The following is a 559,863-nucleotide window of genomic DNA, read 5'->3' on the forward strand; positions in this document are numbered from 1 at the left end:
GGGCTAATTGTGACTGTGGTGATGTGGTGTGTAGGGGACCATGTCCCCCTGACAATGAAATCACCTGGGAAAAGATTCTGCTCTCCTGCAAACTGGAGCAGGGTGTGGGCACAGTGGGTGAGAAGAGCTAGAAACTGGGAATAAAGAATTTTCTTGTGTCAGGTGAAATAAGCTTTAGCAGGAGCTGAAGGCAGGAGGTAAAGGCCAAAGCTGTGGCTCTTTTCCCGAAGCAGAACAGATGCACAGAGTGCTGCTTCCAGGTGCCTGTGATCTTCTCCAGCGGCTCCCTCTCCCTGACAGGCCTGGGAGGTATCAGTGGCGTGCTCAGGAATTTGTTGCACGGACTGCGGTTGGGGTCTGCTCGGTCAAACGTGTCTGTCTGTGTATTGTAGACCTCACATGGCTGAGGAGTTAAGCAGGAGGATCTCAGGGTGAAGTGGGAGTCCAGAAAGGGGGGATTAAGCCCCCGTGTGTTGCTGGGGGCAGGAGTGAACCCCGGGAGTTAATGGCTTGGACATAACCTGAGAGTCTGTGGCCTGGCAAGAAGCTCAGAGTTCAGGACCTGCTGCCTTGACCTGGTTGTGTTGAAGATTGAAAAGGATTCAACAGCTCTCCTTCCTTTCATTTCTCTTCCTCTGAGGCAGGAATCTCCCAAACCACTATAAAGACTGTGTGCTTTCTTGGAGCAGGCTCTCCACTTTGCTGCTGTTGGCATCAGACCCCTCCATCCCCACCAGATGTGGGGATGCACCAGATGTGCCAGACCTCTCTGGAAGTGGGGCAGCACGAGAATCTTGAGCACCTGCTGCCCACAGAGGGATGATCCCACAGCCCTGTGAGCCCTCCTGGGGCAGATCCCTCCCCTGCAAACCCAAGGCACTGCAGCCCACTGGGAAAGGAACAAAAGCCCTTCTCCTGCCTGGGGAGGGGGGACACCATGCTGAATTTATGCTGTATCTGTGCTGCAGATCATGAGACATCTCAACACTCTTGAGCTGTCAGATGGCATTTTTAATCAACCCAAACCTGACTTTTTAGAAATTGTTGTTAATTATGCTCTCCAACCAGAAAGCAGAGGGCTTTGATCAGCACTTATCAAAGCAAGTATGATCCAATGCTGCATCTTGTGTCAGCTCATTAGGAGCTGCCTTCATTATAAACCCTGCTCGTTAGCTGTGTCTGAAGTCCTGGAACTGGAAGCCTGTGAATTGAGAGAGGAGTTAGACAAGGTTTTGTAGCTGGGTCTCAAACCATAGACAGCATAAACATCAACATGGTTTATGCTTTATAGACACATAAACACAGTTTATAGGAAGGAGGCCTTGTAGGAAAGATGCAGTCACTGATGAGCAGAAGATAAGGCCCAGCAAGTGCCCCAGAAGTGAAGCAGGTGTGTTAAACAGGGTGATTTGGCATTGTCTCACCTGCAACCCCAGGCCAGGGTAACCAAAACCATGTTTGAAGCAGGACAGATACACAGGAGTGCACATGCACCAGGTTCCTTGGAGCTGAACTGCCAGGGAAGGATTTGGCCTCAGGGGTGCAGTGCCAGTGTTGGTGTTGGTGTTCAGTCTCACTCACCACACGGACAGGGACTTTAAAGCACAGCTGGTGTCTTGACCCTGGAAAAGCCACTCACTCTGGAAGACTTGTCCATGAGGCTGCCCTGCCACCATGGAATCATTGCTTTTCATAAGCTTATAGAGGACTGGAAAGTGAGAGATGTTCAGTGTTCATTATAGTTCATTTTTCTGGTTACCCATTGCTCCAAGGCAGGCTTAGAGCTGCTTGGAGGGAGGTTAAGAGCCACTTTGTCCAGCTGTCTGGAAAATCAGTCTAAAAGAGGAATAGTGTGATGAGGGAGTGTTGTAAAATTGAGACACATCATATAGTCAAACGAGATTTATTTTAGATACCAGTTAAACCAGATTAACTGGCTTTATTAAACCAATTCAATAAATTAAGCCAATTAAGCTCCATCAGCATTTGAAGACAGATTCATGATGTCCAGTGGAATTGATTCTATTCGATTGACTCCAGATCGCTTAAGGTTTAGAAGAGCAACCCAGAATGGGCTGGGTTACCCCATGAGGTGAGGGTTCTCAGCCTCATGGAGTCACCTGAGACAGCACCCTGGCACAAGGGAAGAATCCCAACTGCAGAGCAGCTTGCTGCTCGAGGGGGGTTGGCTCAACTGACCCCCCAACATCTACACCCCAGTCGGCTCTGATCTGCGGTCAGACATGGGCACGTGAGCCCTCCCTGGCTGGGGTTGGACGTGTCCCCACAGCCACCATGCAGACGTGGTGGGGCTCGGCCTGCACAGGAGAAGGGAAGTGAAGCCAGCCATGACGGGCCAGACTGGGGGCAGTGGCAGTCACTGGCAGGAGGGAGAAGGATGATCATGACACCATGTCAGGCCTCTGCAGCAGCCTTTACTCCCTGCTAAGGCAGAGTGGTGAATCACAGAATCACAGACTGGTTTGGGTTGGAAGGGACCTGAAAGTTCATCCCATCCCACCCCCTGCCACAGGCAGGGACACCTTCCACTGGCCCAGGGTGCTCCAAGCCCTGCCCAACCTGGCCTTGGACACTGCCAGGGATCCAGGGGCAGCCCCAGCTGCTCTGGGCACCCTGTGCCAGGGCCTGCCCACCCTGCCAGGGAACAATTCCTTCCCAATATCCCATCCATCCCTGCACTCTGGCAGTGGGAAGCCACTCCCCCCTTGTGCTGGCACTCCAGGGCCTTGTCCAAAGTCCCTCTCCAGCTCTCCTGGAGCCCCTTTAGGCACTGGAAGGGGCTCTGAGATCTCCTGGAACCTTCTCTTCTCCAGGCTGAACAACCCAGCTCCCAGCCTGCCTTTGTAGGTGAGGGGCTCCAGCCCTCAAAGCATCTTTGTGGTCTTATTGAATAGGAATATTCATTGAATAGGAATATTTGATGTAATCTAAAATGAATTAAGCTGAAAAGCCCATCAGCATTCCTTGTTTTCTTTCACTTGTCTTGAGACCCGTGCATTGCTTGGCTTTCAGGAAATCCACATCCTGGACCTCCAGACTGGGCAGCTGGAGGTGCCCAGTACCATTCCCCTCATGGCCTCCTCCTCCCCACAGCCCTACAGCATCAGGGGTGTCCGGGGCAGAGTCACTGCAGAGGAGCAGCACCTGCACTTGGCTCTGCTCTAGGGGGGCAGAGCATGTCCCAAGGGCTGTCAAATGCCCCAGAAAAACCCTTCAGCCCCCCTCTCTTTACACCCTGTGACCATTAATTGCTGTGTGGCTCAGCACCTGCACTCTGTGCACTTCGGAGGCTCTGGCTCAGCCTCTCCAGAGCAGCTGCTCAGCCCAAGCCCCTGTGAGGAGCCACTTCCACCCCACCAGCTCTCTTGCTGCTGATGCTTTGCATCAAGGGTGCTCTTGACTGAGAGGGAAAGTGTTTTTCCTTCCTTATCCAGAGTATGCCTCAAGCATTTTAGCTTGGGAGCCCAGTGTATGCCACAGGTCCTCTGCCAGACACAGGCCTTTCATGAGGCTTCTTCTGTTTAATCACACAAAGAAAAATGTATTTGCCATTCTTAGCAGACCGTTTCACTGTGGTGTCTCTTTCTTCATCCCAGAGTATATTTTCCCCCGATTAACTCATGTGTTTTACTCTGTGTACTTATGTTTTGCCAAATGTGAAGTCAGAGGGTGATGCTGTTTCTGAGACAGACTGATGAGGCTCAGCTATTCCCAGTACAAAGCTTAATGCTAACACAGGGTTTCACAGATGCTTCTTTGGATGCCCATCAGCACATTTATCTCCACTGGAAAACCCCAGAAGCTTTAACCTCCAAATCTTCCTGATGAGAGGCAGCCACATAAACCTTGGGCTGGCAGCAGAGGCTGCTGATACACATCACCACAGTGTGAGTGTTCTTAGAATTTTTAACTGAAATTAAATGCTCTGTGGCTCTGCAGCATGGCAGATGGATGTGCACAAAATACCAATGGGAAGAACACAGAAATTCAGTTCCCTGCCTGAATTTAACAGAGGTGTATACAGTGTGTTCTGGACTTAACACCATTTGTTTGGTCCAGGGGGACACTGTGTCCATAACCTCTCATGGTTTCCAGCCCACCCTGCACTGTCCATGCAGCTGGACATCACTGAGAAAACCCTATCTAGCCCCAGTGAATGGAATGGACAAAGCCAATTTTTGGGCTGGCTGATGAGTCTGCACAGAGAGGCCCTGACCCTGCTTCAATCTGCATCTCTGTGCACAGGTCTGGGCAACACAGCAGGAACAGAGAGCAACCTGCAGCTCGCTGCTGTTCTGCACTGCAGCACTGAGCAGCAGGCAAGTGGTGGTGGCAGGGGTCTGTCACCGGAGCAGGTGATGGAGCTGATCCCCACGACACTGGCACATAGAGATGTGCAGCCCCAGTGCACACGGGTGCACAAAAGCACTTTCCTAAACCCACCAGAGCTGTCTGCACTCCTGTGCCTCAGTGCACGTGAGTGGTGTCGCAGGCTGGGCTGGGGCTGTCGGCGCTGGGGGCTGCAGGTGGGTTGGGGCTGCAGGAGAGTTGTGTTTGAAGGTGGGTTGGGGCTGCAGGGACTGGGGGTTGCAGGTGTCCCCAGGCGGCTGGCAGAGGGGTCCAGAGGGCTGGGGGCCACGGGCTCCAGCTGGGAAGCATTATCAGCTTCAGCCGCATCACCAGTGGAAAGCAGGACAAACGGTGGAGGGGAAATGAAATGATCAGCAGGGATGGAGGGAGCCCAGGGAGGAGCAGCAGCCCTATAAGAGGAGTTTGTAGTGGTGGCAAAGCAGTGTGACTCCTTGATTCTCTGGTTTCTCAGGGTAGCAGGAATCCCCAAGCCATCAGAAGCACGGGTCTGGCCTCCTGCTTTGAGGCAAGGGGACCTCACACGTGAGCTGGTGGAGCAGTGTGTGTCCTGCCTGCAGCCCACAGCATCCTGCTTCTGTCTGTTCACGAGCACTGGGGGTTTGCACGATTTAAAATTAACATCTAGCCTGGGATTTCGCTTTCTCCAGGCATCCTGCTCTAGCAGATGTCTCCAGACTCTGAGGTTAGACCCACTTGAGAACTAAGAAAAGCCACAGGACGATTTCCAGCGGGAAGCGCGGGCGGGGTGCGGAGGGGCTGCCCCCGCACCACCGGGAGTTCGGAGCAGCTCCGAGCACTTCCCTTGCCCTTCAGCAGCCTCGGGGGGCTTTGCTGCTTCCTGCTCGTTCCCAGCGCTTTAAACAACGATTTCGAACCGGTTTTGTTAAACTCGGGAACGAACTGCAACGGAGCAGCGAGTTCCCGTCCCGGCTGAGCCACGGTAAGCGCCGCTGTCCCCCGTCGGGCAGCACGCCCCGGCCAGCCCGGGGACACGCACCGGCCCCGGGGCTGCGCGCTCCCGGCTCGGGCGGCTCCATCCCGTCCCCCGCAGCCGCCGAGCATCCCGGGGCGGGGCGGGCTGGGCTGGGCTGTGCGGCGGGCGGGGGTGGCTCCGGGGCCGCCCCCACCGCCCGCTTCCTCCCCCGGGCCCCGGCCGGAGCCCGTTGCCCTCCCTGCCGGCGGTAGCGGGGCCGCGTCTCGGGCGTGTGGTCCGGCCGCGCTGCGGGACGGGCCCGAGGGACGGCGGAGCAAGTGAGCGGGCTTCTCCCCCTTCTTCCCTCTTCTCTTCCCTTTCCCCCCTCCTCTCCTCCCTTCCTCGTAGGTCCCCCTGCCTCGCCCGTGGCTGTCGGGAGTGCAGGGCGCTGCTGCGGGAGCCCGGGAGTTGCAAAACATCTCCTGGCTTTGCAGCACGTTTTAATTTTCTTTTTCCTTTTCCTTTTCCCTCTTACACTTGGAGTAGCTAATTGGGTAGGAAAACACGAACTGCAGGGGTGGGATTACTTCATGCTCTTGCAATGCTGTTTTGCTGTTCGATTTCAGTCCTTTCGCGTGAATAGAGCCTGCTTGGCGGTGCTGCCCTGGAGCGCGGCGGGGGCCGGGCGCTGCTCTGCCGCCAGCGCCTTTTTTCCTTAGCAGGTTTCCAGTTTTAAGGACTTCGTTGTCTATGTTGCTGCCTTGCTTTCGGAGGAGATTTGCTCTTTTGAACAGCGGGTCCCGCAGTAATCCCGGTCCATGCTGTGTGCGCCTCAGAGGCTTCCTCATCTGGCAGGTTCATTCCATCACTAGGGCTTTTCTCCTTTAGTTTCGAGATTTCCGTAGAATATGTGACCTCCAGGGAAGCGGCGATGCCGGCAGCGGGCTGTTTGCTTCCCAGCCTGCTGGCTGGTGTCCTGGCTCCTGCAGCCATGGATTGACACCGTGTGGAGCAGCTTCGATTTTTTTCCTCTGTTGGTGAAAGCTGGATTTCTTCAGGTTTGTCTGAGAATGGGGGAACAGGGGAATTTCTCGTGCAGGTGGCATTGAAGTTCAGCCAGCTACACCAGCAGAAATTGCTCCCCTGAGAATACAGTATGTGCAGATGTGCTCCTTGAACAGTTTATTCTTGAGTATGAGCAACAAGTTGTGTGTGTTTCATAGAAATAAATACGGAGGAGGTGAGTGCTGGGCATTGATTCCTGAGGCCTGGAGTCAGCAGGATGCTTTAACGTGGGGATGAGCAAGTTGGAGCTGGTTCTTGGGTTGGCTGGATGTATGTTTACATCACTGGAACATGTGCAAGTGAAGGACCAGTTCATGTTTATCTCATGCTCAGCTTTCCTGTGTATTCCCCTCCAAAAGGAGATGGTGCAGTGTTGTGCTCAAGAACTCACTTCTCCCTGTTATCTTCCCCCTATGGGCGCTGTTTTTACTCTCAGCTGGTAATTCCAGCAGTGAAATAAGGAGGGGGTGACTTGTCTTCCTTCTTTATCATAAATATTTAACCTGTAAAACAGCAACCTCAAAAATAATTAAACACAGGGAAATTTGCTTTGTACTTCTTAAGCCTGGGCTTTCTCCAATGGTATCATGCTCTGGGGTGTGGCTGTTCTGCTTTATTTCCCTGAATTAATTTTATTGTGGCACTGAGAACTCCCCTGTGGTCCCTGGAAGTTGTCCTGCATTTTGAGAAGTCCAGAACTTGCTGAATAACCGTTTTTCTTCCCTAAAATATAGGTGGGAAATTTCCTATCCCAGCCTGTCCCTGGGTACCTGAAAGTTGACTTTTGCAGCTTTCACCTCAGCAAAGCTGGGCTTCATTGATAAATCTTTTTTTAAAGGGACTTGTCTCATCTAAAGGTATGAAAAGTTGATATTTCTCATAATAGTTGGATGAATTAGTTAGACGAATAGGGACCTTCCTGCTCCCCTTCTGCTAAGTAAAAATCCACATCTGTTTTTATGCTGACAATTGTTTAAATGATTCCCAGCCCCAGGGAACTTGCAGTCCATTCCTGTTTGCACCCTGGAGCTGTGTCAGTCTCGGATGGCCTTTTCCAGTGTAGGGAAGGCAAATGCTCTTGGTGAGGTTGTCCCCCAGAGAGCCAGAGCCCTGCAGAGAAAGCGATGTCACCTTGGTGTCTCTTCCTGGAGAACAGCCTCACGGGGAGGAGGCATCTCCATCCTTGTGCAGTGCCAGGAGCTGTCACAACTTTCTCCAGTGACACCTGCTGTGATGTTCATGGGGAACTTGGGGTGTTCATCTGGGAGAGAACTCGGTGACAACATCCTGTGTATTCCTCCAGGATGATTAGAACACTGGTCAGAGAGGGGTCAGATGTTCTCCCCTGCATGGCAGTCATGATAGCAATGGGAATGGCAATTCTTAGCCCTTTACCTCCAGCAAGTCATAACTTAAGAGCAAACGCTCCTCTTGTTAGCTCTAAGGTTTTAATTTTTTAAGAAGGCAAATTATCCCCATTTGCACAGAGCTCAGCTGCAGTGGCTCCTGTCCCTGCCGTCCATGTGCAGCATTGCTGGCACTGGGAATGGCACAGGAGCAGTGCGGGGCTGTCTGGAGCCAGCAGCAGAGTGGCTGGGGAGTCCCAGGCAGTGTCTGGAGGCAGAGCTGCAGTGGATGTCACTCGTGGCAGGGAGCTGAGCCAAAGTGTAACCAAGAGCCCTGTCTGTCCTGGCTCCTGGCAGCAGGAGCTGGTGAGGACCTCGGGACACCCTCAGGGCACTGCTGGCAGGGCCTGCCTGCTCTCAGGTGCAGCAGTGCTGGGGCAGCCGCTCCCTATGGGGCTATTTCTGTCCCAAAAGGAGAAATGTGTGTTGGCAGCTTCCCCAGCACCGGGATGGCAGCGTGGGCCAGAGCTGTGCTCAGCTTGGGGTGGAGTTTCTGCTCCTTGCAGCCTGCACCCTCTCCAGGCTGGTCTTGCACTTCCTTTCCAGCTTGCTTCAAGTGTTTCCCAGCTCTAAAGCTGAGATGTTAATGACATCTTTGTGGTGAGCTGTGGCAGGTGAGGGATGCTGGGTCCTGCTGAGGCTCTGTGGAATGCCACAGCCTGTTTGCTGCAGCCCTAAGGTGGGAAGGGACAAGTACCAACCCCTGTGGCTGCTGCCCCTGGGCAGCCCTGTGATCCTGTTGCTGCTTTCCTGTATTCCGTGCCTGTCTGCACAGCAAATGCTGCAGGAGTCTCTCACTCACCTGTGAAACACCTAACCCGTGTCTCATTGGGCCAGAGTGAGAGCACGGACACCAAGTCCTGCCTTGGTTGGCACTGCTTGGCTTTTTTTGGGGATGCAAAAAGGTCTGAGGAACAACCACAGAGCTGGAGGATGGGCACAGAGCAGGGGAACAGCAGTGCCATTTCAGTGGCACTGAATCGTCCTGGGCAGAGTTGCAGGGTGGGCTGGATGCTGTCGCTCAGGTGGAACCAGTTACTATGGTCTCTGCTGCCCTTCAGCTGCTGGGTGGGAGAGGATCCTGTGTGGCTCAGGCCCTCAGGCTTCCTTGCTCCTCCTCTCCCTTCCAGAAGGAAGAGTTGGCAGTGTGTCTGGGAGCTCTGGTGCTATCCAAGTGCTTTCACGCTTTGCAACTGCACCCATGCTTTGCTCAGCCAGTGTTGTCCCTAAGGATGTTGCTGGCTGGGATCAGCTCATGGGTGACCTCTCTCCAGGATGGTGCCAAAGGAAAGGCAGTGCAAGAGCACAGGTCCCTTTTTTTTGGGAGTGAGGGTCCCCTCTGCCAAGACCCCCTGCACAAGCAGGGGAGGTTGTCCCACCAAAAGTCTGCTTGGGTCCCCTTCAGAGCGGTGGCTGATGTTTGGTGGCACCAGCTGTGGGCATGGCCCCATCGGGCTGCAGTGGCAATGCCGAGTCACCCGCTGGGGCTGGCGGCCCTGGACAAGCAGGGCTGGCACAGCTGGCTCTAGGTGGAGTGTTTGCACTGGGGAGCCCAGGCTTTCAGCAGCTTTAATAGAAAGGATAAATTGATGGCTTCATTTTTTGACCTTTCAAAGCTTTTCATGCATTAGCTACATGTAGGAAATGTAATTTTCCATGCTGAGAAACCAGCTCTGAAGCAGAATGACTGATGTGATCTTTTTTTGGATGTCTGGCAGACCAAATTTAGTGTGAAACAAGGCTCGGGTCCTGGGCTGAGCTCCTCTGCCTCAGAGATTTGGTGTCTCCATCACAGGGAGTTGAAAAGGGGAACAGGGAGAATTCAGTAGAATTGTTTTCTTTTGATGACTGTGAAGCTCCTGGAGAGACACCAAGGCACAAGGGCTTCCAGACTTATACAGGGATTTCAGTGACTGAAAAGGAACTTGAGGGGGGAAAAAAGAAATGCTAAAATGAGGGAGGCTGAGGACTGCTTGGTCCTGAGCACCTTGGTCTGCAGGGCTCCTCTGATGCTGTTCCACTGGCGGTGGCAATTGGGGTCTGATCCTGCTGTGCTGAGCAGAGTTCTGGCAGCTCCAATATTGCTCTGTGTGCATCATGGCAGCTGCCTCTGAGCTGTCATCTCTCCCCTTGCTGTTTTTTTAGTCTTCTGGGGATGTAGTGCTGTGCTGTTCCTGTTCTGGGTGCTTTGGGGTTAGCATTTATAAGCCTTTTTCCGAAAGAGAAGCAGAAACTTGCCTGTCCTAAGGACTTGTCCATGTTTTTCCCACAGCTGCTGTGGGTTACAGAGCATTCAGAATGTTCTCTGTGTGCCTGCAAGTCACTGTGGTGCCAGTACCCAGCCCGGTTCTGGGGATGTGTAACCAGTCTAACACCCAGTTTTGGTCTGTGTTTGTTCACAAGGAGGTGCCTGGGGACATCACTTCAAGGTGCTCTGTGTCCGTGTCTGCAGCAGACTTGGCTGGCAGAGGGTGACTTTGCCCCTCAGAGCATCGCGAGTGACACTGTGAGAGCTGCCCACACGTGTGAGCCTGAAGTGGCAAGAGCTGGGCAGGGAAGCTGCCTGTCTTGCTTTTAATATTTCATCGAGTGCTAAGAATGTGTGACCTGGATAAGAGAGCCCAAAAGACCCTGGGATGTGAGTTCTGCTTTCACTCGCAGCTCCCCCCTGCTGTACAGTGCTGTGCCGGTTCAATGGGAAGAGGGCGGTTGCCCTCTGGCTGTGCTCAAGCTTCTTAGATCAGACCTCTTTGCTATTTTGGTGCACAAACATCCCTTTCTAACAGTGCAGAGGGGAAACTGGACTAACTCTTTCTTTAAATGCATTTAACCTGTGTGCGAGCCTTGGCTGGGAACTGTAAGGCACATGGCCACAAACCCCCATCACCTCACAGCAGGTGCAGGCAGCACTCCTAGCGCAGCCCTGCAAGACCAGGTGGGTTCAGCTGCTGAACTCCAGACAAACCTCAAACAGCATCATCTCCTCCTTTTGTGCGGGTTTTTCCTTCTCTCTGAGATGGGGATAAGTGATTTCCCAGCCCTCCTCAAGAGCAGAGCTGTAAGATCTTGTTAATCAGTGATTAGCAAGTGCTCGGAGGCTTTTGGCTACAGGGCAGGGGGAAAGGCAGGCTGGGGGATGGGGCTGTTATGTGGCAGCACTATCTCGAGTTCTTTTTGTCCCTGCTGTTCCAAGTGTAGGGGGTATCTCGGCTTGGCCTTGGAGTGGGAGCTGTGTAGTGATGGGGCCTGAGGTGCTGAAGCACAGCCCCGTGAGCAGCTGACTCGATGACAGTGGGTAGGTTAAATCAGAACCTGACTGCAGGTGATTCTGAGTGAGAAGTGTTTAAGCCGTCCCTGTCCACAGCCGGCTTCCCAGTCTGCCTCCTGCCGCCTTCTGGGATCCCAGCTGCTCTCCCAAGCAGCAGGATCCTTGTCCCAACCCTTAGGGGGTCAGTCAGGGGGTCTTCCCTCTGCTTTGTCCCTGAAACCTGACAGATCTGAGCTTCTCTTTCTTGGGCATGAGGAGAGATGCCCTTCCTGGGGCAGCTGGCTCTGAAGCTGGTACATGCTGGAGGTTGCTGGGGTGTCTGTAAGTACACAAAGGACAAAGGGGAAAACATAATTTGAAAAGGTGACTCTTCATGGAATTAATTGGGAAGGATCCTTGCCGGTGTGCTGGCGGCTCATGTAGGAGCTCAGACTGACTCAAGGGCAGCTGGTAGCTCTGTTCAGTGGCTAATGCCTGGTAAGAGGGGAGGTGTGAGAGCTTTAGGGAGCTGCTGGTCAGCTCCACAGGGTGTTTCCTGAGGTTAATAACTGCGGTGGTGAAATGTGTCAAATCTCTGTGGGCCCTCACAGTGAGTCTGAACGCCCAGAGTGGTTCTCTTCATTCACAAAACAGAGATGAGATGTAGGTTTGTGATGGAGGAGGAGCAAACCTGCTGTGCAGGTCTGGCAGGGATCTGCCACGGCTGGGATGTAGGAGCTTGTCCTGGTGCCTGCTTTGAAGGGGAAGGGAAGGGAAGGCTCCCTGCACAGCGGCCCTGCACCTCGGGTTATTGTTCCTGGCTGCAGGGAGATGTTTCTCCACGCTCTCAATCCAGATTGCTTCCCAGGGAACAGCCTCTGGAAATGCGGGTGTTGGCTTGGGTTTCCTCCTATGCAAATGAGTTTATAGGAATGTACTAAGCTCCTTTACAAAACAGCTTGAGCTCTAATGAAAGACATCACTGTGTAAGAGAAAAATATTGTTAGCGCATGACTACCATTGTTAACGAGGTCAGATCATTGCCTTGGAACAAAATTAGTTTGTTTTGCTCTAATCAGTTTTAGTAGCTAGAGTGCTCAATAATTACTCATGTCCTTGTGAAAGGGATGGGACAGCATGACTAGAGCTGCTGGCAGACTGCTCTGACTCTGAAATGAATTGTGCAGATGAATTTTGGGAGGGCATCTTTCCAGCTGCACAGTGCCCCTGGAGTGATGCTGGCAGAGCCCAGCTTCAGCCAGGAATGGTCATGGTCCATAGCACGGCTCCTCTGGAAAGAGTGTCCAGAGGGGGATTCAGAGAGGCATTAGCAGCAGGAACATCCTTGAACTCTGCTGTTGTCTTCATGTTTATGATCCTATTTGACTTACTGCATGTAAATGTCTCTCTGAACTATTCCTTTCTCTAGTCTATGCAAATTTTGAAGACCCCAGGAGCTCTCAAATACAGCTGCTCTCTAAACCAGAAGATCGACTCCTGGGTATTTGCACCTCTAGAATCTTCTCTTTATTTTTTGTTTTGGTTTGGTTTTTTTTCCTGATGTCATTGGTGTGTTCCTGAAAACGCAGCCTGTGGCCACCAGGATGGATGGACAGGGTGCTGAGAGCCACTGCCGTGGTGGTGCCCTGGCTCAGGAGGAATGATTGTCAGCAAGCCATGCTTTCCCTTACCGGTGTGTTGGCTGTGCATGTGCCTTTTGCACTGGCAGCTGCTGCCCAGCCAGAGAAGAGCTGTGGTGATGGGCACCTGCTCCTGTGCCTCGCTCAGGGCAGTCAGGGTGGGCTGCGAGACCACAGGGCCTACTGTGCCCTCGGTACCTGTACCTGTAAACTGAGTCAGAGTGCAGCTTCTGATCAAAACTCAGGCTGAGCTCAACCATCCCACCCATGCTGGAGGTGAGAGACTTTTTGGTTCCTCTCCAGCATCTGCCTGGGAGTGCAGTGCAGGGATTGCAGAGCTGCAGCAGGGAATGGCTCTTGCTGGCACTGTGGCCTCCTTTTAGTTGTGCTCTCCCTTGTCCTTGATGGCTCCTTGCAGGAACCTGGGTCAGGCTCACAGTGCCACAGCTCAGCTGTTTCCTTCTAAGTGGTTCTTTCCTGTAAAAGGACGAGTTCATGCTGGAGCCCCCAGCTTTCCCTCCCCTTAATCCACTTGCTGACTTCAGCTAAAATGGTGTTAATCCTTGCTATACTTTCCATTTCCTTCCTCGTTTTCCTTCTGGCTCAGCTCAGATGTGTTTTCTCCCCTGAAGGTGAGGGAACTGCTGCTGGGCAGTGACTCTCTTGGAGGTGTGCCAGGAGTGTTGGAGCTGGGGCAGTCTGAGGGCTGTATCTCTGCACCTTAGGGTTTGCCTGTCTGCCTGGCCATGATCAGTGAAGTGTCACTTGTCAGGAGTACACAGGGGCCTTGCTGGGTCTGCTGCTCCATCAGTGCCCCCCACCTCATGGGCACTGTAGCCAAGACTGCTCTAGGCCTTCACATCCCTGACCAGCTCTTCTTCCTCATATGTGAGGCCCAGCAGAGTGTCTCTTCCCACTGTCACCCTCTCCCCTGTGTTAGGGAGCTGTCACCAGTGCTCCCCAGAAACCACCTGACTTGCTTGAGTCCCGCTGTGGTGTTCTTCCAGCGCATATTTGGGTTGTTGGAATCCCGTGAGGATCAGGATCTGCGAACACGAGACCTCTACCGTTTCCCAGAATGTCCCAACTGCTTTGCCCTGAGCAGGAGATCCATTGACAGCCACCACAGTGTCACCTGTGTTTGTCTGTCCCCCAGCCTTTAGCTCTCCTAAGGCTCATCAGCTCTCCTAAGGCACAGCCTGATGGGCTCTAAGCAACTCCTCCTTGGTGTCCCACAGAGCCCATGCCCATCCATGGGAGCACTTGGTCACTCAGCTGTCCCACCGTGGCCGGTGGCCTGGAGGAGGCCGCAGCCTCAGCTGTGCCCCAGCCTTGCCTCCAGGCACCATCCTGTGCACGGGGGCTCGAGCCATGCACAGGCTGCACCATGAGCCTCTCCCTTAATCTGTTTTGAATTTCCCACATTTTAATTCCATTGAATGCCCTTAATTCCTGTGTCATGGAACAAGGAGAGCTCTGTCCAGAAGAGCTCTGTTAGAGACGTGTATTTTGGCAATTCTAAAAATACACCTCGCTCGCCCAGGCTTGTGCGGGGTAGCCATGGCAACGTGGCTCCAGGAGCAGGGTTAAAAACAATTGCACCAATTAAGGGGGAAATAGAGCTGCTCAAACTTATAAAACCTAAACATTTAGAAAATATGAAGTAACAAACACCATGTATGGTGCTGTGGTCTGTATTGGCTTGATCAAAAGTGTGCCCCTTCCACTCTTAAGGAGCATCCCAAGTGCTGATAGAGCTGGGGATGTTCCGTCTGGAGAACAGACGGCTCCAGGGAGACCTCAGGGCCCCTTCCAGTGACTAAAGGGGCTTCAGGAGAGCTGGGCAGGGACTTTGGACAAGGGTCTGAAGGGACAGGACACAGGGAATGGCTTCCCAGTGCCAGAGGGCAGGGCTGGATGGGATATTGGGAAGGAATTGTTCCCTGGGAGGGTGGGCAGGCCCTGGCACAGGGTGCCCAGCGCAGCTGGGGCTGCCCCTGGATCCCTGGCAGTGTCCAAGGCCAGGCTGGACATTGGGGCTGGGAGCAGCCTGGGCCAGTGGAAGGTGTCCCTGCCTGTGGCAGGGGGTGGAATGGGATCATCCTAAAGGTCCCTTCCCACCATTCCATGGCTCTGTGAAAGAGAGCAGCCTGGCTGAAACATGGGGAGTGTTTTGAGGACACAAGCATGGTCTGAAGAACAGTTTTGGCCTGCAGTGCTGGCCTGCGAGGGGGCAGGTGGATGTTATAATTCGTGTGCTAAGCCAAAGTTCCTCAAAATCGATGGAGATGCTTTCATTGATGGATTAGCTTAGGGCTGGCAACACAGGCGTGGTGAAAGCGACCAGATGAGTCTGAAAGCAATGAGCTATTGTTTCTAAACTAGATTGGCTTTAATTGTACTTGCTGGGCCTTGGCCACGGCCAGAGGAAGCCTCAGGAATGTCATCAGCTTGCTGGGGATGGTGCTGGGGAGAGTCTGTCTAGTGGAGCTGGCTAGCAAGGTGGTCCTCCAGAAAGCTTTAAATAAAATGATTTCAACCACTTTTTTTTCTGCACCTCATAGAAAAACAGAATGAAAGGATTCAGAGCATCTCTTTCCAAAATATTTCCAGGTTTTTGCTGACACTGCGGGCATTTTCCTTCCCTGGCTGATTGTGCTTTGCCACCTCGGCATGCTGATGCCTCCCACGTTTTTTGGGGCATGGACAAAGGGATTTGGGTGCAAATAGTTCAGGGAAGTTTCTGAGGTCAGGGCAGAGAGTGGTGATGCTACTGCTGCCTGTTCTTGGGTTTGATACTGAGCTGGTGAGGGATCCTGCCCTGCCCATTCTCCCCAGGAGCTCAGCTCTGCTCTTGATCAGCCCCATTGACCCTGAGGAGCTTCTGGAAACTTCTTGCTGTGTGTGGAAGCACTGGAGAGGAGGACCCCAGGGAGGGGTCCCAGTCACTGAGTGCTTTGGGTTGTCCTGGAGCACACAGGCAAGCTGAGGTTAAAGCCCGGGCCCAAGGGGTGGATGCAAGGCAGAGGTCCATGCGGAGGAAGGAAGCGGGGGCGTGCAGCTGCGTGGGGAGGATGCTGCGCCCGCTGGAAAGCAGCAGCGGGGTCTCCTGAGACAATTTAGGTGAAGGAAACTGCGATGAAGTCACCGCTTTACTTGGCTTGGTGGTGGCAGGAGGTGTCGTTAGCGGTGCTGGGGGATGAGGAGTTCAGGTTAAAGGTAGCAAGAAGCAAAGGGGCACATGTGGTGCGTGCAGGGCACAGTCCCGGGGCTGGCAGCTGCTGGGCAGTGCCTGGGCTGTGCCACACATGGGGAGGTCAGTGCTTCAGAGAACCACAGACTGGTTTGGGTTGGAAAGGACCTTAAAGGTCATCTCATTCCAACGCCTTCTGTGGGCAGGTTCAGCTGTCACAGAGAGGGATCTCTGGTTTCCAGGATCTGGTCCTTCGCCTCCCTCCACTGGTGCGAGCAAAACCTCAGCTGTGTCCTGTGAACACAGGCTGTGCTGGCGCTTCGGGCACGGTCTCAGGTGGGTGCAGCAGGGCTGGTGTTAGCCCTGGGGAAGGCAGGTGTGGGTGTCCCCACGGCTCCTGGGGGCTTCAGGGGTGGCATTGGCCCAGGTGGAAGAAGTGCAGCCCCTGTGACCCTGCAGCAATTCCTTCCACTAGCAGAGAAGCTTTGGGCAGAACAGGAATTGGAGTCTTTAAGATGATTTAGGCAAATTAAAAAGATTTTAGGGTGGATGTCTTTAACTCACGTTGAATTACGGTTTGCATGAATTTGGGTTAATGGAGCTGGAGGCCATCCCGTAGTGTGGTTTTTGTGCATAGGTTAGACCAGAAGTGTGCATGGAGCTGTTCTGGAAGCTGGGCCAGGCTGGGGAAGAGGCAGAGCTGGTGGGGGAAGGCCTGAGCAGGGCTGGTGCTGAAGCTGGCAGCGCACGACGGTGCCAGGAGCCTTCCCAGGGTCCAAGTCAGGTGCTGGCTCCTGGCCAGGGCCAGTTTGGTGGGTGAGGACTCGGCATGAAGCTCGTGGGGAGGGGATTTACCTTGTGCGCAGGGAGCAGTGAGCTCGGAAGGGCAGAGCGGAGGGGCCGTGTGTGGAACTGCCGAGGGCTCACGCTGTGACCGGACCTGGCCACCCCTGGAGCCGCGGGAGCGCCGGCAGCTGCAGGTTTGGCCCCAGGCCTTGTCGGGGGGAGGGAGGTGGGCAGTGGGATTTCACCCTGCTCCACAGGCTGCTTGGAAGGGCTGTCCAAGGCTGGGCCTTCCCACGCTGGCTCCTCTCGTGCTGTCACACCTTGCAACGTGCGGCACAACTCCAGCGGCGTTCAGCACTGGTTTTCCTCCGAGACTTTGTGTGGTCTTTGCATGTTGCTTGATGTCAGATGGTCCTTCAGCTCTCTGCAACCCTTCCTCTAGTGGCTCTGGTGTTTGTTAAGTGTCCATGTGCCTTTCCTCTGCTCACAGCAGGGATGCTGTGGAAGTGAAATCCTACGCTTTCTTCTTTCTATTGCCTTGGTGGCTGTGGTCCCTTGTGAAATGCCTCTGCTCTTCCAGCTGAGTCTGCACAGGGGGCTGCAGAGGGGTGATGCGTGTATGGAGAGAGGGGGAGAGGTGGCATAAACAGCTCTGTACCCTCACTGTGAGGTGTAATGTCAAGAGGATCTCTTACAATGTGTGCTTGCCCTATTCCTGCAAAATTACAATTAGTTCTAATTAAGTGGAGGTTAACCTCCACTGTGCATCCTGCAAATTAATGGAATGTGCCATTACCTTATCTTGCAGCACAAGAGGTTCTTGAAAATGACTTGGAAAGAAGTATATTCTTGTGTGTGGTTTGAATTTTTAATTTATGTTAATAGTTCAAGCTTGAATTAATTAATTTTAAATGACGGACCTTTGATCTTTTTTTAACACTCTTGCTTCTGCAGCTTAATATAGCTTTCCAGCTCTTCTCCCATTGTAGTGAACGAATTGATAAACATACATAATATGATAAAAATGTGCATATACACCCTGAGCCAGCCGCAAGGATGGTGAAGCTGGTCTGGTCTCTGTGTGTGGTGTGCACTGAGGGGGCCCTGCTGCTGCCACTCCAAGGGGGAATGCAGCAGGATCCACAGGTTTAGTGCAAGACATTGTGTTATTTCATCCTGGAGGGAGATCTGGGGACAAAACTCATCTTGTGGCTTTGTGCTTGCCTTTGGAGGTGGTAATTTGGGTTTGTGGTTGTGTGCTTGAACAGAGCTTCATCTTTCCTGGGCAGTCTTTTCTCGTGTAACGCTCCCCACTGCAACACCCAGGGAGCACAGGCAGGTCATGCATGACCCCAAGATGTGAGGTGCCTCAGCAGTGCCCAGTGCAGGGGAATGGTCACTGCCCTGGCTCTCTGGCCACCCTGGTGCTGGTGCAAGCCAGGTACCACTGTCCTTCTTGCCCACTTGGGCACACCCATCTCATCCAGCTGCACCATCTGACCAGCACCCCCAGGGCCTTTCCCACTGGGCACATTCCAGCCACTGTGTCCCAGTCTTGGAGCATTCCATGGGGTTGTAGTGACCCAAGTGCAGGACCAGGAACTGAGCCTTGTTGGATCTTCTTACAGGGGGGTTGGCCCATGGATGCAGCTGGTCCAGATCCCTCTGCAGAGTCTTCCTGCCCTCCAGCAGATCAATACCCTGCCCAGCTTGGTGTCACCTGCAGTCTGAGGGTGCCCTTGATCCTCTCCTGGCCCCAACACTGAGCACTGGGGGACCACCACTAGTGGCTGCCAGGTGGATGGATCTTCGCCCCCCACCCCTCTCTGGGGTTGGCCACCCAGCCCACTTTTCACCCAGCAAATGGTGCCCCTGTCCAAGCCAAGAACAGCCACTTTCCCCAGGAGAACGCTGTGGGTAACAAAGGCTTTACTGAAGTCCAGGTAGACACATCCACAGCCTTTTTCTCCCATCAGCTGAAGGGATCACCCTGTCACAGAAGGAAGTCAGGCTGGTCAAGCAGGCCCTGCCTTTCATGAGCCTGTGCTGGCTGGGCCTGATTCCTCGGTTGTCCTGAATGTGCCGTGTGGTTGCCCCAAGGCGATCTGCTCCATAACTTTCCCCTGCACCGAGGTCAGACTGGCAGTCCTGCAGTTCCCTAGATTCTCCTTCCAACCCTTCTTGTGGCTGGGCATCACACTGGCACCTCCAGGCAGTTGGGTGAGCCAGGACTGCTGGTAATTGATGGAAAGTGGTTCAGTGAGTTGTTCCATCGTGTCCCTTGGCACCCTTGGGTGGATCCCATCTGGCCTCAGAAAGTTGTGTCTGGGTGCTGCAGCATTTTGCTGACTCTTTCCTCTTTTGGAGTTTATGGGGTCTTCATTCTGCTGCTTGTACCCAGCTTGGGGGGCTGAGTACCCAGAAAACAACTGGACTTATTATTTGAGCCAGTTCTGCAATGTTTTAAAACTAAAATAGCAGACATCATCTTGGAAGGTTCCCAGTCCCTGCCAGAGCATTGACCTTGTGAGGCTGAAGCCAAATCTTCTGAGAAGGGGGGAGAAAACAGCCAAGCTTCCTTTCCCTGTGTGCTCCCAAGATGTGGGGACCCACGGGTGTCTCTGAATCCAGATCCAAGCCTGCCCTTCCGGATTGATGCCGATGGCCCCGCTCCCAGCAGTCCCCTGCTCTGCTGGGAAGGGTTGGTTGTGCTGTTCCCAGCTCCTTATCTCACAGTGCAGGGACTGGCAGGGGCTTCACCGTAGTCACCATCCAGCATTCCTGTTTTCTGCCTCCATCTGGCAGCTGTGTTACCTGGGATTGAGGGGTTTCTGTCTGGGAAGAACAAATTTACTGGGGGGAAGGGCAGGCTTTAAGGGTGAGCTTGTTATTTTCTCAACCCACCAGAGGGATTTGGAGAAGCAAAAGGGTCAGCAGCAGTGCCTAGCAGTGCTCTTGCTCTTTATTTTTGTGGTCAGTTGCTGTCTCTGAAATGACAGTGATGGCTGCTGCTGGTGTAGCAGAGGAGACCTTGCAGGAGGGGGAAAGAGATGCTGAAAGGGGCTGCCGTAGCAGCTGCTTCTTCAGCAAAGCATTCTAGAGGGACTGGGCACACCATTCTATCCTGGATCATCGAGCCCAGCTCCTGGCCCTGCACAGACACCCTAACAAACCCACCCTGGGCATCCCTGGCAGCGCTGTCCAAACGCTCCTGGAGCTCTGGCAGCCTCGGGGCCGTGCCCATTCCCTGGGGAGCCTGGGCAGTGCCCAGCACCCTCTGGGGGAAGAGCCTTTCCCTGATCTCCAGCCTGACCCTGCCCTGGCCCAGCTCCAGCCGTTCCCTGGGTGCTGTTCCTTGTCACAGAGAGCAGAGATCAGAGCTGCCCCCTTGAGAGGAAGCTGCAGACCCTGATGAAGTCTGACCTCAGTCTCCTCTGGGCTGAAGAAGCCCTGAGCTGCTCCTCGTATGGTCCCTCCAGACCCTTCAGCATCCTCGTGTCCCTTTGGATGTTTTCCTGTTTAGGTCCTTCTGATATTGTGGCACCCAAAAACCATCCCCAGGACTCAAGGTGAGGCTGGACCAGCACAGAGTCCTGGTGCTGGTGTGACACTGTTGGGCAGTTTTGGGGGCTCAGAATGTCCAGGAAAATGGAGAAACAGTTCAGAACTGTAATGGTGATGTTCTGGAGTGACATCTCCCAGTGTGGCTATGACATGGGCTGGTGGCACGCAGTTCCTGGCCATAACTCATCTGGCCCTGGCCTTGCCCAACTGTTTTGGGGCTGAGGTGGGGGAGGGAGAGATGGCTGGGGCTGGATCAGGGAGTCTGCTCTGCTGGAGCCAGAGGGGCTTTTCTTCAGCCTTGCAGGGTGGGGGAAGCTGCCTGACCTTTAGTGCAGATTTGTTTCTGCATTACTTGCCCTTTTAACACATGATTGAAAGCAGGCTGTAGGGGAGAGGGAGCCAAAGCTCAGAAATCGGGCTCCTATGATTGGTCAGGAGCATTTCTAGGAGAAACAGAGCAGAAAAAGGAGCATGTAGGGGGAATAGATTTTGCTGTTGGTGATGGATTGCCCACCTGCGTGGAGATACAGACCTGGCTCTACGCTGCTGCCACATAAACTGAGGATGAGGGTCACAAGCCATTGTGTCATCGTTCAGTGCAAAGAGCTCGAGAACGTGCTGTCATCTGGCATTTGGGGAGGTTTTGGAAGAGACTCCAGAGGCGTTTGCTGCCAACCTCACCTCCTGAAAGTGCTGGCACTCACCTGCAGCCATGGCTGTGCCCGTGCTGGCTTGGTCCTCTGGGGTGGCTTCTGCTGGGCTGTGGGGACAGCGGGCATTGACACAGACAAAGCGGTGTATGTGATCTGAACATCCATCCCTGGGGCTGGCAAGGGGACAGGGACCAGGCGGGCACGGGAGCCCGCCATGGCACCGGCAGTCTGGGTCCCTGGCTGCTCACGGATGCCGATTGTTTCCCTGTGGCAACAGTGCCTCACTGGTGTTTGTGCTTAAGTCTTATGAGATCTTTATATCTTAAGCGTACGTGACCTGTTCATTTATCTTTGGGCACTGGGCAAACACGGAGGGATATTGGATAAAACACTGCAAATATTTGCAGTTCCCTGGGAAGAGAGCTCGGTGAAACTTGAGGTTTCATGTTACGTGTGGTCCTTTATTGCTCTGCTTTTCAGGTTTAGATCTTGAAGTGCTTGGCAGAGGGGCAAGGCTGATCTTCCAGGGAATTGCAGGGTCCTGTCACCTCTGCCAGTCCTGTGCCTCACACCTGTGACTGTGTTGCAGTCTGCACGGCACCAGGATCTGCCTGGGATGGAGGTGGGCACAGGCAATAAACCCTTTGTCCAGGGGCTGATACTGCAGCCCTGTGTGGAGTCCAGTGAAATCCCAGCGGCCTGGCCAAGTGCTTTGGGACCTTGTGCAGGGATTTCTGTCCTTCTGGACCATCTTTTGGGCCTGGCTGGAGAGTACACAGAAATGGTGAATAGAATATTGAGGAGCTAGGCATGCTCTCCATATAGAGGGAGGTGTGATGTGGTACAGGAGAGACCCATTCCCAAGGGCAGGGATGGTATAAGGTATTTGGAAGTCAAGTTTTCTTCTCTGTCATGGACAGCGTAGGAGAAAGGCCCACACTTGACAGTGTTGGCTGGAGGGGAAGGTGAGGTGCTGGCACACCACGAGTGCGAGGGTACTGCTTCCAACCCCCTTGGAGCCCCTCAAGTTGGAACCCAAGGATGCTGGGTTTCAGCCACTCTTCACTGACACATCAGCTGCTGTGAACTCTGTAGTCTTTCCGTTCCACCTTTTGGAAGCTCAGAAGAAATGTTTCCATGTCTACTCCAGCAGGTGGGGGGAGATGAGAAGTTCCCAAGCTGTGAGGGTTCTGAGGGATGGTGGTTTGGGGTGCAGTCATGTGCTGCATCTTTTATAAACTCCAGGCACTTAAAGGCAGGGAAGTGGACAGTTTAGGGACATCATAAATCTTACCTCCACCTGTACTGGAAACATGAAGAGTATCCTTCAAACCCTGAGCAGGGAACACTACTTAAAGGATCGCAAACTCTCCTTTTTGTTGGGACATTAAAATTCAAACATAGCTAGGAATTCTGCAGAAGTGACAACTGCAGCAGGTCTGGAATAAGGGCTTAAGTGAGAGTAACTTGGCTTGGCATAATCAGAGGGATTGCCTGGGGCCGAGTCCAGTGGCAGCAGAGTTGAGGGGGGAGGTCTTGCCATAGATTTGAGTGGTTTTTGACAGGGAATACTTGCCATGTGTGTACACAGATGAGCTCAGGATGTGCTAAACCAGGGGTCTGTGACCAGCTAAGTGTATCTGAGGATATTCCCACTTTCCCTCCCCTTCTCCTGACAGCTGAGCCTCAAGCTGTCACTTGTTCTCAGTTCCCTCTGGGCCACGTGAGATGGATTTGCTGTAATCTCTGAGCCAGAGCCCAAGGTTTTCCAGCTAAGCTATGCTACAGAAACATTCCCAAGAGATGTTTTCTGGGAGGACTTGGAAATCTACTTGTAAACAGAGATATCAGAAACATGTGGTTACATTATTCCTCTGTTTCCCAGATGATGACAACAATGTTTTCAAGTGACAGAGCACTGCAGTCCTCCAGAGCAGGGGACTGGGAGTCACTCCTGCAGGGTGGCCTTATGGCCACCTTCAGAGTGGTGGCTGTGGCACTCTCTCATGAGGCTGTGCTGAGGGTATGGGTCTGGCACCAGCTGGGGGTGTCCTGGCCAGAGCATTTGTCAGTGGATTTGGGAAGAAAACAGATCCTCTGTGTGCAACTCCAAGGGTCCTGTTCATCCTGTTTGGTTAGAGCCATCCCTTCCCCCTGGGCTTCAGCTGGGGCTCTCAGCGCCGCTTCCTCTGGAGTCATGTGATGGACGTGCGATTCCAGCTTTGCTTAGGAAAATTCCAAACGCCAGCACTAAGGTCAGCAGTTAGGAAACATCCTAGAGTAGGGCTCAGGTAGAAGTTTTGTGCTTCCTCACATGTTTTCAGATGTGGCCCTCGACAGGCACGTGTTAAGTTATAGCAAATATCTGGACTAAATTTCTACCCTCACCCACTTTTCCCTACTCCTCACTGGGGCTGAAATCGATACGAGACTCTTGTTTTGGCAGTGGTTCTCATCTGGGTTTGAAAAGCTATGTATGCTTTGAGTGGGCTCTTCACAAAACCACAAGGTCTCCCTAGCTCTCAGCAATCATCTGTTTGAAAAATGTTGAGGTTTTGTTGGTTTTTTTTCCCCTTTCTTTGGATTTCCTCCAAGCCCGGTGCTTTGGGGTTTAGCAAATGTCGAGAAGCAAAGATGTAGCTTACACTGGGATCACAGGGTGTTTAAGCAAAGCCTCCTGGTGAAGCCGCAGCGATACTTGGGCATGCCCTGAGGCAGCAGGGTTTGTTTCGTTTGCTGGGCTGCTCTCGGGATGGGTGGCAGTGGTTTGCCCAAACGGTGGCTTTGCTGTTGGTCATAGCAGCAGGAGAGTGAGCCAGGAGCTTTGCACGGAAGAACTGAGAGTCCCTGAGCCTGATCCAGCCAGCAGCCTGACACACAGGAGGTACACAACGTGTTTATCACTCCCTCAAGTGCCACCAGATGGCTTTTCCACGGAGTCTGGTGTGTGCTGAGGGGTCCAGGGTGGTGGGATGCACCTGGAAAGGTGCTCTCTTGGGTGAGCAGCACCCTTGGCCCCAGGTGCCCCTGCAGGATTCAGCTCAGCCGTTTCTCACTGCTGGTGCTCCGGCACTTAAAGATGTGGTGAACACGGTGGTGGTGCTGGGTTGGTGGTTGGATGTGGTGATCTGAAAGGTCCTTTCCCACCTTAACGACTCTGTGTTTCTAAGAAGGGTCTTTCAGGTGCTGGAAAGGAGTTGTGTGATAGAAGGCAAAGGGTCAGCTTTGGAGGGTTAAGGATGGAGGAGTCGGTGATGGTAACACCTCAGGACTGGTGTGGGGGCTCCATCAGCAGTCTGGAAACAGGAGTGAAAGGAAATGTGCATTGATTGAATGAAAATGGAAATGAAGACCTGGTCCAGGCTTACAAAATCATGAAGGCTCTTAGTCAGAGGAAGGTGTAACTGTTGCTCACCTCATGTCTCAATACAAAAGCTAGAAGTTCGGGGGTAGTTAATGGAAAAAGTGTGAAGGGAGGTGCAGCTTCCCTGAGCAGGTAACAAGTGCCTGGAGCTGGTGCTGCAGTAGGCTGGGGAGGCAGATGGCTCATTGAAAGGCACTGGGCAGATTCTTGGCCAGCAGGCCTATAGATGGATCCAAAAGGACTCACCTGGGATACATCCTCTGTCATACCTCATCCCAGAGTTGTGGATGCTGGGAATGGACCATGGAGCACCCAGGCTCCTGTGTTCTCCCCAAGCAGCCTCTTTGGAGAATTAAAACTAGCAGTTACTGATGGTCTTTGGGGGTGCTGAAATCTGCTGGGGACATTCCAAAGGTCAGGGCAAACATGTCTAGGGCAAGAACTTCTCCAGTCTGTCTTGAACTCTGCTCGACCATAAAATGTATCTGTGGCACTGCCAGGTTAAGCTGGCTCTACTCAGATAAGGGTCTGCCTCCTGTAAGGACTCTTGTTTCTAGGCTGTAGACTGGATGTCTCTGTTATTAAATGAATGTTCTGGGCTGCAGCAGGTTTCACTTGAGGCCTGCAAAGGTGTTTTGGAGCCCAAACCCCCTTGAGAGAGCAGCTTCTCTTCCCAAAGCCAAGGGTGTGCTGGTCCTCATCACGTAGGTCTTTACCCCATGCCAGGACCGGGGCTGGCAGAGCATCCAAGTGCAGCAGTGGGAGGGCGTCAGGGGAATAGGAGGAGATCTGGCCCGGGAGGAAGGATGCTGTTTACACTGGGTTTGTTGCAAGCCAATGATTTGTCACTGGCTTTAATGGTAGAACAAAGCATATTTACTCAGCTTGTTTGGCCGGTGAACAAGTGCTGGATAAGAAACTGTCAGATGGGCATCAATTAGAGACTTCAGCTCTGAGTGAATGATCCTATTTGACATCAGATGCCCTGTGAAAGCCAGTAAGGACAATGCTGCTATTTATATGGTTCTTTTCTTGCTCCTTCCCCTCTCCCCTGTCATCATCTGTGCTCTAATATTAGAGCTCTGACCCTGTGTGTTGCTCCCAGAGCAAGCACTGACACCAACCCTTTCACGTGGCTCTTGTGAAGAGATCTTTGTGTTTGTGAGGGGGAAGGAGCTGGCCGAGCCTTGCATCCCTCTTCCCTGCTCCCCGGGGCTGGGGCGGTGGCTGCAGAGGGCTGACTTCTGCTGGGGAGGGCAGCACAGGTACCAGCGTGTGCCCTGCAGGCGGCTGGGAGATGGGGCTTGTGTGGCAGCTGGAGCCCCGGCTGCCATGCAGCAGGTCAGGGGGTGGTGCCTGGGGGCTGGCTGCTGTTTTGGCTCTGAGTTCTCTGCTTTGTGCAGCCCTGGGGCCTTTTGCTCCTGTCCACTTGACTCCTTGGCACGTTGAACAGTGGCACAACTTCCCTTGCTTCTGCTGGGAGCTGTCCTGTCACAAGAGCAGCTGCAGTCCCTTCCCGTGTGAGGATGGCCTGTGGCAGGAGGAGGTGGGAGTGAGTGCAGAAGAGCAGGGGGGGGTGATTGCTGGTGCAAACAAGCTCCTGCCATCCTGGAGAACCTGTAAGGCTCCTGTGTTAGGGGACAGTCACTGAGTCCCTGTCACCATGACATCTCCTTGCCTCCAACTCAGCTCGGGCTGCCCAAGTGTGTGAGTCAGCAGGCAGTGACTCAATCAGGTCACCGGATGGATTTACCCTCCAGACAGAGACATTCCTGGCTGCATTTATGACATAACTTGCCTAAAACTCTCATCACTAACTGGTGACTCTTTATATCCTTGCCCAGGGCCTCTGGGCAGGCTGCTGCCGAGGAGCCTGTGTTCAGCAGGGTCCCAGGAACTGCAGCTATCAGAAAGAAAAGCACACATGAATCCCTTCCCTTTCTTGGAGAAACATGGCAGCTGGAACTTCGAGCATCATGCAAAGACGTGAGGCTGTGGAAGGTTTGCAGTGGGCTTGCTTCTGCCCTGCCTTGGTACCACTGACTGCCTCAAAGAGCATTTCCCCTCGACACACTCAGTCCTGAGTGGGAATGTTCTCATCATGGGTAAAAGAAAAGCTTTTCAGTGAGGTAATTACTTTGCTCTTCTTACCTCAGGATTTAATTTTGAGGCTGCTTGAGGCTGATAGTACTTGATCTTATCATGTCTCTTAATCTCCTTTTCCTCCCTTTAATGATGGTGCAAATAAGATTTGCAACTTCTTTTAACTGCTAGCTCTCTAGGAATGCTTCAGTGGGGTGCAAAATCCAGTAGGATCTTCTTAGATCTGTGGAATGGCCTGTAACTGTGGTGTTGTCCCTGGTATGTGTGTTAGAGATAACTTCTAGATTTGAAGGGGGTTTGAAGGGATTTTGGTCTGCAAGCTGAAACCTCCTCTTGTAGCAGGGGTGTGCTGTTAGATGTGGCAGAAGTGGGGAGGTCGAAGCCAGCCCTGCCCTCTCTGTGCCTGGTTTGCGAGGCTCTTCCTCCACCCTCTGAGCCCCAGTGAGGTCTCTGTGCCTGGCACACCCTCAGGCAGCATGTTGGGACCAGCCTTGGAGCCAAGTGTGGGCACTGGTGCAGCTTGGCTTTGCAGCACATGGAGGTGACTTGGAAGAGAAGAGGAGCAGGTGAGTGTGCTCCAGGAGAGATCCTTGCAGGTTGAAATGAGCTGTGGTGGCAGACAAAAAACAACTGGGGGTTCTGGGGCTCAAACCCAGCAAAGCCGTCCTGCTTTTCATTGATCCAGCCCCTCCTCTGTATGGCTGGAGCTGATGGATCAGTGGACAGGGCACCTGGCAGAGGCAGCATGACCCTGCTTGCCTGGGCAGGTCATGTCACCCCTCTGTGCCCCACTTCCTCAGGACAGGCGTCCTGCTCTGCTCTCCCTTAGGTGTGTGCAGAGGGGCCATGATGAGCTGGGCAGGCTGTGGCTCTGCAGGTGGGAAGCCACTTTTACCTTCTTCCCTGAATTTGAACAAAGCTGTCCCTGCACAGAAACACTGATAGTTGGCCAGGTCATAATTAACTGGGACAGGCATCCTCGTAATTACCCCTCCTGGGTGCATTGCACTGCCTGCACAGAGCTTGATGCAGGGGTGAGGACTGGGCTTTGCCTTCCTTGATATTTTCCAGGGAATGCTGAGCATGTCCTGGCAGCGAAGGGTGGATGTGGAGCGCTTTTGGGTACAGTGGTTCCTGAGGCAGCCACTCCTCCCCTCCCTGTGGGTAGAGAATAGGCTGTGCTCTCAGAGGGGATAACTGCCACAGGTGGTGGATGTCCTGTGGGAGCTCTGGCTGTTCTTGTGCTCTTGGCTCATCATGGGGAGCTGGATGAGGAGAGGGGGGCTGGGAGAGCAGCTGAAGGGGACATGGCCTCGTTGCATGGAGTGGTTGTGAGGCTTTCCCAGTCCAGATGAGCGTGTGCACCCGAGAGCAGAGCAGTGCCTGTGCCTGGGGGTTTGGAGGTTGGCCCTTTCTCTTGAGAGAAGGCCCAGGGTGAGGTGCTGGAGGCTGTGGGAGGTGCTGGGCTGGCGGGAGGACCTGCAGTGGCAGCACTGCCAGCACCCAGCCCTGCCCCCGGGGGCTCCCCAGCCTGGCCCTGGCTCCAGGCAGCTGCTGGGAGCCACGGCAGTGCTGAGAGCCTTGGCAGGCTCTTACTGTTGATTTTGTCTCCACTGCCAGCATCGGGAAGCACACTGAAATGAATTAAGACGACTAGAGGAAAGCCAGAGTCTCTCCCTGGCTCCTGCTGGAGGATCTCCCACCAGAATGCTTAAGGCCTGATGTGTCCGTCTGTCCCTGGCTCAGCTCCGGGCTGTAAGTCAGATTGAGGTGGGAGCTGATGAGCATTCTCTGGGTTGCCAGGAGATGTGTATTGAGGAAATCAATCCATACACCTGTAAAGATGTAACTGCACAATGTATCAGCAATGCATTGCAGCTTATCCTGGCAGCTCTGTGAGACGAGTGTCCGAAGAGTTTAGAGCTGTAATGGGCACGTCCTGTAAGGACAGTGCTGTTCTTTCACACTGCTGCTGCTCAGTTTTTAACAGGAACGTGGCTTTTCTTTGGTTACAGTCTGCTTTAAGTGTCCTGGTTAACAGCTCTGCTCCTGCCAGCTCTTAGCCTGGCCCTGGCTGCCAGCACATCCCATCCAGGATGGCAGCACTTCCAGCAGCACAGGCTCATCCAGGTCCAGTCCCTGTGCCAGTCCCACCATGCCACAGCTGCTGCTGAGTTTGGCCCTGGCTCCATGCCCAGCATTGCTGCTCAGGTTCTGGGATTTTGGTGTGCTGTGAAGGCCAAGCAAAGTTGAGAGCTGACTGTCCAGGTGTCTCTGGGCACGCAGGGCTTGTGGCCTGTCTGGATCTCACGCTCTGCTCAGCCCCGCCTGGGTGCTGGACTCCTCTTGCTGCAGCAGAGGATGCTGGAAGCTCATCAGTCAAACATTCTGCTGTCTCTTGCCCACAAATTTTATTGGTGTGACTTGGTTTTCTGGCTCATAGGTGGACTAATAAGAACAAAGCTGTTTTCTCTCTTTTCTTGCTTCAGGGATTTGATTTGGGTTTTATTTGCATGGTGTGAAATGGTGACAGGTCACTAGAGCTGATGTGCAGCCTCCCAGAGCCACTGGAAGAGGCAGAGGTTGGACGGCTGAGCAGAATGAGGCCTCCTGTGCTAGACCCAGCTGTTAGATCACTAAAATGCTGGCAGAGGCTGGAGGGAGGTTGCATTGCTGAGTCCTCCCTCCGTGCTGGAGCTCGTTATCTGAAGCAGCAGGATGGTGCTGCAGGGCCTGGCTGCTGCCCTGGCACGAGGAGAGGAGGAGGATGCTGCCAGCCTGGGCTGGAGGAGGCAGCCCAAGCCCCAGAGTCCCTGCCTGACACATGATGGGTGTAATGAGCGTTTTTTCATACTCTGGTACTCATAAATTGTTACACCTGAAGCTGTAGAGTTCTGCTGGGTTTTTGGGGGGCTGAGTTGTGTTTGGAGAGGGGAGACTCCCCTTCCTCCAGCTGTGCTGAGCTGCAGGAGGATCCTGCCCTGGAGGCTGCACCCAGGCTCAGATCACTGTCAGTGCTCTACTGGGAGAAAAACACCCAGGCAAACACAGTGGGTAACTTGGCAGCCAAGAAGTGGATGGTTTGGGAATTAACAGCATTTTTATCAGCAGACTTTGGTGCATGTATTCCCAGGCTGCTTTATTGCGCAGGGCTGGGCTGCTTTACTGGTCCAGCACTGGTTATTGCGACTCATTACTCTCAGGGGTAATCAGGCCCTGGGGAGGATGTTTGCAATCATGAGCCGTTTTCCTTTGGTTTTGTTTTTTTTTTTTTCCCCTTTTGATTTCCCTTTTCTTTCCCCTAGGAGCTGCTGTGCTGGAGCTGGGGGCCCTGTGAAACCCGTTATCTTTGAATGCATCCGTCCCCACAAGGGGTGGAGGGCAGGGCCCTGTCCCAGCAGAGCACAGGGCTGGGGGCTCTCAGTTTCTCCAGGAGGGAAGCATGGCAGTCATGGCTCCACCTGTGCCTCCTCCTGTCCCTCTGAGCTGCCTCTTGCCTTTGGGATGGGGGACTGCTGTCTCCCAGGAGCCCCACTGCTCTGCATGTGCCATTCCCCAGGGCCGAGGTGTCCTTGGCAGCCTGGTGACCAGTCCCATGGTGCTTTCCTTGGAAGCTGTTTGAGCACTCGAATGGAGAAAACAAATGTCTCCTTCTTTTTTATCTTTTTGTTTTAATCTGTGGGTTTTTTTGGAGCTGGCAAATGAAAGAAACACTGTTAATCAGGGTGTGGGGGAAGAGCTTTGCTCTGAGTAATGAGGCTGGTCCCTGCAGGGTTTTGCTTAGATAAGCAATTTTATCAAATCACAGAGGATACCTGAGGCTCTGGGCTATTAATGCTGGATTTACTCCTCATGCAGGTCAAAAAAAGGTAACTGTGTGTGTGTGTCTTATTACCCTGCAGTTTTGTAGAGCAGCTCCATGGTAAAGGAAGAAGCTGAACAAACAACTGGGAAAGCTGTGAGATGCTTAGATTAGGGCAGCTGCCTGGTGAGGAAGTTTGTGCTTGTGTTTAATCAGTGATGTTGGCTGTGTGGGCTCAGGCTTGGCCTTGTCAGCCTCTGGGCCTGTCAGGAAGAGAGATTTGGAAGCAAAACCAAAGAGGTATACATGCATATCTCAATATTTTTATATATGTATTTTATGTGTTAAAATGGCTTTCCTGGCTTTCCTTGTGCTTTGCTGCTTTATTATGGGGAGTGATGTGGCTTAAACTGAGGTTTCCTGCACTTTGGGCAATGGCCTCTTCTCTGACCTGAAACAGAGGGAAAAGGTGGGAACCCAGGGCAGGTAATCCTCACCATCACAAGGGCATGGAGTGACAGGACAAGGGTGATGGCTTCAAAGTGACAGAGAGTAGGGTTAGATTGGATATTGGGAAGAAATTCTTGGCTGTGAGGGTGGGCAGGCCCTGGCACAGGGTGCCCAGAGCAGCTGTGGCTGCCCCTGGATCCCTGGCAGTGCCCAAGGCCAGGTTGGACAGGGCTTGGAACACCCTGGGATAGTGGGAGGTGTCCCTGCCCCTGGGCGAGGGGTGGAACCGGATGAGTTTAAGGTCCCTTCCCAAACCATTCTGGGATTTACAATCCCCACCGTGAGCAGCTGCAGGTTGGAGGGAAAAGAGAACAGCTTTCCTTCCCTGCCAGTCCCTGGGACACCCACTGCTTCCTCAGCATGGCTCTGGTCTCAGGGGAAGCTCCCAGAGGTTTGGGAAGAGGCCCCACAACTTGTTCCTATCAGAGAAATCTCTCTGACACAGCCGAAATAAAAACAAAGAGCTCTTCTTCAGTGTTTACTTTTATTTTTAGAAGACAATAAGTGAGCGGAGGGATCTGCAGACGGAAACGATGGCTCCGAGTCCAGGCCCCCCCTCCGCCCTCGCCAGGAAGCTCACACTGCACGTGCACCGGGCTGGGATGTTTGTAGACAAAGAGTTTCTTGATGCTTTTTTTTCCCTCCCCCCTACAGTTCCCTTGCCCATAGGCAAAGAGGATTTGCTTGCTGACATGCCGGAGCGTCGCAGGGAGCCGGGCTCCGAGTGCCGGGGCAGCACAGCTGTGCCAGGCCGTGTTTGTGAGCAGCCATTTACCTTGGGTGGCGGGAGACCTTCCCGATTCTTCTGTCTCCCTGCATCAGGGAATTAAGCTGTTGCTGCGGGGTGCTGGTGGTGATGAGGACGGGAGGCTGAGGTGGCTCCCACATCCCTCCATCGGGCCACCCCTCCTCGGCGCGACCGACCTGGACGGAGCCTGCGCTTCCCGGCTGAGCCGCGGGCTGGCGCGGGGGCCCGCGGGGGTCCCGCTGCAGGATGAGTACGTAGCCCCGTTCCTATTGCTCCTTTGCTGTGCCCTGGGCTGCCGGGCTGTTCCCAGGAGCCGCAGGGCTGAGTACGTAGCCCCGTTCCTATTGCTCCTTTGCTGTGCCCTGGGCTGCCGGGCTGTTCCCAGGAACCGCAGGGCTGTGCCGCAGCGTGGCACGGTGGTGGGGGTTTGTGTGTGGCTCCTTTGTGTTGGCTCTGACACAGGAATCACTGACAGCTCCCGTGATGCCCCTTTTCTTCCACCAAGAAGAGATGCCATGAAAAACCAAGCTGAAAACCGAGGAATATGATTCTCCTCGTCGTGCCGGTGAGCAGGGGCGTGGTCGGGCTGGGCTGTGTTGATCAGGCAGGCAGCCCAGCCATGCTCCTCGGCGAGCTGGGCCCTGCCCAGGGACACACGGCCTCCCGGTGCCTTGTTTGGAGCCATGTGAGTTACAGTGCTTGCTTTCCCCGGGGGTTGGAGTTTTCTCTGTGCCTAGGATGTCTCTTCTGTGTCTGTGGCAGAGGAACCCGACTGAAGCAGACCCTGGGCAGTGGCCGCTCTGGTGTGGCCGGTGCCCCTTGCAGCAGCTGTGACCACGTGTGGCGGCCGTGTCCTGCCATGGTGCTGGGGACAGCTTGGCCAGGGCTGTGGCTGGGTCATGGACAGAGAGAATTTGCGTTTGTGCACAAAAGCAGCAAAGGCTCTTCCATGCAGCTTGCGACTGTTATAGCGTGGCATGGTCCCTGCTCTTCATGGTCTGGTCCCCTTTCACAGCTCCAGCTGGGATCTGCAGCCTCCGGAGCCAGCTCTGAAGGCAAAGGGCTGTCTGCCTTTGCAAGGAGGAGGAGGGCATGGCTTCTGGTTGGGAATGAAATGCAAGAGCTGCTGCTATTTTGGGGACATGGTGATGCAGCCCACCCTGCCTGCATCTGCCAGGGTGTGGCTGACAGCTCCGCATCCAAACGGGCTGCTGGGTGCGTGGGATGGCTCGTCCTGCCTTGCTCTGCATCCAGAGAGACTGTGTCTTGCCTTTAATGAGCTTTCTCCATCCCCTCGAGTTGGCAGGCAAGGGAGTAGCCTGAGTACTTCCTGAGTGCTTGCCAATCCTAACAGAGTGAGTGTTTCACATGGACTTCGCAGCAATCCCCGTTCCTGCTGGGCAGCAGCGTGGAGGGGAGGCTGCAGAGGAGCCGGGCTCTGTCCTCCCTGCCGTGGCAGGCAGTCTCTGGCAGCTATCGGCTCTCTGAGCTCCTCCAAATGCCTTTGCCTGTGAGGGGTGTGGGGTTAATTCCTCTTCTTGGATTCTGGCTCATCCCCTGTGCTCGTCCTGTGGGTCTGGTGCTACTGCTCTGCTCTTGGAGGGTCTAACCCACAGCAGAGCAGCAGCCTTCTCAAACCAAGGTGACTTTGATCTCAGCCTGGCGAGCAAAGCCCAGCCCAAGGGGTTTAAAGGCTGTGTGCAGCACTGGCTGGCTGGTCTCTTCCCCTCTGCTGTGGTATTGAGGAGATGTTGTGTTGTGCTGTCCTGTGAGCAGTGTGTCTGTAGCCCTTCCTGTGGACAAGTGCAGCTCTGCTCCCTCCCCGAGCTGGGGGAAACTTTTTAACTCGCAGCAGTCCTCTGCCAGATCCCCACCCCGAGCTGGCTGTGGCTGTGGCAAGAGTTTATGGCATTGCTCTTATTCCACACAAAGCCTGACAGCTTCTCTGTATTTTGTTTTCATCCTTATCTTTCCCAGGTGCCTGCTCTTGGAAAGAGTGAGGGGATTTGGCACCTTGGGCAGCCCCTTTGAGGGCTGCAGGGCTGTGCAGTGCATGTGACATCAGTGCTGTCCCTGCCCAGGGACACTGGGCTCCTCCCCTGGCTCTGGTGGGGTACAAGGGTTCCCCGGTACCTGGTGTGGTGTGAAGCTTTCCCTCCTTAGAGAGCGGGGTGGGTGGGCAGGGATTGAGAGTCCTGCCCTGTGCCAGCTCCTGCCAGCTGCTCTGCATCAGGATGGCTGCAGAGGCTGGCACGGCTGCATCTCCCTCCTCCCGTCTGAGCAGGGACTGAGTAAGTCTCACTTCCTCCTCATTAAGTGCTTAGCTGGTGGCACATGCAATAGTTAAGGGCACAAAACTCTTTCAGTGACTATGAATTAAAAGCAAGAGCAGACAAACAAAACCAACCCAAGCTCCCAGGAATCCCTGAATGGTCTGTATTTGCTCTTGCCAAAAGGGGTTTTTCTCCCCTTTTCTTTGAGGGAACCTGCTGAAGCTGTTTATTTCCGCACTTTGCTTGGCTGGGACCATTTTATGCAAAGAAGTCAAAATCATTAATGTAAAAACAAGTGGTTGCCAGGCCAGTGATCCTCACTCTGCAAATACTGCAAAAGATTTGGCTGAAAGTGCAGTGACTGGGCACTGTATGAGCTAAACCCTCTTTTGAAAGAAGACAAGTGTGGCTGTTCCTGTACAGGGTCCTGTGTGGGCTGTGGGTTTGCATCCCTGGCCCTCAGTGCTAATGTCCTGGGGTATGGTGATGCCTTGAAGTGGCTACCTGAAAACAGAGGCTAGACAAAAATAAGAGAATAAAGGTGTAGGTATTTATGTGAAGAGCCTTCAAAGGTACACCCTGGGCAGTCAAAAGGCTACACCCAAGATGCACCCTGGGTCCTGGGTTCTTCACACTTTTAGAAGTTTGGTCCATTTGCATATCGGGGTTAATTCTCCAATTATAATTTCAGTTAATGATGTAATTACCCCAAGTTTGCCCCTCCTCTCAAAGGCTTTAGTTTACATATTTTGGGGCCTGGGACAACGAGGTGTCCTTGAAGTGCAAACCTAGAGAGGGTTTGTTATGTCTAACCAGCATGAGAGAGCAGCAGCTAACAGGCCACACAAAACTGCAGTTACACACCAGGCAGTACAGGATTTGAAAAATATGAAAGTTAACACCTAAGGCATCAATGGGATAAATCCTCTTCTGGGAAGCAGCTGCTGCAAGACCGGGGGACCAAACCTGCAGCGAGCATCCTTTTGGTCCTATGCACATCTGGACAGTTTGACTTTGTCTGCTAGAGCAATTTCCCAGATCCTGTGGCAGCATTGGAAAAGGGGAAGGAGTAACCCAGGTTTTGTGGTAGCAGAGCTTTGCTGCTCTTTGGCTCTGTCCCGTGGTGACAGCAGCAGGGAACTTTTGCCAAGATGGAGCACAGAGCTCACCGGGGCTGCAGCTCCTCCCGAGGGGCAGTGAGGGGGCAGCTCTGATCTCAGCTCTCTGTGACCAGGGACAGGAAATGGCTGGAGCTGGGCCAGGCAGGGTCAGGCTGGATATCAGGAAAGGTCCTTCCCTCACAGGGTTTTGGGCACTGCCCAGGCTCCCCAGGGAATGGGCACGGCCCCGAGGCTGCCAGAGCTCCAGGAGCGCTTGGACAATGTTCCCAGGCCCAGGGTGGGATTGTTGGGGTGTCTGTGCAGGGTCAGAAATTGGACTTACGATCCTTGTGGGTCCCTTCCAACTCAGGACATCCCATGATTCTATGATTTGGCTCCTCAGCATCGCAGGCCCCGTGTGTCTGTCGGTGTGTGGGACTATCACAGAGTCCCCAATTCCCTTTGGTGTTGTCCTCTGCCTCCAGCAATCCTCCCTCCCTGGCCGCAGGAGCAGCACGGGTGGAAGAGCAGAGTCACTGTGGAGAGAATGCTCAGGATGCCCTTCATGGCCCTGGCAGTTGCTCCCATCCCACTCGCTGCCCTCTTTGTGCCAGCATCTTGCCTTTTAAATTCTCTGCAATCTGCATCACTTGAGTGTGCAGAAGTTTTCTTCCAGACTTTCTTCTTTGTCAAAAATTTGGTGCTTCCCCTGTACTCCGGGAGCCCAAGGATGCCTCAGCTTTGTTCCAGCTTTCCAGGCAAGCCAGGGAAGAGCCCTCCTTGGCTGAGAGATGCTCAGAAGGTGAGAGGGGAAAGCAGTTTTGTAATTAGCTGCCTACCCCTGCCCTGCACTGGGGATGTTACTGGTGGTGCTGCAGTGTGGTGAGGGTGACCACGAGGGGCAGATGGGATGTTTTCTTTTGCAGGTCAGTTTAGAGTAAATCAGAGAGCTGCTCTGCAGCCTCGACTTTCCAATCTCTAATTTATCCAAGTGTTTCTTAACATTGGGTAATGAATGGGAAGATTTGTCCTGTGCTTAAGGGCAAACCCCGTTTGCTGTGTTTCCCTGACACCTTTCTCCTCTCTCTCCACTCTGTCTCCCAGACATGGTGATTCGATCCATAACTGCTTGGCTGAGATTGCAGTCTCCACTTAACAACCAGAAAAATACTTCTGGCTGAAACTTGGGTTTCCAGGCTTCCACCTGTCAATTGTCATAGAGTCGCAGAAGAGACCTTGAAGATATCTCAATCCACCCCCTTGCTATGGGCAGGGACATCATGGCCTGGAGTTTGTAAGATTTTCTGAGGGTAAATAATTTTTGGGAGATGCTTTCTTCTGCCTTGGCAGCCCCGGCTGGGCCAGGAGTGAGGGAAGCAGTTCACTGGTTGTGTGCATTAATCCAGTTTCAGTCCTGGCTGGGTGAGAGCAGGAGCCCTGATTAACAGGTGTGACTGAAGCTGTGATTCAAATATTCTTTTTGCATCAGTGTCCAGCTCTAGTGAAGCAAAATAATGATTTGCACATCATGTTCTCTGTTGTGTTTCCCCCCCCCCCCCACAAATTTGCTTTGAATATAAATGCTGGAGCACAGTTGCACTGTGGAGACTGAAGCCAGGCTCAGATTTGTCTGAAATTCAGCGATGCTGAAAGCTGGCAGCTGCCTTTTTCTGTCTGTCACAGGGCAAATGTGCAACAGGCAGTGAGTGACAGGCATGTCAGATTTTGGGGGCTAAAAGCACAGGTGTCCTGAGCTGAAACAGAGGGAAATGGAGCAATGTTGTGCACAAAAAGCACTGAGAGGCCTCTTTTTAGTGGGTGAGTTTTCCTCCATTATCTCTAATGGAGGAAAACTTGATGCTGAAGGTTTCTCTCCTGACAGCTTTTGGCACTTCCCTGGTTTTTGCTAACATGATCCCAGTGAGCATCCCCTCAGGGGAGCCTGCACCGTGCCATGAGAGGGGTGTGCTGCCAGAGGGGCTGTGGCTCCTGCTGGCCGAGGCTCCCTGTGCATCAGCTGTTCCCTTCAGCAACCCTTCCAGCCCACAACAGTGTCTGCTGATGCTCTCAGCCCATTCAGCCCCTTTCCTTCCCATGCTCTCTGTAGGGGCAGGCTGGCTCAGAGCCAGGACAGCCTGGGTGTGTGGTGCTGGGCTTTTTCCCCCTTTTGTGTGACTCATCCACACCAGTTCCCACTCCTGGGGAAGATTTCTCTTTCCCCAGCAGTTTGTCCTTGTGCCTTGGCTTCTAAACAGGGCACATCACCTCTCTTAACACCCCAGGCTAACGAGCATGAGGCCATGTAATTAATAAATGACCATCAGCTTGGCAGTGAATGAATGCATCGGGCATTCTTGACAAGCTGTGCATGTCTGCTGGGGTCAGGAGGGAGCAGGAATAAATTTTGGCTGCTGGTGCCAAATAGAGGGGAGAAAGGATATATGAACGTAAAAGCCCATAGTTCTTACACATCTGCTTTTTACTGCAGAATAAGAAATTAATGTAATCCATTAGCTAATGCAATCTATCATCAATCCAGTGATTGATAATCATCCCCAAAGAGGACAGCACATCCTGGTTTAATATCAGAGCAAGGAAGGGGAGTTTGTCTCCTCACAGGGTGTGCTCAGGCTCATGGCTGCTGGGATCACAGAGTCATGGAATGGTTTGGGTCAGAAGGGACTTTAAAGCCCATCCCATTCCAACCCTGCCATGGGCAGGGACACCTTCCCCTGTCCCAGGTTACTCCAAGCCCCAATGTCCAGCCTGGCCTTGGACACTTCCAGGGATCCAGGGGCAGCCACAGCTGCTCTGGGCACCCTGTGCCAGGGCCTGCCCACCCTCCCAGGGAAGAGTTTCTTCCTGGTATCCAATCTAAACCTTCCATCCTTCAGGCTAAGGCCATTAAGTTCCTTTAAACTGAGCTTATTGCTCAGACCTGAGAGATGGGGTGAGCTGAAGCCACTGGATGCGACAGTGCTGGACCAGAGGTCCCTGGGGTTTGTGTCCCTGTGTGGGTGGGAAGCTCAGCTGTGCTGTGCATGGGGCTGCTCTCCTGTGCAGGACTCGGGTGTCCCTCAGCTCTCCCTGACCCGCTCCTGGCTGTGTGGGCTTGTCTGGGTCGCTGCTGGGCAGCGTGTCCATGTCTGTCTCTTGCAGTGGCTGGGAGGCAGAGCACGGGTGGCTGTGTGCTGGCACATGGACTCTCGGCCACCCAGAGCCCAGGAGGAGGTGCTGAGACAGTCTCTGGGGTGAGGGGTGGGATGGACCCTGCCAAAGGGTGAGTCAGGCCACGCTCCCTGCCTTTCCCTCAGGGGTGGCTGGTGGAAGAGCTCTGCTGGTTTTGGGGAAGCCGAGCCAACACCCGGCCCTCCAGTGTGAGCGTTTGGTGTGCACCGTGCCCGAGTTCCATTGTTGTATTGCAGGGAGAAATAGGGGAGAGACTGTAGGGACAGACCCTGCCTCACCCATGGGTGATGCCAGGGCTGGGCACTTGCAGCCTTTCCCTGCCTTTCGCTGTTTTCATACAGCCTGACAAGCACCAGCACAGCACTCCTGGGACGTGGTGGGAGCTGTGGGGGTTGTTGGGCAGGTTTTTAGTGGGAGTAAGGCTGTGTGAACTGGCTGTGACTGGGGAAGGTGTGAGCACTGGGGTCTGTACGAGAACCAGGTACGGTCACAGCTGGCAGTTTCACTGCAGCAGTGGTTAAACACATCTGTTTAATCTCCATCCATCATGTCCACTTTCCAGAGTGGGAAAAACAGTTCTTCCTGATTCTCTTTATACTTGGTCTTGTTTTTCGCATTAAGTTGCGACGAGGGTTTGCCTTTTCAGGGAGGATCCCTTGGGAAGTGTGTGCTGGGCTGAGCTGTCCTGGCAGTTCAGCAGCCAGCAGTGGCCACTGCTAAATGTTCCCACCTGTGAGATCCGTGCTAAGATCACCTGAGAGTGACCTCAGGGTGTGGGGGAAAGGCAGTGCGTGTGCTGTTGTGTGACATGGGCAGCAGTGAGGACAGGCTGCTGGCTCACGGGCAGCAGGGCAGCTCTCATCCCAGAGCTGGGAAATGAAGGAAGTGGGATCAAACCTGTTGTGCTTGGGGGTTTGTTTTTCTGCATATGGAAATCATTGCTGGCAGGGATGTGAAGTGTAAGTGCTGGGGAGGGACAGGATGGGCCAGGTCCAAGGGCAGGAGCACAGGCCCTGCTTGGCTTTGCTCCCCTGAAGGAGCTCTTTGGAGCCGCTGGCTCTCTGCCAGTCTGAGGGCAAAACAGAAACAGGGATGATAGAGGGATTTAAGCTGGGATGTGTCAAACCATACAAGAGGAGGGGCTACAAGAGAGGTGGAGAGGGACTTGGGACAAGGGATGGAGGGACAGGACAAGGGGGAATGGCTTCCCACTGCCAGAGGCAGGGTTAGATGGGATATTGGGAAGGAATTGTTCCCTGGGAGGGTGGGCAGGCCCTGGCACAGGGTGCCCAGAGCAGCTGTGGCTGCCCCTGGATCCCTGGCAGTGTCCAAGGCCAGGCTGGACATTGGGGCTTGGAGCACCCTGGGACAGTGGAAGGTGTCCCTGCCCATGGCAGGGGTGGAATGGGATGGGCTTTAAGATCCCTTCCAACCCAAACCCAAACCATTCTGTGATTCTATGAAACCCCTCTTGGCTTGATCTTCTGTTGAGATGAGTGTGCTCTCATGGCCCCTCTGTGTGCCCCAGGTCCTTGCACGAGGGGGTACCTGTGGTGGGCCCCCTGTGTGGTCTCGGGAGTGGGGCAGGCAGGAAAAGGGGAGTGCTGGACACTTCTGCTGCCTCTGCATGTGGGTTACCACCTCCGGGTGAAAAGCAGCCAAAGCACGGGCTCCAGTGGTGGAGCTCTCTCTCATCTTTTCCCCAAAGCTAACTTTGCCTTTGCAGACACAAAGACGGGTCTGTGTCCCTGCCTTGGCAGGGCTCGCCATGGCCCAGCGCTGGCTTTGTGTGCCCCGGGCTCCTGGAACTGCAGATGGGCTGGGGCGAGTGGCTGCTCAATGCTGGCGTTGTCTGTGGCCACCCCCGCCTCCCTGGGGGGACAGACAGGGGGTGCTGGCTATGCCCCCCCTTGCTGCTGCTCTGGGTCCCCAGCACCCCCGAGAGCCAGGCACTGCTGGGGGGCACAGAGCTGCTGTGCTGACCCCAGCCCTGCTGCCCGTCTGTCCCCGCAGGGAGCTGTCCCCTGGCTGCCCATCCCCCAGAGCAGGGAGGAGGATTCATCCCAAGGGCACGGGGTCCTGCTCGGATGGAGTTGCACCAAGCTCAGCCTTTGCCATCTGCACTGCTGCCATGTGGGTGAGCGAAAGGAGTGTTGGATATCCCCATTCCAGCAGGGCTTTAGTGCTCCTGCCACGGGGTGGAGGGATGGAGCCCCTTGGAGAGTGTGCAACTCGCCAGCTGTGGGGACCAGCCCTCTGCGCTGTTGCTCCCTGACTCCCTGCCCTCCTCTGCTCTGCCTTTGTCCTATCTGTCTCAGACTGCAGCAGAAGGTGTAAAAACCAACCCGTGAATAGTGCAGGGACAAGCTGGGGGTGCTGGAGCTGGGACAGGGGCTTTGGTGGCTGTGGATCCACACGGGGCCTTGGGGCATGTGTGCTGTGTGTTCTCCAAGTGTGAGTATGGACTGCAGCATCCTTCAGGTTAACCCGAAGGAAGAGACAAGCAGGTGTGTGCTCAGGGAGAGCTTGGGAGGAGAGGCCTGTGGGCAATGTGGTCTTTGTGACCGCTGCAGGAGGAGGTGGCACAAAGCAGCACATGGCAGGTGGGCACACCATGGGCTGTGTCTCTTGCCTGGTTTCTGCCACCCTTCCTCTTTGGATCTGCCTGTGAACACCTCCTTGGGGCTGGGCCTGTGCCCAGAGGTTGTAGGAATGGTGGTCAGGGTTGTTTTAATGCCTGAGCAAAGGTGAGAGCAGGTTTCTCTGGGCCCCTCCACCCCAGGCTCTGGGCAGGAGTCTGATCCCTCTTGTTTCTTTCCTGCATCCTGTCTGCATGGGGATGTTGGGGGCGGGGCTGGCTGCTGTCACTAGAGCCCTCTGCCCCCTCTTCCATGCTCCCACAGTGGGATTTTAGGGTGAACTCTTTCCTTGAGAACTGGGAAACTGCAAGCACTGCCCCAGTCTCTGATCCCCCATGCAGTCCCCCTGCTTTCCCGATGAAGGTGGGAGGAGAGAAGGGAGTAGCAGGAGACCGGAGCTGTTGCAGGGTGGGTCCCCAGGGGGAAGTGGGTTATGTCCCCATGGTGTGTGGGGTGGGGACACGAGAGGGCAGCGAGGCACTGCTGCTGCTATGGCTCTGGCACTTGTGGGAATGGCATGCACTGCTGGAACCCCTCACCTAAGCTCAACCCTCCTCTCTGTCTTGATCCTGCTGCCCTTCTTCCAGCCCAGCTCTGTGTGCTCTTCACTCAGCACCAGACTCTTTTGGGTGGCCAAATACCTGTATCTATCTTGTGGAAATTCCATCTTTTTGTAGAATTACTTCTTAATTTTCACGAGGGTTGTCTCCTGAGGAGGACAGACCTCGTGCTTTTGGAACATTGGATACAGCTCCTGCTGAAGGAGCATCTGTCCCCAGTGCCCTGTGGGAGCTGCTGCTGTCCCTTGTGCCAGCTCACCTGCCTGCCCCTTGTGCTGCCGGGCACAGTGATGGATGGTACCACATGGGTGGGCTGAGAGAGGCTTCATGGAGGCTGCTGTTTCTCTGGTGCTATGAAATCTGGTGCTCCTGGGGCTTCTGCTGCAAGCTCCATCCCTGGGCTACAGCTCTGCAGAGAGGGAAAAATGCCTCTGCAGAAGATGGTGGTTAAAATATCAAAGGCGTTGAAGCATGAGGGACTTAACAAATATGATTGTCATGGGGTGCTTTCCTCTCGGTGCTGGGAATGGGCTGTACGAGATGGAGAGAGATGCTCTGCACAGAAATGTGCTCTTAGGTGGTGTCAGAGGCAGCTGAGGTGTCAGAGATGTCAAGATGACAAGGTGTGACTCCCATCTAAGCTCTTGCTACGGAGGTGCCGGCTGTGGTAGGGAAAGGCAGAGCAGGGTGCTAATAATCCCTTGGGAATGAGCAGGAGGCAGAGCATTGAGGCTCTTTTTCCTTTTTTTTTCCCATCCCCAGCTCTTGTAGTTCTGACCTAGAAATTCCTTACTACATTTGCTGATCTGGCTTAGTTAAAGGCTTGACTAAATTATTAGGATTAATTATTCAGGGAGTATGGGGAGGGAGGGTAACATCTGCTCCTAGCACTGTAGGCCAACCTGCTCAGGGCTCCTGGCTTGGGGACAGGTGCTGGTCTGTCCCCAGGTGTCCCCTGGGCACATCCTCTGTGCAGGTGTCTATTGGGGAGCACATAATGATGTAGCTGTGTCTTGCTCTGGTCCTTTTATTTGTTTTCACTCTGTTTAAGCAGAAAACCTAATTCTGGTCTTCGATGGCACAATTTCAGCTCGTGCTGCTGTTCCTCCTCCCTGGAGGTCCCTGTGCCTGATGTCCCCAAGGCCCTGTCTCAGCATCCGAGTTTGGGGTGGGCACCTCCACCTTGGCCGGGGCTTTCACAGAGCGCCTTGGCCACAGGGATCTCTGGAGTCCCCTGGAGAGGGGCTGCCAGCAGCAGATCCGCAGAGATCTGGTGGCAGTGCTGGGGTTTGGGGGATCTGTGTGCCCTGTCTCTGTGGCTGGGATGGTGCTGGTGCTCCCTGCAGCCATGCCTGCACATCCCTTTCCAGTCCATCCAGAGCCACTTTGGAGGGAGCATGCAACAAGCTGCAGTGTGGGTAGCAGTTGTTCCTTTAAAGCCACGTTGTTGTACTCAGGATCATTCCTCAGATGTGCAGTGACAGCAGCTGTTTTTCAGGTTGCAAATAGCTCCATGCCCCGGAGAGTGTATGGAGGAATATATTTCCTTGATCTCCACAGGCTCTTGATGTGCTGATGAAAGCGGCTTCCCTGTTTATCAGCGAAGTAAGGGCAGGTTGGCAGTTTCTTTCCTTCCTATGCTTTTCCCATGGTGTTTTGGGAGGAAGCAGGGTGAAGATGCTGTCAGCGGCCCTTGGACTCATCTGCAGTGCTGGGGATGACTCGGGGGCTTGGTCCTTCGCTGCAGTGGTGGGAAGGTGGGGGAGAGACCCACAGCCCTGCTGGGTTCCCTGCAGCCCTGGCAAAAAGTGACTGGAGAGAAGATGAGCTCCTCAGGAGAGCTTCTGCATGGGGTGGTTTTGCTGCTGTCTGTTCCTCTGCACAGGGTTTTGGCAGGAGGCAGAGTTTGTCCTGGACACCACCGTGCAGGCACAGCTGGAGGAGCCTGGGCCACCCAAGATTCTGTACACCGCCTTTTCAGAAGGCAATACCCAAAACGTCTGTTTCCCTGACCTGCGTGAACAGGCAGCTTTGCTGGTAGTGACTGCAATGCTCTTTGTTTGTGTTTTGGCAGAATGATTGCAATAAACAGTAAATGATTTATTAATAACCTGCAAATAGCTGCTCACCAGCTGAGCAGTGGGATGTGTTTGCACTCTCTCCTTGGCCACAGGGAGCTGCCAAAAGCACCAGTGTTCAAAGCTGACACGTGTGGCTGATAAACAGGGGTGTGCAGCTGCTGGGGCTGCTCCTGGGGCTGCAGTCGCTGGGTGCTGAGGCTCTCCCCAAACCCAGTTGCTGTCATGGGGTGCGTGGGCAGTACCGTGGCTTTGGGGAGGAGTTTCTCTGCTGGATCCATGCTGGTGCATGTAGCACAAACACACAGCGGTGAGGAGTGCTCTGCCTGCAGCCAGCCCCCATGAGCTGGGGGACATAGATAAGGAGCTGCTGTCACCCCGAAGGGCCAGCCTAGGGCAGTGCCCCCCAGCCTGCCCATGCCTCCCGCACCGATGGCAGGAGTTGGCATTTCACACCGAGTCATCATCCCAGGCAGTCTGCAGGCATCTGTGTTCCAATTCTTCCAACTTCTCTCCCCACTGGAGTTTGGAAATCTGTGAGCATCCTTGCTTGGATCAGAGCAACTGAATTTTAGCTGTTACTTCCTTCTGTGAGTCCACCCTCAGCCGGGTCCTGCAGGAGCTTTTACACAAGCTCCTGAGCCATGAGGGATCTGAAGGGAGTGAGGAAGGGTTGGGAGAGGATGGGAGTGCCTCAGCTTTACCCTGCTGCGGAAAGCTGGGAGGATCTGGAGGATGAGGACAGTGTGGGGAATGAGTGAAGGACGGGCTGTGTTTATGGAACTGAGCCCAGCCCTGCAGCATGGGGAACCACACCACAGGGTCGTGCTTGGCTGCATGGGATGTTCCCAGAGCCAGGCTGGGGCTGTGGAATGGCCTTTCCAAGCAGCAAAGCACCACAGCAGTGAAGGTGGTGGGGGCGGTTGCTTCAAGCACCTGTCTCCAGGTGTGTGCAGCACATGGGAAGCAGACTGCACTGGAGATCTGCTGCAGAGGAGCGTTACCCACGAGTGTAACCCTCCTGCACACCTTGTGTGCTTGTGAAGGCACCTGCATCTCTGCAGTGGAGCCTGGCACGGCATCCAAGCCAACAGGTTCCCTTGGAAAGGAGTGGGAATTGGCAGCTGTACGCCCAGAGAGCAGGAAAGAGTGTGAGGTGTGCGGGTGGCTGGACCTGGAAACTCACACTCAGGACCTGGAAATGCTCCCTGCATCTGTGAGCGAGCCCAGGGTGCCAGCTCTGGTTCCCTGGGACAATTACCTGCGGGTGCCTTGTGCTGGGTGGATGGGTTTGCTCTGCAGAAGGGCTCTGTGAACGCCAGTGGGAGCTCTGCCATGTGAACTCTTCCCCTGCATCTGCTTCCTCTGGACAAGTCCAATGTTTAACTGCTCAGGCTCCATTGTGAAGGTGCTGAACACTGAAGGGATGGCAGAGTCCAGTTTAATGTAGTCTGTGCTGCTTAGGAAATGGCGCTGGCTACACCCTCAATAATGCTGCACTAAACTGGGTTATCTCCCCAAAGCCGTGAGGTTCTTTAGCATCTGATGTTCCTGATGCTGTGGCAGCCTGTGCTCCTCTGGTCCCGTCAGCTCTGGGTGAGGGAGCTGGGGTTAATTCCTGCCTGCCTGTCAGGACAAGCACCAGCAGGTGCTTTGGGTTCCCAAAGTGCCCCGGTCTCGAGGGGGATGGCCGTGTCACTCACTTTCCTCTGGGAAGGAAGACCTTGTGAGGTCCGTGCTGCCCCTGGCTTGGGGCTGTTTGTCCTGTTCCTGCAGCCCCGGGAGCCGCTGGATTCCAGCGGGAACCAGCGAACGATCGCTGCTGAGCGTTCCTTTGCTTCTTCCCTTGGAATCAAGGTCCACCTCACTCTGCACAGGCACAGCACGGCTGTCTCTGCACATTTGCTTTACTGCTAATGGAGCTGCTGCTTTGCCCATTGGTTCCTGCATCCAGAAAGGGCTCACGAGAGCGACTGCAGCTTTTCCTTTGCTCCACAGAGCCGCCCGGGTGCCCAGATAGCTGCAGTGTTTGCTGGATTTCATCAGATGAGAGGCACATCTTTCTTAATAGCCTGTGTAATTTTTTCCAAAGGGACCCATTGCATGAAATCTTTAGTCCAGCCAGCTGCTAAGGGAGAACAGTCAGGCTCCCTGCCTTTACTGTGGAGCTCTTGTACAGCCCTAATGTTACCCGAGAGGCTTTCCCCTTCGGAGCAGCTGGAGCTGGTGCAGTCAGAGCCTTTGGAAGGGAGCTGGGGTGGCAAAGGGCCTCGTTGCTCCTCTGCTTTCTCCCTGCCCTTTGCTGTAATGCCATATCCATTGTGTGCCAGGGAAGCAGGATCCTCTCTGTGCTGTGTGTACTTGGGTCACATCAGCTGGAGCAACGGGAGATAGACTGCATGGGATTTGGGATGTGCTGTTGCAGGCTGCTACCAAAAACCCTGTTCCAGCAGGTTGCTTCTGCTTGTGATTTCTTTTCTTTCCATCCTCAAAAATCCTTGCTTGCCCCAATTTCTTAAGAGTTTCGGGGTTGCTGACTGTCATTTTTGGTAGCTCTTTCTATAGAATGCCTTTTGGAAATCAGGTGGCATTTTGCTGAGCCTGGTGCTGCCTGCCCTGCTCCTGGGCAGGGGAGAGAGAGGGCTGTGCTGGTCCAGCTCACACCGTCCCATCCTGCTTGTGCTGATTTGACCTTCATGTTGCATTTGCTGCATGCACTGACCTTTTCTTCCTTCCTGTCCCCTCCTTTCTGACCTCTCAGGCTCTCTGTGAGGCAGGAGTAATTTGGGAGGAAAGTCTTGTTCATTTTTTGTGCTCAGCCACGGGTGCAGCTGTTGAGTGTGCTGGCAACTGCCTTTGATAGACATTTACAGAGACAGTGACCCATGAAAGAGTAAATCAAAGACTCAAAGCTGGTGCCTGGGAGGCACCTTAATCTGGTGTGTTCCTCTGCAAATAGTGGGCAGGTAACAAAGACACATCTGCAAATCAGGCAGAGTTCAGCAGGGGATGCAGCTTCCCAAAGAAAAGGGGCTTGAGGATGGCTGGGCCATCTTCAGACTTATCATAGAATCATGGAATGTCCTGAGTGGGAAAGAACACACGAGGATCATTGAGTCCAGCTCCTGGCCCTGCACAGACACCCCAACAACCCCACCCTGGGCATCCCTGGCAGCACTGTCCAAACACTCCTGGGGCTCTGGCAGCCTCGGGGCTGTGCCCATTCCCTGGGGAGCCTGGACATCCCTGGTCACCAGAGCTGTGAGGCTGGAGGAAGGGTTATTAAGCTTGGCTTGCACATCTTGGCTCCTGTAGGGTGTAGTTCTGCATGAGGCTTTTCTGTGGATGAAAAAGATGCTTTGCATCTTTATTTATTTATTTTTCATTTTCATGTTATCTACATCTATTTACATCTTGGTGCCTTGAAAAAGCCTTAGCTCTGAGCACCTCTCTGTGTTCCCATGGCTGGGTTCTTGCGATGCCAGGATGTAATCCAGGGCCAGAGGAGTCCTGGCCCTTATCCTGCTCCGGGGTTGGACTCACTGCCTGCGTCTCGAGGCGATTCAGACGGATTTCAGCCATGACCGACCTCCCAGGCAGTGGCACCCCGTGTGGCACATGTGCCCCACGGGTGACACCTGGCTCAGACACCGCCATTCCCGTGCTCTGGGCTGAGTGTCTGTAGCAGAAAAGCTGCTCCAAGTGCCAGAGCTGCCCTATTATCGCTTCATCTAATTCCTGAGCCCCGTGGGGCTGCTCGTGCTGTTCCAAGCACGTTCATCCATGAGTGTTCACGGGTCTGGCTGCTCTGCTGGCAGCTCCCATCTCCGCCTGGCTGGGACACCACCGGCCTGCCAGCAGTGACAGTGTGGCCTGTCTGATGTCCTCTGGTACTTGCCACCTTCAGTGCTTGTTTGCAGTTCTCTGCTCCATGCCTGAGATGCAGAGCGACCTTTTAAAACACGTTCTCCTGGATGTGTGTGGGGCTTTGTCCATAATGAGTATGTACCCTGCCTGCTCTGCATCCCTGGGGGTGGCACGAGAGATGCCAAGCTGTTTGCACCAGGGAGGACGTGGGTCACGTTGTCCTGGTGCCTGTCCCTCCTGCAGGACAAGAGCTGCTTCCCTGGTGCATTATTCCTGCTTTAAGCTGCTGGTGTGGGGTTGGGGAGGTCGGTCCTGCCGAGCAGCATTCCTGCGTGGTCACCCCGTGGGCTCTGAGCAGCATCCTGTCCCTGTCCAGGCAGGCAGGGACACCTTTCCCAGCCCTGCTGCGAGCACCAAGCAGAAAATCATCCCCTGACCTCTTTAGCTCCCACCCACTTGTGGCCAAATGTCTGGTGAACAAGGAGGCTGAGGGCATGGATTGCCACGTTCCACTGCAGTGCCCAGTGCTGCAGTGGCCCCCACAGCAGAGGGGGGCCTGGGTTCCACTGCAGAGGGAGGGAAGGCTAAGCTTTGTTGGAAAATGAGTGGCTGGAAAGACACAGCTGAGTTGGAGCCATGGCCCAGCTGGGCAGAGCCTGAGGATATTAGAGTGAGAAAGTCCCAGACTGTGTTTGGCAGCCTGAGTGCTGCAGGACAGCACATGGGTGCTGGTTACCCTCACTCTGTGGCCCTGCTCTGTCCATGCTCTGCAGCAGCTGATGTGAAGGAGCCCCAGGGGTTTGCTGAACATCCCAAAGCTGCTGCTTCCTGTAGGGATGGCCCCGAGATGAAGGCAGAGCTGTGGTGGGACCCATGGAGATGAGCCATGTGAGGCTGCACCAGGGAAACCCATCAGCTTCTGCCTTTGAAATGTGTCTGCCTGTGTTCAGCTTTTGCTTTTTATGTGTTGCCAGAGGGCTGCCGTGGGCAGATCCAGGTGATTTGGAACAACTCTGAAGGGAATGATAAGGGCTCCTGATTTTGGTGAGATTGTGACTTCTTTTTCCAGAATTTCTTTTGAGGCCTTTGGGAGTGAGGAGTTTTCCCTGCATGCCCCAGGCCCCAGCTGACACTTGTGGATGCAGACTGGGAGCTTACAAAGGTGCTGGCTCCTTCCCCTGGAATGAAGGCTGAGGTGGATTTCAGGGTCTGACAGAGGATGAGACTGTGCAGAGAGCTGCTGCCTGAGCTGGGGGGACCAAAGCAGAGACATCCAGCACTGGACAACATGGGCTAAGATGCAATCTTATTTTTTTCCTTCCTTTTTCTTGTTTTTCTCCTTTTTCTGTTGAGGTGTTACAGCTGGGGAAACCTCTTCTGTGCCCCCAAACCAGCCTGGCACCAGGTAGGAGCCGTTGGCACCTGGGACGACCATGCAGTAAAGTAGAATCCCAGGATGGTTTGGGTGGGAGGGAACCTTAAAGCCCATCCCATCCCATCCCATCCCACCCCATCCCACCCCTGCCATGGGCAGGGACACCTTCCACTGTCCCAGGCTGCTCCAAGCCCCAATGTCCAGCCTGGCCTTGGACACTGCCAGGGATCCAGGGGCAGCCACAGCTGCTCTGGGCACCCTGTGCCAGGGCCTGCCCACCCTCCCAGGGAACAATTCCTGCCCAATCTCCCATCCAGCCCTGCCCTCTGGCAGTGGGAAACCATTCCCTGTGTCCTGTCCCTCCATCCCTTGTCCCCAATCCCTCTCCAGCTCTCCTGGAGCCCCTTTAGGCCGTGGAAGGGGCTCTGAGCTCTCCCTGGAGCCTTCTCTTGTCCAGGTGAAAACCCCCAGCTCTCCCAGCCTGGCTGCAGAGCAGAGGGGCTCCAGCCCTGGAAGTGGCTCAAGAGACTTTCCTGAGCCCCACCTGGGAGGGAAAGCAGCACCTTGAGTTTTGCCTGCTGGCCTGTGGGAGGGGACATATCCCGATTTTTGTCATGTGGGGATTGCACAATGCCGAGCTGCACCACTGAGCTCTGCCTGCCCCCGGCAGCCCGGCCGGGAGCCTGTGGCCGAAGGACGGCTCTCTGCCCCAGTTAGTTCATCTGCCATGGCTGAGCCTGGGGGGCTGGCACCCAGGGAGGAAGTGGGAAGTGCAGGTTTGTGCTGCTGTCATGATGCTCCCCGTGAGTCCCACCTGTGTCTTCTGCAAGCCTTGGGCAGCGAGAGACCCGGCCGTGCTGCCCGGGGGGAGGCAGACACGTGGGATGGGGCTCTCCAGCGTTTGAGGGGCCACAGCACAGCTCCCAGAGCTGCCTGATGTGCTGGCAGAGATGTCCTGGCTGCTGCCAGCTGCTGCATGGGACAGTGAGGCTGCTCAACCCCACAGGTACCGTGGTGCTGGTCCCGCCTGTGCGCTGAGAGATGGGCTGAGGTGTGGTGGTGTCTCTGCTTGTGCAGAGGTGCGTGTTGGGCTGAGCTGAGGTTCACAGGAATGATTAACAAAGGTGATGAACAAATCTTTGGGGTACTTCAAGCTTTTTTTCTCATTTGGGGTGACAAAGGGATGAATTCCTTGGCATTTTAGCTGAAGGCAGCCTGTGTGTTCGTACACTGATGAGAGCAGGTGTAGGAAGGAGCCTGTTCTGTCGCACACTTCTGATGCTGCGTTTAGGTATTTGACAGGGAGAAGCACTGACCTCAGTGCCTTGTGCTCCACCATCTCCTCTCCCATGGCAGCTGGTAACTGATGTAGAAGTTTCAATTTCTGATTTGCTTTCTCTTTTGAGCAGAAGGTGTTTCCCTCCTGTCAGTGAGGAAAGTGCCTAGCAGTGTCTGTGCAGAGCACGTGCTGTGAGTTATTCTTCTCACCACATTGACCTCATGAGGTTGGCAGTTTGGGGGGTTTTCTGCTGTGGAACGTGGCTGCCATGCTGGGCCTCCTTCCTCCACACTGCAGGCAAGGTGTGCTCTGCTTCTCCTGTGTCCTGGCACAGCCTGACAGACCCCAGGGGGGTGTATGTAAAAGGTGTTGCCTTACAGCTGTTGCCCCCTCTCTTTAGGGAAGGGCACTGAATTATGGAGGGAACCCAGTGGATCCTTGACCCTGACTGTTTGGCAGAAACTCCCTTGACTAAACCCTCTGGCCAGCCAGCACTTAGATGCTGGGGTTTGCATGTGCTGGATGTGCAGTAGTTATGGGGCCTTTCCTGGTGTGGTCCAGGCTCTGGCAGGATCCTAGGATGCTTTGCCAGGGCTGGAGTGTTGTCTCGCTCCTCAGGGCACAACTTCACATTGCTCATCCCCTGGTGGGTGCTGGGGCAAGGTCCAAACCCCTCAGCCCTGGAAGGAGCCCCCTCCTCCCCTGCCCCTGTGTCGGGTGCAGTGCTTTCGTGGCCATGGGATGAGTCAGCTCACTCCGGTGCTGAGGAAGTGTGGTTGGACTCGGCTATGTTTTGGTTCAGAGCAGATCAGCTGAGCTGACTCATTTCTGCTCCTTTCTGCTTGTGCTGGTGTGAGTTTCACAGTGGGACACCAACCAGTTCCCATCAGCCTGCACAGACACCTCCCTGGGGTTTCTCTTCCCTCTGTCAGCACGGCAGCACCCTTTGAAGGCAGCAGCGGGGTAAAGGTAGGAATAGAGGTGGGAAGGGCTGATGCTGCAGATGGTGCAGGATGCCAGGGTCTCCCTCCTCCTCTGCCTCCTTTCTCCACAGCAGCGAAACCCTGGTCTCACCACACAGGGCTGTGGTGTCGGGTTTGAACCATGTGTTCCTGGCGTGAGCATGACGTGAGCATGTGGGGCAGAGTCCTGGAAGCAGTCGGGTTCCTCAGGGCTCACACTGGAGAATGGGGGGCTTCCTGGGACCCCGGTGTGTGGCTGCCCCATGCACAGCTAATCCCACCAACTTCCAGGGCCTGTGGGTGTCCCTGAGGTGGCAGAGCTCAGGGAGCTGCTGTGAGTGCCCTGAGCAGCTCGCTGACTGGAGCTCTGTCCCTGCTGCCTGCACGTGGGCATGTGAGCAGGGACAGCAGTGCCTTGGAGCTGTACGGCAGCAGAGCTCCTCTCAGGTGAGGAGTCTCACTATGCAGCTTCTCATTTTGGTGGCTCTGACCATCTGGGTAATTGTCTTTGTCCTGCCCAATGGGGCTTTAAACATATTGCCTATATTGTGAAGGATTGGATGTGATCTGCTTTGTCAGTCTTATTTTCCTGAAATAAGTCGAAGTATTTGTTTTCCCTTGGGTGCTATTTGGGCTCTGTACTCTGGCAGTCCTGGAGGTTTTAATTTTACACAACTAGCATTTCAGACGTTTTAGAGGTTTGTTTTGACTTTGTTTTAATTAAATTGCTGTAACCTGGGGGAAATCTTTGGCCTTAATTTAAATGGAAAGCCTTATTCTGAGTAAATCCAACATCCCTGTCTAGCTGGTGATTGTGCTGTTCAGAGTTTTGACAGGAAAAGTTAAAATTTGACTCCAGGCTTGAAAGTTTGCAATCATTGACTGCAACAGGCGGAGCCGGCTTGGTGGTGTAAGAGGATTACGTTAATCTATTGTTTGGGAAAGAAGTAAGATCTTAATAGATTCTGTTTTATGCAGAAATGGAATAATTATTGGTTGAGAGGTGAAAAGAAAACAGTTGGAAGTAGAAATGGTGCCTGGTGTGGGATCCTGGGCTTGTTGAGGATGTCTGTGCCCCTCTGGGCCAGTGCTTCCTGAGGGATGTGGGACTCGTTTGGGGAGTAGGGAGGATTCAAATTCCCGTGGGGTCTGAGCACTGTCTCCTCCTGGCACAGCCTCTCCACCACACAAACCACAGCTGCCAGGCTGGGTCTGCTGCTAGGTCACAAAAGTCCAGGTGAGCTTGAGTCGTGAAGCCCTGGGAAGGGGAGGTGCTCAGGACGGTGCCTCCATGTCCATGGGATCAGTGGAAGAACTTCACCCAAATCAGAGGGAAGCTCGAGGCCATGGATGAATAATTTCCCAGAGAGGCTCTTGCATCTTAGGAAGAGATCCTTCCCTGGGAGGGTGGGCAGGCCCTGGCACAGGGTGCCCAGAGCAGCTGTGGCTGCCCCTGGATCCCTGGCAGTGTCCCAGGCCAGGTTGGATGGGGCTTGGAGCAGCCTGGGATAGTGGAAGATGTCCCTGCCCATGGCAGGGTTGGGATGGGATGGGCTTTAAGGTCCCTTTCAACCCAAACCAGTCTGTGATTCCATGATTCTGTGATTTATCCGTAATTCCCTTCCAAGCAGGCCATGCCAGGTGCTAAGAGGGAGCTGGTCAGATGCTCATCCTGCTCATTTGGTTGTGTATGAGGTGATCTCCTATGCCTGGCTGTTAATCTGATTTTGATCCCTCTTCAGCCAGCGGCCACTGGTGCCACCTCCCTGCCCTGGTGAGCCCCAGGAGGGGACACAGCAGCCGTGGGCAGTGCCCAGCAGTCACAGGTGGTTCAGAAAGCTGGGGCACAAGGCTGGGGTGAAGGGAGCAGCAGGGGCTCCCTGAGCAGCCACCACGGTTGTGTACACCCTGGTGTGTACAGGACCGGGAGAAGCGGGTGCAACACACAGTGAAAATGGTGTGCCCAGGATGGCTTTGCCCACGGGCTGGCAGCTGGGCACAACCGCTCCGTCCCTTGTCTGCCTCCTCGTTCTCCGACCACACCACTGCGAGCCTGGCCCCTTTTGGGACGCCTTGGGGGTTGTGTGCTTGCTAAGGAAACCCTTGTAAGAGCCCCCCTGGGTCTGACAGGGGTGCTGGGGGACGCAGTTGTTGGGAGCAGCTGTGGGAGGGCTGCTCCTCCTCGGAGCTCTGCTGTCTGTGGGATGCCGGCAGCTGCATCGATCCAGTCCCCTGGCTCTCCCAGCCTGGAGACTGCTTGCTCCTTATTGATTATCATTTTTTTTTTCTGAAGACTGATGCAGTTTGCTGGGCTCTAATTGCATGAATTATTCTCCTTTCCATTTTCTGAAATCTTTGATCATGTTAATGAGTTTTCCAATTTTTGCTTCGGGTTTTGCCAGGGCTGGCTTTTCAGGGGAAAAGAACAACTGGTGTGCAGTGAGCTGGGTCTGTTCCCAGGCTGCTTGAGTGTGTGGGGATTATACATGTCCCAGTTTGTCCCACGTGGGCAGGATCTGGGTTTTTTTTCCCTTTTCATTTGAAAGAATCATAGAATTAAACCATAGAATTACAGAATGTCTTGACTTGGATGGGACCCATGAGGATCATCCAGTCCAGCTCCTGGGCCTGCACAGACACCCCAACAACCCCACCCTGTGCATCCCTGAGAGGGTTGTGCAAGCGCTCCTGGAGCTCTGGCAGCCTTGGGGCTGAGATCGTTCCCTGGGGATCAAATGAATTTCGGGTGGGTCTCAAGCAGTGTGGGGGGGCAGAGCCAATGTGGTCACTTTTGGGAATGGTTCCGCAGAGGCAGCACCCGTTGCCCATAAGACAGCCCTGCCAGCTCCAAATGTCCTCAGATTGTCCTGTCTTTGTTTCTCCTTTGGCTGTGTTTCTTCCCATCACCTCACTGTTGATGTTGTATACTTTCTTCAGTCCTTTTGAACTCAACAAATTATTTTTAGGAGGTATCAACAAATTTTCTCTCTCTCTTTTTTCACTTAGCAAGTATCTAGAAGCCTGTGTGGCTCCTGCAGCTGCCTGTGCTGCTGGCTGCTTTTCCCTGCCCTTATCTCTTCCCTGCAAGCCTGAGCTATGTTTTTGTACAGCCATCAGGGAGCAGCACCCGGGACAGCCCTGCTTTGGGAGGTAATTATCCCTGTGTGCCCGTGATTTAACTGCACAGGGCTGCGAGTGGGGAGAACCTTTTGAAGTGGGATGAAATAAGCTGGCAATTTCCATCGATCCGGGGGGTTAAAAAGGGAATTGGATTTCAGGAGCATGCACATCCCATGCTGCTCCAGGCAGGGACAGATGCTCATCAGCTGCTGCAGGTGGGTTACTGGATCAGCACCAGTGTCTCTGTGCTGGGGGCTGGTGCTGCCTCTGTGCTGCCCCACTGGATTTGGTGGTGGTTCCACCTCTGCTCCCTGGGTGCTTCTCTGGGAAGGTGAATTTTTGTAGAATCATAGGAAGGACCCACGAGGATCACGAGTCCAGCTCCTGGCCCTGCACAGACACCCCAGCAACGCCACCCTGTGCGCCCCTGGCAGCGCTGTCCAAACGCTCCTGGAGCTCTGGCAGCCTCGGGGCCGTGCCCATTCCCTGGGGAGCCTGGGCAGTGCCCAGCACCCTGTGGGGGAAGAGTCTTTTCCTAATATCCAGCCTGACCGTCCCCTGACACAGCTCCAGCCGCTCCCTGTCACAGAGAGCAGAGATCAGAGCTGCCCCTCGGGATGAAGCTGCAGCCCCGGTGAGCTCTCTGCTCCATCTCCTCTTCTCCAGCTGAACAAACCAAGTTCCCTCAGCCTCTCCTCCTACAGCTTCCGCTCCAAACCCTTTGCCATCCTTGTGGTGCAAGGCTCTCCCTGCATGATTCTGTTACTTCCAAGAGAGAGGGTATTTTAATTTAATTTGAGAATGAGGGTATTTTACCTTAATTTGGGCAGCACATCTGGGTTTGCTGCTGGAATTAGAGTAGTTGTGCTAAGTGATACATTGGGTAAATCAGTAAATTGATGTGGCTGGCTCGTGGTAGGTACCGGCACGGAAATGTGTGTGTAATGCAATAGAGCTGGCAATTACTGCAAAGTGCCTGCTTAGGCTGAAATTATTGAACCTCTTGCACACTCTGCACTTTATTACAGCTGTGTTGAGATGTAGCACTTCCCAGAGGGCTTCACAGCTCTGCCAGCAAGTGTGCCTCGCTCCCAGGGCTGTGCTGTTCCCAGGAGTTGGCTCCAGGAGCCTCCAGCCGTGCTTCTCCAGGGCTCTGGGCACCAGGGAGGACCTGCAGTGTTGTGCCGCTGTGGGCTCCTGTTTGCACAGAGCACGGGCACATTTAGACTCAAGATGAAATGCTTTGGTGAATTCTGGATGGAATAACTTAGGTTGGAAAAGTCCTCCAAGATCATTGAGTCCAGCTGTTACCTCAGCACTGCCAAGCCCACTCATGTCCCTTCACAGGGAAGAATTCCTTCCCAATATCCCATCTATCCCTGCCCTCTGGCAGTGGGAAGCCATTCCCCCTTGTCCTGTCACTCCAAAGTCCCTCTCCAGCTCTCCTGGAGCCCCTTTAGACCCTGCAAGGGGCTCTGAGGTGTCCCTGGAGCCTTCTCCTCTCCAGGTGAACACCCCCAGCTCTCCCAGCCTGGCTGCAGAGCAGAGGGGCTCCAGCCCTTGGAGCATCTCCGTGGCCTCCTCTGGATTTGTTTTGATGTCTCTTGTGCATTTGTTTCTTAAATCAGTTCATACTTGCATTTAACATGTTTCTTTGCATGCACATGTTGATAATTGGTTTTGAACATCCTGTGAAATAATGTATTCCAGTTTTATTTTTATAGCTATCCCAAAACATTTGATGGTTCTCTGGTACACTGGGTTAACCAGCAGTGCAAAACAGGGCCTCAGTCACTGTGAGTGTATTTAAAATAGGGTGGAAGAAGTTTATTTCCTAAACACCAAAAATTAGTGCTCAGAATTAAAAAAAAATAGTGATTATCAAAATTCTTCAGTATTGGCTGAAAGATGTGTCAGGGAGCTGATGTGTGATCAGTGGCCAGTTTTCAGCAGTTTGGAAAATTCCTGCTCCAAAGCCCTTTGAAGTCCCCGTGGTGCTTTCAGGTGCCTTCCCAGGTGCCTTGGAGAAGCTGGTCCCTCCCCAGCTGCACTAAGAGAAGGCTCATGAGAAATCCTCTTCCACCTGACCTGAGGACACAGATGTTCTTGGGGGATTGGGAAGCTTCCTCTCACCCAGTTTTGGGGCTCTCAGCAGGTATTTGTCCCTTGTGGGGAGAGGACTCTGATGACAACAGATGGAAACTGGGTTACCAGGGCTCCCGCAGTGAAATGAGCCCTTTGCCACAGGACATCCTGGGATGAGCAGGCAGCAGTGCCTCCTGCTCCAGGCTCTGGTTCCGATGAGCTGCTCAGGCTCCAGCTCCTCCTTTGGCCCATCTGGCAGCTTTTCTAGACTGTTCTGGTGCTGTCACTGCTTAATGTCACACCTCCAGTCTAGGACTCCACTTGTGCATCCTCTGCGTTGCTGGAGTTCTGCTCTCCAGGAATCAGCCAGCCTGGGAAAGGAACAGAGGGAAAGGGAGCCTTAAACCAGTCAAGGTTTCACTTGTAGAGATGGGGTGGCTGCTCCCACTGTGGCTTCAACCTGTTTTAATTGCTTCCCCCAAACACTGGGAGGTTGGGTACTGGGGAGCATCCCTCCTGCTGTCCTGGCGGAGGGATGAGCTGCTGGAAGCACGGCTGAAGGAGGAGCAGGATGGGCTCTGCATCAGCTGCTGAGTGGCTTTTGGAGATGCAGCTCCCCAGAAGGGCCGGGGCTGGAAAGTGGGTGTGTTTAACTGGTGTTGAGTGGTCTGGGTGTGGAGTGAAACTGGAGCCCTGGAGAAATATAGTTGGGGTCCTCGTGGACTGTATAGGAGTGGATGGAGGAGCTGTCAGCTCAGAAAAACCCCCTTTTCCTCTTTCCCTGCTTCTGCCTATCCATATTTAAGAAGTGTAATTGGAGCAAAAGCTGCTTGGGGAAGCCACAGAGATGTAACCAGATCTGGTTTGCTCACACTGGGCTCAGGAGCACAGGGGCTGGGGGCTGCAGGGAGTCTGGGAATGGTGCCAGGGCTGGCTGGCTTGTCCCACTGTGCTGGCTGGCCACAGGAGCTGGCACAGAAGCTTCCTAGTTCACACTTAGGATGTCTGAGCTGTTGGGACGTAGCTGTGATGACTTCTGCCTGAAAAAGCTTTGATGATGTTTGCAAGCTGAGACTGGTGCTGGTTCCCACATCTGCCGTGGCTTCACTGTGTTTGGAGGGCTCTGAAATGGGGAATGTTGGTCTCTAGGGCCCAGGAACGTGTGAGGTGACCCAGCCAGCCAGGCTGTGTTTGACGTGTGGGTGTTTTTCTCCTCCCAAAAGCTGCAGCCAGAGGTGTGAGATGCCTGTGCCAGGGCTGGGTGGTGGCAGCGCAGCTGTGCTCGGCATCCCCCAAGTCCCAGTGCCATGTGGGTCCTGATTCCTGCTTTAACATCTCCTCCACAGCTCCTCTTAAAAATCAGTTTATGTCTCTGCAAATTAAACCACTGTTTCGCTTATGAAGTGTTTCATGCCACTGATAAGTGGAAGTGGGAAGCTGTCGCATCGCTGAGTGCGTGGCTGCAAACCCCAGCACAGCAGATTGTTAATGTGAAATTAGAGAGTTCAGCAATATCTTGGCAGATTGCCTCTGCTGCCTAATAGGACGCACCGAGCTCCTCTGGGAGCCAGCTGGTGTGACAGCCCTGTCTGAAGGGTTGACCACTCATTCTTTGAGCAAGGAAAAGCCTGAGGGCTGTTCCACGTCCTTGGGGCAAAGGAGACAGCCCTTCCCTTGCCCCAAGCCACCAGCACAAAAGCAGAGACTAACCCAGAGGAGAGATGTGGGAGCTTGTGCTGCCTCTGACCCAGCACTGGTTGTGCTTTCAGCCAGATGGGTCCCAGTCAGCCTGGTCCAGGGTGATGGGATACGCTGGGGGGCTGTAATCCCGTCTGGAGTATCACTTTTTGGGCACAGATGGAGGTGTTTATGGAGCTGTCTGATCTTTCAGGCATTGGTACCTTCAATGCCACCATCCCCAGCTTATCCAGAGGTTTCATGAAGGTAGAGTTCCCTCCTGTTTGTTTTCCAGGTGCTGGCACTTGTTGGGCTCATGGACTAAGCTCTGCAGCCTCGTTGGGAGCCTGACTCCCTGCCAAGAGCTGTGGCTCCTACCTACCCCCCACCGGAGGGGACTGCAGAAATGTGTGGTGTCCCTGGCTGTAGGGCTGTGCCCCATGCAGCTGGAATGCTGGGCAAGTCTGGCTGTCGAATCCTCCTGCTGTTTTTACCAGTCTTCCAAATTGCACTTTTGTCCCTAAACAGTTCTGCTTTGCTCATGCCAAAGGAGGATCCCTGGGGCAGCACCGCTGCTCCTCTGCCCTCCCAGCAGGTGGTGGGAGGAAGGGGACAAGAGAGGGATTCAAATTAACGCCACTCTTCCTCTCCACTCCTCTTGCTGCCCTGTCCAGCCCCTCTCCTGTTGCCTTGGCATAGCTCGGGAGCAGGTAACATCACCGCTGCCAGGTGACCCCGCTGTCCTCCTCAACTCCAAGGTGTGTGTGCCTCAGCCCAGTTCCCTCCGGGAGAGCCGGTGCTGTGCCGTTTTCCAAGCAGGGAAACAAGAGTTTGTCCCCCTTCTGCCTCTCCTTTTCTTATCTCCCCCTCGGCTGCTTCCCGCTGCCTCCCGCCAGCCCCCTCTGCTCTCCCCCGGCTCCTCCGCTCTCCTCCGGCTCATCTGACCTCCTGTGACGTGTTGCATTTCACCGCGGTCGGTAACGGGGAGCCGATGGCAGATAAGAGGGGATTCAGTGTTACCGGCTCGCGCTGCGCCGCACAGAGCCAGCCGGCGGATGCTCTGCCCTCGCCACAAACCCATCGATTTGGGGAAGCGCCCTCGACCCCTCCCCGGCTGCGGCGGAGCCCCTCGGAGGGAGAAGGTGGGAGCCGGGGGTGGGTGGCTGTGCGGAGCAGTGCGCGAACAGCTTTATTTCCCCAGCTGCGAGAGGGGAGCCCCCGCTCTCCCTCCCCGTGTGTGCCCGGCAGGGAGAAGGTGGCCGGGGGCCGTGTGCCTGCCCGGCGGAGGTGCTGGCAGGGTCCCCCACGGCCGCGGAGCCCCCCCGAGCATCGCCAGCCCCTGGCTTTGTGTGCGGGTCTGCGGCGGCTCCCTCTGTTTGCCGGGATGGATGTCAGCGCCCGGAGCGGGGAGCAGGGATGGTGCAAACAAATGATCCCCCCCCAAAAAGCGCGGGCGAGGACGGTGACGGTGACGGGGACTGTGACTCTGCCGGTCACAAGCAGCCGGCGGGGGCGGCCGCCCGGGTGTCCCTGGGCCGTGCTCCGCGGGGCGCACCCGGCTGCTCAGGCATTTAATTCCAAGGGGAAAGCTGAGCCTGAGTCTACAGGAGAAGAAGGAAAATAAGGGAGGAGGGAAGTGGAGGTCAGGAAGGGTTTTCGGCAGTGGATGGCCGTCCCTGGTGGCCAGGGGGCTGCTTGCAGGGGATGGCTCTAAGCAGGGAAATAGCAAGGAATGCAGGTTGCTTATTTTTTAACATGGCATCCACACCAGAGTGATAAAAGGGTGTGCAGGGAGCTTGGGGCTCTGCCAGCTCAGTTACCACCAGTTTCCTTGTTGTTTCCTCTCTTGGCATGGCTGGGAGTTGCCGTCAGACACCCCTTCCCCTGGATATGCTTCACTGACCTGATCTGGCTTTGCTCCATGGGGCTGGAGCAAGGTTTGGGCGGTTTTTTTCTGAAGCCCTTGTTTTTTCTCCGCCCAGCTGGCGTCAGGAGCCGAGGATGCAGAGACAAGTGCTCCTGACTAGGGGAGGGCTGGCAGGAGGATTTCCCTTCGGGTTCGCAGCATCCCCGTGTCTGCTGTCTGCTGTGGAAAGGCTTTGTGCTGGAGCGTGGGGAGCAGAGCTCACAAGTGACCTCTACCTGGATCGGCCTCGCTTGCTTTAAATGCCTGTCCCTCTCCTTGGGCTCAGGTGTTTGGTGACAGGCTGGAAAGTCATGGTAGGTAGGTGCTGCTGGCAGCTGAGGGTGCCTTCTGCTTTGGAAAACAGGGAGGGAGGAAAACTGGTCGACTCTGAATAGCCTTGGGAAGAGCAAGCGGGGATCCTCTCCACGCTGTAAGAACAGACCCTTTGGAAATTCATCCGAGCAGCCGATTTCTTGGGGTTTCTCATCACCTCTGAGATCAAACCCCATCCTCTTCCTCAGCCAAGGGCCACCACAGCCACGCTGGGCCACCTCCTCAGAGGGCAGCTCCTTCACCTGCCCAGTGGCACTCGCCGTGGGGGCTCGCAGACCTGTGCCAGCGCTACCGAGGGACCCTTTCCAGCGAGCACTTTCAATTTTTCCTCTTCCTCCTTCACTCAGCTCTGCAGCATCACATGAAATACATGTGCAGCCGCCAGCTGCTCTGAGCTGTGACCTGCGCTTGGCTCAGGGAGACAGGACTTAGCACCCTCCAGATCTGAGGGCTCACTGTGCACGCTGTGGACTGTCCAAGTAATTCCTGGCTGAACTCCTGCCCTGTGCTGGGTCCATCCGGCCCCGCTCCCTCCCGGTGCCGAGGGCTGGCGGAGCACGCGGGGCAGCGGGCACGGCCGGGGTGTAGCATGCACGAGGGTGCAGAGGGACACAGGGACGCCAGCGGGAGCCATGGCTTCGTTTGGGAAGCTGACGGAGCATTTCAGCCTGAGGAAGTCGAGGCCAGAGCTGCGCTCCAGGCGCTGGGGCCGGCGGAGCGGGAGCTGTTGCTGTAGTGTCACGGAGTGCAGGTACGAGGTGGCAGTGACCCGACTGTCCTGGTGCCTCCGTGTGTGCCCAGGGGCTGCGGGATGGGATGTGCAATCCTTGGTGCTTTGCTTTCCGTTTACCTCTCTTGGGGCTGGGAGGGGGCTGGGAGCAAGGCAAGGGCTCTGGAAGCATCACCCTGTTCCTGTCTGGGGCTCCCACAGAGCTCATTGCTGCGGGATGTCTCTGGCAGGCTCTGGGACCTTGCATCTGTCTCCATGCCCAGGGCATGTCCCAGGTGTTGGTGGCACATCTTGGGTGTCTGCTGGGTGACCACGTGCACCTGTGCCTGCCTGCCTCTGCCTGGTGCTCTCTGCTGTGCCACTGCACTGTCCCCTCGTCAGAGGAGCGAGGTCATTGCACCAAAGTCACCCTTCCCTGCACCTGCCCCGTGCAAAGGCCTCTGCAGGGGCAGCAAGAAGAGGCTTCTCAGGTGAAGTGGCATCTGTGGGTATGAGGTGCTGATGGAGCATCCTGGCATGTAGGAAGGGTCTGGGCAATGGAGAGGGGAGCTCCTCTGGGCAGACAGACACGCGGTTCATTGTCAGCTTGTTTGGGATATGGACCAATGAGGGGGTCGCAGTGGGGATGGAGAGGGTGGCATTTGGGCTGACTGGAAATCCTCTGGGAGCGTGTGAGTGCTCAGAGTTGTGTGTGTGTGTGTGGGGGGTGCACACATCCTTGTTTTGCATGTAAACACAGTTACTGTAATTAAGAAAATTGCTCTGTGCCTGGGTGGCTTCTCCTTGGATGTTCTGTGAGGCCTGTAGGACAGGGCTAGCACTCAGTGCTGCTCTGGGCTCTCCCCCATTTGAGTGGGCTCAGCCTGAGCAGCGTGTCCCCAGATCTCCTGCTGACCTGCACACGGTGCCTCCCTGCTGCTGTGGGGTGTAGGTCTGTGTAGGGACACACAGGGCGAAAAATAGCACCAAGCTGTTCACTTACCTTCTTCCCTGGTTGTTGAGCACTTTGTAAAGGTTATTAAAATATCTACGCATTCAAATGAAGTTGGAGCCCCTCCTGCTGCTGCCCATGGTGCTGCTGAGACAGTGAGACGTGCACAGCCGCCGCTGTCTCCCCTCTTCCCTCGGTGGCTGAAGAAGAGTCTCCTCTTCTCCACTCAGTCGTTTCTCCGGAAACGTTCCTGGCAGAGCCAGGAGCTTTGTTCTGCTCCTTTTTGGCATTGTGGACAGAAACCCTGGTTTCTGCCCTCAGGATTTTGCTGTCCCAGTGTGGAGCTGGGTGTGAGGAAGGTCTGTTGTCCGGCTGCTGCTGAGCACAGGACGTGCCTGGGGTTTGCTGTGTGCAGCCAAGCGTGTGCCAGTGCCTGGCTCGAGGGAGAGGAGGAGGTGCACCCCCATGCACGGGGTGCTATTACCCTGGACCTTGGGGTTTGGGGTGAGTTGGGTGGTTTCCTCTGTAATGGGAGATGTCATGGCACCTTCCTGGCTCTGGGATGTGAGCCACAAAAGCATTGCAGGTGTGTAGCTCATGTACCAGATTTTCCAGGGGATGCTGGCTGTGGGTGTGGGACTCTGAGCAACCTGCTCTGGTGGAAGGCATCCCTGGCCATGGCAGGGAGGGGAATGGGATGAGCTTTAAGGTCCCTTCCAACCCAAACCATTCTGTGTCCGAGTTGTCCCCTCATGCAGGACTGTGGCTCACTGCCTGTCAGGGCTCAGCTCCTTGTGGGGCTGGTGGACACCCTTCCCCCAAGCAGAGATCCCCTGTGTGCCCCAGTGCTCTGGTGTGGCCCAGCTCGAGTTGCAGGGATCTGTGCCCTCCCTGTTCTGCCCCCTGGGCCATGCAGCTGCTCCAGGGCAGCTCCTCTGGGCTGGATCCAAGTGTGCAGACAGATTTCCTGGTGTCCCTGACCCCCACAGTGACAGGGCTCGAGTGCACCTGTGGATACTGAGCCCATTCCCTTGATTGCCGCAGTTGATTATGAAACTAAAACTAAGGGTTGATTGAAGCGTGGGGTGCTTTGAAATCAGTGTCACTTCTCACCCTGGCTGCTTGAGCTTCTGCCTGTTCCTGCCCCCTCAATGTCTGTACCTTGAGAAGCCCAGGAAATCTCCACGGCTGAGATCCAGAAGCCAACACAATGCAGCTGCTGCAATGTCTGGCCCTGCCCTTGCTCTAGGTGGTGCTTCTTCCAGCTCTGTCGAGCAACTTTCTGCTTTTCCTGCATTTCTTCACTCTAATGTGGGCAATTGAAGCACGGAGAGGAGATCCTCAGCTCCCACGTTTCCATGCGTGTGGAGGTACCAGAGATCCTGCACCCCAGCCTCAGCAGGGTGATGTGTAACAGCCCTCAGCACAGCCCTCAGCACAGCCCTGCTCTGGTCTTGCTCAGGGCAGCCAGGCTCCCACCACTCTTCCCAAGGCTGGATATTCCCCTGGGACCACAGGGAACAGACGTAGGCAGGTTCTCAGTCGAGAGCATGCACTGACTGGAGTTATTAAATTCTAAATATAGTGGTCCCACGCATTCTCCTAGGACCTAACAGAAATCAGCAGGTGTGCAGTTATGGTTTTAAATAATATTCCTGCATTTTTAAACTACGCCTCCAGAAACAGCAACATGAGTGAGCTGGGATGAGTAAGTCGGCTGGGCTTGAGAATTTGTAGGCTCAGACTTGTGCGCAGAAGCAGAGCCCAGCAGGAGATCATCTCACTGGAGGTGCTTTTGGGCAAAGGTGCTGCTTGCAGGAGCTCTTCAGCCTCCACCCCCACCTGTGGCACAGAGTGTGTCCCGATCTGTACCTCTGTGTTGTGTCAGCTGGAGGCTCCTGCAGCCTGAGCCCTGCTGCAGGAGGGGCTGTGGCACAGCTGTCTTCTGTTATTAAATTGATCACCTGGAGGCCCCAGGTGTGACAAGGTGGGGATCAGGCTGTCCCCTGTGCAGCTGTACTGGGACAGGGACTGGCAGTGTGAGTGAACACCCCCAAACCCAGCCCAGGGGAGCGAATGATTGATTTGCAGCAACTTTTTTCCATCTAGCTGGAGCAGTGATGGATGAACCAAAAACTCCAGCAGACAGGCACTGGAGCAGGTCTGCTTCGTGAGGGATGGAAGCCTGGAGCATCGCAGGGATACGAGGATGTGTCTGCAGAACGGGGTGCAGGTGCCTGTGGGTGAAGCACAGGAGGGGCTGGGGGTGCTTGCTGAGGTCTGAGGGGTTGTTCTTTGTGGCATCTGGTGGTGCCAGCCTTGAGGTGCTCGTGCCCAGCTCTGTGTTGGCTGGAAGGGCACAGAGGATCTGCTCTGGGATGGAGGAGAAATGGAAGGGAAAGGCAAGTTATATTTAATAGCTCTTCTCTCAGTGAGCTATTTGTAAACTGAAAGGTCTGGACAACTGATTTTGGGTTCCTGCAGCTTTTGCAAAGTGGATCAGGACATCACTGTCATGTGAGGGCTGTTGTGCTCTAACTGGGCTGAGAGAACAGCCCTGCTGTGCTGTGAATGAGCCAGGGAGGCTCCAGGGTGGGCTGGAGCTCTCAGGGGCAGGATGGCACTTGCCAGGCTGCTGTTTTCTGCCAGGGCTGCTTAGCAGTGAGCCAGCCTGGCAGAGCACTGGGCTGGGACCCTGGGGCCTGCAGGGATTCTGGGAGGACAGGGATCCTGTGCTGGAGTTAACAGGTGTGGGAGAATTTCTCAAGGATGCTCTTGGAGTTGCTCTCAGCCTGGGTGCAATGGGGGAAAGCAGAACTGCCTGAGAATTGCAGGGCTATCAGCCGAGAGGTGACCTGCAACAGTCACTAATTCAGTAAAAAAATCATTAAAAATCCCAATGAAAAGTCATTAAGAATCCCAAGTCTTGTCCAGGGGTGGCTTTTGAGAGAAATTTTCTCCTCTAGGCAGGGACTTGTGGACTGGTTCAGTGGCTTTCACTGTTGGCCCAGGACTGTTCTGGGATAGATCTGCTCCCTGGCTTCAGGAAGTTGATGCCTGTTCCCTCTTTGACAGCTGCACCTCTCCCCTTCTCTGTGGTCCTCAGAGCCCCATATGGTCCCCACAGAGGGGCTTTGATGAGCTCCTCAGGAGATCACTGCCTAGTTATGGAAAAGAAGATATTCAGGATGGGGGAATAGAGGGGGAGACTGGTGCCTGGGGTTGGATGCTGTGTCCTGCTCCTGGGGGTCACCTTCAGCCCTGCAGGCAGCAGAGCTGACACCCCCCAAAAACCTGCGGGGTGAAGATCCTACGTCCTCAGTGGCCTCCAGGAGAGGAGCTTTTCCCTGGCTTGGGGTGACCTGTGGTGAAACCCAGGGAAGCTCAGCGTGGGGAAGGGGGAGGAGAGGAGTTTGGCTGTGCTGGGCCTGCAGGGTGTCAGCTTTAGGGTTCCGCTGCCTTTTTTCTCTCAATAGCCGAGTTGGAAGTTGGTGTTAATTAACAATGAATTAGATTATATAAGAATTAAATTACATAAAAATTACAACTTGCTGGGCCTGTTTTTGTCCATGTTATTAGATAATCTGAAGAAGGGGTGCCAGGGTGATGCTTCGTCTTTGCACTCCTGGGGGGCAGAGGTGGGTCCAAGTGTTCCTGTTGCTCCCAGGGTCAGAGCCTGTCCCCAGCCTTGTGGGAAGCTGCACCAAGGAGCTGCTCTTTGCCATGGGGAGCTGTTACCTCCACTCCTTTGGGGGTCTTTTCCACACCGATGTCCTGATCCATGTCCTCGCTGTGCAGTTTGATGGGCTTTGAGGTGGGGAGGGGTAGTGGGGAATGTTTTCCTGGCAGGATTGTGCTTAGTTGTTTTTGGGTGCTTAAAAATATCTCCTCAGCTCTGGCAGCACGTCTGTGTTCAAGCACACAATTGTGATGGGGGACGGGAGGAACTGGCAAGTTCTGGGGCTGGGAAACTGCGCTGAAGGAACAGCTCCTGTGTTAGCAGCACTCAGCACGGGACAGGTAAAGATGGCACGTAAAGATGCCCAAAGAGGCGTCTCTGAGGGGCTCTCCTGCATGGCTGAGAGTTTGACTGACTTTTCCTACTTTGTTTTTTGGCACGTTTTAAACAAAACCTTTCTGCTTCCAAATGACACGTCCATATAGAAAGATACCTGCATTGTAAAGGAGAAAACTGGCAAGGAAATTGGAAGTGGTTTGGGTTAAGTGGGAAGTTTCCACCTGGAATTAGTCACTAAGGTGTTTGTGACACTTGTACTCCAAGCTCTGCAGCGCTCCCACCTCCCTTGCCTGCTGAGATGCCAGCAGGGCAATGTGTGTGGCTGCATGGAGTCACATTTTCGCTGTGACAGATCATTGTAACCCATTAACAAATCAATGTCCATCGCTACTGCACGCAAGTGGTCAGTGCTGGTGCTGGAAGTCCTAAATCCAGTGGTAGTGACTCAGGCTGTGCCTGCTTCGCAGAGGTGCTGAGCATCCACTAATCCTCTAAACTGGAACAGGCAGCCGAGCCTCAGTGCCTTTGCAGCTTGGCTGGGCAAGAAGGAGGGAAAGAGCTTCAGGGGAACTTCAGCCTCATTGAGCTGGAGGTTGGGAATGTGGTGACAGGTTTTGGGGTGCCTGAGGCTGCTGTGTGTGGGGCTGTCCTCAAGGGCAGCCTGTGTGCTCTTGGGGGAGGCTTGTTTGGAATGATGCTCCAAAGACTGGAGCCCCTCTGCCGTGGAGACAGGCTGAGAGCTGGAGAAGAGAAGGCTCCGAGGAGACCTTAGAGCCCCTCCCAGTGCCTAAAGGGGGATTCTAAAAAGAGGGAGAGGGACTTTTTACATGGGCAGAGAGTGACAGGACAAGGGGGAATGGTTTTAAACTACAAGAGGGGAGATTTAGATTAGCTGTTGGGAAGGAATTGTTGCCTGGGAGGGTGGGCAGGCCCTGGCACAGGGTGCCCAGAGCAGCTGTGGCTGCCCCTGGATCCCTGGAAATGCCCAAGGCCAGGTTGGACAGGGCTTGGAGCAGCCTGGGCCAGTGGAAGGTGTCCCTGCCCATGGCAGGGGTGGAACTGGATGGGCTTTAATGTCCCTCCCAAACCCAAACCATTCCATTATTCTGTGCTCTTTCCCACCTGCCTTGTGTGGCTGTACCTGGCGGGGTCACTTGTGCCCTTCAGCTCACACAGGTGCCCCACATCCCTCTGTGCTGGTGATCTGTGCTGGGCTGTAGGGCTGAGCCTCCCTCCCCTGCCCTCGGTGCCAGCCTTTCCCCAGGCTGTGTCCCCGGTGTCTCATGATGATGACAAGCTGTCAGACGTGAACGGCTGTGAGCAGAGTGGCAGTGCCACGGGAGGAAATGACATTTAGCTTTTGTTGCTTGATTGAGCTGCCTGGGCTTTGTATATTAAACCTAAAGAAGCTTTTTGGCTTTGTTCTCCCCACTGTTTGCAGCACCGTGCCCGGGATCTGTGAGGAGAGGGGGCTTGGGGAGCAGCACGGAGAAGAAATCTGTCTCCCCATCAAACCTGTCCTTGCAAGGGGCTCTCCACTGAACCTTGACTTATCCTGGTTCTCCGTGGTTTCTGTGTACTGGGGGACACCTGGGTGCATTCCTGGTTCCAGCCCCCAGTGATGTGGGCTCAGCTCCAGAGAGCTCCTGGTCTCACTGTGGGCTGTGGCTCTGTCCCCTCCTGCGCTGTCGGGGTGCAGGGGGAGGTGGTGTGGACAGAGGCAGGGATGCTCTGGGCCTCTGCCTCCTCCTGCTGCTCCGAACCCTGCTCCCACGGCTGTGGGTGGAGGCATGTTGAAGATCTATCCCATAAAAGTGCATGTATGTGTGGCCTGGGAGCTGGCAGGGAAAGCTTCCTGGATCTGACAGACTCAAAAAGCACACCCGAGCTCTCAGGGTCATCTCTTTGGGGTTTGGGCCATGCTTTAGCTAAAGACAAGGTTTGCACGCGGTGTTCTCCCTTTCTGCCTGGCTTCCAGTCTCCTTTGAAAGCCAATCTTTGGGATGGGAGATGAGCTTGGGAGCTGCCTAATTTCTGCACAAGCTGAAGCTCATTTTTGCCTGGATTAGGCAGAAAAAGATGAATGGGCACCCTTTATTTTGGAGTGGTAGTTGGATGGGGTAGTGGGAGGAAGGGAATGATACTGCTATTAAGGGGAATTACAGACGGAGCGTGACTGCAGGAGCCGGCTCCTTCAGCAGAAAGCCCTGGCCTGTGAGTCACGCTTTGCTCGAAAGGCTGCTGGATTCCCAGGTCCCACTGTTTTGGCACTGAGTCACAGCTGGGTGGGGGCGCAGGTAGGAAACAGAAGCACCAGCAATCCCCACTGGGATTTGTGCACGGAGATGAGGGAGGAAGAGATTCCAGACAGCGGTGGGAATGTTAACAGCTTCTGAGAGAAGTGCTGGCTGGCACGGGGAAGATTCTGAATGGGCTTGTCCCTGGGTGCCCTCCTCTGCCTGCTCCTGCCTGTGCAGGGCAGTCCCTGGGGGGTGTGGGGACACTGGGCAGCCCCTGGGATGCATGGGCACATGGGGCAGCCCCTGGGATGTGTGGGGACATCAGGAAGTCCCTGGCGTGTGTGGGGACACCAGGCAGTCCCCGGGATGTGTGGGGACACCTGTGAGCCCCCAGGGTGCAAGGGGACACTGGGCAGCCCGGCTCCTGGCTTGGGTGGCACAGGTGGCTTTGTCACTCTGCTCCAGGTGGGAGTGGGAGCTGGGGGGGCAGTGCCAGGCACAGGACAGCTCTGGGGGTGCTGCCTGCCCCATAACACCTGGGGAATGTCCCGCTGCGTCGGCATCACCTGGGGGTGAGGGGAGGGGGCTTGGTGTCCTCGGCACGTGGGGACAATGGAAGGATGGACGCGTTGGAGCTGTGAGTGCCCGCGGGGCAGTGGCAGAGCCCGGGGGCAGGGAGGAGATGCCACTGGGATTTGCAGGTGGCTGGGCACAGAATATCCTCTGTCCACCCCCCTGGTGCAGGAGCCTGGCACCCTCCTGCGGGGCGGTTTGGGTGGGTTATGTCCTTCAAACAGCCCCTCGGTGGGGGAAGAACCCCTCTAGGAGGAGAGGGCTGCTCCAGGGAGAGCATCCCGGTGGTGCTGTCCTGCGGGAGGTGGGCTGAGGCAGCTCCGGGAGAGCTGGGGAGGAGGGGAGAGGGGATATGTCAACAAAAGAGATTTTCTCTGGAGCCAGGAAGAAGCATTTCAAAGAGGAAAGGAAAAAAGGACACTACTGTTGGGAATATTTCAAATGGGAAAACCAGAATTCTTGCTTTAATAATTAAAACATTTTTTTTTTTCCTCACAAAAATGCTGTGTTTTTTCCTGTAGGAATAGTTGGCGATTATACAAATTAATGCGAGATATTTTTAGTTTGCATTTTCGGATTTTTTGATAGAAAGAATGCAGACAGGAATAAGCAGCTCCTCCTGGTTCCCCGGCCGTAGCAGCCACTGGTGTGGGGGGAGCAGAGCAGAGCCCCACCCTCGGCAGCTCCTGGGTGTGGGTGCTGCTGCCTGGAGCATCCATGTGCTTCCACAGGTGTTTGGAAGCCACTGGAGCTGGCATTTGTTCCTGTTGGCTGCTTGGATGCTCCGGGCCTTCTGCTGCCTGCCCTGTGTGCAGGATTTCTGTGGCTGTCTCTGGTACATCTATTTTTTGGCTGCAAATCCATGTTTGTAGAAAAACTGGAAAGCTCCAGTGCACTTTTATGTTGCTCTAAAGAACAAATAGATAAAATTTATCTCAGAATCCCAGAATGGTTTGGGCTGGAATGGAGATTTCAGCTCACCTCGTTCCAACCCCTGGGCAGGGACACCTTTCACTATCCCATCCAAGCTGGCCTTGGACACTTCCAGGGATGGGGCAACCACAGGTTTTTCACTGGGAGAGTGGGAGCTCGTTCCAGCTGAGGATTTTGGGGGATGTTTTTCCTGCAGCAGGGATGTGTTTCCCCTGGCAGAGCCTGGCTCTGCCTTCCTCTGTGGGTGCTGAGCTGCAGCTGCTCGTGGAAGAGGCAGAGCCCCTTTCCCTGGAAGCAATGAAAAAATGTGTGGATGTGGCACTTGAGGACATGGAAAATGGTGGTGGTGCTGGGTTGGGTGTTGGATTTTATAATCTTAGAGGTCTTTTCCAACCTTGATGATTCTGTGATTCTCCAGACAGCCTGGCAGCTGAGGCTGTGCCAGGGTTCTTGCCTGGAAACAGGAAGTTTTTGGGCTCTGCTGCCTTGCACCCCATGACCAGCCCCCACCCCAGCCCCGCGGGTCGGTTCCTGATGTGCAGCAGGGCCCTGGGGCTGGCTGGGACCCAGACCTGGTTCTGCCCTGGAGGAATCCTGTCCCCGAGTGCCTCTGCCCGGGCTGGGCTTCCTCTGGGCTGTTTGGGGGCTGTTTGCTCCGTTCTTCCCCTCACAAGATGGATAAAATCCATTATCCTGGCCATGAGCAGCTGCTGGCTGTGCTGCCTTTGCCAGAGCTCTGCTCCCAGCTCCCCTCAGCCCCCATTGCTCCTGCACCAAAACCCATCTTTTTAAGGAATTTTACTGGGATACACTGGGAGCATAACGAGTTTTTTCTGTTCAATGAGCTTGTCTCTCTGACCGTGGTGGTGACCTGCCTCTTGTGCTTCAGAGCAAAATGAAAACCAGCCCAAGGCTCTGGTTGAAAGGTGGTGCCCAGGAAGGTTTAAAACAACAACATGCCTATGATTGATTATAAATCTGCTTTTTGACCAAAACACATACATAAATAATTATTTTTGCCAGGGATTAATAGTCAGAGATGGATCAGCTTGGCCCCTGTTTGCCTCCAGTGCTGGAAAACTTGGTCATGGTGCAGAAATTACAGGATTTCAAGCAAACCAAGCAGCTCTGCCAGCTGTCTGGAGTGTCTTTCTGTGCCGTAGCACGTCAGGCTCAGGCCTGAAGCATCTCCCCTGTGGTTGTCAGGAGCAGCAGTATCCCTTCCAAGATGATCTCAGCAGCTTTTTGTCTCCTCTGTCGTGTGACTCGGATTTTGAAGCAATAGGGGAGACCAGTCCTGTGTCATGAGACTGGGAACGGGACCAGGAGCTGGGGGGTTGTGGTGCGGGAGCATCGCGGCTCCAGTCCTGCTCCAGGGATTCTGTTGGGAATGGAGGGGTGACGGGAGGAGGGCAGGAGGTGGGTGCTGGAGGTGGCTGTGATGCTGGACGCCTTCACATCCTCCCCGGAAGGTGTTTGTAAATGCAAAGGAGGCAGTTACGTTATTTATCTTGTAAATTAGCCAACCTTTTCAAATCGGAGCCGCGATGTTTGTCATCCATTGTGCTCCCTTCGCTTTTGTCTCCGAAAACTTTCAGGGGAGACAGGAGATACATAAACACCGCAGAAGGAGCGCCGGGAGCCAGGGCGCAGCGTCCGTGGCTGTGTCTGCTGAGCCCGGGGAGCCGGAGGTGTTTGCTCAGTCCTGGCCCTGGCAGGTCACCGGAGCGTGGCTCCTGCCGGCTGCCACCGGGGCTCTGCCATCCACAGCCAGAGCTGTTCCTGCCTGCCCTGCTCTGCTCGGGGCCCCTTTCTCTGCCCATTGCTGCGTTCTCCTGCCTCGGGGCTGGCCAGGCGCTGCTGCGTCCCTGGGGGTCACGTCCTGCTTGTGAGCTGACTTTCAGCGTGCAAGATCTTTAGCTTGGGAGCTTCGTTCTGCGTCTCAAACACCCTTCTTTGTAAGCCTCAGACCTATTCCTTCTGGAGAGCGATCCCTGAGCCTCTCATGGAGCATCCCAGATGCCTTTGGCCATCCTCTCTGCTTCATCTGGATGGCGTAGCCTGGCTACAAGCACAGGGACCCTGGGTCAGTCACCACACTGGTCCCTGAGGATGCAGGTCACGCTCTGGAGCTGCCGGGGGGGAGGATGCTCGTCTGCTCCACTGTCGTGCTGGGATTCATTTCACCTTTGTCTGCCATCTCTCCCCATTTATCAGAGAGAACTCCGTGAGCAGGATAAATGTTCGTGTTCCATGAATGTTCCTGTTTCTTTCCCTGGCCCTGGGGAATTTTTGTCTTTGGACTTTTTGTTGTGCAGGTGCAGCTCCAGCAGGTCTGGGCTCTGCCAGAGCCTTCCCAAGCTCCTGGTCCCTGCTCTGCCCCTGTTAATGGGGGGTGACCAGGGCAGCAGGTGGGCAGGGAGTGTGCAGGGCTCCTCTCTCCTGCGGGCTGTGGAGGGGATGGTCTGGTGGCACCACAGAGACAGAGCATGACAGAGAGGGCAGGGTGACCACCTGCAAGGACCCTGTGGGGTGCTCCTGGGCTGGGGGGTGAGGGGAGCACGCCCCTGGATGGGGTTGTCATTCACTGCCTGCAACAGAGCTGGAAAAAAAGGTTCTTTTAACAAAGGAACCAGCATACTTTTGAATGAATGAATGGCAGTGTCTGGCTCCAGTGTATTTCCTTATCCGTTCAACAATTGGATTCCAGTGAATGGTGAAATGGAGGCGTTGCTGCAAAACACAGCCACAGTGCATAGTTTGGGAGTGCTGACGTGAAGGGTTTGTGTTTTTTCACCTCGTTTCCCTGGGGATGGCTTTGCCCAGCTCGGAGTGCCGGGATGGTGTTGTGGTGCCAGGGGTGAGTAGCAGCAGCAGGTCTTTAGCACTGGGTAAATACCTTGTGGGAGAGAGGCTGTGGGCAGGGGCTGGTGTGACACCGGCTGTCACACACCTGAGCACTCAGGGCTTTTCAGGCAGCATCTGCCACAAAAAGCACTTCTGGCCCTTTTCAGGGCAGTATGGTACTTGGCTCCCAACCTCCTGGGTGCTGGGAGCAGGGCTGGGCTTCGGGCACAGGGGGCTCCTAGGGGGAAATGGTGCTGAGTCCTTCTTCAGGCAGCTCTGAAATGCTGAGGGCTGCCCTCAGTACAAGGGGGGTGTGACCTCCTGTCCTGCCCTCCCACACCCCTCCGAATCAAAATGCAGTTTGTAGGGACAGGAGCAATTATTCCCTGGATGCCAGTGGTGTTCAGTGCAGCGCTCAGGCGATGGCCCTGCTGCAGAGATGCTCTGCAAGTCGGAGAGGTGGCAGGAGAAGAAGGTTTTGGAAGCCAGCTGGTGGGAATCGTGGTATTTACCAGCTCACAGCTGAGCCTGGGAAGGTATTTTTATAGCTTCACACGTTGGTTTTTTCATTTTCTGAACTTGCACGCTGAATGCTGTTTTGGGTTTTGTTTTGCTTTGGAGCTGTCTCACAGTCAGATGAAAGATGCTCTGTTTCAGCTCTCCTTTTCCACTCTTCACACACGAACTCTGGCCAGCCAGAAAGGAAGGTGTTTTGTTTGGGTGTTTTTTGCATGCGAAGGGAAGATTTCTCAGTGATTTTGTCTGGCTTTGTGATCCACATGGTCACTGGAAATAGTGCCAGTGACTCAGGGATTTGCTCACAGCTGATAAGGTTTGCAGAGCAGCTGGTGATTTGAACAGGTGAGGATGCCCTGTGAAGGCTCTGCTCTGCCAAAATCCTTGGGCTTTGGTTTCCAAGGCTACTCTGTGTGTTACCAGTTGATTTCTTCCTCTCATCCTCCTTCCCTAGGCTTCACCAGTGCTGTGTGATCCCCTTAAACTGCATTCCCTGCCCTCCATGGGGTCCTGCCGCTGCTGTGGGCGTTGGACTGCACTGAACCACATCCCAGGGGCTGCTGCTTCTGTCCAGAAACAGCTTCTGAGGCACAGCAGCCTCCTGTGCTTCCCCTCTCCTCCCGCTGCTGCCTTCTCCTGCAGAGCCCCTTTGCAGAAACCAGCTGCAGGTAGATGTTGGCCTGTCTCCTGCTGCTGTCGGGATGGGGATGGAGAAGATCCTGGCTCAGATCTCTGCTCAGCCCCGTGACTCACAGCAGAGCTCACACCCGGTGAGCACCCTGCGCTTCTAGGGTGTCAGAGACACACTCGTGCCTTGCCTTGGGCTCTGGGAGCTGGGCTGGCCTGGCAGCAAGTTCTGTGTCTGCCCCGGGCAGGGGCACAAAGTGGGGTGAGGCACCAGGGCAGGACAGGATGAATCCTGTGCTGTGGAGCTCTGGGGAAATCTCACAGAATCCCAGAAGGGTTTGGGTTGGAAGGAACCTTAAACTCATCTCATTCCACCCCCTACCATGGGCAGGGACACCTTCCACTAGCCCAGGCTGCTCCAAGCCCCATCCAACCCGGCCTTGGACACTGCCAGGGATCCAGGGGCAGCCACAACTGCTCTGGGCACCCTGTGCCAGGGCCTGCCCACCCTCCCAGGGAACAATTCCTTCCCAAGATCCCATCCAGCCCTGCCCTCTGGCACTGGGAAGCCATTCCTCCTTGGCCTGGCACTCCAAAGTCCCTCTGCAGCTCTCCTGGAGCCCCTTTAGGCCCTGCAAGGGGCTCTGAGCTCTCCCTGGAGCCTTCTCCTCTCCAGGTGAACACCCCCAGCTCTCCCAGCCTGGCTCCAGAGCAGAGGGGCTCCAGCCCCCCGAGCACCTTTATGGTGTCTCCTGGCCTTGTTCCAGCAGTCCCACATCCATCTTGTGCTGAGGCCCCAGATCTGGATGCACTGCTCCTCCTGCCCTGGCTGTTTAACACCCTTGTTTGCCTTTGCGGCTGTCAGCCCTTTGGGACCTGTGTTCTCACCTTGCCTCTGTCACCTTACACCCAGCTGCACCTCCACAAGCTGTGTCAGGAAGGGATGTGGGTGTTTTGTTGGTTTGTTTGCATTCTGCAGTCATTGTTTCATTGTTTGCACTGCCACGGGGCTCAGGCTGTGCAGGAGGTGCTCCCCCTCCCCATGCCCCGCTTGGAGAGGGGATTTGCTGGGTAATGGCTCCTCCTGGCTTGGATGCATCTCTCATTTTCCCGAATCCAGCTGGAACCCTTGCCGAGTTTTTAAGGTCAGGTTGCTAAGTTACACCTCCTTGGAGGAGTGGGCTGAGAAGTGAGTTACAGGCTGGAGCAGCCACGGGCTAGGAAGATCTGGGAGCGGTGTCCCTCTGCAATAACTGGGCTCTCCTGGTCCCTCTCCCTGGCACCCTCTCAGCCTGTACCACATTCAGCTGTTCTTCCCCAAACCTTCTGCTTTATCAACTTCCTCTGCTCGGTAGATTTAGGGAATTAATTGACTGAGGAGGTAGAGGAGCCCCCTCCGAAGCAGCCCTTTGTCTTCTCTGTCTATTTTTGGTTTGAATTTTGGGGCTGTGAGCTCTCTGGGACACGTGTTGTCCCCATTGGAGCTTGGAAGTGGCCTCACATGTTCCTTACAGGGCATGTGGCCACCACCAAGCCAGAGCTCTGGAGCAGGAGGGCGAGGTCTGGAGGAGCTGCTGCCCTGCTGCTCTGCCCCTTTCCCTCCTTAGCCTTCCTCCCCAGAGTAACCTCCTCCTCTCCTTGCTGTGTTCCACCAGCAGCCTGTCTCTGCGAGGGGATTAGCACAGCGGCTGCTCAGGTTTGTGTCAGAGCTGCTGGGACTGGCGGCTGTGGCAGGATGAAGGCTTCCCTATTCCCAGGAATGGGACACCTCTGGAGGGTCACCATCCTCGGGCATTTCCAGGACACGTGCAGGAGGTTTCCTTGCTTAGTTCCTGGGCAGATAATACAAATCAGTGAGGCTTATTGGGGTCCATTTTGGATCGTGAGAGCAGTGGGTTTAGGGTTATTTTCCCCTCCTGCTGCTCTCTCTGGTGCTGCTGGGGTTCTGCTGGGGCTGCTGTGGTGACTCCCCCATCCTGCCCTGGGAAGCTGCAGACTCCATGCTCCCTGGGTTGGGCTGGAAGTGCCCTCCGGAGAGCAGCTTTTCCCACACAGAAACCAGCTGGGAGGCTGGAGGTGTGTGCAGTTTGCAGGAGCTGGCTGCAGGAGTTGGCTTTTTATTTGCATTAACCTTTTCTCTCTCTCTCCCTCCCTGCTGTGTGAGCCCTTCCCCTCTCTTTCCTGGGGTTGGAGAAGGACATCACTGTGGGGAAGGTGCTGGACACAGCACAGCTTTGGAGATGAGTTCCGCTTCTTTTCCTGCCGCGTTGCTGGGTCAGGGGCTGTGGCGGGGATGGGGGAGCTGGAGCAGCCTCGCACCCTGCCTGGCACGGTCCCTCCTGCCCCACGGCTGTCCCAGAGCTGGGGGCAGGGACCTGGCCCTGCTGATGTTCCCCCAGTTCCCCATCTGGCTGCGGACTGGCAGTGATGGAGCTGTCACTGGGCTCCTGCCTGAGCTCTCACACCCAGCCAGGAGGATTCTTCCACCCCTGTCATGACTTGATTATGTGCTCTCCTCCCTACCCAAATGCGAACGGCAGCTAAATATAGGCTGTAAAAGCATCGATGATGGCTTTTCTAATTGAGCTTTACACTCCATCAGGGGTCTTTGCTAATGGGATGTGGCATCCTTGATAGCACCCAGCTGGGACGCCTGCTTGGGAAGCAGACGGAGATGCAATGTGACTTCCCAGTGCTGTCAGGTCCCGCCTGGCAGTGGCTGCTGAGGTTTCTGGAGCTGTGCACACAGCTCTGGTTTGGGCTGGGATAGAGTTAATTTTCTTCCCATAGCTGGTCCAGGGCTGTGTTTTGGATTTAGGATGAGAACAGTGTTGATAACACACTGGTGCTTTGGTTGTTGCTGGGAAATGCTCTCCCTGAGTCAAGGACTTCTCCATTTCCCATGCTCTGCCAGCCAGGAGGTGACAAGGACTGGGAGGGATCACAGCCAGGACAGCTGATCCAAACTGGCCAGAGGGATATTCCAGACCATGGAATGGCATGCCCAGTGTGGAAACCAGGGGGGTTGGCCAGGAGAGGCTTATTGCTGCTGTGGAATAGGCTGGGCTTTTTGGGTGGTGAGAAACTGTATTGGGCACCACTTGTCTATCTGGGATGTGATTCCTCTCTCTCTTTTTCTCATCTCCATTTTCATTACAATAACAACAATAATAATAATAATAATAAACACCACCACCAATTGTATTTCAATTATTACCTCAGCTCCTGGGTTTCACCTTTTCATGGTTCTCCTCCCCACCCCACCGGGGGGTTGGGATGAACGAGGTGCTATGTGGTACTTATGTGCCAGCTGTGGTTCAACAATGACAGGTGGGACAGTAAATCCATGGAGCTGGATTGTGCTTGGGAATTTGAGTTCACATTTTAGAGCTAAACAGGTTTCCAGTTGCTTTGCTCTTTCTGACAATATTAATCGCTGCCTGAAGATATACAGCTTGAAAATTGCTTCTCTAACAGAGTGAATTCTTCTGTTTTTCTCCCCATGTGACTCTTGTGAGTGGCCCTGTGAGCACAAAAGGAACAGGAGCACTAAAATGCTAATGGGGTTCTGCAGGTGATGGAGCTGTACACAGGTATCCTGGGATTTACATGCACAGAAAAAGGAATGTTTTGAACTCATTTATGCAGCACAGCGATGTGTTAAGCTCTGTCCCTGTTGCCTTGTGCCAGTGAAATATGTTACGATGAGAGGTAAATGTTCTTCTGGGATGGAAACTGCTTGGGATGCTAATTCTGGCTTTGTATCTCTTGGCACAGCTTGTTTCCATGCTGATCCCACTGAAGCATGGGGCCTGGGGTGGGCAGGATGGTGCTGAGCGCCTGGCACGGCTGTGGCACTGCTGCTCCAGGCCTGGGGCACTGCTGTCCCTGCCCCACCCCCGGAGTGCAGCCGAGCAGCAGCACCTGGGAATTGAGAGAGAATGTGATTGATTTATAGCAATAAACTGCTGACCTCGTGTCAAAGTGTGCTTCCCACCGCTGCTCTGAGGGAGGTGCCTGTCAGGCTGGCAGGGGGTGCCCGGTCCTGCCCTCTGCCCCAGCTGCTCCCCACGGCCGTGTGCCCCAGGGGTTGGTGTGACCGACCCTGGGAGGTGGCTGCACGGCGCTGTGGCACTGCTCTGGCCCTGTGTCTGCTCTCCTGAGTGACATCAGACTGGCACCACTTGGGAGCTGCTGCCGCGTTCGGAATGGGAGTGAAGAGCTGCGGTGACAAACATCACAGTGACAGGCGGGCACCGAGGGTCAGGAGCTTTGGCATGATAGACTCTGCCTGTGTGACCCTGAGCACTGGAGTGTGAAATAGGATAAAATTTAGTGGTGAAAGGTGCAGGGAGGCAGAGGGGTTGCCCTGCTGTCTGAACCAGGAGCTCAGGTCTGCATGATCACAGGGCTGGAGCCCCTCTGCTCTGGAGCCAGGCTGGGAGAGCTGGGGGTGCTCACCTGGAGAGGAGAAGGCTCCAGGGACACCTCAGAGCCCCTTCCAGTGCCTAAAGAGGCTCCAGGAGAGCTGCAGAGGGAGAAGGGACAAAGGATGGAGGGACAGGCCACAGGGAATGGCTTCCCAGTGCCAGAGGGCAGGGCTGGATGGGATATTGGGAAGGAATTGTTCCCTGGGAGGGTGGGCAGGCCCTGGCACAGGGTGCCCAGAGCAGCTGTGGCTGCCCCTGGATCCCTGGCAGCATCCAAGGCCAGGCTGGATGGGGCTTGGAGCAGCCTGGGACAGTGGGAGGTGTCCCTGCCCATGGCAGGGGTGGAACTGGATGGGCTTTAAGGTCCCTCCCAACCCAAACCACCCTGGGATTCTGTGATGCTCCAGGACAGGTGGAGAATGCTGAGTCCAAGATAAGAGGGAGGGCAGTGAGGGGTGTGAAAACATCCATGGGGAAATGAAAGCTAATTTTGTGAGAGGAGACTGAAAAAACTTGTGTTAATCAGGCTTGAAAAATGCAGGCAGAAAGGGGCTGGGACTTCATTATAACGGAAATTAATCATGGGAGCAAACACCGTAGAGGGACGATAATTATTTAAGTGAAAGGTTAATATTGGCACTAGAACAAATGAGCATAAGCAGTGAAGAATTGAATTTGAGATGGAAATTTGAAGTATCTGTACCAATCATTATGAGATTTGCCCATGGCAGGGGCTTGGAATGTAATCTTTAAGGTCCTTTCTAACCCAAAGCATTCTGTGGTCCTACGATTTTGGAACAGCCCCTTGGGCTGTGTTGGGGAACTCGTTCGGGCTCAGCTCTGGGTTCTGTGAAAGCAGGGGACAAGGGACAGCCTTGGGGTGACCCTCAGCACAGGACACCCCACTACAGTGCTGGGCTCTTGTAGATGCTGAAAAGGCTGGCAGAGAAATTTTCCTATATTTTACAGCTGCTTGTGAGAGTCTCCTTTCTCAGGCAAGCTAGCTGTCAACAGTGAAGAGGGTTTTGTAAACCAAGACTTTATCTCACAGGTGCAAACTTGTTATGCATAGTCTTGTTTTCCACACTGAAGAAAATATTTTGAAATAGGCATTGTAGCATTCAGCCACTCACTCTGGGAGGTGCATGGTGGATGGTATGTTACACCGCTTTTGCGAATAATGCTATATAAACGAGTCTGAAATGAATTAAATAATCCCACTTATCCTGGACTTGTGTGTCGTTCTTCGCGCCGTCCCTGCGGACAGCAGCGACAGGCTCTGCTCCTTTTTATTGCATTTCTGGGAGCCCTGGAGCATGGCCTGGGCCAGTGACATCCCTGAGGCAGGCACCTGAGGACCATGCCTTGGCTCTGGGTTGGAGCAGGAGGAGGGGGACCTGCTCCCCTGCCCCTGCAGGCCTGGGCTGCCTCTGGGCTTTGCAGAGAGGTGGCAGCGCGTGGTCATGCTGACACATGGATGGGTGTGGGTCCTGGCCACCCCTGCAGAGCTGGAGCCCCATCATCAAACTCGGTTGAGTTTGGACCTCGCAGAGACCTTGAGTTTATGTTCTACATGTTCTGTGGCACCCTGGGGACCTCTGCAGTCCCTGCTGTGTGAGAGTGGCTTTCTGGAGTCTGGGCCTTCCCTAGTACCTGTCCAGTGACCTGTTTTCTACCGCAAATCCCTTTCTGCTGTTGTGGATGATGTTTAATGGGGATTTCACTGTCTCAAAGGAAATTTTTATCCCTTCAGTCTTGAACCACCTGGTTTCTTTATTTGGTTAATTCAGATTATCTGGGAGTTTTGAGGTGGGCTAGGGGCTTGAATTCTTTTTGTGCTGGTTGTGCCTTGCAGCTCAAGATGCAAATCCTAATTACAGTGCCTGGCCAGGGGAGAAGGCTTCCCTGGCACAGCAGCAGCTTTACTAACAGAGGGTGCAGTGTGGTGCTGAGCCAGGTGTGCCCAGGTGGGCAAGAGGCCAGTGACACCTGGCTTGTACCAGCAGGCCCAGGGCAGTGACCATCCCCTGTGCTGGGCACTGCTGAGGCACCTCCAGTCCTGGGGTCAGTTCTGGGGTTCTCACAGCAAGAAAGACACTGAGGGAATGGAGCCTCTCCAGAGAAGGGAATGGAGCTGGGGAAGGGGCTGGAGCCCCAGGAGCGGCTGAGGGAGCTGGGAAAGGGGCTCAGCCTGGAGCAAAGGAGGCTCCGGGGGGACCTTGTGGCTCTGCACAAGTCCCTGACAGGAGGGGGCAGCCGGGGGGGGTCGGGCTCTGCTGCCAGGGAACAGGACAAGGAGAAACAGCCTCAAGCTGTGCTGTTAGGGGAGGTTTAGATTGGATCTTGGGGAAAATTTCTTCATGGAGAAGGTGTTTGGGTATTGGAACAGGCTGCCCAGGGCAGTGGTAGAGTCACCATTCCTGGAAGTGTTGAAAAGACCTGTGGATGTGGCACTTAGGGACATGGTTTTGTGCTGGAGTAATGGCCGGACTTACTGATCTTAGAGGGCTTTTGCAACCTGAACAATTCTGTGATTCCCTGAAGGGCCCTCCCGCCTGCTGACAGCCCGTGCCCTGCGTTCTGTCCCTGCAGGTCTCTGGACAGAAAGCTGCAGCGGCCGCTCCTGGGCAAGTCGCGGACGCTGCCCAGCATCCCGCAGTCGCCGGTGCTGAGCCGGCTGCCCCTGCTCGAGCCCGCAGCCTACAGGGACGAGATGCCGGAGCAGAAGCCCTACAAGAAGCACTCGGCCCCTGAGCACCAGAAAGGCTGCACGGTCCCGTCTGCCGGTGAGTGTCGGGGTGAGCACCCACTCCTCTGTGTCTACAGCACCCCAGCAAAGCTGTCCTGCTTCTCCAGGGGTGCAAGTCCAACTCCAGCCTCTGCAGGGTTTCTTCTGCTCTCAAAACAGCCCTTCTTGGGGAACTTTTGGGGTTTTTGCCCCTGGTTGAGTCTTTCTTTAAGCTTGATATTTAAACCTTCCCGTCCTTCATATTATGCTGGTGAAAAAGAAGAGTTGGTTGTTGGAAGCCACCCAAGGTGGGGAGGTGATGCTCGGAGCCTTCTGCCTGTGGGTGCTGGGGTGAGATACCACCCTGGGGGCTCCTTGGCCAGTGCAACAGGCTCAGGTGCCTCTTTTCTATGTCACGAAGCAGCTTCAGGGCACTTGGAGCTGGTCTCTACCAGGAGCAGTGGCAGGAGCATCATCCCTGAGCTCTCCCCACAGCCCTGGCCTTGGAGATCTGCAAATGCTCCCAGCCTAGCACTGTCTGTTAGCCTTTGGGTCAGCCCTGAGGATTTTTATCGTGTTCTTCTACTCATGCTGATCCTGATGAAATACTAATGTGGCTGGGCCAGCTGCTCTGAGCAAGTTTATTGGCAAAGCTGCTGATGGCCAAAGCGTTTCAGTGCTTTTGGTGCCAGCAGAATCACACTGGGACTATAAAAGTGATGGGAAAGGGGATTATTAACACTGAAACAAAGATAAGGCCTGAAAGCCAGGGCTGACAGTCCGGTGCTGAATAAAATCCTTATGAAACAGCTCCCTTCGAACAGCACCCTTGGACTTTTTTATCTTTATGGTTTTTTAAAATTATCCCTCTCACAGTCAGATCCCTGTGTTGCCCAGCAGAGCAGCTGTCCAAACCCTGGATTAATTTTGATGCTTTGCAGGCTGCATTTCATTTCCTGGTGCTACTAATTCTCCCGAAAGTTGTGCACAGAGCGGATCTTTGCACATCGCTGAGGCCGTCCTGCCGCTCCCGGCGTGACAGAGCTCCTGGGTGTCCTGCAGCACCCGAGCCGCTGCTTCCACGTGTGGGACCTGCAGGTCTTCCTTCAGCCCATCCAATTGTTAGAGTGGGTCTTGGGATGGGAGGAAACCTGTGGGAAAGCTGTGTAGCCTCCACCACGAAGGACATGGCAGGCAGGGCTCCCTTGCACACCCACAGGTCCCCAGCTGGTCTGTTGGTGCTTCCAGGGAGCTGTGCTGGAGGTGAAGGGAGGTGGTGGGAGGCTGCTGTAAGACCGTGGGGTGATGGTGCAGGGTGAGTCAGACCCACTGCAAACACCTCATCTTCTGCTGCAGGCACCTGCTGTGCTGGGAGTGCAGCCAGGCTCGTGCTCCATGGAACAGCCATCCTGGAGCACATCCCGTGCACTGTGGGAGTCAGGAGAGCTCTGAGTGCACATAGGAAGTGTTTAAGATCTTACTTCACTCATGGCTGGAAGGGTCTGAGGATGCCAAGAGGAGAAGGAGTAGGAAAACCCTTGGAGACTGGAAGGCTCCCTCCACAGCCAGAGCAGTGGATGAATGAGTGTGTTGTTTTCTGTCCAGATTCTCCCAGGTTCTTTTTCTGGCTCAGTTAGGAACTGCTAATTAGTTACTGATGAAGGCTATCAGGATGCTGTCCTGGAGGAAAAAAAGAAGAGATGGCACTGCTGGCAGGGTGGGATGTGTGGACAGCATGATGGGAGTGTAGCAGCACGTGGTGCTGCAGGTTAATGAGCCCTGGGATGCTGATGAGGAATGCAGGATTCCCATAAGGATTTGTGAATAAGAGCTGGGCTCCTGGGTATCAGGAGGGAGAGAAGTTGGGACAACTTGCCCAGAGCAGCTGTGGCTGTCCCTGGATCCCTGGCAGTGTCCAAGGCCAGGTTGGACAAGGCTTGGAGCAGCCTGGGTCAGTGGAAGGTGTCCCTGCCCATGGCAGGGGTGGGATGAGATGAGCTTTAAGGTCCTTTCCAACCCAAACCATTCCATCATTCTCTGATAAGGTCCTTTCCTTAAAGAAGTGGTGAATTTGCTGTGAGCAGGCACCAGCACTCCCCGTTCAAGGTGGGGGACACATGACCGAAACCAGCTCAGGAGGAGGCTCGTGCACAGGGACATGGCAGGAGCAGGGCTGTCCATGGGAGATGTGATGAGCTCATCTTCAGGGAGAGTTCTCGGTTCTCTGGGGAGGAGCTGCACTCTGGCTCGCTGCTGTTTTGGGGGCCACGAGCAGAGGAATCACCAAGCAAGATGGCAGAAGTGATTATCTTCATCATGGGTGAGATGTGACATCCTCATCTGACCACTGGGACGTGTTCCTCAGCCTTTTCCTTTGTGTCCCACTTGATGGGAGGTCACAGGAGGTTTTCCTGTGCACTGCTCCTCTGTAGGTCCTTGTGAGGACACCAAGGCACCTGGTGGGGAACTGGGGTCCTGAAGATGGGGAGAAGAGCTGGGCCTGTGGCTGCTGAGCCCCCCAGACCCGTTCTTTCCCTTCAAAACAACCTTCCACCTCATTCCATGAGCTCAGGAACTGGCTGGGCTGGTCAGCAGGTCTGGGTTTCCTGCTGGTCTGGTTTTGTTTTTCCCCTGCAGGTCACCCATGACAGTGCTGGTGTGGTCAGCTGGGACAGGCTATGAGCTCTTCCTCTCCATCCTATATCCTTCAACCCCTTGCTGGAGCTGCTCCAGGATTAACCCCAAATCCTTATGGCTACAAGCCCTGAATGTAGAGAGGGGAAAACGAGCACAAATGGAGCTTGATTGAACAGGGACAGTGCCTGCCCTGTCCAAGCCATTATCCCTTGGGTGTCACGCTGCACTCTGCCAGGAGGTCTCACACGTGCTGGTGGCACAGGGAAATGAGCTGCCTGTTGCTTCTCATCCCTTCTTCCCTGTGACGATTTAGGAGTGCGACTGAGGAAAAGCTCTCCTTTGCTCCCTCTCCTCTTCCTTCTACAGCAGGCAGGGGCTTCTTCTCAGCCTTTGACCACCTGCAGCCCTCAGCTGCAGCCTGCACAGGAAGTCACTGCATGGTTCACAGGCCTGGTCCCTTGCAGTTCCCTCCTCTTGCACCTGGAAGGAGCAGAGCAGTCTGGAGCACTTCCCTGCCTCCAGTCTCCCTTGTCTGACAGGCAGCATGCAGAGCTCTTTGGGAACTGGCTCCATGCCCCGCTGTGGAGCTGGGAAGAAGCTAACTCGTAGCATGGTTGGGGTGAGTTTATTGGGAATTGTGCCTGTGGGAGGAAAAGAAAGAAGCCAGAAGGAAGCAGCTGGATTTGAGCTTAGACCAGGACCTGGAATTAATTTTTCTTCTACTTGCAGAGAGTGTACTGGAGAGGCAGCGGGTCTCTGTCCTTGCTGTCCCCTCCATCCTTGCGTCTCCTCCCCAACACTTCAAATTCAGAAAGGAGAAAGGCTTTGCAGGAATTGTTATTGTCAAGCCCAAGGAGATGGTCGGAAGGTCTTCCAGAGGTGCTGATGTTGAGGGCACAGCTCTGAGTGGCAGAGGGGTGAGCAGCTCCAAGACACAAGACCATGAGGATCGTTGGCCTCCGGTCTGTGGGCTTGCTCCCATCCCTGGCATTTCCTCTCCAGGTTGGGTGGGACCCTGAGCAACCTGATCTAGTGAGTGCCATCCCTGCCTGTGGCAGGGGTTGGAATGGGATGAGCTTTTAGTTCCCTTCCAACCCAAACCAGTCTGTGATTCTCTGACTTCTTATCTTCCCCTTCTGACCATTCTGGGCTTGATCATTGATTTACTTGTTTGGTAGCAATGAGGACAAGCTCCTTCAGCAGGTAGAGAAGCTTTTTGGGGTAGACAAGGTCCAGGCTGCCTCCTGTGGTGTCTCCCTGTGCGCAGGGAGGAAGGACCCAGTTTGGTGAGGATCACCCCTTGGGCCGGCCAGGGAGCAGCTGCCTCTGGCGCAGCTCCTGGCCTGCGCTGGAGAACGCAGCTCCTGTAGACGAGACCAAAAGCAGCAAAATCCTTGGGGACCTGGGATCAGTGAGACCAGATGTGGCCCAGCTGCTCTGTGGGATTTGAAACCCAGCTCCTCGTCCTTGGGTGAGATGTCCTGCACAGAGAGGTGGGTACAGCGGGTGGGTCCTTTCCTTCATTCAGCACACGGCCTTGGCCCTCCCTTGCTCAGGGCAGCAGAGCAGTGGGGGCTGTGTTGGGTGAGCTGTGGGGCTGGGAGGGGACAGTCTCGAGGACACAGGGTGGCACAGGCAGTGGCTGGGCCAGCTCAGGTGAGCAGGGTGGCGGGTTCCTCCTCCCAGGCGTGATTTCCCTGCGTGTCCCCTGCGTCTCCTGGGTCGGTGTTTCCTGCCGCGCTCCAGAGCGATGCTATCTCACAATGGCAGCCTGGATCTGCCTCCGATTGACGTGTTTGTGCATGGAATAATCACAGCTTTCAAACAGCGGTTCCTGTGTTGTGTGAGGTGACATTTGGAGAGCAGCAGCAGCAGCTTATTAAATTGAAAGTAGGGGAGGAAAAATCTACATGATGCTCAGAGTGCTGTGCTCTGGGTTGCCTCTTTCTTGGAATGGTTTGGGTTTGGGTTGGAAGGGACCTTCAAGATCATCCAGTGCCACCCCCTGCCACGGGCAGGGACACCTTCCACTGTCCCAGGCTGCTCCAAGTACCATCCAACCTGGCCTTGGACACTGCCAGGGATCCAGGGGCAGCCACAGCTGCTCTGGGCGCCCTGTGCCAGGGCCTGCCCACCCTCCCAGGGAACAATTCCTTCCCAAGATCCCATCCAGCCCTGCCCTCTGGCAGTGTGTGTAGGTGGTTCCTCCGCTGGTGGCTTGTAGTCCAGCCTGTGTCTCATCATATTCCATGTAAACCCCACAGCCTTGCTGGGTAAACTGGACTGCACTGCTGAATTGGGACTTAGGGCCATTATCCACTTTAAACCCCAGAAGTGTTTTGCTCCTCAGCCCTGGTGTAGTGGGATCATGGTTGTTCATGCCCAAAGGTGCTGGTTTTTTCAGAACTGAGAGGTGAAGGATGTTGCATTGGTAAGAGGCTGCAGGAGGGGGAGAGCCTCTGAAGGCAGTCCTGCGAGATGCCCTTTTGGGCTAATAATTGAGCAGAGGCTTTTATTGATTGTTTGTCACGGCTTGAGCAATGATTTTGGCTGAGGGGAGGAGGCAGGGCAAGCTTCAGATGTAAAGAGGAGATTGGCAGCAAAAAGCAGGCGGCGTCCGAGCCGAAGGGAAAAGAGTGGAGCAGGGATATTCTGGAAACATCTCCTGTTGTTTTGTTGTTTTTCCCTTTTGTTGCAATGAAATGTGGCCAGTGCTGCCCTGGGATCACCAGCCCTGCCCAGTGCCAACTGTCCTCTGCCACTGCCACCGCTGTCGCAGTGCCAGTGAGGTTTGTCCCCAGGGCTCTCAGCCCTGCACTGCTGCATCCTGTTGCTGCTGGCGACGGGCGGGTGGAGAAGGGAGGTCTGGCTTCTGTCCTTCATGGCACTGTTGATTTGCTCCTGGCTGTGCCAGAAAGGGTTTTGTTTTTTTTTCTCCTGGAGGAGATGGCCGTAAATCCTTTTGTAATTTGTAACACTTGTGATACCTCATTTTCCCCGTTCACAAAGCAAGACTTCAAGGCCAGGTTGGACAGGGCTTGGAACACCCTGATGAAGCGGAAGGTGTCCCTGCCCACGGCAGGAGGTTGGAACGAGATGAGCTTTAAGCTTCCTTCCAACAAAAAGCATTCCATGGTTCTAACTGTATTTGGCTGATTCCTGCCTGGAAGATGGTGGGGGCTGTGGGTGCCCGGGGCAGGCAGGGTGGGCGCAGGGGCTGGTGCCTGGGGCAGGGGTTACGTGGGGATTTGCGGGAGGGACATGCCCTCTGAGTGAGTTCCCAGCACCTGTACCCCACAGCTATGAGATGGGCAGAGGGGGTCCAGGATGCCCACTGAGCATCCCCAGAGCTGGGCTTGAGGGGTAGGACGTGTCTGGGTCGTGCTCTGACGGGGAGGCATCTCCTTCTCCTCCGCAGGGGAGGCCTGGCGGCTGGAGGATGACTGCTCGGAGCCCCCCAGGGCCCCCCAGCTCGGCACGGCGGTGCAGGACGCCCCGTTCAGCTACTTCCGCACCCGCTCCTTCTACATGAGGAAGAGCCTGTCCGTGGACAACCACCTGGGCTCCCTGAGCTACGCCGTGCACCCGGCCGAGAGCAAGGCCGAGCGTGTCAGGACCAAGCTGCGGCGGCAGTTCGTGAGTATCGGCCTCTGGCCCCACACGTTCACACACACGTGGCTTCCCAAAAACACCGACATCTTGGAGAGCTATTTTTGTACCCAGCATTAGCAAAACAACAGAAAGAGAGGCTGCTCCAGTGTGGTGGAGCAAGTGGTGGCTGCAGCTCGGCTTTGCCCAGCCTGTGACAGAGCCCCTCTGCTGGGGAGTCCTGTCCCCCCGGCTCCCGATGGGTCCCCACTGGCTCAGGTGCTCAGCCAGGTGGAGTGTGGGACGAGGGCCTGGACTCTGGGCACTGCTGTCCAAAGCATGGAACAATGCTGAAAGTAGGAAATGAGTTTTCCTGTCCTCCGCCTCGTGTCCATGAGGAACTGCACCTTCCCAAAGGTTTGCCCGGGGCCAGCAGTGAGGGGCTGGGGCAACAGTGAGCCAGCACCAAGTCCCTGGGGCAGCTCAGACCTTCCTGGCCCTGGGGAGCTCCTGGTGGCAGGACAGCAGGGACATGGCAGGGCTGCACCGCAGCTGTGCGAGCCTCTGATCAATGTTTAATGGGCTCTGCCTCTTCTCTTTCGCAGAGACACCCAACCCCGGGGTTCGGATCTCCTTCCCCCACCTTGTTACCGGCTCGGGGTTGTAATGAGGGCTCAGGTGTCGAGGTGATGAGGAGCACTCGGTGTTGATTGGCAGTGGCTGAGAGATCCGGTACAATGGGAACGGAGCAGGGAAAGGGCTGAGGCAGCACAGCTCGCCCTGCCCGGGCTGGGCACAGACACATCTGCTGGGACCCTGCAGTCGCCGCCTTCCTCTGCCCCACAAGAAGGGCTGGTCCCTCTGGGCTCACCTGCACCGGGGTTTCTCCTGGTGTGCCTGGGCAGTGTCCCAGCTGGGCAGGGAGGGGCTGGGGGCTCACCCTCCCTGCTCGTGCCCGCGCTGTTGGATGCAGCCGCCGCGTTTGCCCGCGGGAGGACAGCCCTGGTCTCGCAGCGTGCCAGGGGCAGCAGTGGGTGCCGTGGGCGACTCTCTGGGAGCTGGTCACTGTCCCAGCACTGCCAGCGAACCTTCTCTGTGGGAGCTGCTGCCTTGGGCTCAGAAAGCGCTCAAAAGCTCAGGGATGGAGATGAGCCCAAGCAGGATGGGGCACCTGATGAGCGGCTGAAAGATGTTGGAGGTGTTTAAGATGAGGCGGCCCTGCTGTGGGGTAAGGAATTGTCTGCTTTTTCTCTCTGCCTGGATCTGTGGCTCCAAGCTGTGCGCAGGAGGGACAGGAGGGCGCTGAGATGTTGGGAACTGTTGTCTTTCAGGGATGTTTTTCCAGTGTCTCTGTGGGAGCTGTTCCCCAGAGCCTCCCTGCTGCAGTGGACATGGGCACAAAAGGTGTGGAAGCACTTGGGTTTTAAGCACAGTGTCCTGGTACCTGCAGAGAACTGCGTTCTGCCCTTCCTGTGGGGCAGCCTCCTGTCCCTCCCTGCTTGGTGCCAGCACCTCTCTGTGCTGTCTGTGCCCAGTTTGATTTGGCCTTTGACTTCCTCAGGTTTTGGGGACCTTTGGCTTTCCGTGGTGTACCCACAGAGCTGACTGTCAAGGAACAGAGCAGGTTTTTTGTAGGGTGTCGGTTTTTTCCTTGCTAAATCATTCCTGGTTTGTTCCAATGGGTAAAAGTTGTTGCTGTAGACTCAGCCATGGGCTCTGACCTTGTGAGACCTGCTGAGAAAAGCAGACTCGCCCTACTGGGAAAGGGCTTCCAGAGGGCCCTTCAGCAGAGGCAGAAAGTGTGGAGGAAGGTGACCTGGCAGCACTTGGCTGAGGCTTGGGCCAGTACAGGACCAGCATTCCTGACTGGTTTGTAAGTTCAAAGTACAGATCCTGCCAAGCTGGGGAAATTATTTCCAAGAACAGTTCTGGGCTCTGTGTCCTCCCAAGGCTGGGGTAGTTAATTTCCATCTCTGTGCTGGAGGTGTTGCAGCTTCCCCTGGGCTCGTGTTGTGCTCCGGCCCTGTGTGACACCGGCTCTGCCCAGCCCTGGCTGGGGGAGGAATCGCTGCCAGGTGGGATCTGCTCTCCTCATGCACGGCACAGCACATACAGGAGAGAGCATGCTTTGCCTTATCACAGTGGCTCATGTTTTAGGGAAGTCCATGTTTGAAGCCGGATTCATTTTTCTGGGCTGTTGCACTTCCCCAGCCTGTGATGTTGATTTCTGGCTTTCCTCTTTGCATGCTGACAGTCTGAGCCACCTTTGCTGTGTGATGCACCTGCTTGGCTTGGTTTTAAATTTCCCCAAAACCAGAATTTTGGGAATTGCTGAGAGAGGGGAGAGGCTCTTGAGGCTTTGGGTGGGACCCTACCGTGGCAGGGGGGATGGTGACGGGGCAGAGCTGTTGCCCACATGCCGCCAGTGCCGTGTGGCCACCTCACATCCATGTGATCAGGTGCTGCCTGATGAAGGCTTCGTGCTGGTCATGGACACCTGAGCTTGTCCAAAGGAGAATTTGCTATAATTTATGTGAAAACACTGGAGCCTGGCTTCCCTGCTCCCCTGGCTGTGACATGCTGTGTTGCAGTGGGGATACTGCAACACGCATATATCAAACCAGGAGTCCCGTGGAAAGGAAATATATATACGGACAGACAGATTCTTGATAGCTGTTTCAGAGATGTTTATTTCTCCAGCCGCATGGCCGGAGCTCTGCCCAGGAACTGTTCCAGTCACGGGACCAAGGGTCCTTCTGCCCGCGCAGGGAACACAAACCAACCAATGGGAACGAGGCTGAGCAGGGGCAGGAAACCCCATGTCTGTGCCCTCAGGGCCCCTCTGCCAGGGCTACACGGCAGGGGAGGGACCCCAACACCTCACCCGTTTTATTTTAATAAAAGGAGAATGAAAACAACTGGATAAACATAACAAGAACAGATTCAAAACAAAACAAGCCACCCTCCTGAGTCTTTAAATGTCCAAACAGATTCTCTGGAACATCTTAGGGCTGACAGAAGGGAGACAGAACTCTCTGCATGCTTTGTGGGGAAACTGAGGCAGGAGAGGGTTTAACTTCTTCCCTCCCCCTTTTCATCCCCCACTCGGCATTGGAAAGGGATTTTTTGGGGACACAATTGGCAAAAGCATGGTTTTGTGAGGGAAACCATGGATGAAAAAACGGATTGGGAATACACTGGGGGTAATAGGACATAGGGTAAAAGGGAAAGGTGGGATTAGGAAAGGGAGACTGTAGGGGGGACTTACAATGGAGATACTGTCTAACATGACTACGATTTTTTGCATATATACTGCCTTTTACAGGAACACCATCAGGCCCAGTGACCTGCGATGCTTGTAACCCTTTTCTCCCTAGTACAATATTAAATTCCACCACCTCTCCATCTCCCAAGCTTGGGATCCATTTTTCAGGGTTATTCTTTTTAATAGCAGTTCTATGCACGAATATGTCTTGCTGGTTGTCACACCTTGTTATAAAACCATAATTTTGCTTAACATTATACCATTTTACTATCCCTAAGGTCTTAGTTGCTATGATCTTTTCCTTTTTCCGAGTGGCTGCTGTTTTCTGTCTCGCTGCGTCTTTGCTCTCTCTTTCGGTCGCTCCCGTGTTGGAATTGTCGGGGCTGCTGGTGCCTGCGCGCTCTTCCCGGGGTCGCGTTCGGGGCTGCGCGGGCCGGGCCGGGCCCCGCCGCTCAGTTCTCCGTGCGTCGCCTCCTCTGGTCGCAGCTTCGCTGCCGATGCCGGGCGCTGCACCCACGTCTCGGCCGGGCCCCCGAGCGACGACTCCCCCGCGCCCCGCTCCAGCGCGCGTTTCGGCTGGGCGCGGCTCCGCTCCACCGCCACCGCCGCCAGCTGCCGCCCGCACGCCGCCCCTCTCGGTCGGGCGTTCCCGGGGCTCGCTCCACCACGCGCTGCACGGGGCCATTCGGGCACCGCCGGGTCCCGCCGCTCCCATTGCACCTCGCTCCGCCACCGACACTGCGGCTCGCGTGGCTCCGCCCGCGCGCGGGAATTGCCTCGCTGCTGCTCGCAGGGCGCTCGGTGCACGTGGCCTGGGCCGCACGGTCCCTGCGCCAGGACACAGCTGACATTGCTCAACAGTCTCGGTAACTAAATAATATTCACGAAAATATTCTTCCATCGGCATATATTTTGACTCCAGTATTAACTGTGTCCAAACGGTTTTCCAAAAGCCCTTGGTAAGAATTAAATCCCAAGAAACATAGAAAAAGTTCTTAAACAACCATGCCAGGAAGTGTTTCAGTTCTTTTTGAGCTTGAATCAAGCTAAAATTTACAAATCGTTGTTCAAGAATCATTTTAAGTTTAAGATAAATGTCCATATGCGGCTCTGAGAGCCAAGAGTCTTCCCACGGTTCCTCCATAGTTTAGATATGGAATAGCAAAGCAAAACCAAGAAGAGGAATCCAAAGTTTCCAGGGTTTACTCACACAAATCAGTCGCTTAGGGATCGGGGATCGTTCTGCTCTCATTCTCCACCATTTGTTGCAGTGGGGATCCTGCAACACGCATATATCAAACCAGGAGTCCCGTGGAAAGGAAATATATATACGGACAGACAGATTCTTGATAGCTGTTTCAGAGAGATGTTTATTTCTCCAGCCGCATGGCCGGGGCTCTGCTGAGGAACTGTCCCAGTCACGGGACCAAGGGTCCTTCTGCCCGCGCAGGGAACACAAACCAACCAATGGGAACGAGGCTGAGCAGGGGCAGGGAAGCCCCGTGTCTGTGCCCTCAGGGCCCCTCTGCCAGGGCTACACGGCAGGGGAGGGACCCCAACAATGCTGGATGCTGCTGGGGCTGCTGAGGCATCTCTCAGTGCAGAGGGAGCAGCTGCAAATCCTGCCTGGCCCCACTCTGGGAGCAGCCCCTCTCCCCGTGCCTGCCGGAGGCCAGCACACCTGCCTTCCTCCCAGAGCTCTGGGGAGGGTGGCATTTCTCCAGCCATGTTGCTGGTGGCATGTGTCTGCTGGGTGATGGATCTGCACGTACAGATTACTGGAATTTGCATAATCTGAATTTTAAATGAATTCCAATTTTTGTGATTGTCAGAACAAGTTTTCTTTCTGATAAGCCTTTCCTTTTAACTCCTCCAAGGCCTGTAGTGCTGTCAGCACTCCTGCCTCGGAGACAGGGGAGCGGCTGATTGCTTTTGACATCTGTCTCTCACTCAGATCCCCTGCCTTGTCCCGGTCACTCCAGCTGTGACAGAGACAACGACCATGGCCAGGCTGGGACTGTGCTCTGAGACCTCAGGCATGTTGTTTAGGGTCACTCGGGGATGGCCAAGGGACTGTTTGGGTTTTGTGCCCAGCTGGCTCCTGATGAGAGCAGCAGGAGCAGGGATGGGACCTTGTGCAGTGTCCCTTGCTGGGGGGAGGAGAAGAGAGACATGGCTGAGTTACAGACTGTGCTGATCTCCTTGTCTTCACAGGAAAACTGGTCGTTAAAGGCAGAATTAACCCTGTTAAGCTCAGCATTAGCCTTATGGAGCATTAAAAGAGGTCACCAGGGCTGAGTCACTCTCTGTGGTGGCTGCTGGGACAGTCAGTGCAGATTGCAGCAGGGCTCTGAGGGACTTGTGCTCTTCCCTTTTCCCCATGGGAATTGGAAGTTCTCTGTATCTAGGCCAGTCGTTCGGGCATTGCCCACTCACTCACTTTGTGATGTTATGGCACAGATCCTGCTGCCTCTGGAAGAGCCAGCAATGCCCAGGGTCCCACATGCTGACCCAGCTTGGTTTGAGCTCTCTCCGCTGACCCCTCTGCTGCTCTGATATGATGTGCTGCTCTCTGAGCAAGGAGTCACCCGGTTTGTGCAGTGGAGGTGGGGGAGAGCAGCCCTTGGCATTGCCGTGGCATCCCTGGTGCTGCCCCAGCTGCCCTGACTCTTCTGCTTGCTGTAGTTCCTGCAGGTTTCAAGTAGGTGACTCGAGGTTGTGTTGCTTTCCTGCCTCTGCACTAATTAATTTTACTCTGTACTCTCATGCACTAATTTATTTTTTAATTATTATTATTTGTGCATGGTATTTTTCCAGGCAGCGATTCTGATATGAAATGTCTGTGCCCTGCAGGAAACTCTTAGACTCTGTTTGTCTTGGGAATTCTACAGATGAGTTGAGCAGAGGAAACCCCTGCCTGACAAAGCGATGATGACAGAGACAAGGTGAATTGGGATAGCAGGGCCTGGCAAGGGAGGCAGTGAGGGGGGGAACTCACTGTGTGGCAGAGACCTGGTCACACCTGGTGCTCACTGGAGCCACTGACAGCACCTGGGCTGGCACAGCTGACAGGTACCTGTCCAGGTTTTCCTATTCCAGTGAACAACGATCAGCCCAGGAATGCCTCCTGTCCCTGGTGGTCACGGCACTGATATTGGGGAGTGCAGAAACTGCCTCACCCCAGAGCAGCACCAGTCCATGGGGTGTGATTATCCCGGTCTGGGTTTCGGGTGCCAGGTGAGCTGGAGACTAAGTAGGACCTTGGCAGAGCCCATCTGTGCATTATCCCAGTGGTTTGGTCTCGTTCCCAAGTGAGCAGGGACCTCCCAGGTCTGCTGGCTGCAGACAAAATCAATTGTCTCCTGCATGCAGCTGGTGCTGGAGGCTCTGGTGTGATGCTTGTGGTGAGGTCATCGGGGTCATGCTGACTCTGCCATGATCCCACTGGTGCCAGTGAAATCCCCCTCTCTCCTTGCTGCTGGGACTTCTCTTCTTGTTGTATTTTATTGCTATGAGCCACATGCTCCCATACCTGAATTCAGAAAGGATCAGCAAACACACAGAAGACTCCTGGCTGTGCCTGTAATTCAGTGTGATAAAAATAAATAAATATATAAAAATAGAATCATAAAATCCCTGGAGGGTTTGGTTTGGAAAGAGCCCTAGAAACTGTCTCATCCCACCCCCTGCCATGGCAGGGACACCTTCCACTAGCCCAGGTTGCTCCAAGCCCCATCCAAGCTGGCCTGGGACACTTCCAGTGATCCAGGGGCAGCCACAGCTGCTCTGGGTTGAATAAATGACCATGTGAGAGGCAGGTCAGCCGTGCTTGGTGAGGAGGTGGAGCAGAGTGATGAGAGTCATCCTGGACCTCCACACAGTCTGCCTCAGCTCTCGGAGCAGTGGCAGTGACTGCCTGAGGGAGGTAATTGCAAAGGCAGCTGATGTTTGAGCTCTGTGTATCACTCCTGTGCCCAGCCCTCCTCCCCACACTGCTCACTTGCCGGCTGTTGTTCTCCGAGTATTTACCAGAAAAACCCAAACCTGATAAATAACGTGTTGTTGGAGCCAGAGAGCAACTCATTCCCTGGAGGGCAGTCCCTGGGAGCTGGGAGGAGGCTCCCTGTGAATCACCCCACTTTGCAAATTAGTGTGGGAGTCAACAGGCACAGCAAAGCTCAAAACCAAAATATACCCGGCTTATTTCTCTGGTGAACGTGGTTTTATTTACAACAGCAGCTGGTGACGTCCCAGCTGGTGCTTTGTGGTGCCTCTAGTAAAGCAGGGATGGCTTGGGAAGAGCACAGCGTCTGTGGGACTGCTCTCAGCATTCCCACACAAAGGCAGATGTCTCCTGTGGGAGGAATTAGGAAGTAGAGGAGCAGTTTGCAGGGAACGCTGCAGGCCAGGCTGGTAGAGAGGAGGTTCTGGTGGGGGTGGGGACAGTGTGAGACATCCCACTTTGTCAAAGCCAGGCTGGGACCAGGTGTCTGTGACAAACACTGTGAGCTGGGGTGGGTGAGGCCTCTCCTGTTCGCTGTGAGCAAGGAGGTGGGCCCAGTGCTGGGAAGGTTCAGGGCACAGGGATCTAAAATTAACACACAGAAGATGTGGGATGCTGAGCTTGAAACTGGAAGGGGTTTATTGCTGAGGACCAGACTCTGGGTTTGATTTCAGTGCTGCTGTTGCAGGGTGGGTACTAGTGAGACCAGTGTGTCATTTCCCAAGAAAATATGCAGGCTGGCTTTGGTCCTAACCTGGGCCTTTCCAAATATCTTATGCAAACTCCCATGAAATAATCTCTAGATTCAAAATAGGACAACCACAGTGAGAAACCACCGAGCTCTCCTGCAAACCTGCAGTGTTTGCTCCCTCTGCTGGCTTCACTCTGGGGAGGAGAGCCTGCATCCACCTGCCAAGGGTTGGGAATGCTGCGGAGCATGGAGCTGGCTTGGGAGGTGGTGGAGGGAGCATCTCACAGGCTGGCAAGAGAGAAGAGCAGCAGCTTCAACCAGCCCCAGTGCAACGTCCTGCACCCAGGTCAGGGCAATCCCAAGCACAAGAGCGGATTGGGCAGGGAATGGATCAAGAGAAGTCCTGAGCAGGACTTAGAGGTGTTGGTGGATGAGGGTTGGACATATCCCGGTTGTGAGCACCCAGAGCCCCCCTGTGCTGGGCTGAGCCCCCGTGTGGGCAGCAGGGGAGGGGGGATTCTGCCCCCTCAGGTGAGACCCCACCTGCAGAGCTGCCCCAGCCCTGGGATCCAACAGCAGAGGGACGTGGAGCTGCTGGAGAGAGTCCAGGGGAGGCCACGGAGATGCCCCAAGGGCTGGAGCCCCTCTGCTCTGGAGCCAGGCTGGGAGAGCTGGGGGTGCTCACCTGGAGAGGAGAAGGCTCCAGGGAGAGCTCAGAGCCCCTTGCAGGGCCTAAAGGGGCTCCAGGAGAGCTGGAGAGGGACTGGGGACAAGGGATGGAGGGACAGGACACAGGGAATGGCTTTCCAGTGCTAGAGGGCAGGGCTGGATGGGAGATTGGGAAGGAATTGTTCCCTGGGAGGGTGGGCAGGCCCTGGCACAGGGTGCCCAGAGCAGCTGTGGCTGCCCCTGGATCCCTGGCAGTGTCCAAGGCCAGGTTGGACATTGGGGCTGGGAGCAGCCTGGGCTAGTGGAAGGTGTCCCTGCTCATGGCAGGGGGTGGGATGAGTTTTAACATTCCTTCCAATCCAGTCCGTTCTATGATGCTATGAAGTTTCCAGCCTCTGATGCGTTACCGTTGATATTTCTGCACAAGGAACATCAAATGCTCAGCGAGCAGCAGGGCTGAGGAGGAGGAGAGCAGAGTCGTTTGCCAACTTCCAATTTTACTCTGCTTCTACAAGCGAGACTCACCAAAAATGTGCACTGTGTCCTTTGGTATGTGAAGTTTGTGTGAAAAAAGAAAATAACCACAGTGATTTCAAATAAGGGAGACACTATTTTGTGAGCTGGAGTATTCCTCCTCCTTGGCAGGACTGGAGTCTCACGTGAAACTCAAAAGATTTTTTGGGTTGGTGCTGCAGCCCTGTCTGGGTTCTTGGCAGTGCAGGGTGGGCTGGGGATGCTTTGGGCTGCAGCCAGCAATGGCCCCCCTGCCTGGGAACCAAACGCTTTTGGATGGCTCCATCCTGCTGAGCTGAGGGCTTCTGCTGGCACAACCCAGATCAGTGTCTGGTTGGTGTGAGGGGGTGCTTCAGCTTCTCCACCTGCCTTTGGCTGCTTGTCCCCTCCCAGCAGCTGGCTGTGATGGTGACAATGGCCACAAGTCTGCTGCCCAGGCCCTTCCTGGCCTCGACATCCAGCCAGAGAAGTCCTGGAAGTTGCACACTCTGGTGGGTCTTTTCACCCCCATTTCTCTTTCTTCTGGGGTTTGCCAGCAAGAATGGCTTTGTGATGGTAGGCCCCTGGATCCAGCCTGGTCACTGGTCACACCAGGTGTACTAAATCCCATCCTCTGCTGCACATGGGGCCTTTTAGTCCACCCACAGACCTTCCTTGTGTTTCCCTGGGAGATCGGTTCCTCTTCTCTTCCTCTCGAGCCCATTGCAGTTGTTTCCCAGGTCTCAGAAAGCAAATCTGGCTGTTGTAGTGTGTCCCCTTACAGCTCAGACCCACAGTGTGCAGCTTTTTTGGTCCTCTTGGTGTGAGGGAGACTGGTGCCCCAGGTTTATGAGCAAAGGGTGCAATCCCCAAATGCCTTTCCTGAGCAACTGGAGCGTGCCAGCCAAGGAACTACTTTGCCAGCCTGAGATTTAAATCCTTCAGAGCACTTTCCCTACAAGCACATTCCTGCAGGAAGGTGCTTGTGCCTGAATAAGCCCTTTGGGACACGGCTGTGGCTTCCTAGAGGCTCAAGTGGATTCAGCTGCAGGGCTGGGAGCACTTGAGTGCAGTGGCTGTGTGGAGGTGGCACTTTGCGTGTGCCGGATGCCATCAGCTGCTGCTGCTGCGGAGCCTCTCCGGGTGCAGCCTGCCTGGGACGCGCTGGGTCAATCCCCAGGCAGTTTTTCCTTTAAGAACCGCGGAGCTCGGAGCTGCTGGGCAGTGCTGGAGCGTGGCTGCAGTAGCAGCTGTGTGCTGCAAGAGGTCTCTGCAGCACCGCTCTTCCCTTCCCTTCCCTTCCCTTCCCTTCCCTTCCCTTCCCTTCCCTTCCCTTCCCTTCCCTTCCCTTCCCTTCCCTTCCCTTCCCTTCCCTTCCCTTCCCTTCCCTTCCCTTCCCTTCCCTTCCCTTCCCTTCCCTTCCCTTCCCTTCCCTTCCCTTCCCTTCCCTTCCCTTCCCTTCCCTTCCCTTCCCTTCCCTTCCCTTCCCTTCCCTTCCCTTCCCTTCCCTTCCCTTCCCTTCCCTTCCCTTCCCCCCCCCTCTGTGTTTTACCTACCCCTGCTCTCACTACAGAGCTCTGAGTTCTCAACCTCTGAATCACAGAATCCCAGGGTGGTTTGGGTTGGAAGGGACCTTAAAGCCCATCCCATCCCACCCCTGCCATGGGCAGGGACACCTTCCACTGGCCCAGGCTGCTCCCAGCCCCAATGTCCAGCCTGGCCTTGGGCACTGCCAGGGATCCAGGGGCAGCCACAGCTGCTCTGGGCACCCTGTGCCAGGGCCTGCCCACCCTGCCAGGGAACAATTCCTGCCCAATATCCCATCCAGCCCTGTCCTCTGTCAGTGGGAAGCCATTCCCCCTTGGCCTGTCACTCCAAGTCCTTGTCCCCAGTCCCTCTCCAGCTCTCTTGTCCCTCACAATTTCCCCTTTCCTTATGCCTGGGAGTCTGCGGGAAACTCCCAAAGCTCCCCACAGCACTGGGGGGTCCCTGTGTCAGCACTCAGCACCCACATCTGACTGTCCATCATTAGTGAGCACTGTCAGGACTCCATGCTCTCCCTGCACATGGAGCCAAGGCTCAGCTCTTTGCTGCTGCCCACTCTCCTGTGTGACCTGTGACCAGAGTGAATGGGGGACATGGCACTGGTGCTCCCAGAGCGTGCTTGTCCTGCTGCAGGTCCCAGCACCTCATGCAGGGTTTGCTGCCAGCTGGATGCTGCTGATCTCAGCTGGGGCAGGAGGGACTTCGGGGGGATGTTGTCATCTGTCTCCTTTCCCCTTTGTTGTGCGGTGCCCACGCTGGCACACGGGAACGCATGGGCACCATGAGCCTGTTGGGGCACACACTGGAGCTGGTTCAGCCCCTTGGGGAAGGCCGACAGAGGAAGGTCTGGTGGGGACTGGGGATGGGGAGAGCTCTCTGCCATCCCAGGGGCCCTGGCAGGCTCCCCAGAGCTTCTCGCCCTCTCCAGGAGGCTGTGGGGAAGCCTGACACTTCCCGAGGAGCACGGCGAGGCAGAGGTTCGGGAAGGAGCTGGCAGCGATCTCAAAGGGGACGTTAAGGTTGGAGATTAAGTGGAGCATTTCCGGTGGGAACAGGCTGATGTCTGGGCTCGGGTGTCACCTGGCTTTGACTGCAGCAACAGCCCTGTTGTACTTGGGAAGGATGGAAAAAGAAAGGATCCTGAAACCTAAGAGCTGTGTTGCTATTTGCTTTGGTTCTGGTTTTACTCCAGGAATAGAAACAAAGACGATGGATTTGCATCACCAGGAGCAACTTGAGGAGGGAGGAGGAAGCGATGGGACCTCATTAGTGACAGGAATGTGCTGGCAAGAGGAGGGCCCTGGTGACAGGGAGGCGGTTTGACCTGGGGGTTCCTATTAGCATTTTGTTCATCTGACTTGTGTTTTATATTTTAATGATGAGATGGTGAGGTTCAGCAACTGAGCCTTATCTCTGTAAGGGAGCGCTTGCAGAGGCAGAGGGTGCCCAGGCTGCTGCAACAGAGGAAGGTGCCTTTGGAGGTGCCCCACTTGCATAATTGGGTCTTGATCTCCTGGAAAGAAAAGGAGATTTATCTCTCTCTGCACTGACTGTTCACATGTCACATGTAAAGCTGTTTTTCCTCCTTCCTGCTGCTGCAGTCACACCTCCAGTCTGAGCCCAGTCCCACCAGAGGACTGAGAACAGCCACACTGGGGTGGTAGAAGGGCTGCTGTGAGACCCTCAGACCCTCACCCTGGGGGAGGGAAGGGTGGGATGGGATGGATGCTTTGTCTGTGGAGCTCTTGGCACCCTTTAATAGCAAGGGGAGTGTTTGTTGCCAGCCCGCTGAACCTGTCCTCCCGGAAGCCTCCAGGCAGCCCAGAAGAATGGGACCCAGCACCCAGGAGCAACTGGCAGGGGAGCAGGAAGGCAGAATGATGTTTTTGCAGGAGAGAATTGCCCTGTTTCTTTGGCTGTTACAGAGGTGACTTTCGAAGGTAGAGAGGAGCTTTTCGGAGATGTCCAGCTATCAGCATGACAGCATTCAACGTCTGGATGTCCCTGTTCCCTGACAGCAGAAATGTCCAGCATTGTGATAAGTTTCAGCACTTCAGGACACTTTGAGGGAAGCAGGATGAAACTGCTGTCCTGGAATGACCCAACATGCTCCCAGTGCCCCTGTGGGGTGGTGGGGTCCTGGAAAGACCCCAGTTTCAACTTGGGGCGTTGGGGTCTTGACAGTCTTGTCCAGGCCCCTGTTAGCTCGTGGGGAGGAGAGGGAGGAAACTGATTACTGGAGCAGATCGGGGATGGAGCTTCATGTCAGGAAGCTGCAGGGGACATTGATAGGTCCCTGCTGGACCTGGGCCCTGGTTCAACCCCTGCTGCCTTCCCCCCTGGCAGTCACTGGTGCACGGGGAGGAGGAGCCACGCTCTGGGCTGTGGTACCTGGGCTGGGAGGGAGCTCGTGCCCACTCTGGTTGGGGTTTGTGCTGCTGCCCCTCTGGGGGGGTCATTCCCTTTCAATAATTGGCCTCTGCATCTTTGTGGATGGGTTTCTCTTTCAGGCTTGAAAGTCAGCAGGAAATGCAACCTATAGCTCTGCTGACCATCTGGGTTTTGGCCAGATGACCATTCAGTGGTTGGTGCTTGTGGCCACCAGGTACCTCTGGTGACATCTGTGGCATTGGCTCTGCAGCAATGTGTTGTACAGTGGGTGGTAGGAGGGAGCATTGGCTGCCCCAGAAGTAGGGAAAACAGAGCCTTAGTGCCTGCTGCTGGCCTGGGAGGGGGTTTGTTCTGACTGCAGCTCTTTGCTTGCTGGGAAAAGGCACCAAGTCCTTTGCGCTGGGATTGAGCCTCGTGATGCTCCAGAAGGAGCACACAATGCACAGTTTCCTGGGAGCCTTTCTGTTGTTGAGCCCGTGGGGAGGATTTGGGCAGGAAGCAGGAGGTGTGCTGGAGAGTTCCAGTGGGCTTCAGGTGAATGCAGCCTTCCCCCCAGAGCCCTGGCTGGTCTGGGGTTCTGGTGTGCTCTTACCAAGAGCCTCAGGGTGACGTTTTGTTCATCTCACTTCTGGAGAGCACTGAACAGGCTGCCCAGAGAGTTTGTGGAGTCTCCCTCACTGGGGATATTCAAAGCCCACCTGGACACAATCCTGTGCCATGTGCTCTGGGATCACCCTACTTGAGCAGGGAGGTGGGACCAGATGACCCCTCCAGTGGTCCTTCCAACCTGAACTGTTCTGGAATTCTGTGACCATATTGGTGGTCTGATCCTGCTTTCCCAAGCTTTCTGCATGGAGCCTGTGAGGAGGCACCTTCTCAGGGAGGTACAGCCCTTCTGCCATCCTTCATCTTCTTCCTGAGATGGCACCGCCACCAGAGAGCCTTTGGATGTGATTATGCATTGCCTGGAATATCAGCAAAGCTGCTTTGGCACCTGGGAAGCCAAGTGGGCACCCTGCAAACCTTCAACTTGAGTGTCACTGTGAGTTAATAACTGCACATTGCCTCTCTGAGTCCTACAGGACACGTGGAGCTGGAGCAGCTGAGCACAGCGTGACCACAGCTCTGTCAGCTGGGCACGTTCTCCTGGAGGTGTTCAACCAACCAAACAAACTGGGTCTGATTCCCGACACGTTCAGCAGATCAGAGTGTTTTCCTTACCTACCGTGGCCACGGGCATCCACAGATGATGGCACTGAGCTCTGCGGCTGTGGTGTCTGTCCTCCTCCTGGGGGGTGTCTGTCCTTCTGAGTGGTGTCTGTCCTCCTCCTGGGGGGTGTCTGTCCTTCTGAGTGGTGTCTGTCCTCCTCCTGGGGGGTGTCTGTCCTCCTTCTGAGTGGTGTCTGTCCTCCTTCTGAGTGGTGTCTGTCCTCCTCCTGGGGGGTGTCTGTCCTCCCTCTGAGTGGTGTCTGTCCTCCCTCTGAGGCGGTGTCTGTCCTCCCTCTGAGGCGGTGTCTGTCCTCCCTCTTGGGGGATGTCTGTCCTCCCCCTGGGGGGTGTCTGTCCTCCCCCTGGGGGGTGTCTGTCCTCCCTCCAGGGCAGGTGTCTGTCCAGCCAGGGTCCTGCTTCTGGGTGTCCTGTTTTGGCTCACAGTGGTGGCTGGGAACGCTGAGCTGCAGCCATCCGTCTGTTTGGGCTGGATTCCCATGGGAATCCTCAGGAACTGTGTTGTGGTGAAATAGATCCACCCCAGCACACGTGCCCGGGGGTACGGATGGACCTGTTTGTTCTTGGGGAGTTCCTTTCAGCTTTGCCAGGCTGAGCCTGCTCCTGTCAGGCCTGCAGCGCTTGAGACAGCGGCAGGCACGGCTCCCTCAGGGTCAGGCTTTGTCCTGCTTTGGGGGAGCTCTCGTGGGAGCAGCCCTGGGCTCTGCTGGGCAGGATGGGCAGTGCTTGGCACGCAGAGTCCCTCTGGTGCTTTTCCCTCCCAGCTGCAGCTGGTTTCAGTTCGCTCTCCTTGTTGTCTGGGTGAGGGTCTCACAACAGCCCAGCTGCCTCCCTTAGGAGAGCATTGGGGGGGCCATGAGAGCCACAGGAGCTCCAAGTGTGCTACAAAGTCTTTATTGGGGAAATCAGTGCCCTTGCTGAGGAAAGGCAGGATTTTCATCCTGGGAAGCAAATAGATGACAAAGTTGAAAATACCCTGCATTTGGAGACCTCTTCCAAACAGTGACAAGCCACCTCTTTTCTGTTCAGGCCTCCTTGGCCACAGAAAGGCATTTAGGTCAGCAGCAAAGGCAATTCTTGGCCCAGGGACATGAAGGGTTTTACTGTGCAGGTTCTTTTTGCATAGGGTAGACCTTTATTTAGTCTTGGTTTTGTTCAGCAGTTCCCATCACACACAGACTCGCACCCTCACACCCTTGGACGTGTCTCCTTTCTCCAGGACCATCCAACACCCCCACGGGCATCACTCCCCCTTCCCAAAAAGTTATTGTTCCTGGAAAACAGAGCAGCTCTGCTGGAATGTTAATTGGGGGAAGTGAATAACCAGGGCTCCCCTCTGCCTAACCTTCCCCAGCCCCCTCTTAATGAGCAAATTGCATTTATTTAGGCATTGAAGGTCCTGTCTCTCCTCCCCTGGGCAGACTGAAGTGTCCATTGTGCAGCTCTGCCTTGGGATTTGCTGCCGTTTGTTCAAGGAATGTTTTTTCAAAGAAAGGCAATTTTTATGGGGGGGGGGGTCCAACACCCCTTTCTCTCTTGCTGCAGGGAGAGATGAGTTACGGTGGGCAGAGGTGGGCACCAATTTGTCATTGGTGCTGTTCCCAGAGTCACTCAGGCTTCAGGCATGGGAGGCAATGTGAGTGTTTCCCTATCTTTCCTTGTTGAGGCCGTGGAGGAGACAGGGAATGTGAAATCCAGCCCGTGTCTGCAGTGGGAAGCAAATTGATCCTGTGTGGGTGCTCAGGGGGCTGCTCCCTGCCAGCCTGGGTCCCCATCCTGCCAGCCCAATCAGCGTGGCACTGGAGGGCTGGCACCGAGCCTGTGCCTTGGGGAGAGCTTTTCCCAGTGAGGATGAGGTTTGAGGCCACCCCCAAAAAGCCACTAACCCGTCCCAGGGGGACTGTGGGTTCGTGTCCGTGTTTCTCAGAGGCCAGTGCTCCACTGAGTGCAGCCCTGACAGCCCGTCCAGCCCAGGCTGTGGTTTGTGGCAGAGGTGACAGCTCCCACAGGTGTGCCCAGCTGTGGGCTGGGCTGGGGCACCCCGTGGTGGGAAGGCTGCAGGTCAAGTTTGCCTGCAGGCTTGGAGGTGTGTTTATCCATGAAAGCATCAATATTTTTGTTTTCCTGCTCACTGGGCTTTGGATTCACCAGCTGAACCATTGGAGGGGTTTTAGAATCACAGAATCATGGAAAGGTTTGGGTTGAAAGGGACCTTAAAGCTCATCTTGTTCCACCCCCTGCCATGGCAGGGACACCTTCCACTGGCCCAGGCTGCTCCAAGCCCCATCCAGCCTGGCCTTGGGCACTGCCAGGGATCCAGGGGCAGCCCCAGCTGCTCTGGGCACCCTGTGCCAGGGCCTGCCCACCCTGCCAGGGAGCAATTCCTTCCCAATATCCCATCCAGCCCTGCCCTCTGGCAGTGGGAAGCCATTCCCTGTGTCCTGTCCCTGCATGCCTCTTCCAAAGCCGTTCTCCAGCCTTCCTGCAGGCCCCTTTAAGTTACTGGAACAGGCTCTGAAGTCTCCTTTTGGTGGTGGCTGTAGGGATGTGGATGCCCTTGGATCCCCACCTCATGCGGGTTATGTCACAACTGCCCCAGATGTCACAGCCCAGCTGGGCTTGGGCTCGCTACCCCTCCCCATGTGGAGCAAGTGCTTTTCTGAGATGAAACCCTGAAATTTTAGTTACACATGGGATTGGCTGGCAGAGGATCTCTGGTGTGGTTTATTCTGACCCTGAATTTGTCACGCAGGATGTTTGCGTGGTAAATTCCAGTCCCACAGCAGGCTCCTGTGTGGGGCTTGCTGGGAGGGTTATGGCAGAGAGGGGGGTCCTGGCATTGCCATGAGGTGCTTCTGCCCAGAGGACCAAGGCTGATGAGCTGTAGAATCCTGGAGGCTCCAGACTGGCACTGGTGGTACTGGAGGGGAGAGGTTGTTCCTGTCTGGTTCCTTCCATGATAGGGAACTGGCCTTTTTTCTTATGTGCAGTGATTTGTATTGTGTCAGCATTCTGCATTTGGTGGTGTTTGGTGGCCCCAGGATTGACCTGGGAACCTGATGTAATGTTTGGAGGGCGCTTTGCCTCGTGGTCCTGTGGTGGAGGTGGAGGGGAGGCAAGGGCGTGTCAGGAGCGGGCTGGCCCTGGAGGTGCTCCCCGGAGCTGGGCTGGGGAGAGGGAGAGCACCAGGAACGGTGCTCTGGGGGTCTGGGGAACCTTAAAGCTCCAATATCCCCAGAGAAAAATCAAAAATCAAACATTGTGGGGGAGTCTGCAGAAGGGGATGCAGAAAGTTTGCAAGTTCGAGGGCTCAGGTGAACCCCCTGGAGCAGCTCTCTCCCTCCATGTGCAAACCCGTTTGGGGATCATGGAATGATAAAGATTGGAAAAGCCCTCCAAGATCACTGAGTCCAACTGTTAACCCAGCACCACTGTGTTCACCACTAAGCCATGTCCTGAGTGCCACATCCACAGACTTTTTAACTTCCCCCGGGGATGGTGACTCCAGCACTGCCCTGGACAGCCTGAGCCAGTGCCTGACCACCCTTCCCATGAAGAAATTATCCCCGTTATCCAATCTAAACTTCCTCTGGCTCAGTTTGAGGCCGTTTCCTCTCCTCCTGTCCCTGTTCCTGGGGAGCAGAGCCCGACCCCCATCTGGCTGCCCCCTCCTGTCAGGGAGTTGTGCAGAGCCACAAGGTCCCTGAGCAAGAGAAGAGGATGGATCCCTTCCCAGCAAGGGGCAGCTGGGACCCTCCCCTCTGGAGCCTGATTGATGTAGATGCCCTGTTGGGATCCAAGAACTGCACTGCAGTGGGCAGCAAAATGGATTCGATTCTCCCACTGCATGAGAATATGAGCACAGTGTGGCTTTGAAGGTTGATGTGGAGCAGTTTGCAATGACACAGGAAGCTCTTGCTGGGACTGACTGCTGGAGCCATGCCTTGCACAGATTTTGGTCTCCCAGGCTGCCAGGACTGTCCGTGTGTCCACCCTGATACCCCACCCACAGCCCCAGTGCAGCCTGGCAGCCTGAAGGAGAGGCTGGGTGTGCTCTGGGAGGCTCAAAACCACTTTCTTCCCTGACTGGTTTGGTTATTTTTATTTCTAGAGCTTTGGAAGCACATCACCCTCACCCCATCACTTCTAGGCAAGCGATACTCCAGACCAAATGAATAATTCCACAGCATGGTTAAAACAGGTAATTCTGCAGAAATAGCACTGGATTGAAAACTGAGACCTCAGCCCAGATCTCTGACACGATGCCCTGCAGGATCTCAGGCCCTTGGAAAGCAAATTCCTCGTGATGTGTGCTGAGTTTTGGCAAGCAGGCCTGGGAGGTGGCGAGCAGTGCACAGCTCCCAGCAGCAGGAGAGTCGTGGTTTGTGCTGGGCTGGTGCTCAGCCCTGTCTTGTGCTCAGTCCCTGCCCTTTTCACAGAATCACAGAATATCCTGAGTAGGAAAGGACCCACAAGTACCCTGGAGTCCAGCCCCTGGCCCTGCACAGACACCCCAACAACCCCACCCTGGGCATCCCTGGCAGCGCTGTCCAAACGCTCCTGGAGCTCTGGCAGCCTCGGGGCCGTGCCCATTCCCTGGGGAGCCTGGGCAGTGCCCAGCACCCTCTGGGGAAGAACCTTTCCCTGATATCCAACCTGACCCTCCCCTGGCACAGCTCCAGCCGCTCCCTGGGTGCTGTCCCTGTCACAGGGAGCAGAAATTGAAGCTGCCCCTCCACTGCCCCTCCTGAGCAAGCTGTAGACCTGATGAGATTCCTTCTGGACAACCCTCTGGAAGCTCTGGGTAGCTCCTGCTCCCCAGCTCTCTTTCCCACGTGGCACACAGTGCTTTGCACTGATGGGTATCGCTGCCTGCCCCGTGCCCAGTTGCTCACCAGCTTTGGAGCATCTGAGCAGATGCAGAAAACTCCTGAGAGGCAGCAGAAGCAGGTGTTGGATGCTTGAGAAGGGTCCTGAGCCTGCCTGGCAGCAGCAGCCCCTGCAGGACCCCTCTTTAGCAGGGTTGGTGTGTTTGATGTTGAGTGTAGCAGCAGCAGTGGCTGCCTGGGCACTGGCACCCCCTCCCTTGGGTGCACCCCCTGCCCTGCAGTGCCATCCCTGCACTCTGCCCGACTGAGGCTGCACAAAGTGAGCAATTCCCACCTTCTGCATGGATTAAACCGCGTGTTTTCCTTCCCAGCTCGAGTGCCTGTGCAGCTCCAGCCCCTCTCTGTCACGCAGCCTCTCCTTCCCTCCAGCCCTTGCCTCTGCCCCCATCCCTCGCTTCTCCCTCTCCTCTGCCCTTTGCACCCCTCTTGCAGCCGCTGCTTCCCGCTCAGTGCTGGGCAGGCTTTGTCAGAGTAGGGTGAGGTGCAGGCAGCATTCCCATGTCTGGAATTCAATGGGAGAGGCACTGTGGTGGCAGGAGGAGGTGGCAGGTCCTGGCTTTACCCATCTCCTCCTTTTTTCAGTGCACAGGAGGGAGAGCTGCAGCCGAACCAGACCAAATTCTGGGTCTCGGCTGTTGCATTCGGAGACTTTTTGTTGTTCATGTGTTGCTGATTTGTATATTCATGATTAAACCTGCAGCTGTCCAGTGCTGGGAGGATTTGGGATGAATTAGAATGACAAGAGACATGGTCTTCACAAATAAAGTAATCATTTCTCCCTGCACTTCGCATTCATCCTCTTTCAATGGGTCTCTGTGTGACGCAGATTTGCTGCACTTTGATGCCGGGACTGCTGGGAGATGTCTGGATCTTGCAGTGCTCTTTATTCCCGTGGCAGCCGTGGGTGCAGTGACGTGGGAGGAAGGGGCAGTGTGTTAAATGCTCTGATAGTTTCTAATGGTGTCAAATTCTGCCATTTAAATTGGGACTTTCATGCTAGAGAAGAATTGAAAGGGGAAGATGGGCGTGAAAATTGCTGCTGTGGGCCTCCGTTCCTCCTCAGCGTCCCTGTCGGGTGCTTGTTGATCAACCTCCCTCCCCATGGTCCCACTTCCCCTCCCGCTGGAGCTTAATCCTCTGCCGATGGCATCCCTGTGTTGCCATGGAAATTGCCATCTGGCGGGTCGGGCGCTTCACCTCTGCCTGCTGGAGAGTGGGAGCCGGGGTGACCCAGTGGGGAGGTGGCATGGTTCCTGCTGGACCTGTGGTTGGTGCTGTGGTGGCTGGAGGTCAGCACGTGCCCTGCAGCAGCAGGGGACTGGGGTACGGGTGGCATCAGCCGTCATCCCATCTGGCACGTTACAGGTGTGGCTTTGACCTTCTGTTGGTGTCTGAAGTTTAACAGTCAGGAGAGGTGGTGGCCTGTGCTGCTGGTGGCAGTGTGGGTGGTCAGTCACTCCCTGGCCCCTGTTTTCCATGACCAAGGTGTTCTGCCTCCTCCTGTTCCCAGGAGTTGTACCCTACATCCACGCTGCCATTGCCTTAGGGTGAAGTTCTTCCAGTAAATCACCCATCCTAAAGTTTCCTGAAGTGACTGCAGCTTCTGGTCCTCACCCTCCTGGAGTCTGAGAGTGTGAGCTATTTGCTTTTTGCTGTTTGCTTTAAAAACTCCCCAGAGATGCCTGGGACCTCTCCCTTGGATGCTGGACAAGTTCCTGGTCCCTTCCCGAGGTGGTGATGGGGGCAGCTGCTCCATTTTCCTGGCGTGGCGTGAAGGGTTTGTGTGGGAGTGGTGGCAGAGGGCAGGTGGAACTTGGGATGAGCCTGGCCCAGGGCTGTGGGGTGGTTTAGGAGCCACATTCCCAAGGCTGTGGGCCCTGCCTGCCTGGGGGAGCAGAGGGAAGCAGAGGAGTGCGGATGTGATGGTACTGAATGTTCTTCCCAAGCTCCACCGAGCAGCGTTGAAGCTCCTCCGGCGTGAGAGGAGGGCTCAGTGGGGACAGTGAGGTTTCTGTGGGTCCCTCTGTAGGGATGGCAGTGTCTGGGAGCTCATCAGGGTGATCTCTGACCCTCCTGTGCTCACCGTGGTGGCAGGGGGCTCGTGGGCACGTCTTGTAGGAGGTTGGTGGTCATGCCTGAAGGCCTGGGCAAGGGCAGCTCTGCCATAGCTGGCACAGACTGTTGTGGCACTGGTGGGTGACAGATAAGTGGTGCAGCGTTGTCTTAGGCACCAGGGCTGGGTGGAAGGAGATCTGCTGGATCATGGTCTTGCTGGTGTCCAAGGCCAGGCTGGACGGGGCTTGGAGCAACCTGGGCTAGTGGAAGATGTCCCTGCCCATAGCAGGGGTGGGATGGGATGGGCTTTGAGGTCCCTTCCCACCCAAAACATCCTGGGATTCTAAAGTAAAGATGGATAGGGCTGCATGGAAAAGATGGAAGTCATGTAGTAGGTAGGACAACGTGGAAAGTGCTTTTATTTCTGTGCTTTCTAATTGAAAGCCAAACAGATTATAGTTTTACAGTCATCTACCTGATTTAAATGAAACATAAAACATCACCATTTCCCAATAAAAAGCTGTTGACAAAGTAGCTGCAAAGCTCCCAGGGACAAAAATACTCTTTGAAAGAAATGCAGGGCACACATTTGGGAGGAGTGGGTTGAGTAAGCCTCCAAGCTGTTTTTTTCCCCCTTTAAATAGCACATTTGGAGGATAGGAAAGTAGAAGAAACGTTATTTGATAGTAGGTCTGTTCCTGGAGGGAAGCACATGGAGCACGTGGGGTGTTTGCTGTGCCTGTGGTGTAGAGCTGGAAGGATGTGTGGTGGGAAGGGCTGGGCAGGGCCGAGATCTTCATCCCCCTTTTTAGGCAGCACATGTGTTGTTGTTAGAGGCTGGCTTGGGAAGCCATAAACAGAGCAAAGTTTGCTTCGTTGCCAACCCAGATGAGATAAAATAGTTTTACAGAGATTTATGGGGATAATAAACTATGTAGGGAAGTTTATGACACGTCTAGCTGTGATCAGTGAACCTTTAAAGGGTTTATTGGGCAGGGACGTTGTCTGCCATGGACAAGCCTTGCGTGGTGTTGGAATAGTTGGAATTGTGCTGTTGGCGTAAAATATTTTGATTTAAATCATTTATTTGCCTCTTCCCAGAGCCTCTCCATAAATGAGCCTGGCAGAAACTGTGTGCGAGGGGAGGGCTGGTGGTCAGTCACCTCCAAATTTTCATCCAAACGAGAGATGAAGCTGAGGGAGATCAGCTGCAGGAGCACATCACCGAGCCCCTTGTGCAGGACAAGGGTGTGCCGGCTTCTAGTGCTTAAAACAGGGATAAACTGAATTTCTGTCCCTAAGCAATTCATTCAGGGTTTCTGATTGCCTAGATGAGCATGTGTCTCCCTGCAAGTAACCAAATAATACCATAGATAAAGTCCTGGAAAAAAGGCAGGAGTGGAAAACGTGGAGGTTGTGAGAGCGCAGGACAGCACTGCTGGGGGAGGAGTCCGAACTGAGCATCTCCTGCTGTGCCCAGGGAGCTCAGATGTGAGAACAGTCTGGGATTCTCCATGTGGGAACCTGGACCTGCGTTGCACAAGAGATCTGAGAGCAAAACCACCGACTCTGGCAAACCTGAGATGACAAATGTGCATGGCTGTGGGAGAAATCCCAACTCCCCTTTAGCAGAGTACCACCTGGATACTACGGCTTTACGCAGACTTGGTCTACTGAAACCTTGAAGTAAAGGCAGCCTGTGTTGGGTTTTAGACAGGTTGGGGGTAGAAAAAGCTGCTTTACAGTTAAGTTAAGTGACCACAGGAGGTGAGAGGTGGCTTTGGAATGGGTCTGTGTCCTGAGGTTGTCCCAGCTCACTCCTTGCTGCCCACCAGCAAAGTCCCAGTGGGACCCCTGGGCTCTGCAGCAGCCTGGCCACATCAGCTCTCGCCTTCGTCGTCTGTGTTCCATATCCAACAAGCATTAAGTGTCACTAATTGCTTTGATTCTTGCCCACAGCTGGGGGATTTTGTGGGGAATTGTGTTCTTTCCATCTCTTGCTGTCTGTGTGGAGCAGAAGGGAACTGGGAAGGGAAGAGGCTGCCATGGGAGGGACACGGCTGCCCCTGTCATTGACTGAGCACCTGAGCATTTACCCAGGGCAGAGGGGGTGGGCAGGTCATGGGGATGGACTCAGCCTCTGGTTGTGTTCCCCATCCCCAAATGCAGGCATGTTCCCCCCATGTCTCCCTCCACTGTTTCACCTCACTTTTCCTTATGCTTGGTGCCTTAGGAAACCTTTTTCTTCCTCTTCTGGATTTTTCAAGCAAGGGAAAGCTGGCCCTGATGTCCCAAACTGGGACAGTGATTTTAGATCACGTTGTCATTTCTGCAGAGGGTTTTGCACAGATGGGCCTGTCCCTCTTGCACCCTCTGCTCACCCAGAGCACAGGTCCCCATGGGCACTGATGGCCTGGTTAGTGCTGCCTTCCCATCAGCTGGAGCTTCCCTGCCCTCACGCTGTGCTCCTGGTGCTTGCTGATCTGCAGCTCTGCAGAATTCTTGGTGCCTGCTGCAGGCAGGATGCCTGTTTGTGCTTTTCAAGGAGAATAAGGCATCTGTAGTTCTCTAAGCACAAAATCGATTTACATGAGCAGTTTTCCTCTGCAGCTTTGGGAGGTGAGCTCCGTTCGTGGTCTGCAGGCTGCCTGGAGGCAGAAGCAGAGCTTGCCCGTAGGAGGTTTGGCAGTGCAGGGCACTGGGATGGAGCTGCATCCTCTGAGCCTGGCAGGGCTGAGGCAGGATGGGCTCCACAGGGACAGTCCAGTGTGCAGCTGGGACTCGGGCATTGGCCAAGGGAGACCATGGAATCATAGAATGGATTGGGTTGGAAGGAACCTTAAAGCTCATCCCATTCCACCCCTGCCATGGGCAGGGACACCTTCCACTATCCCAGGCTGCTCCAAGCCCCAATGTCCAGCCTGGCCTTGGGCACTGCCAGGGATCCAGGGGCAGCCACAGCTTCTCTGGGCACCCTGTGCCAGGGCCTGCCCACCCTGCCAGGGAACAATTCCTTCCCAATATCCCATCCAGTCCTGCCCTCTGGCAGTGGGAAGCCATTCCCTGTGTCCTGTCACTATCTACTCGCATGGAAAGTCTCTCTCGCTCCTTTTTATAACCCCCCTTCAGACCCTGCAAGGGGCTCTGAGGTGTCCCTGGAGCCTTCTCCTCTCCAGGTGAACACCCCCAGCTCTCCCAGCCTGGCTCCAGAGGGGCAGAGGGGCTCCAGCCCTTGGGGCATCTCCGTGGCCTCCTCTGGGCTGGCTCTAACAAGTCCCACACACGGGCACTGAAGGTCTGGCTGGAAAGGCTCTGGGACTAGAAGGCCCCTGATTCTCACTCTAAACTCTGCTTTCTTTTTTTTTTTTTTAAACTTGTCCTTTCAGAGGATTTTCTCTCACAAATCACGAGGATTGTATGAAATGCCTCCTGTGTGGTGGTCCCTGCAGAGGTTCAGTGTGTGCCCTGTGAGGAAGTGTGGTGGTGGTGGTGGTTTGCTTTGCTCATGTTGTCACGTCTTCCTTCAGTTATGGGATAAATATTAACACCACAACCACCCACTAACTAGGCACTGCCTGCCATGGCTTATCATCCCAGCCCTGGGCTCTTGGAAAAACTTTACAACACCCTTAAGTTTAAAACAAACACACGTGAAACCCAGTCCCTCTGGGTCTATTAGGGCTGACCAGCAAATGTGCATTTCATTACCCAAAATATGCTGGTAGACCCAGCAGAGTGAGTGAGCCAAGGGGCATTAGACCTGCAAAACACTTTGGATAAAATACAAAAAGTGTTTTTTATTTTTCCACCCCTCCCCTTTCTCTTCTTGATTTCTCCTGCCATGAATTCCTGGGTAAAGACTTGCGTTTCTGAGGGAAGCCCGGGCGCCAAGCTGGGAGACAGATCGTGCAGCCCAGGCCCAGGAATGGCAGGAGTGACCCAGTGGGCGATCAGAGAACACTGTGTTTTATTTTTATTTATTTTTTCTTCTTAATGGTGTCAGTGCTTGGCTCCAGGTGCCTGGATGGGAGAGTTTCTTGGTGTTGTCCCTCCATGTGGTTCAGAGCCCCCTCAGGGTCCTGCAGCGGGAGCAGAGCTTTGCTGGACTGGCACCTTGGGGGACAGCACAGGGTGTTCCTGCTCCAGTTGGCACAGCAGGGACCTGCATGGCTGGGGACCACGAGCTTGGGTCTGGCTCATCCACCACCAGGAATTCTCTGTTGTCACCTCCATAAATGGGAGGGAACAGTTTTAAACTAAAAGAGGAGAGATTTAGATGAGACACTGGGAAGAAATTCTTGGTTGTGAGGGTGGGCAGGCCCTGGCACAGGGTGCCCAGAGAAGCTGTGGCTGCCCCTGGATCCCTGGCAGTGTCCAAGGCCAGGCTGGACGGGGCTTGGAGCAACCTGGGCCAGTGGAAGGTGTCCCTGCCCATGGCAGGGGGTTGGAGTGAGACGAGTTTTGGGGTCTTTCCCAACCCAACCGTTCTGGGATTCTGTGATTTGCATGTGAGCAGCAGGTGTGGCTCCAAGGTCTGCCCCATCTATGCAGAGTGTCTGGGAAGGGAACTGGTAACACCCAACCCTCCATTTATCCTGCCTGGTGCAAATTACAGCCATCAGGGCTCCCCTTTCATCCCTTCTTGGTGGGCTTGGCAGCAAAAGCGCCTGCCTTTTCCAGTGGGGTTTTGAAGACGTTCATTACTTTGCAGTGTTGATGATATCTCCTGGTGCTTGGAAGGATTTTGTCATCTGAGCTGTGCTGCACAAGGATCCTGTGTTGGCCTGATGTGCAGGGGAGGCCGAGGCCCAGCCCGTATCCACGGGCTCCGGAGAGCCACACAGCAGAAAGTGTCTAAAGAGCTATCTGCTTTTTGGGGGGGGAAATATTTTGCCTTTGGATGACTGGCTCGTTGTTCATGTGGAGCAATGATTTTTTATTCAGCAACGTCCACATATCCCACTGCTCTCCCTCCAAGAAAAACACGGCGAGCTGCCTCACCAGTTCCACCAGACTGGTCTCACGGAGCGGAGCCAGCTGGTGGCTCCAGCAGGGAGTGTTATTGCATGTGAGAAGGTGAGTCACCGTGGGCTTCGGGCGGCAGCAGCTCAGGGCATTTTCTCTGGCTGCTTTGGGACAGTTTAACAGAGACATGTCAACTCTGCCCCATTTTTCAGATGGAAAAATAGGTGGGGAGCCCATAGTTGATCAAATTAAAGAAAATTCCTCCATTCCAAGTAATATGAAGAATGGTGTGGTGGCCACACTCGTGAGCTCTACTGTCAGGTCCTTCATCTTTATTTGGTGGTGCTGGGAAAGGTGGAATTTGGTCACAACTGGGCACAGCCTGTAGAAGAGAGCAGCGATGGGAGAGCACCTGGGGACGGCTTCAGGAGAGGCAAAGCAAAAACCACCCCCCAGGTGTGCAAACATCACGGAGGGGTGCAAAGAGCTGAGTATCCCAGTGCCTTCCCATCCCGTGCCAGTGGGAATCAGGCTGGATGGGGCTTGGAGCAGCGTGGAAGGTGTCCCTGCCCATGGCAGGGCTTTGGAATGAGATGAGCTTTAAGGTCCCTTCCAACCCAAACCAGTCTGGGGTTCTGTGATTTTTGGCTTTGCCCTTTGCTCTGGGGGTGAAGGAGATGCTGAGCAGCACCAGGGCAGAACAGCCCATCCCTGTGGTGGGCGTCAGCCCAGGCCTTTGTCTTCCTCCACAGAGGATGAATCTCTGGAGGGAGAGACTGGCCTGCCAGAGCTCTGAGCCCCTGGGGATGAGCAGCCAGAGTGGGATGGGCTGGGATCTGTGCCAGCATCGCTGGCATGGGCTGTGGGAGAAGCCCACCCTCTGGATCTCATCTTGCAGTCCTGCATGACTGCTGTGAATGGTCCAACCCAAGCACGGGGAGCTGTGCAGGAATCTTTGGTGCCATGTGTGCAGCTGGGTGAGCAGGATGTGTTTTACTGGCTCTGGGCAGAGCTGCTGCTGCTCGGGAGCTGCCTGCCCCGGGGGTGGCTGCAGTGGCTGAGCACTGGGGCACTGGTCTTGCACTGGGCTGCAAAGGGTCCCTGCTTGAGCACTGACTGCATTTGTCAGAATGGACTAATTTAATTCAGATGCAGAGTTCCTGGCATGCTGCTCTTTGATACTCACCTGCAGTGTGCCATAAGGTGCTGATCTGCACACCTTAGCAGGTTTCTCTATTCCAAATTAATCAATTTGACTCACAATACACCTTTCAGTATATACCTTGGTCTAAACCCTCCACACTTCCCAGTGCAGCAAGGTGTGACCTGGTGCAGGTGTCAGTGCTGACCCCGCTGCTGGGCTTGGGTGGCCCCATGTGCTCCTGGTCGTGGCTCGAGCTGTCCCTGAGCCGCCCCAGGGGCTTTGCTGGTGGCAGCAGGAGGTGCTGTGTCCTTCCTTTTGCTTTTAGGATCCTAGGATTTCTAGTGCCAGAATGTTAAGAGGCAGAATCTGTGGTTATTTTTTTCCTGTCTGTGGAGTGGCTGTGCCGAAGTGTACTGGGTGGAAGTGGGAGGAAGAACGGAGACTGGGATGCTGCCCTGAGTTAATGCAGGTGGAGAGCAGAGCCCAGGGATGGAGGATGTGCTTTGCCTTCCTCTGGAGTGCAGCAGAGGAGCAGCGGTGGGACTGGGGAGGGAGGACAAGTGCAAGGGCCTGTGGGGCTCCGCGAGGGTCCCCAGCAGGGGCTGTGAGTGCTGGGTGCAGCCTCAGCTCTGGGAGCAGCCTTGGTGGGGGAGGGTTTCCCAGTGACCTGTGCTGCAGTGCGGGGAGGAGGTTCTGGGAGCCCCAGCTGGCTGGGGGCAGCCCTTGCCTTGGCTTTGGACATGCTGTGCCTGTTTCTTCCCTTGTTGTCTTCACTCCACTCGTGCTGGACCAACCTTCTCCCTGCTGGCAGAGCCTCCTGATCATGTTCCCAACACCCAGCTTTCCTGTGGCCTTTTACCCTTTCCTGCAGTGGTAGAAACGGAAGGGTTTAGCCCCCTAACCCAGTCTGTGCAACAGATGGTCCTTCTTTCTTCTTCTTCTCTCTTTTCACATCCTTCAGACCTCCAACAAGCACCTTCCCTCTGCCAGCCCCTTTCGGAGCGCTGGGCTGACCCCCATGCTGGGAGGAAGATGCCTGTGTTGGGGGCACAGTCCCAGGATGATTTGGGTTGGAAGGGACCTTAAAGCCCATCCGGTTCCACCTCTGCCATGGGCAGGGACACCTTGCACTAACCCAGGGTGCTCTAAAGCCTTACACTGACAAGGCTTCCCCAGTGCTGGAAGAGCATCACTGCGAAGGGTTGGGCTTGCTGAGGGCAAAGCCCCCCCCGTGTGACCCAGAGGGCTCAGCAGCACAGCTGTGGGGCTCGTGTGCCCCCTGGGCTCACAGGTTGGCATCCTGCCCCTGGCCATGTAAGCAGGTCAGGGACTTGGAAGTGATTTTTGGAAGCTGGATTCTCCTTTGAGGAGAGCACAGCAGCACAGATCTTGGTGGCTTCAGTACGTGTTTCTTGGAGAAGCACACAGGCTGCCTGGGCACACAGGCTGCTGTCCCACCGAATTTTAGCTTTTTTCTCTAAGAAACAAAGTGGCCTGCTCTAGAGCCTTCCCAAATCTCCTGTTGGGATCAGGAGCCTGTGTTTCCTCTTATTAAAGCAGAACGGATGTCATTCTCCATGGCAGAACCACAAGATCTGTCCCTGCACAAGGTGGTGGCTGGGAAATTCCTTCCTGGGTCTGTCTTCCCCAGTGCTGCTGCTTCTCATGTTTTAACCTGGCTGCATCTCCTGCCATCATCCGCTCCTCCCTGCTCTGTGTGGAGAAAATGGACCTGTAGGTGCAACCACAACAAGGACAGGTAGAGGTGCTGTGGTCTGAGCTGGTTTTTGGGGTTTTCCCAAAGCAAATAATCCTGCTTGGTGGGTAGTGGGTGCCTTGTTACGGTTGCACAAGCTGGGGCAGGATAGAGAAGGGATTTCTTCAAGGGATGCCTGTGGCAAAGACCAGCCTGGAGCCTCTGTCCCCACTCTGAGCTGCCCAGATGTTGTCATTCCTTGTGGGGGAACATGAGCTCAGTATCTTGCCCAGGACCACATGCACAGAGAGTCCAGACTCGAAGTCTCCAGGTGCGCGAGATCCAAGTTTACTCAGCAGCCTGCGCTGCCTGCGGGGAGTTCCCCGTGTGAGTCCAGAGTGGGTTTAGTTAAACACCCTCCCGCAGGAGCTGTGTGTGGGGCTGCTCCTGGGAGCCAGGAGTGTCTGAGCGGGGCGCCTGCCTCTCCAGGGGGGTGTTACCCTACAGAAATAGTTTCCTATAAACAAACAAACAGAGAAAGGGGTTGCTGCTGCGGGATGTCCCTGCACACAGGCTCTGGTGTGGCTGCAAACCCTCGTGTGTGAATGACCTCGCTGACAAGAACAGGGCAGCGGGGCCTGTCTGGGGAGGGGTCTTTGAAGGGAGGATGGGATGGTGGAGCAGGTGGATTCCTCCAGAGCCCACAGTCAGGTATGGAGCCTCCCTCCTCTCCCTGGGGTGGATGGAGGGTTTGTCCATGGTGGGGGTGGGGTCCAGTGGCGGCCCATGCTGACAGCATGGCTCAGACAGAGCCAAGAAGGGAGGAAGGACTTCTGGTGTCCTGCTTTGCTGGCAAGGAGCTGGTTTGTTGGGTTGCTGCTCCTGCTCCCACTGCGCCCTCGCAAGGGAGGTGGCCGTGACTCAGAGCAGGGTCAGGTCTGGGGGCAGCCCAGGGCCAGGAGTGCCTGGGACAGGGAGCTCTGCTCCCAGCTGTGACCATGGCTGTGGGATCAGGAGAGACACAGCTCACGGTGCCCAAAAGGAAGCCTGCTTTGTCTTTAAGAAGCACAGCTGGACTTGAAGAGATCATGGAATCATGGAATGGTTTGGGTTGGAAAGGACCTTAAAGACCATCTCGTTTCACCTCCATGTCATGGGCAGGGACACCTTCCACTGGCCCAGGCTGCTCCAAGCTCCATCCAACCTGGCCCTGGACACTGCCAGGGATCCAGGGGCAGCCACAGCTGCTCTGGGCACCCTGTGCCAGGGCCTGCCCACCCTCCCAGGGAACAATTCCTTCCCAATCTCCCATCCAGCCCTGCCCTCTGGCACTGGGAAGCCATTCCCTGTGTCCTGTCCCTCCATGCCTTGTCCCCAGTCCCTCTGCAGCTCTCCTGGAGCCCCTTTAGGCCCTGGAAGGGGCTCTGAGCTCTCCCTGGAGCCTTCTGTTCTCCAGGTGAGCACCCCCAGCTCTCCCAGCCTGGCTCCAGAGCAGAGGGGCTCCAGCCCTTGGGGCATCTCCGTGGCCTCCTCTGGACATCCCCAAAGCTGGAGGCAGCTCTGCAGGTAAGGCCCTTCCAGATGGAGCAGAGGGGCAGAATCCCCCTGTGGCCCTGCTGCCCACGCTGGGGGGGGATGCAGAGTGGGGCTGCTTCCAAAGGGTGAAGTGCAGATTCCTGGGTCGGGAGCCTGGCTATTCCTGTGCTTCCCCTGCTCAGTGCAGGTGTTTGTGCCAGTGCCAAATGGAAATGCTGGCCCTGCCTGGTACCCGAGGGCAGTGCCTGGGCACTGGTGCAGGAGAGCTGTTTCCCAACCCAGAGCCCAGAGAGCCGGGATGTCCTGGTGGTTCCTCCCAAAAGGGAATGAAATCGCTTTTCCTCCCGAAATTGCTGGTGAAGCCCAGCAGCTGTTTGGCTAAACCAGGGCACGAAGGGCAGGGCCTGCTGGGGATGGCTCTGGGCTCTGCTGGGGGAGTTGGAGAGGGGTTTGGAAGAGGAACGGTGGGAAGAGAGCAGGGAAAGGAGAAAGGGGGTTCAGAGTGCAGGAGTCCCTGGGGCAGGAGGAGTAGGAGGAGCACCCCACGTTTGGGACGCCCATGGAGGGGCTTCCCATCGCTTCTCTAGTGCCACTCGTCACTGCATCTTTCAGAACTGTGAGGGGGCTTATAAAAATGAGGGAGAGGAACTTTTTGTATGGGCAGATAGTGACAGGACAAGGGAGAATGGTTTTAAACTGCCAGAGGGCAGGGATAGATGGGATATTGGGAAGGAATCCTTCACGTGAGGGTGGGGTGGCCCTGGCACAGGGTGCCCAGAGAAGCTGTGCATCCCTGGAAGTGTCCCAGGCCAGGCTGGACGGGGCTTGGAGCAGCCTGGGCTAGTGGAAGGTGTCCCTGCCCATGGCAGGGGGTGGGATGAGATGGGCTTTAAGGTCCTTTCCAACCCAAACCATTCCATGATTCTATCTCAGCTGTTGGGAGCTGGCAACTCGAAAGTGCCCCATCCCCTCCCAGCTGGTTCAGACCCTGCTCCGTGAGCGGAGCTGTCACAGCAGCCCAGCCCCTCTGCTGGCACAGGGACACAGCTGGGCCCTCTCTCAGCTCCAAGCTCGCTGCAGAGTCCTTTATCCCTGTTTGCCACTTGTGTGTCTGTACACTGGGGAGCACTCTTGCCTCTCCCTGCATGTCCCACACGGGATGCTCAGAGCGTGTGCAGCTCACTCCGGAGGCATGGGGACACTTTCCCATCAGTGGTGTTGCTTTTCTCCTGCTCTTCACAGACTTGGTTAGAAGCAGTTTTGTGGGCGAGCCACAGTTTCAAGTTGTAATTTGTTTGTCAGTGGCCCTGTGGGCTGGAATTCCTCCATTAAATGATTTTCTCTGGCTGTGTGTGTTTCGGGGCAGAGGGAAGAGCTGATGCTCAGGTGGGCTGGGAGCTGTGCACCTGTATGCTCACAGGGGGGTTGAAGATCCCTTACCCAGAGCAACTGCTTGATTTCAAGACTCTGGGTGCTCAGTGGGAACAAGCAAAGAGGCACTTGGACTGTCCTGCTTTTTCTTTCCCCCTTTCTCAAAAGAGACCAGAAGGAAGAGAGGGTTAGATGACCACAAGTGTGCTCAAGTGGTTGTGGAGCAAAGGAACCCCTTTGGAAGAGCTGGCACAGATCCATGTTCTGTGCTGGAGCTGCAGAGCCTGGCAGTACTCAGTGCTCGACACAGCAAAGCTGTCCCTGCCTCTCACACTGCCCCTTCCTGAGCTGCCCCCAGGGCCCTGTTTCAGAGGTGACCATCCCACAGCAAGCCTGAGTATGAGCTGGGTTTTGGCTGGCAACCACCCCCCTGCCCAAGTGGCGAAAGGCGGGTGCTGGGCTGCATTCCCCAGGCTGCTCCCAGCCCAGAGGGTGCTCCAGGTTTGTTTTCCTTTCATGGCTCTGCTTTTCTGCCACAGTGAAGGGAGAAATGCTGTGCATGGGTTGTGCTGATTGGTTTGGCTCAGCAGAGGACTGTTCCTCGAGCTGGGCACTGCTCTGCCCAGGGGACAGGGACCTGTCCTTCTCTGTGCCTGCGTGGGTGCGTGGCAGCTGCTTGACCCTGGTGCCACCAAAGGCATGGGATTAGAGGGCTCTGGTCTGCTGGGAGTGAGCTGGGACCAGAGCTCAGCCTGGCGTGCTGAGCCTGTGGGTATCTGCCACCAAAAATATTTCTTTGGAGCACCAGGAGTGGGGCAGGTCGCTCTTTTTGATGTGTTTCTTCTAAGCACATGCCAGGGATGTGGACTTTCAGAGTCTTGGGCAGTGGGGAGAAGGGGGTGAGGTGCTTTTCCCTTTGCCAGTGCCATTGGTGGCAGAAGGGCCACCTCCTGTGCCCAGCTGCTGGTGCTGGCAGTGTGGGGAGGAGCCATGCGGTTTGGGCTGCCCTGAGTGGGATACAGGGGTCTGGAGACGGGATGCTCTCTGATCCTGGAGTTTTCCAAATACCATTCAGCTTTCAGGGTGGTTCTGGGAGATGAGAAACTTCCCCAGTATCAGCACAGTCAGCTTGGGTGCTTGCAGAGGGGGTGGGAGAGGAGGGGTCTCCTCGGGAGAGGTCTCCTTGGCAAGGCCTTGGCTCTCCTGTGCTTCCCAAGCTCCGGCAGCCCTCTCTCTTCCCACCACATTCACTGATCGCTGCGTTTGAACCCCCTGTTCTTCAGCCCCTACCTTTTGGGGAACACCCAGTGATGGGTCCTTGACAGGGGCTGGGGGCAGAGGGACTCCGTGGGGCTCGGTGGAAGCTGAGCGTGGACGTGTGGGACACAAAACACGCTGCAAGCCCTGAGAGCTCCGACTGCAATGTTCAGAGCTGTCATAAGCTGATCAAAGCCAGATTAGCTGCATCCATCAGAGATCTTAAAGGGTCCTTCTCACTTCTGTGGACTTTGTTATGAGGCCATGACTGCCACATCCTTGTCTGGTCCGGGAGGAGGAAACGCTGAGCTGAGGGGAGCAAGGGGTGGGAATGAGAGCCGTGGGGAAAGCGCTGGTGGTCCCACTCCGAGGTGTTCCCGGCGGCCCGGGGGAGCGGCACGGTGTTAAATGTCATTTTAATGGGGACAGCAGCCCCCTAAATGCAGCAAAACGCAACATGAGATGAATCAAAGCTGTGTTAATGGTGGAAAACGTCCATGGGTTTTAAAAATGAATATTGCTGTGGGACTCGGGTCACAGGAGACCCCGAAGGGTTGGCCCTTGGCTTGGCCCAAGAGAATGGGAGAAAAGCTCCCGGCTGCTGGAATGTCTCTGCTGAAGTTAGGGTGGTGGGGCAGAGGAGGGAGGGAAAGGAGCAGTTACACAGGATTTGCTTAAAGGATACTCTACCCTGGGACCAGCAACGATGGAGGAAAGGGAGCACGGAGAGGGGAGGGAGAATCTTTCTATCACCGTAGTTGTGGGGGGTAAAGGGAAAGCCAGACTTTCCCCCTCCTTTGGAGTACCCCATCCCATGGATTTAAACACTGGCTTTAAAAGGAGAATAAAAAATAATGAGGACATGGATAGATGGTTTCTTTTTATCTCTACAACTGAAGAGATAAATGTGACATTAATTATGTGACACAGCTTTGAAAATCATTATGTATCTCTGGTTTTTTTTAAAGGGGGTTTCAGATTTCTGTCTGGGACTAATAAAGAAGGACAATTTAAAAAAAAAAAAACAAAACTTTAAAGATGATCTGTAGGGAGAGTTTGTTGTCTTAATTTTCCCTTCTGTAGATGAAGCTTGTTCAGCTCTCCTGTCTCTTGCGTGGCGCGAGCGCGGGTGTGCAGGAGCTGCGAGGGAGGGGAGAGCAGAAGGGTGAGTTTAATAGGACAGTTTGTGCTTTGGGATGGGTGGGGCTGAGATTGGACCATGGGAGGGGGAAGCATTGAACTCTGCACCCCTCTGCCCCCAGGAGAGAGGAAATGACCCCAGTCAGCAGCACTGAGTGAGTTTGTAATGTCCTGTCGAGGTCTGCAGGCAGCTGCCTCCAGAGCTGGCTTGGGATAGGGCAGGGATCAGGTTGGGGAGCTTTGTGATGGCATTTGAAGTGGTGGTTGTAGCATCCTACAGTCATTTAGGTTGGAAAAGCCCTTTAAGATCAAGTCCAGCCATAAACACAGGACTGCAAGGCCACCACTAAACCATGTCCCCAAGTGCCACCTTATCACAGAATCATCACAGAATCCCAGGGCAGTTTGTGTTGAAGGGACCTTAAAGCTCATCCCCTTCCACCCCTGCCATGGGAGGGACACCTTCCACTATCCCAGGCTGCTCCCAGCCCCAGTGTCCAACCTGGCCTTGGGCACTGCCAGGGATCCAGGGGCAGCCACAGCTGCTCTGGGCACCCTGTGCCAGGGCCTGCCCACCCTCCCAGGGAACAATTCCTTCCCAATATCCCATCCAGCCCTGCCCTCTGGCACTGGGAAGCCATTCCCTGTGTCCTGTCCCTCCATGCCTTGTCCCCAGTCCCTCTCCAGCTCTCCTGGAGCCCCTTTAGGCCGTGGAAGGGGCTCTGAGGTGTCCTTGGAGCCTTCTCCTCTCCAGGTGAACACCCCCAGCTCTCCCAGCCTGGCTCCAGAGCAGAGGGGCTCCAGAGCAGAGGGGCTCCAGCCCTCGGAGCATCTCTGTGGCCTCCTCTGGACTCACTTTCCTGGGGCCTCAGATCTGGAGGCAGCTCTGCAGGTGGGGTCTCACCTGAGGCCTCAGAGGGGCAGAATCCCCCCCCTCAGCCCAGCACCGGGGGCTCTGGGTGCACATGGCCACTTTCTCATAGCCACTTTCTCATCCATCAGCCCCCCAAGTCCTCCTGCTCAGGGCTCCTCTCAATCCATTCTCTGCCCAGGCTGTTCTTGTGCTTGGGGTTGCTCCGACCCTTGCCACAGGCACTGCGCAGTGCCAGGGATTCAGGCTGCAGGGACCAGCACATTTCATGAGCTGGAGCTCAGGATCTGTGACCTGTGTCTCTGCAGGGCTTGAGCTTACACAGCATGGTGCTGCCCAAAAACCAGCCCACCCCAAGGTTTACCGAAACTTCACTGAGGTGGAGCTTGGATCCCACTGTATCCTGCTCCACACCTGCAGCAGCCTGTACAGGGGGAGTTATTGTTTCAGAGGGCAAAGCTTCCCAAAGCTTGGGACTGGCTTGAAATCTTGCCACTGCTGTTTTGGTGAGGAACCTGCTGCCCTGTGCTCCCTGTATGGGGCTGGGGGAGCCGTGGGGCACTGCAGGTCCTGTTCCACTGCCCGGGGATGTGGGAGCTCTGACCCTCCTGCCCAGGGTGCCCCCCAGGCACCCATGGCCCTGCACCACTGCTCACCTGTGCAGCCAATGCAACTCTTCAGCCTGGCATGAGCGCTGCCCTGAACCTGTCCTGGTGGGATCTTCCTGTCCCCTTTCTCCATCTCTCCATGGATGGGCGTTTCTACTGGGCAAGCAGACACCTGGGTGAGGAGCAGAGAGGGCTCTCTGGTCACTGCTGCCCATCAAAGCCCACCCCGTGGCAAAGGGTCACTGCCTCTGCGGTTGCCATCGGGTGCAGGGTGATGGGGGCACAGACAGGACAACGTCACGGTCACCGCAGGGAAAGGCAGCAGGGAAACACCCCTGTGAGAAAACAGGGAGGTTCCTGCTGGTGTCAGTGCCCTCCCCTCCAGCACCAAATAAATTCTGGAAACACATCCCAGAGAAACGCAGCCCTGAGTTTGGGTGGTTTGAGTGTCTAGAGTACATGGTGGCTTTGGGATTTTTATAACATTCATCTGCACGCTGGATGATGAAAGGCTAATAACTCCCGGATGGGAGCTCTCCAGGGAATTCCATCTTGCTACCAGAGATGGGCTCCAGGGAAAAGCCGGGCAGCTCAGAGCCCTTCTCCAGGGGGGATTTTTCTCCTGCCTCATGCATGGTGGCCAGGAGTCTGATGCAGCCGAGCCTGTTCCACCTTGGCATCTTCCCAAGGCAGGATGGTGCCCTGCTCCTCCTCTTCCTCCTCCACCCTGATGAGTGGTGGCTGGGCCGCTGGAGGACCTGCAGGATTATGTCACCCTGTGCGGTGGCTCCCGCTGTGTGGTGGCTGTGCCCGGCTGCGGTGGCCCCGCGTCACCTCCAGCGCAGGCCCTGCTAATATTTGCTTTATGACACATCTCTGATAGCGCTCGGTGTGTGCTCAGCCAGTCCCTCGAACTCAGCAGCGCCGGCAGGACGTCGGACCAACAATAACAAAAATAAATCACTCCACACTTGCCGTCGGGTGTGTGTTTAGTGGTTACTGTGCACGAGCCCCCGGGAGAGCCCGATGTGTTTATTGGGGCCAGCCCTGCCCCTGCCAGCGCTGCCCCCGCGCCGGGGCTGCTGCACCCCCCGAGGCTCGGTCACGCCGGGCTGCAGCAGAGCCCAGGGCACCCCTCCGGCTGCTGTCAGCAGCTCCGTAAATCGTGGAGCTCTCCGTGCCCTCACCCAGCGTGGACCTGAACTTTCCTTGGAACGCAGGGAATTGGCAGAGCCCACCCAGAAGGTTTTGCTGAGGGGAAGGGGGCGGCCCAGGGACACCCAGCGATGTCCCTTCTCCTGCGTTGCCTCCCCAGCCTCCTCCCAGATGGAATTTTAAACACTCCAACCGCAGTGGCCGCCTTTCAGCTCCAAGGTTTTCTGAAGAAGTGGGAGTGTGTGAGCTGCAGGGTCGTTCTTCCCGCTGCCCTTCCCTGCACGCGCTGTCTCCAGCCTTTGTTCCGTGGCAGCTCGTGCTGAACCTGCTGTTCAGCTTAAAACCCTCAGCCCTACCAGTGTCCTTGTCCCTGGGCCAGCTGCCCGTGCCACGGGGGCTTCCAGGGCCCCTCTCCTGCTGGAGGATGCTCTCTGCATGCCTTCACTCCTCTTACGCTCACCTGGGCAAAATCCCTGTTCCCAGTGTGCCAAACTGGCACTTTTTTAAAGGACCTGGCAGTATATTTTTCCTCCAGTAGAACTGGGCATGGTGGGAGATTATAGAACCCCCTTGACATGCAGAAACCTGTGTGCCCTAAATCCTCTGTTGCTTTGGGACACATGGATGGGGAGGTCTGGGAGAAGAGGTAGGACATGGCCGTTCCTGTGGGCAGCACCTCCACTGGGAAAGGCTCTGGCCTCTCCTAGGGGAGAGCTCATCTGTGGTAGTGCTTGGGCTGCAGGGACTGAACCTTTCCACATGGTGATGATTTTCTCTATTGTTAAGATCTGGTGTGTTTTTCCTCCCATTAGGATACAGACAAAATTGTTCTTCACTTTCTCTGCCATGCATGGGATGAGTCCCAGTGCTCACACCAATTCCCTACCCTGTTTCTTCTTGGCTAAAGCCCTTTTTGCCAGCTCTTGGTCTGCCGCTTCCGGTACCCAACCCTTTGGCTCATGGTGTCGTGTCAAGTAATGTGTTTCTGAGGAAGTCACCTCCAGGTGCCTGTGTGTCCTGGGACACCTGGCTGTGACCCCATGGCACTCCTGGCTGTGACCCCATGGCACACGTGGGGCTGTGACCCCATGGCACTTCTGGCTGTGACCCCATGGCACACATGGGGCTGTGACCCCATGGCACACGTGGGGCTGTGACCCCATGGCACTTCTGGATGTGACCCCATGGCATTCCTGGCTGTGACCCCATGGCACACGGACACACCACCTCACGTGTCCTTCTTGCCCAGAGATCAGGGTGTTACTCTGGGCTTGAGCTCTGCTGCTCCCAGTGCTCTGAGCTGCTGGGATCCTGGAGGAGGCTGCAAAGGCCTTTTTGCTCTCCATGCCCCTCCTGTGTTCCCCACTGGGCTGAGGAGGGGGCAGCCCCAGCCCTGATAATGCTCTCAAGCTGTTGGTGGTAGCTGTGCCCGTGCCCGGAGCTGCCTGCAGACAGGACATGTCCCTTTTTGGTTTCCAGCTGGGTGTGGATGAACCCCTGTGTATCCAGAGGGAATTCCCACCAGCTCCCAGCCTGGCAGCTGCAACAGAGGGTGGGCAAAACAAACCCATACCTTGGGTTCTGGGTGCTGGCTCCCTTCTCCATGCTGGTCCCCAGGTGGGCACTGGTGGAGCTGGGCACAGGCACATCCCTGGTGCTTGCAGGGCAGGCCAGGGCTCAGCCAGGCTCTGCTTCACCCCACCATGGCCCCCAGACATGCTGTGACTGCCCACCCAGGCCTGGAAAAGCACTGAGGGTCGGGACAGCCTGGGAGGGAACGCCCGTGCACGTGGGGTGTTGAAGCCCACAGGCCGGGTGTGTGGGGAGCAGGCAGCAGGCTGCATGGCCAGCTCAGGCCAGCTCTGCTGGTAGCCCTGGGCAGCCACTGGGCTGCTGAGGGCTGCAGAGCTGTCTCCACACTCCCACGCCAAGCTTGTGGCAGCTGTGCTGGTGGCCAGCCTGGAGCTGCTGCCCACTTTGCTGGGGTGGAGCAATGCTGGAGCGTGAGCAATGATCCAGAGCAAACTAGGACTTGGCTCTTCTGCCTGCAGTGAGTCTCTGGCCTGATCTTGCTCTACCCTCTGCAAAGTCTTTTTTCCACCAGGACACCCCTCAGGAGGGAATGCAGGAATGGTTTGCACTGTTTTAAGCTCAGCACAGTGTTAGGACCCGGCTTAATGCAGAACTTCTGAGGGTGTTTTACCCACCATGCCACCAGCTGATCTTCTGAGTCAAAGTCTTTGTCCCTCTGCTAACCTTCGTCATAGTGGAGATTGTCACCTGCCTTCGTTGAGCCCCAGTGGGACCTTGCTGTAAGATCTTGCTTTAAGGTACACTGCCAGGACACGGGGGAATGGCTTTAAGCTGAAGCAGGAGCGATTTAGACCAGATGTTGGAAGGAATTGTTCCCTGGGAGGGTGGGCAGGCCCTGGCACAGGGTGCCCAGAGCAGCTGTGGCTGCCCCTGGATCCCTGGCAGTGTCCAAGGTCAGGTTGGACATTGGGGCTTGGAGCAGCCTGGGATGGTGGAAGGTGTCCCTGCCCATGGCAGGGGGTGGGACGAGATGAGATGAAAGGTCCCTTCCAACGGAAACCCTCCTGGGGTTCTCTGATCTCCTGAGGGTCCATCAGAGGAGAGAGTGGGGATGGAGAGGGCACGTTCACCTGGGCAGTGCAGGGCAGTCGTTTGCTCATGGGCAGCTGCCACACAGGCCCCCTCCCCCGGGTGGGCAACATCACCGTGAGGGACCAGCTCAGGGACAGCAAACGCACCCTAAGGAGGATTTGCTTGTGGGAACATCTTGCTCTGGGGTCGAGGCAGAGGTTGCCTCAGGAGCCCAGTGGATGAGGAGGTGGCTGTGGCCTCCAAAGCCCCCAGGAGCCCCATGGAGTCACCTTTGAACGTGGCTGGTCCTTGCTTCCCTTGGGCCTGGCTGTCCACACCAGTGATGGGTTTTCCAGCATCTCCTCCTCTCGGCAGCTCAGCCTGGATCATGCCGTGGGCTGGCCCTGCCCTGCTGCTTACATGGATCCTCCGTCTTTGCTCCGAGGCCTTGACAGGGCGGGCAGGGGCTTTTCCCCAGCAGCCTGTGGAAGCCAATGCCAAGGTTTCTCTTGGCATCAGTGCATTTCAGGTAAGAGCTGGAGTTGCTGCTCAGCACTGTAAACCTCAGCTCTCTGCTCCCGAGCCTGAGCCTGCCTGCCTCGGACTGGGAATGCCGTGGAACATCTGCATGTCCTGATTGCTGCAGGGCTGCTCCTGAGCCCTGTGCTCAGGTGTCTTTACATCAGCACGGTGCCAGCCCGCCAGCAGTGAGGCTGGCTGGCTTTGGAAGCAGTCTGTGCCCTGGCATCTGGCAGTGCAGCTGCTTAGAGTCACTGAACGCTGCACTGAGTGGGTCCTTCAGCTCTGGAGTGGCAGAGCTCGTGCCAAGGGGCAGGAGGCTGGGCAGCCCCAGCCACGGAGGAATGTTGTGCTGTGCACAAAGGGCAGCAGCAGGCACAAGATCATCATCTGGTAGGAAAAGCAGCCATGGCAGAGAGCATTATTCCAAGATCCAGCAGTCTCTGAGGTGTCTCTGGAGCCAACCCACGCGGTGTCTGCGTGGCTGGGGGCAGGGATGCTGCGGGATCTGCGTGGTTTGTGCTGAGTGGGTCCTGCCATTGTAGGAGATCCGGCCTTCAGCTGCGCCTGCTCAGCTCTGGAGCCTCTGGCTCCATCCCCAAGCCATGGGCTGATTCCCAGAGTGACCCTGCCCTCATCCTTATGGACCTGCACGGTAGCTCCAGGCTTGATCCTGCCCCTGACTGTGGCTTGGTGTCCCAGCATGACCTCAGAGATGCCCCATCCCACCAATTCACTCGTTACCTGGACTCCTGCTTGAACCTGGCCATGACCTGCAGGTCTTCCCTGCTTCTCCCAGGGGAGTGATGGTCCTGCCATGAGGTCCCCCCAATCCCTGGCCCTTGCTGCACCCCAACACTTCCCACTGAGGTTGGGAGCAAGTTGGAAGTGTTGCCTGGGGCTGGCAGCAGCCTCACCAGCATCTGCTTCACAGAAAGCTGTGAAACCACAGAGCTTTGCAGGGATCACCCTCAAAACACTTCCAGAATCTCCAGTGTCGTGGGAGAGAAGGTTCTCATGCTGGGTCGTGGCAAGGTCTGCCCCCCTGGGAAAGATGTCACAGGTTTGCTCTGCCCTTACCCCCGCCCGCAGCTGTGCTGGGTACGGAGCCCGGACACAGCTGACCAGAGAGCAGCACTGAGGGGCTGCTGGAGCAGGGTGTTCTCCACACCAGACATGATCCCACCTCCTCGAGGTGCAAGAGAGAGCCAGGCCACCCATGGAAACACACGGGCACCTAAAGGCTGCATGGAACTCCGTGGATGGCTCCGAGATACCTGCTGCCTACTGCATCCTGACAGGACCTGCTCTTGCCTCTCGCCTTGGAAGGGAGCAGGAATGCTGCTGGAGAGGCATGGACTGATCCTGCTGGATGCAGGTCTGGAGTATTCTGGCCACTCTAGGCCTTGCAGCTGACAGAACATCCCAGGGAGCACAGCTGACAGACAGGGGTTGGGATCTGCAGATCCCACCTGAGCTCTCAGGGCCGCTCCCCTTCGGCCAAGAGCTCGGGGGCACGAAGCAAAGAGCTGGGGGTCCAAAGGAAAGCAGACACTGCTGAACTCATCGTGGCTTTATGGGAGGAGCCTGTCCTTGCTGGGGAGCCCAGGCACAGGCAGGGTGCCCAGGGCCCCGCACTGTCACCCTGCAGAAGGCGCTGCTGATGCAGGACAGAGCTCTCCCTTGGGTGTCTGGGGTGTGTGGAGAGGAGGACTTTGTTCTCCACTGTGATGAAGGACCGGACCATCCTGCTCCCTTCCACCTGCCTGGGGTAGAGGGAACTGCTCTGTCCTCCGTGGCCACTCCAGCACTCCTGGAACAGCAAGTCCTGAGTGTGCACACCCAGGGCAGGCTGGTATCTGCTCTGCTTTAAAAATAACCCTTGTGGAGCTCTGTTCCCACAGTCTCCTTGGGAGAGGAATTTGCTACTAATGTGCCTGCGAAATGAGCTGAGTGGTTTTTTTACTCCCCATCATTTATATGAATGTGGCAATGACAAGCAGGAAGGTTTGGTTCCCTCGGGAGCAGATCTTTGCGATGGCACAAGTGCTGATCAAGGAGCGGGAAGAAATCAGTCCCTGGAGTTCTGCCTCTGCAGGAAGAAATCAATGAATCTGTGCCTCTGACGTGACAACAGGAACCCCAAACCTCCAGAGACACCCCTGTGCTCTGCCACACGCCCTGTGGTGGGGCTGCACTTGCACATATGTGCAGGTCACAGCTCTGCTCAGGGGGTGTCCTCAGCTGGGTGTTGGTTTTACACTAGAAACACGGATTTTTGCCTCTTTTTTTCCTTTGCTTTTTTTTTCTCTTCAATAACTGAGAAAGACCCATAAGATTTTTTTGTTTGTTTGTTTTGCTTCTAGGTTTAAAGAATGAAAAGTCTTCATTTTTAAAAGTCTCTTTATTCCTTAAATTGGTTCTTTAGGTCTTTAAGAAAGATCCAAAGGATCAGGTTCTCCCTCCTATTCGGTGTCTCATTCCAGTTGGGATGCTGCATCTCTTGGTGGTTTTTAAATGCTCCAGGATTAAGCCAGGAGTGGAGATGGAGGTGGTTAAAAGACATCTCACCTGTGGGGAGGTTCAGCAGGTGAGGTGTCCTTCAGCCAGGCAGTGACTCTCACGCTCTTGCATGTTTCCTGGTCCAGGACTTTCACCGAAGGCCTGGAAAGTGCTGGATTCTGGTTTCCAAAGGCACAGGAGAAAGGTTTCTCCCTTCAGCTGCTCCATTGCTGCAGGACACAGTGGCCCTGTGGTCCCAGCGCTCCTGACGTGCTCCCACCCGGTGTGGGGCTGGACCCTTGGGGTCACTGCTGGCCTCAGCCAGCTGAGCAAGGCGTGCACTGGCTCTTGGTTTGTTGGGTGTCCTTGGGACCAGGAAGCTTTACCTGAGGAGAGGTGATGTTTTAAACCAGCTGTGCTCATCCAAAGGTTTCCAGGAGCAGCAGGTAGGGGTATCCCCCTCGGTCAGAGCAGGAGAGATGTCTCTCAGCTGGCTCTTGGGCCGGCTGCCAGAATCTACCTGAGGGCTTCTCTGCCCATCCCGGGATGAGCACTCTGGGTGTCTCGGGGTGGTCCTTGTCTGGGAGGGAGGGAGAGCCACCGGCTGGCACGGACACGGCTCCTGTCTGTGTTCTGTCCAGTCCTGACTGCAGGGGTCACTTCTGTGTTTGTGGGGTTTTCTGACATTTTCCTGCTGGGTTTCGTGGCCTTCAGCTGCTCTGTTGGAGGCAGCTCCTGTGGGCTCTTCTCAACACAGCCCAAGCACTTTCTGCCTCCTTCTGCCCAGCCAAGAGCGGGGCATTACCAGACACCTTCATCCCATAGGAAGTGCCTCCCTCTCAACCCCTGGGGGTTTGCATGCCCTTGTTGCTTTCTCGGGTGCCTGTCTCTGCAAACAGGCTCTGCTTCACCCAGCTGGCTCACCCCTGGGACAAGCAGAGAGCACTTTTTTGGGAATGCCAGCATGAGCCGCAGGCTCTGTGCTTGAGTCACCTCTTTCCTGGTGGGCCACAAGGTCTGCTCTGCATGTAGCTGTTTCCTTTCTGCATCCCTGGGATTTTTGGTGTGGTTTTGGACTTGTCAAGGCCCTTGGGGTACCCTGGCTGTTAACCATTACCTGTATTTGGGCAGGAGTGGTGTGTGGGCAGGAATGAGTGGCCACCCTGAAGGTGCCTTGGCTCCTGTGGCTGAGATACAGCAGCTCAGGCAAGCCGGCATTGCCACTTCTACATTTCTTTAGCATTCAGCCCAGGGAGACCCAGATTTTAATTTAGGCACATCACTGGCCACCCTCAAGCTGCTGAACCCTGCAGGGCTGTCACCTCACCCCTCCCTACGTGTGGTGATGACTCTGCCTGTGCCCTCATTGCTCACGCAGAAGATTTGCTCTGCAATTTGTTTTGTTGCAGTAGCTCTTGCTCGTAATTACAGGGAGCCTGTAATCAAAGCAGAAGTGTCACAAGCCTTGTTGCTGCTCTTGCCTGTGACAAGCAGCAAGGGCAGCAAGGCAGCTTCCATGCCCCACCCCTGGAAGTGTTCAAGGCTAGGCTGGACGGGGTTTGGGGCAATGTGGAAGGTGTCCCTGCCCACGGCAGAGGGTAGAATGAGATGAACTCTAAGGTCCCTTCCAACCCAAAGCAGTCTGTGATTCTGGGATTCTGTTTCCGCTTTCCTTTGCTGGTCAATGAGAAGTGCAGGAAGATCCCTTCTCCTGCAGGCTCTCCTGGATCTGGGTTGTTGGCACCAGCTGGAAGCCAGGCACACACCTTTCCCAGGGTGCTCCCCCCTAGTGCCTTTACAAGGGCCTACACAACCCCTGGGTGAGAAGAAAACTCCATTTCCCTGTTAAATGGAGCGTGCAGATGTGTGAGTGCAGATGCTGCACGTCCTGCTGCCATGTCCTGCAGCTCCCCAGCATTTGGGGTTAGAGTGTTTGATGGGTTGATTCAGCCTGGAGTTCCCATCCCAGTCTCAGCTGCTGGATTGCCCAGTGCTCACCAATGTGTGGGGATACCCAAAACCATCTTGCTGCGAAGGTGGAGAACCAAATTTACCCAGCCAGCCCAAGTCTGGTGTGTGAAAGCAATGTGTACTCAGCTATGCTCTGCCTGCTGCCCCTGGCTATCAGCCTGCCTTGCCTTCCTCTGATGATGCCTCTGATACGGGGGAAAATGGGAATGGAAATAATGGCTTGTTACCAGTTCTGCACAAACAAAACTTGACTGCTGGGTAGCTGCAAGATAATGACCAAAATTTGGTGCTGGTATCGCATGGAAGCATCTTGCTGTGGTAGATAAGGATCGGAGACAGCACCTCCCTGCCTCTGGCACCGGGATCTCTTCAGCTCAGCTTGCAAGGTACAAGGCTTATCTCAATATTAAAACTGATAACGATGAGTGTTTCTTAAATCCTCCCAACTTCAAACACGCTCGTGGTTTGTAGTGCTGCAGTGCCTTTCAGCTGAGCCAGCTCCAAGCTGTCAGCAAGGAGGGAGGCAGAGAGCCCTTGTCCTCCTTGGGGCAGGAGGCAGCTCTGGAGCAGGGGTGGGACCTGCTCAGCAAACCCACGCAGGGCTGGGGATGGGATCCCTCTGCTCCTGCTGTGTAGGGCTCGAGTATCCTCCACTTGTAACACGGCAGGTGTGGAGTCATTGGATAGGGGCAGGTGAAATAATTCCAGATTGAAGTAGAAATGATGGGTGCAGCCTTCCAGGGCCTAAAGGGGCTCCAGGAGAGCTGGAGAGGGACTGGGGACAAGGCATGGAGGGACAGGACACAGGGAATGGCTTCCCAGTGCCAGAGGGCAGGGCTGGATGGGATATTGGGCAGGAATTGTTCCCTGGGGGGGTGGGGAGGCCCTGGCACAGGGTGCCCAGAGCAGCTGGGGCTGCCCCTGGATCCCTGGCAGTGTCCAAGGCCATGAACAGCGTGGGCCAGTGAAAGGTGTCCCTGCAATGGGGTTGGAACCAGATGATCATGAAGGTCCCTTTCAACTCACCCCATTCTGTGATTAGTGTTGTGCTCTGGGTGTAGATTTATCCTTGCTTCCCAGAGGTGCAGCTGGTCAGGAAAAGGCTCCTGAGGATGCTCTGCTGTCTGCCCAGTGACAGGGCTGAGGCTCAGGGGCTCTCACTGCCCAGGGTGGGCTCTGCAGGTGCTCGTTTGTCCCTCCTTACACAGGCTGCCTCCCTGCTGGGGATGCTGCGTGGGGTAATGAGGTGGAGGTGGATCAGAGTAAGCCCTGCCTGGCCTCCCTGTTGCAGGCAAATGGATTTTTCAGCTCCCAACAGTTTGTCGTGACTGTTGGGACACCCCCATACTTTCTCCTGCTCTGTGGGTGCCAGAAAAAGCTTTGTCTAAAGCAGTTTCCCATCAGGGAAGGATGGGTTTCAGCACAGCCTCAAGCACCAGGCTGCAGCAGGACTGAGTTTTGCATTTATTTTTCATCTTCACTGAGCATCTGCTCAGATTCTTCTCTGAGGTTATCAGACAGTAACTGCTACCTTTTCCAAAATGGGATCACATCCCTGTTTTGAATGTCATGGAATGTCTGGTGCTTCCAGCCTGCTCCACCCCAAACAGCAGCTGCTGGGAGCCCCAAAATGAAGGGGGACAGGATGACAGAGGGCTGGTTCTGGAGGGGAGCTCTCCTCCTGTAGATAAGTGCTTTGAAACCCATGCTGGATACCAGGAAATTCCCCACCTCCCTTAGTCTGGACCTTCATGAAAGCCAGTGATGGTTTTGCTCCACAGGGAGCACCTGCAGCCAGCAGGGTCGGGGTTGTCCCTGCAGCAGCTGTGAGTCTTGGGTGGCTGGAATGCCCCCACAGGCCTGGGACTGGAGCTCTGCAGTGTTTTCCCTGTGTGGAGGGTTTTCCCAGCCCGTGCCCTGTGCTGTGCTGCGAGGGGCTGGCCAGGAGCAGGGCCTGGAGCCAGGGAGGTGACAGCAGGTGCCCAGGAATGGGACAGGGCCAGACAGCTGCTGTGGAAGTAAAGGCAGGGAAATGTGCTCCTGCCTGCTGGGCACCCACCCCTCCTGCCCCAAATACCCCGAAAATGAGCTGGTCCTCAGTGCTCGAGGTGGGGGTGGAGCAGTGCTGCAGCACCCAGCCAGGAGCCTGGATCATTTCAGGCTTGTTTTGTCTTTCCCAGATACTGTTCAGTGGAGGTTCCCAAAGGACATTTCAAATAATGGGCAATTTTTCCTTTTACTGCCCCTTTCAGGCTACGAAATGCTGTTTTCCTTTTTCACTGAAGCAGTCTTGGGCACATGGAAGCTGCTTGGCCTCTGCAGACACACATAGTGCAGCTGAGGCTGGGAGAGGATTCATTTAAGAGTCCCAGGCTTGAGTTCTCCTTTTTATGCTGTTTCTGCCAGATTTGGGTCTACAATTCTCCACAAAAGGTAGCCAAGGCACAATAAACGTGCAGTTACATGGTACATGCAAGCAGACTGGGTGATGGGTCCCAGCCAAGCTCCAAATCTGCTCCTGATGCCAGGGTTTATGGATTGCTGTTAATCTGAGAGGTAGCTTTGTACACTTAATAGGTGTGTGATTGATCCTGGTGCCAGGAGGTTGGCCATTCTCATCAGGTCATTCTTTATTTATAACCTAAAGCAGCTGGAAGTTTCCTCCTGGAGGGAGCAGAGGTCCCGGAGCCGCACTGGCAGGGACATGGCAGGGTAGGTCCTTCTGCTGTCACCAGCCGGCTGTGAGCTGGCCTCAGGGTGAGTCCTGGAGCCGGGGTGGCTGGAGCTGGCATCTCCCTCTCTCTGGCAGGGGAAAGGAGCAGAGAAGCAGCTCTGGAGAAGGACCTGCAGCTCCTCTCAGCCCACGGCCTCTCTTGCAAGGAGAGGCTGTGCTGGGAGAGACAGCGCTCGGGGTGGAGAGGGACTCCCCTTCCTCTCTCACCCAGCCCCTTCCCACCCACCCATCCATCAGTTCAAAAATAGCTGGGGGGGTCTTTTTAATCCCCAAAGCCTCGGGCTGGTGGTGAGACTGGTTGGGAAGGGGAGGGAGCGATGTGCCTGAACGTGCACTCAGTTCAATTAACCAGTGCCGTGTCAAACACCACCAAGCTCCCCGTCCCCCTGCCCGGGCTCAATTAGCTCTCCCTTTAATGAGAGCCTGCCTCTTGCCTCACTCAGCTAATTAAAGAGCCCATGCCAGTAAGCCGTGGCACCAGGTTGACGGTGGGGAGCTTTTCTGAGCAGGATGTGAAGGGAAGAGGGATCACGCTGGCAGCAGCTGCTTGGCTGGGGGCCCTGTGGATTCAGCTCACCCCCACCGAGCTACTGGAAATGGAATATCAGGTTTTAAACCCCGGTTATAAATACGAGTGCAGGAGCTGATGCAACCCTGGCAGACGAGAGCAAGGTGTTTGGAAACAGGAGACTGCTGGCAGGGAAGGCAGAGCTGCCCCACTCCCCCACACCGGCTGGGAAAGCTGCTGAGGGGGTCCCTGCCACCCCCCGCTCCCACCACCCGCACCGACCTGGGGCCTCAGTGAGGGAATAGGCCGGGGTAATTAGTGGGCTTCATTTGCTCTTGGGTCTCTCTCCCCCTCTAATGAGTTACTCAGCCTGGAGAAGAGAAATCGCTGGTGAGACCTTAGAGCCTCTTCCAGTTCCTAAAGGAGCTGTAAGGGAGCTGGTGAGGAGCTTTGGACAAGGAAAAGATACTGGGAGTGATGAGATAAGTTTCTGAAGCACTTGGGACATCTTGGTTCCCCCCTCCAAGAGCAGATCTGTGCCGAGGTGGGTCAGAGAGGGGCTGGGTGGGAAGCTGAGGGAGGAGTGTTTACAGAGTGGTTTGGATTAACAGGGACCTTCCAGACCATCTCATGCCACCCCCCTGCCATGGGCAGGGACACCTTCCACTATCCCAGGGTGCTCCAAGCCCCATCAACCTTTCCCCACAGGAGAGCTGTTCCATCCTTCGGCTGTTCCAGGACATGCTGAGCCCTGGCAGCACCCACGGGTGTTTTCTGGTTGAGGTCTGGTGTCAGAGCTCTGTCTGCAGCTGACTCATCACCTGCAGGGATTTGGGAGTGGAAGTACCAAGCCAAGTCCACCTCTGCTCCCTGCATCTGTGGCTGCCCCAAAAATCCTGTTCCCATTAATAGAAAAAATGTCCTGCTCTGAGTGGGGCAAATGGGGGTCCCAGTGATGTAGCTGGGGTGAGGCCCTTGCACTGCAATCTGTCAGCTGGTTCACAGCAATGCCTGTAATTTGTTAGGAATAGACCTTTGTTTGGAATTCAGGAAAGAATTTTGCACCTGCTGAGGAATATTTCAGGCTGGTATAGAAGAAGCACAGCAAAGACTCTCGAGAATAATAAACTCTGTAGGTTTCAGAAGAATGTCTTGAGCAGCCTAATGGTTTGATACCTGTGAACTTCCTTGCAGGACTTTGCCACCAGGCATTTATCGGGTGTCAGAGAGTGATGGGAAGCAGGGGAGGGGCAGGGCAGGGAGAATCAGAAGTTTTGGGTGTGGGGGCTGCTCTTGGCTCTGTGCCCACACCTGCTGTGTTCTGCACCTTTCCATCTTGCCGATTTTCCTTTTCAGCAGTAGTTTTGTTCCTTGCCTGTGGCACCAGCCCACGGCTCTGTAGAGGATAAAATGCAGCCCCCGCTCTGCTCCTGCAGCCTGAGCCCTGCTCCTCACCTTCCAAAGCATCCTGTACCTTCATCCCTAAGCTCTGGGATGCTTTGGCCAGGTTTGGATGTGTCTGCAAGGGGCAGAGCCGCTGTTTCTGCTGCTCCTGGCTGATGAGGAGATGTTGGTGCATCCCTGCAGCCCCTGCACCCTCGTTCCCTCTGGGGCTGCAAATCCGTGCTGTTACGGGTGAGGCCTGTGCAGTCGCTCCGGGATTTCAAGCCCAGCACCACGTCCGTCGCTCTCCTCCGAGCCCGGTCGGGAGCCCGGCGCGTCCAGCACCGGTGCCTGCAGCCGGAGGGATGCGGTGCGAGCGGGGATGCGGCGGCGAAATCCTTCTCGTGCACCCGCCTGTGGAGTCCTTTAGATGTCGCGCTGGAGCAGCGAGTCCCCCGTGAGCCCTCGGCCTCCTCCTCCTCCTCCTCCTCCTCCTCCTCCTCCTCCTCCTCCTGCTCGCCTCCAGCGTGGCCGCGGGAGACTCCGGTAACTCTGTCTGCCGGCGCCTGGCTCCGGACGAGTCACGCGGAGCCGTGACTGCCACATCGCCTGGCACGTACGGAAAGGGCTGGCACGGCTCTAGTCTGTGGCTTGGAAGTAGCTTGGAGATGTGTTGGGATCTTTGGGATCTCATGGGGTCTCCCAGGGTGCTGCCTGGTGCCGCTTGCCCCACCCGTGCGGGGCTCCCGCTGCTCCCCGCTCTCCCGGCAAAGGGATAAATCACCGTCCCTGCGGGAGCCGGCCGGGTGTCCGGTTACCCCGGGCTCCGAGGCATCCTCCTCGCAGGGCCGGGGCTGTCTCACATGCCGACGCTTTGCTCAGGGCTCTTGGCCGGCTTTGGGGAAAATCTCGCTTCACTGGCGGTGACACGGTGTGGGCAACGTTTTGGGGAACGTTGGGACCTCCTGGGACAGGAACACGCATCTCCTGTTGCTCCATGTCCCGGGCACTGGTGATCAAGCAGAAATGCAGCTCTGCCGTGGGATGCAGGATTGGAAGGGGTCAAAAAGAGGAGCTACCCCTGCTCTGCATCTGCTCCTACCCCTCTCCTCCAGGGCAGGCCGGCTGTGACCTCTGCCGTGTCTCTTTGCCCCTGGGATTTTTGTCCCACTGTGGTGTTACCTCTCAGCTTTCCACTTTCTTGGCCTAATTTTTCATTTTCTTTTTCCTTTTGCAGTCTGAGCCTTGGTCCCTTCTCCTCCCACTGCCAGCTCTCTGCCCACCCCTGAGTCCTGAGCCAGCTCCTGGGTCAAGCTTCCCCATGGAAGGGGAGAGCCCTGCCTGGAGGAGAAGATGGAAGCTCCAGGGGAATATGGGGGGGTGTGTCCAAAAGAGCCACAGCCCAGTGCAGCGCCTCTTTGAACGGAGCTGTCCAGGTGTAAAGTATCCTTCTGCTGGCACATTAAATTGCATTTCCAGTCCTCTTTGGGGGCCTGTCCAACCAGGGGAGGACAGGTTATGCACCCAAACTCTTGTGGTCAGCCTGCATTTTGTCTTGGCTAAGCTGTTTTTGGGCTGGCTCATTTTGTTCCTGTCCTGGCATTTCCAGGGTGAGTGACATCAGAGGCTCCCTGAGCCGAGCCACTGGAGAGGGAGGGATTTGGTTGTGGAGCACTTGTGGAAAGATTGGATCATTCAGTTCAAAGGTAGAAGATCCTGCTTCTCTGGAGGCAGTTCAAAAAAGCTTGGAATTGCTTCCAAAACTCCAATTACCTGACCTTGGGCATGAATGCTGTGCCCCCTGTAAGGCACCCCTGCCAGGCTCTGAGAGGGATCTCATCCCAGCAGGATGCAGCCCAGCCCTCAGGACATGCTGGGGTGCCGCACGTTTGAGGGGCTGAATCTGCTCCTCGTGACCCGATAGCCCTTGGAGCTCCCTGGTTTGCAGCAGTCCCTGTGCCAGGTGCAATGCAGCTTGAATTCCTGCCTTGCAGGTCTGAGCTCTTCCTCCACCTGTGGTGGCTTTGCCCATCCTTGGTTCCCACCAGGAGATGGATACAGGGAAGCTGCTTTCTGGAGGAGACACCTTGAGGTGTGGAAGGGGCAGGCATTTGACTTTCACTTGTAGGTGGTCCTCAGAAAAGCCACCACGGGCGGGGGGTGTCAGTGCCTGAGCGGTGACAAACGTGTCCTCTGTGAGCCAAGCTGGCCACCTGGACCCCCTGGATGCCTGCCCTGTGGAGCACGGCAAATCCTCCACCAAAGGCCAAGTCCTGCTCCTGCTCTGTGGGACTTTTACCATCCGTTTCAGCAGACAGCAAGTTCTGAGCTGATGCATTTGGGAGAGGGAGGAACAGAAGATACGGTTCTCCTGTGGGTCACTTGCTGCTTGGGAGAGGGAAGCTGTGTTGGGCTGCTGGATGGTTCCCAGGGAGAGGGGAGCTGCATGGATTTCAGCTCCTTTCCGCAAGGCTGACTACGGTGCAAGGAGAGGGCAGAGGCAAGGAGAGGAATTGCATGGGTGCAGTGCTGTGAGGAATGGTGCAACATCTCACGGTGACCAGCGTGCTCCCAGAGCTGGCGCGCGATCCCTCCCAGTGCTGCGGGTGCATGAGGCACCACCAGCAGCCAGGATGTGGGTGGAACGGGGAAGAGAAGCAGGTTCAGTGCTAGGCAGGTGGGAGCACAGATGCCTCTCCCCTCCTTTTCTTTCCCCCTGACTTTATAGTATTTTATGGGGTTTGTCCCCAGCCCCTCTGCAGCCCTGCACGGGGAGGCTGCAGCACCGGGCACAGCTAGCAGGGCTTTGGGACCCGCGCGCTCCCAGGGTGCAGCGCGCGATCCGTGGGAAACGTGGGATGGTGGCAGGAGGGCAAGGGGAAAGGAGCAGGAGGAGAAGGGTGTCCCCCTGAGCCCCCCCGTCCCACCGAGCGTGCGGTGAATTCCTGCTGGCTGGGCTCATGTGAGAGCATTATCCCCAGGATGAGCTCATGCGTGAAGCGCGCGGGTTATCCGTGCGATTCCGGGTGCTGGGGCACCGCTGGCGGATTCCCTGGAGTTATGTGCAGTTGCCATTTCCACGCATTCCTGGGTTAACAGCCGATCGGGTTTCGCTGTTCACATCCCCATTGAGCGCTCAGGGCCGCGGCTCCGACGCTGGTGATGGAGCAAAATCCCTTGGCTGTCTGGCTTCTGCTTTCCCAAACCTGGCCTTCCCCCTTCCTCTTCCTTGATCTGCTCCAGGCCCTCCCTCCTCTCTCCCGTGGCATTGACCACATGGCAGGTTCTCCATCCCCTTCCTCGTTTCGAGCTGACCTTTAGTTTGTGATGCTGCTAGGAGTTGGTTGGGGCCATAGCTGTGTGGGATGCTTGGAGAGCTCCCGTCCCCTCGCTGGAGTGTGGATCAGGCTGGCAATGAGCCAATGCACCCATCAGAACCCTTGCTGTGCGCCAGCGCGGTGTCCTGGCAGCAAAGCAGAGTCTGGAACAGGGTAATAGGCCCCTGTCCCTTCGTTTCTGTTTCCTCACTCATGGGAGGACCTCAGGGAAGGTGGACAGCTGAGGAAGGAGGCCTGGCTGTGTTCAACCAAGAGACTTGACTCTCAGTTTATCATTCAGTCTCCAGTGGATCAGTGATGGGACCAGCCCTGGAAGGTTTGTGACTACAGTGGAGGGTCAGGTCATCTCAACCACACCACCCAGGCCATGAGAGGGTCTGCCAGGCTCTGGGGCATCTGCACGTGGCTGTCGGGCCACCTGTGGCAAGGGATGCTCTTTGACTTGCTCAGCTCTTGGCTCTTTTCCTGGTGAGGAAGGGGCAGGGGAGCCAGCAGGGCCGTAGTTGCAGAAAATGAGCTCTTCCAGGCTTGGTGGGTGTCCATGGGCTATAAGAGGCTCGGGGCTGGCACCAGGCTGGGCTGTGTCCCAGCCCATAGCTCGCTGTGACAGTCGGGGTGGTGGCCCCTCACCTGCACCCATCCAAGGGAGAATTCTGGGAGAGCCCAGCTGTGTCTCCCAAGGGTGAAGCCAATGCACGTGGATCAATGTCCATCTCATTAGCAGCGTTACCAAAGTGGCTGGAGCCTGTTCCTCTGCTTCCCCAGGTCATCCCAGCTTTGAGAGGCAACATCTGCATGGGAGCTCATGGCTATGCTGGCATCTGCCCTGTAACTTCAGGGGCTGAATTTGCTGCCAGTCCATAGCACAGATGACTGTGCAAGCCTTGGAGTGACCTTCAAAGCCAGGGCCAGGCAGGGAGACCACAGAGGTGATGATGGGGAGATACCACTGCTCAGATTTCCCTGGTTCCAAGTCAGGGAGTGAGGTGGGTGAGGAAGGAGCTTGATCACCAAAATGGGTTTCCACCCTGAATCCAAGGGCCTGCAATACCGGGGTGGAATTGGCTCATCCCTTGGGACTCTGCAGGGGAGTGCTTGGAAAGAGAACTGGGGGAGGGCTGGTGAGTTTTCTGCTCTGCTGAAAGCTGAAGGTGTTGGCTGAGCCTCGGCGGGTCGGGCAGGTACTCTGCAAGTGCAAGTGTTGGTGCTGCTCTCGGAGTCCTGAGCCCATCCCCTCCTTCCTACTCACCTCTGCAAGGATGGGAACTGTATCCCAGTACAGCGAGGAAGAGCTGCTTTGGATGCTCTAGGAAGTAGCCTTTTAAAAGAAAAATACTGCATGAATCACCCTTTTCTGGAGAGTTCTGTGCTGCCAGTTTGTTAGGATGTGAGCAAGAGGCATTTTTAACAGCAGCCTCAAATAAATTGCTGAAACTGTCTGTGTGAATGGGGCAGAGGACTAAACTCAGAGACTGATTTTATTGCTTTTCCATCTTCTGTGCCTTAAAAAGCAAAAGGTGGAGTGACGTGAATAGATATAAAACATGGTAATGGCTGAATTTGGAAAAATCTTAGAAAAAAATGGAAGGATACGGCTGCAATCACGGCAACGTGTGTGCTGCCTTCTCCTGCGCCGTGTGGGTACAGGCCCTGGCGTGGCCCTGCCCTCCTGGTGAGGAGCTGGGCTGACACGTTATTTTAGAAGGTATTTTATGTACATCCTAGCTGTGCATTGCAGCTCTGTTACTGTTGTTACAAGAACCTTTTTAATTTCCTGCCTTTTTGTTTCCTGTGCAACCTTGGGATGCTGTAAGCGAAGTTCCCTTTGTGAACGTCTGTGTGTGGAGAGAGGGAGGACTGAACATGAATGGTTGGAGGGGAGATGCTCCCCTGCTTGGGGAGAGGGACTGGGGGAGATGGGGGAACACTGGGCTCTCACACTGGAGCGATGGAGGGGAGCGACGCAGAAAGAAAACACAGCTGAGGATCAAACACAGGAGTGTGCAGCGAGCTGTGCTGGTTCAAACCTTCTCCTTGTTCAGCAGCAGTGAGGTGAAGGGTGTTGACATATTAAGTGGTGGCAATTAGGCCGGGAGTTAACACCTTATTAAGCGAGACTGGGGGCAGTTGGCACCTCCAAGCCTGCGAGTCTGCAGGCTCGGCAGGGACACAGCGAGGAGAGACTCGTTCCCGATTATTGGGGCTGTGCCCGTCATTTCTGAGATCCATAAAACTCTTCTGGCTTCTGGATGAGGCAGCAAACCCTCGGCAAACCCAAGGGCGGAATGGAAGGCTTTGGGACCAGCTCCGGAGTCGTGGCACTCACACCCTCCCTCGGGCCAGCTTTGCCATGGCAGCTCGGGGCAGGCGCTGCCTCGCCTCAGGTTTTCCATCGGGATTGCCAGCACCATTCCCACATCCTGTGCCCACTGAACTTTGGGGCTCAGGCTTCCTGGGGGTTGGGTGGAGGAGTGTGACCTCTCCTTGCCCTGCGTGAGCCCAGCTGGTGGCGGAGCGCGGTGTGCCCGCACCCGCCTGTGCTCCAGCATGCCCAGGCACAGGGATGTCGCCGCAGGGGCAGCAGGCTCCGGGGATGTCCATCCCCCCTGCCCCGCAAAGGAACCGGCTGGCGCGGGGGTTTTGTGCTTCAGAGCCCTTTGCTACCAACTTTGCCAGGACGCTGCAGCCAGCGGGAGCTGCTTCCCAGCCCATCAGCCATTCCTGGGCTTGCTGGAGGTGGCAGCCGGGGGGAAGGGCGCATTGCTCAGTGACTGCGAGAGGGAGAGGAGACACCAGTCCACGAAATGCAGTAAATCCTGTCATGTGGCACTTTGCATCATGATTACTGGGATGCACATCCATAAGGGCCTTTCAGGAGACCCAGGCCCTGTACTTGCCAATTGGCATTTACTGGCCTTGTTTGTCCTGCTCCTCATTCAGCCCATTTGAGAAACTCCAGGGCTGCTGTTGGGCTTTCTTGCATTGTTGCCCTGTTTGGAGGATGAAACCCTGGCCAGTCTCAGGTGTGGCTATAGGGATGCCCTTGGAGTCCCTTGGTGTGAAGCAGGACATGGCCCATGGGGCTGGGGATACTTTGGAGCTGGCTGCTCTTCCAGCTGGGCATGGTGCAGGAGGAGTTGTGCCTGCCAGGACATCCCAGGACATGGCAAGGAGAGTTGATTTTCCTACACTGGTGTTGGCTGGCATTCCCAGACACAGCTGGGGAACACTCATCTGACTTCTGAGATCGCTTCCAACCCCCTTCCTTGCAGATTCCTTCGATGGGGTGACCGCATGGCCTGGGGATGGGGTGAGGTCAGTTCCTGCTTGGACAACCTGGGTGCTGCTCTGCTCCAGCCTCTGCTGACCTCGCTGGTGGAGTCAGCATCCCTGGGAGTGTTCAAAAACAATGTGGCTATGGCATTTGGGGACAAGGTTCGGGGGCTGCCTGGCAGTCCTTGGTTAGTGGTAGGACTTGATGACCTTAGAGGGCTTTTCCAGCTGTAATGATTCCATGGTTCTGTGATCTCCACGCCATCCCCTGCCTTTTCCCTGCTTCCTCCACTTCTCCCCATGCTTGGGCAGGGGGTAGATTTGCCGGCCTCTGTGGGCTGTGATGTCACTGCTGTCACCGTGGCGTGGCAGGGTGATGTCACAGCGCCGCGATCCGAAGGAGGAGGGGCTGCGGGGCAGCCACTGAACTGAACCGGGACGGAGCAATGTCAAAGCCGAGCGGCGTCAGAGCTGCTCCGCTGTCAGTGCCATGGCTGGCAGTGTTTGCTTTCATGTGACAGCTGCTCCCAAAGGCTGGCGGCTCTCCAGGAGCCCGGGCAGGGTGAGTGGTGTGGCCGGTCCGCCGGCAGCATGCCCTGCCCTTCAGAGAGACAGGCTCCGTGCTGTGGACAAGAGGCATTTTTGTGGTTCTTGTGGTTCCCTGTGTTTTTGGGGAGAGGGGAGGAGGCGACTGGAGCGCAGACTCTCGGCCTGAGCATGCTCTGGGTCAGGCAGGCGGCCCTGGGGGGTTTGCAGTGCCTGGCACAGTGCCCGCAGCCCAGGGTGCTGCTCTGGGTCCCCAGAGACTGCACCCACGTCCCCAGTGCTGCTGGCAGAAAGGGAGCTGTGTGCTGCCCAGTGCCAGGGCTCCTGTGCTCACTGTGCCCACCCTGCAAGCAATGGCATGGGGTGCTAGCCCCTGCCTTGCCCGCTGGGCCAGGGGAAGAGCCCAGGGTAGCCCAGGACATCGGGGCTTTGCTGTGGCCTGGGGTTTCCATGTCTGCTGCTTTGGCACGAGGCTGTGTGAAGGCATCTTTTACCCTGACAGCAAACCCATGGTGACAGCTACCGCGAGGGATGAGATTAAAACCAGATGCACCCCTCTCTCAAACGCCAGCAAAGCCAGAAACAGCCCTCTGGGGACGGATAGTCTGGGAAGGGCTTGGATGTGCTGCCCCTACTTGGCCCTGGAGCCCAGAGGAGTGCCCAGGTCAGGGAGTGCCCAGCCGGGGCTGCCGGGCAGGAGTGGGCACCGCAGGGCCCTCACCCAAGAGGCAGCGCGGCCTGGAGCACATGCGGCCGTGGCTAATGAGAAAAGACATCGTTAATTAGAACAAGGCAGCGCGTCGTATGTGTGGCGCCGGCTTTGAAAGGGCTTTGCGTGTTGTCTTCGTTAAGGGTGTGAGAATGCAGCTCATTCGTTTTTTCTTTCTGTACAAATTAAGGACACATTTCACCCATCAGGAGATGAAATAAAATACGAGCAGGGAGGGAGCGTGCCTGGCGAGCTCCCTGTGCCCGTCAGCCTCCTCTGCCCCGCGCGGGGCCGACCCCGTGCTGTGCAGGTGCTGCCAGGCCCTGCCTGCCCTGGCAGCAGTGTCTGCTGCCCTACCTGCCATCACGAGGGGCCTCATGACCTTCCCAGCTCACCTGGGGTGGGCAGGGGGACAAGGTGCAGTTTGGGGCTCCCATAGGCTTGGCAGGGTGGAGATGCCCATGGCTGGAGCAGCTGGTGGAACCTGAAGCCCTCAAGATGCTCCGGCCTCGTGGCAGACCAAGGTCTGCACCATGGTGGGATTCCTCTCCCCAGTGCTGGCCGTAGGGATGACACTCCTTAAATTATTTTAAAATCTTCTTTTCCTGCTGCTGGACTTGACCTCCCCAGAGAAGCACCATCACCACTGTGGGGTCTGGAGTGAAGGATGAGGTGTGGGCTGGAGGAAGACACAGAATAAAATACAGCTGTTCCTGTGAACTGTTGTGATGGTAGTGCTCTGCAATTAATGGTTCCAAGGGCCACAGAGATGCTCCGAGGGCTGGAGCCCCTCTGCTCTGGAGCCAGGCTGGGAGAGCTGGGGGTGCTCACCTGGACAAGGGAGGGCTCCAGGGAGAGCTCAGAGCCCCTTGCAGGGCCTAAAGGGGCTCCAGGAGAGCTGGAGAGGGATTAGGGACAAGGGCTGGAGGGACAGGGCACAGGGAATGGCTTCCCAGTGCCAGAGGGCAGGTCTGGATGGGATATTGGGAAGGAATTGTTCCCTGGCAGGGTGGGCAGGCCCTGGCACAGGGTGCCCAGAGAAGCTGTGGCTGCCCCTGGATCCCTGGCAGTGCCCAAGGCCAGGCTGGACATTGGGGCTTGGAGCAGCCTGGGCCAGTGGAAGGTGTCCCTGCTCATGGCAGGGGGTGGGATGGGATGAGCTTTAAAGTCCCTTCCAACCCAAACAGCCCTGGGATTCTGTGAAATTGGCACAGACAGCTGCCAGCCCCGGCTCCGTGGGAACCTCAGCACTCAGAGCCGGCAGGGAGGTGCTGGGCAGAGCACTGGGCTCTGCTGGGGGAGGCTCTGCAGCCAGCACAGCTGGGGAGGTCCGGCCGGTCTGGGGACACGGGGCTGGCCAAGCAGCCAGGAAGAGACTCCAGTCCCCAGCACCACTGTCCCCTCCTCATTTCAACCATAGAGCATCAGAACTGCCGAAGCCTGAGAAAAAAACCCCAGTGCAGCCATCCCTCCCCCCTCAGTAATCCATTCCCTGAGCTGGATTTAGGGATTCACTGTGGCATTAAATGCAAATAACAGACGAGTCGGTTTCGCCTCAAATGGGGGAGGAAAACGAGTCTGGGAAAAGAGTTTGTGTGCGGTAACGTAACCGTAGCTCGGAGGGGCCCACGGCTCCATGCTCTGGGTGTCTCTGCGTGCCTCTAGTTTCCCCCTAATACTCGTGGACTGCTGGCTTGTAACGTGACGACTTTTCAACGTCAATAATGTATTGAATAACACTGTCAGAAACGGGGCATGCCTTAACTCTTTCTCTAGGCTGCAGCTTGCTGTGGGAGCCTCTGCAGAAGAGCTGCGGTCCCATGGGCAGGGCTGGGGGTATTCACACCCAGCCCTGGGGGATTTCTCATCCCAAGGTTGTTCCCTGTGCCCCAGGCACAGGGACAAGAACGGTGGGAACCTGGTCCCTCCCCATCTGATGATAGCCTGGCTGAGAGGTGCAGAGCGTGGCACATTTTACCGCAGAACTTTCGAATTAGTTAGGAATTTATCAATTAAGTCACGTTAACTGACAAGGCATTGCTTGCTGTTAAATTTGGCACATCGCTGATTTTTTTCCCTGTCCTGGTGACTGAGGAGCAGCTTTTAGCATTTCTAGAGTGGATGTTCCCCACATGGGAAGTGCCTCTGCCTCTCAGCTGTACCAACCCAGCTGGGACCACTTCCCACCTCAGACTGGTACGTGCTCCTGCCCTGTCCTTGGTGACATTTCCTGCTCACCAGGACAGCATTTCCTTTTTCCCATTCCTTGGTGAATGTCTTTTTTTTCCCATCGTGGAGACTCCCCTGCTATGGCCAGCAGGCAGCAGTTGCTGTGGAAGCCATTAAGCACAGAATCACAGAGTCATAGAACCACTAAGTTTGGAAAAGACCTTTAAGATAATCAAGTCCAACCATAAATGCAGCGCTGCCAAGTCCCAAATGCCACATCCACACAGCCTTTAAATCCCTCAAGGGATGGGGACTCCACCACTGCCCAGGGCAGCTGTGCAAGTGCCTGACCAGCCTTTCTGTTAAGAAATTTCCCCAATATCCGACCTAAACCTCTCCTGGTGTAAGTTGAGGCCGTTCCCTCTCCTCCTGTCCCTGTTCCCTGGCAGCAGAGCCCGACCCCCCCCCCGGCTGCCCCCTCCTGTCAGGGACTTGTGCAGAGCCACAGGGTCCCCCCTGAGCCTCCTTTGCTCCAGGCTGAGCCCCTTTCCCAGCTCCCTCAGCCGCTCCTGGGGCTCCAGCCCCTTCCCAGCTTCCTTCCCTTCTCTGGACACGCTCCAGCCCCTCAGGGTCTGTCTTGTTGTGAGAACCCCAGAACTGACCCCAGGACTGGAGGTGCCTCAGCAGTGTCCAGCACAGGGGATGGTCACTGCCCTGGGCCTGTGGCCACGCTATGGCTGATCCAAGCCAGGTGGCATTGACCTTCTTGCCCACCTGCGTACACCTGGCTCAGGTTCAGCTGCTGTCACCAGCCCCCCCGGGGCCTTTCCTGCCAGGCACATTCCAGCCACTCTGCCCCAAGCCCGGAGCTGCAGGGGTTTGTGGTGACCCAAGTGCAGGACCTGGCACTGAGCCTTGTTGAACCTCCTACAATGGGGCTTGACCCAGTGGTCCAACTGTTGTGATTGTTGAATCTGTGCTCCTCTAATGCAAGCAGAGAATTTCACCTTTGGTGTTTGCAGCAGACCCCAGGCAGGAGGATACCCAGGCTGGCAGCCCCTCCCCGGCTCACCCGGCTCTCACCCCATGCTCACTCGGCTCACACTCAGCTGCAGAGCAGCAGTGCCAGGGTTTGCCCTGGGGTGATCAAAGTTGAGTTTCACAGCTCTGCTCACTGCCTGTGGGTCTGAAAAAGACCTGTTATGGTGAGGGCACTGTGCTCACACTCCTCTCCTGCCAACCCCAGAGTCCCTTGGCACAATGGACTGATGTGCCCACATTGCTCCGCATGGGCCAGCCCAGCACTGTCCCCTTTGCCCTGTCCAGGCTGGTGCTTTGCAGGGTGCCTTAACACCATGGGCTTGTGGGCTTTGAGCTTTGCTTTAGCAAGCCTTTGCTTCCCGAGCTGGCTCAGAGCAGTTTGGGATTTGCAGCTCTGGGGCTGCTGTTGAGGAGGAGGAGTGAGAGAACAGTTTGGGGGGTGTTGGGCAGCCAGCCAAGGTAAACCCCAGCCACCCCTGGCAGCTGGGGCTCCTCACTGCTCCCTGCCACTTCTCCTGCTTGGGGACAGGCTCATCACGTCCCTGTGTCCCAGTGCTTTGGAGAGTGAGCCTGCCTTCCAGTTGCATTCCACTGTGCCCTGTAGCAGACTGGGATGGCATGGGACGGTGGATTTGGATGCTTGCTGACAGCAGAGGAGCTGTGCCCCCCTCCTGACACCATCCCATGGCTACCAGCCCTGCCGTGGGGTGATGTGGAGAGCAGGAGCCTCTCAGAGGGGGACTGATGGGGATGCCACCGGCTCATCGGGGTGACACAAACAGGGCTCACTTCAATCCCCATGTAGCCATTTACTTAAGAGTTGGACTCAATAATCTCTGTGGGTCCCTTCCAACTCAGAATATTGGGTGAATCTGTGTCCATTATGCAGCCTCGAGGTGTGATTCCCTCCTTTCTACCCGGGCCATGCTTGCTGTGCTCACACCATGTAGGGGACAGCCTCCAGATCATTTTTCACATTCCTTGGAAAGCCCCGCAGCTCCCGATGTGGCCGCGGGGTCACACGAACATGACTGGTGTTATCCCTGCAGCTGCACTGTCCTTCCTTTTGCTGCTGTTCTCGGGGAAGTTTCTAAGGAGGGACACCCTGGCTCCGTGTCGATGGAGCCCAGCGGTGCTTCCCCAGCTCCTCCAGCAGCAGCAGCAGTGATTTCCATCAGCCAGGAGCAGACAGTGCTCCTGTACGATCACTGCGTGCCCCAGTGCCACCACTTCGCTCCACGGTGTCACTCCACGATGTCACCCCACGGTGTCACCCCACGATGTCACCCCACGGTGTCACCCCACATACCCTGCTCACCCAAGGGCTGCTGGTGGGGGTGGGGGGGGGCTTCGGGAACACTGCTGGAAGTTGGGAACCGGCTGGGAATAGCTGCTTTCCAGCCAATGCAACTTTGGCTACGTGCTGGGGGACACCCCCTCCTCCTGCTTGGCCTCAAGGAGAAGAGGGAATCAAAAAAAAAAAAAAAGGAAAATGTTGGTTTTGTTTTGGCTGGGGAGCTGGAGCCACAAGGAATGTCGGGAAGCCACAGCTCGGGTTACCCTGTTCCAGCGCACGGCATGGTGCTCTGGCGAGGCGGCACAAGGGGCTTCTCCCTCCCTGCCTCGCTGAGACGGGGAGCAAAGCCCAGTCCTGGCCTGCAGGAGCTCTTGGGAAGAGGGATCGCTGCTGGGAAGTGGCAGTGGACAGGCAGGGTGGGGTTGCTCGCTCCAGGTGGCAAACAGGGCTCTCTTGAGAGAAGAGACCCGTGCAGGTGGCACTGGGGGAGCAGCACTCTCCCCACTGTCTGATGTGACACACACCCTGAAATAGCCAGGGCTCTCTTTTGGCTCGTGGTTTTGAGGGATTTGGCTATGGGTCAAGCCTCCCAAGGAAAGCAGAGCTACATGGAGCAGCACTCAGGCAGGAGATGTTCGCCAGTGGATGTGTAGGCGATCTGAGCCTGCCAAAGAACCACCCTGGAGTCAGTGCCTCCTGGAGTGATGGTTGTGCTTCTGGACACCCTACACCGGGCTCCCTGACCAGAGCCTGAGCTTGTACTAATCAGGACCCTTGGAGATCATATAGGTGGGCACTGGGACCACAGGACATGGGAACCTTCAGCTTTGGATGTTGTCCCCCGTGGTGCAGGGACCTCACCTGACCAAACAAAGGGCTGAGGGCACTTGGTCTGTTCAGCTGGAGGGTACTGAGGTCAGACCTCATTAGTGGCTACAGCTTCATCCCGAGGGGCAGCTCTGATCTCTGCTCTGTGACAGGGACAGGACCCAGGGAGCAGCTGGAGCTGGGCCAGGGCAGGGTCAGGTTGGGTATCAGGGAAAGGTTCTTTCCCCAGAGGGTGCTGGGCACTGCCCAGGCTCCCCAGGGAATGGTCCCGGCCCCGAGGCTGCCAGAGCTCCAGGAGCGTTTGGACAGCGCTGCCAGCGATGCCCAGGGTGGGGTTGTTGGGGTGTCTGTGCAGGGCCAGGAGCTGCACTGGATGATCCCTGTGGATCTCTTCCCACTCAGGACCTTCTGTGGTTCTATGATTTTATGGAATGCTCAGAGACCAGCTACATGCAGGATCAATGAGAGCTCATGCACAGCCTCAGATATCCCAGTGGGTCTTTTCTGTTGAAGAACCAGTATTTGACCCAGGACAAGAAACCTGTTTTTCTGGAGTGTGTCTGAGCAGGGCAGGGGCAGCAATAGTTGTCCCTGGTCCAGAGCCCTGCGTGTTCACAATGCAGAGCCTTGAGCTGAGGGGCTGGTTCAGTGCCAGAGGTTAGAGGAGGGTTGTACACTAAACACTGTAGGATTTTTCCATCATGATAACCTTAATCCAGTGCGGATCACCTATGGCACATCTCTGGGGCAGGTGAGGTTTAAGGTCACAGTACCTGTGTGACCCAGGGCAGGAGAAGCACTGAGCTCTGGTGCTGATGTGCAGGGACAGCGTGTCTCCATCCAGGTAGGCTGTGATGTGGAGAGGGACCTCGTGTTGCAGGTCTGGGCTGTGTCACACACAGGACATGGTGTGACATGGCAGGTGGCAGCAGGGACATGCCGTGGGACAGCTCTCACTGTGCAGTGCGTTGCTGGAGGGCAGTGGGAGTTTGCAGACGGGAACAGGACCCCATCTGCTGCTGCCTGTGGTGGGTGAGCAGGCAGGGGAAGGTGGAAGCACAGGCAGGGGCCCAGGAAAGTCTCCTGAGCTGTGGGATGTGGCACCTGTCCTGGGAATGCCCCTTGTGCCATGGAGAGCTTTTGGAGCATGACAGCAGGGACCTGAAAGCCCTTTTTCAGGAACAGAGAAGCAAATTGTTTTATCCTTTGGTCTCCAAAACCATCCACTTAGGAGGGGACAGCTTGAGAGGAAGGAAGGAAGAAAGAGCTGAAACCAGAGCAGGAAGTTCCTGAAAGGCGAGAGCAGCCTTCATCCCGATGTGCTGAGCTCTCCTCTCCAGCTCATCAACTGAGCACTGAGAGGTGCTAAATCTGAACTGCAAACTCTCCTGCAGTTCACATCCTCCCTCCCGGTAATAAATCCAGCCGTGGCCATTGCTGAGTTCCTTATGTGGCTCTTCTGAGTTTACCATATCCTCTGACCTTCGTTTTTGAGGGTCTGTCCCGACTCTTCACCACCGCGTGGTCCCCTTGGATCTGCTGGGGACAGCACGCACCCCTGCAGGGGAGGCTGAGGGTGCAAGCAGGTGAAAGCACAGAAGCTGTGAGCTCCTGGGGGGAGCAGAGCACATGGGGCCGAGTGCTGCAGGCTCTCTTGGCTCCTTGGGTGCTGTGTGTGAGCACGTCCCCGTGCGGGACAGGGGACACAGCCTCCCGCAGCGCTGACCCGTCAGCACCAGGCACGGGGCGGGAGCCAGCCACCAACAGGACTCAGTGCAGGGACCCTGCGCCTGGGGGCTTGGGATGTGCTCTGGGATGTGCCCTGTGGGGAGAGGGGGATCTGGACAAAACCATTCAGCACGCAAGTGTCCTGGGTGGGGAGGACAGTGGAGACATTCACAGTGCCCAGGCTGGGTGAAAGGGCCCTTTGGCCATCGAGGTGTGGTGTGGCAGGATGGCACCGTGGCCACGGAGGTGGCAGGACAGCTCTGTGGCCATCGAGGTGCAGGGTGGCAGGATGGCACCGTGGCCATGGAGGTGGCAGGACAGCTTTGTGGCCATCGAGGTGCAGGGTGGCAGGATGGCACCGTGGCCATGGAGGTGGCAGGACAGCTTTGTGGCCATCGAGGTGCAGGGTGGCAGGATGGCACCACGGGCAGTGTCCCCACTGCCAGTGTCCCTTGCTGTGGCGCCAGCAGGGAGCTGAGCTGAGCTGAGCTGAGCTGAGCTGTGGCTCTGGCCTGGCTGATGCCTCACAGCGTTTCTTGCTGATTCAAGGGCAGGCAGGTGGGGGCACTGGCCGGGCTGGGAAGTTTTGATAAAGATAGCATGGTTTGCAGCCCAGGGATTAGGCTGGGGCTGGATGTGCTCCGTGTAAGTGCTCCCGAGCATGTGCCTTTCCCAGTATTTCCCAAGGCCGGAGCTACTGTTGAGTGACTGTGGAATTAAAGTATCGTTTGCAGTTCTACATTCCAGAGCAGTGTCGGGTTTTGGCAGAGGGCAGGCTCCGTGTGTGCTGCGCTTCCCTGGCCTGCAAGCCCCCAAATGTCCCAGAGGCCATGCACGGTGCTTTGGTCCCTGTGAGCTCCTGCTCAGGGAGCTGTGGGAGAGCCAAAGGAGGGAGCCCGGCCTCCCAGCAGCTTGGCTGGACAGCCAGCTACCTCCAGTCTAACACTGCCAACCCAAAACCTTCACCTCAGCAGCATCGATTCCTTTTCCCAGGATTCTGAACCACGGGAAGATTGGAATCCAAACACACACGAAGTGCCCGTGGTTTCAGACAGTTCTCCCCAGCATCAGGCGGGTGCCTGTCTCCAGAAAGGCTGCCCACAAATGTAACGAAATCCCAGGCTAAACCCAGTTAATTCCGGCAAAAAGAAAGAGGGAAGTTGTTGTTTTGCAGCAACCGATCCATGTGCTGCCCCTTGGGGGCTGTGGGATGGCAGTGGGGCCGTGGGATGGCAGTGGGGCTCTGTGGGATGGCAGTGGGGCTCTGTGGGATGGCAGTGGGGCTGTGGGAGGGCTGTGGGATGGCAGTGGGGCTCTGTGGGATGGCAGTGGGGCAGTGGGGCTGTGTGGGATGGCTGTGGGGCTGTGGGATGGCAGTGGGGCTGTGTGGGATGGCAGTGGGGCTGTGGGAGGGCAGTGGGGCTGTGGGATGGCAGTGGGGCTGTGGGATGGCAGTGGGGCTCTGTGGGATGGCAGTGGGGCTGTGGGGGATGGCAGTGGGGCTGTGGGAGGGCAGTGGGGCTGTGGGATGGCAGTGGGGCTGTGGGATGGCAGTGGGGCTCTGTGGGATGGCAGTGGGGCTGTGTGGGAGGGCTGTGGGGCTGTGGGAGGGCTGTGGGGCTGTGGGAGGGCTGTGGGATGGCAGTGGGGCTGTGGGAGGGCTGTGGGATGGCAGTGGGGCTGTGTGGGATGGCAGTGGGGCAGTGGGAGGGCTGTGGGATGGCAGTGGGGCTGTGGGATGGCTGTGGGGCTGTGGGAGGGCTGTGGGGCTGTGGGGGATGGCAGTGGGGCTGTGGGATGGCAGTGGGGCTGTGTGGGATGGCTGTGGGGCTGTGGGGCTGTGGGATGGCAGTGGGGCTGTGGGGCTGTGGGAGGGCTGTGGGATGGCAGTGGGGCTGTGTGGGATGGCAGTGGGGCTGTGTGGGATGGCAGTGAGGCTCTGTGGGATGGCAGTGGGGTTGTGTGGGAGGGCTGTGGGGCTGTGGGAGGGCTGTGGAATGGCAGTGGGGCTGTGGGATGGCAGTGGGGCTGTGGGAGGGCTGTGGGATGGCAGTGGGGCTGTGGGATGGCAGTGGGGCTGTGGGAGGGCTGTGGGGCTGTGGGTTTAGGTGCTTGCCTCCATCTGCACACCGGGGTTAAACAAACAGCAGCTCGGGATTTAGGCGGCGGTGGAGGGGGGATCTCGGGGCGTTTTCAGGCTGGGATGAGTTAGGCCGGGCTGTGTTGCTGGGGTTGGGGTGGGATGGCACCCACAGGCTGGTTTGCTTCTGCTGTGGAGGAAACTGAGGCAGGGGGGAGGAGGGATGGGATTTGCCTGTCCCAACAGAGACGTGGTGGTGCCTGGGCTGGGTGTCCGGAGTGCCATGGAGGTGATGGAGGGAAATGGGCATCACCAGAGCGCCGTTGGCTGGTGTGGGTGGGGGTGTGGAGCAGGGGAGGAGCAGGTTTGGGTACCCCCGTGTTGCCATGGACTGGAGAAGACGCCTCTGGTGCAGGCATGGAGAGGAGGATGGGCCTGGTGATGTTTCCCAAGTGACGTGACAAACATCCAGCAGGAGCAGAAGTGGCATTTGGCTCTGTTGTGAGCCCTGTGTGTGTTGGGTTGTCCAACTCCATGAGGGCTTGGCCGGCCCCGCCTCAGCTTCGAGTGAGGATGTCCTGGTTGTTGTGGAAGGAAACTTGCAACGGGGCCTCTGTGGAGGCTCTTAGAGCCCTTCTGTCTCCTTATCCCACACATCTGTGGTGCCCACCTGGGCCCTTCTCTGTTCAGCCCTGAAGTTTTTCCTGGAAACACTCAAACTCGGCAGGATGTGGCCCGGAGCCCCGGCTGGAGGACTGGATTGGTGGAAAAGGTGCTCCTTTCCTTCTTGGGAACCTTGGGGTTGCAAGGATACAAAGAGAACATTTGAAGCAGGCAAACCCTTGTGTTTGTGCTGGAGCAGCTCCCGAGGCCTCCCATACCCCGTGGGAGCCATTTGTAGATCCCAAAATGCAGTTGTAGGTTGTGAGGCTCTTGTGAAGCGTTGATCGAAAGTGAGATTAACTCACTCTAAATGAGCAGTGGTTTCTGTCTGAAGGAGGGGAAAGAGGAAAGCCCAGCCCTGTCCAGTGGACATGGATGTGTGGGGAGCAGATGTCTTGCTCTCCTCCACTGGACAAGGGAGCCGCCTCCAGAGGCTTCCTCCTCACTCCTCATGTCCTCTGAGTTCTCCAGAATGAGACAGCACACATCAGGTGTGGAGCTCCTCCCATGGCATTGTGGGGCACTGGGCGATATTGCAGCAGTTCTCCAAGGCTGATGGGAGATGGAGACATCCTTAATCACCATATCCCCCAGACAGGCACCTCTGCCATTTCCTTAATCAGCTGCGTGGCTTTGAAGCAGCCCAGATGGTATCTCCTGGGCCTGCCTGCCCTGCTGCTGGGGCTCCTGCATGGGAGGGACGTGGTGAGGGTGGGGAGGTCGTTGGTGTATTTGTATATATACAAATACAGACACAGCAGTGCTTGGGGAAGGAAATGAAATCCAGCTGGACTTTCCTCCTCAAATTTGGGAGGTGATAGAGTGTTTTTGATGACAAGGTTACTTCACAAGCGTCCTCCCAAGAGATTCATGTCCTGTCCTTGCAGCCTCTGTGGAGGCAGCCTCTGCCTGGCTGGCACTGAACTGCTCTGAACTGCTTCCCTCTGGTTGAGGTTCTTGGATCTCTGCTGCTTGGACTCTCTTGGACTTCTCTGGTGAAGAAAAAGGAAACAAAGACTTCTTCTTCTTCCCCAGAGCAGCTGTGGCTGCCCCTGGATCCCTGGCAGTGTCCAAGGCCAGGTTGGAAGGGGCTTGGAGCAGCCTGGGCCAGTGGAAGGTGTCCCTGCCCATGGCAGGGGGTGGAATGGGATGGGCTTTAAGGTCCCTTCCAACCCAAATCATCCTGGGATTCCGTGACTCCCAGAGACTCCTGTTTTTAGAAACATCGAATAGCATCGAGGTTTTCCTCCAAAAACATCTTTTCCATGTGGATATTTAGAGCCCCCCTTGTGCATAGCACAGTGCCTTGTCAGACACGGGGAATGTTTTCTTATCCCTTTGGTGTGTCATTCATGGCAGGATGATGATTCACTCTTGGGACATGATTTTGGCGAAGAGCTTTGGCTATCTCCAAGCCCATCCAGCAGTTCCCTTGGGATGCTCCCTCTGTGCCTCTCTCTGGAGCACTGCAAGCCCAGGTCTGACCCACCAGGGTCCCTCTGAGGAAGCCCATGAGCTCATAGCCCAGGGCTGCCCTGGCTGTGCTGGGTGCTGAGCACACATTCCAGGCTCTTGACTCATTTCCCAGGACTGAAGCACAGCAGCCCACGGTCTAACCCCGACTTCCCCAGCGTGCCTGAGGCTGTGAGGGAAACAACAGAAAGAAAGGACCCTCTTGGCTTCCCTCTCTTGGTATTTTTCTCAGTGTTTGTAGACATTCTTGCCGTTTCTATTCTGAAATTGTTTTCTTGTGCACTCCACGTGGGTCTGTACTGCTATATTTAATACTTTGCTAGTATCAGATTTTGCTTTCAAGGTCTTTCAAAACAAAACCAATAAAAATAAACCCTCTTTCAGGAGGTCACTGAGGTGGAATGGCTTTTTTCCAAGCGCTGACATGCTTTGGACTTTCCCCTGCTCCCTGTCCAAGCTTGTTCCCCCTTGTCTAGAGGCTCTTTTCCCCCATCAGCTGTCCCTGTGCCCAGAGGTGAAGGAAGCACACGCTGTGTGTACTGTGTGTGTCCAGGGCTGCCTGTAGCAGAGGGCATGGAGGACACTTGTGCAGGGCAGTGACAGAAACATCTGTCCTCAGTCTGCTGCTCCTGCAGGACTTGTGCTCCCAGGGCCCTTGGTTCTGGGAGCTCACTGCTCCCTTGGCCTGACAGCATCTCTTTGTTTCGGACCACTGTGGCAAACAGGGTGCCCAGAGAAGCTGTGGCTGCCCCATCCCTGGCAGTGGCCTAGGTCAGGGTGGATGGGGCTTGGAGCAACCTGGGCTATGGAAGGTGTCCTGGCCTGTGAGAGGGGGTTGGAATGGGATGAGTTTTAAGATCCTTCCAACACAAATCATTACATGGTTCTATGAAAGCTGTCTCCAGCTTCTTCCAGGCACTGTTGTTTCTGCTGGGGGAACTGGTGGGTGCGATGGACCACTGAACTGCCCCAGCTGGCCAGCCCAAGCAGAAAGGATGCCATTCACAATCCCAATTGGAACTGTCCCATCAGGAGTCCCCTGGCCCACTGCTCCAGAACTTCTGCCTTGAAGCTGGGGCACAGCAGCTCTGGAAAGGTCCTGCTGATGTCGTGGCCCGCAGGAATGCACCTGTGGTAGCCAGATCCCTGGGAGGACGATGGTGGTCTTGGCTCCCCGTGTGGCCGTGCGAGTTGCTGGGCACTGTGCAAGTGACTGTGCTGGATTCTGAATTTTCCAAAGTTGGGTGACGTAGGAACCGAGGCTCCCACTGCTCTGTTTTATTTTTATTAGCCAAGCCATTTAACCAGCAGAATTGTTTGCAGAAGCAAAGCACTTTGGTCCCTGAATCGTTGAGCTTCCGCTTTCCATCCGCTCTCGGTAGGACAGCGATCATGTGCTAAATCCCAATTAATCATTAAGAAGATATTTGAGGTTTAACAGCTATGTTATAAGATACAGTTTTTACTGGTTTCGACCTCAGTTAAATATGTTTTTAATAGTGGATGGTATTTAATTAAACATAAAATAACAGAGGCTTATTAAATCTAGAGAGACCTTTCCTAGTGATGGATATTGAATGTTAAGTAAATATCACTTGGTCATTAGAAGCATATTCAGAGTGGTTTCACAGCTATGTAATAGGCAGGTATCTGATTACCCATCTGCCCAGGTCCAATGAATAAGCTCTTAATAATCAATTGCCACTCATTTAATATATCATAATAACTGTCCTATTAGACCTGAATTAGATCCTTGTAAGAGCAAACAGAGGCAGCCTGGTGCTTGCTGGGATTTTGAGCGGATTTTGTTTTATTTCAGGTTGATGGTTCATTGAGATTGGGGTGGCTGGAGATTCGATGACACTGGGCTGGATGATGGACAGGGAGGTTTCCCGTTGTGCTCGTGTGGGACCTGCCCAGCACCACCCCACTGCGGCCAGCTCATAGTGGGGCACGGCGGGTGGAGGGGCTGCTGGCAGCGCTCAGGGCTGGCACCACCCGTCTGGGGTGCAGAGGCTCCCAGAGCTGCACTGGGGGGTTGGTGGTTGTGGGGTGATGCTGTGACTCCTGGTGTGTCCTTTGGGCCCTTCTGGGCCCTTCTCTAGGGCAGAAGGATGTTACACCAGGCTAGAAGGAAGGAGATCAGCGCTGCCACATGTTCCCATCAACCTGCAGAACTTGCTGCCATGCAGCACCTTCAAAGCCCAGTCATTAGCTGGTGTCAGGGGAGGTTGAGACTCGTCTGGGGGTGATATGATCAGAAAGAGGCACTTAGGGCACAGTGATGTTGGTAATTCAGGGCTGTGTTTAAGGACGGACCAGCAGCTGGCCCTGTTTCTCAAGGTGATTCCCATCTCTCTGCTTCATGAATCCAGGTTCTACGCCCTCGTTTCTCCAAGTTTTTGTGTCCTGTGTATCAGCAAAGTACTTTCCAGGTTGCCAAGTGTGTGACTTGTGGGTGGACACGGACCCTAAGAGGACTTGAGACACTCCCTCCCAACCACAGGAAGCAGGATGTTGAGTGCGGGAGGCTTTTGCTTCATTTTGAGGTGAAATATGATCCATTTTGCAAGGCCCAGCTAGTGGTGGCTGTTCACGTTGCTGTATGGCAGGAGCTGTTCTGGGGTGGCAAAAGGGGGCTGGCACACCTGGCTAGAGTGGGACTTCCTCCTTACCTGGGAGAGATGGAGAACGCTGGCAGCCTGGCAGCTAGAGATGATCTGGAGGGTTTGAGAAGGGTGGTTGTGACTTGCCCTGAGACAGAACTTTCTCCAGGAATTACTGTTCCGCTCATCCTTCAAAATCCCAGCTTGTACTTTTGGAGGAAGTGGTAGACCTGGACTGTGAGTTTGGGAGCTGTGGGAATAGCATAAGTTTGGGTTGGAAAGACCTTAAAGCTCATCTCATTCGACCTCCCTGCCGTGGGCAGGGACACCTTCCACTATCCCAGGCTGCTCCAAGCCCCGTCCAACCTGGCCTTGGACACTGCCAGGGATGGGGAAGGCTTGGGATATCTGTGTGCAGCGCACGTGCAGCCCAGCCAGGGCGGGAGGAACAACCAGACCACATCATCCGATTAAGATTGAGCATAAAAAAATGATAAATACAGAGGTGGCAGCTTTTAAGCAGGAAGAAAACTGCTGCTGCCGAGCGCAGCGCCCCTGCGAGAGGCTGGGGCTTGGATTTCTGCTGGGGGGAAGCTGGAGCCCAGAGCACTGCTTTTCTGGGACTCCGTGGGTAGCCCTATTAGCTTGCTTACAGCAACAGTGCTTTTTTGATTTCTCCGTGCTGCTGCATTTCACAGGCCACAAGTTTCGCTCGCTGCCGTTGTTCCCCTGCGCAGCAGCACTGACTCAGCGCTGGAACAACGCGCGAGGCAGCCGGAGCCCGGTGATTCAGCTGCCGGCTCAGAGGATGAGCCCGGCTCCTCTGCTCGCTTATTAATCTCTGCTAGTGCGTGAGTCAGGCTCTCCTCGCCCCCGGGCAGGAAAGCAGCCGTGGTGGGATTTAACCAGGGAGCCGGGAAGGGGCCCAGGGAGGGTGACAGGCAGGGGCTGCTGCCGTGGCCAGCCGGTGCTGCCGGCTCCGAGCCATCCAGCGTGTGCACAGGGGACGTGGCTGTGCCGGCACCGAGGGCATCTCTGGACAGTTCCGTCCTAACAATCGCCTGTCTCGCCAGCTCAGAGGTCTTGCTGCCTTCCCAAGGATTTCCCTGGGTGGTTTGCAAGGCGGGCTCATGGCCAAACTTGCTTCGTGCAGCCTGTGCCCTCCTGCTGCTTGTCACAGGTTTGGAGGCAGAGAGGTGACTGTGCCCTGCTCACCCCTCTTGGGTCCTATTCCCACCCTGGACCCCTCCAGCAGCCTGCAGGTGTGCCCTGACACCCATCCTCCTTGGCCAGTGTTGGGCAGTGTTCCCTGCGTGCTGCATCCCTTGGCAGGAGCCGTGGGAGCTGTAGGACAGCACTGAGCCCAAGCAGGTTCATCCCATGTGCAGCAGTGCTACAGAGCGGGGATCCCTGTGTCCTGGCAGGACCCAGGCCTGGATTGCTGCAGGATACCAGACCTCCAGGATCTGCCCCGGCCCCAGGACAGCCCAGTCATGGCTGTGCCAATTAGCAGCAGCACAGGCCTGTGAGAGCAGGCAGGCTCCAGCCTGGCAGGAGGTGAAGCTGTGAGAGCAAAGCTGTGGGAGCACCCAGGTGCTGCCTTGGGCTTGGCTCTGGCCAGGCAGGCGGTGGAGAACCTTCAGGAATTCCTGCAGCCTCCGGCAGAAACACACCTGGGGCTGGGAGACAGGAAAAGTCACCACGGCTGTTGTGCCCCCTCATCCATAGGGTGGATGCCGGGGCTGCCATACCCCCCCAGCAGCTGTGGGGTGGGCTGGGGGCACAGGGGCAGCCCCACATGGCAAGCCCTGGACGAGGGGCACTGTAGCCTGACCCTGGGGGTTCACTCTGCCTTCTCACTTTGTTCTCCACCCTCCTCACACAGCCCTGAGGCGACCCAGCCGCCTTGGCCGGGCTCCCCAGGGCCAGCACAGCCATAAAACCCTCTAATCCGAACAGGCTGGGGCAGAGCCGCCCGCTGCCATCGGGACAGCTCTCTGTGTGTGGTTCCCATTTAGTGCAGATTTATTTCCTCTGGGTCGCCGGCTCTGCTGTTGCTCACTCCTTGGCTCTGCTTCTGGGAGCATCCAGCATTTACCTTCTTGCAGCGAGGGCTTTGGGGGACTGTAACTTCATTGTACGTGTCAATTAGGAAAACACCCTCAGGAATTTCCTTTCTGATGCTGCCTGGCTCTACAATAACCTCTGTCTCCGTGGCTGCCGGCTCCCCAGAGCCCGTCCCGCCAGAGCAAACCGACGGGGAGCTGGGAGCAGGCTCGGCTCCGCAGACGCCTCCAGCTCCTGTTCCAGCTCCCTCTGAGCGCCGAGCCCCATCTCGTTTCCACTTCTCCGCACTCCTCACTCCCTCTCTGGGCGCTGGAGTTTGGAGTTGTTTTGGAAACCGCTGCGACTCCGGCATGACGTCACCAGGGCTCTGTAGTATCTCTGTCTCCATCCTAGTTAGGCGCTTCCTGCTCCCTGGCTCTCGCTCCAGCTCGCCTGGCGTGTCTATGCTCTTTCTTCTTCTCCACAATTCCCCAGGGATTTTTTTTCAACTCCCCCCCCCCCCCCCCCCCAATCTCTTACACAGCGGTTTTGTCTTTCCCTTTTCTTTTTTTTTTTTTCCCCTCCCCTCCTCTCCAAAAAGGGCCTTTTTGCCCCAAAAATGGCTTTGCTAATTCCTTTTTTTTCTTTAGCAGGCGGCCATGCCCACTCTGCTGCTGCTGCTGCTGGGAATCCCGAGGCGTTGGGATGCTCCTGGCCAGCTCATTCCCGAGGGCAGGGGACAGGCAGGGGAGCAGGTGGTCCCCAGCCCCAGCAGTGCCGTGGTGGCATCGGGCAGGGTCTGTGAAGGGAGTTTTCTGCTGCCCCTCTTGTGCCAGCTGCAGGGCTGCACGTCCTCTCTCCTCCCTCAGCTCCTCTCCCACCATCCCATCTCAGCTCAGTTTTTCAGGCACAGCAAATCCATTGCTTTACCCCACATCCCCAGCCGGAGCTCCTTGTGCTCTGACACCTCACTCCCCATCAGCATCCATCCTGTTCCTGCTGTGAGTACCCACGTCCCTGTGCCACCCCGGGACCAGCCCGTGATTCCCAGCACCGCTGGCTCCTGCCTGGAAAAGCATATGCGTGGTTTCATCATGACTCTCTAGTGAGTGTTCACCAAGCACGAACGAAATACGATTTATTTCTTTAATTTCTTCCCTCACCACTGCTGAAATGTTGCCTGATTGCAGGCAGACCCCCCAGGGCCATGGCTTTCCTCCCTCCTCCTGCTTGTTCATCCCGACCCCCAGCCAAAGCAGCACGGGGCTGTGCTTCCCCTGGGTGCAGTCCTGGGAACAGCACTATTAAACACAAATGACAAATACGCGTATAATACGTGTGCGTGGGAGGCTCTGTGTGTGTGTGTGTGTGTATATATATATATATTTGCAAGGCCATGTAGTGATGGGACACGGAGGAATGGCTTTGAACTGAGAGAGAGTAGGATTAGATGGGATATTGGGAAGGAATTGTCCCCTGGGAGGGTGGGCAGGCCCTGGCACAGGGTGCCCAGAGCAGCTGTGGCTGCCCCTGGATCCCTGGCAGTGTCCAAGGCCAGGTTGGACAGGGCTTGGAGCAGCCTGGGCCAGTGGAAGGTGTCCCTGCCCATGGCAGGGGGTGGGAATGAGATGGGCTTTGAGGTCTCTTCCAACCCAAGCCATTCCATGATCCCATGATCCCATGATTCCATGATATGCACCTGACCTCCCCCTGCCCTGCAGGAGCTGGGCAGTGCCGCACCTGCCCATAATGACTGGGTAAACTGAGGCACATGGGCTGAGTGCCAGGAGGGCCATGTGATCACAGCCCTGTTGTGACACACACCATTAGTTTTCTGTCCCTGGGTGTGCCTGTGGCTTGTCAGGTCACTTAATCCCTGGAGTATCTTCTAAATGCTATTTGGATTAAAGTTGAATTTGGGCAGTGGCTGTCCCTGGCTGTGTGAACATGCAGTGCCCGGGGCTGAAACCCCAGTGAAGATCAGAGGTTTTAACACAAACTCCTGGTGAGCTTCTGGCTTTTTCTGGAGAGAAATGGGGTCTGGATGCAGGAGTGTCTTTATCCCAGTTCAGCCAGTTCTTCCTCACCCTTTTCCCTCCTCGCCCTTCCCGAAGATCTATGCTCACATTTATTTCTAAGTCACTCTCTCCACCTGTGGTCAGCGAGATTTGGGTGCTGTTCACTTGCCACAAGCTTGTGCTGGACCAGAGGAGGCTCCTGCATCCTCCCTGGCGTGCCCATCTGCCACGTGTCCCTCAGATACACAGGCAGACCAGTGGGAAGTGACCGGGGAGCTCCGTGCAGTGCTGCTGCCTCTGGGCAGTGGATGGACAGGACTGGGGGTTCTGGTTGTCCTGCTTAGCAGGGAGGTGGGAGGGCTTTTATGGGACAGACCGTGGGAGTGGGGAACACAGGACCCTGCTGAGGGCACAAACCCCTCCTGAGGTCGGAGGCTGCTGTTTTCAAAGCACAGGGAAGCTGGGGTGAGTCTGTGCTGAGCGTTGATCTGGCAGGGCCAGTGCTGCTGGGCAGGGCTGACAGTCACACTGGCATAAGGCAAGGGAGCGATGGCTTCACTGGCTTCTGTGGGATGGGAACAATGCCATTCGCTGCTCGTGGAACATGGAGGGGTTTGTGGGGAGAGGAGCTGTAAGTTTGCTGTACCTTATACCAGCAGTTCCTATCAGCAGCGTGGGCTTGGTGTCTGCTGGAGCTGGGAATTCCCAGCTTTGCCCTTTGGATGGGGGTTCTGGGCTTTCATTGTGATCACACCCAAGAAGTCAGAGAGGAAGCGAGTGTTTGGTGAGAGCCACAGCCCATCACCCTGTGCCCCACTGCCACCCCGGCTGGGCCTCTCCGGGGAGCGGCTCCACCCTGAGCTCAGGGGTTGAGGCTTCTCCTGCAGCCACTGCCCAGGGCCCTCCCCTGCACTGCCCAGTGCCCCAGCACCCACATCTCGAGTGTGCCTGCCAGAGATTGTCCCATGGGTTTTCACCAGTGACCGTTGGGTGTGGATGTGGCATTAAAGGATCACTTTGTCTTTGCAAATGGTGGGCTCGTGCAAGCTTTTGGGGTGGCCACCCCAGCCCCACAGACCTGTCTGTGCTGGGAAGGAGCCACGGGCCTGGGGATGGGGCCACTGGAATGATGCAGGGACCCTAGGGAATACTTACACCCTTGTTTTCTAGGGACGGGTTGGTGTCATTTCATCTCCCTCCATCGGGTGGTTTGGGATCGTCATGCTGCCGGGGCGTGCAGGATGCTCCTCTTCAGGCAGGAGTTGGCAGGGATGGGTAACTTTGCCTCTGAACAGACATTTCCATGGAAGTTGCCTCGAGGTCTGTCATTGCTGCTTACCTGGGACAGCCGCAGAGGCCTGTAATTGTTGGGAGAGGCTGTGGGCGGCCGGATAGGAATCTTGGAATAGGCTGCTGCCCTCCCGGCAGGGAGAGCCCGGCCACCCAGGAGGGAGAGGAGGAGGACAAGGAGGAGAGAAGAAGGAAGAAGAGAAAGATAGGGAAGAAGCAGGGACCTCTGTGCAGCTCTGAGTACTACAGAGATGGTGAGTGATTTCACATCAGACTAGGGGGGTACCAAAGAGATTTGCTGGGAAAAAGCAGAAATGAATTCAAGGCAGTTGTTTTTCTCACGGGGTTCATAAAGACTTTGTGGCTCTGGCTGTGGCGAAGGCCAGATGGGCCCAGCAAGCATCCTGGGGGACTGCTGCCCTGTGGAGTGCAGAGGTGAGCTCTGCACAGACCCCTGTGTGTGGGAGGACGTGCCAGAGGAGGGGCTGTGCCCGACAAGGGACACGCCAGAGGGGTGATCTCTCCAGTGGCATTGCAGCAGCTGGCCCTGAGCTGCTGTGGCTCTGAGCCATGGCTAAATGGGGTGTGGGCTTGGCCCAATCCTTACCCTAGTTTTGGAGGGTTCCCATGCCCTCCGACCCGGAGCTGGCAGGAGCCGGTGGGATGGGGTGAGCACGAGGACATGGCAGGAGCCGCAGGGTGGGACCGGGAGTAGGTGCCACAAGGAAGGGCTGTGGGCGGCACGGGGAGGAGCAGGAGCCCTGCCCAGCCCTGAAAGCCCCAGCGGGTTGGAGATGTGCCTTTTGCACGCAGGATGTGTCACCTGCCTCCCGAGCGGCCGCTGCCTTTCGGCACAGCCCTTCCGAGTCGCCTCGGCTGCCGCAGGAGGATGCCCTGCCTCAATGTAAGAGCCTCTCTCCGTGCGCGTTGCCTTGCCTGGGGATGCTGGGCTGGGCTGCCCTCCTACAGCAGCCCAGCCCAGCTGGAGCTGGCTGGGGTTTTCTGGGGACCAGGTGGGCCCCGTCTCCCTGGTTTCCACGAGGACTGTCACCGTGCTGTCCCTCAGGTGACAGCGTGCTGCCCCCGAGATCCTTCGTGGGGCTGGGCCTCTCTGGGCTCTCCCATCACGCCACTGTCCCGCAGGCATTCCTTAGGCTTGTTTGGTTATGGATTGAAACTGGTTCCCAGGTCCTGAGTGGTGGAGGAGAAGGGTTTGGGTGCCAGAGGGGCCAGGCAGCAGTGTGTGGTACCAGCTCTCGTGCTGGGTGGCCGCAGGGAGGTGGATTTGGAGCTCTGGATCATGGCCCCTTGGCAGAGCTGGTTTGGAAGCTTTTCAGGAGAGGGGTGCTGGGGCTGAAAGCTCTGCACAGCTCTGACCTGACCCACTGTGAGACAGCACATGGTTTTATAAAACAAGATGTGGGTGTGACATGGTGTGAGCTCTCTGCCAGGATTTACCAAGGCTGTCCTGTGTCATGGACATCCCTTCTGCTCCATCTGCGGATGCAGTTGGATGTGAGCCCTGTGGCAGTGTTTGCCTAGAGCTCTGCTGTGCAGCATTTGGCCAGGCTGACAGCGTCAAACCTCCTCTGCCTGCAGGAACAAATGCTTTGTAGTGGTGTGGGGCACCCCAGGGACCCTGCTGTGCCCCAGGCCTTGCAGCCTCAGCCTGGGGACAGGAGGGCACCAGTGGGGCTGGGGATGCCTCTCCCTGGGCACAACTGCCCCCGTCTTGGCAGGATGTTGGATGAGTCTCTGAGTCCAGTCATTGAAAACACCATTTTCTGGAGGCCCCAGAAGGCAAAAATAAATAAAAGGCTGTTGTGTGATAGGTTCTGGTGATACCCAACCGGCTGTGTGGTGTAGGGGTCACTGCGCCCTGCAGTGAGGCATTGGGCTGCTGTCCCTTCACCTGGGCATGCACCCTGGCACGGAGCTGCTGTCCCGTACCTGCTGTCGTGTGGGGACTGTCCCAACCAGGCAGTGCAACAGGCACAGGTGCTGGAGCAGGTTCTCAAATTCTGAATAAATTTGGAAGGTCTTTCAAGCTGCAAAGGGTTTGTCATTTGTGTTCTCAGTCTCACATGCCTGGTAAAGCTCCCGGGAGCCTTCACGCTGAGTCCAGAGAGGGGTGGAAGGTGGGTGCTCCCTTACATGCACTCCATTCTCTGTGCTGACAGCAGGACTGCCAATAAAACAACTTCCTGTTGTCTGTGGTGGTTCGCTGTGCCACTCTGAGAGCATGTGGAGCTCATCCAGCCCCACCTCCCTGGAGCGGTGTGGGAGCATGACGTGTGGCTTCTTGTGACCAGTAAACAGCATTTGGGGAAAGAAAAGAAAACCAGAAAGGTTGGTTTGTTATTCTTAGTGATAGATGAAAGAGCTGTCAGCTCCATCTTGAAATCATGAATCCCTGGGTATTCCTGGGACAGGGCAAAGGAATGCATCCTGCAGTATTTTTTCACTTGGAACGACCATTTGGCTCTTCTTGGCCTGAAAAGTTAAGCTTGGGCTGAGTAACAAATTAATGCCGTCTCTTAGTCACTGTCTGGCCGGGATGGAAACACTTCTCTGACCTGGTTTATCTGCATATCCATCCTGATGGCTTGGACAGGGCTCGCTGTTGGCTGCCGGCTCCTTTCCAGGGCGCTGCCGGCTCCGGCGCCGGTGCCGCACGGTGCCGATGGTGCGAGGGGAGCTCAGACGTGGTGCTGCTGGTCCTCGTCAGGGTCTCAGGGCATGAGCAGAGGTGCTTTCTAGAAGGTTCTTACTTTTCAGGTTTTATCTTTTGGTTTTGTTTTGTAATGATTTTTATTAGATTGGCAGAGCTGGAGGAAATAATTTCTTCTTCAGGCTGCTTCTTCGTAAAATCGTGGAATGGTTTGGGTTGGAAGGAAGCTTAAAGCTCGTGTTGTACCAACCCCCTGCCATGGGCAGGGACACCCTCCCCTAGACCAGGGTGCTCCAAGCCCCGTCCAAAGTGGCCTTGGACACTTGCAGGGAGAAGGACCTGGAAGCTTCAGACCAGTGACAAGGGGGGTCTGTCCCCGGCCCTTGACTGGTTTAAAAACTGATGAAAGATAGGCTGTAGCCCTCATTTCCATGTCCTGGCCCAGATTTCCATCTCTTAGCTGTCCTTCCCATCTTCTCACCTGGTGCTGTGAGCAGTGGCTCCACAGGACTGGTGGGAGGAATATGGAGCTGCTGGGACACTCCCTGGATCTTCTGCGTAGGAATTCCAAACAGGAAAGGAAACTTGGAAGGCTAGCACCTGCACTTAGGGCATTGTTTGTGCAGTTCAGGCAAGGAACCAGCTCGTTGTGCAGTTTCCAACACCACAACACGTTCCTGGGGGCTTGGGAGTAGGTGGCCAGACTCAGGGTCACGTCCTGCCTCCCGTGTTTATGTCACCTGCCCCTCGCTGCTGCGCCCACACCAGTGCCATGTGCTGATGCTAACAGCATTCCCAACGCTGTGTTGCATCTGCAGAAATCCAGGAAAAAGGAGGGTTTTTATCCACCTCGGATCCAGTGCAGGGTAGGGGGAGCTTGAGGCTGCCCGTGTGGGGGTTCCTGCATGGGTGGGTGCTGTGGTCAGCACCTGCATCCCAGCCTGGGACTGGAACATCTCCACAGGGGTCAGAGGACCCTGAGAGGACCCTGCCTGGTGCTAGCCCTGCCCCGAGCCATCCTCACTCCCCTGCTGCTCAGGGAAAAGCCTGAGCAAGATGGGCTGAAAATTAATTTACAAACCCCCAAGGAAGAGAGGATTTCCTAGTGCCGGCCAAGAAACGTGACACTGAGCAAATAGTAGAAAATAAAACAAAAATGAAGTTTGCATTGGATCTGGAAACGGACATTTAATGTGCAGCATCGATGGTGTCTGCGTGCAGAAATCTCCATTTCAGCTCGGGTCTCACAATGCAGAAGTCCCTGTAAATGATATTCCTGTGTGCACGTTCTGGAGCCCTGTGCCATGTCGTTAACAGAGCGCTCCTTCTGGGAGAACATTCTTCCCTCATTTTCTATCCCCATACATTAAATTGATAGTTTGGGGGATTACTGCTCTTTCCAAGCTCACATGGGTGGAGTCCCCTTTATATGGCCATGCTGGTATGTAGTGAATTTGAATTGGCGCAGCAGAAAACTGGAAAATTTGGAACAGATAACTGTCTCCTATCTTTATATGGGAACATCAGAGTTCCTAGCTTTATTCTGGGGTTCTTGCCATTCCAAATATAATTTATTCTTTTATATAACTGTTTTCATATGATACACTCTGAAGAGCGGATAATGGTTTGGGGAGGATATAATCATTTTTTTCCCCCTCCAAGGCTGTCTTCCCAATTAATGAGATTGAGAACACGTTCCAAAAATCTATTTTTCCCCTCCGGGCTTTTTCTAATGTACTCAATTTATTCTGTAGTGTGTCTTGTGCTTCCTTTATGGAGTTTGATTCCTAACGGTGGTGGTTGGCTGGCTGGAGCCTGTGTAAGTGCTCAGGGTACAGATGCAGTTGCAGGAGCAGTGAGGGACTGGCTGTCCCAGCCCCTTTCCACTTGGGACTTGGGGACATGGCAAGGTCGTTGTTGTCCCCACCTTATTGCTGACCTCAGTCTTACTCCCAGGCAGGGTGGCTTTGTGGGAAGCTGTGTGCTTTGTGGGGATGGAGGAGTATCCTCGTCCCCTGGCTCCTTCTTCTCTCCTGTCTGGATGAGAAGTGGGTGGCCAGGACTGAACCAGTGCTTCCATCCCTCAGGAAAGGCTGTTCCAAGAGAAATGTGTAAAGCTCCAGGGGCTCTTTCTTCTTAAAGCCTCACCTGTAACCAAAATAGATAAAGTTCTTGTCAATTTTTCTCTGCTCACGTTGGTGATGCTCCCAAAAACCTGTGGCATATTATCCTAGAATCATGGAATGGTTTGGGATGGAAGGGACCCATCTCAAAGGGACCTTGAAGCCCATCTCCTTCCACCCCCTGCTGTGGGCAGGGACACCTTCCACTGTCCCAGGGTGCTGCAAGCCCCGTCCAACCTGGCACTTCCAGGGATGGGGCAGCCACAGCTTCATATGAATTTCGGAGAGCTTGCTGCTCCAGAATGGGTTGGTTCATACCATACAAGCCCTATTTAAAAAAACAAACACTTTTAACTTGAGAGTAAAAGTGAATTTTTAGGCCTAGAGGAGTTACCTTGGGCCAGGGATGGTGGCAAAGGGGTGCTCAGAACAGACCTTGCAGTGTTACCCAGGTAGCGAGGTGGTTCCTGCTATGTCTGAGCAGTGGGTTTGCTCTGGATTGGTGCAGCTCAGGTTCTCCCTCCAAGTCACATCTCTCCCTGTCCTGACCAAAGCACATTTTAGCTCCTGTTGGCTTGGGGTAAAGCTGAGGCAGCACCCCAGGAATGTGTTGTAGCCTTTTGTAGCACGTGGCTTGCCCAGCCCCATCAGCTCCCCAGGGATGAGCAGTGCAGGAGGAGCAGGTTTCCTGTGCATTGGGCTCAGTGCTGGCTACTGAGGAGGAAGAGGAGGGTGATAGAGAGGCCAGCTGTGAGCAGCAGCCTTGTTTCGTGGTAGGCATGCCATTCTGCAAACAGCCCTGCTCTTCCTCCAGGGCTAGGAGCAGTTAAGATCATTTTGTGGTGGCAGTCACGTTCCCAGGAGTGGGGATTCACACTGACACTGTTTGAGTCAGGTGTTGTGTGACCTTGAGGAGCCACTTTCAGGGCCAAAAGCATGAGAGAGCTGCTCTCCAATGGTGTTTTGAACTGTGGGTGGATGTTGTTGTCCAGAGAAGCTGTGGCTGCCCCTGGATCCCAGGACATGTTCTGGGCCAGGTTTGGAGCACCCTGGGCTAGTGGAAGGTGTCCCTGCCCAGGGCAGGGGTGGGATGGGATGAGATTTAAGGTTCCTTCCAACCCATTCCAGCACTGTAGGATTCTGTGTCTCGTGTGAGGGCTGGGTTCTGTTTGGTTCCTGCTGCTCCATTTGTGTCCCTGCAGGTCTCGTGGCTGTTAGTAACTTGGGGGCGGGTGACCAGCCAGGTCCCCCGGATCCCTGCTCTGCTCAGATCCTCCCCCTTTTCCCACGTGTGCTACCCCAGGAGTGGTTTGATGACAGAGGGCACTTCCTGAGGGTGTTGTGCTTTGTTGATCCTGGTCCCACTCACTGAGACAAAGGCATTGCTGCCTGCTCGAGGGCCTCTGGTGCTGCCCAGGCTCCCCCGTGGGCAGCAAACCCCAGGCAGTGGAGGTGGGGACACCCCGCTGTGTCCGCTGACATCTGGTGCCTTGTCCCTGCCGAGGGGCTGAGGCTGCCGGAGGAGGGGGACATTCCCATGAACTTGGTTTTCCAGGCAGACTGGAGGGGTTCCCCCAGACCCAGTGCCGGGGGTGTCTGAAGGCAGCAGGAGAGACAAGGGGGATGCAGAGCTCTGTCCGAGAAGAGGTGAGGTGGCTGGAAGGACAGCAGGGATGGGATGGGACCAATGGCCTGGCTCTGCAGTGGGGTAGGGTGGGGGTGTGGTGGCCAGCTTGCCCCCTGCCCGGGTATCCCTGGGGGTCAGGGCCCTTGGACACCCCCTGACACAGTGTCCTGGAGACCCTCACCCTTGTGCTAGTTCCCGTGGGTGCCTCAGGGAAAGGTCTTTCCCAGCCCGAGCTGCAGCCCTGGCTCCTTTGTCAGAGGCTGCAGCGACAGTGGAGCAACCAGCAGGGAAGGGACGGGATGGAAAGGGAGGAGAGGAGAGCAGAGGGAAGAGGAGGGCAGGGAGGGCACCCTCGCTTGCTCCCCACGCTGTAATTAGCCGGGCTGGAAGGCAGAGCTGCTGTCAGGCTGCTGACACCCAGCCAGGCTGCGGGCGCGCGGGGCCGCGTGTGAAGAGCACGATGCAGGACAGGGTGTAATTAATTAGCTGCAGGCCCTGGGAGCTGGGAGCTGACTACTCAGATCCAGCTTCTTTTCCTGTCTTTTTTGTTTTTTGATCCAGTGAGGAAAGATAGAACTTCACCTATAAATGAGTATAAACATGTGGGAGGATGGAAGTGTCCAAGGCTAGGCTGGATGGGGCTTGGAGCAACCTGCTCTAGCAGAAGGTGTCCCTGCCCATGGCAGGGGGTGGAATGGGATGAGCTTTAAGGTCTCTTTCAACCCAAACCATTCTGTGCCTCTATGACCTGGTGTGCCCAAAGATTAAAAAATAGCAAAACCATTTGTAAATATCAGGCAGCACATGAATGCAATTATGAGATCAGGCAGCTGGCATCCCCAAAATGAGGCAAAATAAAAAAAACCACCAGGTTTTAGCAGGAACACAGGCCCGGCCACGCTCCCCTCCAGCACGTGCTGTGCTCAGGGCTTCCCGCTATAAATAGCAGCGAGTTCAGCTCCACAGCTCAGCCCTGATCCTGCAAACACTTAAACCCAAGCACAGCTCCTTCCCGATGTGCTCCAAGCTGCTGTAATAGTTTGCAGGCTGTAATCATGGAAAAGAAGGACAAATAAGGTGGAGAAGGGAGAGTGTGCAGCCCCACGGTGGTGCTGGCCATGGGTGACTGTGCAGCCCCGTGTCTGCGGCTCTCCCAGCACCTCCCGCATCCTCCCTGCCACTCCAGAGGGTTGGATGGATGACAACACGGAGCCAAGGTGCCCAGGCCTGTGCGTGCCTGTCACCCTGGGTGCTGTGGAGCTGGCAGGTTTACAAGGTCCCCTGGTTTTGCCAGCAATTTTTGACAAGTTCTTCCATCCGGAGAAGCAGCAAGTGCAGGGTCGGGCTGTGCCGGCCTCGGCAGGGAGCTCCGGGAGCTCCTTCCACAGGGAGCCTCCAACACAGAGCCTGTGTGTGCCTGCGTGGCTGTCTGTGCATGAATGAATTCCTAAAGGCATGCAGCAGTACAATAGCAGCGGGGAAAGCAAAGTTTCCTGGATGAGCTCTCAGTAAAGAAATGCTTTGAAGCTTGGGTCAGCCTAAATGTGGTGTGAGCTGCAAGGGGTTTGCAGGTGAGCCCCCCTTGGCATGGGGAGCGTGGCTGGGAGGAGGCTCAGTGGGAGAAAGCCGGGCTGGGAAGATGCTGCGAGGGGTGGGAAGGCAAGGATGGAGTGCAAACAGGCTTGTTTAATGGGGGTGCTGGCAGATGCTCCTGAGCACACTTGCTTTTCCTCCCACAAGAAGGCAGGTTGGGGTGCAGCTGGTCCTCCGTACACGGCTGATGAAGAGCCCCAGGTCACTGTGAGGGTCTGTGCTGCAGCCAGCCCGGCTGTGTGGGTGTAACTGCTGAGGGAAGGAGGTGGTGGGAGGCGGGGGTCACTGGCATGGCTTGTGGGACCAGGGCCTGGCTCCTTCCTCCTGCTCCAACACAGATCCCTGCTCCCCTGCACAGTGCACCTGTAGGGGTGAGCTCCGAGTGGAGGAGAAGGAAGAGGAGCAGAATTAATGATGTTGGGAAATTTGACACTGTCCTAGCTTGGCCTGGCCCTGAAGAGTGTACAACGTGCTGGCAGGGTCAGGCTGAGCTGCAGAGACGTGCTTTGGAGTGAGGCGCCGGTGATGGGGCTGCTGTCCCGGAGGGCCCACCCCATCACTGTCCTGGGGCTCAGGGAGAGGCTGGGTGGTGATCACAGAATCATGGAATACCCTGGAATGGACCCTCAGGGATGGGACCCAAGTTGGACCCAAGAGTTGGACCCAAGTCCAGCTCCTGGCCCTGCACAGACACCCCAACAGCCCCACCCTGGGCATCCCTGGCAGCGCTGTCCAAACGCTCCTGGAGCTCTGGCAGCCTCGGGGCCGTGCCCATTGCCTGGGGAGCCTGGGCAGTGCACAGCACCCTCTGGGTAGTCACCCCCATTTTCCAAAGAACCAGGTTTACGTTTGTGTTTCAGGCCCTAGAAAAACAGCCAAGTGTCCCCTCCTGGCTCCCAGCTGTGGGGTGGCTGAGCAGCCAGAGTCAACACTGAACCTCCATGGAGCTGAGCTGGAGCAGGCTGGTGCCCAGCTGGTCGCAGAAGGACGTCCTGGCATTGTGGGGTGCTGGGCTCAGGGTGGTGTCTGAGCAAGGCTGTGGCATCAGGGAGACACTGAAACGGTGTCCCCGGGGGTCTGTGGTGTCCTGGGCAGGGACAGCTGCTGCAGGACACCAGGAGCTCCCCAGCTCCCAGGTGTGGGGTTTGCTGCTCTGCTGAGGGGTGCCTGCAGGGCCTTGGTCCTGTTCTCTGGATTACTTCAGTGTACCGCTTGTGCATAGCCATGGTTCCTTTCTCCTTCCTCCCTCAGTGGTCCAAACCTCCTTTTCTCTGCTTTCCAGCTTGTTTTTCACCTCCCATTGGACTCAAAGCCCAGCTCGGATGTGCATCACTGCCCCGTGTGCGTGCACAGGGACAGGGCTGTTTGCAGGCGAGTGTGACAGCTGCGTCAGGCCCCGCTCTGAGCTGCCTGCGATGAGGTACCTGTGGAAGAATGAATGTGCTGGAGCCATTGGCATCCTCCCCTGGCTGGGTCAGGTCTGGGGGGTTCGCCGCCCCCTCCTCAGAGCCTTTGAGGTCGAGGCAGGAGGAGGCAGGATCACGATGGTGAGAGGCTGGGGCTGGCACACGCTGGTGGCTCACACCCCTCCCCACGGTGCCACTGGTGCTCTGGCCTTGTCAGAACACCATCCTCCAGCAAAGACCCTTCTATGGTTCCCAGTGGCTTGTGTCCTCTTCCCTCCTTCCCTTGAGCCAGCCCTTCCCATCTAAGCAGCACTGCCCGCCCCATCTGACCCTTCCCCTGCCACCCGATTTGTTTTGCTGTGTCACCCACCCTTTATTCGACACCCCTGTTCTCCATTGCTTGTTCTCCATACTTCAGAACACAGGCAGGATCTGCTCCCCACCCCGGATGGCCTTTGGGGGTGCAAAGCTGCCCCCAGCCTGATGGCCTAGAGCTCCCTCCAGGCTGGGACCCACACTGAAGGCAGGAGTTATCACTGTGATTTTCAGCTCAGCAATCTGGTTCATCCGGCCTGAAATTCAGGTTTTAGGATTTGAGGGTTCATCTGGCCTCAGTTGATGTTTTGGGGCTGCTTGGGGCTGTATTAGCTCGGGGCCCTGGCAGTGCCGGGGCTGGGTGAGGGGGGCAGTGTTGGGGCAGGTGATGGCAGGTGGGATGGCTGCTGGAGTCCACAGAGGGAGGCAGCATTCCCAGAGCCCTCTGGCTCCTCAGCCAGCCCTTGCCAGAGGGAGATGGGGTGCATGGAGTGCCCAGCCTGGGGCTGCTCCAGCCCTTGCCTGGGGGCATGCTGTGAGCTGGGCTGGGGGCTGCCATCTCCTTCCTCCTCGTCCCAAACAACCACTCACATCCCAGGCTCTGAATTTCATTCCCCTTCTGACAGTCAGGCATCACCTCCCGATTACTCATAACTGCAGCATGTTGCAGATAGACGGAGTTTGAGGAATGGCTGGGCCTGGGAGCAGAACCACCAGGATCCAGGGGGATAGCTGGGGTGGGGAGGACAGGCTGTGCAGCCGTGGTCCCCAAACCCTACCTTGCCCTGCCCTGGGGGCCAAGCACCTCCTGCCCAAGCCCAAATCCCCCTGGAATCTGCCCAGCCCAGCTCCAAGTGCAGCTCAGGGACGCTGAGGTGAGCAGGTGACAATGGCAGTGTGGCAGCACAGCCTGCAGCCAGTGATGGCTCATGAGTTCGTTTTGCAGAATCCTCTTCTAGCATGGAAAAATTGCTCATCCCTCAGTTTTCCTCTAGTTTGTTTGTGTGGGCATTGATTACGCTGGGAGTTACTGAGCCAGGTTTTATTGGAATGACTTAGAAAGCTGCTACCTGTGAGCAGCCACTGGTCTTTGGGGATTATTTTGGTGTAGTTGCAAAATAATTGCATGAGGCTTCTTCAGCCTTGCTAATAACTTTGTTCTCCCAGGGACACTGCCTAGAAAAAAGATGAGCCGAGATTATGCTTGGCAACATTTACGAGAGGAAAAAGTACAACAGAATTGATATCTGCTGGCGGGAAGAAATAAATAAAACAATACCTCTGTCTTAGCCCTGCCATGAGCATCCTTGTTTCCAACCCCAGGTCTGAATTTTGGAATTCAGCACACTCCTTTAAATCGCTCATCATTTCTGTCTGCAGCATGCTGTGCTAATTCTGACCGGGGACCAGCAGGGCTGGCTCTGGAGATGAGCTGGCCTAGGGAATCTGGGCTGCCTGCTTATCTGCATTGTGTAACTCACAAAATTATTTACTGAGTGCCCGAAAAGTGAAATTAAACGAACAAATTCAAGCACCCCTGTTGGCCCAGATTTGTGGAATCAAGGAGTGGTTTGGGTCGGAAAGGACTTTAGAGCTCATCCCATCCCACCCCCTGCCATGGGCAGGGACACCTTCCACTATCCCTGGTTTCTCCAAGCCCCGTCCAACCTGGCCTTGGACACTTCCTGGGGACCCAGGGGTGTTCATCATCTGGGACAGCACCCTGTGTCCCACCTTCCTCTCCTCACCCTGCTGGCAGCAGGACTGTGGGCACGGGAGGGATGGAGGGGGTATCCTGGGAACTTTTGGTGGCTGCCCTGGCCAGTGCCAAGTGCCAGGGCAGCAGGGGCTGCTCCTGCCCCACAGGTGCCTCTGTGCTGCCCATCCCCATGGTCTCTCACCTCAGTGTCTCAGGAGGAAAGGGTGGAGATGGGTCCGAGCCTCACTTGAGGTGTTTGTTTTAGGAAGACAGGCTGATAAAAGTTATTTCATTAAGGAACTTAGGCTGTGCTTCCTCAGCCCTGAGTCATCAGTGAAGTGAGCAAGCGAGGAGCAGCAGTGGGTCCCGCCGGAGGGTGACTCACGATGCGGCTCGGGGCTCACAGGGACTCTGAACTGGCTGATGCCCCTCTCCCTCTGTCTCAGCATGGCCAGGGGCTCCCAGCACCCTGAGCAGCAGCAGGAGGTACCCGGGGCCCTGTGAGGGTTGATTTGGGAGCTGAGCCACGCTGTAGCTGTGCCTCTCTGCCATCCCCAGCTCTGCGCTGATGCACAGGAGCCACGAGCAGTCACTGCTGAGACCATCCCAGAGCAGAGCATGCACACAGGCCGGTGTTTGAGCTCCTACTGTTTATTTGCATTGATAGAAGCCTGCAGGTCCCCTCTCAGTCCAGGAGGAATTGATCTTTCCTCCCAGAAGGCACAGGAAAAGAGCAGGCCACCTTTTTCCCCTCTGCCTCTTTCAGTTCCCAGGCTTCAGGCACAGGAAAAGAAAAGCCAGTCCCAGCTCCCAGTAAGGTGAGGACCTGTCCCCTCTGCACTGGTTTGTTCAGTGAGGGCTGTAAAACCTGCTCCATCCCTCCCACCTGGAGGTGTTGAAACTCTGTTCAAGCCCAGTGCCAGGACATTTTTCCCAAGATCCAGGATGTGTGTTCCCTTTGCCTGACCCTGCTTCCCTACATCCCACCCTTCCCTTGGCTGCTTTCCCGTAGCTTCCCCTCCTGTGGATGTGGCTGAGACTGCGATACCCGGTGGGACTGAGGTGGCACTGGTGGCACTGTCCAGTCCTGCAGCTGCTGTCCCTTTGTGTGTGACTCTCCAGCGGGCAGTGCCCACGGCCAGTCCTGCCCACAGCCTCCCATCGCCCATTCCCTGCGTGATCCCTCATGAACCTCTTCAAGCCATCAGTGATCCCTGGTGGGGAGGATCTTCCCAGGCTGGGCTCCGAGCTCTCTCAGTGCTCCAGTTCCTACCAGGCTGTTGTGATGTCCCTGCCCTTGGAAAGGCCTCCAGCAAACTCTGCTCCATTCACTGGTGATTGTGCTTTCCTGGGCACTCTCCCAGAGCCCTCTGGATCTGTGGCCACCTTGGTTTTGTGCTTGCTCAGGAGGGAGAAATGCAGCGTGGTGGGATTGACCTGTGCAGCTCCATCTGCCTGCTGGGCTTGGTCCTGTTCTCTTCCGGAAAGGGAGTAAGGAGGCAAAGGGCTGTGCAGGGGCAATATGGGGAAACGGAGGCACAAAATGGGAAGAAATGGCTCGAGGCCAGACCTTGGGGTGGTGGTACAGCCAGGAGCTGATTCATAGCTCCTGGTCTTGCCCCAGGCCCAATTCCTTGGACATGCTGCTGGAATTCTGCTTTTCCTCCTTATTTGCTATTTTCTTAATGAGCTTTAAAATCAGCAATTTTGGCTCATCATCGCTGTAATCACTGCCCAATTTATTGTTGGGTTTTTTTAATCTCTCTGCAAAGTTAGTTCCTCATTGTTTTATCCCAGATATCTAAAATCCTGGTTTTCCACTGGCTATGGCATTGATGGGAGCTTTTCCCATGGACCTCAGCCGTGGCTGGGTGGAGGGTCTGACTGTGTGGGGTGCAGGTTTTCCAGATGTTGTTTCAGCAGTGTTGAGAACGCGGTTTGCAAGTGATTTCTCTTTAAATATCAGCAGTTCTTCGTGATCCCCACAAGCACAGAGAGCAGAAGGAACTGAATTTGTTGAGGCTCATGAACTTTGTTGCAACCGATCCATAGTTTGGGAAGTATCACTTAGGGTTTTGGGTGCCAAGTTTAAAGAAGTAAGGAAATACCGTATGGGAATGCTGTGCTGGAAGGAGTGGAGCTGTTCCTGGGTGTGCTGTGGGCTTGCAGGACAGCTCCCATCGCTCAGGTCCCATCACTCACCCTGAGCAGTTACTGCTGTGCTCATTTTGCAGCTGCCTCAGGAATGCATGGAGTGGTTTGGGAGATCTGGGGATCTGGAGATCTCTCAGCCCAATCCCCTGCTCAGTGCAGCATCACCTACCCTGGCTTGTCCTGGACAGCCAGGACCATGTCCAGTGGGTCTTGGATGTCTCCAAGGATGGAGACTCCACCACCTACCTGGGCAGGTTGTGCCAGTGTTGGATCAGGCCAGTTTGGTGTCTGGCCATTGATTCGTGGGGCTTTGCTGCAGCTTCTTGCTGGTCAGAGGAGCAGCAGGGACAGCCAGGGGCTGTCCCCATCTCCACCCGGTGGGGTGCTCAGAGCTCTTGCATGTTGACAGTCGGCACAAGGGCAGGTGACATCCTAGAACCACAGAACCACAGGATCTCCTGGGCTGGAAGGGGCCCACAGGGATCGTCCAGTCCCACCCTGGCCCTGCACAGACACCCCAACAACCCCACCCTGGGCATCCCTGGCAGCGCTGTCCAAACGCTCCTGGAGCTCTGGCAGCCTCGGGGCCGTGCCCATTCCCTGGGGAGCCTGGGCAGCGCCCAGCACCCTCTGGGGAAGAGCCTTTCCCTGATATCCAACCTGACCCTCCCCTGGCACAGCTCCATGCCAGTCCCAATGAGTTTCTCACCCCAAAGGAAGCTGCTCCTTGTGTGCTCCCAGCTGTGCCCCAAGACCTCTGTGTGCCCTGGGCTGAGCACGAGGATGTCACACATGCAGACCCACGTACCCTGTGCCATGGGGTGGCTGCAGCCTCCCCGCTCTGCTGGTGACCAGCCAACATCTCCGTGCCATGGAGAGGGTCACCCACCACTGAAACACATCCCTACCTTGCTGGCTTGGCCAGAGCCTCCTTTTGGTTATGTTTTGGTGACAGTGGATCCCTGCCTGCTTAAAAGCTGGGGTCCTCCTCTCCCTGCTGGCTTTGGTGGGAGCTCTCTTTGGTTTTGGCCAGTGAGGGGAAGCTTTGGGATTGCTCTTGCGGCCCTGATTAGCATTCGGCCCCGCTGCTCCCGCTGTTTCGAGTTGGAGCTCGCCATTGCCTGGCAACCACAGAGCAAAACTACAACAGCCGCCCCGGAGCCCGAGCGGCTCCCACGAGCCTGCACGCACCGGCACACGGGGCCAGGGCCAGGGCCACCCCACCTGCTGCTCACCGCCCCCCACCCCACAAGGTGCAAGGACAAGGATCATCCCCAGGACGAGGAGAAGGAGAAGGAGAAGGAGGAAGAGGAAGAGAAGGAGGAGAGGGCTGTGGTGGTGCAACGGCTTTGGCGACACCCAGGTCTGGTGGGTCTGTGTCTGTCTGTCCCGGTGCCGCCTGCCGCGAGCATCCCACTGTGTTGGGCCTGCCCTGCACACCCCGTGGTGCAGGTACCGTTCTGAGCTCAGGGAGCTTGTGTCACTTACTGGGGCCTCGGAGCAGGGCTGGGGGCCGGTCTCTTCTGTGGGTGCCTCTGGGACAAGGTGTGTTGGGGTGAGACTGGGATGTGTGTGGGGTACACGGCCCCATCGGGCATGAGAGCGGCGCAGACTCTGTGTGTGTGCCGTGCACACTCCTGGCCACGCACCCCAGCTGGGCTCTGTGCGGTGCCCATCGTCCCCAGCGTCCCCACGGGCAGGCTTGGCCTGACTGGGGTGTCACAGGGGACCCTAGCATAGCCCATCTGTGGTGCTCTCAGACTCCATCGTGCTGGGGGTGGAGTTGGAGGCACTTGGGAACCTGAGCGAGCATCGGGGCTGTCTCTGCTTCCCAGTTTTGCACGTGCTTGGGGCCTGATGTGGTTTTCTTGGCAGAAGAATTTTGTTTTCCCACTCCTGGCAGGAACTGTGGGCCTGGGGCTCAGCCCCTGACCAGAGGGTCTCTGCAGCAGTGGTGGCTCAGCCCCTCCACCAAACCCTGCACTTTGTCATCTTTCCAGCTGGGCAGACTTGAAAGGACTTGAGTCCCCTCCTGACACAAGGTGCCACACTTCTGCAGGTGACAGGAGACAGACATACCCGAGTACACTGAGTTCAGATCTAATGCATCCTCTCACCTCTAGTTTAACTCTCTGTCTTTACATCCTTGGCTGCTGTGGGCTCTGCCTATGGCTGGAGGTCCAAGCTGTCCTGTCCAGCCAGCCCAGCCAGACCCATCGGGCAGGGAAATAACAGACATGTGCCTTTCACTGCTTCCCCACACATCCCCATCAGTGATACTTGCTTGGCAAAGGGTTAAAAAGAGAAATCTGTCTTTTGTGTTTTGCAGAGCCTGGGGTCGGCGGACAAGAAGGACTTTTGCCAGCCAAAGTAAGTGCCAGTAGCAGTGGTGAGTAATTGCATGGAAATTCCCGGCTGGTCCATCTTACCCAGCAGCTCCATGGCTTGCTAAGATTAGACACTTCAGTGTACAAGAATAGCTGCTGCAATTACACAAGTGAGGATAACAGTGGAAGGGCTGTCAGTCATCCTGGCTTCGGGGCATATGCAAATCCTTCCATCAGGTCAGAAGCAGCCGTGACAGCTTGACTGAGCCTGGGGGACAGAGCTGGGAGCGGGGGGCACACGGGTGACCTTTCCCACCTCTGGCTCCCTCTGCTCCTGGTTTGCACAGCTGAGCTGCTTTGGAGAATCGAAGGGTTCCGCTGTGTGTCACACGGGCTGATCTCGGAGCGCGTCTCCCCCAGCCGTGTATTGACGGTGGTGCCTGTTGTCTTCCACCCGCTGTGTTTGGTACAGCACTGTCAGCTGCAGGGGGAGAGGAGGCCAAGGGGTTTTTTAGAGCCATGGACATGCAAAAGTTACTGCAAACCACTCCACCAACACAGGCAGCTGGTTACTCGGCGTGTGGGGTAGGTAACAGAACCTCGCCACAGCACGGCACCTTCCAGGCAAGAAGGTTGTGCTTGCTGGAAGGACAGGTTTGTTCCCATCATCATCTGGATAATGGCACACTCTGTTAAAAGCCCTCCTGAGAGGCTGGGTTGTGCCCTGGCACTGAATTACATGTTGTGCTGCTGAGCACATCACCTGTGGGACCTTGTGTTGCTCCTGCTTTGCTTGGGGAAGTGAAGGCCTTCAGGTTATGACCTTTATTCTGGGAAAAAAAAAATAGGTGGATTCGAAGTTGTGGGACAGTGCTCTGATGGGCAGGACTATCAGGGGAGCATGGCTTTGGAAAATTCAGAAGGAATTGGGTTGAGGAAATTTCTCCTCCGAAGCTCACTGTCCTTCTGCTCTTGCTCACTCTTTGCTGCTTTCCCAAGCATTCCTGCAGCGCTACATCCCAGAAGTGCCAGCACCGTGGCAGCATCCTTGGTCCAAGTTAGGCTTGGCCTTGGAGGGAGCATGTCCAGGGGTGGCAGGCTGTGCCAGGGAATGCTGTATGGAACTGCCTGCTCGCTGTCTGTGGTGGGAGAGCAAGTGTGGAGTGTGTGTGTGTTCCTCTGACGGCCCTTCCCCTCCTGCCAGTCCATCCATGAGGTTTGAGGTACAGATCTCCCGCTGGGTTGCCCCAATATGCAGTGGAAAGCACACAGGGAGGTGTAGGGAAGGTGGATCTCTGCTGTGGGAAATCAGAGGTGCCCAGAATGGAGCTATGGGATGTTCTTCAGTTATCTCCTGACTCCACTTTATGCCACCGAGAGCTTTTAAAACTCAGTGCTGGTTTCTAGGTCCATACTGAAAGCCTGATTTGGGGAGCTCCTCTGCCTGCTCACCCGAAGGCAGTGCGGCTCATCAGCTTCCCGAGACCGCAGGCAGAGAAAGACTTCTGGAAATACAGCCAGAGCCATTTCCCAGGCTGGGTAATCCCACCCGGCTTTCTGGGAGATCAGAGGAATATCACAGGAGGTTATGGAGTCACCGCGGGTGCCACAACAACACGAGCGCACGTTTGGCAAAGAACTCATGGCTGTGCTTTTGTGACCTCTCCCAGCAGCTGTCCAAGATTTCGGTGCTCCCGACTCTAGTGCTGTGCTTGTGAGGAGTCTGTGTTTTGACAAGCAAGTTTAGAACACATTGAAACATCTCCCATGTCTCTGTTCCAGCTGAAGCTTTGGGGAGGCTTGAAGTAGGAGATTTGGAGGAAATATGTAAAGAGCTCTTACTGTTCAGATTTCCTGCCATTTCCTGTGGTTTTGGCGGTTGGTAGCAACAGTTTGTGGTGCTGCATTTATAACTCATCTCCTCTGAGAAATGAGGAATGTTTCTCTACCTTGAGTGGGAGAACATGGGCTTCCCATCTCGCTGAAGGTGTGGAGCTGCTGGGTCAGAGTGGGGGGTGCTGGTGCAGAGCTCCTGCAGACACAGGATGTTTTACGGGTGTTTGTTTCTCTGTGCCACAAGCCCATGGCCCCTCCGTGGTCTGGCCCAGCAGCTGTGCCTTGGCTGATCATACCACTGTGACCTTGGTTAACACCCAGCCCGTTTCTGCTCCTCAGTGGCTGTTTTGGGCTTGGGATGGGTCAGTTTGTGGCCATGATGTAGCCTGGTAGCACTGCCCCCATCCCATCTGGCTTTTTGATCCACCAGCTGATGCCACACTGTGTCTGTTGCAACCCGTCTGCAAGGCTGGACCAGGTGCTCTCTACGGAGCCCTTCAGTTTCTGGCAGGGCTGGAGCTGGTCTTCCTCAGCAGAGAAAGGATGCTGGAAGATGCCAGCGGTCTGGTGGCCCTGCCAAGGACTTGAGACAGCTCAGCTCTTCAGCAGCAGCTCTACAGCCCAGATTCACAATTCTCTGAGCCCTGGGCAAGGCTGTGGCGAGCAGCCAGAGCGTGGGAAGCAGCTGGTTGCCAGAGCTGAGCTGAGCTGTGGTGGTTCCTGGACACATCTGTGCAGTGAGGCTGGTGAGCTGAGAGAAGTCTGGCAGTGTGTAGCTGGTCCTGCAGCTCCCATGTGCCAGAGCAAACTCGACTATGCTTCTGCTTTTCCTTTTCTGGCTTCTGAGGCATTGGCTCACCTGCCACCAAAGCCCTGAGCTGTGGGAGCAGGGTCAGAGCCACCCTGCTCTTGTGTCAGGGCTCTCCCACAGCAGTTCAGTTTCAGTTGGTCCTGAAAGCAGAAAAAGGAGACACACACGCCAGAAATCTCAGCAGCGAGTTTTGTCACTGCTCGTGCTGGCAGTGACTCCTGCTCCGTTCCTGCCACGTTCAGCTTTCTCTAATCAGGTGCCCTCCTCCTCAGTGGACATCAGATACTGCATCTGCTGAATTTCCTTGTGTCTCCCAGAGTGACTCTTTTCCTTCCTTTGTTGCCTCTTCCCTTCAGAAATGGAAATGCTGTCCTCACCCCACAGTTCCCATCAGTTGGGTGTTTCCTGAGCTCTTGGAATATCCCAGTGCTGATCAGGGGCATGGAGATGTGTCCACCCTTGCCCATCAGCCTCTGTTGGCCCTTCCCCTCCTGCCAGTCCATCCATGAGGTTTTGAGGTACAGATCTCCCGCTGGGTTGCCCCAATATGCAGTGGAAAGCACACAGGGAGGTATAGGGAAGGTGGATCTCTGCTGTGAGAAGTCAGAGGTGCCTGGAATGGAGCTACTGGAGCTGAAACGCTGCTGCTGCCCGCTCTGGGGGAAGCCCTTCTGCTTCCAAGGGCTTCAGTGGTGGTGCTTGTGGATATTCCTGCAAGAGCTGGGTCTCCTGGTTTTCAGTCTGGGAGGTAGCGTTCCCTCTTCCCACGGTAAATGGAAGATTGCAGCGTGAGTCGAGAACGCTGAAGCGTTCATCTTAAGAAAAGTTACATCCACTGAGAACTGACAGGGGTAGAGACCAGCCAAGGAAGAACCAGCACAGGCACATAAAGAGTTCCCATAGCTGAAATACCTGAGAGAGGAACCTGGCGTGTTGGGAATGGCCACAGGTCCAGCTGTGAGTCAACATCTGCACAGGTATCCTCACCTGCACTGGCTGCTCCGGCTGTCCCACATGAACAGGTACAGGTGCCTTCCTGTGCTTCCAAAACAGTGTGTTCAGATGTCAGAATGGTTTATCCTGACCTAATAACTCCCATCTGATGCAGCCTGGGCACGTGCCTCCCCCACTGCAACCTGGGCTGCAGCCCTGCTCTGCCTGGGATCTGACCAGAGTCTGTAGGGACTGGGGAAGAAACATGGGGTGTATCAGTCCAGCCCCAGAGCCGCTCACTCCTTTGTCACCCCGCTTTTGGAAGTGCTGTAATGCTGCCAGAATATCCAGGCTGCCACAGGTCCTTCCAGACTTCTAACACAGGGTCCTGACTTCTCTGTCAAGGCAATTTCCTGAGCAGGGAGCCACTGCCTGAGGACCCAGGGACAAGGACACTGTGCTCAGAGACAGGAATAGGCTTTCCTGGGACAGGAGGTAATAAGTCTCCTGGCAGGGCTGGGTGGAAGTGTCTTGACAGGAACTGAGGGTGTCCGGTGTGTTTGCTAATTGCCCCAGGCACATATTTGCTCTTCAGTGTCAGGAACTGATTTTCTTAAAGCAGAAAGAAATGCTGGTAGTGATGACACCCATAAACCCCCTAGCAAATGCAGACTGAAATACCTGGGCTTAATAAAGTGTCACTGCTGTGGGAGCTGCCCTCATCCCCCCACGCCGCCTCCGGTGCCGAGGGCGATGCTCAGCTGTCAGGGAGCCGTCACTCGGGAGCAGGGAATATCTGCCAGGCACTTTGAGGTGTCAGGAGAGACACAGCTGTAGTGACACAAAATGCTCTCCATTGATCCACTCCTGCTGTCCCTGGGGATGATGTGGCTGTGCAGAAGAGACCGGCTGTCTCGGAGCCCAATCCTGCAGCAGCAGCATCCCACAGCCCTTTCGGGCAGGCACCTCGTGGCTCTGTCTCCATTTCAGATTAAAGGATGCCCCTGCCCTCTGTCCTCCAGCCTCAGATGTGCAAACACGCGAGGAACCTTTGAAACCACCTCCCAGAAAGCAGCAGTTTGCTTTGCCTCGCAGTCATTACACAGAGCTGTCTCCACAGCTAATTCTTTGTCACCTGGCCCTTACAACAGAACATTTAATCTCCCAGACTCCAATCTTGCCATGCCAGCACTTAGATGAAAGTGTTTCCTTGCTGAATCATTATCTCGTAAAACGCTGGTGGCTTTAAGGCTCTAGAAATCAGTATTTACATTTTGGAAGCATTAAGGACCATCACAATAAGCACAATGTGTTCCTAAGCCAGGTTTTCATTTCAGTACCTCCTTCCCTCAGACATTATTGCTGTGGTAATGGTGATAATCACACACATATAGGCTGCGTTTGACTTCTTCTGTGGTGGCTGGGAGTTGTTCAGCTGGGAGCTCAGGTTCCAAGTACTGAGCAGAGGGAGGAGGACGCACATGGGAAGTGCGGAGGAAGAGATGGTGCCAGTGACACCAGGGAGCTGTGGGGTAGGAGAAGCAATGCCAAGACCACCTCTCCATACTGAAGGATACTCACTGGGATACTCAATGCTGCAAGAAACTGTCCCAGAGCCACCTACACGAGTTTGGAGAGTGCTCCCAGGTTTGGTTGTAGGAAAGGATGAAGCACCATCACCAACATCTCTGGTGGCAGTGGGATGGCACAGCCGTGGGTGGTGGAAGAGAAGTGTTGAGGTCTGTGGGGTGGGTGCTCCTCGGGCAGGTGCAGGTTGGAAGCTGAAGGGGAGTGTAGCCCTCCAGAAGGGATCATGAACACGGGCTCCTCGCTTCCAACCCCAAGTCCTGGCTAAGGCAGATATCCGGAGAGTCGAGGAGTGATCTCCTTTACACACAACGTAATTAAAGAAGATGCTGGTGCTGGTTGAGGTATCCTGGCAGTGGGGCTGAGCCACTGAAACTGTACAGCAAATGTATCGAATATTTCCCCTGGAGTTTGGCCAGTGGATTCAGTCTGAGCTCCAGGCAGGTGGAGAGGCTTTAATCCTCTTGGAGGGCAGAGGAAGGAAGGGAATCCTGGAAAGGCACTTTGGAGAAATGGAGTCATTCAAAAAATGCCAGTCTGGGAATGGAGAGCAGAGCTGACCCAGAGCAGCCTGGGAGCTGGGAGTTAGGGGAAGCAGGAATGAGCAGTGGGAAGTAGCGGGGAGCTGGGGATTGGCAGAGGTGGGAATGAACTGGGGGTGTCTCATGGCATGGCAGAGGGTTGCTCTGGACCTTTGCAGTGGGTGCAGGAGCTCAGCTCAGAACAGCCAGGTCCAGGCTGTTCCTCTGGGCTGTAGGGAATGGGACACAGCCCCGAGGAGGAGCGGTGCTGGCAGGGCTCCGACGGGAGCCCAGGCGTGGAGGAGCCATCACCCTGCTGGTTTGCACTGTGGCCTCTGGGCTCCCTGCCCAGGCTGACACTGCTGTTTGCTTGGGAAGCTGGAAACTGGTACCAGTTTGTACCCGGGGAAGGGAGCAGGGCCCCTGTGGAAGGCCTGGCCGTGCTGCTCCTGTCCCCTCCCCAGGGCAGCCCCGCTGTGTGCCCGGCAGGTCCTGCTGAAGGCCGTGCTTTGGTCAGGTCAGGATGAACACGGCTCTCACCCATTTTCTCTTTTATGGCCCCTTGGGTGGGAGTGCTCACCCAGGCATGATCCTGTGAGGATCATGGTGGGAGGGTCTGCACACAATGGGTCCAGAGGAGGCCACAAAGATGCTTTAAGGGCTGGGCCCTCTGCTCTGGAGCCAGCCTGGGAGAGCTGGGGGTGTTCAGCCTGGAGAAGAGAAGACTCCAGGGACACTTCATTTCAGCCTTCCAGTACTTAAAGGAGCTTATTAAAGAAAGGGAGAGTGACTTTTCTACAAGGACAGACAGTGATAGGACAAAGGGGAATGGTTCTAAAGTAAAAGAGGAGAGATTTAGATGGGTATTGGGAAGGAATTGTTCCCTGGGAGGGTGGGGAGGCCCTGGCACAGGGTGCCCAGAGCAGCTGTGGCTGCCCCTGGATCCCTGGCAGTGTCCAAGGCCAGGCTGGACTTTGGGGCTTGGAGCAGCCTGGGCCAGTGGAAGATGTCCCTGCCCATGGCAGGGTGCTGAAACGAGATGGGCTTTAACGTCCCTTCCAACCCAGACTGTTCTGGATCCATGGTTTTTCAGGACACAGATGCCCTGGATGGCATCAGGACCCCTGATAACCAGAATTAAATACCTTGGCCCAAGAAAGGTTTGGACAAGGATTTGGTCTTAGTGGTCCCTGGAGCCCAAGGGACAGCAGGAGGAGTTGTTGGGGCTGGCTGAACTATTCACCCTGCGCTGGGTGCACAGGCCACGGGACCACTGGACCAACCCCAGGCCCTGTGCCTGCTCTCCCCTGGGAATGGCCCTCCTACACCTGGGATAAAATAAAGTTTGGGGTTTCATTGCTTCTCTGCAGCTTGTAACGTGTTAAGCGAGGTTGCAGTGTAGGCTCTTACTGTGCCAGTTGTCATAGAAACTTGCAGGGCTTTTTTCCCTGATCCCCCCAGCCCCTTTCTTTATACCAAAGCAGGGTTGGATTTTGTGCCCCCTGTAATTTCAGTTCCAGTCCAATTGAAAACCTGCCTGGCCCTGGTTCCCTGTCTGCAGCACTGCCACACAAGGGCTCGAAGTCTTTCTGTCGTGCTTCCTGTTGTCCCAGCTGAAGGGTGTGTGTTCCCTGCACTGTGCACTTCCCCGCAGCACTGAGGGCATTCTGTCCCCGTGAAATGCCAGCAGGGATTGGGGCTCAGCTCTTGTCCCCCTGCGGTGCCTCTGGGCAGCACAAGGCTCCTTGCTCACCATGGGGTCCCTCTCCTTGCTGCTTTTTCTAGAAGCAGGGAGCAGAGTGGGCACTGGGGCTCCCCGGGCCACTGGTGGGGACATTGGGGTGGCATCTGCCTGCCCTGCTGGTCTGAGCCCAGGGCTGCCTTCCCCTCTGGTGCTGGGAGGACGATGCTGCCAGCTCAGCTCTCAGGCTGGCACAGGAGCCACCTAAGCACCAGCTGCAGCCCTGCCACGATTGCGGCGCCTGGCATTAATCATGGAAAGGGAATCGAGCGTAGGAAGATGGGCATTTTTTAACAAATCACCAAGCCTGCATTCTCCCCTAAGCAAGAGAGCAAAATGTTTGCTGCAGTGAGTCAACACAGAGATGCTTCAGCCATGGGAGGTGCCGCTCCCACCCACAGCCATCGGTCCCAAACACACCGGGTAGAAAAGGGGGACGTGGGGAGAGGAGTTTCCTGAGCTGCTCAGCCAGCAATCCCTGCTGGGCTCTCTCCAGGACAGAGGGAGCCTTTCCCTCATGCTTTGCTTCTGGCACAAGACTCGATGGGGACTCCTCAGAGGTAGCTGGACTTGTAGCTCAGAACTTCGTCTTTGAGGAGCTCGGTGCCACCCCAGCTCCTCATTGCTCCAAGGCCGGGACTCTCTCGTGGAACCCCAGAATGGTTTGGGTTGGAAGGAACCTGAAAACTCACCCAGTCCCACCCCTGCCATGGGCAGGGACACCTTCCACTATCCCAGCTTGCTCCAAGCCCCGTCCAGCCTGGCCTTGGACACTGCCAGGGATCCAGGGGCAGCCACAGCTGCTCTGGGCACCCTGTGCCAGGGCCTGCCCACCCTCCCAGGGAACAATTCCTTCCTAGCATTTACTCCAAACCTGCTCTCTGTCAGTTTAAAGCCATTAAACACCCCTCCTGAGCCTTCATCCTGGTGCATGGCAGGAGTCAGCCCTGGAGCTCCAGCTGTCTGCTGGGATTCAGGTCTATTGGATCACTCCTTTGGCCTCGGATGTGCTGCAGGGATATAAATTGCCCACAAGCTCCTGGAGAGGTTTTGGTTGCCTTCTGAGAGTTATCTAATTCTCTGAGCACTCCTGAGATGTATCTAATCCTGACCCAAAACTCACTAGAATTTGCTGGTCTCCACTTCCAAGTCCCTGCCTCCTGGCACACCTCACTGATAAAAGCAGTTGGCACCACTCTGGTTTTTGGTGGGTGGCAGATTTTTATCAATAAACTCAATATAGCTCAAATCTTTTGCAGCACGATATTTTCTCCAGCCCTCAGATCAATTTTGTGACTCATCCCTCCAGGCTCTGCTGTTTTAGTGTCCCTCTTAAACGTGGACACCTTAATTGCAGGAGTGGCAGTGGCAGTCCCAGCAGTGCAGTACGTGCCGCTCTCCTGCTCTCCCCCAAGAACTGCATCAGCTTTTTTCATCACAGCATCACATTAGAGCCTTGTGCTGGGCTGCTCACCCGTGGTGACCCCTGACCCTTCCTGGAGGCTCCCTCTTGTCTGGGCTCCAGTTCCTGTTCAGAAATACGGCCTGAAATCCCTCTCCAGAGCTGCATCATCCCATGCTGGGCTGCATTATCATGTACAGTGTTTGAATGGGCTCAGCATTACCAGGCAGCCCACATTTCCCTCTCTCCTCATCAATATTTACCATTACATCAATCTTCCTGTCATCCGCTAATTTTTTGAGTGAGGATTTTTTATTTTCATGGCGATCATCGATGAAAGTATCGACTGGCGTGTTCCCCATGGAGCCTCGCTAACGATTCCCCATTGACACCTCCTGTGTGAGACCTGTCAGCTGGCTCTAAATCTATTTAAAGTGCTTGATTGGGGCTGCACAGCCCCATCTCCTGAAATCAGAGCATCAGGGAGCACTGGGAGCTCTGCCTGCGCAACCAGGACGTGCGCAGGGCCCGTTCCTGGAAGCGAGTGTTCATTACAGGGTGACATCAGGCTCATTTGACAAGATCTCTTCCACCACGACACACCGACTGACTTTAATTAGAACTTACATCCTTTAATTATTTCTTAATTCAATTCCAGATGAGCCCTGCCTTCTGGGCCCTAGATCAGGCTGACCGCTTGGTTGGTAACTAGGTCACCCTTACTGCCAGGTGGCAATGTTGGGGGGAAGGAGCCGTTTCCATCGGGATGTGGCAGCCTGAACTTTGCTCAAAACAAGCAGCAAAGCCCTAAAACCTCTCCCCAGCTTTTGGGTACGTGTTGGCTGAGCTGTTGGTGCTGGTTGGTGCTGTTTGGCCACATTCGATGTAAGCATGGATGCTAATGATTTAGGAGAGCTTCATCTCTCCTAGGAATTCGTTTACTCACATTTTTTTCCCAAACACAGAATAAATATGGACTACGTTTTCCTTTTCTGCACCGTTTGAGCAGTCCTACAGACCCTGCTTTACAGTAGCCCCGGTGTTCCTTAAAACCAGACCCTTGTTTGGCTCCCACTGCAGATTTTCCATGTCCAGCCATGCATTTTTCCCTTCTTTAGTTTCCCTAATGATTTTCCTATCTATTGTAATTTTTCATTTGTATCGACCACTCTATTCTGCGCTCCATGGCAGGAGGTTGGAGCTGGGTGGAACCCAGACCCTTCTGTGATTCCATGATTTTCCTGCTGGCTCTGTGAGTCTCCCAGTGTGCAGCTCAGAGACCCAAATCCCTGCTAGCACATTATTTCTTATCCATTGGGAACATGCATTGAAGGCCAAGCTCCTGCAGCTGGCTCAGGTACGATGTGCTGTGCCTCGTCCCAGTCCTGGGTGAGAAGGTAAATATGTCTTTATTCAAGCACTGACTGCTAAAAGATCTGTAATTCCAAAGGAAAACGTATAATGGTGTGTATTGTGAGTGTGCAGTGCCCTCCTCTTCACTCCCCGCCACCCTCCCACGCAGGCACTGCTGATCACGTAGAGCAGCGGAGCAGTTCCAGGAGTGTTGAGTGCCTTCAATTTCTGCTCACGAGGGAAAATTTCCCGTTCCTCATTCTGCTTTCTCCACCTCGCTACCTCATCCCAAGAGCTTTGCCCCTCAGCACAGCACGAGCAGGGCTCTGGTACGGTTTCTTGGAACAGCCACGGATTAATCTGGGTTTTTATTCAAATGCTGTTGTGATATTTTCTCTCCGTGCTCCCACCTGCAGTGCCAGATCGACAGCTGGGCCACAGAACCAGAGAATCCCACAAGGCTTTGGGCTGGAGGGGACCTTAAAGATCATCTGGTTCTACCCCTGCTGTGGGCAGGGACACCTTCCCCTATCCCAGCTATCTCCAAGCCCCATTCTTTGAACGCTCCCAGGGATGGGGCAGCCCCAGGTCCTGCGAGCAATCAGCCGGATCTCCGGGAGCTCCTCTTTCCCTGGGAGGGATAATCAGGCAGGATTGGGCTGTGCTGGGCAGGCTGTGGGGAGATGTGGAGATGGTGCTAATTTGCACAGGGAAAAGTGTGACTGAGGGTGTTAAAGGAGGAAAACGCGGTGTCTTTCCTGCATCCTGACAAAGCCGTGTGCGTGGAGGGGTGATCCAAGGATTTCAACTTTCCTACAGGTTTCTGGCATTGACACACACAGGATTTAGGGTAGTGTGGTGGCTGTGCCCTGGGAAGGGATGAGGGTGAGGGTGCTCACTTGTCTCTTCAGGCTTAGGACATCATGTGAAAGGGCGCCACGACCAGCATTCCAACTAATTTATGGGGAAATTAATCCTTCTCTCCCCCTGGACTGCACAGGGAGCCTGGGCAGACAGTGCAGAGCTCTGCCATCAGTGCTGCCACTGGTGGCTTCAGCACATCCTGAACGTAGGATGAGCTCATAATCATCACTGAAGAATCATGGAATCCCAGAATGGTTTGGGTTGGAAGGAGCCTTAAAGCTCATCCAGTGCCACCCTGCCATGGGCAGGGACACCTTCCACTGTCCCAGGCTGCTCCAAGCCCTGTTCAACCTGGCCTTGGGCACTGCCAGGGATCCAGGGGCAGCCCCAGCTGCTCTGGGCACCCTGTGCCAGGGCCTGGAACAATGAATAACCGTATTTACACCTAAATTAAAGACTTGACTGAATCAAGCTGTGGACAGCCCAGGCAGGCTGACTTCAGACAGACTTTGGGGCATTTTACTGAGGGATTGTGGGAGATCAGCTCAACCCCCAGCCACAGGAAAACACCACCTTGTCCCACAGTAAATGGAAATGCATGCCGTGCTTCGAGGAAATAGGCTGGAGAAGCAGATGAAAGGAACTCTAGGACCTGCAAATTCCCATTTTTAGATGTGAAATAGAAAAGCCTTCCCAATGAATGCTTCAAGAACACCTCTGGAGCTGACAGTTCTCAAGCAGGGTCTGTTGGAGGTTTTCCTTTGCAGTTTGAGGTAGGAAAGAAAAAGCGCCCAGGGAGAGAAAGCTCAGCTGCACTCATTGTCCGCTCGGATGGCAGAAGTGCTTTGTTTTCCAGAAGTGCTTATTACTCATGCAGTGTCTCACCAGGCAGCTGGAACACAGCTCCAGCGTGGGGCTGGTCCTGCCGTGGGCTCTGCCGTGAGGCTGTGCCGTGGCTTTTCCCTCCTCGTGGGACATCCCACCAGAGCCAGCAGTGGTGCTCGGTGCCTGCCTTTGGCACCACTGCCAGGGATGCTTGGGGCATCTTTTCCCCACGGTGTCCCCCTTTTGTCCCTCTGGATCTTGGGCCACCGTCTGGCAGATGTGGGGGCTTAGTGCTGCTGGTCCTGAGGGTGCTCCCAGCAGTGATGTTCCTGGAGGAGGCACAGCACAAGAGCTGCTGTCCCCTGTGCTGCACACAGTGTCTTCTCTGCCTGCCTCGGGTCCCACTTGTGCCAGATCCCTACTGTGCAATTTGTCCACTTGGCTTTGCCATTTCCATCCCAACAGAAGGGTTCTGAGGATGAGGAGGACTCTTCTTCTGGGCTCAGATTTCTCTGTTCTCTCACCTCCCCTCAGCTGGAGAGTGTTGCTGAAAACTGTGGTGTGAACCAGAAACCAGACTCAGGCTCCCAGCCAGTTTCTAGACACCTCAGACTGGTTTCTAGCCATCTCAGACTGGTTTCTCACCATCTTGGCCTTGCTGCTGTAAATCAATGGCTTCATGAGCCATGAAGGTGACCTCTGAAGGCTGGGAGGAGGAGCGTGGCTGCTGCTGAAGACATTGGTTCTGCTTCGTTGAGAGTGTCCTGTGGAGCCAGTCCCACCTTTCCTTGGGATTTTGTTGGCTGGCTGGAGCCCCCTGGGCTGTCCCTAGGAGGCACGAGGTGCATCCTTGCAGCACGATGGACCCCACCTTCTCCCAGCAGAGCCTGGCCCTGGGGGATGTCCTGCCCCGCGGGGACACCAGAGGGGCTGTCAGCCACAGCGAATGAGAAACTGTCAATATTTGTACACAAAGGCCACGCTGAAATCCCTGTCCCAGTCCAGACATCAGAGGTGTCAGTTTTGATTTCCCAAACACAGAGAGAGCCCTTTCAGCCCCAGCCTGCTCAGACACTGCAGCTTTAATGTCCAAGCACCCAGCGTGTTTCCACTCCCCTCAAATGCATCAATCAGGTCTCGGTGAGGCTCTGAAAGAGCCAGTTTGTTAAACAAACACACTTAGTGTAAAAAGTTTATTCCAGTTAATTGGGACTTCATTGCAATGGAAACAAATTACCCAGCTGTCATCTGCCAAGGCAAACAGCAGCGGGGGAGCGGGGGTCCTGGCCAGGCAGGAGACAAACAGCCATCTCAGGCAACCTTATTTATGGCCTTTTTATGTATTTCTGTATTTATTTGGACATTCCTGAGCTGGAGAGCTGGGCTATTGCCGAGCTGCATGCCCCAGCACTTGCACAGTGCAGGTTATCTGCCTCTGGGGCTCCTGGGCAGAGAGCTGGCACTGGCCCGGGTGGGCAGTGCCATGGGGACCCCCGGGCCGGGGTCTGTGTCCCTGGGTAGGTCCCTCCAGGCATGTCCAGGGCTCTTGCTCCACAGCCAGAGAGGGGGTGCTGGATGGGAATGTCAGGGCGAGCTGCTGGTCCCTGGAGGCTGGGGACGTGAGGGATGTGAGGGTCCCTGCAGGGAGCAGTGGGGCAGGGAGGCACCCGGGAGGGCAGGGGCTGGTGGCCACTGGGAACTTTGGCCCCGTGCTTCCATAGCTCCTTGCCCTCGCAGGGGTGCCCTGTGTTGGCATCCACCCCCCGTGCCCCGCGCCGGTCCTGGGAATTACCTTTCCGGCAGGAGAGCTGGGAGCACTGCCTGATGAGGCTCCCGCTCATCCCCAGCTCGTTTGATTAACAAACACCCTGTCAACACCCTTTTGCCCCTCCTAGGGTTTTTGTCGCAAACGAGGGAGCAGGGAGCTGGGATGGGGCAGCCGGGAGGCAGGCAGGGAGCGGGGCTCGGCGGAGCGCCCGGGAGCCGGGCAGGATGGGGAAGTGACAGATAAAGCCGCGGGATTAGCGGCGTGTGCGGTGTCAGGAGAGCAGCATCCCCTTCCTGCGGCGTTCGTCACCCGAGCTGAGCCGGGCTGGGGAGGCGAGGGCAGGACATCGAATTACCGCCTCCCCTGCTCCTGTCCCTGCTCCTGGGTGGCCTGTCCTTGCCTCGTGTCCCTCTGGCTCTGCCCGTCGGATCCAGGGGCTGTGCCATGGCTGGGGTGGGGACAGACCGAGGATGTTGTCCCGGACCATGGGTGGGTGCAGCCCTCCATGGCACATCTCTGCTTGGCTGGGGACGTGTCACCCTGCTGTAGACGGCAGCATGGGGGGGTGGGATGGCACGAGCATGGGGGCTCTCCCAATCCCCTTTGGGATGCATTCTCCCCTGCTGGCCTTGGGGACGTGGAGGACAGGAGCAGGTCTCTGCCCGTGTGCTGCCACCTTCCAGTGGGCTGGGAATTCTCTTGTGTGCCTGGTGAACAAACCCAGGGCTCTTCCACCCTGCTGACTTACCATAGCCACATCCAGGCCTCATTCTTCTGGTCTTGTGAAGTCCTACAATTCACATTGGAATTTCACATTGCAACTGAGTTGCCATCCAGAGCCTTTTATCCACTTTCCAAGAGTGTTCCTGTTACCTTACAGCTGTGAGATCACTGTGGCCCCCACTCTGTCTGTGATGGCACATGTTCAGGGGTGGAAGGCCTGGATTGGGATATGCATCCTTGGAGGGGTCTGGAAGGGGGAAAATAGCACTGGTAGATACAGAGATGAGTCCTGAGATCAGACTGATCTTGCCAGAGGGGTGTGGGAAAGGTGGTGACCAGAACTGGAAAGGACATGAGATTTGGCTCCATTTCTGGAGCTTGGAATGGAGTGGAGGAGGGATTGAGGAGTTTGGCTCGAGCACCTTGGCTCCTTGGAGTCAGCTGGCCCATCTCGAGAGGCAATCTGAAAACACAGAGGTAAGAAAGTGGGGAAACAATGCCATGCTTCCCTGTGTGGGAGCTGGTGTCTGTTGGAGGCAGTCAGAGGCAGCGATGCCCCCTCAGTCCCACATTCCTGTGCCCCTACTCTCTGCAGGATCCTTGGTGGGCAGGGCCAGGGCACAGGGTGCCAGGCTTCTCCCTCCTCCACCTGGCAACCCTCTATTACTAGGGATTTTAGCTTTCTGTTTCTAGATTGATTTGTTGGTGGTGGTTATTTTTAGCTCCTCCAGTGCCTTGCAGATTCCTCGAGGGATTCTTTCTTTGCCTCTCCCTCCCACAGGTTTGTTTGTAATGGAGCCGCGTTGATTTGAGCCGCAAGCAAGAGGTTCCAGCGCCGGCGGGGGCTGGACTGCCACGCTCAGGGAGCAAACCTCCCTCTGTGGTTTGACTCAGCTTGATGTGTCCATGGGGTGCTTCCCTGTGCTGGGAAGGAGCATCCCTCCCCCCTACAGCTGCTGGTGCGGACCCTGAGCAGTCCCCACCCAAAATCACTGCCAGAGCACACTGGGTGGCTCCTTGTCCCCTTGCTCCTCTCAGCACTGCCCTCCCCGAGAGCTCTCTCTTTTCACTACCCATGGGGAGAAATTCAGGTCAGCGTCACCGTGCGTGGAAACAAACCCCAGGGTCCTCCTGCAGCTCCACAGCCAGGCTGGATGGAAATTTTTCAGCATATTTTAAAGCCCAGCACAAAGTAATTCAAAACAAGTTGCGGGTGTATTTTGGACTCTGGCAGAGCTGTTGTTGTCGCCTCGCTTGGCCCACTGGCTGTCCCAGACAAGGGCTCACTTTGAGCATACCCTTCTGCTGAGCAGGGGGGCAATGTTTTCATTCCTAATTTAGAGCATCCGTCCCACCGGGGTCCAGCCCCGTCTCCTGCTGAGCCCAGCACAGCCAAGAGCCCGGGGCTTACCTGTCACCACCAGCTCCAGGGCTGCATTAATGTTCCCTAGAAAATGTGACTCTCTTTGGGCTCAGCTGCTTCTGCTCACCCTGGGTTGGCGCTTGGTGGGGCCTGTGTGAAGGTACAGTTTGTGCTCTGTTTTTTCCAGGATTTTTTCTTATTTTGTAGAGCAGAGTGAGCTGTGCTTGTTTTTGAACACCCAAAGTATAGGTTGATAGTATAGGTTTGCTGTTTTTCCTGGGGAGAGGCAGCCCTGGGAGGTCCCACTCAGGTAGGGCTTTGGTGGTGGCATCTCCATCACATCCAGGGAAGTGTTTTTCTGGAGCACTGATTTCCACAGGCTGCCCTTACCTGGGACATGAGCACATGCTGAAGGGTTTCATTGGACTTGCTCCTGTAAAAGCAGTCCCTGCAGTGGCCAAGGAGACGAAGCCTGAAAACCACTCAAGTGTTCAAGCAAACCGTTCAAGCAAACCTGAAAGCCACTTGCAAGGCCACAAATATCATGGTGTGGCAGCTCCTCTTCCTCTCTGTGGATAAACCAGCTCCAAGGAGGCGTGAAGAGAGAGGACACCAGGGCCACATGTCCTCAAGGAATGTGCTGAAAGAAAAGACAGGCATCTGTGGCTACATGGTGCTCTTAGTGGCTTGCAAAGCCCTGGTTCAGCTATCACCTAACTGCTTTCCATCAGGATCGGGCGGTGGCTGGCTGAAATCATACCCAGAACTAGCAGAGGGCCTTGGGATACCTCTGTGATGAGCCTAATGTCAGACTCTGCTTTAATGGAGCAACCTGGTGCTGGAGGTGAAGGTTTTGGAATGTGGACCCAGAATCCACAGTGAGCTTTCTTCTCTCTTGGCTGATTTCCTTGGGGTTGAACTGCAGCTTTTCTAGGGTTGAAGTTGTCATTGAGGTTTTCCTGATCTTTAATTTTATAATGTTCATTAGCACAGTTCCTGTCAAAGAACAGCACGTTCCCTCCCTGTGCTCGCTGTCTCCCCGGTTAATAACCCTTTGCTGCTTTGGCTCTTTTGGAAAAAGACACAGGAGCTTTGGGAACGACTCCTGGTGTAATAGACAGACATCAGCATTGTCAGTCAGATCTGAAAAGCGGCGTTAATTCAAAGGGAAATGACTGCACAAGGCCCAGGGTACCTGTTGGGCAGCATTGAGCCAACCTGTCTCAAACCATGGCAGTGCCGGTGTGTTCCTCCAGCTGCTGAGGGGTGCTCTGAACCCAGATGGTTGCTTTTCCATTCAGGAATGGCCCCTAACAGCAGCTTCCTGCTCCTCCCTTCTCTCCCTGGGGTTCTGCTTTGAAGATGTCCATTGCTGAGGCTCGTGGTGCAATGCAAATTCCCTGTCAGGGTTGGGCAGTGCAGAAGAAGACCTGAGATGCAAGAGGTGAGTGTAGGAGGCACATGCTGTGCTTTGGCTGGGCTTGGCTGGGAGGTAGTCCTGTTTTCTGAGTGTCAGCTCTGCTCCTGAAGTCCCCATCTTCCTCAGCTGGGTTTTATCAGCTCCGAGGAACAGAACAAGGGCTCCAAAGTGAGGTTTGAATTGAGCAGGGACAGCCACTGCAAGAGCACAGTGCAGAGTTCCTGCCTTGGGAGAGGTGGAGCAGGTGCTGGCATTGCACCCCAGATGCTCGGCCCAGGGCCTGGGGGTGCTTCCTGGAGTGTGGGAGCCTCGGAAAGGGAACTGGCTGTGTCCACGGCGTGGTTTCAGCCAATCTGGATTTAGTTCCAGAGGAGATCAGGATTGCCATGTGAGTTTGGCAGCCAAGGAAAAGGAAGCAAGAGGCACCAGCATGATGTCCTAAATCTTGGTAGGTCTTCAGCTTACGTGCCCTGGCCTTGACCATTTCAGGGTGCCCTTTCCACTGCTTGTGAAGGCACAGCTGGCCCAGAAACATTCCAGCTGCTCTTCTCCAGAGCAGAGGGCTCAGCTCTGCAAAACCAAGGTGTCCTTCTGCAGAACCTCCAGAAACTCAACTCTGGGCTGCACTGGCCTGTGCACCTGCTGCCTCATCACACCGGATTGGTGCTGAGGAGTTGGAAGCCCATGCCCTGTGACAGCCTGGATGGAGTGGCAGTGAGGTGTGAAGAGTGCTGTGTCCTGGGGACCTGCCTCCTGTGGTGTTCTCACCCCATGGGCAGTGTTTGGCAGGCACCAACAAGTGGTTTTGGCAAGTACGTGCAACATGTTCTGCTCTGGAGCGGGAAGATGCCACAGCTGGAGAGCATTCCATGAAATAGCATCCATGGAATAGCATCCATGGAATAGCATCCGTGGAGTAGCATCCGTGGAGTAGCATCCGTGGAGTAGCATCCATGGAATAGCATCCGTGGAGTAGCATCCGTGGAGTAGCATCCGTGGAGTAGCATCCATGCTGCTATTGCCAGTGTGAATGCTCCGCCTCTTCTTCGTTCTTCAGGGCTACAGGTTTTCTCCAAGGACAAACTCTCCTGTGGTTTATCTTTGCTTTCCAAGTGTCTGAAAGCACTCTCGAGGCCTTCAGGCTCGCAGCAGCCGGCAGAGCACACCATGCTGGGGTCAGTTGTGTCAGCTGGTGCTGGTGTGGGTTTGTCCCCACGCTCGGTGTCGTGGTGCCTTGGTGGGCAGGTGGTGTCCAGCATCAGAGAGGGCCTCGCACAGCCACGGGGCAGTCTCGTGCTCTGGCCTGTGAAGCCCAAGCCCACGATACAAGGCAGGTAGTGAGAAGGTCACCTTCTCATGTCTCCAGCGCTGGCTTTACCCCAGGTTGTGGTCTTTGCTGCAGGAGTCCGTGGTTGGAAATGAAAGCATCTCCTGCATCACTCCACGCTCAGTCCAGGATGATACACAGCCTCTCACATCTCTGTCCCCCACCATTGCCCCTGCACCCCAGGGTGTTTCAGGTGTGGGAGTGCTGATGGGCAGTGCCTCATCTGGAGGGTGCCACGTGCTGCTGGTTCTCCCCCTGGGAGGTGACTCTTGCCTGAAGAGTGTCTTGTGTTGGAATAAAGTGCCTTTCAGCAGCCTGGCTGGCACAGCTGTCCTTCATGGGCTCAGAGGAAATGGGCCTGGAGGTGATTTAATGGTGCAGTGTGGACAGCTGGCTTCTGAGGAGTTCAGCTCCCCATGGGTGTTCAAACAGCAAAGGCCAATCCTTGCAGCGCTTGGGGATAGGGGGATAATAAGAGTTAATGGGGAAACTGAGGCACGGAGGTTTCAGCTCACAGGCGAGGCCATGCTCCAGCCAGGTTCCCAGCCCTGGAGATGTCTTTGGCCCGTCCCTCTTGGCCTCTGCTGCAGTGCATCCCTCTTCCCAGCCACTGACACGTGTTTTTTGGGTTGCCCTTCCCCGGGTGCCTCTCGCTCTCCCCCACTGTGGTGCCGGAGTCCCTCGTGCCCCAGGCGCCAAGGAGCTCTTCTCTCACTTGGCTGCACAATTGGGCTCAGCATCCCAGAAATTCAGGCTTTCGTGCAGGAGCCAATAGTCACACAACCTCCATCCAGAAACCATCATTATCGGCTGCTTGCTTTTTTCTTGGTTTCTTTGAACTACAGCTCCCAGGATGCCTGAAGATATGCAGACATCCCGAAGACAGTGGTTTCCCATAAACTTTTGGGGTTTCATGCTTTGCAAGCAGGAATGTTTTTATTGCATCGCAAATCCCTTCAAGTCCCTCAAACCTCCGTGGCAGCCGCGGGGGCCGGAGCCGGACGCGGGGGAGGCACGCCAAGGGCTTTTCTCTCCTGCATTTTTCCTCTTCTTGCAAGAGGGACCTTTGTAACTCCCTGTCATGGCTTTTCAAGGGAAATTTTGGACGGGGAGGAAGTTTGAAGAAGCCATGGTTTGTCTGTAGGGATGCGTTTCCCATTCTCCTGGCCCTGTTATTTCAAGGGCTGCTAAGCAGCATCCGGCATCCCCATGCACACTGAAGTGCCTTGGGCAAGGTGGGGAGGGGTTTTCACTGAGCTGGGAAGAACTGGAATGCAGGGAAGAGAAAAAGATGCAGATTCCTGCACCAGTGCAATGAGCCCAGGAGACTGGGGTTTAATTCCTGACGTGCTCACAAGTCCTAAGGGAAAACCAGAGAGGGACATTCTTTTTTAGTGTGGACAGATGTGGCTGGAACTGCGGCCTGGAGGGTCCCCACCTCCCAGCCCCCAGCCAGATCCACCCAGGGGCCAGGGCACAAGTTCCACAGGTGCCCCCGCAGCTCTGCATCTTCCTGCAGCCCATCCTGGGACCAGGAGGTGCTGGCAGCGGAGGGGGGTTTGTGGTGTGGGCCCAGCTGTCCCTAATAATCACTTACTCTGTGTAGGAGAGGAGCCACAGAGGGCAGGGTAGCGCTGTGGTAACACGGTGGCGTTTTATGGTGGTGTTCTTCTGACCATTAAAATACTTCAATGAGTTTTTCCTGCCTGGTGCTGGTGCACACCAGTGTTACATCTCATAATCAGACTTGTGGTATTTTGCCCTTCTTCTTTTTCCCTTTGGTTGGCCAACATCCTCCATAGGCTGGGATTTTATAGGTCTTAATTTCTTTGATAGATCTTTACCAGTTTGAGGAACTTTGTGAGTGAAACACAGAGGTACTGGGTGTCCTTGGGGGTCACCAGAACCCCCAACTACCCAGATCCTGCAGAGGCAGCAGAGCCATGGGCCAGGCTGGGTGTGTCGTGGATCACGGAGTGGTTGGGGTTGGAAGGCACCTCTGGAGATCATCTTGCCCAGCCCCTGCTAAATCACAGCATCACCTACAGCAGGTTGCACAGGATGGTGTCCAGATGTGTTTTTAATATATCTGGAGAAGGAGACTCCCCAGCCCCTCTTCCAGTGCTCCATCACCCAAAGGGACAAGTCCTGGCCCTGCTTTGTGCCGTTGCTGAGCACTGAGGCCAGTGGGGTGCTGAGGGCTCCATTTCTGGGCAGCTGTCCTGGTGCCTCTGAGGTCTTCTCCCATCCTTCCCCCTCGCTCTAGGCCCGTGCGAGCCCACCTGGAGACACACCACAGCAGTGTGCCCAGACACAGCCAGCTCCCGTCACCTGCCCGTGCCCATGGCGGCGGTGGCGGCAGGCGGTGTGGTCTGCCGGAGCAGATGGGTGCCAGCCAGCAGCTGAAGCCATGGAGGCTCTGCGGCCGGCTCGCGTAACCACATCACTGCTCCCCGCTCTTGGACGGGCCCGGCCGCCCGGCAGCCCAGAATAACAAGCTTTTCCATTCCTGTGCGCAGCGTGGGACGCGGGGCCATGGAAAACAAGAGGCGGCTCCAGCGCCAGGGCTGCGCTCAGACTAAACACGGGCGCATCCCCCGGGGCGTCTGTCCCGCGCGGGCCGGGGGCTGCAGGCCGGGGTGGCCGGGGCGGCACGCGGGGAGCCCAGCACGGCAGGGTGCTGCCTCACTCACCGTGGGTGGGCTCAGCTGGCGTGAGCGGAGGGAGGTGAAGGTCCCAGGAGGACTGAGCCCCTCAGGAACTTCCTCACCTGTCCCTGCTGATTGCACACGAACGAAGAGATTGGTTGGATTTTGTCCTTTTCTTTCTGTTCCCTGGTATCTTTTTAATTAGGGTAAAAGCGGTAATTGGTAGTAGGGGAATTCTGAAAACCTGGCTCCTGGCAAGACAGGAGCAAGTCTGCACGTTCCTCTGACTTGGCACACAGACAATCCATCATGCTCACACAGCCCGCTTGGAAGAGCCTAAGATCTCTGTCCTGCTGCTCAGGAAGGAGTGATAGATATCTTCATTAAAAACAAGCACAGAGGGAGATGGTAGAATTCTTGAAAACAAGGAAAATGATGGGGATTTTGCCCAAGGAAAGGAATTTTTGACCATGTTATTTTGTAGGTTTTATTTATTTGTTGTCTGTATATGGATGGATTTTTGGGTTTAAAGTAGACTGTTAATTTTGGAGGTGAAGCAGGCTGGGATGTGCCAGTCATGAAATGGTCCTTGTCAATGATCTGGTTCATGGCTGGGAGTCAGAAAAAGATCTTTGCTTACACACAATCATAAGGTCATGGAATGGTTTGCATTGAAAAGGACCTCAAAGCCCATCCCATTCCACCCCTGCCATGGGCAGGGACACCTTCCACTGGCCCAGGCTGCTCCAAGCCCCAATGTCCAACCTGGCCTTGGACACTGCCAGGGATCCAGGGGCAGCCACAGCTGCTCTGGGCACCCTGTGCCAGGGCCTGCCCACCCTCCCAGGGAACAATTCCTGCCCAATATCCCATCCAGCCCTGCCCTCTGGCACTGGGAAGCCATTCCCTGTGTCCTGTCCCTCCAGCCCTTGTCCCCAGTCCCTCTCCAGCTCTCCTGGAGCCCCTTTAGGCCCTGCAAGGGGCTCTGAGCTCTCCCTGGAGCCTTCTCCTCTCCAGGTGAACACCCCCAGCTCTCCCAGCCTGGCTCCAGAGCAGAGGGGCTCCAGCCCTTGGGGCATCTCCGTGGCCTCCCCTGGACTCTCTCCAGCAGCTCCACATCCCTCTGCTGTTGGCCCCAGGGCTGGGGCAGCTCTGCAGGTGGGGTCTCACCTGAGGGGGCAGAATCCCCCCATCCCCTGCTGCCCACGCTGGGGCTCAGCCCAGCACAGGGGGGCTCTGGGTGCTCACGGCTGGGGCACCTCCAGCTCTCAGCCAGCAGCACCCCCAAGCCCTTCTCTTCTTTTCAGCTGTTTTACAGCACCAAATGGCAACACCAGGATCTTAATGTGACAGTGTGACAGGTGTGCAGATCGCAGCCTAAATATTGCTTACAATCTGGAGAGAGAGGAAACTTCCTGATCATCTTACATTGTCCGCAGGATCCCATCTCTTCCAAGTCCTGCAGCCCCTTTTCAGGCCACATTCCTACCCCTGGGCTCTCAGCAGCACATCCCACTGCCTCCTTGCTGTGTCCACCCTTGGGACGCCTCTTGGCTTGTATCCACATGGGGATGGGTTTCCAGCTGGAAGGTGCCTGCTCAGGGGGGAGATGATTGTGGTGCAGGTCCAGTCCCCACAGTGGCACAGGCATGCTGGGGTGCAGAATGACTCACCAGGCTGTGGCACATGTGCCCAGCATCTCTGTCACAGCACAGATGTTGGTCAGAGAGGGGACAGTTGTTATTGTCAAAATGCAAATGAATAAAATTATTGTTTTGAGAGAGAATTTTTAGGGGAAGGACATGCAAATTTACCTTCCATTCAGATTGTGCATTAGTATTAAAATGCAATGTTTGAAAGCCAAAACAAAGGAACATTTTAATTTGGGACTCATCAGATGGTTCCTTCTGCTTGGATTAGCATCATATACTTTGCATCAAATGCTCTAAGTTTGACAAAACTCTGGTTTTCAAAGAAAACAAAAAGATGCTCTAAAAATGCCAGCCATTTCCAGGGACTCTGGCTGCTGTCAGCTGTCCTGAAGTGACTGGCCTGGTGCTGAACACGGGACAGGCCGATGGGAATGGGCTTTGTGGAATTCAAATGGGATATGTGCTTGGGCTCCCTCCTGGATGCTGCTTTAATCTGGCTTCTAAATAGCTTAGAAGAGATTGGATATTAAGAAATTAAGGAAATAAATTAAGGACATTTTCTTTGCTGGAAGAAATGGAAGGGTGCTCAGGCACTGGGAGGGTGGTCAGGCATTGGAACAGGCTGCCCCAGGGCAGTGCTGGAGTCACCATCTCTGGAAGGATTGAAAAATTGTGTGGATGTGTCACTTGGGACATGGGTTAGTGGTGGCCTTAGTGCTGGGGGAATGGTCAGATTTGATGACCTGAGAGGACTTTTCCAACCTTTACAATTCCATGAAAAGCCAGGGTTCTGCTCCAAGGCACGGGACCCCACAGGCCTGGTGGGACCAGAGCTCACCTGGAGGGTGCAGACAGCCCTCACCATCGGGGGGGAACGGGCGGGTGCAGGGTCAGGAGCTGCCCCCAGATGACTGTGGGGGGCTGTGCTGAGGGATGGGTTGTGTTTCTCTCCTTGGCTTTCCATGTAAACACCCTCCAAAGAACACTTGCCTCTCCACAGCACTCGGAAGCAGCTGTGCTGCTTATTTAAGCACACGGTGAGGTATCTCCGTCCCGCTCCCCCTGCTTCCCTTCTCCTTCTTCCTTGGAATACCGACCTGCCTCATGTTGCAGACCAGAAATAGAGACTGGCCACTGACTTGCTAATTGTAATGCAGCCTGATAATGCCAGCTATAATTAGATCAAGGTATCCAAGTGCTTTTGCTGGCAGACGTTTCTGTGACCCTGTTATCATACTTTAAATAGAGGATCCCGTCTGCTCTGCCTGGCTTCTGGCTGCAGAGCCAGGTCCTGCCGAGTCCAGCTTGGCCCTTCCCAGGGAAGCCAGCCCAGCATCAGTCCTGGTGGCTGCATCTGCTCAGCTTGTGCAGAGCCAGGCTTGGCACAGCAGTGCTCACTGACAGGATTTGAGCACTGATTCTGCCCCCCAATATCTGGCAAATGTCAGTGGCCACTGAGACTTCTGTTGTTATAAAAATCCCTTCCCCAAGCCCCCAGTGCCCACAGCTGTGTTGGGCCAATGAAAGGGGCTGCTCTGGGCTGTGGTTTTCGGGAGGTTGCACTCTGACCCATCTTTCCTTTACTGGTTTAGGGTAATCAAAGCAGTGGCTCGTGTCGAACTGAGCTGTGGCAGGGGGAGGAATGGTTCAGGGTCTCAGGATCAACTTGTCCAGAGCTGCAGCCTTGTATCCCAGGGCTGTCAGACATCTCTCCTTGTTCTCTTTTGATGAGCCCTCTACATTCTTTCTTTACCCTCTCATGCAAGTCCTGTCACTCTTTCCCATCTGCAGCATCCCCAAGGTCCCTCTCCCTGGCCTTGGGAAGCCTCAGGCTGCCCAGCTGTCCTGCCCTTGAGCACCCTCCTCGCTGGGTCAGAACAGGCATCCCCACTCTGCTGTGTCCCACCAGGCAGGGTGCTTTGGGTGTGCAGCCGTGTCCTCAGCAGGTGGGTGAGCCGGGGCCCTCACAGAGCTCATCCCCTCAGCACTGCATGAGCCTTTGGCTCCTTCTCTGCAGCACCGCCCTACCCTGGCACATCACGCAGATCCCCAGCGGGGATCTCATGCAAGAGTTTGGTTGGGTGGATATGCCCGAATTCATCCCTTGCTCTCAGTGTGGCTGCCCACAGCGGCTCTGACATGCTGTCTGATCTGTCCTGAGCTTGTCAGGGAGGGAACTGAGACCCCCTTGAGCACCAGTGTGCCCGGGGGAGGGGGAGAGGTGTCCTAATGTCATATCCTGAGGGCAGACCTGGGGCTGTCACAGCAGCAGAGCTCACCAGCTAATCATGGCTGAGTCAGCCTGAGAAGTGGGACACTGAAATCCCAAAGGAAAACCAGGGACTTGGAGAAACTGGATAAGCCAATGCCCCATCCTTTGGGTAGGAGCCAAACCTCCTGAGATGTTCTGCTGCCTTGCTAGCCCAGCTGAGCTCCTGTGCTGTTCCGTGGGGAAGGTACCTCACTGCTGTGTTCTGGCAGGACATCATCCCAGATTCCCTTTTCATAGAGTCACAGAAGTCATGGGATGGTTTGGGTTGGATGGGACCTTCAAGATAACGTTGTTCCACCCCTCTGCCATGGGCAGGGACACCTTCCACTAGCCCAGGTTGCTCCAAGCCCCGTCCAACCTGGCCTTGGATGCTGCCAGGGCTGGGGCAGCCACAGCTTCTCTAGGCACCCTGTGCCAGGGCCTCACCACACTATAAGCAAAGAATTTCTTCCAAACACCTAATCTAAATCTCTCCTCTTTTACTTTAAGACTGTTTCTCCTCATCCTATCACTACGAAAAGTACCCAAGTAAAAGCCTACTCTGCCTCTTTTTTAATCCTGGGCAGTACCTGGGGACTGGGGGGTGCGTGGGGGTTGAGCCTCCAGAGGTGCAGCAGAAGGGCAGTGTCCCATACAGACACTGGGATCATCAGCAGAAGCCCTGGGTGGGTGACCCCAGCAGGGCAGCCCTGGCCATGTGCAATCAGCGTCTGTCCCCAAGCTGAGGAAACACGTGGGGGTTCCTCAGGCAGGGTCCTCAGCGCTTCCCAGCTCACCTGGAGCTAGGGTTTGGGCTTGGGAAGCCCCTGTGGGCATTGTCCTGTGTCGGTCCCCAAAACAGTGACGGAAGAGCTCAGTCTGTGGTTTGTGCCCCAGCCATGGACACTGCTCATGGATTTGGGAGGCTGAGCAGGAGGGATGTCAGCAGAGTGGAGCATGAGGCTTGCCAGACTGCCTGCATGCTCACCCACGAGTCCATGAAGGTTGGAGAGCAGTGGCCCAAACCACTTTCCTGAGTGGTGAGGGCAGGGGCAGGACAGCCTGGCGGCGTGGGGGGGTCTTGGGACTTCCTCCTCCAAAGCTCACCTCGGGTTTGGTGGGACACAGAGTAGTTTTCAGCATCCCTACCTCTGCTTTCTCCCCTTCTCAGTGGGAGCAGGTAGTGAGGCAGGGCCATGCAGGGTGACAGGGGCTCATGGGGACGCCAGCAGGGTTTGGTGGCATGTCATTGCATCAGGGGTGCCACAGCACACCCAGAGCAAGTGGAGGTGAGACATCGCTGCCTTGTGCCTGGTGGTCCCTCCACGGCTGAGCCTGGTACTCCTCACCAGAGCCCGATCCCGTGCACCTGAGCCAGGTTCTCCTTGGCTGAGCCCTGTGTCCCTCGGCCGAGCCCGGTCCCCCCATCTGAGCCCGCACAGGCTCCTGGTTATGTAAAGCCACGCCAAGCGCAACCAGGAGATTCTTCAGTGTCGGAATCTGAGTCACATGGGGCTGTTTTATTTCCCCCTCTGCTAATCTCGTTTCTATAGAAACAAGATTGGGAGAAAAAAAAAAAAATAAAAGAAAAAAAGAGCCAAGCACAGAGCAAACGAGAAACCTGAGGTGATGGGTGAGGGAAGCAGAGGTGGCAGCTGAGGAGGTCAGGCGACGTGGATGGGAGCAGGGGACCCTGTTCAGGATGGGAGTGTGCACAGAGGGGACGGGGACTCTCCCGAGGAGACACTCTGGGATGAGCTGCTGCTCTGGCAGTGGGTGAGCAGAGCGCCAGGAGCGAAGGGAGCAGAGGCTGTGCAGGTGAGTGAGCATCATTCGCGCGGCTCGCGGGCATCTGTCCCTGTCCCTGCAGGGCACAGCCGGGCACGGCTCACTGGGGTCCTGGCCCTGGCTGCTGCTTTGGAGACACTCTCGTGCTGGGACCGTGGTCAGTGGGAAGCGTGCCCCCGGTGAGCGGGGCTTGCCGGAGCGATGTGCGCAGCCAGCGCTCGCCTGGAGGCTGACTGCATGTCCGTGGCCATGAGTCTGTCCTTCGCAAACCCTCTCTCTCCCGAAAGACTGCTCCCTGCTTGGGAAGAACCTTTCCAGCTTTGGTTATTTTCCCTCTGTTTTACCCTAACTGTACCTGTGCAAATAAGACGCTGACAGGAGCCAAACCCCGCAGCCGCAGGGAGCGCAGGGCTGTGCGCTGCCCGGGCTGTGCGCTGCCAGGGCTGTGTGCCCCCAGCACCGCTCGCCCCAGGCACAGCCGCCTTCCCCAGCCCGGCTGCAGCCGGGATGCCCGTGGGGATAAGCCCGGCTCAAGGCTCTGTGTGCAGTGGCTGCTCCCCAAGGAGGGAGGACCAGCTGGAACGCTGCTTGCTTGCCTGGGCTGCCTACAGCCCCTGGCTCATCCCGGGGCTGCTGCCTCTGCTGATGGAAGAGGCTGGGAGCTGCCTGCCCGCATCTGGGTTAGTTCAGAGCCATAGACAGGCACGTGCTGGCTCCCGAGTCTCGGGCTGAGGAGTGTGCAACAAGTGGGAGCTGCTCCTGCCTGGGTGTGCTGTCTTGTGGGATGGATGGCTGGTGCCCGTGTGGTGGGGAGGGCTTTGGCCGGGTGCGTTGGGGGAGCAGAGGTGTTGCTGGTGCTGGTCATCCTGTGCCGGAGCCTGGGCTGGCACTCCGGTGACCTCGGTCATCCCTCACCCGTGGCTCAGTGCCTGCACGGCCGCCGGTGTCCCCACGGCTCCGGCCATGGCAGAGCCGTGCTGTGCCAGCAGGGGCTGAGGCACCCGGGCTCCTGCGGGCACACGCTCGCCCCGGCGGCGGCAAACTGCCAAAAGGCTTTTAGCGGATCACCAGAGGGAGGGAGGGAGGGAGAGATGCGGAGCCGAGGGATCAGGATTTTGCTTGTCATCGCTTCCCAGTTGTGGTGTGGGGGATGCGGCGGTGATTGCGAGCCCCCGGCCGGATTCACGCCTGTGCGCGGCGGGTGAAGCTGGAGGGACGGATCCAGTCCCCGAGTATTTCTGTACTGAGCTTCGGGAAATGTCACTGCTCATCCGCCTGCCTGGCCAGCGAGGGGGTGGAGGGCGGCGCTTCAGCCCCTTGTCCTCATCGCAGGGCAGCTGAGGCATTTGTGTGCGGGGGGCCGTGTCCGGTGCCGGCTCAGCGAGCTGCCGGAGGCACGGGCAGGATGGGGACGGGCTGCCAGCCCAGCATGGCCGTGCTCACGGCGTTCCCACTGCCTCGGCAGGCTGGGGCTTTGGCAGTCACCCCTGGGGGGTTGGACTCCCAGAAAACCTGTGGGGTGAAGGGATGGGCGCAGACTCGTGTCGCACAGCGCATCGGGGCAGTGGGAGCTGTGCCCTGTGCTGAGCTAGATCCTTCCCCCTTGGCCAGGCTGGGGTCCAAGCGCTGCTCTGGGCACTCTGCTCATCCCAGCTGGACTCTCCTGGGCTCTCAGCACACGCCAGGCTGGGGACAGCACTGTCCCTGCCCCCCTTTAGCAGCAGCCTCTGCCTGTCCCCGCCTGCTCTGTTCAGGGTGCTGGGTGCCATGGCTGGTGCCAGGGGGGAGTTTGCCGTGCCAGACCCTGCCCCTCCCTGGGCCTGAAGCAGTGGGTTTAGGGAGGCTTGCGTCGCTGTGCCACAGTGAAGGTCCTGCCCTCTGGGAACGCCAGCTCCGATCTGTCCAGAGCTCTGGAGGGAAGGGCTGAGGATGGGTATCGCTGCAAGAGCCTTCAGCACTGATAATTATTTCTGGGAAAAGATGCCGTGTTCTGACTTAAATGCTGACATGGGACTCTGAACATGTGTAATCTGGCTGACAGATGGCAAGTCATAGAGGTGTGATTTATGATACAGCACAGTAGCTGAACAACCTTCTCTGGTTGTCAGGAGACAATTCTTCCCGGCGCTGCGGTTGGCGTTCCAATTGATGGCTTTTCCCACGTGTCCCCTTGGTGTGTGGGGACTGCCCTGGCAGGTGCCAGCTGTGTCCGCCGAGCCCCGACTGTTTGGCTGCTGAGCTGCTGCAGAGATACCGCTTCTGATGGAGGGCTGGGCAGGTGAGCCCGGGTCCTGCCCGGCCAGACCTGGAGCAGCGCCGTGCAGTGGCAGGGCTGGGGGAGCAGTGGGGCCTTGTCCCCCTCCCATGGCTGGGATGAAGCTGGCTCAAGGTGACAGTGGCACCTGGGGCTGCCTGTTCCTCAGACCAGCACTTGTGGGGCTGAGTGTGTAGTCCTGGTGGGGGAAGGCACCGAAATCTTGCCCATGGGATAAGAGCGCAAGGGGAAGGATGCTGACAGGCACAGGGAGCCTGCCTTACCTGTGTGCCCGCTCCATGCCCTGCTCCTACCTTAAAATCCCTAACGCTGATCCTTCTCAAGGGACAGGGACATCTATTACTGTTTGGAAAGCCCTTGGGAAGTAACAGTGTGGTCTCAACAGCTTCCCCCTCCCTGTGCTAGAGGCTCACCCCCACTGCCACCCACAGAGCCCAGACCCGGCACAGTGCCCAGCGCCGTGGGAGCACCCCAGCCCTGGGCACACTGTGACCTGGGAGCATCCCGACCCTGCCCCCAGGGGCCGGAGTAACCCAGCACGGGAGCTCGGCGGGGCTGAGCCAGCAGCAGGGCCCTGCTGGGGCGAGGGCAGCGGGTCGGCTGCGCTCGCGGCGCACTCACGGCAGAGCAGGTATGATTCATTCCCCTTCTGCAGCACGGTTTATGTAAAGCAGCTCTGTATAAATCGCCAGATGATCTGTAATGTGCTCCTGGCTTCTAATTAGTGATGCTTCTGCTGAAGCTTTGGGGTCTGGCAGAGGTGGGGGAGGCTGGTTCATGGCTGGGTGAGCTGCTAACAGCTCTCAGGGGGGAGGTGTCGGGCTGTCAGAGCCGTCACAGCCATTCCTTTGCCTGGGCTGTGGCTGCTGGAGGTGGTGGCCGGCAGGTCTGGGGGGTGCAATCAGCACCCCAAGTTTCTTGGTCAACTTCTGACACACATGGACTGGCTTGTCTGTCCTGCATCAGGCAGGTCTGAGCAGCACCTGCCCTGGGCTGGAGAGCCCCTTTCTCCCTGTGCCTTCTCCTTGATGCCATGGCTAGGGACTCACAGCAAGGCCACACATTCCTGAGCACCCAGCTGGCTTCTCCAGCCCCACCAGCCCACCCTGCCCCCAGGACTAACTCTCCTCCATCCCTAACCCTGATGACATGTGGCATATTGCCCTGTTTTCCCCCACCAGCTCTTCTTGACAGATGCTGTTGGCTTTGTCCCGTTTGAAGGATGCAGGGGCTGCTCCTGCCGTGCTTGGGCAGGTGGATACATCTGGGTAAAGCTCCTGGCTGTGTAACTCTCCCCGTGGTAGTCACTGCAAGGGCCACCACCGGCACCACAGAGGCACCTGTCACAGGGGCTGCTGCTGCCTTCCTGCATCCGTGCAGGGCATTTGGGATTTCCCAGCCCCTCATCCCTTCTGGGGACCAGTTTGGGAGGGGTGGCTGTAGTGGTGCAGGGGGTGTGGTGGAGGTGGGGTGAGCACAGCAGACAGGGCAGCATTCTGCAGGCAGTCCCCAAATCCCAGGAGATAAACACCCCCAGCACCCTTTCAGCTGGGGCTGGAGCCCTCATCCAGGCAGGGTGGCAGGAGCTCCTCCTGGGCGGGTGGGAAGGGGCAGGAACAGCCAAATGCCGCTGAGGAGGTGCTCTAGGGAACCAGCAGCACCTGTTCCCACTGCCCAGCCCCATTCCTGGGTCAGCCCTGCTCATCCTGCTGTCCACACCGTGCCTGGGGCTGCTGCAGAGCATTGCTGTCAATGCCCACCTCTCACCCCTCCCTAAATGGGATCTTCTCCATTCCAGCTGAGCTCTGACACCGGATCAGAGGAGAGTGAGGTGCTGGGGATGGTGTTGGTACCGGGCTCTGCTCTGTGGGCACCAGGATCACTCCTCTTCATCGCCTCTTCCTCTGGCTGTGAGCGGGGGAAAGCTGGGGTTTGGGTTTCTTGTTGGGTTTCTTTTAAGGCAAACCTCATCCTTTACATCAAAGTAGGATTTTTTCTCAAGAATGTAAAGAATGACCCTGGAAGGTCTGAACAGCTCTTTGCCGGCGGGGACTGGAGAGACAAGAGCCCTCTCCAGAAAGCTGTCTCCACCCCATCCCCAGCAACAGCAATTCATAAGCCGAAAAATAAATCAATAACCAGTTAATGGATTGAAGATGTCTGTGTTTAAAATGTATCAGGGAAAAAACCGTTAGCTGGTCCGGGCTGGCCTAATTATAGCGAGGAAAGGCAGGGAGCTCTCAGTTCTGAGAAATACCGTCTCTTTTTCTCTTTCTTTGGAGGTATTTTGTTTGGTTGAGGCAGAGGAGAGGAGAGGAGAGGATTGGCTTTAGCAATGTGTGTAGGTTCAAAGTTCCCCCCAGCTCTGTCCCCTGGGACCTCTGTCAAATCACTCCTGTCCCCTCCCCTGCCCAGCCCGGGGCTGGCTGAGCGGTGGGAGCAGGTTGTGCTGGCACATTAGAGGAGGAGAGGAGGCAGTGGCTGTGACAGTGAGTGTGGCAGGGCTGGCACACGGCCCCAGTGCCACCAGCCTGGTCGTGTGCCCAAGTCTGGGTGTCCCAGCTCCCCAGGCCGGTCCTCCCTTGCTCCACGCCGGCAGCAGGGCTGCGGTGCCGTGCTCAGCCCAGGCTGGGGGTGCCAGCCCTGGCACGGGAGGCTCTGGGCGCTCCGTGTGCCAGAGGGAAGCGAGGGCTGAGGGTCTGTGCGGGGCAGGCGCCTCCCCAGCCAGTGTCAGCCGGTGTGCCCGTGTGCCAAGGGCTGGGAGGCAGTGCAGGTGTGCCCTGTGCCAGCAGCTCTCCTCTGGGCAGGGCTGGGATGGGGCGGGATGTGCAGCGCGTTCCCGGAGCCCGCGGGTGTGCTTTTCCCAGGTCCCGGGGGCTGCGAGCGATGCTGGAGCAGCCCACCTGGTGGGAAGGGGCTTTGTCAGCACAGACGGGTCCTTCAGCTGAATCCATTTGCTCCCACACATTTCTGTTTCCTCCTCCAAAACCTTTCCGCTGTGGGCTGATTTCCACGTCAATCCTCCTCAGGGAAGCTGTTCCGGTGTTTGGGAGCCCCGGCTGGGAGGCCACAGGGGCTCCAGGGTTTCTCTGAAGGAATGAGTGGCCTCTGCTTTGGTTCTCTCCCCCGATGTGTCCCTGACTGTTTCTCCGGCGCTGGCTGCCCTGTTGGAGTTTGGGGTGGAACGCACAGCCTGGGGAGGTGATTTTGCTGCACAGGGAGCAGAACCTGGCGCTCTCAGCCTGCCAGACTGCAGCTCCAGTTTGGCTAACAAGGACCTGTGCTGGTCCTGGCCAGCTGAGCAATTCCCAGCCTGCTGCTGCTCCTCCACTTCCCACCCCCAGCACTGGTGCCCCCCGTCCCGGTGCCGCTGACCGCTGCGAGCCCCGTCCTTGCAGCGCTGAGCACCTCCCGTGCCGTGCCCTGCGTGTGCCGCTGGAGCCGGGCTGCAGTGCCATTAACGCCTTTCCTCTCCCCTCCCCAGGTCGGAGAGCAGCCTCGCTAGGTTTGCCCACCGCTTGTCGGTGAGGCAGAAGCAGGAGAAGAGAAGGAAAGCTGAGCATGGCTCAGCCGAGCTGTCTGCCTTCCGGCCCAGGTCTCTGAGCATTGAATGGTAAGAGCTGCAGGACAGGGCTGGGGGAAGGAGCTCCTGCCTCTCCAGTCGCCCTCCTGTCCCCTCTCCCCACTGCTGCCACTGTCGAAGTCATGTCCCATGGGACAGGATCCCTTCAAACCCCTCCACCTGCTGCAGAGGCTCCCCAAGGTATCAGCCCAAACATCCCCAGCTGAAGATCTGGCAGGGCTCATGTGGGTCATGGAAGTGTCTGCTGAGCTGGGGCACACGAGCACACAGCCTCTGGCAACTCCCACCACTGGCCCCTTCCCTTCCCTTCCCTTCCCTTCCCTTCCCTTCCCTTCCCTTCCCTTCCCTTCCCTTCCCTTCCCTCCCCTCCCCTTCCCCTCCCCTCCCCTTCCCTCCCCACAAGGAGCAGGAATAAGGAGCTGTAGGGAATGGGAGCTGCTGGAGGATGCATCCCCTGGTCCCTCCCTGCCCAGTGCACCTCTATGGGATCAGCCAGAGCTGAAAGCCACAGTGGGATGGCCTCAGCCAGAGTGGGAACTCTGGGATCTGCAGTGACACTTCAGGGACTCCTCTCTGTCACTGTGCCCAGAGTGAGCAGTGAGAAGGTCCCAGGCTATCCCAGCTGTCTGGGGCAGCCCCATGTTCCCGTCCCAGAGGGATGCAGGGCTCCCTCCTTCCCCGCTGCTGCGGTGCCTGGGGCCCCTCGTGTGAGCACAGGTCTCAGAGAGCTGTCCCCACTCGAGCAGGGAGCCGTTCGTCCTGGGTTTCTGAGCTCTGATGCAACAGTCTTGGAAGCAGATCACAGCCAGCCATCCCAGCCTTAGAGGTGACCTGCTAAGGATATTTAAAAGAGCTGGAAATTGCATTTCTTTCTGCTTCCTTAGATGGATAAAGGAGGGTAAAACTTAAAAAGAATAAAAAAAAAAAAAGAAAAAAGAAAAAAAGTGAAATGCTTAGAAATTGCAAGAATGTCAAGTTTGGTTTTCAATTTCCCTACTTTTTTTGGAGATCTTTCTGGCATTTATTTTGTGTTCTAACACTTCAGTGTGAGGCTGTGGAACCCTCCTCAAAAGCTTCTTCTATCTGTGAGGTTCCTTGATCATCAAAGCTCACCAGGTATTAATGAACCAGACAAAGAATTCAGGATATTTGGGGACAGACTGCTTTCTTCTCCACTTACAGAACTTTCTTCCCTTTGCTGGGCAGTTGTCATGAGGAAACCTGGTCTGCAATTACTCTCAATCTCCCAAAGAGACAAATATGTGAATTTGTAATGTAGCAAATAGGGGAACAAGCAAAGAGCTCGTTAAAAACAATCAGAGTTTGTCTTTATTCATAACAAAGAAGCATGAGAAGCCAGTAAATCTCTTTTCTCTCGAAATGTCTCTTTGAAGGCCCTGGGTCCTGGTTTAGCCCTGTTGGGGGATATTTGTGGTACATTTTCCCTTACTCCATAGCATTTTCCTGGGGGAAACCATCTGTCTTGCATTTGGCAAACCACCTTGTGCAGCAGCACTCGCAGCAGTGGTAGACGATGCTCTTTTAGAGGGATCTTGTAAAGCAGCCTGGGAAGGAGCTCTGGGTGAGGAGGGAGCGCCTTTGCCTTTGGTTTGCCGTGTGCCATTGCACGGGAGCTCGGGGCCCTGAGGCTGGGAGAGACGGACCTGATGTCATCCCCACCCTGCAGGGACACAGGCACAGCCAGGCAGGGCTCCCACCCTGTCCTGGGGGTTTCATCCACGGCTGGAGACACTTTGAGCTGGATCAGACATCACCCTGCAGCCAGGGTCGGGCTGCTGGAGCTCAGGTGCTGGCAGGGCACAGAGGAGGGGTCACCCCAGAGGGTCGCAGTGATGAGGGGTGGCAGCGGGCTGAGGACCCTGCCTGCTGCCTGCTCCCACCCATCTCACATGCACAGGTCCTCAGAGAGGCATTCAGAGATTTTTCCAGCCTCCTCTGCAGCCGTGACCTTCTAAGGGATCTCCCGGCCCATGGTGTGAAGCAGCTTTTCTGTGTTCCTGTACATCACCAGGGATCTGTGCTCATCACAGTGGCATCAGCTCCTCAGTTAGTCACTCCAAACCATCCTGGGCTGCAGGTGAGGCTGCTCCTCAGTGCTCTGGCTGATGGGAAACTTGGCTCCTATCCTGGCAAATCTACAGGTGCCTAGTTTGTCTTGCAGAGCAAATACCTACCTGCATCCAATCTGTCTATTTACAACCCAGGGTTACCACTGCCTCCTTTCACCTGCCTCTGCACAGAGGTGAGCACCCACACTGTGTGTGACAGGTTTGGCTCATCCCACATGGGTTGGAGTGGCATGGAAGAGCAATGAACCATGTTCTCCCAAATTAGCATCTTCTGAGAATCCTGCCCATCTTAACCCCAAGGCTTGAAGGCAAGGGACAGCTTCTCAACCTGCTGTTACCTGTTGCCAAGGAGGGGGTAGAAAAGCACAACATCATCTGTGCTCTTTGCTTTGAAAAGCTGGGTGTCAGTCTGGGGCAGGGATTAGTGTTTCCTGCTTGAAATTCCTACCAAAGCATTGTCAGTACAACCCATCTCCACACAGGGCAAGCTGAGCCAGTTTTCCAGTGTTCCCAGTTACTCAGGTGCTCAGGTAGGGGTGGATGGAGCTGAGGTAGAAGAGAAGGAGCTGTACAGGGTCACAGAGTCTGCCTGACACTGTCTTCCTGCAAGGAGCACAGCCAGGTAGGACAGGACACAGATGCCTTCATCTCCCCTTAGCCCTTCTCCAGTGCCAGAGGCCCTGGGCCAGGAGGTGCAGTTGTTTGCTGCCACAGTGAATGAGGGGCTGGACGCCCTGTGCTGCCGACTGCCCAGCCCAGGGATGCTCCCAGGGCAGGTCTCACAGTGCGTGCGTCCATCTGAACACATCTCCCTGGCTCGGTGGCTGGGACACGCTGGTGGGCCGTGCTCCCCCAGGCACAAGGCAGCTCTATTCCCATGGCACGTGTTCCTGTGCTGCACCAGGCCGGCGGAGCACGGCCCTGCTCCCCAGCCCGGCCAGCAGCGAGCGAGGCCCTGTTAGTTCCACTTATTAAAAACAAAATTGCTGGGGGGAAGGGAGAGAAGGCAGAGAAAAAGTGAAGTATTGAGGAAACACTTCTTTCATTCATTCGTTGTTTACTGAAATAAATACTTCATTATTAGGCCTTTTTTAGGGTATTTTTTTTTAAAGCCAGCGCCACAAAGTCCCCAGTGTTTGGGCCTGTGAATGTGCCGGATCACCTCAGCCCATGTCTCCCTGTGCCGGTGTCCTGCTGCCAGGAGGTGCTGGAGAGGAGCTTTCCCAGTCTTTGGGAGAAACCTGGGGGCTGCACATGTCTGGTTTTGCCCAGGTTTGCTGATTCCCTTCTCCTCTTTGCTGGATGGTCACCAAGGCAGCTCGTGCTCCAAATGAGGCAAAACCTGGTAACTGAGGCAAGGAAGGATTTGGGATTTCGTTTATTAAAGCTCTGCTTCCTGTGGTCTCTGGTCCTAATCTAGCTCCCAAGCACAAACACCACAAGGCTACTAAAGCTCTCTTGGCTTGAAGCCCTCCACGTTCTGCTGTTGGGGTGAAGGTGGTGAAAGCTGGTGATTCCCATGGAGACCTCACACTGTCCTACAGCAATGTCAAGACCCCACCAATCCCTGTTCTCCCCACTTAGAGTGAGCTGAGGCCTCCTCTCCTCCAGTGCCTGTTACCTGAGATGAGCTCCACATTTATCTTCCCACTTAAGTGAGCCCTAATCCAATAGAAGGGCTGCGATCCCTGGCTTGCTCTGTGTGTGCAGAGCTGGGAGCCTCTGTTCCCTCTCGCATCCTCTCAGCTCCATTGCACATTGGGAGTTTCAGCCCTGGCAGGTTCGTCCCTCTGGAATGCTTTTGTCCCTTCCTTTTCCTCTCTAGCTCTAGCTCTAGCTCTAGCTCTGGTTTTCCTTCTGCTATTTGCTCCCGGGTTTGCCTTCCCCCACACTCCTTTTGCCATACTCACCACGTGCTCACCCTGATTTCCCTCTGTTTTCTTCTTCATTGCTTACTCACTGCTCGTTCTCTTTGGGCTCCTCGAGTTTTCCCTGTCAGACAGCCTCCCTATGCTCCGTGGTCGGAATAGCCTATTCCCATGGCGGCTCAGGAAAAATGCAGCGCATTCCTCCCTCCCGCCATGCCGTTATCTCGGTTCTGCTCCTTGGCTGCCCACCACGAGGCTGCAGCCGTGCTGGCAGCAGCGCGTCTGTGCTTGGCGACAGGCGGCTGCCGGGCTGGGCCCTGCCTGCGGCTTGTTTCCCTGCCTGACCCTCGGCACGGCGCTGGGTCCCAGCTCCTGGCTGCTGAGAGCTGGGATGTGCGGGGAGCAGACCCCACGGGCCCAGGTGGAAGGTGCCAGGCGAGCAGGAGCCCCCGGACACGGGAACTTCGCTGGCACCGTCTGGTTGGTGGAGGTGGCACATGCGACTGCTGCCGCGCTCTGCCTCCTGCTTGGCTTCGGTTCTGAAGCAGAAGGTTTTTAAGGGAACTGTTTTCATGGAAGTTATTTAAAATGTCCTAGTGTAATATTTCCCCTCTGAGTGGTCTTGAGCGGTGTGGAGGTTCTCCCTGTACGGCTGGGCCTGGAATCCCTGCTGTGGAATCCCTAGCATTGCTGCAGTGGGCAAGCAGACAGGTGACCTGTCCCCATCCATGAGGTCCTCCCCTCCTGGCACCAAGTGCCGTGGTCCTGGTGGAGCTGCACGGCTCTGGGGAGGTGCCAAGCTGCTGACTGATCCACCCCACTGTGCCTGATGCAGTGCATGGGAGTGCTGCTATTGCGCTGCTCACTGAGAGCCTGGTGCTGTTCCCACAGCTGTCCACGGTCGTGTGGGACTGTCCCCAGAACTCTCTGTGTGACATTTGTCCCTTTGCCAGAGTCAGCCAGCACAAAGTGAGTTGTCATCAACATTTTTGGAGGCAAAGAGTAGCAGCACCATAAAGACGGCGGGCTCAGAGCTCCTCCAGGTTTCACAGCCCTACTCGAGCTGTCTCACTCCAGAGAAGCCTTGGAGCTCTTTCTCTTCCCAGACCAGGAAGCTCTTAGCCTGAGTGAGGGAAAACAAGGAAAATGAGGCCCTGAGCCTGCCAGTGGAAGGGGAGGAATGCAAGAGCCTGGGAGCTGTGGGGGCATGTGGGAGCAAGGAGATGCTCTGGGCAGGCTGAGCTGCGGGCACCGCTTTGGCAGCACTTTCTGTGGGTGAGCCAACCTTGCCGCCAGTGTCACCTCCCCCGTCCCGCCGGTGCCAGCCTCGGATCCGAGGTGACACACAGCCCCCAGCTCGGCTGTGCCGAGCACAGGTCCCGGCCGGGCCGGCGCGGTGTTGAAACGAAACGCGAGGCGCTTTGTCTCAACTGGGAGCGCTTTAAGCCCTCGCTCGGGAACAATGGCCAAGCTATGGGGTCATTTGTTCTGGTATTTCAGCAGCTCCTCATGATTTATGGGATGTTTTGTTCTGCTGCTTGTCTTAGCTTCCCCCTCTCCACCCTCCCCGTCTCCATCCCTTCTCCATTTCAGCTCCTCCTCCCCCTGTTCCCAATTCCCCTAATAGCTGTGGAGCCTCTGTGCCTTATGAAGTCATGGTATCTGTGACTTATTGAATTAGCCGGGTGGGAGCTGGACTTCCACACCGCGCCGGGCTCTGCCAGGGTGTCCGGGCTGCCGGGGAGCCGGCCTGCAGCAGGGCCCCTTGCCCGGGGCTCCGTGCAGCCGGAGCTTCCCCCTGTGTGGCAGATGGATGTTGCCATCAGCAGGACGCTGCAAAGTTGCTTTAGAGGCAATAAAAGTGGTCAAGAGGAGCTGCAGCCCAAGCGAACAAGGAGGGCTCTGTCTGCAGAGCCACCCTTGTGCCAGGGGCTCTGCTGGCTGTCCTGGTGCTGCCATCCCTCCCAGCACACCTCTCCGGGAGTGAGGTGGGTGCCAGTTAGGGAGCCCCAGAGTTCCTGGTGCTGAACTACACATGGAGCAATGTGGTTCAAGGGCTTGGTTGTGTGCCCAGCAGCCTGGGCATGGCCATGGCCAGTGCCTCTGGATGTACGGGGGGAGCAGGGGTCCACATTCCCCTCCCCAGAGCTGGAGGGACAATGATTTAACAGTGACTGTGAGGGACACGCAGAGGGGGTGGGGAGGAGCGAGCCCTCCAAACATCTCCCTGAAGGTCAGGTTAACCTCAGGAAAACATTGCAAAGGAATAATTTACTTGTGGACGATCACTTTTTATCCTCATTTGCTGAGTTGCCTGCAGGCGAGCAGAGGCTGGAGGGCAACTGCTGGTCCCGGTGGGACTGATGTGGTGCTGCAGCCACTCCTTAGCCCGGAGGGGGCTGTGGCAGAGGAACCGTGCTCCCTTCAGCTCCGATTCTGCCGCCTCGTGCTGCCAGCGGGGAGCCGGGAGCATCCTGACCTGTGGGTGCAGATGGGAATGGAAAGGTCTTGTGCCTCCCCTCCTGATGCCACAAGCCTCTGCGAGCCCAGCTTTCCTCCTCTTCTCAGGAGAGGCAGCTCAGCTTGTGATTATGCTGAGAGTGGAGAGGTTGGGAGCAGAGCGAGGCCTGGACCCTCTGTGCTGCTGCAGGCACCAGCTCCAGCAGGTCCAGCCCTCATCTCCATTTGTTTCTCATGTCACTGCAGTGGGAGAAATTGAGCCCTCTGGGAAAGCAACAGAAGGAAAACATTCAGAGAAGACTGATGTCCAGGTTCTCCCTGTCTGGGACCAGAGCCCTCAGCCACATCCCTTCCTCTCTGAGAGCATAGGCAACAAATAACATTTAAAAGACAAATATAAAATATTGTGCTGATTTGGTGCTCTGGCCACTTCCCTCTGCTGGTAGCTGATACCTCCAGTAAGATTATTTCTCAGTCCATTACCCTCAGCGCACTTTAATTTCTCTCAAAAAGCCCAGTTGCCTGATATTTTTTGTTTTATTGTCATCATCACTCTGCCATTTCCCGTGGCCAGGATCTGCAAAGCAGGATGGATGCCTTGGTCCCTGCTGAAGAGTGTGGAGGATGCTCTTCATCCTGCAGGATCTCCACTGGTTCTTGTCCATACCTGGAAGGTGCCAGTGGGTTTCCACAGCAGGCAGCCCAAGCCCCATGGATGTACTGGGGGAATTGCAGAGATGTCACAATCCTTGGCATGGAAGGGAATCCTCCTGGGTGTCTCAATCTCAGTGCAAGTCAAGCCTTTCCACACCACCTGGTATTCCCATGGAATCATAGGAAGGTTTAGGTTGGAAGAGACCTTAAAGCCCATCCCATCCCACCCCTGCCATGGGCAGGGACACCTTCCACTGGCCCAGGCTGCTCCAAGCCCCGTCCAACCTGGCCTTGGACACTGCCAGGGATCCAGGGGCAGCCACAGCTGCTCTGAGCACCCTGTGCCAGGGCCTGCCCACCCTCCCAGGGAACAATTCCTTCCCGATATCCAGCCTAAACCTTTTGGTGTGAAGCCGTTCCCCCCTATTCATCACTACATGGTGCCAGTGCACCGAATTTGGAGGGTCTTTGCTCTCCCAGTCCCCTTATCCAGCACACAGAAGTATCTCAGTATATTTCTTTTAATGGAATATCCATAATAGTCCTGGTTTCCTACTGCTGGTCAGGTCATCTCCAGCCATGACCCTCCTTCTCCATGAGGCAGTTTGGACTTGGGGAAGGGCAGTGTGGAGGAGTTGCGTGTCTGGAGCAGCTCCAGCAAGGGCAGCAGCTCGCTCCAGTTCTGGAATGCCAGGCTGCACTTTGCTCCATCCCCGGGAGCAGATGGGATCACTGCTCCTGCTGCTGATGCTGCTGGAGACACGGGGTCCAGAAACACAGAAGCGTGGACATATCCAGATAGTCCTGACAGCTGGCGCTTCCACGGTATTCCAGTACCTCTAATCCCTCCTTGTCCCTTGAACAGTTGCTGTTGGGCAGGTTTCCTCTCCTCTTAGTTTCCTCTGGCAGAGACAATTCTGCCTGCCAGGGCTTCAGCAACCTCCTGTTTATCTTCCTGGAGAGTGTCTCACAGTGCCAGGTCAATATTGGATCTACTGGCTTGGATGCTGGCAGGATGGGCAGCGCTCTGTGGGGAGGCCAGGCAGGAGGGAGGAGTCAGCCCAGGACACTGGGGCAAGGAGGACCATGTCCTTGTATGTGCTGGGAGCTCTTCCCACCTTTGATGGAGTCTTCCTGCACACTGACTCTTCCCCGTGCCTCGTGCTCACCCTTCCTCTGTGGGCTGGATGCTTTTCAGGGAAGTTGTGAGCCCAGGTGGCCTCCACATCTGCTGAGCCTCGTGCCTGGTGGAGGTCAGAGAGAGAAGCTATGTTCCCTTCCTCTCCTGACTTCCACATTTCCTCCCTTTCTCCTCAAAATTGAACTATTCATCCATCTACCCCAGCAGTTCCCCCCCCAGGGACATTCCTCTCCCTGTCTCACTTTGCCTTTGTTGCCTTTATTTTCCTGCTAACAGGGAAGGTCAGACAGGCGTGAAGATCTTCTGCCACAAGGAACTGCTGGGCAATGTGGAGGAGAATTTTCCACATTGGCAGTGCCAGATAGTGCAGATCTGACAGATTTCAGGCCAGGAAAAGGCAAGGTTCATGCCTTGCTTTGTCCAAAGTGGAACTGGACACCTGGGGGCAGCTGCCAGTGTCACCCTGAGAACCTGCATGTGGTCTCCACTCTGCCCACGGTGCAGAGGTTCACCCGGGCCCCCTCCAGGGGTGTTCAGAGTCTGGTTTCCATCCAGGGAGTGTCCCAACAGGGCCTGCCAGGGCTCATCAGGCAGTAACTGGGAGACAAATCTCCTGCCTGTAGTCAGGGTAGGGTTCTTACCAATGGTTTCATACAATCACAGAATCATGGAATGGGCTTTGTTTCGCCTATCCCTGCCCTGGAGAGGTCTGAGCTCTCCTGAGCCTTCAATCACAGAATCATGGAATGGTTTGGGTTGGAAGTGGCCTTCAAGATCACCTTATTCCACCCCCTGCCATGGGCAGGGACACCTTCCACTAGCCCAGCTTGCTCCAAGCCCCGTCCAGCCTGGCCTTGGGCACTTCCAGGGATCCAGGGGCAGCCACAGCTTCTCTGGGCACCCTGTGCCAGGGCCTTACCACCCTTTCAGGGAAGAGTTTCTTCCTAATACCCAATCTAAATTTGCCTTCCTTCAGCCTAAAATCATTCCCTCTTGTCCTATCACTTCCTATCCTTGCAAAAATTGCCTCTGCTCCCTTTGGGCACTGGGAAGGGCTTTAGGGTGTCCCAGGAGTCTTCTCCAGGTGAACACCCCCAGCTCTCTGTCTGTCTCTAGAGCAGAGGGGCTTCAGCCCTTGGAGCATCTCCGTGGCCTCCTCTGGAATCTCTCCAACAAGTCTATGTCTGTCTTGTGTTGTGTTCTTGATTTGCTGTAAAAAGCTGTTTTTCCTGAGCTTTGGAAAATGAACGCATGACCTTAGATAGTGTTTGTTAAGCACGGCCACAGAGCAGCTGCTGGGATGAGCAGAGCTCTGAGGAACATCTCTTCTTGGTGTTATCAGGGTGGGCTCTGGCCCACTGCCCCGAAAGGAGCCACCATCACCTTGGCTGGGACTCTGGCTTGTTGAGCTGTGTCTCCGTACAAACCCTGCAGGTTTCTGAATGCGGGGCTGTTGAGTCCCCTGAGAGGGCAGGGGCTGCAGGATGACCTGGCACCGTGGTTACTCACCTCTTCCCCTGGTCTTGCTTCTCCTCTCCACCCCCAGACCCCACGTTTAAGGTCAGAACCCAAACTGACTGACCAGAGCTTCTGAGCTTCACCCACTGCAGAAAGGTACCTGTGGTACCTGGCTTCTCCTGGCCCTCTGAGCAGCTGAGGACAAGAGCTGGCCCTCCTTGTCCCTCAGCTTCTCACTCTTTAAAAGGAGCGTGGCAGCATTGACCTCCTTTTCCAGGCACTTGGGCATTCCTGCCCATGGAGAGGCACTGGAACTAGATGATCTTTGAGGTCCTTTCCAACCCAAACCATTCCAGGATCATGAGATTCTATGAGAGCTGCTGGTGAAGGAGCTGCTGTTGCGCTAGGACATCTGGCATCCCCCAGACCCGCAGATGACCTATGGGCTTGCCCTGAGCTCCAGGCTGGCAGGTCACGTTTTTCTGGTAGGCTTTGTACATCAGCTTGTGCTGGCACTGAAGCTAAGAGCACCAAGGTCAAGGTTTCTGTACTGGAAGTGGTGTCCGGAGAGGCTGAAACTTCTGCCCAGGGAGCAGGTACTAAAACAGTGTCTTTTTTCATCTCCAAACGGTGTTCTCATTGCTCAGCATCTTCACTGGGCAGGAGGAGGCGATTACTGTGGTCAGAGGCAGTGACAGGAGCAGAGGCAATCTGGGGAGATCCAGGTAGGTGTAAGCTTAACCCAAATTCTTGTGCATTTAAATGTCACTGTGCCCTGGAGTCGTAGGGAGATCACTGCCCCTGTGTGCTGCAGCCATGAGCCTCTGCAGGCCTGGCCTGGATCAGAGCACACAAGTCACGAAGGAGTGACTGATCAGAGACTCCTGGGGGGATCAGTCCCCGCTGTCCCATGCCAGGGACCAGCCGCACGGGCAGAGGCACCGGCTCAGCCTGGGCTGCGTTGTGGTACCGGGAGGGGCTGCTCTGCCTCCAGATCTCCTTGGGAAGTGGGACTGGGTGAAGGCAAGGGCTTACTGGTGCAGATTCTTCGAGGTCTGGCATGTGCCTGTGTCCCCATCCTCCTGCTCCATCCTCCCTGCCCGAGCCGGGCTCCAGAGCCAAGTCCTGCTGTGCCCGCAGGTCTGTGCAGGCAGGCGACCTGGATTGGGTTTCCTGTGCCCTGAAATCCCACAAAGCACTGAGCCAAATCCTGGGAAGCAAGAAGGCTGCTTCTGGACACAGATAAGCTGCTGTGACATTTAGGCAGTGCTCCTGCTGTCCCTGTCTGTGCCTGGTGTCCCAAGTGGGGTCTGAGGGAACCTCAGCTGTGAGCACGCTGCTGGAGCTCTGTGAGCGAGGAGCTGGAATTCCCGGCAGAGCACCCGCCTGATCTCTTTGCAAGTGGAAGATGGATGCTGCCAAGAGATCCCATCCTCCCAGCGCAGTCCTGGCCCTGCTCTGCTCCGGTCATGAGCTCTGGAAGGTTCGTGGCAGGCAGGGAAGTTTTGCTTGTGGAGCAGAGCTCAACTCGGGTGAACTTCACATGAACTCGGGAAGTTTCTTTGGCTGTTTTCTTTCCTGATGATGCAGGCAGGTCAGGATCAGGATGCTGCACAGCACAGGGACCCAAGGCTGCCTTCCTTGTGCACCAGCATGATCCCCTCATCCTTCTGAAGTACAGGGGCAGCTCTGATCTCTGCTCTCTGTGACAGGGACAGGACCCAGGGAACGGCTGGAGCTGTGCCAGGGCAGGGTCAGGCTGGAGATCAGGGAAAGGCTCTTCCCCCAGAGGGTGCTGGGCACTGCCCAGGCTCCCCAGGGAATGGTCCCGGCCCCGAGGCTGCCAGAGCTCCAGGAGCGTTTGGACAGCGCTGCCAGGGATGCCCAGGGTGGCGTTGTTGGGGTGTCTGTGCAGGGCCAGGGGTTGGACTGGATGATCCCCGTGGGTCCCTTCCAGCTCAGGCTGCTCCAGGATTCTGTGATTCTCGGTGTCCAGGCAGAAACACCAGCAGAGAGATGGAGCTGCTGCTGTGTTACGCTGGACTGTGCTGCTGTAACTTTTGCCCTCCCTGGTCCCAGGGGATGGAGGGCACCCCATTGCAGCACCAGGGCCTTAGTGGCCTGCTCAGGATCACCCAGAGGGTCTGTGAGAGAGTTAAATCCCCCTCCTCATGATGCTCCCATGCTTTACCTGCAGATCACTCTTGCTACCTCCCTTGTCTGCGTTCAGACTGATGCCTTTTCCTGGTCTTAAAATCAAGAGTCAAACACGGTTAGAAGGGAAAAAGGGATTTTACCTTGGTATTTATTTTAAGGATCCTTAGGTGCACACGTCCAGGTGGAATGCACCTCCATGCCAACTGCAATGCACCCTCCAAAAGATCTGGTATATCATTATGGGTGTTACTAATTAGCAGATCTATCAAAGATTCCCCAATGAGAGGCTCAAGTGAGCCCCCCTCCCCAAGGAGCCTTCCCCTGGATGGTTCTATCTTAGTTTCCAGAATGTGTTCTGGAGAGGACCTTGGGGTCTGGGGCACACTGATCCCTAGCTATGAAGCTTCTAAAATGTTGAGTGTCTCAGCTGAACAAACAAGTCTAAGAATGTAGGCAAAAAGCACTAAGAATACAGAAGTTATAAAAGGGTATAACAGGGGTATAAAAGAAAAGGCAAAAAATCTTCATGGCATCAAGACCACAGAAAAACTGGGGTAATGGAGCAAGGGAGGCCCTCAGGGCTGAGGGCTGCTTGGATCAGTGATGGGAAGGTGTGATTGCAGCCTGAGCCACCCCTGTTAATGCGGGGACAAGCCGTGGGTGGCATCCTGGGCCAGCATGTGGCAGGATGCAGTGGGCACAGTGGGGTTTTCCAGGTCTGTGAGCATCCTGGTCCTGAGGAAGCTCTTGCAGCACGTGAGAAAAGCAGGGTGAGGAGCATGGTGGGAAGAGCTGGGTGTCTGAGGAGCGTGAGGGTATCCCCAGCCTTCATCTCACTGCTCAGGGGATGAGGAGGGGGAGGAAGGAGGCAGCAGCACCCACCATGTGTTGGGGCCTCCAGCTCTGTGAGATGTTTCCCAGCCCCTCAGTGACGGAGGGGCCCAAGCTGGCTGTGTGTGGCTCAAAGGTCCTGCTTGGTGTAGCTGTGCGAGCAGGGACGTCCCAAGGGCTTTGGGACATCTTGGAGGTGCTGTCTCCTCTCACCCCCCTGCCACCTCCCATCTCCTGGACCACCTGCAGTCGTTGGCCTCTGCCACCTTTGCTCTTTTGAGCTGCAGGAAGTCATCCCTGTGAGCTGCATGGGGGGACAAGGAGGGTACCACAGCTGGAGCCAGCAGACCCCCTTGGTAAGGCTGTACAGCACTTCCCAGTGGAAGTTTGCTTGCTCTTACCTTTGCCAGGCTTTAACTGTTTGGGCTGGATTGTTCCATGCTTTTCTGCCTCAGGCTGAGCTTTCTCCTTTTTTTTTTTCTTTATTTTTCCCAGTTTTCAGCAGAAGTTTGGGGGGAAATGAATTTCTTTTTTTTTTTTTTTTCTGTCCTGTCTCTTTCTTTGAGGGCTTCTGGTGTCTCCACTCTTTGAAAAAGAGACTTGAAATTTGGCAGGGATGTTGCATTCCTGCATGGAATTGCTCAAATGGTTAGCCACTGGAAAGCATGGCTGGGCGTGCCTGGAGGAGCTCTTCAGGGGCCAGCTGCTGGTGTCCCCATTTGCAAAGGGACTCTGGCCACTCTGTGTCCTCCTGTCCCTCTCTCTCCCTCCTTGTCCACACGAGTCCAGGTCAGGAGTGGTGGCTGAAGGAGCTGTTTCCCAGGAACAAGTCTCAAAAGCACTTTACCCAAGACACCGTTGCCTTTGTCCCATTTCCCATGCGTGGCACTGGCTGTGGGTGTCGCCTGCCTCTCACCCTCAGCAGAGACAAGGAGCAGAGCTCAGGCCAGCTTGGGCAGTGCCTTGTGAGGGGAGGAGAAGCTGAGGAAACGCTTCTGTCATGTGAGACCTGGGAAAGGGTGTTTGTAGACCTGCCTGTCCCATGGGTGAGCTCGGCAGCGTCACACCCATGCATGGAGGGACGGAATCACATCACCATTATGGCTGGGAAGGACCTTCCAGGCCATCAAGTCCAGGCTAAGCAGGTCCTGGTAGCTGGAGGTTTGACCTGGTGATCCCTATGGTTTTCAAAGTTGCTCTTTTATATTAGCATGGAAATTTTTTCTATTTGCTGTCCTGAGGGCTTTGAAATTCCTCCACAGACTCCGTTATCTTCATCTGGGGTTTCTTCCCTTGGTGGCATCTCAGAGCTTTCTGCAGACAGAGAAGTGACACACATGAGCTGGGGAAGCTCTGGTCTGATGAAGGAGCAGGCAAACTCCAGCTGGAGGGAGGCCCTGCTGGTGGTTACTGTCCCCAGTTAGTGCTCAGGCACTCGTGGGGTGTTTTCTAGCAAAGCGGTGGAAAAAACTGGCTTCTCCTTTTGGACTGCAGGCTTTGGACTCTGACTCCATGGAGATGCTGTTGTAGTTGGGTGGCAGTGACGTGGCCCCTCTGCTGTTGCTCATGAGTTGGGTGGTGCTGGCATGAGACCAGCCCCAGGGCAACGTGGTGGGGTGGTCAGAGAAGACCCCAGGGGGTGCTGGGCAGGGAGCTGATCTGGAGCAAGCTGGGAGCAAATCCTGGCAGGAAGCTGTGCCAGGAGAGGGGTTTGCCCGGCTGGGCCATGCTGGGCCAGGGAGATCCCAGTGGGGGTGGCTGTTCCTGGTAGCCGTGCCAGGGACAGTCTGTGGGCAGCGGCCGGCGTGCCCGGCACTGCCGGCTGGCTCCTGCTGGGCGCCTTCCAGCGGGAAATGGGTTTCTGGCTGCAGTAACATTTACCAGCTGGGCAGCAGCTCTGGAGCTGGGCGTGTGCGTTTGTCTGCTCTTCCATTGTGCCTGGGCCGTTGTCTCCTCCTCCCCGCCGAGATCAATGGCTGTGGGCTCCCTTTTGTAACCCCTTTGGGTGCAGCTCTGGAAGTCTCCAGCCTGGTTTCCATCGGAATGCTGGGCCCATCTGGCTGGATGGCTTGGGTGGGACAATGGACTGGAGGTGGGTTTCCACCAGAAGGAACATGCCAGTGATGGACTGGAGGACTGGGAAGTACAGGTGGGGTGTAGGCGGCTGAGGATGGAGCCCAGCCATAGGCATGGGGGAGTGAGCTCAGGGGACCTCCAGAAGACCTTCTTGGGCCATTTTGCTACCATTCGATGGTTTTGGAGAAGAGGTGGTTTGCGCTGGGAGGCGCGTCCCGGTGGCACGTCCTTCCCTGTGGCACCAGGTGGCGCAGGAGGTTAAAGGATTTGGTGCTTCTCTGCGGGCCTGGGCGCAAATGGATTGCCTCCCACTGCTGTGATGAGCCTGCAGGTCTCAGCCCCCAGCACGCGTAGCTGCGCCCCCATGCCGGGTGACTGCAGCCCCAGGGCGAGGCGGTGGGGATGGGGCTCCCTGGAGCCCTGTTTCCAGCAGAACCAGGAGCTGAGCCAACCTTTGAAGTGTAGTGGGGGGCCTGAGTGCGGAACCCCCCCATGCCAGGAAAGGGCACAGTGATGCGGAGGAGCCACACTCTGGGGAAGAGCCCTGGTGGGTGTCAGGGGAGTGAGGAGACAGCGGAACCCTGGGGTGAGGCCATGACAGAACACACAACATCCCTCTGGCACGAGCTCAAGCTGTCCTGGGCACAGACGGGTGAGTGCTTCTTCCTGGCTCCTGGAAGGTCCCAGGCATCTCACTGGGGTGCAGGTCCGTGGCAGCAGCCCTCAGAGCAGCTGGGACACTGCCATCCCAGCCCCCTTCCACCTCCCATTGGAACAACCTCTGGCCCCAAGGGCTCTGCCAGCCACCTGCCCTGCTCCCCCCCAGAAGTGGGTGTCAGGACCCAAGGAAGGGGACAGGACCAGGCTCGGGTGAGTGTGACCTTACATCCCTTCTCACTCCTCCCGGCATGCCACCTGTGCTCTGGGCATCTCCGTGCTGAGCGTCCACCTTCTGCTCTTGTTGGATCCAAAGTGGGCCCCTGTGAACCCAGAGGGATATTTTTTCTGCCTCCTTTTGCCTTCAGTGATCTTTGAGCCCGGTCGTCGTATGACTCAGCTCCTGCATTTGATCCCCTGGAGCAGGATTTGCACACATGCAGCTGTGGCAGGAGCACTGCTCATTCCTGGCAGGCCAGGCTGGGATAGGGTTTCCTCCTGACACGGGGCAGCGAGTCCCCACAGCTCATCTGCTTCCCCATGTGGAACTTTGACTGAACCAGGGCAGTGTTAGTGGCTTGGAGGTGTCTCCCAGAGCTCTGCTGACCTGCTGCAGCATCTGGGCTTGTGAGATCCTGGCAGGGTGGGAGTGGAGCAGAGCAGGTGCTCTCCAGTCCCTCTGTCTGCCTGTCCACCCATCCCCGGGAAGGTCTGGCTGGTTGCTGGTGCTGGAAGCATCAGGCACATTTGGGTGTGGGGCTGAGCAGCGCTTCTGGCAGTCGCTGTGGGACACGGTCAGCAGAAGGTGACACCAACGCAGTTCCCATGGAGGGCAGTCTGGGCACTGACCTTTAGGTCCTGCCCGTTCTTGCTGCCTGTTCCCTGCGAGCAGCTCCGATCTGGAGGCAGCTCCTGACTCAGCAAGGAGCAGCCAGCAGTGGTGCTGAGCTCCCTCTGGGGTGCTGGGCTCCCTTTCCTCGGGGGCCAGGCAAGCACAAGGTCACAAACCCCTGCAGAGGTTTGCAGGGAACAGGGGTTTGCTGACTGCAGGGGTTTGCTGAGCATGGATATTTGCAGAATGTGGGCTGTCAGGGGGCAGAGGCTTACAGGGGGCAGGGGTTTACAGGGGGCAGGGGTTTTTAGGGGACAGGGGTTTTCAGGGGACAGGGGTTTAAAGGGGGACAAGGGTTTAAAGGGGGACAAGGGTTTAAAGGGGGACAGGGGTTTTTAGGGGACAGGGGTTTTCAGGGGACAAGGGTTTGAAGGGGACAGAGGTTTGCAGGGGCTTGCAGGGGGCAGGAGTTCACAGGGAACAGAAATTTGCAGGGAACAGGGATTTGCAGGGTGGCTGCAAGCCCCCACCGAGCCCGGCCCCAGGGCTGTGCGCTTGGCTCTTGGCAGCAGAGTTCTGGCTCTGTCTGCCTCCTCCCTGACAGTGCCAGGGTTTTTGGGTGGTCACAGGGCTATGATCACCACCAACAGTGCCTGTTGTGTCGTGGGTACCTGGCACCGGGCTGACCACACTGGGCTTCCCCAGGAACTTTGGTCGTGGCTCGGGGCAGCCTGTCCTGCTCTGTCCTGTCTCCATCAGGTTCCAGTTAAAACCGAATGCATTCTCCAGCCTAAGCTGCACAGCCGTTTGAGCCCTTCCAAAAATGAAACAAATACCCACGGACTGCAATTCGAATTGCAGCTCAATTAGGGCTTGTTCCCAATGCGATCATAAAACCTCCAGTACGAAAACAAACAACCCAACCAAACCACATCCAAGCCTGACAGCATCCTCTGGAATGCCTTTAAAATAACAAGGAGGGCAGAGGAAGATGAAAGCAGTGTGGCCAGTGGGAAGAAGGCTCTTTGGCCCCGAGGGGCAGCCCGGAGGTGGCCTGAGCAGGTGTGGGGCAGGGCAGTTTGGGATGGGGAGAGCACAGAAGCGATGGCTGTGATGGAGACGGGCTCGATGGCTACCGTGGAGATGTGGGCCGGTGTGGAAGTGATGGGCGCGATGGAAATGGGGCAGCCTGGGGCTCAGGGCTGGGCTGCTCCCTGCAGGGTTTCACAGGGCAAGGAAGAGCGAGCTGTAGAGGTGGCTTGGAGTGCGGTGGTTGTTCTCGGAGAGGCTGCGATGTGCGAGCAGGGCGGGGGGAGCGCGGGGCCGGGCCGGACCCGGCGGCTGGAATGCGTGTCCCGCGTAACCCTGGCTTGCACCGCGTCCAGCCAGTCTGGTGCCGCGGTTCGGGTTTCACGGCGGACTTTAAACCCGGCCATATTTAGCGTGAGCCTCGCTGGCCTGTCAGGGAGGGGAAGCCGCAGCACAACTAATAAAAACAGCCAAACAAAAACAATGTAATTAAAGAGACTCAGCACTGTGTGTTCCCATAGCAAGAACATTTACCCAAGACTTCCTTGCTCAGATACTTAATGTCAGGCAGCAATTAAAGGCTGGCTTTGTGGCGAGGCAGCGGGGAAGGTTTGCCCTGGCCGGGAGGTAGGAGCCCCGGGCTGAGCCATCCCCGGTGCCTGTGCCGCTGGGGAGGGACCGGCGGCTTTGGGCACCGGGAGGTGCCGCAGGGACACGTGCGGGTCACACAGGGATGTCGCATCCCGAGAGCAGCTCCCGAACCCCTCCAGCCAGAGATGCCCTCAGTCCGTAATGCACAGACCCACTCAGCTCCATCCCCGCAGAAATTTGGTAGCACAGAAGCAGAAAAGTGGATTTTCTGTGGATTTTCTAGGTAGGAGCCTCCGGGCAGGACATGCAGGAGCTCTGCTAGGGTAAATCCTTGTGAAAACAGTAAAATCAGCAGAGCTGGGCCGAGTGTGGAAGCTTCCAGCATCTCCTTCCTGACCCAGATCTGTGGATGGAAACTGTGTGAGCCTCTGAAATGTTGAATCTCCTCACTCAAGGGATGGTTTGGGGTGCCTGGAGCCAGGCTAGGATGCCAGGAGCCAGGCTGTGCCCGCTGGTGCCCCCTTTGCTGCAGCCCAAGGTGGTGCTCATGGGCTGGTGGTTTTGGCAGCATCAGCTGCCTTGGCCGGGGAGCCAGTCTCCGTGCCATGTCCTCAGCACAGTCCCCAAGGAGAGGTGCCCCCACACCCTGGCAGTGCTGCGTGAGGTGCGTGTGCAGGAGGGATGCCCGTGCTTGGCACGGCCGGGACAGCGGCACTGTGTGACAGCAGCATGTGCCTGACAGCAGTCCTGACTGTGATGGCAGAGGTCACAGAGACACATCTGCAAATGAAAGTCTGATTTGGGGTATATTTTAATGAGGATTGAACCACAAGATCCTTCTGGTCTCACTTTTAAGCAGTGATCAGGAGGCCTAATTAAAAAAATAAGGAAAAGCAAGAAGCGGCAGCATTATTGTGTTGCAGCAGAGTTTGCTCAAGCGTCTCCGCTCCCTTCCTCCCCAAAGGCACTGCTGGGCCTGCAGCAGTGGGGTGTTTTATGGGACACTGTCAGCGAGTGATCTACTTGGTTGGCTCCGAACCTCTCTTGGAGTCCTGAAGTCTCCGTCTTTCCTGAATTCAGCCTGTGATTTAAGAGGGAGATGCAGTAGGGATGAGCCCTTCAGGGAGGCTCTTTCCTGCTGTGCCAGACCGGGGGACATGGCTGAGCCTCAGGAGGACACTGCTGACCCCCAGCCAGCCCTGTGGTGTGGGATGTTGTGTGTCCAGCCTGTGAAAGTCCCTTCTGCCGCAGCTGAGTGAGGACTGGACCTGGGGGGTCCTTGCCATGCTCTCCCAGCACAAGTGTTCCCCAAAGGGTGCTAAACCTTCTGATTTGGGGAGTAGCCTGGATGGCACGGGGGGATGCTCTGAGGGGAATGCTCCTCTTCATCCCCTGCAGAGGCGCAGGGCGCTGGGCACTGCTGGATATTGCAGATCCCACCCAGGATGTGCTTTTCATGTGGGTCACGAGCTGCTGGGAGGCAGCTTTCCACTCCAGAGCCCACTGCACCCTGGTGGGCTGTGTGTCCACAGAGGTGTTCTCTGCTGCCGTGGGCCTTGAGCTCCTCAGGCAGCACAGGCACACCGTGCTGTGCCCGGCATGGGGACAGCAGGGACGATGTGCTGCCGTTGATGCTCAGGGGGTTCTGCGCCAACCCAGGGGCCTGACACCACGCTGAGCTCCTCTGAGCATTGAGGTCTAACAGCACTGGGCTTCTGGAGCTCCAACAAAAATGTCCTGGCAGGAGCAGCATCTATATAAGTTAGTTGTTATTGCTAAACAAAAGAGGCATGCTCGCTTCAGCTCCACTCAAAACAAAACCCAGCAGATTTGCCAAATGGGGAGAAAAGAGAAAAGCTGGAGGAAGCAAACAAACAAACAAACAAACAGTCTGCTTTGGTGCCTTTCCCTGGACCCAGGTTTCAATAAGCAAGTGCATTTTCTAGGCACACAGATGTTTCCATGGAGCAGGAGTGTTTTGCTCCATGTCTGCATGGCCAGGTCACTGCACAGCACCTAAATGCCTTGGTGGTTTGCACATCCCAGGGTGGGTAACTGCTGTGCCTGCTGCTCCATGAGCCCTCCTGCCTTGCAGGGATGCTGATCATGGCATTTGGTCCTAGTTTTGAGCGTGCTTTTTGGTGGGTTATGAAATCCCACTCTTTGGAAGGGCTGCCCTACTCATGTTCCATTTTTAATCCAGCCTCTGTTTTGCCAGTCATGAAAACTTGCTTATGCTTGGGCAAAAAGAGTGGAAAATGCAAGTGCATCAGCAGCTCCTCTTCGTGCCGGACGCGGCACTTTTTGTTCCTGTGCCCATGGTGTAGAGGAGCTGCTCTGAGTGTTGGTCTCTGCTGTCGAGTGTTGGTGCCTGAGTGTCCATGGCCACAGCTGTGAACTCCTGCTGCACAGGGGTGAGCGTGGCCCTGGGCGTGGGCCAGGCCGAGTGTGCTCAGGAGTGGAGAGACCTCTCACACTCGGATTTCTCTCTCAGAAACACCCGTGTGTTGATGCTGCCACTTGATCTCATAGGATCATACAACCATGGAACAGCTCAAGTTGGAAGAGACCTTAAAGCCCACCCCATCCCACCCCCTGCCATGGCAGGGACACCTTCCACCGGCCCAGGCTGCTCCAAGCCCCAATGTCCAGCCTGGCCTTGGGCACTGCCAGGGATCCAGGGGCAGCCACAGCTGCTCTGGGCACCCTGTGCCAGGGCCTGCCCACCCTGCCAGGGAACAATTCCTGCCCAATCTCCCATCCAGCCCTGCCCTCTGGCACTGGGAAGCCATTCCCTGTGTCCTGTCCCTCCAGCCCTTGTCCCCAGTCCCTCTCCAGCTCTCCTGGAGCCCCTTTAGGCCCTGGAAGGGGTTCTGAGGTGTCCCTGGAGCCTTCCCTTGTCCAGGTGAGCACCCCCAGGTCTCCCAGCCTGGCTCCAGAGCAGAGGGGCTCCAGCCCTTGGGGCATTTCCGTGGCCTCCTCTGGACTCACTTTCCTGTGCTGGGGGCCCAGATCTGGAGGCACCTCTGCAGGTGAGGTCTCACCTGAGGGGGACAGAGGGGCAGAATCCCCCCTTGCCCTGCTGCCCGTGCTTGGTGCTGCCACCTCTTGCTGCAAGCTCCCTGATGGGGTGAGCTTGGCTGGGTTGGGTTGTGTCTCCCTGGTAACTGGTTTTTAGGCTTCTGACCTTTGCCTGTTCCAACCTTGGATCCCCCTGTGGACTGAATTGGAGTGTGGCATCTTGTGATAATGTACCTGACATCCACATGGCTGTGAGGCTTCAGCAAACTGCAAGGGCCCAGTCTTTCTTCTGCTCCCAATACCACCCCTTGTCCTTTGAAAGCCATCAGCACCTTTCATCCCCCATCCTTCAGGCTCCCTTTTTCTCGTGCACAGAGCTCTGCTGCTTCCTTGCTTGCTACATCGGGCTGGGAATGGTGGGAGCAGCTCCCCGCAGTGACAGCCACCCATGCTGCCCCCGGACCAGAGCGCAGTGCTGAGCTCGTGTCTGCTGCTGTGCCTGGAACCTGCCCTCTCCCTGCCACCTTGGGCAGCACCCGGGGGCTCACCCTCCCCACAGCCAGCCTGGTGGGCAGCAGGGACCAGGCAGCCCCGGGATGTGGCTGGAAGGTCACTGCCACCAGCAGCAGCTCCGCTTGCACAGGAGCTGCTGCTGGTGAGAGGGGGTGTGGGATGGCCACCATGGTCCCCACCAGCCACATCGCAGAATCATGGACTGTTCTGGGTTGGAAGGGACCTTAAAGCTCATCCCATCCTACCCCCTGCCATGGGCAGGGACACCTTCCACTGTCCCAGGCTGCTCCAAGCCCCAATGTCCCACCTGGCCTTGGACACTGCCAGGGATCCAGGGGCAGCCCCAGCTGCTCTGGGCACCCTGTGCCAGGGCCTGCCCACCGTCATGATAAAAAATTTCTTCCTTATGTCTGGCCTGGTGACCTGTGGGCAGGGTGGTCATTCCCTGCCTGTCCAGGTACCCCTGGGCTCGGGGGGGCAGGGCTCTTGCAGCCAGCCGGGCTCTGGGCTCTGTCATGGGGCAGAGCAGCCGTGCCTGTTGGGGACTGGTTCTCAGCTGGACACTCGGAGGGGCTACGCCCTTCAACAAAATGCACTTAAAATCAAGGAATTGCAACAATTAGTAACACTTTTTACTAGGCCAAGATCTGCAGTGCTGCAAACATTAACATTCCGAATATTCATAAACCACATTATAAGCTACCCAGTGGATTTGCTTGTGTTTGATGCTGGAGGAAGGAAAAAATGAAGGTGCCTTATGCTCATCCGTCCTCATGTGCTTTTAGAAAAAAGAAAACCACCTCTATTGCATTGGTTTCCTGAGACAGAATCATAGATAGAATAACTAAGGTTGGCAGAGACGTTTAGGATCATCAAATCCAATAATTAACCCAGCACTGCCAAGGCCACCACTAAACCATGTCCCCAAGTGCCACATCCACACAGCTTTTCAATCCTCCCAGGGATGGTGACCCCAGCACTGCCCTGGGCAGCTGTGCCAGTGCCTGACCACCCTTCCCATGAAGGAATTTCCCCAAATCCAACCTAAACCTCCCCTGGCCCAGCCTGAGGCCGTTCCCTCTCCTCCTGTCCCTGTTCCCTGGCAGCAGAGCCCGACCCCCCCCGGCTGCCCCCTCCTGTCAGGGACTTGTGCAGAGCCACAAGGTCCCCCCTGAGCCTCCTTTGCTCCAGGCTGAGCCCCTTTCCCAGCTCCCTCAGCTGCTCCTGGGGCTCCAGCCCCTTCCCAGCTCTGTTCCCTGCTCTGGACTCGCTCCAGCCCCTCAAGGTTTTTCTTGTCATGAGAGGCCCAGAACTGACCCCCAATGGATCTGACACATCCTTCCACAGAACCTCAGCCCTTTGCATGGAGAGGGTGATGGAGTTTGCTGGTGTGTGGATTCATGGCACTACAAACCTGATGTCCACATCACCTCCCTGATGGTCACAAACACATCCCCCATGGCCAGAGAGCTGAGCTGCTGGGGCAGGCAAAGCACCCGGCCCCTGCTTGCAGACCGTAGGACAATAATTAGCAACAAGAACCAATTGTGGCTGGGATAAATTTAGTTTGGCTGCACTGAGACTCTTCAGGCAGAGGAGGTGGGATCTGCTCCCACACCTCCCTGCAGGATGGGGCTTTACCATGGGTGAGCTGGTGTTGGCAGGTCAGCCCCTGAGGGTAGGACATCTGTGGGTGTTGTTTTCAGCTATCAGTTGCTCCAGGGCAAAGTTTAGCTCTAGAGAAATCAAGACCATTTCACTGAGTCCAGATGACTCATAACCACAGGCCAGGAAACTCTTTTATCTCGGGGGCAGCTGGTTTAATATACATAGATGTTCACTCCTGAGCACTGAATAATTTCCATCTCTTTACTTCTCATTAAAAGCAAATCTGAGGAGGGAAAGCAGTGAGAAATTTGTCTGTGTCTCTGTTTCTGCCATCTCTGAGAGAGCTTCCTCCCAGCTGTGCATTCTGCTTGCACTGGGTCATTTGCCGTGTATTTTAATTGGCAGGAAAAAGGACTTTTGCTCCAAAGCACCACTCCATTTTAAACCCTAATTCTGCAGGCACGAATGGAGCAGAGATCTGTTACAGCAGGGTCTACTCCAGCTCCCGTAGAGTGAAGAGCATTCCGTGTGGGAGAGCATTGTTGCCTCCTTGGAAGAAGGGGAGCTGCAGTGGAATTTATGCATCTTGTTGATGAGCCTGCTGAAAGAGCCACCCTCACCTCTGAGCAGCAGCTGGAGATGGAGAGAGGAGGACTTGGGCAGCAGGGAACTCTTAAACACAAGAAAAAGGGCAAGGTTTTGCTGGAGAACCTCTCGAGCCAGTTCTCTTTCCCAAATATGCCAGGGAGTGCTTTGCATCTTGGGCTTTGCCGGAGGGTCAGGAGCTGCCTTCCTGTCTCTTCCTGCCAGAACAGCGCTGCCTGCTCAGGCCACAGGTGGCTTTTCTCTCATCTCTCTGCACCAGTGGCAGCAGAGCTGTGCTGCTGTTCTGCCCCTGTGCCCTCTGGGGTCCTGTACCTGCCCTCTGTAGAAGGCTGCGTGTGCCGTGTGTGCGAGCCCTTGGCACGAGGAGCCCTTGGAGAGGCCATGCCAGGAGCTGCTCCCTGTCCACAAGGACACATGGTGTGCTCAAGGTGAGGACTCCATGTCCTGGAGACCACAGGACTGGTTTTCCAGCCCTTCCTTGCGTTGTGCAGGTCTCTCCCGCCATGGTGACACCCTCCTGGGTGCTGATCCCTTCCTCCCCACCAGGACCAGTAGGACTCTGCTGCTCAAAACTCACCCACTCCCACATGGCTGCTCGGAGGTATTTTGCCACCTGAAGTGACAAAACACCTGTCTGCTTTTGCAAATGGGCCTTAGGTTGGTGTGGTTGCTGCTCAGTCTGATCCATGAAGCCCCGTGTTCAGATAATGTCCATTCCTGGAGCAGGCCAGGGCAGCAACTTGACACCATGGCTTGGGCCACACTGGAGACCTCTAAATCCAGGCTGGAGCTGGTGAGATGAATGATTGCCAGGAGCCAACCTCCGCAGCATTTTCCACTCTTAAATATCACAGTAATAAAAGGTAAAATCATTAAAGTCCTCCTGCAGCCCACTGTGCCTCATCTGAAATGAGGACTACAAAGGGCGCCGAGCGAGGGGGTTATTAATATCCTGTCCCATGATGATGGCTTTATAAACATCCTTACCGCAGGCACAGCCTCTCTGGAGTGCTTTGGCACGACCTTCAGCCAAATGCCATGCTTTCATCACACTTGGTATTTAACCAATAAAGCGGTGGGGGAAGACCTTGCCCCTAAATATCTGACCTTGTACACAGGGGGATGGGGTCAAAAGGGAGAGAAACCGTGTGGAGTGTAGCTGTGCTAAATGCTCCTCAGACCTGGTGCTCCCCTGGGAACTGCGCCAGAGCTCTGGCAAGAAGGGGATCAGATGTTTGACACAGTGGAAACCCTCCGTGCTGTAGGGGATGACTCATGGGCAAAAGCCCCACACAGCAACAAGGCCACTCTCACACCAAAGCAGGGGACTTTGTCTGGTGGGATGAGGTCTTGATGGAGGCAGGAGGGTCCTGGCTGCAGGGAGAGGGACAGCTCCCACTCTGGGGAGCCCCAGAAAAGACACCAGCTTTCCTTGTGACTTGTAGATATTGAAAATAAGAATCAAAATCCTGTCCCAGTGGCAGGGCGTTGGAACTAGATGGTCTTCAAGGTCCCTTCCAACCCAAACCAGTCTGAGATTCTATAATCAGAGAGGAGAAAAGATTTTATAGGTTAATGGATGGAGAAGGTAAGGAGCAGCTGTGAAGCCTGGATCTCTTGGTGAGCAGAAGACTGAGGTCAATGGTCCCCATCAGGACCTGGCATTGTCCAGATGCCATTAGAAATGGCCTTTCATCTGTTCCCTGCTCCCACTTCACTTCCAGAGGGTGCCCTTCGCTGGGATAACAGCCCCAAGAAAAGTCACGTGGCAAAGAGGGCTGAGGGATGGTGGTAAGTGCAGGACACGGGTTCCTGTGGAAGGGTGGGTGTGGAGAGGGTACACAAGGCTATCCCAAGCCAGCAGTGATGGACAGCACTCACCCAGCATGGGGCTGGGGGCTGCCGGCCCCTGCAGCCTCCACTGCACTCTGAGGGTGTGGGCATGCCTAGATGGGGCAGCCCATCTCTGTAGGAGCTGGATGGTGGAACTGGGCATGTGGAGATATTGCCCTGGTGAGATGGATCCAGACCAGTTGTAGAGCTCAGCAGCCTGAGGTCATTTTGGACATCCCAGCTTGTGTCTGGAAGGAAATGTCTTACCTGCAGGGATCATACAAGCCCTTTGGTGCACCTGCAGGGCCAGCAGCAGGAGTGAGGAGGAGGAACAGATCTGCCTCAGCTGAAAACAGATGGGTCAGGGCATTGCTGGCACCGGCATCCACCTTGCAGCCGCTCACGTGGGTGCTGCCCAGGAGAGCTCTGCTCTCCTGATTCCTGTCTTGGTCCCGACAATACAGATGTGCCTCTGCCTTTCTGGCACATCCTCCATGCCTCATTTCTCTCCTGGCTTTTTCCCAGGTCATCCTCCCCTAAAATGACGCAGCAGATGCGGGACCTGCAGCTGGCGCAGGCCAGGAAGCCGCCGGGCCCTTCCTCACCAAACGCGGCCAAGAGGCTCTACCGAAACCTGTCCGGGAAATTCCGTGTCAACTACACCTCCTTCGACGAGGGCAGCCTGGTGGGACGGGGCGAGAAGGAGAAGCTCCGCAAGTCCTACCTGGTCAGTGCCTGCTGGCTCCCTCCAGATGGGGACAGAGGGTCCCTGTGTGGGTGATGCTGGAACCTGGGTGGGAGCACAAGAATGTGTTAAGTGAAGCCGTGGCAAGTTGAGTTGGAGGTGGTCCAGGTGTTGGCTTGGCATCATCCAGATGTGTCTGCAAAGAGCTGATGCTCCCAAGCCTTTGGGATGAGGGCACCCTCTCCCTGATTGGGTTCATGGGGTGCTAGTGAGGGTCCAGGGTGTTTGGTGGGAGGGAGGAGGGTGCCCCATGCTCAGCCCAGCTCCATTTCTCTTTTCACCCAGTTCCAGAGCAATGCTGCCCTCTTTGAGGCCGTGGAGCTGCAGGACCTTGACAGGGTGCAGGAGCTGCTGAAGCACTACAGCCCTGAGGAGCTGGACCTCAACACCCCCAACAGCGAGGGGCTCCTGCCCCTGGACATCGCCATCATGACCAACAATGCTCCCATCGCCAGGGCCCTGCTGCAGGCAGGAGCAAAGGAGAGCCCCCACTGTGAGTTGGGACAGGGAGCTGTGCTGTGCCCATCACCTGGGTGTCCAGCGTGGTGCAGTGGGACACCACAGGCATTGGGTGCAGGTGGGGAGGCGATCACTGGGCTCTGGGAGACTGGGGCAGGCTGCAGCAGGGCTCGAGGGGAACCGTGCACTCGAGTGCACCCCGGGACCAGGACGTGCAGGGGAGGATGGGGTCACACGGTGGGGATTCATTGCCAGCGGAGGCAGAGCTTGCCCTAACCACCTTCTCCTCCCTCCCCTCCTGGGCCCTATGGCCATGCCCGCCCACCCACAGTCGTGAGCCTGGAAAGCCGCTCGCTGCACCTCTCCACGCTGGTGCGGGAAGCGGAGCAGCGCGTCAACGAGCTGATGGCACAGGTGGTGAACGAGGCGCCCAACGCTGACTGCTCCGAGAAGGAGAAGCAGCTCAAGGCCTGGGAGTGGCGGTTCCGGCTGTACAAGCGCATGAAGGCAGGGTTTGAGCATGCCCGTGAGTGACCGCAGGAGGGCTGGGGCCGGGGGGCTGCCCCTGCACCGGGGCAAGGAGTGGGGCTGTGCGTGGCACCAGCACCCATCAGAGGGTCCCTGCACCCTGTGGCCAGGGCTCGCAGTATGGGTGCATGGAGGGGAGAACATGTTCCACTTGGGGAGTATGTCCCTGGGACCGGGGAGAGGCCCAAGAGAGACACAGGGGGGTTCAGAGCGACCGTCCTCGCTGTAGCAGTCCCTGCACTCTCTGTCCCCAGGAGTGCCAGATGCCCCCAGCAGCGTCCACCTCTCTGTGGCCAGCAGCTCCTCATTGCGGGTGACCTTCTGGGAGCCCCTGAGCGTCAACTCAGCTGTTGTCACCAAGTACAAAGGTAAGGACCAGGATCCCCACAGCAGGGCAGGGTCACACAGCCACAGCAGGTGCCTTGCACCCCGTGGCAACACAACAGTGCCATGGGCGGTGCTGCCAAGTCCCAGTCAGGACAGTTTTATGCTGGAGCACAGAAGCAGCCAGAGCTGCTGGACAACCTGGCCACCACCCAAATGCTCTGAGCTAGACCAAACATCATCATGCACCAAGGCAAACCTTGGGGTGTCACTTGTTGGCTGCCCCCTCATCCTGCACACTGGGAGGACTTTGTTGTCCTGCACCCCTCACCCACTTAAAGCAGATATTTTTGTCTTCTGGAAGAATTTCTTCCATCCCCCACTTCTGAGACACCAGTTGAAGGTGCTGACCCCATCTGACGTGGCTTGGTGAGGACAGCAGCTCCCCATGGCGTTCCCCCCACTATGCATCACCTTTTCCCCTGCCTTCGCTCTGCTGCCTGCAGCTGCTGTGCTGTCTGCAGTCCCCCTGCAGCTGCTGCCTGTGACACGCTGCCCCAGCCCTGGTGGCCTGTCCCCACTCCAGGGCCACATGGCACCTTGGGGTCTCTCTCCTTGCAGTGGAGTGGAGCTGCTCCCCGACCTTCTCGCCCCTGCTGGGAGAAGCTGTGATCGACAAGCTGAAGGACCTGCACTTCACCATCCAGGGGCTGGTGTCGGTGAGTGCCAGGGTGCCCACAGCGGGCAGGGCTCGGTGGGGAGAGCCCACAGCTGGGAAAAGCCACAGGCCGTAGTGCAGCCTGTGGGGAGGGGGTCAGGCGCTGGTGCAGGCTGCCCGTGGCAGTGGGGGAGTCATCATCCCTGGAAGTGTTCGAAGGACGTGTATTTGGCACTTGGGGACATGGTTTAGTGGTGGCCTTGGCAGTGGTTGGACTCAGTGATCTTAGATGCCTTTTCCAACTTTAATGATTCTTTGTTTCTACGATCATTCCGAGCAGGAACAATAGGATTGTGCCACGCTGCGTGCCGTGGGCACAGCCTGGGCAGAGCCAAGAGCGTGGGGCTGGGAGAGGCATCTGTCTGTCCCCACACGGCCGCAGCCACTGACAGCGGGGGACATCCCTGCCAGGGTGCCTGGGGACTCGGCAGTGACAGGCAGAATGGACCCATTCACCCAACGCCTGATTTATCCTCTGTCCCCCACCCCACTCCTGTCTCCACCCAGGCTCTTCCTGGGCAATAAATCAGTGGCTCATTCCTCTGCCACCTGCACAGTCCAACCCCTCGCCCCAGCCCTGATGTCACCGAGAGGGGGGACCAGCCCCATCTCCATCTTCGGGAGCTCGGCAAGGTCATGGCTGGTGGAACTGTGGCTTCCTGCTGTTTTATCTCCCTGAGAACCACAAGAGCCATGCTGCCTGTCAGCTGTCCCCTGGGCCAGCGGTGGGATGGAGCTCAGGGTGGGAAGGCGGGCACACGCTGGGATAAATGGGGTCACCCTTACCAGGGGTAGGCAGGCAGGGACCACCGAGTGGAGGAGCAGCCTTGGGGAGGTGCGAGGGGCTCAGGCATGGCAGCAGTGCCGAGCTCAGGAGTGCTGTCAGGGCTGAGCTGCCCTCAGGAGGGGCTCGAGCAGAGCCCAGAGCTGCGTCGCTGCAAGGAGCTGCTCCGAGCCCATCAATCACACTCTCAGAGCTGCTTCACAGGCTCCTGTCGCCTCCATGAGTGCCTGGAGGCCTGGCAACATCTGGCAGCTTGACTGGGCTTTAATCAGAGGCTTTAATCACTGTCACTGTGCTACAAGCCCTTGACAGTGCTGGGCCAGCTCCCTGTCTCCAGGGGCCGGATCCTTACACATGCCAGGGGATCGCCAGCACCCCAATCTACAGCAGCACTGAGTCTTTTGGGCTGGAGCATCTCTGGCGAGGGGCATTTGCAATGTCCAGTCCTTCCTCTGTGTGCCCCAAACGCACCCAGCAGGGCCACAGGGATTCCCTTGTGTCTGATAACAAGGACTGGGTACAGGAGGGGAGGTGAGAGCCAGTGATCCGGGCTGTGGGCTCCCAGTTTAGTGCTCCTCGGGGTGTCCTGGAGCAGGGGGCTGGGTGAATCCTCCTTGCCTTGCCTGCCAAGCCGGGGGAGGCAGGGGTGTGCTGAGTGTGCCGCTCTCCTTGCAGGGCACGGCGTGCCACGTCCGGGTGTCTGCCTACAACATGAAGGGCTGGGGTCCCCCGCAAGCCTCCACGCCCCCCTTCGCCATCCCTTCCAGTGAGTACCTCCAGGAACACCCCCATGGGAGCCAGCGCAGGGCAGGGGGGGACAGGGCAGCTCCCTGTGCCATCCGGGGGTCCCTCTCACTGCTGGGATGGGAGTGAGGGGACCCAGGGCCAAGGCAGAATTTGGAGTCTCAGGCCAGGCAGGGAGCCTGTGCCTGGGGGTCTGGGGTGCTGCCTCCAGCCAACACGTGCTTTGCCAAATAGGGATTTTTCAGCCTTGCATTATCCCTGCCACCTGGGAAAGGCTGAGCCATTTCAGGCCACCTGGATCAGCCCATCCCAAGGAGGAAGCCAGGAGGTGGCTCAGAGCCAGGACTCAGAGTGGCCCCGTCCTGGGTGGCAGTGGCCTCCCACTCCATGCCACCACATGGTCTCTCCCCTCCAGACCCAAGCACCTGCATTCCCTGGCATCGAGCTGGGATGGGGGTCACGAGCCCCAGCAGAGACCAGTTCTGGGCTGTCAGCACTCTCCTCCCCATGCTGGCCCCAGGAAAAGTGTCAGGAAACAGCCACCCGATGTCACACAAGGCACCCCGGGGTGCTGTGTGGAGAAGGGCCAGGAGGACTGGGCTGGAAGGAGCAGCTCAAAGGGTGAAGTTCAGGACTGAGGGGGCTCTAGAATGGCCTCTGCCACTTGTCACCAGTCCCAAAACAGGTGCCTGTGTGGTGTCCCATGGGATTAGTGCTGGGAATGAGTAAGGAGCAGCCCAAGGACTGCTTGTCCCAAGGACCAGGCCATGGAAGCACATCCTGTACCAGCATGCTGCAGCCACCCAGGGAGCAGTGAGGGCACCGGAGACAGGTGGGGCTGAACAGTGACGGGTCAGAGACATGCAGCACCAAGCACAGCTCTGGCTGCAGATCCACAGAGCACTGAAATCACCAAAAATCCATTTGCATGTCTAGGAATGCACACAGCAAGGGCACAGCAGTCCACTACCCTGGCTTTATCATGTCCCTGTCATGTTTGCACCCACTTTAAAGCCCATTTGCTGCCTCACACAGGTCACATTCCCTGTGACCAAGATCCAGGTGGCATCAATTGAGTGTGGCTGAAGTGAATCAGACAGGAGTGGGGTTTATTTATTTTTATTGCCACTACTATTTCTCCCTTCAGTAGAGATCCCTCCCTGGCCCAGCAGAATATAGTCAGGCACCTCCCTGGGTGTTTTTAAAGCTACTAAAAATAGCGGCAAGTTCTAGCCAAAGTTAACAGAGCTGAACTTTCCATGGAAAACAGCAGCGGGCAGGACACAGGGGGTGTTTGAAGCAATTAATACAAAGTTGAGGGAGAAGAGCCGGCACCTCCCCGGCCCTGCTCATGGTCCTGCTGCCGTCCCACAGCGGGTAGAGCTGGCAGGAGTTTATTTATGTGTTTGTCGAGGTAAGCCCAGCTCCCAACGCTCATCTGGAGCAACTGGGGAAGACCTGGAGGAAGAGACTGGAAAGAATTTTATTTTTTAAGGCCAGTGAAGTTTCAGCAGCAACAGACAGAACCTTGTTCCTTCCCCCTGCTGTGCCCCTGCCACGCTGTGGGAAGGTCGATGGGCACAGGATGCTGTGCTGAGCTCGCTGTTCCTGGGAAGAGTGGCACAAAACTGGGGATCTGCCAGCACACCCAGAGGTGCCCAGCACCCACAGCTGCTGCCATGCCCAGATGATGTGGGAGGAGGGGATGGGAGCCCCTTTTCCCCCAGGGTGCCGGGGGTGACGCTGTTCTGTCCCCCACAGACTGGCGGGAGTACGACGGCCGGGCGCCGCGCCGGAGGGGACAGGCTGAAGCTCTGGACCATCTGCTGGGCCAGGTGAAGACCGTCCACCAGCACTGCATCTGCCACGGTGAGCCCACAGCACGGTGCTCCAGGGAGGCTGGGGGGTGCAGCTGAGTCCCCTAGGGCTGTGGTGGGATCCACGGAGCTGGGGTGGTGCAAGAGTAGGTCTGTGCCATGGATGAGCAGAGCAGGGACACAGCTCAGGCAGTGGGACCTTGGCAGAGCCTTCCCAACCGGTTGGCATCAGCTCTTCATCTCCTGCTGCAGCATCCTCTGCTCTCTGCTCCACAGAGCCCTGCAAGAACCAGCCCCAGAGCAGAAAGCATTCGGTGTCCAAGAGCCTCAAGCACCTCTTCCACCCTGGCAGCAAGTTCCTCAAGACACTGAAGCGGTGAGAGGCTGGTGCACAGGGTTGGTGAGAGCCCCTGTCCCAGCAGGGCTGCCCAGCCTGAGAGCTGGGCCTGCACATTGGGGGCTGGGGGTGCTCAGAGTGGGCTCTGCACCAGGAGTGAGCTGGTGCTGTCGGTGGAGATGAGTCCCATGGCCCAGAGATCAAAGGTTCTCTTGGTGTCTCCATTTGGACTGGCCAAGCTGTGCTGGTGCTCAGATCCCTGCGTCACCTCTGCCACCTGGCACCCCAGCTTGTCCAGACCCAGTGTCCCCTGCACAGCGTGGCCCCACCTCTGTGCCGCGTGCTGCAGCATCAGTGGCCATGGTGTCTGCTGGGACATGTTGGGTTCCTGCTCCCGTACCAGCCACAAGCCTCACCTGCCACGGGCTGTTGGAGAGGAGTGGAGACCTGGGGCAGGGCATCTCCTCTTCCCTCAGGAGGGAGATCCTTTGGGAGATGGAGCTGGCAGCTGGGGGTGACACTGAAGGCTGTCCTCCCTCCATGCAGGGGCCTCTACCTGACAGCCATCTTCTACAAGGATGACAACATCCTGGTGACCCATGAAGACCAGATCCCTGTGGTGGAGATTGATGACACCTACTCCTGCCTGCTCATGCAGGATTTCCTCTGGTTCACCAAGGTGGGTGGCCAAGGGACCTCGTGCTTGGGCAGAGGGCCAGGAGTGCCAGGGTGACCCAGCAGGCGTCAGGCACCACCGCCGCCCCTCCAACCCAGACACAGGGGCTTGGCAGTGCAGGCAGCCCATGGACTTGCTGCTTGCTGGGGTTCAGCACGGACCAGGAAACTTCCAGGGAATGGCATTTCATCCCAACCCCTGGAAGGCCAAAGATGGGTGACAGAGCGGTGCTGCACTGGGCAGGCTGTGTGCCAGGGTGGGTGGGCAGTGCCTCTCCACAGGGATGTCGATGGCTGTTGAGCTGCTTCCCCTCAGCATCCTGCCATGGCACCTCTGCCTCCTCCGGAGGGTGCACAGGGAGCTGCTGCCAGTGCCTGCACTGTCAGCAGACTTAGGGAAAGGGCATGTGGGCAGCTCAGGGCCAAAATAGTTTGCTGGGTGGTCCTTATCTGCTGATAGAGAGTGCTTTCTTCTGCCTCCCCACCTTGGCCAGCTTGCATTCAAACCTCAGGCTTCAGTCCTAGATGAAGAAGGTGTAAGTGGACGTGGCTCAGGGCTGCCCTTGGGTGCAGGCTCCGGAGGCACCTCAGTGCCTGTGGCACAGGGATTTATTTGCAGCCCTGCTGAGAGGTGCTGCATGCCCACACACATTCCTAACCCAACTCAAACAGAGAGGCAAACCATTTCCCCAGAACCCCCTGGCGTGGCCCAGCAGCAGCAGCGCTGACTCTGTGGTGTGTGCAGGTGTCCTGTATGTGGGACGAGATCCTGTGGCTGCGGCAGTGTGTCACCGTGTCCCAGTCCTCCTGCTCCTGCATCCTACAGACACGCTTCAAGATGCTGCTGGCCATCTCACAGATGCAGGTGAGGGTCGGCCTGAGTGGGGAGCAAACACTTTAAGTGGGGCGCTGGAGGCTGAGCTGCTTTGGGAGCAGCACACGGATGTTCACAGCCGGGATAAACCCAGGACCTGCTGGCCATGGCCGCGGGTCCCTGCCTCTTCCTCCCTGGCAGGACGCCGGCCGTGGGACAATGAGGTGCTGGGTGTCATGGCAGTCCCATGCAGAGGGGCTGGGGACCATCAGGGTGCTTTGCTGGGCAGACTGGTTTCCAGCAGGCAGCTGCAGGCACATCCCAGCTGCGCAGACCCACTGTGCCTCCGGGATTGTCCCCTGACCCTCTGCTTTCTCTTGCCTTCCCACCCCATCGCACAGGGGCTGCTGGGCATCCAGGACCTGGGGCAGGTCTTCTTCGAGCCCATCAAAGACAAACAGGGCAACATCCTCATCGTTACCCTGAAGGAGGTGAAGACCAACCAGACCTTCGAGAGCGTGCGCTGGGTTCCCATCTGCAAGCTGCAGACCAGCCGCAAGTCCGTGTCCTCCCCGGAGGAGCCCACTGCTCTGGACACGCTGCTCATCTCTGTCCAGGTGTGTCTTGGTGCTGTGGGGCAGGGATTGCAGCGGGCTCCTCTGGGAACCACCAGTGCTCCCTGCTGCCCCCCATCCTGGAAAGGTCACAGCAGAGGGGGAGCAGAGCTCAGCCAGCCTCCAAAAATCCTGTTGTTTCAAGGGGAGGCATCAGGCTGGTGCCAGATTCACCCTGGCAGCGCCAGCTTGTCTCACTGTGCCGCTCCCCTTCTCCAGCTGGACTGGCTGTGCCGTGGCACCAGCACGAGCCCTGCTGTGAGGAGTGGCTCAGTCCAGCAGTGCCTTTGTCCCCAGGACAAGCTGGCTTACCACCAGCGGAGCAGCCATGCCCTCTCCCCGGGCCTCTACCTGGGCTACTTGAAGTTGTGCAGCGCCGTGGATCAGATCCGAGTGCTGGTGCCAGAGCGGCTCCCCAACATCCTGTGCCACGTGAAGATTCGCTCCAACCCCAACATCTCCAGGTGGGATTTGCAGGGCTGCTCAGCTGGGGCAGCCAGGCTGCTCTGCCCCACCCAGGCTAGCAGCACCCAACACCTCCCGCTTCAGCAGCAGTGCAATATTCCCTCTTATCCCTGCCATGCAACGCTCTCAGGCACAGGGTGAGATTGTTAAGGTGTCCAGTGTGGGGTCAGGAGCTGAACTCGACAGTCCTTGTGGATCCCGTCCCGCTCAGGATATTCTGTGATCCTGATTCAGCCTGGAGCAAACCAAGTTCTCTCTCTACTTCCACCTCTCCCACATCCCTGGGGATGCTGCACTGTCTGGGAGAGGAACAGCCAAGCAAACACAGTTCTCAGAGAGATTGTGTCCACATCCACCTGAGCTGCTCCCTCCTTCACCTGTCTGTCTCTGACCTTCTCCAGGGAGGAGTGGGAGTGGCTGCAGAAGATGGCCAGCGTGGAGGAGCCTGTTCCCACAGAGCTAGAGGCTGACACATCCCAGAACCCCCTGTTTCAGGAGCTCCAAGTGGCCATCAAAAAGCTGATGACCCTGGTGAACATCCCATTGCAAGAGGTAGAGGCAGGAGCCAAGGTCTGGGGTGGAGGGAGGGGACAGGGCTGTGAGCATGGTGCTGGTGGTTGCAGCAGGCAGGGAACTGCATGCCCAGCCCTCCTTGTGGGGCTGGAGCACCCAGATTTTAGTCCTGTGCAAGCAGAAGGTGAGTGTTGGGTCTGCCAGCCCAGGGACAGTGTCCACAGGAGCTGTTTGTCCTTCCCACATGGTACCCCCAAAGCAACAACGGTGAATCTGAGTTTGTTACTGCTGCCACGTGCTCTGGTCCTGGGCAGCACGAGACCAGCCCAACTCTGCCCCTCCAAAGCAGGCTGGTCCCTGGCCAGTGCTGGGCTGGAACTGCAGCCCCTGGGGCCAGACTGCATGAGGAGAAACCTTCTTCCACCATGCCAGGTATCTGCTGGGAAGGAACCCACCAGCCCCAATGACAGGCATGTGCTTCTGACTGGGCAGCTGGGAGGGCACCTCCCTGTGCATCACTGAGCCATTGCTGGTGGCACTTCTCTGACACCCTGCCATGGTGACTTTGACCAGAAGTTTTGAGACTTTTAGGAAAAATCAGAGAAGAAGTGATGAGATTATGCAGATTGTGCCAAAAGCAAGGAGCCTCTGGTTGTGTGCTGAGGCTGCAGTGTCCCCTGGCTGCAGGTGGTCCCTGACGACTCCTCTGTGCATGAGGGCTGGGCAGAGGGCCCACCAGGTGATGTGTGCAGCTGTTACCTGCACTGTCTTCTTGCAGGCCAAAGACTTCCGTCTGTACAGCCAAGAGGTGCTGGACTTTGGGGATCAGGTCTCCTTCCTGCTGCTGCTGCCTCCATCAGACGACGTCTGCACTGCTCCGGGCCAGAACAACCCCTACACCCCTCGCTCCGGCTTCCTCACACTGCCGCTGCAGATCTTCGAGCTGGGTGAGGAGAGGGAATGCCAAAGCCCAACCTTGCTGGTCCCCTTGTCCTCTGAGGCCTCCTGAGAGCTGGGCAGGGCGCTGGGCTGGAGTTCCCTCACTCCCTGTAGAGGAGGGGTGGAGGGGTGTACAGAGGGCTGTCCAGGTGGACGAATGCACAGTGTTGCCTCCACATCTTGAGTCATAGGGAGGAGCCTGTAGGGCACCCACAGCATGAGACCTCATGGTTTCCACCCCTCCCCTTGTTTCCTCTCCCCAGTCCACTTCTTCACGTACGACCGGGAGTTCATCACGCAGTACTGCCAGGTGTCCGCCCTGCTGGAGCTGGAGTCTCTCCTCTCCCAGCAGAGCCTCAGGGAGGCTTTCTCTGATGCTGAGCTCTCCACCGCCAAGCAGAGGCACCAGCAGGTTCAGGACTACATCCAGGTATGGGGTGGGAGCCAGGCTCGACAGTGCCCCAGACCTGCCAGGTCAGTGAGCAGCAGCATCTGCACGAGGGCTGTCCCCTGGCCTCGGTGGCCCTGGGGGTTTCTCTGGTGTGGCTGATGGGCAGCAGCAGGCTGGGCTTTCACAGAGTCATGGAATGGTTTGGGTTGGAACAGACATTAAACCTCATTCAGTTCCACATTCCACTGTCCCAGACTGCTCCAAGACCTGTCCGACCTGGCCTTGGACACTGCCAGGGATCCAGGGGCAGCCACAGCTTCTCTGGGCACCCTGTGCCAGGGCCTCCCCACCCTCACAGCCAGGAATTCCTTCCCAATATCCCATCCATCCCTGCCCTCTGGCAATGGGAAGCCATTCCCTGTGTCCTGTCCCTCCAGGGCCCTGTCCCTCATCCCCTTCCAGCCCTCCTGGTGCTCCTTTAGGCCCTGGAAGGGGCTCTGAGGTGTCCCTGGAGCCTTCTCTTCTCCAGGCTGCAGTTGCTTTATCTGGCAACTTCTTACTGCAATGATCACATTAAAAATGCTGAGGAGAGAGCCAAAGGCTCCTGCTCTGCACGTGCCCTCCTTGCTAGAAAAGGGCCTGCAAGTGCATTTTGGAATGGCCTTGCAAAAGAGCATCCCACACTGCCCCTGTCGCAGCACCTCAGGCAGGTCCTGCTGTACCAGCAGCTGCATCCTCCCCCTACCTGAGAGCACTTCCTTTACATTTCCTGGCTCAGGGATTCCCCCAAAGCTCTGTGTGTGTACAGAGTCCGTATTTTGCCATGGCACTCTCTTGTTGCTGTCGTTTGCTGTGTGAAAGGGCTCCTCCGTTTCCTTTGTTGGCAGCAAATGGAGGAGATCTGGCGAGAGATGCGCTGGATCATGGATGCCCTGCAGCACGCCCGCTACAAGCAGCCCTCCTGTGGGGTCTCTCTCAGCGGCTTCCTCAGCGAGGCCGGGGGGCCAATGAAGGAGAAAACCCGATCCTCCTCGTCCCACCTTGACTACCTTCCGTCCCCGGTGCCCTCACCAGAGACCAGCCGCAAGCTCAACTCTGGTAAGGACGCGGCTGTGCCCGGCTCCTGGCTGTGCCCGGCTCCTGGCTGTGCCCGGCGGGCTCAGGGGCTGCCCGTGCTCGGTGGGTCAGGGGTGGCTGCGCCCGAGGTGCCGGCAGGGCTGGAGCCGGGAGCACGGGCAGGGCGGCGAGTGTCAGCGGGCAGGACCCGCTCCGCCTGTGCCGTGGCGAGCGCAGCGCAGGGCTGCCACAAAGGGGCAAACCTCAGAGGCTTCCTTGGATTCCACCTCAGCCGGGGTTGCCCACGCTCAGGCTGAGCCCCTCTTTGCTTTTCTCACCCCTCGCAGACTCGCATGGGCTGTCGGATGAGGAAGGCTCCTCGGAGGTGTTCCTGGCCACCGACAGCGACTACGACTCCAGCCGGGCGCAGAGCCCGAAGGAGCTCGACCTGGTGTACTCCTCCTCCTCGGGGCCCGAGTGCTGCAGCCGGAGGGTCGCCCGCACCCTGCCGGACAGTGCCCCGGATGTCCTGCAGAGCCACGAGCTCAAGACCCCACCCCCAGTGCCGCCACCGCCAGAGGAGCCCCGGCCACCGCCCGAGCTCTACGACAGCGACTTTGTCCTGCCCAGCCGGCAGATTGAGCTGCTGCGCATCACGGAGAAGCGGCAGGCGTACTGCGTCCGGACCAGCAGCCTGGACTTCCCCAAGCCCCACTGCCCCGCCCCGAGAAAGTCCTGCCCCGGCTCCGTGGACAGCTCCCCGACGGAGAGCAGGACCGCGGGCCACTGCGGCCAGCTCAGGCTGGGGACTGGCTCCACGCCCAGCCCCGAGCGCCGCCAGGGCGGACAGGGCTCCGAGCCCGTCTGCCGGACGCGCTCGGATGAGTGGACTCAGAACTTGCCAGAGCAGCAGCCAGAGCAGCCCGGGGGCTTGGGCGATCAAGGGAAGAAGCTGGGCTCTGTCACCTTGAGGGTCTGCCCTCAGTACGAAACGGGACTCTCCAAAGAGACCAGTGTCAAGGTACCGGAGCCTGTAACGGGTGGCAGAGCCCTCTGTCATGCCCAGAGGGATGGGGCTGGCAGGATGGGGGCATAGGCAGCAGGGCTCGTGTGCCCCACACCTGGCACTGCCCTCCCCATCCTCCACCGTCCCAGGGGTGAGGTCCCCTGGAGACCCACAGCACTCTTGCCCTGACTCCCTCTGTCCCTGCTGTAGTGATGGGGCTTCTGGCAGGACAGGGTGTGTCTGGAGGGGCGACGGCCGCTGCTGCAGAAGGAGAGAGCCAGGGCCGCACGTAGCAGGTTTTGGGGACAAGGCAGTGGTGCCAAAGTTCAGCTCTTGGTCTGTGGCTCAGCAGGTGACAGTAGGTTGGTGCCAGCCAGTGTGGGCAGGCAGAGCAAAGGACACGTTTGTGGGTTTCCCTTGCCACGGGCTTGTGTTCAAACACATCATCCTTCCCAGCCAAAATTCAGCCGCCACCCCTGCCCTGGCCGTGGTCCTCCTACAGCCCCCCCTTCCCAGGTGTGTGCTCCCTGCTCCAGCCTTCCCCGTTAGCGAAGGGAGAGCAGGAGCCTTTTGTCTCCAGCCTGTGGCAACTCCAGTGGCAGAAGCCACGTCAGTTCCAGATGGAGGAGCAGGCAGAGCTCCTTCCACACTCCTTCGGCCTCAGCTGGAGCAGCTGTGTGACCTGACTCCTCTCCATGAGGGCCTTGCTGCCGAGGGCTGAGCCCCCAGCTCTGACCACTCACACCTACTCCAGGTGGGATCCCCCATGGAGGGCATCCCCCAGGACACACATATTGGGCAGGTCCCCCTCTGGCTTTGTGGCCTCCTTTGGTCCTAGGCATGGAGATCCTTCCCCTGTTGAAATTTCTCTTCCGAGACATTCCTGGTTCCCAGGACTGAGGATGATGGAGCAGAAAATCATTAAATCATGGACTGGTTTGGGTTGAAAGCGACCCTAAAGAAATGGCAGAAGAAGAACAGAGCCAACAGGCTGACTGGTTTATTGCTGGGGAGGTTTGATAGCCAGTTGTCTCTGCACCCGCCAGGACATCCTAGCAGAGACAACTCTGCCTTGCAGGATTATTTTCCATTTGAGGAATGCCCATGGATTTCTGTGGAGCTGAAGCGCAGCCCTCGGGTTCTTGGCGGGCTGCCCACGCAGCTTTTGAAGTTGCAAAGCTCTGGACACGCCTGCTTGAAAGCGTTTTACGATGTTCTCCTTGAAGAAAGGCGAGTTCAAAGGCACGGCTCCTCGGCTGGTGTAAATCAGCTGAGCCCTGCCATGGCTGTTCAGGGCTGGCAGCGCTCACGTGGGCCCAGGGCTGGGACTACCCCGCTGGGGCAGCGCTCCTGGCGCTCCGCAAGCCCTCACAGATGTACCAAAGGAAACGCCGCCTTGCCTGGGCGAGGATGGATGTCCTGCCTTTGGGCCTTTGAAGCCAAGCAGCAGCTCCTGGCGTTAGCAGCCCAGGGCCCTGATGAGCTCATTTTCTTGAGAGGATTTGGATTCAGAGGGCTGTCCCCAAGGAAGCGAAGGGCAAGGGTAGCTGTTGGTGGGAGAACCCCAAGCTTCTGCACAGGATGAAATTTAGTGCCACGTTCCAAAGAGGTTCCTGTTCTAGTTTGGCAGAGCTGTTGTGGTCCAGCTGGTCTGAGGGTCTGGACCCTGCTCACAAGAGGGACTTCACACAGATCCCTCCATGGTGCCAGGAGTAGGACAGGGACTGTCCCTCTCCAGCTACAGGTGGTGAGGTGGTGGGACAGCCTGAGCGGAGCTGTAGGTGACACATGCAGGGGTTGAGTGGCAAGGGCTTGAAGAGAGCAGTGGAGGCAGGAGAGCAGTCCTGGCATGCTGGGACACTCCCTGGGCATTCCCTCCGTGTGGTGTGCCCATGGCTCTGTGCCAGGCTGCTGCCACCTGCTCACGGGCACCACTGGGGCAGCTGTTCCTCCACCCTCACCATTCCTCCACGCCATGTGCTGCCTTCGGCCCCTGGTCCTGCTCATTCCTCCCCCTTACCATCCCTTTCTCCCGCCTCTCTCTCTCCACAGCTGCACATCACCGGCCAGACACCTGCCAGGGAGGTGGTGAAGCTGGTGGTGCTGGAGATGAACAGCATCTCGCGGGACGTGCTGGGTGGCTCAGCCGCCGTCTGCTACGGCGAGGAGCAGCTGGAGCACTTCGGACTGGTGTTCGCTGCCGACGAGAGCGAGCGGTGGCTCCCCGATGACTTCCTGCCTCTGTCCCTCCACACCAGCCAGCCCGAGGGGCGGTTCTACGTCCGCATCAAGGAGACGTCCCCGCTGCTGCTCCAGTACGGGCCGGCGACCACCGTATGAGAGGAGGAGAGCCCACGGGACGGCACGGAGACCTCGGCTTGCAGAGAGCAGACAGCTCGTCTCTGATGCTTCCTCCTTCCACAGACACCCTCTCATCAGGCGTCCGCGGGGTGGAATGGGATCATACTGGGTTGTGTGTTATTTGTTTGTGCTATTTTTTAAATTTTTTTTTTAACCAAAGAGACATCGAGACTCAGTTTTTCTGACTGGAGAAGAGGAGGGTGGAGTGCGGAGACCTCAGAGCTCAGGAGGAATCTCTGCAGGAATGGAATTTTTGAAAGTAAACATTTTTAAGGAGAAAGAGGGGGGAGAGAGAGAGGAAAAAATATTACAAGAAGAAGCAGCAATACATTTATTTTTTTCCCTTTCTTTTTTTCTGAAGAACCTTGTTTGGGATTCACTGAAGGCAAAGCCACAGAGGATTGCTGGGGAGGGCTGTGGTGTCAGTGAGGAGAGGGCACAAGCCACCAGGACAACCCTGGGAAGGGTGTTTTCCTATCTGCCCTCCTTTCACTGCACCTGGAGAAATGATTCTTGCACACAGTTCTTGGAACAAAATTACATTAGTATTTTTATTCTGAAAAAACGTCAATAATCATTGTGCCAGAGCCACTGGAGCTGGGTAAAGGTGAAGATCCTCTGACTTGTGTCCAAGGCTAAAGAAACCCATGCAGCCAGCCCCCTGCACTCGCAGACGTGTCAGTACCACACTAGAGGTTTGCTATAGGGCATCTCCTGCAACCCCCTGGGCTTCCCCGTCCCCCTGGGTGCCGTTTTGTTCTGGTGATTGTGCTTCTCTTGTACGTCCTACAGCATGACATTTTGTTAGCCACTAGGTCTCCTGTTAACAAGGTTACTTTTCTGATCTCCTGTGGTCCATAGTAAAGACGACTGCTGCTGACCGCATATCACTTGTCCTTCTTGTGGCTCGGTGCGTAGCATTCCATCATCCATCCCCCAAACCAGCCCCGATTCCAAGGGCCGGCCTCCTCTTTCCCAGGAGTGTTTAGTGGGATGCTTTCCACGCCGAGCAGCGTTACATTGACACACAGATCACACGTGTGGGAGCAAAGTACAAGTGAAAAATGCTCTTCTGGGCTTCATTGCTCTGATAAGATAAGCCTGGGCATGCCAAGGCATCACCTCCACGGGGTGGTGGAACCCCAGAGCCGTAGGGCTGGATGCCTTGGTCTGGTCCTGCAGCCTCCACAGAGGGAAGAACCCCAGGAGGGGAGCAGGGATGGCAGTGAGAGCTCACGGCTGTGTCACAGCTGGCACAAACACTGCAGGCAAGGTGCCAGTCTGGCACTCCTTGGCAAGGTGAGGCTCCCGATGCTGATGCCCCTGCAGCAGCCACCTCGCTGCCCTTCTCCTGGCATGGAGGGGTCAGGGCTGGGCAGCAGCCCCCGTCGCTGGGTGCCAGGGCGCAGGAGGGGCTCTGTGGGCATCCACATGGGTCGGCTGTAGCTCTGCAGAGGTTCCTCATTCCTCGCCTTGCGGCAGCCAGTGTGGCATGGGCAGGGATGTATCCCAGCACGAACCCTTCCTGCCCCACGTCAGAGCCACTGTGGAGGGGAGGATCCTGTGCCAGCCCCTCAGCTGGTGCAAATCAACCAGCACCGCATTGACGTCACTGCAGGCACCGCCATGGGATGTGGAGGCGAGCGACAAAGGAACATTTTAAAAGGCACTTCTCCCATCTCCTCTCTCCTTTGCTTGTCTTCTGCCTCAAGTTAAAACCAATCCCACTCTCCCAGGTCAAGGAAGAAATGGGTTGGTGAGTGTAGATGTTCCCGTGGTGTTTGTCCTTGTTGGGCATCCACAGGCACTGACATCCCAAAGAGGCAGGAGCTGCAGGGTGGCCCTGCCCTTTGCATGTGTCACCTACGGATGCTCAGAGCCTGAGGCAGGGCAGAGGGAAGGCACAACTGGTGGAAAACTAAGTGGCTTTTTGGAAGTCACAGAGTGAATTGAGTGTTAGATCAGGGCTATGTACAGAAAGCTACATCTGTGTCCCTGATGCTCCTCAGCATGGAGCCGTGCAACTCCTGATGCCCTTTTATTTGACCCCAGAAGGGAAAAAGACCTCCCCTTTCCTTAAGAAAGCCCTGCTCCATCAAGAGAGGTGGAGCCATGACCCAAAGCCAGGCACTGGTCTTTGGGGTGGGCCTGGGACCCTCTGCAGCTGGGGGCTGGTTGCCCCCACCTCTGTGCAGAGCTGTGCCCATGGAAGGGTCTCGCTGGCCGTGCAAAGCTCTCTGCAGGAGCTGCTCTGACCACACAGCAGCTTGGATCCCTTGGCGGCAGGGAACAGAGGGGGACCTCCTCCCCTTGCCTGGGAGAGGAAGAGGGAAGGAGCAGGGGCCTGGAAGGAGCAGAGTTGGATGCAAAGTGGGAAGGGCTGGAGTTGCACAGCTGTTGTGTGGGAAGCCTCACAGCCAGGGGCACGGGGATGTGTGATGTCCTGATGCAACACACTCCTCACAGAATCACAGAAGATTTGGGGTTGGGAGGGACCCCTGGAGATCACACAGTCCAACCCCCTACCCAGGCAGGGTCACCTGGAGCAGGTGACACTGGAACACATCCAGGTGGGTTTCGAATGTCTTGAGAGAGGAGAAGCTCCAGACCCTCCCTGGGCAGCTGTTCCAGGGCTCTGCCACCCTCCATGGAAAGAAGTTCTTCCTACTGTTGAGGTGGAACTTCATGTGTTTTTGTTTTATGGTCATTACTCCTCCTGTCCCTGAGCTCCACTAAAAAGTCTGGCACCATCCTCTTGGCACCTGCCTTGGAGATGTTTGTACGGATTGATGGGATCCCCTCTCAGTCTTCTCCAGACTGACCAGGCACAGCCCCCCAGTCTCTCCTCACAAGGAGGTGCTCCAGACCCCTCATCATCTTTGTGGCCTCTGCTGCACAACATTCCTTGAAGAATGGCACTTGCAAGGTGGTTGCCTCTTTTCACTTTCTCCTTCTCTCCCTGGGTGGTTTCATGGGCACATCCCAATGTTTTCTTTCTGAACAGGCTGTTGAGCCTTCAGATGCTCTCCTGCTCTTCCCCACAGTCAAGGAATGGGAGTAGAAAGCAGCAGGCTCTGTCTGTGGCAGTTTTTAAGGCTTCCATCTCAGTGCTGGGGCTGTGGGAGCCATGGTGGCTCTTTGAGGTGGTGTGACGAGGTGTGGGGTGAGGGGCAGCCAGGGCACTCAACCCCGGCAGCAGCAGGATTCAGGGTTAGCCCTGGTAGGTCTCCTTGCACTGGTGCAGAGGGCTGGTGAAGGGGTTTTCTCTGTTGGCGCTCGCTCTGGCATGTGCACCATGGCACAGGTGAGGGAGGGGAATCCCCAAAGCACCTGAGCTCAGCCCTGCTCTCTCCCGTCATGGAAGCTGGGAGAGGCATTGTTTCGCTTGTAGCATCCCTTTCCTCCAGTATTTAATGAGCAAAGCAGGTGGGAATCCCGGAGGGCTGGGGCACAGACCTGTGTCACCGAGCACTGCCAGACATGGGCACTGCCAGTACCCAGGCACAGAGACACCTGTACGTGTACGTGCACCCCCCTTTGTGCCAGGCACCCGCCTGAACCCAGGTGAGCACCTCTAGTGCTTGCTAACCCCTCTGCACTGGTATCATGGAATCAGGGAATCACTCAGGTTGGAAAATCGCTCTAGGATCATGGAGCCCAACCATTCATCCAGCACTGCCAGGGCCACCACTAACCCATGCTCCCAAGTGCCACATCACATGGCTCTTAAATCTCTCCAAGCTGCCCTGGGCAGCTGTGCCAATGCCTGACCACCCTTCCCATGAAGAAATTTCTCCAATATCCAACCTAAACCTCCCCTGGCCCAGCCTGAGGCCGTTCCCTCTCCTCCTGTCCCTGTTCCCTGGCAGCAGAGCCCGACCCCCCCCGGCTGCCCCCTCCTGTCAGGGACTTGTGCAGAGCCACAAGGTCCCCCCTGAGCCTCCTTTGCTCCAGGCTGAGCCCCTTTCCAGCTCCCTCAGCCGCTCCTGGGGCTCCAGCCCCTTCCCCAGCTCTGTTCCCTTCCCTGGACATGCTCCAGCTCCTCAATGTCCTTCCTGTCATGAGGGCCCCAGGACTGCCCCCAGGATTTGGGTTGTGGCCTCACCAGTGGCCCAGCACAGAGGCGCTGTCACCACGCAGGTCCTTCTGGACACATTGACACCACCCCAACACCCTGCACACAACAATCCCACATCCTGGAGATGTGCATCCTTAAAAATCCCATCTGGGCTGCAGTGGGTCTGAGTTCCTCTGGGAGGTGGGAAGAAGCAGTGGACACCACAGGGGGATGCATTTCCCAGCTTCCCTTGGAGGCAGGGGACATTCTACTCTTCCAGGTGCTGTGGAGCACCAAGAGATGATGCCGCAGAACAATTCGTACTTTTTGAGGTTTTTTTGTCTCTTTGTCATCATCGTTTCTATTGGCACATAAATGCGGATCAGTGCATTGGTTTTTGCTCCTGGGCACAGAGAAGCAAAGTTTGAACCTGTCCGGGTGGACAAAGAGGTCTCCTCCCTTCACTTGGAGGCAGGCCCAGGTCCAGGATCACAGCAGGGGAAACCAGAGTTCTTCCATGCAGCTTGATGGGAATGTGTTCATTTCCACTGCCAAAGGAGCCATGCCTCAGTGGTATTCTGCTCACATTGTGTGAATTCGTAGAAATAAACCCGAATTGTGGCACTGAATTTCCTCCCCAAAATCAGGAGCTTGTTGGCATCAGTTCTGAAGCATCTGATTTGCTTTTCTCCCATCCAAAGGGAGTTGCTCAGTTTATCTGACATGAATCCAGATTTGTGCTTCCCAAAGTTTGCTCTCTGTCTGAGACATGGGGGTGTTTTGTTCGGGTTTTTTTTAGGTTTTTTTTAGGTTTTTTGAGTTTTTCTTTACTCCTCACCTCTATTTATTCTTTTTTTTTTTTGCCTGGGACACTTCTTCTTTCCTTAGTTCTGGTTATAGGGGATGGCTGAAGAGCTGCTGCGATGGCACAGAGGTGAGACGCTCCGAACCCTCCTTGCTGAAGGCAGTGAAAGCCTTTGTCCCCTCAAACAGGAGTGAGAACATGAGTAGCCATCCAAAAGAGCGTGGAAGTTCCAGGGCTATCCCAGCACATGCAATTACTGAGTTAATTAGTTCTCTGTCATCTGTAGGAACTCTGAGCAGTGGCAGGGGCTGTTTGCCCACGGAGCTTATGAGCAGCGTTGCTGTGTGACTGAACGGTGCTGTGATGAGATTTGTGCCGCTGAACCGAGGGGTTGCAGGGTGCCCACACCTTCTGTCCCCTGCCCAGGTGCCCACAGAAGATGCAGCTCTGCAGAGCAAAACCCCGTTGGCCTGAGGCTCATGTCCAGGAGCCTTTGCTCAGGATCTCAGTCTTCCCTGGAAACCACACACTGGTCTGCTCTGTGCGCTGTGGGCAAAACCACTTCCCATGTGGAACCGGGCTGGACAGCACGGATTTTAGAGCAAGATTGAAATTTCCCAACCACAAAGACACTTGGGCTGGAGGAGATGAGAGTCTGGGTAGCATTAGCACCATCAGAAAGCTCCGGATGACTTTGGTGTGTCTAGGATTTTTTGGCTTGAGGTTCTCCAAACCCACGTACAGACCAGGCAGGAAACAGTTCTTTCCGTCCCAAGAAAATTCCTGGGACACAGGGAAGTCTTCTGTTCCCAAAGCAACCTGAAAAACAAAATGCTGTGAAAACAGGAACTGAGAATACAAAGATACAAATTCATGAGGAAGCAGCAGTGCGTTATTTTATTTTATTTCCACTTAAAAAGGAAAAGCAAACCGTTTTTTTTTTTCAACCTAACTCACTTTCATTGAAACATGGAAACAAGCCAGTGACTATCTACAAGTTTATTCTAACTCAAGAATTTTGGAGGATACCTTCTGTTGAAACCAAGAACCCTTTATGAACATTTATATTATGAGTAAAATTGCATTTTTTGGTGGGAGGAAGAAAGAAAAACCCAACAGATAATGTGTTCAGACAATGTTTTTATATCAGTATTCCTTCAAGCCCCAGTTTAATGCCATAGATCATAAACCACATTCTCAAAGCTGAGTGTGCGCTTTCTGTCTCAGGCTTCAAAGAACATTTGAAGATGCAAATGTGCTTGTCCTGAAGTAGTTTAATTTGATCTGCACATGAAGATAGCAACAAATTATGATTCTGCTCTTCTTTCTTTGATAGTTTTTAAACTGATGAAGTGCAGTCCTCGACTTCACAGAATCCCAGGATGGTTCAGGTTGGAAGGAACCCTAAAGCTCATCCCATTCCACCCCCTGCCATGGGCAGGGACACCTTCCACTATCCCAGGCTGCTCCAAGCCCCAGTGTCCAACCTGGCCTTGGGCACTGCCAGGGATCCAGGGGCAGCCACAGCTGCTCTGGGCACCCTGTGCCAGGGCCTCCCCTCCCTCCCAGGGAACAATTCCTTCCCAATATCCCATCCATCCCTGCCCTCTGGCACTGGGAAGCCATTCCCTGTGTGTCCTGTCCCTCCAGCCCTTGTCTCCAGTCCCTCTGCAGCTCTCCTGGAGCCCCTTTAGGCCCTGCAAGGGGCTCTGAGCTCTCCCTGGAGCCTTCTCCTCTCCAGGTGAGCACCCCCAGCTCTCCCAGCCTGGCTCCAGAGCAGAGGGGCTCCAGCCCTTGGGGCATCTCCACGGCCTCCTCTGGAGTTGTTCCAGCAGTTCCACATCCTCCTTATGCCAAGGACCCCAGACCTGGAGGCAGCTCTGTAGGTGGGGTCTCACCTGAAGAGCTGAAGATGCAGCCCAGGACACAGCTGACTCTCTGGGCTGTGAGCACATGTCCAGCCTCTCAGTCACCAGTTTCCCCACCTTCCACCTGTGTCAGCCCCCAGGACACCCCAGGCTGGAGCTGGCTGCCCAGGCTGCTGAGGATTACAGCAGCTCCTCCGTTGCGGCGCTGTTTGCTGTGGCAGGAATAGCTGTGCGTGCTGCTCTGGGCCCAGGCACATTCTTCTCTCCACCAAAGCCCCGTGTGGAGCCAGCCACAGCCAAACCACAACAGAGCACTCTGCAAACAAATGTCACCGCTCCTGCTGCAGTTGTGCAGGAGCCATCACCACGCTGCTATCGGTTAACGTGACTCCCAGTGTTTTCCCTTAACACAGCTGGTTTCCAACAACGCCTCAACGCTGGAAATCAAATGCACTAGGTGCCAGGTCGTGGAAATCCATCCCACTGAGCCCCTGGCCATAATGCGTGGAGAAGGAGGCAGAGAAGGGTGAGGTGTCCTGGAAGGGATTAGAGTGTGTGCTGTGGTTCACAGGTGAGTGATGTGGTGGGACAGAGTGCTGGGAGGTGTTGTGGCCACAGGTGTTCTGATATTCCCTATTCCCAGTCCCAGCTCTGCTGCTCCTGCTCCTCCACGAGCAGCCACTCAGTAAAGGATCTGTACTAAGAACAAACCCAGCCTGGTGCCATCCACTGATGCAAGGCTCAGCAGGTCACAGATGGAGGTTTCCATACAAGACCATGGCAGAGATGAGGTCCCTGCTGGATTGTCACTCTCACAAAGGTTTGCCCCGCAATTTCACAATTAAACTGGAATCAGGTGCCAAAGTCTGCTAAATTTATCTTAAAGGACATGGGAAATGAGCTACTAATTATAGATCCATGTATCTGGATCTGTGGGCAGGCCCTGGCACAGGGTGCCCAGAGCAGCTGTGGCTGCCCCTGGATCCCTGGCAGTGCCCAAGGCCAGGCTGGACATTGGGGCTTGGAGCAGCCTGGGATAGTGGAAGGTGTCCCTGCCCATGGCAGGCGGGGCGGGGGGGGGGGGGGAGGGCGTGGAACAAAATGAGCTTTAAGGTCCTTTCCAACCCAAACCAATCTGTGGTTCCATGATTTTATGGTATCTTTAAAGAATAGGTCCCTTGGGTGACTTTTAGTAGAACAGCCCCAAATGTGTTTGTGCACAGAAGCAAGGGACAGAGAACATTCCTAGGTGCCACTGCTATCCCTGTAAAACATGACTCTGGATCTCACTCCAAGGATGGCAGACAGGCCCTGGCCATTCCCAATTTATCCTTTTGCAGGAGCTGCCTGGTCCTGCCACCCTGGCTGTTGCAAGCACCAAGTGAGAAACCACGGTGAGGTGGTGGTGCCCAGTACACCCTGACCAGGAAGAAGGGTGGGAAGAGAGAGGTGGATGGGCTGCCTGCATGGTGGGACCCTGTGCTGCCAGGTTTCACCAGGGGGTTCAGATTTCTTGGTGTCTAACGAAGGGGAAGAGCCTGAGGTGGGGTCAGCGGTCTAGGCCGAGCACTGAGCGTGGATGATCGGTGCACCCAAGCTCTCTCAGCGATTTCAGTCCCAGGTTTCATTGTTTTGATTGAAAATGGACACATACCTTTCTGCCCCAGGCTGAAACACAAATATTTGTAGCGGATCTGGGATGTGGGATTGGCTGGCTCAGAGCCAGCTGGTGCCATTGCTGCCATGCAAGCAGAGGTGGAGGCCTGCTAGCAAAAGGCTGTGGTCCCTTGCTGGTCACCCCTGAGGGCACAAGGCTGTGCATGGTGATCCTGACAGGCAGTTTGGACACTGCCAGGGGCTGGGATTCTTGGATGCCCATAGTTTAAGTAAATTAGAAGGAGAAGACACAATGCAGAGTCTCTAAGAAACACCAGTCTGGACAATTTTGTAGTGGTGTTTCCTTCCAGATGGCTTTCCCAACCTTCCTGCTTTGCTGGGTTAACTGAAGGTCAAGTCTCAGTGAAGTCAACTGGAGAGTTGCCCCGGGCACTGGTGGGACCGGGGTTTGGCCTGGGAGCAGGCTGCTGGGCCAGGGGAGGGGATTTGCCACTACAGCCTCTCCTAGCAAGTGCACAGGCAGCAGGTCCCCCCATGGCTTGGGTGCTGTTTTCTGGTCTGCATGGTGATGAGCAGCTGAGCAGGGACACTCGCTCCCTCCGTCGGCAGCTCTCTCCCATTTCCACGTGTGGCTGGTACACGACAGACCAAGCCCTTTTTGATTTGTCATCAATTCTGGGTGACTTCACGAAGCCAAGCTCTGTTGCGCTGTCATGCTCTGGCTGGAAGTGGCTTTGAACGGGTGTTTAATGAAGATGTTAATTGATAGCACGTGGGGAGGAATCTGAGCTGCTCTGAGCTGTCTCGGAGCTCCTCAGATCCCAGAGCCATCATCCCCTTCAAAACAGAACAGAAGAAGAGTTATTACAAAACAAATCATGTTTGTATAGGCGCTTAAAAAAATAGTCCTCTCCAGCTCTGTTAAGCTCATGTTACTGGCAGGGCTGAACTGGAGAGACCATGTGGGCCACGGAGCGCCTTCAGCAAATTAAACCAGCATCCAAAGGAGAAACAAGGCACTGCAGTCCAGATCCCGTCCAGACTGCAGCAACGCAGCGCGACACCCAGGGGCTGCAGGTCCCACTCTGCTTGGCCAGGGGCCTGCTCCTGGAAATGTCCATCCCCGGAGGAAGGGGGACTTCTGCCCATGGGGAGCCCTTGCTTTCCTGTTGAGGACCCTCAGCCCCAGCGCTTCGGGGAGCTGGAGGTTGTTCAGCGCTCGGCTCCGGCGTTCTGGCAGCCATGGCTCGTGCAGACTCCGTCCTCTCTGCCCAGACGTGCGCTAAGGAGCTGGAGCTCCGTCCTTCCGGACGTGTATTTTCTCTCAGCTGACGGTGCGCATCCGGCTCTGGCCACAGCTGGAGAGGTCCTCTTCCCGGCAGGGCTGGGGCTGCCTACTGGCCACCAACTGCAACCCCGCTGCTCTTCTCCGTGACTTTGTGTAGAAGGTGCTCCTATTCCTCACCTGGTCCAAGTTACCTGCACCCCCTTTCACCGCCCAGCACACTGCAGGGAGACTGGGCAGGATGCAATATTTTGAGACCTCTCCCCGTCCGACAAATTGGATTGGAATTGGCTGGTGGACTGAGAAGTTATTAGGAACAGACACCCCCAGACAATGCGATTGCACAAGCTTCATTTCCTTAGAAAAGCAGGCCAACAGCGCAGGAGTCTGTCAAGTAAACATGTTGATTCCAGGGTCTTTCGGCGCTGCTCGCAGGAAGGAGCACAGCGCTGGCGCCCGGCCTGCACCTCCAAATGCTGCCTCTCGCTCAGGGACGCCTGGACGCAGCTCGTCTGTCGGAGGACTGGCAGTGTTGGAGCGGAGGGTGTGCTGCTCGTGGCTCTTGGCAATGGCCAACAGCCCAAATCTTTCCCAAGGCAGGCAGGGTGGATGATGTGGGGTGAGCCAGTGACTGTTCTGGGATACCAGTGGGGCTGGACCAGAAGCATTAGACTCCAGCCCTGCCCAGAAGGGGGTGAGAACAGAACGTCGTGGTGTTCATATCCAGAGCCATCCATCCTCCACACTCAGGAAGGTGCAGGAGGATGAGATCTCCCCATGGTGTACGGTCCCTGCAGTGCAGCCTCTCTGGATTCCAGCTTGCCTTCCGGCTGCGGCTCAGAGCTGGGTACCTTGGGGCTTTCCTTCTCCCTTTCTTTCCCCCAGCCACTTATCCCTGTGCTTCCCAGCCCCTGGAGTTACAGCCTCCCTGAAGCCAGGCTGGAGGAAGATCTCTTGCAACACTGGAATGCTCTGCAGTCATTACCTCCCTCCCTAGAAATTTTTGGGGTCAGAGGACATAAGTCTCAGTAATCGTCCAACAACGTCAATGGAGCTCCGTTGATTTACACCAGCTGAGGATCAAACCCCTCCCTTTCCTCTCCCATATTTAAGATATTTTCCAGACTTCAGACATATACAGAGGAGGGAGTTGATGGCTCCTGGGCTGTTGAAGAGGTTCCAGCTTTGGTCATGGCCTGGAGTAACAGGAATAAGGTGGCTACCCTGGCTCTGCCTCTGCATGGAAAAGCTGTGCTCCTGCGGTGTGCTGGCCCTTGAGCTGGCAGACTGGCTGGGGCAGGCATTAGGGGGCACACACATGCTGAAGGTCTCTTCAGGCCGAGATGTGGCTCTGCCACCATTTCTCTCATGGCCAGCACCAGCATGGCCAGAACTAATTGCCATCGCTGCTCCATAGTGTGCTATGGACCCCACAGCTTCAGTTCTTCATTTCTGCAGCCAGCCACAACAAAACCCAGCCCACTGAAACCTTGCACGATCCACCTTGGGGCTCAACACATCCCTCCTCAAGCCTTTGCCAAGCAGGACATCACTGTCACAGGGCCGCCGGCGTTGGAGCAGCTGTGCCAAGTTCAGGATGCACCACCAGGGACCGGAAAACCCAGACACCTTGAGCACAGCCCTGTCTAAGAACAGGAAAAAACCACCCATGAGTCTTGAGGCAGCATCAGTTTGGATAACAGTGACGGTCTGTAACAGTGAAAGTTCATTCTGAGCCCAGTGTTTTGGTCTGGGCAGCTGGGCCAGTCCTGAGGGGAAGCGCCATTAATGTTGCTGATAGCTGGATCCAATTTATAAGGCGCTCAGCAGAGACAATCATCAGGGAAGGAGACAAATAATCTTCAGGCAATTAAATTTAATTGTTCCATCTGAAGATTATTTATCTCCCTGCCTGATGAATGTCTCCTCGAAGCGCCTAATAAATTGGATCCAGCTATCACTGATAGTGGCTGCTTTTCCCTGGCAGCGGTGAAGGGTGTGGAGAGCAGAGCAGCGCTCAGCTCTGTGTGTTGCTTATGATCTGTCACCTCAGAACATCTTTTTAGCAGACTTGAAAGTCTCCACAGGCTTTATCCATACCCAGCACTGGTGCAGAGAGCTTGGCAGTCCTGGGCTGGGTCGTGCGAAAGCTCCCAGACCAAGGGACTGGGTGGAATGAGGTCCTGTTTGGATCGGTATTGGGCTATAATGTGAGGCATCAGGGAGGATTTGTAAGTCCCTCTGTCTGTCTGTCTCTGCTTCATTTGCTTCTGGTCTGGCTGTGTCTGGAAAGGGACAGGGAGGAAGAAGGGGAGGAAGCTCCGCCGGCAGGAGGTGGGTGAGAGGTGATATGCTGCAGCCCAGGGTTTCGGACAAGGGTCTCCCGTGGGATCGTGGAGCATGGCATCACTCCTGGAAACCCCCCCCGGCTTCTCCATCCCGGCCAGAGAACACCTCACGCCTGGAGCAGGTTAGTTTAGAGCTGGCACAAGACCTGTTTCTTTTATCCAGCTTCTCTTCCCGTTGCAAACACAGGATGTACCTTTGAAGTCATCCCTTTCTCATGGCTTTGCTTGTTTGTAACCCACGTGGAAACAGGTCTGCATTGCCTGGAGAACCCAAGACATCCATCCAACAGACCCAGGTGAATTAAACTGAAGTCTCAGAAAGCAGTGCAGTCAGGAAATCTTATCGGGAAGGGGGAAGGCTCAGCGGTGAGGAGCGTGTGGAGCTCCTCTCTCCAGAGACAAAGAGCAGCAGTGGAGCAGGTTTTGCTCTGGCTGCTCTGATTCCAGGAGACAGGACGGGTGATCTTCGTTCACCATCATTACCCACCCGGACAGTGAATTCCATCTGTGCTCAGAGAACCATAGAAGTGTTAGGGTAGGAAAAGCCCTCTAAGATCATCAAGTCCAATCCTCAACCCAGCACTACCAAGGCACCACTAAACCATGTCCCCATGTTCCCAGAGCTCCTTACAGACTTGTAAGGTCTCTAAGGTTACTTGAGCTGTGAGCCCCTGTCCTGCCTGCAGCCCGTTATCAGAACGGATTGCAGGCTGGGAATGACAGCAAAATCTTGGGAGTCTGTGGGTGTTCTGAGGGACTGTGTGCCTTTCTACAATTGTGTCTCTATTCACCATCCAAACGTTGAATAGTTCAGTAGTATTTAATTAGCATACAATAACTGTCCCATTGAATTTGATGGAATACATAATTTTGGAATGCTATTTGCAGTGCTAGTTTTCTTACAGAAATCCATGTGTCAGAGCTTTATCCATTATTATAGTCTTTAAAATAGGCAGATGTGCCTTTCATGGCCAACTGCATGTTTTATTAATGGACTAGAACTATCAGATGTATTGTAAATCACGGGACACAGCCACCAGTCTGCTGCTTCTCTCCTCCAGGGTCCCAAGGCTAGGGAGATTAATTGCCTGAGCAGCTCGTACGGAGCCGTGGGGCACGTGCTCACTTCCCTGCTCTCAGAGCAGGTTCTCCTGGCCTGTGGTAGCCCTCTCTGCCCTGTCATCACTGCCTGTCCCCCTGGCCACAAACATGGCATGCAAACCTCCAGCTGGCACATGCAAACTTTCACATTTATATATAGATAATAAAATTAACATGGGCTGCTCTGCTCCTCCAATTCCCTCTTCTCTCTCCTCTACTTCATCTTTCACCTGCCCCTCTCCTCTCCGCCCTCCAAAGTCAAGGGCAGGAGCAGGGCACCTCGGACCTCTCCAACAGAGCCAAATTCCCCAGGTCACTTTTTTATTGAAGCCCTCACACGTTGTGCATGTTGCACACAAAGGTGTCCTGTCTCACTCAAGCCAACAGAGCAGCATCTCAGCATCTCTCTTCATTAGAATATTCACTAACAATTTGAATTCTCTTTTGGTGGGATTGGAAATAGTGCATGGGTGATTGCTCCATAGGAAATAACCCGGAAAGGCACATGGGATATGCTGAGAGTGAAAGCTGGAGTCAGGCTAAAGGTTTAGTGGAAAAGCTCTTGGCAAAGCCACACTGGCCGCAGTCGGACCCGCCCAGGGACCCCCAGGCGTGTGACAGGGCTAATGAGGGCCCATCATCCGAGTGAAAGGACTGTGCCCAAGGACATCCCAGCCAAAGGCTCCGTACAGTGTTTCCATCTTCCTGGCACGGCTGGGTCTCGGCAGGAGCTGCCTCCTGCCCTCCACACGCTCCCTAGGGATGCTCCCAGCAGCCATTCCCAAGACAGGGGCTCTGCTGCTCTGCTCCAGCTCGAGTTGTCCCTGTGGAAACACCAGCAGAGCGCCCAGATCGTCTTCTGCAGACAAGCGTGGCATGTTTTACACAGGGCTGGGCCAAAAATACCCTTTTGCTGCTATCAGGGAGCACAGCCGGGGCCAGGCTCACCAGAGAGGTGAACTGCAGCACCACACACATCTAGCCCTTGGCAGGATGCTGTCTGTGACCACATTTTATCTGGATGAGGAGTGAGGCCACAGTCCTTGAGGGCTGTTCCTGAGTTAGGCTTGGAGGCCCTCATTCTGCCCAGGAAGGTGTTCTCCATGGCTGGCTCCAGAGAGGTGTGAAGGACCAGCCTTTGGCTCCTGCCTGGAGCTTCCCCAAAGCATCCACGGGCAGGAAAAGGGACGGGAGAAGGCTGGAGAAGGTTGGAAAGCACTCAAAGATTTGGGAATAGCAGGACCATGGGCAATGGGAGACATGGAGGGTGCAGACAAGGAAGACAGCAAGGAGGAGGGAACACAGGGTTGTGCATGACCATCTCTGCTTTGTGCATCTGTAATGACAGCACTGGACGTGAGCGCAATGCTAAAATCCTGGCTCGGTGCGTAATACTCCACTGGGGACAGATGTCCTCCCTTGTTTTGTACACTGTAAATGCAGTATTGGTCCCAAACCCAAATGATTCCCCCCCTCCAGCATTGTCCCCCCTCCCATCAGCTGCAAATGGCACAGATGGCTGGAAAAAAAGAATAGTTATTTAAAAAAAAAACAAAACCAACAAAAAAAAACCCACCCACCCCAACCCTGTTATTTCTGCATTTTTTCTGCGTGAGGACACTTCCTTCCTTCCAGGAGAAATCAATCCAGTACCAAAGTGTTAACCGCTTCCCAGCCGCCTCCTCCAAACAAGGTGAAGTTGGGCTGGTCCCTGGCAAATGTGGCACCTTGCCATGCTCCCAGGCTGCCCCCAGCTCCTGAATCACCCCTTGTTCCCCGGGAAGAAGGATGGAGGGGGCTGGTGTCACAGCCAAAGTCATGGAGAGCCTTCAGGAGGCCGCGCGGGTTGCTGGAGGTGCTGGATGGAGAAGGCTCCAGCCGTGCAGCAGAGCAGGAGAGGGTGAAGGAGCTCAGCCCGGCTGTCTGAGCAGTTGGTGTCCCAGAGGATCAGAGGCAGGATGAGTCCTTGGCAGGGACAGCCCGCGAGCAGCTCAGAGGAGCTGGAGGCCAGCAGCCCATGTCCTCGTGGGACCGCGGTGCGCTGGAAGGACAAACCTCCTGCGGTGCCAGGGACAGGCTGAGCATTACCTGCTCCAGCCTGGGGCCTCCTCACCCACACAACAGACCCTGAGACAGACTCTGGGGCCTCCTGTCGGATGTGTTTAGGAGCTTGAGAAGGGATGTGGGGTGCAGAGCTGGCTTGGATGCTCTGTCCCCAGTGCTTGCTGGTACAAGTCCACAAGCTTGTGTTGCTCATGGGGATCTCAGAGTCCCTCTGGCCATGCCCCAAGAGATTCAAACTCTCTGCTGGATGTTCAGTCTGCCTCATGTAGAAAGCCCCTGCCAAGGATCCCTTGCCTTGTACAGCTAGGTTTCCACATGGAGGAAGCCCAGATGCCCAGACCTGCCCAGGCTCTTCTTCAGGACCTGCAGCCCTGGTGTTGTGGTTTAACCCCAGCCAAGACCAGGACATCCAGTCAGGGCCAGGAGCTGCACAGGAGGGAGGAGATGATGTGATGCCATGGGCAAGCAAGGCCAAGGGGCAGTCAGAGGAACTGGCACCCCCGGGGCAGAAAGATGCAGCAGGATGTGTGGGCAGTGCCAGCAGCGCCGTGCTCAGGGGTCTCCTGCACAGGGAGGAGCAGAGAGGTACCAGCAAAGGTCCATCAACACACAAAACACATCCGACATCAAGTCCAAACTTCTCCATTTGAAGAGCAGTGTGAAAACAAAGTGCTCCCCCAGGCTTTGAAAAGCCAGCTCATGATTTAGGGAGAAGAGCAGATCTCCTTGTCATCCTGGAGCTGTGGGGAAGTGGAGAGAGGGTCTCAGCCCTTGGGTCCCTCTTGGATTGCCCACGATGGGGATGGGGTCCCTCAGCATCTGAAGAACAAGAAACTTGCTTCCATGGGACTCTGGAGGTGGTGCTGCTTGGGTTCTGTGTCCCCAAGCCCAAGAGCTGCTGCTCTGTGCTCTGAGGTGTCTGGTGGTGACAGCCTGGGCTGGCCCCGCTGTGCAGAGGACATGCTCCTCCCAAATGTCTCTAGACACCGTTTTACAGGAAAGTCCAGCAAAACACTTGAGTTTTGCTGGTGGAAGAGCAGTTGGCAAAGGGCTGCTGCCTGCAGAGCTCCTCAGCCCCTCCCTGCAGGAGGCTGCACATAGGAAGCCCACAGTGGCAGAGATCCAGGAGGGAGGAAACCCCCACTGAGCTTCCGCTGGTGCCCAGAGGGAGCCAAGGGATGCAGAGGGGAGGATCAGGGCAGACGGGTGGGAATGGAGAGTGCTGCAGGGCCCTCCACCATGGCCATCCTGTTTGGGCCATGTGCAGCTCCTTTGGTGGGATCCCCGTGCCAGGAGAGCTACCTTACTGGGATTCCCCATCCAAGGAGAGCTCCCTCAGCCGGCCCCTGTCCTGTCCCTCTTCAGCTGCCCTTGGAGCATTGCCTTGGCTAAAGGGACAGTGTCTCTGTCTGGCTGCCCCCTTGGGAAGTTGTGGGAAATGGGAGAGGACAGGCAGCTTGGGAGGAGCAGCCTGGCTGTGGGGATGAGTGGGGATCAGGAGGGATCAAGCCAGGCAGTGGGGATCGGGTGGCTGGGAGGAGTGGAGGCAGGGGCTGTGTGATCTGAGCCGAGGAGGGGCTCCTCTCCATGGGACAGAGCTGAGGGGTCACGAGCTGGAGCTGCCGAAGGGCTGTGTTGGGGCTGGGGGGACAGACCGAGGTGCACTCAGGGGCTTTGTGTGCACAGCCCGCACAACAGCTGCCGACAGTATGGTTGGCTCCAAAGCTGGTGTTGACAGTCCTTCACTTTTATGGGAACTAAATTTACCCAGACACACGCAAAATAAAAAAAAATAAAAAAAAAAAAAAAAAGGAATGAAAAAGATGGAGGGGTTGGAATTAAAATAAATTGCAGCAGCGCCAGCATCTGCTGCTTTGTGGTGCAGTCTGGGTTACGGAGAGGGGAGGAGAAGTCCCCGAAAAGGAGTAGCACTGGTGTTTACTGCAGCCCCGAAACATCCCCCATTTGTGAGCTGAGTGTGTTTTCACCGTGTTGCCTCAGGAATGTTTGACATCCAAGATGCCAAAGAAATGTACCCGCTGGGTGGAAAATGAAAGCCCAGGGGTTCTCCATCAGTGGGTTAGCGGGGCAAAAATGCTCTGTGTTGTTATCAGAGAGGAGCTCTACCAGCAGCAGAGAGGCTCCGACAGGAAAAAGATGTGATGGTACTTGAAGCTTTTACCTCCTTCCTTTTCAGATGCCCTAGAGCTTTTGCTTAAATGTTTGATTATTCTTTCATGTCTTTTCACTTCCCTCCTGTCCTCTCAGGCCACAGGTGTGCAGAGTGGTGTTGGTGTTTTCCTTTGGTTGGTTTGGTTCCTGTATTTGGTGTCTGGTCTCCTCCAGGTGTGAGGCAGCAGACCCAACACGCACAAGATGCGACTGTCCATTCGGTTGGCTGCAAAGAATTCCGGGTTGGGCTTCCAGAAGGGTTCTTTTAAAGGTGGAGATGCTCTGGAAGATGCTCTACCATTAAAAAGTGTGCGGTGCCATGTGGGCACGCCTGCCGACACTTCGAGGGCAGAGAGCCTGAGCTGCGCCCCGCGGGGGCCGCACCCTCCTGTCTCCATCAGCAAGGACGGCGGCGTGGCAAGCTATGGCACCACCACACCTGTGCTCCCGAGGCACGCTCAGCCCAGCTGGTGCCGAGGTACATCCTTTGTCCAGAGTGGTTTGGAAGGGCAGGGATGTTGGCAGGTCACAGTGGGTCTGGTGCTAGCTTGGCACAGCCAGGAGAGGGTCCTGGCATGAACAACATCCTCCCCGCTGCGGGAGCCGCTGCAGCATCGCCCAGCTCCTGAGAGTGCAAGTGCCTCTCTGCAGCAACACAAGCCAGGCCAGGACGTTCTGCACAAGATGAAAAAAATTCTTATTTTTAAATATCACCGCCGCTTTCATGGACGTTCAGCACTGCAAACAAACGGTGCAGCCAGGGTTTGCAGAGGCTGCTGTCAGCAGGGCTGGGCTACCGGCCCCCCGCCGCTGCTGCTGGGCTCTGCGATTTAACTGGTGCCCAAACAGAGGAGCCAAGGAAAAGGTTTTGATGGCTTCGCGTGTGGCTGGAGCGGAAGAAAAGCAGCACAAGTGGGCACAGATTTCCAGAGTTCAGGAGAACACTATTTTTAGCTGCCTGCTGTCTCATTTTTCCAGATGACAAGTGCGCCGCTCTCTCTAAAAATTGAATTCTTCTTGTGTGTTTTTCGGTTGACCCCTAATTTTGTAATGAAAAAGAAGATGCTGAAAACAATTACTCACTTTTTAAAAATTGGAGCCAACAGTTTCTTTTGCTTCGTTCAGCTGTGATGTGACCAAGGCCAGAAGTTATGCTCTGGGCGGAGGTTGGAAACCAGGGTGGTTGGCACTGATATGGCATTTAGTGGGTGTGTAAAATGAGTGAAAATTATACCAATCAGTGAGTTATTCTCTGAGGAGGAAGTGCAGCCTCTGAGATGAGCTCTGAAGTCAATAGGAAATGCTGTCCATCCCACCAGCACCGAACTGTGCTGGGGACACAGCTCTCGATGCATGAGAGCTTGTCCAGCCTGCAGTCACTGCTCCTGTTCCACATGCTCCTCTTGCAGGCATGAGCAGCTCCTCACTGCTCTTCTGCCCAGCTTTCTGAGGCACCACAGCTCGTCTCACTGCTTTGTGGCACCAAGAGGTCTGGCCTGAGCTGCCCATGGGAGTTTCATGTGTTATTCCTCTTGCAGTAGCCAGCTGGAAGGATCCTGGTGACTCCAGTAATGCCACCAGTGCAGCAAGGATGGCTTGAAGCAAACGCAAGGCAGATGTGGTATAGGGTGATGGGTGCTTCATGTTCCTTTTGTGGGTGGGAACCGCTGCTCTGCACAGCCAGGGAGAAAATCTGGTGGCAAAGCCAGTCACTGATACACATAGTCCATAGCATTTTAATATTCCCATCTTCTTCACAAGCTGCTGAAGGCTGGCCACACTGATGAAGGCCTGCTTTCATCTCCCTGGCAGTAGTCAGTGCAGGCAGCACCCATAGTGATGTTTTCCCACTAAATCCCCAGCTGCTGGAGTCGTGTGATGCTCTTACAAGGAAAGGCTGAGGGAGCTGGGGCTGTTCAGCCTGGAGAAGAGACACAGCTGAGAGGGGCCCTCATCCCTGGGTGTCCCTGTCTGCAGTGAGGGCTCCAAGCAGGGCCCAGGCTCTGCTCCGGGGGCCCAGCAATGGCACCAGAGGCAAAGGCAGAAACTGATGCCCAGGACGTTGCACCTGAACATGAGGAAGAGCTTTCCTGTGCACTGGAACGGGTTATCCAGAGAGGAGGTGGAGTCTCCCTCACTGGAGATATTCCAGAACTGTCTGGACACAGCCCTGCACCCTGTGCTCTGGGATGACCCTGCTGGAGCAGGGAGGTGGCACCAGATGAGCCACTGTGGGCCCTTCCAGCCTGACCCGCTCTGTCAGTCCGTGATCCTGCGATTCTGTGATGCAACAACCATTTCTGTTTTCACTGGATAGTGTCCCAGGCCTGCCAGTAGTGGAGAAAACTGGTCCATCGAGAGAGAAATGCACAGAACCCAATGGTGTGTAATTACTGCCTAAAACTGGAGCCCTGTTTCTGGGTGGTCAAGTGGATCAGTGTCACTGCTGGTAGTACCACTGTCTGCCAACCCAGAGCAACTCCCAAAACCCAGTGTGGCTGGTGTGGTTATGGTGAGGATCCCTGAACATCCCTCTGGCCACAGAAAGGCCGGCTTGGCTCTCACAGCCCCTGCAAAGCAGCTCCAGAGCTCACATGCGAACCGGGCTGTGCTGAGCGTACACAACTAAAGCCTCCATCCCCTTGGCATCCCGGGAGCGCAGCGGATGCTCAGGGGCTCCAGTGTCCAGTCCGGCCACCACGGACATCTCCGGGCTGTTCGTGCCGTCCGGCCCCGTTCACACACGGCCGTGGCCCGAGCACTGGGAGGTTCGGGCAGCCCGGAGGCGCAGGCACGCTCCTCCGCGGGACTTCAAAGCGGGCTCCTTTGTGTGTGTGCGTGTTTGTTCCCCTCCCCTCAGTACGGCTGCTCTGATCGATGTGACATCACCTAGAGACGACGCGGGGGGACCAGACCCCGCCATTGTCCCCGGGCTGGGAGGCGATGTCCGTCTCCTAGGAGGTGGGAGCTGGGGCTCGCAGGCATGCTTTCATCTCGCTGACCTGCCCCGCTTGGCGAGAGGGTTCTTCCCAAGGCACCGGCCTGGGGAGAGGCGTCCCCACTGCACAGCAGAAGGGACACGAGTGAGAGACAGACACGCTCACAATGTTTAAAGACATCATTAACGCCCCCGTCCTGGAAGCCCGCACTTGCCAGCTATACCCATCTGTTGCTTTTCATTAAAGAGAGCCCGATCCTTTCGGAGAGGGGTGTGGAGGGGTGTGGGGGTGTGCTCGGCCCCTCCTCGGCACCCTCCATCCCTGCACCCGCCGAGAAGGGGGGCGGGAGGCAGCTGGGGCTGGGATCCATCCCAGGCACACGGGGAGAGAGAGCCTCCGAGTTATCCGAGGGCGGAAGGGAGGAGTGGCCATCCTGCTTGGATCCCACAGACTGGCACCTTCCCAGACCGGGAGAGAGAAGGCATCCCGAGGCTGGATGGCAGAGGAGGAAGACTCCACCAGGAAGGTGATGGGGGAAGGCTGAGGAACCCGTTGCTTTCTGCAAAGGCCAAAAATGTGCAGCTGACCATTTTTTAGCTCTCTGGGGCGATGGATTTTTGGCCCACCTTAGGCAGGTCCAGAAACCCCTGGATTTCTTGTGCTGTAGCAAGAGTGGAGGGGACATCAAGAGGCAGATCCCCTCATACCCCTTTCCTGCCTGCCATGGAGGAAATCCCCCAAATCAGCCGGTGAGAGGGGTTCCCCTCACCTGCCACCCGCAGAGAGACAGGCAGGGGAGTGGGACTAAGGACTTCCAGGAGCTGGCTGGAAGGGAGGAGCAAGCACTCTCTGCCCCACAGGCAGGAGGAGAGGACACAGACACAATGCCTCCCTCTACCTGGGTGACAGCCACGGCCCAGCAAGGCACCAGCAAGGCACAGGCTAAGTGCCTTTCTAATGTCTGGTCCTTTCCTTGGCTGTCCACCACTGGCAGCTCTCTGGGAGCAGCTGGCCAGGATGGCCCCATCATCCCCCAGCTGAACAGAGAGACATCAACACCCTGTGCAGTGCCTGGATTCCCCCTGGAAGGTGTTGGGGCAGGGACCATTCCCCTGAGAGCAGAGCACCCAGTGATACCAAGCAGTCCTAATTTTGGGCAAAGAGAGTGAGGAGGTGATGGAACTGGGCTTCCCGGTGCCTCTGGGGGCTCCCAGCCAGGTGCAGTCCGCAGCAGGCAGCTGGTGGCAGGAACCCCCCTACAATGCCACAGCACTCCTCTTCCATGCCCCACAGCCCCAAGGAGAGGGAGAACCTTTCAAGAGAACCAGGGATCCCAGCCGTGTTTGACCCTGGGGCTTTGCAGAGCACATCTCTGGCCATAGTGGGAGACACTCTCGTCCCCACCCGGTCTGATACAAATGTGGAAGGTGTCTGCAGGAGAACATTTGTCACCCGGGTTGGAGCCAGGGACACGTGACTGGTGCTGCCTGCCTCCAGAAGATGCTGGGTGGTGAGGGGCCCCCGCTAACAGCACGGAGCCAAGTGCCCCCCTCGTACCTGCTGAGGCTCTGCTGGCTGTGGGGCTGCGCTGTGCAGGGGAGCATGAAGGTGACAGAGCACACACGGTGTCTCGGGATGCTGCGCCCACCCACCCAACGCGGGGAACGGGACAGCAGGGCTGGGATCTGCTGTGGGCAAGAGCCCAGGGTTCTGCTGTTCAGATGGGTGCACGTGAGGAGATGGATGAAAAGGGGAAAAGGACAGTGGTTTGAAATCATGAATGCAAAGGGGTTCCTGTTCTTGCCATGGTTACCTGGGACCATCCTTAAAGACCTGCTACCACTGCTGGCACATTTCCCCATTTCCCCCACTTGACTTGCCATGGCATCTTCACCGGGGGCAGGAAGATGGGGTCAGGCTTTGGCAGTCTTTGGGTCAAAGCTCCCCTTGATACTAAGCCATGAACACATAATGCTCTCAACACAATGATGGGCTTCATGGTAATGACCGAGGCCATCTCCTGTGGGCACCAGGGCCAAGCTGAGGACACCTCTTCACACTTCCACCCCCACAGTCTCTCCCAGAAACTTGTGCCAAGGATAGGCAACTGCTCAAAGCAGGCATGGCAGGGCCGTTCAGGCTCACACCAGAAGAAGGAAAGCAGAAACATTTCCATGCCATCCCAACAGGGGATGCAGCAAGGCTTGGCCATGTGGGCCAGCATCCCAAGGAGGGCTCCAGAAGATGTACCCATTTTGCAGTGACTCAGAGCAGAGTGGGGTTTTAACCCCGTGCTGAAGCAGCCTGCCTGCACAGCCATGCAAGGAGAAGGTCCAGGAAAAAGTCTGTCCCAAAGCCCACATCCTCTGGCCATGCGGCCCCATGGCCAGAGGGTCTCGGTGCCTGACATGTGATGGTGGGAACAGTGGTGGGATGCCCACCCTGAGCAGTGACAGGGCTCTGCCAGGCAGAGGCTGGACATCTGCACCTTGCACTGTGCTGGGAAGACCTCGGCATGTGCCTTTCACCACCTCTTGGAGACACCGGGCATCCCTGCCTGGCAGAATATTGGGAAGATAAATTACTCAGGGACAGGGCTCACATCACCCTTCACCTTGCAGAGAAAGCCCAGAGCTGGCACACGGGGGAGTTCAAGGAGGGAAAGAGTCTCTTGCACGACCCAGGGGTGGGGGGCCTAGAGAGCTGAAGTGAGGTCCCCAGCAGCTGTGACAGCGTGTGCAGCTCAGCTCTGGGAAGGGGCAAATGGAGCTTCCTGCCGAGGGGCAGCACAGGGGCAGCTCCAATCTCTGCTCTGTCCTGTGGGACAGGACCCAGGGAACGGCTGGAGCTGTGTCAGGGAAGGTTTAGGTTGGGTATCAGGAAAAGGTCCTTCCTCCAGAGGGTGGTTGGGCACCGAACAGGCTCCCAGGGAATGGCCACGGCCCCGTCGTCCAGGAGTGTTTGGACAATGATTTCAGGCACAGAGTGGGTCCCTTCCAAATCAGGGTGTTCTGTGATTCTATGGTTTTTGTCTGGATCTGTCCTTGGCAATCCAGCCCTGGCATGCCACTCTGCCTGGGACAAGCTGGCCTGGCAGTGAGCCCCAAAATGCCCCTCTCTTGCCTCTTCTGCCTCCACAGCTCAGTGCTGCCCAGTGCTGAAGGAGCAGGGCAGGGTGGAGGGAGCTGAATTGCTCCCCTGGCCAGTCTCTCCCATCAGTGCCTGCTGCCTCAACAAACCCAGGCTGCCCCATGGGGAGCAGGACACTGGCTGGGGACTCTCTGATCTTCCGCCCTGCGTCTGCCTTCCTGGACCACCCCAAAACACTCGCACTTTGCACCCACATGGCGAGCTGGGGCTGCTCCCCTCCCCGGCAGCTTGCGAGGGGGTGGCCCAAGCCCAGCTGAGCTTGCACCTCGCTGAGGCATTTTGCACCTACTCCCCACGCAGGCAGAGCCCGGGGTGCAGCGGGACCCCTCCTTACAGGACAGCAGGGAGCTCTCGGAACAGAGCAGTCCTGCATTTACAGACCAAGGCAAAGTCAATCAGCCTTATTTGCTGTTGGGATTAACTGGTAGGGGAAGCTGATCTTGGAAAGGACTGGACTTAATTATCAGCCCGTCGTTAGCTGGCAGGCTATCTCCTCAGCCGGGAAGCACCGAGCTGCTGCCATCGGGCACTTCTAACGAGGTGGGCAGGAGTTTACCTGGAAGATTTACAGTTCCTGATGGGCAGTGCAATTCTCCGTGGTGTGAGGGAACTGAGCAATTGCTGTTAGGTGATCTGGCAAGGAAGAGAGAGAGGGCACCTGAACGTGGCACTGGAGAGGCTGCTGCACGTGCAGTGTGGAGAAGGAGGTGATCCGGGCTCAAAGTGCATTGTCCAGAGCAGGGAACAGAGCTGGGAAGGGGCTGGAGCCCCAGGAGCAGCTGAGGGAGCTGGGAAAGGGGCTCAGCCTGGAGCAAAGGAGACTCAGGGGGGACCCAGTGGCTCTGCACAAGTCCCTGACAGGAGGGGGCAGCCGGGGGGGGGTCGGGCTCTGCTGCCAGGGAACAGGGACAGGAGGAGAGGGAACGGCCTCAGGCTGGGCCAGGGGAGGGTCAGGGTGGATATTGGGGAAATTCCTTCATAGGAAGGGTGGTCAGGCACTGGCACAGCTGCCCAGGGCAGTGCTGGGGTCACCATCCCTGAAGGGATTTAAAAGCCGTGTTGATGTGGCACTTGGGGACATGGTTTAGTGGTGGCCCTGGCAGTGGTGGGGGAATGGTTGGGCTCCATGATCCCAGAGGGCTTTTCCAGCCTCACCAGTGCCATGACTATGATTTCTAGCCAGAGTATGCTTAGATGAACATCTCACATCCTGAGAAGAGTGAGCTGTGTGAACACTGTTCACACTGGTGGCCTCAGCTGGCCTTCTCTGGGCACAGAGCAGCAGCAAGCCCAGGCAACTTGTCATCTTCTGAAGGCCTGGCCTGAGAGGGTCAGAAGCTTTGAATCATTGCCCTACTGCTGCCCTTTGCCTGCTTCCCCCAGCTCTGCTCCAACCTGGCATGCACAGGATGAGGTCTGCTCTCAGATATGAGTGTGTGGGACACAGCTGAGCACCCCCACTGTGCTGGAGCACCAAGCTTGGCACTGGGCTCTCTGGGGACACAGACTTTCTGTGAGTTTCTTGGAGGAAGGAAGCATTTTTTCTGGCCTTCCCAGAAGGACACAAGGCTATGGAGGTGTGGGAAGCCTTGCTTCAGTGGTAGGAACATGAGGGCCTGAGCGAGATGCCTTAGGGCTGGACCCTGCTGGTAAAGGCATAGAGGAAAACTTGCAGCCTGATTTACCATGGCAGCAGCAAGGAACTGCCTCTGCAGATCCAGCCTGGAGCAGGTCAGGCACGAGCCTGGCGGGCCTGGCTGAGTATGTGTGGGTCAGCATGAGTGGGGCCAGCGTTCTGCAGGTCACTGGACTCCAGAGCAGCAGCAGGTGATGCAAAATGGCCCCATGGCACCGTGGGCTCTTCCCACCTGGTCAGAAATCTCCTGTGATGTCCCACACCTGGGCGACTGGCATGGCTGGTGATCTGATGTCACAAAGATACCAAAATAATGAGCTTTATCCTCAGGAGTTTGTCCAGAGTGGTAGGTGCTTTTGACATGGCTGCTGTGAGAAAATTACTGTCAATGGCTGATTCCTGGGGATTGGCTTTTCTTTTTTTTCCAGCCAGAAGAACATAAGTGAGACTCAGGCTCTGGGGAGCACCTGAGCACCCCGACACTCTGTCTCTCTGAGCCAGTGGGTTTCTCAGTTTACTGCCACTGGGACACGTGCTGTGCCGTGTCACTGCCCTCACCCTGTGCAGCAGGAGGAGTTCAGCAGGCAGGGATCAGGAGAAGTCCCTTGTTTTGCTTGGCTTGAAGAAGGAGGTCTTGTAGCAAGGGAAATAGGGGCAGTGGAATGACTGCTTGAGTAAGAGGGTGGCACACAGGCAAAGGAGCTGATGTCAAGGCACTGGGGGCTGTGGGAGTCTTCCCCCAGCTTGGCTGGGCTTTGATGGGGGGGCAGACGAGTGGCCAGGGGCACTGGCAGAGCCCGAGAGGCTGTGCTGGCAGAACACGAGCTGCTGCCCTAGGACGTGATGATCTCTCTGGGTTGTGATTCCCAGCAGGAACCAGAGCCCCGGCCCTTCCAGCAATAGTCTCTCCTCTCCTCTCCTCTCCTCTCCTCTCCTCTCCTCTCCTCTCCTCTCCTCTCCTCTCCTCTCCTCTCCTCTCCTCTCCTCTCCTCTCCTCTCCTCTCCTCTCCTCTCCTCTCCTCTCCTCTCCTCTCCTCTCCTCTCCTCTCCTCTCCTCTCCTCTCCTCTCCTCTCCTCTCCTCTCCTCTCCTCTCCTCTCCTCTCCTCTCCTCTCCTCTCCTCTCCTCTCCTCTCCTCTCCTCTCCTCTCCTCTCCTCTCCTCTCCTCTCCTCTCCTCTCCTCTCCTCTCCTCTCCTCTCCTCTCCTCTCCTCTCCTCTCCTCTCCTCTCCTCTCCTCTCCTCTCCTCTCCTCTCCTCTCCTCTCCTCTCCTCTCCTCTCCTCTCCTCTCCTCTCCTCTCCTCTCCTCTCCTCATCCTGTATCTCCTGAGTTTCTCTTTTGGACCTTTCTGTGTTTCCTGTCCCCCCTGCCCACTCCCTGCCCTCCTGGGCCCAGAGGCAGTGTGGAGGGGTTGACTGCTCTGCAGTGATCCAGCACCTTAGTCTAGAGCTCTGGCACTGCTGCCCGCCCTTCCCAGACTAAATTCTATCTGCACTTCAGGAAAATACAAAAACCCTCTTCCATGCTGTCTCTAGAACCGGCTTTAAAAAGGATTACACATCAATACCCAGGCACCCTGCTCCCCACCCTCCGCCACCATTGTTCTTTCCAAGGCGCTCCTCTCGCTTTGATGATGATCACTGGCAGAGTTTCAAAACGATGTATTATAAAATCTTAAAAAAAAAAAAAAATCCAGTTGCCATAACGTAATGCAGATTTTTGTCACCGCTCCACGGCTTCTGCTTTCAATTTCCAGTGAGGGGGAGAGACTCGGTCGCAGTCAGATGGAGACCAGCTCGCATCCCCGCTCCATGGGCCCCCAGGCAAAATCCCTGGAATTTGTTCCTTACTGTTTGAAGGCAGAGAGGAGGGAGGAGAGTGCAGAGGAGAGAGGGGGAAGAAAAGAAGGTGCCAGTCCCCAGGGAAGACGGGCACAAACCCAAACTGTGCCCCAGGTGGACGTGCATCTCTGGAGCTCACACCTGAGCAGGGATGGAAAATTCTCAGAGAAGCAGTTTTCCATGGAGAGGCTGGGATTACCATCCTGCAAGGTTTTGAGCAGTGATGCAAAGTGTCAGCCTGGCTTTAGGTTCCTGCTGTCTGTCTGTCCATCCTGCCTTGAAAAGCATCTGACCGAGGGGTTGAGCTTTGGTCCCACCAAGCACCTGCTCCTGGGAGCAGCTGAGCATCAGCCCAGTGGTGTCCTCCAGGCTGGGAACTGGGCCATCCTCCCAGGCTGTAAGGCTGCAGGCAGGACAGGCAGGGGGAACACAGGGGTACTGCTGCCCACAAAACCCTCATCCTGCCCTGGGTGCAAGGGCCAAGAGAGGCCCAGCCTGCCCCCATGGCTGCTGTGCCCTGATGCAGGCAGGTGAGAGAGGGCAAACCAACCTCTGCCAGGTAAAATTCCAGCTCCAACATTAATTGCCTGTCACCTATCCTGTGGACTGTCATCCTGCCCAGAGCTGCTGCCAGGAGCCAAGCAGGCTCAGGGATCAAGGCAAAAGGCAACCAGGGTACTCCGGCACACGGCACCATGGCATTCATTGTCCAGTTTATCCTTCATCTCCTGTCTCAAAAAAAGCTTTTGCAGCTGCAGAGGTTTGGGAGGGTGCTGGGATACTATTCCCAAGCATAAAAAGACCTGGGACGCTTCCAGAAGAGCAGTGACAGCAGGGCTCTAATCCATGGGCTGCAGGCTCCCCCTCAGGTGGACTTTCCCCAGGCTTGCAGCCCAAGCTGCCACACGTTACCACTGCCATGGTGGGAGGGATGGAATGCAGCTCTCCAAGTGAGGCATGCCTCAAATTTTTGGAGAAAAGGAGCTGTTTCTGAATAGTTGAGAAGTTTCCAGCATTCATATCACAGTGCTGTGAGAGCAGCGCTCGCTCTGAACCAGGCAGCGAGCGCCAGCCCTTGTCACGGAGCAAAGGGACACAGGGGTGCCCACAGCTTGGGGGCATCTTCTGCCGTAGCCAGGGTGGATTTGGACCCAGTGCATCAGGAGCTTCTTGGGCTACAGAGGTTCCCTGGGCACCAAAAGCAATGTGCCCCCTCTGTGACTTCTCGTTCGCTGGTGGCACTGTGCACCTGACCAGACTGCGCCTGCTGAAGGGGAAACGCCCTGAAGCTTAAGGCTGTCCTGAGGGACCCTCACTTCTCCTGCCTCCAGAACAGACCCCACCGGACTTCCAGTTTCCCAAACGGGAGCTGCATCCAGTAACTGGGAAACCCAACCAGACTGGGGAGAATGGGGGAATATTGTGACTCCACTCTTGGAGAGCATTCATTTTCAGAGGCTTCTGGTTTTGGGAGGGTTGGCAATCTTCCACTGAGAAATGGTAACTCAACCTGTAGCATGTGAATGTGGGTACAAGTCATCTCCAAGTCCAACATCTTCATCTGTGGAAGCCTTCCACAAATTTTCCTGGGGGCAGCAGCACAGCTGGGTCTTGGTGCTCACAAACAGCTTCAGCATAGGAGCACTGGGGCATCCCCTGATGGATTTAGCTGTGGATAGCAAGTAGATACCAAAAAACATTTGAAAACAAAATATAATCCCTCCTTCCATTGCAGGTGTCAAGCAAGCCCTGACGGGAGCTGTCAGTGCTCCCTGTAGGCCAGGAGTGTCCCACACCAGTCCCCTGTGGCTGTCTCCTCTGGGGGCTGCCATCTCCGGATGGCTGTTACCTGGAAGGTCAGGCTGCACTCTTGTTTCCTGGGTTTGTGCCAAGGACCACAGAAAACCATCCAGCCTGGCCACAGCTGCTGTTGTCCCCGATCTGTGCTCCTCTGTGCCCCAGGCCCCTGCAGGCCCTCCAGCTTGCCCTGTCCCCAGTGCTGATCTCATGGGTGGGTGGGAGGTGACTCAGTGGGGAGCATCAGCTGCACAGCGCTGGCTCTCAGAGCTGTCCCCGTGTCTGATCCTAAAAGGGAGCATTTTTCGCAGAGTTATGAGCCTGTGCAAACAGGGCTTTATAAGGCAGCATCACTAATATGGAGCATAACCTCCCTACCCACAAACATCCTGATAGCCTTTCTGGTGTGAGTTTGGCTTTGTACGCCAAGCCAATCTGATCAGGAAAATCCTGGGGAGAAAACAAACAAGGAGCCCGGGGAGGAGGCTGGAAGTCTCTTTCCAGAGTCAGAGCAGATGTTGTTTAGTAGACAATGATGCCACAGATGTGCCTTGGCTGGCTGATCTGCAGGGACTCAGCAGCCTGGCCACGGGGCAGAGGGGGCTTTGTCCCCATGGTCCTGCCTGCCCCGGCCCTGTTTCAGCCTCCCTTCACTCAGCAGCCACTGGGACAGGCTTCAGGAGTATGAAGGAGATGGGGGAGCCCCCTGTGTCACCCTCAGTCACCCCTCCTTCCCCCTCACCGGGCCATAGGATGGCATTTCAGGGTCAGCTGCTTTTGTCCCAGTGCTGGTGCCAAAGGTTGTGGAAAACCCTTTTTCCGAGCTTGGCAGTGCCCTGCTCCTCCCAGCCACAATGTCTGCAGCTCCATGCAGGGGGGAGAGGCTGAAGCCCCAGGGAAAGGACTCCTTTTTAAAAAAATTTATTTTCCTTCCATTTCTCAGTACCCGCCACAGCCGTGTCCGTCCTGTCCCGTCCCCCCCCCAATAATGAGCTGTTGTCTTGTGCAGCATTGAGAGCTAAGTAAGCATGAAAAATTGGAACAATAAAGAAGTAGTTCTGGGACAGCAAAGCCCCTTGTTTGACAAGGCTAATTCCACACCCCCCAGCCTCATTTTCTTTCAGCCACCTTCCCCCTCCTTGCTCCTCCTTTATTAAATGAACTGGCTTTTATTGGGGTGGAAGCTGGGTTTCCTTTTCCCCTCTCGCCTCCCCCTCTGTTCACATGTAATTTGGAGAGTTAATCTCCTCAGGCAGGAAATGTTGTTTCTTTCACTCTTTCTCTCTGGCAATTTCCATTTGGCTCTTTTAATTGGGGCCCAGACCAAGGAAATGGCCACACCACAGAGCCTGAGCAGGAAGAGGGCTGGTTCTCCTGAGGGGCCCTGAGCATCCCCTCCCACTGCCCAGCTCGCACGATTGCCTTGGGCAGATGTGCCCTTCAGCCAGGGATGGGAGTGCCCAGCTCCCCTTGGCCACCTGGGCACCCTGGTTGGACTGGGGAAAGTTGGGCTGGAGATGTTGGTTGGCATTTCTGCTTCTCCTCTAAATTCTTCTCCCTGCTTTAGGTCAAGTCACCCAAAGGTTTCAAGATGTAGCATCACCCAGGACCATCTCCCCCAGCTCTCCCCAGTATGGAGGCACTTGGCTGATGATATTTTCCATGGAATCCCTTTGAAAGACGTGGCGTAAAACCTCACGGAAATTCTCCAGATTTTTCTTTATGCTTTCCCTCCATCTACTTCTAAGGAAAATAATCCAGTTTTAATGAAAAATTGAGACCTATGTTCCCCCCCCAACCCTCTCTCTGTCTCAACCCTTTAGCTGAAGGGGATTTACCATCGGTGAGTGTGTGGGGCATGCGGCCCAGTGCGGGCATTGTCTTGGGTGGTGCCAGTGGATCCAACCCATGGTACAGGAAACCAGGATGGATGGTGCTGTGAGACCTGACAGCTCCACACCCCCCAGGTCATGGAGTTAGAGGGTCACCACAGAGCCCTGGAATAGTTTGTGTTGGAAGGGACCTTAGAGGCCACCCCCTGCCCTGGGCAGGGACACCTTCCACTACCCCAGGGAGCTCCAAGCCCCAATGTCCAACCTGGCCTTGGACACTTCCAGGAACAAGGACTTCTTTCAGAAAGGAGAAGTGAAATTGCAATCCACGCTTCACTTGAAGGCAGGGCAAGACCATGCTGAGCTTTTTTTGTAGAACACCCCAGGAATCTACTCGAAACTCATGGGGAAAACCCTTCCTAGAGCAGAGTAAAGCTGGGCAGAGGCAAAGTCTGCAGCAGCCTCAAGGTGCTGGGAAGCACAAAGCTTGTGATGGAAACAGCTGCTGGAGCCCTGCCTGCTCCTCAGAGCAGAGTCCTGTTCCCACCATGTCTTAGGATGGTGAAGAGCACTAGGAACAAATCTTCGTGCCTTCTGCACCAGCCTGGGCTCCTCTGCAGAGCCAGGACCAGGGAGATGGAACATAGCTGCTTCCGGGCAGGGCTGAGAAGTTCTGGAGATCCCAGTCTCCTCCTAACCACAGTTTGGCCTGAATGTTCCCAGCTCTCCAGCAGCAAAAAGCTTTTGGATTGCTCTCTGGGACCATTCATCACTCCCAGCAGGGCAGTGATTCCTGCTGGGAGGCTCATCATTGGTGGGTACCCCCATCCCTCCACAGAAAACCTCTGCGATGGACTGGGGCTGCCCATTTATCACCTGCCATCACCCATGGGACTCAATCCAGTGCAGGTGGCATCAGTGTCCTGCAGCAGTGGGGACGTGGAGGAGCCTGTGCACACTCCCTGGCTCCAGGCAGTACCTGGGAAGAAGCAGCTCAGTGGGCTGCACTCAGTCCTGCTGCAGGAGCAGCATCCCTCGCTGCACCGCGCCCCATGAACGGGCTGTGGCCATGGGAGGACCTTGGGTGGGCTTCTGAGTGTGCCATGCATGGCAGAGATGGAAAAAGTGGGGGGAGTTTGGGAATACCTAACCAGCTCCTTGGCATGAATTGCTGCTGTCCTGGATAGAGCAAAGTCTTGCTGGTCCACAGTGGGTGAGCGTCCAGCCCCTGGAGTGGGAGGTCCGGTGGCTGAGGACAGGGATACCTGGAATGGCGATGTCCTCACTCCAATGTGAACCCAGACATGTTCATACCCAGGGTATATGAGCCCTCCAGGAACTGGAGGGAGAGAAGGAGGCTGGCACAGCAGGCAGAAGTCACTACCTGCTCTTTCCTCCCTCACCTTGGGGATGCTCTTAGTCCTCAATGAGGACCTGAGACTCCAGGAAGCTCAGCTCCCACAAGAACCCCAAAGGGACAGACTTCTGGAAGAGTGTTTAAAGCAGTATGAGGAATCCTGCTCTTCTCCATGCCCCATGCCTCTGCATGGGAACCCAGCAGCAGTGCCCAGCTTTGCCTGGTGCTGTGCCTGGGTCATGGCTCAGCACTCCAGCCTTGGGAAGCTGGCTTTGGAGAGATGCGATGGTTTGTGCATGTATCCTGCCTGCAGGAACACTCATGGAATTCCTTGTGCTCAGGACCACTGTAGTTCACCTCGTGCATCTTGATGTCACCTGGGTGGACATGGTTCCTTTTATCCAAAGCAAATTAAATCCCAGCAGCATCCCCTTGGGCCGGCCAAAATTCCTGGCTCCTCTTCCAGGGAATCTTCAACCCTTCGCCTCCAGGTAGGAGGTCTCGTGGCAGGCTCAGGTCAAGCTGTGAGAAGCAGGGAGAGGCAGCGTGCCCTGCTCAGAGCCCCCTGTGCTGGGCAGGGTGAGCACCAGCCTCCCCAGGGCTGAGCCCTGCCTGCCAGCATCCAGTCGCCAGCAGGGACCTGGGCTCTTCAGGCCTGTCCCCAGCTGCCGGGAGAGGTGGCTCACGGCTCAAGGCTTGGACCGTAAGAGGCAGCGGGGAGCTCACAGGCACAGCGCTGGGACAGGGACAGAGCAGCTGTCCAGGGAAGCACAGGGGGGACACAGAGCTGCTGGGCACCAGCAGGGCCTTAGATGCTGCCCGTGTGTGGTAGGGAAGGGACACAGGGGAGGAAAACCTGCGGCAGAGCTTCTCCTCCCGGAGCCCTGGGCAGGGCATCCCTGCTGCGGGGGACCGGGGGCATTTCCCTGGTGCGTGAGGGACATGGGCCGATGGGTCTGGCCCGGCTCATCGCCCCAGAGGGCAGCGAGGAGAGGGTTAACCCTGGCCCGGGTCCTCGCTCTTGCAGGAGATGCTGCCACGCTCCCCAGCTCACCGCCTGCCGCCTTCCCCTCCCTCTCCGCTGCCCCTCGGAGCTCTGAATAGGGAATTAGCTTTGCCTGCGTTTAGACCTCTTAATTAGCTATTCTTTTTGCTGGGCTGGGGAAGAGGAGGGGCAGAGGAGACCCCCGGCCCCCAGCTGAGCCCTGGTCCCGCTCCTGGAGCAGCACAAAGGGGCCCAGCGGGCAGAGCCATCGGAGGGCGCTGGGGACGCCAGGACCTGTCAAAGCTTGTTTCCCACCTTCCAGAGCCAGCCTTTTCTGTCCCAGCCAGGAGACAGCCTGCCTTAATTGGGCTGAAAATCTAATCATTTGTACCTCCGGGACTGGGAAGGGGGCAGGGGCGGGTACGCAGGGCCTGGAGCGGGTGAGGGAGGAGGGACGAGGGGGAAGCATGTAATGGGGAAAGGCAGGATGGAGATGGGGCAGAAGAGGGGTGAGCAGAGTCGTAGAAATGTTCTTGGAGAAGCTGAGAGGACAGAAAATTTAGGTTTTTAAGAAGTAAATTAAAAGTTACTCCTTTGAAAAAGGAAAAATAAAAAGTGAGCAACTAAAGAGTGTCAGGGAAAAAGCAACAGCGCACGTGTTAGCCACTTTTCCTGACCTCCATCTGCTCTGACAATGCAACCAAGGCCCCTGTAATCCTCACCTGTCCCAGCAGCATCCAGAGTCTGAGATGTCCGTGAGCCGTGGGTGTGTCTGCATGGCCCTGCTCCCATCCCAGCACTGCTTTCTTACCGTGGCTTTGGCACTGCTCTCTTGTCCCTTGGGTGCTGCAGACTCACCTCTCCCACCTCAAAAGAACACGGGTGAGCCTTGCACCTGTGAGAAGAGCAGGGAACCCAGGAATGGCCGTGAGTCTGCTGCCATCACTCTCCGTCCCGGGTCACTGGCTGCTGCAGCTGCTGGGCTCCTGCTTCCCTCCAGCTCAAGGTTCCCAAAGGCCCGGCTGCCTGTGCTGCCTGTGGGCAGGGGATAGGGTGGGGAGGTGCCAGCCATTGTGCTGAGCTGTGTTCTGTGTTCAGCTCAGTCCCCAAGGCCTGGCCACCCACCTGGCAGGTACAAGCCGGGTTTGTGGAGTGGGGACCAGTCCCAGCCCCACCACAAGCTGCCAGTGCTGCTTCCCTGCGTGCACCACCTACACCCTTCCTGCTTCAAACACCTTCGTGCAGCTGCTGTGTCCTCCCTATGTTCAGGCTGACTGTTTTGGGGCAGCACTGGAGGACAAGCCTGTGAGCACATGAGGCCATCCAGTCACTCGTGTCTTTTCTCAGTCTCTTCAGTACTGGATGTTTCACAAATACTCTCAAGCCACACCTCTCTAACCACCCTCTGTACAAGGTGGCAACATTTCACGTCTCCAAAATAACCCACACAAGTCCAGATTCTGCCTGTTCACAGCCCCTCTCTGTTTTATATAAAGAAACAGTATTTTCCCCACAGTTTCTTCCTCAGCTGCTCCAAGCTTTGGGCCTAATTCCTCAAGAGAGTGTCTTATTAATTTGTCATCTTTTCTTTTCCTGATGATCTATCAAAAACCAAAAACAAATCCCAAAGTCAAAGTCTTTATCAGAATTTTATTCCTTTGCTTTCCGTAAAGGCTCCTGCCCTTCATGCCTGTGCCAGGGAGGGTGGAGGGAACTCCTGGGAGAAGAGGCTGTGCCCCATCCCCTGCCCCAGCCTGTGCCCCATCCCCTGCCCCAGCCTGTGCACGTGCGTGGCACCATGGCCAGCCCAGCATTCTCATGCTCCCTGCCCAGCACTCTGAACCAGAGCGCAGGCACCAGCACAGGGGTCGGGCTGACTACAGGGTACAACCAGACAAGCAGAGAGACTGAGGCACCAGAGCAGCTCTGCATCAGGGAGGGATGGATACATTGGCAAGGTATTGCTGTCTGAGACAGCACGGGCCTTGATTGCGGACTCCTTCATGGAATCACACAATCCCTAAGGTTGGAAAAGTCCTCTAAGACCACTGAGTCCAACCATTAACCCCATCACTGCCAAGGCCACCGCTGACCCTGTTCCCAAGTCCCATATCTACATCGGTTTTGGAACACTTACAGGAATGGGGAGTCCACCACTCCCCTGGGCAGCCGGTTCCAATGCCTGGCCACATGTCCAGTGGTCCAGTGAGGAAATTTTCCCCATTATTCTATCTAAATGTACCCTGGCACAACTTGAGGAAGTTTCCTCTCCTCCTGTCCCTGTTCCCTGGCAGCAGAGCCCGACCCCCCCCCCCCCCTCCCCCCCCCGGCTGCCCCCTCCTGTCAGGGACTTGTGCAGAGCCACAAGGTCCCCCCTGAGTCTCCTTTGCTCCAGGCTGAGCCCCTTTCCCAGCTCCCTCAGCCGCTCCTGGGGCTCCAGCCCCTTCCCAGCTCTGTTCCCTTCCCTGGACATGCTCCAGTGTGTCTGTCCATCCAGGCCAAGGGATTCTGTACAGATAGAGAGAAGGCATCAAGAGTGGAGACTCCAGCCAAAAGAACAGACAGCAGAGCAAGATTCCTGAAACTGAGCCTGCTGCAGTCCAGTGGACCTGAAAAACCTCTGCAGTATAGGAAAGAGGACAGGGTGCCAGGGAAGAAGAGAGATGAGAGGCCTGGAGAAATCCCTGGGGTGTGCAAAGACTGAGCCCAGTGGGGATGGGGAGAGGCAGCGGCGTGAGCTGGGGCCCGCAGTATGGTGTGGGGTGGCTTCCCACTGCCGGGACCACAGCCCCATGGCACATCTGGGTCACCTGCCCTGGGAGTCTGCCAGGATGGGATGTGGTCTCAGCAGGCAGTGACAGAGCACCAGGATTGGTTCTGCACCAGCAGCACCCCGAGGCTGCTGGTAAGACACCTGCAGAGACAGAGACTTTAGTGCTGGCGTTTGGGAAGAGCACGTGCTCAGCAGTACCAATCTCAGTGGGGCAGGCAGGGATTGGACTTGGTGTTCATCCACCCCAAGAGCTCCCCAGAGTGTAAGAACAGGACAATCTCAAAGGGTTCATGGGCTTGTGGATGGGTCAGGGCACAGAGGGCCAGGAACTGCTCACCTGCAGCAGCAGCAGCATCTCTGGGTGATTGTGTGCAACAGGAACGGTTTGAGCCCTGGTTTCAGAGGTTTGGGAGAGGCAGCTCAGAGGCAATGCAGAAGAGCACACAGATGGGACCGGGCAGGGTGCCAGGACCCCCAAAACTCCCACTGCCATCCTTTGCACACAGAGAGCAGCGGAGTGGGCTGGGTCAGCCAAGGTAGCTCAGTCCCAGCCAGCAACGGTGGCAAATTGCAGGCAGATAGAGGCCGGAGCTCTGCCCTTGTGATACCCTTCCATTTTCCAGCAATTGATGCCTTAGTGACTTCCTGAGGCAGGAGTGGTATGCGTGTAACAGACCACGAGTCTGCCCTCGGTGAATTTGTCTAATCTCATTTCAAAGCCCTGTGTATTTTTAGCCCGCGCGGCATCCTGCGGCCATGAGCTCCACAATTTAATTACACGTGGCGTAGGATAGTAATGCCTTTGGTCTGCGTGGAACCCAGAGCCGGCTCCTTTCATTCATAACTTCTCCCTGTAACCCCAGCTTCCTGATTCCACTGGAAATTAGTCAGCAAAATGCTGGGACTCCTGTGACTGGCATCCTTTTAGCTGGAGGAGTCTTCAGAGGCAGGCAGCCAGGGCTGACCTCGGTGGAACACATGGGGAGTTACAGAATCACAGAATCTCCCAAGTCTGAAGGGACCCACGGGGATCATCCAGTCCAACTCCCAGCCCTGCACAGACATCCCAACAACCCCACCCTGGGCATCCCTGGCAGCGCTGTCCAAACGCTCCTGGAGCTCTGGCAGCCTCAGGGCCGTGCCCATTCCCTGGGGAGCCTGGGCAGTGCCCAGCACCCTCTGGGGAAGAACCTTTCCCTGATATCTGACCTGACCCTGCCCTGGCACAGCTCCACTCCCTTGGGAGTGGCATGAAGCTTGCCCCGGTTGAAAGCGAACAGGATGCTTGTGCCCAATGCGGATGGAGGGTCTTGGAGGGTCTGGGCTGGGTGACAGTCCTTGCCAGCCTGCTGCAGCAGGGAGTGGATCTGAGAGACCTGTATGGGGCCTAGGAGCGTGAAATCAGGAGTTTTGTGGGCACTGAGGTTCCCGGGGCAGCTCGTGTCGCCAGTTGGAGATGGGAAGCTTGAGACAAGGAGTCAATGGGTGTGTGACACCAGAGTGAGGCCTTGAGGCAAAGCAGGGTCACAGTAAGAAGAGAAGCAGACAGGCTGTGGAGGGACTGGAGCTGAGCAGAGCTGTAGCAGCAAAACCTGGAGCATCCTGGTTTCCCTGGAGTGGGGATGCCTGGAAGAGGACAGCAATGTGTACCCTCAGGGCTTGTTCTGCTCACAGTCTGGTCCAGGGGGCTGCTTTGGGACCTCCAGACAGTGTGTGTGTTCATATGAGACCAACTGTTGATAGCTGAGAGCCAGAGAAGCTGTGGCTGTCCCTGGATCCCTGGAAGTATTCAACACCAGGTTGGATGGGGCTTGGAGCAGCCCAGGATAGTGGGGGGTGTCCGTGTCCCTGGCAGGGGGTGGGACTGGGTGAGCTTTAAGGTCCCTTCAACCCAAGCCAGCCGGGGTTGGAAGTGGTTCTGTGGTTAACACAGGTGTGAACGCCCCTCGCTAGCATCACTGCTGGTGTATCCAACTGCAGCCTCTCGTGAGCCAACCTCCGAACAGCGCTGCTTGAATAACCAGCGTCCAAATCTTCCCAGCTAAGCTGAAGAGTTACCAAACGAGACAGACAAGGTGATGAGCTACAGAATAAGATACTTAATTTTAGTAGATTGTCCCATTCAGCACACCCACAAAGCCTGGCTCCAGCCAGCTCCAGCACGGCCGCTCTCTAGCCGGGTCCAGTCAGTGCTCCTGGCACAGGAACAAGCATTGGGTTTATGTCGTCTCTGACTTGTGCTACTATTGCTTCTGGCTTGGTGCAGGAGTCAAGAGTGCAAGAACACAGCAGGAACCCTGGTGGTGACTAGGAGGGAATGGGACAAGGACTGTGGATGTCTGAAGGCACTGAGAAGTACAGCTGTAAGTTTGACTTGGTTAATTGAAGTTGGCTTGAATAACAAGGAATGTCCTTTGGTGCAGAACGCCAATAAATGATTCCTCGCTGGAAAAGACTGCCAACCCCCTGCTGGGAGCTGGAGCAGCTTCAGGTCTGGGCTGTGTATCAGCATGGAGGGAAGGGCAGGATATGCTCCTGCAGCAAGTGCTGCCTTCCTCACTCCTCTCCAGCAAGGAACTCACATCCTCTCTGTCTGCACCACCCTGCCTTCCAAGCCTTCAGATGCCACATGCTGCAAGGGGTCACCTCTCATACCCCTTCCTCACCTTCACTCTCCAAATCATATTTCCTGTAGGCAGCCAGATGCTGGAGCGGGAGAATCTAGACAGTGCTGAATCAAACTTTTTAGAGGAATATTACATTGCATGTTTTGTTAAATTCAGGTTCAGGCAATCAAGACTTGTCTTGAATTTAGATCAAATTAAGAATAGAGTTTCCTCTGTTCCTGACCAGCTGGGGAAGCAGAGCTGGGACTCCACTCCACCACTCCATGTGGGTGCTAGGGGAAAGCCCAGTCACAAAGCTGCAGGTGCAGTTGTCCCCCCCTGTTCACTTCCAGCCTCTTGCAACCAGTGCTTGTGTCCCCTCTCCTGTGGCACATGTCCTGGCCCCATGGATTCCTGCAGTGGCTGGCTCCATGTGCAGGGGCTGCACGAGAGTCACTCCCACTGCTTGCTGAAACAGGGGGTGCAGAGGAAGCCCTGCCTGCCAAGGAACCCATCGGGAACCAGCTGGTGCTGGGGCTTCTCCCTTCCTCTTGCCACCCTACAGGCAGGCACTGCCCTCTCTGCCTGGCAGTGTCTGTCCCCAGCTGAGAGCCCCGGTCTCAGAGGGCTCTGAGGGAGATGATCCAGTGTTTTGTGAAGAGCTCACTGTTTCTCCAGGGAGACCCCACAGGCCACGGAGGGCCCATTCAGGGTGGCATGAACAGAAGGGATTTCTCTCCTGAGTGGGAAGGCACTGAAGAGCCCATTCTCACATTGAAGCAGACACTTCACAGCTATCCACAGCTTGATGTTTTCCTTCTCATGTTATTCCCTCCCTCTGCTCCTTCTTTGCTGATGCCCTCTGAAATGTCCATCAGGACAAAGACCACGTCAAAGACCCACGAGCTTCTGGATGCGAACTGGCAGCTTTTGCAACCATTTTCATGGGCTGGGGGGAGTGAGATGTCGCATGGCAGAGCAGCAGCTCCACACACCCACCAGGGGCTGGAGCCAGGCTCAGCTCCGCTGCTCCTGCAATTGAACTCCTTTGCCGCCAACTTTCCAGCCAGAGCGAATGACTGACAGAGACTGATGGTGTCTCTGCCTGTGTGTAATCTTAGAGCCGCCTGGATTTGGGAAATCTCTTTCATTGCTTTAAAAAAATAAGCAAGCGACTAGACTGAAGGGTCCCGATTAACTGGGAAAATCTGGGCGAAAATGCAAATGCCGTCTCAGGTTCTGGCCCTGCAAGCCACGCCGGCTGTCCCAGGAGGGCAATGAAGCCCAGCTCAGACAGCAGCACCCAAGGCACAGCCCAAGGCCTGACCACTGCCATGTCAAGAGGTCCTGAACGTGGAGCTGGAGCTCCCATCCGAGCCTTCTTGTCTGGAGAAGTCTTGGGATGAGGAGCACCTCGTGGGCACTGGGATGTGCTGCTGCTCCTGCAAGCCCTCCCTGCCCTCTCTGGCCACGCTCTGGGATGCTCGTTGCCTCTGTCCACAACAGCTGCTCTTCTGCGGGCGTCGCGCTCCTCAGGCCCTGCAGGGACAGCAAGAACCAGTCAGAGATGACGTTATTGCATTGAATTGTTATTCACAGGCTGGCTTTCTCAAACAGGAATTTAGGGAGGATTTGGCACTCACCCCCTGGCTGTGCCAGCTCCCTCCCTGCCAGGTCCCTGAGTCACCTGGCTCCGTGTTTATCTCCCTACATCTCCACAGCATCTCACGGACAAGTGTGCTGGTTAAACCATGACAACAAGTGAAGCTGGAGCTGAATCAAGAGAAAACAAATAGAGTGGCAGAACACAGCTGAGAGGAGGCTGCATGGGTGCAATATAAACTGCCCCAGGGATTTGACCAAAGCCCAAGGAAAGCTGGAAAGCTGTCGTTCCCACAGATTTTGAAGCAGGTAGCAGGACTTCCAGCCTGCACACAGGAAAGCTGGGATGCTGCTCTGTGTCTTGAGTTAGAAAGCCTTTGTCAAACGTATAACCTTGTCTCCTGTGGCTGAAATAAATTGGATCTTCAAACTGGAGGAAGAAATTCTGGGTGGACTATGTGCAACAGGCAAGATTCCTGTTCCTTGTCTGGGAACAAGGCTGTGAGAGAAAACCGAATGCAAGAGGCTGCTCAGAGCTGGTGTGACCTCCAGCACTGGGCTGCAGGGGATGCGCTGAGTTGGTACCAGTTTCCGTTCTTAGACTGTGAAAAGGGTGAAAAGGGTGAAAAGGGTGAAAAGGGTGAAAAGAAATCTCTTCCATGAGGAGAATCTCCTGAACACCAGCAGCCCTGCTCTGCCCCTCCTGGCTTTGGGATGGGCCTTGTTGAGGGATGAGGTGGCTCAGTGCTAATCACTCGCAGGGGCACAGCCAACTTCCGTGGGATTTAACCAGAAGAGGAATTTTCCCTCCGGCTGCTAGTGAGGAGTCAACTCTGCTGGCATTGTGGAGCAGAAGGAATGGACCGGAGGGAGACGTGGCTGGAGAGCAGGGAAAGGTTCTTCCCCAGAGGCTGCTGGGCACTGCCCAGGCTCCCCAGGGCATGGGCACGGCCCCGAGGCTGCCAGAGCTCCAGGAGCGTTTGGACAGCGCTGCCAGGGATGCCCAGGGTGGGGTTGTTGGGGTGTCTGTGCAGGCCCAGGGGTTGGGCTCAATGATCCCTGTGGATCATTCCCATTCAGGAGATTCCATGATTCTATGAAAAGTGACCTCCTCAGGGACAGCACGAGGCCACATGCTGACATAGGATCCTGTTTTCCATCCTGTGTCAGCTCATGCCTCCTGCTGTTTTCCATTAGCTTCTCCTGGGCAGGGACCCATGTCACTGCAGTGAGAAATGTCCCTCCTGGAGCTACGTGAAACTGGAGGAAGCAGACCCAGGGACCCCAGAACTGACCCTTGTCCCTTGTAGAGGAGAAGCATCAGGATTTGCAGTACTAACCCCTGAACACACTCCAGGATTGCTCTGGCCTCCACAGACCTTGGTTTAGTGGTCACTTGGCCCAGATCCTCGAAGTTGCTGAGGTTCCCTGACTCCTGGTGATTTAAGCTGTCAGACCCTCCTAGCCCTTCCCTCCTCTGATGCCTTGATGATGGAGGGGAGCAGTGCTGGAAGGAGGAGACGCCTCTCCTTGGGAGAATCTCTGGGATGTAGCTTCCCAAAGCTAGTGAGAAGGTTGGAGTGGCTCTATAGGAAAGACCCAGCAAAGGCTGTGCATGTGTGTGAGCTTGGAGCGAGCTGCTCTGAGACCCCACAGTGTCCTGGAGCAAGGGGCACAGGTCACCCACTGTGCCAGCTGGCAAGGCAGTCCCACAGGCAGCACCCCAGCACGGTTATGGGAGCACATGTGTGCCTCTTGAGGCCACCCACCAGGGCAATACTTGAAGAAGAAAAAATCAAAGAAGGCAAAAATTCCTTAAATGTTAAAAAGACCTTGAAAAAAAAAATGTAAAAAATTCGCCCATGCACATTTGCCTTCAGTGCCACTCCCAAGACAGGGAAAGATGGGGTGTGCTTGGGGTGCCAGACTGGGGAGCAGATGCAGTTGCAGAGGCAGATGGAGCGTGGCAGGTCACCCAGGTGCCACGGAACCCCAGCACGAGGTGTCCCGGGTAGCAGTGTGCTGGGAGCTGCGAAGGGAATAGCGCTGAGGGCAGGCGACCGAGCCTCTGGATATTCCCTGTGCACCCTGTCCTGGCTGTCAGCTAAGCTGGAGCATCCTGAGGTCCCTCCAACACACATCAGTCACAGCCACAAGCTGGCATCCTTGGGAGCATCACTGCTGGTGCTCCTTCGGCCTCAAGCTGGCTGTGATGGGGTCACCGTGGTGGGATCACCGTGGTGGGACATGGGCCTGCACCCATGGGGGGGCCTGGGGCCTGGGTTTGGGGAAGGGATCGAGGGCAGGCTGGGACCAACCTGGCAGAGCCCTGCAGGAGGGAGAGCTTCAGCCAGCGCTGAGGGCAGGTGAGAAGAGGCAGCAGAAAGAAAGTGCTGTGTCCTTCAGCAGCGTTTGCTGGGGGACGGCTGTTTGGATGGGAAGTGGGCGGGGTGTGGGCTCTAGCTGGATCTTTGGTCCAGCTGCTGTTGGAGGAGGGTCCTTATAGATTCCCATTCATGTTGGGCAATGGCTGGATGTGTTGTGCAGGGCTGTGGCTTGCTAGTGGACCTGCAAGTGCCAGGCTAATGGTTGAACTCAATGATCTTAGAGGCCCTTTCCAACATTAATAATTCTGTGATTCTATGCCCTGTTTATCTGCCTGGAAAGAGTTCCCAACACTGGCCACCAGGTCTTCCTGTATTGCAGAGGGGCAAAAGGCTTGTCTGAGCAGAAAGGAAGGGGTGGCAAACTTTTCAAAGCCTGGTGTCACCAGGCTGGCCTGGGACTGGTCATCTGTCTTTGGTTTACGCACGTTCTCCCTGAGCTGTGCCTCAGGAGTGCCCGAGCCAGAGTGCTCCCCAGCATGGCCACCTTTAGTGGCAGGCTGTGTCCCCAAGGCTTGCTCCGACCCTTTATTCAGGACATTTTCAAAAAATAGCTGCCCTGAGCAGTTCTCTCTGCCCTGAGCTGGTTTTGACAGCAACTGCCACGTACAACATGACGTGGCAGCATTGCTCTGTGTCAACACATGTGGTGACAGATGTATGCCAAGCGGGTAGAAACCTCAGAGCTCCACGTTGTTGTTTCTTAATGTTGGCAGATGTCCAGGGATCATTCCTGATCTCTGCACCGAGCAGCATTCCTCCAGGTCCCCTGGGAGAGGAGAGCTCACCCTGCAGAGTTTTAGAGGGCTCCATCCTGATATCCCAGCTTTTTCCAAGCCCCTGGGATGTGTGGTGGATGCTTTGGGCTGAGGCGGGTCAGGAAGGTCACACTGCTGCACCAGGGACTTTCCTTCTGCAGATTCCCTCGCTGGAGGGTGAGATCTCCTTCCCACAAGCACAGGACCCCAACGACTGATGCCTGAGAATATTTACAGTGGGAATGAGAGCAGAGCTGCTGATGGCTGCAGTGAACCAGCCTGCTGCTTCCCACCTGCCTGACATCCACCTGGTCAGTACAGCCCATCGGCTCATGAGTGTTCTAATCACCAGGCGTGGGTTGAGACCAACCAAACCTCAGAGCAGCCTTCTCCACCACCTTGGGCATCACCTCTCCCAGCTGCCCAGGCTATATATAGGCTGTAGTAAATCAGATGTAACCAACTCCAGGCTGTAAGAGAGGAGGGAGGAAACCACCACCTTGGACTTCTTCCCGTGTAATGGTGATAGGGCAGGTTTTTCAAAATCATTTATAACATCAGGCACTACTAAAAATGTGCCAGAAACTGGACTGACTGCTAGCTGGAACTGGTAGGGTAATTTTAGAGGTCTCACGAACAACAGAGAAATGGGGCATTGAAGTGAGTGGCATCAGGTGTGGCAGATGCAGGTGCTGCAGCCAGTGCAGAGAGCGGGCAGCACAGCCCAGAGGCTGAAGGACCAGCTCAAGGCAGCTGAAGTGAAATGGAAGGTACAGCTCCACTGAACACAGGGAGATACCAGGCCTGGTGTATGACAAGAAATAAGTTTGGACACAAATGATAGAGTCATAGATTCCTTTAGGTTGGAAAAGCCCCCTAAGATAATTGAGTCCAACCATCACCCCAGCACTGCCAAGGCCACCACTAAACCATGTCCCCAAGTGCCACATCCATATGTCTTTTGAACACTTGCAGGGATAGTGACCACTGGAAAGGGGTGAGGCAGAGAGGGATAGAGCACAAAATCATGATGCCAAGAGGGAGAAAGTCACAAGGAGCTTGAAAAACAGAAAAACATGTTATGATAAAGACATAAAGGGATGCCAGGAAGCTCAGAATAGCAAAACCACCCTATTTGATATATAGAGAAAATGTATTTCTGAGCATTAGTGTTAATCCCTTAACCTCCAGGTAATCTCCTGCTTGGAGCTTCAGGGGGGATTGGGTTTTTTTCCATCAGCATTTTGGAGCTTCAAGGGGCATTGGTTTTTTTCCATCAGCTTTTTGGAACATCTAAACTCAGTGCAGGGTGAGTGCTGACCTCCCAGGCGTGGCTGGAGGGTTCCGCTGGGACACTGTTAGCTTGGCTTTCAGAGAACACCTTCGCCAGATGCTCCTTCCTGGTCCCACTGGGGAAGGGCAGCCCTGGGCAGCCAGTGCGGGGGTTGCTGGGGCTGGTGGCCCAAGGCTGAGGAGGAGACAGTGGGGGTGAACTGGGCATGTCCAAGACCTACATGGATTTTAGCAGAAGGTGACTGGGGCCACCTTCTTGCCATCCCATATCTCATGCCATCCCATTCTCCTGAAGAGAAACGTGAGCTGGTGAGTAACTTCATTAAAACCAGGACTATGGAACTCCTTACATAAATTAAACTTCAGTAGCTCTGTGACAAACATGAGGGACACTCTGTGTGTCTGTGTGTCCATGTCCTGTTCATCTGACCCTTACGGTGACACTTTTTCCCCAGGAGAATTTGCCCAATTAAAGACACATTGCACAGAGGTGCCAAGTCACTGCCAGCCCCGGCGGCTCTGTGGCCTTCGCTGTCCCTGTCACCTTCACCAGGATTTGGGGCCAGCCAGCTGCTCTCAGGCTCCGAATGTGTCCTGCTCGCAGCAGACAGCAGGAGCCGGCCAGCCCTTGAGCTGCTGCTGAGGCTGCCCCTGGAGCCCTGCCAGCCACTTGTCGTGGCAGACTTTGAGAACTGCTCCTTTAGACTCACTGATGAAAGCAGGGTAATGTATTTCTACTGGAAAATAAACATATCTCTAATGAAAACCTGGTGCACCATCGGGGTTTTTTTGTTCTTTAAGTGAAAATTAGGGCTTTTGTCTTGTCAGACCCAAGCCTTTTCTCATATTTGCCATGCCAGCCCATCAGCATTATTTCTCAAGCATAAAGAGATCCTGGAAAACTTAAGCACACAGAAAGCAGCAGGAAAAATACAACCAAAAAAGACAATTTGGCTGGGAGTTGTGTTCTTCTCTCGTCTTCTCTTTCCCTCTTCTCTTTTCTTCTTCTCTTTTTCTCTTCTCCTCTCCCTCTCTTCAATTCTCTTCAATCCTCTTCAATTCTCTCCTCTCAGTTTCATCTTCCCAAGTGTGGTCTTTCTGCGCTCCTGCTTTTGGCAAGGGACTTTTCCAAGGTTTCAAGTGTGGATATGAAGTTTCTGTGCCCACAGTTGAAGGAATAGAAATGACTTTGTAACAAACACAGTTTCACTCAGTATCTTTACATCTGGCTTTCAGTTAAATTAGTGCTGTCCAACACAAGCTAAAAGATAAAACACTTTGTCAGATGAAAAACTTTGTTGCTAAGAGCGTATCACTGATGCTTTGCTCCTGCTTGGAGTATACTTGCTTACAGCCTTCCAGGGAAAACAGTCTCAAACATGAAATAAAGATGCCCTTTTACTTTGTCACAAGTATTTTTTTTGTCACAAAATTTTCCAGGTCTTCATTAGCTGGAAAAAAAGATCCCAGATAAGGAAAAGAAGCAAAAATAAGCAGCTGGTAACCATTTTAGCCTTCAGAAAGTGCCTTTAACATCACATCTTTCTTCTTACATAGAATTATTTTGATAAGGCTTTTCTGTATGGGATATGTACCCTTTCCAACTTGAAATCCTTTACTTAAGGGCTAGATTTGGGAGCTGGGCTGTGTGCCCACGGGGAGCAGTAAGAGCGAAGGGATATGTGAATGTATAGCACTGCTCAGCCTCTTGGTCCAGGCAGGAAGGGAAGGGAGAAGGGAGAAGGGAGAAGGGAGAAGGGAGAAGGGAGAAGGGAGAAGGGAGAAGGGAGAAGGGAGAAGGGAAGGGAAGGGAAGACTTTGGCTCTCATGGTGGACCTTGAAGACAGAATGAAGCCTTAAATTTCCTGCCTAGGGTCTTGTCTTCATCCCCCCTTTCCCCCTTGGGAAGTTCAGAAGAAGGCCAAGTGAAATGCTTCACAGTGGCTAGCACAAGAGCAGGGCAGTTAGCTGCAGTCTTCCAAGCCCCCTGCAGACATTGGTGCCTTCTCCCTCACTAACCCTGGGACATGGTTCCAGGAATCTTGCCTCCAGAAGGGGAAATCTTCTCCAGTCCACCCTGGAGAGCCTCTCCTCTCCCACAGGCGGACCTGTTGAAGCAAGGTGAGGGTGGCCAGAGCAAAGATGTCTTCACCTGGGGTGGGATGATTAAGAAGCGTGTTTATAAAGTCCAGGAGACAGCTGAAGGAGTTAAGTGACTCGAGTGCTTTGGGATCCTTCAGGATGAAAAATGCTGTATACATGTTGGATTTTATTATTACAATTACAGTCAGATGTTAATCCCCTCACCAGGATTTTACTCAGGCAGCAGTGCCAACAGCAGTACATCTTGCTGAGTAATTGCCCCCTTCCCGACTCTTGGGTGTCTCTGCCCTGAGCTGCTTCTCATTTCTGTGTTTGCTTTAGTTCTGACACTGCTGAGAGCGCTGTGTTTTCCCACCTGGCAGCGAGCGATGGCAGAGCACATCTTGCACGTTCAGGTTGCCTTCACTTCAAGCACTGCATGTGCTTTGGGGTCAGAAAATAGATAAATGGGAATGTTTTGCTGATAATATTCAGCCCCAGGGGATAGCAATACCCATCTCTTTTGTGAACTGTTGAAAGCTAATGCTGAAAAGGCTGGGAAATGGTACAGTTTCATGGCTCTAATTGCAGAGTGTGTGTGAGCCAAATGAAGAAAAGCTCCAAGTTCAGCAAACCAAGCTGGGATGGTGGAAGCAGAAATACAGAGCCAAGGAAGAAAGGCTAGATACATTGAAACTCCTGCACACTGTAAATTACTGGGATGCACTGGGATCAGCTCCCGCTCTGGCGCAGCAGCTCTGTGTCCCCAAAGTCCAGCAGATGCTCTATGCTGGAGTCTATGCAGACTCAGGGCTGGATGTCCAGCCTCTCTAATTTCGGGGGATTTGGTTTTGTTTCCTGTCTGAACCCAACATTTGGCATTTCTGGGAGGATGAAGAGACAGAAGCCTGGGGCAGATGCTCTGTCACTTAGTCTAGTAAGTGAAGCCAGCTCTACACAGCCCCCAGCATGTGCCAGTGGGATGCTCTGGGCTGACCTGTCGCTGCAGCCCCTCACTTTGCTAGGTCAGAAGCACACTGTGATGAGAAACCAGCCCCACGATCCACGTCAGGCCCTGCGCACCCTGCCTTGGCTCCGGTGGGTAACTGGTTATCTCATGGCTTTGGGAGAGAGTGACTGGCATGGGCAGGAATGTTCTTACACACTGTCAGCCTGGAGGAACCAGCTGTGTGTCCAATTTCTGGACATGGTTCAAGTGTGAGCTCAGTGCTCAGCAATGTGGAGGTAAAGGAGGTGAGGAGGGTTTGGGGTTTCGCAGTGTTGACACACACCAGGCTGGCAGACTCTGTGCCTCAAAGGCTGTGGGTCCAGCTGTTCTCCAAAAAAAAAAATGATGTAGCCCCACAGGGCTGAGAAGGGGGTGAAGGAAGAGCGGCTGTTTTAGCCTGGCTGGTTATCACACCGTGTTGCAGTGAGGGATGCAGGGATGCTTTCCCTCGAGTGAGAGTGGTGCTCCTGGAAGGCTGCGGACTCCCTTGCAGAGGGTGCCGAGATGCTGGCGCCGGAGTGGTCCCACTCTGGTGTGCTGTCCCAGAGGGGCTCTAAGGACGTGGTACCCTATTCTACTAAAGCTCTGCGCAAAGCTGTAAGGGGGTTTGATGGCAGCTGGGCTGCTGTGGAGAAGCAGACGCGGTGGGGCAGCAAAGCAGCTGCGGAAGGCAGAGGCAGAGCGAGGGTCCCGCTGCCCGGGGGTCTGTGCGGTGCCCGGACCCCGGGCTGGTGCAGACGGGGAACGCCAGGAGCAGGCAGTGCCCCGCTGCTCCGGGGCCATCGGCCCCCGCTCCGCGCCGTGCCCGCTGCTGGGGTGACGGCTCCCGGCAGCCCGGGGCCCGGGGCCGCAGGTGGGACGCGGCTCCGGGGAGGGGGTGGGCGGCTCCGGGGGGTGGCGGCAGGACCCGGCTGTCACTCAGCGCGCGGTGAAAGTGACAGGGGGGGCGGGGCGGCCGCGCGTCGGGCGCGTATTTAACTTGGGCGGCAGCGGCGGCGCGGCAGAGCGCGGCGGGCGGGCGGCGGCGGCGGGCGGGACACCGCGACACCCGGTGACACCGAGCCGAGCCGAGCGACACCGAGCCGAGTCCCCGTCTGGCCGGGCTGCACCTCACCGCGCCGAGCCGAGCCGGCAGCGCAGGGCACGGAGCGAAGCCGCGGCTGGATGCGCTGAGCGCGGTGGGGACGACCGGGTCCCCGGAGCACCGGCAGCAGCAGCAGCAGCGGCAGCGGCAGCAGCATGGGCCGCCGGAGCTTCTGAGCGGCGGCCGAGTCCGCCCCTGCCCGTCCCCGCCGAGGAGCCGCCAGGGAATCGGGACGCGCCGCCTCGCCGGTGCCGGGGACACCCTCCGGCCCTCCAGCCCCACCACGCCAAGGATGCCCCGGGGGCCCGCGGGCCGCCCCCGCCGCTCGCCATGAGGAGGAACCCGGCCGGGCCGCGGGCGCTGCTGCCGCCGCCCGCCGCCGCCTGAGCCCCGTGCCCCGGCCGTGCCCGCGCAGGGGCCGCCCGAGCGCCCCGGCGCCGTGACCCTCCTCCCGCCCCCTCGCCCGGCGCGCCCGGCTATAAAGGAGGGTTTTATTCTCGGGCTCCGGTCTCACGCCAAACCCTGTCACACCGTCTAGACGAGCTGTCGTGGGGCTCGGCCCAGCTGTCACCATGGCGATGGAGACGAGTCCGCTGTGAATTTTGGGGGGGAGCGAGCGAGCGAGAGCGGCGGCGGCGGCAGAGGAGGAGGAGGAGGAGGAGGAAGAAGGCTCGGCCGCCGCCGTGCCCTGCCCTCCCCCGCGGGGGAGGCTCGGACCCCCCGGCGCTGCCGACCGCGGCTGGAGCCGGCCCGGCGGGGAGCCCCGGGAGCCAGCGGCCGCGGGCGCGGGGCGAGCCTCAGATGCGGCTGTCACACAACCCCGGCCGGGCTATTTAAAGTAACGGGCCCCGCCGGACACTGGTGTCTCTGCCTATTTATGAGCCCCCGGGAGCCGGCGGGCGCCGCCGGGCAGCGCTAGGAGCCGAGCCCGCCGGGAACAGCGCCGGGGCCCGCCCGGAGCATGACGGCGATCCGGGCGCTGCTGCTCTGCCTCTGCCTGGGGCTGCCGGCGGGCGGGCAGCCCTTCCTGCGCCTGCGACCCTCACCCAGCGACAACCTGCCCGTCAAGGACATCGTGGAGCACCCAGACCCCGAGTACGACCCCAAGGAGCAGGATCTGGACGAGAGGACGCTGAGGAAGAAGCTGGGCAGCCATTTCGACCCCGGCTTCATGGCCGTGGCCGTGCCGGGGCCGGCCAACGCCTCGGGCGCCGCGGCGGCGGCGGGGCGGGGGCGGGCGGCGCTGCCGGCCGAGCTGCGGCGGCTGGAGCTGGGGCCGCCCCGGGGCCCGCGCCTGCGGCTGGGCAAGAAGGCGCGGCGGAAGGTGCTGCAGTGGCTGTGGGCGCACACCCACTGCCCCGTCCTCTACGCCTGGAAGGACCTGGGGGTGCGCTTCTGGCCGCGCTACATCAAGGAAGGCAACTGCCTGGCCGAGAAGTCCTGCTCGCTGCCCGAGGGCATGTTCTGCAAGCCCGTCAAGTCGGTCACCAAGACCTTCCTGCGCTGGCACTGCCAGGGCTGGTCCAGTCAGAAGTACTGCACCTGGATCCCCGTGCAGTACCCGCTCATCTCCGAGTGCAAGTGCTCCTGCTAAGCCTCCCCGGCCCCTTGCACTGCCGCCCTCCTCCTCCGGATCACTTTAGGGGGGGAGGTTTTCGGGTGGGTTTTTTTTTGGTGGGTGGGTTTTTTTGGGATAGTTTTTTGGGGGGGTTGGTTTTATTTTTTTCCCACCCCCCAGAGCGAAGTGGGAGAAGATGAACCGCTTTGGGTCTTTTTTTTTTTTGGTTAATTTTTGGGGGTTTTTTTGTTTGTTTGGTTTTTTGTTGTTTGATTTTTTGTTGTTAATTTTTTTTTGTTTTTTTTTTTTCCCTTGGACTTCTTTTAATGTTATTTTATTCAAAAGGGGGAAAAGCGAACCCAGGAACTGCAGGGCAGGCCAAAGGCACAGTAAAGCACTACAATCAGATGTCTATTTTTATACGTATATAGCCTTCTAACAAAAGGAAAATTTAAAAAAACTTAAAAAAAAAAAAGGAAAAAAAACTACCAGCCGTGTAAATAGAGAGATTTTAAAGGAAAAGGGGGGGGGGGGGGGAAATCGCAGCTGTTTTTTTATTATTATTATAATTATTATTGTTATTATTATTATTTTAAAGACATAGGACCACATTTTAAACCCATCCCCACAGAACCCAAGCACTTCCTTGCCGAAGGGAAGGGCAGAAATTTCTTGTAAAGGTGTTTTTATCAAAAGGAGAAAAGGGGCAGGGGGTGTAAAAAAAGAAAAACAAGAACCGCAGCATCCCTGAACGGTTGTTTCTCTGTGCTGTATTTTTTTTGTCTTCAGACCTTGTCACTGATGTTTGAACTAATTTGCCAAGCTCTCTAGGGTTTTTTAAGTGTATAACAATTAATTAAGAAGGAAATTTTAAAGAAAAGTACAAATCTATGAAAGAGTGGAATTGTTTTGTTGTGTGGGAATACATATAGTCGTGTAGAGATGTTAAAGGAAATTTTCTGTGTACAGTTTATTTATTTTTAACGTTTGTGTATAGGGGAAAAAAAAAAAGCTAGAGATTATGCCAGAAACTATTGGAAATGTTTACTTGAATATTCCTTTAAAAACATATCAATGTAAATATGAGCTATCACTGATCAAAACATTTTTAGCAATAAACTCTATCTTTGAAGAAAAACCCCGTGCTGCACTCCAGCTCCCTGGGAGACCAGCGGAGACTCGGATTATTGCTCAGAGCAGGTGATGAGTAAAGGGTTTTGCCTGGGCCACGCTGGTGCAAATCACAAAATGCCCCAAAAGTCGGGACAGCTCCATCGGTTTCTGTCTCTCCAGGATCCCGCTCTGGGATTTCTTTGCCTGTATAACCTGTTGGGGAGAAAGAAAAACACCGACGGGAGAGAAATGTCTCGTAACGCGTAAAAGAGCTGCGAAGTCCCGGACTGGAGGTGTCATCTGAAGTCCTTGCGAGATTCCATGCTCTGCGGCTCTTGAATTCGGCTCTCCTGCTGGCAGAGGAAGCGGTCGAGGTTACTGCCCCGGCCATCAAAGCGCCTGACACAGCTTGGCAGCCCCGCGCGTGTCGGAACAAATGCTTTTTTTCGGCTGCCGGTACTAGCAAAGGAGGGAAGGATGGAGACGCGCCCTGCCCTGCTGCCGCACGGAGCCCCGGGCCCGGCACCGCTGCCCGCGGCGTCGCTGGGGGTGTGCGGGGCTCCGCAGAGCCTGCGGTGCCGTGGAGCCCCCTCAGCTCTTGTGCGGGGCCAGCGGAGCTCGTGGAGCCAGGGCAAGGCAGAAACGGGACGGCTCCGCTCGGGCAGGCTCCGACAGCCGGGCTGGGGAGGAGCCCAGCACCGGGGAGCGGGGCACGGGCAGTGCGAGCCCACTGCCGACGGAGATCTGTCTGTCTGCCTGTCTGTCTGCCGGTCTGTCAGAGGGCTTGGAGCGGGGCCCTGACGGGCTGCCAGGCCATTCTCCTGCGTGTTCTGCGTCGGCTGCTGGTGCTGGAGGGGAAGGTCTGGCCATTCCCTCTGGTGTCTGAAACGTGCCCGGCATCCCTGAGGAACAAACTGCAGCCGAAGGCCCCGGCCAGTGAGGAGATGCTCTCCCCCAAGGCGGCCGCAGAGCAGCAAGGAGACCCTGCCCCCTCCAGCTTGGCATGCAGCACAGGAGAGTGGCATGACACCAAGCCCACGGGAAGACACCAGGACCCTCCAAGGGGTCTGGCTCCTATCCCTCCATCGTCGTCTGAGGGGACTGAGGTCCAGCAAGTCCCATGAAGCAGGCCAGCAGAGCCTGGAGGTCACACACAGATTGAAGCTGAAACAGAGCTGTTGAGATGGGCATGGTGGGGACAAGGCAAGCGGGACAGGGACATCCAGTAGCCCACATCCCTGCAGAGCCCTGCAGCCATCCTCTCATCCCCACATGAGGAGGCAGGTTGGCCTTTCCACACATCCACCAGAGGGATCCAGGAAGGGGGGATGCAGAGCGCAGGGTGAAAAGGAGACCTCGGCAAAGACAATGTGCAAAACATCAGGGGCATTTCAGAGAGAAAGGGGAAAGCTCATTTTGCAAGAGGAACAACATCTGTGGTGTGGGGGCCGAACATCTGTAGGAGGGAGCATGGGGGGAAGGCATTCTGGGAAAATATTTCTGACATAATCCCAACAGTATCTGGTGTGTTGGGATTTGGTTACAAATGGCCCTCTAACGTCTTTGTGCGTTTTGTTCTGCTGGTTCCAGGGGCACACAGAGACCCCTGCTTTGTGCTAACCTGGGAAATAAACCATTCGCTGGGCTCAATGGCTGAGTTCAGTTGCGCGGGGAAGTGGGGGTTGGGAAAGGGGAAGGCGAGATTTGTGTGAACTCAGCGAAAACCAGCCTAAGAGCCTCCATGCCATGTGCTGGAGGGAGGAGGGGGGCTGCCTCCGTCTCTGGGGAGATCTCAGTGGTCCCGCTTGAGATGATGGCTTGTCTGGAGGTGAAAGCATGAGAGCCGAGAGCTAAGGCGCTCGGTGAGGGCCAGGGCTGGGGAGCAGAGGGCAGCCCCGTGGGGCGTGTGCCAGCCCACCTGGCCCTGCCTTGCAGTCTGCCACAGCGCTGGACCACGGTCACCTCGTGCTGATGCACGGTTCCCTCGTGCCAAGGAGCTTGGCTGCCCCGGGAGGCGGTGAGTCGGATGTGTGACGGCCGGGCCATGGGCGTGATGGCTCAGCTCAACTGCCGAGCCTCCAAGGAGAGGAAGACAAAGGGGAACAAGGCTGGTTCTTTGGTGCGGTTATTTCATTGTCTCCCCAAGCTGCTTGTGATTAAGGGATGAGCTGCAGGGGGAAGGGGGCAGAACAGGCAGAACCGGCAGAACCCCGAGATGAGGTGGGTGCCAGCTTCTGAAGACGTGGGCCTTTCCCCTTGTGTTCTGGGGTCAGGCTGGAGCACTGAGGGTGGCTGCCATCCTCTAACTCGGGTCTGGCCTGCCATTACACTGCCAAAAGCCACGCACAGCCGTGGACACTCACTGACAGGGCTGTGCGCCCGCGCTCCTGGGCACCCAGCTGCTCCTCCACTCGCCCGCTGTTGGCAGGGGAACTGTGCCCATGCCCTGTGAAGCCGCAGTGAGCCTCATGCTTTGCAGTGTCCCTTCTCCATACTGAGCGTCCACGCTTAAGCAGAAGGTGGTTAGCTGGAGGATCAGCCCTTCTTCCGTCGGGCAGGGCAGAGCACGTGTGATGGAGGAAGTTCCATGGGACCCAATGGATGCTCCATGTCCTGCAGGCACATGTCCCTTGGCATGGTGGGAAAGCAAAGGCAGCTTTCCTCTCCAGAGCCAGCGCTGGCCAGAGCTCACCTGCTCCAGCACCACGTGCTGTTCAGGGGCTTCCTTGGCTGGATCTCTTCCTTGTAGTCCCTACAAAGCTTGGCTGAAGCAAAGAACCCCTCTCTCAGGTCTGCAGAGGTCTCCATCTCTTCCTTCTGAATGTCAAGGCCCTTCTATTGCTTGGTGAATTGCTCTCCCACGCACGAACCCTGGATTTAGATTGTCCTGTTTCTCTTGGAAGAGAGAATGAGTTCAGGATGGCTCCTGACATTTGATTCAATGGGATGAAGTCACCTTTCCACTCCTCTTTCACATCCCAGTTCGGTTTTAACCAGCAGCAGGTTAACTCTTTTGTCTCCATTGGCAAAGGGTATTTCATATTTCATCCTCAATTTCTGCCCCGCCTCTCCCTGTTTAGCTCGTGTCCCCTCAGCTAAGGCCGGTGCCCAGGAATGCAGCTTCTGTCAGCGTGCCAGCTCTGCCAGGGTAACTCAGATTCACGGGGGTAGAGTTCGCAGATATTTAGTGCCAGCTCTGGAGATATCTGACTCAAGCCCAGGTGATGACCTAAGCCCATCACTCATCATTCCTAGAAAGGCAGACGAATGGGCTGAAGGCAGTAATTGGCCTCCTCACACTTTAAAGCCCAAACTAAACTTTTTCTCAACATGCAAAATTGTGTTCCTCTCCTCCTCCATCCTGAGCATTTGCTGTCCCTCACCTTTGCAGCCTGTCATGGCCACCAGGAGCTATTAGAGAAAGCCAGACTCTCTGCACACCCTGCTTGGTCTAGCAGCAGGTCACTGGTGAGCTCATCCTGCTGACCACTGCTGGTCGGGAGCTCCAGCTGAGCTGGAGCCACTTCCTCAGGCACCCCCAGCTCCTTGTTCATCACCACAATGAAAATCAAGCCACAATGCTGAGGTTAATAGTGCCAGGGTGCACAGTGCTCAATGATCTCAGAGGTCTTTCCCAACCTCAGTGATCCTGTGCCGACCATAGGTGTGCCCTGAGGGCTCGTCTCACCATCTCCTCAGGGCTACCAGGTACAAGGGTGGGAGTTCTGCTCCCTCTATGCAAGACATACCTCGGGATGCCTTCCCACTCCTTTGCAGTTCTCCTTCGCTGTGTCCATGGAAAGCAAACCCAACCACATGCCCAGTTGCTGCTGGGCAGAGCAGGACCCTGACCCCTCTCCATAAGGGAGTGTAGGGTTTTACTCCTGGCACTCCAGAGGTGTCAGAAGGGCTGCTGGCTCATCTGCAAAGGCCGTGCATGAGCCTCCCCTCCCCCTTGGTGATTAAAACCAAACATTAACAGCAGCAGCATCCCAGGGACATGGCTGCTCCTCGGCATTAGCTGTTTGGTATTCTGCCTAAAAGTGTCAGACACCCCATCAAGGAGAAGGGACAGCGTCATGTGGCGCCGGGAGCCCAATCGGAGAGGCAGAGCCACAAAGAGCAAATCAGGAGGAGCTGGGAGGCAGTGCTTGCGAACCGGCCATTGGCTAAAATGGCCCTTTCAGGAGGACGGTGAATGAATCCATTCACAAAAAAACAGGGCCTGTTTGCAAACAGCAAAACAGTCTACATATTTTATTTCTTTCCTCTGGATGGGTCTGGCCCAAACCCTGAAACAGATGTGTGGGATGTGGCTGTTGCAGCCATATCCAAGCCCACCAGTGAATTTCAGTGGACTGATTCTGCCCCTCTCTTTGTAGGCCTCACCATTCCTCCCAAGGAGTTTCAATTACCTGCCCAAAGAACCTTGGCCTCCTACCGGGCACCCTGGAGCAGGACACAGACCAGCAAGGGCCCATGGCCCCCTGCTGGGATATGGTAGGAGACCCTGCTCTCCAGCATCACACTGATATCCTAAAAAGGGAGGGGAGCCCTCACAAGCCCATGGTCGCAGCGATATGACAGAGCAGGTGATGGGAAAGGCTCCTTCTTGTATCTGGAAGCTGGGAGTGAAGGGTGTGCAGATATGGGACATGGTCAGCCATGTCCTGGGTGCTTTGCCACCTGTGAACATGGTCCGTGGAAACCTCTCATTTCCCCATGCTGGAGAATGAGACCAAGGTGCCCAGCCAAGCCCACTGACCCGTGACCCTGACTTTAGGTAAGATCTGGACCTTTCCCCAGGGGAGGTCTTGCATGCCACTAACAGAAGCTGAGGCTTTGGCGCCGGCGCTGCCAGAGCTGCTGTGGGTCGGCAGCAGGGACCCTGGGGCTCCCAGGATGCAGCTCCCACCCAAGGAGCAGCAGCACGGCCAGTGCTCCTTGCAGCTCCGGTGTCTCAGCGTTGGCTGCTTTGGAGGCAGCCTTTGGGGAGGTATCAGGAGGCAGAGTGGAGCAGCAGGAAGGCTGAGAAGGGAAGTAAAGGCTGCAGTCCTGGGTGCCATGGCAGGACCGCCTATGGAGAGCCAGCTCTGAGTCTGGGGTGGGAAATAGAATAGTGCCAGAGAAAAAAGTTCCTTGTCATGGATGCTGGATCATGTACAGGTGTTCGAGTCCCTAAGCTTCTTGGAGGGTTGTGCAAGAGCTGTCAGATCCCCTCTGAGACTGGCTGTGTCCTCAAGCATTGCCTGGTCTGTTTCCATCACATTTGCTGCCAAAAGACACTTTCTCTCCAGGAGATGGTACTAACAAAGGACTTGGCTCAGTTTATCTACTTTATTGGGACAGAGACCATATTTCATCCTGGAGCCGAGATTAAGCACTGAGCTGCACTTGGTGTTCTGCTCTTTGACCGTATTTTAGGAAAGAGCCTACTTTTGTCTCCTCCCTTCCCACCCGGGAACTGCAGCCCCCAATCCTCTTGGACACCTGTTTGAGCCAGCAGAGGCAGCATGTGGGTCAACGCATAGCCATGAAGCTGGATGAAGAAGGACACTAATACAGGACGTTGTGATGGTGTTTGTGACATCGTGGTACCCAACAGAGCTGAATTGTACCGGGAGGTGCCCTCTGCCCAGGCTGATGGACCGGGCTGGGACGTGGCTTCTCAGCGGGAACACGGGCGCTTTTCCTGCTGCCGGACACTGCACTGGGAGCCCCAACGGGGGGTGATGAAGAGACCACTGGCCAGACACAGCATGGCACTGCCCCCCGTCCTCACGGAGCCCCACGGGGGTGCTGTCCGCGCTGCCGCGGCCCCAGAGCGCTGCCCCGACCCTGCCGTGAGCACGGCCCCGACACCGACACCGGCCCCGGCCCCAACACCGACACCAGCCCCACCACCGACACCGGTCCCAACACCGACACCGGCCCCAACACCGACACCGGCCCCAACACCGACACCAGCCCCACAACCGACACCAGCCCCACCACCGACACCGGTCCCAACACCGGCCCCGGCCCCAACACCGACACCAGCCCCACCACCGACACCGGTCCCAACACCGACACCGGCCCCAACACCGACACCGGTCCCAACACCGACACCGGCCCCAACACCGACACCAGCCCCACCACCGACACCGGCCCCAACACTGACACCGGCCCCAACACCGGCCCCGGCCCCAACACCGACACCGGTCCCAACACCGACACCAGCCCCAACACCGACACCGGCCCCAACACCGACACCAGCCCCAACACCGACACCGGTCCCAACACCGACACCGGTCCCAACACCGACACCGGTCCCAACACCGACACCGGCCCCAACACCGACACCAGCCCCACCACCGACACCGGCCCCACCACCGACACCGGCCCCAACACCGACACCGGCCCCAACACCGACACCGGTCCCAACACCGACACCAGCCCCAACACCGACACCGGCCCCAACACCGACACCGGTCCCAACACCGACACCAGCCCCAACACCGACACCGGCCCCAACACCGACACCGGTCCCAACACCGACACCAGCCCCAACACCGACACCGGCCCCAACACCGACACCGGTCCCACCACCGAAACCAGCCCCAACACCGACACCGGCCTCAACACCGACACCGGCCCCGGCCCCAACACCAACACCGGCCCCGGCCCCAACACCGGCCCCGGCCCCAACACCGACACCGGCCCCGGCCCCAACACCGACACCGGCCCCAACACCGGCCCCGGCCCCAACACCGACACCAGCCCCACCACCGACACCAGCCCCAACACCGACACCGGCCCCAACACCGACACCGGCCCCGGCCCCAACACCGACACCAGCCCCAACACCGACACCGGCCCCGGCCCCGGCCCCAACACCGGCCCCGGCCCCAACACCGACACCGGCCCCAACACCGACACCGGCCCCGGCCCCAACACCAACACCGGCCCCGGCCCCAACACCGGCCCCGGCCCCAACACCGACACCGGCCCCAACACCGACACCGGCCCCAACACCGGCCCCGGCCCCAACACCGACACCGGCCCCAACACCGACACCGGCCCCGGCCCCAACACCGACACCAGCCCCAACACCGACACCGGCCCCGGCCCCAACACCGACACCGGCCCCGGCCCCGCGCTGACCCGGGAGGGCGGCGCCACCTGGCGGCGGCGAGGGGCAGGCGGGACCCGCCCGGCCCGGCCCGGCCCCGCTGGGTCCTGCGGGGTCCCGGCACCGCCACAGGGCTCGGAGCCCCGAGGGTCCCGGTACCCAGAACAGGGCTCGGAGCCCCGAGGGTCCCGGCACCGCCACAGGGCTCGGAGCCCCGAGGGTCCCGGTACCCAGAACAGGGCTCGGAGCCCCGAGGGTCCCGGCACCGCCACAGGGCTCGGAGCCCCGAGGGTCCCGGTACCCAGAACAGGGCTCGGAGCCCCGAGGGTCCCGGCACCGCCACAGGGCTCGGAGCCCCGAGGGTCCCGGTACCCAGAACAGGGCTCGGAGCCCCGAGGGTCCCGGCACCGCCACAGGGCTCGGAGCCCCGAGGGTCCCGGTACCCAGAACAGGGCTCGGAGCACCTCGAGGTGCCTCCATTGGAGGCGGGAGGGAACGCACCACCACAAGCGTCCGGCCATGGGACGTGAAAGAGCCTCTGCCAGGTGCCCTGGGGAAGGCGCAGGGCGGTGGTGCCCGGGAGGAGTTCGTCCCTCCGAGGGAGCTGTGCCGTCCTGCGGAGCAGCCGGGGCGCGCAGGGCCGGAGCTTTGTGCCCGGGTGCGATGGCACGTGTTGGACACGCAGCAGCTTTCCAGGAATTCCAGCTTTGCAGCAGCCAGTGCTGACCCTGGGGTCCCCTTCGGGCCACCCCAGTGTGGCAGGAGCCTCTTTTTCCTCTGGAGGCTGCAGCAACAGCAGCAGACAGACACAAGAAATCCAAAGTCCTCCGTGACTCTCCTCTGGGCTGAAGCAAATTTGTTCTTCATGAGGAGATTTAGCATGCCTGGAATATAAAGGCTTCCCACGGGGGCTGACAGAGCATCCCTCCATCCTCCGAAAGGGAGCAGTGGAAGAAGCACAACCAAAGATACCCTGCATAGAAGAAAGGACATACCCTCCATGAATGCTCCGAGTGAAGTGGGATTCAGCCAGGACCCTCTATCCCTATTCCATACAGGCCTAGTCTCTGTACACAGTTGTTGTCCTGGGCCAGGTCCAACCCTGTTGTCCAGCTCAGTTACTTCAATAACACTTCAAATTGCTTAACAAATACCACACAAATGTTTAAACCCTGAGAATTTGTACTCTGGGTTCAAAATGTGATTTATCTTCATCTGTGCCTGTGAGATTTATCAGCCCAAATTAAGGGAATGGCTGTTCTCTTTAAAGTGTGGTTCTAGTCAGAAAAACCAACTGGAGTCTCCTCTCAGTGAGTCAAACACATGGCCAAACCAGAAGGGAAAAACTGAGAAACGTTTTTCTAAAAACATCCTTGTGTTTTTTGGTCAGAAATTTTTGAAGTGTAGCTGAATTTAGAAACATTCAACCAACTGTAGTGAGACAGGAACCAGGAAAGGAATTGTGAAAATTCAGTCAGGTTTTTTTCCCCCCCTCTTCTTCATCCAAATTTTATATTTTTATGCCATTTTTCATCAAAAAGTGCTAGCAGGGACTATGTGGCACATCTGCTTAAGAAAGATCGTTTGCAAACCCTGTGTAGTGTGGGCAGGAGGCGACTCTGTGGATGCCCTTACAGGAGAATAAGAGCTCTTGTTCACATGCTCTGGGCAAACCTGCTGAAACATGGGATGTGAGGACTTAATTCTGGGCATAGAGGAGTGCACTGGTAAATGAGGCACTAATTCCTGCTAACGAACCCCGTGGAGTTGCAGTCCCAACCATCGCTGCCCTGCTTCTCCCTTTCCTCTTCTGTGGCACTGAGCTCCAAGGGGGGCTCTGCTCTGCCCTGAGAGCTGTTGGAGCACAGCCAGGGAATCCCCAGGCCATGGATTCAGAGAACATGGAGCTTGTCCTCTCTTAAAAGCTCTTCAATTCGATCTCTGAGGTGCAGGCCATGATCAGAAGGACAAGTCCAAAAAAACCCCAACCTCCAACAGGCAGAGCAGACAGAGAAACACAAAATGAGCCATTGAGTAGCTGCCACTAGGATCCAGAGAGACCAGCTTTGGCACCATCTGCCATTAAGCCAGTGCCATGCTGTTAAATGCACCTCATCTGGAGGTGGGAAGGCATGAAAGATGGGTGCAGAGACAAATGCCAGAAGGAAACAGCCCCATGAACTGCATTTGCCATTGGCAGGAAATTTTTGTAGACCAAACTTACCTTGAAACTATATTATTTTTCTGCCTGTGCAATTTCCCATCAAATTAAATTGTAGGGAAAAGGTCATGATGGGGATTTTAGAGATTTCCCCCAGACAGCACCAGAGCCTTTTGACCCAGTTTGAACCCATAGATGCTGTGGATTCAGATTGGGGTGCCAAAAAAGAACCAGAAGTTCCTTTCAGGCCAGATGGTGGACGTGATCCTTTCCCAGTAAGTGTGAGGAGAATGTTTTAATCCTCATCAACTTCCCTGGGTCAGTAGGTATTTCTCCCCTCAAAAAACTAATTTGTATTTAAGCCTTTTCTGTTCAGTACTTGAAGGCAGATAACAAAAGGATTTTCCTGCCTGTAACAGTGTGCTGTCAGACAGTTCTGGCTATAGCTCTCACCTTGGACATACAGCAAAGAAATCTGACCTTTAATGTTCACTGTCTTTGAAGCTAGGAGGGTCCTGATTTCAATCTCAGCAGCAAAGGGCACATCTAAGTCTTGATTTAAAAGGTCTGAAATTACTCTCATCATCTCCCCTGGCTGCTTGTCTCATCCAGCCAGTCTCACCTCATCCTGCCTCACCTGGAGTCAGGCACAGGCAGCTGGATCCCATATGCAGGGCTGTCCTGGGCAGCCCACCAGTGATCATCAGGGCCAGATGTCCTGGGCTGGGGGCTTGAGGGGCACTGTTCCCCTTTAGTAGCCGTGTCACACAGCATGGCCATGACATGGTCATGCTGTGTGGGGTCCCCCTGATCCAGCCTGGTTGCCATCCACCCCAGCTGTGCAGGAAGGCACAGAGGAGGAGCAGGAAGAAGCCCCAGGACTGGGGTTCCCAAACCTGAGCCAGACCCATGAGGAGACATGAACCCCAGGAAACACCCTGGTTTCCCTGACACCACCAGCAATACATTCTGCAGCCAAAGAGCTGAGAGGAACCCAGCCCAAGCTGTGTGGCACCAGTGACCCCTGCTAGCAGCCCTGCCTGGGCGCTGAGCCTCTGGCACCGTGCTGTCCCTGCCTCACACACCACTTGGCATGCAGGCACCAAAGGGCTGCGAGGATGTGCAGGGACCAGTCTGAGGGGCGAGCCCCAAACCCTTTTGAGGAAGAAGAGTTGATAAGCCATCGACTGGCAGATGGTTTCCAGTGAGCAGAGTCCCCAAACCATCGATGCTTCTGGCATTTGGAGTGCAATCTGCTCTCCACCAGACAGCATTAGCCGGTGGCGTGGGAGGTTTTTTCCCATGTGGGAGGATGGTTTACAAGTGCTAAAATTGCTCCTGGTGCTGCCAGCATCTCTGAGAGACCAAGTGAAAAAAACCCAGAGCCATGATATCTGTTATCTCATGATCTCTCCTGTGCAGGCAGGCACATCGGGACAGATGTGAATAATTTCGATCTTACAAAAAAGAAGACGTTTCCTCCTTACAGGATGCATCAGCTTGGCTACTGCTCAACGGGCTCTGGGAATCACTTCAGCACCACAGCCCTGTGCCTCCAGTCAGGCTGTGCAGGCACCTCCCCAGGACTCCTGGGGCTTGTCATAGGGCTGGCCCTGGGGTGGCTCTTTGCCCTTGGCTTTGCTCAGCATCTCCAGGCCTTTCCTAAAGAGGAACTGCTGGAAGTGTGAATTTCTTTGCCTCGGGACTGCTCACTGGAGCACATGCACTTCCAGAACCAGTGGAAAAAGGCACAAGGTCCTATCCCTTGTAGGTGCAAGCCCTGCCTCCTTCTCCTTGCCGTGTTCCCATGTGGGAATCTGCAGCTCTCCCATGCCTCCTGGTTAGGAGTAAAGCTGTGGGGCCACGAGGCCCTCTGCTTTCGGCTCCATGCACACAGGCAGGTTTTTCTCCTGCTTGTGCTGGTTCTGCCTCTGGAGCAGACAGTCTGATGAGCTGTTTGGGTGTTTGAGGCCAAAGCCTGATCCTGGACCACAACTTTCCCAGGTCTGAGCCGCTTTTGAGACATCTGCCTCCCAGGGCTGAGGAGAGGTTCTCAGGCCTGCTCAGAAGAAAAGCGTCGCTGCCTGCTTGGCACCAGAGCTTGGACGGGAATTCTCTTGTTTTTCATGAGCAGGCTGAGCGGTCAGCACATACCATGAGCAACAGTCAGAGGAGCAATAAATAGCCAGACCAGAAGGAGACAACCTGTTCAGACTGGACCGCTCATCCCCTGTGCCGGCGGGATGACTGCTGCTCTGCGTCAGGGTCTCATGAGAGCCGGCCACAGGAAGCCTCTGTCCCAGCCCAGCCTGCCCCGGGTGCATCCTCCAGGCACAGCCATCCCTAGTGCTCCAACCAGCCTGTCCCAGGACGTGGTAGGCAGCATCGGGGTTGTCTGTGGGGGATGTCTCACTCCTGCTCCCAGAGCTGTGCCAGAAGGCAGATGCCAACACTGCCGGCTGGCTGTGGGACCGTTCCTCCAGGGCTGGTTCCCATTTGGGATCACACCCAACCTTATTCCTGTGTCCCAATGAAAGTCCCAGTTTTTCTCGTTCTCCAGGAAAAGGAGCACTTTGTAAGCATTAAGGTTCAGTAACACATCCCAGAAAACTCTGTTTCCCAAATGATGTTCCTTTGTGATCTTACTCCACCCCATGGCTTTGGGGTACAAGAAAGGTCCCAAATAGCCAGTGAAAGCCCATTGCTTGCCATTTTCCTTTCTCCCCTGTAAGGTCTGCAAGAGAAATAGGCATGAAGGTTGTTCCTACTGCTCCAGGTCACCTCGTGCCAAGCATCCAATACGAAATGGCCTGGGGTTGTGAAGTGCTCTGAACCTGAAAAGTGCTAACTAAGAAAATGAAGCCCAACACGAGTGTTATTAATAAATGCCAGCCGCTGTTATATAACTCCTAATCATGAACCGCGTCTTTCGGCCCCCATTGTTCCATTGTCAGGCCCTATTATCTGGGAACTCTTACCCACCGACCACAAGAAATAGCCTGGGCTCTGCGGGTTTGCAAACTTTGTTGTTGGAAAGCTTTTCATGCAATTGTTTTTGCTTTGCGCTGTTGCCTTCCTCATTGTACAGATGTGGGTGTGTATCGCAGCCCACACCCTCTGCCTTTTGCCTCAGGATAACTTCGAAAATGAGCTGATCCATCTCAGCGAGTGTTTTTCCTAAGAATTCTCTTTAAAAACAACAACATTCAAACAAACAAAAAAAACAACCCTCATTTTCCTGAAGTGAAACTTGTGCTGGGGAAAGATGCTGGCCTGCAATCCCAGCAGAATAAAGACTGTGCTGTATCCTCAGAAGAGTCTCCCTGCAGGACCAGCAGCGCCTGAGCCCAGGCCTAAAGAAAGGAGGCAGTGTGGGGTACGTGGGTCTCTGGAACTCAGGTGGAGCAGGGCAGATTGGGGCTTGCAGGGCTGGGCTATTGCTCCCCCCCCACCAGACCCCGAGCTTTCAGCCACCCCACCTCAGTGCTTCTTGTCCTCATCTCAAGATGGGTTTCTGCGTGGTGGTTCTACCTGGGAGTCCACATGAAGCTCATCCAGCACTAGAGCAAGCTTGTAAGAAAGTCTCAGCTCTCCTTTCGAGCTACTTCAGGCCGCTATAAAGGTTTCCATGCCCCAATAAGTGTGTGGATCTTCGAGGCCTTTTCCCACTGGTCAGTGTAAGGTACAGCAGCATGGGAAGCTCTGCAGGCTGGTCACAGCTTGCCAGGGTAGAAGCCCTGACATTTCACAGGGCTCAGGCCAGGACCAGCCACACTGAAAAATGCCTTTCTGGTCAAAATATAACACTTTGCTGAACTTCATCTCATTTAGAAGAGAAACTTTAAATCAAAACCAGAAAATGCCAGGCAAAGAGCTTTTGGTGTCCAGTTTCGAAGGCCTGTATTTTCTCTACCAATATGTTTTTGAAAATTGTGAGACTGGAAAGCCTGAAATGACACAAAAAGCTAAAACTAGTAACAATACCCAACCAAGTCATTGGTGTTTCTCAATAAGCTGCAATAGAAACTTTGATGCTGGCTTGGGCAGGTTTTGTTACTTTTCTGACCAGGGCCCATTATTAGGGTTGTAAATATTCCCAACCAAAATGGTCTGGGAGCCACCAACCCATTCGTGAATGGTTTTCCCTGTAGCTCATCCAGTGCCTCGCACCTTTGAGCAGTGGCAACCTGTAAGTGCAGTGATGCTCTTGGGATGGGGATGGAGCTGAGGAGCACTCACAGCATGACCCCAGCGTGGTCCCCAAGCTGGGATGGTGACCTCGGGGCACCCTCCCTCACCATCTGCAGAGATGGGCTCTGGGACACTGGTCACAGGACCGTCCTTGGTGGCTGGATATCCTCCCGACACAGGTCTGAGCTGTCCCAGTGGTCCATCCTCTGGCCCATTCTGGGTTTTGCAGCAAAGGGCAGGCGCAGAACATACGTGGCCACCACTGGGCATCTTCTCACCTCCTTCTGCCCAGCCATTCCCAGTGCTTTCCCTTTAAGAGGGAGCAAGACACGAGGCACTGAGGTTGTGTGTGCTGTGCAGGGAGCTGGGGCAACCCAGGAGACCACTCTCCTGGGATCTCTGGATGGCAGAGACATCTACCTAACAATTGAGGGAATACTTTCCATCCAAAGAATCCATCTCGTGGTCCCCTCTTCATTTGTGACACAAGGGAAAATGTGAAGCAGCCAAGATGCATGAATCACTGTCCCAAACAACATATAATGAACTCATAAAATCAAAGGCAGGGTTAGTTTCAACCCGTGCTGCCAGAGCTCCTTGGACATTGTCTGGAATGAATTTAAGTTGTTACAAAACTCTCTGTGTGTTTCTCTTCCCCCCCAACCCCCCAAACCGTCCTTCTCTCCCTCTTCACACCATGTTTTCCTATGAGCTTCTTTCCCTTCCCTCCCTCCCACCTCTCCTCTCCTGCCTTCCTTCTCTCACTGTTCACCCTGGTCCCTCCTTCCCAGCCCTTTGTTCCAGCCCTTCCTCTCAATACCCCTTCTTCCCCCAGCCATCTGGCTGCCAGCCAGGTACCACCACCACCTCTCAGAAAGACTCATTTTCAGGACAGCTTCAGACAAAGGCCTTTAGTTGATTCAGGAAGGCCTGTGCCACCTGCTCTGTCATGGCTACACCAAGGGACCCCCTGGGCTCCTCCCTCACTGGGAGCTCAGCCCCAGATCATCAGCAGAGGCAGTGGAGGGATGACCTCCCCACACAATCCGGAGGACTGGAGAAGTGCAGACGCGTGCATTTGACCATATGCTCACGCTTCTGCCGCCTCACAGGAATTCACAGAATCACAGAATCTCCTGAGCTGGAAATGGCCCCCAAACATGGAGTCCAACTCCCGGCCCTGCACAGGACACCCCAACGTTCCCACCATGTGGCTGAGAGCGTTGTCCAAACACTCCACGAGCTCTGGCAAGTTTGGGGCTGTGAATTGCCTTCATCCCTACGGGCCTGCCCATGTGCCTGCACTCCCAAAGAGGACAAGGAAGCAGGCACTTCAATCCCACCACCACTTCAAAAAACAGGGATTTGTTTATATCACAGTAGCTGCTGCTGCTTGCAACTGGGCAGGCTCTGGAGACACAGGAGCTGCTGGAGGCAAGTTTGAGCAGCAGCAAGCCCTGCTGCCTTGGAGACATGGGCTGCAACTCATGGTCCCAGCAGCAGGCTGGGGCCCCCAACCCTCGGGCAACCAAGGGCCCCCCATGCCGTGCCCAGCTGAGCAGCAGAAGCACAGCCCAAGCTGCTGAGGCTTTCTGGAATCCCAGCCCAAATCTACCCAAATACTGAATTGGTTTGGAGCAAAGGACGCCAGCCAAACCTCAACCCCAGCCATGCCAGAGGCTGCCTAGCAAGCTGCTCCCGGCTCACGCAGGACAGCCTCCATCTGCCAGGCAAGTTTGTGGACCTCCTCCCCTGGTGTCTCGCTGGGAACACCCCTGAAGCACCAGGCACACGCTGTGCTCCGATTGCAACATCGTTCTGCGGCGGACGCCTGCTCCTCGAACGCTGCGGACGAGGTGTTATCTGCCAGCCGGCAGGGCTCACATTCCTCCGGTGCGAGAGAGCACCGCCCAAGTCCTTCCGATCCCCGCACAAGGATTGGAGCCGGGAAACCGGAGCAGACGGAAGCAGGGTCCTCAGCACATGAGGATGTTGTGGTAGCTGATGAGGTTTATTAAAAGAGCCCCTTGTGCTAAAGCTAAACTTTGCTTCTGACTTCCGGGCCCTGAACAGCACTTGGGCCCCTGGAAAACAGCTCTTAAAATTCAGGTGAGATGTTTCTCAGGAGAAACCCTCACTCTGCATCCACATAATCCCGCTCAGCAGAGGTGCTGCTGGCGGGCAGCTGTGCATCCTTGAGAGGCGCCGTTGCCCCGAGAGCATCCCGAGGCTCCTGCCGTGGCATAAGGCGTGCGAGACACGCACAGCATCCTCCCACTTGTGACAAGCACAGCACCCTTCCTCCGATGGCAACAGGGCAGGCGCAGCATCCTCCTGCCCATGGGAACACACACTCAGCTCTCAGCGCCCGCGTGGGACCGGCTTATCCCGCTGCTCCGATCCGCCCGCTCCCGGCTGCCGGAGCCTCTCCCCGGCGAAGAGCGAGCGGCCCCAGCTGCGGGGGAGCGGCTCCACCTCGCGGCCGCCGGGCCGGGCCGGGCCGGGCCGGGCCGGGATCGCACCCGCCGCTCCCCGGGGCTCGACGGTCCCGCGGCTGCTGCGATCGCGCCCTTGGGGACACGCTTGTCCCTTTGCCTGCCGTGGGGAAGGAACATGCTGGTGCCGTAGCGGTCACTGCAGAGCACAGACGGGAGTGTAAGGTGTGGGGGTGACATTCTTAGGCCGTCTGCACACACAGCCACGGCAGTGATGCGGGAATGGAAGCAGTTAAAGATGAACCAAAGCGTGTTCAGGAGAGGGCCAGGCTTAGGTCTTGCAGCTCAGGAAGCTGATGAGAGAGAAAGAGGCACAAAATCAGTTCCTGACCCCAGCTGCTTGCTGGATAGGGGGACACGCTCATCACATTCGGCATTGGCCAGGAATGTTTTCACTGTGAGCAGGGACATGCAAGTCCCTTTGCCATGGGCTAAAAGTAGCCACAGGGTGACAATATAGAGCTGAAGATGTGCTAGAAGAGCAGGAGCTGGAGTGCCTGCAGACCTGCCACTTCCCGGGCAAATGGAGCGTGTTTGGGGGCCGTCTTGCACATTGTCCTTGGCCTCTGCAGCGTCTTTCTACAGCATCCCCCAGCCCAAGACCGCGAATGGCAACGACACCAGAACATGGCCTCAGCACACACTGCTGCAGGTTCTCTCCAGCCTTGCCCGGCTCCACCTTGCCAGAGGACTGCAGTCCCCTGGGCTGCCCCACCTTGGCCTGGGGCTGAAGCTCCAGCACTGTGCCTGACCTGTGCGATGTTCACGCTGGGGTGAGCAGGGGCAGGGCAGGGCAAAGCCCACACACTGTCAGTGCAGTGGTTCTATGTGTTATATGCAGTTACATGCTGGGGTTTGTTGGTTCCTTTTCCCCAAGCCACACTCACTGCACACCTTTCAACAAAGAGACCCTGTCTCCACCAGGGTGACCTGCCCCTATTGACCTTTCTGGGCGGCAGAGAAGAGCTGTTGTGGTGCAGAGCAGGGCTGCTGGTCCCCGGGGAGGGCCTGTTTGGGCTGTCCCCATATCCCCACAGTGCTCAAACCCTGGATGCTGCCAGCATCTGGACCCCAGGCTGGGGAGGCAGCCCAGGACATCTCTGTTCCCTGGCTGTGCAGAGCAAGAGGAGGGACCCAAATGCACCATGGATGCACTGGGCCCGCAGGAAGGCTGGCGGTGAGCACGAGAGTCAGGGTGCAGGGAACAGACCCCCAAGGGCTGCTGAGGCTCAGATGAGCCCCAAGCCACTGGTGTGACAGAGCATGGCAGCATGCCTTGGGCAAAGCACACCCCACGAGGAGGGTGTCTGTACCTCCCTGCAAGGCCACATTTCAGTTCCTGGGAACAGCTGCTGTGACCTGCACTCCAGAAGAAACCATGTGTGGGAGCAGACTCTGAGCACAGGGTGGGAAGAGAGATGTGCCTGTCAGGAGACTGATAGTCCCAAAAGGGAGGCAGGTGAGGTACCCTCGGAAGAGTAAATAGCACAGAAAGAAGGGAAACATGAGAATTATGGAGTCATCCTAAAGATGACCCAGTGGCTGAAATGGGATCCCTCTCTCTTACTGCACTGGGAGAGGGGCCTGTGGGACCAGGCAAAGGAAAGAGTCCTCCCTTCTGGCAGTAAACCTCTTCCTTCTCCAGTGAGGAGGTTAAAGAACGACGTGGGGAGGCAGCAGGTAGGGTCTCTTCCCTGCTTGCCTGGGAACACGAGCCTCCACCCCAAGGAGACGTTCCGACACACCGGGATGGGGCCGGTGCTGCCCCCTCTCCTTCCTCGGCGGGGCTGGGCGCTGGATTACAGCTGGAATCCTCTGGCAAGCGAGCGAGCCGCGGGGTGCCGGGCCCCGGTATCACCGCGCATCCCGCGCCCGTCGCCGGCGGCCGAGCCCGGCCCCGGTGCGGAGCGGGGACCCCGCGCTGGAGCGGCGGGGCCGGCAGGGGGCGCGCGAGCGCCGCGCACCGACCAAGGGAGGCCCGGGGGGTGTCCGGGGGCTCGGGGGTGTCCGGGGGCTCGGGGGTGTCTGGAGGCTCAGAGGGGTGTCCGAAGGCTCAGAGGGGGTGCCCGGGGGCTCAGAGGGGTGTCTGGGGGCTCGGGGGTGTCCGGGGGCTCGGGGGTGTCCGGGGGCTCGGGGGTGTCTGGAGGCTCAGAGGGGTGTCCGGGGGCTCGGGGGTGTCTGGAGGCTCAGAGGGGTGTCCGGGGGCTCAGAGGGGTGTCCGGGGGCTCGGGGGTGTCTGGAGGCTCAGAGGGGTGTCCGGGGGCTCAGAGGGGTGTCCGGGGGCTCGGGGGTGTCTGGAGGCTCAGAGGGGTGTCCGGGGGCTCAGAGGGGTGTCTGGGGGCTCGGGGGTGTCCGGTGCTGGGTCCAAGCCGCTCTGTGGGCAGAAGGCAATGGCCAAGAGAGTCCTCTGCAGGGCTGGGCTGGCTTTGATCGTGTGCTGCAGGGGGAGGGAAGGGGGGCGAGGTACAGAGGGCAGGAGGGGGCATCAGCCTGGGGGACAGATGGCTCCAGGAAGGCTTTAGAGACCCCTCCAATTCCTAAAGCAGCTCCAACAGAGCTGGAGAGGGACTTTGCAGTGACAGGACAAGGGGGAATGGCTTCCCACTGCCAGAGGGCAGGGTTAGATGGGGTATTGGGAAGGAATTCTTCCCTGTGAGGGTGGTGAGGGCCTGGCACAGGGTGCCCAGACAAGCTGTGGCTGGACTGTCCCTGAAAGTGCTCAAGTTTGAATGGGGGCCTGAGCAATTTGGTCTAGTGAAAGACATCCCTGCTGTGCGATTGGACTGGAGGATCTTTTAAGGTCCCTCCAACCCATTCTACAACTCTGTATCTGCCCCAGCTGACTTGGTGCCGGTGCTTTTGCTCCAACAGCTTGTGGATGTCTGTGTCCTTTCAGCAATCCTTTGTTGACTGGGAGGCCTGGCTGGCACCAAGTGCTGTGCCTTCATGAGGCACAGGGAGCAGGAATGGATACAGAATGGGAGCTTGCAACGGACAGAGCTTCCTGCAGACAGCGGGGTGACAAACCACACAGCGTGCTTGCCTTCTCCTCCTCCCAGCCCTGACAGATCTGCCCAGGAAGGCAGTGAGCACTGGGTGATGTCAGCATGCTGAGGAACACCAACAGGGTCTCACAGTCTGATTCCTGCCTCAGTGAGTGTTCCATCCCTGCTAATGTCTGTAGCACTCCCATTTGCCAAACCCCGATTCACATCTTTCTCTCAGGCTCTCCATCCTGCAAAGAGGGAACAGGGGAAACAGGGATTCAGGAAACAGCTTCTGTCCATCTCAGCTGGGCTTTCACTGATGTGAGGCCCGTGGACAGCAGTCCCCAAACTTTTCCATACAGTGGCCAGGACTTCTAACATCATGTTTGGGTCACAGGATGGTGGGGGTCCAATGGGTGTGAAAACAGCAGCACTGAGGTTGTGATGATGCAGCCCCCCCCCAGCTCAGCACCACCCTGGAGCAGCCAGGCCAGGCTGGCTCAGTATCACAGCTCATGTTCATGGTTGTCCTTGTGTTTCCTGGTGAGGAAAAAGCCTTCCGGTCCATCCCTTGGACAATTCCTGCTTTGTGTCACTTTGGGATCTTCTAGCCATGCCCCATTGTGCCCTACTGCCTTCATCATCCCAGCCTGTCCCTGGTGCCACCCACACTGTCCTGACAACCCTGGCCCTTGCTCTGCCCTGCAGTCTGATCTGATCCCACGCAAAGCAAACACTGGTCCTGCACTTGCTTCTCATCTGGGATCTGCATTGGGGCTGCTTTTGTGGCTTCTGTCTTGACTGCCCAGCTCTCCGAATGCACAAGTGTCCCTGAGAGAGACAGGGGGGCTACAAGACACCTGTAGCACTGGACTTGGAGCCTTGATGTTCCCCTGCTCATGGCCTGGGTCTCCTCTGTCCTGTCACCTGGTGGCTTTACCCTTGTTTATCCACGTCCCCGCTGCTGGAATAGGGGGAGAAACATGTTTAGTGCAACAAGGCAGAGAGCAGCAAACAGCAATTCCCTTGGGGCTCGCAGCCAGCTGGGGTCTGCTCCTTCAGCGAGCATCTGCCAGCCGGCTGGGAGAGCTGCTCCTGCAACCTGCTGCCCCAGAGCAACAGGATGTGGGTAACCGGGAGTCCCCCGGGAGTGGGGTGATGGTGGGTGGGGGCTTTGAACGTAACGGGTGGGCACTGTGCTGGCACCTTGCCCTTCTTCCCACCTCCGGTGCTGTCTTCAGTCCTCACATCCATTGCAAGGGCTTTTACAAGAGGATGTTCCCCAGGCCAAACTGGCAGATGTGGGGGCTGCAGGGCTGTGAACGCGGCCCCAGTGCAGGAGGGAATCCAGGTCCGGGTTTCCTGCTCTCCTCCACCGCCTCGCACAAACTGATTAAATTAGTTTCACCTTTTTCGTGCCCCACTCGCAGGTGGCCTGGGGATAGCGGAGCAGCCCCCCGGGACCAGGCCGGAGGCAGCTGTGCTGGGCACGGAAGTGCCCCGCTTCTCTCTCTCCCTACCCAAAAATCAGGGCGACTGTGGTGCAACAGCGCGTGAAAAGTCCCTGCACCACGGGATGGAGCGGAGACTCCAGCCTCCTCCATAAGAGGAGCTGCTCCCTCCTGGTAAATGCCTCATTTGCTTTGCGAAGCAGAGGGAGAATAACCACCTGCCTTGACCGCGGCACCGCTGAGCCCTCGGCGTGGTGGGCTCCGGCCCGCAGCCACCCGCACTCCGTAGGGATGGACCCGCTGCGGGCCGAGCGAACTCCCGGGATGCGGCGGGGCTGGCCGGGTGGCAGGTGGGACCGCGGCCACCGGGACCCCCGCGGCGCTGGCCGGCGGGAGGGCTCGGGGCGGCCCCGCTTCCCGCCCGGCTCCGGCCCTGCCCGCTGGGCTGCCGGCGGGGCGGAGGGCGGAGGCAGGGCTGGCAGCGGCGGCGGGCGGCGCACACGCACACACCTCCCTGCATGTGATTAAATGGCTCGAAATCTGCTTCTGATTTCCTCGGGGAGGTGACTTTTCCCTTCTTTTCAACCCGGGATTTATTGGAGCCTTTTTACTCCGCGTCCAGGCGGCGGTTGGGGCTCAGTTTCTCCAATTCTTGCTTTTCTTTTCGGTTTGGTTTTTGGTGTTTTTTTGGTTTTTTGTTTTTTTTTTTTTTAAGGGGTGTTTTTCTTTTCCCTTTCCTCTCCTTTTCGCCCTCCCCTGCCGCCTCCCCCCTCCCTCCCGCAGCCGAAGCAGCCGCGGGCGGTACGGTGGAGCGGGCGGGAGCGCGGCCGGCTGCGGGCACGGCGCTGGGACCCGCCCGCACCGCCGGGAGCAGCGCTCCCGCTTTCCACTATTTCGCTTTATTTTGTCCCCGACGCACAATTCCCTGGAAATTTGTTATCATTGCTTTCCCCCCACCACCCTTTTCTTCACTTTTTTTCCTTTCTTCGTGCTGCGGCCAGCACCGGGAAGGAGCTACCCCTGCCCGCCGTCCGCCCCGCCGCGGCCTCGGCTCCTCTCGCCGCCGCTCCCGGACCTGTCGCCCAGACCGGCCCCGCTATCTGCCCGGCCGCGGTAAGCTGCGCTCCCAACTTCCCGGCGCTCCGGGCTCCCGCTCTCCTCCCCGCCGCTCCCTCCCTCGTTGCTTTTTATTCCTCCCTCTCCCCCCGCACTCACCCTCCCTTTATTCCCCTTTCCATCCTTTCACCGCCGAGAACGGGACGTCCCCGCGGTGGGGCCGCCCGCCCGCCGCCGAGCCCCGCTCCCGTCCCCGGGCGGCTCCGGCCGCCGCCGCTCAGCGCTCCGGCCCGGCTCGGCCCGGCCCGGCTCGCTGCCACCGCCCCGCAGAGCCGGCTCGGGGGTTCTCGGCGCTGTACGGGGCCCCGCAGTGCCGCAGCCCGGCGGAGTCCCGGCCCTGCTCAGTGCGGGTGCGGTGCGGGCAGCGGCGGGAGCCCTGCCAGGCCGAGCCCGCGGTGCCAGCCCCGGCTGACCGGGCACGAGGCACGCACGCCGCTCCCACCGAGGCTCTTCTCCGCCTGTGGAGGGCTCCGCCGCACAAAGCCACCTTGACGGGTGGCATCGCCCTTGTCACCATCCCAGGCTTGGGTCCATCACTGGTCCCTTCCCAGCACGGCTGCCCCAAGAGACCTCCCTGCGGGGTGGCTCAGAGGGTCGGTTCCCTTTGGAAACGGCTCCCGTGGGATGTGTTCAGCTCCATTGCGGTTCTGGGGCCAGGCTGGGTGAGACCCTCGGCACCCCCAGCACCCGGCCCTGAGCCACGGCTGGGGTGAGAGCTCTGGCTAGTGAACGTGCGAGCTGGCGGCTTCACGGGAAGAAGGGAAGCTGGGCTGCGTTTGGTGGGTTTGCTTTTGCTTTCCTCTCTTGGAGCTGCTGAAGCCTCATTTCCTCAGAACGCCATCCTACCCACAGCTTCCCTGGCCCACTGGAGAGTGTGTGGGTGGAAATACCTTTCTTGGGATGAGGACTAACTGGTGTGATGGGGACGTGGTTCTTGGCAAGCTGCTGCGTCGCCAAGCACGGTGGGTGAGGAAGGCCCCGTGGGCAGGAGCACGAGCTCCTCTGGCAGTGCAGTGGTCCTGCTGGCTTGATGCTCATCTGGGCAGCACTTGGGCAGGCATACTCCTCTCTCAGGGAGCTCATCCCGTGAATGTATGGGATGTAAGCCAGGCTGAGCATCCCCACCTCCATCCGTGCCGTTTGTGTTGGACCTGCAGCCAGGCTGAGACAATACTGAGCGTAGACCTGGATGTGCACATCCTGCATGGCTGGAAATGCCACAGATCCTTCTTCCCTGGCCAATTTTGCTGTTGCCCGTCTCTCAGAGCCAGGAGAGGCTAGAGCCGTCTGTAACTGGTGGAGAGGGATGTGGCTTCAGCTGTGTGCTAGAAACACCCTCCAAGGTGTTTGGATGGATGGAGGGCAACTTTTTTTCTCTTTTTCTGCAATATCCCATTTACAAAACAGAGGGAGCTGCTGTGCTGTTCTGACACCTGTTTGGAGCGGGCTGATGAGGGGACAAGAGATCCAGCAGTCCCAGAGCAGGGTGGGCTGCAAGGATCCCAACACCCCTTCCTCTTCCACCTGTGTGTGGAAGGAAGGTAAGTCCCTGCAGAGAAGAGGGCAGGTGTAATGCCAGGTTGGGAAGGAGCTGATGTGTGTCTGCAGGCTCTGGAAGAGAGAAGCCTGGCCTAGGGAAGCAGCTGAGTGCAAGATGCTCACCACAAATGCAAGGTGCTAGGCGTCGAGGCTGAGGAGCGTTTCCTCTGCTCTCTGAACACCAGAACGATGGTGTCTTCAGTCTGCATTGGACAGAATGGAGGTCCCACCTTGGCTGGCTGCTGGCAGAGGTGTGACTCCGAGAGAGGGTTTCCCCAGGCCTGAAGAAGGAGGGGAGCATCCATGCACACCTTGGGGCGTGTGCTGAGATGTCTTCAGTAGGGAAGCAGCCCACCGTGTCAAGGGTGTTGAGGCAGCACCTCTGCCCCGTTCCTCCACCCTGGTTAGTCAGGCCCTGCTCCATAAGGAAGCAATTATTTTGTGCCCCTTCGAGCCCCTCCCTGAGCCTGCGCAGGACACTTGTGCTCGGTATGGAAACGCGACAGATTTTCCATATTCCACTTTGCCCCGTGATGTTTAAAAACGTACGTGACAGCTTCTTCCTAATGCTGCAGGCTTGGCTGGCACTCAAGCAATAACAGACTGTGGGACACCAGGGGCATGAAATATCGTACCAATAGCCAGAGTGGGGGTAAAAAAAATGAGATGTCAAAGTGCAGTGTGTTTCCAGCCTGTTGTTGTGAGCCATCCTCTGCCCGATGTGAGAGATCTTTCAAAGCCGGCCAAATGTTGTCATCTCTGAATACCATTTTAAATATTCATCCAGACTATTTTCAACATCTGTGCCCGGCATGTTGTGAAAATGCAATGAGGGATGTTATGGAAACCAGACCACTTTATTCTCATATGGAGTAGATAGGGGTGGAAGCAATGAGGACTTCTGGACTGGAACTGTGAGTCCCTTGCATCCACTGGGAGTAGTGGGAGGAAAACCCTCTGCACCTTGAGGGATGCTGCTGAGACCACGCAATAGAGCCAAGCACTGTGGTAGAAATGCACAAAGGGGTTCAGGAGACTGAGGTGGGGTTAGAGTCGGGTAAAACAATGAACTGGTCAAGATGCAGTAGAGGTTAATAAATCGGGCAGAAAAAAAATCATGGAACACCCTGAGTTTGAAGGGAACCACAAGGACCATCGAGTGCAAACACATCCAGGCAGTGCTTGCTTGCCCTGCTCCAAATGCCTCCTTGAGCTGCTGCTGCATTGGGAGCTTTAGGAGATCTCCAGTTTGCACTAGCTGGGAGACACAAGAGCGTTGCAGCAAAATGGATTCAGGTCTGCCTCACATGGGTGATACTATGCTGAAGTCTCCTCTCCCGGGAGCGGGGCCACCTCTGCCCAGGGCCAGTGGTGATAGGAGTGGGCACGGGGGGCCCAGCAGGACACTCATGCTGGGTGTTGGTCTCTCCTTCCTGTGGTCAGCGTGGCTTATGAGTTACTGAAACTGGTGAGCAGGGATGTGTCCGAGCATCCTGCATTTGACAGCTCCATGTAGTAGAGTAGCCTGGGGACTGTTTGCTTTATGGTGGATTTATTTTTTCTTTTATTTTTTGGTTGTTTTCGATAACCTTGGAAATCTGGGCTCCGTTTCTGCCTTTTGTAACATCAGGCTGCAACTAATTCAAGCCAGGCCAGATCCTGACCACAGGTATGCCAGTGTAAATTTGAATGGAGTTGCTTACGTCTTGGTTTGGCCCGGTGTGAATGGAGTTACTTCGGGCTGATGCCAAAGCACTGAGGTCAGAATCTGGCCCATCCTTTCCTGTGTGCAGTGTAATTTGTACGCGTCTCCTGGCACCGCCGGGGGATCGGATGGCTTGTGTAATTCTGGCTCCGACCTGCCAAGAGTGCATTGCAATATCCATCACCTGCAGTGCCTGCTGCAGGAAGATGCTGCTGTGTAATTGCCCCCCTGAGCTGTGCGTGCAGGGGGCTGAGAGCCCAAGGGGCTGCGTGGAGTGGGCAGCCCTGCGGATGTGGGGCCGTAAGCACTCAGAAGCTTCTGATACTTAAATATCAGGAGAAATGAGGAAGCTTGTAAAGGAAAGTGAGGCATCTCCTCTGTGCCATTAGCCATGTCCCAAGTGGGCACCGGTTGCTCCATTAGCGGCTGGGAAGGCGATTAGCACTCCCAGCCACACCGCATCCCTCCAGCCCCTCCCAGCGCACGCTCCCTCCCTCTGGAAAGCTGAGCCGGACCAGTACCTTGGCTCTGTGGAGTTTTTCCTTTCACTTTAAATACTTCTCGGCTGTGTTTTTATATCCCAGAAACACATGGAATGATTTATCCATGGCCGGAGCAGAGTTTGGGCCTGATTCTGTTTGTTGGGTGGAGGAATTAAGCTTCCCCCAGCTGGCATCGGCATGGTGGGAGAAGGACCTGGGTATCCAGGGATGCTGGCAGCCTCCCAGGATGGATCTTGTTCATAGGCTGGGGCAGAGCTGCAGGGGTTTTGCTCCCACAGCATGTATGGCAAGGGAGTGCAGATGCCCTCGCTACAAAGGGCCTGTAACAAGGTGAAAATGTGCAGGTTGTAGTAGCAGATATACCCTGGTTAAGGGATATGTTCTGGTCACTTGTGCCTGGTTTCAGCTTCTCTGAGCACATCATTCCTGTTCTGCTTTGGGTCCTGTCCCACCCCCACCCCCCACCCCCCCCCCCAGTAGCTTCCTTCTCAGAGGGCATCTGAGGTGCTGGTGGGCTTTACTGGGGATGACACAGTTCAGGAACGAGCAGTCCTCCTGGACCAGTCTTAGCAACGAGTCTTTGTTGTTGGTTCCCCTCAAGTACTCAGGTTCTTTGGTCCTTGCCCAGGAATCTCTGCCTCCTGATCCATGGCTTTTGCTGTGCGTATTTGTACCCCATGTGGGTGGGTGGCTCCGTCCCTGCCCCACGCTGGCACCCAGGACCTTATCTCTGTGCACAGGGCGATGCAGCACCTCACGGCAACCAGCCATTCCCATCTCAACCAGTTCCAAGTAAGGCCACGTCTTTTCCTCGAGTGAAGCAAGTCCCCCCCACACCCTGCTGTCCTGGCCTGGAGGAGAAACGCTGCTGGCTGCACCATGGCAGCAGCACTGGTGCAGGGGCACCAGCCTGGGGGAGCAGCACAGGTCCCTGGCAGGAGGGCAGCACCATTCCCCTGTCGTTCCTTGGGCTTTTCCCCTCCCCTTCCAGGGCAGTGCTGGCTGCTCAGCTTTAGCCACCACCTGCCCTCTAAGCCCACATTTTTCCAACAGCAAAGCACCCCTCGTGCCTTCCCCTCCACTTTAATTAGAGAAGGCTGCTCCTGTGCTGCAAAGGTCCTGGGATCAAATCTGGTTAATAACCCGCTTCCCTCCCTGCCCTGTGTTGTTCCACCTAATCCTGTAATTACTTCAGCAAAGTTGCTGTGGCCCTGACTGCCAGGTGGTGATCCTGGGCCTGCTGCAGGCGCCAGCATCCACGTTGTGGGAAGCTTGCTCTCCTTGCCCTGCCTCACCTGCTGCACTTGCCTCATCCATTCGATTTTGGGGACCAAGCACCTACCCGATGGCTCAGCAGCGGGAGACCTGGAGCTCCAGGCGCACATCTGCACCCAGCATCACCCTCGGTAGCACTGCCTCCTGGAAAGACGATGGAAAAGGAGCCCACGGTGAGCTGGAGCATCGCCCTGACAAGTCTCCCACAAGGCAGGGAAACACTGCTGGTCGCTCTGGGAAGCGTGTGGTTGTAGAGAGAAGGGGTGTGGAGGTGTTGGATGTGGAAGCTAATTTTTTTTTTAAAGCACTTCTGAAGCGCTCCGGCGGCATGACTTCCTTCCAAGCCGCACGGCTGTTAGCATTCCCGGAGTGGAGGAGTGAGGAAATCGCCCACCTCAAAAATGCAGCCGCTTCTGGGGAGGAGCTGGGAGGGCGGCCGCTTCCTCGGGAAGGGTGAGCCCCGCCGCCGCATGCCCCCGGGCCACGGGTGCTGGCAGCCACCCGAGAGCCTCGCTGGGGACACCTTCGGGATGCTCACGTCCCTCCTCATGCCAGACCCAGGAGCGTGCTGGGCTGGATTCGGCACCCAGGGCTCATCCCAATTCTCTCTGCTTAGTCAGCAATGTCTCCATTTGATCTGAACCGGGGGCAGCAAAGATGGGAAGTGGAAAGGGGGGGGCAGATGGGGGCCAGGGAGAGAAATACCCACTCCCAGGCCTCTCTGGCAGCTTGCCGGCAGTCCCGGGGTCATGCTGAATATGCATAAAAGGGAGCAGATTGCAGCTTGCCCTCCTCTCCAATACGGAGGTGAGGCCCACGGAGACCACTGGCCCCAGCTCTCTTTCAGTGGGATAATGGGGTGAGCTGAGCACGGAGCGTGCGTGCCTGTGTGTGGTCCTGCAGATGATAATGATTTCCACTCATGCCCTGCCTCCGCAGCCTGATGTGCTGCTGGGCGAACGTTGGCTCTCCGATGGCTGCTCCCCAGCAGCAGAGCCACCAAAACTTTGGCACTGAATCTCAGGGACTTGTGCCTTGGTAAGGCTGGCAGGAGGGACAAAGCTTCCCTCGGGGGCAGGGAGGGTGTGCAGGAGATGCTCACGCCCCCGTGTAGGCCTAAACCAGTAGTAACCTGGTCCTGGGTCCTAGACCTGCTGCTCCAGTGCCCGTAACAGCTTCACCTGTGGCCTCTCCTCTGGCTACCAGGGACGCTGCTGCTGTTACTTTCCCCTGGGCAAGGGTTTCCCCACACCTTTATGTCTTACCAGACAGGAAATTAAAAGGCCTTTGCTTGAGCATGTCCCTACTCCTGTCACCTTGGTGCCACACAGCAGAGAGGGGTGGAGGAGACCCTTTGTTGGCAGGGTTTAGTAGATGCCCTGCTCCATACAGCCTGATTCTCCCTGGGGTGGATGGATGCAGCTGCTGAGGACCCCTGGGGGTTTCTCCTCTCTCCTCCTGGCGCAGAGGTTTTCCCACAGTGTTGTCTCCCTGCTAGTGCTGCCCTGTGGGTGGTGGGATGGGAGGTGATGGCTGCAGCACCTGATTGTGTGCCATCTGTGGGATGTGCAGTGGCAGGGGGACAATGACAGGGAGAGGGCTGGCAGCACCACAGGGCCAAAGGTGCTGTGCTGGCTTCTGCAAGTACGTGCACAGCCGGGTCTTGCTGGTCATTGAGAGGGGTCCATCAGCACCTTGCAGCCCCTTTGCTGGGTGGGAATACAGGAGCAGGGCTCTGCCAGTGGGCTGGCAGGGGCTCGTGCCCACTGTGCACTGCTCAGCACCAGGCAGGGGCTGGGGATCACCCTGTCAGGATTGTGTTGGGGGATTAACCAGCTGCAGCCTCTGCTCAACAAGCAGATGCAGGGATCTGGCAGCAGCCATGGCTTCATCTCCTGCCCAGGAGGCAGCTGCTGCAGTGGGGCTGGGAGTCCCAGTGGGGCCCTGTGGGCTGCCTGCAGTGGGGGATGCTCTTCACTGCCTGGTGCCCGTGGCATGGCACCGCCTCTGCATCCCTGCAGTCTCTAACCTTGCAGCCACACTCTTCAAGTAGCGGGTTCTCGATGCTCTGGGCCCTCCAGGGACAGAATCCTATGTCTTGCTGGCAGTCAAGTCACCAAGCCACTGGCTGATGCGTCCCCAAAAGGCTCTGCAGCACTGTGGTAAAGCTGGAACTGTGCTGCTGGGGCGACGCAGGGACCACCAAGGGAACTGCCAAATTTTCACATCTTTTTCCACCAGCAGAGGATTAAGCAGTGAGGAAACAGCACAGAAGTGGCAAGGGCAGGTTTTGCCCTGGAGGAGATGTGCCAGGATGGGCTGAGGCCCCTGTCCCTGTTGCTCCTGTGGCAGGCACAGGCTGTGGCTGCTGGGCTGACCATGGCTGGGCAGGGAGGAGCTTCCCCTCATTAGTGGTTTGGCAGCCTGGAGAGGCAGCTTTCTTCCACAGTCACGGCTCCTTTTCCTTTGCAAAATGGAATAACAAACCAAAAACAAGGTCCTGGATCATTGAAATGGGCTGTTCCTTGGAGCCTCCTTTGGCCTGAGTGGGCAGCTGGACAGGCAGGAGTGGCACTGGGGCTGGAGCTGGGGATACTGGGCTGGGTCATGCAGGGCTTCACTCCTCAGAGAGAAACACAAGACATCTGGTAAGGATTTACTAGTGGGAGAGGGGACGATCGGGGGATCCCCTCCTCCTGCCTGCTCATGGCGTTGGGCTGGTTGAGGCTGGACAGCTTGGCTTTGGCTCAGCACAAGCCATGGGATGGTACTGGGGCTGATGCCACCCACCCATCCAGGAGGCTCAGGGGTCTGCTCTGGTAAGAATGGGACATGGCCCATCTGCATTGTGTGGGAGGTCCTTCACGCAGTCCGAGCCAGCAGGAGGGAACGTGACCTCCAGACCTCTTCCACTCTTCAAGCCAGTAACTCAGGAGATGGGCCACATCCCCTGGGAGCCACTAAGCTCCCTGGCCCTGTGCTGCAGCTGCTGGCAGAGGAGCCCAGCCAGGTCCTGCATTTGGTTCTGGCCTTTCCCCCAGTCAAAAAAGACACCAGACCCAGACCTGGATTTCTTGGGGGTGAGGCCAGAATAACTTCCTTTTGTACTGGGTAGTGTGGCAAAGGAATTTGGAGGCGATCCAGCCCCTGGCTTGGAGAAGCCACTGTGCCCACAGCCAGCAAGAAAAGTGGTGCTGTGCTCAGGAGCCCCGGGTCTTCGTCTCAACAAGCTCCTGCCTCTTGCACAATGTGCCTTCAAGGCGTTTTTGCTGCTGTCTGTTTGTCCTGCTCTGTCAGGAGCTATTTTGTGCCACAGGTGGATCACTTGGGGTTTGCAGCTCCTGTTGCATCCAAAAGATGTCCCCTCGCTCTTCCCTACCACCAGCCCTTGTCAGCCATGCAGTGACAGAGCCTCTGAGCTGTGTGTGACAGCCAGGGCTGCTGGCAGGCAGGAACATTCCTGTCACCCCAGGACAGTTTGTAAGAGGCCAGGGAAGGGCTGTACCCTGATTTCAACCTCCTCCATCAAGAGCTCAGGTCCTTTTCCCATTTCCATGGTATTTCAGTCCTGCTGATGAGCGGTGAGGGATTGGTGCTGATGAGCAGTGAGGGATTGGTGTGGAAGAGGCAACACGAAGTAATTGCCTCCCTGCCCCGCTCCCAGGACACTGCATCAGTGGATATGGGGTGGAAAGATGGGTACAGGTGATGGGCCAGACATGGGGGAGTTTCCCATCCCTTCCCAGCCCTCCCAACATGGGTGGTGCTGTGGCCATGACACTGCTGGTGCCACTCACTCTTGTTGTTCTTCCTCCAGGGAGGAGCCACTTCCCTCTCCCCAGAAGGATGGAGGTCCTGCAGCTCCTGCGCCTGTTCCTCACCACTGCCATGCTGGGCCTGTCCCAGACAGTGAACCCCTTCGTGGCCCAGCAGACCCCCCCAGACCCTTGCTACGATGAGAGCGGTGCTCCTCGACGCTGCATCCCTGAATTTGTCAATGCTGCCTTTGGGAAGGAGGTTCAAGCCTCCAGCACGTGCGGGAAGCCCCCGACTCGGCACTGCAACGCCTCGGACCCCCGCCGAGCCCACCCACCTGCCTACCTGACTGACCTCAACACCGCCTCCAACATGACCTGTTGGCGCTCAGAAACCCTCCACCACTCACCTCAGAACGTCACCCTCACCCTCTCCCTTGGCAAGAAGTTTGAGGTGGTCTACGTCAGCCTCCAGTTCTGCTCACCCCGGCCCGAGTCCACCGCCATCCTCAAGTCCATGGACTACGGCAAGACCTGGGTGCCCTACCAGTACTACTCCTCCCAGTGCCGCAAGATCTACGGCAAGCCCAGCAAAGCCACCGTCACCAAGCAGAACGAGCAGGAGGCCCTGTGCACCGACGGCCTCACCGACCTCTACCCACTCACCGGGGGGCTCATCGCCTTCAGCACCCTCGATGGGCGACCCTCAGCCCAGGACTTTGACAGCAGCCCCGTGCTCCAGGACTGGGTGACGGCCACCGACATCCGCGTGGTGTTCAGCCGCCCGCATCTCTTCCGTGACCTGGGCAGCCGGAACGCCGGCGAGGAGGAGGGGGGCACCGGCTCCACCCCCTACTACTACGCGGTGGGGGAGCTGCAGGTCGGCGGGCGCTGCAAGTGCAACGGGCACGCGGCACGCTGCGTCAAGGACAAGGAGCAGAAGCTGGTGTGCGACTGTAAGCACAACACGGAGGGACCCGAGTGTGACCGCTGCAAGCCTTTCCACTACGACCGGCCCTGGCAGCGGGCCAGCGCCAGAGAGGCCAACGAGTGTCTGGGTAAGGCGTTTTTAAACATCTTTGTTTTCTGCAGCTGAAATGCTAAAACGGGTCATCAGGGTAGGAAGCGATGGGTGCTGAGCCAAAGCAGTGGGATGTGCTTGTCCAGAGATGCTGGGGAGCATCCTCTGTGCTGGAGGATTGGAAAAGGCTCAACCATCTACCCTGTCTCTGCTGCAGGTGTCCTGTAAGAGATGCAGTGGTTCAGCCATGAGCCAAAGCACCAAAAACCCTCCCAAAAAGCACTGGTGTCTACCAGCCAGTCAGCAAACCTCAATGTGGGATGTCCAGCTGGGATTGTTTCCCTTGGGCAGCAAACCAGCTGTCCGTGGGCCGGAGGGGCAACCACAGCAGTCCCCTGGGAGATGTGCTTGGGGACAGGGAGCAGGCAGAAAAACCTGGCAGAGGTTGCAGAAATATCCCAATTCAACATTTCATCCTTCATGTTCAGTCTGTGTGGTGGTTTTGTCTGTCTTTGCAAAGGTTTCCATAAGCTAAAAATGTTGTCACCAAAATGAAACCAAAATTTCCAAAACATCAAACTGCTACTACTTGGCTGTCCTGCTCATGAATCTTTGTGGTATTTTGGTGGAGACTTTTGCCTTTTGTGCTGGTTTGGGATGGGGCTGGGGGATGCCAGAGCCCTGTGAAGGTCTGGGGAGGGAGGAATAGCCTTTCCCTTCTCCTGGACCGGAGCCCGGGTCTCAGGGGGTGGCAGGAGGATGGCGACAAGGGAAAGCTGTACCATTAATCAGCCTCTGAAAGGCTCAGTGGATGTGCCAGAGGTCAGAAGGACTTGTTAGTATTTGTGATCGATGTCTTGTTGAGAACCCAGATGTCCGCTTCAGTATATACATGTTACAGCGGATTTCTTCTAAGAATGGCTAAAAAGGCAGTGGATTCAAAGCAAGTGCTGGAGCTGATGCTTTAAGCCACCTCCTGCCCTGTGGGAATGCGTCAGCCCTTGTGTTTTTCCACTTGTTCCAGAAAGATGAGTTTTGGAGCTCAGAAAAAACCCTCCACCTTGCACCCTCCCAGGGCTGCTGCAGGTCGCGCAGGGGAGGCCTCCAGCAGGTGCGTGAGCCCACGGAAACTCCCAGGACACAAGGCGGACCTCACCCCGCTGGCTGCCCCCCTTGTGGCCCCGCTCTGCACCTGCCTCACTGCCACGTCCTCCAGTAAAGCAGCACAACAGCAGTGGAGGGGGCTCTGCTGGCACAAAAGGGGTTAAACCAGAGGAGGCTCATTTTTGAGGCGCATCTGCAGGTTTTCTGTCCATCTCGTCCAGGGCGGGGTGAGACTCCCTTGCTCTGAGCATCCTGCCCCCAGCTGCGTCACCCTTTTGGCAGATGGAGCTGAAAAGATAAACGAGGGAGGGAAGCGGAGGCGGGGCCGCAGCGCCATCCCTTCAAGCCCCCCCGACAGCCCCACACACAAAGACCCTTCCCCGAGCTGCGTGTGAAAGTAGTTTTTTCCTGTTGATTCGCTCCCCTTCTTTCTCCTTTTCCCCTCTCGGGCTTTGTGCCCTCTCTGAAGGGACCTGAAAGAGCTTCTCCATCACCCGCCTTCGAAGGGCTTAGCGGCTGAAAGCTGGATTAGCTCCCCGAGCCTTCCCCTCTGTGCCTTTCAACAATGACATCTCCCCAGCCAGCACGAACAGACGCAGCAATTAGCACCAATTAAAAGGAGAGGCTGCCCGGGAAGTTCCCTTTGCTCAGCCTGGGGGCTGCGGGGTTTCGGACTCTGTCCTGTGGTCAGACAGCGGTGATGCTGGCTCGTGGTGGTGGATGGCAGGCGTGGCTGGCAGTGGGGAGGAAGAGGAGGAGAGTGGGTGGGTGCAGGAGCTTGGCAGCTCAGTGACAGCCCAGGGGCAGGGTGGGGGACCGCAGCACCCTGAAAGGCAGCGAGCACGGATCCGTGGGGCTGGTACAGCTTCAGGTCGTGTTGGGATATGTCAGCTCTTGGCTCTGTGCTCCCCAGCACTCTGCATGGGGGTTTGACCCAGTCCAGTGCACGGGAGTCTCTGCCTGCTCCAGCATGGGGACAAACTGATGTCCTGCAGCATGGCACGATGCTGGGACATCCATCCATGCAGCTGGAGGTGAGGACAAACATTTGTTGTTTCACCAGAGTTTTTGCCTCTGGGAAATGCACAGGTGAAACAGCCAAGTGCTACCTGGGCTCTGAGCATTGGCACAGGGCACAGCCCCACCGTGGCTGCCATAGGGCGACTGTGGCCTCTCTGTGCTGCACTGAGGGGGTCCGTGTGAGTTTGGCAAGCAGAGAGGTTTGGGGCTGTCGCAGCCAGGACAGTGACAGTGGATTTGCCAAGCTGCTGGCTTGGCAAGAGAGTACGGTGCCAGCTTTGTGCCACACAGAGCATGGGCCCGTGCCTGGTGGTTGCAGGCCATCAGTCCACAGGCCCAGGAGGCTCTCCTGACACCCCATCGGGGCTGCATGTCCCACAAGCAGCATCCGGTATTGGGATGCCCTGTGTGTCCTCTGGTGTGTCCAGGGCAGGGAAGAGGGACCTGTCCCCATCCACGTATTCCCCCAGCTTTTAGCCTGGGACAGGCGGCATGAAGGATGATCCCAGCAGTGTGGCCGGCAGGAGCAGGATTACCAAAATCCTGGGGACCCCCCATCTTTATCTCTGCAGCCTCACACCTCCTCCTCCTCCTCCTCCCCCCATCACTGCTGCCCGTTTCAGCCCGCACCCACGAGCTGCTGGGGGCAGCCCGGCCCCCAAACACCCGGCCCGGGGAAGGAGGGGAAGCGGATTAGCACGAGGCAGCCACTGGAAGTAATTGATGCACTCGCTGGTGATGCGGGAGCTCTTGTTCCCTTTGTGGCCGCCGCGGCAGGAGCACTCTCCGGAGCACCGGGATAATGCCTGGGGCTTGCTTTGATCCGGGGCCTCGGCGGGGAAGAGGCGGCGCTCTCCTGGGAAGACCTCGCAGGCTGCTCGGGGGGGATGTGGCGATCCAGCCGGGATGCCGGTGCCTGAAAACAGCAGTCCCCGGAGCGGTGGTGGGATTTGGAAGATCACATGTAATTCCCTTGTGTCCTGTGCCCCTTCCTGTACATTTGCCCCTTCCCTTGGGAGTTCCCCTGACAGGGCTCTCTGCGCCTGCTCCCCAGTCGATGTGCTGGAAACCAGTGAGTTCCCAGCAGCATCAGCCATGGTCCTTCCCTGGGGAGAGCAGGGGGAAGGGCGATGGCTTTGGGAGGTGGGCAAGCAGACTGCGTGCCCCTGCCACCCCCGCCTGGGCAGTATCCCAGCGGATCTGGAGTGCAGGAGAAGGCAGCCACCCCGGCAGAGGAGGTTTACACTTGTCTGACCGTCCTGAGTCCTGCTCCTCAAGGCCTCAGCCTTGTCCCTCGCAGCCCCCTGGGGAGGGCTCTGTCCTACTTCTCCTCCTGCTTCTCGGCAGCAGCAGAGCGAGTCCTTCTCTCCCAACGCCTTCCCCAGGATGGAGGGACAGTGTGGATGGGTGGGAAGGGGCTGTTCTGGTCTCGGCTCCCGTGGAACCGAGAGGTGCAGCCTCATCGTGCCCTGTGTCCCAGCCGGGCTCTCCTCCAGCCAAAGCAGGGGCGTAGCTCAAATCTGCTGCGGGTTGGCAGCAGCAGCCGGTCTAGGGTTTCGCTGATCCGGCTGCCTTCCCTAATTATTCCCAGGGAACTTGTAGGGGCGGTGAGCCTCTCTCCTGCCCTGCGGGCTCCCCTGCCTGCCCCACGTGTGCCTCGGTGCATGGCGCTGCCGGTCCCGTGCCAGGGTCTCTCTCCCAAAGCCCCTCGTGCCGTCATTCCAGGCTCCTACATCTGCAGCAAGCCTGGAGGAGGAGAGGTCTTGGGGTGGCCAGGGCCTGGGAAGGGGTTCAAACACCATCAAAAGGGAGACAAAAGGTTGCTCCATTGCAAGGTGTCAACGTTTAATTAGTCTATTATTGCAAATTATTAGATCTTGTGATTGTTTAATTGATCATATGATTGTTTAATTGGGCATACTGTACAAGGGCGGAAGCGAGCTACCAGGTAATTAGCCCCAAACTGTGCAATTAAATTCTTATTAATACCCCAAACAGCAGGGAACATTCAAGCCTTTAATTAGTGATTAACAGGAGACAGACAGAGCTTACAACTGCCTCAGTACTGAGGAACAGTGAGAGTATTTAGCTGGGTAAGAGGGGGACCTGTCTGCCCCGATTAGCTCTGGATGGCTGCGCCGGGGGGTGAGGGGAGTGTCAGACGTGCTGGTGTGACCCTGTCCCTGAGTAGGGACAGCCACCCAACCCAGCGTGGCCAAGCCCGGCCAGGTGCCCCTGTAGGCTCCAGAACCCCGGCTTGGCAGTTTCCCGACAGCCGGCCCAGAGCAGGCAGCACCACTGCCTGAAGGAGAGGGGACCATGCTGGGCTGCCAGGGGAGGTTTCTTCCCCAAACGCAGCTCCTGGGAGGATCAGAGGGTCTGCAGTGTGTTCCCAGGGAAAGGTGGCCCTGGGGCTGATCAGGACGTGCCAGGGTCAATGATGCCCGGAAAAGGCCCCGCCAGTTACTCTCTCACCAATTAAACTGGATGCAGAGAGAGACCTGCGCCGAGGGCAGCGAATCATTTACCCAGCTGTTCTCCTCCACTGCCCATCACCTCCCATCTGGGCTGCCAGCCCCCCTCCTTCCCCAGAGGATGCTGGGGGTGTTCCAAGAGGGACACAAAACTGCCTTTTGGGATGACCCCACTTGCCTTTCACTGCTGCAAGGGGATAACAAGGCCCCTCTCCTCCCAAAAATTGCTCGTTTGCCACAGTTCTGTAGCAAAAACCACCTTGTCTTGTCCCTGTCCCGTTACCTGGAGAGTGCAAGAGCACCCTGAGTGTGAGGATACTTCACCATGTCTCTTCCAGCCCTGGCAAAGCCTGTTGGAATGTCAGCACCCCCGGTCCAGCAGCATCCTGTGCTACCTGGGGCCTTGGGCAGTATTTGCTGCGTTCCCTCCACACACTGCAACACAGAATTTGCCTTAAAAATCCCTATTTTCCACTGGCACCAGGGAAAAAGTAAATAACTCAAAAGGCACCAGCCCCTGTAGGTACCTACGGCCACACCGGGTGTTATTTTGATGCCTGCCATGTGATTTCTCACTAATCCCATAACTCGGGGGAGCTCTGGGGGCAGCTGAGGTTGGAGTGTGCTGGCACTAACCTCCCGCTCAACTCAAGCCTCCAAAAAACTCTTTTTTACGGTTGGGGTTTGCTCTGACTTTCTCCCCACAGCGTGTCCGTGGCCGGAGCGCCGGGGCAGCCGAGGGAGCGTTTGATCTGTGCGGGGTGAAGCTCCCACTGGCGCTGCTGGCTGCGGGGAGGCAACTTCACACGGCCGCCAAGCCAGGCCCAGGCAGTTAAATCTGGGCTGACACGTTAATGAATTTCACAGTACGCCTGGAAAAGCTCTCACCCAACCTCAATTTACCAGCACGGGGAGGGGGCCGGGGCTGGGGGAACGGGGCGCCACGTTTTGCCGAAGGAAATCTTGTTCCCATTATCTTTTTGCAAGTGTGTTAAGCGGGAATGGGCAGGGCTTTGCCTTTTTATCTCGCACACGTGGAATCGGCCAGGAGGGCTCTGTGCTTCCTGGGGCTAATTTGTGCGTGCACATGTAAGGGTGTGCAGATGTTTCTGTGCACATCTGTGTGTGTGCCTGCCTCTGGGCACACGTACGGCTCTGGGGGTACTTTGGTGCACGTCTGTGGGCACACATGTGCACGTGTCAGAGCGCACATGTGCTTGTGTGTGCACACGCAGGGTGTGAGCACACAGGGGCTGCTCGGGGGTCTCTCCGTGTGTGTGGCTCATGCACACAAGATAGAGCCGTAAATATAAAGAGCTGGGGGCTCGGTTGCAGGGAGGGCTGTCACACACCCTGGCATGAGGTGGGTGGTCCTGCTGGAAGGCTGGGTGGGCTCTGTCACCAGAGCCAGCTGCCCAGGAAGGGGCAGGGGAACCGTGGGGCTGCAAGTGCCCAGCTGGCACTGCCAACCCCCCAGCTGCAGCCCCTCCGTCCCACTCTTGCTTCCCTTCAGCTGAGTGGTGCCAGTTCCTGCATGTGCCCCTTCTCCTCTGCCCTGACATTGTGGCACCAGCCCCACGGGGTGGCGGATGCTGCACATCTGGATGGCACGTTGGGACGAGCCGTGCTGTGCTGTGTCCATCCCAATCCCAGCACAGCCCCCCACCGCTGTGGGGGACACCAGGGCAGCTCCAGCCCACACAGAGGGTCCTGGGTTTCACCTTCAGCCCTCATCCTCTCCCCTTCCCTCGCAGCCTGCAACTGCAACCTGCACGCGCGGCGCTGCCGCTTCAACATGGAGCTGTACAAGCTGTCGGGGCGCAAGAGCGGCGGCGTCTGCCTCAACTGCCGGCACAACACGGCGGGCAGGCACTGCCACTACTGCAAGGAGGGCTTCTACCGCGACCTCAGCAAGGCCATCACTGACCGCAAGGCCTGCAAAGGTAAGCTGCGGGGTCTCCGTGGGAGCAGAGGGGTGAGAGAATCTCTCTCGGTCCCCTTGCTGTCCCTTCCCATCCTTGGGGTGTCCTTCTGCTCAATCTGGCAGCTGCAGGTCAGCTCCAGCCTCCACCACCCTGAGCACCTCTACCTATTACAGCTGGTGTGGGGTCAGTGGCTCTGGCCCAGGAAGAGATGACCGGTCCGGGGAGATGGTCCCGAAAGAAATCGCCTTCCCGAGGCCCGGTGTCTTCCCTCAGCTGCTGGCAGGAGGGCCCTTGCAGAGTCTGTCAGCTCTTTAGTGATATCAGCTCGTGATTCCAGCTCAGCTCTGCAGGGCAGCCTCCAGGCCAAGCCAGACCAGAGAGAGAGACGAGAGGCTCGTGTGGCTGGTTCTGCACGGAAGGAGCTTTATTGTTGGTCCCCTCCGGCGAAGGGGAAAGCCAGGGACGAGAACTCTCCTGCACAGGGGCAGAGGGCTTGCTTTTATTGGGATACAGGGGATGGGTGAGGACCAATGGGTTACAGAGGATCTGGGATGGGTGAGGACCAATGGGTTACAAAGGATCTGCACAGGGTCTCCTAAAGGATTGTGGGTCTGTCTTTTCTCGCTGTGACCAAAGAAGTGGTTGCCTTTCCAGGGAGTCCTGCTGGGCGATTGCGAAATCTCTTATCTCAGCAGAGATCCCTCCAGGCCAGGGGCTGGGCATACCCCACCTCTACCATCCCAAGGGCACCAGGGAGGGATAGCGCTTTGAGCCCAGCATCAACTCAAGGTGGAGCAGGATGACAGGAAGGGAGAGAGCAGATTGCCAGGAGCCTGGGAGGGTTCTGATGTGTTGCAGTTACCACCTCCATTGGTCAGTGTTTGGAGAGATGCTGGGGAGGTGCTGAAGCAGACGTGACTAGATGTGCTGGAAATCTGTCTCTGATGTGGGTGATGTCTGGGATATAGACATGCTTGGAGCATGGGTTCCCTGCTCTGGAGGGCTGGGGATGCTGGTGGAAGTCACATATCCCAGGTGGGCTCTGCGCCAGGACCCCACATTGTGGTTTTCAGCTATGGGGTGGCTCTTGGGACCTGTTTTTGGGGAGATGCTGAACACTGTGGCTCCTGGTAACTAGCCTTGAGCTGGCCAGGAGCCACGCTGGCTCCAAGCCATCAAACTGCAACTTGACCTCTCAAGGTCCCTAGCCTGTGCCAAACGTCATGGGACCTCTACCTCTCCTCTCCCTCCTCTAACTCCTGGCCAAGCCTGTCTGGTTCCTCTTCCCTCTCCCTGATCAGCCTGTCTGTGGAGCCTTTTCAAAACAATGTTTTCACCAAAGAATTTGAGATAAAAAAGCATCTTGCCTGTCCCCACGGTCTGGTCAAGTCCAGACTGGAACATCAAATGGGCAGGAAGTCAGCCATGGCTGTTTAGAGGCTGAGAACTCATCCCTGATCCCTGTTTTTCTGTCTTTGATTGTGAGTCCCTGCTGGAAGGGAGCACAGTGTCCCTCTCAGATCTCTCTCCAATGCATTTTGCAGCTGTGTGGGCACTGGGCACCTTCACTGCTGCAAGAACATGATGCTCGTGCATTTATGTAGGGCCTACAGCAACTACTGGAGCTGCTTTGGGACCATTAAAGTTGTGGCCATGGACCTGAATTGAAGGATTTGACTTGTGGGGTTCCCCTGTCAGGTGCATTAGTGCTGTTGGAGGTCTGGCTCATTCATGTTGGGATATAATAAATAATATAATAAATTGCCTGTGCAGTGCCAGTGGCCTCTCCTCATCCCTGTCCCCCCTGGAATGTTTGAGGGGACGGGGTGCAGGGAGAAACTTCCCACGTTTGCGCAGTGTCACAGCGGGAGCGGGACTGAGCGGGCACTGGCAGGAGGAGCCCTACCTGCAGCCAGCTCGTTAGCAAACCAAGCTAATCATTTTCAACAACCCAAGCAGCTGACTTGACTCATCCCCCTCACAGCCCGTGTTCCCAGCTGTTTCCACCCCACGGCCTTAGCCAAGCCATGCCACAGCCCCTGGCAGCAGCCAGGTTTTCCCTTTGATGAAGATTGTGTCAGGTGGCAGCCAGGTCCCAAGCTGTGCCAGGTGCCAGCATCCTCGGGGTGACACAGGGAGACCCTGGGAGAGAGGAAGAGGAGGAGGCAGGACAAGGCATGCACCCTGATGATGTCTGGCACAGCATCCTAGGTTGTTTCCCATTCTCAGGAGGGGTCCTGGCTCTGACTGAGGCCAGAGAAGGATGGCAGCAGCCCCCAGCTCCTGCTGCAGCACCACCAGACTGGGGCAGCTGCATCAAAATTCCCTTTTCCGTGAGGATTCTGTCAGGTGCTGAGGGTTTGCAGGCTCTCCCCCAAGACTCAAGAGGCAGCGGGGTGGCTGTGCTGCCTCCACCTCACCCTTCATCTCCTGCAGGCAGCACCTCACCTCCCAGCACTCCCCAAGCAATGGTTTCTACATTTCTTTGGATTAGGGAGATTTAGGCTGGATCAGGAGAAGGTCCTTCCCCCAGAGGCTGCTGGGCACTGCCCAGGCTCCCCAGGGAATGGGCACGGCCCCGAGGCTGCCAGAGCTCCAGGAGCGTTTGGACAGCGCTGCCAGGGATGCCCAGGGTGGGGTTGTTGGGGTGTCTGTGCAGGGCCAGGAGCTGGATTCAGTGATCATATTGGGTCCCTTCCAGCTTGGGATATTCTGTAATTCTATCACCAGCTCCTTCTACTTCTGCTCCAAAACTGATACAATCTCAAGCAAAGCAGATGCCCCTGCAGGCATTCACCTCCCCAGGGCCCCCAGTACCACTTCCCTGGGCATTGAGGGGCTCAGTTTCTGCTCCAGATGGGAAAGAGAGCACTTACCAAAGAGCAATAACAGAAAAAATGCCAAAACCTAATAAAGCAGGCTAGATTTTTCTGGGACCAGGGAGGATTACTGAATATAGCACGGGTTTGTGGGAGCAGGGATGCTGCAGGTGCAGTGTTTCGTACCTGGCTGTGGCTCAAATCCCTCTGCTTGCAGGGCTGGGGATGGAGGAAGCAGAGGGGCCCTGGCTGCTCCCATCTGCCTGTGCCTGCCATTTGTCAGTGCAAGCCTTGCTCCACCACCCTCACAGGGCAATAATTGTGAAGCATTACGGTGATGGAAAGTATCTCTGATCCAAGGTGGCTCCTCTGGAGGGGACAGGGCGGGCAGAGCATCCCAGGATGCCCAGGAGTTGATGGGATGGGGTGAGCGCAGCTGCTGCAGCACAGGAGAAAGGGCAGCCAGCGATGCCTGGGCTGCAGAGGAGCGGGACAGGTCCCCCCTCGCAGACAAACCTCTGTCCCTGTGCCAACCACGGGCAGGGCTCTGCCAGCCCGGGCGGGGGCTGCTGCTTCCGGAGGGCTGGCAGGGTCTGCCCGTGGTTTGGAAGTGCTGCAAAGCTCAGCCGAGCCAGATGAACATGTGCACAGGGCCGACCCCTGCCACGGTGCATATGCTGAGGAGGATCTGGCAGTGAAAGTGGTACCCTGGGTCTGGGGAGCCAGTTCCTGTCTCTCCCTCAGGGAACAGAGTTTATGATAAAATCCCTGATGCTTCTGCTTCTTTGGCTGCCCCTCCTTCAGTAAAGCAGAAAGGATTTCCACCCCTCCCTTATCTAGGGGTGGATCTGTAGGGATTGGGAGCTCCTTAGAGGAGGAGCAAGGTCCCAGGTGCTGGCAACGGAGAGCTGGTGCTGCCAGAGAGGCATATAAATACACAGAGATGTGACAAGAGAGTTTGGACTTGATTTTTCCAAAGATGGGCCCTATACCTGCAGCTCGGGAAGGGAAGGGAAGGGAAGGGAAGGGAAGGGAAGGGAAGGGAAGGGAAGGGAAGGGAAGGGAAGGGAAGGGAAGGGAAGGGATACTGACAGTGGATGTTTAAAGCAGGCATGGAGCAGGCCATGGGAACAGTGTGCTGTGGCTTTGAACAAAGGCTTTTTCACCTACCACAGTGCTGGCCCAGGGCAGAGGCTGAGCATTGCAATGAAGGCAGATGTTCATAGAATCACAGATTGGTTTGGTTTGGAAGGGACCTTGAGGATCATCTGGTTCCAGTCCTCTGCCATGCTCAGGGACACCTTCCACTAGCCCAGGCTGCAGATGCTCAGTTCCTATTCAGGAGGCAAATCACTAACCCAGAGGCCAGGAACCACTGCATCTTATTTAAACAAACCCCGGCATGTTACTAAATAACCCTTCAACCATGGTTTGCCTCTGCTGGGATGCAGCATCTTTGAAATAGGCACAAAAATTCCGGCTGCAGGTTGCCCAGGCCTGTGTCTACCAGAGCAGAGCCCTTGGCCAGAGAGCGGGGAGTGCTTCCCTCCCGCTGCCGGCGTCACTGCTGGGCCCTGCCAGACGGAAAAGCTGGAGGGATGGAAAAGGCAGAGCAACCTCCAGGATTAATTCAATGGTGGTAATTGAAAAGTCAAATAAAGGATGGCTGTGCATTAATCCCGGTAATTTAAACAAAGCTGTAAACCGTGAGCTTTCTCCAATGAAAACTGGTGAAGCAGTAGCAGCTAAGCCTCAGGATGCAAAAATACCCTCAATATGAGGTGCAAGACATGCTTTCTGGCAAGCACGGCTTGATGAGTTAAGCTCCAAGCTAGTGACTTAATCCACCATTCAAGCTCCGTGGGCCAGATCCTGGCAGCCGGAGGCTGGGAGCAGCAGGGCTCGGTGTGTGGGCAGCGGTGCAGAGCCGCACCATGCCCCGGCCCTGCCTGCCCGGGACTGGGATGGGCTCCCTGAGGCAGCCCCCTCCACAGGACAGGCTGTGTCAGGGTGAGGAAGGACAGAGATGCCACAGCAGCGGGATGGGCCATGGGGAGCCAGCAGGGTAAGCACTCTTGCCTGGCATGCTCTTCCCATGGGAACAGTGCATTTTTGTGGGACTGTGGGAAATCCCACTGGAGCAGGGCAAGTGGGCAGAGATTGGTCTGGCAGAGACCAAGCTCATACCCCAATGACACTGATCGGTTGTGCACTTAAGATGAGAAAAGCTGCCTTAATTACTGATCTGGGTGAAACATACAGAGTCACCAAAATCTGCCTTCCACCACATGGAGAGAGATCAGCTTAGATGAACTGGGTCCTGACTGGGCTCAGATTTATGTCCGTCCATAAACTTTACACCAGGAACAGACCGCTGGGGCCCAAGAAAGCCCCCACGTTTCCAACAGCCCTGCATCATGCCAAGCCTCCCTTGCTCGCTGCCATTTGTTATCACAGCTGAGCCCCCGAAATATCCCTGTCAGAAAGACGTCCGCTTCCAGTCCTAGCCAAGATCTGATAAGGATGGAGCATCTGGTCCCCATTAGAGGCTGCTCGCTCTGGTTTCTGGCTGTGCAGGAGGGGGCTCGAGTGCCATGGTGCTCCCACCAGTCCCATCTGGTGAAAATTAGGGAAACAGTAACATCAGGGGGCTGCGGGGGCGGGTGGGGGAGATGTTTTTGTTTTGCTTTGAAATCACGTTCAACTCCTACACTGATGGAGGCCAAGATAACCTCCTCCAGCTCATAGCCAGCCCAGCTCCAGGCAAGCAGATGGGAAGGTCCTCTCCTGAACAAGCATCTCCTTCCCGCATCCCTCCATGCAGATAACCCTCAGCGGGTCCATCACCCCGTGTGACGTGGTGGAGCGTTCTGCTCAGAGCAAAGACAACTTTCACCCACCTCAGGTGTGGCTTGTCCTTAGAGAGACTGTGGTAGAAAGCTGTGGGGTCGTCCTTTGCCCACGGTCTCCAGGAGTCAGGAGGGGCATCAAGACTCATGAGCTTGGGAAACATTGAGAAAACCTACTTCATTCTAAAACTGAGACAAGGTAAATGTTTGTGTCAAAACCCCGTGTTGGTTCAGCTCCATGGGCTGAAAAGCTTGGAGGCAGGGGAGCAGCTGGAGAAGATGGTTTTTACTGCTGTGACAGGAACATCTCCCTGGAGTTGAGGTGGGGGAAGGTCTTAAATGAGAGCTGGTGGCTGCAGGCACCTGTGGGAATTGCAGAGGCTCCATGTGCTCATCCTGAGCATCCCTGTCAGCAAGGCCATACCCTGGCCAACCCCTTTGTCCACTTGCCCTCCTGCCTGTGCTGCTCACAGCACATGTGAGGCCATGGTTGGTCCAGACCCTTGGGTCCAGCTGAGTCTGTGCTGTGCCAGCCCCAGCAGCTGCTTTCCAGTGGTGCTCTGGAAGGGCCCCCTCCTCTTCACCTCTCTGGGACTGCACCTTGGGCCCAGTCTGGGGTTTGCATTGTGCCTCCCCTCTCCCATAACCATTCCTCTCTCTCCCACCCAGCTTGTGACTGCCACCCAGTTGGCGCGGCCGGCAAGACCTGCAACCAGACCACGGGGCAGTGCCCGTGCAAGGACGGTGTGACCGGCCTCACCTGCAACCGCTGTGCCAAGGGCTACCAGCAGAGCCGCTCGCCAGTGGCCCCCTGCATCAGTGAGTGCCCCACACCTCGCCCTGCACTCAGGAACCCCCACAGGCATTGGGGGATGCCCCATGGTCCCCCACTCACCTTGGATGGTTTGTGGCGGGTGGGAGGCTCAGAGAAGATGGTGCCTGTCCTTATGGATGTTCTCCAGGAAGTGGCCAAGCAGGGCTCTCTCATCACTTCCTGGGCTGACCTGGGCTTCACCTGCCCCAGTGCAGGAGGCTCCGGATGCCCCCTTGGGTCAGTGCTTCTGGCTGGCTGAAACAGCTCTGCTGGCTCCCATCCTTGGTACAGCATGTGCCCTCCTCAAACAGCTGAGGCCCGAGCACAGTCACTTCTGGGGCAAGGCCAGAGGCTGTGGTCAGCATAAAACTCTGTTTATTGTCACAGTGGGTTTGAATTTGACCCAAGTGGCAGAGGAACAACTTCCCACCCTGCAGCGTTTGCTGGGCTGCTGGAGCAGTGGCAGTGCGGGTGACTGGTGGAGCTGGCTCCTCTCTCTCTGTTCTTCCCCAAATTTTGGTTTAGGAAAGAAATTCCCCCAGGTTTTGCTGCCAAGAGTCCTGAGAAAGTGTTATCTTTTCCCACATTTATCGCTGTGCTGGGCAGCCTGAAGCATGCTGAGATCAGCCAAGCTCCCATCTGATGTCCAAACTGAGTTCAGATGAGCTGAGCATCCATCCCTGGAGCACACATCCTCAGGGCTCTCAGGGGTTGCAGAATTGCAGCCTGGCCCAATTCACTGAACTCACTTTGTGCATCTCCATGTCTATTCAATGGTCTGCAATGGTCACATCAGATTTGTCCCATCATCTTTCATTTGTGACCAACAAAATCCCCTTGTGGCCCATTTGCAGAGGGCTCTTGCCCACCTGTCACCCCCAGAGCTGGGGGTCTCATCCTTGAGATACCTCTCCCTTTCTTTTCCAGAGATTCCTGCCATCAACCCCACCTCCCTGGTCACCAGCACAGAGGCACCCGCAGGTAAGTGCTCCATGTCCCTTCCTGAGTCCATGGCCCCAGCCCTGCCCAGAGACCTGGGGGCCAATCCCACCTCCCCTCTCCCTGCTACAGCACAGGGGAGGGCTGAGCTCTACCAAACCATTTGGCAAAAAATTAATGGTGAAAAATTTTGGTGAAAGGTGTGACTGAGGTTTAAAATCCTGTGTATTTCTGGAAAGGAACTGACTAAGATTGATGGACGTTTTTGGGAAAGGCTTTCTCCATGCCCTCCAAGGAGGAGTGCAGGGATGCAGCCCACTGGGGCCTCGCCATCCCTTGGCAGGTTATGGCAGGGGTTGTGGCATATGGCACCAGTGGGTGCTTGGGAGCCGGCTTTGTTCAACCTCCTTTTATCAGCGCCAGTGCAAGAGGTTTCTCCTCGGTGTCCTTTGCCTCTGCAAGGCCACAGCTCTCTGGGAGGTGCTGGGGCAGTGGGGGTCTGGCAGCTCTCAGGCAGGCTCCAGGGCCCCTGTGCTGGGGCACAGGCTGCCAGGTCTCCCCTGGGACATGGGTGACATGGTGCTCATCCAGGCCTGCAGGAGTGAAGGGTCTGGGTATGAGCTGCTTGTCCTGGCTCTGCAGGGTGATGGGATCTTGGGTGATTGGACCACGGAAGGACCAGTGTCACTGCTGTGGTCACCTGCTGAGAGGTGACAGCTCCATTGACAGACTGCAGGCCTTGCACAGGCAAGGGAGGCATTGCTGCAATGGTCCTCAGAGCTCCTCAAGAGCTGCCCTGGTTTCCCAGACTGGAGTGGGAAGGTTGGCATCTCAGTACAAGCTGAGGTTCGCTTGTGCTCCTGCAGAGGCTTGGCTGGGGCTGGGCACTGCTGGGTGGGTGCATGGATGCTCCCTGCACTGATGGATTCGGGTCCTTCTTCCAGCCTGGCCAGGGACCACCCACGTGCCGTGAGCTCCCACCGTGTCACGGCGCATCCCAACAGTACCAAGCAGTGCTGTGCCAGCCCCTGGATCCAGTGCCACCATGCTCAGCCCTCCCATGCAGGGTAAAGAGGGCTGTAGCAGGGCTTTCCTCCCTCCCCTCCTCTTCCTTCCACAGTCCCCGCAGCACTGCAGTGTGGCTGTTCCCACCATCCCAGGTTTATCCGTCTGTAGGGATTCCAAGCCAGGTGAAGGGGGAGAAGCCAGGAAAGAAGCAGCCCCTTCCCGCCTTGGGCCACCCCTCTTCCTGCTGTCCCCAAGACCCTGGTCTTCCTCTGCATTCCACTGTGGTGGAATAGACATCCCAAGCAATCCTCCACTCCATCCCATGGCACATGCTCCTGTGAACACGGCAGGGGCACCTCCGGCTCCCCACTCCCATATTTAATGAGCAGCTTCCCCAAGGAAGCCTACACGCTTCTTATAGAGCCAGTGCTCTGCTTGTCTCCATCTCCCCAGCTCCCCTTACTGTGGCCACCTTGGCTTGGCAGTGGAAAATGCCAACAGCCTCTTCCCAGGCTAGTGTGTGCCTGGGATGTGCTCTCCAGCCTTCTGGGAACACCTTCCAGCACGGCCGCTGCAGCCCCATGCATGAGGTCAGTGGCTGCAGGGGAGGGCCAGGGACAAGGTGTGTTGAAGGGATGGAATCTTTGGCCCCTCACAATGAGGCAGATGCTGAGGGGCTGGAGCATGTCTAGAGAAGGGAAAGGAGCTGGGGAAGGGTCTGGAGCACAATTCTGATGAGAAGCTGAAGGAGCTGGGGGGGCTCAGGTTGGAGAAAAGGAGGCTCAGGGGGAACCTCTTCTCTCTACAAGTCCCTGACAGGAGGGGGCAGCTGGGGGGATCGGGTTCTGCTCCCAGGGAACAAGGCATGGAACAAGAGGAAATGGCCTCAAGATGTGCCAGGGGAGGTTCAGGCTGGACATCAGGAAAAATTTCTTCCCTGAAAGGGTTGTCAGGCAGTGAACCAGGCTGCCCAGGGCAGTGGTGGAGTCACCATCCCTGAAAGTGTTCAAAAAGCGAGTAGATGTGGCTCTTTGCAATGTGGTTTAGTGGGCACCGTGGTATTTGGTTCAAGGTTGGACTTGATGATCTCGGAGGCCTTTTCCAACCTTAATGATTCTGTGTTCCTCTGGCAGGAGTAAAGTGTGTGGAGGGAGGTGGAGAGGGAAGATGCACAGGAGGAACCAGCAGCTCCTTGCAGAGCAGTGCTGGCTTAGCACACGTGGACCCCACGGAGTAGTGCAGAGCCTGGGAGCTCTGCCCAGCACCCCAGCCAGCACCTATGTGCACTGCTGAGCCCTCACAGCCCTGCCCCACAGAGGCCCTGGAAAACAGGAGGTGTTTTCAGGACAGTGAGGAGCAGCCCTGCCTGGGTCTGGCAGAGGTTTCCCTCCTCACTGTGGCAGAGGGGGCAAGATGAAACTCAGAGTGGGAAGGTGCTGAGCTGAAGTGATGGCACCGCTGCTGGGGGCGCTGCGTGGGACAGGGCACACCACCACCACCACCTCTGCTCCTGCCTGCCCTGCCTGCCCTGCCAGCTGTGAGGAGGGAGCTGGAACATCAGGCTTTGGGAAAAGGAAAAAAATGGGGGATTTGGCCAGTTTTATTGCCAACAGAGAGCGCCGCATGGAGCGGAGTTAATCAAGGTGACTCCCCTCCTGTGCTTTATAAATAGGAACAGTCTCACAGTGATGTCTGAGCTGTTCAGCTGCACAAAAATAAACAGCACTGGCGGAGAGCTGGGTTGTTTGCTCTGTTTTAGTGGAGCGGGTCTGCCTCAAACTGCCTGCAGTTTATCTGTGGGTTTGTTGGCTTAAGATTTCTGGCTTCTAGCTCAAATATCTTTAAGGCAAAGTAGCTGCCTCTGCCCGGAGTCTGTGCCACTGCAGGATCAGGGGACCCGGTGGGGGTCCTGCTGCTCCCTTGGCTGGGGGGATCAGAGGTGGGGGGTGATGCTGCCCTGGCTGGCACTGCCACGGTGCCCTGCACCTGCTGTGCTCGTGCTGCACGCAGGGCTGCCTACACTGATCCTTCCTTCCCGCTCCCTGCCTGCTCCCTGATGCCCCTCTGCCTACATCCCTCTGCCCCAGAGCCCCCAGCTACCCCTGAGCAGGGCAGTCCCCAAGGGGCCCTCAGCACCTCCGGCAGCCTCCAAGCCCCTTCTCTCCCCATTTCCCCACCTCCCACCCTGCCTCTGGCAGCAGGTGCTGGCTGCAGGAACAGGGGGACATTGTTCAGGGCTGCCATGCTCAGGTGCTGGGCTTCCCGCCCTCTCCCCATCCTCCTCCATGCAGGAGTTCAGTCCCTGGGTGTTTCCAGGCTTTTCACTGTCATTGCCATCTTCTGCATCGCTTTTCCCAGCTTTCTCCTGCCTTTCCAATCTTCCAAAGCCTTTGAGGTCCAGCTTTGATGTCTGTGCCCGAGCAACTGACTAGCTTGGTGATGAAATGTCTTGGGCCCACTTCTCATAATTTTTATTACTATTATCTTAAAATATTTTCCACTTAGTGGAAAAAAATAAAATCCACGTTCCCCATTAGCAGAATTAACAAAACTCGTGGAGTGCAAAACAGGGCTTTAAAGGAATCCAAAGTAAGCAGTAAAAGATTTGCAGCCATAGCACCTAATTAAGTTACATCTCTCTTAAAACAAAATATTCATTTCTTTTCAAGGAGAGGAGAAGTAAACCAGATGTGCAAACCTGCCACCTCTCAGGCACGCCGTGCCCGGAGGGATGGGGAATGCCCGCACGAGGCCGGTGGCTCTGGTTATCAGCTCCTCCTCCCACTCTGTACCTGTAGCATCTCCCAGGGATGCAGCACTGTTAGAGCTGGGGCTGTAGCGTGTCCCAGAGATGTATTTGTGCCTGGGACGGGGCTGTAGTGAACCCCAGGGATGCAGCAGTGTCAAGGATGGGGCTGTAGCACATCCCAGTGATGTCTCAGTCTCAGAGATTGCTCTGTAGCTTGTCCCAGACAAGTGTCAGTGTCAGGGATGGGGCTGTAGCATATCCCAGGGGTGCAGCAGCATTTCAGGGTTTGTGGGTGCACTTTCAGGCCATGGGCTGTGTCAGGTCTCTGCTGACCCCCAGCCCTTCTGTGGGGCTTGGCTGCCCCGTCCAGCTGCAGGGACACAGCACAAGGGCGGCTGCAGGTGGATCTTCTCTCCACCGTGGAATGTGTCACGCCGTGGGCTCTCTGGGCCCTGTCTATGGGAAGAGCCCCCATCAGGCACACAGCATCCCAGCGCGCTCGGGAGGATGGAACCACGGTCTGTAGCTGTGCTGTGATCAGGACTGGGGGGCTGAGACCCTGCTATGGCAAAACCCTGCAGGAACAGGACAGGATGCCCAGAGAGAGGCAGTCTGGGGAGGTGCAGGGAGGATCCATCTGCCCTGACATACCTGGCCACTTTCCAGCCACAGCACCCGTGTCTGCCCCACACCAGTGATGGAGGCCATGTGCCCAGGGCCAAGGAAAGGAAACACTTCCATTTATCTGGACTTTTTTTTCCTTCCCAAGTTTCTTAGATAACTGGAGCAGGAATTGATTTTACATTTGAGGAATGTTCCTCAGCACAAAGCTGTGGTTAAAAAAATCCCCAGACTAATCCTAAATTGTTAATTCCCAACGCCATTTTCTGGCTCCTTTAAATCACATTGTTTTGTTGTTAATCATGAGCAGGAGCCCAGGGCAGTTACTGCATTTCCTCCTGCTTTTCTTTCATCCCCATTGCTGAGGGAAGGGGGTGGCAGGTTGGCTGAGGCTGCCCTGCAGCCTGCTCCCACCACACATCACCCCACACTCCATCACTCCATCACCCCACAACCCCTCACTCCACCACCCATCACCCTGCCGGGCCACTCTCCAGCCGAACACCCAGGCCATGCCACCCTTCTCCCCCACGGCACCCAGTGTCCATGGGTGGGCCTGTGGCAGGAAGGTTTCTGCGCCCCTTTGCCTGGGGAGGAAAAGGTCTCCTGTCCTGATGGGCACTCCCCAAAATAAGGTGGGAGGCTGTCTGTAGAGTCCCTTTCACGGAGCAGGAAAGGACAGAGCAGTGTGTTGGGATGGGCTTGTGGCCGGTCTCGGGGGATGCAGGGGGGTCTGGGATGGGGCTGTAGTGTATCCCAGAGGATAGAGCGGGATCCACATACCAGGGATGCAGCAGGAGCCAGGCTGAGGCTGTAGCACATCCTGGGGATGCAGCAGGAGCCAGGCTGAGGCTGTAGCACATCCTGGGGATGCAGCAGGAGCCAGGCTGAGGCTGTAGCACAGCCCGGGGGTGCAGCAGGAGCCAGGCTGAGGCTGTAGCACAGCCCGGGGATGCAGTGGGTGAGGGCACCTTCAGTGCCACCACCAAACACTCCAGCACGCTCAGCAGCCACCCCCATACGGAGAGGCCCTGAGCCCCCTGTGTAGCCACCACCACTGTCTCAGGGGAGGCAGCAGGGCCAAGGCAGCTCTGCCAGCCCAGGCAGAGGGGCAGTGTGGCAGCATGGTGGGGGCTGAACTGCAAATCAGAGCTCACCCCCCTCTGCCAAGAATTAGCTTCGCGCTGCACTGCTTCTGTCACTGACAAATTTGGAACAGGTGGCATGAAGTCCCAGATAAAAAGGAGCTGGGCAGAGAGGAGAACAGCAGAGCCCAGGGTGAGTTTGTGCTCCTGGGCTTCTTTCTTTCCTCATTTCTCCTCCTCCCCTTGGCACAGGGTTCTGTTATTCCCAGTCTTCCCCCAGAGCTTCGCCTCCATCCCCAGTGATCACTGTGGCAACCCGCAAACAAAGACAACTTTAGAGGCTGCTGGCTCTGTCCTGGGATGCGGGGCCAAGCCAGAGGGAGAACCTGCGAAAGGCAGAGAAAAGAAGAAAGATGGGCTCAGAAAAAACATGCCACTTGGAAAGAGACAAATTGAGATGTTCAAAGAAAGATGGCAGGGGAAAGAAAGGAGGAGAACAGGGCTGCTTCGGGCAATTGTTGGGATCAAAGGCTTTGGGGAGAAGGAAAGAGGCATTCCCTGCCCTCCCTCTGCTTGAGATGCAAATCTGGGGGCTTTAGAAATGCACAGAAAAAACTTCCTGGAGGACAGGAGCCTTGGGGGACAGCAGGGTAGTGGAGGACAGCCTGGTGGCCTCCCCAACACCTCTGGAGCAGCCTGAGCAGGGGGTGCCTGGGCAGCAGGAGTGGCATGGTGAAACAGAGCCACTTCCGTCACCTGCCTCCTTCCCACAGCCTGAGTCCCCTTCCTCACTCATGGGAGCCTACGAGGCACAGGTCCCTGGAGGGGCTGCCCCTGAGAGTGCTTCCCACCACTCTGGCCCCTGAGAGCTGAATCGCTCTGAGGATCATGACCCCCTTGGTCTGGTGTCAGACCTGCCTTTCGATCTGCCCCCTGTGGGGCTGATTGTGGGATTGCTGACAAATCCTCTTTTCCCACATCACCCAGCTGATCTATTGACTCTCCTTGGCCATGGCCCCTGCTGGCCCTCCATGGAAGCCACTGTCACCTCAGCTGCATTCCTCCCATCCTTCCCTTTCTGTGTCTGGCAGGAGTCCCCAGGCTTCCTCCACCAGCCCCGTGCTGACTTATCCCACAGGACAAGTGACAGAGTCTGCTCAGGGCACCCAAGGCCACTTGGTTCCTCTTCTCAGCTGATGTGGTATCGGGCTTTCATGCTGGTCTTTGAGCCCCCAGCCCCTGTGAGGTGCCAGGGGAGCAGCTGGACTCAACAGACCCCCATGCCCAGCAGGGCCCAGGCCCTGGCTCAGGAGGAGCCAAGTACCCACCACCTTCTGCCAGGCTGGGTCTTGCTGCTGTCCCCTCCACCCCACTCCCTCTTCCCCTGGGGTGGGATGAGTCCCCACATGCCTCAAGCCCCTCAGTGCTCAACCCACTGTTCTTCTGCCGCAGACTGTGACTCCTACTGCAAACCAGCCAAGGGCAACTACAAGATTAACATGAAGAAGTACTGCAAGAAGGACTATGGTAAGGACCTCCAACCTCCCTGGGCCACCCTGGGCTTTGTCCCAGAGGCAGGTGAGGGCTGGCTGTGGGTGAGCCGGATGAAGGCATCCAGAGGGTGGGGAACACTCCGTATGGAGAGGGGTTCCCAGATCAGCCCTCCCAAAGCTGCAATGGATGAGGCAGGTAGGGCTGCTGGGGAAGGGTAGGTCCTGTCACCAGCCTTCCTTTGGGGAGCAAGGCAAAGCATCCCCATCACTATGCCTCCCCCTTTTTTCCCTCAGTGGTCCAGGTGAACATCCTAGAAATGGAGACGGTGGCCAACTGGGCCAAGTTCACCATCAACATCCTCTCTGTCTACAAGTGCCGTGACGAGCGGGTCAAGCGTGGTGACAACTTTTTGTGGATCCACCTGAAAGACCTGTCCTGCAAGTGCCCCAAGATCCAGATCAGCAAGAAGTACTTGGTCATGGGGATCAGCGAAAACTCCACTGACCGGCCTGGACTGATGGCTGACAAGAACAGCCTGGTCATCCAGTGGCGGGATGCCTGGACACGCCGCCTTCGGAAACTGCAGCGGCGGGAGAAGAAGGGCAAGTGCGTGAAGCCCTGAGGGGTTTGCAGCCACCGTGCCCCCCATGCCCAGCCCCAGCCCAGCTGGGCGCTGCCAGACTGCGCCCACAGACTCTGTACATATATATAGTGTGAACGGACTCTTTGTCTATAGTGTATATTTTGGCCATGGTTTCCCGATGTGTGCGTGTGCATGGGTGGGTGTGCGTGTCGGTCCTTTTCTCTAAGTGTGTATTAAAAATAATACAGTACTGACAAACCTTTAATGAGGAGCAAAGTGAAGCGAGGTCCTGTGGGTGCCTGTTGCCGGAAGGAGCTTGAAGGGGATTGGTGTCCTGCTCCGGGCATGCTGGAGCTCATTTTCAAGGCTTTTACATTCCCTTCAATACAGTTGTCTTCTGCCCAGTGTTGACATCTCAGTTGACAGCTCTCACTTCTCCAGCATCCAGGGTATGATCCTTCCTCACTCTGAAAATGTGCTGCTGCCAGACCTCTCTCTGCCTTTCTCCTTGCCCAGGAGGAACAAGAGGTCAGAGTCTTCCGTCCCTCATTCCGATGAGTGGAAACTGTCCAGTGCTGCAGAGCGTCCAGCCCCAGGAGCTCCACCAGGAAGGACAAATGAACTTTTACAAGGCCTGATTCCCTGGTGACCTTGGGCTCACAGGGGCCAGCACTGTGGCTGGGGCAGGACCCGTGCAAGGCTGCGGTGCCATAGGGAGGAGCCAGGCCCTGGCAGTGTGCTGGTGGCCACTACCAGGCAGAACTGTGTCCACCAGGGAGAAAGGGACAGACTTGGCAACCCCTGGTTGTCACTGTCCTGGTGCCTAGTCCAGACAACCCAGTGAGAAACATCTGGACACACCATTTTCCCCTCCCATGTCCACCTGCTCCATTTGAACCTGGGCTAGACTGGACAGGCTGACTGGAGCCATCGTGTATCATCAGCCATCCACCCAGGTCTCTGTGCCTGTGTTCCTTGTACCAGTTGACATAATTCCACCTGTTTCTGTTGAGATGACACCGAGTGACCATCTGCCATGGTGTGCACCTTTCAGAGCAGGCCAGACTGTGTGCTCTCCTGGGAAGAATTGCTGTGGCCAAGGTTGTCCGAGGAGATGCACAAGGCAGAGGTGACAGGAAGAGAGAAGAGCTTTCATTGATCCACCTCTAGTCTTTTATATCTTCTTCACCGTGTATTAGTCTCTGGTTAAACAGACACCAGTATCTTCCCACATTGAGATTGTAGCGGTCTTGGCTTAATAAATATGAATAGAAATAATAGGTGCTCTGACAACAGATATTCCTTTCCCTACAAACCTTGCCTTGCTTATTGAATGGCTCAGTGAGGGGTTGTAGCCTACATCAGTCTTCCAGTCCGTTAGGATGAAGCTTTACCCTTTTCAGCCCACGGCAGCTTGTGTGGACTCCCCATTTGATGGTGGTGCTTCTGAACTTCAGCACCCCAGGGTGGTGTTGGAGCTTCCAGCTGAAGAGACTGGTGGAGCACTGTTGGGTTTCAGGACAAGGGAATTTGGGGAGTGAGGCTCCAGGCCCTGGGGATGTCTGTGTGGACATGCAGGTGCATTGGTGAAGCTGCTGGAGATGCTGGAAGTGATGTTGCAGAGCTGTGGAGGGCCTGCAGTGCCATTGTTCAGGTCCCATGGGTACTTGGGTGCCTACACGGGGCATGGGCAGAGGTGGGGGGAGTCCAGAAGCTGAGGGGTAATGGGTATGTGGGACCACTTGGGCTTCGATGAGCTGATATTACCCACCATCCAGACACAGACCCTCTTCCCTCCTCTGTCTGAGCCGAGGGGATCCTCCCATCCCTGGCTCCTCTTGGATTGTCATAGACTATTGGCCTCTGCCATGAGATGGCTCTTGATGTAGTTGGGCCACCTGGTTCTCCTCTTCCTGCCACAGCTACTTTCACCAGACTTGCCCTTGGCCCAGGCTCACTGCAACCCCTTGCACCCAACAGTCACAGAATCACAGCATGGTTTGGGTTGGAAGGAACCTCAAAGATCACCTTCTTCCAACCCCTGCCATGGGCAGGGACACCTTCCACTATCCCAAATGGTTCCAAGCCGTGTCCAATCTGGCCTTGGACACTTCCAAGGATGGGGCAGCCACAGCTGCTCTGGACAAATGCAGGAGTTCTCACACAGAATTCAGTGGTGGAACACCCTTTGGGTGTGCAAGGACAGGACTTTCATCAGGAACATCCCTTCTGTCCCAGACACTGCTCAGCATCACCCCATGGGGTGTGGAGGTTCTCTGACCCCTCTTCTCTGCAGCCACAGCCCAGGAAAGAGCAGGGCAGCACCACTGTTCCATGGGCATGGATACTTCTCAGGGCAGGGCTTCAGCAGCACATGGCTTCTCCAAGCAAGGACAGCCTTCAGGAGAGGCACAATGTGTCTGTGTTCCCCAAAGTCCCTGGGCACAGCCTTCTTGGGCAGGGAACTCCAGGGTTTTCTTTGGCACCTGATTTCTCCTCCACTGAGGTGGGGCACCTAAAACTCTTTGAGGAACTTGGTGATTGAAGTTCTCCGTTTATCCTCCCAGACAGCTCTTCCCTCTTCTTTCACCTCTGCCATCTGGGACTGCTGAGGAAGGAGGGCTCCCAGCTGGCATCTCAGTGTCTGCTAGGGCAGATCAGAGACGCCGGAGCAGAACCACCACATACCCCATAGTCTGTGCCAAGGAGAGGAGCTCTCTCCCTCTCTCCATTTGGCTGGAGAATGTCCTAAAATCCTGGCTGAAGGACCAGAGGAAGCCATTCTGCACCTTCACTGAGTCTGATCCATGAAGGACATTTCCTGACTTCCATTGCTTATGTCACCTCCATGTCCAAAACAAGAATTCACCTTTCTTATTCCTCTCCCTCTGCCTGGCGTGGCCAGCCGGGAGCTGGAGACTGCACATGGGTTCAGCTGTACCTGGGACGCTGTAGCTGGGTCACCCTGAGCTGGTGCCAGGGCCCCAAGGGCAGCAAAGGAGGCACCATGGAGTTGCTCAGAGGTGCCACTTGTCCTGCCCTATAGACCGGGCAGGGCTTGGAGCACAGGCATTGTTTGGTGGAGAGCTGCAAATCCAGGGGCAGCTCCACATCCACCAGCACCCACCCAGCCCTGGCCACCCCTTTGGTGGTGGGGAATGCTTTACATCGCTAGGAGCTGCCAGAGCCCGTGGGTGACACAGGGCAGGGGGCTCAGGTGGCAGCAGGGTGCGTCACACAGTCCTGGTGGCTGCAGCCAACCGCTGCAGGCTTTGCAAGGGCAAGAGAGAGATACTGCAGTGCAAACTCTCCTTGGCTCTACAAAGCCATATGTTTTCCAAAATAGCTCTTCAAGGAAAAAAGTATTAATTCAGCAAAACATCTGAAAAGCCTTTGGTGTGCTCTGGTGCACTCTCGGTTCCTCGAGCATGGATCCCCCGCCCTGTGCAGCAGCTGGCCGAGCTCAGCGTGCCGAGAAGCACCGTGCTGGGACTGGCTGCTGCAGGCGGCGGATGCCGGCCCACGCGGGAAGGGCCAAAACCACCACGCACATTTCCATCCGTGTTTTTTTATTTAACAGGTCTTTTCCCAGTATTCAGCTGGGGCAAAGTATTTGAGACACAAAGGCAGCGGAAATAGAGGCCAAGTTTGCAATTTCCCCCCTGCTTTGGGACTGAATTTTGCAGCTGGTTGAAATTTTTCTCATTTCAAAACGCCAGTGGACGTTTTTCATGAAAACCTGGAATTTGGCCAAGGAAAGACAGAAAATGTGAGAATACTACGGAAAACTCAATGCTCTTTTTCTGTGTCATCCAGCCAGCTCCACTCACAAGAGATCACAGGAGCCTGGACAGCTGAACCCCAGCCTGAGTGGACAGACAGATGGATGTGTGTGTCGAGTATTTTCCATCGTTTTGCTCTTGGTAACCAAAGTCCACATAAATAAAAATTGACTGCATCACACAGGCAAACACCTTCCTTAGTTGCAATAGGATCAAGCAAAGGGCGTGTTGCTTGGCCAACAGGGCACAGCTCAGTGCTGGGCTCTGGGAATGTTCTTCCTGGTGAGGAGCTGCACCTCTAGGAAGGGGCAAGACCTACTTAGAGTGGCCCTTGTCATGGTCTGACCTGGTCTTGCTCTCATTGTTCTCCTGATGCTCTCTGGTACACAGAGCAGCTTCTGTCCAAGCTGCCATGCAGATCCAAGTGGATCGTAGTAGTGGCTTCAGCTGTCAGAGAGCAGTGGTGGTGGCTCTGCCAGCCCATACTGTCCAGGCCACTGTGGTTAATAACATGGAAAAGTCGTACTTTGCCACCTGTGGACGTGGTACTGCCCAACTGTGGCCTGCTGCCACTCCTCAGGTGTGGTGACTTGTCCAACCAACCACATCCTGTCCATCCAACCGGTGCCACATCCTCTGTCCTGTGCCCTTGGTACTGCAGCACTCGGTCCATCACTCCTTACCCAAGCATGGTGTTTTACTTGGCACTTTACAACCCTCACAACTCTCGTTAACATCCTAAATTTTGCTTCCTAAGCAAAGCACAGCCTCTGCAATTCCCAGCCCTCCTCCTGTCCTCCCCACCCCAGCCAGAGCTCTTTCACCCACTCAGGCTCCTTCCAGAGGGGCTGCAGGGCCAGGGCAGGATGCACTTTTCCCACTCATGACCATGTCAAGCAAGTGTTTGGGGGTTTTAGTTGCTCCAAGCCCCTCTTGCAAAGCAGTGAGAAATTGCTGCCCTTCAATATGCCGAGTGTATTTTCACCAGCCTTGGGGGCACTCACTTTATCAGAGTTAATCACCGAGTCATTCGTTCGTTTGCTCATGCAGTCCTTCATCCAACCTATCTATCTCCTCGTTCATCTTTACAAGGGCTCAATTCACTGCTTTAACACATGCTCCCCGTGTGCACGGGATGTGCAGCACCCGTGTGGGGTCTGGGGGCATAGGGAGGCGGGGGGCTCAGTTCAGCAGGGCCTGGGGAGCAGGGAGACAGCTTCCCACGTCGGCTGTGCGGGGGGAACATGAGGAGACCATTAATCGATGGGCTGGCCCGCGCCGTGTTTTCCTAAGGAAGAGCCGAAGACGGGGAACAGCTGGGGTCAGCAGGGCACCATCTGGAGAAACCCGTCAGCTCCCTCCTGCCGGGTTTTTCCCACCTCAGCAGCAATGGAGAGGATGAGGCCAAAGGGAAGAGTGGTCCCCGCCAGCGCGCTGGGGATGGGGGGATCCTGCCGCAGTCCCGGACGTGCACATGCACCGAGCTGGCTCCGAGGCATTGTGGTGGGGTGGTGCCAGGAGGTTTGCCAGCAGCGCAGGAGTCATGGCACAAGGAGAACATCCTGCCCAAGGGTGCTGCTGCTGCCCCATCAGAGCCATGCTGGTACCAGCATAGCTTGGGCTCAGCAACCTTGTGCCTACTCACAGGCTTCACTGCTCACCTGGGTTGGCTTTTTCAGAGGGATGCTACATCTCCATAAATCAATGATTTCTCTGAGTGGGGCAGGATCAGACCCTCAGCATCCATCGAAGCTGCTCCTTTATTTACACAGCCACTGTGAGGCTCAATAAATGGACAATGTTTTCATCTTGGACAAAATCTTGGAGAACCAGCCTCTCCTCTCTCACTGTCAAAATAAACACCACACACTGCTTTCCCCCCGCACACCCACATGATGGGAAATCATCAGTTGTGCAGGAGCAGGGAGAGGTGGCACTCCCAGAAGATGGCTGGTCCTGGGGCATTCCCTGTCTGAGAATAGGCAGTGGCCAGCCCAGGCACACACAGTCACCAGCTGACCCCTGGACTGGCCACAGTGGGGACCACGGTCCTGCTGACAGCACAGGGAGAGAGGAGAAGAAGATGGGCAGAGCAGACCCAGCTCAGCACATCTGAGGAGTCTGGAGGTGCCTGGGTTGGGTGTCTCCCTGGCACCGATATCCGCACAGAGATCTCTGCAGCAGCAGTGGTTAAAGGCCAGGTGCTGCATCCTGCCTGTCCCCTCCTGTCCCCCGCCTGTGTCCTGCCAAACAGATGACAATGGAAGCAAAGCTTCTCCAATGCTTAAAGCTCCGGGACTGTGCTATGGGTCACTAACCCGACCTCATGGCCATTTGCGGCTTTTGGTATGTGGTGACTCTTGAGAGTCCCTTCCCAGCCCTGCTGGCCACCCATGCTGTGATCCCTGTGGCCCCGGGACAGGGTTGGTGCTGCTTGGGTCAGTGTCCTGGGAGCCCTGGGTGCTCCCCATGCTGGGGCAGCTGGGGTTTGTTCATCCATCAGGGAACCCAGCAGACCCCAACAGGCTCTCGCTGGCATCTTGAGCCAGAAATGAGGTGGCTTTGGCCAGCACGCACATACAGACTGTCTCTTTTCCAGCAAAACCAGACAGTACCTGGAGCTGGGAGCGAGGCAGGGTGGCCAAAGGGGGCCATTGGGGTGGCTGGGCAGGGCTGCCCCGCACCAGCAAGGCTCACTCATTGCCGTGCCCTGCCCAAATCTGAGCCCCTGGCAGCAGCCCCCAGGATGTTGGTTCCCTCCTGCACCTCCATCCCCATCCCTATCCCTTGCTCCTCACTTCCCGAGCAATCCCTTCCTGTCAACCTGCTGGCTGCAGGGGGAAATTCCTGGTCCTGACTGTTATGCAAAATTAGCTCTCAGGGAACGCCTGGTGAAATCGTGGGGCCTGCGTCTGCTCCGGGTGCTTTCAGACTTTTCCCTGGCATCCAGTGGGATGGCCATAAATCTCCGCTACTGCCTCCAAGTCGAACATTTCCTCCGAGCCCCATTATTAATTTTCTGAAAGATCCCATAAACCCCCAGATGGAAAAATATGGAGATATTTGCACATGTGCCGTAAAACACATTGCCCATCTATTTCAAATGCATGTGGCAATATATAAAACATACTTAGGGCATGAGCCAGGTTTCACGGTATTTAAACAAGGCAGCATGATGTAATTGGAATTTACAGTGTAAGAGCAGATTGAAGCTGGGCCGTGAGTGCGTACCATATATCTTGGATCTCCTGAAGATTTGGCCTGCTCTAGAATGACAAATGCCTTTTGTACTTGTCACCTACATTTTAAGTGGAGGAACAGCTCCTTTTGTGAAATATAATGGTTGGAAAATATATATTTTTTCCATCTGAATTTTGGAGCCTCTCCGGAGAGGAGAGATCTGCCCTGTTCCCCGTAAAGAGAGTGATTCCTAAGGATGCAGGTGTCTCAGGGCTCTGTTTCCCTCGTCCCTCTACCCAGATAGCTCCTGTCACTGGGAAGCACAGTGCCAGCACCTCTCCCACCACATGGCCGCGATGGTGGGGGTGAGGACTTCAGAGACTCCATGGTGTGGGGTGGGGGTGAAGGCCAGACTGGATCAGTCTCCGACCAGCCTGGTCTAGTGGAAAGTGTCCTCGTCCATGGCAGGGGGTTGAAAAGGGATGTTCTTTAAGGTCTCTTCCAACTCAAACCATTCTAGGATTCCCCTGGAGCAGGAGAGGATGGTGAGCCTCAAACACTGCTCTCTACTGCTGGGAAGACCAGCTGAAGCTCCAGAACCTGCTGGCAGAGGCACAGGCAGGAGCTGGTACAGGAGAGAGCATGGAAGAGGTGTCACCATCAGGTGCCCAAAACAAAGCTGTGGGGAAGCCTTTCAGGTGCCTCCACCTCCCTGCAGTGTTGGCAGCATCAGGGCGAGTGATGGGAACCACTCCACATCCAGGCGATGGGAGGATGTTTAGAGACCACCACCTGTCCCCAAGGTGTCCCCATCACAAGTGCCAGCATCCCTCTGCCACCCATCCCAGGGCAGAGGGGGCAGATGGGCACAGCAAGGCCGGAAAGTTTTTGGCTCCAGCAGTCCAATTCCTCCCAGCAGGGTCCTGATCTCTCACGTCTCTGCACACTGCCCAGACACCCGTGGTGCTTGCTGATGTTGGGAATTTTGGGGAGGTGGGGGTTGCTAAGGGGCTGCAGACACACCACTCTTTGCCTGCCTCTCCTTGATGCCGACCCAGCTGGGAGAGACCCATCAGCACAGACCAGAGTCTGCACCTTGGCACAGGAAGATGGTGTCCCGTGGTTAGGGCAGGGACATAGTTATGGGCCCTGTCTGAGCCATGGCCTGGAAATTGCACTGAGTTCCCCCAGTGAAAGGGAAAGGCAAAAAAGGGAAAGATAAAAGACACCAAACCAAAAAAATTTGAATTTTACTCATAGATGAACTGGTGGCTCCATCCTAGCCAGTGCCACTGATGGGCTGTGGACACAGCCCTGATGTGGCATGTGGCATGATGATGGCACCCTGATCCCCAGCCCAGAAGTGCCAGGGTGCTGCAGAGCACTGGGGTGGCTGTGGGCACTCAGAGGGGTCCTAGGGATCTCATCTGCAAGCTGAGGACAGCGAGGAGGAGCCAGGAGCCAGAGTCCTCCATGAGGGCCAGCTTCAGGCAGGGCTGGTGCATCTGGTCTGCCCAAACTCATTGTCCCTCTCTCCACCCCCATTTGAGCATCCAGGAGGTTTGGACGAAAAATTTTTGAAAAATTAATAAATCAAGTCCTTCCCTTCCGGCGGGAGGAAAATCCCTCCAAAAATGTCAGCTAGAAATAATCCAAGTGATTTGTTTGGAAAATTTTGAAGTGCAGGTCCTCCCGAGAGCCAGAACGGTCTCTTGGCCTTGCTCTGCAGAGCCAGGAACCAAGAGCCAAGACCCCGCTCCAGGGCAGGAAGCCTGGATGCTCTCATAGCCACAGCTCAAGCTGGAGCCCAGAGGAACTGCAGGCCTCCTGCAGCCCAGCCAGGACTGGGACCACGTGAGCCCACCTGGAGCCTCCCCAGGGCTCTCCAAATGCAGGGATTCAGCTTCAGAGGACTGGGCCGGATGCTGAGGAGAGGGACAGTCAGCTGGCTCAGCTCAGGCAAACAGGCTTTTTCAGAGGGTAAAACCAGTTGGATTGGGGATTTCCTAACCAACTCTTGACAACCAAGCATGGTGCTGGATATGGATGAGACACGGGACTGGTGTAGGCTACCTGCTGGTGTGGAAACCGGGCTACTGCTCCTTGGCAGCCCCTGAGCTGTCATCCCACAGGATCTTTTCCTGCTCCAAATCTCCAGACTGAATTCCTGCTCATGAATGGGCTGAACTGCTCTGCAGAAGCGTGTGAGCAGCCATTAACTGGACAGTAGTTGTGGTTTCTCAAGATCTCCTCTATCATGTTCTGAAGGGCTCTTACTGCCAGACAGAAGGTCTCTGAGGGTTTCTCATGAGCTTCAAGTGTGTGGAGCACAGAGGAAACTGCTCAGCGTGGTTGTGTGTGTGCACCCCAGCCCTCAGACCTCTCGGAGACCCAGATATCAGAGGATGTTGAGCATCAGGTCTCTGAAAGCTGGGAGCCTTTCCATCATTGCCACAAGGGAGGCACCTGGAACCACTTCCCAGGCTGGGGAGCTTGGACCTCATGAGGCCTCACCTGCTGAATTTTTGGCTTTCTGCTCATAATGGTATGTGTCCTGCAAAGGGCTTTGTGCTGAGTGCTGGAGGAGGTGTTTGGCTCCTCGGGTGCTCTGGAGCCAGTGGCAGATCTCTGGAGTGGGTTAAATGATGTAGAGCTGCATTCTACCATCCTCACTGCCTCTTAATGGCACATTTCTCTGAGATGAGCTCTTCCAGGCCTGTTGTGGCCATACACAGGTTGTGATCAGGTCCTTCTCTAGGCTGACTGCAGTGGTCATCCAGTGTTTTAACTGGCTCATTAACTCAAAGGGGAACAAGAAGGCAAAAAAATGAGCTTTTCTCGGCCACCCCCATGGAGTTATTTCTCCAGGTGCCATTAGAGATGCAGGAAGAGGAGAGAGCAAATGGTGTCAGTGCTGTGGCTTTACCTAAAGAGTCTACAAACCACCCTTCTCCTGCAGGAAGGGTGGGATTGCCAGAGGCTGGGAGCCTTCAAACCCAGGCAAAGCAGCTGTGACGAAAGGATGGAGCTGGAGGTGGTGGCTCAGGAGGGGACAGTGTGGATAACGGGAGGCAAGCACACCGCTAGCACTTCACCTGGAGAGATTGCACAGGTGGCAGCTCTAGGCCATCAGAGGTCCATGAAGCCCTTGCCTGTGTGGCACACAGAGGGCACTGAGGCTATGAGCCTGACCAGCACATTAGCAGGAGTCAAGGAACTTGACAGAGAAACCACATTTCCATATATCTCAATCTTCCTTTCACCTTCTCACTGCCCTCCTCCATCTTTCTCTCATTCACCTCTCTCGCCTTTGACCTCTCCCCTCCTCCCACCAAACTTTCTCTTTTCCCAAGTTTCTTGCTGTTTGGCTGCTCGTTCTCCCACTCCTGTCACGGGTGATAAATCACCTCTACAGATGAGTGTCATCAACATACCAGACTCATCCTTCTTTTGACCTCCTCAGCTCTGAGTCACTTCCAGGAGGTAAGAACTGGACCCAATTACATTGGAGAGGAGATCACTGGTCAACCCATTGAAGCAGGAACTGGTCCAGTTCCCTTTTTTCCTCCAGTCACAAATCCTGTCCTGGTCAGTCCTACATGTGCAGTGAGGACTGCACATCCCTCTGGCCATCATGCTGCGCATCCAGCTGGGGCACCTCATGATGAAGAGATGCCCCTGTAGACATGCCCCTCTCTTTCTCTTGATCTCCCTCACCTTTCTTCCCCCTTTCCCTTCCCCCAACACACATCTGCTCACATAGCTTCAGAAAATTCGTTTCATATCACCATTGAGCCGTTTATTTCTTTCCAGAGAGTTAAAAGCCTGTCTCCCTTGATTTAGTGAGTCAAGAGTGGCTAGGAGGGAGCAGAGAGAAGAAAAGAATGAAAGAAATAAAATAATGAAAAAAAGGTCTTGGGAACATCTGGAGTTGCTCTTAAGCAAGACGCAATATTCGTGGCCAGATGTTGAATGACTGGCTTCTACTTGGGAAACGTCAATGTGTCAGATGTTGAAATCCCACCCGACACCATCTTCCTTACCTTCCTTCCCCTCTTCCTTGTCCTGCTCTGCTGCCCACATAATCCCACTGGGATGGCACCAAAAGGAAGGGGTAATTTGTCTGGGACCCTGAAGGTGTCACTGTGAGGCACCAATGGGCCAAGCTCATCGCTTGAAAACCACTGGTTCACCAAGCAGAGGGCTCTGGAGAGGCTGGGTGAGCTTACAGTGCTGCTGCTTGTGGTGGGTGAGGCAGAGCTGGGCAATGGAGGAGGCATCTTCAAAAGGCTCCAAGGAGCTGGGATCAGGGCTGTAGCAGGCAGCATCTGGGATCTCTGGTAGCCATGCCTTCCCGGTGAGGCAAAGGCTTTCAATCCTTTGGTGACCACAGCTGAGCAGACAGCTGCCAGTGAGGCGCGCAGGGCACCAGCACGCTGGAGCCGCTTCCGTGGAGAAAGGAGATCCCGGACACACCGGTGGTTCTGACTCACCAGCATCAGTGCAAGTGATTATGGGGATTTATACCAGCTGCAGGGCTGCCTGGGGGAGCGGGGAGAGCAGCTCAACAGGAGCTGGTGTAGCCGAGGGGGTGACATCCATCCTGAGCCGGACACGCTCCGTGTACCGCAGCACCCAGCTGGAGTTGTCAGCCCTCCTGGCTGGAGCCGGCACAGCTGCCCGAGCACTCGGCCCCTGCGGGTGCCCTCTGCGGCACCCTGGATGTGGTCCATTGCTCCCACCCTGGAGTGCCCATCCGTCACTTGAGCTGGCACATCCAGCAGCACCACACAGAGGTACTTGGGAGTTAAATATTCCTTCTGCCCACCACTGGTGTATAAATTATGAGCCACAGTGTGAAAAAGCAGAACGGGATGTTGATCAGAGGAAAATCCCCACTGGCTGCTCAGAAGGAGGACTGGCACCACAGGACAAGAGCAGTGTGGGGTGGCACCTGCCATGCCAGGCCAGTTCCTTCCCCCTGCTGGGTGTCCTGCAGAGGCTGAGGTCCATCCACTTGTGCCTGACCCAGCCTCTGGCCTCAGCTCCCAGTGCAGTCACTTCAGGGCCAACCCACGGCCTCCTCTAACCTGCTTCTCTTCAGCATCCAACAACCCAGGGCATGGGCTCTGCTGGTCCAGGGCGGTCACCATGGCCAGGACCACAGGACCATCCTCCTCCCTTATTCATACTGTCATGAGAATTACTAAGGAACGAGAAGCTGTGGCTGCCCTATCCCTGGAAGTGTTCAGCCCAGGCTGGACGGGGCTCTGAGCAATCTGATCTAGTGAAAGTGGTCCCTGCCCATGGCAGGGGGTGGAACTACACGATCTTTAAGGACCCTTCAACCTAAACCATTCTATGATTCTATGATTCTGTTGTCAGTCCAACCCTGGTGCTGTCTGTGGTCTTGTAGTTGGCTTTATGCTCCCACATCTCATTATGGTGGGTATCAGGAACCCAGAGTTTATGGCCAGCTGTATGGAGGTTTTGGGAGCTGGAATCTATCCTCATGCCTCAGCACTGTCCAAGTGCCAGGAGAAGCTCTCCAGGGCTCATGGAGGGCCTCCCACACATCAGAGGTTATGCTTGGTGCAGGAACACCACCAATGTCTTCCTACTGAGGTGGACCAGGGTAAGCAGAGACCTCCCTTCCCTTCCAGTGAGAGTGGCAAAAGGAGGGTGGAGAAGTAAAGGACAGCTGATCCAACCCTCCCATCACCAAACTCTACCTGCATGTGCCACCTCAGCAGGCATTGCACGGTGATAGTGGGATCTGCCCACAAGTCGCTCCGAGGCACACCAGCAGTGCCCACGGGCAGGCAAACACTCCTGCTTGGACAGGGGCCCCTTTGGGTGCTGCTCTCCCCAACTTCCTGCTAGCTGGAGGGTCCCAAAGCCCACTCAGGCTCTTATTAATGCTTCAAGGAGCATCTTCTGCCTCTTCAGAGCAGGGACAGGGACCACCTTAGCCAGGAGACCAAGTCTGCCTGCAGCCTTCCCTGCACTTGTTTTCTTCTTCCAGACCAAAAAGGAATGGCTGGAAGGCCGAGAGCACAGTCACAATCCACGCTTGGGACCCGTCCACCTCCCCATGGCCCACAGCCCCCACCACCCCCCGCAGGCAGTGTGGCAGAAGGACACAGCCCTCCCATCTCTGCTGGCCCCAGCCCTGCGCGTCCCGGGCTGGGTTCCCCATGGCCAGGACGGTGGGGATCTGCTGAGGAGGTGTCAGCTCTCCCAGCTGATTGGAAGAGGCCTGCAGCAGGAGGACTTGGTCCTTGCCATGGCCTGCTGCACCAGCAGGGAAAGTCTGGGGGAGAACAGATGGCCGCTGCTCAGGGGTCATCTTCCCCAGGTGCCCAGAGCCTTCAGTCCCACACGGCAGCAAAGCTTTGTGCTCCCTCCTGCTGTGTGTGGAGACATTTATGGTCCTTATTCCGTGGAAGGGTGACCAGGATATGATCTGTATGGAAAAAGAAGCAACTCATCCTCTTTCTGGACGATCACCCTCCCCAGACTGCCTGGGAAAGCCTCTGACCCTCTGTCCCTCCACAGGGATGGGATTAGGGGGTCCAGCCCCGTGTTACATGGGGTTCCCTCTCCCCTGGAGCAAGCTGCCCTCCCAAGATGAAGGCGGTGTGCAGTGGGGTGACAGAGCAGCAGACGAGCAGGATCCTCCATGAAACCCCCACGGGGCATCCCCACTCGCGTGCCCCCGCCACGGCAGCGGGGCCGGGTACCGGCTGCGAGTGGAGGGCAGTGCCCGGGCAGCCGGGCTCAGGTGGCCGCAGCGGGGGCGTGGGGCCGGGCCGTGGTAATGACAACCAGGTGAGCGGGTGGTGATAAGCCCCCAGGAATGCGGCGGCGGCGGCAGCTGCGGGTCCGCGAGTCGCTCAGCCTTTGGATGGGCCAATTAAGTAAATAGAAAATTTGGAGCGCGGGATCAAAGCCCGAGCGCGCGAGCTTTATTTATATGGAAAAGGTCAGATTATATTGGCAGATGTGTTAAAGGAGCGAGGAGAAAAAAACCTTTCAAAAACATTGGCCCTGATTTGAGGTTTCCTGACGGGCGGGACGGGGTTTCTTCTTTCTTTTCGGGCCACGGGTGCGTTGGAGTGCTGGCAGCGCGCTGGGGGCAGCTGGGAAGGGCTGGCGCTGGGCTCACTGCCCCTGCCCACCCACCTCCCGGACCCTCTGCCAGCAGCACAAACCCCAGAAACAGGGACCCTCTGGCTCAGGCCACCACGTTATACTCGGTGGTCCCCCAGGTGATGGGGAGTTGGTCTCCCAAGTGGTCCTGATGGGTTCTGCCCGGTACCGCCCAGTGCTTCACCTCCCTATTACCCCCAGCAGCCCCATCAGTCCTGGACTCTGCACTCCGAGGTGATGTCCCCATCCACCCAGCGCCACCTTGGATGTCCCTGGCAGTCCTTGTGTATCTCAGATCACTGTCCCACCACTGCTCTGCCGCTTTTTTGGTTTTCCCAGCTTGCAGAGGTGGGAAGCCCACCTGTGTGATGTCCCCCCATGGGCAGAAGAGCTCCTGGCATCGCCTTGCTCTGCACATCCTGCTCCCGGGGGACAGGGAAGACTCCAGGATCAGCTGTCAGCGATGAGTCTGAGGACATTCCCACTGCCCTCAGCACTGCCAGCAGTGTTCTGGAGCTGATGGTAAGGCTGGGGCAGGAATGGGTCCCCTCGTGTCCCACTCCAAATCACCACCTCCCCACTGGGGCTTGGCCAGCCCCCCGACATGGCGGATGGGGACAAACATCACCTCCTTTAGCACTCCAAAACTGCAGAAGGATGCAAACTTCAGCATCCCGCATCCCCAGGCTTTGCTCTGCTTCCCAGAAGGAGCGTGGGGGTCCCAGCTGGGGAAACTGAGGCAGGGGGGTGGGAGGAGAGAGGGGGAATGTGGTGCGGGCAGTGGAGAGCGGCAGCATCCAGCAGCAAGGTGGGGAGGTGGCAGGAGGGACCTGTGATGGGGGAATAGAGGAATGCGTTCGCCCGGGCAGGAAATTGTTGGGCTCGGAGAGCGCGGGACCCGCCTGCTAAGAAAACAAGCGGAGGCCGAGAGGCAGCGGGGGCGCAGCGCCGGCGGGGGGGCAGGAAGGGGGCTCCGGGGGCAGGAATGCCGGCTATGCTCCCGCTCTGGGCAGGTGTGCGGGACCCACCGCTGCACCCACCGCTGGACCTGCTGCTGGAACCCACCGCTGCACCCACTTCTGCACCCGCTGCTGCACCCTCTGCTGCACCCTCTGCTGCTGGAACCCACCACTGCTGGACCCGCTGCTGCACCCACTGCTGGACCCGCTGCTGCACCCGCTGCTGGACCCGCTGCTGCACCCTCTGCTGCACCCACTGCTGGACCCACTTCTGGACCCACCACTGCACCCGCTGCTGCACCCGCTGCTGCACTCTCTGCTGCACCCACTGCTGGACCTGCTGCTGGAACCCACCACTGCACCCGCTGCTGCACCCTCTGCTGCACCCACTGCTGGACCCAGTGCCGGCCGTGCCGAAGCTGCAGTTCGGCCTCAGGACCCTCATTTCCTCTGCATGAGCAGGTGTGGAGCAAAGCAGCAGCCCCAGAGGTGCAGTCAGCTCATCTTCTACTCTTGGCCTGGCTCTGCCTCGGTTTCCCCAACCTTAAAATCATCCTGTGCATCAGCCACAGGCAGCGGCAGGGCCCATCCTGGGGTTGCTGGGGTGGGCACAAGGTGTCAGTGGGGTTGAGAGCTGCAGGGCTTCACTGTGCCAGCCCTGGACCTCACCCAGGTCCAGGGAGCTCCTGCTCTCCCATGTTGTGGGAAGGAAATCCTGTGTCACCACTGATCGCCCTCCCAGGTCTTCTCCATCTGCACACTGGGTGCCACCAAGGTGACAGAGCCCACAGGGGTGGGAGCAGGCCAGACTGGGAGCAGAGGGAAAAGCTGGGGATGGTCCTGCAGAAAAGGGATGGTGCAAGAGAGTAAAGCCAGAGTGGTGTCTAGGGACAGGGGATCCCTCATGTTGGCATCTGCCACCTCCTGGTTCCCCACAGGGCTGCCACCTCCCCGGCCACCTGCCCCACCTTGTCCACCCCAAGGCCTGCTCAGTGCAGTCCTGGGGAGGGACATGTCCAAGTGGTCTCTGCTCCCTTTGTGGCACAGCATGGCACAAAATGCCACCTGCATCACAGCACTGCTTGGAAACTCCACTGGTGTGTAATATAATATCTGGCAGGGGCGTCTATGGCTTTATCTGCAACAGATCAGGTTGGAGCAAAACCTGAGACAGCATCTGGAAGTGGTTTAACCCTCACCAAGTTTTGCATGAAATACCAATTTTCCACCCCTTTCATTTAGTTTATTGAAATTAGGAGGGAAAACTCCCCCTCCTCCCCTCTCCTGCTCCCCCCACCCCTGAGTTCTCTTCTGGGCTCAAGCTTCTCACAGCTCTTCTGGAAAAGCTGAGGGCATCGTGGAGCTGCATGTCCAGCCGGGAGCACCTCCCCGTGCTGTGCCAGGCAGTGGGGCTGTGCCAGCACAGAGTCATCGGAGGGGCCTGAGGGGAAGGAAGCTGTGCCAGGCCACAGGTAGGGCCCAGGGAGAGTCCAGGCAGGACTCAGGAAACAGGAGCAGGGTGGTGTGGAGGAAGCCCATGGTGGCCAGCACTGAGATCGTTGGAGCAGGGGTGGGTGCAGCATCGCAGAGCAGTAACCTGGGGGAAGGTCACAGCTCATCACGTGGGAGCTGGGCAGAGCAGCTGGTGGCACCATGGCTATGCCAAGTTGTTACCAGTGCTGAGGTTTCAGAGGAGGGATGTTCTAACCAAATCTGTTGTTTTCACCCCAAACTCCATCATGCTGAGCCACAGGGCCTCGCTACAGAGCAGGGACACGTGAGCTGCTGAGGAACCATCGCACACAGTGGAAAATCAGCCAAATTTTGAACTCAGCTTCAAACTGCTCCAGCAGCTGCCAGGCTTCACAGCCTCTCCCTGAAACTTTCCTTAATCACTGGAGGCAGAGGGACAGAAAGGGACAGCTTTAGTGTCAGCTTTGCCACAGGCTCTGTCTGCCAGGAGCTGCCAGCCAGGTTGCGAGGGGGCCAGAGGGGCCGGCTCGCACATGTGCCACACTCACGGGATCTGAGCAGGTGTTTCTGGGATGGAGCTGGCACGTCGGCTTTGGGACAGATTTCCATGTGCTGGCCCATGCAAGGCAGGGGCTTGTGGAGGGACTGTGTCTCTCCTGGCGCAGGTCAGCAGCAGTATGTTGTCCCAGGGGACAGCTGGCAGGGGACAGGGAACTGGCTCTCTTCCCACTGCAGGGACAGGAACATGCCACGCCTCTGGCCAGGAGGGATGTGCTGAAAAACCAGGAGCTGCACTGCCTCAGAAAGAGACTTGTGTACTAAAATAACTTCCAGGCTGGAAGCACATCCCAGACCTTGCCTGGCGGGAGGCGATGCGGGCAGATGTCCAGCCGCCTGCAGCTCTCACTGGTACAGATCCATCATGCCTTGGGGACAGTCCTTGCAAGCTCTGTCTTGGACATCTGAGGAGCACAGGGAGTGTCTGGAGGCGGCACCGACCCAGGCTGCCGTACACAGCCTGGCCATCCCCCTGCAGGAGTGGCATGGGGGATTATGAGGCTGCTTGTGCCAGCGCCGGCCCTGCTTGTGGGTCTTGGGGTGGAAGTGGACGGCACGGCACAGCTCTGTGGCAGGGTCTGGGCTGGTTGCCCCTTGCTGCACAGCTCCAACCCGGCTGTGCCACAGCTCCCACGGGACCACAGCATGGATGGGACCATGTGTCCTTGCAGTGCCACCACAGTGCTGCTGCCAAGGCAGAACATCGCTTCCTGCCACTCCTGCTCCTGCAAAAGGGGGATGGACGAAGGGGGGCCCAGCGTGCACATCATTAGGGTGGAGTAGAGTGGCAGGGGGGAGCTTTAGGTCCCTCACGGCCCAGAGACCTCCTGCAGGAGGGATGGGGGAGTCCTCTCCTGCACCGTGGTGGGGGCTGTAGGGCTGTTCCTCTCCAGCACAGCCCCTAAGTCCTGCTCCCCACCCTCATGCCTCACTGTCCCCCTCCCCCCCCGAGGGGCTGGAAGGGCATTTGTTTTCAGCTGGCATCGGTCCATGCGGATCCCGGCTGCCAGGTGGGGAGGGGAGGCGAGGTGAAGCCAAAAGCTGTAGAATCAGGCGTGTGAAGCTCAAGGCTTAGCTGTCCTCGTTCCCGTCCTTCTCCTCCCACCCCATCCCCAGAGGACTCTGCCTTCCCCCGTGCTGGGAGCAGGGCCAGAGCCAAGGAGTGGATGCGCCCACCTGCAGCAGCCTCAGGCTCAGGAGCTGCAGCGAAGCCCCTCTGCTCTGGAGACAAAGGGAGAGCTGCCAGAGGCTCCAGGAGCCTTCCCAAACCCAGGCACCCCCCAGCGTGCTGCCGCCTCAGCATCCAGCTGTGTCCTCATCGGGATCCAACCCTGCAAGGGGTGGGTGCAGGCTGGGGCTGGGTCCTGGAGCAGGACATCACCCCTGGGGTGAGATCCCAGCACCCGTCCTGGGCTCTGTGCTGGGTGCTGTGACCAGAGGACACATCCATCACTGCTGCAGGTGGCACCTGCAGGTCCCACTTGTGAGGGGGGGGAAGCAGAACCTCTAGGGACACCTGGGAAACCCATGTCCCAGTTAGGGGGGCCAGGGAGGGACAGGCTGTAAGAAGAGCCCAATCCCACATTCAGCGGGATTTCAGCTCCTTGCAGTGCATCTCAAGGGTCCCCCCTGCACTTCACAGCTGGGGAAACTGAGGCTTGACAGGGGGGACCCTGTCCCAGCCTGGCCTCAGCAAGGTGCCACCAGCATCCCCCCCGGGGGATCTGGGGGTGTCCATCCCTGTGGCATGCCAGCATGCAGGTGGGATGTGACAGTACTCTACGCACAAACAAGCCCTCTGGGGTTATCTCCACGCACTCAGCGATGGCTCCATTCCCCAGAGCCAGAGCCACCAAATGCATCCAGGGCAAACAGCCCATCCCCCATCCCTGACTTCTCCATCCTGCAAACCCCTGGGGTGCCCCAGGACCCACAGCCTCCTCCTTGCAGAGAGTTGCACCTATTTAATTAGAGGTGTGAAATGATCTCATTAAACCCGTGCTGGGTTCTTAGTCCAAACTGCTCCCACAGCTCATGAATGGCTTGATTCCATTCTGCTTCATCCTTTTCTTTTTCATTTTTTCCTTTCTTTTTTGGCTTGGTTTCCAAAGCACTCAGAGTTTCTGCACTCATGGTGTGTGTGGGTATGTCTCTGTGTCCAGCTCTGGAACTGTCGAAGCCACCAGCCAATTTCAACTGGAGTCAGTGGAGGGATGGAGAGTTCAGGGTTGCTCCATCCTGACACATTCTCTAGGAAGGGTGGGAGATGCTGCATCCCCAGCCCTGTTTTCACCACACACAGCAGGAGCCAGATAGAGCCAGATGGAGCAGGAACTTTTGAGATACAAATCCCCAAGCCAGGGCTCACCCCCATTAACCCCAAGAATAATTTGCTCTTTCCTACTGGAAATTTTACCTTGATACTGCCTGGGCTGATTTATTGCAGGAGTCGTTTTGACTGAAACATCCATTTTAAAACACTCTCCCCATCTAATAACCACAGAATCATGGAATCTCCTGAGTGGGAAAGGATCCATCAGGGTCATCCAGTCCAACCCCTGGCCCTGCACAGACACCCCAACAACCCCACCCTGGGCATCCCTGGCAGCGCTGTCCAAACGCTCCTGGAGCTCTGGCAGCCTCGGGGCCGTGCCCGCTCCCTGGGGAGCCTGGGCAGTGCCCAGCAGCCTCTGGGGAAGAACCTTTCCCTGATATCCAACCTGACCCTCTCCTGACACGGCTCCAATAATAACAACTGAGGAAGAGGGAAGGAAGAGCTGAGCAGTGTGAAACTTGTCCAGGGCACTGCCCAGGAGCTGTGTCAGGGTGTAGAGCTCACACCATCTTTCCCAGCTAGGATTAATCCCTACAGATTAATATTAACCTTGCCAATAAATCAGCTGTGGGGGTGCTTTCTAGACCTGTCAGGCAGAGGGATGTCATTGCACGGGGATGAAGGCAGCCTGACCACAGCTGGAAAGGCTGTGTGCCCTGCACTGCCACAGTGGAACCAGGCAGGGGCTGCCTGGCACAACCGACTGACAGCAGAAGAGCCGAGAGTCCTGGAGGTGCTGACCCATCCCAGTCCTTGCCCTTCTGCCACTCTCCTCCACCGCAGTCCCCTCACGCCCTCCTCGCTCCCGCTCCCACCTCGGGCCCTCACTCCCCCCTTTCTTGGCCGGCTGTTTGCCGGCACAGGTGCACTCTGGTCCCCCCCACCACTGCCCTTTTTTTAATTAGACGATAAAGAAAGCGTCCTTTTGAAGCAGGTAGGGGATTCCTCGCATCCCTGGCATTGCTGGGCTGCCTGGCTGTAACCCTATTCCAGTTAAAAGCTTTCTGCGCCTGTCCACGGCCCCACACCTGCAGTCAGATCCTCGCGGGCTGCCCCCTCGGCCACTCGTGCAATTACCCAACGTGATGATTAACTGAGGGAGCACAGGAGGGACGGGGACTTCCCCCTGCCAGCTGCCACTGCCTCCAGCCCTGGTGGGGCCAGGTGGGTCCCCCCTCTCTGGGCAGCCCAGCATCCAGTGCTCCGTCTGGAGAGATCTGCTGACGGTGGGCGCTGGGGGGACCTGGGACTCAAGATACTTGTCCCCTCCCCGTACCCATCTCAGGAACTGTGGGCACAGGGATGTTTGGCACAGCGCCCGAAGCTGGGCTGCCATCTATGCTCTTCCCAGCCTGGTGGCTGACCAGGGGAGAGAAAACCAAGCAATGGGGCTTGGAGTCCTCTTCTGGGCAGGGTCTCTGCTCCGCGGCCTCAGGCAGATGAAGCACATCCTCCTGCACCCTGTGCGCTCGCTCCCGATGCACATTCTCCCCGCAACCCCACGGGTGCCCTCCTGCAGCCCGGCGCATGTCCCCCGGCCCGTCCCCCCGTGCGGGTCCCTCACCGTGTGTCCCCACAGGCCCCGGGCGTGCCGAGGCCGCCTGTCAGCGCCGCACGGCTCCCATGCGCAGCCCGCGGCACTGCGGGACCAGTAAAAATCACCCCGGCGTGTGCCTGTGTGGTCTGCAGCCGTGCCCCAGCCGGAGATAATCCAAGCACAGGCTGGGCTGTAAATCCTCCCGTCCTTTGCCAGCCACCCCCAAGTGCCCGACCCCTGTCCCTGGCCGACATCTCCGCTCCGCAGCAGCGAGGTGCCCGGGGAGCCCGGCAGCCGCCCCGGCGGGGAGAGCCAGCGCAGCGCGGCGGTGACGGCAGCCAGATCCCCCTGTAAATCAATTGCTGCGCCCTGGCAGCTCTATTTCCACGCTCCCATGTTATTCTTTCACTCAATCATGGGGAGAATGACTCTGTTTTCCTTCGGCAGTTTTGGTTCTTTTTCCTCTTTTCTTTCTTTCTTCCTTTCTTTCTCAGGGCGAAGGATGGGGTCAGAGCGAATATTCATTTCCACGGTTCCAGCTCATTGAGAACAATAAGGGCAGTAAACAGAGGGCAGCATTGCTCAGGAATGTGAAGCATTTGCCTGCGGTTTAAAATTACTAATTTTTTTACAGGCAAGAAAATATATATATATATTTTTTCTTCTTCTTCTTTTTTTTAGAGACCTTTAGGGACAGGCCAAATTCTGCTTCCCCACAGCCCTCTCCCCAGGACCCCCCAAATCTTCCCCCTCACCGGGTTTGTTGCAAATCGGCACTAAGTGTGAGAGGCGGTGGAAGGCCGCGGGAGCCGGGGTCCCGGGGCAGCCTGGCCCTGGAGCAGGAGTGGAGGGGACAGACACAAAGTCCCCATCTGAAGCTACAGAAGTCCCACCTGGCACCTGAAGATTTTGGGAATGGGCACCAAACGGAAGCGCTGCTGCCTGTGCAGAAACAAAAATGAAATGTGTCTGATGGTGGCACTGGCAAGAGGATGCCACCCTGGGCATCACCGGTGGTGGTCTGGGCTGTGGGCAGCGGAAGCTGCAGGATGTGGGTGCCCTTCCCAGAGTGCTGCAGGGCAAAGCCAGGCTGTGCCCACACAGGGATCACATGCGGCTCTCAGGGCTGCTGTGCCCACCAGGAGCAAGGGCAGGGGACAGAAGGGCCACCGACTGCTGGGACAGAGTGGGGATGCCCCGAGGTGCCCCAGGATAGCCACAGTCAGCGGCTCCTCTGCCTGGTACCCAGCACTTTCCCAGTCAGCTGGGACAATTCCTGCCTCCAGGAGTGGAGCAGGCGCTGAGAAGAGCTGTGCTCCACCACTGCCCCCGGCCCAGAGCTGCTCCCCACCATTCCCGGAGCCATTCCATCCCTTCTCCCTCACCACCATACAGCCCCACAGCTGCTCCTCTTGCAACAGGAGCTGCTCTGGGAAGAACAAAGGGAAGGGATGTCTCCACTTCCCAACCTCAGGGGGATCGTTGCACCTGAGAGGACCCAGTTTTAGCTCCGCTCAGCTGCCCAGAGCCACAGCCAGCACCCAGAGCCGTGGGACTTGGCCTGGGGGCACCCGCAGTGTGTGATGTGAAGGCACATGTGCTCGTGCTCAGCTGCATTAATCCCCATGTCTCAGTCAATCCTCCCCCCAGAGGGGACAGAAGGACCAGGAGAGTCAGTTGAGGACATTTGGACTCACAGCTTCACTTCCGAACGAAGAGGAGGAGGGAAACATTGTTTTATTGAGAGCAATTGCTTTCATAGCCCGGCCCCAGCAGACACCCAAGCATCCTGTGTCAGGCTGATTAGCTCCAGATCCACACACGCTGGGTGTGTGGGGACGGCTGCCTCCCACTCCCCGCTCCCGCAGCCCTCCAGCCCCGGGGCTGCCCCTTGCCAACCTTCCACCCCACATTCCCAAAGACATTCAGGCTCCACTCGCAGGGAGCAGCTGTGGTTCCCCCCATCTGGATCCTCTTTGCAGATCCAGCTCCCAAACATTTTGCTGCTCACCCAGAGGCTGAATGGAAACATTTGGGTCCTTTCCCTTTGCTTGCCTTTTCCTCTTTGCAGCCACAAAACCCCCTCTGTGCCCTCTGCTGTATCACCAGGGCTCACCCTGGGCTTCTCTACTCTGTGGGACATCAGGCAAAGGCCATTGCAGATCCTAAACTGGACCCTACAAGAAAATCAGCCCAGGCTAAGGGATGGATATGGAATCCTCTGGCTGATGCAATTTGCTTCCACAGGCCTTTTACAACAGCTGAACAACTTGAAGAGTCACAAAGCATGAAGGATTATAGCAAAAAGTCCATAAATCAAGTAAAAAGACACAGACATAAAGCTGGGAAGACATTTGCCTTTTATTGTCTCTTTGGACAGGCTTAGCATTTAAAGGCTTTTATCTCCTTCTTGTGGCTTTTCAGTTGGGCTCCAAGCCAATAGGTACCTCTTGTCCTTATTCTGCCTTAAATTACTTCAGGGACAGAGCCTGGGGAGCAGATTGCCTGGACCATGCAGCCACTGCATCTGTGCCTGCTGCCAGGAAGACTCACCTTGCCTGGGCTCTCCTCCCAGTGGCTGTGGCAGCTCTCCTGCCCTGAGAGCCTCAGCCTCTTGTCCAGCCTCAGCTGGTGGGAGGAACTGCTCTATCCACAACTTAGGTGATGCTTTGGAACCAGCCAAAGGGACTGTGTCCAGTCTGGAATTAGTCTGGATCAGACCCATGCCCATTAAAAGCCTGGATCCCAGTGCTCAGACGATGGAGAGAAGTCCCAAAACCTCAAGGCCTTGTGCAAACAGTTGGGGAAACCCCATCTTTCTTCCTAACAGACAGTGCATCCTTCCTGCTCCCGCTGCCAACAGAGACCCCAAACCCGCAGTGAGCCAGAGGCACCCAGCTGAAGGGCTGGGAGCCCCAAATACCCCCAGGACTCCTAACCACTAGGTATGGTCAGGAAGGGGCAAGCTGCCAGAGTGAAGGAGTGGACTTATTGCAGGAGAATCCCAGGGAAAACGCTGCCTTGGCCAAACGCCCCCGCAAACCAGCCAAGAGGCAGGAGCTCGTGGTGAGCTCGCAGCAGAGGGGAGGGCTGTGATGGAGAGGGTGCACAGCCTCCCCAGCCTGGCAAGCAGACCCCTCAGCAGGGTGGCTGGCCCGGCTGCGGTGACCCACAGCTTCAGGACAGGCTGTTCGTGCTACAGAGCTGGGTTTGCTTAATAACAGGCATTGAATTGAATGTGCTTTTAGCACGGTTCCCTGCTGACACCAGACATTGGCTGTGTGATGAAAGACCTCTGCTCCCCCACGCCTGCACCCCATGACTTCCTCCTCCAGACCTTCCCCTGGAAAAGTTACTGTCTCCCACAGAAGTTCCTGGGGGGTATCAGGGCACAGGAGGAGGGAAGGTGGCCATTGGACCCCCATGTCACCCATCTCTGCAAGAGCTCTCCCACTCGCTGCCATGGTTATTTGAGGTGTTAGGGCATGGGTTGGACTCGATGATCTTAGAGGTCTCTTCCAGCCTGGTGATTCTGTGACTCTGTGTGATTCTGTGAGAACGGGGTCACGGTCCCCAGAGGATCACAGCACCGTGGATGCGGTCACGAGTGGGATGTGTAGCCAGGAGTGGGGTTGTGGGTGCTTGGTGGGCTGTGTCCCAGCAGATGCCTGCTCCTGCATCCCCTGGGGCCAGGCTGGGTGGGGGATGGACAGGAACCTCTGCATCTGCTGGTGGCTGCTCCCCCAGGAGCCACGCGTGCCTGCACCCTGCTACCCTCTGCTCCCCCAGCTCTCCATCATCACCTGGGGCTCTCCCATCACACCTGAGAGCCCTGAAAATGGGCTGTTGGTGGACCAAGCCTCCTTCTTCTGCAGAACTCACATCTCCCAAGGGCCAAGGGGACAAAAACATGCAGCCAGAACCTCTGTCCCTGCCATGTTCAGCCTCCTTTCCCAGTCCCAGTGCTTGGAAGTAACTGGGCACCCTGGTTTTCCCCCACCATGGGTTTGCAATTTCTGCTGAAACCCAAAGGGTGCTGGGGCTTTGATGGCCAAGCAGGAATTTTTTTCCCAAATCTTGTCCTGTGCTTTTAGCATCAGGTCCCATGTGGGCAGGAGTGTAGGGATCCAGGCACGGCTATGGGCAGTAGGTCAGGAGGGGAGCTCCCACTGGCTCCCAGCTGAGCTCCCAGTGCCCCCAGAGCAAGGACTACAAGGTCAAATGGAAGAAGAAGCCTCAGCACCCCGCTCAGACCAAACATCTGGCTGGACATCAGCTGGAGGGAGAGCCCTGGGCTGGTGAGGAGATACTGCGCCGGGGGCACAGAGAGAGGAGCAAAGAGAAAGGACATGGCACGCAAAGGGTTAAAGGCATCCTTCCCACCCAGCCTACGCTGTGTGCCAATACTCCCAGCCATGTGTTTGAAATCCTTTCTGCTATCTCCTGAAAATATTTACAGTACACGCAGATAAATTAGCTGTAGCGCTTATTACGTCTCCCTGGAAATATATACAGCAGTTAAAGATGTTTAAAAAAAATAGTCGAAAGCCGTCTCTTTACTATATCTGGAAGATATTTCACAGTGCAGGGAATTTACAGGGCTGGGTGGTGGGGAAAGTGCATTTATTTTCACTCGAGTAGAGAAAGTTAAAGGACCCTTCACTGGAGTTTATTTTCATCTCTACTTGTGAGACAAGGAGCCAAGGTTGGCTCGGGAGCGAGCCAGCACAGCCAGGCGGGGGTGCAGGGCAGGTTGGGGTAGAGTGTGGATGGAGACCAGGAGCCCTGTGGCACCACGAGCTGCCTGACACACGTGGATAGGGACCAGCTGCCGGGGGCACGCTGCCTGCCAGAGCTGCAGCTGTGCCTCCACAGAAAACAGGTGACACAGAGGCTGGGGACAGCAGTGCCAGGTAGCCATGGAGGTTCAGAGGATGGGACACATCTGCTAGCCTGGGCTGCCTGCTCCAGGGTGGGAGACTGTCCTCCTACCAGGGTGACCTCAGCCACTCTCACTCCTCACAGACCTTCTTCCACAGAAGATGTGCCTGTCCCCTTGCCCCAAGCAGACATTTCTGAGGGCATCAAAATTGTCCAGAGCCCCCATGGTGCCATCAGCAGAGCAACGTCCTCCCTGCACACAACTCCTCCACTATACCAGCCTGACAAGCTGCTCCCATTCCCAGTGCCAGCCCAAATCAAGCAGCTCTGCCAGGACAAGGTGATGTGGCATCATCACACCCAATGGTTGCTTTGTGGGTTCTCATCTGAAGGAGGAAAGTGATAACTGGAACCATCTCACAGAAAGTGCACAGCTTTCTTAATAGTTTCCAGGTGAAAAACAAGGTGGTCTTTAAACCCACAGCAGAGGCACCAGCGGTCACATTCGCCCCATCTTCAGACCTCAAGGCTGACTCTCCTCAAGCGTCCTTTCCAGAAACTCCCAGATCTTCACACTGGGGTGAAAGAGCTATGGTAGAACATCACTCCTCCATCAGCTCCTGTAGCTGATGTTGTCGTGTCCAGTGAAAGTTCATTGATGGAATCCTTCTCCTCCTGTCTCTTCTGGCTTCTCCCTTGGCTGAGGTTTCTCATGGTGAAGACACCTGCCAGCTTGGAGTCAAAGACCAAGGTCCTCGATCACACTGGCTGACTCACGGTCACTGACCCAACATGAGATGACAGTGTCTTCTGGGCCACTGGCACCGAGATCTGGAATCGAGCTGCTGTCCCTGACGTAAAAGTCTTTGAGAAGTCATTTGCTAACTCCCCTGAGTCACCCGCTCCCTCTGGCTGTTTTGAAATTCATATCTAATGAGTGGTTTGGGTGAAGGAATTCTGCAAAGATGCAAACAATTCCTTTGCCAAAATAAATGGAGCCAGAGCCGGGCTTATAAACATATTAATCATTTCTAGTTTTTAGCTTGCAAACAATATACTTGTTTCTTGGTACAGATTTGGGGGAGAGCAGGAGGAGCAGGGTGGGGAGGAAGCCAACTGAAGGTCCCCCCAAAAGGCAGCCCACGCTTCCTCAGGGCATAACATGGGGCACCAGCTACCATCCAGAAAGCTTCCAGGGAAAAGGAGCTCCAAAAAGTCTCCAGGAGGGAGGAAAATTGGGCTTTCCACCAGCTTTTTTTGGTTATTTGCTCCTTAAACAATCATCTGCAGCAAATTAACTCAACCAATTCTTAATTTTCTCTCCAAGTGAGGGATGACATGTCCTGGGCCAGGCAGGGAGGAGAAACACCCTTGGGGCTGCAGAACATTGCACGAGGGACAATGTGATCACACGGCACAGGGGTGGCCAAACGTGCCTGCTCTTCTCCTCTTCACACAGGATTGCTCCAGGGCAGGAGAAGACACCAAACATGCAGTCAGGCAGAGCACGGCCCTGGCATGGCCTGCAGAAGACGGAGCTCACCGGGCTGCAGCTCCCTCTGCCATTCCTCGGACCCCCATGACACCGGTGGGGACACAGTGGCCCTTGGCTTTGGCAGCCATTCGCCCAGGAGGTGGGTGGTGGCAAACCCATGCCCCGGGATGGGAGCTGCTCCTATGGAAGAGCTTTGCACCAAGCTCATGCTAACCACATTTTTTCCCAAATAAAGTGTTCTAGCGTGGTCAAATTTGAGCATATTCCAGGGACACAAGATGAAGCTCAGCCTCTCTTCCCTCTCTACTTGCCAAATGGCTTCAAAGACAGATTTTTAAAACAAAGTAAGAATAAATCCTTTATTTTTTCCCTTATGCCCATTCTTGGAAAGAGCCATGGTCTCCAGCTGAAATTTTCCCCAAAAATTTAACTGGAGGCTGCAATCCACCCTGCACAAAATTGCCACCCACCCTGGGATGGTTTGGCAAAGCTGGCAGAAGCTGCAGGCAGGGTTTTTCAGCAGGAAGCACTGAACATCCTTAAAAGTCAGGGACACCTCCAGCTCCCCGCCCTGAGCACATGGAGCCCGTCTGCGGCACACTCGGAGCGCAGTCACTTTATTTATAGGACTCCGAGGATGTGCCTCAGTCTTCCAGGGGCTCCTTCCCCTGGTTTTTTCCCAAGCCTGCGGAAGCCAGGCAGATATCCAAAGCCGTTCCTCACTTTCACAGCAGATAAGCTAATTGTCGGATGTGCCCTTTGAGATAAGCAGAGCCGGGGTTTATGAGGGAACATGTGTTCTTGGGAAAGCTGTCACCCAGCTGCAATGCAGGTGATAACCCAAGGTCGGGCAGGCTCCCTCCCCAGGGAATCCGGGTGTTCCTCAGCCACGGGGGCTCAGGGCCAGTTGCCTTGGGCCACAGTGATGTGGTTTTTTGGGGGCTCCTCTCCTGTTTCCCTGCTTCATCGTTGCTGAGCAGGGAAGCTCTGCAGTGCAGAGCACTACCAAGTCCTGGTAGGGAGAGACCCAGCTCTTTGCAATTCAGCCAGAAGTTTAACGTTATTGAAAACCACAAAAAAAAAATCACAGTGAGGTCGGGCCAGGCTGTCGGTGCTGGGGAGGACTCCCTGGCAGCACTGGTGAGCGCTGAGTCCCTGCCGGAAGCACAAATGGAAGCAGGAGGGTATCTCCCCCCAGTCCCTGAATACTCACAGGGCTCCACCCCTGTGCCACTGGCGTGGCACTGGTCAGCACTGGGGGAAGCCAAGGCATGGGAGCTGAGACTCAGTCCAGAAGGAGCTGAGCTACAGGAAGCTGTGGGTGACCCTGCAGATTGTGAGCTCCTCTCCTCTAGCCAAAAACCTCCAGAAGGGGCCTGCCACCCACACAGCTTCCAGACCAAGTCTGGGGCCAGATTTCCCAAATTTCACAGAAATGTCAAGGCCAGGGCCTCCTTAGAGGCCCTCTCACCTATCCCAGCCTGCCCTGACTGCAGCCAGCCTGCCTGGGAGCAGCCAGGCCCTCAGCTCTCTGCCCGCGGGGGTGGCAGAAGCTGCCATGGCACCGCAAGGCTCAGCCCCATGTGAGCCATGTGCCAGCAATGTTGTGCTGCCCAAGAGATTTCCACCAAAATCTCTCCCACACAGACTTCCCTGTCATGGGGAGAGAGCTGCCATGCTCCTCCAGGGCCACATGCCAGGCGTGGAAGGCACACAGGTGTTGTGAGCCAGCACGTCCCCAGTCCCAGAGGGTGCTCGGAGGGTGCGTGGGAGAGGGCTGCGGGAGGAGATCTGCTTCTCTGCCCCTCGGGGAGACTGACCCACTGCCTGGCCCCTGCTCGGACACCAGCCCTGCTGCCCTGACCAGGACCTCCCAGCGTGACTGGGAGGGAGTCACTGGGTATGGTCCAACCAGCCCCCAGCACTGGGAATGCTTCATCCAGTCCAGCTCCCAGCACTGAGGATGCTCGCTTCAGCCCAGGTCCGAGCACTGTGGATGCTCAGCCCACTCTGGCTTCCAGCGCTGGAGATGCTCCACCCAGACCAGCTCCCAGCACTGGGAATGCTCCATCTGGTCCAGTTCACAGCCCTGGGGATGCTCTGGTCAGTCCAGCTCCCAGCACTGGGGATGCTCCATCCAGCCCAGCTCCCAGCACCACCACCCACAGCTGCACCTGCAGGATCTGACAGCAAAGGTGCCCACACCTTGTGATCCCACCCTGCCCTTCCCTGGAGCCGCGGCCAGGCCACACTCCCTCACCCCGCCGCGGGTGAGCCACCCTCGCTCCACTGTCCCTTCCCTCCCTCCCTTGAGCAGCCATCACTCACCAGGCTTTGATTACGGCCACAAAGGAGCCTTGGAGGAGCCACGGGAAGCTGGAGGGAGGCAGGCAGATGATGAAAGAGCTGTCAAATGGGATTAAACAGTAACCATCTCCTACACTGCTGGGCAGCGGGAAGGGGGACAGATTGTCCCGGATTGTAATGCAGGAGCCCTCCCGCTGCTGGAGCCTGCCAGCGCCGTCCCCCATGGGCTGCGGCTGCCGTGCCCGCCAGCAGGCAGTGGGACAGAGGGACAGAGGGACAGAGGGACAGAGGGGCAGGCAGCCCTGGCAGGTGGTGGCGCAGGGCAATGCCCCGCAGAGAGCACCCACATGCACAGTGACACCCCTAAGCCCCGGTGAGACCCCCTCCGTGTTCTCTCGTGGGCTAAGGAAGCCACACTTGGAGTTCCCAGGCACTGAGAGGCCCTGGGGCTTTGGGCGGAGGCTCTGCCCACCCCCAGCCTGCAGCTGGTGGTGTCCCCCTGTCCCCACCAGCACCTGTTGCTGCCAGCACGGCCCTGGTCTCTCCTGGTAGCCAGTCCCCAAGGACAGATGGTCTGGCAGGTGACACCTCACTTGAAGTGTCCTTCTTACCAGCCCTTGGGTAGAAACTCCCTTTTTCCTTGCCTGGCCTTTGGGCAGAGGATCCCAGAGGTGGGGAAGGGGTAGGCAGATGCTTTCCTGCGGTACAGAGACACACCAGAGCTGTCCAGGGAGTTTCTGCAGCTCCCCAGCATCGTGGGTAATGCTCATCCCACCGTGCAGAGCCCTGGGGGCACGATGGGCCCCCCTGGGGCACTGGGGATTCTGCCCATCCACACATCCCGAGCAGCACAGCAAGCAGCTCATGGCGTTCCACAAGCTCTGGAGCGGTCCTGTGCATGGCATGGGCACCTCCTGGCTTTCCCAGGGGTGCATGGCATCAGGATCTCAGCGCTTGGTTGATGAAACACCGGGGTGCTGGCAGGTCTCCCGGCACGCTGAGCCACTCTGCTGGTCACATCCTGGTGCTCCCACCCCTCCCTTCTCTGCTGCTGCTCTGGTTCTGCCTTCACCCCGGCACCAAGCGGCACATGTGGGCTTGGGGTGCTGGGACCCCAGTGGGGATGCTGTTGTCCAAGATCCCAAAAAGCCACTGATCCTGGATCTAAAGACCAGCATTGCTGGGGCTGTCCTGGCATGAGAACAGGTCAGGAGTCCAGCAAACCCATCTCCACCAAAACTGGGGCTGCCCTGGCCTCACAAGCATCTCCTTCCATCTGCATCTCCCAGCTTTTGGGCGCTCCAGCATCACCAGGGCTGCTTTTCAGCCCCGGTGGGTGATATGGCAGGGCTGACCTTTCCCCCGTCTGCATGGAGCCCCTTCTGGGTGTGCTGGGGTAGGCACTGCAAGGCTGTCCCCCCACAGGCAGGGGGACAGGCAGGGGGCCCGATCCTTGGCTTCCCAAGCCCCCAGGCAGCAAAGCCCTTGGGATCCCACATCAGCCCACCCCAGCTCCATGTGGGACCCCCAGCCGGGCGCTCACAGGCAGACCCCCTCCAGCCCCCCCGAGCACCAAGGCCTCACCACCCACTCTGCCAGCCGCAGCTCCAGTTTCTCACAGCACCCTCTTTTCTGAGCCATTCGTCACGGCCCCCGGCACAAAAGCCAGGGAGAGAAAGAGACAAGGAGTAGGAAAAGGAAGGAAGATTAAAAAAAAAAAAAAAAATTAGAGAAAGGGAGCAAGAAGGAAAGAAAGAGGGAGGACAAGGCGTGAAAAGAGCCAGGTCTGTCGCCGAGAGAGGAGGAGGGGAAATTATGAAATAAATGAAGCACCTCAGCAGTTCAGGGGACACTGGAAGACAGCCCGACCGCGGCTGAATTTTAAATGCCTGCCGCACAATCGGTCCCATTTTGCGAAGAGAGGAAGCTGTGTCCAAAGACCCTCATGTTTATTCATGAGGAGCCTCGCTGGCCCCTCCCACCCTATTGTCTGGGGGTATTTATTTGGGGGCATCTGTCTGGCCCGATGAATGGCAGAGGGGTAATAAATGGGCCGGTGGGGCCGGGGAGGGGAGCCGGCGCAGCCGAGCCGGGCGGTGGGCTGCCCTGTCTCCCAGCCCCCTTCCACTCCTCCTCGCAGCCCCCTGCCACCTGGGGGATGTTCCTGCCCCCCGCGCTGTCCCAGCCCCCAGAGCTGCCCGGAGACCCATGGCTGCTCAGGGGTGACAGACGCGGAGGGGCAGAGCGGGGTGCTGCTGGAGCCGTGGGCTGCTGCGGCCAGGGGAGTGGCTGGTGACCGTCGCCAGGGTGCCAGCAGCCAGGCCAGAACAGGGCACAGAGCACGGCGTGCCGCTGAGGGCGGCGCTGGGGGATGGGGCTTGCAGGGCACTTGCCTTGCCTGGCTGGGGACAGGGACTGGCACGGGCAGCGAGGAAGGGCAGGCAGCCCCCAGGGACAGGCAGGCACGGCTCACGTAAAGGAGGTTCTGATTCCCCCACACAGAAGGGCAGGGCGCTCCTCGGGGACAGCGAGGAGACCTGAATCCCATGTCTGCAGGGCCAGGCCACCCTCTCCCACCTCTCCTGCTGGCAAGGAGCAGCTTCCTCTGATGGAAACTCCGCATGCTCCCGTGGTGGCACCTGTTCTTCATGGGGAGCTCAGTATCCAAACTCACTTTGGTCATGTCAAGGGGCTCAGGCACTTTGAAGCCCGGAACTGAGACACTGGGATGTCCTGGGGATGGGGGGCCCACAGGCAGACAGGCGCAGCCAACCTGGCTCTCTGGGAAGCACAGCCCACCAGAGGAACCCCGCAGCTCTCCTGCCAGTGGGGCTGGTGAAGTGTGGGGTCAGGGGGGCTGAGCTAGTGCAGGCAGCTTGGCTTTATCCATCCCAGCCTTTCCTTCCCCTTTGTGCTGAGGGAGCTGTGGCCATCCTGACCCTCACCCATGTGAGATGCAGGAGTCACACTCATTTGCAGAGTCATTACAAGATCACCCATCTGGAAGCTGGAGCACATAAAATTCAACCTTGAAATAGAAGCTGCAGCCTGGCAGCTGCCAAGGAGAGGAACAAGGAGAGGAGGAGGCTCTTGATGGCACAAGAGACAGTGCACACTATCACCCAGATGCTGGCAGAAGTGACCTGGTGCCAGGAGCAGGCATGGGCTGCTCAGTAGCCACCTCCACCTCAAGAGCAAGAGCCCACATGGATTCTCCTGCCCAGGCACCGGGCACCTGAGGATGGTTGGGAGACGGCCGGGCAGGGACAGTCAGCCCGGCTGGCAGCTCAGGGAGCAGATGGTGCCATCGGCAGGGGAGCACAGACCCCTCCCCACGCGGGCCAGGAGCCAGGGCGCTGGTGCAGCTCCCCACCAGCACCCACAGGCTCTGTTGGGACAGGGAGGCAGCCAGGGAATGGGCTCCCACACCCATCACGCCACTCAGAACACGGCTGTCCTCAGTCCTGCGTGGGAGCCAGCACAGCATGGGCCACGCACATCCCGAGCGCTGCGGGCGGGACAAAGGCGCCGGAGCCATGCCTGCCTCCATCCCTTCCCTGGTACAGGCTGGCTCAGCAGTTTGCCTGCAAGCTCTGTCCGGGGAAGTATTTTTGGAAGGGCATTAAGTCATTGGCATAGGAGTCACCTTGCAGCCATGTAAGGCCAGGCACAGCTGCCAGCTGCACTTCCCGGATCTCTCCCATTCTCAAACCTTGGCAGAAAGCCCCTCTGCAGTCACAGCTGGTCACTCTGGATCCTGCCCTGCCCCCTCCTCACATCCCAGCCCCCGTGCCAGGTTGTATCCCACCTGAGACAAAGTCTCCAGCAAGTTTTGGGACTATGCAGGCTGCACACAGGTGCCTCTGGCGTAAGTTGCTCTGGGACAGCCACACCAGGGAGCAGATCTCCATGAGGCCAGGTGAGGGATGTCCCCCAGGCACCAGCCTCTTGGGACAGCACTAGAGACAGGCCCGCCAGCGATGCTGCTGAGGATCCTACTTCCACTAATGTTATTAAACACCTGTAGCCACCATTCCCAGGACTCTGCTCCTAGACTTTCACCTCCTGGTTGGGGTGACACCACATGGCCTGAGAGGAAGGGCAGGAGGAGCTGGTGGGGAAAGAAATGGGTGGGAAGACCAGCCCATGTTTCAGCCCAGCAAAATCAAACACCTCTTGAGCCAAAGCAGGAATGGGGAAGTGACATGATGAGCTGGAAGCCTCCAAAATCCCATCTCCTCTCCACTCAGGTGCCTCAGGAGAAAAGATGGGGAAAATTACCACGGGTGAGAGAAGATGGTGACCAGACAGGCTCCTCACCATCTCGCCTGCCAGCCAGCCCACATTCCTATGCCTCTGGCAGAGCGTTTTCTAAGCTCTCTATGTTTCGGAGACCTCACTCCCCACTAATGAGATGCTTCCTAGGTTGTAATTCGGACAAGTTGGCTTTGGTTGCGAGAAACCAGAAGGAAAATCCTCCCAGTCCTTCCGGCTTCTGTAATTGGATGCGAATTGCTCAGTAAATATCTGCAGCCAAACACCCCTGCAGCCAGGGAGCAAGGAGGGAATGCTGAGCTCCAGAGGGGATGGATGGCTTCTACCACAGGGTGAGCTTTCTGGCATGCACGCTTGGCTCTCCGTGACAAAGGGAGGGAGCTGGGGGGCACATCCCCAGCCAGCATCGGCTTTGCTTCACCGAGGTGCTGACGGGTTGGACAGCACATGTGCAGGAGGCTGTGATCTTCCCGCTGCCCGTGGCTGCCAGCCCTCCCTGCCTGCCGGCCCTGGGCCCTGCAGGGTCTGGGGGTGATGCAGGCATTGACCCAGCCGGGAGGGACATTCCTCGGGATGGAGCTGGGTGGAGGCAGGGAGAGCAGGAGGGAAGACATGTGGGAACAGAGAGCGTCACACAGGCACTGCTGCATCTGTCGTGCGTTGTTTGGGCAACGGGGGTCCCTCGAACCCTAGAGGCACTTGAGTTAGAGCAGGCTGAGCCAGACTTGGGGCACAGCCCTGCCCAGGGCCGCAGCAGCTGCCAGCAGCCCCTTGCAGGGAACCTCACTGCAAGTGATGGGGTCATCTCTGATGCTGCATCCAAGCCTCTGGGATGCCCTGTCCCCCTTCCATGGCTGTGGGATGCAGGATAGTGTCCAGGTTGGGCTCCACATGCCCTTGGGGAGGGAGACTAGACATGAGCAGCACTGGTCCCCACTGTCACCCACCACCCTTGGGGAAGCCCACCCTGTTCTGCACTGATCCATCCATTCCTTGGCCACCCACCCATCCCCAATCACTCAGCACATGCTGGCAGTGGAAGAAGCATCTTCGGCAGCCCAGCATGACCCACGGACACTGTGCAAACTCTGCACACATGGAGAGCTGTGAGCACCTCCCCGTGCAGACAGCGACATGCGCGATAAGATCCTTGGCTGCACAGACTCGCTCCTGGGGAGATATTTGATCAGGCAAAGGGAGCAGCCCCAGATGCCCAAACCCGCTAACAGACAGATGCAAACATTGAGCGAGACACCCGGAGCCTACGACATGAGCATACACACAGTCAGACACATCTGTACACAATACCTCATTAAACATGGGCAGTGTACAGCCCCAGATTAGGGCTGGCTGGGCTGTGGGCACCCGGCCAGCCTGGGATAAGGGTTCAACTTCAGCTTTGGCAAGTCCTGAAGCCTCACAAGCTGTTCTCGTGGGATTCCGACACCCTGGGCCGTCAGTGGGCACAGAGGGGCAGCCCCAGGCTGGAGCAGGGGGCAGAAATGCGAGCGCTCATACAGTCCTAGACGCAGATTCCGATCCCTGAGCCTGTGGTGAGGCTCCCTGGAGATGCCCCATCCCTGGGGGTGCTCGAGGTCAGCTCGGACAGAGAAAGATTTCCAGGAGGATGGACCAGATGTTCTTTAAAGAAGTGGGCGAAATCGCTCTCCGACATCACCTAGAGATGGACTTGGCTCCAGCGCGTGGGTCCCGCTCGTGGGAGCAGACGCCGGGATGGGGGGACGCGCATCCCTCCCGGGCCGGGACCCGGCACCCACGGCTGCGGCGGCAGGTCCGCGACCCCCGTCCCAGGGCCTTTGCTGCCACCTCTCCGCGCTGCGGGGAAGGACAGCCCGGCCCCGGCCCCGGCCCCGGCCCCGGCCCCGGCCCCGGCCCCGGCCCCGGCCCCGGCCCCGGCCCCGGCCCCGGCCCCGGCCCCGGCCCCGGCCCCGGCCCCGGCCCCGGGGGATGCACAGCCCGGCCCCGGGGGTCACAAAGCTTCTGCTACCAAAGGTGTCTCCTTGCCCTCACATCCTGACCCCTCCGAGTCAGCAATGTGAGCCCTCGTGGGTTCCAGCAAGGAAGAACTCCGTGGAACCTGTGAGGTGCGTCCCCTGCTCCCGCTCCCCACGTGCCCCACACCAGCCCCACATGCCCCACACCAGCCCCACGTGCCCCTTGTGCCCCACATCCCCAATCACCTCATGCCCCACCTGCCCCACAGCAGATGCAGCCCCACTCCCACATGCCCCTCATGCCCCTCATGCTCCTCATGCCCCTCATGCCCCTCATGCCCCATGCCACCCACGCTCCGTCTCCCACTGCCAGCCCTGCTCTGGCAACATGCCCGAGACCCCCACGGCTGGCCCACCTTCCCGATGCAATGAAGTGTCCCACCTTAAACCGGGAGAGCTCCTGCGCTGCTCCGGCCCAGCGCCTCAGGCAGGTCGCCCTCACTGTACTGCACTTCCCACCTCCAGGGGCCGGTGGGTGCTGCAGGGAGGGTTAGGTCCCCGAGAGGACAGGGCAAGGGAGGTTCAGAACAAGTGATGAACCACAGGGGTGTGGCTGCCCGAAGCAGCCTCTGCCCACGGTGCAGCTCTCCACGCTCCCTCATGGAACACCACGGCTGCCCAGCCAGCATGTGGTAGGATGGGACTGGGACAGGCTCAGTGGTTGTTTGGGATCTGGAGGCCAACAGGCCTAGCAGGACATTCAAACATAGGTGCTGGGCACCCTCCATGGCCATGTGTGACTGCCCACCCTTTCCCATTGGAACAGGCGGTGGATTTAAGCAAGCGATCCTGAGAGATACCAGAGGCACGGAGCAGTGCTTCCTTCTCTGAGCACGACCATCAGCTTTAAGCAATGTCTCTCCTGCCAAATGCCAGATGGATTTCAAACCCCATATGGGCATCCTGGAAGGCCATAATGTCGCCAAAACCAAACCCCCAGAGCCAGGCCTGGGAAAGAGGAACGCTTCACATCTTCATTGTGTCACCAAGTCCTCGGCGGTACATAGCAACAGGGAAACACAATTATTGAGACAAATGCAGCTGCCTCCCACATGAAAGAAACAGAACTGGTCCAAGCCGGGGAGCTTGGGAGGAGCGAATGAGAAAATTTTCATTAAAAACTTTTTTTTAATGACAGCAGGGCTGAATGTACATCACACACACACACACACTAAACAAACAAGCAAAAGCTCTGACAAACACTGAGGTCCTCCAGTGATGCCTTGAATTGGTTGGGGGGGGGGGTGGAAGAGCCTCCCTGCAATGCCACCAACTCAAAGGATGCCCCTCTCCTACACTGACAAAAGGCAGCGTCACACATGCCTGGAGAAGCGGGTCCCAGAGCCCATTTGCTGTTCTTTCCATTGTTTTGCTTTAATGAGTTGCTAGCAAGGGATGACCTTTCCCTCTTCCTCCTCAACAAAGAAATGAATACAATTCTCAAAATCACAGGGGAAAAGAAAACATGTCAGGAAGCACGATGGCCACAGAGCTACCAAACATGCTGCTGACAAAGACCAAGAGAACCACAGCGAGCTGGCATGGCTGAAGGGCCTTGGGGGCCAGGAGGCATCAGGAGGGCTGCAAGAGAAGGGGATGCTCCTGAGAGCCTGGGGCTGCAGGTGCAAAGCACTCCGGGGGCTTTCACCAAGAGACACACAAAGCAGGTTCCCAAGAGCTCCTCTGGGGAGGGACTCCATCTCCCAGCCAGCAACGGGACTCACACTCATCCTGAAGAGCTGGCACCCCAGAAAGGAGCAAGACCTGCCCTGCCCACACACCAGAGTTGATGGGCTCAGATCCCCAGAGACCCCTCAGCCCCCATGTTCCTCACTACCCCAACACTTCCTTTGTGTACAGCAGCAGGGCTTGGACCTCACTGACCCTGCCCAGCTGGGCTTTACCAGGTCCCTGTCCATCCCTTTGCCAGGGATAAGACAAAATCATTAAACACTGAGGTCAGCACAGCCCTAAATGTGCCCTTCAGCCTGGATTTATCCTGCTTGAGTCCTTGCAGACCTCCAGAGATGCCTTCTTCACTTCAGGGGCGATGCTGCTCCTCCCTTTGGCACAGCATGCGCCACTACTCAGCTCTGGGGCAACAGTGCTGAAGTCCTGGTTTCTGCTGACCTGGTGAGACCAAAACAGGCCTGTAGCCCTCACCCAGCATCAGCTAGGCAGGCCATCTCTTCACTGAGCTGTGAAAAGTGAGGAATGGCCTTGGATATCTGGCTGGCTTCTGCAGGCTTGGGACAAAAACAGGGGAAAGAATCCCTGGAAGACCGAGATACATCCTCAGTGACTGCGCTCTGAGCTGTTGTCTCCATGGCTCAGTTCTTCTTGACTGCTCAGGTGGCTGCTCCAGGGGCTCCAACAGAGAGGGACACAGCAGCAGTCAAACTTGGGAGCAGCTTCCAAGGTCTATTTTCATTTCCCTCCCCCAGCCTTTCCATGGCATCTCCAAGCTCTGAGAGAAGACACAGCCCCAGCCATGCACTCCCCCATGACACCTACCCCAGGACGACTCCCTCCACCCCACAGGCTTTAGAGAAGGGGCAGGTTTTCCCTGGCACTCCCCACCCTTCCGCCTGCTGCAAACCATGTTGTGTATTGGCAGCTCCACCCAAATCCCTGCCAACATCCAAACATCTGCAACTCCTTAGCATGCGGCATTCCCTTTCTTTATTTCATTGGTGTTGCTGGAGTTAACCTCGCTGCTCCCCAGCTGTGGCCCCACATCACCACCCAGCGTCTCTGCTGGCCGGGGTGGCTGCTCACGGGTGGGGGTGTCACTCCCAGCCCCACAAGCATTAACCCTGCCGAGCCATGGGCACAGGGCACCAGCTCCTGCCCTCTCCTTGGATGGTCTTTTTATTTAGGTGGGCTGATTTCCCCTGAATTTTGGAGCTCTTGCAGAACATTTAAGCTGCTGCTGCTCAGCATGGAGAAGCACAACCACCATCAGAACTGGTGGACAGAGTTTCAAGACCTTCTCTCCATCTTCTGTGCTCCTGGTGGCAGTAGGAAACTCCTTCTCCCCATCTTCTGTGCTCCTGGTGGCAGCAGCCAGCTCTTCCTTTCCCTTCCATCTTGCTGATGTCCACCCATCCATGGAGGCTGGACATCCCCTTGAAGAAACACAGCTAGCCACTCTGCCATACTCCCATGGAAATACCTACCCTTGGCCCCATGCACTGTGCCACACCATGCCGTGCTGTGCCCATAGCTAATCTCCTACTCTCTCCTATCCCACCACTTTTCCTCTGCTAAGAATATCCTCCTTAAAAGCCCCTTTTGCCCTGTTTACACCTGTGCTGGCTCGGGGGAGGGCAGAGATGTGCTGCAAGTCATCCAGGCTGTCCCCAGAGCATGGCCAGGCACAGAGACCACAGTCTGTCCTCCCCAGATGCACAGCAAGAGCACAGTCGGAAAAAATTATGTGGGAGGTTTTCCATTGGAGGACACTCCTTCCCTGCTCAGTGTTCGGGGCTGGAAAGCTCTCGGAAAGTGAAAGGGGTTGACACTTCTTCTGGCAGCAGAGTTCAGTAGGGGTCAGAGCTAATCCAAGCAGAGCCGACGGGAGGGGAGGGAGGTGGCGGGGGGAGCCGAGCGTTGACGCGCTGAGAGGTAAAAGCTGTGTCAGACACTCCCAGGAGGGAGGAAACAAATGTATAATCAAAACAAAACCGGCTGGGGCTTGTGTGGTTGATGGTGGCTCTCCGGGGGGGCTCGAATTTTATGTTCAGCTGCTGCAGGCGGCATGGAGGGAGAGAGGGGCTGGGAGTGCTGCTGTCAGGGGCCACGGTCTATGCAACCTCCTTGCAGGCAGCTGAGGGTCTGCCTGGCCTCAAAGCCATCGAGATTCCCAATAGTCCTCGAATCAGCCCATGGATGCTCAAGGCTTGTTCTAGGTTCCATTTCCAAGGGATGGTGGGGTGGGAACTCAGGCTGACAGACACCCTGGGAATCATGTTAGGACCCAAAAACACTCCTCCATCCTGTGTTGGCACAAATCTCCAGACACTGGAAACACAACCACCAAGCCAAGCTCTCCACCCCAGAAGGAGAAGAGATCAGGACAACTCAACAAAACCCGATCTTTCACCCTGACAGCCATGCTATGCTGCTCCCATCCCATCTGGAGACAGTGTTGGAGCAGCCCTGAAGGGTCCTGGAGGTCCCAGGGCAACCACACAGCTCTGTAAACCCAACAGGTATTATCCAGGGCACCGCACACGTGTGGAGAACCAGCACGGATCCAGAGCTCAGAGGAGACCTTCGCCTGCCAGCACATGGTTGACTTGGTGCTGAGCCTCAGGCACTGGTCCAAGCCATGGGATGATACAAAGCAGTGTCTGATAATAAAATCAGCACCAGACAGCAGAGTCCATTTGTTTCAGATCAAGGGGATTACTAAGATTTTTACTGGTTTGCTAGCTAACGGGGTATTTGTGTGGAGATGTCCAGGCCAAATCCATCTTTCAGTCAGAAGTCTCCCCTCAGCTCTGACGTGGGGAGCTGTGGGCAGAGCATCTCTGCTTTTTAAGCATGCTTTTTGTTCACCTTAACAGGGTGCAGGACTGAAAAACAGATCGAAATCATCAAAATGCAGAGGTTTCTAGTGGTTTTGAATGTTTTGGGGGCTAAGTTTTTTAATGTGGAGGATTGAAATGATTCATTTCCCGAAAAGGAGTGGAATGTATGTGTGAGGTGATGTCAGGGGCACGCAGGTGCAGAAGGGCGCTTGCATGTCCTGTTCCCCCAGCCCGGCAGGCTCTGCATCGGTTGGTGTTGGGATCGATGTTCCTCACTGAGCTCCCAGCCCTGACCCAGCCGTTACACTGGACCCCAGCCTTGAGGCAGGACTGGAAACCCCAGGAACCCCCAACTGAATCCCTCAAGGCAGGATTCTCTTCAGCAGCACCTGTTCATGGAAAATTAGCAATCTGTCTAGGCAAAACTCTGCACAAGCAATCAGGAAGCTTTTAGAATATCTTAAAGCTTCTGAGTGTTCAGGCCATGTCAGTATCATATTTTCATGTTTTCTTCATGGTGGTGGCAGCTCAAGCCGTTCTTTTCCTTGCTGAACCCCCTCAAAAGAGCAAAGTGGAAGCCCCCCAAGCACTCCAACTCCAAGGTCCCAGCCCTTAGGAGAAACTCCTGGAATTGGGGAGGACAGCCTGGAAGAGCTGCAGTGTGAAGTTGTGGCATCCAGGTCTCTGATGTATCATTTGCAGGGGACACGGGATGCACTAAAGGCTGCCTGAGTCATGCCACTGTCCTTTAAACCACTCCCTCTCCCAGTATGCCCAGTATGACGGACAAATCCAGGAGGAGATGAGCAGTGGATGGGTACATTTCCTGGGAGCAGCCCTGAATGGCCTCAGACCAGTGAAGATTCTCAGCTGCAATTTCTCCACCAAAATTGCCCTGGTTTTGAATCATCGCTGAGGCTCCCACTGCAGCCATCTCCCCCAGTCCCCTCAGGCAGTGGGGGTGACGGTGTCTGTTTGGCTGGCAGGGAGTGAAGGTGCCAGCTGTCCCAAGCCCGGCAGGAACCTTTGTCCACTCAGCCGTAGGACACATTGGGACAATGGGGTGCTTCAGTGGAGAAGGGTCTGGCTGGACCAAACACAGGAGCAGCCACCCCCTGAGGGCTCTGAGATGGGGGTAGACAGACCTGAAGCAGAGGGGGATGTGATGAGGGGCTGCTCATACACCAACTTGCTGCCTTGCCAGGGCCTGACACCCTTCCAAGCACACCTCTGGTAGAACAAGTACAGTCTCTCCCACTTGCCCTACAGACCACTGGTGCGGTGTGTGTGGTGTCCCTGTCCCCCCACGCCCAAATGGCCAGAGGCCCCTCCAGCACAGTCCTTGGGGAGACCCCCAGGCAGCACAAGCCCATTCCCCTCCAATAGTCTGGCAGAGCCAAGACCCTCTGACTGCATGGCATTGGAGGGGTTAAGAAAACTGAACCTGCCACAAGAGATTTGAGCAGAAACTCCACTGGAGACCTTGAAATCCCGTTAATTGATGCCACACATGTGCTGCATTTAACCTTTGCCCTTTGCTGTAATAGTTTACACAAGTGGCACGAAGGCTGATGCGCAAGGGCGGTCTGCACAAGCCCAAGCCTGCACTGATCACTCTGGGCATCCTCCGAGCCAGGGTGCCCTTCTCGGTGCCAGGCTCCTCCATCCCAAAGGCACTAGCGAGCCCTCTGATGGGAATTTGGGCTCCTGAGCCCTCACACAGGAATCAGCAGCTGTTTGTGGGCAAGTCCCAGGCAAAGAAAGAGTAATTATTCCGTTATTTGCAATAAAACCCTTGCCGCGGTCTCTGGGGAAGCACAGCCCTGCCAGCTGGTGCCCAGGCAGGCAGCGTCCCCATCCCGCTGGGTCTCACCCAGGGATGCAGAGAGAAGCTACTGCTGCTTGTGGTTAACACAAAGGGTGTGGGACAGCATCTTCCCAGCCCTGCCAATGGGAGATTTGTTCTTTATCACTCAGGAAAATACTGCGGAGTCAAGACTGAAGAAAAGGTCAGAGTTATGGTCATTGTTAGCTCCTATTATAGCCAGGCAAAGGACAGAGCAAATGAGGTCTCATGACTTTATCCATCTTAAAGTCACCTGAGTAGGTGAAATACTAAAATATAATTTTGTAACTTCTACCTGATAGGGGTCATGCTTCAAACCAGCTTGTTTCTTCCACTGCACAGGCTTCAGGGTTGGACACAAGAAGGGCATGCTCTGAGAGCAGGGTACCAGGAGGAATGAGGAGATGATCCAGGGCAAGCTGGGAGAAACCAGGATGTGTCACTGCTGGGGACTTGCAGGGTTACCTGTGATGATGCCCTTCATGCTGCTCCTCAGCCTCAGGAGCTGATACCTCACCCAGCACGGCAGTGCCCAGGTCACAAGTGAGCAGTGGGACCCAATTCCCAGCTGGCACCTTGGCAGATATGTGGTGGATCTACCATATTCCCCAGGCTGGGTCAGTCAAGACGCAGAACTCTTGGGTCTCCAGGGCCATGAGCGCCAAGAGCAGCCCACCAGCTCCCCAGCCATGAATGGTGCTTTTAGTGCCCCTACTGTGGTGTAGGCAGCCGTGAGCTGCTCCCAGACAGCCCAGAGGTGGATTTACACCCTGTGTTTGTCATGGCTGCTGTTATTGCCATCCTGTCTTCACCAATCAAGGGATGCAGAGCTGTGAGCAAGGCCTCAGCTGAAGAAGGAGCTGACACTCTGTATCTTCAAGAGCAATAGCAGCCCTCAGCGTTGGGTGCTGTGGAAGTAAGAGCTTCTGGAGGCAGGAGGGCCAGTATTATTATCCACACCCATTCCTACTTCTACAATTGCCGGGAAAATCCCTTCTGGTAGAGACACAGGGCAAGGAGAAGCACCTCATGATGTGGATCTGACTGCCAGAGTCACTCCAATCCACAACTGCCTCTCATTCACAAGCTGCTCCATCAAAGACAACTCCCAAAGGTTTCAAGTTCATACCAAAAGATGCAAACAAAAGGTCGGTTCAAATGTGTCCATTTCTCTTCCTCTTGGGAAGATTTAAATGAGATGTCAGAGTTCACTGCACTGTTTTTGCCTTCCCTCCACAGACTTTTGGGGGACTGTCATGGAGAACCCTGATGCTGGTGCAAAGATGTGCTTCAGGAGAGACACAACCCCTCTGGGTTCTTCCAACCAGCTGCAATCTTAAACCCAGTGACACAGAAGGTCCTGCTGTATTTCAGAATATTTGTGACCAACCCAGCATGTGTCAGTCAAAACGTCTGGGGGAATAGGACTGTACTGGGGTAAGCAGCTGGTGTGACACACAGCGGGATAGCCTGAGGGCTTCTCAGAAATGCTTTGGGTCACAACTCTGACAAACCCAGATCGCCAAGAGACCAGCACCAATAGCCTTTAATTAGGCTTCAGTAGCTCCTGCTTGGAAGTGTGGGACCCAGGTTTTGGGCAGTGGTGGTGTGGGGGATTGAGGGGGTCCCAGCGAACGGGAACCAGCGCCATCCCCAGGCAGGAAAGCTGCCAGAGCAGCTGCCAGCGCTGCTCGCCTTTGGCACCAGGAGAGGGAGATGAGGCGGAGAGCTGCAGCCCACGCTAATCGGCCGGGCCCTTGTTTTATCTCCAAATGTTCCTGACACGGCCATTAGAGCTGCCCAGCCAACATCCCAGGGACGATTCCCTTTGAACGGCCGCTTTGTCTGGTAACTTTATTTACACTTTTGATGCCAATGTTTATCCACTCTTTAAAAAGCTATTCAGAGCGTCTCCCAAATTAACTTCAGATGTGAGAGCAAGGGGAACATTCCCTACATCATATTTCATACACTTTCGTGTTATTTAATTCTTGGAAACTCTTTTTTTTTAAATATAAAAATATTTTTTAAAAAATCTCCAAGGTTTTGGAGAGTATAACCTCTCCCTGTGTGGTCTGTAAAATCTGGCTGTAAAGCTCTTTCCTAAAGTTCACAAACTCCATTATAAATCGTCTCCTTATCTTGCTTCTTGGGTTTCTGCTTTCACTGACACACATCCTGGATAAGGAACTGCTCCAAGTGGCCTCCACCACCAATGGGCCCATGCCCCTGGCAAGAGCAGCTCCGTCTGGGGATGGCTGGCATGGATGTCCACAGGAGATGGGGAGGAGGTGGAGGGAGATGGAACAGGGTGGGATGGCATGGGATGGAAGAGGTATGTGGGGGGATGGGGTGAGTCGAATAAGATGAGTGTGATGGGATGAGATAGAGTAGGATGGAATAGGGTAGGATGGGACAGGAAGAACAGAAAATGGGGTGGGATGGGGTAAGTGAAATGGGATGGGTGGGATGGAGTATGATGAGGATAAAGTTATGAGATGGGTCGAGATGAGATGGAGATAAGACCAGACCAGACCACACAAGAGCATTTGCTTCTCCCCACTTCACCTCAAACCTTCCCTCAGGTTCCAATTTTTTTCCTCAAGGTGCCTTAGAAGAATAAAGATGACTTTCTGTAAAGGAAAAAGAAGCCCGGAGCAGCCTGGTACTCACAGGGCTCACTGGAGACCCACAGCCAAGCCCCTGGAGGGCTGGAGCAGGTCACCAGCTCTGCTCCGCACAGAAGCAGATGCAGCGGCCCAGCGGACTTGAGGTCCATCCTCCAGAGCCCTGGGAAGGGGCTGCACCAGCAGCACCTGGAGCCAGCCAAAGTGTCCGTGGACAGTTTTCATTGACTGTCCTCCCAACAATGCCCAGCTGGAACTGGAAGAAGGCATCACCTACACCCAGGGTTAACCTCTCCCTTCCCAGCTGGCATCACTGCTGGCTCCCGCCAAAGGGCATCGCTGTCAGCAGTCAGGTCTTGGGCTGAGGCTTTCCAGCTCTGAGGGAAGTTAAAAGGCCTCTTCCCAGGAGGGCAATTTTCACCAAAATCCAGTAGGTAGCTTGAGACAACCTCCAAGATCATCTGTCAGAGCCCAAAATCCTGCTTGGATGCAGCAGCTGTCTGGCTGTCCCTACATCAGCAAGCCTGCCCACAGCCCAGGATATCCGGCGGGGGAAGCCAAGCAGCCGAAGGAGCTGGAGGAGATCCGGGGAGGCAGATTGCTCCCACTGCTGGGTCAAGCCGGAGCAGTGTCCGACGAAAACCACTGCATCTCCTGGGACCCTGCAGCTGTGAAGAAACCTCTGGGCAGGACTGAGGAGGACCTGATGACAGCCAAGGGCTTGGACAGGGAAGAGGGAATCTGAAATGCTGTATTATTTGGATTCAGCAAGCAAGACTTCCACGCAGTTAACGCCCGCCTTGCCCCAGGACACAGTGTACCAGAGAAATCCATTCCTGACCAAAAATGGGCTCTGGGGTCATGGACGGTGGCTTTCTGTCGACCCTGCAGCTCTGATGATGGGGAGCAGCTATGGTGATTCTCTGGCAGGGACTTCCCAGGTGGGAGGTGAGGCTGCAGGCCAGGCTGCAGGGGAACATCCCACCAACTTAGACTGGAGTTGCTCATCCCTGAGTACCTCACTCCGGGCACTTCAGCAGGGACAGAGATCTCCTTGAAGGTGGCTGGGGTGGGAGGGCAGTCAAGAGGGATGCAGGGGAGGCTGCAGCACTAATGCAGGCATGGTCAGGCATCCAGGTGAGATGTGGGAAGGGTTTATCACCTTCCCTTGGTGCAGGGGGGTGGAGGGGTGGTACTGCGGCCTCCTGGCAGGCTGCGAGACATCCGTTTACAGAGCACTTGGGGATGCTCAGAAGCGAGGCGCCACACAAGCACGAAATGTCATTACAAAGGATATGATTTAAGGCTGGGCAGGGCCAGGAGGGGAGGGGGATCCAGTTTTCATGGAAGACTATACAAAATAAATCCTGTCCGAAAGGCTTCCCGCCTCCACAGCAGAAAGTGGAGCTGTATCAGACGGCCTGTCTCTGCCGTGCTCTCCTTCTTCCTTTTACAGGCATAAGGAGATTTTTTTTTTGCTCATCTTTGCTGCAGGACTTGCTGGGTCCCGCCAGCTGATCCATGGCCAAGGGGAATGTCAAGGGAGGAAGGAGAACAAAGGGATCCAGATCCCCTCCATGGTGGGACCCCCACAGCCATGCCCGCCCTCAGCTGGGCAACCTGCAGGGTCAGCAGAGGGATGTGGGCACCAGAGGGACATAGCACTGACATCGCTGGCCACATGCATAGGTCAGGAGAGGCTGCAGAAAAGGAAAGCTGGTGAGCCAGAAGCTATGCCCCAGTGTGCCCCCACTCTGCTCCTCCCAGCACCACCAGGCTCAGGGCTTCTCTCCCCTCACCCCAGGTGCCCATGGCCACACATCTCCTGCTGCTGCTGCTGCTCCCAGCCCGGGCCTCTGCTCAGGGGATCGCTCTGCTCGAGTGACCCGACCTGCCCTCGTCTCCCGCCTGCGGTGACGCCCCGCGGCCACGCTGCTGGCACTGCTCACAGCCCGGCGTGGCGGCACACAGTGCCAGCTGCACCCCAGCACTGGGAGAAGAGCTCCAAAGAAGCTGCAGGGACAGCATTGCTCAAGCCCTCAGCCAGCATGGATGTGCAGACATGGTCAGGAAGAGCTGGGCAGGATCCAGCCACTGGAGGGGAGGCGATGGGGAGAGCTGGGCCGGTGCCTCTCTCCTCTCACTCCTCTGCCCGCAGCCATGGACATGGCTCACGTGGACACGGCTGGTGCAGCTGAGGGCATGTCCAGGTGCCCACCCTGACTCACAGCCAGGGCCCAGCAGCCAAACCTGCCACAGTCTGCATCTGTCCTCCACTAAAGCTCCATGGTGGCCAGGTGAATGTCCTGGGGCAGCAGCAGGGTGCTCAGGGCTCTCCAGCCCATGCCCCAGCCCCGCTGCTGCCACTGGAACAGGAACAAACCAAAACAGGGCTCCAGTTGCAGGAATCCCCCCCGAGACTTGTCTCCATGGCTGCAAATGGAACAAAAGGAAATTGTGACCAAAAGGATTTGCCAAAAGTGTTGCTTCTTTTATTTTTAGAGAAACTTCAAAGTGAAAATTTCTCATTTTCAGCTTTGCTGAAATTTTTCCCTCTTTCCCCACACAGGGCAGGTAAGAAGCCAAATGCTATTTCCGTGGGAAAGGAAACATTCTCCTCTCCCCTCTCCTGTGCATTTTCTAGGAAGGAGAAGAAAATCTTGATAAATCTAGAGGAAGGGGAAGCCCATTGAAATAAAACAGCCAGCAGCAAAGTCATTGGAAAATATTAAATGAACAAACACGTGGTTAGTTGCTCTTAAATTTCAGACCAAACTGGCTCTGCAGAGCACATGGATCTCCATCCCCACCGAAGCTCAGGCAGGAGACAAGAAGGAGGTTCTCTTCGGCTTCTCTGATGATGCCTCTTAACGCCTTTCGTGCTGTTTCATTCAGCTGTGTGCTCTCCCCTTTTGCCACAGGGAAGGGGAACCCTTTTCCCAGGAGAGCTGACTCCAGGGTCTGCATCATTTTCTTCATCCATTGGCTCTGAAGGAGGGTGAGGAGATACCGCTCCAAGCCTGGATGCCTCCCTGATTTGGTCTTAAGTCAAGCAAGACTGGCCTGCAGGCAGTTTTAATGAGGAATTTGCGACCCTAATTAGAAAAATAAGGGCATATTCACGCAACATATAAATATAACACAAAGGTTGAGTTGAAAGATTCAAGGTCTAGAGAGGAGAAAAACCAAAGAGGCCCCAAAGTTTCCGAGTTCCTGTTGGCTTTGGAGAGAGGTCCACGCCTGGGGAAGTTCAAGCTTCTCCAGATCTCCAGGGTCTGCAAAACCTGCGCCGAGGCTCTCCAGCGAGCAGGCTTGCTCCCACGGTTTCCGGCATTTCCTAGTGAGGGAAGGTCTGGGAAGCACTGCAAGAACAGCCTTTTACAAAGTATTTTGGCACCCTTGCTTCCAACGGGGGTGCAGAAAGTACAAAGGCTGGAAAACGTAAAAAAAAAATAGAGGGAGGGGGACTAACCAAAGATTTCAAGCATTAGCAAGTTTGACTTGGGGGTGGTTCAAGTTGGAGGTGAAAGTTCGGGCGAGGTGCTCATTCTCCATGAGTCAGAGCATCCGGAGTGGCAGGAAGCTGAGGATCAAGAGGCGGCTGTCAGGGGCAGAGACTTTTACCAGAGCCAACCCCTGGGGCCGAGTGCTCTGCCTGGCCAGGGCAGCGCGGGGCTGGGAGCTGAGCTGAGCCCCGTGCGAGGCGTCGGAGCGGGGACAGGGGTGACAGCCCGAGCAGCACGTGTGGTGTGGGCACGGGGGTCAGGCACCCGCTGGCAGTGCTGCCTCTGTGGCTCAGCAGCTGGAGATGAGCCCAGGATGACCCGCTTTCCCTCCGAACCTCCGACAAGCTGCCTCCACCCAGCGCGGAGCCCGGCACACCCCCCGAGATGCGGCCGATGTCCCCGGGGCAGCCGCGGCGCTGCCGGGGAGGCACCGGGCCCCGAGAACGGGACTCGGACCCACCGGAGAGCAGGGCAGCAGAGCGGGGCGAAGGATGGGGACTGGATGCTGTGCTCAGGGCTGGCACCATCCCCTCTGAGAGATGCCGGGGGCTTCTGAAATTCTTCAACAATGGGAAATTCCTTCCTCTCACTAAAAAAAAAAAAAAAAAAAAAAAATTTAAAAAAACCCGACCAAAACAAAAAAACAGAAACCAAACAAGTAAAAAAACTCTCAATCTGGGCAAACTGAACCGTTTTTGCTCTGATTGTGACTTCCCTTGATTTTGACTTTTCCATTTTGCCTTAGGAAACACCACGCAACAGCAGATTACAAAGTGCCACTTTTTCCCTAACCTGCCCTGGAAATGGCCTGTCCTGAATCTGCTGAAAATACATGTTCTGATACTGCCAGAAAAAAAATTATGGAAAATAGGTTTCAAACCAAAATCCATGCAGTTTCCCAGAGCTCAGCCATGCCATAGTGCTCAACACAGCGTCCCCCCGTTAGCATTTTGCTGACTGAACACGCATGCAGCACTTCTGTTCTGCTGAAACACCCCATCAGCATCCCTTGTTCTGCTGTTCAGCCAGAGTCTGTACTCCAACCTCCTCCACATCCCCCAGCCCTGGGTGTCTTACAATTTATGCTCACAGGGTTTTGGGAAAGAGGCTTGCAGACGTGTAACAGATGCCTGATGGAGCTCAGAGCCTGTGTGAAGGAAGAACCAGCACCCTCATTTTGCAAGCACCAAGACAAGCCAAGGAGGAGGCTGCTGCTGGCTGGTGTGGCTGCCCCACCTACCGCTTCCACCTGGCAGGAAATGGATATAGACAAGGCTGGAGGGTTTGTCAGGTCCTGAGTGGAAGCTGCAACTGAGCCTGTTAAAGGCCTTTTGCTCAAGCCCCAAGGTGGTCCCACGATGGTTCAGGCTGGAGCCCATCCTGAAACCCTCAGCCCATCCTGAAGACTTGCTTTCCACCAGGGTTGAGCCCAGTGCAATCAGGAGACACATGAGCACCCCTAAGAAAATCTGTAGAATGGGAAGAGCCTCCCCCAGTCTGCTCTGCTCATCAAAGCCAGTACCAGTCCCTGGGTGTCCAGCAGTACCCATTTCTTGGGAAGGCTTTGAATAGGGAAGAAAACAACATATGCAACCCAGTTTACAAAAACAAAGCCCAAACAAAGGCCATAAAATCTAATAATTAACAGAGCAAATAAGCTGAAGGCCCATTAGGCTGCACATATTAGGTAATGACAAGTAGTTCGCAATAACCACTTCTGAATGGACTTCACCCAATATGCATTTAATTAGGGTTTAATAAAGCAACAGCATGTTCTTAAAAGCCAATTAGAAACATATTCACTGAGGTTTGGAAGCTATGTAATAGATGCCTGTAGGAACCAGATACGTGCTGATTACATAGCTATTAATCCTCAATAAAGGGTCTAATAATCATTTTGTTCTTCAGGAGCAGGCAGCTGCTTTATTAAATCTTAATGAAATGCATACTCAGGAGCTTTCCTTCAAAGCCAGTCTGTGTTAGAAGATGGGTTTAGAAGTGGCAGTCTGCTGAGAGAAAGGACCCCCTCCTCATCACCACCTCTGCCACCGTGGCAGCGGGTTTGAGGCCAACCCTGCTGCCAGAGCAGGCGATTGATCGCTGCAGCCACAGAAGTGAGAGCTCACTGGCTCTGCGAGCACCATGAGACATTTCACCCTGTGCTCACACTTCCTTGCATGGGGAAATGTCTCCATGAACCAGGATATCCATCTGATTCATGGCTCTGTGTCCAGATGTGCAACTCATACCAGGAGGCGAGCAAGGCCCTGGGGTCAGTGAGGTGCTGCCACATTCCACGAGGATCACTCAGCCACTTCTCCAGAAATTGACCTCCTGCCTGTATTCATGGTTGCCGAAAAAAGAGTGACTGAAGTGAGCTCCCTTCCACCATCCCTCAAAGAGGAGCTGGTTTGATTGAGGATCTGGGCCACTCAGGTGGTGTTGATGCCTTTTTCTGGTCTTAAAATCAAGAGTCAAACATGGTTAGAAGGGAAAAAGGGATTTTACCTTGGTATTTATTTTAAGGATCCTTAGGTGCACACGTCCAGGTGGAATGCACCTCCATGCCAACTGCAATGCACCCTCCAAAAGATCTGGTATATCATTATAGGTGTTACTAATTAGCAGATCTATCAAAGATTCCCCAATGAAAGGCTCGAGTGAGCCCCCCTCCCCAAGGAACCTTCCCCTGGATGGTTCTATCTTAGTTTCCAGAATGTGTTCTGGAGAGGACCTTGGGGTCTGGGGCACACTGATCCCTAACTACGGACCTTCTAAAATGTTGAGTCTCTCAGCTTGACAAACAAGTCTAAGAATGTAGGCAAAAAGCACTAAGAATACAGAAGTTGTAAAAGGGCATAAAAGGGGTATAAAAGAAAAGGCAAAAAATCATCGTGGCATCAGTGGCTTCTTGCCTTACCTCTAGGATTGGAAGTTGATCTAAAACCTGGGAAGCCATTATTATGTTCCCATGGACACACGTCCGAACAAGCCATGCCCACACCTTTCCACCATAACTCCATCAGAAAGCCAGCAAAACACCATTTCAGGCTTAAAAACTGCAAAAACTTAAAAACATTGCAAAAACTTTTCATAAACACCCATCTGTGTCTTCACCTGCTGTTATCCCACCCCTCTAACACATGGGCTTGGGTTTTCTGTGGTGCCTGGAAACTTCAGCAACTGCTGCTGGGATGCAGCCACACTTCTCCCCTACACTGACCTGAAGATGAAGAGGTGCCTGGTCCTCACCCCGGGAGCAGAGACCACCCGGACACAGCAGCCCAATGTCAGTTTAGAGCTCCAGCCCATCCTCCTCTGCTGCCCAGGGGGACGCAGGCACAGCCAGCCAGAGCTGGTGCAACAGGGCCAGAACCGGCTGGCAGCACCAGGATGGATCCAGGCCCCACGGCTGGAAGTAGCACCATCCAGCAGCTCTGCCCACAGGTCAGCCTGGGGCTGAGGGGAGCAGGTCCCTGTGTGGTCAAGGTCACTCAGGTCACTGAGGCCAAGCCTGGCTCCCAGCCAGCAGCCCTGGCTAGCCCATCAGGACTGCAGCAGGGCTGGGACTGGCAGTCTGGCCACAGAGAGGCCGTGGCACTGTAGGGGCCCCATTCGCTCCCCCAGCTCCAGGTCCCAGCCCGGTGCTGAACTCTGCGGAGGATCAGTCAGGGCAAGGCCAGGGCAAGAGGTGATGGGAATGAGAGAGGGTGGGTGGTGGGGTGGCCCCTGCAGCCCTGAATTTCAGCTCTCTGCTGGGCTCCCCTGGAGAGGGAATGGATAAAGCAGGGAGAATACCTGGGATACACATGTGACATCCCAGATACGCTGCCCTTTGGAATGCTCTCGGGGGTCCTACACTCTAATTAGCCCAGTTAAGCTGAGCTCTGCCTGCTGCTCCCATTCCAGTCAGGGGGTCTGGCTCACTCTGGCAGGGCAAAGTGCCTCCAAGTCCTCCTGGCTGTAGGGTTTTGCAGCCAGGGGAGCAGCTTGGAGGAGCAATGTCCCACCTGCCCATGCTGTGGGGCTGGGGAGGGCATCCCCAGGGACCCCCGTCTCCACAACGGGACTGCCTCCACCTGCACTCCTGTCCCTGAGGATCACTTGCTCCTCCCCACCCAGGCTCATGCACAGCACCCTCCACCCCAGGGCACCTGAGTCCCCCCTTCACCCAGACCCTACACCACCATCCCAGCCCCACGTGGGCATCTCTTGCAATGCCCCACTGCAACCAGAGCAGGTGTCCCACAAGAACAGCAGCCAAACCTCCTGGGTCAGGCATGCTCACCCTCAAGGGTGCCTGAGACCGCAGGATCCACATCCCCCAAAGTGAGGCACCATCACCTACCCCATCAGCAACTTCCCTGGCCAAACATCTCCAAAAAGGAGTCATGATTAGCCCTAAGCAGGGTGCTGGGGGTGTTTGTGGGCAGCTCTGGGCCTGGGAGCTGCTGGTTCACCTTAGGTGCTGTCAGGCCTTGCCGCAGGTAACATCATCTCCTGTGATATTAATTCATGTTCTTTCACAGACAAGGGTTACTTCTTTCCAGCCTCAAGGAGGAGATCATCTGCTGCACAGATTGGCCCTACCAACAGCCCAAGCCAGGGCAGGAGCCTGTGGGGACAGCCAGTCCCAAGGGAAATAAAGGAATGAGGCATTTCATTATTCTTGTTCTTCTCAGTAAAGAAAAGACAGACCCGGCCAGGGTGCAGATCGCTCCCACCTGCCCATCTGTCCCTCTGCGTGCCCTTCCAGCTTGGCATCCCACTGCCCTGTGGGGATGGGGAGCCTCAGCAGTGGCTCCTGGTGAGACCCCACACATGAGGTGAAGGACTGGGAGCTCCTGTCTTCCAGCCAGTGAAATACTGACTTACCCACAGACACCTACTTCTAAGCATTTGTTCTGGGGAATGTGGCAGGAGAAAGATACTCCATGTGTCCACCATGGACCCTGGTTACCTCCATCAGCAACCTTCAGGTGGTCCTTCCCACCCAGCCACAGGTGGCTGAACTCCACACTGCTCTGCCCAGGAGCTCAGAGCAGGGACCCCTTGGCTGGGCAGAGGTGCCCAGCCCTGTGCGGGGTTGCTTGTCCCTCCTTTTGTCCATCCTTTTTGGGATATTCTGCTCTTCTTGTTCAGCCAAGCCTCACTTGCCTACAGCACTGGTGATCAGCAGTTTTCTGGTGGAACACATGGCCTCTGCAAAAGGAATGTCTTCCCTCCAGGACAGTTCTGGTTTTCTACCAAAGACCAAGCCTCAGGCTTGTTTAGCCAAACCTGAACAGTTTGACATCAGCTTGACATGAAACCTCCTGTGAAGCCTGGTCCGGGGAGAAGAGTGATACCCCACCACCTCCAGAGGGCACAGGCCAGTGTGTGGGAACTGTAAATGAGGTTTACAGAGCTGAGCATTGCTGCCCTCTTTCTGTTTTTCCTTTTTTTTTTTCTTTTTTGTTTTCCAGGCCAGGGAAGATTTGGAAAAGTTCATTTCTCCACCCTCTTGAGGACAGGTGCAAATTCTGAAATACTACCATTTCCACAAGGGTGAAACTCCTGATTTTCAGCCACTTTTCTCCCAGGGCTTCTCCAGGAGGTCCGAGCCACCCATGCAGAAGATGCCTCACGTATGTATATGGATATGTCTGGGTGGCAGCCAGGGGCTCCTGGGAGTTCCATGAGGCACAAGCCCACAGCACGGTCCCCTCTCCCAGCCTGGCCCCAGCACTGGCGCTGAACACTGGTGCCATCCCCACCAGCCCTTGCTGAGCCACCAAGGAGGTGGAGACGTGAGAATCATGGGGTGCACAAGGTAGGGAACGAAGGACAATCATGCACATTTGGGACATCCTGAGGATTGTGACCTCAGAAAAAAAAATGGAGGCAACAGGGCTGTAATTAATGAAGATACTCAAGGAAAGGATAATTTTTTACAGAGAAGAGCCCCCAAAATACCTGCCTGGAAGTCAAGCCTGAACTTGAGCCCCAATAGACAGCACAAGGCAGGAGTCTTCAGCAAGGGTGCTCTCATTCAGGGTCTGCCTCGTCCCGTATCCCTCCCTGTGCCCCATCTCCTAGTTTGTTGGGTCTTACATTCAGAAAGAATGCTAGGAAAAGGCAAGAAAAGAATAATTTTGCTGGCAGCTCCCAGGGGTACACTTAGAGACACCCCACAAGGTTGCACCAAAAGGACTGGAGCTGTGTGTCCAGCCCTGCCAGATCACAGAAGAATTCACGTGAGACCTTCCCAGGAGCAGTCAGCTACTTAGGGACATCCAAATCACTGCCTTCAACAGCCACCAACACACCAACATTTCTCTCATGCCTTGTTTGAATCAAACAGGGTCAACTGCCGGTGTAAAACAAGCCTGTCTGTTGGTTAACTCTGAATCAAAGCTGTAGCTGAGGCACCACAGACCACCACAAGCTGGTCTCTGTCCCGCAGGGGCTGCTTGCAGAGACAAGAAGGGTTTGTCACATGGCAATTAGCTGCAAGGAATCCCCAAAACCCTCCAAAGCTGCTGCTCACAGCCTTTGGCCTTTGCAATAAACTTACCATTGCTCCCTGTTTCAGCTGGCAGCTGGTCCTCATTTCTAGACCTGTTTCCTTTCTACTAATTAATCATCTCCAAATGTGTCTCTGCCTGAACATGTGGCCAGAAATACGATGTCAGGGCACACTCTTCGAGACCCAGTCGTGCTGCATGTGAGAGGCCAGGAGTGCCAGTGGCAGAGCTGGGATGACCCTGTGTGGCCACCCCTGTGGCCACCGTGCTGCTGCACACAGCCAGACCCTGCCCTGCTGTGGGGCACAGGCAGCTCTTGGCAGTGACAGTGGATGGAGCAGATTGATGAAGATCAGCCCGTGGTGCTGACTCCTGACCCCCAGCACCCCACAGAGGGAGGCAAGAGTTGGCCTCATTTTCACACGCAACAGCAGCTCCTCTCCATGCAGAGCTGGGGCTGAAGTCCCAGGGGTAAAAACGTGTTCAGGAGACAAAAGAAAAGCAAAGGGTGGATGAAGAACTCTGCAGAGCAGGCCCAGCAAGGTCAGCTTGGCTTACTACCCATGGCTGACACACCCTGAGCAGAGCTGCCTGCCCAGGGAGCTTGGGGAAACAAGAACAGGGACTCATGTCCAGCATGCCAGAGCCAGTGGCCATCCCAGTCCTGAGCAGAGGACCTGGGACCAGAGACCACTCCAACACCCTGGGCTCTGCTGCTTCAGCTCATGGTCAGACTCCCTTCCTCTTGGAACAGCTGGAAGGAACCAAAGCTTTTCTTTTGTTATCTTGGATCAGATTTGCACAGTGAAGGTGCTCCAAGGCTGCCTGTGCCAGGACATTTACAGAGTTTCACAGCAGAACAATGAAGCAAAATGAGGGGAAACTCTTTGATCTTTATGCACCTGACACTCTGAGGGGGCAGCAAGCATGAAGTTGCCCTTCCCATCCAGGTTTGTGGCCGTTCCCCATGGCCTCAGGCGGTGGCACCGAGCCTCTTCTCCGCTGCAGCAGGGCAGACCACAGAGGAGTGCTGGGGACCATAAAGCTCTGCAGTGAGAGATGCCAACCAAACAACCTTTTTGATATTTAGTCCCTTCTGAAGCAGAAAGGTCACTTGGGAAATTCAAACTATAATCTGTATTCTGAAGATTTTATAGAACCAAGGAGGATTTTGTGCTGTGTTTTTCCAGCTCTCCTTCCAAACCCCATCTACCCCAATAAGCAGTTGTGGTTAACTGCCAGAAAGAGAAAGGTTGAAATTCCCAAGCTGATGGCCAGTCCCAGAGATGGTGAGTCCTTGGTACAAGGCTATAAGATGTAACGTGCCTTGGGTTTCTGCAAGTGAAAGAACTGTGGGGAGGCAGGACTGTCCCCATGGTGGGATTGTTGTCCTTTTTTAGGCTCTCAGACTCCCTGTTGCAGCTCAAGCCTGCAGTGCTAGCCTGGAAATTGGGTGGTAAATAGACTTGAGTGAGACTTCCAGCATCCCCTGCCTCCAGGCCTGCTGGAGATTTGGGGGGTCTTCCTGGAAGAGCAGAGGAAGAGCAAGCCAGAGCCACAGTGACATCCACAGCAACACAGGCAGGAATGAGCTGGTTGGGCTGGCCGAGTCACAAGAGCCAGGTCTTGGTTTTGTGGGGACAGTGATGATTCCCATCCCACCCCAGGAGTGAAGCCATGGGGTTGTTGTCCCCTGAGCAAAATATACCTTCTTATTGAGCTCCCACAGGTTACATAATGAAAGGAGTATTTCCCTCGTGCCGCTGAGGGAGGACCCTGGAAAGTACATGCCTGTCAGCCTTGCTTCAGTGCCCTGGAAAATCCTGGAAAATGTTCTTCTGGGGAGTATTGAAAACCACCTGGAGGACAGTGCTGGCATCAATCACAGCCAGCACAGCTTCATGAGAAGAAAGTCCTGCTTGCCGAACCTGATTTCCTTCTAAAGCAGGGTAACCCAACTGCTTGATCCAGGAAAGCCACTAGATGTGATCTTTTTGGACTTCAGCAGAGCTTTTGATACAGTCTCTGCCAGGATCCTTCTCAACAAACTGTCCAGCCCACAGCTGCCTCACGGGTCAGGCACAAAGAGGGACAGGGAGTGGGGTGACATCAGACTGGTGTTCAGTCACCAATGGGGCTCTGCAGGGCTCCATCCTCAACCCAGTTCTCGTCCACATCTTCATTAATGGCTTGGATGCAGGACTTAAAGGAATATTAAGGAAGTTTGCCAACAACACTAAATTGAGAGGAGCTGTTGACTCCCTCAAGGGCAGAGAGGCCCTTGACAAATGAGAGACGGGCAATCACCAACTGTGTGGAATCTAACAAAGGCAAGTGCCAGATTCTGCACCTGAGACAGAGCAGTCCCGGCTGTGTATATGGACCAGGAAGGAGAGGCTGGAGAGAAGCTGCAGGAAGGGACCTGGGGGTCCTGGTCGATGGCCAGCTGGATCTGAGTCAGCAGTGCCCTGGAGCCAGGAGGGGCATCCCTGTCCTGGGGGCACCAGGCCCAGCACTGCTGGGCAGGCCAGGGAGGGGATTGCCCCATTCTGCTCTGCACTGGGGTGGCCTTACCTCCAGTCCTGTGTGCAGTATAAAAAAGACATTAAACCATTGGAGAGCATCCAAAGGAGGTCACAGGGATGGGGAAAGGTCTGGAGGGGCCGTATGAGGAGCAGCTGAGGGCACTTGGTGTGTTCAGCCTGGAGGAGACTGAGGGGAGACCTCCTTGAGCTCTTCAACATCCTCCCGAGAGGCAGCGCAGGGGCAGCTCCGATCCCTTCCCTCTGGTGACCAGTGACAGGACTCAAGGAAATGTCTGGATCTGAGGGGAGGTTTAGGCTGGATATCTGGAAAAGGTTTTTCACCCAGAGGGTGGTCAGGCACTGGAACAGACTCCCAGGGAAGTGGTCACAGCTCCAAACCTGTCTGACTTCAAGGAGTGTTTGGACAATGCTCTCAGGCACGGGGTGGGATTGTTGGGGCGTCCTGCATAGGGCCTGGAGTTGGACTCAGTGATCCTGATGGGTCCCTTCCAATTCAGCCTGTTCCATGATTCCATGATTCCATGATTCTATGATAAGGACTATTCAAATACCACCGTGCAGATCCCATCCATCACTAGCGCCACTGCATGGGTTAGATCACCCAAGGCCAGCAAAGGCCCTGGTTGAGCAAGCCAGCAGCTCTTCATGCAGGAAACAAGCCTGAACCTTGCCAGATCAAATATCATGGGGGCTGCAAGCCCTGGACCCTCTCTTGAAACCACCTTCACTAGGGCCCTGCCAAGTGGAGAGGACTCAGCAGCTACAGCACCAGGGCAAACAGCTCTCTGGAGCCATCCTCAGTCTCTGGCTTCTTCTGCTCATGACACAGCCCTGCTGAGACCTGCCTCACTGGCAATGGGCTGTACCCACCAGTGTCACACCCTCCGGCCCAGAGGAAACAGCTGGAGCTGAGCTGGGGGAGGTTTACGCTGGCCACATTCCCCATGCCACCCTGCACTCTGGCCCCGCTGCCAGCTTTGTTCCAGCATAGGCTGCATGCAGGGTTTCAGGACCTCCTCCTACTGAGGGATTTGTTTGTGCCAGCCGAGTTGTGCAGCAGGATATGAGCTGCCTGGATTGCAGATGCCCAGCACACAAACCTCTGCCAAAGGACTGATGCCCCGAGGGCACAGGGCTGGCAGCTCAGCGCTGCCTGTCTGACTCCCAGGGGCTGTGCAAACCCTCTGTCTGCCCCTCAGCCCTTCTTGGAGAGGGAAAAGTCCTCATCTCATCCAGGACATGAAAGGACTTCTTCCAAGTTTTACTGAACATGCTCCCACATTGCTGCCCAGGGAAAGGGCCAAAGGCCTGTGGAGCTGAGGTCCTCAGACACATCGCACCAGTGGCAGCTGCAGAGCAGCCTGTGGGGTGGAGCAGGGGGCAGGCAGAGCGTGACCAGCAGCGGGGCTCTGCAATCATGACTCTTCCCAGCCCTTCCCAGCACATTAGAGGGTGAGGGGCGGCTGATGAACGAGGTGATAACTCCTCAGCAGATGGTTCCAAAGGCTGCACCACGCTTGGGGGCTGCAGACAAAACACAGAGGTGAAGCCCAGATGTTTAATTTCAGCATCTGGATGTGATTCCTAAACAGAGACGTTCACATCTGACTGTTCTGCCTGAAAATAAATGGTTTGTTTGACCTTCCCTGTAGCCCGCCCCAATATTTTCTGGGTCTCTCCTAAACACGCAGCAGCTGGTCTCTCCCTGCTGGGACCAGCCATGTGCCAGACAAGTGCTGCAGGCATCCCTGTTGGCACAGCAGCTGTGGTGGATGTGAGGGACACGGCATCAGGGGACACGGGGCAGGGCACAGCACAGAGGGACACGGTGGGGCAGGACACAGCACGGACTAGAGCTGCCAGCCCAGAGGGAAGAACATCCTTCTGCACTGCATCCACCCTGTTTTGGGCTCCCACTCAGCACATTTCAGAGCAGGACACCAACCCTGGGTGTCTGCTCTGCCCAAGAGCCTGCTCACAGCCTCCACCCTGCCAGGTGTCTGCTCCTGCCCCAAAAGTCCTGTGGGAGTAGAGAGGGATGGGACTACAGAGAGGGACTGGTCTGCAACCATGTCCTCCTCCCTTCAATCCCTGAGATCCCCACCTGAGATGCACCACAGCAGCCTGGCTGGCTGAGCATCCCCTCAGCTCACCCAGGCACCCCAGCACTCAGCACAACCTGGGTCTCATTTCACCGCAGAGGCAGCAGCATCCCACCACCCACAGAAGGGACTGGTAGCAGGTGCTTCCAAAGCCAAGAAGAGACAAACCTGCTCAGTGCCTCGGGAGCACTGGAAGAACCTGCTCAGGGATGAGGGTCTCCAGGACACGGGTCTCCAGCACGTGTTGAAGCCAAGCCGTGCCCTTCAAAGAAGATATCTCATCTTGGATCAGAGACGCCACGCGCCGGAGAATCCACCACACTCCTAATAAATGGGAATAGTAGGCGTTGGGTGGTGCTGACACTGACAATGAAGATAGTGATTAGTGATGACGGGCAGTACTAATTATGGCTAATATGCCTAATGGCCAAGTCTGAGGGTAGTGTGTGTGACTGATGGTGACAAGTGATGGCAGCTGAAGGATGCCACAGTGACCACAGAGATGTCAGACAATGCTGGTGGCAGACAGAGCAAACGAGTGGTGACACAGTAATCTGTTACTTGGGTCATTTGTAATCCTGCAGACACATCTGGCTCCGAGCATGCCACAGTCCTGCAAGGTTCCTGAAGGATCGAACAGGCAGCACGGGAAGTCAAACCTCTCTCTGCAGCCTCCTGTGGGCAGCGCGGGGTGAGAAGTGGTGGCATGGTGTGGTGTGGCACACCAGCTGATACCTTGGTCCACTCAAGCCCAGCTCTACCTGTACTCTTAGACCAGCAAGAAGAGGTCAGAGCCAGCACGGTGGTGCAGGAGGACCCCCAGCACAGTGGGACAAGGACCCCAAGATCCCACTGAGATCCAACAACCAGCTGCCCACCATGGGGCACCCACCCTGGCACAGCCCCTGCACAGCCAGTCCCGTGCAGCGTGAGCAGCCCCACGGCAGCAGCAGCCCCACGGCAGCAGCACACGGCCTCACAAGCCCTGGCCAGGGCGGCAGCCAGGAGCAGTGAGTGGGTGCAGCCAGGGTGCCAGCACGGCTGTCCTGCGGGGTGTGGGTGCGCTGGGTGCTGCGTGGCCGCTTGCAGCCCAGCCTGGGCCTGGGCACGCTGGTGGCATCCCCCAGTGCCTGAAGCATCAGCTGCAGCAGGCAGAGGGGACAGAGGTGCCCCCAGCAGCAGCACCGCAGCGCAGCGGCTCACGGGTGAAAGCCAGGCTGGTCCGTGGGGACCGGGGTGATACTTCACACAGGCAGAAAGAAAAGGGCAGAACATGTCAGCTGGCTGTGATAAGAGCAGTCACACAAAGCAGATGCCATTTGCAGAGCAGTATGTTCACTGTCATCAGCCTGGCAGCACAGCAGGGGCCAGCACCTCATGCCCATCAGATTTATTTTCTGCCTGAGGTTAAAGCAGGGCTCACGTCCAAGCAAAGCTGGGGCAGATCAACCAAAAGCTGCCCAAGTATGAGCAAAGAGTTACTAGTGCTCATTGAGTGCAAGCAAGCTCCAAGACTGCTGCAAAAAGCTGAAGATCTGCAACACAAGAGCTGCTCACCAAGCCTGCTAGTTTGGGGCTAGAAAGGCTGGATTTGTGGCATTTCCCTGGGATGGGTCTTGTGGTGGTGCATCCCGCCCCCACCCCTCCTCAGGCCAGCTCTACAGTGTCAGAAGTTCCTGATAAACCCTGACTGCAGCTGGGCAGTGAAGCGTCCCCCGACTGTACAGGAGCTCTTGCATGGTACAGGAGGGAATGATCCGGCCTGTAACAGGAACATCAGCTGCCCAACCAAGATGGGGAACAAAGGATAAGCAGTAATTGTTGTTAGCCTTGGTAAATCATTTACCTGAATCACAGCCCAAGTGAATTGGTACCATTGTTACAAGATCTTTGGAAAAAATGAGTTGCAGCCCAACTGGAACAGTACCATTGTTACTGGAAAAAACGTCCTGTAGCTTCCAACTCGGGTACTGGCCAGGATGGAAACTTACTGGTGACTAAAGCCAATCATCTTGTGACCCTGTAAACATCAGTCCTGAGTGAGGCCCTCCTGTACCTAAACGGGGACTATCAGTACCTAAAGGCCTACAAGAGAGCTGGAGAGGGACTGGGGACAAGGGCGTGCAGTGATAGGACAAAAGGGAACGGCTTCCCAATGCCAGAAGGCACAGTTAGATGGGATATTGGGAAGGAATTGTTCCCTGGGAGGGTGGGCAGGCCCTGGCACAGGGCGCCCAGAGAAGCTGTGGCTGCCCCTAGATCCCTGGCAGTGTCCAAGGCCAGGTTGGATGGGGCTTGGAGCCACCTGGGACAGTGGAAGGTGTCCCTGCCCATGGCAAGGGCTGGGACAGGATGGGCTTTAAGGTCCTTTCCAACACAAACTATCCTGTGATTCTATGGTGATGAACAAGCTCTGCCCAAATCCCTCCCAAGCAGGGCTGCCCTGCCCATGCTGCAGCAGACCACGGTGCAGCTGCATCCACCAGACATTGTTCGTGACACTTTCTCCTCCAAGACATTCCAGGGAGGCAGCTGATGGAGCTGGGGATACCCCAGTGCTCCCATGAGGATGTGGCTGCATCCCAGCTTGTAAGAGTTCACAGGGACTTGGAAAGGAGGTTGGCAGTGGTGGTACAAACCCAGAGCCAACCTGACAGCCCACACCACAGTCCCAGCAGGAAGCACCAGTGAAGGACAGGCACCAGTGGCACCTGCATCCCCCACAGCCTGTCCGGAGCAGCTACAGGTCCCCCAGTTTCACATCCCCACGTATTCAGGACGCTCTCCACTGGCAGCAGCATGGCACGGCAGCACAGAGCTGCTCCCAACTGGAGCAGGCATTCTCAGAGGGACGTGCTCCACTCTCACTTCCCACCCACCGATCTTATCATCAGCCATGAGACTCCAACACACTTTTGTCTCAATTTTGAATTTGCTCTGTTTTTAATTTGGGGGATGATGCCATACCTACTGCTGCAGCCCTTGATTAGCACATGCACCAGCACACACACGCACACACCACATTGCCAGACTCAATCACACATGTTTGCTCAAGACCTTTTGTAAATCTTTGGATTCAGACCAACTTTTCTTTTCTTACATGAATTTGTTGTAGTCTGATATTTACAGTTTACTTAAAATAAATGGCTCCTTATGTTTCCTGCTTCCCGCTCCTGAGGCAGGGGTCTCACAGGGTTGCTGCCTGTCTTCTCTCTTTCCTCAAAGTTTTGCTATTTTTTTCCTCTTCCATAAACATTTTTTGAGCAGATTCTACATTTGCCAGATGCTGTTGAACCTTGTCCCAGGTCTTTTCAGCGGTTCTGGTGAGCAAGACACTGGTTCAGGTTGAATCAGACATCACAGTGCATAGCAGGCAGCTATGCCAAAGGACCTTCATGGAGCAACATGCTGGAGGAGGACAAGGATAAAGATGAAGAGGATGAGGCAGAGTGGTCTCTAGGTCATGGGAGCCAAGTACAGATCCAGGCTATCATGCAGACTCACTCGCAGTACTGGGACATGAGGATGCAGCACCTGGACTCACGGCTTTTGCAGGGGACAGAAGGGGTGGCAAGAGTCCCCATGCTACTCTGCTTGGGTTATGAGCATGGAGCTCTCACTTTCAAGCCCCCACTCCAGGAGAAACCCTCTCCCCAGAACAGTGTAGTCCTGGGTTGCAGTGTATTCTATTACCGTCCTCATGAGCTGTTGAGATCAGGTGGGGCAGTGTTTCCTTGCCTCCTCCCCCCAGACTATCTTTCTGTTAATGGCCCATCATTGTCCTGCCCCATGACTCAGAGAGAGCTCCCTCCGGACTATCTTCTGTTAATGAGCCTAATCAACACTTGGCCTCATGATTTATCATCCTATTGTGAGGTGCTCCACCCAGAGGGAGGAACCAAACATTCCATCCTGGATATAATCTGAGATTCCCAACACCACAGACACCCTTTCCACTGGATTCCCAGAGCTGTAGCCACCACTGGACCTTCCGAGGAAGAGCAGCCCCTTTCTACAGGATCACTGCTTCGACAAAACCACATCCACCACTTCAGGAGGACTGCAGCCCCCATCTTATCGGACTGCTACCGCCACGCTGACTAACAGGGTGTCAGGTTGTATCCCGACTCTGTCAGTTTAACCCAGTGTTTTCTGCCTTCATTTGCTTGGGTTTTTTTTTCTTCTATTTCCCCATTAAATTGTTATTCTGACTTGGTGCCTCCCACTAGTTTGTTTTCAAACAAGTACAAGTGTGGATGGTGGAGCTTCATGAAACAGTCTGCTCCCACTTGGGCCAGCTCCAAGCAGGCTGCTCCCGTCAAGTATCTCCAAGGATAGATTGCCACCCTGCTCCATCTGAGTATCTCCAAGGACAGTCCTCTCCAGACTCCTCCTGCAGTATTTGAGAACACTCACAGTGGCCTCATGATTTGTCCATGTGTTTATGGGGAATTTCCCTTACTGCTGTTCCTGCTGCTGCCTCTCACTGTCTGTCTGTACATCTTTGAGAAGCCCCGGGTGTAGCCTCCTGTTTGCTCTCGGATGCACAAACGCCCCATGCCTACAGCAAAGGGAATGTGAGCCCTGACAGAGGATGAAAACCTCCCAGGTACCTCAGCCACTGGGCAGGCAGGCCTGGGGGAGCCAGGGACAACCTGAGAGAGGAGCAGTCCCCAGACTGCTCCCTGGGGCCTTGCAGCATCTTGGGGTGCAAGAGGCAGGGATGTTGCTAGAGCATCCCTGCAGGCAGCAGGAGGACAGAGGGATTAAACCAATGTTTACACGGCCTTTCCCACCCAGCAGCCTCTTGGCAGCTCTCTCCGGTGCTGGGGCCGACGAACCCCATTTGTTTTGGAAGAGCCATTTGTTTTCCAACCCTCTGCTGTGAAGGGAATGCTTTCACTGCAAAAATTATCCTCTCTTCTCATTTCAGGCCCTGGGGCTCCATTTGGTCCAGTCTCACCAGGAGTAGCAAACCTGCACACACATGTGCAAGCTCACACCCAGCCCTTCCTGTCATCTGTGAGTAGGATCCCACATGCCCCATTTGCACACCAGCCCACATGCTGCATACCCAGACACATTTGTGGAGGTGCACGCACTGCCGCCCACACACACAGCATGCAGGCTCACACGCTGCCCCTCTGCACACCCTGTGTGAGCTCACACACAGTCCCTGTGCACACCCTGTGTGAGCTCACACACACTGCCCCTGCACACCCTGTGTGAGCTCACACACACTGCCCCTCTGTACACCCCGTGTGAGCTCACACACACTGCCCCTCTGTACACCCCGTGTGAGCTCACACACACTGCCCCTCTGCACACCCCGTGTGAGCTCACACACAGTCCCTGTGCACACCCTGTGTGAGCTCACACACACTGCCCCTGCACACCCTGTGTGAGCTCACACACACTGCCCCTCTGCACACCCGTGTGAGCTCACACACACTGCCCCTCTGCACACCCTGTGTGAGCTCACACACACTGCCCCTCTGTACACCCGTGTGAGCTCACACACACTGCCCCTCTGCACACCCGTGTGAGCTCACACACACTGCCCCTGCACACCCCGTGTGAGCTCACACACACTGCCCCTCTGCACACCCCGTGTGAGCTCACACACACTGCCCCTCTGCACACCCTGTGTGAGCTCACACACACTGCCCCTGCACACCCTGTGTGAGCTCACACACACTGCCCCTCTGCACACCCCGTGTGAGCTCACACACACTGCCCCTCTGCACACCCGTGTGAGCTCACACACACTGCCCCTCTGTACACCCCGTGTGAGCTCACACACACTGCCCCTCTGTACACCCGTGTGAGCTCACACACACTGCCCCTCTGCACACCCTGTGTGAGCTCACACACACTGCCCCTCTGCACACCCCGTGTGAGCTCACACACACTGCCCCTCTGCACACCCTGTGTGAGCTCACATACACTGCCCCTGCACACCCCGTGTGAGCTCACACACACTGCCCCTCTGCACACCCCGTGTGAGCTCACACACACTGCCCCTCTGCACACCCCGTGTGAGCTCACACACACTGCCCCTCTGCACACCCCGTGTGAGCTCACATACACTGCCCCTGCACACCCCGTGTGAGCTCACACACACTGCCCCTCTCTACATCCTGTGTGAGCTCACATACACTGCCCCTGCACACCCTGTGTGAGCTCACACACACTGCCCCTCTGCACACCCTGTGTGAGCTCACATACACTGCCCCTGCACACCCTGTGTGAGCTCACACACACTGCCCCTCTGCACACCCTGTGTGAGCTCACACACACTGCCCCTCTGCACACCCCGTGTGAGCTCACACACACTGCCCCTCTGCACACCCCGTGTGAGCTCACACACACTGCCCCTCTGCACACCCTGTGTGAGCTCACACACACTGCCCCTCTGCACACCCCGTGTGAGCTCACACACACTGCCCCTCTGCACACCCTGTGTGAGCTCACACACACTGCCCCTCTGCACACCCCGTGTGAGCTCACACACACTGCCCCTCTCTACATCCTGCGTGAGCTCACACACACTGCCCCTCTGCACACCCCGTGTGAGCTCACACACACTGCCCCTCTGCACAACCGTGTGAGCTCACACACACTGCCCCTCTCTACATCCTGTGTGAGCTCACACACACTGCCCCTCTGACAGCCCCATGTGAGCTCACACACACTGCCCCTCTGCACAACCGTGTGAGCTCACACACACTGCCCCTCTGCACACCCTGTGTGAGCTCACACACACTGCCCCTCTCTACATCCTGTGTGAGCTCACACACACTGCCCCTCTGCACACCCCGTGTGAGCTCACACACACTGCCCCTCTGCACACCCCGTGTGAGCTCACACACAGTCCCTGTGCACACCCTGTGTGAGCTCACACACACTGCCCCTGCACACCCCGTGTGAGCTCACACACACTGCCCCCGAACAGCCCTGTGTGAGCTCACACACACTGCCCCTCTCTACACCCCGTGTGAGCTCACACACACTGCCCCTCTGCACACCCGTGTGAGCTCACACACACTGCCCCTCTGCACACCCTGTGTGAGCTCACACACACAGTCCCTGTGCACACCCTGTGTGAGCTCACACACACAGTCCCTCTGCACACCCGTGTGAGCTCACACACACTGCCCCTCTGCACACCCCGTGTGAGCTCACACACACTGCCCCTCTGCACACCCGTGTGAGCTCACACACACTGCCCCTCTGCACACCCCGTGTGAGCTCACACACACTGCCCCCCTGCACACCCCGTGTGAGCTCACACACACTGCCCCTCTCTACACCCCGTGTGAGCTCACACACACTGCCCCTCTGTACACCCGTGTGAGCTCACATACACAGTCCCTGTGCACACCCTGTGTGAGCTCACACACACTGCCCCTCTGTACACCCGTGTGAGCTCACATACACAGTCCCTGTGCACACCCTGTGTGAGCTCACACACACTGCCCCTCTGTACACCCGTGTGAGCTCACACACACTGCCCCTCTGTACACCCCGTGTGAGCTCACACACACTGCCCCTCTCTACATCCTGTGTGAGCTCACACACACTGCCCCTCTGTACACCCCGTGTGAGCTCACACACACTGCCCCTCTGCACACCCCGTGTGAGCTCACACACACTGCCCCTCTCTACATCCTGTGTGAGCTCACACACACTGCCCCTCTGTACACCCGTGTGAGCTCACACACACTGCCCCTCTGCACACCCTGCGTGAGCTCACACACACTGCCCCTCTGCACACCCGTGTGAGCTCACACACACTGCCCCTCTGCACACCCGTGTGAGCTCACACACACTGCCCCTCTCTACACCCTGTGTGAGCTCACACACACTGCCCCTCTGCAGGCAGCTTCCATTGCCCCAGGAGGGCAGCTCGGGGACCGTTCTATTCATCTCCAGAGCACCACCTTGGTGTCTGGGGGAGCCCAGGTACCTGGAGGGGAGCAGGTCCCATGCTCAGCCACCCGGGTGGCCCGGTGCGGTGCCAGCAGGGCTGGCTCTGCAGTGCCTTTCCGGGCCATGTGGTGCCCAGCATCGCTGCGGTCGCAGGCAGCGCTCTGTGGGAAGCTGGGCTGGGAATCCACGGGAGAGGCTGAAGCTGCTCTGTACCCCAGGCACAGAGATGGCACCACTGCCCTCCCCCAAACAGCAGTACCCCACCACCTCCCTGCAAATATAATCATAGAATCACAGACTGGTTTGGGTGGGAAGGGACCTTGAAAGGTCAACCAGTCCAAAATTCTTCAATGAGCTGGGACACCTTCCACTATTCCAGATTGCTCCAAGCCCTGTCCAACCTGGCCTTGGGCACTTCCAGGGATGGGGCTCCCACAGCTTCTCTAGGAAACCTGTGCCAGGGCCTCACCACTGTCATTGTAAAAAATTCTTCCTAACATCTAATCTAAATCTCCCCACTTTTCATTTAAAGCCATCCCACCTTGTCCCATCACCACAGACCCTGTTGAAAGGTTTGTCCCATCTTTCCTGCAAGTCTCCATTACGCACTGGAAGGGACCCTAAGGTCTCTGCAGAGCCTTCTATTCTCCAGGCTGAACAACACCAAACCTCTCAGCTTTTCCCCACAGGAGAGATGTTCCACCCTCTGACCATTTCTGATCCCAAAGTCTTCATCCATGCAGAAGCCTGGATGTAAAGGCAGGAGTGTAGCCTGGCTTTCTCCTCCAGACAGCCCTGCAGGCACATCTTCCCATTAGGAAGTGCTCCCAGCCAGAAGCACCATACAGGCCAGGACTGTTTCCTTTGGTAGTCTGATCACTGTTGCATTTTCCTTTTTTTTTTATGTTCTTCTTTTCTTTCCCTTCTGTTTTTTCTTTCTCTTTTCCTTTTTTCTCCTCTTCTTATTTTAGTTATTATTATGTTTTATTTTTCCTTTTCTTACCTTTTTCTTTTCCTTCTTTTCTTTCCCCCTTCCCATTTCCCTTTTTTCCTTTTTCCTTTTCTTTTTCCTCCCCCTTTTCCTTTCTTTCTCTCCCTCTTCTCTGCTCCAGCTGCAGGCAATCCATGCAAAGGCCATTTGACTTTCCCACACCCGTTAATCATTTGCCATCTTGCTCTTTGAGCAGGGCCGGCACATGAGCACAGCAGCACCACAGGGCTGCCGGGGGGGGGTAACACAGGCTGAGCCCCCAGTGGGGTGGGAGGACCCACGGCTGGGAAATGCTGGCAGATGAGTAAAAACCCTCCCAAAAATGCTCCTGCAGATTGTATGACAATGGGCTGAATGGAACTGCCTCCTCCAAATATTCCTGCTGGGAGTGGGGCCACCAGCAGCCGTTGCCCTGGCAGAGCAGCCAAAACAGCACCCAGTGGGCAGCTCTGCCCACCCTGCCCTGCTTGGGGCCAGGGACCAGCACCCAGTGGGCAGCTCTGCCCACCCTGCCCTGCTTGGGGCCAGGGACCAGCATCCAGTGGGCAGCTCTGCCCATCTTGCCCCAGCACAGCCCCAGCTTGCTGCTGAAAACCATCCAACCCCTGGGGATAAAATATCAGAGAGAAAGAGGCACCTGGACAAAGTGTGGCCTCAGCTCCAGGGAGAAGGAAAAGGGGTGAGAGTAAATTGAGCTCCTGGGTGCCAAGTGACAGAAGGCTGAGGGTTCTCCCTGCCCAGCTTATCCTAGAGCAGGCAGGAGGCCCCAGGGATGGACAGCCATCAGAGGAATGCTTCTGACAGCAAATGTTGAACAAGAAAGGAACGTAGCAATGGCCAACCAGTATTTTCTAGAGTGTTTCTGCATACAGGCTCTGGGGTTCCTGGTGGAGAGGGCAGATGGCACCCAGATGGCTGTGCAGGGCACATCCCAAGCCCCATGGCAAAGCAGCTCCAGTGGCTGCAGGGTTTGCACCCAGGAGCTCAACCAACCATTCAGGTACCTTTCCCCCCATTTTCATCAAGCCCCTGGTCCTTGCCCAGCACCCATTAGCACACCCCTCCTGGTCAGGGGCCCCTGGGCTGGCATGATACCACCATTCCAACAGCAAGAAACCCAGAGAGACAAAATGCCCTGAGTTCTCCAGGCTGCTCACAGCAGGCTGAGGACTACACCTCCCAGGCATGAGCATGGATTTCTTGGCCATCCTCCATGCCCCTGGAGGCATCGCACATCCTGGGGGCATCAAAGGGGCTTTGCTCCCCTGGGAAAATCAAGACTCAGCATAGGACAGGACTGGGAGCGGGGAGCACAGCCATGGGAGCCAGCTCACATGCGAACTTCCCAGGCACTTGAGCCACGCTGCAGCGAGGTGGCCCTATGGGAGCTGACAGCTCTCCAGCCACTGGCATTGCAGCTGATATCAACTGGGGCGAAGGAACACCTTATGGAGCCATGGGGTAAAAGTAACCTCTGGCTGTCCTGAGCATCATCATGGGGACACAGCCAAGAGACAACCTCACACCCTGGGAAATGTCCCCCATCCATGGACCATGGCACTCCTGGTGTGACCTCAGGGATGGGCACAACACTGTCTGTTCCCCTGGGCCTCTGACCCTCCCTGACTTCCACAGCTCCCAGCTCTCTCTCTTCTGGCACAAGGAGTCTTCAGAAAGGATCCTGGGCATCCAGTTTGGAGGGGAGCTAGAGCCAAGTGCCTGGGGCAGGCCACGAGGATGCTGAAGCATTTCAGAGCATGGGGGCAGGCCAGCAGGACCTGGCAGGCGATGAGACGGGAGGACAATACAACGGCCCATTTGTGCTCCTCGCTCCCGGGCCCCCTGCCCTGCCCCATGCCATAGTAAGGCTGGTATTCAGGGATTAATTGATGTAATTAAAGTGTGGCATGACTTTGCCATGGCCTCCGAAGGCGGTGGCTGTGGGCCAGGGTCTGTGGGTGGAGGAGGAGCCCCTCGCGTGCTATTCTCCCCATAGAAAAAGGGCAGATCTTGGGTAGATCTGAGGCATGAAATTGGTATAAAGAGATTGTCAGGGAAGCATAACCGTGCCTGTCTTGCTGTCATCAGCAGCTGCAGGGTGATAATTCATCCCGGGAGGCTGCTGCATCCCATCCCACCACAGCAGCACCTCTGGCAGGAGGTGCCAGACCCAACACCAAGAGGTGTGCGGGCATGTCCCAACCCAGCTGGGGTTCCATGGTTGCTCTTCTCCTGTTCTTCACTGCAGCTCTTGAGCATGGACAGGACTTGGTTGTGGGGCTGGGGGCTGCACTGCCAGGCTGGGGACACCTTCCCTCACCGTGGACCATGCACCAAAGGACAGGGATGTCTCCAGCCTCCCGCTTTCCCTGCCCTGGCTCTCAAAGAAGGTAGAATTCAAGCAGTGACAGCAACAATATCCCAACACTGGGCACACAGGGCGAGGGAACAGAGCCTGGCCCTGGTTTCTGACTGCTTGCCTGGGTGGGAATAATTTTCCCACTGGGGTTCTTGTGTCAGAGGGCAGCCAAGCCTGGGATAGCCATGGCATGCCAGCTGGAGCCCTCCCAGCTCACTGCCAGCCTGGCAAGGCTGTAAGCAACCCCCTGTGCTTCCAACAGCCAGGAAAGAACGAAGCAGTGCAGCCCAGAGAAAACGGGATCCCACACGGGGATTGCCTTGTTAAAGAGGTGCAAAAGAGGACACAGACATCCATCCCCTCACCTCCCCAAGCGTGCTGGCTCCACAGCCATCCCAGCAGTTCCCTAGGTACAGGAGCAGCAGCAGGCTGGTCCTTGTGCTCCATCACACCTCCCCAGCTAAGCACCGAGCACATCCATGTCTGCTGGAGGGAGCCAGCGGGCCAGTTGGGGTGCTCAGCCAGAGGCAACAGGCAGACCCTGCTAGCACCATGGTCTGGTTACTGCAGGGTAAAGGAGTCCATCCCTGTCCCTACAGCACAGTGACAGCATCAGGACAGATCTCTGCTCCCTCGGAAGAGCTCCACAGCTCCTCACACTGCAGCATCTCCTCCATCCACCCTCCTCAGCACGGTGCAGGTAACAGCCCGACTAGGCCAGGAGGAGGTACAGACCGGTCAGCTGGGACACTAACAGCTCAGTGTCAGAATCTCCCTGGAATCTCCACCCCAGCAACCCCTGCAGCCTCAGACAATGGGCTGTGCTTTGCTTTTTCTGGGGAAAAGGACAAATGAGCATGTGCCAGCTTATTTCAGACAGCCACAGAGAGGTGATGGGGTAGGGTTAGGGTGAGAATGGCATCATCAGCCAGCCGCTCTATCCCGTGTGGGCTCTGGAATAGTAGAGCAGGCAGGACATCCACACAGCCACAGCTGCTGGGCTTACTGGGCTGGGGACAAGCCAGAAGAGTGGCAGCTGTGGGGAATATCCTAGCTTCAGAGCAACAGGAGCCACTGGGCTCCCACTACTGCTCCACCAGTTTGAAGCAGGACAGAGAGCAAACATGAGATCAACCTTCAGAGCAGCCACTGGAAACCCAAACAAGCCATCCAGCTGCACCACAGAGAGCTGGGACTCTCCCCATCCCTCCTTTCCAAACCCAGGAGCCACTTCTTCTGCAAGACACTGCCAAAGCTGTGGAGCAGCTCCTCTGCCTGCAGACACCACAGCTCCCACGCCTCGCACACTCCGTCCTCTCTCGGTCGCTCACCAGACACTGCGGCTTGGCCCACACCCCACAGACTCAGGCAAGCATGCCCAGAGCCCAGGGTAAACAAACAGCCCTTCCTCCAGGGCTGATGCCCCCGGCCAGCACAGCCACCTTCAGCTGGGCTGGCTGTGCCACCGCACGGCTCAGAGCTTCAGCAAGGTCCAGCCCTGTGGTGGCTGAGGGCTCAGCTGCCAGCACTGTCTCCCACCACAGCTGGCACAGAGCAGTGCTGAAACAACTCACAAACAAGGAACATGCACAGCTTGGCTTGGCCTGCACATTGGAAACAGAGATAAGCTGCTCCAAAAGCTGAATCCCAGTGAGGCAGTGGAGCAGGAGGAAGAGGACAGTGGAGCTGCCATGCGTTGGTGGGGAGGAGAGAGCCTTGGCAGATGCCTGATCCCACCTCTGGGTGCTGGGGAGGGGAAGCACGCTGAGATGGAAGAGGAAGTGTCCAACTCCGGCCACAGGAGGCAGGAAGGTCTGCTGGGTTGGAGAGCACTGTGCCATCCCCTTGTGTCACAGCCAGCCCTGCCAGCGGCCACGTGGCCAAGCACACACAGTGATGGCAGCATACAAGGGGCAGTAAATCACCAAGCTGCTCTGACCCTCACTTAGACCCTACACTGGAACGTCTGAGCACCTCACCCTGCCTGTGACTGCATGAGGGCTGGAGTCGGTCTCAGCCTTCACCATCCTCTGCCCTGCGCAGATCCTTGTGCTCTGCCCCAGGGAGCAGCTGCCTCACCCCTTCAGCTCATTAGCATTTTCTAATCAACCGGTCTTGCAAGTGCAGCTTGGAGCAGAGCATCTGCTGGGTTATGTCTGCAGCCCTGATTCTTTGGAAACTGCTGAAGCAAGCAAAGTCCCCTTGAATGCACCCAACCTCCCCGGAGAAGCTGGCTGAGTGAGTGGTTTGAGCAGAAGACTTGTGCTTTATTCCCAGCTCAGCCACTGACTCACTGGGTGGCTTTGAATCACTTCCCTCTGCCTGTACTTCCTTGTGGGAAGTGTCAGCCAGGGCAGCTGCTGCTCCCCTGGCAGCGGGTGGATGTACCTGGCTGGCTGCAGGACAGGCAGCAAGGGCACAGCATGTTGGAAAGGGGCAGCTCTCAGCTCCTTCAGGACCCTGAGGACCAGGACACCCCTGCTAGAGGCCCAAGGTAAAGCAGCCTGCCCCCCCAGCAGTACCCAGCCTGCCACTGCAGGCACAGAACAGACAGCACATGCCACCAAAGTGGTTAACTTCCTCTCTCCCTTGTGTCCCCTTCTGCCGTCCCTACATCCTTGGAGCCCATCTTGGCCTTGGACAACCTCACACTCCATCAGGCCAGGTCAGATGGAGTTCCTTCACCCTCCTTCCTAGTGCCAATTGAAAATACCCAGCACACACAGCAGCAGTATCCCCAGGATTTCAGATCCTTTGAGAAAAAAAGAGTCTTGATGCTAGAAATAAAACTATAAATGTTCTGGACGATCATGATGACTCAATGCTGCTAATGCTGCACAAGCTCTGCATCTTGTGGGCTTGCGCTAGCACAGATGCACAGCACCCGAGGTGTCGGGGTCCCTTCCCCTGCCATGTAGCCCTGGGAGAGGGGCCCTAAGGGGACAGAGATGGGGTTCCCCTGCCCCTGGTCAGCCTTGTTCCCCTTTGGTTGTTTTGTGTTCCCCTGCACGGGCAGGGACCCTCGGGTCCCGTGACTGTCACAGTCCCTCAGCAGATCCCAGCCATGCGGCTGGAGAAATAAACATCTCTGAAACATCTGTCAAGAATCAGTCCATATATATTTCTTTTCCACGGGCCTCCTTGTTTGATACACGTGTTGCAGTATCCCCACTGTAACACCGAGGAGCTGCACCTACAGACCTGCAGGGTATTGTTCCCACAGCACTCGGCTGGGCAACTGCATCCATCAGGGGTTTGTGGTAGGGATCACCAGGTTTCTGGAAGAACTTCCAGAAGAGTGGCCTCTGGGATGAGGGGATGAAGTGAAGGTAAGAAATGCAGGAACTGGTCAGAAATGTGGACAGGTGTCCCAGGGCAGGGCTGGTTGGGAGGTGCAGTGGGCAGTATTGCGGTTGCTTTGAGAACAAGGGTCAGTCCATGAACACAAATTGTGTATTTTCCTGAAGAGAAAATTGTGACAGGAAGAGGGAAGTCAGGTGTGGAGATCAGCAAGAGTGTGAACATGCAGAGCAAGCTTGGAGCACCCTGGCCAGCACCTCCACCATGTACAACCTGCCCATGAGGGCACTGTTCCCCTCTGCAGGGCACAGAGGTGCCTCAGGTGCACAGCCAGGTGCCAGACCCTCCACAGCACACAATGAACAGCCACAGAAACAGAGAGAGGAAAAATACATGCACCAGAACACAGGTATCTTCCACAGATAATGCACTACTGGGTCTCGGGGGGTAAACAGGATGGGGAGGGACCTGCCAAAGGTAAGACTCAGTGCTCTCAGCTCTGTCCAGCTCTGTCCCCAGGGCTGCAGAGGTCTGGGATCAGCTCTCCTCTGCCCCAGACTCTGCTGCCCTGGACATATCAGCCACAGTGCCAGTGAGGGCATTCTGCAGACTGTGGCAGCCAAGCTCTCTGCCAGGGAGTCTGCAGGCAGCTCCTGGTGCAGCCGTGTCACAGCAGAGCCCAGTGAAGGCACAGGGGCTCCTCCTGGGGCTCCACAGAAGCCACCTCCAGCCGATCCACTCCTGAACTGAACAGTCTGTTCCCTCCCATTCCCAGCTGGCTCCAGGCAAGGTGGGGTTGAGAGTGCATGGGCAGGCAGCTCTGCCTGCCTGCCTGGGTGGGCAGTGGGCAGGACCAGAGCACTCTCTGTTGCTGCTCCTGACCCAGCACCCAGCTCTCAAACCAGAAAAGGAGAGAAAACCCAAGGCCCTGTCTTGTCACCTGTTTAATAGGCACAGCAAAAGGAAGTTTATAAATCCAGTTCACTTATCTAAATGGATTTGCATTTGGTATCTCTTTCAACAGGGACAATGAAAATAGACTTTTTGATATCATATGCTATCATTTTACTAATAAAAACAGACCACAGTTGCCAAATACATCTGAGCATCTTAAAAGTGCTCTGTGAATTAAAGTGACATTGCCAAATTCGAAGGGCAAGTTCTTAGTTTAGAAGCTAGCCTGCATCAGTCAGACACAGGATAGCAGCAGAGATGGGGGACACAGGCCGAGTACCCCAGTGTGCTCCTGCACACGGTTCTGCGTGCACACAGCTGCTTGCACACGTCTGGCCTCTGCACTGTTTCTCCAGCAGCAGCACCCCTGGCTGCCGAGCAGACGTCCTGGGCCCGCTCTCTAAGCACACCTGCCTGGGAGAGCTGGGCTCCCACAGGAACCTGGGGCAGGCTGCAGGGAGGGCAGCAGCACCACGGGCTGCAGAGAGCCATGCAGGGAGAGCAGCAGCACCTCAGGCTGCAGGGAGCCATGCAGGGTGAGCAGCACACAGCAGGCTGCAGAGAGCCATGCAGGGAGAGCAGCAGCACCTCAGGCTGCAGAGAGCCATGCAGGGAGGGCAGCAGCACTTCAGGCTGCAGAGAGCCATGCAGGGAGAGCAGCAGCACCTCAGGCTGCAGAGAGCCATGCAGGGAGGGCAGCAGCACTTCAGGCTGCAGAGAGCTATGCAGGGAGAGCAGCAGCACCTCAGGCTGCAGGGAGCCATGCAGGGAGCAGTGCCTCGCCAGCAGCCAGCGCCTCACTGCACACTCCCACGGCTGCACAGCCTCCCGGGGTGATCCCACCTGCAGAAAAACCTGGTGGGTGAGGTCACCTCGGGGATCAGCCAGCCGCTGAGGTGAGTTCACAGCTCAGAGATGGGAGCCCTCGGGTTCAATCAGAGGGACCTGCACTCAGGTGGGAGCCAGCAGCTCTCCAGCTCTGAGCGTCTCCTCCAACATTGCTGCCCACAGCGAGACACCAGCAGAGGAGAGCAGCCCTCAAGCTGCTTCTGCCATCACCAACTGCTCCAGAGCCTGGCCCATAGGGGTGTGGATAAGAGTATCAGGGCCCTGCTTTTGGGAGAGAATGAGGACCCAGCAGCTGGGACAGTTACAAAGCCTGTCCCTGCACATTTCCATCTCTCAGTCACTGGCTGATGCTGGCTAACAATACAGGCAGTTATCAAAAAAGCAGTTGTCGAAAGTGGTAAGTCTGATTGTTCTTGTCACTGTCTGCCTAAACCTGTCTGCATACCTTCATGCCATGCCAACACAGTCCCCAAGGCTTGGAAAGGCTCCCACTGCCCAAAAGTCAGCTGTTTGGAGGGCTGCTTTCAGGAGTCCCAGCCTCCATTCAGCATACAGGAATATGCAGGAGAACAGCCATCACTCCTGCTGGCCTTGTCCCCTGGGGAGTGGGGACCTCTGTGCCGACTAGAGATGCCAAACTCTCTGCATTCCAGTGCTCCCAGTCTCAGCTCCTCACAAAGAGGCCTAAAATTGGGAGAGGTGAATCACCCCCTTCATCGCCCTTAGGGCAAAGCTGGTCAGGAATTTTCTGTCACTGTAATTTTCCTAAAGGAAAATCCACTTGTGCCCAGCCACACTTCTCAGCTCTGTGACCTTTAAGACTGACTGTCTGCTGGGAAAGCAGGAAACAAACAGATTTGTTTGGATCAGTTTGATGCGACTCGAAATATTTTTGGTTGTGGTCCTGATCCAAAGTGTTTCATCTCAGATCAGTTCCACATTAATCTGTAATTCCCTGGCAGGCTCCACTGCCAGCAGCACTGTGGCTGGGATGCTGCTCCCTCCTGAGGCCCTGCTCCTATGCCAGGGTGGATCTCTGTGGCTGCGCCGACCAGCTCTGGCCAGGTGTGCCGTGAGGGTCTCAGGGAGCTCAGCAGGAGCATTTTACAGGAGGTGCAGGTCCCCAGCTGTGGGTGCAGGTCTGTGACAGCCACCTCACTATGTCCCTGTGCAGTTCAGTGCCCACATCTTTGCACTGGCTGAGGACTTGGCCTATGGAGCATCAGGCTTCAGAGCTCAGCAGAAGGCTCCTCTGAAGCAGCTCCTCACTGTCTTCTCTGTAACTTTTTTTGTTTCTCTCTGCTTTGGGACCATGCCATTTCTTCCTAGTACTTGCCCCACCCCTAGATCTTTGTCTTTTGACACTGTACCCTGTACAGTGGGACAGCCACTGTACACTGGCTGTCTCATTGGTGTAAGGCAGTCAGTGTATCACAACGCAGGGAAGAAGGAAAGAAGGGGGAAGAAAAGTGAGGGCACCGTGTCAGGATCAACAGTGACCAGGGGCTGCAGACAACCCCTGGCTGTGTGTGCTTGTCCCACACCAGCTCCCCTGGGCAGGCCCAGCCCCAGGCAGACACACCCCCAGTGCAGGTGGCATTGATGGAGCCACAGGCCTGGGTGGGGTCTGCTCCCAGGCAGCTGCATCTGAGACAGAGCAGAGCTGCTCCAACCAAGGGAAACCTCTGCCTGCAGGTAGAGGCCCCAGGCAGGGTCAGGTCCTGACATAGCATGAATCTCGGGGTGCCACATGGCACAACTGTGCTGTCCTTCTATTTCAATCCCGGGTGTCCTCAGCCACAAGCAGAAAGAGTCTGCAAAGCATAAAGATCCTGTCCTTCCCCTCGTTGGGATGCACCTGCAGGTGTGCATACTCAGAGAGCTGGCCTGTTGCAGGCTCAGCCACAAGGGTGCCTCTGTTGGACAGGCACACCCTGCTCTGCCCTGGAATCACAAAGGAGGCCTCCAGCATCACTCACCTCACTGCCACTTGCTGCAGAAGTTTGTCCATGCACCAAAACATCCCAGCCAGTCTCAGTGGCATTATCTGGAGGGTGGGAAGGAGCAGCCTGATGAACTTCTATGCCACTAGTTACAGTGTTCCCCTCCCTATTTCAGAGCAACTGCAGGGGATGTTGCAGGAGGCAGCTCATGCATGTCCTCAGGGAAGGGAAGCAGAAGGCATGCTGAAGCTGAGGTCAAGTTACAACAGTGGCCTTGGGTGAAGGCAAGGTGTGCAAGGATCCTGCTCAATACCATGAACCTCTGTGGTCCAGCAAAGCATGGAATCCACAGCCAGGGCAGTGCTATCAGAGGGGAACCTGCAACTTACCTCAGCATCTCTGTTTCCAACTGCAAAACAGCTTCATATAAGGATAGTTTTTGCCATGGCCGACTGGTGTACACACAGCCTCCAAGAAAGATTTTCAGGTTGCTTCTGCAGAAAAACCTTATAGTGTCTGGGTGTTTCAGCCTGCTCGACTGAAATAACAGACACACTATCATCTCAGGTAGCTGAGGCTCCCAGGAGCAGCATTAGGAAAGCAAACATTTGGTTGCTTGAGACTGTGCTCCATGGACCCTAGGCACATCTTTGTTGTCTTGTTTCTAAAGTGCTCCTGATTTCCGGGCAGGGTCCCACACAGGGCTACAGGACACACATCTACACACTCCAGCAATTTATCACTTGAGTACCCAGCTCCCTGAGCTCATTTCCTGGTAAAAGGCTTGCTGCACTTCTCCTCTTTGAGTCTGAGTATAAGACTACCTGCCCCAGCAGGGGAGCACCACCCCACACTTACAGACTCTAGGTGCCATGCCACCTCCGTACCAGAGCATCCTCCCCTGCACAGAGGGAATTCTTACTGCATAGAATGCCTGAGGGTGGAAGGGACCTCCAGAGGTCACCCACTCAGGGAGGAGGGAAACCCACATGGAAAACACATGGCTCCAGGGCCAGGCTGTTCTGAAGTGTCCAGGGGCAACTACCACAAGACAATGCTGACATGCTCATGTGTTATTGCTGCTTGGCACATTGCTGCCAGCTGCCATCCACGACTGCACGGGTGCTGCAATCAGTGGGAAATGCATGGAATACTGCAGTCATGAGTTGGCTCCACAAACAGCTGCCTGACCGCAATGCACGGAGCTGACGTGCAGAGACTCGTGCCAGGAACTGCCAAAGGAGGCAGACAGCTCACAGACAGTGTTGGCACGGCAGGAACCGTCTCCATCTACCCCTGGCAGCATATCTGCTCTCATGGCATCACAGCACCAGGGAGGCTGCAGGAGGGACGTGAAGGACGGGGCAGAAGGGCAATGGATGGGTACAGAGGGGTGGAAAAATCAGAACCATAGAATATCATGAGCAGGCAAGGGACCCACAAGGGTCATCAAGTCCAGCTCTTGGCCCTGCACAGGACAACCTCAAGAAACCCATTACGTACCATGGGAAAGGGAGACTGGCAGTACGATTGGCCATGATAGAAAACAAGAAGCTAGAAATAGTATTTTTTGTAATGTAAAAACAAGGTCATTCAGTTACTTATCTTTGCTACCTCTGAGGGCTTCTGTGATGAGGATTGAGAAGTAGGAGACAGTCCAAAGAAACAGCAACTGTACCCAAACTGCAGGACCCAAAAACACATTTCAGCACCAGTATTTTGTGGGAATCAAATTACATCACAGCTCCACAGCAGGAGGATAACAGTCATCCCTCCCACTCGATGCCAAAGTCAGTCAGTCCAGGCAGCAGGAGCTGAGCTGTCAGGCACTGTCCTGGACTTACACACAGCCCTAAGCAGTGCTACGCACTGCCTTTAGCAAGACCTCAAGGTGCTGGGCAGATGTTTGCAGAGCATGAGGAATGTGGAGATGATGTGCTGGGGAACTCTGCCAGGCTCCTCCTTCAGGTTCAGAGGAGGTCACAGCCTGCCCAGTTGTTCATGGTCTCTTTATTCTGGCTCCCTTTTAAAATGTTTGCAGTTCTTTGTCTAGAAACACATTTGCTGTTCTCAGCAGTTGTTCTTCCTAACTCAACAGTAAGTCATTTTGTATTGTTCTGTTTATCTTTCCGAGGATAGTTTGCCTGGTTCTCCTTATCTCTCCTGTTCTTAAAGAGCCTTGAATCACACCAGAGCAGCAACTCCACTCACCATTTTTGTGGTTCAGATATGTTGTCTCTGCTAAACCATCGCTCACACCAGCTGCAGAATCTTTCACCTGCCCTCTCCCTTGCTGAGTTTTGTGGGAAGGAAAGCTGGACACAGAGCCTGGAAGGAAACTGTGACATGCTCTAATCCTGCTGATTAGGCATAATTTATTGACCCATGGTGAAGACCCAAAGCATGAAGCTGTGTCAGGGGAGGTTTAGATCAAATATTAGGAAAAGGTTCTTCACCCACAGGGTGGTCAGGCACTGGAACAGGCTCCCCAGGCAGTGGTCACATCCCCAGGCTTCTCAGAGTTCAAGAAATGTCTGGACAAGGCTCTCAGGCACATGGCGGGATTCTTGAGATTATCCTGTGCAGGGCCAGGAGTTTGACTCAATGATCCTTGTAGGTCCCTTCCAGCTCAGGAGTTTCTAAGATTCTATGATTCTGCTGTGCTGCAGAGGGAGACTGCCCCCCAACTTTTATGTTTGTGCCACAAACAAAAGTCCCAAGCTGTGAGTAAAATAAGACCAAAAACTACTTGAGTCACCTCTCCCAGCATCTTCATCCTCCTGCTTGTTGAAGTCCAGTGGGAAGGACCTGTCTGGAGCAAGCCCCTCCCCACCAGGGCCAGCATACGCACTTTGAAAGGCCCCAGCACTTGAGAGCATGACTGGTCTTACTTCTGTGTCACCATTGTGTCAGCAGGTCTTGCCCTCAGTTGGCAGAAGCCCAAGAGCAAGCATTTCCTCACCCAGTTTTCTCCTCTGGTTGCCTGTTCTTTGAAACCCCAGTGCAGCAGGATCTGCCATGTCAGGCCGGCTGTTGCACATCAGCATCTGCCAGCTGGTTCCAAAGGCATAGAATGAGTTTACACCAACGAAAGATCCCATGCAGGTACCAGGAAGCATGATGTCTGCAGTGGTTTTGGTCAAAAGCAATCCCATAGGGAATAGTGGAGCTGGCTCCTTCAGCCTGGTTTCCAATGGAAATAAAACTTAAGCAATCATGCTGTTTGGGTTTGTTCATCCATCCCCAACAGCTCAGAACCCACCAGCAAATTTCACCCAGATGAGACTGAGGCATCAAGAAGCCAATGGTCTGACTCGACCTGTGACATGGGATTCTTCTCTTTACCAGTTGCATAGGAGGAGTCCATACAGAAAGCTGCTGTAAGAGCTCAACTTCTATCAGACACCAGAAAAGAGTACACAGAGCTTCCCCAAACACCTCTTCATGCAGAAACCTTAGGTGGGACTCACATTTTCCAGGACACCAGAGGATCCACCAGAGAAAAGAGAGCCCTGGGAGGTGAGGTTTCCTTGAACAGGCTGCCCAGGCTTGCTGCCTCTGGTTTTGCACTGAGGATGTCACCACCATAAAACAGCAAATTTAACATTGATAAACAGAATGACCGAGAACACCTGTACCTGATGGGCAGAAGCAGCCCCCCACCTTGTGAGACCAGCACCCAAAAATGTCAGGCAGCATCAGCCACAACCAGGCCCCAGAACAGCATAAGGGTCATGATTTTCTCACCCTTTCAGATAGTTTCAAAGATAATGGTGTTTTTTCTCCAGGCTTCACCAAACACTCAGAACAAAATCCAGGGGAAACAATTGATGTCAGTGACTGATGTGCCCACTACAGTGCTTAAGCTGGTCATAGGAAGAAGCACAAAAATAATACAATTTCACTGTTTATCTAACACCAGCTAAAGGCAAAGTCAACAAACAGTCTTGGTATCTCTCAGGAGACACAAAGCTGACAGCTCCAGCCTACCCTCAACAGACACAGGACACATTGACTTTGGCAGCGCTGACTGCTGCATGCTGTCATGTCAATAAACATACCCATACAGATATCCAGGGGAGGTGAAGAGTCCTGGAACGTGGAGAGGAGCAGTGTTTGCTATAAAAAGACAAGGCAGAAAGAAAAATCAGTCTTATTAATAATAACACCTCCCTTTATGATATGCCCATGATTAAGGAAAAGTAGGAACACTGCTGGGGGAGGCTGTCCCAGAAACAGTTCAGAAGACACAGTATTGCCTATACTGCTGTGCAGCTGCACGCAGCTAGGGAGGTGGTGATGCTGCTGCTTTCCTGTGTGCTTCCAGAAACACCTTTACCTCACCACACAGAGTGAACCACTCAGGTAACTCCTCTCCAAGAACACAGTCCCCATGTGCCAGTTTGCATGGAGAGGGAAGCAGCTCTGTGCCAGGCTGTGGCTGGAGAGCTAACCTGGAGCAGGGTTCCTTCAAGCCCATACCTCCTCTCATACCCAGGCTCTTTCCCACCTGACTGCCCAGAGGCAAGTCCTTGGCAAAAGTGCATTGGGCTGATGCAGTAGCTTACATGTGACAATGCTGTGAATACATCCTGGTGATACTGTGGGAAACACACAAGCATAGAACTATGGCTCACGGTGCAAATTTCACTCACTGGGGTGTGACTAGTCTAACACAGTCCCTTCAGCTGCTTACTTGGAGAAGGAATGCTTGTTTCCACCATCTTCAAAGAAAGAGGGCTGCCTGAAATGGAAGCAAGAAGCAAACAAGCAATGCAGGCAGCAGAGAAAGCCAGGCCATCAGCCCTGAAATGCACATCACAGCACAGCACAGACAACAGCTTGTTAAGTGCCCTTTGACTAGCAGCTGTGCCCTCAGGGGTATCAACTGGTTGTCCCTAATCTCGCTGAGAGTGCACTCTAAGCCATTAAAAAAGGCATTAAACATTATTGCTCCCAGTATCAAAAAAGTATTGAATATCTGCCTTTTTCATGCCCTTTGTTTCTAGGTCCTCTGCCCCAGTATACAGCAAGCCCACGCTTTTCCATAGCCTTCATTTTGCATCTGGCACAGTTGAAAGAGGCTCCTCTGGGTGTCTTTCATATCTGCTGGCCCAGCACTTTGGCTTTGCTCATTCCATTCCTGAAAGTTCATACAATGCCTCAATGCCCACTGCTGGCAACCTGTCCCTGTGTCTGCCACCTGTCTTGTGTACACTCTTGGATTCCCTACCAAACATTACTCTTACATCAAGGAAGCTGGTCCTTGTACAAGATGCTGCTATTTCAGTGGATCCAGGATGAAAAGAAAGGTAAAGTTTCAGTCCAGTCTATCCATGGGGAATCAAAAGTGAAATTCCACTCTTCCTAAAACATCGAAGCTGCGCATACAATATAGGACCATTTTAAGAGCAACAATGCCCCCTGCCTGTCTCCATTCCTGTGCTCTCTTCCCATTCCTTTGAATTTTCCACCTACAAATCAGTTGATTTAGATCTGTCCCTTCTGTCATAACACAGCTAAGATAGTACAACTCCAGGTTGAGGGAAAATGGATCTTCCTGGACTGAATTCTGTTTCAACATGGTGTAGAGTAAGTGTGGCTTCACCGAAGTCTCTGCTCTTCAGCCTGAACCAGTGCTTGGTCAAGGATGAGACATCCTCAGGAGCACCCAGAAACTCAGCTCCTTCTATTTTCAGCTTCATATTACACACTAGTAACTTCATCCTGCCCTGTCCTTTCAACTCCATCACCTTTTCCAAAATCCCACTGTGCCAGAGAGAAGATACTCTCCACCGACCTCACTGGAGTGCTCTACATCTTCTTGCTCTCTAAGGGTAGAGCCATATCCGGACTTACTGCTTTCTCCAGGTGGGGAACACAAGTAAAGATGGTGGAAAGGGAGGTCCTGGTGCCCAAGGAGGCCTGCTGGGCTGGAAAGGGTTTGTGGAGTGAGGGGATACCCTCTGAGCCATGACCTGGCCTTCCACAGTGAGCTGGCTGGCTGAGTACCATCAGAAGAGGACTAGGAGAGACTGAACCTGGAGCAGATCATTGAGACTCCATGGAGCAGAGCAGGAGAGGTGCCAAAACTACTCTCTGGACAGACAAGGGGCTGTGGTAGGATCACAGACTTCCCTGACGCAGAGGAAACCAGGCGCTGGGAACCTGGAACAAGGGACTGAGAAGCACAGCAAGGGAAGAGTTTGGGGTGATGAGTCAGAGGCTGAGCGCAAACACAGGAACCGGCTATCACGCGGTAACTGGTTACTGCGTGTCAGCCTTACAGTCCATGTGCATTTGCTTAGTCCTTGCAAATAAGGTCACCTCAGCCAGCTTAGTGCGGTTCTGTCGCGTTGGCTAACTTGAACTGACTCGCATGTGCCATGGATTAGGCATGTGCACACACAGCTGCCCCCCACCGCCAGCTGAGGTACAGCAGTGTATTCCTCTGTGACAACTTGTCCAGTCTGTCCACACCTCAGCTTCAGAACAGCTCCATCAGTGGGACAGGGGAAGCTCAAGAAGAAGTACCCGGAATATGGTAAGATAGCTAAGAAGGTCACACAAACAAGGCGGTGGGTGGGGTTGTGCTGAAGCACAGTGAGGACCTATCCCATGCCATTTCAGCCTTCCATCTTGGGCATGCCTTCTCCAGGACCACAGCCTCCCATGTTCCTCTCCTAGGCAGGAGCCTACTGGGCTTGGATGGCTGCTTGACAGAACTGCCTCGTTAGGAGGTTTCGCAATCAGCTCCCTGTGACCATATTAAGCGGCCCGCATCATCTGTTTTGACTTTGCTGGATTTGTCTGTGTTCAATATATTTCTCGCAAGGGTCCCAGTTCAGCCCTCATTGACGTCAATGGGAGTCGGTCCATTCCCTTCAGTGAGAGCGAGAGCTGTCCCTTGGTGCTTGTATCTCGGCTGTTCCATTTCTGTGCCCAGCTCCACACACCCTCCTACCTTTCCCATCCCTTCCACATGGCTGGCTGCTCTACCCTCTCCCGTCTGGCTGAACAGTCCCAAACTCTCTCCTGTTCCCTGAAACTATTTTCCACCACAAATCTTGATTTTTTGGGCACCTTCAGTATCGTATTTCCTCGGCTGGACCCTCAGCAATGTTTCCATTTCCTAATCCTTGACAAAGCAGGTCTTGTTGATTGGCTTCTCCACCTGGCGATGTTCTCCTTCTACAGTACAGTCATGCAGCTGGACAATAAGGAAGGCTTTCCCTTCAGTAAGGTTTATTTCTGCATTAGCTCGAGGGTAAGTTCCAATCCTAACTTAGATCTCTGTGTGGGTGATTATCAAAGATGAAAGCTGAACAGTCACAGGAGTCTGAGAATCTGGTTTCAACACCACACTCTGGTAAGGATTCCCACTGAAATTTCGGATAAGTCATTTAAATTCTTCACTCCCTCCTGTAAAACCGGGAATCATGCTCCCCTCTCTCCAGTGGTTTTTGATGGCGAGATGTCCTCACAGTACTTTTGAGACCACTACTAAAGCTCATGCAGAGAACTTTACATCCCCAAGCCTTTCTGAGTTAGCACCATCTAAGACACTTCAAAAATGGACAAACAAAGATACGAAATATTTGCTGATCACCCACTAGATAAACCTTTCACCACATCCATGGACCATCAGAGAAGAGGCAAGACAACACATGCCATGCACGCATTGTTTCCAGCCCTTTCCTACAGCACTCACTCCAGTGATGCTGTGGAGAGGATCCTGTACTCGACAGCTCCATGGCGTGACCCACTCCAGCCTTGCTTACGTTTGCACGTTCGTCCTGGAGCCAAACTGTCTGTCTGATTTATGTTATCCTAAGGAAGATCTTGAGTTAATGGCAATAAATTTCTCTAGAGAAGACCCATCTCATGGCAGAGGGAAAAAGAAAAGGAAAGAGGGAACCATGGGAATTCTTCTCCGTTCACATCCCAGCTGGGCTTGGCTGGAGCTGGCTCCAATTATGCTGGTGGAGCCCAGCACTGCGTGCACTTCTGAGGCTGCCACAATGACTCCCAGTGCCAGAGATGTGCTCTCAGGCAAAGTGGGAAGCAGATGGGCCAAACACATCACCCCCAGCTTGTGCGGCAGGCACGGTTTGAGAGAAGGGGATTGCTTTTATCAATCAAGAGATTCTGCTGGAAGGGGAAGGCTTCCTGTGGGCTTCAGCAGCAAGGAGGGAATGGCGAAGCACTCAAAGAGCAGTCAGCCATGGTTCCAGGGGAACGCTTTCAAGATGTGGTCTGTCACACTGATACACAATCCCAGACAATTCAGCCTCAGGAGCAACCCTATATCTCACCAGATATAAAGAGGAGAAGGAGGAGAGACAACTCCTCAAGGCTGATGGTGTCCAGGGTACTCCTGAACATCATCTCCCTGAGGATCTGCTGAGGTCTGTCAACTCTGTCGCAGGGAAAGCCACTCAGACTGAGGTGATCACTCCCAGCTCCCATCTCACAGGCAAATCCTGGGAAATGAACTGCCAAAGACAAGGCCAGCCAGCTCTGCATTCCCCCAGAAATTCACCTGCACAGCACCTGTACCAGAAAATGGGCGGGGAATGGGGACATGCGGTGACATTGCTGTCAGACTAAGAAGGAACTAGGGATGTGAGGAAGGTGAAGGAGGAAGGATGGAAAAGGGGAACATGGGCTGCCAGAGCCTCACTCAGGTGGGAGCTGGGCAGAAATGGCAGTGAACCCACTATTTATGAGGAGTAAAGTGCTACAGAGCACAGCTGGGCCTGGACTACCTTCACCAACACCACCGCCTGCCAAGCTCCTAGTAAAACCCAACACAGGTTGACTTGGGTTCTCATGCTGTTCCAGAGCAGCAACTTCCCCCTCCCCACCTGGGGCCCACATGCACTGTGAAGCAAGTGCTTCCCAAGCATCTCACCACATCCAGGGTCTCCAGGGCTTACTCACCCACAGCTACAGGCAAGCAGAGCAGCCCAGGAGTAGTGGGTCCGTGCCCTCACTGCTTAACCCACCCTCCGCAGCCCCACCTTGCCACACAAGCCTCCCCTCTCCACTCAGGGATGGAGTACGCCCACGGTCTGTTGTTGTTGGTTTTGGCTCAGCAGTAGCAGGCTGCTTCCAGCAAGAGTGGTATGAATAATTGCCCAATTAACTGGAGGAACTTCCAGATGTGTGTTTGCTTTCATACCCATCCAGCCCCCCTCAATCCCACGTGCCTAACACCATGGAGAGTGGTGGGGGTGGGAGAGCCATGGCTCTGCTAACTCGTGCAGCAGTGTGGGCAGGGCTTGCCCACTGCCTGGCTCAGCTCCCCCTTCCATCCCCACCTCCCTCCCACTCTTTAAATGGGGAAATGGTCTTTTTTAACGACCCCAGGGAGAAGGAAATTTGCCCTGCCTGCCAGAACTTGGTTACACGTGCCAAAAGCCAAGAAAGCAGAGAAGAAAGCTGATCCCATGTTATGATTTTTATCAGGTGCACATACAGTGAACTCTCTTAAGACAGGTTGCCATTTTTTGCCATTTCCCCCCACCTTTTCCCATTGAATAATCTTGCACTCAGCAGAGGTTTTATTGTCAGCTAAATGCTTTCACCCTGCAGGACACTGGGAAACCTTTCAAGATTGTGGTTCTTCCCTGTTTTCAGCAGGATCCAGCACCACCCATCTGCTTCTCACCATCTGAAAAAGGGAACCCTTTCTAGGATCCAGATAGAGATTTGACCTGGGCATGGGGTGTCTGGAACTCAGTCAACAGAAAAAGGCCAAAAGGTGCCTCAGACCCCACAGATAATGAGTGTTTCCCACCATCCCTCCCTCACACACAAAGTGAAGGGGGGGGAAGGGGGGGGAGGGGTGAGTTTCACTTCTGATTTTAGCGCCCAGTTTGGCACCTAAATGTCTAAGCTCCAGTGAGAAGAAACAGAATCAGCTCCAGAGCAACCTGGTCCACCCAACAGTGCTTAAGACAAAATGAGCTGATTCACTCACAGGAGGCTTCAGTCTCTCCCCACTTCACAGCACAAATGGAGCTCAGAGGACAAAATGACACCAGATGGCAAACTTCTACATAGCTACTGTTTGGGGAAATAAACGCCATCCAAAACACACATTCTGTCCAACCACAGCAGGAATGAAGCAACTCTGGCTCAAGGCATTCTCCCAGACCAAACCCTCAGCCTTGGGACCCTTTGGACAAGATATCCAGAAATAACAGCAGCCAGAGATGATGACTCTGGAAGCAACATTAGCTTGGCATTGTGGGCTTTGCATATCTCCGTATGTCATCCAGCTCCCAAGGCTTCATCTTGCAAACCTTCAGACACCAAGTAGCAGAGAGCATCCAGGACTCAACCCCAGCCAGAGCATCTCCTTTAGCTCCAGCACATGGATGCACACATGGATGCACACATGGCAGTGTTGAAGCAGAAGGCTGCAGAGACCTGCTTCTCACCCAGCAGCTGGCAAAGCCTGAACCAAAGAAAGAGGACAAACTGCCACGTGATCCTTCCCCCCAGTGTACAGAGAGCCTGGCTCACTGCAGGCCTGCTCCTTCTAACTAGCAGCTTCAGGGAAAGTGTGCTTTTGAAGCTGGGAAATGTTTTGGATGATCTCTGCTCCCATCCTTTGAATCACGACAAGTGGACAGGGCAGAGAGCCAAGCTCCAAATACCTCTGAAAGATGAATGATGATGTTTTCCTGAGAGGAGCTCAATAGTCAACATTAACTTTTCAGTAACCAGCAAATAGCCCAGTGTAAAAAACTCTTTCCCATGCTAGATTTCCATACCACTCATCTCAAGACTGGGATATAAAGTCCCATTTCTCACAAATCTCTCTTCAGTCACGGAAGAAGTCACTGCTGCCAGGACTTTCCCTTGCCCCTTAGATTGCTATTCAAATCTAGCCCACCTACAGCAATGACAATTCATTTGCCCCCGTCTCTCCACAGCACATTTTCAGGTCAAATCCAGACATTGAGAACCAAACGATCAGGTTGTTTCTTTCAGACAAGGCATGAATCTGGTTGCTGGAGGGCAGCTGTCCTGCTGTAGTGCCTGCCTTTCAGAGGAGTTATTCACAGCACCTGTGCTTGACCTGCTGCACATGGGGCAGCTTCTGCAGACCCTCCCATGAGAGAACAGGGACTTGAAGCAAGGGGAGGAAAGAGGAGGTGACACTTGTATGAGGAAGATGAGGAAGGTAGGATCTGAGATCCTGCATGAAGGGTAAGATTGTACAGGACTAAAAGCAATAAAAATGGGGAATTCAATAAATTCCCAAAGGGAGACACTGTGTGTTTCCTAAGGACAGAAAAACCTGGCATCTTTTCTGGGCACTGGTGTTTCAACCCACTCTGACATCGGCAGAGCAGGGTGCTGAGCCCACTACCCACAGTGCTGCTGTCAGAAGGTAGAGGAAGCCTTTGGACTGTGCAGTATTTTGCAACTGGCTTCCCCTTCACAGCCATTGCTCTCCCCACCACCCCACAGGCCTCGAAGAGGGCCATAAATGTTTTCAGCATGGCACTTTACCAAGCATATGTCATAAATTACAGTCCCGTGCCGATAATAAGTCAGGTAATAGCGACACTTTTTTGTCCTGCCAACTGCAGAAAAGGTGGTAAAGGGGAGGGAGGAAGGTGGGGGGAGACGCCTATTAGCACCAAACTGGATTTTACACGCGATGGAAAGTGTTTGTTCAGCTGGAAGTGAGAAGGGTCCTTAACCAAAGAGCACACACTAATGAAAACAGAGTGTGCAGAGGAGTGAGGGGCACCAGCACAGAGTAGCAATTCATGCTCTGGCACAGGTGTGAAGGCTGCAAGGACCAGGCCTGGGCCAGAGCACCACCGAGCCTGCTTTTGCTCCAGCTCCATTTCACACCTTCTGGAAACACTAATTGCAGGTTCTGCTTTGCCTTAGAGGAGAACACAGGCAGGCCTGAGAGCACCCAGTGCCATGGATTTTGGTGTAAAGCCCTCTTGAGAGCTAAGCCTGCCCAGGCTGTTTGCCTGGGACAGACAGGAACCCTCTTCAGGCAGAGGCCCTCTGGGCACCATACCCTCTTATCCTTCACCCAGGCAGGTTCAGCCTATTCTCAGGTCTCTAAAAAGGAGATCCATGGGATTGCAGCCTGGTGTGAACTTATTTGTCCAGCCACCTCTGCTGTGAGCTCTGCAGGTCTCTCACTGCTCCAGCTCAATCACAGTGTGAGGTAAATGAAGACCCAGAGCCAGCAGCCCAGATAGAGACATGATAGCCCAGATATGAGGGACCCCAATTCCCCAAAAAAAGGTCCTGCTTTGCCTGATGAAAGCCAGTGAGCCCCCTGAGAAAAGGCAGTGCTGTGTTTGAACTGGTGCAGAGGAGTGCAGGGAGAAGAAAGGGACCAAGCCAACATCAAAGGCAGTGCAGGGCATAAATAAAGCAACATTTAGTTATTCATCCATGTAGCATGTGACTGACTAACAGTCCCTGGAGCTTATAGGATACACCTGCACTTGGAATAAACCAAACTCCTTCAGAATCACCTTCCCAGGAAAAGCCCTTGGATTATGAGTCATTCCCTAAGATCCCAGGTCTTCAGGCAGGTACCCCACGGCGGGAAGGCAAACTGTTGTGTGCCAGATCCTTCTGCAATGAACTGTCCTCCTCCAGAGTCAGAAGTTGGTAAGAGTGCCCCAAAGATGCCCAACAGCGAGAGGAATCTCTGTGGGCTGGACCCTACCAGGTATGGAACACCACAGCAGGACTTGCAGCCGAAGCTGGATCCTAACAAGCAACATCACACTCCAGAATACCTGGTGTGATATGCTGGGAGTGTACCACACACCACCACAGCCTCATGGAGGAGGGGGATTAAAGTCATCCTAAAAGGAAGCTGCTAATTCCCTTCTCACAAATCTTCTCTCCACACCAAGAGGATCACCCAGTACCAGAAGTCAACCTTTCACATTCATGGTACAATGCGACTGCTCAGCCCTAAAAGGCAGGAGCTGCCATAGCTGGGGCAAGGGAAGGGACAAAGAAACAGGAAAAGGTGGCTGCAACCCATCCAACCAAATGGAAAACACAGCGTCCACAGAGCTCTTCTTCCAGTCACAGAGAAATGCTTGGCTGCCTTCATGACCACATTCCGTGTCAGTAAAACATCCACCAGCACTCTCCCAGTTTTGAGACCTTCAGCCCGCCTCATTGCCAGGAGTAACATCAGCAGCTCATCTAGAGGGGCAGAACCACGTCTGGCTGCTGCAAGTGGAAGAGAAGTGATCCACACCATTGAGCAAACCTCTCATTAAGATGCTGGCACGTGATAGGAAAAAGATTTGCTTAATTATCCCCTGGTAATTCCCAGTTTTACCCACAGGAGGTCAGACTTTGCCGAGGCTTATCAGCTTTCCATGCAAGCAGCCCAGGGCAAACCCCATTGCTGTGGGACCAACAAAGCCACTGTTTTACTAGCCCAGCTTAGGTTTTGGCCTAAGACCCTTCTGTGCTTCCTGGCGTTCCCTGATGATCCTCCAGATGCTCCTCTGCCCACCTTACCAGCGCAAACCACCTCTCCAAGGCTTTTGGACACCCACGAGGACAGTTCTCATGTGATGGATCATTCCATCCACTTAGCCATTCCTCACTTGCTTTTCTTTTCTTGCTTTCATGTGGTTTCCCAATCCAGCCTTCCAGTCCCTCCACTGCCCCTGCCAAAAAGCCTCCATTACGTCCAGTGCCTAGTCCATAACACCAGCCTGGTTTCATAAGGAAATGTGAGATATATAACAGTACACACAGAGAAATTTCTGTTCCTGTAGGTTCTGGAAAACGTATGTTCAGGGGGAATAGCATTCCTACACAAAGGAATGGCTCAGTATGAGCTCACTTGTTCTTGTCCTTCAGAGAACAGAGAGAGAAGCCACCATCAAGACACAAACCCAAAGGTCACAGGCTTCACCCAAGACTGCACTTGCGGAACTACTTTATTTCATGTTACGTGAAAGTGTTCCAAAACTCTGGGAACTAGTTTGGTATAAACAAAGATCCTTCTTTCATCCCTAGAAAGCCTTTGTAGACTCACTGCCCTCCATGCCCAGGGGCTCCCCGGGTCTTGCTCTTTATTTGAACCACTGCAGGGTTTAGGACTTAGAGAGCCTTGGCATTCCTTGGCTTCTGTAAAGCTGTCAGCAATGAACATCTTCCTCCAGGAAGAGGAGTAGATGCATTCAAACGTGTTTTCCACCAGCCATCAGACAGCTACTCAAGCAAGGTCTTCACCCTCTCTCACAGTCACAAACAGTCCAACAGCCTGAACACAGGCTGGTGGAGATTACTCATACAGCCATGCAGGCTCCAAAGTTTTACAGCACACAGCATCCACTCTGCCCATATCATCTGCCATTTTCACTGCCCACTGCTGTCTCCTTTTATCCTGCATTCACACAGGCCCCTCTCCTGAAGGATTTCCCCACACTGATCTTATCTCTGTGCCCTTTATCTTATCTCTGCCTCCTTGAACTCTATCCCCCTACAGCACCCAGAATACTGGAATTAGGTAAAACCATCAGGCAATGCAGAGGCTTTAGTCACCATTATACTCCTAAAATATCTCTTGATAGTGCACCACTGAGCATCAGGACAGAAGTTTGGGGAAAGCCTTCAATTATTCCAACTTTCAGAACACTGAGAACAACTGTCTGGCTAAAGAGTATGTTCAGCTCCAATCATGGTTCACATTTCAGCAGAGAAACTCTGGGAGTCTGTTCCCTCTCCCTGTGCCTGCTCTTGCTTTTCCAAAGCATGTCAATCCCCAGCTTTTTTTTCCCCACATGAACACGTTCTCTCTGCCGCAGTTTCCTGGGAGGGACATGAGAATACCAGCACTGCTTTACCTCAGAGGGGCACCACGAGCCCAAGTATACAAAATACATACGTCCCACATATTACAGTGAAAGGATCTATAAATGTTGAAGGCAGATGAAAATTTTTCATCCCCCTACAAAATCTTAGCAAATGCTGCCCACACTTATCTCTGTCCTCACACCTCTCCCTCTGCTTTCATCCTCTTTTAAACCTGCTTTCCTTGCTAGCTCAGTTTCATTTAGCACAAGGAACATAATGCTTTACATGTGTGGAAGTGCCCTTTAGGACCCTGCAGAATCAAACACCAGTGAATATAAAATAATGTATTATATTTCCAATTTATATTTGGATAAACAAATGATTTCTCAGCACAGCTTTTGGAAATGGCTCTCATGCTCCATGACATGAGTTCATTGGTGTCCACAGTAGCATTAGCCAGTCACAAGGAAGCCTTAAAGGAAGCACATTACCAGGACTGCTTACTGCTTCCCCCCCAGTTTGGAGCTTAGGGCTCCTCTGGAGCAGTGGGACTGCCCTGCCTGACCACCAGCAGAGGATAGGGCCCAGCACTGCCCAAGACCCCACTGACCATTTGTGACAGCACAGTGGCTGCTGTGTCTGTCTGCAGGACTTAACAGGGGTCTGTAAGAAAGGTGAGGACAGGCTTTTCAGCAGGGCCTGTAGTGACAGGACAAGGGGGTATGGTTTTAAACTGAAAGAAGGGAGATTAGACTAGGTATTAGGAAAAGATTTATACAATGAGGTGCTGAGGCCCTGGCACAGGTTGCCCAGAGAAGCAGTGTTCAAGATCAGGCTGGACAGGGCTTGGAGCAACCCAGTCTAATGGAAGGTGTCCCTGCCCATGGCAGAGGGTGGGACTGGATGGGCTTTAAGGTCCCTTCCAACCCAAACCACTCTAGGATTTTATTTTGCCTCTAATCACTGCCCAGTAGCTTTAACGTAAATACAAAAAACCCTCTTAAGACCCCGTTTAAAATGCAGCTGCAAATGGCTCCAAGTCCTCTGTGTGTTTAATGTTTCATTATCATGTTTCATACTTTCCTTGTGGTCCTTTGTGGTTTCCTTTAGATTGTAAACCTTCCGGGTAAGGGATGTGTTATCTCTTTGGCAAGATCCTGCCGTACCAAGCTGTGTACATGTACAACACCATATAAAAGATTATGCTTTATTGGCCACTGAAGCATTGCTAGTTAATAATCTTTAATGTGGCAGTTATTTATCCAGTCGTAAACAGAACACTGCTGCCAAGCCAAGTTAAATAAACACTATAGAAATCCTTCATCTTTAAAATGAGCCGATTTCTGTCCTGGACATCACAGGCTTTGCAAAAAAAAAACAATCATATTGTTACTGAGCACAAAAGTAGTCATATTTTAAAGCTTTCCTGAAGCAACAATTGTTTCTAGTATTTGCGCTGAGCTTTTCCCAGCCCCCAGGGCAGAAGCACAGCCCAAGTTCTCCTCACCCTGCACTACTGTCTGTGGGATGATGACCAAGGAGCCAAGCAATATCTAGAGCCTATGCTGTGTATCCTCTGTGGTATCTCTGTGGATGGAGAGCTGATGTCAGGAAAGGCCCTGAAGGAGTAGGTCCTGTGGAGATGGGATGACCCTGCTCTGGCTCTGAAGAATGGAACAAAAGAGAACAAAGTTGTATGACCAGAACTTTGAAGGACACCATAAAAAAAAACCCAAAAAAACCAAAAAAAACCCCACCACCTTTTCCCTGATTAGGAGTCATTTAGATATTAAAACGCACAACCCTGCATATGCTAATAGGCTTAATTAAGTACGTAGTCCAACATACATGACTGTATTAATCTGCTTAGATCATGCTATATGTGAAGAAAGATCAGGGGGATAAGATTTGACTTTATATGAGGATAAAAATTTTACCCAGTTAGGAGGAAGACCCAAAAGGACCTCAGAGACAGTTGATGGGCTACTCTCCTCTCCCTCCTCCCAAGCATTCATTGTAAGCTTCTACATAAGATGATGATGATGATGATGATGATGATGATGATGATGATGATTATTATTATTATTATTATCTGGGCTAACACTATACTATTGTTATTATTCTATCACAGCTAGGGCAATTCCAAATCTGCATTTCATAGAATCTGAGAATGGTTTGGGTGGAAGGGACTTTAGAGCTCATCCAGCTCCACCTCCTGCCACGGGCAGGGACACCTTCCACTCGACCAGGTTACTCCAAGCCCTACCCAACCTGGCCTTGAACACTTCCAGGGATGGGGCAGCCAGAACTTCTCTGGGGTACGGGTGCCAGGCCCTCATCATCCTCTGAGTATAGAATTTTTTCTGAAAATCTAAACAAAACATACTCTTTCAGTTATCTCCCCTTTCCACTCCCCCTTGTATTTCTGCTGCTTCAATAAACCACACTATTCATGAATCTGTGACGGTGGAAGTTCTTATTGAACATTACCAGACTCACAGCGTTGAACATGCTCTGTTTGAGAACCTGTGCTCATGGAAGTTCCTATTTAATACAACCACTTACAGTGTCAAACTGGTTAAAATCAGAGACTAAGCTCAGCTACCCTCACTCTCTTTGATCTCTAATAACAGCCGGATCACAAGGGGTTTTCTTTTCCACCGAATTTCTATACTCTTATCACACTACCCCAACCACCCCGTCTGCCAACACTGCCCCTCACTGTCACCCACCACCCCTCACAGCTCCTATCACCCTTCTCAGCCTTCATCACCCTTCACACTCCCTCACCTTTGACCTGCACCCCCTCACCGTCCCTCACTGTCACCCCCCACCGCCCCCCGATCCTTCAAAGCTCCCATCGGCCCTCACAGCCGCCCTCACCACCCCTCCATCAGCTCTCACAGCCCCTCACAACCCCCCCGTGGCGCCTTACAGCCTCTCACGCTCCGCGTCACCCCTCGCAGCCGCTCACCCCTCACAGCCCCGCGCGGTCCCGGGGCCAGGGACGCTCCGCGCGTGCCCGCCCGGCCCGGCGGGACCGCGTGCGCGCGCCCGTCGCAGCGCTGCCGCGCCCTGTGCGCAGGCGCGGGGCCGCTCGCGCCCCCGGTCCCGCCGGACGCGGCCCGGAGCGGCAGAGAGCGGTGAGGCGGGGGGGAGGGTGGGGATGAACGCGGCTCCGGGAGCCGACCGGGGCGGGTGGAATTCGGTGTCGGGCGGTGACACCTCGGCGGCATCTCCCCGGCGAGCGGCCGGGAGGGACCCGGAGGGGCCGGCCCCGAGACCGGCCTTCGTCGGGCCCCCGTGGCTGGGCCGCGGGTCGCTGGCCGGGCTCGTGTGAGACCGGGCAGCAGCTGCGGGGGAGGCTCGGGCGCGGCCCCAGCGTCCGTGTCTGTCCGTGGGCTCCAGAACGCAGGGCGGAACCTCCGGGGGTGTCGGTGACCGGAGAGCGGGCGCTGTCCCCTGGTCCCTGCGGCGAGCCGGCCGTGGGGGCTCTGGGCTGCGGCTGGGGCCGGTTCGGGGTGTGGGGAGGCTGGACGGTGTTTGTTTAAATGGCTTGTGCGTGCCTCGGGTGCAGGTCAGCGCCGAAGAGGATTCTCTGAGCGCTGGTGACGCTCGCCCCGACAGGCACAGTTTACACCCCTTCTGCCAGCCCACCCCGCAAAGAGGCAGTGGATCGTCACAGCTCTCTAAAGCCAGCGCTGGTGTTCTGCAGCCTCTACCTTCAATGGTTTTGAAATTTCTATAATGAAAGTAGAATTTTGTTGTGAGTTTGTTTTCACGTTAGTCTTTCCAGCCCATCCTTCAGTGAAAATTGCTGGAATATTGGGGCTGGCGAAGCATTAGCCACCAAACACCAAATTTAGAGTGCTGGCTAGAACCTGCCAAAATGCTCCTCGGCCTCTCTGGGCCTGTGAACAAGCGAGCAATAGCCGGGTGGATGCAGCATGCTCAGCTCATTCCGGTCCCGGGGCAGCAGGAGGGATGGCACCTCACAGGTGCTGTGTACTTGTGATGAGAGAAAAGTGGGACCTTCTCCTTCGAGCTGTACTATCTCAATCCTTGTATTTTTGTGTCCAAGTCCTACAAGAAGCTGGAGCATCTAAAAGCTTTTCTGGCTTACAGGAAATCCCAGTAGGATTTTCAGAGCGTCCAGGAGTACCCAGAGCACAGAAATAGCATGGATCATATCTGGGGCACAGTATTACCAGAACTGGGAAGTCCCTGTTGTTGGAATGTCCTTCTTTCTGTAATCACTAGCTGTTAAACTGTTGCAAAAGACTTCTCCAAGATAGTTACTCAGGAACAGCAATGATAACTCGAATCCAAGGACTCCAGCAACATTTTATGGTAACTCTTTGCTCCTTCCAAGCAATACGTGATATTTATATCCTTTGTAACGTTCAAGACAGCTGTGGATAGTACTGCACAATAATTATCTGTTGGGAATCCTTGTACTGAATGTCTTTTCTGTCATTAATATTTGAAAGTTTGCAGGTGTTCCTGTAGCCAGAAATTTTAACTCAAAGGAAAACAGCTTTCTCCCTGGGTTTGGTTTGGGTTTGTTTTTTTTTTTTTTTGGGGGGGGGGGAGGTGGATGGGGTTTGTTTGTTTGAGGTTTTTTGGATTTTTTGCTGTTAATGATTAAGTGCCACCAAGTAAATGTTACTAGCAGGCTGTTTGTGGATCTGTCACATATTTAAGTACCTCTGTTCTTCCCGGCTCATTCCTTTTATTGTGACCTTTGTTTTCTCCCCTTGGTTGTATTTGCTTGTTTGTTCTGTGAACCTGAAATCTTTAAGGGCCTCCATCCTCTGATCCCCCTGTTATTTGAACTGTAAAGAAAAATGGGGGAATAAAGCTATCCCTGTACTAAAATAACTGTCTGTATATTTAAGGCAAGCAAAGGAAACCAGTCCACGCTGCACGTGTGTCTCACCATCTCCAGCACCAAGGTTATTGCAATCTGATAATGCTGCCCTGGCATTTATTTAGGTCGTAAGTGGCTTTGCTGTAGTGCTGAAGCCATATCCAGTCAGTGACAAGCACATTATTGATAACAGACCATAAGTTAGGTCCTTGCTGTTCTTCTGGCTCTGTGGACTCCCCCCTGCCCTCTCTGTTAGGTTGGAGAGGCAGCTGGAACTGCTGCTGTTGGGCTGTGTGGCTGCGTGCTCACAGATAAGTTACCGCTCAAAATAGTTAAACTGTGTTAATGGTCTGAAAGAAAAACAGTTCCTTATACTCTGTCTGTACAGCCTGGAATTGGGACTAGAACCAAAGAACTACAATTTCTCTAAAATTCATTTGGGGATGCCTTTATTTTCAGGTATATTTGCAATAGTCTGACACAATTGCATGGGGTGTGTTGGCAGGTGCAGTGAGTTTTGTCACAGAAGTGGTATTCTTGAGCTATTTCCTGCTTTGGTATTTGACCAGACAGTCACCTGATACAAAAATAGATCTCTTTGCACTATAATTAATGATTGACTGGCTTGGAGTCCACATGTGTTGGTGGGAATATGTGCTGGTGAGGTCCAGTTCTGGACTCAAATGTTTTAAAATCTCTGATGTTAATATATGTGTATCTGTGGTATTCACACTCTTAGGCTTTAACATAACTCATTTGTTCTCCTCCTGCTTTAACTTCTGCAGTTAGGGAACAAGTGCCTGCGCTTTCAGACGTGTTGCAAAAGACCACGAGCTGTTGATTCCCACTGTCTTGGGAAGGAGACTCAGGAGAAATCTAGGAGACTGCGAGTGTCTGTGTTAAGGAGTGTGCTGAATGGTGCTTGGGGTGTAGGCAGCTACATCAGCACAGAACCACAGAGTGGTTTGGGTTGGAAGGGCCCTTAAGGCTCATCTCATTCCACCCCCTGCCATGGGCAGGGACACCTTCCACTATCCCAGGGTGCTCCAAGCCCCCTCCAACCTGGCCTTGGACACTTCTAGGGATGGAACAGCCACAGCTCCTCTGGACAACCTGTGCCAGGCCCTCCCCACCCTCAGAGGAAAGAATTTTGTCCCAATATCTAATCTAAACTTATTCTCTGTCCATTTAAAACCCTTTCTCCCTCTCCTGATTATGTTGTCAAATAAGTGTAACTTTGGTGTAGCTGCCAAAATCCAACACTTCATTAGTTTGTTATGTTTTTATGGGGAAAACAACTTAAAGGAGAAATAATTTGTACACAAAGTTGTTGTAGTGACTGTGTTTCAGGAAACTTGTGCTGTGTTACTGCCAAATCTGCTAGGGTGACTATCAACCTTTGGAAAAGAAAAATTAATGTTCAGATTAGTTTGAATTTTTCTACCTAATAGGACAAAGGCCAGATGCCAACTCTCAGCAAATCAGCTGTTCTAAGCCCATAGTCCACTGCATATCTTCAGAGTATAGTTGGGTTTGTTTCAGAACTGGGGATCTCAACACTGCAGAGCTGCAATTCTAAAATCACTTACCTGTGCAGCAAATACCCATTAGTCCCAGGAAAAGAGACACTTTCCAGAGATTGCCTATTTAATGCAGACTTTGTACATCCTGTATAGAATAGGGGGAGCTAAAAGTATTTGTGACACAGCTGCCACAAGTAGTAATCCTGCTTGTGATTTTAGAGACTGAAATGAGTTGTTTATGCTGCAAGCACTTTAGTACTGTGGTTAATTAGCTGTTCTTCTCTTTGGTGAGGATATTTGTCCCCTTGTTTTCTATAGCACAGTTTCAGGTATGAAGGTTGGAAGCTGTGCATGCAGAGACCTTTTTTTTGAAGGTACGGAGGTCAGTGGTGCACCTGATGCATATCAGTGTTGCCCAGTGCATTGTTTAAAAAACAGTCTAATTTTTACAGATTGTTTTTCCCCTCACAAACAGGCCTAGCAGAAGGGAGTAAGTCATAAGAAGATCTGTACAATGACAAGTTCTAAGATGAGGATTAATAAAAGCACTTCAGTCTGGTTGGTGGAGGAGTTTTGGGGCTCTTTTTGCTGAATGTTTTTGTTTTGTAATATCTTCATTCTGTACAGAAAATGTTTCTTTTCTAATCTAGGCCCATGTGGAGACAGGATTCCTGCTCCTGCTTTACATTTCAATATGCCTGTATCCTCCAGGTGAGAGACTTGGAATGCATTGGCCAGTGCAGCGCCACTGGAGAGAGGAGGAGGTGTGTCAGGTGTGTTAAATCCCTTCAAGTTTGCTCAGAACAAGCACATGGGTACAGAGCACCCTGAAGAGCAAAGCTTCCTGTAAATCCTGTGCCCTGGACCCTGAACTCTATAGCAGGTCCAGTCTCCCAAAGTTCTCTCCCAATAAGACTAGAAAATTAGCAATATACGCTAATAGTAAGATGATAAAGTTGGCAGCTGATATGTTATTATAAATGCCCTTTGATTTTGAAATCACTGTCAAAATAATGCAGGTCTAGTTTGGGATTCCACACTCATCAGCTTTTCACTATGAGGTGCTGTTTCTGTACCTTTGCTGCTGCACAGGAGTGTTTGTTGCTACTCTTATGCTTTTAATAGAGCATAAGTTTAGAAAGATGACAGAAATAAGTACCAAAATAAAGCAATGTGTTGTTCCAGTTCCCTGAACTGGAGCTGTTGGCTGAGCTTAGGTTCTCCTTTACTTGTAAAGTGTAGTTGGTGTCTGAGTATCTCCCCTGTGTAGGGTAATCTACACTTCATTTCAGGAAAGGGTAATCCATGACAGAGCGTACCAGATTACTGAAGTTTTTATCCTGAGCAATGTCAGAAGAAAGGAGCAAAATCTGTAGGGTTTTGCAGAGCTGGAAGAAAATAGAATTCTGAGTAAAATGTCAGCTTTAATTTTTATATGCTCATCTTGCTGTAAATTGAGTTTTGCTTTCCAAGAGAAAACTGTCTACTACTTAGTGTAGACAATAATGAAATAGTCTGAGATCATAAGATTTTCCTACCCTGTTTTTAGCTGCTGGCTGAAATTATGGGAGCACAGATCTCCCCCGGAATAAACAAGTTGTAGGGATAACTGCTGGCGTGAATAAAGTGTACATCTCCATTTACTTACTGCAGGGGCAAGGAGTGTGTGCAGTGATTTCCACATGCTCAGCAAAGATTAAGGATTTGTGTGCTCCATTACACCAGGGTTACTGCTTCATCCACCCATTTCCCAGTTTAGGTACCCCTTAAGCTCTCCAGCACTGCCCATTAAGGCTTTGTGTGTTCATGCATTGCACTGAGTAGGTCTTAAATCACTATAAACATGTCTTATCAGTTAATTTTACAGAAGAGTTAAACTGACATAAGTATCCACACTGATACTTGAACTGTTTTGACTAAATGGTCTTTTTGTTTTGTTTTAAAGATGACTTGGGGAATTGGGACATTGACTGGGTTCCTTAAGAGACTTTAAATGGCACTGTTCATATTTTGAACCTTTTGCAAGAGAGAATGTCCAGCAGTCATCTGTGTGGGTGTATTTTTGATAAATATTGATATTGTGAGGAAAATTAATTTGAGCATTAGTTTTTAAAAATGGGATATATATTTGTTATATTGTATATATACAACACGTACAGTGCAATGTTTATTTTGTGGATGTGTATATATATCTGAGTGGAAAATATATTTGTATTGGCAAGTTACTGCTGAGACTGATGAACTAATTCTGCTTGCACATCCCTTGAGCATCAAAGGCTTCCCTGGAGCCTGCAGATGAGGCTTCTGGTTCTACCTGGCCCGGCACAGCACATGCATTGTTAACTCTTGCATGGAAAAAGGCTACTATTTTGTGGAACAGATCGATACAAAACCCCACAGTTGCAGTATGATATAGGTCATGGCATGGACAGTGCTGAGGCTGTCCACTGGAGAGTGTGTGGGGCTTTGTAACACTTTGTGTCCCTCTCCACAGAGCAGCAGCTCCCACCCTCCTTCCCAGCGCACAGCGGTCTGAGCCGGGGGTGCCTCTTAGCTTGGTAAGTTATAGTCAGGCTGTGAGGGCTTTGGGACCTGCACTTGCTGCACTTGGAAGTGATGTGTTGAAGCAGCTTGGCCCAGAGTAGAAAATCCGTAGAGAAAACTCCCAGGCACACGGGTGTGACGCTTAGTCACAAAAACTGGATAAGGAATAATCATGTACTGTGGGAACTGCTCAGGCAGTGGGAGGAGCAGGTGAAGGATGTGATGCTCTTCAGTCACTGACTAGCTTTGTCATGCTAATAAATCCATGGAACATTGCCGTGGACTGGGAAAGGCTTCTTGGCAAACATCTCTCCTAGGGATGCCTTTTCCTGGTATCTCAGATTGGGTCTTCTGCTTGTAAAAATCCACCTGTGTTTCCATTCGTGCTGTAAGCTGCTGTTCTGGACCTGAAGAAACTCTAAATGTGTAAGAAGTAAAACATAGCTGCATGTACCTGTAAAGTACATGTTCCTGCACCTTCTGGCTTAGATAAGAAGAAAATGAATAAATCAGTGTTTGACATAAACCAATGCAGACATTGTGTCTAAGAGGAAAACATATCAGCAACAGGTATTTAAATATGTTTTTCTGCCAGTAAATGTAGTGGAAAAGAATCTCAAGGTGATAGATGTCAAACTGACAGCATCCAGTGAGTGCAACAGAGAGGAAAAAGGGATTTGATGTGTGGCTTTGATACCATGTCACGTTTTTCACTGAGAGTCAACACTGTCTTTGGTTCTACATAGTTGACTGTACTCCCAGACAAAGTTATAAACTGAGGTGTTATGGGGAAGATAAAATAGTAAGACTGAAGCTTGTATGTTCAGAGTCAGAGTTTGCTGTTGAAGGGAGACATGTTTGTAGTTATTTCCAATTTTGCAACAAAGAGAAGAAGAAGAATTAGTACAAAATGAAAGATTTTTTCAGTCTTACGGTTTGGAAGGACCAGAATGAAAACTCAGACATACAAATACGATCAATACGAATTGTGTTGATTTTTTGCACTACTTTGACAGATATGTTTTTTTAATGGATCATTTTTTAATGCATCATGTAAAATAGTTTTGCAAGTTACGTGCAGTTTTCCTTTGGTCTGGAGGGAAAAAAGGTAGGAATTACCCTCTGTTTAATTTTAATGTTTGTTGTGTGTTTTTATGATGTAGGCAGGAGGGAAAGTTACTGACTTATGGCTTTGATACCATTTACCTCCAGTATCCTCTTACAATGCTCTGCTCTTTAGCGTTTTTGAACCTTTGTGGAGCCATTAACCATTTCTTTCCTCTTACATTTTTTTCAACAAAAGTGTGTTGTGTTTTTCCCCAGACCTTTCTCTTGTTTGGTTCTGTGTGTTTACCTTGTACCTTTTTGGTATCTTACTGCTCACAGTGCCCACAGGGACTGGACACCAGAAGTGCTTGTGTCATCCCAACCCACAGGTGGGAAGGAGGGAATGCTTTATATTGAAGTGCTTGCAGCTATGAGGTATATTTAAATTAGATATTAGGAAGAAGTTATTTTCTCAGATGGTGGTGAGGGCCTGGCACAGGCTGCCCAGAGAAGCACTGGCTGCCCCATCCCTGGAAGTGTTCAAGGCCAGGTTGGACGAGGCTTGGAGCAGCCTGGGCCAGTGGAAAGTGTCCCTGCCCGTGGCAGGGGTGCTAGCATGAGATGATCTCTAAGATCTCTTCTAACCCAAACCGTTCCATTATTCTATGGCTTATGCATTCTCCTAAATATAAGCTGCAGTGAGGAACTGCTGCGTGTCTAAATGTGTGTCTGAACTTTAGACTGTAATAAAGTGCACAAAAAATTAATTACAGATAAAGACTGTTTAAGAAGGTGATAGTACATTCCTAAGAAAGAAAATGTGGGATTCTAGGACAAACCCTCTGTTATGGTGCTTCATATGCAGTGGTGATATCCCAAGAGAAATCATCTAAATGCCTAAAAGTATTTGCCCTGCAGAGAGCTCTGATGTCAGGTCTCTATCAGTTACTTGGGAAATTGAGAGGTTTCTAGACTTTGTCCTAAAAGCATATCAAAACCCAGCAGGAAACATCTAATAATCTGCTGTCACACTACAGCTAAACTTGTAATAGAACACTGTCAGGAATTTTATCGTGGTGCCCAGCCTGTGCTGTACAGAGTGCCCAGGGCAGGCACATCACAGAGATCGAACTGCATTTAAGCACATTGAAGCAATCCATCGAGCTCTGTGTACTCTGCTGGAAGGGATCATCGCTCCACAGTGCAGCCACAATGCAGTGCTCCCAAAGACTCTGTGCATGAGATGAGCTGGTTGCTTTCTAATGCTAAATGGAGTGTTTAATTCAAGCTCTGAAACACATCTGCCCCAGGGAGGGGTGGCAAACTGTACAAGTGACAAACTGTGCTTCTGATCAGCAGGTGCAGGGGGAACAGTGATGTCCAGTCTTGTTTCCAGATCCATGCAGCAGAGATGTCAAGGTGTGCTGCTGTGAGTCTGGGCTTGGGAAAGCTGCAGGATGCACTGAAGTACTGGGGGAGGAGAGGGGAGCTTCCTGACAGTTGTCTTTTGTTCTGCAGTCACTGCTACCTTGCTGTGTTGCTTTGTGCTTCTTTCAGACTTCCCTTTAGGAGGCAAACATCTCAGAGGTGATTGAGTATTCCTCAAGGATGGAATTCATCTGCTCATATTTTTGCGGTTCATTTCCTCTTACTGGGAAAAGGACTACTAGCCAGCAGTCTTGAGGAAGCAGTTCTCATTATCTCTTCATGTGCTTTCTGCATGGATTAGTTTAACAAGGTTATGAAAAAGAGTAAATTGGAGTCTTTTCCACGCCTACAACACTGCTCAGAAATTTGAACACCAAATGGTGTGGTACAGGTCTGGAGGATTACATTGGTCTTGATTTGCAGGGCAGCATAAGGGAATATTTGCTTTCTGTTAGCACCTTATAAAAATGCCCGCCAAAATGTTGGTTGTCAGTATCTAACTGTATCTGTAAATAGCAAAGAGCTGAATCCAAGGTGGTGTGATTGCCCATGCACAAGATGAAAAACATCATTTTCAAAATTTGGTAGTTCCTGTTATAGAGCAGCTGCAGTAGATTAAATGAAGTGTCTTAATAAGCTTTTAAAATGTAGCCAGACTTTCAGAACACAAAGTTGCAAGAATACCTAAATGGAATAGGGAACAAGGATCTGATCAGTTATAGCTTGGGTTTTTTTAGGACACTCTCTTTTGTTTATTAAAAGCAGTATCAAATAATGTAATCTCAGGCTTTAACCAAAGTTGAAATTTATTTTAAAGAAGTTTAGACTGTAAATATTTCACTATTGTGGACTATTCCATGTATTCTCAATTTGAAAGAAATAATTACCCTCTGCGTTAGTTGTAGTTCAGATAGTTCAGTTTGTTAGTTCCTGCATTTTGGAAAGAAAAACAAACAAACCCCTTTAATAATAAAATAATTATTCTAAATTATAAAATTATTGAAGTTGCCCTCAGCCTTGTTATCTTTAGAAAAATTGTAACCTTGTATTCCCCATACAGAAAGTAAGTAATAATTCAAATCTTTTTTTCTGCTGATGTGTTTTTAGACACTTTCAAAGAATTTTTTTTCACAGGCAGTATGGGAATTTGCCTGTCACGCTTGGCTTCACTGCTGTGTATTTTATACAGATTCAGACAGCTTTCAGCAGTCTTCTAAAAGCAGTCCAAAAGACAATGGGAAGAGCTAAGGGAATGAAATGGAAAATGTGGCTAGACTAGCAAGCTAAATATTTCCTGAAAATTCAGTCACTGACTTGAAATCCTGCTGGTTACTGTGGTCCTTGCTTGGGTTTGAATTGTAATGATTGCTTGCCTGCTTCAGAGTTTAAATTTAACCTTGAAAAAGCTTTTGCCTGTGCTGCAGCCATTGTTGGCAGATCCTCAGTATGCATTTTTCTAGTTCTACTTCTCACTCGTGTACTTGCTTTTTTTTTTTTTTTAATATTACACTTACTCAAAGAGCTCCATTATAAGCTAATAAATCTAACAATCTACAGTTTTGGGGCAGGTACTAAGAAAAAAGCTCTTTCTCCTGGTTCTGTTCTTTTGTGTTAATTCCTGCTTTTTTAAGAAGTCATTCTGATCAGAAAGGATAATGACTGCTTACCCTTAGTACAGAACTTTAAAGCTTTGTGGCTGCTCAGAGAAGCTGTGGCTGCCCCTGGATCCCTGGAAGTGTCCAGGGCCAGGTTGGATGGGGCTTGGAGCAACCTGGGCTAGTGGAAGGCAGGGGGTGGAATGAGAGGGACTTTAAAGTCCCTTCCAACCCAAAACGTTCTGTGATTCCATGGTTGTTATGAATAATGTTTTGGTGGGGTTTTTTTGGTTTGTTTGTTTTTGGGGGTTTTTTTGCTAGTTATTACAATGCCCTTATGATCCTGTGCTAACACGTACTAGACCTCATTTCAGTTCTGTGCAGTTCAGTTGCTCATGTTGTCCCCATCTCCAGTTAGAGGATGTTTATCATAACATGATGCTGACTTCTCTAAAGCAGGAAGGAAAGAGGTTTGCTGCAGTAAGGGTTTGGAAATGAGTCTCTCTGCCTGCCTATAGCCTATATCTTTATACAAACATTCATTCTGAAATGTTTTTTCTCTTCTACCTGCCTTACCTCGCTTTTATATGGAGGGGTAAGCAAGGTAGTTTAGGTGAGTATGGGACTTCGTGACACAACTGCACTCTCACACAGCCATCTTCTAGTTTTACTCCCTAACTGAAACTCCAGCCTCCCTCCAAACACAAGTCTGTACTGCCTGCCTGCTTGCTTCCTTGTGCTGGGAGGGATGGGCAGGAGACAGCCCTGACCCCCTGGCTCTTGACTGCTGAGGGTGAGACATCTGTCTCCTCTTCCCAGCAGCCCAAAGTTAAATATTGCTCTTTACACAATTGCCAGAAGAGAGAGAACTTGCCCCATAGGAGGGAGGCAGGAAGATTCAGAAAGAGTTGAGGAGGAGATGAAGGCTGGCTGGAATTTTCCTGAGATTTCTTGGGCTCTTCTCCTTTGGCAAGTAAATCCTCCCTGTTGGAGGCCTGCTGGCTTACAGTAGCTGCTGGCACGGTATCAGGAGCTATGCACCATTGCACTGAAGCACACAAGTTCTGTTGGTTTTGCAGGCACAGTTAAGAGCTGGTCATGCTCTGGCAGCCCTGACGATGCCCAATTGCTTTGCTGTCACTTTTTATTGCAGCATCTAGAGCTGTGAAAAGCATAAGCAGCCAGACCTACTTGCAGACCCCACAGATTTATCCCAGCCAAAATACATATAAAACTGTGAGCTCAGATGAAAACTTCTGGCAGTCTGACTACCATCCTCTAGCCATGGATTTCAGTGAGCTTCAGGAGCACATATTCATCAAATTCATTAGTTTCTGGAATGGGCAGTAATTGCTAGAGTGAAAAATGTGTTTGATGCAGCCTGTAAATATGCCTGTGTATCTTAGAAAATAAGACAAGAGAAGAAAGTTTACAGGGAAAAAAAAAAAGACAGCCAAGATGAATCTGGGCATCTTAGAAGTTGTCTTGTATGATGAGCATTTTGCCTAACCCTCCTTAATATAAACCTAAGCAGCTCCTAAGGGATGATGGCAGAAGGTGGAAGTGTGCTGGAGACTAGTGCTGCAAGCACTAGTGATAGTTTCTAGTGATAGTTTCCATGCTGAAGTCTCCAGGAGCAGAATGGTTCATCTCCCTGTGCTTTTGCTACTGCAAAGTAGGATTAAATTTCTCTTCTACAAAAAGACCTTATTCTAGGATTTGAATTAAAAATAATGAGTGTTTCTGTGATTCCCAGGTGGAGAATTACAGAAAAATGTTAACTTCCCTGGAGCTGACGTTGGCTCTGCGATGGACTGGTGTCCTGCTGTTACTGGATCTCCAGGAAACATACGCTGAGCTCACACTGAGACCCCACAGCTGAACATAAGATATCTCACTTTCAGAACTGGAGCCAGGACAATGTATTGCCTCCCTTAATTAGAGTCTGAGAATTAGTTTCAGATGTAGAAGAATGCAACAAAAAGAAATGGTGAGCATTTCTGTATCATTCTTACACTTACCATCACATCAAGAAAGATGATCCAAAACCAGTCTTCTTTTTATAAAAAAATCCTGAATTAAATATTGTAGAGAAAAGCCATCCAAAAGTCTTCTCTGAAAGGCTCCTGTATGTTGCTGCCAAACTTTTAAAAGAGGAGTTAAATTTGGGACTTTCAGCATGTGATTCTGAAATACCCAGGTTAGCATTTACTCAGAATCTAAAACTGTCTGGATTAAATATACAGCTGCTTCAGGCAAAATGTTTTATTTACTTTCTTATGGTGAAGCTATGAGGATGAGATCCTGTCTTGATGGTATATCTACCTTAGGAGTTTCAAATCATTTTAAAGCACCTGATTTATGGAAGACCATGCTGATAAAAGTCAAGTTCCATGCATTTTTCAGTCCATCAATACAGGAATGACTAAGGGTTCTTTGGAAGCCTTTCAGTAAATATTTTCATTGACTTAACCTTGCTATATAATGTCTTAATTGGACAAAACAGTTTTATAGGCCTGTTGCATTTTATAGGGGCTGTCTGGCTTTGCAGAGTGTGCAGCATTCACAGCCATGTTCCCAGCTTCAGTTCAACACTGTGGGCACATGGGCAGAGGTTCCAGCCCTGGGCAGACCTGCTGCAATAGTGGAATTTATTGTGTGTCCCCTTCTGGCTTTGCACTGACTGATTAAAGCCAGTTTGGATACGGCCTTTAGTGGTCACAGCAACACTCTCTGCTGTGACACAGGTGTGCTGTGAACCTGGAGCCAGCTGGTAGATCAGGTAAACGTGGTATGAGGCACTAGAGGCCAGAACCTGATGATTCAGCTCCTAGTGCTGTCACAAAGATGTCTGTGGCATCTCCAATGGGAGAGCTGTTGTGTGCCTGTGTGACAGGGCATGGCCAGCATCCAGAGCAGCACTTAGAAAATGTAAGTGCTTTAATGAAGGTGTTTGAAGCTGACTTGACCCTGTACTGCAGTCAGGAAGCAGAGTTTTGTCCTGTACAAGTGTCTCTTCTGGTACTAGCAATGATCTGGCTGACTGTACAGCTGCACACAGAGTCACTGAGGTTGGAAAAGACCTCCAAGATTGAGTCCAACCTTTGACCAATCACCACCTTGTCAACTAGACCAGAGCACTAATGTTACATCCAGTCATTTCTTGAACACTTCCAGGGATATTTCTTGAACGCTGTTCAGGGACAGTGACTCCACCACCTCCCTGGGCAGCCTATTCCAATGTCTGACCACCCTTTCCATGAAGAAGTCTTACTTATCCAATGAAAAAGAAAAATTGTACCAGATTAACAAGCTAATCTCAGTGACTGTGTGGTCACACAAGTGCTAGTACCAGCCCAAAGAAATTACTGAGAGGACATGGCTGTGGTTAGTAGGAGCACAGTATCTCTTCTCACTGGCTGCACAGTCTCAGAGCAGCATACACTACTTGTGAGACTGCATCTCTAGTACAAGTTTCACTTATACTTCCCCAGAGAATTGCAAAGAGAGATTGCAAATTGAACATACTTTGCAATATATCTTTTTGCGGTGGGAGTCTTCTGTTCTCTTAAGTGAGATGTTAACGTAAAGGTCCATGCCTCAGCTTGGGCTTTCAGTTAGGGAAATTAATTTTCTAGGGAGATGTCCTCAGGATCAGCCTCTGGGCTGGCCTTTGATCAATTACTGCAGTAGGAGTTACTGACAGAATGGAAGAAAAGTTTGGCTGAAAAATAAAAAGGCATCTTTAACTTTCTTTGCTTTAGAAAACAGTTTTGCCATTGCAGGAACAAGTATGTACATATGTGTGTTCATAAAGAAAATAAGAGATTATCTGTTACTCAAACCTCTGGTTTTCAAATTTCCTTTTGCAGAAAATTCCAAGAGTCCGTCAATGACTAACTAAGGTCTCTGTTCTCATGATTTATGTGATTTGCTTCTCCTGGAGCCATGGATGAATACAGCCGCTTTGTGGACTGGGACAAAATGGATGTAAGTGCCCAGAGCCAGGATACAAAAGAGCTCACCTGCACGGACTTCCACGAGCTCAAGCAGCTGGCCCGGCAGGGCTATTGGGCCAAAAACCACTCTCTGAGAGCCAAAGTGTACCACAAACTCATCAGCAATATCCCATGCCGCACAGTGACCCCGGATGCAAACGTGTACCGGGACATCGTGGTGAAGATCATAGGAAAACGCAGCAGCAGCTCCCTTCCACTGCCGGAGTTCGTGGACAACAGCCTGATCCCCACGTACTGCCTGAACGCCGAGGGCATCGGGGCCGTGAGGAAAATCATTCTGTGCATCTCCAATCAGTTCCCAGACATCTCGTTCTGCCCCGCGCTGCCCTCGGTGATCGCGCTGCTCCTGCACTACAGCAAGGACGAGGCCGAGTGCTTCGAGCAGGTCTGTCGCATCCTGGCTTGCAACGACCCATCCAAGCGGCTCATCGACCAGACCTTCCTGGCCTTCGAGTCCTCCTGCATGACCTTTGGGGACCTGGTGAACAAGTACTGCCAGGCAGCCCACAAGCTGATGGTGGCCGTGTCCGAAGACGTGCTGGAGGTGTATTCGGACTGGCAGCGGTGGCTCTTCGGAGAGCTGCCCATGGCATACATCGCACGGGTCTTCGACGTCTTCCTGGTGGAAGGGTACAAAGTTCTCTATCGTGTCGCACTGGCTCTTCTGAAATTCTTTCATAAAGTCAGAGCTGGGCAGCCCATGGAGTCTGACAGCATCCAGCAGGACATTCGAGCCTTCGTGAGGGACATCGCCAAGTCGGTGTCCCCAGAGAGGCTCCTGGAAAAGGCCTTTGCTATCCGCCTTTTCTCTCGGAAGGAGATCCAACTCCTGCAGATGGCCAACGAGAAGGCTTTGCAACAGAAGGGCATCACGGTCAAACAGAAAAGGTAGGACTCAGCACAGGTAACCTGAGCAATCTCCCGAGTTTTCCCAGTGTGTGGAGCAGTCAGGCAGCCCTGGGTGACTGGTGGAGAAGCTCCACTGGTGCGTGCTGGTGTCTGCTGATGCATTTTCTCTGCAGGAAAACTCAGCAGCTCCAAACTCAAGCATTGCTGGGATTGTAATGGGAAGTGTAACTGAAGTGTTATGATACAAGAGGAACAGAAGTTTCTTGCAGCATGTTCAGTACTGAATTTATGCAAGTATATATTAATTACAAGTGTTAAATCTCAAAAGTGTGTTTCATAAGCAGGTTTTAAACTAAAAGGCGTTTTAGCAAAGTTGGAAAAAACACTGATAAATTACTTGGAAGAAACACACCCAAATAAATGTGAAAATTGATTCTTAAATATGATAGTATTTGTATAAAATGTCAATTTGATGCTGCCCAGTACTGTGAATTCAGCAGTTTCTTTAGTGTAAGGCACTCTCACAACTGGAAACATTTTGGCTGACTGAGGAGCTGTTTTAACCGAGCAAGGAAGAAATAAGTCTTATTTACAGGTTACTTTTTAAATTAGACTGCAAGCCTCCTGGAAGTCAAGTGTATAGTACTCACAGGTAGGAGTTAACCTGTTTTGGGATAGGTTCATGTGCTATTAGAAAAAAATAATTTTGAAAGAACCGTGGAAGAGAAGAGTGACTATACGGATCCAAGAAACTGTTCTGGAATCACAAGCTCTTCTCAGAAGTAAGGGGAGGAAGAACCAGCTCTGAAGCCAGTGAATGAAATCCTGCTCTGATGTGACAGTAAAAGTCATACTAATAAAAAACTTAGCTGAAAAGCCTCTTGATGGATATAGAAAAGGCAGCAGTGTATTAATCTGAACAAAATTAGCATCTTGGCAAGTGCAAATGTATGTGCAGGTAAGTGGTGCATGTTCTGTTTTTCCAGAGGCCTCTGACAGCAGAAAACTTCTCCCAACTATTTTTGAACTCTTAAGTTTAAGTGTTGGACAGTTTTATGAACTGCCCTGCCCTCTGAAGAGAGGTGACTTCTAAAAGTCCCCTGGGTCAGGGAGTGTGATATCTAGAACCTGATATTCTAGAGGCACAATCTCATTTTCTCTAAATCTCCACTGATGTAGTAGGATCTTCCAGCCAACTGCAGAGTTAGTTAGAGTAGTTGCAAACAGATACCTTTGCATGGCATGGCAATACATACTCAGTACATTTCAGCCTAAAAGATAACATAAATGTTAGCTGAACCTCCCTCATGTGTCTACGTACATGTAAAGATCCCCCTGGTCTCTTCCAAGGGTTAATTTTTTAGACTCACAGCTTGGTTTACAATCGGTTTCAGCATTTTCTTGTCAGTCTCAAATATTTCAAGGCCTTTAGCCACTGGATTGCCACACTGGGGACAGTTCATATCATTGTATTTGAGACTTGTAACAAAATATTGACTCCCCCATTGTGTCTTTTCTTCCTGTTAGGAAGTTCAGGAGAGTTGTAATATCCTGAGTGTATTCTTTAAAACAGAATGAGAGCTTTAAATAAAAATAAAATTTAAAAAATAATTTAAATCTACCAAAAAAAAAAGAAAATATAGATCAACCAACCACAGACACTCCACAAGCTCCTGCTGTGTTAAATGTTGCAGAGAAATTCTCACTCACAACAGTGATACTTTCAAGGCAAAATACAGTAATATACCCAAATAAAGCCAGTAGTTACTTCTATGCCAGGCAGAACTGCTACTGAAAACATTTCATCCTCTCTTGGCTACCTTTGTAAACCCACTGAAATTTCTCAGTGTCCCCAGGTATGGTGCTGCTGGGAGCTTGGCTCTGTTTGGGTCCCAGTTTGGGCAGATGGAAGGGCAGGAGAAGTGAGCAGTTCTCCAGGGCTCCATGGGGTGCCAGTGAGTTCTCTTCTCCAGCTGTGTTTGGCCTGTGCAAGAAGAAGATAATTTATTTTCCCATCACATAACAAAAAAGGGGGAAAATAGAAATAGAAATGTTTTAACCTGTCTGATTGTTTTTTAGTGCTTGGTGACTCAAATCAAACCTTGCTTTGTTTCTCTCCAGGCTTCTTTCACTCACTTTGTCATGGATGTAAGAAGTCACTGATCTTTTCTATCTTTTTTGTCTTTCTCCTTGTACGTTCTCCTTCTGTCCATTCCATCTCCACCGCACCCCTCCTGTTTGCAGTCTTGCACCTCCCAAAAGGTAGGTTAAAACACTTGAGTCTTTGCACTTTGCTTATTTCTGCTGTCTTTGGCTTGTTATTTTGTCCAAGGCCGTCACATATTCCTAACACTGGGGCAGGAGAAGCAGAGCAGCAATCAGAGCACCCAGTTGCTGTGCCACATCTCCTGAATACCCTCCTGCAAAGTTAGTTCACAGCACCTGCAAAGCTGTAAGAGAAGGGATAGCGGGCCCAAGGAGTCAGCACAGCACTTCAGACAGCAATACACCTGTGTTTTCCAGAGTGGGAAAGAGTACTGTACATGGTGGGATTATGGTTATGGCTATAAAGGGCCATTACAATAAGAGTCCTTTCTACTCTGGAAGAAAAAGTGTAATTTTTTTAAAACATCTGAAATAGCAGCTCAGAAGAGCTGTTAGGTATCATCCCACATCCAAACCTGGTATATGCTGTTGCATTAGATGTGAAACAGTCAACCTTTTATCTTCTTTGGCAGCTTTCTGCAGTTAATTGGAAAGATTTTGGACTGATCCCAACTTGGCACACTCCTAAAAGTGACCTGTCTCTATTCATAGTAGATTATATTTATTTTTAAGTAGGTAGGGTTTTTTTAGAATCGAGAAGACAAGACTCTTTTTCTGTGTCAAGGAGGTCAGAGTTACTCAGCCATAGAGCATTAGTGGTTAATGAAGTCGTTTATCAAGTCTTGGCCTGAAAAGTAAATCTTGAAGAACAAAACCCAGTGAATGGATTGTGATACCTGATAAGCAGACAGCTTGGAAAGGGAAAGGCTGCCCTGTGAGTATTAAATACCACAGATGTTTGGGTTTGAATTCATGCCTTTGAGAATCCTCTGGCCTTGCTGCAGGTGCCCTGAGTTAACTTTAGTGAGTGATGCACACTAATATTTGTACTAATTTATAAAATCAAAGTTGGAATTAACTTCCTCATGTTTTCATCTTTGAAAGAACATCTTAAGAGACTTGGCAAAGCATGTTTCATACCATAACTTCTGTGTTGAGGATTTTACCTCTAATAAATCAGCAGGCTCTTAATCCCAGTCAAGCAAATCTTCAGCATCTGTGTATTATTTTACTGCAGTTAGGTTGTTCTGAAAGCAGCAGAAAGCCTTGATTTATGCTAGGAAGCAGTTTGGGTTTGAGGGGACTTAGGAGATGCAGGGTGTCTGTTGACACTGATCTGGACACAGGATTAGGTTTCAGGCTTATATACCATAAATTACTTATATTGCTATTTATGACTGAAAAGGAAATCTCCTTTTACCACACAGTTATGCCCTCACTGAAATTATGATGGATTTTAAAGATGATGCATCTCCTCTAAGATTTGACCCAAGCCAGAGAAGAGCAGGAAGGTGTAATTCAATGAGTAGTCTTTGGAGTTGGGTATTTGTTGTTTTTTGAATAATACAGGGCACATTCACTGTGGCAGCTGCTGCTGCATGTCCCCAGCCTTGGCTTTACCTTTGGGAACTTTGAGGTCTCTGAAGCACATTGTATTAATGATATAGCTGGAAAAACAACGTTCCTGTGAAATTAGCAAATGCTGCTTTGTTAAACATTAATTGTGCTGGTTTTCAAATCTAATTTCTTGGAATAATAGCAGTTGAACAAGTCTTTCCAACATCAGCAATCATGCGAAAGTTGTCATGCTGATCCCGGTAACTGAGGAAAACACTAATGCAGGGTAAAATCTTCTGAATTTGTTCAGTTCTAGTGGTACACTTTAATGCTGTCCAAATTTACTGTTCTCTCAAGCTACAGTGTTTTCACAGATGACCCTGAAAGGAGTGGAGTGTGAAGGCTAAACTTAATTTTTCTCAATGAATATAAACCAAAACATTTGGATTTTTTCTTAGCCCACTCGGGTTCTGTTCATTTTCACTAATTTACTACTTTGAAAAGCAACTGCCAAACTGAAGGAGATGATTTTCAGTGTCATTAGAGAAATACTGTCAAAAATAAGAGAATTAATACAGATTAGATATTTGTAACTAGTTGCAATTTTCTGGAATCCCCCCCAAAAAGTTGTATTTTTGCTCAGCAGTGTGGAGTTTGGTTTAATAGGTGCAGGCTGTGTGTGGACACTTCTCAACACAGGGTCAGGTTTCGGTCTCAACCATGTGCAACTGTGATTTGTTACTGGGAAATAGCAGGTCATTTTGTTTCACATTCTTTGGCCACGTTCTTTGGTTTAACTAGAGGGTACCATTAAATATAAAATGATTTACCATGATATTCAAAGGGCAGGACCTGTATGCCTGGTTCAGTTTTAAATGGCCAATACAGTGGTAAATGCTTTCTAGTAAATTAGAAAGATCTGTTTGAAAAGGTGATATTCTATCTGCATGGAAGAGTTGTGGAAAGTCACAGAGCACTGAAAGGGATGTGTTCAGAATGCTGCTGAACACAGGCTTTGAGTGGGGTTTGGGTAGGAGAGGCTGTAAATCAGCAGTTCAGAGTAGCCAGGAGAAGGAACAAAGGCAAAAGCAAAGATACCCTGAGTGTGAGAGCCCTTTAGAAAAAAGAACTGAAGTTTAGTTGCCCAAACAGCTCACAGAAGTGTGAAAAATGTACAGACCAGGTATGCAAATAATTCTGAGGCTTGCTTGAAGTGTAAATTTGAATCTGTTTTGATGTTCATTATTAACTCTTAGCCTATTTATCATCATTGCTTTTCCACTGGAAATTCATTCTAATAAACAGTTGACTGCCCTCAATATTTTTTAATTCCTTAAGTGTGGGGTGGGGGGAAAAAATCTTAATTTCTGCTGGACTGAAACCAAGGCTTTGTCTCTCAGCTCTGTTCTGTAGTGACACCAGTTTTAGCTGCAGACCTGACAGAACACAGAGGGTGAGACCTAAAGTAAGATTCTGGACATGGGGGTTCAAGGCTTGGCTCATGCTTTGTTTCAATGGATCTCTCCTTTGCCTCAGATTGATGTGTTTAAAAGTACAAATAATTTCCCTAGTCAGTGATACTGTAAGTTTTAAAACCCATAAATTGTTACAGCTTGCTTAAATAGAAGTTCCCACAGAAGTTCCTTGCATTAAATAATTCAGGGTAGCAATGCAAAGACTGATTTCATTCATTTGGCTAAAAGAAGCAGTAATTTTAGTAGTTTTTTGAAATGACCTAAGGAGTCACTTCATTCGAAATGCTGACACTAAGGCACCTCCAGTGAACTCCAGAAAGCAGTTCCCAGTGTCTCCAAGCAAGCACTGCTCTGCAGCACGGTGCAAATGCTGCTGATTTTTTGGTACTAGGAGCATGAAAAATTAAAAAGTTATATATTTTGTGTGTTTTAAGGAGTGAGCTAAGCTATCCAGATCCAGTATTGATCATGAAACTGAGAGAAAAGAAATGTGTAGTTGTCAAAAAAAACCCATCAGAAATAGGCAAATACTTGCACTCAAACCCTTGCATGCAGAGCAAAGTGCTAAAGCTTTATTTAACACCTGGCTGCCCAGTAATTCAGTGGCTTGTGTAAATTCTGTGTCCTTGGCTGTCACCATTGCATTTTAAGCATTTAACATAGACTGTGGAACATTTAATTAACATTTAATCCCCAGGCTCTGGATTTGTGTGCTTGTTTGATCTGAGAAATGAAGGCTGGTTAAGATGGTGGTAATTGTTACCTTCAAGTGTTTAAAAGCCGTGAATCAATCCTTGTAACTGTATCAGACCCTTCTGGGGGATACAGGGATTTCCTTCCCAGTATCAGTGTCTAGCATTCCTTAATGTTTTCAGGCTATCTGTAACCATGATCCCAAGAACATTTGTGGTTCTTAATGAAGTGGAAGTCATTGGTAATGACATGTTTCTAAGAGGTGGAACTTCTCAAAAGCTTCAAATATTTGCCTTGGATTAAAATTTCTTACCCTGGTGATACTGATCCCTCTAAAGTTTCTGAGGGGTTTAGGAATTCTCTAATCCCATGATACAGGCAGGACTTCAGAGGTAGAAAAAATACTACCCCTTCTTCTCAGGTCCTGGCTGTTTGTTTAGGTGTTCTCTGTCCTTAAATACAAGTGCCAGTGAGACTGTAACAAACAGCAAATACAAGGCCATGGTCATTTTTAGTGACTCAGTGTTGTGTCCTCTGTGTGTAAAGGTGCAAGCCACAGCTGCCATACAGAGGAACAGGTATTTCAGTCAAGCCAGATCTCTGCCCCTGAGTATGATGTTAAATTGCAGTAGTTTATTACCTTCACTAGGTCATGGCCGTCTAATCCCGTGGGCTGGAGCTTTGACCAATAATTTATCTACTGGAGCCTGTTAGTGTTCAGCTGCCTTCTCATGTTTCAGTTCTGTAATCCAAAACTTGTTAAATTACTGCTTCTCAATGTTTTGTATTGTATTTCTCAGGCAGAATGTGCACTTGGCAGTTCATGCTGAGAACTTCAAGTCAGAAATTGTCAGTGTGAAGGAGATGCGGGATATCTGGTCGTGGATCCCAGAGCGATTTGCACTGTGCCAGCCCCTCCTGCTTTTCACCACCTTGGAACATGGCTGTAGTCTGAGCAGGTAAGGAAAACCTTCCTCTCTCTTCTCTGCTGTAGGGCAGAAAGGAGCAACTGGTGAAGTGTTTGCTGGATTGACAAAAAGGACATGCTTAGTCAGAACTTGATCTGAAGAATATGATTAACGCTGGAATATAAATGTGACAAATTCCTGTTGCTTACAGTATTTGACTGGGATATTTCATATGCCAGAATATTTTAAACTGTTCAAGATCAATTGGAAAAGTCAAACTTGGATCAGTTCACAGATTCTGCTAGTCTGAGTCTGGTTCTTTAAGGGTTTGAATGGTTTAACTCAGTGGCTGCTCTGCTGGCGCTTTTGATAGATAAACACATTCAAATTGGTGCAAGGAGGAAGAGAGCTGGAAACTGGAAATTACCTATGTGTCTGATTGGTTTGATTTTTTAAGTGAGATAAACTAGATATGAGTTGTCCTGGCACTTGGTACAGAAGACTATAACCCTGTAACTCGTAATAATGACTGTGCCATCAGCAGCTGAGGTGCTGAGGCTGGGAGTGACCTGCTCTCCCAGCCTCATGTGCCTACGAGGAAGAGCAAAAGGAAGCAAAGAGAATGCATCCCGGTTAATTTCCATGAACACCTAAAGCCCTTCAGACACAGGCATCAGTCCTCTAGGTTGTTTCACAATCCTTTAGGTTGTTTTAATTCAAAATGCTGTAAAATGCTGCAGTCAATCTAGGTAAGCTTCTAGTTATTCTTCAGACATAAACTGTACAGGGGACTGGGTAGAGAACAACTGCTTAATAGTATTCATTTACACTCAGCTGTATTATTTACATGGACTGTATAAAGTATTTGCAGGAATATTCTTAGTCTTCAGATGTTTTTTGCCATGGCATCAGTTGGAGGAGGAGGTGGTGCCTGACATGATGAGGAAAGGAGCTGCAGCTGGTGGCAGTCAAGTGCTCACTTGTTTGTGCTCTGCACTTCAGGTTCTATTCCCACAGCGAGGGACATGAACCAACTCTGCTCCTCATCAAGACAACAGGAAAAGAGGTGAGTGAGGCAAAAGACAAGTGATTAAGTTGGGGTTTGGGCACTGTGTAATGCTGTATTACAACACACAGCTGTTTACAATAAAATGAATAAGCAAGGTTTGGCTTTGGTTTTTTAAGAACCCATGCTTTAAATTACTCTATTTGTTGGTTATAGGACTATGCCTTCTTGGGTAGACCTTGCAAATCAGGTCTTGGTTAACTGCTTTTTCTCTTGCAAGTAGTGTGGAGTGATGGACTAGAGTAGCTCATTTTGCTCTTGGACAGACTGAAATGCAGAATCAGAGGGACAGAGTGGGAATTGTGCTAAAGTTATGATTCATAAAAGATATTTTCATTTTCTCAAGGACATGAGGAGAGAATGTAGCAGAATTTAAATGGTATGAGTAATGTTGAACTACATGATGTGAAAACAAAAGCCTTAGCTTCATCTCATTCTTGATTGGGAAAAAAATAAGCCAAGGAAGCTCTGAGAACCTGAGGAGGAGTGCACACAGGTGCCTTATTTCTGCTCCTGTAATGGTGGTGTTGTCTGTGCCACTGTACATGACTTCCAAATATTCTGTATATAACATTAAGCTGTTATTGCAGCCTGTGGGCTTTATTCCTGCCTGTATCTCTGCAGGATGACTGTCCATGGATAAGCCCATTTCTACTCTTATTTACATCTACCTAATGCTCACTCTCCGGGCCATTTCATAGTTCTGTGGTTTCTGGCCATTCAGGCCTGTGTTGAGATGCCAGTGGCTTATAGAATGTCCCTGGTGTCTACAGGGTAGAGGGGGAACAATTATTTTGCTTCTTGTCTTGGAGCCTGTCAAAAGTCTGGCTTTATAAGGGATTCTAGTTTTTATAAGATGGTTTATTTCTTACCCCTCTAAAAACATGTATTAGCCAAAAAAAAAAAAAAAAAAAGGAGAAAAATATGGGGAGTTTTGCTTCGTGCTTATGGATTTGGAGGGTTTTTGCAAAGGGTTGTTCATCCTTTATTCATATATCTATAGTTAACTTTTAGAATGAAGAAAATTTGCCTTCTGATTTTCTGCCTCTCATACCCATCAGGCACATCACATCAAATGGACTTCTGGGTCATTCAGATTTAATTCTAAATCTAAATTTAGATTTAAATCTAAATACAGATTTATCTATACAAAACAAATCTGATCTTCAGTAATTTTGTCCTAGGAGCTCTGCTTGTAATGCTCATGGAGGCTAATCAGCGAATGTACCTTAGAACAAATCTGTATAATCCTAATTGTTTTTCTCGTTTCTGTGGGAAAAAAAGCACAGATGCTTTCATCCCACTCTTGGAGCTTCATTGTTTCCTCTGTGTGCACTTGGCAGGGATGTGCATTGCTGGTAGCAAAAAGTTCTGTGCAAACAGAAGGCTCCAGAGACCAGCTCAGCCCTCGGAGGGTGCTTCTCCTTATTGGGAACTAGTGGCCCCTATGTGGTTTGAGTGGCTGCTCTAAATATCTGAGCTAGTTCAGCACTAGCTTAGCTAAGCTGGCTTTAACCTACACTTTGAAGTGTAAGAAAGCCACCAAGGGCACTGTTTGACCAAAAAGTGTTCAGGCAGAGGTGCTCATACTGTAACTTGGGACAACACTGCTGCTTTGAATGCCAAAGTGAGGGAGTAGGAGTCAGGCTGTACAGGCCTGGAATGATCTATGGTTTGGTACCTGGGGTCGTGTTAGAAAATTTCTCCCTTAAGGCATCAGCGGTATGAAATAATTTATGACACTCTTAGGATTTAGAGGTAACCACTGGTAGATTAAAGCAGTTTAAATCTGTCTTTAGGTATAAGTACTTGTGCTGCTTTAATCTACTGATACAGAGACTCTGAAACTCAAACTAAACTTTAGCCTGCAGTGTTGGCCTCTGAAATGTCAGTGTCAGTGGCTTGAACACTCTTTCTCCTTCAGTGGGAAGCCTGACTGTGCTTTCTGTGCCAGGTCTGTGGGGCTTACCTGTCCACTGACTGGAGCGAGCGCCGGCGAGGAGGGAACAAGCTGAGTTTCTTTGGAACTGGGGAGTGCTTTGTGTTTAGGGTGAGTAAAAATTTATTGTTGCTGCCCAGTACCAAGACAGAAACACTGTACTGGTTACCTTCCACTTAAAGAGGCTGGATTACATGCCTTCCTAGTTTATAAAGCTTCTTGAACTCTTAATATGGAGGAAAAGTTTTGCTTGTAAGTTTTCTGGTGGCTCTTTCTCCCCTTGCACAGAATATTTTCTTAAAAAATCATAGAATCATCAAGGTTGAAAAAGACCTTTAAGATCATGAGGTCCAATCACCAACGCAGCACTACGGTCATGTTCACTCTTCTGCCTCAAAGGCCTGGCCAGGCAGTGCTAACAATAAACAAACCATAATAACTCACAACTGTGGCTGAACCCAGCCCTTAATGACATTGTTCAATACTGCTTCAACACTGTGAAGAGCTTCACTGCTTTGTTCCCATGCTCCTAGGAGTGCCACATCCACACATTTTTTGAACACTTCTGAGGATGGTGTCATGGTTTGACACTGGCCAAACGCGACAAAGGCCACTCACTCACCATCCCCTGCTACAGCTGAGCAGAGGAGAGAAAATTTAAGGAAGGGTTCATGAGTTGAGATAAGGACTGGGAAAGAGCACTCCAAAGGCAAAACAGGCTCAACTTAGAGGTACAAAGTATATTTATTACTAACAAAATCAGAGGAGGATAATGAGAAGTGAAATAAGCCCTTAAAACACCTTTTCCCCCTCCAACCCCTCCCTCCTTCCCACTGACAGCGGGTGGGGGGTTTGGTCAGTTCGTCACCCGAGGGTTTGTTCCGCTGCTCAGGGAGAGGAGTCCTCCCCCTGCTGCACCGTGGGGTCCCTTCCCACGGGAGACAGTTCTCCGTGAACTCCAACGTGAGAGTTGCCATCTCACGAGCAGCAGCTCCCTGCGACCTGCTGCACCGTGAGTCCCTCCCACGGGCAAACAGCCCTCCAAAAGTGCTGCACCGTGGGTGGGTCACTCTTCCACGGGGTGCAGTCCTCCGAGGCCAGGCTGCTCCAGCCTGGGAGCAGGGCCCTCTCTCTGCACCGGCTCTGCCCCTGGATCACAGCCTCCTGCAGGCATCCACCCGCTCCGGCGTGGGCACCTCCCCCAGGGGCTGCGGGTGGATCTCTGCATCCCCCGGGGATCCCCAGGGGCTGCGGGTGGATCTCTGCATCCCCCGGGGATCCCCGGGGGCTGCGGGTGGATCTCTGCATCCCCCGGGGATCCCCGGGGGCTGCGGGTGGATCTCTGCATCCCCCGGGGATCCCCAGGGGCTGCGGGTGGATCTCTGCATCCCCCGGGGATCCCCAGGGGCTGCAGGGGCACAGCTGCTTCCCCATGTTCTTCACCACGGCCTGCAGAGGAATCTCAGCTTCAGCAGCTGGAGCACCTCCTCCCCCTCCTTCATTATCACAGAGGCGTTACCATCATCTCTACCCGGCCCAGCCTTGGCCAGTGCCATGTCCATCTTCAGAGCCATCAGGGACTGACTGCTGGACATGGTGGAAGCTTCCAGCAGCTTCTCACAGAAGCCACCTCTGTGGCCCCCCCGCTACCCAAAACCAGCCGTGCAAAACCAATTCAGATGGTCAATCTACCCCTTCCCTGGGCAGCCTCTGCCAGTACCTGACAACCATTTCAGTGCAGAAATTTTCAGGATATCCAATCTAAACCTTTCCAGGCACAACTTGAAGCCATTTCCTCTTGTCTAGCTCTTGTTCACTGGGAGCAGAGCCTGACCCCAACCGGCTCCACCCTCCTTTTAAACAGTTGTAGAGAGAGATGATGTAGAGATGAGAGATATCATAAGTTAACTCAGAAATTATTGCTTCATTTCTTCAACCACCTAAAAAGCAAAGGAATAAAGGATTTAACATCGGGCCTAAAAGACGGGTTGATCCAATCTTTACTGCTGACTGTGCAGGTGGAGACTGAGGGGCTGGAATGTTCTTTTCTGAGCAGAGCTCTGTAGTGTGTGTACACTAACGTCAGCTCTGCCCTTCTCTGCCTCTCTGCAGCTGCAGCCAGAAGTGGAACGCTACGAGTGGGTGATCATAAAGCACCCAGAGCTGGCCTCGACTGGATCAGAGACAGAAAACCACACCCAACCAGCTTCCAGCACCCTTTCTTCCAGCAGCATCCCCTCAGACCCCTCAGATCGCCTTTCTCCCTTCTTAGCAGCTCGGCACTTCAACTTGCCTTCCAAAACAGCCTCCATGTTCATGGCTGGCAGCAGCGAGTGCATCATTGTAGGTGAGTCAGTGTGAGAATTCGAGCACAGATCCTTCCCCAGCTCTTCCTGTCCACCTTAGATACATGGTAAATACACCTGACCCCTTTATCTATTTCAGTATCACTACAGGTAGAGATAGAATTGCCCAAAACCTGACGTCATTTCCCAACCAAAATTTTCTGTGGGAGAACTTGCATACAAGTGTTTTAGAGAAGAGAGTAACTCATGGCTTTATGCACAGCCATTCCTTCATACTGCCTAATTCACGATGAGAAGTAGTTCTCAAAAAGGAGCTTACTTTGCATCAAAAGTTTTGAAACACAGAGTAAACTATAAAACATGTTAATTCTCCAGGAACTTTATTGGATCTGTGGTGCTGCTGACTTTGGCAAAAGTCTGCTTAGTAAAGTTGTCACCTAAATGGGATTTACAAGGAACAGATCTAAAATCATAGTTGAGATTTTCTCAAAAATCTTTACTTGACATTTGTTAGGAGAGCAACCAGCCTGTAATGTCCTCTGTAATGTCAAGTGTTGGCTAATCTCCCACTTAGCAGCATGTGCTCTAATTCCATAAAATCATGGAATTGTTTAGGTTGGAAAAGCCCTCTAAGGCCATGGAGTCAAATCATTACCCCAGCACTGCCAAGGCCACCACTAAACCACGTCCCTGGGTGTCACATCTGCATGGGTTTTGAACACTTCTGGGGGTGGTGACTCCACCACTGCCCTGGGCAGCCTGTTCCAATGCCTGGCTGCCCTTTCAGTGCAGAAATTTTCCCAATACACAACCTAAATCTTTCCTGGTGCTTGAGGCATTTTCCTCTTGTCCTGTCATTTGTTCCCTGGGAACAGAGCCCGACCCCCACCAGGTTCCACCCTCCTCTCAGGGAGGTGTAGAGTGTCATGTGTCCCACCAGGTCCTCCTCTCAGCCTTAGGTAAGGGAGTTGCTTATATTTACTGCACTGTGGGTGGTAATAGAAGAGATACAGGCTTGGGTAGCAGAGACATAGAAGTGAATGTTGTACACAGCTCCAGCTGTGGACCAGAATGCTCACCCTTCTGATTCTTCACATGGCTTTAGTAACTGTTCTTTGACAGCTGCCCAGTAAGCAATTGGGAATCTTCCTTTTTGTTGTCCTAACACATTTCTGTCTTATTTTATTTTCGCTTCTCTGCATTTTCTGACTGAGATCTTTGTGAACCTTGACATAGACCCACACATAACAGAAATGCTTTTAACTCTTATGTGTTTTATAGGGAATTAGAAGACCAAGCCAGTGCTGTTACTTACTGATCTTGTTCTTCTCCCAGCTTTGATTTTTGACTGCTAACAGAATTATTTGGTTTTCCTTTACTGGAGGGAAAATTTGCAGTTGTAGCTTCCAATATCCCCCAGCACTGAAATACAAATCTTAAATGCAGGTAGTTTTTGTTCTTACTGAGTTGCATTACTTTTCTTTATTATTATTAAAAGAAATCATCCAGTTCTGATATTATCATTCAAAACCTATGCATTTGATCCCATACTGTTACACCTGAAGACAACAGGCACTAAAGTCTTGGTATAGCTGTTTCCCGTGCCAAGAAATGCAGAGACATCATCACCCTGTCTTTGTCTCTTCCCAGGAGGTGGTGATGGCCAGGCTCTGTACCTCGATGCAGATCTGAACCATGGGAGAACCAGCCACTGCAACACTTTCAATAACCAGCCACTGTGCTCTGAAAGCTTCCAAATCTCCATCCTGGAGGTGTGGGGCTTCAGGGACACCATGAATGGTTGATGTGACTATCATTAATCAACTAGTTTTTCAGTTGTCCAAGGATTCCCAAGGTAAATTCCAATGCAGGAACTAAGTTAGAACATCCTTTCTGCTGGGCTCAGTGCTGCAAGTCATTCCTAAGTGGTGCACTCAGATGCAGGCCTAGTTGTTTACTCTTATTTTATTTAAGACAGGTCAAGGTGAAGAAATGTATCTGGTTAACTCTTTGTCCCTTTACCTCTAGAGATCTGTATTCAGGGACTGTTGGTAAAAATGAAAATGTGATGGGTTCAGACCCATGCTAGATGGATACAGATCCCAGTCATGGGACAGGTTTGAGTCCACAGCCCCTCAGAGGCACAGCCCTGGCTGAGCTGTGCTGCAGAGCTCTGAGCCACTGGCACCAGTACCTGGCCTGAGCCAGGAACATCGAATGTCTGCTCACAGGGAGCACTAGTGACCTCAGATTTGACATAGAACAAGTAGTTCATAAAATCACTGCTCTCCTATGAGCAGACTTTGTGCAGACAAATCAGTATCATTAAGTTAGGAAGCTCTTCATTCACACCAAAACCATGATTGTTGATCTTCTTATACAAAACCTTTGACATGTTCCAGTTGCGTTTGTTTGAGCAGTCTGCCTCTGAGAAAGGCATCCAAGCTGGACAGTGTTATCTCCCAAGTCTTGATTTTGTTTACATTCCTATTCCGTATCAGAATGATGACTTCAGAGTGACTCCCTGTGTCAGGCAGCTGAGAGCCAGAGAGTATCTGCAGTGCTCAGAAATATTCCTTTCCTCATCTTTCCTGGGAGCTGAAATGAAGCTTTAAATCTGAAAATAGCTGTGCTGATATCCCTGTGTGTTCAGGGAATTAGACGTGGTGATAACCAGAACTTAATTCTCTCCCCACAAGTGAAGAAAGGAAGGCTGGAGGGAAATCTGGGAGTGAACGAGTGTCCCGGGAGAACTGGAGGCAGCACTGTTTCTCCAGATGTCTTCCCAGTGATGAGATCCTTGATGAGAAGTTAACAGTTTCAGTCCTGTATGTTGTGGCAGGGTTTGGGTGATGCAAAGAGGCTTTGCTCATTCCTGAGCATTCCTATGTTCTCTGCAGGCCTGCCCTGTGGCATGTGATGTCTGGAGGCAATTCCCCAGTGTCTTTATCCAAAAATTGCACTAGCTGTTGTGGAACTTCTCCCACATGAAGCACAAATACATAAACATCAATGAATAGTCCAGAGCATACAACAGGATGCCCAAAGCTTCAGTGAGTAACTCACTAGTAAGATTTATCACAACAGGGAAAATGAAGGGAAAGAGAAATTGCTGATTTTCTAAACAGTTCAATCTAAAAAATTGCTGTAGAGTGGGATTGCTACTTAATGTTATTGCTACTTAAGCTTAAAGTTCACTAAAAGGAAAAAATAAAAACTAATAATGTTAAAAGCTAGGCTGGACAGGGTCACATTCATATTCAGAGGTCAGAGGTGATGTTTTGGTCATGTTGGCTTGTCCAGCTTGCCAGCCTTGACAGTACCTCATGGCTTGGTAAAGAGTTGTCTCTTGCAGAGTATGTGAACAAACTCAGCAAAAATAAGATTTGCTGCTTAAGGTGCCATTTTGAATTTTTGTCAAAATAACTCTTTGAAAAATTATCCTATGTGCAGAAAAATTTAAAGATGTCTTTTGCACCATTTGATTTGCAGTGGATTCTCTCACCCTGTCTGAGAGTCAGCACTGGGCCTCCCAAGTTTTCTTCCCTCCCACGCTGGGAGTTCTGCCCAGTTGTGTTTTCTCAGGTTTTCCATAAGCTTGATTGAACTGCGAGAGGTAATTCAGTTATACTGATGTATTTTGATGTGGAAGAACTCAGTCTTATCTGGCGCTTTGCAAACACTACCTGATGCTGCCTTCTATTTTTCCAAGCCACCCGTGTCACTTTGCCCTTGCAGGTATCCCACAAGCTTCCTCTGACAGAAGAAATCATTCCAAAAGTGTAGGTTCTCCTTAGTGTAGGTAGGATTTCAGTTTTGTTTGCATCTCCTCTTTTGAGCTAGTCTGAGGAGGTGCCCTTGGGAACAAATAACAAGTCAGAAACAGAATAGTATTAATTTCCAGATTGTTGTCAGAAATTCCCTGGAGCTGTGTGTTGGTAGGATTTGGGGGAGTGTAATGTTCTACTCCAAATGAATAAATTTTATCTGCAAAAACTTGGCTGCACCTGGCAGTGTGATGGGGTTGCCTCGCTCCCATCCCTGCCAGATGCCGCTATGTCAATACCTTGTCTTAAGCCGTGTCTAAGAAACATTCCTCAGAAACATGTTCCTTTCCCTGCTCTGTTCTTGCTGCACAGTGATTTGGGTGTTTGGAATCCAAAATAACTCCTGGTTGCTCAGAAACTCATCATAGGAAATCAGTGTGAGAAGCCAAGGAGCAGTACTGGACACCAGGCACGGGATTGGTTTGGCTTGATAAAGCACTGCCCTGCCACAGCCACCCTGTGGGACTGCTCTGTGTGGTTTGAAGTGGAGTAGCCTGGATGAGCAGGAAGCTGCAGTAATCCAGGGAGAGCAGTTCTGCAGCAACTTCACACAGTCCTTGTGCTCAGTAAAAATGGATATTCCTTGTCATGTGCAAATCCTCAGCCATCATCCCCATTGTGGTTGTGAGACCCCTTAGAAGAAGAGCGTTTTGACTTGGTCATCTTTCCAGTAGCAAAGAGGCATTTTTCCTGTCTGTGTAGTTAATGGTTATTGCTGACCAACTGTATATCAAAGTCTGAACCCTTTGTTTCATGCAAAGCTCTTGAGGTGGAGGCCACAGGCTGGTTTTGAAGACAATGACTACAAGGGGCATCTTATCAGAAAGTGGTTTTCTCAAGTACTCCAGCCATGAAGTGCTTTAGTCGGTTGTTACTTGCAGCTCTGAACAGCTGTTGAAGGAGGCTGTAGTCCGTGTTTGTGGTCCTGCTGGCAGCAGTGAGAGTGCCAGAGTCACAGGCTGGGCCTTGGGCTGGGAGCTGTGGGCTGGGCATTGGCCGCCACAGTTCTGTGAGAGCGTCTGTGTTGTCCTGAGAAGCTGCTTTTTGCTTTGTCATATTCCTTGAAGGCTGAACAGATTAGAAACTCCTGACATCAGAAACCTGACTTCACTGTAAATAGCAGCCAAGCTGTTTGCAGGCCACAGGAACTGTATCCAGCTGCAGCCAGGCTGGACAGACTTCACTGCACCTGAGCTGTCTTTCCTGCAGCTCCTGCACTTTGGCACACTCCTTCTTCTGATGAAGCACGTTAATCAGTCTCCTGTTAATAGAGGTAAACTAGCAAAGGGAAGGGAAAAACTCTCCTTTTCTCTCTGGTGACATATCTGAAGTCAAAATGGAGTGGGAGCCAGTACTGTTCTTTGAAGAGTTAAACCATGCCAATAGAGATCTGTGGTGACCCACAGAGGGGTGACACGTGCAGATCCACCAACTGCTCTTCGTGTGTGTATTGAAATTGTGTACTTTGTCCTTGGAAATCCATCTTCATTTTTGGTGGGGCGTGATCTCCTCTGCCCATAGGGACACTGATGCCACAGCCAGGAGCTGACCCACGACCGTGGCGCTGCAAGAGCTCAGCTCCTGCGAGTGACACTGAGTCAGGTTGTTGGGTACAGCCAAGGCGTGGGCACCTGGCTCTTCTGCAACTCTCTGTCATGAATTTCAGACTATTCATAGTCAGGTTGAGTGTGTGTGTACTATTTGGGGTGATGTTTTTTTCAGATGAGTGGTGATGTGCTGCTGAGTTGGTTTTCTACCCTATCTTGGAATCACTGCCCTACGTCAATGGTATTTTTGTCACTGTGCAGAATCTTGGATTATATTAAAGGTATTTGACTGTGGAGGCTGCTAGCTTTGTCCTTTGTTCTGGTCTTTTCCTTCCTGTAGAGCTCATAGCAAAAGGCACCCTGAAACTGAGAGAAACCTTGGAGCATGTGTTCTCTGACAGAACTCTCGCTGTGATGAGGTGGTTACACAGTTCCTGATCATTTTGGATCTCACAAGACTTCCCCGAGATCAGGTGTCAAACTGACTGTGAAGTCTCTAGATTGGCAAATTCTGACGTGAGCTTTCTTCCCTTTGCAGGGCCAGGGAGCATGGTTTGCCCCAGCCTAGGTTTAAAATGGAGCTTAGGGGTGTCCTCTGGCCACCAACGTCTGTAAGTCACAATCAGACCATGCAGTTATCAAGGATGTGAATGAAAAATGTGGAATTCCACTAAATTTGGGAACTTAAACTGCTGTCAGGCTGAAGGGATTTGGGTTTTTCCCCCAAAAATCTCCCACCCCACTCTATCCACCTCATACACAAATCTGGCCTTCCCGTGCTGCTGTACATTTCCAAGAGCAGAGCTGTGGTTTAAGGCAATGCAGTGTGGAAAAGGGATTGCTGAGCTGGCAGAAACAATTCCCAGATGATTCTCCAGCCAGCTCTGCACTGCCAGGAGGTTTGCTGCACAGGAAGCCCATGGCCACTAGAGGTTCCTCTCAGCCTGGTCTTGTGCCTCCATCACCAGTAAATCCCTCCTTGCAATCCAAAAGGGCTTTCTTCACACGGTTTCCAGAGGTGACCTGAGCCTTAAATACCATAAATCACAATTTTACAGCTCCCTTAAAGGCTGTAAACTTAATCACGAAGTGCTTAGTAGCAGGAAGGTGTAAGTGAGGGACCGTGAGGAGCTGAGCAGTGCTGGCAGCTGTTTTGGGACCTCGCAGCTGCTGTTAACCCAGTGGCTGAGACCTGAGAGGGGAATGTGCTTGATTGCATCAGGCAGCAGAAGTTTGGTGTCTTGCCTGGAAAGCATGGTGGTGGGAAGGTCCTGGATGATGTCTCAGGGCTGGTAGCAGCTGCAGGAGCCTGAACTGGAGAAGGAGGGCTGTGCTGTGTCTTGCTGTGCTGCTGCAGTGTGAGAAGAGCCTGATGTTTGCCAGTTGTGCTTTTTTTTCTGGATTTGTACAGGCTTTTATGTAAATGTCTCAGAGACACCTGCTTCCTTGAAAGATATTTTATAACCAGCTGTGACACAACATTGCCTCTGGCAGCAAATTTCAAGGGTTTCCTGCTTTTTCAAGCCCCTCACTGGGTGTTTCCAGCCCTGCACTGCTATCACCCTTCCCAAGCACTGCTGTGGGTGCAGAGCCTGTGCCTGAGCCGCTGGGTGGGTTGTGGCTCCGCTCCTTGGCTATGCTCTGGTGCCAAAGGCTGCTGCTGACTGATTTCAGACCACACAAACAGCTCTTGGGTGGAGCTGGGTCCGGACTTCAGCTGGGGAAAAGCAGAGCGTGTTTGTTCCTGCCTTGCAAACCTGCTGCTGGCTGCTACTGGGCAAGGGCAGATAAGGCACCAGGACTGTCAGGCCTGCCCTGAACCCTCCCATTGCTGACACAGCTTCAGTCCGTGGCCTGCATGTTGAGTCACCTCCCTTTCCATGGTTAAATGTCCTCCAGAGTTATGGCTGTGCCCTCTATGTGCCATTGACTGAGGGGTTTCTGACTGGGCTCATCCTCCTGATCCATCAGCCGTGAGATGAAGGAGGCAGCTCTAGAAACCCATGGGGAAAAGTGCAAGCCCAGCAAGCCAGTGATCAGTACCTCATCCCCCCAGTCTGCATGATGCTCTGTCCCATAAATGACTGGAAGTACACGTTTTCAATCCATGAGCATTCTGGCATTGGCTGCACCAGCTCAGCAGCCCAGCTGGCTGCAGCCAGAACTCTCCCGCTGGCGGTGGCTGGGGCACAGCCTATTCCTCTTCCTTAAGCGTCCTCCTTGTGCTGTGAAATCCTCCTCCTTAAACTTCTCCAGGTTTGTGTGAAGACCCACTCTTGCCCCCTCACTCTGTGAAGCTCTTGGCTGTGCTGCAGGGAACCAATCCCCCTCCCAGAACATTTTTTTTTCCCTTTTGCATCCTTACCTGCTGCAGGGGTCTGAGTACGCTGTGCTTGGCACACTCAGCTTGATGAGGCTCTGAATTCAAGCCTAAGAAAGACCACAATTCAAACGAGGTTGGTGGCTCACTGTGAATCCTGAAGAGCAGCAACTTGTCCAGTTTTGTTCAAGGGAGGTTTAGGGCTGAAACTCCACCAGCTGTCACTGCTGAGCTGGGTCGAGGTGTACATCCATGGGCTTCTTGCACAGCAAATCACACCTGGCTGAGGATAGCTCTGCCAGCTCCAGCAGCACAAGGCCAGTGGCCATGAGGTTCCTGCTGAGCTGTGGTGCCCTGCAGCCCAGGTTCTGGCAGCCAGCTGGCAGGAGGGGCACATCTGCATCAGTCCTTGGCACCCCGGAGCTTTGCCATGAGCAGCTGTGTGTCTGTGGCACAGCACTCCACAGCCACCCGCTCCCCTCACCTGGACCACAGGGTAACCCTTGGGCACGCTGGAACAGTGGAACTGGGCTTCCTCTCTGCCTCCACAGCCAAAATGCTGCAGGACTTCCCCATGGCCACACTCAAACCAAGTTATTGGGGAAAGGGGCAGCAGTGTCTCAGAGATCTAAATTTCCCCAGGTTTGGCTGCCTGTTTCACAGAACCGGGCAGCGAACTCCAGCACTGCTTCCCACAGGGAAGGGCTGGGGCAGGGCTGGAACCCTGCTGGGGAGCAGAATCCCACCCAGTTACCCACCCTTGAGCCAAAGCCAGAGGAAAATGGATTTCAGCAGTTCAACAGCTCACAGAAATACTTGTGGATGCTCCTGTAAGGATCTGCCTAACCACCAGTCATAACCCCTCTCTCAGGTTGATTAGACTTTTCTTGTACTCCAGAACACCAGCCACAGCTCCTGCAGGGTACTGTGCTCTTGTGGGGCAAAGCATTTCCCAGAGTCATGGCTTTCCTTGCAGCCCACCATGTGTTGTGCCCCAGGGTTGACTCCAGCTCGGAAACTGAACTCAGCAGTTCAGCTGAGTTCAACTTAAGAACTGCAGGGCCACAGCTCCCAGAATTCCTGAGACCCATCCTGTGCGGGTCTCCTCAGGATGGCTTTCTTCCCTCATGAGCAATAACAGACTCACAAACAGATTTTTGAAATTGCAGAAGTGGAAACCACAGGAGGAATAACTGGCTCACTGAAGAAATCTTATTAATGTCTTTGACAGAGCCTTGGGGTGGAGGCAGGGGCAAGTTAGGGCTTTCCAAGGAAGTGTGGGAGCACCTCTCCAGACCAGCTGCCTGCCTTGTGCTCTGCCCTCTGACAGTGTTGGAGATGCCTCCAGCTCAGGCTGGCCTCTTGGGGAGCATTTCTAGCCCATATTTAGCAGGGAAATGTGCTACTCCTTTGGCTGGTAGGAGCAGATGTTTGCTCCGGCCTATTCTCTGGATCAGAACTGGTTCCAGCTCCTGGGCTGTCCTGAGAGCTGTTTGCAAAGAAGAGGGTCCAGGGCTGCCCAAAGGAAGTGGAAGGGCAGGCTCTTGTCCCACAAACCAGCACAAACACGCTCCAGGCAGAAGCTTTTGGCCTGAATGGTCTCATGACCTCTGCCGAGGTCCGTCCCTCATGCGGCTGGAGCCCGCTTGCTGGGGCTGGATCCGTGTTTCCTTGTACGCACAACAAGGGTACACCCCAGTCAGCTCCTGCCCTGCCTTTACGCTGGTGTTCTGAGGCAGGGAATGTTTTTAAGGGTTTAATATTTAATCTGCACCCTACTGAAGAGGAGAACTTGTAGAGATTACAAGAGCCTGGGAGATGGCTGCTCAAGGTCCTCATCCTTCCCAAGCTCTGTGTGCCTCCAGCCTGGGAGGTTTTCAGAAGGGCGGAGATGTGAAATCCAGGGATGTGAATCCGTGTGAAAAGCCACTTGCCAGGGATGATGAAAGGCATGATGAACATCCCCCTCCAGGCAGGAGAGCTGCACTGCAAGCACGGGGAAGAGGGAAAACCGTGAAGGTTTGAATTTCTGGGCAGTTTTCTGCAGAAACACTGCTCTGGGTCACGCAGGAGCAGCCGTGTCCAACAGCAAGCCCTTGTGGCCCCGGGCACTGCCACAGCAATGCCCGTCCCCCTGGTCACACCAAGGCTGTGGGACCAGCTCTGCTCTTCCTTATGCATGGGATAAGGATCTCCCTTCTCCCAAGGCTGCAGAAATGGGGATTATCCAACAGGTCCCACTTGATGTCTGGAGCTGTCCCCTGAGGAGCCCTGGCCCCAAACAACCCTGGTGTTCTCCAAAGGACCTTATCCTGAGCCCATCCTCCCTGCTGCTGGTCCCTCACCATCACCAAACAACCACGGATGGATCTGTCCATCCCCCATCCTGGGGGCCAGAAATCCCTATATCCCAATCCCAAATGTTCCTTGCTGCCCTTCCTGCGGGCTGTGCACGCCCAGGGCTCCCTGGTGAGATCCAGTGCATCAAGCTGCCGCCTCCCCCGCAGCGGCCCCAGCCGGGAGCTCCGCGCCCGCAGCTCCCAGTGGGATGCAGAGATCTCCATCCGAAGGCTGCTCCAGCACTCGGGAGCTTTCCTGCAAGCATGGAAATGGGGAGGGAGAGCTGGACCACGAGGATGAGAAGTGCCCAGGGAACAAGCAGTAGCTGGGGTGAGCCAGTGCCTCAGCAGATATTACTAATACACATGCACAGGCATTCTGAAATAACGAGCTATTCCTGAGCTCAGCTTCCCCGTGTGATCCTATGTCAGCTGATGGGAAAAAATCTCTGGACGGAAGAAACGGCTGTTCCTTGGAAAGGCCTGGGACTGCACAGGCCATCCCTCGCCTCTGGGCTCAGCCAGCCTGGAGCCAGCTGTGTGTGAGGGACGGGTGAGGACAGGGCCTTGGGAAGATGGAGGAGGGACCAAACTGAGATTTGGTTGAGGTGTTTGGCTGGGTGGAGGCTCCCTGTCCTGATCTTAGATACGGGGCTGCAATCTGATCACAGTCCCCTGTGCTGAAGGGAGGCGTCCTCCCTTTCCCAGCACAAGCCAAGAGTGTCCAGCCACTTTCTCACTCCAGGGAGAGGAGAGTGTTTGGGAGAGGGGAGTCCAGTGCAGGACCAGGCTGCAAGGACATCATGTGGCTGCACTCATCCCAGCTGTCTCTGGTTTCCATCAGGGACTAAAGGTGATGGTGTTTCCCCCTCTCCCAAAAGGAATCACAAAGCTGGTTTTATGCCTGCAGTAAAACCTCTTGGTTTTTTAATCCCTCAAAGCAGTGCTGGAAAACACGGTGCTTGATTGTCACCTTTAGTGTCCCCTGGGCTTTGTGCCATGTCTGTCCTTACCTTTGGCTTTCTGAACAATGCCTAAACTTTCTGAAGTAATAAATAAAATACATAAAGTCAGCTTCTTTTAATCTGTTCAACATATGCTGCCCTTTATTTCTGTGCTGTACTTAGGGGGTATAGTTGAAAGAGGAACTGATTGTTTTCATATGTCCTCCACATCTTTCCACTGAGTCTCCTCTCCCTCTTCCCCTTTTCTGAGCCAACATCCCTGTATGATCTTTTGTCATCTGCAAACGCTCTTGCCCTTTTCATCTGCAGCCACTGAACTTTGCCATCTTGGCTGTGTCTTCTCCAAAACTCAGTGGTTGATGCAGCCATGGCTCCGCCCCAGCAAGGAGCCCAAACTGAAGCTGTCTCTGCAGTAGACAATGCCCGCAGAGCCTGTGACAGCTGCCTGTGGTCAGCAGTGGCCAGTGACACCTGGCCTGTACCAGCCATGGTGTGGCCACATGTCCTGGGGTCATTTCTGGGCCCCTCATGACACAAAAGACACGGAGGGGCTGAGGCATGACCAGAGAAGGGAACAGAGCTGGGAAGGGGCTGGAGCCCCAGGAGCGGCTGAGGGAGCTGGGAAGGGGGCTCAGCCTGGAGCAAAGGAGGCTCAGGGGGGACCTTGTGGCTCTGCACAAGTCCCTGACAGGAGGGGGCAGCCGGGGGGGGGTCGGGCTCTGCTGCCAGGGAACAGGGACAGGAGGAGAGGAAACGGCCTCAGGCTGGGCCAGGGGAGGTTCAGATTGGATACTGGGGAAATTCCTCCATGGAAAGGGTGGTCAGGCCCCGGCACAGCTGCCCAGGTAGTGATGGAATCACTGTTCCTGAAAGTGTTCAAGAAGCAAGTATGCTTAGGGTATTTGGGATCATGGTTTAGTGGTGGCCTTGGCGGAGCTAGGGTAATGCTTGAACTCAATGATCTCAGCTGTCTTTTCCAACCTAAGCAATTCCATGATGGATGGGCAGCCTAAAAAGCACTAGAAAGCAGAGGACTGGGCTTTGGAAACCCTGGGGCCATGATGCAGATCTGCTGCTTTGGTGGCATTGAGGTGAGCAGGTCCATGGCACACTAATTTCTCCTATCAAATATCATCTTTCTTGGGTGTTTCAGCCCCAAGGGCAGCACATCCCCTGCCAGCAGTGGTGGGCATGGGCTGAGGCCTGGGATGTACCTATAACACAAATGTAAATGGCCAGCAGGAATCTGCAGGTGACCAGCTGCCCCCACTCTACCGAAAACTTGAACTGGAGTCTCTGGTGGTCTCTGAATTTCCCTGTGGCCTGTTCTCTTTGCCAGGATAGGTCTGAATAAGGCCATCTTTGACTGGGCATGCCGGAGGTGTTGGATGCCACAGCCGCGGTTGATGATGAGCTGGGCAGAGGAAATCCCAGTCAGCCTCTGGCACAGAGCAGAGGGGAGCGACAGCCCTGGGGGTCCCGCCTGGGTCTGCCTCCACTTCTGGCTGCAGCAGCCGGAGACACTCAGTGCTCTGTCCCCTCTGCAGTGTGTGCAGGGCTGCCCCAGCCACCTCGGCAGACAAATCCCAGCCTTGGGGCTGGGCTGGTGGGGAAATCTGCGGTTTTTTCTTCTCTGTCCTGCCAGGGCAGCTCTAAAATACCATCTCCTGGGGCTGGGTATGTATGTCCCTGGCTGCAGGCACCAGCACTTTGGTCACCAGAGTGAAGTAAAGAAATTCAGCCAAATTAAATTTAATAAAGAAATAGATTTTATTCCGCGCTGAAACATCAGTCACATAGAAAGCCACGATCGAGAAAAGCAGCTCGGAGCCCGGGGTCGGAGCTGGGTGAACACGCATGGATCTGACCTCTGTCGCACCAGAGCTCCCGAATTCACGACTGCTGCTTCAGCTGGTCCCTTCTTACACAGTTCTTGGGCAGAGTCCGAATTAATTCTATTCTTCTCGCAATTTAGCATATTCATGATGTTTTCTTGTCCCGAAGTTGGACTGCACAAAGCATTTCCCAGGTCTGATGAACTGTCCATCTTTGGTGATGAATTTGTCTGTCTCCGATTCCTGGAACCCTCAATGAAGTTCCCGGAATGTCTAATTCCTTATCGGCTGAGATGTAGATATCAGAAGATAGTGATCAAGTCATAAGGTGATAAGATCCAATCCCACCTGGGGTGGAATCCTCACCTATTGATTACTTTTGTGTTGAAAGAACTTCCCTTTTCAAGTCCTCCAGTGATGTAAAATTTTTCTCTCAGCCAGGCTGGTGGGGGGTTTTGAAACTCTGGCTCTGTATAGTTTCATTACAGTTCATTTTTATACATAACAGCGGGAATTACAGACTTCATTTATAACAAGAGGCTTAGAGGAGAAGGCAGCACGTGAAGCCAGAGATAGGACAGACCCTGAGAGCTCAGACCAGCATAGCCGATCTCAGGATATGAATTTTGGGGTTGGGTGAGCATTTCTTCTAGCCCAAGAGGAACAGAAACTCCCTCCCACTGCCTCAGCCTTTCCTGCATTCTCGCTGTCTCGCTCCTTCCCAACGAGGTGCCCGTTCCAGAGGAGGTGCCCGTTCCACAGGAGGTGCCCGTTCCACAGGAGGTGCCCGCGCTCTTGGAAAACGGGCGCTGGTCCCCGCAGCCGCCAGCGGGTGCCGCGGGCTGCCCGGCCCGGGCGGGGCTCGGATAAGCAGATGTCACCTCATCCCCATGATTAGCCAACTGTCCTCTCGCCACTGGCGGGACGCTTCACAGAGGGGGTTGGAGGAGAGGAACTGCCTGCAAGGGAGATGCCAAACCCTGGAAACACAAAAATTACGCTTAAAATAAAAAGGTCTCGTGCCTTTTTGCTCGGCAGCAGCTCCGGGGGCAGCCAGGGCTTGGCTTTCCCCAGCAAACCGAGCAAGGAGGCAACAGCCCGAGAGGGACATAACCATAACAAAGGAAACACATTCCTTCTGCCATTCAGTTTGTCTTTCCTCAAACAAAGCGATAACCGAGTGCTGGTTTAGTTGACTCACCCGCAGCATTTCAGGCTGGGTGATCCTGGGCAGCGCGGCCATGGCCAGGAAAGGCACCGGCTGCCACATGCTCGGCCCGGCGGTGGGGCAGGGAGGCGAGGCCGTGGGATGTCCTGCCCCACTATGGACTAACGGGGGCTGCCAGGGGCCAGGGCACAGCGCCCGTGGTCTCCGTGGCCAGGCAGGGTGAGATTGGGGCGCTGCCAGCACCCACCCCCAGAAGTACATCTGCAGAAAAACTGCTTGCCCCAACCCATGCAGAGAACAATTGCTGGGGACAATCTGACCCTGTTTTGGCAAATTTCTTCACCCAGTCAAAAATATCCTTCTCTAAGTGTATTAGTCAAGCCCACCAGAGAATGTGTGCAGGAGCGGGGTGGGAGGTGGGGGTAACGCTGCATCCGTGAGCTGCAGAGGACAGGAGCTTCAGGGGCTCCCAGACAGCTGCCACTGAGCTGCCACTGGCACCAGCACCTTCTCAGTCTCATCTCCAGTTCTTGAGGGGTCCATAGGCATGGGAACCCTGGAGGAGAGGCCGGCAGGCACGGCATGGCAGCATGCCAGAGGTGATGCTCCATCAGGGTGCAGGAGCCAAGGCTGGAGGAGCCACAAGCACAGCAGCTGTGTAGGAATACCTGAGAAGTGCCAGAGGGATTGGATTTAATTTGCTAATTGGTAGTGAGGACTCTGATACAAGCTGAGTGAGGCAGGGAGGGGAGAGGAGACTCCTGCCCCGGTGCATCTCGGGGCAGCGATTCTTCAGCACCTCGTGCTCAGCAGCTCTGCAGGAAGGTGCTGTTCTGCCAGCCAGCCAAGAGTTTATCTCCCTCCCCACCTGCCAGCTCCACGGGCCAAGGGAGAGCTGGCAGCACAGAGAAGAGGCAGGTTGTGTGGGCAGAGCCATGGCACTGTCCCAGCTCAGTGACGAAGGCCAGATCAGGAGCAGCCCAGCACATGGTTCTGAAGCAGCTCCCACCCAGGCAGCAGAAACCCTCACCAACCTGGGTTTTCTCCCCAAAACTGAGTGTAATGACTCAAAATTGTCCTTCTCTTCCTACTTGGTGCCCTGTGGCTGCCTATTCTCAGCATCTGGCAGTAGCTCCATCCTCAAAAAGGTTGTGGCACCTTGGGCCTGGATTTGTCCTGCCACATCCTGTCCCCAACATGCTCCTCTCCCCGTGTCCCCAGGGCAGCTCCCAGGGCAGCAGGAGAACAGCCACAGGCAGGAGAGTGCCAGTGGCCCCCAGGCTGGCTCCAGGCTCTGTCTGTGGGGTGGTGTCTGCCATGGAAGATAACAAATACTGTCTGCTCCCACAAGCCTCCGGCAGGAAAACCCCGTGGCTGGGAGACTCCAGTGCAGGACGAGCCCGAGCACTGGGTTTGTGCTTCTCTGGGTGTCTCTGCACAGCCCACACATGGCTCCCAGCCACCAAGCATCCTTCCCACGCTGCATCCCCGTCTCACCAAGCATCACGTCTCCAAAACTGCCTCTCCAGGATATGTCAGCTGTTTCAGGCCCCCGTTTGCAGCTCAGCTTCCCAAAAACCAGGTGTGGGGTATGGTGGGAGGTTGGTGTGCTGGCTCGCAGTGTCTGCTTCCAAGAGCTCCTGGATGCAGCGTAGGGACAGGCTCTGTGCTGGGAAACCACAGTGGCTCCTCCTAGAAATGCAAACCCTGTGATTGGGGACTGAAAATCTGTGACAGCGCTGCAGGTGCAGCCTGCAGGTTGCTGAAGGGTGCCAGGGGGGAAAGGGGCATCCCATGCAGAGCCCACCTGAGGCCCAAGAAATTCCTGCATTTTCCATGGGTGAAGGTGAAACCAGCCGGTGATGCCACAATGGAGAGAATCTCCCAACCAAGCAGCAGGAAGCCACACGACTTTCACCAGTAACTATGGCAACCCTGAGCAAATAAATGCTATTTTCAAACCATGGGCAGAACCTCCTCATGGGAAGCCCTGGCTGATCCCCACTGCCAGCTGAGTGCTGGGAGCCAGCATGGATGCCCTGTGGAAGGAAGGATGAAGACCAGCTCCACACAGTGTGTGGTCCTGGAGAGACCCCTGAGAGGGCATTTCAGGAAAAGGATGGCAGAAAAAACCCAGCTTTTCTCCACACCATTCCCAGGAGTTGAAGAAACTGTAGGAACATGGATATTTTCCCAGCTGCATTCACACACAAGCACAGCACGGAAAAGGGGAGGATCAGAGGGTTTATATAGGATAGGAAAGTCCTGGACAGAGAGATGACAAGGGAAAGGGATTGGATCAGGGTAGGTGGGGATAGGATAGGATAGGATCGGATCGGATCAGAGGCCCCTGATTGCCTCATCAGGAAGTCCAGCACCAGGAATATCCCAGGTAAGAGTTAACAGCTCAGGGGGGGCATCAATTAAGCTCTTCCCAAACAGAGCAAGAGAAACCCCACTTGCAAACAGCCCAAAGTCCTGACTGAGGGAGGGAGGAGGAGCCGGGCCCCCAAGCCCCGTGACTCCTGCCCTGTGATTTCGGTGACACACCGCAGCAGACACTGAATGAGGAAGTGTTCCACAGGGTTTGCTCCATGGCTGGCCAGTGCTTGCTGCTGAGGCTAAGGGCAATGCATCCACTGCCAGACCCACCTTTCCCATTCCCAATCCCAGCACCATCTCAGCTCCACTGAGTCCATCAGACCTCCTGACCAAAAGCCCACCTGGGCTTGTCCTGAGATGAGCTGCATTTTTAACACCTTAACTCCAAATCCCCTCATGGCACCCAGGGTACCAGAGCATTCCCTGCCAAAGCACCTCTGTCCTGTAACAGCTCCATGCTGGCACCTCTGTACCCAGACCTGTCCTGCAGGGGCAGGGTGCTCCCAGCTGGCTTTCCAGACCCCTTCCACCCTGCTTTGTGACATGGGCAAAATCACCAGCATTGCTGTGGCTTTTAGAAACAGATTCCCTGGCAAACAGCTGCTCCAACTTGCCAAAAACCAGCTGGGTCAGCAGCCCTGGAGTCCCACACAGCAGCATGGAGCAGCCAGTGTCCGGCTCCTGCTCACAGGAGGCAGCCAGCAGAAGCTGGAGCCCTCTGAAATTGCTCTCCAGGATGTTTGGTCCATGCACAGACAAGGTCCAGGGTGGTGGGAGAGTCATCTGCCACGAGGCCACTCAGAAAATACCCCCCAAAAGTGGTGGCACCTATAGCCTGCACCTGCTGGAAAGCCCACCTCATCCCTCTGCTCCTGCCTTGGGATGGGAACAGACAACCCAAAACCCCTCTTAGGCTGGGTTTGGTGTGGTGCCACGCCACGCCATGCAGTTAATCCAGCTCAAAAGGAAAAGGCAGAACTGGAGGTGCCACCCTCACGTCCCCTGGCGAACGTGGGCGCGCTGGTGCCAGCCTGGCGCCGGGCGAGAGGGTGAGCGCCGGTTGCTGTGGGAACAGGAATTCGGCTTGTTCTGCATCCAGGCTCTGGCTCTTTGCCTTTGATGTTGTGTTCCCCTCCCAGTTTGCCTTGAATTTTGTTCCCTCCTTCCGTTGCCCTTTCCTTGAGGAAGAAATACCCCTGCACCTCCACAAGGCAGAAGCAGAGCTGGCATGAGAGCCTTGGTGTCCCCACTGAGGAGTGGCAGGGGGACAGTGACATCCTGGGGAGGGCTGTGTATGTGCAGCAACCGTGGGGCCAGAACGGATCCAGGTTTGACTGAGAACCCCCAGCCAAAGGTGCCATCACTCCCAGGGCTGCCGGGGCCAGGGGACGCAGCAGCAGCTGCTGGTGCTGGGAGCTCCATGGTGCTCTAAACAGCACCTTGTGGAAAGGACTTAAATTGCTCTCGGGTACCTGCTGCAACTCAGCAGGCATGACGGGGAGCCAGGCGAGGTCACACGTGCTGTCACTAGCATCCAATTTGTCCTTGCCCTCCTCTGGCCCACGTGGGCTTTGTGCATTCCTGTGTCCACGCACTCCACCTGTCACAGCCACAGCCGGCCACCGGTGTGGGGCCGTGGGCATCTCTGGGGGATGCTTGGCACGCGGTCCCTCCATTGGCCTGGTCAGTCCGGGGTGGCGTGGAGAGAGTGAGGAGGACTGGGCAGTCCCAGGGGGATGAAAGGAGGTGGATACTCTCGTTTCCAGCACCCAGACCTTCCCTCTGTCACCCTTAAGAGTGTTGGCACTAGGATGTGCAGTGGGAACCACGCTGTCTCCACCATGGCCTCCGTGGCTCCACTTGCGTAGGAGGGGGCTCAATAAATACATGCCACAGGGAAAACATGAAATGCAATATTTTGAAAGGAAATTTTGTTGCCAAAAGCTTAAAAAATATCCTTTCTGTGGCAATTTCAGGTGAAACACAAACAATTTATTCGACCTTTAGTGCTGGAGAACTGAGACCCAGGGACATTGAGTGAGTCCCAAATGAAGAGCATGGGAGGAGGAGGAGGAGGAGGAGGAGAAAGAGGAGAAGGAGGAGGAGGAGGAGGAGGAGGAGGAGGAGGAGGAGGAGGAGGAGGAGAAAGGACAAGAGGGCTTGGCTCAAGGTGCTTGACCACAAGGCAGGGGCAAGGAGACTCCCAGCATCCCGCAGTTCCAAGGGTGGAGGGAGGGAAGCTCGGCCCTCGGGGTCCCAGCGCTCAGCCTCTCTGGAAGCACGGCGTCCCCAAAGCGTCACCACCGCCACAACTCGTGAGCTCGCAGCTACAAGGAGGCTCTTTGTTCGCCGGGATGGCCGCTCGCCGGGCGGGGATGGGGCCAGACGATCTGTGGGAAGCCGCCCGCCAGCGAGGGGCAGCGGGGCCGGGGCTCCGGCTGGCACGGAGCTGGCACAGCAGGAGGAGACGGCAGCATTATGGTGTGTGGGGCTGTGGAGCTGCTCCATCGGCACCCACCGGGACCCGGGAGAGGCACGGGGAGGCAGCGGGTGCAGGCACAGGGGGAAGAGCATCCCCTAAGTGCCCCTAAAATCCACCCTGGGCCCTGGGTCCCTGCTCCAAATACTGATGCTGGTGATGCCCCAGTCTGCTGGTGTCCTTGGGGCTTTGAAGCTGTCAGCCAACAACACGACAGCACCCATCACCCGTGGATGAATTCCATGGGGCAGATGTCTGGGCTCATCCCTGCCAGCCAGGATGCTCGTGCCATTCTCTGTCCGGGCTCTGCACCCTGCAGGGTCCCCTCACTGCAGCCAGGCCGGGCACAGTGCTGGCAGAGATGCCCACTGCAGGTGAGGGCTGGTGGCAGCCTGGCCAGACCCAGCCCAGGGGAGCACCAGGAGGGCACAGCCCCGAGCACGAGGCTGGGATGAGGCACCAGGGCCCCACCTCCCCTCCCCAGCCCAAATCTGGTGAACAAGCTGCCAATGCTGCCAGTGCCTGAGGGGTGAGAAACTCACCCAGTGACCAATTGCTCCGGCCCTAGAGGGAGGGATGGTCCCCACAGCAGTGAAAGGTTAATTCAGGCTGCTGGAAACTCTGCCAGCAGTGACAGCCACCACCACAGCGCGACAGCAACGATGGCCACGCTGACAAAGAACAGGTCCCAGGGTGGAAAAGCAGCGGTGGAGGGAGTGGTGATGGTGGTGGCAGCGCTGACGATCGTGGTGCTGGTGGCAGTCACGATGGTGGCAGTGGGGATGCTGGTGGCAAGGGTGGCATTGATACTGGTCATGGCACTGGTGGCAGTGGTGGTGACAGTGCTGGTGACAGTGATGGTGGTGGCAGTGGCAGTGGTGGTGGTGGCAGTGGGCTCCACACATGGGATGCACAGTCCCTGCACCCGCCTCTGCCAGGGCTCAGGACAGGGTCCTCCTCTGTGGCTCTGACCCCAGCAGTGCCCCCAGCCCACTCCTCCTCTCTGTGCCTCCAGCCAGCCCCTGCCATGGTCCATGTCCCCAGGAAGACCTGGTGACAGTCTGCCACAAGACCATCTCCCTCTCAGAGCCAGAGTGCCCTGATGCCAGTCCCCAGCACATGCCAGCCACCTCTGCCCGCTGCAGTGCCAGGGCCCTTTGTGCTCAAGCAGCAGCAAGGAATTTGCCAAAGTAAATCCTGTCCTCAGCTTCCCTGTGGGCTCTAAGGCTGAGGTGTCCAGAAAAGTGGCAAGAGGGGGGAAAAGGCAGGTGGCCCTTGAGTAATTAAGAGATCTGGTGCTGTGGGACATGGAAAGCTCAGCCAGATTTGTGGCAGCAGGAACTGTCAATGAACCCCCGAATCCTAGGTAACGGAATGGCATCAGTCACCCTTCCAGGACGGGCTGTAGGAGCATGCCTCTGGGATGTTTCAGGATGGGGTTGGCTCAGGGGAGTGCCTGCAGGAGAGAGCGGGTGGCAGAGCCTAGGCAGGGATGACACCGTGGTTCAGACCCAGCCCAGCCGCTCTCCTCCAGCCCACGGGAAAGGATGGGCCAGAGGCTGGTTGTCACATCCAAGAGAGAAGGTTCGATGGATGGGATGGGAGCAGAACTCCAACAGATGCTATTGGTACTGGACCCCAGGAGGATGTGGAGTGCAGGGGCTGGAATCCCCTAGAAGGGACCCCAAGCCAGCGAGGCCCTGTGAGCGCAGCTGATCCCTCATGGGAAGCCCACGACAGGTCCCCACAGCTCAGGAGACAGGGCCCTGACAGGGAACGGGGCACAGGATGCAGGCAGGGCACAGGGCACAGGATGGGCTGTGGGGGACACGGGACACGGGACACGGCACACGGGACACGTGGCGCATCGCGGGGGACGCAGCACCGGAACACGGCAGAGGGACACGGGGATACGCGGCACAAGCCACGTCCTGGGATGGGGAACGGGGACACGGCCCGGGTGGTGCTGCCGGGACACGACACACGGACACGACACGGGGATAGGACACACGGACACGACACGGGGATAGGACACGGGGATAGGACACACAGACACGACACACAGACAGGACAGGGGCACACGACACACAGACACGAGACGGGGATAGGACACACGGACATGACACGGGTATTGGACACACGGACACGACACCGGCACTCCCGGCCCCGGACAGAGCCGACGCCGCGTGGGCGGAGCCGCGATGGGACACGCCCCTTATGCTAATGAGCGCTGAATCACGCTCAGCGGGCCGCGGCCGCCGGGCAGGACGGGTCCACCCGGGCAGCGCGGAGGGGGGAGCGAGGGCAGGGGAGCAGGGCCGGGCTGCCGGTGCCGCCGAGCGCTGCCGCCGCGACCCGGGGCGCGCGGGGGATCCCGGACGCCGCTGGGCCTCGCTGGCGGCCGCGCCGCGGGAGCGGGGGCGGGGAACGGGGGCAGCCGGTGGAGGGCGGGCGGGAGTCCCCCCCCGCCGCGCGCGTGGTGCGCGCCGAGGGCGGGGCGGGCGGGGGCGGTGGGTGCGATCACGTGACGGGCGGGCCGCCGCCATTTTGTCCTGCGGAGGCCGTATTTAGGGCGCAGCGCGCGCGCCGCCGCCACTCCCGCCGGGACGGAGCTGCCGCGCCCCGGCCCCGCCGCCGCCCGCCCGCGCCCCCGCCCGCCCCAGCCCCGGCCCCGGCCCCGAGCCCCGCCCGCTCCCGCCTCGCCTCCGCCATTTTGTGGCCGAGCACTGCCCGCCGAGGACCGGCGCCGCGGCGGAGCTTTCCGCCTTCCCCCCGCCCTCTCGCGCTCCCACTCTAGCGGCGCCTCGGCCCGGCCCGGCCCGCGCAGCCATGTCCTCCAGCGCCAGCCCCGAGTACGCCTCCTTCTTCGCCGTGATGGGCGCTTCGGCCGCCATGGTCTTCAGCGGTGAGCACCGACCGGCAGCAGAGGGGGCCGGGGAGAGGGGGAGGAGGGGGAGCACGGTGTGGGGGAAGCGGTTCCTCTTTCCCCATCATTCCCCTGCCCCGGCGGGGAGCGATCGGCGGCGGGGGCTGGAATTCTGCGGGGGCGGGGGCCGCCCCCCCTTCCCCCCCGCTCCATCCGGGCTCCCGGGGGCAGCGGAGGGTCCGCGCCGGTGACGTCACCACCGGCGGAGCCCCCGGGGGCACGTGACTGCGGCGGCGCCGCCCGGACCGCCCCCCCTCCCCCCCTCCGGGCGGCCGCGGGTCGGGGTCCCCCCGGTGGCCCCGCGGTGGCCGGGGCGTGTCGCGCCCCTGGCGCCGGCTGCCCGCGGGGTCCCCGGGGCTCTGCCTGCCCGGGGCTCTGCCTGCCCTGGCCTCCGCGGCGGCGGCGCTTCTGCCACTGTGAATCGGACGTGGTTGGTGTTTAAACCATTCCCCGGATAATGCCAGAGCAGTTTTTAACGAGATTAAACGTAACTGTGCGATCGTTTGGCAGGCAGGTCCGCCTTGGAGACGTTAATGCCGCTGCAGGGAGTGGACGGGCTCCTGAGCTGCCCCGTGCAACGGGGATGCCGGGGCAGGGGGGAAGCCCTGCTCCATGGCCGTCCCTCTGCGTCTCCAGGCAGCGAGCTCCGTGCGGTGTAAACTGGGTCATCCTGCGGCACCGCTCTCCCCACTGAAGGAGCGCAGATGTAGGGACCATAAATGCTGGTTTACACCAGAAAGGCCATCCTTTAATGCCTTGTCTCTCAGAGCCTGGTTAAGCTTCCTGCAGAAGGTGACTGCTGTTCCTGCACAGCGTTTGCTGGTCCCTGATGGGTGCAGACCTGCTGTTCCCTTTGGGATGCAACACGGGGAAGGCTTCAGCTGTTTTTTTCCCAAATGCAGGTGTTACAGTAATTGGGAATAAAACAACTAGGAATCAATCTGGCCTTCCCTTCTGAAGGCTTAGCCCATGTCTCCACAGACATGAACATACTGACTGGTCTTCATTTCTCACCTCATCTGGCTCCCAGTTGGAGAATCAAAACCTTCTAGTATTGAATTGGTTGTAGCTTAAGTTGTGTAGTGCTGTTGAGGTGCTTGGGGTCTCATTGTGTTAATATGGCCTCTGGGATGGTGGCTGGGTCTGCAGATGGATTTGAGGAAGCTGCTCTTGATTGATGAGTGTGGGTGATGAAATCATGCAAAGAGCCAAGTGAACAGTGGATTAAAACCAGTGTTTGAGAGGAAGCTGTCTAGCAGCACCATGGACTGGTTCCACACCAGCCATGTTTGTGGCTTTAATTTTTAGTAAAACAAAAGCTTGGTTGGCTGTGTTTAGTCTTGCTCAGTTTGTACCTGGTGGTGGGATGCAGATGTCCATGCTGAGTGCAGTCAGTGGCCTGCCACTTCGGATTTCAGCCATTGTATTCATGATTGACAGGTAAGGATTCTCCTGAAAACTCAATGGCTGAAATGCCGTAGGAGCCAGAGTTGGGACTGCTGACCTACCTGCGTCTTGGCTAGTGAAGATAATGGAGGAAGAAACTAAGACCTAGTTACTTGTTGGGAAAAAATAGTCAGCAGTTCACTGCATTTTGCAAAATGGTCTTAAATACTGAGCTTTTCTTCCAAGGAACGAGTTGCTGGATTCCTCTTGAAGAATCAGATTTGGAAGCAAAAGAACATGGCTGTATGGCTTTAGACACCAGGTTTGTGACGTGTGAGTGCTTCAGCTGAAACATCAGTGAGGGATGCGGACTTGAGTCAGCGCTTTAACAGGATTTCGGAGTGGTGCTGGCGTGTCTGAACCAGCAGAGAAGCCTTTCCTAAAAGCTGCAGGGTTGACAGCATGGTGCTGTGGGATTGCAAGGGGAAGGTTTGAGGAGGGGAATGCAAAGTCAGTGCATAAGCTGTATTGATGAAGGTTTGGTATCTGTCACGTTGCAGGCGGTTTGTGAGAGGTCCTTGATGCAGAATCTGTGTCAGGTAGTCCTGGATTCAATGAGCTTAGAGGTCTTTCCCGACCTCAGTGATGTTGTAATACCAGCTGGTCTGAGCCATGCACATCTCTTGCCAGAGCACTGGAGAACACGTTATAGATGCTGCTCATGGGAAATTGTTTCTTAGATGTGACTGTTCAGTGGAGCAGTTTGGATTTTTAAGGCAATATGGCAGAGGCGTCAACATAGGATAAACAAAAACTTGCAGTGTTGTGTAGCTTTTGTAATGGGTGTGTGGCACCACAGCATATTCTGATGTTAATTGTGTGTTAGTTGTTAAAACAACCACCATGATTTAAAAGTAAGGAGCTAAATCTGGACAAGCAGTGTAAAACTCTAAAATTGTCCTGCATCAGTGTTAATTAGTGCAGTGATCATGTCTGACTCATGATGTATCTAAAGATCACATTCTTGGGGAGCTTGTAGTTCCAAGACCTGTTTTGTAGTAAACATGTTCGGGTTCTGTACTGTCCAGGCTAGTTTGATGTGAAAACAAGTGACTTCGTGCAGTCCTGTGTGACGTGTGAGCATTACTTGCTGATGGTAAATAGATAGCAGAACTCGTTCTGGTCAGTGAGAGACAAGAGCAGGCTGCTGTGACCTTGGCCATCTTTGAGCCTGTCTGGTTATTTGCAGATTACAGCTTGTTCTCATTGCTGCAGTTCCTTATTTCCCATGTGTGAAATGGGGTGGCTCAGGGTCAGGTGCTGTTGGGTGATTAAATTATTGTAGCTTTTTCATGTGATTTGAGCACACCGGAATGGACAAGTGTGTTGGGCAGAGCTGTCTGGTTCTGTGTATGCTGGTGCTCTGTGCAAAGCCTGTCCCAAGTGTGCCCACTGTGCCTTCTGTGGTGTGAGCAGTTGTCCTTAGGCCTGAACTCCAGCTGGGCATTCGGTGCCTTCAATACCTGCTGCACTGCCAAGCAGCTGGAAGATTCCTCATGAAAGGAACTTTAGCCAGCAGTGTTAAATTAGTCTTGTGTGTTCTCGTTGCTGCAGAGCCAATGAAGTGGTACTTTTCTTTTAAACTAGGGCTTTAGATATTACAGCAGTTGGTTGGCTTTTAAGGGACCTCCATGGTGAAATAGCTGGCTCAGAACATGTAGCGTGATGTACCTGACAGCCCTGTGCAGTCTGATTCTGGAAGGCTTCATGACTGTAAACAACTTGCATCCTCAAATGCAAATAGCACCTGTGCTTCCCAAAATACTGTCTGAGAGGTGGGGAGGTGGAACAGGAAAGCTGCTTGCTTTGCACTGAGGAGCTTGCAGGTAAAAATTAAATGGCAGAGTGCAGCTCAAGGTGATTTTCTGCTCCAAATGAGGGTGCTTGTGATGTGGGCAGGTGTATGAGCTACCAGACTGTCTGCAGTACAGATTAGCTTAAGCCTTCATCCTTAACAGCAGGTAAAGCAGTGGATGGCTAAGACCTAAGTGCTGTAACAGAAGTGAGGTAGGCGATATTTCTACAGCTTGAGAATGAGGGATGGCATCTCAGCAAGGGCATCATTTCCTCTCAGTAAATGCCAGTCTTGGGAACATCTGAAAATGAGATGGATCATCGGTATAAACCATTGGCTCTGCAGAGCATGGCTTAAGCAGTTATGCTGCAGTTTGTACTGTGGCTTCCTGATGGATCTGTGTCGTACCCTGGAGTCACTACACAGCCTGCAGGCACTTCCCATTTGGTGGGAACACTGGCAGCAGCAGTGGACATGGATGACAGCTGCCTCAGGACCTCTTGGTCAGCTTCCTTTTTTCATTCCTAGAACTGGCCTCTTCCATCTTCAGAGCCTGACTGGTTGCACACAGGGGTTGCAAGGTGAACACCCTCCCAGCCTGACCAGACTGTTGGGTACTCCTTGAAGCAATGGTTTACAGCAGCGTGTGCCTCACCAGTGAGGCATAGCTGGCCGCACTCGCTTCCTTCAGACTCTGAATCCTGTGAGCATGAGGCTTTGGGTCAGGCTGCTCTGGCCACAGGATTGTCTGCTGGATGCAGGCAGGGGACCAGGGCTGTCTCATGCCACAGCAATGGGGCAGCAGAGCTGTGAGGGCTGCTGAGTGCTCTGAGCTCCCCTGAGACCTGCTGGTTGGAAAGGGGTCTTGCTAACTGGTGTAACACACTACTCTGCCAGTCAGTACCTGGAATCTGGTTTGTGAAACAGGTCATCTTTAAGGTGTCAGGAGGGAGCCTGTATGATGATAAAGATGGGTAACAAGTGGCTGGATGGACTTTGCTGCTTGCAGAAGGACAAGCCTGTGCTCCATGGTATAAGTGCTTTACCATACTTTCAAAATCAAAGAGCTCTCTGTGCTGTGTCAGACAATCCAGAGTGCCAATTGAAGCAGCTCTTGGACAGTTGACTGGCAGATCTTTTATTTTCCTTGGACTGCTGCTATTACAGCAACAACTCAAGGAGTGGTGGTTTTTTAAGTTCTCAGATGTACTGACCCAAGAGTAAAAGGCTTGCCAGTCTGGCAGAATTTTTGATAATGCTGTAGGCTGACAATGCAGGCTTGGTAGACATCCCCACCCCTTTTCATTACATTAGGGAAGAACAAAAAGCTGTTCCTAATTCTGAAACAGGTGATTCACTGAAGGTCTTCAGAGTCTACAGCTTCCTGTTGGGCAGCTTCACTGGTTACCTCTCGGGTTTTCATTGGGGAACAGGCTACAGCCAGGCTTCAGCCAGTGCAGTGGGAATTTGCATAGGCTCCAGTACAGTTCCCCTAATGTGGCTTCTCTGTTCTGTGGCACCTGTTCTGATGCACCTGAGCATCTGAGGCAGAGCAGCAGGGTTTTTCCAAGAGTATCCATTACTGTAACCTGAGGTGGAGCTGTTAAATGTGGTGGGGTGGGAGGGGGCAGGGCCAGCCGGTGGGAAGCAGCCTGTTTATTTGGAAGTGTCCAGGTTTCTGGCATGGCAAAGCAAGGACTGTACCTGACCTGGATGTCACCTCTAACATTTCTCCAGCCTTTTAAGAACAACCTGCTCAGGGATCAATAGATGTATGTGAATTGGTGTCTGTCTGCTCCCAGGGAAGCCTGCCTACTGCAGAGGGCAGCCCATTTGATAGTGATTAGTTTCAAAAGTCTCCAGATGGAAGTCCTCATCCCAAATGGTCTTTCACGCTTGCTGTGATGGTAACCAGTGGTATCCTAATTGGAAATCTGACTTCTGTTACTAGCTCACTTCTAATGCAGGGGAATTCTGCATGTTAGTGCTCTGGAAATCTCTCACATGCAGTGTGGAAACCTGCTTCACCATGGTGGGACATGAGAAGAATCCCTGGCTCTGAATGGACCAAATGCTGCTGGAGTGTGTGTGGCTGGTTCTGAGCCTCTGTTCCTGGGCTGAGCCTGTCTGAATGTATCAGCAGGTGAAACTGGATCTGTGCTACTGGATCTCCTGACTGGAAGGCTCCTCACAGCCTCTCTCTGTATCAAGGGGGTGACTTGCATCTGACTTAACTGCAGGGTTACTGTGTGTGACCTGACTGAGCACAGTCACCTGCTGGAGCTGGAAAAGGTTGGTTCTGATGCTGGGACTGCCCTTGATCTGAAGAGCAGGCTGCTGGCAGAGCCCTATGGAAAGCTGTGGCAGTGGCGAGACTATGACTAGTCTTCAGTCTTTGACACTACAGCCTATCTGGCAAGTGACTTTCTAGGTTATACTTGATCCTGGAGCTGCACAGCCTCACTCCCTAGCTTTAAAAGCTATCACTTTTAAAGAGACAGATATGGTGAGGTGCCAGGCAGCATATCCTCAGTCCTGAGGGAGAGCTTTTTTCCCCCAGGAGCAGTACATAAATCAGCTCTGGGTTGTGAGTTCAAGAAGTAACTCAAGTATTTCACAAGGGAGTTAACCTTTGAAACAGGCTTACTGGGAGTAGGTGGTTTTGAATGATGTGCATTGCAACTTCTCTGTATTGTAACACCATTGAACTTTCAAATGGCACAGTTCCTGGTTAGAGACCAGCATGGATTCCTTCTCTGGTGAACTAGACAGGCAGAGTGCTTCTCCACCTGCCAGGTAAATGTTTTGACAGTTCTATGACAGCTCTACCTCTTCAAAGGTAGTACTGGAGCCTGCTTGGTCTGTACATTAGAGATGAGGGAGCTGGATGAGCTGACACAAAAACCCAGAGGCTTGGTGTGTAGCAGAGGTACAGCTCTTGCCCCGTTTCCAGTGTGTGCTGCAGAGATCTCCTCAAGCCCTATTCACCGAGATTTTGGAAAACATGTCCTTCCAGTGAACCAGGGATATTTAAATGAAGCATATGTGCTTCAGTTGTTGAGAACTGCCATGGGGTAGAGGTGAACGTGTGCAGGAACATTGTCCAGGGTGTCCATGGCTCAAAACTGAGTGGCTGTGCCACTAGAGGCTGGGTCATGGTGGGAAGCAGGTATTGTCTTTGCCACCTTGCCTGTAATACTGGGGTAATGTCAAAGATGCAAGGACTTGCATCCAGGCTAGTGAAGGGCAGTAAAGCAGCCTTGTAAGGTGCTGGAGATGTCTCTTGGTTGGGGTGCTGATAAAGGCTTCCTTGGGAGCAGATGTGCCAAGCTCTGAAGTTCTGTGTGGCCCATGGGACTGTCCACCAGTGGGAGTTCAGTAGAGCTTCAGTGACATCTAAGACTGTCATGTGAAGACTGGTAAACATAGGCTTTCTTTTGAACTGTGTCTAAAACAAGTTCAAGGCATAAGATCTGGCCTCTTCTGGGGTTTTAACTGGGAACTGACAAACTTGTGCTGCTCTACCCTTCCACAAAAGTTTGAGCAAGCTGACTTTCTGTAAGTAGGGTTACAAAATCACGTTCTCTAATCCATCACTGCATTAATTGCAACACCCTCAAGTAGCTTCATGCTTGGAGGAAGTAATGACTGATCTAACTTTAAACAGTGAACTTCCCTTAGAAGCCACCACATTTTTGGAGAGGTTTGTAAAAGATTGCAAACAGGAGAAGTGGTTTCTGCTAAATTCTATACCCAGGGTAGATAGTGGAATCAGGATTCAGGCTTAGTTCCAGCCCTTAGAAGATGCTTCATCCAAGAAAAATGGTTCCTAGTTCAAGTCAGTGATTTCTTTCTAGACTTTAAAGGGCTAGACCCTAAACATAGCTGTCACTGAAATGGCTGATGAAGTCCATGTGCTAGTTTCCAGGCTCATCTTACATTTGCAGGTAGAACCTGCTCCTGGCTCAAGCTTCCTAAGTTGGGTTCTAGTTTTGAATTGCCCAAAATGGCCCTTTACATCACTTGGTGCCAGTCAGGGTTCAAGAGCTTTGCTAGCACAGAACAAATTGGTAGCTATGAGACTTTCCCTTCAGGTTTTTGTAACTAAAACTGAACTTCCTTCTGAGAATGAACCTTGTGTTAGTGCAGCAGCGCTGCTTGCATGAATGGTCTGGAGTTTTAGTGCCAAGCCAGGAGGATGACTGCTCAAAGATGGGCTTTACAGGAGTGCTGAGTGAGAAGCAGGAAAACATGTATCCAAACTCCTCCAAATACCTCCCAGCAACTCTTTGGGACAAGGTGCACAATCTCACACCTGGATACTGGTGTAAGGCAGTTCCACATCTTTGTGGAACAAGCTGGTCTCCCTTGGAGAAGCTTTAGTTTTCTGTGGGTGAAGCAAACTCAACTATTAAGTCTCAGAACAGTACAAAGACTTTAAATGCCCACGGTTTAAATACATTCCAGCAGCCTTTTAGAACAGATGCAAGAACATTTTTCTTGCCAAATATGACTGACCTCTGAATATAATCTTGATGTCAGGAAAGGAGACTGCCTACCCTTCCATATGCCTATCACTGCTGCTTCAGGGACTTACTCCTGGCTGGCATTTGGCCTGCATGTCATCTCTGGGTGATGGTGAGTGCAGTAGGAAGCTGTGGAGTTCCCAGAATACCCCCCAGTAAAACTGGAAGGAAAGGTGTCTTTTCAAGAATTCTTTGCAGAATCAAAGAATAAGGTGTTTGAGGAAGCTTCTATGAAACTAATACAAAGTTTTCAAGGCAGAAGTTACTTTGGGGTAGTGCTTTGGACTCTTCCAACAGGTCTTGGGTGCAGGTGATAAGCCCATCATCCTGTGCAGGTCTCTGCATACTCAAGTGTTGACAGAGATGATGAGTAGGTGTAAAATGGTTAATGGTCCTCTATAACCTACAAGCCAAACTCTTCTTCATGGTTCCAGTGGTTGGATTGACAAGTGTTTGGACCCGAATCCTTCACAGGTGAGGTTTTGGCACATGGAGAGCGTGACCTTTCTCCAAGGAATGACATGGAGCGTTAATATTTGAGTTTGTTTCTATCTCAGTGTGTCTGATGAAGCTGCAATGGCACATTTAAGTCCAAGGCCAAAGCATAGGAAATGGGTTTTGTGGGAGAAGAGGCCCCCTGAAGGAGATCTGTCTGTCTGAACTCAGTTCAGGTGGCTCAAAGTTCAGTGACTGTGAAGGCCAGCTCTCAGCTGTGTTCTGCTGGGGTAGGTAGACAGATGTGCTTTGTTGAGCCTTGCAGTGTGGACTCTGGGAGGGCACAAATGCTAGAGTTCCACTTGGGACCTTGGGTTTTGGCCCATAAGCAGGGGCATGGATGGCTGCTGGGGGTGTGCCTTGCTGTGAAGTTGGTTGGGGAAGATGTTCTTTTATCAGTAGTGTTTGAACAGCACCTCTTTGGAATAGGACTCTGGGTAGGTCACTTCCTCATCCCTTAGGGAAGTATTCCTGGCTGTCTTGTGACCCTGTTAGTTTTGCACAATCCTTCCTTGTGCTGGCTCAGCTGTTCTAACTGCAGCCTAGTGAGGGAAACGGTATTTGGGGATGTGCCTAATGCGTTTTTTTTCTCTTCCAGCCTTGGGAGCTGCATATGGAACAGCAAAGAGTGGCACAGGTATTGCAGCCATGTCTGTCATGAGGCCTGAGCTGATCATGAAGTCCATCATCCCTGTGGTCATGGCGGGTATTATAGCAATCTATGGCCTCGTAGTGGCAGTGCTCATTGCCAATGCCCTCTCACCTGAGATCACGCTATTCAAGTAAGTTGCTGCATCTGTGGTTCTGTTTCAGACTGTCCTGTCACTGTTTGATGCTCTGTGTGTGGGTGGTTTTGGCTCAAGGCCCCTGGAAGGCCTGGCAATGCTAAATGCTCCTGGGCTAGGCTTAGGAGCACGGGCTGGATTCCAGCTGCCCAGTGGAGCTGCCTGCTCAGTTGGCTGTACTGGCTGTCACAGATCAATTGGGCATCCCAGTGCTCATGTGGTGGGACTGTACTTAAAAGAAGCTGTGTACAGACAGCACTGGGATAGGAGGCAAAGCCTGTGTCATGGTGCCAGACTCTAGACCTGTATGCACAGGTGTTTCCAATACTGTCTAAATAGTTCTGCTGTTGCCTGGGAGATGCAAGTGAATAATTAATATTGCTTTTGCTTTATGTGCTGGTAAATCAATCCTTGAGCTATACATTGGGCCTCTATAGCAGCTACAGTCTGAAACTTAATCTGCTCTTGGCTCCTGAGAACAGCTGGATCTGGTGTGATTGAGCCCTCTTGGAATAAAACAGTGCTGCTGAAGTGTGGCAGGTATCTGTGTTGCTGTACAAGCTCTGCCTATGAGCAGTGTGCTTGGCCTAACAAGACACGGTCTGAAACAGCAGATACAAATGGTCCTTTGCAATTTCCAGGTGGGCAGACACTGATAGGGACCTCAGGGCTGCTCTCCTGCTTGGAAAAAGCAGACCATTCCTGCCCAGCTCCTGCAGTGCAAGACACCTGGCTGTGCTGTGGCTGTATAACAGGTTGCTAAAGGTTGGAGATGAGCAGCTACTAACAGGCTACACTTGCAGCACTGTGGCACATTGCTGCAAGTGCTAGTAAGTGCTGCTCTGACAGCACACAGAGCCTGCAGCTGGCTCAAGTGGCCGCAGACAAGCTGGCGGCCGTATGAACTCCAGGCCCAGTAGCTCAGTTTGGTGTGTGAGCCACACATGGACATCAGCTGAAGATCCTCCACTGCTGCCTGTCTTTAAGTATCAGAGTTGGGAGTGCCAGTAAGCATCTGCTTTGAGACACACTGGGCCTGTTGAAAGAGTTAGGGGCTTAAGGCTGGGTATGCTGTTCTTGCCACTGAAACTCTTCCATCTCTGTCCCACAGGAGCTTCCTTCAGCTGGGTGCTGGCTTGAGCGTGGGTCTCAGCGGTCTGGCTGCTGGCTTTGCCATCGGCATCGTGGGCGATGCAGGTGTCCGGGGCACAGCACAGCAGCCCAGGTTATTTGTGGGGATGATCCTCATTTTGATCTTCGCTGAAGTCTTGGGTCTCTATGGCCTCATTGTTGCCCTTATCCTCTCCACGAAGTAAATGTTGCGGTATGATGTAAAGAGATGTAACAAATCTACGTTTAACAAAAAAAAAAAAGCTCCAGAATGAAAATGGTTTCTCCAATGTGTACAGTTGTCCCAATTTGGTAGTTGATCTCTTGTAAATGCGCAATATATGTTAGTGACTCGTCTGTCCTGTGTGTACTTCAATATTAACTTGGATGGGCTGCTCCAAGCCTGCTGCATGGCTTGGGGTGGCCTGTGTGCAATTTCCACCCATTGCTGTTAGTATTTTATGTATAAATATGAACTAGAAATGTAATTTTTTCTCTTCACTGGATGTTTATTTATAAAAGACTTGACATGTTCATACATCTATGGAGCAAGGATTTTCAATTTCCCATGCTATATATATTAATCTTATATATAGGTAGATTACACTGTGGGGTCAATTGTAAGTGCAGAGAATTCCTTGGATGTAATTTTGATTCTAAAGATTGCTGTAGTGTCCTGGTATTGGAGTATGAGAATTTTGTGTTTTATTACAGCAATTGTCCGAAACACTCCCGTGTTTCAGTAGTAACCGCGTATGCTCCGGCATCAGTCGTGCACCCAGTGTTGGGTTACAAACTTCTACCATGTTTCCAAATAAAACTTCCTCACTACATTGCTGTAATGAGTCCCTGGCTCTGATTTCCAGCTGTTGCTGCTCACTGGGAAGAGGGCAAGGTCCCTCAGGGGAGGCAGGTTCCTGGAGTGACTGGGCAGCAAGCAGGGGTGATGCTGCCAGCTCTGCCACAACTTACCCTTTCTCCTGGCAGTGTGGTTCCCAGCTGCTGCCATGGGCTGTATTCATGGTGAGCAGGGATGCAGTGCTGTGCTCACCCTGATCAGCACATCTGGCTCAGTGTGATGCTCTGTAACTAAGGGTCAGGGAGTGAGGGTGCAGCTGCAGTGTGACTGGGAGGAGCTGCCTTGTCAGGAAACAAGCAGCCTGTCCTCATGGTGGCCCTGCAGAGGATGAGCTGCTTGGAAGCTGTACTGTGAGCAGTAATTGCCTCTGAAGTACCTCAACAATAGTCTCATCAACAAAATGGCTTCAGTCAAGAACTTGTATTTTTATCTTTTAAATCAGGGCCATTTGAGCTGGGAGATTCTGATGCTGCAGCTACTGAGTGTGGGAGCAGCCTCCTCTGTCCTGAGGATTTGAGTACTGCCAAGCTTATATGGGAAATGTGTGGGTTACCTTTCAGTGGTAAAGCTTGGTTCCCCATTAGCACTGGAAAGTAGCTTGGAGAACAGGTCAAGCTTTGCCTTGTTCAAGCCAAAATGTTACTACACAGACACCTAGTGCTAGCAGTGCCTTTGGCATCAAACTAAACTGATGCATGTGGAGGGATGTGTCACCTGGTTGGGAATGAAAATATGTATGTATGTTTCACCGAGGTACCTGTCCAGTGAGTGGTGCAAGTCTCATGAAGAGCTGTGGCCAGAACATAAGGAATTCACTGAAGCTGTTTGGAGCTTCTAACCTGGCAAGGGTGTTGCCCAGGCCTGGTGCCACTGTACACCTTCTGGGCTATCAGGAGACTTAGCTATGAGCCAGTTTTAACAATAATCATTAACAAGTTAATTGGCTTATTTTTTGCTGTTTGCTAAAACAGTGATGTCTCTGCACTCACTTCTCAGCGGGCTGGCGCTGGGCTGGGCTGGTTTTGATTGGGAAGGGCTTTGCCTCGTGGCAGTGCGAGCAGAGATATGGTGGTAGGGCTGTACAGAGGTGTAAGTCAGCTGACTGAAGGAAAATCCTGGGTTCGTGCTGAAGCAGTGCCCGGGGGAAGGGGAAATTGCTGATCGGAATGGTGTTGGTCATTCTTTTTATCAGCAAAAGTAGCAGACTAAACCTCTGAATTAGGCTTTCCCCGGGGGTCATAAAGGTTTACAGAATCGGTCGGTTCATTGTGTCTCACTGACTGCAGAGGGGGCCTTGTGACTGACTGCAGAGGGTGCAGTGTGACAGCTTGCAGCTGGGGGGTGAATCCTGAACCCAGGCTCTGGAGAGGATGTTGCATCCAGCTTGCAGTTCTGGGGAGAGGAATTGCGTTTGGCAATTCAAGTTGTGTGGCAGGATAGGAGAGGGTCCTGCCTGGGGCTGCAAATTTGCTTAACATCTGGTTCTACCTTCTGTAAGGGGACCCTGCTGCCAGTCTTTTTGCCAATTGACAAGAATGGAAGCAAAACTGCATTTAAGAGAGCAACTAAATGCTCCCATCTCCAAGGGCAGTAAGCGCTTGAAAGGTCCCATATTCCAATCCCTGCTAAGGTCCCTTGTAGGTTGGTGACATCACGCAGAGGCAGTTAATAGGTACTTGCAGAACCAGTGTAGGGAAAATCCCTTCAATGGCATTTTGCTTCATGCCTTGGAACATGAAGCCTCTGTTATTAATATATAAACCCATGCAAGAAGAACAAAGCTGGGGTGAGCATGGATTGGGGGAGGATCACTTTGTGCCAAGTGCCTGCAAATACATGCAGAGTCAAATTAAGAGTCTGCACATGCTGCCTCAGCCATGACAGTGATGCTCTGAATCCTCTGTGATGTCTCCCGGGTGAAAACTCGCATTTCAGGTCCTTCACTGGTGCTATTGCATCAGCACATTTCTCAAGTGATTCGGGGCGTTAAGAAAATGAGGGACCTTTGGGGTTTTTGAAATTCCTTTAGTGCCAGGAGCACGGCAGCTCAGAGGGCAGTCTCAGCTGCTGGTGGTTGGTGTGGAAGAGGGGAAGGGGGTGGGTGTGCCGGCACAGCCATGATGCTCTGGTGCTCCATGCGTGGCTGGGAGCGCTGCAGTGAGTCAGCGGAGAGGAGAGGAGAGGAGAGGAGAGGAGAGGAGAGGAGAGGAGAGGAGAGGAGAGGAGAGGAGAGGAGAGGAGAGGAGAGGAGAGGAGAGGAGAGGAGAGGAGAGGAGAGGAGAGGAGAGGAGAGGAGAGGAGAGGAGAGGAGAGGAGAGGAGAGGAGAGGAGAGGAGAGGAGAGGAGAGGAGAGGAGAGGAGAGGAGAGGAGAGGAGAGGAGAGGAGAGGAGAGGAGAGGAGAGGAGAGGAGAGGAGAGGAGAGGAGAGGAGAGGAGAGGAGAGGAGAGGAGAGGAGAGGAGAGGAGAGGAGAGGAGAGGAGAGGAGAGGAGAGGAGAGGAGAGGAGAGGAGAGGAGAGGAGAGGAGAGGAGAGGAGAGAGGAGAGGAGAGGAGAGGAGAGGAGAGGAGAGGAGAGGAGAGGAGAGGAGAGGAGAGGAGAGGAGAGGAGAGGAGAGGAGAGGAGAGGAGAGGAGAGGAGAGGAGAGGAGAGGAGCCTCTGCAGCAGCAGCACAGAGACAGGGCCATCAGCAGTCAGTGCAGGCTGGGGAGGTTCAGGACCTGATGCCAGAGCTGCCAGCACAGACAATGCCTCCACAGAGCCTGCTGACCTTGTTCTTTGTTAACCCTTTCACACTGGTTTTTGTTTGTTTTTTTCCAAAGGCTGCAATTTTTGTTTTTTCACTGCTGTTGGAGAAGCATTTTTAAGTACCAGGATTTTATCTGTGATTGCTCAGGGATTGGCTTTCCTAGGGAGATAGGGCTTACAGAGAAGCATAGTAACCTGGAAAAGTAAATAAGCTTTGGGGAAACAAAAACCTTGTTATGAGACACTGATCCCAGAAACCAAGTTGCTGTTTTCAATTACAGAGTAACAGCAGAACTAATGACTACAGCTCTCAGTAAACCTTGTTTCCTTCCTAGGCTGGCCACAGGAATACTGCTGTTTCCAGCCAGCTGTACTGTCCAAACCATCACTGTGCTCAGGTGAGAGTTACTGGTCTCTGACACACTGGACTTACCGCCTCTGGCCTTAGTTTTACAGCTATTAACCATCTTTGTCTCTTGATGTAATTAAATCAAACCCAGAGCAAGTCTTCCCAATGCCACTTGCCCTGGAGTGGGAATTTTCTGTTTCAGGGTCAAAGGATTGTGTCCCAAAATGCTTCTCCATTTTTGTTCCTGTTAAAGCTAATAAATGCTGTTATTTTTTCTGCAAGACACACTTCAGTGAGCTCCTGAGAGCCACAGCTTTGTGACTTGTATCACTGGGTTTCTGCCAAGCTGGTTCTTGTGTCACGACACAAAAGCACACAGGGAAAAATCCTGTCCTGACCTTACAGTGTTTAAGGGCCAAGGCTTTTGGGGCCCACATTGTACCCACAAGGTACCCACAGACCCCTGACAGCTCTCTCTGACCTGACAGAGCACAAGCTGGAGAACTGGTGGCTTGTCTTTGCTATTTTCCTTTTGCTGATGGGACAAGCTGCCCTCGCAGGATCAGGTCTGGCTCTTTGGGATTCATCAAGGGGATACCAGAGACTGTGTAAATTCCAGACCCTGTTCTGGCACTTTGAACTGCCCTGTCCATGCTGTTACACCTGTGCTTTCCTCCTTTGCCTTTGGCAGAGGGGGAGAGCGTGACTTGAGTGGCAGAGAGTGAATTCAGCCACCCTCTCCTAATGGCTGTCTGCATGAGGTAGGCTGAGGACCAATCTTGGGAAATCATGTCTATTCCCAAGACTGGCAGCGTGTTCTAAGCAGCCTCCGTGTGTGCCTTGGGACAATTTCTTAGACATCTTTGTGAATGCTGGTGAAAACCAGAAGACAAGGCTGTATTTCAACAGCCCTTCTTCATGTAGCAGCAGTGCCAGCCCTGCTCCCACAGCTGCTCCGTGTGCTCCCCAGCTCCTCCCAAGTGCGCAGGTATAGCTGCTCTTGCTGCCAGGCAGTGGACCTAATTTGGGAATTGAGCCAGGTTAAAAATAACTCAACCTGAAGAAAAAAAAAACATCTTTGCTAAAGAAAGTGCAAGTGAAACTACAGCCTGTGATTCCTTCCACCTGTTACTAGGGCAGTGGAGAGAAAGAATATGGAATTATTATTAGAGGAGCATGCAGTATGGGTGATGCAAGCCAGGCTTAATTTAATGCTGAGAAATAAAAGGAGAACATCCAAAGGGGTAAGGCTTTAGCAGTAGATGCCATAGGTGGGGCTGGATGACATACCTACAGCCTCCAGGAGCAGATTCCCATCGCTTGGCACAGGCTGTTCCGTTCTCCCAGCAGTGCAGATGGGAGGTCTCAGCGCTCTGATCTAGGCTTGGGACTGGCAGCCTGAGGAAGCCTTGGACCTGTGTGGCTGGAGGGCTCTCAGGTGAAGCTCTGTCACTGCTCTGGGTGGGCCCGAGGTGGGGTATTTATGGTGGGTGTTCCTATGTGTGCAGTCAGTATTTGCCTTTACCTCGGCATCTCTTCCACTGCCAGCTAAAGTTACTGTCACAGCCCTGTCAGCTTGTGTGTTCCTGGGGAAGGGACCTGTTTTGGCCCCAGGCAGTTTAGGTGCCATACATGCCTTCTGACATCCAAATTCGATTTAGCAGCTCAGATGGGTCCTTTCTTCTTCATAGACAAATAAGCAGGGCTGAGAGCTGTTTTTGGAATTCATTTTCTCAACTAATTTTGAGGTCTCCTCAGCTCCACTTCTATGAAGCTAAAAATCATTCCCAGCAATACAGTGCTGAGTGTCCAAGATGTGCATAATTTCATGAGGAAAACCTTACAGCTCACCCAGTGCCAACCCCTGCCATGGGCAGGGACACCTTCCACTATCCCAGGCTGCTCCAGGCCCCATCCAACCTGGCCTTGGACACTGCCAGGGATCCAGGGGCAGCCACAGCTGCTCTGGGCACCCTGTGCCAGGGCCTGCCCACCCTCCCAGGGAACAATTCCTTCCCAATATCCCATCCAGCCCTGCCCTCTGGCAGTGGGAAGCCATTCCCTGTGTCCTGTCCCTCCATCCCTTGTCCCCAGTCCCTCTCCAGCTCTCCTGGAGCCCCTTTAGGCCCTGCAAGGGGCTCTGAGCTCTCCCTGGAGCCTTCTCTTGTCCAGGTGAACACCCCCAGCTCTCCCAGCCTGGCTCCAGAGCAGAGGGGTTCCAGACCTTGGGGCATCTCCGTGGCCTGAAACCATTCTTAGCCTCAAATTCCCAAAACAGTGCTGCCCTTAGTTTTCCCAGCCTCAACCGGCATCATTCCTAGCTCTCCCTTTCAGGCCCCTTTCCCAGCATCCTGCTGACAACAGGAGCAGCTTGTAGTGTGGACAAGCACTGACATCACGGAATGATAAGCATGGCACAAAACCTAATTAAAATCCAATTCCAGGCCAGACAGAGGTGTTACATTCATGCACAATTACAGTCCCCATCATTTATCTTTCCTGGGAGAGATTCATCAGCAGTGCCGGAGCACACATCACCGGGGTGGAACCGCGTCTCGTCAGCTGCCGTCGGGTACACGGGGGGCAGTGGGCCCAGGGTGCCACAGTGAGGGTCTTGGGATGGAGGTGTCGGGATGGGGATCTCAGGATGGGGTTTCTGGAGGGGGTCCCACAGCGGGGTCCCACAGCGGGGTCTCACGATGCCGGTTCACGGTGCGGTCTCACAGGGAGAGTTTCCGCGCCGACCTTCTCAAGATGGCGGCGCCCTTCTCGTGATGGCGGCTCCTCGGAGCCGGTCACGTGACGCAGGGCGGGCGGGGAATTCCGGCACGTGCTGAGCGCGCTCACGTGACCGGGAGCAGGCGGTGCCGCGGGCCCAGGCCCCGCCCAGGCCCCGCCCCCCGCCGCGGCCCCGCCCCCGGCCCCGGTGCCCCGGAGTGGGGACACCGCCCCGGGCCCGGCGCTCTTCGGGCACCGCGGGGCTGGTTCCTCACAGCGTCGCCCAGAGAGCCGGGCAGGGGAGGGAGCTCACCCTCCGCCTGCCCCCGGGGCGGTGCTCCGGTGCCTCCGCCCCTCACCGGCTGCCCAGTCCCACGGCAGCCGTTCGCACCAGAGCCGCGGCCTGGCCCTGCTCCGGCACGCCTGGTCCCCGCCCCGTGCGCCGGATACCGGGGGGGTTCGCGCTTCCCGCCGGCTCCCGCTGCCCCGCGATGCCGTCCAACAAATCCGTGTCGGACGCGCCCATCGTCCAGTTCACCAACTGCCGCATCCTGAGGGACCACCAGCTCCAGAGGTGAGGCGGGGGGTACCGGAGTGGCTGCGGGTACCAGGGCTGCTGGCGGTACCGTGATCTCCAGGGGTACCAGGGCTGTCCAGGGGTATCGTGGTGTCCGTCGGTACCGAGGCTGCGGGGGGTGCCAGGGGTGTGGGGGCTCCCGGACGGGCTGCCTACCTGAGCTGGCACCTGCAGCGCCCGAGGGACGGTCGCCACTTGCCCCTGTGCATCGGCTGCTGGCCCTCGCCCCACCGCGCTCCCATGTCCCGTGTCCCCTCTGACAGCTTTCGGAGGGAGATGGGGCGGGTGTGGTGTACCGTCCCTCTTGTTTTGCCTCTTCTGCCAGCCCCCTGTCCTTTTGGCCACCTTTGAGGGGCAGCGTGTGAAAATCCCATTCCCGTGAGTTTTGTAGAGCCAGAGCCAGGCAGAGAGGGCTGCCCGCTGTGTCCCAGCTGCAAGAGCAGCTGTGCTCTGGCAGACATCGCAGAGCCCGTGGCAGGAGGTGCCGGTGGGATCCACTCTGCCCAGATCACTGTCACTGGAGCACAGCCACCTGCTCCACGTGCTGCAGATGGCACCAGAGCTTGGTGTGTGTGATTGTCCCTCCAGGGAGGACCTGTGGGTGCGAGAGGGGAAGATCCTCAACCCAGAGAAACTCTTCTTTGACGAGAAGGGCTCTGCTGATGTCCAGCTGGACTGCAAAGACAGCATCATCGCCCCGGGCTTCATTGATGTCCAGATCAATGGTACAGTGAAGCTACACGCACTCACGGACTGGGGGCGTCCCGGGTTTGTCCATCCCTGACCCCCAGCCCCATGCTGGGCGTCCTGCCCATGGCCACATTTCAGCTGCTCAAGGGAGGTATGAGTCACCCAACTAATGGCAGAGAGCACTTTTGCCTGTGGTTGCTGCTGTTGTGTAAGTGATCCCCTTTGGCCAGGTGAGGGTTTCCTCTGAACTCATTTTTATCTCTATTTTGTCCTGCGCCTGCACTAGCAGGATGCCTGCCCTACCCTTTCCAGGACATGGGAGGAGAGGGCAAGACCTCCCAAAGGAACAAACATTAACTGCAAAAGCTCTCTTCAGAAGGAAATGGCTTGTTCTATGGTAGTTAAAGTTGGAAGTCTGATCCCTTTTCAGCTGGGAATCCTCACATTTTACCCTGCATCAAAATAAAAAGGTTGTGCTTGCAAAACGCTGGGATGCTGTGGGGAAGAGCATTTCAGGGGGGCAGCGATGGTGAGATTTGTACTTATGGAACCTTGGAATGTAGGACAGAAGTGGTGGTGGAGCCCTCTGTGTCAGAGCCCTACAAATGGAACAACTCCCTCCAGTCACACAAAATCTCTCTTCAGTGTTTCTGGGTGGGACACATCCACTGGGCAGGCTGTAGTTTCACCTCTGTTTTGTTTGTGGTGCAGGAGGCTTCGGGGTGGACTTCTCTCTGGCTACGGATGACTTCAAATCAGGTATTGACCTGGTCAGTCAGAAAATTCTCTCCCATGGAGTGACCTCTTTCTGTCCCACCCTGGTGACCTCTCCTCCATCCGTGTACCACCAGGTAAGGGGCCTTCTCCCTTCCCATCTGCAGGGTGATCAGGGACTGAGGTTGGTATCAGGAGGTGGATGGGCCAAGACTGGGATAACTGCCAGGGCAGAAAAGCTGTGGACATGAGGAGCTGGACTCTACCCTGGGTTTCTCGCCCTCAGCCTTTAGAATGCTGAGACAGCCATGTCTCCCAGGCGAGCTCTGCACACCAAGGCTTGGAGACAGCTTTTCCTTTGTGGGCTGCGATGGTCCCAAGTGGTCCGGCTACAAATCTCCCTGCGGACCTGACCTTTGGGTCTGATTTGGCAGGCTGGGGGCTGTGTCTGGAGTGCCATGTCTGACAAACCCCTTTCTCTAGGTTCTCCCTCAGATCAGTGTAAGAAACGGTGGAGCCCATGGAGCAGGAATCCTGGGTAAGTGGATTCGTCCCTCTGTGGTGCTACTCTAGGTGGGCAATTATCTTGTTCACAGTTGAGGTGAAAGAAGTTACAGAGCACAAATAGGGGCTGGAGCTCTCGGTGGGAGGGATGCACAGGTGGGCACAGACCCACCTTGCCCCTCAGGCCTGGCCTTTGCTGTGTTCTCTGTCATCATACACACACCTCTTCAGCCCCTTTGGGCCCCCTGGAGCAATGGCAGTGGGGTGGCTTGGCTTGGCCAGTGGCCAGCACTGCATCTCTGCCTGTGCTGAGCCCACAGTTACCTGAGCCATGTGTTTTGCTGCAGAAAAATGGCAAGAGTGCAACTGGAGCAGAGTAGACAGAGCAGGTTTATTGGTCCTTGGTAGGGGGAGGAAGGGTCATGGTTCTTTGTTCCTGTTTGGACAGGAGCCCACCTGGAAGGGCCGTTCATCAGCAAGGAGAAGAAGGGTGCTCACCCAGAGCACTGCCTCCGCACCTTTGAGGCAGGTGCCTTCCAGGACCTGCTTGCCACCTATGGCTCCCTGGACTGTGTCCAGATAGTCACCCTGGCCCCTGAGATGAGGAGGAGCAGTGAGGTGATCCAGGAGCTCACCAAGCGGGGCATCTGCGTCTCCCTGGGTAAGGGCAGGGGCACCCCGGGCTTAGGGGGGCTCCAGCAGCCCCTCCCTTGGGGCTGTGGCATCTCTAACAGTCTCTCGGTGCAACTGGACGGGGTGGGATTCTCTTCAGCCTGGCCGGTGTGGAGATGACAGACCTGTCACAAAGGGGGACCTCACTTGATGCCATCAATCTGTCATGGCAAGCGCCGAAGTTTGTATTGACTGAGGAGCCTCTGCAGTAAACACAAGGTGCTGTTCTAACACAGGGAAGAGTAGCAGTCTTACTTGGAGGTTTGATGATGTGGAAGGGTTCAAACTCTGAAGTTCCACTGCTTTAGGTCTTATGCGACAGCTGAAATAATTTTCCAAAGGTTACTGTTGGTTTGATAACTCTGTTTTTCAACCACAAGTGCTGTAGGAACCTCTCACTCCAACATCTGGCTGGCCTCTGACTTAAAACTGGCTGTGTTTTTCTTTTCCTTTGCTTCACAAACTCTTCTTTGTCTCAGATCATTGAAGAAGTTGGGTTTTTTTTTTAAGGGGGTGGAGGGGAAGTTATTCAGGGTGAAATTAAACCTCAGGTGAGAAGGGCATTCATACAAGAGATAGCAGACTATCTCTTATGCCACAGCCACATAAAGAACTCCAGAAAGGCAAGGTTAGCCCACAGAGCTGCTGTCCTGTTGGGGAAACAGAATTTTCTTTCTGGATAGTTTAATTCCCATATTCTTTCCTGGCACAATCCCCACTGTTGTGAGGGTATCCCCTGATATCTCTCTAAAAAACTTTAAGTATCTGAGGCCAGCAGAAAGGTGTGTCACTGGACCTCAAACCCAGCCTGAAGGCAACGTGCTGTGAGCAAGGCAGCATTTGTGACAGCTGTGATGTGAACACTGAAGGAGTTCAGGTGAAACACCCACCGCCAGAGTCCCCCCAGGTCATGGCCAGACACATCTGTGTTGAGGTTGCTCCTCAGACCTCAGGCCAGGGTGGGCCTTAGAGCATAATCCAGTGATGGAGTGTCTTTACTCCTGTAAGGAAATCAGTGATGGGCAGAGGAATCAGGCGTTGCTCTCTGTTCCCAGGTCACTCAGTGGCCAATCTGTCCCAGGCTGAGGAGGCTGTGCAGCACGGAGCAACCTTCATCACTCACCTCTTCAATGCCATGCTGCCGGTGAGTCCCCAGAGGCACCTGCCCTGCTCCAGGGCTGCTTTTGGGCTTTCTGTCCCTCCCCCCTTGGGTCTGTGTCCTCCCCAGCTGGTTTCACACTATGCTTTGCAATGAGGTTTTGGCACTGAACCTCTGGCTTCACATTCCTACTGCTGGATCTGAAAGAGAGTCAAGGCTGTAGCAGACTCTTGAAATTCATCCCTGAGAAGGACTAGGAAGTGTTGGTGGATGAGAGCTGGACGTGCCCTGGCTGTGTGCTCCCAGACTTCCTCCTGTGTGTGGGCAGCAGGGGTGGGGGGGGATTCTGCCCCCTCAGGTGAGACCCCACCTGCAGAGCTGCCTCCAGCCCTGGGATCCAACAGCACAGGGACGTGGAGCTGCTGGAGAGAGCCCAGAGGAGGCCATGGAGATGCCCCAAGGGCTGGAGCCCCTCTGCTCTGGAGCCAGGCTGGGAGAGCTGGGGGTGTTCACCTGGAGAGGAGAAGGCTCCAGGGAGAGCTCAGAGCCCCTTGCAGGGCCTAAAGGGGCTCCAGGAGAGCTGGAGAGGGACTGGGGACAAGGGCCTGAAGTGGCAGGACATTCTTCCTTGTCTTCCCACTGCTAGAGGGCAGGGATGGATGGGATATTGGGAAGGAATTCTTGACTGTGAGGGTGGGGAGGCCCTGGCACAGGGTGCCCAGAGAAGCTGTGGCTGCCCCATCCCTGGAAGCATTCGAGGTCAGGTTGGCTGGGGCTTGGAGCAACCTGCGATAGTGGAAGGTGTCCCTGCCCATGGCAGGGGTTGGAACAGGACAAGCTTTATGGTCCCTTCCAACTCAAACCATCCTGTGATTCTGTGATTCAAGGCAATGCCCAGGTTTGCCTGGTAAAGCTGCCAGGCACTGTGTGATAGAGATGACAGCTGCATCCCCTGAGGGGAAGAGTCTCAGCCAGTGCGTCCTGGTGATCCTCCACAGCTTGTCCCCTCTCTCCCCTCGAGCAGTTCCACCATCGTGACCCTGGCATTGTGGGGCTGCTGACAAGTGACAAGATTCCTGCTGGGCGGAGGGTCTTCTATGGCATGATTTCTGATGGCATCCACACCAACCCCGCTGCCCTGCGCATCGCCCACCGAGCCCACCCCAAAGGTGAGCAGTCCCCCCAGTGTCACCAGCCACTCTGAGCACTGCACCATCTCCCACAAGACATTCGTGCTGCCGTTGCTGCCTGGAAGGTCACAGCCACGTGTGCTGATCCCTCAGTCTTCCTGCTTTGGAGACACATGGTCCCTCTCCAGGGGGGTCAAGAGGGCACAGTGCTTGGAGCTGCAGCAAAATCAGCTGCAAAGTTGACAGGGCCCCTTTCCTTGTGTTCCACAGGCCTGGTGCTGGTGACAGATGCAATTGCTGGCATGGGGCTGGCACCGGGTCGGCACACGCTGGGTCAGCAGGTGGTGGAGATCGATGGGCTGAACACCTACATTGCAGGTAAGTGCTGTCCCTCTTGGTGAAGAGCTGGGGACACTGGTGCCACTGGCACCATTCCTGAGGAGCTGAGCACACCCTGCTGTCCCTGGGAGTGTGTGGCAGCATTTGTACCACCCTTTTGGGTTTTGATGCCTGAAGGATCTGCAGTGACTTGGCCTTGGGGAGAATGAAGCTCCTGGTAAAGAGGAGAAGTGTACCACCCTTATGGAGGAATCTGTCCAGTTGTAGCTGTCTGCAACACCTTTGAAAGCCTCATTACCCAGTGTCAAGGGTGCCAGAGGTTCAGGGGATCAGTAAGGACAGAGAAATCTTAAGAGATATTTATTGTCCCTTGTCTTTATTATAACACTACCACTTCTTGCTAGCTCCCTTGCTTGAAACTCCCTAAGTTTCAAATTCCCAAGTAGGTGAAGACTGGGAAGGTATTTCAGAGAAGGATCATTCCTTTCTCCATTCCCTTCCTCTGGCAGCAGATGCCTGCATTGTGAGCTGGTTTCACCCAGTCCAGCTGGTCTGATGGTGAAGCTAGAGGTAACACCCAGGTTCCTGTGCCCCAGCAGGAAGTGGCTGCAGGCCCTTCAGCTTGCTCCTCCTGCCACCCAGGATTTCTGCACTTCTGGTCCCATTATGCTTCCCTAGTGCCCTGCTTCTTGCTGTGAGCTGTGGGTGCTGCTCAGTGCCATCCTGTTTCTCTCCCAGGCACAAAGACCCTCAGTGGCAGCGTGGCAACCATGGACACGTGTGTGCGACACTTCCAAGAAGCCACAGGTAAGAGAGCCTTGTCCACAAGCTGCTGCTCCCTGCGTTGACATGGGAGGAAGTCTTGCTTTTGCCAGCTGTGTCCACTCCACCAGGAACGTTCCCACTCACCTGAGACATGACAAGGGCTGGGATCAGTGCCCTCAGATGAGCCCCTTTTTGAGGGGAAGTTTCATTTTAACCCATAGAACTAATGAGAGGTCAACTCTCCTGCTTCTTCCTCACAAAAGTGAATGATTTTCCCCTCTCCATACTGTAAGTGTTCAGTTTTCCTATGCCTGCTCTCTTCTGCAGGGATATTTCCCTTCCCAGCTCCAGCTGGCTGTGCTGAGGGTGTTCCAGCTTGGGTCTGTCAACTGCCTGGTTGACAGTTGCCTTGTCCAGGGGGATTTGGGCTGCTCTGGCAAGGGGGCTGGGGCTGCCCTAACGTCTCCCCAATTCTCTGTCCAAGGGTGCTCGGTAGAGACCGCGTTGGAGGCGGCGTCTCTGCATCCCGCTCAGCTCCTGGGGATTGAACATAAAAAGGGGACACTGAATTATGACTCCGATGCAGGTACTGGTATAGGCACAGCACGTACTGGTATGGAGACAATGGTGTCAGGGCTCACGAGTGCTGGAGCAAAGTAGGGGCTGCTGTAAGCACATGCTCATCCGCTCTTTCAGTGGGAGTTGCAGGGAGACATGCTACACCTGGGATTTGCTCTGGTCTTTTGCTCCAGTGGTTTTTCCCTTGGATGCTGGAGTGTTTGGGAAACCCTTTGGAGTGCCCCCCACATCTCAGCTGAGCAGAAAGCAGAGCTGTCATTGCCAGGATTGCACTGCAGTGCCATCCTGGGGTGGGGAGAAGCCCTTCCCCACTGAGCTCAGCCCTCCCCAGCCAGCCCCAGCAGTTCCCTCCTGACAGCTGCTTTCTTTCTCTCTTGTCCAACACAGATTTCCTAATGCTGAATGACAACCTGTATGTGCAAGCCACGTACATCGCCGGCGAGGAAGTCTGGCGACAGGATGCGTCAGGCATGTGACGCTGGGCTGTCCCAGTGCCCTCCAAGGCTCCCTGGCACTGTGGTTGGCAGCTCTGGCAACCACCCCCCTTCTCTCTTTTGATTTATTTTTTCCCAATTCCTTCCTGCAGCTCCCTCAAAGGAGCCTCATACCAAAGAGCTGCATTTTCCAGCTTCCAGTTACAGCCATGCCTGCCACGAATTTGTTGGTGCTCAGTTGGTGGCATGGGGAGAGAAGGCAGCTCTCGCTGGCAAGGAATGCCAGTCCTGGAGTGACCTATGGGACTGCACAGCTGTCCTGCCCCCAGACAGGTGCTCCTGTTGCCATCTGACAGCAGTGTGGAACTGTCCCAGCCTTTGCACGGTTTATACAGCACACACTAACCTGCTCTGCACCCAAGGCAGGCTCAAGCCATTCCCATTCCTCTGCCTGCTCTTTGCTTCGCTCCTGGGCAGCCATGACTTGTTAGACATCAGCTTCCACCAGCTCAGCTCACAGCTCTTCCCGTGACAAGGTTTCTGTTGTGTCAGCAGAAGCTGAGGATCACGTCTGGATCTCCTGACAGCCCTTCTGTCGTGTGTCCTCAGCACAAGGCTGCCACAGCTCGCTGACTCGGTGCCGCTGTGGGGCTGAATCCTCAGGGCAGAGATCAAACCCAGGAATACCAAGGCATTGCTGGTCCTTTGTGCCTTTTCCCTGCATGGCCATTGAGTCCACAGAGCTGGAGACATGGACAGCATCCTGCCACAGAAAACAATGTTCCTTTCACTCCTTGCTCTGTCTGGATGGGTTCTGCAGGCTCTGTGCCAGCCATACCAAGAAGAGCCTTTGCATCACCTGATGGGTTTGTGCATTCCTCAGGCCACGGATGGGGAGCTTTTGCTTTAGGGGATGCATCCAGACTGGTGGTGACAGGCTCGCGAGCCCTCAGTCCAGCTCAGGCACTGAGGGAGAGGAAAATTGCGGTGGGATACTGGCCTGTCAAGACAGATACGATGGCTCATTATTTTGTGCTCATTATCTTCTCCAATACTTGACTGTCAGCTTTTTTCCTGACACTTGGACTATTGAATGCAAGGACTGATGCCAATTTTGACCCTACTCGACCACTCCGAATAAACCTCGAAATAAATCTCAAGACAACGTTGGATAAGGCTCAAACCACTGAGGTGATTTTTGTAATGAGGGGAGGGCTTAGACAATGGCTAAGTCTCAGCAAGGGTGGAGATTGTAAGGCAGACAGAAGTCTGGCTAGGATTGGCAGAAGTGTGCTGATTTGTCCAGTACCATTTTATAATCTTTAGCAGCAACATTTGGAAGTGCTTTCCCAGCACTTTAGAGCTCTTCTGGAATCACTGTCAGCCTTGGAGAATTTCTAACATCAGCTGCCAGTGTCAAGAGAAATTATAACCTCCACGGTCTGAAGCGTTTGAGAGACACAAACCCCGTGCTGTGACGCGCTGTGCTGCTGCAGGACTGACCTCATGGGGATCTTCTGGCTGCTGTTGGAAACAATCCAAGGGGGGAAAATGCCTGTGAAACAAGGTGTCTAACTTTTTACTTACGAAATTAAATAATCAAAAGGAAATCTAATACAGAAATGGGCTTAGCCAGTACCTGTAGGTGTGTATTAACCTTTCTCGCCTGCCCGCGGTGCTGCGTGCTGGCATGGCCCGCGTCAGGCTGGCCCGTGAGGGGCCAGCGCTGCTCCTGCCGCGCCCAGGGGAGGCGGCACCGCCGGACACCCGCGGCCCGGCCCGGCCATGGACACGCGTGTGTCCGACAGCTCCCTGTGGGGCCCAGGGGAGCAGGGGGGAGCCTCGGCGGTCACGGATGCGCTGCCAAGGAGGGCGCTGGGCCCCGGGCCCTCGCGGGCGGAACGGGAGCGCGGGACGCGGCCGCGGCCGGAGCGCTGAGGGCGGTGCACACCGAGCCGGCCCCACCCCCAGCCCCGGCCGGCGGCGGGGGGAGGCCCCGCGGAGGCTCCGCGAAGGGTCTGGGGGCCCGAGCGGTCCGAGCGGGCTCCGGAGAGGCCCCGAGCGGACCCCGAGCGGTGCCGGCCCGGGCCGGGCGGAGCTGCTCCCGGAGCCCACACGGGAGCGGCCCGTGAGCGGAGGTGGGCGGGGCGGCGGGGCCGCTTCCTCCGGCGGCGGCGCGGGGAGCCCGGCATGGAGCGGGTAAGGCTCTGCTGGCTCTGCTGCTCGGCCCGCGCCGAGCCCTCGCACCGCGCCGGGCCCAGCTCCCGCAGGTTGTCCTTAAAGGCCTTCCCAGCGCCGGTGCCGTTCCCAATCCCTGCTCATCTCCTTATCCTGAATATTCTTTTCGTTCCCAGTGTTTTAGTGGGCCTTGTCCCCAGGCGGGCTGCAAACCTTAACTTCCACCTGCTTAGTAGGAGGCAGCCAGCGTAGAAGTACAGCACGTGGGGTCTCAAGGGCTTGTGTTTAGCCTAAAGATAAATTCCGTGTGTTACCAGAGCTGTGCTAAAGGGAAATGTCCTGCTATGGACACATTATGCCATTGCCTAAGCTTCAGGAAAAAAATGAGAAATCTTTTCATTTGGGGCCTTATAAAGGGGCAGGTGGAGAAACAGATGAAAAAAATATCTGCGGGAAGTCCTGGCTTGCCGGGAGTGGTGGGGTTTCCTGCTAGTAAGAGCTGTAGTTTTTATAATGCAGAGGGCTCATTTGGTGCTCTCCACGCAGGACATGTGTCCCTGTGCTGTGCTGATTTATGGTATAAATGAGCTGTTACACAGCAGACATCCAGTGTAAAGCCAGGTCTGATCTCCTGGGAGAGGGGAGAAAGCCTCAGAAAATTCAGTTTTGGAATCAGTTTTGGAGGTGAGAGATTTGTGCTTCTAAATATTCTGTCTTCCCCACACGATGTCCAAGGCTCCCCAAGGTGTGTTCCAGGAGCAGCTGGAGTGGTGCATTTTGCAACTGGAGGCAGATCTCCATCTCACTCCACACCCCGAACGAGGTATGTTTCTCTTTCCCAGCCCACATCCCCCATATTCTGGCCTTGGGTGTGATTTAGCAGATCTGGGTGTTTTCCTGTTTCTTCTCTCCTTTATGTTCCTTGTTCTTGTGTTATTTGGGATTTGTTCTAAACACAAAACAATATAAAGCATTGGGCTTTAAGGACTGTGTTTCTGGAAGCAGTTTCATCTTTCATTCATTTAGTGTTTGTTCTCCGTGTTTTCTGTATTCTTTGTTGTGTTCTTATTTTCCCATATAGTGGCTTGTTTGGTTCTGCTACAGCTCTGCCTTTGCTTTCCTTCTTAGGGAAATACTGTGCCAGGGTGTCTGGCCCTTAAACACCGGTAGGTTTATTTTTGTGAAGCTTGTTCCAGGGAAAAATTACATGGAAGATAAAGTTCTATAAGGTCATAGTTTGATCTCATCTGTCCAATTTGTAGAGCTGCAGACCAATGTCCTGCTCCAGGTCAGTACTTAACCTCTGGAGAGGGCTGTGAACCCTGTGTAAGATGCTCAGGTGAGTGTTTGCTGGTGCACCTGAGCATGGAGCAGTGACTGATAGGTGCCCACACCCTGTGCTTGAGCATCAGGCTCCAAGAAGAATTAAGGCTGAGAGGGTTGGGATTATTCAGCCTGGAGAGGAGAAGGCTCTGGGGAGACCTTAGGGCCCCTTCCAGGGCCTAAAGGGGCTGCAGGAGAGCTGGAGAGGGACTGGGGACAAGGGATGGAGGGACAGGACGAGGGGGAATGGCTTCCCCCTGCCAGAGATTATGCTTAGATCAGATATTAGGAAAGAATTCCTGGCTGTGAGGGTGGGGAGGCCCTGGCACAGGGTGCCCAGAGCAGCTGTGGCTGCTCCTGGATCCCTGGCAGTGCCCAAGGCCAGGCTGGACACTGGGGCTTGGAGCAGCCTGGGCCAGTGGAAGGTGTCCCTGCCCATGGCAGGGGTGGATGAGCTTTGAAGTTTCTACCGAAACTATTCTGTGATGAGACCATTTTGTTACAGCTGTGTCCTGTGCCAGTCCCATGCCCAGCAGCAGGGAAAGCAGCTCCTGGAGGGGAGGCAGGAGCTGAGCACAGGAATGAGGCAGCAGAAGCAGTGGCCTGGCCAGAAAAGGACCCCTTTGCACAGTATGTGAGCCAGGAGAGCTGAGCAGTGCTGTTGATGGTACCCAGGCTCTGCCTGGAGTCCCAGTCGCTGGAAAAGTCTGGTAAGGAGGCAGATCCAAGCTCTAGCCAGGAATTCAGGGTCTGGATCAATGAGTTACTTGGCTGTAGCACTGTATGCATGAGATCCTTGGCTCAGAGTAACTCCCAGGGGAGGGAGGAGAGCAGCTCCCAGGAGCTTTCTTTAGCTCTTGCTGCGTAGCAGGCCTGGCTTGCAGCCAGCCAAACCCTTTGAAATAAGGGTACATGTGCTCAGGACCCTGACACCCAGATGCTGTGAAGATACTTCCCACTTCTGTCCCACCATGGTCTGGGGTGCATCGGGTCCAGCATCACTGGCCGGGACAGGGAGGGAATTGTCCCGATCTGCTCTACCCTGGGGCAGCCTCACCTCGAGTGCTGGGGGCACTTTGGGGCACCACAATATCAGAAGGATCTAAAACTTAGAGAGTGTCCAAGGGGAGGGACACAAGGATGGGGAAGGGTTTGGAGTGGAAGCCATAGGAGGAACAGCTGAGGGCACTTGGTTTTTCAGCTGGAGGAGATGGAGCACAGAGCTCACCGGGGCTGCAGCTCCTCCCAAGGGGCAGTGGGGGGGCAGCTCTGATCTCAGCTCTCTGTGACCAGGGACAGGACCTGAATGGCTGGAGCTGTGTTAGGGGACTACTAGATGGATGTTAGGGGAAGGTTCTTTCCCCAGAGGGTGGTCAGGCGCTGCAGCCAGGAGAGGTGGGGTGTGCCCATTCCACAGTACTACTCTCCAGTTGTTCTGTGGCTTAAAATATGTGAGACAAATACTACAAGACTATATCTAGGATTTCCAAATGGAGGTCTTGGGGACCACTGTCACAGAACAACTCTGTTTTTTTAGAGGATTTGCTCTAGCACAAAAGCTTTGGATTTCTGTTGTGGTCAGGCTGGTTTGTAAGAGTCAAGCAAGAGTCCTGCTTTTCAGGGTATGCTCTCTACTCAGAGTTTTTTCCAGTTTTCCAGAGAAGAGACACTGAGCTAGGTTCTGGGATTTCTTTGCCTTGAGGGAAGAGTTGCTAAGCACTCTGTACCTTCTGTGCCATTAGCAGTGCACTTACTGCAGTGTAAGAGTCTGACTGTATGTAATAAGCAGTTAAGATTTTTTTTCCCCTCTCTAGGAACATCTCACAATATTTGAGCTTCTAGAAGCACTTGGAGTTCCCTTTCAGTTGAATGCTAGTTATGGATTAGTCAGAGGTGGTATGAACACAGAGCACATTCAGAGAAGACTCAGTCATCAGCATCCCACAGTGTGGATTTTAAGGCCCACCATAAACTGTTTCTTGTCTCTCTTGGTGTTTTCTGAGAGCAGCAGAAGAGACCCAACACATTCTCAAGGTCCTGCGCTGCCCTGAGACTCCTCTTGCAGAGAAGCAACAAGTGCTAAGCAATGTGTTTGGGGATTGTCATCTCAAGATGGATGAGGGTCAGAGGAGCATGAAGAAAGGTGAGCTTGAGCTGTCCCTCGGGGGATGGTGAGATTTAGTTCTTTTCTGTAGATTTCTTAGGTTGCAGCATTAGATTGAGTCACCTCTCTGGGCAGTGCCTTACAGTGGAAGCTGAAGTGGCACCCCCACAAGAGGAAACTGGTGTATTGAGAACACCAGCATTGAAGCAATATTCTTTCTCTTTTCTAGGTATGAAACCTGATGTTGTGGAAGTACAGCCAAGCAAGGGGCAGGCTGCAGATGGTGTGAAACAGTTTGACCCAACCCCTGAGGCAAGGCCAGAGTTGTTCACATCATCTGGCAGCAGCTTCCGATTTGATTTCACACTTTCTGAGACCAACCCAGAAGCTGACCCTGGTGACAGTGGTGCTGAGCAGGTACAGAACAATGTCAGAGCCACCAAGCAGGAGAACTGCAGTGCAGCCTTGAGGTTTGCTGCTTCTGGACAAGAACCCAAGTTTGCTTTCAACTTTGCCATCCCAGATGAAGACTGTCCTCAGCTTCAGTTACTTCCAGCAAGCCAACATACAGAGCACACAGCAGATCCTCCACTGCCTGCTGAATCAGCAGCTCTGCCACAGGCTGCAGCCTTGCAGAAGCCTGAGGTGACTCAAGTGTCAGGGAATGTACCCAAAGAGGATAGAAGCCATGTCACATCAAAGATCCCCCAAACAGAGACAGCCCCTCCAGATGAGGCAGTGACAGAGAAATCAACAGGAGGTGGAGCTGCCCAGAAGAAGAAAAAGAAGAAACAAAAACCACCTGTCAGTAAAAAGAAAACAGAAGAAACTGAGACCGGCAGGAAGGCAAAGGCAGAAGCTAACAGCTGTCAAAATACGGATACTTCCCATCAGGATGAGAAGACCTCTCAGGTAGTTAAATACTGATGGGATCTCATAGTTTATAAACCCTTGAGCTAGAGACACTTTATCTCTTTGCACAGATGAACAATTAGCAAACTGTCCTGAGATGGAAGCTGGAAGACCACGGTTGCTGCTTACATGTTCCAGCAGCTGTTTGCTTTCTCTGCTACACAGCTGAGGAACCTGACCAGTGCAAAGGAAGTTAATGGTCCTTCAGATTTGTGCAGAAACATTTCATGTTTAGGCTTGTGACAGCTAATCCTGGGGAGCTGGATGCCATGTTTTCTTAAGAAAATAAAAATAGGAAATGGAGGTAGGAGGTGCCAAGCTGGTGCCTGTGGGTGCTGAGCCAGGCCTTGTAGCTCTGATGTGCTTTGCTGCAGGATGAATTGCTTTTGTAGTGCAAGGAGCAAAGCCCAGGCGCAGAGCTGCCACCTGGTGTAGCCAAGGGCCTGTGGTAAGGCTCAAGGGTGCTTCTGAGAAGGTTCCTCTGTAGGGCATGACCCAGAAATCAACTGAAGTTGCAAGTTATGTGTAAACACAACATTAAGGCACACCCTGAGGTTTTCTGTTCTGCTGAGGTCCAGGTCTTCATTTTATTTTACTTTCCAGCACTGATGTAGATACTATTAACAAACAGTGCCAGCTGATCAATGCTGTAATACAAGATTGCACAAAACCTTCTTTTCCTTAATATTCTACAAGGAAATTGCACTGAGTGTTCCCCTGCCTCTGGAACATTCCATCCAAAGGTCTCCTTCACCTCCAGTCCTACCAATAAATGCTGCTGAGCACCAGAGACATGGGAAGAGTTGAAGGTCAGGTAAAGCCCTTGCAGTCCTTTGGAAGGACACTGTTGTAGGTGAAAGGAGACAGCGTGAGGGTGTCTGTATTTACATGTACACAGCAGTTAAGAATTGCTTCAGTCCCAGGGTGCAGCCCTGTTTCCCTCTCCCACTGCTGAGTTAGCCAGCTGGCTTTGCACAATGGGACTTGGCTTCCTCCATCTCAGTGGGCTTCATCTCCCTTCTCCTCATACATTTCTGGTTGAGCAAGCACAGAGGAGCTGAGAAGAAAGACTCAGCTTCTGATTTTGTCCATTGTTTGCTTTTTTTGATTTTGTGCAGGTTTGGGGATAGGGTTTTTTTATTGCTAATGTTTATTTCTCCCATCTGTAAGTTTATTTGAAAGCTGAAGAGCTTTCCAGAAAACAGCACCCTCTGAATGGCAGCCCCATATTAAATCCATCTAATAGAGACAGTGAGTTGCAACTAAACGTTTGCACAGTGCTCTTAGTTTCTGATGAAAAACACCAGAGGGAAAACATCATGAAGTCTATAAAATGATCACCAGAACATGATATTTGAAATAGTGCTGACTTTATGGAGTTCCCTTTCATCCTGTGTAGCAGCTGCTGCTGTAATTTTTGGGTGACTTATTTCCTCTTGCTCACTGTGCCTCGTGTTGATTGCAGTCAGATGAGCAGCTGCGGAAAGAGGTGGACTGGTGTGTGAACCAGCTGGAACTTGGCTTGAAGACACAGAAACCCACTCCAAAGCAAGGTAAGCATTGAAGAAGAGCTCTCTCCTGGGGGAAGCATTGGCAGGAATGCAGGGGCAGAGCCAGCAGGGAGCCTTAACCTGTGTGTTGTTTCTCCTTTGCTGCAGCTGAGGAGGCTCTCAGGGCAATCAGGACACTGCGCAGTGACAAGGCTCCACTGGTGAAGAAGCGTCAGCTCATGAGAGCCATGTTTGGAGACTACAGAAAGAAGATGCAGGAGGAGCTGTGCAGGGAGCTGAAGCTTATGGAAACAGGTAGGAGAACTTTGCATGGTGAGGAGAAGAAAGGGATTCAGTCCTGCCCTGTGCTTTGCAGACTGGGGCCTCACTATATGAGATGACTGAACGTCTCTTACAGCTTTTTTCTCCCCTCTTTAAGCTGCAAAATCTGCCAGGATCGTGGAGTTGAAGGGAAGCATCTGCAAGAAGAATGGCCAGTTTATCCGGAAGTGCTCGGGAGCCTGCAGGAAAAGCCAAGGTTCAGCAGAATCCCCTTCAGAGTCCCACAGGACACTTAACACAGGCTTATTCAATTTCACAACTCCCCAAGAAGAATTTCGCTTTAATTTCTTCTAGAAAAGTCACTTAGACTGAAACCGTGCCAGATCTCCTATAAACTGAAGAATGGTAGAAAGATGCTGTGCAGTAGGAAATGCCATGCATGAATCTCTGGATCCTCTTCCAGGGTGCCTTATGTAGAAGTTTAAACCTGATCTGCCTGCTATGCATGTGACCCCAAAACTCAGCCTACATGGTGCTCCTCTGTGCTCACACTGGAGAGAGGCACCTTTGAAAGGGTCGCCAGTGTAGAAGGATCTGCTTTTCTTCCTGTAGAATTGACATTAACTGTAGACTCTGTCTTTTATACCATGAGATCATCCCATTCTCCTGTTGCTTTTAAATAGAGCAGAGCTTTTCTAGCAGCTGAGGTGGCAATGCATCCAGCAGGGAATGGTTTGGAATCAAGATCCAGCAGTGGATAGTTGGATGCTTCCACTCCATGAGTCTGTGTGAATGCAGCTGCTGGCATCCAGCAAACACCAGCAGTGTTTGCCATCCCTGACATGGAGGAGCACGAGCTCAGGGCCTTTGGGGGAACGTGAGTGAGAACCGTTTTTGCTCATTCATCTCTTTCACTGACAAGTACAGCCCTAGAATAAAACTGCACATCATGATTTAATCCAGCCTAGGGATGTAAGGACAGTTGTTTCCAGGAAAACAGGGAAAATTTTTGTTGCTGAAGCCAGGTTGTGCACAGCTAGGAAGGACGTACAATCAACTCTTAAATAAAGTTTACTTTATAAGTAGCCCAGTTACAACCACCAGTGCCTCAGAGGGGAAATTAGCTGCATGCCAGCCTTGGGTGGTAGTAAAATGAACTGTCACAGCTCTTCCATTTGATTTGTATTAAATTTTGGCTTTTTGAATGTGTGTCTCCAGTCAATACTGCTTGAGTCACTGAACCCATCTCTTAAGTTCATGCAGAAAATCTTCCCCACCAAGCCTAAAAAACGCTGAAGGAAGAGAAGTGCTGCGAAAGGCCACATGTTATCAGGTGTTCCTGGGGAGCAGTGCATTCCTCCCTTTTATAGCCCAGTCAGCCTTTGTGAAAAGTGAGAATGGGAGTGCAGGCAGATTCCAGGGAGTGCTGAGAGCAGCTGAGAGATGGTGAAAAAATGTTGGCTGTGAAAGACTAAAAACCTGATCTTGGCTCTAAAAAATTAATTTTATTACTAAGCTCTGATGCAGGCAGTTGCATCTGTGAGACCTTTTTTTCTTTTTTTTTAAATAATATTTTAAAGAATTCCTGTCTGGGCATAAGGAGAAACTGAATCTGGGTAACATACATGATGAGGAGAAACATGGAGAAATGACTTTGTCTTCTGGAAGTCAATAGGTGAAAACTCGAAATCAAGGTCAACACATTTTAATTTTATTTGCCACAGAGCACAGCTGTTACTTTGACTGTATAGAACAACCTTAAACAGTATTTTTTTTTATTTCCAGGATTTTGCATTAAACATACAAAAGCTGTGTCCTTGTCACACTTTTCGTGTTTTCATGCCATTTACTGAGATTCAAGAGCATCTTCTACGTGACCTTGGAGCCACAGCTGTTTGCTTCCCTGGCTGATTATGCAGGAGATTTCTCGTAAATAGGTTTTTTTTCCTTGTCATGTCTCAGGTAAAGCTAGAGCTGCTAAAATGTTATAAAATCCTTGCTGTGGAGGGCTGCAGAAGTATTCTGGAAAGCATTCTTACATAATTGCCTCATGTTTATGCTGTTCATTAGGCATTCACAATTAGAATAAAGATCCCAGTGGGGTGGGCGTTTGGTGTAACCCCATCCAGCAGTTATCTTCAAAGGGGTCAGAGAAAAATCCATTCTACTATGAGAACAACTCCTGTTGTTTTTCAGAGGTCTGAATAGTGCTGACCTGCAAAGCCAGTTCCTTTTTCTGTCCTTCAGTATTGGAGGGCTCACATATGTGTGTGTGGAGAGGCAAATGTTACCAGTGTGATACCTTGTGTCCCTGCGTGTCACAGGAGGTCGGTTCCACGAGTCAACCATGGACAAAGCATTTTGCCTTTTTCCGTCTAGTCCCTGTTTTTATAGCCAAGGTGATGCCTCCTGAGTTTTTGACAGATGTGCCCAAGTTATTTCATTAGTGATTGTATCTTTGTGTCTGAAACTACAGCAGTCTGTACTTCACTTTTCAGCTTTGCTGTATTACATTTGTTTCAAAGGAAAGAAGCAATGGTATTAGAAGTTGGAAATGCCATGGCTACTCCATCCGTCCTTTCCCCTTTAGAGGGGCCGCAGTGCAGTCGTAATGATGTGTTTTTTAAAGCTGTGTGTTTTCCCCTTTTAGCATTTCTTTCTTTAGGGTTTCAGTGCTGTTCAGGGTTTCAGTGATGTCTCTTACTACAGCAGTGTCAAGTTTGGATCAGGGCTTTGCTCTACTAGTGACTGTAATACCTGTGCCTGAAGGTTTGGTGTATGCCCCAAGGCATTAATGATGTACAGCAGTGAGGGAGAAGGGAGGTATTCTGATCTGCCTGGACATCTCTGTTCCACTGTTCTTGCTTTAAGGAGATGCATCTCAGTTTTGATACAAAATTGAGCTTAATTCTGACCTGCCTGTTTCTGCATCCTCTCCTGAGCTTTGTGCCTGGCATTTGAGTTGAGTGCCACCAGGGTGACTGGATTGGGGGTACTGTATCTCTTTGCTGACTGCCCACCTAAATGTAGGGCAGCAGTGCCAGGCCCAGGCCTGTAGGCAGCAAACTGCTTACAGGAATATCCAGCACAGCTGTGACCTCAGGAATGAACTAAAGACAAGGCAAAAGGAAATGGGAAATACCACAGTGCTTCTAGAGCAAAATTTGCTTCATAGCATCAGTCTTGGAAAACTGAAAGCTGAGGATCAGCTTCCAAAGAGAATAAGGGGATACAGGTGTCGCTTTGTTGAGACGGACATAACGTCCATCCTTGTACACACTTAATGTTCCATAACAGGAACATCTTCTCCTTGTGTCCAGAACATCTTCTTTCATTGATTTATCTTCCTGGCTCTCACTGTAGGTTTCACCATGGCTGCAAAATCTCACGGGTAAATTCTGGCTGTCTTTAGGTCTGACTCTGTGAGGCTTTCAGAGCAGCTGTCAGCCTCATCATACAGGAACACTGTAACTTGTCTCAGACCATTCACTGTAGCAAAGCAGGGGAAATGTCTCACTTTTGGGAACAAAGTGAAGAATTTTAGGGTTATTTCTGTGGCAGGGTGAGGCCAAGAATGTTTGCACACAGAGGCAGCAGAAATCTGGGTGTGATCTCTGCTCCTTTTAGGTTTGGCACCCTCCTCTGTAAACAGATCCCCCAAGCAAAGGTTAGGAAATGCAGTCCCATTCCAGACAGACCCTTCAGGCCTTCAGGGGATGGCCCACCTGCCCCCTCACAGGCTGGCCCTGTCCTGGTGGCTGCTTGTCCCTGCTGGCATTTTGGCTGTTACCCTGGACGCTGGGCACTAATCAGACATTTTTCCAACCCCTTCTCCTGAGCTTGATCAGTAGAAATGCATTTATTGGTCCTTGGGCTGCCCATCTCTGAGTAATCAGGGGGCAGAGTGACCGAGGAACAGCCCATAAAGAATCTCCAAGGGATCCCTACAGAGTTCAGCTGGAATTACTTCCAGAGTCCTAGCAGCCACTTCTAGGGGGACTCCCAAGACCAGCAAAGACAGAAAGAAGCCAACAAATTGGTCCTACTGATCCTGTGTTTCAGGTGACTCATATTGCCTTGTCTCACTTGGATTCTTTTAGATGCTGGGACTGTAGACTTAGCATCTAATCACTCCTAAAGGATAACACATTATCTTAATTTGGGGAGGGAAATCCTAACTTACCATTTCTTTGAATTAGAGGAAGAACTTAACCACTTCAGGAAAGACATCAACTGGAACATTCTAACAGAAGGAAGGTTAAAGAGTAAGGATCATTTAACCTGCAGCTCCATAAAAAAAAGAGGAGACATGCTGCTATTTTAAGATCATACAGAGCTGTGACAGATGATCTTGTATCTTTCTGCTGCCTAAAATTTTTCTGCTCACTGGTTTTGCTGCTGTCATCTTTAGAACTGCTTTAGAAAATCCAGCCATGACATCCCCAGTGGTTTGGTTCCTGGCACCAGTCCTCCTGTGCGTGGTGGCAGCTGGGGAGTTCTGACCACTGGTGGTGTTTGGTCCATTTAGCTTCTTCCTTGTGAGTACATCAATAGGCATGACCAGCTCCTGATATCTCACCTCCAAAAAGGAAGAAGTCTGGGTTGTGTATCTTTGCCTGATCTTGATTTTCATGGTGCTTGTTCTAATGAAACAAAACCCACATGTGGAAGAAGCCAGGAAGGAGAGAGAAAGCAAGCTGTCCCCGCCGTCCTCTTCTTTTTCCCCCAGTAATGTCAGCAAACAACTGGAGCATACCCAGGAAGAGCTGGAGAAGTGTCTGGAGAAGCTAAACCATGTCTTCTTTGACACACAAGCCAGAAAAAGGGATGGCCACAATGATCAGAAGTCACCACATCACAGAAGTGCTGATGTTGTGTCAGAAACTAAGGAACACTCAGAAAGGGAGGCAGGACACTCAGCATCTGTTAGGCTACACAAAAGTACAGGTAGGAGACTTAGAAAGACTGTCAGACTCAACCCGAGGTAGAGCTCCTGGCTGAGTTGGTGAATCCTGGCTGATGCAGTGAATCCTGATGAAATGAACTTGGAGGCAGAAGAAGTGGGAGGAAGTCTTGCTCTTTTGAAGGGAATGCATTCCTATTTTTGCACTGCTTATTTCAACATTACGCAGTCTTCAGAGGGAGCTCTGTGATGGCAAATGTTGGCATTAGCATCTATGCATGTGTGTTTATCTATTATGTAAATTACTCCTTCCCTTAGAAATAGGCATCACCTCTTACTTCAAGAAATTATTGTGCAGCTCTTCAGCTGTTAAAAATCTCCCACTTTCCCCTCATACAGCAGTGTTTTGCCCATTTTCCCAGCTAAGGGTCTGGCCCAGTAGGGTACAGGAGCTCTGCAGACGTTTATCTAGAGGCCACTGCATGGTATTAAGCCATGGAATACTTCTGGAATTTTTCTTCTGTGCACAATAATCATGCACAGTGTACTCTGTAAACGTGAAAGGCATTATTGGCAACCTGCAAAATTCTCTTTGCCTTGGCCAAGGCCCTTTTTTAAGGTCTGAAACAGTGCAGGTCTTTATCTTTTTATCATTAGCCTCATTGCAATACATCAGGTTTTGCCCGTGAGATGACAGTTTTCATGGCAGCTGCATGAGGCTGTGTCACTTTATGCCAGCAGCTGTTTCTCCCACTTTCCCCCCCATACAGCAGCTGTTTCTATCTTCATTCCTGAGACGTGGATCTCTTAGTGCCAGTGCCTCACTGTGTCACGGAGCACATCCTGGGTCCAGGTGGGAGCTCCAGCATGAAGCCTTCAGCATAGAGGAGACCTTGCTGTCAGTAATGGTGCCCTGCCCAAGAATCAAAAGACAGATGTGAACAGCCTTTGCAGTGAGCCAGGACACTGTAACTTCTTAAGTCTTCCAGAGCTGCCTGAGCTATCTGAGGGAATTAGTGCAGTCAGTTGAAGGCAGAGGGACAGATACACAAAATGTGTGGCTGTTGTTAAGAGCACATGGGCAGGAAGAGTAATTCAAGTTTACTTAGTAAGTCAAATTTATTTAGCAGCCAATTTAATTTACTGAAGAAGGTGCTGTTGTATTAGATCTGCTACAGATCAAAAAGTAGCAATGATTTTTCATTATGGAAATGGATCATGTTGCAAAATAACAGTGTTAGTTATTTTTCTGCTATGGCTAAAGATGTTGCTAGAATACAGATTGGGGAGAAAAGGTGCTGTGATCACTTTTTTCACACAGTTTAATGCTAGCTAGCTTCAGGGAACATTCACTTGCTTAGAAAAAGGAAGTACACTGTTTTCACACACACAATCATGGTACAGTTCAGGCTGGAAGGGCCCACAGTGGCTCATCTGGTGCCACCTCCCTGCTCCAGCAGGGTCATCCCAGAGCACAGGGCACAGGGCTGTGTCCAGACAGTTCTGGAATATCTCCAGTGAGGGAGACTCCACCTCTTCTCTGGATAACCCGTTCCAGTGCACAGGAAAGCTCTTCCTCATGTTCAGGTGCAACGTCCTGGGCATCAGTTTCTGCCTTTGCCTCTGGTGCCATTGCTGGGCCCCCAGAGCAGAGCCTGGGCCCTGCTTGGAGCCCTCCCTGCAGACAGGGACACCCAGGGATGAGGGCCCCTCTCAGCTGTGTCTCTTCTCCAGGCTGAACAGCCCCAGCTCCCTCAGCCTTTCCTTGGCAGGGAGATGCTCCAGTCCCTTCCTCCTCTCCGCAGCCTCCGGTGGACCTGCTCCAGGAGCTCCAACAGGGGAACTTCAGCTTTGCTTGGAATAGTGTTGGTGCCAAAACCGTTGGGAAGGTAGGTGTTGACTGCTCAGGCAAAGGCCAAGAGTTCAGGTAGTTTTGGGAGCTGTGTTTGAGTGTTGTTACTTGGGTGAAAGGTATGAGGGAGATACAGCCAAGTCAGAATGTCCAAAGGCTTTCAGCTCTCTCCCAGGTCAAGGACATTGATGCTTTTGTTCAGGGAAGGGAGAACATTCTCTTCCTTCTGAGAATTTGATTTCTCTTTGAGAGTGATGTAAGTTGTTGGGACGGGCCAAGTTAGGAACTGTGGAAGGTGAAATCATTGTCTGGCAGAGGCTTTCAGCAAAAGCCAGTCTTCTCATCCAGCCACACCAGGATCTCCTCTTCCTGTTCCTGCCCAGTTCTGCAGCAGCCTGCAGCTCTGCTGGCTCTGCTGTGCAGGAAGGAGCAATGCAAAACCAGTGATGGATGAAGAAAACACCACCATGCTGGAGCAAGGACATTCAGGAGCGATGTCTGTGGAAATGCAGACTACTGGAACTAGCATTGGCAAGAGGCAGTACTAGTTACAGATTTCTCAGAGAACACTGGAATTACTCAGTGGACTTTGGCCACAGTTGATCAATTTAGACTCCTTCAATTATCCCATTTTCCACTGGAAGGAGCTGTTCTGTTTGTCATTCATTGCACTCATCTAAGCCTTTGCCTTCCTCTAGTAGGGTAGAATCCATATTTTCCTAAGAATTCCTACTTGTTGCTATACATTATGATCTAAAAATCCTTTCTAGACTTCTCCCCATTTCCCACTTACTCCCTGTTCTTGTGGAAACTGGGCAATCCACTCATTAGAGCCAAAACAGGAGCAAATGAATGGATTCAGAAGTGCAGGAGGGATAAGATGGGTGTCTGTCACACGCAGCAGGTGTGATAGAGCAGTAAGCTGATTATTTGGGAAATAAATGTACTCAGAGGGTTTTCTGCTTCATTAAATTTAATCAGAGTTATTTTTCAGGTTGCTTCAGAAACAAGAAATGAATGGTGGCAGATGGCAGAGAGGCGTGGGCCTCCCACATGCTGGAAAAATAGATTTCCAGCCAGTCTGCAGGTCGTGCTATGGGTGGCAGAGCACATGTGCCCATTGGGACAAGGCAAAAGGTCCTTAATGGAGCCATGGATTTAGAAACCCCACAGTGCCAGCTTTGAGCCCCACAGGAGAGGGAGGTCTGTGCAATGCCCCAGCTGAGGGGAGTCAGGAGTCTTTTCCAAAAGGTCTGTGTCCTGTCACAGCAAGGATTGGAGTTCAGAAGGAGCCTGGGGTGTCTGTCATCAGGGGCTGTGTGATACCCACTGGGTAAATCAGTGGTGGCTTGCCCAACTCTGATGGGCCTGTAATTGTGTATGCAGACTTTGAGGTCAGCCTCTGCTGGAAGTAGAGTAAGATTGCTTCATAGTCAGCAGTCTCCAGTGCTGTTCTTAACCCAAATATAGAATCACAGAACCACAGAACAGTTTGGGTTGAAAGGGACCTTAAAGCCCATCTTGTTTCAAACTCCTGCCATGGGCAGGGACACCTTCCACTAAACCAGGTTGCTCTCAGCCCCATCCAACTTGGCCTTGAACACTTCTAGGGATGGGGTAGCCACAGCTTCTTTGAAAAGAAATCCTCATGGTGATGTGTCAGTGTCAGTACCGTTTCATGTGAGCACAGCAGAATGGACAGAGTTGTGAGGAAAAAAAGGATTATTCACCTGCACGAGGTTGACTTCTGTTGTGTAGTACTGGGCCTTCTCACTTCTCCAGGCCTGACAAGAGTAGCAAACTTTCTGCAGTGCATTCCTGGTGGATTTTGTGTGGTTTTCTTTATCCTGCAAGAGCCTCTACACCTTCAGTCCATCACCTGATTCAGTCTGCTGCTTCATCACAGGCCCTGAAAACTACCTGGATGACTAAGACGGTGATAGGATTAAATCTCTGTGGATCTCATGCTGCAGTCGTAGACACCTGAAATGACATTACCCGAGGTAGCACTGTTGAGATGTTCCTGGAATCCTCTCAGGCCCTGCCATCGCGCTGCTCTGGGAGGTCTGTGTTGCAGCTGTTGTGTTGCAAGCAGAGAGGTTTGTAGAGAGAGGATATCTGTCATTACACCTGTGCAGCTTCTCTGCCTGAAAGGTATCATTTGCTCTCAGGAAAGATCATCTCTCTGCCACATCAGTGTTTCAGGGTGCCTCTGATCTATGTATAGCATGGAATCTCCTGAGCTGGAAGGGACCCACAGGGATCATCCAGTCCCACCCTGGCCCTGCACAGACACCCCAACAACCCCACCCTGGGCATCCCTGGCAGCGCTGTCCAAACGCTCCTGGAGCTCTGGCAGCCTCGGGGCCGTGCCCATTCCCTGGGGAGCCTGGGCAGTGCCCAGCACCCTCTGGGGGAAGAACCTTTCCCTGATATCCAACCTAAACCTTCCCTGGCACAGCTTCATGCCTGTAGTCTCTTGTAAAACCACAGAGGGGAATGAGCTGATGAGATCAGCTAGCCAAGCCCCCTTGCTCAATGCACAGTCAGCTAAAGCATCTTTTTCCGGGGCCACATCCCGTCATATTTTTAGTGCCTCTGTCTGGATACTGGATGTCCTCTAACACATGAAAATTTGAGTATTTGTGCGGGAAAAACAAAACACTGTTTCTTTTGAAGTCTCTGCTTCTCTTCAGTTCCTCCATCTCTGTATTGCATCTAGATGTTTCCCACTCTCTTAGCTCTCTAGCACACACTAACCTCAGAGAAGTAATTGAGGCAGATAACAGGATGTATATCTGGAAAATGAAGTTTCATTTTTGTGCCTCAACCCTGACTTTTAATCGGATATATTCCAAGCAGGATGAACTTCTAATTGTCTCTTAACATGAGGAGACATTTCTGCCCTCTTTTTCTTGCTGGTGAAAAACCCTAGAGCCTTCCAGCAAGATGATCAGAGGCTCAATAGATTTGGAGCCCATCATCAGTAACAAGCATTTATTAACAAGTACAGAATTTCCTTCTCCTCAAATCCCTTTCCTACCTCAGCAGCTGGAGACAGTTAAGTAACAGCTATATTTGTAGTCTAGAAGATTAGGATTTCTTTTACTTGCAAGATTTAGCTTCCGAACAGTTGGCCGAACAGTTAATTGTGTCACAGTCTTCATGTGATCCAGAAGCTCTGTAAGGACCCAGCTTGTCCCAGCAGTCTGTAATGTGAGCCAGCACTCAGTGGTGTGTGTGGGAATCCACCTCACACGTTCAGAGAGAAGAACTGATACGGACTGGAGAGGAGCAAGAGGAGAATGTGCACTTGATCATTTGTGCTTTGTTAGGCAGCATGTGGGAGGTTTTTGTGGACTTGCTTTCTGGAGTTGATAAAAGAATATTCAGAGAATAAGTGAGTCAATATTGTCATCCTATACACATTTCCATTTTTAGGCTTCTTGAGTTGACTTCCTATTCCAGAGTGAATGTAAGATTCAGGTTAAGTGAGATAAAAGGAAGGGTATAAAGTCACAAATCAGTAGAAATACTAAAAAGGCAAAGGAGGGATATTTACAGCCCTCTGTGGACCTTTGCTCTCCAAAGGCTCCAAGAGCTCTGCCCCTGGATTTTATTTGTTCAAGGACATTGTGCAAATAAGTTTCAACCTCCAAGTTATTCCTCAGCTGACTGTATTGCATATGTTGCACATTTGGTATCACTGTGGGGCTTTGTGATGAGGCGTTTTTAATCATGTGGCACGTGCTCAAAGAGCTGGGTGAGTCAAAGTGAAGGAAGAGAAAGAGAACATATCTACTCAAGAAGATGGTTGGTTCTTTGGGAAAAAGAGTGGAAAGAGTTGATGTTATTTTAGGGGAAAATAATAAACAAGAGTTCATTGGAAGAGTCTTGCCAGCTCTTGTTTCCTTTCCTGGCTCTTTGAATCAGGCAGTGTTGGTACACATCCCCTGCAACTGAGCTAGTGCTGAGCTGTCACCTAAAGTTTTGCCACCTGCTTATGGTGCCATCAGTCATGGCACTGCCTGTTTATTCTTTCCCAGCTGGGGTTAGAAAGGTCATAGCATCTGTGTCATTTCTGCCACCTCAAATCTGGGGATCATTTCAGTGCTCCTGTCTTTGACCCTGGTTGTTAAACAGGACTTTGTTTGTAGTGTGCTTTAGAGACCTCCAAAAGGCTAGTCAAGTTAAGAGCAGCAGGAGAAAATGACCATAAACAAGCAAGCAACCTCTTCCTGTAAGCAAAATCAGCCTGATTTCATCCTCACAGCTGGCCATGCCCACCAGTGTGCCCTGCGAGTTCTATGTCAGCACACCAGTTTGTCCTCCAAGCTCTGCTCCACAGTGACAACATCCCAGCCCTTGGCAAATAGGAATCTGTTCAGCTGTGAGGAATTTTTGATCACTGTGTTCTCTGTACTCTGCTCCAAGTATTACCAGATCTGGAGCTGTATCCCTGCCAACCTCTTACGGTGAGCAGAAGTGACCTCAGGCATATTCACACTATCTAACTGCAGACATTTAACGTAGGTGCCCTGGCAGAGAGGTGTGGTTTGGAGCACTGAGGGTAGGAGCAAAAGTAAAATGCCTAGAATGACCTCGATTAATTAACCATACACCACCTCCCTTCCATTAGCTTGCCCCTAGCCTGCACCACTCCAACAAGCCATGGCATTGCCACTGGAAGAGTTGGGAGTGCAGGTGTGCGGCTCAGGGGTGACACTCTTCAACAGTGAGCAACCTGCAAGAGCTTTTAAGAGATGAGCTTAAACCTTTAATTTGTCTAACACAAGACAAACATGGGAGGAGAATTCTTGTGTGCAAACTTAGGCACCTAGAAATTAGATATCCAAACCCCAAGCTGCCCCTGCACTGCCTCTCGGGAGGATGTTGAAGAGCTCAAGGAGGTCTCCCCTCAGTTCTCCTCTTCTCCAGGCTGAACACACCAAGTGCCCTCAGCTGCTCCTCATACGGCCCCTCCAGACCCTTCCCCATCCCTGTGACCTCCTCTGGATGCTCTCCAATGGTTTAATGTCTTTTTTATACTGCACACAGGACTGGAGGTGAGGCCACCCCAGTGCAGAGCAGAGTGGGGCAATCCCCTCCCTGGCCTGCCCAGCAGTGCTGGGCCTGGTGCCCCCAGCACAGCTCTGTCTTGGCTCAGCTGCTGGTGGAGACACCAGCACTGCTCAGGTGCACTGTGTTGATCTCTTGGAGTAAGTCTGAGGAAGGATGGAGCAAATCACCACTAACACTTGGTTGCTCCAAGCCCCATCCAACCTGGTCTCGAACACTTCTGGGGATGGGGCAGCCACAGTTTCTCTGGGCAACCTGTGCCAGGGCCTCACCATCCTCACAAATAAGAATTTCTTCCTAATACCCAATCTCTATCCACCCTTTTTAGCTTAAAGCCATTCCCCCTTGTCCTGTCACTCCAGGCCCTTGTCCAAAGTCCCTCTGCAGCTCTCTTGGAGCCCCTTTAAGGCATTGGAAGAGGCTCTAAAATCTCCCAGGAGCCTTCTTTTCTCCAGGCTGAACACCCACAGCTCTCCCAGACTGTCTCCAGAGCAGAGGGGTTCCAGCCCTTGGAGCATCTCCCTGGCTCCCTTCCTGGCTGCTCCTGTTCAGCTTCTGGCCTCAAGCTGTGGGCATCTCCACTGAATGGTGTTCCCAGGAAACCCGCAGCTCTTGTTTGGAAAAATCTTGGAAAACCTGTCTGTTGTTTAAAGGCTGCCTCTGTCCAAGCAATGCCCTCATGCTGCTGCTGCTGCTGCCTGCCCTCTCCAAGGGGCCATTCACAGGGCAGCTGGCTCCGAGCAGGAGCCGTGGCTGGGATCCTGCTCCCAAAGGCAGGCTGCTGCAGGCTGTGCAGTGCCTGACACAGGCAGTGCTGAGTTACAGTCAGGCCCCTGCAGGAATGCGGGACTGTGCCAGTATGACCAGTTCAGATACCCCAGCTGAAAGCAGGAGCCCTTGGCAGTCTTTTAAGCAGAGAGGTCGAGTTAATGTCACAGCACACCTTTGCCAGAAGGAAGGTTCCTGAAAGTGCAGTCTGGGAGCTCACTGGATATGATTTTCCCATCTGTTCTGTATTTTTCCATTCCTTTGTTTGTTCCCTCTCACCAGTCAGGCCTAACCCGCTGGAGGAACATCAGGCTTTGGATGCTGGAGGATGAGAGTGAAGCCCAGATGAGGCAGCCTTTCCCTGGGGTGGCTCAGATGGTCTGTTTGATTGATTTAAAGCCCTCGGATGGGTGATGAAGTTCAAATACTCCTCTGGAGGGAAGGCAGTGCTCAAGAAAGAGCCCAAAGGGCAGGTCCCCAGCAAGTATTGCCTTCAGAGAGGTCTGCATGCTGAACAGGCGTTCTCACAGCTCAAGGGTCAGGTCCTGTTCAGCTGCTCGGACTGGCCATTCCAGTAAGAAACACAAATCCTTGCACCAGCTCACGTACAAGGAAACCTAGTGAGCCCCAGGAGCTCCTGTGAGTTCAAAAAGGGTCATTTCACAGGCACAGAAGGAGTGACCCCGAAGGGTACCCGCTCACAGGAAAGCCTTGTCTGTGACCCAAAATGTGATCAGCTGTTTGCAGCACCAGTGCCAGGGCGTAGAATCACAGAATCACAGAAGGGTTTGGGTTGGAAGGGACCTTAAAGCTCATCCTGTTCCATGACCCTGTAGGCTCCTGCCACGTGCGACGTGGTTGCTCCAAGCCCCATCCAATCTGTGCATTTCCAGAGATGAGGCAACCACAGCTTCTCTGGGCAACCTGTGCCGGAGCCTCACCGCCCTCACAGGGAGGAATTTCCTCCTAATACCCAATCAAAATCTTTCCCAGCTTAATTTAAAAACATTCCCCTTGTCCTATCACTGTTTGCCCATGTAAAAAGTCACCCTGCCTCTCTTTTATATTCCTCTTTTAGGCGCTGAAGGGGCTCTAAGGTCTTCCTGGAACCTTCTCTTCCCCAGGCTGAACACCCTCAGCTCTCCCAGACAGGCTCCAGAGTAGAGGGGTTCCAACCCTTGGAGCATCCCCCTGGTCTCCTCTGGACCTGTTTGAACTGGGGCACATCCTTCCTGTGTTGAGGACCCCAGAGCTGAAGGCAGCTCTGCAGGTGGGATCTGACGAGGGCAGAGTAGAGGGGGAGAACCCCTCCTGTGACCTGCAGTCTGAACTCAGCCCATTCAGTATAATCTGCAGGCTTGGAAAACAATCAGAAACAACTTTAATGTTCAATAGCAGCATGAGAGCTCAGCAGTCACTCGTGTCCAGTTCCTGGTGTGTTGCTCAGGTGTGTAGCTCTGTGCACAGACTGCAGGGTGCTGCACTGTCAGTGCTACCTGCGGTCACTGAGAAGGAGCAAAGCAAATGTCAGCCCTCAGACCTGCAAACTGACTCCCACGGCCTGGATCTCACTCCAGCTCAGCTCTCCTCCCTCACTCATCCTCATTTACCAGGTTAGGTACAGGCAGGATGAGTACAGGACATGTGAGACAACAAAGTAGGGAGCTTTGGACATGGCTCCGGTAGGGAGCTTGTGATGCATTAAAATGAGATTTGTGCACTGCATTCAGATTCTTCCTACCAAAGACATGAGATTTTCTGAGCTGGATCCTGTGGTGGGCAGGGAAAGAACAGCAAACACCCAACTGATGTGAGAAAGGGCTCAGCAAGCAGCTGCCAACAGCAGAGGGCACAAAAGGTAGTGCCAGCAGGGATTTGACACAGCACTGGACTAGCAGTGATCATTTTCATCTGAATTAAATCAAGTCAGAGTTTTGTTACTTCCCCCTTATGACCATAAAAAGGGTTCTTTATTGTGATTTTTGAAACGTTCTTAATTTTTCTCTCTCTAAATTTAATTTTTTTCTTAAGATTTAAATTTTGGTGCTGCTTCATGGACTCTGTGTTGTGATTTCCTTTGCTATCCCAAATAACAAAGCATCAAATACTCCAGCACCTGTGAGATCATTGTAGTCAGTCTTTCCATTGATAAACTCTGAACCCCTAAGGAAATTTGTAGGATCATTTTACCCATTTCCTTTCCAAATTCACCTTTTTTCCAGATATACTGTGGCTGCTGAGTTGAATTGATTAGAAAATGACATCTGCATTTTGAGGTACTTGCATTCATCATTCAGCTCGAATTAGGAAAGCCTCATCAGGCATTACAGGTCCAAGTGAGAGGGTTCCTGGATCTGTTCTTTTGGTGCAGGAGGGTGAGATCCATCTCCTGAAGACTTGGACATGTCTGCAGGCAGCTCTGATGCAGCTGCAGGAGGCCAGTGTGTGTTTAGCTGGGTTTGAGTGCCAGTAAGTTGTGTGTTGTTAGAGTTTACTCCTTTTTTTTATACAGAAATCTCTAATATTTGCTTATTCTAAACATATCACTCATCATAACTTTGTTTACAGGTTTGGGGGCAGCACTGTCCTTCTCTGTGTGCATGTTGGTCACATTAGCGGTGTTTATCAGAAGAATGAACTGTGCTGTTCCTGCTCCTGTTCCCAAACTCTGGAGCAAGCAGTGCCAATTTGTACAGTTATCTTTTAAGGGAAGTTCTCTATTTTAAGGAAAGAAACACCATGAGGAGAATAACTTAGCTCTTGAGGTGGTTTCACAGCAGCACAACTGAAGGCCTTGGGCTGGGTGGGTTGGACACCACGCTGCTGGGTGGGGTGTCTGAAGAGAGCCATGATGGTGCTGAGAGCAGGAGGGTGACAGTTCTGTCCCCATGCTGTTGGTGTTAATCACAGATATGACCAGGAAAGCCCCACTGCTTCATAGAATCATAGATTCCCAGAACATGGAGTCATTAAGGTTAGAAAAGGCCTTTAAGATCATCAAGTCAACCATTAATTAACTCAGCATGTCCTGCTGTAACCCATGTCCCCAAGTGCCACACACACACAGGTTTTCTAAACCCCCCAGAGATGGTGACCCCAGCACTGCCCTGGGCAGCTGCGCCAGTGCCTGACCATCCTTTCTGTTAAGAAATTTCCCCAATATCCAACCTAAACCTCTCCTGGCACAACTTGAGGCTGTTTCCCCTTGTCCTGTCCCTGTTCCCTGGGAGCAGAGCCCGACCCCCCCCGGCCGCCCCCTCCTGTCAGGGAGTTGTGCAGAGCCACAAGGTCCCCCCTGAGCCTCCTTTGCTCTGGGCTGAGTCCCCCCAGGGCATTGGTTTCCTCAGCTGCTCCTTATCAGACTTGTGCTCCAGCCCCTTCCCGAGCTCTGTTCCCTTCTCTGAACATGTTTGGGCACCTCAAATGTCTTTCTTTTCTTCTTCCTCTCTCAGACCCACGTGGCAGGTCAAGGGGCACCCACCCGAGGTGGGTTTTTCCTTTCTTGTGTTGTTTCTGAACAGGAAAAAGACGCTCCTCCTGGAAGCACTGAGAATATTGTGGAAGAGATTGGTGAGTCGAGCCAAACTGGAATATTATGGCTGCTGAAATCTCCCATGCAAGCATTTGCTTCTGCCAATTCAGCCAAGAGTGATGAGAACTGCTCCTGGCTCTGCCATCTTACACATGAATATCTGCATACCCAGCCAAATATTTGGGGTCCTTCTTAGCACCCAGACTCCAGCTCTGAGCACTGGTATTATCTGTCAGGCAACTGGGCACTTGCCTGTGGGCCACTTGTTTTTGAAGGAAGCAAACCTACAGGGAAATCAAGCCAAGAGCTGTCTTTGGGCATTGGTTTCATGAGGCTCAGTGTTCAGGGATGGTTCTCCTGAACGCTGTGTCTGCAGAGCCCTGAAACGGGGTCAGTAGGATGGTCCCAGTGGCCCGGCAGCTAACCCCGGAGACACGTGGCTCTGTGGCTGGCATGCATGGCACGTAGCACCTGCCGTGTGCCCGAGGGTGATCTCCGGCTGTGGGTGGGGTCACATGCAAAGAGAGAAGGGGTGGCAGTCCTCATCCTGACCCACAATCACCAGGGACTCCTGAGGCAGCAGATACTCTTAGTCTTGCCTTCTCTTTCCTTCCGTCACTCTTCCAGGCCAGCCTACTCTACGGGTGCTGGACCCCTTCCCTTAACTTTTCCTGCTCAGCCTGATTTGCAAATATGTCATTGACTTCAAAATCAAATTTAACATTCTCCCCTTACAAACTGCCCTTCCTCCATGTGAAGGCAGTGGGCCCAGAAACTGAGTTCCAAAACTGCCCTCCATAAAACATTGTTGGCAATGACTCCTGATGGAAGCTTTTGGAAGCTTTTATTGCTTCTGCCCACAAGGATAACAAGCATTTTTGACGAAAACCCTCAAATAATTAAATCTGAGCTTTGTTTTACCACAAATCTGTTGCCAAAATTGCTTTGACCACCTCTAGAGCCATGTAGTATTGTGTGTGCTGAAGGGAAGGAAACCTTCCTAATTTTAGTTTTCTCTATCTCACCCAGGTAAAGCTGCTTTATTAACGTCCTCATCCTGCAGATTTAAGTTTGGAAACCACAACTTATTTATATACCACAGCTTATTTATGTACCTCCTTATGATGCTAAATGTACACATATTTAACATAATCAGTATGTACAGCAGTTCACAACGGGCCCAGCGACACAGAGAGCACAAGGCCAGGCTTCCAGCTGCCCTTCTGGCACAGAAGGGGCTGAACAGCGATGGGATAAAGCCAACTGTCCAGATGGGGAGGGATTTTTGGGATGGCCATTTGGGTTTGTGCTCTTCTGAGCTGTCTGAACCTGTGTGGGAAAGGCTGCCAGTGATGTGCTTCCTCGGAAAGGTACTGGAAGAGGATGCACTGTCTTCATGCAGTCTAAGAGGAGCCCTGTTGGCCAGCCTGGAGGAGAGGGAGACCAGCAGGATGTCCATGAGATAACAGGGGACCATTATTTCTATGTGCATACAAGGCTGCTGTGCTGGAAACCAGTGACTGCCTTGTACTGGTTGTGTGGGGCCAGGTGTGAGTCCTGGTTGAGAGGTCCCTCCTGAGCTCTCAGACAATGCACAAGTGGTGGTCTCTGGCACCGTGCAGCAGTTGTGATCTTCAGGAGATCATTGTGCTGGCTTCCCATACATGCCACCCAAAAGAAGGCACCACATTTAAACAGTTTTAGCAAGCACTTTCAGCTGAGGAAGGGAAGCAGGCTGCAGCACAGGGGTTCTGGAGCACTCGGGAGTGCCCCTCCTACTGCCCACGGTGCTTACCCCACCAGCAGCTACTGCCAAGCAGCCTTCTCAGGGCTTGCTGGCACCTGCACAGAGCTTACAGGTGTACAGCTCTCTCTGTTCTGCTTCCAGAGCAAGTGATTCAGGAGACAGTAGGCACAGACCTGGGTGAGAGAGGATGCCAGTGTCAGTCTGCTTCCAGCAGGTACCGCGAGCGCTGCCAGTAAAGATCGTTGTCCGTGGGCTTCTTGTCTCGGCTGTTGGTCTCGTTGCCTCTCTTTCCCCGCACCTCTGAACTGTCTCTGCTAAGCTCAGCCATGTCCTTAATGGGTTGGGGTGAGAGGACAACTGCTGGCAGCTCCTGCTGGTGTTGGTGGCCCCCCGTGGGAGGTGTGCTGTGGGGCAGGAGAGGGCTGAGGATGGGGGAAGCTGTGGAGATAGGGCTGTGAAGGAACACGAGGGGTTCTGGGATATTTTCCCTGTTAGTGTGGGGCAGGAGCTGTGACCATGTGGGAAGAGAAGAGCTGAGGAAGAGGTGGTGCCATTTTCTCCCTGTGTGAAGGGGGTGTCTCATGAGTGATTGGCAGAGCAGCTTCTGTCATTCACCCGGTGTCTGTGTGTCTGAGGGATGGGACAGTGGCTTGTCTGGAAATCTCCATGGAAATGGAGAGCCCGTTCCCAGTGTGTGGTCCCTGGGTGGCAGCAGAGCCCTCGGTGGAGCCCAGAGTCTGCCCAGCATCCCAAGGCCTGCAGGCACTGCTGCTTGTTCTCGTTATCTGAGCTGTCCTCAGTCAGTGTGCTGGGGGCTACACCTGACGTGAGAGGGAAAGGTTTTATTTCTGTTGCTGAGGCACTTCACAGCAGGCTCGGGGACCCTAAGTGAGCCAGCTGATGGACCAGAGCTGAACAGCTGTGTCACAGAGAGCTCACCCAGCTCCAAAGGTTACTGTGACCTAAGTGAGAGGAAAGGGAGAAATGGCACTTAGGGAAACTCAGTGTGGGTTCCTACTGCCAAGCAAGGAGGAGGAAAAGGAGAAGAGTAAGGGGGATATAGGGTTTATGGAAAAAGCAAGAATGTTTTTTATGTTCTTCAGCCAATAAAAAGCATCTCCTTGGGATTTTATTTCTTTTTTGTTTCAGTGGTGAACGCTCATACAGTCTGAGAGTGGTCCTGTAATCCACAGCTTGGGGGAGCTTGTTTCACACCTTGTAGTAGTGCTGTGTGCCCAGCATGATGCACAGTGCATAGGGGAATGTATGTGCACGTGTGCGTGTGCGTGTGTGTGTGTGTGTTTATCTAGAGCATCCTCTCCCACCTTCTGCAGCACAGGTTTAACGTTTGTGCTGGTTTCAAAGAAGCAAGAGCAGCTGAAGAAGCACACTTGTGGCTAGGTATCCCCTGTATATCACACGTGTAAGTACATTCATTAGCTGCATGCACTATGTTAGGATACTGTGTGTGTATATTATTATATGCTACCTCCCTGTACAGACATGGTTTAACCTTGCTTTGCCTCTGCCAGGGAGGTCACACCCATGCTCTGCCATGGCAATTTAGACCTGACCCAGTCTCCAAGCATCAGGTTATGTTGGCAGCTGAAATAACCTCCCTCAGGCATCCAAAGCATCTGCTGATGTATAATTGGAGCCCTCTCCTTGGCAGCTGAAGTTAAGACAAAAATGGGGAGCAGGGAGGAGGGATGCTCCTGCCTTTTGGACATGGGGCCCTGGTGAATCACCCTGTCCACCACATCAGGAGGAAGGTGGATCAATGGGACCTGCTTCCCCAGAGTGCTGCTGCCAGCAAAGCCATGTCCTGAGTCTCAACAGGGAGCCAGGGCCCAGCCCTGCCACTCCATTCTCAGCTGGTGTCCAGTGCCAGGCAGATGCTCAGGCACCTTCCCATTTGCCTTGGCCCAGAGTAGATGAGGGAAGTCGATTCAGAGTCTATCTCCCAGCAGCTGCTGAGCAAAGAGGAAGGTGTCCTTTTCTGTCAGGACCACATGCAGCAGAAAGCAAGAACTCCTCCTGCTTCCTGGTGCCAAGGGTTCTGTGCATGTGTCAGCCCCCTTTGGAGTCTGTTCAAGCACCCACTGGACAGGCTCAGCCGTTCATAGCTGGGATGCCCCTCAGGAGTGGGCACCTGCGTGCTGGAAAGGCCTTTGACAACTGCTCTGCTGGGGCTGCTGCTCATTCACAGCATGAACACAGCTCACTGTGCTGTCACAGCTCATTGCTGCAAGGCTCAGCTTGGGGGACTGAAGCCTTTGGACTTTGCACCAGTGACAAGATGAGCATTTGGGCTGGAGCCATAAGCGTGCACAGAGCTCTGCATCTGGTTTTTCACAAAGCTGTTCTGGGCTCCCCAGGCCTTGGGTGGGCTGAACTGCTGCATCCTCAGCCCGTGAGCACCGAGGTCACTGGTGACAGTGTCCTTCTCTCCAAGGGTGACACCACTGTAGTTTCTCCTTTCTTCAGGTTGCAGCTGTTATCCCCCACTGACTGACTGACCAGTTTGGTTTGGTTTGGCTTGGTTTGGTTCTTTTCTTGCCGGCCTGAAGCAGCTGTTCAGCCTGAGACTGACACTGCTTAGAGCTGTGGCTGGTAAGTGTCCCCCCAGCACTGCCCGTTTTATGTCACTCCATTGGTGAAGGGGTGAGGTGGCCACAGCCTGTGACACCCGTCTGCTGACAGTTCTGTCCATCCATCATGTCCATGGATCAAGGAACTGCAAAGCACAAGGGCTGGGCTGACATCCTGAACCTCAGGCTGTGTTTTGCCTTGCACCATATCTCCTGATGGGTTGGAGTCACAACATATGCCTCTTCCTGCCCAGTCTGTTCCTGCCTGGAGCTGCTCTCTGTTCACAGACATGAATGGAGCCAAAGGTGACAGATTTGGGATGGACCCTGAGAGTGGGAACCATGTCCAGCCCCTGATTCCATCAGTGTTCACACAAACCCTGTGTCCTCTTAGCCAGAAAGGCCAAGCCAGGCAGCCCTGAGCTAAATCAGTCCCAGGCAGTGGGACAGCTCTGGATGGCCTGGGACAGGCAACCACTGCACCAGTGTGGCCAAAGAGGCTGGCCAGGCCAGAGCTTTGGTGTTGCCTGAGATGCTGCCTCCTCTCCTTTGGCATTGCCTCTTCTCTCAGTGCCATGGGGCCACACTTCCACTCGGGGCAGCAGATCCTGCTGGAGGGACAGAACCGGGCTGATCAGCTTGGGAGCATTACCTCTCTCAGTGCCTCTTCTCTCAGCCAAGGCCATGGGCTGGTGGAAAGCAATGGCTGCCGAGAGGAGCAGGGAAGGGCTTGCTGTGGAGCCGTCTGCCTCCAGTCAGTGAGTGCCTGCTTGGATGGGGACTGCAGTTGTGCTAAAAACCTGAGATGTTTATCCCCAGGAAACAGCAAATGTACCTGGCCTGGCCTTGGCACAGGCAAAGCTTTTTGCCTTGGCTGCAACAGAACTGCAACACCAAGTGGTCCCCTCACCCAGGTGGATGGGAACCCCTAAAGATACCCCAATCCCATTCCCACCCTACCCCACCAAACCCCGTGGTTCACTCCAGGCCTCCTCCAGGAGGGATGCAGGGCACTACTGCTGCAAGCTGCTTCCACACACTGTGGAAGATGGAGCTGTCAGGGAACAGAAAGGAAAAGGGAATGAGACCTGTCTGAAGACTGCAAGAGTGGGATGTAGGCAGTGATTCTGGCAGGAGGAGCAGGAGCAAGCCCTGACAGGGCTTCCTGGTAGGAAGGAAAGTATCAACTCAGTGCCAATGTCACTTGAAGGCAGAGGACAACAATGATGACACAGAGCACTTCTGGAATGCTGTTCCAAGTGGCTCCAGAAAGCCTTGGGCCAAACAAATCCTCTGCCAGCTCTGCAGCTCTCACAGAGACTGTGCTTGACAGCACCAAGGGAGTCTGAAGCTGGCAAACAGATCATACCCATGGAACCACCCAAACCTAGGGCTGAGGTGGGAACCCTGTGGGGTGGGCAATGCAGGCAGGTGGGTTCAACATATATCAGAGTGTGCTGGGGTTGAGCAGTGCTGCACGACCTTCTATACCCACACGAGCTTTTATAACCATTCAGTGGCTCTCCAAAGACCCCTCCTACATGGCAGCACCTGGAAGTCAGAGCAGTTGGCTGTGACCCTGGGAGGCAGTGGCAGAGGCTGAGCTGGGGAGAAGAGCCAATGCAGATGGTAGAAGTGTTCTGGGCTGCTGATCCACCCCATTGCCCTGCTGAACTCCAAGTGCCACATCTACTTGTTTTTTCATTCCGTCCAGGGATGGGGACTCCACTGTCCTGGGCAGCCTGTGCTTTACAACCCCTTCTGTGCAGAAATTTTCCCAGTATCCAATCCAAACCTTCCCTGATGCAACTTGGGGCTGTTTCCTCTCCTCCTGTCCCTGTTCCCTGGAAGCAGAGCCCAACCTCCCCCTGGCTGCCCCCTCCTGTCAGGGAGTTGTGGAGAGTTGAGAAGGTCCCCACTGAGCTCCTCTTCTCCAGGCTGAGCCCCCCCCAGCTCCTTCAACTGTTCCTATATTCGTATCAGACTTGTGCTCCAGACCCTTCCCCATTCTCTTCTCTGGACACACTCCAGCCACTCAAGGTATTTCACATCTGATGTCATTAGCCTTTCTGCCTCTGTGCCATGACCTGGCAGAGGAGAGAGCAGAGCCTTCCTGAAAGCTGGTACAGTGATGGTCCTCCAGGATGAATGTGGAGGCTTTAGTCTCTGCTTTGGCCCCTGAATCTCCTTGGTTTCTGGGCTGAGGTGTGAGTTCTATGGGAGTCCTACCCCTAGCACAGGTGGGTGGGAGGTGAGAACTCCCCATAGCTGGGCTGAGACACACAGCCAGCTAAAAATCCCTGCTGCTGGGCTGCCAGAAGGGTGCACAAACGAGCATCCACTGTCCTTTCCATGGTACAGGTGCCAGGAAGAGCCTGTGGGAAGCACAGCACTGGTAAGTGTAGTCTGTGGAGAGAAGAAAACAGCTCCCAGCAGAGCTCTCAATTCATAGCTGGGGAAGGAAGACGGTTGAAGTGGATAAATAGTAAGGATTTCCTCAGGATTCCATCTAGAATGGATGCAGGTGAGCAGCATAAAGATACTGAAAATAGCCTTCAGGCAGACAATAACAGCTCGCTCTCAAGAGCTCTTGGAACAGGAGGGGGGGGTTCAACAGGAAGGGAAGGTATGGGCCACACTTCCACTCGGGGCAGCAGATCCGGCTGGAGGGACAGAACCGGGCTGATCAGCTTGGGAGCATTACCTGTGTTCCATGGGACATGATCAGTCCCACGTTTTCGTTCGTTGCCTTCTCTCATCCCAGCGCCGGCGGCAGAGTCAGCCCGCGGTGGGTGCTGCTGCTCCGGGCAGGATGCCGTGCTGCTCGCAGCACCGGGCAGGCCCTCGCAGAAGGGGAAGGGGACAAGGGAAGGCAGCAGCTCACTCACCTCTGCCCCGAGGGCACCCCGGGCCCTGACAGCTGATCCCAGGGGTGGGAGCATCTCCTGGCGGGTGCTGTAAAACCCCCCTGGGACCTCACACCTCAGCCCCCTCACTGGTACGTCCCCCTGGCCCAGCTGTAAGAGCCTGCAAGGGACAGGTCAGCACCCCCAGAGCGCTTTGTTGTGGGCAGCGAGAGCGTCTCCGGGCGTGGAAGGGCAGCACGCGCTCGGACTCGCTTTGCGGAGCAGCCTCAGCGGCAGCGCTCGCTGGCTCAGGGGCGTCGGGCAGTGCAGGGTGGCCACAGGATGAAATCGTCCCGTACCTGCAGGGCGGGAGCGCAGAGGCGGCTCTGTCGTGACAGCAGAGCAGAGTCCGGGCACCGCTGTCGCCGCCGCCGGACATTTGCTGGTGGCGGCTGCAGGAGCCGGCAGGGCACAGCCCGGGTGCCCACGGGCACCGCAGCAGCGATGGCTGAGGGGCTTCAGAGCAGCCCCGCCCTGCAGGGCCGAGTGCCACTGCCAGGGTGGCAGGAATGTGTGTCCTGTGCGCCCGCGCCTGCCGCGGACTCGGCTCATTCCTTGTGCAGAACGTTTGGAGCAAAGGCAATAAACCCGAGCTCTGTGCCTGCGCCCCTCGCTGGGCTGAGCTCCCCGCGCCCTGTCCTGTGCCTTGTGCCGCCGGCAGCTCTGCCCTGGCCACCCCTCCAGCAGGATGGGCCACTCACGGCCACAGCTGACCGTCCGCATGCGACGTGGCCGCAGGGAGCCCTCCACACCCCTCGGTGCTGCTGGGCAGCGGGGAGTGCCCCAGGCAGGCTCACGGTGGCTGCTGTCACCGCAGCCCTTGTCGCGCCTTGTGCTGGGTCTGAGCTCAGCGCTGCCGCCTCCCGAGCCCAGCAGCGACACCCCACATGCCCGCTCTGGGCCGGGGTAAGAGCGGGGGGAGGGCACAGCGCACCATGCTGGACACAGCCTTGGCCACGTACCCCCAGGGGCTTTGCTGGAGATGGTTCTGCTGCGGCTGGTCCTGCACAGGTCCCACCAGTGCCCCCCAGCCTCTGCAGCACCAACAGATGCTCCTGCTTGTCCCCTGTGCACTCAGGATCAGCCATCTCTGATCTCCCCACAATAAGACCCTCCACCCCAGCACCTGAACAAAGCAGCTTCCTCTGCCGAGGGGCTATTTCTGCCATGAGAAAAATGTGCCCTCGTACAGCATTTTCCTGGGGTTTCCTGTTTTTAACAGCCTGACCAGCAGAGCTCGTTCAGAACACAGGTAGGATACACATTCCAGCAGTGAGATGATGTCCCAGTGAAGGGGTTAAAGGTTTCGCAGGGCTGTACGTGCTTGACCCTCTGAGTCCTGCCTGCCCTGGAGGTTGGGGAGCACAGCCATGACTGTGCACAGCCCACCCAGCAGATGTGGACCCTACAAAGCAGTGAGACCTGTAGCTTTCCTCCTAGTGCCTCCATGGCCCAGAGCTGCCCTGCACTGCAGACCCACCTCCCAGCCAGACTGGACACAAAGGGAATTTTGGCATCAGCCCACTTGCTTGAGCACAGTGGCCATGGACAGGAGGTGCTGCCCATCACCTCTGCTCTTCTCTCTGGGGACCCAGCTCTCCCCCACCAATCCCTGCTCATTGCATGAGCAGCAGCCCCACACGGTGGCAGCTCCACAGAGGCTCCCTTCACCTCCTGACAGGGTGTTTGGTCTCTCCCCAAAGCTCACCTGGCTTTGCCTCTCCAATGGCTGCTGGGCCATGGGTGGAGAAGGACCAGATGAGAGGTAGCAGCTTCCTGGGGATCCAGGAGCTCCCCACCACGAAGTGAGTCTGTTGGCACAGAGCAACAGTGCTGAAGGAAGTGGAGCACACAGGGACCAGAGCAGGTCTGGGACCCATTACAGGCATGACAGGGAGTCACTGAGTCCTGACTGCGCCATGTGGATCCAGCAAGGGATGAGTCAGGGCCCTTCTGGGTAAGGGTGTTTCCTTTCCTCCACCCTTTGTAATTCTAAAGCCTCACGATTGCATAAGTACCATGGCTCAAAACTGTGATAGTTCAACTAAATAAACCCTCGCCAGGGGGATTATTGACTTCACTACGCTGTCATGGAGAAGCTCCACAGAGCACTCAGGGCCAGCACTCAGCTCTGCCGTGCTCAGGGAGTTTGTTTTGCTCAAGTCCAGGGTGGGAACTGCCCCAGCACCACTCATCAGACTCCACACTGCCTGAGACTGTACCTGGGTCACTAGGAAAGCTCATCGTGCTCCTCCCTCCCTAGGCACAGATGCCCTGGCGTTGTTTTACACTCCCAGGAGCACTGTAGGGGAATAACTGTGGATCCCATGAGGACACTGAGGCTGTGAGGGCAGAAGTCCACTCAGCCCAGCTGGCAAGACTGGGGACAAACATGGTCCCTCTGGAAGAGTTTCTCACTTGCTCTGAAGCAAATAGAAGAGGAAGACACCAGGCTGCTGAGTCATGAGCAGGAGTTGGATCTGGGATAGCAGCAGGAGCAGCTGCTGCATCAAGCGAGTGTTTGGCACCAAGTCCAGCCCCAAACGGTGCCCACAGGATCTCCTCCTCCCTCCAGTCCCTGTGTGTGGCACAGTGAGGCAACAGTCACACACACCTCCCCATATGGGGATGCAGGGAGCAGCGCTGGGCAGCCCCACGAGCAGATCCAGGGAGGACGACCTGAGAGTTGATGGGGAGGAAGAGGAAGGCCAGGCCTGCCCCCTCCCCATCTCCCAGGGAACAGGATCCCAGTGCAGCTTGGAGGGGCTTCAAGCTCCCCTGGCCAGACATGCTGGGAGCTGTGCAATGGTGTTTGCTCTTCCCTCTGCTCCCAGACAGGCTGGGCACTGGATCCTGCACAGCAGGAACAGCACAGCGGCTCTTGGAGGCTGCAGGGAACAGTCCCATGGGAAAGCTCTGCCAGTGTCACTGGGGCAGGCTGGGCACAGCCTCCTGGCACCACTGTGCAGCCCTTCAGCTCCTGGCTCAGCCTCTGAGGCTGGTGCAAGGACAGACACGATGTCATCCAGGAAGCTGTGCTAGTTCTGGCTGGGGAGTCCAGTGGGATGAGGGAATGGATGTGAAACCAGTGAACATCCCTTTGTCCATCCATCCATAAGATCAGAGAATCACAGACTGGTTTAGGTGAGAAGGGACCTTAAAGACCATCTTGCTCTAAAAGCCCGCCATGAGCAGGGACACCTTCCACTGTTCCAGGGTGCTCTAAGCCCCATCCAACCTGGCC

The 559,863-nt window shown here is 54.8% G+C and overlaps 8 protein-coding genes and 2 long non-coding RNA genes across 30 annotated transcripts; 7 read left to right on the top strand and 3 right to left on the bottom strand.

Annotated features, from left to right (window-relative positions):
• The first annotated feature begins 5,559 nt into the window (after window positions 1-5,559).
• On the top strand, window positions 5,560-253,109 carry LOC125334257 (ankyrin repeat and fibronectin type-III domain-containing protein 1-like). 13 transcript variants are annotated; one of them, XM_048320937.1, is made up of 23 exons: window positions 5,560-5,643; window positions 80,267-80,460; window positions 86,458-86,675; window positions 178,841-178,881; window positions 211,411-211,539; window positions 237,460-237,661; window positions 237,965-238,172; window positions 238,470-238,664; window positions 238,921-239,034; window positions 239,612-239,709; window positions 241,168-241,258; window positions 242,998-243,105; window positions 243,330-243,429; window positions 243,937-244,069; window positions 244,811-244,930; window positions 245,281-245,496; window positions 245,791-245,957; window positions 246,360-246,510; window positions 247,250-247,418; window positions 247,674-247,840; window positions 248,689-248,899; window positions 249,205-249,878; window positions 251,916-253,109. In XM_048320937.1, exons 2-23 carry the CDS (start codon window positions 80,388-80,390, stop codon window positions 252,201-252,203), a joined length of 3,873 nt encoding a protein of 1,290 aa, XP_048176894.1. In that variant the 5' UTR covers window positions 5,560-5,643; window positions 80,267-80,387; the 3' UTR covers window positions 252,204-253,109. The 13 variants fall into 13 exon arrangements, with proteins under 13 accessions (XP_048176894.1, XP_048176896.1, XP_048176895.1 ...); XM_048320939.1 differs by lacking the exon at window positions 5,560-5,643 and adding an exon at window positions 31,340-31,636; XM_048320938.1 differs by lacking the exon at window positions 5,560-5,643 and adding an exon at window positions 58,561-58,732.
• On the bottom strand, window positions 226,997-248,145 carry LOC125334258. Its single transcript, XR_007207107.1, has 3 exons — window positions 248,041-248,145; window positions 233,133-233,154; window positions 226,997-227,007 (listed from the first exon to the last, which is right to left on the bottom strand). It is a non-coding gene; the product is annotated as an uncharacterized LOC125334258 (long non-coding RNA).
• A 47,965-nt stretch (window positions 253,110-301,074) lies between the features above and the next one.
• On the top strand, window positions 301,075-303,364 carry LOC125334485 (noggin-2-like). Its single transcript, XM_048321331.1, has one exon. It carries the CDS (start codon window positions 301,630-301,632, stop codon window positions 302,260-302,262), a length of 633 nt encoding a protein of 210 aa, XP_048177288.1. The 5' UTR covers window positions 301,075-301,629; the 3' UTR covers window positions 302,263-303,364.
• Window positions 303,365-324,237: 20,873 nt separating this feature from the next.
• On the top strand, window positions 324,238-357,430 carry NTN3 (netrin 3). The gene is made up of 8 exons (XM_048321287.1): window positions 324,238-324,298; window positions 324,737-324,848; window positions 333,691-334,686; window positions 341,002-341,190; window positions 347,510-347,659; window positions 348,582-348,635; window positions 355,509-355,583; window positions 355,844-357,430. The coding sequence occupies exons 3-8, from the start codon at window positions 333,720-333,722 to the stop codon at window positions 356,170-356,172; spliced, it is 1,764 nt and encodes a 587-aa protein (XP_048177244.1). The 5' UTR covers window positions 324,238-324,298; window positions 324,737-324,848; window positions 333,691-333,719; the 3' UTR covers window positions 356,173-357,430.
• Window positions 357,431-451,969: 94,539 nt separating this feature from the next.
• TBC1D24 (TBC1 domain family member 24) lies at window positions 451,970-484,500 on the top strand. 6 transcript variants are annotated; one of them, XM_048320518.1, is made up of 9 exons: window positions 451,970-452,050; window positions 463,671-463,904; window positions 465,787-466,821; window positions 469,027-469,044; window positions 473,414-473,572; window positions 474,524-474,587; window positions 476,542-476,637; window positions 478,639-478,873; window positions 480,483-484,500. In XM_048320518.1, the coding sequence occupies exons 3-9, from the start codon at window positions 465,863-465,865 to the stop codon at window positions 480,635-480,637; spliced, it is 1,686 nt and encodes a 561-aa protein (XP_048176475.1). In that variant the 5' UTR covers window positions 451,970-452,050; window positions 463,671-463,904; window positions 465,787-465,862; the 3' UTR covers window positions 480,638-484,500. The 6 variants fall into 6 exon arrangements, with proteins under 6 accessions (XP_048176475.1, XP_048176478.1, XP_048176477.1 ...); XM_048320520.1 differs by lacking the exon at window positions 451,970-452,050 and adding an exon at window positions 452,151-453,257; XM_048320519.1 differs by lacking the exon at window positions 451,970-452,050 and adding an exon at window positions 455,951-456,011.
• Window positions 484,501-491,609: 7,109 nt separating this feature from the next.
• LOC125334519 lies at window positions 491,610-497,274 on the bottom strand. Of its 4 annotated transcripts, XM_048321403.1 has the most exons (3): window positions 494,641-497,274; window positions 492,867-494,525; window positions 491,610-492,645 (listed from the first exon to the last, which is right to left on the bottom strand). In XM_048321403.1, the coding sequence occupies exon 1, from the start codon at window positions 497,102-497,104 to the stop codon at window positions 496,175-496,177; it is 930 nt and encodes a 309-aa protein (XP_048177360.1). In that variant the 5' UTR covers window positions 497,105-497,274; the 3' UTR covers window positions 491,610-492,645; window positions 492,867-494,525; window positions 494,641-496,174. The 4 variants fall into 4 exon arrangements, with proteins under 4 accessions (XP_048177360.1, XP_048177363.1, XP_048177361.1 ...); XM_048321406.1 differs by having other exon boundaries at window positions 494,331-497,274; XM_048321404.1 differs by having other exon boundaries at window positions 493,220-497,274.
• A 3,096-nt stretch (window positions 497,275-500,370) lies between these two features.
• On the top strand, window positions 500,371-511,610 carry ATP6V0C (ATPase H+ transporting V0 subunit c). The gene is made up of 3 exons (XM_048320954.1): window positions 500,371-500,599; window positions 509,481-509,664; window positions 510,779-511,610. The coding sequence occupies exons 1-3, from the start codon at window positions 500,524-500,526 to the stop codon at window positions 510,981-510,983; spliced, it is 465 nt and encodes a 154-aa protein (XP_048176911.1). The 5' UTR covers window positions 500,371-500,523; the 3' UTR covers window positions 510,984-511,610.
• A 6,036-nt stretch (window positions 511,611-517,646) lies between these two features.
• AMDHD2 (amidohydrolase domain containing 2) lies at window positions 517,647-526,122 on the top strand. The gene is made up of 12 exons (XM_048320859.1): window positions 517,647-518,023; window positions 518,615-518,751; window positions 519,428-519,567; window positions 519,914-519,968; window positions 520,383-520,595; window positions 521,662-521,750; window positions 522,730-522,874; window positions 523,106-523,213; window positions 523,913-523,981; window positions 524,424-524,525; window positions 524,906-524,986; window positions 525,105-526,122. Exons 1-12 carry the CDS (start codon window positions 517,941-517,943, stop codon window positions 525,482-525,484), a joined length of 1,602 nt encoding a protein of 533 aa, XP_048176816.1. The 5' UTR covers window positions 517,647-517,940; the 3' UTR covers window positions 525,485-526,122.
• On the bottom strand, window positions 523,524-525,446 carry LOC125334220. Its single transcript, XR_007207100.1, has 2 exons — window positions 525,359-525,446; window positions 523,524-524,476 (listed from the first exon to the last, which is right to left on the bottom strand). It is a non-coding gene; the product is annotated as an uncharacterized LOC125334220 (long non-coding RNA).
• Window positions 526,123-526,919: 797 nt separating the features above from the next.
• Window positions 526,920-534,446, top strand: C16H8orf33 (chromosome 16 C8orf33 homolog). The gene is made up of 7 exons (XM_048320860.1): window positions 526,920-527,151; window positions 527,866-527,953; window positions 530,462-530,596; window positions 530,787-531,469; window positions 532,935-533,022; window positions 533,128-533,274; window positions 533,399-534,446. Exons 1-7 carry the CDS (start codon window positions 527,143-527,145, stop codon window positions 533,593-533,595), a joined length of 1,347 nt encoding a protein of 448 aa, XP_048176817.1. The 5' UTR covers window positions 526,920-527,142; the 3' UTR covers window positions 533,596-534,446.
• Window positions 534,447-559,863: the final 25,417 nt, after the last annotated feature.

The sequence above is a fragment of the Corvus hawaiiensis genome, chromosome 16 (genome assembly GCF_020740725.1).
Source record: "Corvus hawaiiensis isolate bCorHaw1 chromosome 16, bCorHaw1.pri.cur, whole genome shotgun sequence".
Lineage (NCBI taxonomy): Eukaryota > Metazoa > Chordata > Aves > Passeriformes > Corvidae > Corvus > Corvus hawaiiensis.

Coding starts and splice junctions, on each gene's coding strand:
- ATP6V0C (XM_048320954.1), top strand. CDS start 500,524: ATGTCCTCCAGCGCCAGCCCCGAGTACGCCTCCTTCTTCGCCGTGATG. Junction 500,600..509,480: donor GGCCGCCATGGTCTTCAGCG/GTGAGCACCGAC, acceptor TTTCTCTTCCAG/CCTTGGGAGCTGCATATGGA. Junction 509,665..510,778: donor CCTGAGATCACGCTATTCAA/GTAAGTTGCTGC, acceptor TCTGTCCCACAG/GAGCTTCCTTCAGCTGGGTG.
- NTN3 (XM_048321287.1), top strand. CDS start 333,720: ATGGAGGTCCTGCAGCTCCTGCGCCTGTTCCTCACCACTGCCATGCTG. Junction 348,636..355,508: donor CAGCACAGAGGCACCCGCAG/GTAAGTGCTCCA, acceptor CTTCTGCCGCAG/ACTGTGACTCCTACTGCAAA. Junction 355,584..355,843: donor GTACTGCAAGAAGGACTATG/GTAAGGACCTCC, acceptor TTTTTCCCTCAG/TGGTCCAGGTGAACATCCTA.
- LOC125334257 (XM_048320935.1), top strand. CDS start 60,462: ATGGCTTCGTTTGGGAAGCTGACGGAGCATTTCAGCCTGAGGAAGTCG. Junction 60,581..80,266: donor TGTAGTGTCACGGAGTGCAG/GTACGAGGTGGC, acceptor CTGTCCCTGCAG/GTCTCTGGACAGAAAGCTGC. Junction 80,461..86,457: donor CTGCACGGTCCCGTCTGCCG/GTGAGTGTCGGG, acceptor TCTCCTCCGCAG/GGGAGGCCTGGCGGCTGGAG.
- LOC125334519 (XM_048321403.1), bottom strand. CDS start 497,104: ATGTATTTATTGAGCCCCCTCCTACGCAAGTGGAGCCACGGAGGCCAT.
- AMDHD2 (XM_048320859.1), top strand. CDS start 517,941: ATGCCGTCCAACAAATCCGTGTCGGACGCGCCCATCGTCCAGTTCACC. Junction 520,596..521,661: donor GGGCATCTGCGTCTCCCTGG/GTAAGGGCAGGG, acceptor CTCTGTTCCCAG/GTCACTCAGTGGCCAATCTG. Junction 522,875..523,105: donor CCACCGAGCCCACCCCAAAG/GTGAGCAGTCCC, acceptor TGTGTTCCACAG/GCCTGGTGCTGGTGACAGAT.
- C16H8orf33 (XM_048320860.1), top strand. Junction 530,597..530,786: donor TCAGAGGAGCATGAAGAAAG/GTGAGCTTGAGC, acceptor TCTCTTTTCTAG/GTATGAAACCTGATGTTGTG. Junction 531,470..532,934: donor AGGATGAGAAGACCTCTCAG/GTAGTTAAATAC, acceptor TGTTGATTGCAG/TCAGATGAGCAGCTGCGGAA.
- TBC1D24 (XM_048320518.1), top strand. CDS start 465,863: ATGGATGAATACAGCCGCTTTGTGGACTGGGACAAAATGGATGTAAGT. Junction 474,588..476,541: donor TCAAGACAACAGGAAAAGAG/GTGAGTGAGGCA, acceptor TTTCTGTGCCAG/GTCTGTGGGGCTTACCTGTC. Junction 478,874..480,482: donor CAGCGAGTGCATCATTGTAG/GTGAGTCAGTGT, acceptor GTCTCTTCCCAG/GAGGTGGTGATGGCCAGGCT.
- LOC125334485 (XM_048321331.1), top strand. CDS start 301,630: ATGACGGCGATCCGGGCGCTGCTGCTCTGCCTCTGCCTGGGGCTGCCG.